General features: G+C 40.0%; 18 protein-coding genes and 1 long non-coding RNA gene across 38 annotated transcripts in view; 10 read left to right on the top strand and 9 right to left on the bottom strand.

Annotated features, from left to right (window-relative positions):
- The first annotated feature begins 1,900 nt into the window (after window positions 1-1,900).
- Window positions 1,901-4,228, top strand: nkx3-1 (NK3 homeobox 1). 2 transcript variants are annotated; one of them, XM_042489051.2, is made up of 2 exons: window positions 1,901-2,056; window positions 2,423-4,228. In XM_042489051.2, the coding sequence occupies exons 1-2, from the start codon at window positions 1,972-1,974 to the stop codon at window positions 2,806-2,808; spliced, it is 471 nt and encodes a 156-aa protein (XP_042344985.1). In that variant the 5' UTR covers window positions 1,901-1,971; the 3' UTR covers window positions 2,809-4,228. The 2 variants fall into 2 exon arrangements, with proteins under 2 accessions (XP_042344985.1, XP_042344984.1); XM_042489050.2 differs by having other exon boundaries at window positions 1,901-2,164.
- Window positions 4,229-11,766: 7,538 nt separating this feature from the next.
- Window positions 11,767-21,843, bottom strand: slc25a37 (solute carrier family 25 member 37). Its single transcript, XM_042489002.2, has 4 exons — window positions 21,498-21,843; window positions 16,293-16,521; window positions 15,889-15,945; window positions 11,767-14,808 (listed from the first exon to the last, which is right to left on the bottom strand). Exons 1-4 carry the CDS (start codon window positions 21,690-21,692, stop codon window positions 14,279-14,281), a joined length of 1,011 nt encoding a protein of 336 aa, XP_042344936.1. The 5' UTR covers window positions 21,693-21,843; the 3' UTR covers window positions 11,767-14,278.
- Window positions 21,844-25,413: 3,570 nt separating this feature from the next.
- On the bottom strand, window positions 25,414-33,188 carry entpd4 (ectonucleoside triphosphate diphosphohydrolase 4). 2 transcript variants are annotated; one of them, XM_042488647.2, is made up of 13 exons: window positions 33,004-33,188; window positions 32,482-32,611; window positions 31,842-32,039; window positions 31,550-31,755; window positions 31,190-31,340; window positions 30,917-31,020; window positions 30,550-30,609; window positions 30,273-30,427; window positions 29,464-29,630; window positions 29,037-29,361; window positions 28,787-28,872; window positions 28,497-28,658; window positions 25,414-26,613 (listed from the first exon to the last, which is right to left on the bottom strand). In XM_042488647.2, exons 2-13 carry the CDS (start codon window positions 32,487-32,489, stop codon window positions 26,379-26,381), a joined length of 1,857 nt encoding a protein of 618 aa, XP_042344581.1. In that variant the 5' UTR covers window positions 32,490-32,611; window positions 33,004-33,188; the 3' UTR covers window positions 25,414-26,378. The 2 variants fall into 2 exon arrangements, with proteins under 2 accessions (XP_042344581.1, XP_042344582.1); XM_042488648.2 differs by having other exon boundaries at window positions 30,297-30,427.
- Window positions 33,189-34,075: 887 nt separating this feature from the next.
- On the bottom strand, window positions 34,076-41,493 carry LOC121944673 (uncharacterized). The gene is made up of 5 exons (XM_042488551.2): window positions 41,358-41,493; window positions 39,809-40,120; window positions 38,398-38,564; window positions 36,378-37,594; window positions 34,076-35,523 (listed from the first exon to the last, which is right to left on the bottom strand). Exons 2-5 carry the CDS (start codon window positions 40,050-40,052, stop codon window positions 35,127-35,129), a joined length of 2,025 nt encoding a protein of 674 aa, XP_042344485.1. The 5' UTR covers window positions 40,053-40,120; window positions 41,358-41,493; the 3' UTR covers window positions 34,076-35,126.
- A 1,149-nt stretch (window positions 41,494-42,642) lies between these two features.
- On the bottom strand, window positions 42,643-53,718 carry gda (guanine deaminase). Its single transcript, XM_042488411.2, has 14 exons — window positions 53,479-53,718; window positions 52,655-52,743; window positions 52,381-52,552; window positions 51,968-52,055; window positions 48,184-48,289; window positions 47,586-47,613; window positions 47,370-47,477; window positions 47,025-47,132; window positions 46,792-46,889; window positions 46,525-46,592; window positions 45,428-45,574; window positions 45,087-45,205; window positions 44,953-44,980; window positions 42,643-44,856 (listed from the first exon to the last, which is right to left on the bottom strand). Exons 1-14 carry the CDS (start codon window positions 53,605-53,607, stop codon window positions 44,780-44,782), a joined length of 1,365 nt encoding a protein of 454 aa, XP_042344345.2. The 5' UTR covers window positions 53,608-53,718; the 3' UTR covers window positions 42,643-44,779.
- Window positions 53,719-56,486: 2,768 nt separating this feature from the next.
- On the bottom strand, window positions 56,487-59,330 carry c4h9orf85 (chromosome 4 C9orf85 homolog). Its single transcript, XM_042488494.2, has 4 exons — window positions 59,133-59,330; window positions 58,717-58,823; window positions 57,612-57,725; window positions 56,487-57,041 (listed from the first exon to the last, which is right to left on the bottom strand). The coding sequence occupies exons 1-4, from the start codon at window positions 59,232-59,234 to the stop codon at window positions 56,807-56,809; spliced, it is 558 nt and encodes a 185-aa protein (XP_042344428.2). The 5' UTR covers window positions 59,235-59,330; the 3' UTR covers window positions 56,487-56,806.
- Window positions 59,331-59,675: 345 nt separating this feature from the next.
- Window positions 59,676-78,706, top strand: abhd17b (abhydrolase domain containing 17B, depalmitoylase). Its single transcript, XM_042488371.2, has 4 exons — window positions 59,676-60,244; window positions 62,374-62,850; window positions 74,540-74,719; window positions 75,167-78,706. The coding sequence occupies exons 2-4, from the start codon at window positions 62,384-62,386 to the stop codon at window positions 75,384-75,386; spliced, it is 867 nt and encodes a 288-aa protein (XP_042344305.1). The 5' UTR covers window positions 59,676-60,244; window positions 62,374-62,383; the 3' UTR covers window positions 75,387-78,706.
- Window positions 78,707-82,094: 3,388 nt separating this feature from the next.
- cemip2 (cell migration inducing hyaluronidase 2) lies at window positions 82,095-114,059 on the top strand. The gene is made up of 24 exons (XM_042488029.2): window positions 82,095-82,329; window positions 87,493-87,844; window positions 87,999-88,139; window positions 88,300-88,867; window positions 92,168-92,337; window positions 93,317-93,508; window positions 95,404-95,573; window positions 96,996-97,208; window positions 98,180-98,385; window positions 100,692-100,761; window positions 101,392-101,520; window positions 103,022-103,110; window positions 104,575-104,706; window positions 104,831-104,866; window positions 105,203-105,358; window positions 107,051-107,228; window positions 108,980-109,195; window positions 109,287-109,498; window positions 109,827-110,009; window positions 110,243-110,462; window positions 110,534-110,635; window positions 110,755-110,900; window positions 111,536-111,642; window positions 111,751-114,059. The coding sequence occupies exons 2-24, from the start codon at window positions 87,511-87,513 to the stop codon at window positions 111,948-111,950; spliced, it is 4,170 nt and encodes a 1,389-aa protein (XP_042343963.2). The 5' UTR covers window positions 82,095-82,329; window positions 87,493-87,510; the 3' UTR covers window positions 111,951-114,059.
- Window positions 114,060-130,462: 16,403 nt separating this feature from the next.
- trpm3 (transient receptor potential cation channel, subfamily M, member 3) lies at window positions 130,463-297,195 on the top strand. Of its 11 annotated transcripts, none has more exons than XM_088076922.1 (26): window positions 130,464-131,254; window positions 217,129-217,208; window positions 218,631-218,832; window positions 220,837-221,050; window positions 223,966-224,090; window positions 225,739-225,910; window positions 240,109-240,283; window positions 240,839-240,962; window positions 251,646-251,718; window positions 257,877-257,977; window positions 259,260-259,394; window positions 259,613-259,663; window positions 264,200-264,340; window positions 266,621-266,650; window positions 269,205-269,497; window positions 271,112-271,340; window positions 274,652-274,819; window positions 278,008-278,148; window positions 280,808-280,936; window positions 282,061-282,312; window positions 284,689-284,863; window positions 285,368-285,499; window positions 287,109-287,259; window positions 289,003-289,196; window positions 289,289-289,421; window positions 290,482-297,195. In XM_088076922.1, exons 1-26 carry the CDS (start codon window positions 131,051-131,053, stop codon window positions 292,094-292,096), a joined length of 5,439 nt encoding a protein of 1,812 aa, XP_087933048.1. In that variant the 5' UTR covers window positions 130,464-131,050; the 3' UTR covers window positions 292,097-297,195. The 11 variants fall into 11 exon arrangements, with proteins under 11 accessions (XP_087933047.1, XP_087933048.1, XP_042343887.1 ...); XM_042487953.2 differs by having other exon boundaries at window positions 130,465-131,254; window positions 274,652-274,855; XM_088076925.1 differs by lacking the exon at window positions 130,464-131,254 and adding an exon at window positions 161,983-162,950.
- A 7,237-nt stretch (window positions 297,196-304,432) lies between these two features.
- Window positions 304,433-310,610, top strand: klf9 (Kruppel like factor 9). The gene is made up of 2 exons (XM_042488950.2): window positions 304,433-305,279; window positions 308,529-310,610. The coding sequence occupies exons 1-2, from the start codon at window positions 304,883-304,885 to the stop codon at window positions 308,807-308,809; spliced, it is 678 nt and encodes a 225-aa protein (XP_042344884.1). The 5' UTR covers window positions 304,433-304,882; the 3' UTR covers window positions 308,810-310,610.
- Window positions 310,611-311,763: 1,153 nt separating this feature from the next.
- fam219ab (family with sequence similarity 219 member Ab) lies at window positions 311,764-349,101 on the bottom strand. Of its 2 annotated transcripts, none has more exons than XM_088076920.1 (8): window positions 348,819-349,101; window positions 345,788-345,932; window positions 341,930-342,219; window positions 340,540-340,639; window positions 337,906-338,011; window positions 337,159-337,239; window positions 337,012-337,066; window positions 311,764-313,152 (listed from the first exon to the last, which is right to left on the bottom strand). In XM_088076920.1, the coding sequence occupies exons 3-8, from the start codon at window positions 342,005-342,007 to the stop codon at window positions 312,994-312,996; spliced, it is 579 nt and encodes a 192-aa protein (XP_087933046.1). In that variant the 5' UTR covers window positions 342,008-342,219; window positions 345,788-345,932; window positions 348,819-349,101; the 3' UTR covers window positions 311,764-312,993. The 2 variants fall into 2 exon arrangements, with proteins under 2 accessions (XP_087933046.1, XP_042344392.1); XM_042488458.2 differs by lacking the exon at window positions 348,819-349,101 and adding an exon at window positions 348,179-348,575.
- Window positions 349,102-359,973: 10,872 nt separating this feature from the next.
- On the bottom strand, window positions 359,974-363,795 carry ela3l (elastase 3 like). Its single transcript, XM_042488809.2, has 8 exons — window positions 363,648-363,795; window positions 363,329-363,417; window positions 363,056-363,153; window positions 361,804-361,932; window positions 361,223-361,359; window positions 360,729-360,874; window positions 360,169-360,321; window positions 359,974-360,027 (listed from the first exon to the last, which is right to left on the bottom strand). The coding sequence occupies exons 1-8, from the start codon at window positions 363,685-363,687 to the stop codon at window positions 360,010-360,012; spliced, it is 810 nt and encodes a 269-aa protein (XP_042344743.1). The 5' UTR covers window positions 363,688-363,795; the 3' UTR covers window positions 359,974-360,009.
- Window positions 363,796-371,128: 7,333 nt separating this feature from the next.
- Window positions 371,129-382,399, top strand: bco2l (beta-carotene 15, 15-dioxygenase 2, like). 2 transcript variants are annotated; one of them, XM_042488251.2, is made up of 12 exons: window positions 371,129-371,271; window positions 373,614-373,791; window positions 375,069-375,280; window positions 375,754-375,869; window positions 376,008-376,110; window positions 376,212-376,352; window positions 378,654-378,814; window positions 379,228-379,398; window positions 380,549-380,686; window positions 381,476-381,658; window positions 381,828-381,938; window positions 382,122-382,399. In XM_042488251.2, exons 1-12 carry the CDS (start codon window positions 371,238-371,240, stop codon window positions 382,236-382,238), a joined length of 1,665 nt encoding a protein of 554 aa, XP_042344185.2. In that variant the 5' UTR covers window positions 371,129-371,237; the 3' UTR covers window positions 382,239-382,399. The 2 variants fall into 2 exon arrangements, with proteins under 2 accessions (XP_042344185.2, XP_087933045.1); XM_088076919.1 differs by lacking the exon at window positions 371,129-371,271 and adding an exon at window positions 374,759-374,893 and having other exon boundaries at window positions 373,652-373,791.
- A 5,037-nt stretch (window positions 382,400-387,436) lies between these two features.
- LOC121944971 (GDNF family receptor alpha-2-like) lies at window positions 387,437-442,647 on the top strand. Its single transcript, XM_042488953.2, has 8 exons — window positions 387,437-388,080; window positions 389,380-389,736; window positions 402,357-402,443; window positions 415,270-415,648; window positions 431,013-431,125; window positions 432,147-432,287; window positions 435,763-435,905; window positions 441,420-442,647. The coding sequence occupies exons 1-8, from the start codon at window positions 388,029-388,031 to the stop codon at window positions 441,555-441,557; spliced, it is 1,410 nt and encodes a 469-aa protein (XP_042344887.1). The 5' UTR covers window positions 387,437-388,028; the 3' UTR covers window positions 441,558-442,647.
- LOC148189786 (uncharacterized) lies at window positions 424,855-451,084 on the bottom strand. The gene is made up of 3 exons (XR_015776466.1): window positions 450,869-451,084; window positions 432,145-432,213; window positions 424,855-425,833 (listed from the first exon to the last, which is right to left on the bottom strand). It is a non-coding gene; the product is annotated as an uncharacterized LOC148189786 (long non-coding RNA).
- A 20,685-nt stretch (window positions 451,085-471,769) lies between these two features.
- On the top strand, window positions 471,770-491,464 carry lzts1 (leucine zipper, putative tumor suppressor 1). Of its 2 annotated transcripts, none has more exons than XM_042488835.2 (9): window positions 471,770-472,052; window positions 481,938-482,278; window positions 482,374-482,511; window positions 485,156-485,318; window positions 485,418-485,809; window positions 485,905-486,078; window positions 487,571-487,702; window positions 488,352-488,546; window positions 488,847-491,464. In XM_042488835.2, the coding sequence occupies exons 2-9, from the start codon at window positions 482,054-482,056 to the stop codon at window positions 489,393-489,395; spliced, it is 1,968 nt and encodes a 655-aa protein (XP_042344769.2). In that variant the 5' UTR covers window positions 471,770-472,052; window positions 481,938-482,053; the 3' UTR covers window positions 489,396-491,464. The 2 variants fall into 2 exon arrangements, with proteins under 2 accessions (XP_042344769.2, XP_042344770.2); XM_042488836.2 differs by lacking the exon at window positions 471,770-472,052 and adding an exon at window positions 480,224-480,447.
- A 2,324-nt stretch (window positions 491,465-493,788) lies between these two features.
- Window positions 493,789-498,845, bottom strand: hspb11 (heat shock protein, alpha-crystallin-related, b11). The gene is made up of 5 exons (XM_042488481.2): window positions 498,598-498,845; window positions 498,328-498,434; window positions 496,963-497,031; window positions 496,826-496,869; window positions 493,789-496,727 (listed from the first exon to the last, which is right to left on the bottom strand). The coding sequence occupies exons 1-5, from the start codon at window positions 498,687-498,689 to the stop codon at window positions 496,635-496,637; spliced, it is 405 nt and encodes a 134-aa protein (XP_042344415.1). The 5' UTR covers window positions 498,690-498,845; the 3' UTR covers window positions 493,789-496,634.
- Window positions 498,846-498,859: 14 nt separating this feature from the next.
- smn1 (survival of motor neuron 1, telomeric) lies at window positions 498,860-503,365 on the top strand. Its single transcript, XM_042488546.2, has 8 exons — window positions 498,860-499,014; window positions 499,489-499,560; window positions 499,699-499,821; window positions 500,301-500,495; window positions 501,504-501,677; window positions 502,416-502,490; window positions 502,711-502,818; window positions 503,086-503,365. The coding sequence occupies exons 1-8, from the start codon at window positions 498,967-498,969 to the stop codon at window positions 503,140-503,142; spliced, it is 852 nt and encodes a 283-aa protein (XP_042344480.2). The 5' UTR covers window positions 498,860-498,966; the 3' UTR covers window positions 503,143-503,365.
- Window positions 503,366-507,949: 4,584 nt separating this feature from the next.
- The window catches only part of rtkna (rhotekin a), a 69,774-nt gene continuing 30,223 nt past the window's right edge, over window positions 507,950-547,500 (top strand). Inside the window, exon 1 of one of the 5 annotated variants that reach the window (XM_042487980.2) lies at window positions 507,950-508,503. In XM_042487980.2, the coding sequence (XP_042343914.2) occupies window positions 508,393-508,503 (111 nt within the window). In that variant the 5' untranslated portion in view covers window positions 507,950-508,392. Of the gene's footprint in view, window positions 508,504-528,280; window positions 528,682-529,097; window positions 529,866-543,821; window positions 544,289-547,500 lie in introns of those variants that run through there. The other 4 variants (XM_042487979.2, XM_088076918.1, XM_042487981.2 and 1 more) reach the window with 4 other exon arrangements.

Below are 547,500 nucleotides of genomic sequence, written 5' to 3'. Positions count from 1 at the left end.
TACGTACTTACTTAATGTTAGTTAACTATCTTAGGTGAGGTTTAGGAAAAGAAACACGGTGACGATGTACCTTAAATTTACTCAAAGTTCATTTGGTTTCAAATGTGACACTTTCACCAGTCTCTTGGGGGAATATTCAGTGTTTATTTGACCCAACAACTACCCCAAACTGCGTCATTACACGGATTTAAGCTACTACTTCCTTATTTACTCCCATTAGGACATTGGTCACATGAATGCAGCTCTCCTCAAGGTTATATATGAATTTTGGTGCATTATTCTACTGAGGTGTAACTGAAGATGGAAACGTTCTTTTTATATTTTATTCCATATTTAGGACTGTATGATCAAAAACTGCACATGGGGCTTTGTTGAAATTGAAAGAAAAGCTGTGCCTAGACAGGAGGATGAATGTTTTCTGTGCTTACAGTTCGACATAGTTTCACAGACAGACGGTTGCAGACAAAGAATTCAAGGTGAAACATATCTGATGATCTTAATACTGTGTTGACAAGACAGCAGCTAATGCTTAAGAGGAACCTCAGTATACTTAAAACAGATGGCTTCTATAAATGATGATTCACAGAACAGGTCAGGCTCAACTTTACATCAGGTGGTGTGCATGATGTATTTATTCATGATGCATAAGAATGAAATATAACTATAGAAGGTGTAATTGTTGCATTGTCAGTAAATTGAAGTGGCGATAAGCACTCATCAGTGTGACACTGTGGTGTTGGTGACTGCTTGGTGTGTGGCTGGTGCCAAAGAAGCTGGAGGAGTCAGCGGGGCCAGGGGCCACGTAGAGGATCATGTTTATCATACCAACATTCATGCATTTCCAAATGAAGCATGAACTCCCAGAGGAACACAGACACTGTGTGTAAACGTCTCAATCTCGTGGAGAAAGTCATTCTGGACCACGGAGAACAACAGATAAACAGCCACCGAGGAATGACTGTGTCTGTTTCAGGAGCCGGCCTAAATGTGCCAAAGTCATTAGTGCTGCAGTAGGTACGACCACCCACTCTGACCCCCCTCTACCTCCAGAGACACTACAGCTGCACACTAGGTGCATGGAGCTCAAGACATAAACCCATTTATCTATGACATAAGTAAGAAGTACAATTATTTTCTATAGGATCGCTATAGTTTATTAGATCATATTGTATGTTATAAAGATAATTCAGCCTTGGTATTGTCTAAGAAGATCATACAGTGTACAAAAATAGACCTAAACTACAATATACATATACTTGTGATTTTTCATTATACAGATAGAAATTTCTCATATTTGATCTATTTATCTCATTTATGTAAAGGATAGACTAAATATGAGAGATACCACTCTGTATGATGCAGTATAATGAGTCCATTTATATGTTTTGTCAGTATAACAAAACCACAAACTACAGCCTCTGTTATGACCCTGAATTTGAGTTAATTCCAGAGCTGTGTGATCAGACTTTATTGGTTTTGGTGCACTTATTCAACTAAAAACTAAGTGTATAGTATCGGATGTAATCTGTATGAAAATAGTCTATATCACATATAATAAATAATATAAATGCCTATAAGTTATGGGTAATAAGTACATAAACTCTGCCTTTTACAACAAATGTGAGTGTTTTTGTTTTCATGAGCATGTCATATACAAGAGATATTAAAATGATTTAAACATATCACATGAAAAAGCATGCTTGTTTTTGATTAGATATTATCAGTGTTTGACCTCAGAAATTCCTATAAAGATGATTTGAGGAGGCAAACAAATGAAAGTCACTGAAGGTAGAGGTAGAGTTGGCTCTACTTGACCCGCCTCCTTCACTTGCCGGGGCAGTCGGAGTAAACACGCCCCTGCTCTTGTATAAATTCAGACTGTGTGAGTGTGTGTGAAGGCACACTGCTTCAACCACACTCCCCTGCTGTAGCTTTCTGCCACTGAGAGGCCTCTGACTTGTGGATTACTGGATGGAAATGTCCGAGTCAGTCAAACCTCTGACCTCCTTCCTCATAGAGGACATCCTCTCCATTACGGACGGCACAAGATTTAAAGGCAAGTGCTCTTCACAGAAGATGGAAAGATGTTCACAGTGGATAGAAGGAACTGAAAAGTTGTCAGAGAAACTCTGCCCTCAGGAAACAGCATTCGGAGTGCAGACAGGTGAGCTCCTGCAAGCTCTCAATAGCAAGGATGTAAAGGATAGATGCACGTATTTAACTTTGCAAGAATAATGTTTTAGAAAATAGAACAACATTTTCTAAGTATTTTTTATTCATAGTGGTGGTTATTGACCTTATGATAATGATGAACCTCTTTCTAAACCACCATGTCACAGACTGTCATGCAGACTACACCATACTAACTGTTACAGGTCATAGTTTTTCCATTTATTGACTTGATCACATCTGTACTTTACAGAGTCTCTGGACCCATCCTGTCCAAGCACCTCAGAGTCCAGCAGGTTTTCCTCCACAGGGAAGCAGAAGCGCTCTAGAGCTGCATTTACACACCTCCAGGTGCTCGAACTGGAGAAGAAATTTAACCACCAGAAATACCTGACGGCCCCAGAGAGGGCTCACCTGGCCAGCACCTTAAGACTAACCGAGACCCAAGTGAAAATCTGGTTTCAGAACCGGAGGTACAAGACGAAACGGAAACAGCAAACATCAGAATACAAAGCAGAGGGACTGGGCCTGAGAGACGAGCTGGTCCAGTCATCACTGATCACCTCCTTCTGCAAAGCTTACCAATGCAGACCCTACCTGTGGGACTATAGTGGCCCCTGGGGGCCAACGTTATGGTGAAAATGAAATGATGTATGAAGCTATGATTTTTAATTATAAAACTATGTTTTACATCCCTGGTATTTAGGCTCTTTATTCATTATTAAAGTTTTTTCTGTTTGTTTTGTTGGCATTGATTTTGAACACGTCTTACATTTACCAGTGTGGCATCTAAGATCATTTTTAACATTCTGTAATTTTGTATGTTTTAAGGAAAAAGATGTTACACAAAATCATTCATATCTGCACAATGAAACATTTGATCAATGATGTCAGCATGGCTGTTAAATTCATTATTAAATTAACATTGATACATTTTACTTTAAATTTCTGTTTAAAACAAACACATTCCCTGATGTTTTTGGGAACATGGTGCCTTAAGCGTTGAACTTTAGTCATACTTTCAGCTTATTTTCAGCAAACTTTCAGCAAATTTTTACATGAAGCTCAGTTTGACTCAAATTGTGAAATGATAATGTCAATGATCTTTTGGATATAGAACAACCTATGTATGTACAATTATTTGCAGTTAATTGTGAAGCAGCTAGTTGGGCATAAACTACACCATATGACTAACACTACAATTTGAATGTTTTATTGTGCAGACATTTAAACTATCTGCATAGAGTTCAACTCTGATAATACAGTAAAACTACAGGAGAAGATAAGACCAGACAGAGATGACTTTGATACAGTAAATGAGGGCCAAAGAATGAGATCTGATTTCTTTAAAGAGCCCCTGACCTGATTACATGGAGATAAACTTCTCTTCTCAGCTTTCTGGAGGTGACTTCATGATGAAAGCTACTGTATGAAACCAGGAAACGGTTTATCAGACATTTTTGGAGACTGTGGCTTATAAAACTCAGTGTGGCAATCAAACAAAAATTACAAAAAATTTTTTTTAAAAAAAGGACAAAACCTGATCCTAATGGAAACGCTGGGAAAGCGGTAAAAAGTAACAGAGAAAAACAATCTGATATACATGACATACAGTATAAAGGAGTATACTGTATACAGAAAGTAAGCAGTACTCTTATTAGAGTAAACCCACTTCAGCATTTACATGGTCATACATCTTGACATTAAATGTATGTTTCATGTCTCTAAAAGTGCTTTTAAATCAAACTCAGTCTGTGTTGGCTCACGCATCGAGTTCAATCAGAGGATGTCAGTTTTGTTTGTGCCACTGTGGCATGAAGCAGTGAAGCTGATTGTTCAGTGATTATTGTTGTAACAAAACCTGTTTGTTAACATTATTATCACTGCGGGACACAGAAAGGGTAAAAGGAGATGATTGGAATACTAAACCAGAATGCCACCTGACACCGTAGTAAAAGGCTCAGAGCTCTGTGTTGGTTAGTTGTGAAAATAACATTGTAATAAAATTTGTGGATTATAAAAAATACATATGTTCACCAAATATATTTTACAACACAAATTTAACACTTTGACCATTATTTCAGTGGTTACATGTCAATGATTACATTGTTTAAAAAAAAAAAACATTTTACTGTGACTGTCTTAATACATACTCAAATGTCTGCCACTTAATGTGTGCTGCAAGATATCTGCTAAAACCACCAAAATGACGAGCTAATGTGATTAAATTCTAAACAACGAAACTGAACTACACTTATTTATCCAGATTGACAGTTTTTCACATATAATTCTGAACATAAGATGTAAAGAAGTCTCCAGTTTTAAATAATATAGAGACAATATGCAGAGGATCTAAGCTAAAATCCCCACAACAAACATGTTGTGTCCATCACCAGCATCCTGCCAATTAATTGATGTAAACTGATTTAGGTAAACATGTCAGTTTTTTGCATTAACCCTTTGAAACCTAAGCAAATTGGCCTGATTTCTTTCAAGAACAAAAGAAAAAGGCATTGAGCAGCTTGATAAGAAATTAATAAAAGTTACAAGATAATTTCCTGATAACTAGAACACAAAAAAGTATATATATGAATAAAAAAGTAAACACGGTAAGGACCTGAAAAAAGCTAAAAATGAATAACTAAATGAATATATAATTACAATATTTAGTTTTCTGTACATTCTTCCTATTTTTTCTCTTTTTTTGTTATTTTTCTAGTAATACTAGTAATACTAGTAATACAGTCTTGTTCCAGTTATTTTTCTTGTCACCCTTTTTATCTCTTTTGCAATTTGCAGGACATTTTTTGTCAGTTGCTCATTGCTTTTTTCCAGGTTTTCAAAAGAAATCCAACCAATTTGATCAGGTGCCAAAGATCTTAAATGCTTGTGAAAGGCATCTGAACGCAGCACAAGAAAGAGGTTTCAAAGGGTTAATTTAAATTCTGATTCAGCTTGTTATACAGTTTGTTGACTTGGGCTTTTTAATATTGTTTCATTGAACACATTTTAAAAAAAAAAGCAAACTCATGGTGTCAGAGTTGCAATATATATAGTTTACCAAAGTGTTGGTGTACGTAGCTTTAAAGGCATGTGCATGTATGACAGGGTATGACCTTGAGCTGCCCTGCCACACACAGGTAGATACTCATGCTCAGATAGATACACTGTTATCTGTGAGTATACTGATATTATCCATGCCCAGACTGTTGTGTCCTTTTGTTATCGCATGGCCCCCTGTAAGTATGTTGCCCTTCACAGCTGAGGTCCTGACATCCTACATCACGTAGCTGAACCTTCCATCTAAATGGAGTTTGGTTGTGTCTGGGCTGTAAGTGTGTGTATCTGTTACGTGAGTTATATTCCTCATAAACCCCGTTTGTCTGAATAATAGTAATAACTACGCTGCAGTTAGTGGTAGCTTGGATACTTGTAAGGGCTGGGCCTGTCCCGTTACATCTGTTGATTGGCGGTCTAAAATCATGAGCTCCAGCCTTTGTTTGGACCCCATAGAAGATACATTTTTCACATTTGAAGCATTGCAGGTCGTGGGACATTTTTAACGAGACACTTCACCTCTTCGCAGTATATCCAATAAATGGAGTGAATCATTGAATCATTGACTTCACAACTGTCAAGTGTGTGAAGAATTTCCTTAAAGAGATACTTCACTCCCGAAAGAAAATGATGACGATTATATGTATTAGTTACTTAGTGCATTGTGAATAAAACACAATTGTTTGTTTTTTTTTGCTGGATTGAAAAAAAATGGGGGGTGACTTGGCAACAGCAAAACTTTATCAAAACAACTGTTTACAAACTCTGACACTTGTGCAATATAATCCAAACACAACATTAAACATTTCTGCATAAACATTGTCACGCACACAAGTAGTCAGCTGAGCAACATGTGCATTTGAACTCTGCTTGTGCATTTCATGGAAATCCCGCCTCTCAGCTCGTTCATTGGCCAGGAGTTCTGCTGTCATCTGTCACTTATCCACACCTGTGACTTCCTGGCCAATGAGAAAGCAGAGAATGCACAAGCAAAGTTCAAATGCATGTGTTTCTTGTGCTGGTGCGCTACTCAGCGGTGCATGAGACTGTTTGTGCAAAAGTGTTTGAAATCGGAAAGTTTGAGTGAAAATGCACGTGTTTGCAAAGTACTGAGAATACGACTGGACAAATGAGACTTTAATTAAACTGCACAAGTTGTGTGAGTGTTTGTAAATGGATTAACTCGGCTGAAACTTACTTCAATTCATCCAGCATTTTCTCCGTTTTTTTACTGCATGGGAGAAAAACCTTTTCACAAATTTAAAGTTATGGGGTGAGGATTTGTATACAAATGGTCATTTTGGGGTTTTAGAAATTTTTTTTCTAATTTCTAAAATTTCCTCAAATGAGAAAAGGAGAGCTCTCTTCTCTCATTTATGAGTTGTCTAGAACCATCAAAATAAAAAAATGTATCCTAAGAGGTGAGCATAGCTTCATGCAGGTTGCTGACTCAGCACAGTACCTTACAGTGCTGATAAGATGGCATGCAGGATTTAGGGCTTTTTGTATTTAAGGAGGGTAAGTTTGTAGTAAAACGAGTGAAGTGTGAGCAGAGGACTGATGGAACTGATAGCGGGAGACATGAGAGCTCTCACGCCAGGAATCTGTCTGACTTTGTGAAGTAGCTGCCCTCATGGGGATTTGTTTAACAGCTATGGCAACAAGTGTCAGTAGATTATCATGATCTTATTTTTCTTCTTCCTTAAAGTGTGTCTCTACTCCACATTCTTTTATTTTTAACCTCCATAGAAGAAGAAACATCCGCTGGACATAGTTTTGTATTTTTATGAATTCTAAGCTTATTCTCTCAGTCAGAATCAAGTGTTGTACATCATATGATGCAGAGGAACCTTCCCTTTTTTCTGGTGCAGTGTAAAGTCTGCTTTATGCATTATGTGGGTAGACCATTTTGACATGAAAAAAAGAAACACCAGGTGAAAAAAAAACTTGCATAGAGAACATTTTGCTATGAGCACTCCAGCTGCAATACAGCGGTCTGCAACTGAACACAACTGTGGGCCAGGTAAGGTAGAAAGATGGCCAATGGCCCTTTACCTATGTCCTAACTATAGCATCATGAATCCGCTCGGATTCCTGTAAAGGCACCATTCAAATTGTCTGGGAAACCTGGGAATCTCACGCATCAGTCACAATTTTAACCTTCTGACACCTGCATAGACATCAGTTTCTTGTGTTACATTCAGACGCCTTTCACAAGCATTTAAACCTTTGACCTTTGAGCAAATTGATTTGATTTTTTCTGAAAACATGGCTAAAAAGGCAACAAGCACCTTGGCAAGAGACGTCTCGCAAATCGCAAGAAATTAGGAACTGAAAATTAGTACAAAAAAAGAAAAAACAAAGAGAAAGATGCAGAGGGTAAAACATTAGAAAATAATTATTTAATTATGTTTTTATATTTAAAGTTAATAACATACACAATTTTAGCACTTTTTTTCAAGCCATTTCCTCGTTTTTGTTGTATCTTTTTCTTGTGTGCTAATTTTCAGGTATTTTCTTGTAACTTTTTCTAATTACTTGCTGATTTTGGGTAGTTTCTTTTGAAGTTGCTCATTACTTTATCCTGTTTGCTCAGCTGTCAAGGGGTCAACGTTAGTCTCAAGTTATTTAATGTTTAATGTTTTTTTTTGTGCTAATAGTCTCCAGCGGCCTATATGCTCCTGTGGGGACATTTCATCAACTCAGATTGTCGTATCTAGAGATTTATATGAGCCATCCTATTCAGAAGACATACTTTAGAATGTAAAAGCTAGAAAAAAATGAATCAAATATGAATCTTAAATCTTACCGATTTCCTTAAACTAAAGTGAGCTCTTATCAACAGCACCATTTATCCTAGGCCCTTGGAGTAAACAGGTAATTAGACATGAAGAGGGCAGATAGCATCTGTTTTGACGGCATTTGAAATCTGACAGTATCTCTCAGCGTCTCAGGTCACACACGAGCACGCTCATCAGATAAAGGAGCTTGTTGAAGGGTGAAGTTGAAGGTTAGGAGAACTATTATTTTTGCACTTGCCATTGTAGTACCTGCACTTCCGCAGGCTCAAAGAGACACGGTTCGTTGATTCAAAAGACTTAAAAACATCCTCTTGTGTGTTTACCTCTCTGGCTCTTGGGGAGTGTCTCTAAATCTGTCTCCGCACCACCTGGATTAACTGGATTTGGTGAGTAAATGATGGAAAGCAGTGATGAGGAGTCTATAGAATTACTGCCTTATCTCCTCTATACTTGGATCATGGATTTTGTCTATGGCTACATAAAGATTTGTTGGGATATAAAAATGAAGCTGGCAAATGCAGAGAAACGCTGTGCTAAGTCTCTATCTTCTTTGTCTATATACTTAGGGATCTGATTTTGAGACGCAGTGTGGTCGTGGAGCCGTCGTCGTGCTCCTCAAGGTGGCCAATGATGCTTTGAAAAACAAGATCTTCATAACAGATGAGGAGAAAAACCAAACCCCAACCACAAAGACAGCCTTTGTCGGTGCTCCAATATGCCGTGACTGTCTGACAAATTTGTTGGGAGTCGATAAGGAAGTTTAAAACAGCCCTGATCTTTTCACATGGGAACACTCGTAAACTTCCTTGGACAGTGTAACTGGATCCCTCATGTTACGGTACCAGTAGAGCAGCTGCCTTTCTTCTCCCATCAGCAGATACACTGCTGCTTATCCGATGGTTAACATTGATTCTGTGGCTGCAAACTCTAGCTGCACACACACACACACACACACACACACACACACACTGTGTGTGTGTGTGTGTAAGGGAGAGGAACAGGCAGACAGAGAGAGAAGAGTAATTTTCCAGTTTTCTTATCTGTGGGATAAAGATATAAAGTAGTGGGACAGTTTACTTCAGATGAAAATGATTAGAGAACAGCATGACAAGGACATGGGCCAAGGGAGCCGCTCATTGTGCGTTTCAGATAAACAACCTGCTCAAGGACAAGGGCGAAAACTAAACACATCAGGGACAACAGCCTTACAGCACAAGTGTACGTGTCCTGAGGCATGCTGGTTTGGAATAAAGCTCTGCGCTGTCTGCATCTCAATAAAAAATCTGAGTGATCTTATTTTTCTGTCGTTACAAACTGTATTATGTGGGAGATACAGATTTGAAGAACAGTATTCAACTTCATATAACCAGTAAAATAAATACAACTCAGGAACAAACGTTTGGAATTATCATATGGATCACTGTAACCAATATAAAGTCAATGAGGTCATGCAAAAACGTTTTTACAAAAAAGTAAAAAAAAACAAAACTTTTGGTAGACGTGTTTATCTAATCTTGTTCTTTTAATTAAATCTTGAAGTGATATTCACATGAGTATTGTCTGACCACAAGTAATAATACTACGGGGCATATTGTTCCATAGTGCATATAATCAATTATCCAATTTGCAGCTAAACTATATGTACATATTCAACTAAAATATTATATATTTTTCTGTATTTTTTTGATTTTTTTCACTTTTTTCCCCCTATAATTCAATATCAAAGTTCAAGACTTAAAGGTGGCTCTTCATTGTTCATGGACTTGAACTGAGACAACAGAGCCAGCAGTGCTGGACTGATGATGATGTCATCAGCATGTGGATCCAAACAGTGACATTACATTTTAACATCTCCGCTGCCTTTTGGGATTGATCCTTATGTATGCATGGACAACCTTCAAGGACTGACACCACACCACCCTCTACTGGAGCTGTATAACTCCTACAGGAGTTACACTGTCAACGCTTGAATCACACAAATATCAAATAAACCCAAACATATTTCCTCACTCAGGCCTACTATTGGTATTTAGCTATGTAGATAGTCTTGGTTGAAGAGGCAATGATCTAATGTGATGTCTGTGTCCACTGGAAGAATATTAAGGTGAATGGATTTTGGTTTGTGGTGCTCACAGCACTGAAAATTACATTAAACTTCTCTTTCCCATAGACTATATATGTGTAAGACTAGGTAAAAAACATATCTTCGTGAAAACAGTTTCCATCTGAGCTACTTTCTGCCAAAGGAAAAGACCATATGGAATCTGTTAAAGGAACAACTTGCCCCTTTTTAAAAATGCATGTTTTTCTTCTTACCTGATAGTTATAGATCTAGATTGTTGTGTTGTGAGTTGCTAAGTGTTGGAGATATTGGCCGTAGAGATGTCTGCCTTCTCTCGAATGTAATGGAACTAGATGTCACTTGGCTCGTGGTGTTTAAAGCACCAAAAAAAAAAGAAAAACTCAACAGCAATGTCTTTTTCCAGAAATAATGACCTGGTTACTCATGATAATCCACAAACCTTGTTGTGAGCAGTTTCATGTAGGAGCTATTTTCTTTCAACTGAATTACACCTCACCAACCATATCACTGCCCAAAAGGAAACAATGAGCCAGCTAACATTACACCTCAGCTGAGGAGGATGTCATTAATGTTAATATCTTGCAGTGTCACAGTGTGAGTCTCTCGTTCATGAGTAGATGCACCCGTCCTTCTGTGCAGTGGTACATTTGGCGTGTGTAGTTTGATAGAAGAAAATAGTTCCTGCATGAGACAGCACACAGCAAGGTTTGTCAGTTGAGCAATTTGGTCATGATTTCTGGAAAGAGACAGCGTTGTTGAGTATTTTTTATTTATTTTTTTTTTTTGGCACTTTGAGCACCACAAGCTGAGTGTCATCTAGGTGCATAATATTCAAGAGAAGGCAGACATCTCTACGGCCGATATCTGCAACACTCTGCAACTCACACCAGAATAATCTAGATTAATAAAAAGCATTACAAGTAAGAAGAAATATATGTGTTTTTTAATTTGGGGCTGAACTGTGCCTTTATTGGTTCTATGGAGTAACAGAGAAAGTGATTTTGGAAAAACCGGTCATTCAAGTTTTCGGACACTTAATCCTGTAAAACAGTCAGTCGGCCATTTTGCCTGCGAGGTAAATTAGCTTGAAATATTCCTGATTTTCTTTACAAGTGCAATAAATATGAACCTCAACTAATTTGTCACAAATTGATGTGACATGGAAGAGTGACAGGCAAAATGAAAGTACCAAATTAGTGTTTTATTAGAGATAAACGAGAATTACTAGATGAAAACAGTGTGCAAAGAGTGATTGCATAAGTTGCGGGTGGAATGTATGAATGAGTGACGCACTTGTGTGTGTATTGTGTTGGTGAAGGCCTGAACAGGTGCTACGAGTTGATGGGTGTAGACAGAAAAGGAGCGGTCATTACTACATTCACATTAAAGGCCTTCACTCTTTGTAAATAAATAGCACTTATCCCAGCTGAAATAATAAAGACTTATTTTAGGTTTATCTTGTTCTGGCAGAATTGTTAAAGTTGCACTGGAAAGATGGGAATTTCAAATTAAAGCCCTATTAATTGTGAAAATCTCAGTGGTTGTATTTTAATGCTGAACGATAAAAAACAACCAACATCTTTCCCAACATCTTAAAGACAGACTGCAAGCAAATACTGCTTTCGCTCAGAGACAAAACACACAAAAACACCACTCCTCACTTGCATGTTTATTTCAGCTCCAGTGTTACATACTGTAGCAGCATTATCACAATCATTTCATATTTGCATGGTCATACTTCCAAGCTTTCCTGTTCTGGAGATGGCACTCTCTCAAAAATCCTCCCATCTCCCTATTCATTCATTTGTGCGTATTTAGCATTGAACTATTTACAGTGTGGAGGTCCCCACATAAAATAAATCAGCTCTCCTTGTAAGCATCTATTAGAAACACGACTTTGACATGTTGAAGTACTTGGACACAGATGGTGCAACACAGTTTGGGAACTATGATTCACTAATATGAATCAACAGCTCAAAGGAATGATGTGGTACCGTAGGACTGCAAGTATATTGACATTTTAAAAAAAGGTTATCTGCTTGGCTTCATTTTACTTTTGTTTATAATAAGTGGAGAGGTGTTTTGTCATTGGATCCAACTGAAAAAAAACTTACATAATGTGGCAACAGACTGACCTAACTGTGATTATACTCAGATTAGAATAAAACATCATCAATCAGATAATTGCACCATTTATTCATATTCATGTGAGATCTTTATCACATGTTCAACTATATTCAACACGTTTATATAGTCTAAAAAGCCTGACTACTTCATAAAAATTAGGTCATCGTGTAATTTTCCAAATATATTGAACATTTTCCATAATATTTTATTTTTATAACATACAATTTTCACTTTTTACTACTTTTTATCAAGTACTTAATGAAACTTATTGGAGTGGAAAATATGAATGCTGCGTCAGAAAATACTTCTCAGACGCCCATACAGACAAATAAGCCTCTAGCAAAGATTGAGCAATTTAACACTACTCTGGGTGGAAACTATGGGGCAAAAACACGGCATGGCAATTAACAGCAGGCAGGCAAATAGCATCATAACTACAGGTTAAAAGTAAGATGCAAAGAATGCGATGTGTGTCTTTGGTATATTAATCACTCCACTGTACAAGTAAAATGAATCTGTTGCTGCAGGGTTTGTAAGACAGCTGGAATCTGATGAACTCACTGAACTTTACCAAAGAGGGGAAAAAAAACCCTTCATAATTAAAAACAAATAAATCTGGCTGCTTGTTGGATTACATCAATATGAGGAGGAATGTCTCGACTACTGAATGGAAAATAGTCCAGAGGTTGGATCGAGCAGTGAGCACACAGGAAATGTGAAACTACAACAGGATGAGTGAAAATAAATGAAATTGCATTGCCTGCTCACCAGCTGATTTTGGTCAGGCTTTTAGTGGTCTCTTAGTAACAGAGTGCCCCCACTTTCAAGGTAAAATAAAGGTTATGATGTTACATTTTGGATCACAGAACGTTTGCACTTAAAGTTTCAACTCAAACTAAATAACAATCTACAACCCTCAGGGTCAAGGTCAAGGTCAATATGACACACACACATACACACACACACACACAACTCAAAAGCTAAACATCACACCAGGACAAATGCATGTGAAGGTGAGGTGTTACATGGCCACCTCCCATGTAACAGCCTTATTTGATCCACATTTGGATCTGCATAATGACATTTCTCAGAAATAGTCACCCTCAACAAATATATTCATGTATTAGAATACACATAAACAAGCTGCCTTCTTTCTGCAGGACGATTCTTTATATCAGACTATTATTGTGCGTGATTTAGTAGCACTGTTTACTTTAATATCTGAAACATTAGAGCCTATACATCTTGATACTGAGAGAGAAAGAAAGTCTCTCACAAGGAAATGCTATTTTGCAAAAAATATATATATATTGCTCCATACTGGCATTTGACCATTTGGTGCAGAAAAAAAAAAAGAAAAAAAAAAAAAATTCAGCAAAGCATTCAGTTACACTAGTTAAGCTTGACCATTTCTGACACAGAGCCACTATAAGATTGAATCTTATAACAGGGTAATATGCGAGAACTTGAACTAAAGAAGAAAAAGGGTTTAATATTTATGAGGCACTTGAAAAGCGCGGCTGTTCCGTTCGCTGTGGAAAGAAGATGAGGAATGTGTTGTAATGTTTTTTTCTTATAAATACACAATGAAATAAAACAAACAGCACTGTGTGTCTTCCACATCCGTAAAATACAAGCCTCTGAAAGCTAACAAAATAAATAAAAAAAAGTTCCAATATCAAGAACTATAAACATCATTCAAGAAAACGTAATTATTCGGTCTACACGTGTAGAAAAGAGTGTTTGGAGGGTTGCGGAGTGGAGGAGGAAGAAGATGATGATGTCATCATGTGTCTGTCCTTTTATAAATAGTTATCTCTGTTGCATATCCTGGTTGTGCAACATTTTCTTAAAGTAAAAAACACACGCAGATTTCGGTAAGTGAGCCACACGGGGAGCCGTTCTCTGGCACTCCTTCACCATGACGACTTCCCTGTGAGACAATAACCGGTGTTATTTCCTCGAACAGCAAACCAACTCGCACTCAGGTTGGAGTCGTCTTTCATCAGTTCAAGATGCGGTTTGCTCCAACACGTTTCCATTAAATTGGTCCAGGTCCAGCCTCCTGTTTCAGCTGCTGCTTCGTCAGGAAGTACTTGAAGAACTCGTACACTGACCAGGCAATGGCAGTGGAGGGCATCTGGTATATAATCCGAGCTTGGGCCCCTTTAAAGAAGGCCGCCAGACCACCGAGCCGGTACACTGTCCTGAAGGCGTTAGCCATTCCCGATAAGTGGCCGCTGATGTTCACCGAGCTAAGCGCTACATTCTCTTGTGTGTTGAGTAGAGTTTTACAAACGTCAAGTGGAGTAGTTATTGCTGCGGAAACGGCGCCTGCTGCTGCTCCTGACACTATGTGGGTGCCAGGGTGGTAATGTCTCTGAGGGTTCAACTGTTCTTGCATCAGCTCGTAGGTGATGAAGTGAACAGCCTGGAAAGGGATGTTCATGGTCAGCTGTGTGCTGTAGCTGCGGTAGAACGCTCTCACGCCCTCAGTGCGCGTTACTGTTTGAAGACAGTCCCAAAGTCCTCGATACGGCGAGTTGTACATTTGCATCCTCTGCTTTATCACTGAGTCATGGAAAGACACAAGTAATCGTGTTGGCATGTTTATCATATATATTCTATATGCATCGCTTCTATATGCTTTGCACTTGAGATAAAAATGTCTTAAATAGCATGGAAAGGACAGGCGTTTGAAAGACAATTAGGTGATTTATCTAGCTAAAAAATAATTTTTATGCTTCAAATGGGTTTTGAATATTAACATGCAAGCCAGAAAGTTATCATCACAACAAAGTTGTGTGTTAAAAAAAAAAAAAAAAAAGGCCATATGTCCACATTTTGTGAGCCCTGGCATCTTTTCACAAACGTTCTCAATAAACGTGCAATCAGCTTATTTTCAGGGTACGGCTTCTTTGTGCGGCCACTCCGAGCACTTCTACATAAAAACTTTTCAGAAAGACACGGCTGTCATCACTGTCACTCCGTGTCTGTCTGCCTCCAACTGTATAATAATATATGTCGAAACAATCACGACAAAGACAGAATAGCCCATTTGTGGTGGTGCTGGTAAATGTTTTTATCACCATGCCATTGTAAGCTTATTGTAATCTCTATAGTCAGCCTGCTGTAGACGCAGCTTCATGTTAGCTATGTAGCTGACATTAATGTCAAAATATTGTCGTCACAGAAAAAAACAAAAAAACAAATGTGCAGTGCATCATGAATAAGGCACTAGGAGTGCTTTTTTATTTTTAAAAAATTAAGCACTGGGATGAAGCACCCTGCCACCACTTTAACTGCATGCAGGTACTGCAGTTTGTTTGTTTGTTTGTTTGTTTTAAACCAAATTTACTCAAACAGGACCAAATATTGAACGTGCAATAGAAAATTTTCAGCTGCAGATGAATCCACATTTGGTACACGAGTAAGTATTTACTGCAGCAGGACGGTGTATTAAGCTACCATTCCCATGTTTATTGTAATGTGGGAACGTTTCACTGTGTGCAATGGTATGGTTAATTGATTGGTTTCTTTTTTTAAGGCACAGAGGAATAAAGTCTATTTTTATTATTGCAAAAGGGATATCATAAAATATCAATGCCATCCTTTAAAGGACAGGAATAATCTCAGGGTTTTTTTTCTTACCTTCAGCTGGGTTCATGACTGCATCATGGAGAACAGTGGCCACGCTACCTGCAATACCTGTCACAACATCAACAGATCTTGTCAAGTTGAAATAAATGTTGAAATAAATGACTGTTTACAGAATTTTAACATCAAATTAATCTGTTACAGGAATCGGCCTTATTTTTGCAGTGGTTTGGGGTGAACTACCAGTTTTTCCTGCTGAAAAAACTGGTTTGTTCCGACACATCTCAGATAGCATGTTTGGATTTTTCATGTTTGGAATATGGCTTCATCTTTTCCATTGTAAACAGGATATGGCATTAAAATGACTTATCCTAACTACACTGCTCCAGGCCTTGTTGCTCAGGCCAGTGTGAAAGCCGTGAGTCAAGTGAACTGCGTTGAGACGTGGGAACTCGTACCATTGGCTAAATGGCTGTTTCCTCCACTCTGAATGACGTCACTCAGTGAGCGTTTGACCCGCTCATAGCAGGCGAAGTAGAGCGCATGTGCAGGTCCAGCTCCCATCATGGTGATGTTGAGGCCCCTCAGCGGTCTGAAGATCCCCTCTGTCTGGATGATCCTTTTCAGAGCCTGATACACACTCCTGTACTGTGCATTTGGGTCTGGCTGCAGGCTCTGCATCCTTGTCTATAAAAATAAAGACAGATATTTAAACCACTGTCTATTATTTATTTGTGAATGATTTTATTTTATTTTTATTCTATATATTTTTTGTATTGTTTTTAAACCATTTGCTTAAGTGCTAAAGCTAAATGTATGTGACTCTGAGTGGCTTCAAAGGGGGCACCTGTTTTATGCCAAATCATGATTTCTAGCTGCATTGTTCCCTGTAACGCTGTCACATTGTTCTGACAGTAAGAGTACTTGGCAGCAGCGAGGTCCTGACTGAGTGATGTGTGTCTCTCTCAAGGCTGGTGTGGGCGGCTGTGGCAGCTCTTTGTTTTACATAACCATGCCAAGTTATCTGGACACCACAAAGCATGTTTTTATTTGCAAAGAGATCTGGGGCTGGCTCAGGAGATAGGCCGAGTCTATCTTCCTCAGCATGTTCCCATGTGTTTCCTTCCTTTGGCTTAACAATAAAATATCAATTACATTTCCGTTTGATACAGATTTGGGAACTTGGGGGCACACAGTTTACGTTTTAAGTTTGCGTGACTGAGTTTATGCATTACAAATCACATTGTTCTGTTGAAGACTGAGACAAATGTGTGATTTATTTTTATATTTCTGCTAATGGACAGATAAAAATGAGTCAGCTCTATAAAATAGGCAAGTCTTCAGTAATCAAAAGCCTAATATTCACACCAGTTTATAGCAATGAACAGATGGTTAAGATATAGGAAATGTTGCACCTCTGAAATTTGGTCAAGGTTGGGAAGAGAGTGTGGTTATGGTTTTAAAAAAGCCAACACACACACACACACACAACACACTCACTGCATAACTGGCATGTTGCTTCTCACACTGACACTGAATACTAGAGAGTAGTGACAAATTAATTTTTCAACCATACAACAACTACTGGCCCAATAGTTATCAAACTTGAACTCTTAAATACTGATAACAAAATACTGATACTGATAACAATATCAGCCTTATCAGTTGGGCTTTATTAACAATGCCCAAAGACTAGTGTGTCAAATGCAGCAGGTATCTATGTGTGTGTACAATATATAACATATTTTTGTCAATTTATGATTGTGGGAAAGAAAACAAAAGAAACGTAGAATAAAAAGGTTGAATGACACAAAATGCCTCTGGGATTATTAAGGCATAAAATGATGACTGCAGAACAAGCTTGCAGATTAGATCATCATTAGGTTCTTACAGAAACTGTTTATGTATTATTGTTTATTGTATTTATTATTAATATGCAAAGAAACATTTCAGGTAGTTTTCTACAGGATTCATGATGTTAAATTGCTTGAACTTGAATATATTTTACTTTGGACATGAATTTTTAAAAAAGAAAAAATCAAATACTATGTATATGTAAAAAGCAAAACAAAAGGGCTTCAACATTAATTAATTTTTTCACTTCCCCAGTCAGGCAAAATTAAGCAAGTTGCTCCTATGAAATTGCTTTCTATATTAGCAGTTATCAAATACCAACTTTTTAAAAACGGCCTACTTTTGTCTGCCTTGCTTTCAAACTTGCGGCAAACTTTACAATACATAGCTGGAGTTCTGCACACATCTGCTCTGGCGACCCGTAGGCTCTTATATCGGTACATTTTTATATATAAGGCAATTCTTGGTCTGCTCCCGCTCTATCTTTCTGTTTTTATCACGCAGAAAAGTACCGGACAGTACTCACTGCATTCTCAGGACTTCTTTATGCTCTCGGTCCGAAAAGCTCGGACAGAAATTGGGAAAAGGGCTATTTTTTTGATATTGCCATTTATTATGTCTTGCTTGATAATAAACAGCTACTAACAGACATAAGAGCTGTCTGTATAAAGACGTTATTAAGATCACCATCAAACTGTGGTAAAAAAAAAATCATCAAAGCATACGAAAAAAGGAAAACACCCCTATTGACTATTGCATTACACTGTCTTCAGCAGTCCAGGCTCTGTGGCGGTTTACTAATCAACACTGCAGAAGAGCGACTGCATACACACACCCTTTGCTGCGCAAGGCTGATTCCAAATGTGCATGACAGCGATAAGATCCCCCTCCTTGCATTAGGACAGGCTACTCCCGCAGTCCTAGCTGTGTCTCGCTCTTTACTAGGAGGTTGAAACATACAGGGCGACAGGCTCAGTGGATTGTAATGACTATCCACAAAACCAAGTCTTATTAAAAACACACATTCTGCTAAACTCACCAATTCATCAAACTACATCAAACACATACTGGAAATAAATGCATTGGACTGTGTTTTTGATGTCTTGCGATGCTCTGTTTTATGGTGAATTGTATCTGTCAAAATAAATAAGATAAAATAGGAACCGTGCAAATTTCTTTCATCAGAAATTTCAGAACAGCTTCTTTGTCAACTTCAAACACTCGCTGATCAAACTGAATGAGCATCTAGAGCTGGAGCGTGCTTGTGTAAGCTTTGAAACCTCAAGAGGAAATGGCAGCAGTGGTTTGTGTAATGACGGCACACTGGTTCATTTGGAAAGACTGTGACTCTGAAAAAAAAAAGAGGATATATGTTTTTTCTTGCAGTATGTTACTGAAGTTGTCTGCGCCACATCAAGATTATTGTTAAGGCAGCATGCCAAATTAACAAAACAAGACTGCATTGTTAGAAAACAATAGCTGAGCAGAAGAGGAGGATTGCAGGGGCAAAGTTCACATTCAAAGCAACACTTTGCAATTCGCTCTGCAGAAACAAGCCAATTTTTAACAAGCTTAAAACTAGCCGATAATGTCATTCAGTTACTGAGTATAAACTTCAACATTAAGCTTCAACTTCAAGATGGCACTGAATGAACTCATTTGTTTTTTGATTTGTTGAGCGCTAGTCATACAAAGAGCTGACGTTGAGAGGGATTTGTCTGTTCATGTACTCCCGCAAAGCACTTGGGCTGGTCCTGCTACGGGCAAATCATTTATCTCCATACCCGTGTGAAAGGTGTCACATATAACTCCAGGGCATCACCGCGGTAACTTGAGGCAACCTGTGTAACTGTATGAATTTATCAATTACATCAGAACAGTTTTTAGCTTGTTTCAAGAAGAAGGAGCTCCTTGATAATAAATAAAAAACTCAATTATTTTCATTACTGATTATTCTGCGGACTATTTTGTTCAGTTATTGTATAAGCTGAGAAGTTAAAATACACTCATCTCAATTTTCAAAAGGAGAAGGTGACATCTCCAAATGTCTTGTTTTGTCCTACCAATAGTCCAAATACAAAACACAATTAAAGTTTTAATGCAAACAACCATGTTTAAACTTAATTCATGCACATTTGTTTCTGATCCACGCATAAGTGCCTTAAGTTTGTTTTTTACTCCCACGTGCTGACCGTTTTCTTCAAGCACGCCTGCATTTTTTTTTTTGAGTTTCATATGATAAAGACAATCCTTGAGCACAACACTGCCTTGCTCTAGCAAATGTCTGTCTCTCACTTTTATTGTGTAATGCATCGGTTGCTTTCAGAGAAGTACTCATTGCCAATATTGTACATTTTCTGAAGTGGCCTTTGTTTATTTTGTGCATGATACAGTTACAAACCTTTTGACAATCACCACCCTATTTGGTTTAGTGGTCATTTTGTTCATTCATTGATTCATATCCACAAGAGTTTACTTATTTTTGATGTGTCTCGTCAGATACTAAACTGCATTTTCTTGTACTGACACCTACCCTGAGCAATGACAAAGAGGTCAATCAAATAAGAACAACAAAAGTTTTGATCATATTAGTGAATAGAAAGAGACAATTTAAATATAGTGCTGATTTAACCCTTTGAAACCTCCAGCAACATCACTCTTCTTGTGCTGCTTTCAGATGCTTTTCACAAGTATTTAAACCTGATCCTGACCAAATTGGTGCAGCTTTTTTCAAAAACATGGGGGAAAGCCAACAAGCAACTTGGTAAGAAATGTTCTACACATTGCAAGAAATTGGTAAATTTAGTACTTTTTTTTTAAGACAAGGAAAAATGTCTAGGAAAAAAAGAAAAACAAAATACCCAAATATAATAATTACATGGTTAAAATGATGTTACTGAATTATTTTTGCTTTTTCAGGTAATTTCATTATTCTTTTTTATAATTAAGTTCTCTGTATAAAAACACTAATTATTTATTTTCACGCAATTTTCCTGTACTTTTTATTAATGTCTTACTATTTACTGGCTCACTTCTTTTGTTGCTCATTGCCTTTTTCCAGTGCTTTTGCTAAAAATCAACCAATTTGCTTAGGTTTCAGGGGACATTTCCACAGGTAGGCATTCAACTTTCGTTTATTGTCAAATGCATCTATGAGTGGCCGCAAAAGTAAACTTTGTGACTGCAGTACAGAGTTTAGTAACGCTGTTAGAGGTTACTGTTTACCCTCTCAGATTGAAGGTAAATTTCAGGGCAGTTTGACATATTTTACAGCCAAGCCAGGCACTTGACCTTCACTTACCCTAATAGTCTGTTCAACTCATTCGTTTTGCTATGTTTAAACTCCCCGTGAGTGAGAAAAAACCCTATGATAACGTGTTTAGACACAGCAAAACGAGCTCATGTATAAAAAGACGAGAAGTTTATGCTAACCTTGACAGTAACTTGAGTGAATTAAAGTGACACTGTACGTCCAGTAAGCTTGCTATGTTAGCAAAGTTACCACTTACACCGAGAGAGAGGCGAAACGCTGTTAAACTGTTACTTCTTAGCTCAGCTTAGCTAACACATGGTAGTTTTATTTTTATTTAATTCGTGCTAGCCTGCTAAACTAGTTTGTTCGGTTGGAGCGGACAGGCTGATAAATTAGCTAACACTGAGGCTAACTCAGGATGGGCAGCTTCTACATTTCATAGCTAACGATCGTTAGCAAGCGATAGCAAGCTGTCTGTGCAGTTAGCAGCGCTTTGTAGCTAGTTAGTGAATGAGCCGTGATGGCAAAACAAGTGCTGCTAAGCTGTGTCTGTTACCTTGACAGAGTCCACGGGGTACATCACGGTGTGCTCCAGTATGCCAGCCACGGCTCCTGCTGTCATGTGGGTCGTCACTGAGACATGAGGTGGCAAGCTCTCGTAGTCTCCGTCAACACCAAAAGGCTCATCGTCTTTGCTTTTGATCTGCGACATCTCCAGTGTTGCCACCACCGAGTCCGAGCTCAACTCCATGCGTGGATAGCTCTCCACGTTGGTCTTCTGCACAGATAACAGTCAGAGAGGTGTCGGCGGCATGGATAACCACAACATCATCACTACTTACTGGAGTTCCAGCGCCCGTGTGACGTCCACAGCTGGGGGCGTGGCTCTGATGAATGTGGACCAATCATTTGCCGGATTCTCAACAGTAGGGCGGGCTCTTGGTTTGGCGCGACCAATGAAAAGTTTCCGTGGTAGATCCCTCTGACACTTCACTGCGCTGCTGTGCGTCCCCTGCCTGTCTCTGTTTTTGAATGGGTTTGACAAAAGTGTAATCTCTCAGTCCTGCTTGAATAGATAAATAGGTTTGGTCTCCTTATCAGGCCAGCATCTGTTGGTTACTGCTGTAGAGAAATCTTTCTACCCTCCTTTCTCACTATATACACACACAGTAAATATATATATATATACAGTAAATATATATGTATATATATATATATATACATACACAATATTTTGCATTTAAAAACAGTTATGAAGTCCATATTGACAAAGTAAAGCGAGTCTTACCAGATTGTCTTGATTAGGAATCAAATGACAGCAAAAAAACTGCATAGGACTAACATAAGGTGAGCATGTCTGTAAAGGGGAGACTCATGGGTACATAAAACCTATTTTCATTGAGATATCTTGAGGTCAGAGGTCAAGGGACAACACAAATTAAAAAAAAAAAAATTACAAATTATTACCTCACATTATATTACCTTAATTGCATCACGATCAACGTATTATTTAATTATTTAATCTAAAATATTGCATTGTATTTTATTCACTGATCATATGTATAGAACATAAAATGTCAAACTAAAGGATGAACGTAGTGCCATAGAAATATATTGTGGCAATAGCTGAAATACGGAAGTAAAGTACAGTTGCTAAAATGTACATTACATGAGCCCCAAACATGAACAAAAAGGACAATTTAACTTTTGAATAATTCTTTCATGGTTATTTCTCTGTAGAAACACTTTTTCATTTGCAGTTAAAGTAGTTTTTGATGGTTTGCTTATAATCTGCGATAAAAAGGCCCATATCAAGATTCAAATCAATGCAAAAATGTCTAACTGTTACTGTGATAACATGGATGGATTACTTAACAGGCCTACCAAGCACAGGCACAGGGGCCTTAAGTGTCAGGGCCACCCTTAATATGTACTGACCAGGAAGAGACTCAAAATGATCACAAAGAAATGCAAAGGATCTGCAAAAAGACACAAAGTAATTCACCAAAGGTGCAAAACAACCACAAAACAATCAGAAAAGAGACAAAATTTTGCCAGACAGATGCAAAATGACTACAAATACATGCAAAAAAAACCAAAAAAGAGGCAAAAACCATCAGAAGTCTGTCTGTCTTGCTCCAGTGTAGAAGAGGTGTTGGAGCCTTGTGTATATCTGTGCTCAGGGGTCTTTGGTCTAATAGTCCACCCATGTGTGAAAGTACTGGTAAATTGTTGTGACATGTTCTCTTTGGTCTTATGGAGTGAAGAATTATCAAATAATTTACAAGAAAATTCGTCAGAGATAACTTCTTTAACATGGCAAAGTAGGAACCACAGAGGTTCATTAAAGCATTTGGTGTTACAACGAAAGAAGTCCCTAAATGACAAAGGAAGTAGATTTAAGAAGTAAAAAGATTAAATACACAGAGTGGGCAAAAACAATAACCTCACACTGCCCTCGCACCTGTAACCTTGTTGAATTTACTGATCTGCAGACATCATCCCTACTTCAGATCATGTGAACAGTCATATGAAATAGCCCAGAGTGAATACAGAAGCCTCTTAACAATGGGGGTGCACAACATCCGCACTGAAGCTTCAGCTCCTGAATAACAAGCATGACTTTATTACACTTTTAAACTTGTACATTAACTGATGCTACCTGTTCAAAGTAATAACTTATTCAATTAAATTAGTTCAAGAAGCCTCTTAGAGACCAACCATCTTGATGAGTCTAAACTGACGGTGAAACATGTTTCTCATCACAGCTCTTATTCTTAATAATTTATATGTTTGGTTTTTGGCTGTGTCATCCTGTCTCCTGTTGCGGGCCAGAAGTTTGAATTTCACCTTGACATCCAACTTGATGCCAGTTTGTGTTGTTTGTGTTCAGCTGATTCGACTGAATGTACTAAAGACTCGGCTGTTCAATCCACTCTCCTTTTTTTACACAGCAGAGAAAGATCTGAACCTTTGTTTCTTCCAATTTTGTAAGCCATCTTTTGGTCAAAATATTCTATTTGTAAATCATATTATTCTATGAGAGAAAACACAGTATTAATTGCCTTTACAGCAAATGAGGTGGACCTGTGTCACTCGCTATTGGCTAAAACATAAGCTCTGTAAACAAAGCACACTGCAGTGTCACTGTGGGTGTGTCTATTAAGCAGTGTGACAACAATGAGTCAGCATTATAGGAGCCTGGCATCTTAAAGAGCCACTTGTTCCAGCAGCGTTGTTATCATTCACATGTTCAGTAAGGAAATCTACTGTCAACGCTGTAAGACTGAAGATCTGCGATCCCAGGACTCTACAAGGCCTTTAATTGGACTATGTATTAGTCAAAATTATGATTGCATAGCAGTTAACCCAAATTTGTATTATAATTAATGTGAACATCTTCACAATAATAATATCCAATATGCCAACCTGTACGTGCAATAATATACTGACTTATATTGGACCAAAGTTATTTTACTGTGCAAGTTGCAGTGAATTAAGGCTACTAATACCACCTGGCTGAATTATTATATTTTTGTATTTTTCATTATATTTTATTCTTATTTCATTTTTTTTTTTCGTTTTAAATTCAGTTTAGTTTGTTAGTCTCAAGATCGGGTTTACTCATTTTAGTTCAGTTTTTTTTAGTTTAAGTATTTTAACATTGATTGTATTATTCAATTTCACTGCAATTGTACCATGTACTATTTCCATGTGACCATTGATTGATTGATTGTCAGGGCGAGATTTGAGATCAGGTTTCTGAGTTCAGAATGGGTTTTATAATACAAACAAAATGCTTTCAAATGGAAATAGACTCACAGTCATGTAGACAGCCCAGGCTCAATAAACATACTGTATGCACTTGTGCCTCGTCCTGCTTGTTTTGTGGACAAATTTAACCAAACTGACAAAGGCTAAAATACATTAACACTGTTTTATTTTAGTTATTTTTGTAAGTACAGCAGTATATTGTTTATTTCCTTTTTTTTCTCTGATGTTTTTATTTTTTTATTTCAGTTAACTAGAATGTTTTTTTCGACTTTGTTTTAGTTTTTCATTTTAGTTTACAAAAATAACCATGCCAGATGGATGGTCAGGAGGGTCTGGTGTGACCCCCATGCAGAGTGCATCAAGTACTAACTCTTTGCTGACGGTCAGGTCTAACTACACTCTTCTCTTCTTAAATTCCTCTGCTGCTCGGCTCTAACACACCATCAAATTTTCTACGGCACATGTGGTGAGCTCATGTGATCATTAGTGACTGCATGCAGATTATTACGATAAACTGATGTTCTCACGCAGCACCTCTAAAAATCTGTTGTCGACCGGGATAAACTTTCCTTTTCAGTCACAGAAACTTTTATGTTTACACTTTACTTCTAGAACAACCAGCAATTTCAGATTCCCTGCAAGGAAACAGACAATTTGTTTAGTCTGATCTGCTCCTCATGAATAAACAGCAAGACAAGTGTACCACAAAACCTTTATTATTACTCAGCTGCAATGTGACAACATTAACTCCGCATTCATCTGTGCAAACATTTCACTATAGACCATTATCATATAAATAATGGGGCATGTGCTCTCATTTGCAATCCCCCTCACAGCAGTGATATGACAGCTTCTGAAAATGAAGCCCAACGTAAATATATGCAATAGTTCCCAACTTCAAAGTCAGACAACCCAACACAAGAATTTCAGCAGGGATTTAAGAGAGACTGATAATCTCGACAAAAGAGAAGAAGTGTTTTGGAGAGTTTCCCCAACAGTGACAAGACATGTATTGCACTAGTATAGCTATTCAAGGCTACTTGTCTTGTTGAGGCAGAACAATGTGGAAAAGACACACACACACACACAAAAAAAGACCATTCTAGCTGGGAGGTGCATCTCAACCGCATTACAAAGTGCTCCTTCCATCAGTTGTAAATCATATTGCATTTGAGGTTCCTGTAGAAATGATGAGTGCTTGTACCATTTAACAACTATAAAAACAAAGAAAAAAAGATGTGATCATACACAGAAGAGGCATAAAGAAAGGCAAAAGTCCAAAATGTCCAACTTTGTGAAACTCAAAGTGGTACAGGAAATTAGCTAGTGAGCAAAGTACCGCTGTGTTTGTATCTATTTATTTATTTTTTAAATAAAATAGAAGACACCTGGAGGCAAAAATGTGATTCTGAAAAAAGACATGTCATAATTAAACAAAATAACTTAAACACAAATATGTTCATGGCTCAGGTAAGCCTGAAGACTCACTTAAGATCTTCCTCATATTCCTCAATTCTCACCACCGCCTCTGTTTCAACTCGCAGAAGGGTTTTCAGGGGAGCAGACTTCAACAGCTCACTGAACAAGCAGATGGCCTCAGAGAGAAAATGAGATCGGCTTCGGAGCGCCAGACATGATGTCAAGACTTTACGCTCTAGAAAGTTTAGAGGTTGATAGGGAGTGTGGGTGAGCCGAGGCCCTCCTCCAACCACGGTACAGAGGAAGGGCTGCAGCGCTGCGCCGTCAGCCGATGGATGCGGCGGAGTCGCAGTAAGTACAGCATAATAGACAACAACACAATGAAAAAACAAGCCAGGAATAAGTAGTGGTTGTTAACAAAGGAGAAGCTGTGCCGCCAGTGAGAGTGCACTCCTTTCAGACTTTCCTGCTGGATGTCCCTGGAAGAAGCAAAAGAAACGCATGTTAGAATCTGCTGCCAGCAAAGAGATACTTATAGACACATACGTTCACTTCAGGGCCCTCGTCATTATTTGTTGTAACCAAAGTGAGTTTGACTTGCTAGATTCTTGGAAGTATGCTTCAAATGCTGAGTAGAGAGGCAGAATTTCTTGTCTGAGCAACATGTGATTAAAGCTGCTAAACTGAAGTCTTCATGTAAGGAAGATCAAAACCAACTAATCCATTTATAGAACACAGAAAATCTACTACAACATAAATGCAAGAGTCAGGATTCCTATTTTATTAAACACCACAGCAACCTCATTTTGATGTTATGGCAAGAAGGGCAGTTTAAGGTACCACTAGATGCTCTGTTGTAGTGTGGCCATATATTGTCAATGTTTAGGTTCCCGGTGCAAATTGTAATGCAATATGGCACAACTTTATTATTATCAAAATCTCAAAGAAAAATCTTGCAAATCTCTGAAAATTATCCTTTTTCTTTCACTGTCATTTTTGTGTGAGTGAGTGTTTATTGTTTTGTCTTTAAAATTAACAACTGTTAAATTCTCTTTTTTTGTTGCTTTTTGTTTCTTGTTTTTTTATTATTTGCACCATGGGGGGCTGAGTGGCTGTGGAGGGTAGGGTTTGAGTTGGCATTGAGAAGTTGGTACAGTTGTGTAATGAACTTTCATCTGTCATCTTTGTGAAACTAAATAAAATGCCTACAAAAAAAGATCTTGAGATTTTAACAGGTTTTGTTGGATAATCACTTTCATTGTTTTTGTCATTCATTTTTATTTCTTGATAATTTGTCATTATATAGAGGCTTTGACAGAGTTTCGTTTTACAGTTAGGATATGTTTGAGATCAGTATCTATTTCCTCACCTTCAGTTAACCTTCTGCTGTAAAAGGTCGTTGCTTCTGAATGCCTTATTGCTCTATCCATTGCCAGCCAATCCTCAATACTGATCATTGTTTCAATTCTCTGCTAATGTTCACAATAAGGGTGAGCCGTTATCAAAGATAGTTCTGAAGATTAACCGATCATTCCTCCACTTACACTAAAGACTAGAGTAAAGACGATCATTATCCCTGTCTAACACTGCATAAAAGCAGAATGGTTTTGTCAGGTGTGGTGCCCCTCCTCCCCAGCTCAATAGCTCCTCTTAGATGAGTGCTTATGATCTCCCACCTGAGCCGTGCTCAGCTCCAACAAACGAATCAAAAGTTTATTTAAACAAAAACAGTGATTTGTCGAACATCCTGTTGTGTTTCACAAGCGCACTTTTTCATTCCGATGTTTTAATCCAATTCAATTCAAAGGGCTTTATAAAAATGGGAAAACATGTTTACATTGGCAAAGCAAAGTGGGAGAAATAAACAAAAAATGTACAATTAATAATAAGTTGAGATGCCCTTGACATTTATTAGTAGGTGATACGTGTTGCAGCTGATTGGGTAACATCTCTCACACACAAATTGAGAGAAACCGCGCCTCACAGCCTGCTGCACACTGTTTCTAGGTGAGATGTTGTTCAATCCAAAAACCGTAGCAAAACGGTGCACACAGTTTTGAGATTGAACGTGCCCCTGATCACTATGTTTTTATAAAGTCCCGGCCTCAAATCCTGACTGTTGTTACTGGCTGGGGTCTACACACCACTGCCCAAAGTTTAATGCCCCAAAATGTGCTCATCGCAGCAAAATAAGGAAATACAGGCAGAGTGCAAAGACTCTGCAGATACAGACACCAGAGTCACACAGCTCTAATGGGTCATGAGTGATGAGTAAGAGGGATTACTTCTGTCATTCTGCCTTCAAGGCTTGATCAGTAAAGTGACTAATATCAGGGCACATGGAAGAGAAAATATTACTTACCTCAACGGCAGAAACCGTGTTCTGTAGAGAATCGCTCCAAGAGTCCACTGAACCTCCTTGTCATAGACCAGTAGGGCAGTCTTCAGGTTTTTATAATTGGTTGGGAAAGAGAAGCCTGAGTGCAAAACTTCATACATCCATGCTGATTTAAAACACTGGTACCTGCAGACATAAACATAAAGCCACTGATTAATATTCTTGTCCAAACTGGCAGGCCTCAATCAGGGTGGAATGTGACCTACTGGTTAGTCGACTTTTAGGAGTGGTTTTTATAAACCTGTGTGACTTACTTCAGTCTGTGAAGATCAGCATGTGAAGCATACAAGCCAGAGTCAAAGCGTTCTCTCAGAGTCTTCCACTGCGTCGAACAGTAACTCTGTAAATGTTAAATGACAACATCAGGACAGTTTTTATTGGTGAGACATCAATAAATTGCACGCTATCCTCCATTGCTCCCAATAGTGAATACTAAGTTACAGTTTGAGGCTGTATCTGGCATGCCTAATGAGAGAAGATGTGATCTTTCCATGCAGCTTTTACCTTGGCAGCCTGGGCATATTTGGAGGCGTTATAATCCCCACCCATGCGCAGCACGTCCTCTGTGCAGTAGTAGAATTCAGAGAAGCCGTAGAACTGACTGTTGCTGTAGTCGATGGTGGGCTGGTAGACGCCACTGAGGGAGGTTAGGGTCTCATTGGTGCGGTTGAGAAACGGCAGGAGAATCTGCCTACAAAGGTCAAAGTCTCCTGTGCCTCGCAGATAGAGCTTCTGTGTGGACGGACCGATTTCATCCTGCAGGTCTGCGGGTAGACAAGGGTCCAGGAGAGGAGAGTCTGCCGTCTCACCATTATGCTGACCAAACAGCCTGGAAAAAATCAGCAATACAGTGTAAATACATGCAATAATGTGTAACGAATAGCATAAGAACCATTTACAATAAGAAATGCGATGCGGCTGTGGATCTCACTTGTTTCGAGTGGCAGTATTTCTGATGATGCTCTCCTCATATCTTTGGCGTGCTGCATTTCCTCCAAAACCCAGGAAGGTAGAAACATAAACACGATAAACATGCTCTGTGCGATGTGCGTCACAGCCTAAGTTGAACTCTGCAAGTAGGTTCTTGGCAACTTCCTCCTAAGGAACAAATAAAAATTAGCCTTGGGGTGACGACATCCTAATAATACATCAATGCATATCCATATCTGTTTAACATTTAAAGATGACAGTGGTGCTCACATGCAACACATGAATTGATTATAATAGCAGGTCGCCTGTGTTTGAGGCCACATTTAGTAAAAAAATAGGATAAATTTAATAAAAAATAACTACTGTTATGTTTAGTTTATTGCATCTAAAAACATGTAAGAACAGAAGCTGAAACTATCTAATGAGACTGCAGTGAAAATTCAATAGAGGATCAAGTGGTGTAAAGGAAAAATGAGAACAAAAAGGAAAAGCAGTGTATGCCAAACTTGTCAATGTGCATAAATCACTACAACACAAACAAAAAATCTTGACATGGACAATTTCCATTACATTCAACAATTTCTACATAAATGACTTAATGTCTACTAATCCTGCTATGAAGTCATGCAGCAGGCTTACAGTATGCCTTCAATAGTGATGAATGGAGAGCAGATCATCTCCAAGGGACAAAAATGGTGCATACAGGGTTTAACCAGGGAATGACAGAGGTAGGAAGGAGGGAGAAGAACAAAGAGTGAGTGACAAAAAACCAAAGACAGCACAAAAACAGAATTGGTCGTGGATAATAACCTGCTGTGGAGAAGCAAAGCTTACAGTTTTGGGCACTTCGTATGCGATCTGTGTGGAGACCCCGCCCATGTCCAGGACACCGGCAGTCCTTTTCCTCACCAGCGCCTCCTGCTGATCGCTGCCGGGGACATTTACCTCCACTACAGCTTCGCCATCTTTCAAGAATGATAGGAAAAAAGTGAGTCAGACAGGGAGGGTAGTTTACTCTGTTACTACATATTTGTTTGGGTGGTAGACAAAAGAAAACTTTTGAGATACGGCTTGCTTGCGTACGTACCATTGTGCACATGGTTAAACCTTCCAAGGACAAAGTTTATCCCAATCCATGCATAGACACCTGAAGCCAATGATGAAAAAAACTGTTAATGTATAAACTTCTACTAGCATCTTCAATCTTGCACAACTTTTAAATTGGTATATACAGAACACTGTAGAATCTCAGAAAAAACGCTAATTTGTTCCCTATGTTTATTTGTCATGTATGACAAGTGTTGGGAAACTTCAAAACCAATAAAGTGGTGAGTCAGAACTATGGCATTGTATTGCATATAACATGACCAAAATGTAGTGCTGCAACTGAAATAAATTTTAACTGAGCATAGTGATTTACATTCATTTCTACTCTTATTATTCCTGTTATTTACCTTCCTGTTTTCCAGATATCACTTCCACATGGGAATCAGAGAAGAGGAAGTTGAAGTGGACTGGGATGTCTGTTCGTAGATCCTCGAGAAGTGCCTCCTGTTGACTGAAATTAAAAAAAAAAAAAAGAAAAATTTCAGACACAAACATAATTTCTATTATGTTTTCAGTGTAAATTGGTGTTTGTTTAAACCTGAACATTTCTTGCAGCTATATTTCCATCTGAAGAAGCGCAGGGTGTATTGGAAGATGATGCTCATTAAACCTGAAGGTACCTTTCAGGAAGGATTCTCATTCCAGCTGTGCACAGGATGTACAGGGGTGTTTCTTGGTGCTTATTTTTGGGAATGTGTAGGGCTGCAAAGCTCAGCAGTGGATAGATATAATCACTGGCTTTCTCTGGTGTTTTAGCCAATTCAGAGATACCTACAAGGAAAAATGAAGACGTAAAATGGATTTTATAGCGGGTTAAAAACAAGCCAACATATAGTGGTTTATCTTAAATCTTTATTATGTGAGTTTAATAATTGAGTGTAGTCAAACACATTGTGCTAATTGGTGAATATCTCATTCTTACATAATCTTGTTTAAATACTGTTTTGATTAACAAGAAGTATAATATTGATATATCTTACCCGGTTTGATCTTCATAACCACTGGCTTGCGGTGTTGATCTCTCATTTGCCGAATATCCAGCAGTTCATGGGGATTACCATTATGCCGGGGCCAGCAATACACAAACACCCTGGAGCCGCTGCTGCCACAGTCCACCACCAGGCCGTAATTCAGGTTGGGGTTGCTTGTATCTGTTGCGTCCACATCAGTCACCCTTGCCAAGTGCCTGTAGGACGACAAAGTATAACTAAGACACTATTGGCTGTGTTCATCATCATAACACTAACACAAAGCAGCTTTTAATCAGTTTACCTGTGGAAGTGATTTTCCTCTCTGATCCAGCTGGCATGCCCTTTTCCAGTGACAAGCAGCAGGTAAAGCAGTCCTATGAGGCAGAGCACCAGTCCGATGAAGAGCAGCTGTCTGAGGGAAGGTATCAGGAGCCGGGGAAGAACCTGGGAGGACAGGCTGAAATGCCACGGGGCTGGGAAAAGGCACGAAAAGCTGATCCTGTCAACAAAGAGGAAAGGTATGCCTAAAAATGTCACAGATGTAAGATTTCTTTTTTTATAGACACATTTCCAATTCTTAGCGATTTTGAATGGGTTGCTACATGACAGGTAAATACAACAGGTGAGACATTCCATTGGTGACAATAAAAATAAAATGGCTACAGAAACAAGATAAGATTATCAATTATTAGTCCCACAGTTCCCACAGTGGGGAAATTCACAATGTTATATATATATATATATATGTATGTATGTATGTATGAAAATATGCATACTAATTGCACATGGAGATAATTGGACTTTTTGTGTAAGTCAAAAAAAGGAGATCCACACAAGAGAGGGAACAACAAAAATCATAATCTCCCCCCAAAACAAATTAATAATAGAAAATAATAATAGACAAATAAAATCAAAATAGCAGGTTGACACAGATGACCGACCTTCCCATGATGCCGATTGTCTCCTACTTGTTGGTGTGCTTGATTTATTATTCAGGAATCAGTCTGCTGAAGATGGCAGCTTTGGCTTGTTCCACGACCCCATCCCGTTTTGTTCACCTGTCATCGTGACCTTTAGGAGGAAATGTTGAAAAAATTAAAATCTGAAAGGCAACTTCTGAGGTTTTGCGAGAAAGGCCTCGCGTTGTGTGAAATGGTACGACTGTAGTGAACATGACAGCATGTCCTCGCCTCGATGGGATGTACCGATGCTGTAATTGGCGATTAAACGTATTAAAATTGTAAACAGAGATCAGACAAAATGCAGAGACACCACTGTTGTTAAAAGTAAAAGACGTAACGTAAGCTAATGTAACGTTTCAGACGTCTGTAGAGAGTGAATATCGTTACATGTCTGTCTATAGGAGCGAGCTAAAAGACCTACGTTTGACATATTTTTACAAACCGTCAGTGTCAACACCGTAAAGTAATATGTCCGCGGTCTTTGGATTATTTCGTACTTACTAATAAAAGTGAGAAAGTCCCCCTTTTTCTGGAAAAACGGACATTTCTGGGCAGCCAGATGCTAACCGCTGGCTAACGCTTAGCGAGTATGTGGCAGGTCCCCGGTGAGTGACGTGTTTCACAACCACGGTGCGTTTGATTTTTCTCTCAGCGCTGCCCGCAGCAAAAACACACCGCCCAACATTTCCCTCTTTGCCTCTATCTTCTTTGCCATTTTATAACAGGGAGTAGCCGGGCGGTTAAGGTGCATTACCGCCACCTACTTGCTGGAATGTGAAAAAAACATGATATGGAGTTTCACCCAGGCTATTAGAAACTGCTCCAGGGACTGTTAGTTATGCAATGATCGGGGCGGGGTTGGTACAAAATGGGAGAGGCACTTTAAATAACCTTTAAGCACTGGAGAGGGTTATGTTTTTTGATTTAGCTTGGGGGAGGGACATTCCACTTTAAATGGTCGTTGCTGGAGCTATTTGTAGTATTTAGTTGATTGCTAAATGTAATAATATGTAATATTGTTTTGATTATTTTAGATGTTTGCATTATTTGGATTATATTTTGAAAGTTATTCCAATTTCGCTTGTTATTTGTTAAGTTAGTTAAGTTAGTTGTTATTATTATTTTGTTTAGCTTTTTTAGTTTTTGCATAATTAGTATTTTTTTTTAGGTAGGTAGGCAGGTAGGATTCAGGTAGGTTTTATTTTTACCAGAGCAAGAGAGGCAGCAGGGGCCATGATTCCTTTGTTCCTTTGTTTGCTTGCTTGTTTTTGGCTAAATAAATAAAAAAGAACCACAATTACTTTGAATGGGCCTTTTTGGTCTGCGTACATTAAATGCCCATGGTGTGTCAGTGGCCCTTTTATTGTTTGATTTAGGTTTAATTTTGATTTTGCTGCAGTCGTATTACATATTTATTTTAAATACCCTAGGAACCCTCAAACTCACTAGCATGTTTTCTCTAAAAATGTCCATCACATCATTTGTCAGAGCCAGGAAAATGTGAAATATATTTATTTAGTCACTCAGTTTTTTTTTCTCACATTTTAGTTTATAATAGTAATCAAACCTTTAGGTTGTTGTTTTTTGTTTTTTTTAGCAGCAAACACTTTTCTTGTAATCTGGTGATTGTTTAATGCGCTGACTGTTCTTCATCAGTTTTTGGTGTAAATGTCTTAAATTTTGGTAAAATAAAAGTCATCTGCTTCTTTTGTGTCTTTATTTGTGGGGGGACAAAAGCACATTATAAATATTGATGGGTGACCCCCCACCACCAAATCTCCACCCTTGGTATTGCTGCTGCATAGTGTATAGTGAATAATGTGCATATCATTTCTTGTCTTTTTTCTCTTTAACTCTTTTTTCAATTCATTATTTTCTTTAACTTTACAGATGCTTTACAGATGACTTACATCATAAATCATCAACATGCCAAGAAAGCAGATTTTGATTTGGATGCTTGCCTTTTAGATACAGTTTTATTCCAACTGGTATGCGCCAATGTTAATCATGTTATGATTTGATCCTATTTGGTGTTTCTCCTACTAGTCCCCTCCAACAAAAGGAACAATAACTGTTGAGGAAATAATACAGCATTTCAATAAGTAGCAATGTCTGGGTACCTTCTGTTGATTCTATCTCAAATTTTAAATCAAAACACTGGAAACAAAAAAAAAAGTCAGATGTATTTCTTTTAATTTCTTAAGTGATTTATACTGATAGTGCACTGAGAAGATATAATACAACAGTGTTTTCCTCATTCATAAGTTGCATGTTGCCAGTTCATTTCACCATTGCCTTAGGAAAACATTATAGTCAAAAGATTTACTCTAATGTGGTACAGAAGATGCTGTGTATTATCAATTCAAGGCACTATAGGAATAATATGATTTTATATGATACAAGCATGAGGTACATATTGCAACGTGTCAGTAAAAAGCAGTTTGTAAAATCATTCTGTGTCTTTTGGACTTTACTTACAAAAGTGAGTTGTAGTTATACAAGCTAAGATATAGATTTAACGGACACTATAAAAAGTGTGTATTGGATTTTATCTGGATGATTTTAAGCATTATTCATCCACCTTTAACGGCACTGCTCCCGCACTGGAAGCTGTTAATTTTTCCCTACGACCAGACAACTTGGACGTTTCTGAGCGTCTTGCAGTCAAACCACTGGGACTGTGTGATTTGCCAGCAGTACGTCAAATCAATAAACTTCAGTCTCCCGCATTGTTGCTGAATGATTCTCACTGTTGTCACCGTCACATCCGTCCGTGTCAGGTCAATCCGTTGCACCTGAGTGAGCGGCCGGGGTGGTGGTGAGCCTATGCGATATACACCTAAATGCAGGTCAAAATTTACTCTGCACAGTACATCCAGTAAAATGCAGTCCAGAGGGCAGGGCAGGGAGACCAGAGAGAGCTTCTTCAGTAAGGGAGAACCAATCAGGAGACACCTGAGTACCCTCTTCAGGGACATCCAGGACATGACGGGCCTCATTTGGCTGTGCTCGTAGGAGAAACTTCAGAGAAAGAGGAGACACAGAGAAGATGGGTAACAAGAAGAGGTTTACTTTAACAGAAAGTAGTAATAGGTAGTTTTGATCTAAATGCCTTTATTATGTTATGATCAGTGAGGCAGATGCTTGATTTAAGATCTCTCTTATTTTCATTTTACTCAGATCAGTATAATGGATATGTATGAGGTCTATGAGAAACACCATTAGTTCCCTTGCAAGACACATCATAGCTGAGTTAAAGACTTGATTACATGTGTAGTCTGTATCAAGGAAAATATAGAAGAAAAAAGGTTATGATGTTAGTGACAGTGTTTGTTTGCAGGAGCCAGAGTTTGGTATCAGTTCCATTGGAGTCAAAGGGGCGGGCACGGCAAATGACACTATCACCCATTATGTCTTTGTTGTTTCAACTTTGACAAAACTGGATTATAAAACACACATTTTGTAATGGTCACTGGCATTTTTTAAATTTAAATGTGCATGTTTGTTTTCCAGCTAACCACAGGTAGCATTAGCTATCTTCGATATAAAAGAAGCTATAAAAGGAGACCAATAGCAAGGAATATGAACTCACAGATTTAGATTTAAAAAAATATCAGTAAGCATAACGTAATGTAGGTTTTATTTAATCTGGTGGAAGAATTTTTCAGTCAAAGGTGAAACAACAAAGATATAATGGGCTGCAGTGTAATTTGCCATGCCCGCCCCACTGACCACAACAGAACTGATACAAAGTCTGGCTCCTTGAACACTGTCACTGACGTCATGACCTTTCCCTCTTTTACATTTTTCTTAATCTGTATCAGGAACAAACAAGGGTCAGTAGTTCTTATATTGCACCCCAATAGTAACCTTACTTGAGTGAGAGAGAGCAGAGGTTCGGCAGCTTTGGAAGATCCTGATCATCCTGCTGCTCCTCCTCATTTTGTTCTTCCAGCAGGTAGTTGGGAGGCTCAGCAGATATGAGCAGCTCTCTGAGTCTGGGACAAGCCCTGATGACCTCCAGTAGAGGAGAGTGAGGGCTAGTTTTCACTCCTTCCAGGGTGAGAGAGGCCAAGGAGGAGCCTGCAACTTGTAAGGCAGGCAGGAGATCCACCACAGGGCCTGGGTAGTGTAGTGAGAGGCTCCGCAGCTGGCCCGACCACGCCTGGAGGCCTGTGGCCAACACAGACCCATGGATTCTTCCTCTAGTGTTTTCGTAACCATCAACGTTCACAGATACAGAGTAGATGTTTGGACACGAGCGACTGAAACAGTCCAGAGAGTCACACGATAAGCCTTTGACCTCTTTAAGGCGCAGGATGAAGCATTCATCACCTGACAGAGCTCTCTCTCTGCTTTTTTCCTCTGCTTGGCTCTGGGAGCAGCTTTGCCCTTCATCTCTACTTGCATCTTCCTCACTCTCGCTACCATACCCCTCCCACAACATCTTCTCCTCCTCCTCTTCATCCTCATCGTCACCTGCTGCTGCTGCTGCTTCTTCCCTCCTTTCCCTCCAGCTGTCCCTGCCCTGCCTGTGCCTCCACTCACTCCACACCTCCTTCAGACGGGGAACTCCCTCTCTGTCAGTGAACTCATCTGTCTGACTGAACTGTCTCTGCTGGATGAGACAGCAGGCCTGCACGAGGCCCTCCATGGCCACTGTCTCCAGGCAGGGCAGGGAGAGGAGGAGGTACGCTGCCGCCGCCACTGGGTCTCCCTCTTGTTCCCCAAACCCAATATCCAGAGCCAGCAGACTGCAGAGGGGGAGAGGAGACAGAGGTGCGGAGCAAGAAGAGGAAATAGAGGATTGGGATGTAGAGGAGCAACGTGGGGACGTAGAAGGACAGCAAGAGGATGAAGAGGAGGTTCCGCTTCCAAGGAGAAGCAGTGCAGCAGGGGAGAGCAAATGACAGCGGGATATGTCCAGATGGCGCAGCAAACGACAGCGGTGGGCAATCGTCCTGATGACGCATCTGTCACAAGGTGTACCAGCCAGGGAGAGCGAGCGCAGGGCAGGCAGACTGCAGAGGGTCTCAGACAGGACCTTTGAGGGCAGCTGCTGGGCCCCAGATAGATCCAGACTGCACAGACCCTGAGACAAAAAAGGAGGAAATATTTAAACATTATATACAAATTCTTAAATTGTGTCAACTTCTGTTGACAGTGACTCTGGGTCATGAACCCAGACAGGAAACCGCTTAGTTTTTTATTTTCTGTTCCTGTTTTTGTTTTTTTGTCTACAGATCAAACAGTCTATATGAATACTAGAGTACTTCTGCTTTTCATGAACTTTGCTGATCCAGGCAAATCCAGGCAAATGCCATTATCTCTTAATATTCTCTATATGTATCAGGGCAGGGCTGCACAATATGCAAAAAAGTCATACTGTGATAATTTTTAACAGAAAATATAACAAAAAATACAAAAAAATAGGATGATATGATTTTTGCTGGGACAAGTGTTTTCCCTCATGTCTTGAATACAATTCATCCAAGGCGTCTCTGTAGCACCAAAATGCTTCATTTATAATGGTTTGATGTGACAGATTTAACCTTTATCAAAAAAAATTGCAGCTCCTGCAATTTCCACATTGCACTCTCCCATAATGCCATTTTTGACAATATTTAATTTAATTGTGCAGCCCTATACTATTCCAGAGTGAATTTTAAAGCTTAGATGCACACAGGGGTAGACTCAATCAACATCAGGGAAATGTCCGTAATATATTTGGACATTGACACATACTTTACAAAAGCTAAAGTCTCATATTTAGTATATCCTCAGCTGGAGTAATCTGCCAAACTGTGGGAAACACTTACAAAATTTAGTGAACAATGTAAGCGCTAGACATATTTCTCTCTTAAAATAACTGACCCAGCGTCAGTGCAATCTGACCTGGCAACGCGCAGCAATGTGAGCACAGAGCGCAGAGGTGACCAGACCTGGACACCTTTCCAGAGACAAGTCACGGAGTTGTGGGACCAGCAGGAGGTGGAGGGCCGCCCTGGACATCTGCTTTTTGGAGCACAGCAGCTGTATCAGCTCCTTGACCAGCTCACCTGCTACACAGAGAGAAACAGATAGAGACAGGGAGGCAGTTAGAGGCAGACGTGTGACTTACATCACAGGGATTTTGCTGATACATTGGGCCGAATGCAAGAAACGATATACGAACAAATTATCTCTTATTTTTGCTAGTATCCAGGATTTGTTCTTATTTTGTTAGCACCGATTGTTTTTTTGTAATTCACCAATGTTTTTTTAGTTTTGCTCTTCTCCTTAGTAGGAGAGAATTTTAATTGTGGTCGAGAGCACCCGTACCAGGAAAAGAGAAAAACATCGTTTTCACAGGCTGCGAATTGTTGCTCAATGCAAGGAAAAATAAGTTTTACATTTGAGGAATATTTTTTTTGAAAAATGCATGAATATTATATAATCACATTTAGATTATTTTTTAGAGAAATTAAAATGACTGGATTACATTCTAGAGCTAAGAAATACTATATTTGGTGCACTGATACCAATTATAGCAATTTCAGTTACTGTGCGTCTCTCTGCTGATGTAACTAAGAACAATTACACAAGTACTGTGCTGTTGTAAAAATCGGAGGAACTTTTACGTCACTTGAGTATTTTAATATTTTATATTATATTTTAATATTTAATCTCATGCCAAACTCAGTTTCAACTACAATTCAGAGGGAAATAAAAAATATATAAATATATAAAATGTCATGGTCCCAGCTTCTCATATATACTGTATGTATAAGGACTTGCTGCTTTTTCTTTGAATTATTTTGGTCTCTTAAATTTATTTAGAGCTTTTTGCATGCATACTTTTACTTTTATTACATTTGCCTGAAATGACAAATACTGTAAGTTTATGTAACAGTAGACCTACGACAATTTCAGTACTTAAGTTCTTCTTCTTAAAGCCTTTTTTAGCACCGCGTCTCCATTCTTGGCCATGCGCCAGAGTCTTTGCACACTGCACAAAATCTGCCTTATATGTCTTTTTAGGGGTGTTACCTATGCTAATAGGTGACTTGTAAGTGGCATTTAGCATTGATCACACCTGGCTAAGAGCAGATTTTTGTTGGTTATAAATGTTTGGTGAATCTGGAGTTGACTTCTCTTATATTTTCTCTTTCTACAGAATTAAGAGAAAATATGAGAGAAATTTAAGATAATGTTGCTGCAAGAAGACCACTGAATCTAATGCAGTATTGCTCAATTCCACATGGTTGAAGGACAAAAGACCTGTAGGAGAGGGACTTCTCTGTTAAATAAGCGCTCACACACTCACGCAGTACGTTGAAAGGCCCCATGATGTATCTGAATGAATATTGATCCAGATAGTTATCAGCATAGTCCTTCACCCACACCTCCTTCATGTTGTCTGCAAGGCTCAGCAGAGACAGCCGTGCCAACGAAAGCACAGAGCCATCTTTATCTGTCTTCTTGCTGCTCGCCCTCCACTTCCTCCCTCTCCTCCGCCCGGGGTGAGCCTTCGCCCCACCACTTTCACCCGAAGCCCGAAACAGAGGCATTGCCAGATGGGAAGTGGATGTTAAATCTGGGTGATGGGGAGGCGTCTCCTTGCTGCTGGAGGGCTGAGCTGATTAACAGGATAGAAAAGATGAAAACATATTTATGATGCCAAAAGTTGTGTTTTGATTTTCAGATTTTCTTCTACAGCTCTCTATTTTGTCTTACAAATTACAGACGTATTCTTATCTCTGATCTCCTTAGGATAAAATAAAGAATGAAAACAGTTCTGCAAACAGTTCTGGGGGATCAAAGGTAGACATTCCTCTATTTTAGAGAGACTAAAGCCCAAAAGTTTGGGAATTACTAGGTTAGCCTATAAAAAATATTCTGTAATTTATATGCTGTTAACAGTTCTGGTTATCGTCTTAAAAAATGTCATACAAAGTAAATTCTCACAAAAAAAAAAAGATGCTCAGTACAAATAGTGTTGCAAGAAGGAAAACAGAGAGGACCCCCCACATAAATCTGCCTCTCATGTGATCACTGTTGACATACAAACAAGTAAATCCTATTTGCTTTTTATTTAAATATTGTCCAATTTAAGAGGAGGCATTGTGATACAGTAGAATGCAATCCTGCGTATGCATGCTGTTTATCAGTGGCGGGAAGTAACTAAGCACATTAACTCAAGTGCTGCACTTAAACACAATGTTAAGGTACTTGTACTTCACTTGAATATTTTCAATTTTTGCTACTTTATACTTTGTCGACACAGCACCTAACTGGGAATTGTTTACTCCACTTCGTTAGTTCTATTATACTGTAGATTTAGATTAATAGTTCAACATTTAATAATGAGCAAATAAATTAAGATTTTATTGTGTCAATAAGTCTTTATAAATCACCAGGGGGAATTAACTCACTATCAACAGTTTAAAGTAGCCTAACTGAAATGAGCTCCTCATTACCAGCTGCAACATTAAAGTGATGAACAGATTAATGCATCACTAATCATAATACAATAATATTGCCTTATACATAGGCTCTTATTCTGAAAGGGGCCATAATGCACGAATGCTGTCACTCTAGGTATCCTATATGTCAATGCCAATACTTTGTTTACTTTTACTTAAGTGACTTTTTAAGGCAGGGCTTTGACTTGTAACAAAGTATTTCTTCACTGTGGTAGACTATTACTACTTCTACTAAAGTTAAATAGGGTAATAGTTAAGTAGGCTTCTTCCTCCTCCCTTACTATTGTATAACTACTCAACTCAGCTAAGAAACCGAAACAGAGAGAGATATATAATGTATAATGTGTACAGTGTCCAATAAATAAGAATTTCTACAGCACTGAAACCTACCTGCCGAATAACTTATGTGTTTTACGTCCAATAGTCTACTATAAAAGAAGCCAGGGACGTAAAACTAAAGTATGTGCAACAACCTTTGATCCGCGACACGATTCACAGCAACACTTCCTGACTGGAATTCTTGCGATATTTTATCCCGAGTTTTGTCTCTCAGGAACAGCTTCCTCTCAGGCTGTGCGGAATATGTTTGTGGGCTGTTGCCAGTTGTTCAAGAGACAGCCTTGAACCTCAACCATAATGCCAATCCTAAACCAACAGCACATGACCAATTTATACATATCGATTGCTGAAGTGGTAATGCACAATCAGATGACTATTGTCTTCCTGAATTACAAAGTCAGGGCATCTAAACCCTCATGCGTAACATGCAGTTTTAAAACCTTTCATATACAGGCTAAACAAGTTGTTTAATTATACATAAGCACTCCTTTTTCATGTAACTTTGCAAACAATGGTTGAATAAATGCCATTCAAAAATTAGAACAATTTATTCATTTATTTATTTAGATTTGAAGGGTTCCTAACGGTCTGGTTTGTTGGATTAACTGGCATCTAGTGGTGAGATTGCACACTACAATCAACTTCAAATTTCCACGTTTGCTTCTACGGAGAAGAGTTAATGTGAAAACACGATAATGCAAATGGCCCTATTTAGAGTCAGAGTTCTGGTAGTAGCTCTGGGCTACCTTAGAAAAAAACATGGCAGACTTTGTGGAAGGTGACCCGCTCTTTCAATGAAAACAAAAACAAAAAATAACAGCCTTGGTTCCCTGGAGCAATAGGACATAAAGTTTTACTGGATGTTGAGGGTTACTTTCCTCTTGTCAAAGATATGGATGTATGTGATTCACTATTGAGACACCTGTGCCCACATACAAACAAAACATCTCAACAAAAATATGTCTTGCTTTAACCTATAAATACCTGCTAATAAATCATAACACTGAAAATGGAAGAGGGCATGAGCTATCTGATGAATTTAAAGTTAATTGTTGCCTCCTAGTGACAGAGACTAGTAGTGTGAGAGTCTCCTCAGTGCACATATTGTCATGACATGAGGCCTTGATGTCAGTGGGACATGACAAAAGCTATCTTCATGTCTCACCTTCTCAGCTGTCTGGCACACATGGTGAAGAGCTTCTATTAAAGAAGCCGTAGACAGGTCTGTCAGTGGGCTGAAAGCTTCAATGGGCAATTTGTTGATCCAAACTTTTTACCTACATCCTGGGTCCTTCAGCAGCTGTTTGTTAAATAAGTGCTCACAAAAATCCCAACATGACTTGTTATTCTTTATTTCGCACTTCCATGATATGACATAGCAAAAAGTATAAAGAGTACCTCTAACACATAAACTCTGGTGTCATTCTGTAGAGCGTAGATATGTTATGATAAAATTGACTACAATAAAGTATAAAAGTTAACTCGTCTTAAATACATTCTTATTCATCAGGACAGACATGTATTCAGCAATCCGTTGGTTTGATTTCCCTTAATTTTCGAACATTTATAAGATAGTTTGAAATGATAATATAAAAACATATGCACATTAAAATTAGGCAGCACCTTGAATCAGCAATCTCAGTTGCAAAATTTTGACTGATGAATAAATCAGAGGTTAATATGGCAGACCTATATCAAAATAATTAGGATAATAAGGCACCAGGTTGAGTGTAATATCACTTTACTCTGAGTAAAATGAGGGCGTAGATTTTGAGGTAAAATGTTAGCACTGCTAAATGTTCAAATAAACAATAAAAATAGAGAACAGTCCTCCAACTGGTATGGTAACTTTGTATCATGAGTTTCACCATATTGGCTGAGTCATACAGAAATTAAGGGAAAACTATGAAACACGTCTGTACTTTTGTCATTTTCAGCACCTGAGTGGAGTGTACAGTGTAAAAATTGAATGACTAGTGACTATAACTCAAGTCAGTCCCAGTCTCCTGATCACAAGGCATCTTCCAGCCACACAAGCATGAAAATCAGATCACCAAGCAACTGAAGATAATCAGGTCAGGCACTGCGGCAATACTGAGCACTGCAGTTACACGTCACCAGAGAAAAGTCCTATGTCAGCATAATTAATAATGATAATAATAATTGTCCAGATTAAATTTCTTGAGGGAACACAAAGTGATATCAATGCAATGGAAAATATGTTATAGTAAACACACCATCACCGCTGCTTGTATATCTAGTAGTTTAAAGGAGACCTACTATGCCTTTCCTTATTTTCTGTGTTAAATATAATGTTACAGTGTTGGTTGAGCATATTGAAGGTGACCAGAGTTTCAAATGATGAGGTGAAAGTACATCAAAGTATTCCCTGTGTGCAAAACCCTCAGACTTCAGACCGTTCTGAAGACTGTTTCCAACACTTTTTCTCCCTTCGTGACAAGCTGACATCAGCATCTTCATGGTAATCTGTGATGGGCACGCTACTGCAAGTGTTCACATAACAGATAGGCTAAAGTGCCACATGCATTTATAAACTTACCCAAAGTTGGGGAAACATATAATCTTGGTTTCCAATGTTGCAACATTTAAACTTTTTGGACCTAAAACTTAAATAAGGGCTTTTTAAGTGTTAATGGGTCGTTGATGTACCTTGAAAAAAAAATAATCCACCAATATGTCTCTTTCAGGGTGTTAGTCTATGGGAAAAAGGCTTTCAGGCCCCACAGCATCACGTGACGGACCCCCAGGTTGGTACACTGTGTCAAATTGGCTTCAAAGCCCAGTTGCGTTCGTGGGGGCTTTAGAGATGCCGAAAGCGCAGAGAAATACTGACCAATCAGAGCAGACTTGTTTTTTTCGGGAAGGGGGCTTAAAGAGACAGGTGCTCAAATGACACTTTTCCGGGTGAATACAGGTATATTCAGGCAGATAGTATGAGGAAAGTGAAGCGTTTTTGGAACACTGGAGAATTCAAAGTATAAAAGTATGAACTAAGTATGAAACTGAAAGTCATCATAATAGGTCCCCTTTAAGTAAGCAGTTTAGGTTAATATAACAAAACATCTACGGCAATGAGCACATGAATATAAAAAATGACTTAATCAGCAAAAGACTGTGAGCAAAAAGTAAAATGTTCACAGCACTCAACAAATCCCTTATTTCCTATTTTAAATCCCAGTAATTGCCCATGAAGGCTTAAAAAACAGACTGAATGTGAGCTCAGTTGATCACAGGCATGCATGACCCTTACTGAACCTCAGAAATCGCATGTTGCCTATTCTGTCCTCTGGATTTAACGGTAGATGTTTACAGTGACAATTAATTTTCTACTTATTTGTCCTAGTAGCCCTGGAGAATTGTGCAGCAGTGCAGTTCCTGACACAGTGGGGCGCTTCATGCTGATTATTCCTTGGGCTGCACATAATGTGTCTCAGATGTACGTGTATTTTGGTTTACTCTGTTGTTTGCTCTGTGAATGGTACCACCCTCCTCCCAGCCACAAACACCTCTACTATGTTACGATCATCACCTGTCAAACAAGTAAAAGAGACAAACATAAAGTAAATGATGAGTGGCATACAAGATTCTGAAGAGTTTGGACTAGTCAATGGAAAATGACACTCACCCAAATTCATGAACTTTTCAAGAATAATCTGAAATTGAAGTGATGATAAATTAGTGTTGCACTGAAATCAAAGTTTTCTGCTTTTATTTATTTGTTTACAAATGTGTATGAATAGATTAAGATCCAGTACCAACCTTTGGCTCCTCACACTGTATGAGGTCGATAGGTCCACCAGGAGCGGCAACATTCACCCTCAGGGCATCAAAGTCTTTGCCCACCTCAAAGTTCCCTGTCTGGTCATCCAGGGACAAAGCTACAAATAAAACACATAATAAAAGAAAGTATTGTTTTTGGAACCCTCCTGTAAAATTGCAATCAGTCATCATCAAAAATATCTCGTTCCCACAGCCACATGCGTGTTGAATCAGGTATTTCTGGTACAGAGTGACTTGCAGAGGACAGCAAGACCGTTGATGAAAAACATGACTGGCAATTCCATCTTTGTTTTTAAATAGCAGCTGGTTTTATGTCTTACCTTGGCTGCCTCCCAGTGTGGCCAGTCTGAACACTTCCTCAAAGGTGAGTGTGTCGTACTCTGGGTTCTGAATGGTCAACACTTTGGATGTGTCCAGAGCTTTCCTCATAGCATCAAACATAGAGGCCGAGTAGCCCCCTGCCACATCTGACATCACAAACACAGAAGAGACGGGTTGGAGGAATACAAGTATGCATGCAGACACAAGGACTCAAAAACAAGTATTGAAGATATGAAAATGCATTTTCAAATTTCTGCTGTTTCAAAGCCTGAAGTTAAAGGACCAACTCCATATGCTGTTTTTTTAAACATTTAGTTTCTCAGCTTTCAACTGTTAGTTAAAAAAACCCCGAAGTAACCAGTGTAAACCAGCACAATCAAAACAAAGTGATCAGCTGGTGGACAGCTGACCTGCGAGCCAAATCTCTCTGCTATACTCATTAAAGGGATACTTTGCCGATTTTCAACCGGTTTTGTATCATTACAATGTGAACAGTATGTGTAAGTGCTCAGATTTCCCAGCCGATTTCTCATCTCATATCTAATCCACAGATTATATTTCCTTATTTTTGAATGCTTCCTGCTACCACAGATACAAAAAGTACAGAAACGGATAGAGAAAAGTCAGAACAAACTATCATCTCTAACAGAGATTGTTTCACACTATTGTCTATTTTTTTTTTTTTGCCTAAAATGTTTTCAGAAACATATTTGAGTGCACTGTTTAGCTTTAATATGAGAGTTTGTGGACAGGAAGTGAACACCATACGGTTTCTTGTATTGTGAATAAGGGAGGCTGAAAAAAAACGAGATCAAACCGTAAAACTAGGCAGCGGCCCTTACGAAGACAAGCGGTTGCAGACAGCCCAGTTTTATGAATTGACCAACTTTTCCAGCAGTGAAATCTTTCTTTAATACACTAAAATGATCGATCACTGTAAAACCTGATATAACAATGTCCTTGTGTATATCTCTCTGCTGAAAGCCAGATCATAGACAACACGATTTCACCACTTATGTGGGTGTAATAAACATGATCAAACGTTGCCTGGCTTTACTAGAGAGTTACAATGTGCACATACTAGCTCTGCACTCACCTGTTCCCAGCCCCAGCTTTACTTTGTGTTTCAGGACATTGCGGACATCCAACAATCCACTGCACAACCTGGGCAAACAATGAGAGAGACAGAGAGCAGGTAAAGTTTCATCTGTTGCATATCTGTTGCATTCAGGCATATACAATGTTATGTTTTACTGTATTGCTTAAGTGCTATTTTATTGTAAAACGTGTCATGCAAATCTTTATGGCACTTTGTTAACGGCATTAGGTCACATAGAGTCTTGAGAAACTTTCAGAGACTTACGAAATGTTGGAGTTGGGACAGTGAGACAAAGAGGCTCCTGTCTCTCTGAACAGAGCCAACTCTTCATCGCTGAGGTAGCAGCCATGGGCCATCACTGTCTGTATATTATCATTGTCATCGTCATCGTCATCATCATCATCATCATCATCATCATGTTTAGTATTTTTTTTTGATCAGCATTTATATTTTTCTACTAAATAGAAAAAAGCATGTGACGGTGACTGTGTCCTCACCTTGTCAGTGAGCAGGTTGTGTTTGTGATAGACATCTGTGTAAGACTCTGAATCAGGAAACAGCTCCTTTACAAGCTTGATTTCCTCAGTGTTTTCACTAATATGGCTCTGGAAGTAAACACATGTCATTAAACAGTTGCTTTGAGATAAACTGAGGTGACAAAAGCTTGACAAAAGCTGAAGCAATGATTTATATATAGCCTTGAATGTGGCAGTGCAATCACAGGATAACTAATGCCAAATCTTATTCTGTTGTTGTTCAAACCCCCAACAGGTCCAATACTAAACAGTCTCTAAGACAACAGTCCCCAGTGGACTTTGCCTGGTTTGGTTGCCACAGCTTACTTGAATGTGCAGGTTGTTATTCTTAGCGATTGCTCCCAGCTGTCCCAGCAAGGCTCCTGAGCAGGACAGAGCGAAGCGGGGAGTCACCACTGGCCTCACTAGAGGGTACTATCAGAAAAACAACAGTGGATTTATATATGTTTCTTATTAAACACAGGCCAACCTTGATTTTTTGTCTTACATCCTTGAGTTATACTGTTTATTGCATTTCCTTACCTTTTTGTTCAAGAGCTCTGCAATGAACCTTGAGGGAACAAAACAATGACTGTAACTCAAAGTCAACAGTTGAGAGTCAAAAGAAAGGAAATGTTATATTACCATTAAAAATGAAGTTGTGGTGACATTTGCCACACTCAGAGAGATATATTGGACTCCTTGTACATGAACGGTTACAAATAGTATACAATAGCAATGTACATCTCAACTATCTTTGACATATCAGTCTCTATCTGTTATATTCTATTAGATTATTGTAGTAGCTTCAAGTGCTAAACTGAAAGCCGCATCTTCTCTAACACTCATTGAAGAAAATCATTGTAACTAAATTTGTAGCCTCGCTCAAATGAATGAATACTTCCACACTCTGTTTATTCTCACCAAAGTAAAATCCTCAGCATTACGCTGTTGAATGAACTATTGTCTGTGTTAAATAATGTTTTAAAAGGGCACCTATTGGCTACTGTAAGACTAATATACATCACTGTTTGACACAGTTTAGAATACCTTTGACCTCTATGTCATTTCACTACGCTGTACAGCTTGAGTCAACACATGCCTGAACTCCTTCGCACTGTATAAAACAGTTGGTACCCACCGACAAGTTTCCTCTTGAGACTCCTGATTTGTCTCTTTGTAATGTTTCACAGAATTGTTCCTGTCCATACACACTTTGCCCACCAACGCACGCTGTCCAAAGTCATCTGTAAAAAACACGTTTGTTGAGTAAGTTTGTTGAGTAATGAGACCATGAGTAAACATTAATCCGTAAAGTGTTGCCTGCAGCATATCATAGCATTCCAGGTCCTTCACATGTTAGAGTCAATCCCTGCTGTCACTCGCTAAGCCCTTGTCTTCTTCTATAGTATGAATGCACAAACTTGCCGCACACATACCATACATACATGCATCACGTACGGATACATACATACACAACCCACAAGTACACATGCACACACATAGGTCATGCACATCAACAGTTACCATCTAAGCTATCGTCCTAGCCCTGTCTTTCATGTCCCATCTTTTTAAAAAGGGACCATGTACAGTTTAAACACAAATGTCACCCTTTGATGCACTGTATCAGTAGTTTGCCAATTTGTACTTTGCAATATCAACTACTTTTTAACATGTTTCTTTTAAGTTCAGATTTGGATCCAATATCAGACCAAGATATTTAAAATCACAGACCAAGTCGATTCTCTCAGCTTAGATAAGAATATATGCATCAGGAGGACTCAGACATGACTGACCCACAGTGCGATCCTTTCACACCCAGTTGTTAGTTTGGCATCTGCTAACTCAATTGTTTTTGCATGTGTGTATACAACAGTGTCATCTGCATACATGTGCAGTTCTACATCATGACACTGTGGAGGGAGATCATTTATATATAGGATGAATAGCAGGGAGCCTAACACTAAACCTTGTAGAACACCCACTGTGCACTTCATATTACTGGACAGTGCATCACAAACTTTAACACTTTGCATCCTGAGAGGTCAATTCGAAGACATCCATGCCAGTGCTCTTGATGAAAAGTTAAGTTTCTATATTAAAACATCATTGGCCTAATTGATTGTATTAAATGTGTTACAGAGATTTTAAAATAATACAGCACCAAACCACTCCTTCTTTGCTGAGCTTTGATTTATTTGCTTTATTTAGTGCAAGGTAGTAGAGTTGGTGAAAGGATTTGCTTTGAAACCAAACTGCATACGATGTAAACCAAAAATGCTTGTGTTGAGAAATGTTGTCAGTTCTTCAATGACAACTTTATCTGCAACTAGTGTAGTCAAATTTTCTTCTGGTCCTGCTCTGAGATTTCAAAATATCTGCTCAGAAAAAGAGGAACATCTCCGCCATCATGTCAAATGACAATGATGTGTTCTTTGTATCAATAAGAAAATGTATGGAGTTCTGCGTGAAAATTATGTCACATGCCTACTGTCTATGCCAACTGAACATGTGACAAAACATTTAACTATAACTATAGTTGTGTCATCTTGTTGCACTTCCTGTCATTTGACTTTTGTTCTGCACACCACAGACTGTATGGGCTGTAGCTTCTGCAGTTGTTGGCCAATCACACATAGCATTAAATCCAAGAATGCTTGCCGTGACTGGCTGCAGACAAAACCTTCTACCATAAAAATAATATATTTTTTCTAGATCTGGGTACAAAAAAGACTGGACTGGTTCCACTGGTTATTTCAGTCAGTACATTAAAAGTATACAGTATCAATACATAACCCTTGTCACAGCACAATTTTTCATCCATGAATTTGGATGTGCCAAACATACGGCCTCTATAGAGATTCTAAAGGACTTGCACACTTATGGTAAACCTCACACAGGTGATTTCATGGAAGATGATAAGAGCTCTCGGGAGTGTGAACTTTGTTTCGTTTGAAACAAATCACACGCATATCATTTTTATTGGTATATTTCCAGAACAGTTCAACCCAACCTTAGCCTGAGGAGATGCGTGATAGACCTGTTTTCAATGCAAACATTTTGGCATGTCATAGCAGGAAATTAATTAAATTAATAAAATGATTGCATAACATTTAGGGGAGCTAGCTTCGGGCACCTGAGATTTGCACGCTGGCTAACTGACACTGGGTGTGCAGTGCCTATACTATAAATTATCTTCTAGAACCAGGGAACGTATAAGTGGCCGATGATTTTTGTAACCACACAGCTGCACCACTTGGTTATGGCCAATGGTGGGATGTTAACTAATGATTACGTAGTTGATGTTTGTACTTTTTAATAACAGTTCATAGTGTTGATGAATCATACTTATATTAATGACACACAGTGCGGGTGTTATGTGGTTTGGGAGAGAGGGCATACAAGAGGTGATACCCACTCATGTTAAGTTTAAAGTTTTACTTCAACGAGTTTAGTTTTACAGATACTGTACATAATCATCAGGTCACTCAGGGACTGTGGGAGAGCTTTGTGCTACTGTGACTGAACATTTGCTGTCAAATCAGGCAGAAAATTAGCATATATATCAGATTTCTCTGGGACCATGAACATTGGACCTTACAAGAGTCTTGCCTGAGAAAATATAGCACATTGGATTTTGTATGTGTGTATCATTTTTCTTCCTTACATAACATTTATAAAAAAAATAACTAATAAAGAAGAAATTAAGAATACATTTTAAATATGTGATGGGAATTCTACAAAAAAAGCACATACATTCATATGCATGCTTAGGTTAAAAGAACAACAAAATGAAGCAGCTGCTCTGAACAGGACAAAGTTGAAGGTTCAATGACCCTGATAACACAGAATGACTGTGTAAAGCTGCCAAAGCCAGGGATCAATTCAGTATGGCTGTTTCATTACACATTCAAGTGTGTGTGTGTGTGTGTGTGTGTGTGTGTGTGTGTGTGTGTGTGTGTGTGTGTGTGTGTGTGTGTGTGTGTGTGTGTGTGCTCAGTATTACATAAGATGACACCATGATGATAAGCACAAGGCGTAAAGGTGAACAAAATAAGTGTGTTTCAGTTGAGGCTACTGAGGTAAACAGGACCATTTTGACTTTGATGAGTTTAGAAAAACAAATCAGCGCTTTGAAGCAGTGTCAGATATACTGTAATGAAAGATATGAATTACAGTTACTGAGCTCAATCTGAAAGCATAAACTGTCGATCTATTCTCGCATAGTAAGCTGCTGCTCTGCTTACACAAATGATACAGCTTGAATATGTCAGACAGTGATTGACCATCTCTTTCTTTATGCACCGCATTACTATGAATATAACCTGGCTGTGTTAACAGACTTGCAATACTTGTGTTTTCCCATTTTTTCCCTTTTTTAGCATCTGCCTCCAAATTTGCCATTAGGGACAGAGCCTATGCATGTATAACCTCCCAACCACCCACAGAGGTGATCAATTTAAACTATAGGGGTTAAATATTTTTGCAGTATTATGGCCAAGACCAGGAGTGCCCAAACTCTTCCCATGGAGGGCCAAAAGTGACACTTTATGGAGAGCTATGGGCCTGATGCAAACACCTACTGTACTGTATTGCATTGCTTTCTGGTGTATTGTTAAGGTGCATAATGGAACAAGGATCCCATTTCCCTGAGTTGTACATATGCCAATGTTTCTGCCTCACCATTTTTTTTTGTTACCTCTCTTGCGCCAAACTGGCTATTATTGCAAAGTGTCACATGTCATGCTCAGATGATAAAAATAATCAATAATAATTAGGAATCCTACATATTTAAAGACCATTTTAAATAAAAAAAAACAAAAACAACCTGAACAAAAATATGTTTCTAACTTCCCAGGCCACGATCCATATGAGAGATTGTGTCATATTAGAGTGTGTGTGTGTGTGTGTGTGAGGCATTTTACTTGCAATCTGGCCCAACAAGAGTGAGGCATCTGTATGTATGGTAGCAAAGTAACATGCAGTGGTTGTTCCATTCCTCAGGGTCCTTTTCTGTAAAGTGCAGGGATCATATTACAGGATTAAGAAAACATTCAAATATTTTCCCTCTTTTCTATAAATTGTTAGGCCACTAAACTGTTCACACCCTTCTCAGATGATAAGCTGTGACAAGAGAGGAAACCTCATCGAATGTCTGCACTTTTGTAACTGGCTAATTGCAATGATGTTAAACTTACATGTGGTAAATATATGTGGTAATGTGGTACAAAGCTCAGTTGTGGCTCCCTGCCTGTTTAATTCACATGGCACCCGTGAGTGATGCAAAGCTTATGTACACATTTTAACTGACACTTAATTCATGATGCAGGAAACTCACCACTATTTGGGAGTAGACACTGTGGGCAAACTCCAAATCCTTGAAGCGTGACTCCACAGGAAAGGTGTAGGTATTGAGCCACTGCAGTAAGGGCATGTCCAGAGCTGTGCCAGCATAGCTGTACTGGGATGCATGGATGTGAGTGTCCACCAGTCCTGGCATGAAGAACTCACTGCAGCGCATCAAGCCATGAAAATGTTTTATGACATATTTAGGAACTGAGTTGTTATTGATATACTATTGCAAAATTCAGTAATTAATTTACTCGACTTACTGTTGTTGCAATTGAGTGACTTCACATGGACTGAATCCAAAAGTCTGAGAAAGTCTGTCTAGCTCTGTGCCATTCCCAATGAAAGCAATCTGATGGCAGAATGAAATCAAGTTGATTATTACAAAAATGGGAGAAGACCCTAAGTGCGAGTAGGACTACATATTTACCATTTATCTTGTATATTCATCAGCAGCTTCTATGTCATACAGGTGCTCTGTGAGATATTCTGTAAAAAGCATCCCTTCTGTGTACATGTCTTTTCATTACACAGTTCGCCCATATCTGCGATCCACCTCCTTAATAACTGTATGACCTCCACAATGTCCACATATTGTATTTCCTTGTTGATAACAACAGGGTATGGACGATTTTATGCATACTTCAGGTGGTTTAAGGGTATCCTGTGAATTTTAATCCCACTTGTTTTTTAAGATGGTACTTAAGAATGTCATTGAGCCTTTAGTTTCATCAGCTTAGTGTGGACAACATTGTAAAAGTTGCTCAGCAACAACAGCTGACTATGAGAGACAATTAAGGTTTTGTGTAACATTTGCTTTATCCGTTTGTAAAAGGACAATATCAAATGTGCCTAATTGTGCCTCTGCGCACAGAGTAGTATGAGTTTTATATATATATATTTTATATATATATATATATATATATATGTATATATATATATATATGTATATATATATATATATAAAATTATAGATGTCAGCCAAACACTCGTGCCATGTTTAAAAAAACAGAAATAGTTTTTGAAAAACTGCTTACTTCAGAAATCAGTCCAAAAGCAGTTTTAGATATTGTAGAGTTCGACAAACCTTTCCATCTGAATCCACTCCCAGGAGCTCATCCTCCAGGATCTGCAGCACTGCTTGCTGCGTTGAGTGAATAAATGTTCCCCTGAAGACCCGAGCAATTTCGGTGGCGGATTTTTTAGAGTTTGCCATCTTTCCTATAGATCAGTCGGAGTGGAGCAGTAAGACACCTGCAGCAGCAACAGCGCACCGGCGTTTTATCCTCGGAGAGCTCCGATCACCACGACGCACCAAGAGGACGCGCGGCTCCACCTGATTATAAAGACACTCTGCAGCCAATGAGAAGATAGGGTGTGTGTCTGTATATGTGTGCGTGTGTTGGGGTTTGTCTGATCGTCACGTCTTTATGGTACAACTTATCACCGGTCACAGAGTCCCCGAGACTAAGTGATAAGCTAACGCTCCTAGTTTTGCTTTTGTTTTACAGCTGTTATTATACAGGTGCAGCAACGAAGCGCCTTTGAGCTGTGCCCGTTATTTCATCACACTGAACAGCCCAAACAATTTATGAGTTACCAGATGCTGCTCTCATACAGGACACGTAGCTCACATGCACCACCTAGGCCAGATGCAGGAAAAAATTACGCGACTGCAATACTCTGTTGTGCAAAATATATGTAATCATAGCTCATACTGTGATTTAAAACCTTTTTGTGCAAGATGACATAAAATCCTACTCCACTTTTTTTAAACCCAAAGAATGAGTGAAGAGTGTCAGTGCCATTAAAATAAATGAAACAAACAGCTCAGCTGCTCAGTCTCTGCAGAATCACTCCTGTTTAATATTTAGGCAGTCTGACCTTTAAGCCTCATAAATACCTGCATGGTCATCTCTGAGGACAATACTTCAGTCAGGTTGACAATAAAACTCTCATTCACAATGTCTTATCTATGTTCAGAGTAGGTTCAGGTGGACCTGTGAGTTCTCAAGGGTGCATCAAATTATTATTAATACAAGTTTTTAATTTCTGTAAGTCTCCTCAACTGCATTTTGCAGAGCGAGGTGGCTATATATAGACAAATACAAGAGGACATTCTGTACCGTCTGTCTAGTGTTACAGCAACAGGTCTATGACCATATACACAGTATACACACAAAATAATATAATAATATGCAACTCTTACTCCTGAACTTAGTTGAATTTTAAACTAACTTAAATATTGCAGACACTGTAATTATTTTGGGCATGCCCATTGTGTGTAATGTCTTGGGTGGTCTTGTTCTTCTGCCTTTTACCCATGTTTGACAAACAGGTTCTCGCGGTATTTGAAATAACATTTTAGAGTCTTCATAATAACAAGGAAATGATGGTGTGATTATTGCTAATAAAAGGGTAATAATAAGAAGGGTAAAGAGATAATAGCCATGTAATATTTTGCTACTTACAGTGAGAATATGTTGCTAATGATTTTTTTAATGATTTTTTTTTGTAATGACAGCAGAAACATTTTAAGGTCACAACTGGGCAGAAAGTGTAGCAATAGAGTGGTAATGATGGGCCCATTCGCAGTATAATCGGGTAATAAAAAAAGTACTTTAGTAATTCTAAAACATTTACATCCACAACTTAAATCCCTTTGCTTGCCAGTCCAAACATTTCTTTATTAAAGCTAACAAATCATCATTTTTATCTTTTAAATACAGAGTAACTTCTGGTTCAGTAAACCTGTTAGTTGGAACAGATCCAGAGTCAACATTAGGTCCAAATGTTGAACTACAGTCATGAGTGTATAAGCAGAAAAGAGCCATGTGAGAAACACATCAGGCGGCATCCATGAACAGCATCCCATGAGGTCACTGATTATCCATCCATCCCTTCACGCCACATTCATAATGAGGAAGCGAGGTTTAACATGTTGCCACATTCTTTTAAATTTATCAACCCCTCATGATGAATGACCACACACTAGCTTAAGATGTGTTTCTACAGGTTATGAAGTCACAGTTAGTGTAAAGGGCAGCTGAAAATAGTAGAAAAAAATGAGAACTTAAGCATAACCATTTCCTGCCAGGAGAGTGAATGAGTGCACTCCATTACAACGCCCGAAACAGCAGCATCTCAACTGTACTGAAATGAGCAAACACGTCAAGAAAACAATACTTGTGAAGGTTACATTCAGGGTTGCAAGTAACAATTATTTTCATTGCCAGTTGGTCTGTGGTTTATTGTTTGCTCTATAAAATGTCGGAGAATGGCTAAAAATGTTGATCACTTTTTCCAAAAGCCAAAGATGACACCCTCAAATGTCTTGTTTTGTCCACAACCAAAAGACCTTCTGGCTTTTTTTTTCAGAATTAAGAAGCTGGACTCAGAAAAAAATTGTCTTTTTCTTAAAAATATTACTCAAACCAAATTAGTTGGCAAATTGAAAACGACTGGATGATTGGTGAAGTTCTATTACAGATGGTATACATTTTTTATGATGTTTAAAAGTTTGAAAGGCACTGGGTATTGTAGTGCAAACTGCACATGTAAAACTATTTGAGTCACCCTTGGGGAGATCTATTTGATTTTTTTTTTTAATTAAATACTTAATATTCTACAGAGGATTATAGAAAGTCTAGCTGTGGGACAAGCTCAAAACAGCAATATTCATGCACTTTTAACACATTAAAACCCTTAAAACTATAGAATATCTTTTTTGCAATTATACTGAGATGTCTGGAATACTTAGTGTTATAAATGCAGTGTACAAAATATTAGAAACACTTCTCATTATAATACACTGTAATTCAACAGCAACACAAACTACAGCCTCTATTGTTGTTATAGAGTTGAATCAGCACCTCTCTAAAAAGTTTACTGAACATTATAACCTTCATAAGGGTAGGATTTATTGCAGGGCTGCTGTTTTGACTTTTTTCACCTTTTCGTGACTCTTTTTGTGACACGGTCAATATGTCAGAGTCAGTTCCCGATGTTTTCTACTTCTGCTTTTAGTGCTGTGACACTTCAAGGCTTCTATAAGTTCAGTTATTGTGTGAAGAATTGGTAGCTTGGATGCAGAAATTTTAAGTGAATATACACCATGTACAGGTTTTTATTGTATATATTCAAATGTACAGTATATATTTAGCTAACATTGTTTGTAAATGTACAGTACATTGTCTGTTCATCCTAATTTATAGCACTTAATGTTCTTTGTATAAAAAAATGATGAAACTGTCTGAAATATTCCTGAATCATCTGGTAGATTTTGTCTACCCAACTGCCCCAGATTTGACATGAACTCATCTTCCAGGTTCTGCATCAAGCATTTGTTGATTTGAGTATGAGCATGTCTCAAACCTCATGTGAAAACAAAGAGGTGTCGTTGGTAGACACTGTCTTTAGTCTTTAATATTGACTCTGGATACATCTGGGAGTGCATCAGATTTTGTCTTTGTCTTCTTTGATTCCGAGTCACTATCGAAATCATTATCATCTTCAAGGTCACTTAAGTCATCCTCATCATAATCGTCCTCACTGTCCAAGTCGTCCAAGTCCTTCCTCCTTTGTCCACATCCTTTCTTTCTCTGATCGACAACCTCTTCTTCCTCTTTCTTGTCCCCTTGTGAGTTTATTCTACATAGTGAGAGAAAAACAAATTGAGGTAATGTCCACTGCTTTTATGTTAACTTCTACTGGAGCAAATGCCTTAGTTTTAATGAATTTATGATGAATTTATCACAAAAAAAAATATAAAATAAAACATGTGAATAAGCTGATACCAAAATGTTGAATGAAAACTATTTGTGTGAATAGTATTGAATAGAGATGGAGCTAAAATGCTTTCAGTGAGTTAAATTATTCTGAAGAATCAGTTGTAATGTATCTCATTGTTCACAAGGTGGCAGACTTGCAGTAGAATTTCTTTGAGGGGATCCCACAAAGATGAAAAATAGGTTGTCTTTATAAATGTGATTTAATACTGCCTACAGATAAGTAGCAAATGTACAAAATTTAATTCAATCGACATGTGCAACATGAAGAAAGAAAAACCTAAACTTATTGGGGACATTTTTCCTCAATAGGTAACAGAAACATTGATTATTTTGGTAAATAAACACAAAATGACTTCATAGTACTTAATGCTTTGTCCGTAGGAATCTGCACACATAAATGCACACACTTTAATAATACGGGAGCACTTACGGAACAACGATCTCCTCTTTCTTCCCACACTTGCAGCAAATCTCAAACTGAAGAGAACAGGGCTTACAAATGATGTGATACGCATCCTTAACGGTCTTCTGAGAACACTTAACACTGCAAGAAGAACACATGCATGTTCAAATGTCACACATTTTAACATTGGAACCAACTGCAAGTGAATAACAAATCCAAAACACAACACTTTACTGCACATATACAATAGTGTGACACCTAAAAAAAGTTTGAGTCTGACTGTAGAATCCCTGAACTCAGCTGACAAAGCAGTGGTTTGCCATGCTAGCAGGAGACAACTGGACATCTGCTGGACATCAGCAGTGTTCCTGAGAGCCAGCTGAATTAAGCACAAGTGTGTTTAGCAACACCAAAACAAAATGTCTTGGGCATTTTTGTAGTCCTACTTTTGAGATTAGGTGAGATTTAGAGTCAAAATCTGCTTTATTGGCCAAGTATGCGCACACATACAAGGAATCTGACCCTGATTCATTATACTTACAATGCACTGCCAAATGGTTTGCCACAAGCATGTGCTTTCATCCTGTCTCCTTTAAATTTCCAGTGGCTCCTTTTAACTTCAATGTTAAGACATCACTTTTGCTCAAAATAATGCCGAAACATTTCTTAAGTTCCCTAACAAGATCCTTCTTCATGTGAGGAAGTGTTTTGGTTCATCAATAAATACACTGATTAACTAATAAGTATAATCAGTGGTGTAGTAGTAGTTGATATGGTTTATGTACTACTAGGAAGATGGGTAAGTTAACAAGGAGGAAGTGGGTAAATGCTTATATATATTCCAATGGTTTTTCGGCGGATTGGTGGATTAAACACTAGCAATAACAAATGCATTATTATTATCATTACACCTACAGTTTTACTGTAAATGTCCAGAAAAAGAGGAAGGCATATCTATGTATACTCTCCCATACACCACCTAGTCTAATCCATATTGTACATGTTTATTTTCTGTAACAGATCTTTCTTTTTTTTTGGTAACCGATCAGTTGAGACGTGTGCAGTCATGAGTGCTTGTAACAGCGCAGATAGTTTTCTATAGTGAATGTCTGCAGTATCAAAGTGTACTTACCATTTTTTGGGTTGTGTCAGTGTCTTGTATTTGTTGAACTTCACTTTCCACTCAAGAACACCCTTACAATGTTGACAGAGCCCATCGTGGATTTTTGAATTTGCCTTCTATAATTGAGATCACATACACACAGACATGGTGAGGAAAATGTTGTAGTATTGATGCTATAACATGTTAGACATGACAGCTTCAATAATGCATTATTCTTGACAGAAATTACAGGAGAAAACGTCCATTGCTAGAAGAATAAAGACAAACAACAGTACCAAAATATCGTTTAAGGATGGCTACAGACAGACAAAAGTTAACTTATAGCATATTTCTCAATCTATACTGAGGCTAATTCAAAACTTTAAGGTGTCTTTAGTTGAGCTCAGTATCTAGCTAGTTTTGGGTTAGCTAAACGCGGCACACACCTTTACTTGTACAGTCGCTCCATACTTGTCGTTTCTGAAGGCTGTGCTGTTTTGATGCTTCTGGGCTCGTGACCGAGATACGTTACCTTTCTGCGAACTCATCTTATTTTACAATTTTTTGTTACACATGTCATGTGGATAACAAATACGGAACCCACGCCGAGTAGGAAAAATAACCCGGAAGAAGTATAAGTACGTCATGAAACGTCATGGAGGTCAAAACCTCCACTTTTCTCAAAGGTGGTTTAAATATATAAAACAAAATTCAGTTTTATGTGCACAAAAATAAATGAAAGAAAGAAAATCCTATTTTTTACGTTAGTCATAAAATAGTTAAAAGTCGATGACATCAACTGATTATGCGTTAGAAACACCTCGCTCGGTGCTGATTGGACAGCGCCTGGCAATAGTAATCTCTGGTTGGTTCTTCTAAACGTCAATCAAAACATGAGGTCACTACTCTGCGGCGTTCGAAAGGGACGGCCTATAAATCCATACCGTTATACCATTGGTCGGCTTGTTTCACCAGCCTCTTTCCTATTGGCCCACTGAGCTGTCAATCACATCCTCTTTCCTTACAAGCCAAGAAAACAAGCAGAGTGATATTCACAACGAAGGCGGTGATGTTTCGGAGGCAAGTGATACTGCTGTGAACTGATTGACCAACCACTGCGGACGTGTGACAAGAATTAAGTTCATTTCAGACCTTTTTTGAATTCACCCATGTCGCTGTTGAGCTGTATGGACTTGAACGTTTTGAATGAATCGGCCTCGTTATCATTCAGGACCACATGTATGTGAGAAAACCGAGCGGAGAGAGAGAAAAAAGAAACGACAGTTTCAGAGACTGTCTGAATCCGGAGGACGAAGCTGCTAGCTAATAGTAACTCACAGCTGTGGTGCCAGGAAGGATATACACACTCAAAGTGACATCGCCAACAAATAGGACACGGAGCAGAGGATAATCTGGTCGAGGATAAGATTGTCAATCTGCTGGCGTCGAGAAGAAGATAAGTTAGTTGGTTTGGTGCGAAGGTAACACCTGACTACGGCGACGTTGGCCAATACTGTCGCCTCAAAACTGAAAGAGAAACACCACAGCCGCCGTCCAGGTAATGTTGTCATACTTTCTCCGATCCGTGTTAATAAGAAACACACTTGCATTTTAGCGTTAGTTGCAAATTGGCCCATCACACTAGGCAATAATTGTGTCCAGCCACTGGAAACTAAACGTCCACAAATAGCCTAAAATAATTGTAATGTCTTTGAACACATTGCTGCCTTCACCACCATTTTACAGTAAATCGCTGCGGGGCTCCATTCTGTCCTCGCGGATGGTAGATTATGGACTATTTTGGGGAATATGGGAAGAAAATAGCCTCCACTATGTATTTTGCTGCTGCGTGCTCCTTTTGAATATCACGGCATCTTGCAGAAGTATCATTCATAGAGCACAAGTGGCTGTGAACAGTATTCACCCTCAATCATCGACAGCCAATCGTTTGTAGAGGTGGCACACAGGTGATTAAGTGGAGCTGAAGTTACCTGTGTGTAATCAAGATGAGACGAGAGATTTTTAACACACGTGTGTCTGAAAGGTCCGAAAGCTTGGTTAGACCACTTTCTTGCTCTTGCAGATCAATAAAATGAGGACAGACGACCATTAAAAACAAATCCATTGCAGTTTTATTGATACACAAGACAATTCTCAAGGCTCTTAAAGGGGACTTACACCAATTTTCAAAATTTCTACGTCATTCTGGTCTAAGACAGTCCAAAGATATTGATAAACATGAACAATTTTCTTCCAAATTAAAAAACTAGTGTGCTAAAACTTAAATTTGTAATCAAGTATGAAATCTGGAGCTGCTCTATAGACAGTGAATGCTATATAATGTTGTGGATGAAACTGAAAGGTGGATGTTCTCAGTATATGGCTACATTTTCTGTTTTGGAATAAAGCTCATTTCAGGAATAAAAAGGAAAATAAAACCTGTGGGTTCACAAACTTACTTACACTTGATGACAACCTAAGTTTAAGACTTACTTCTCAGGTTTCTGGCTTTGAGAGAGAGTATCTCGTGGTCACTCGATTGATCTTTCCTCGGCTATGGAAATAACTTATTAGAATTATTCATATAGGTGGCATTCCCCTTTAATATCCCTCAGAGTAAAATACGTACAATTGTAAAATAACAAACACTGTTAATCTGCTGAATGCGGTTCAGAAGATTAAGTATGCAAGAAGATTGGGATGTGTTTCATAATTTATAGTTTTAACAGGAGTACACACAGTTGCATTACTTTATGCTGCCAGGATGCTTCTCTGCAGCAGATCTGCAAAACCCATAGAGGCTACAGTAAAAGAAGTTAGCAACATGCTGGTGTATTCTGGCAAAAAAAGCAGCTGCAGGCTGTTTGAGAATTGCATATTTGCATAGACTCAAGCATATAATTGCTAAGATGTAATAGCAGGGTGTTACCTCTTACTTCAAGCATCATCATTGGAAATTCAATCCACAACACACTGTCATAACCTGACAGTGATGTGTTTCAGGCCTATTCCTAAGGACATGTGTAGTTATGCAGAGTCAAATTTCTTACTTGTACAAGGCATTCCTTGAGGATACTTTGTCAGGTTGGCCAGCTTTGGTGTCACCAAAATGAGCTCTAGTGCTGGCCAGCTGCTGTGATTCAAAAGTATTGTGAATATCTAAAAAGGTAGCCTTAGGTGGGGGTCCAGGTGCAGGTTGAAAAAAAAAAAAGCAAGCCTTTTAAGTCGATACTGTCTGAGTGGTTGTGGAGCCTCGAGGTGGACTGAGACAAACCCTGAAACACAGTCACTATATCTTTTTTTATAATCCTCGATAAAGAGAGCCATGCATTCAGTACAGGGGAATTGATGGTGTATAAAAAGAGAGGGCAGCAGCCTGGCTTTAGCCCCCAGTCCCAAAAACCCCGTGCCTTTCCACTTAATAAAGACAAAGTGTTATTATGTTTTTGGAGAGAGCCCCATTCAAGACTTTTGTGGTGAATTGCTCTTGTGGTGTTTTCCTTGTGATCATTCTGCAGGGGATGCAGAGGCAAATTCAGTTGTTTGAGAGAGCCCAGATGCTCTTGTTTGATGAGATTACATCCTTTTTCTCTCTTATTCTTTGTTGTCAAAGGCAGTTCTTACATTTTAATCAATGGATGACGTGTATCTGTTTCTATTTTAACCATCCTTACTCCACTGTCACAGTGTTTTGAGGATGAACCACTTATCCATCAGCGAGCTATGTTGCCTGTTCTGCTGTCCACCGTGCCCCAGCAAGATTGCCTCAAAGCTGGCCTTCCTGCCTCCAGAGCCCACTTACAGCCTCATGTCCGATGACAGTGGCAGCAGATGGACACTGCATCTCTCTGACCGAGCCGACTGGCAGTACTCGTCCCGCGAGAAGGACGCCATAGAGTGTTTCATGACTCGCACCTCAAGAGGGAACCGCATTGCCTGCATGTTTGTCCGTTGCTCACCCAGCGCCCGATACACTCTATTATTCTCCCATGGAAACGCAGTAGACTTGGGTCAGATGAGCAGCTTCTACATCGGCTTGGGTTCACGGATCAACTGCAACGTCTTCTCCTACGACTACTCAGGTTACGGGGCAAGTTCTGGAAAACCCTCGGAGAAGAACCTGTACGCTGATGTTGATGCTGCCTGGCAGGCGCTCCGGTCACGGTAAGGAGAGATGATGATGGTTGCAATACACAGATGTTTACACAGCTTGTATAGAAAGGATTCAGTGATCGATAAGACGAGTGCATTGATATTAGAGGGATTGAATTGCAGACACAAAGTGTTGCTCCTCTGTCCCTAGCACAAATTCCTACAAGTGAATTAACATTTTAAATACATTGCATCAAATTATGTCACAACCCAGATCTCAGTGGGAGGGGTAGTAGCATAGCACACTGTAAATCATTTCTCTACACATTGCAAGTCTCAAATGAAGCTGACAGCTGTGTAAACTGTGAGGAAAGAGTCATATTAATAGCAGCTTCCTGGTCATGTCCTTCCCATTGACAGCTTTGCATTAGTAGTTAGAGATATTGTTGTGAATTACAACAATGGAAACCTTTCTTGGTGTCCTTATGCTGTGAATGTCTACAACTATGAGGAAGTTTGATAGAGCAAATGGGGACTCACTGAAATAGAAGCTGATGTTAAATAAAATCAGAGGAAACTGGGCTGATGTACATTGATAGGAAGAATTATAAAGGCAAGAAGAAATGTAAGAGTGAGAGCTGAAGTTTATAGAGTCGACAGAAGGAGCTGGGTGGAGGGATGATTAGACTGGACATGATAAAGAAATGGGTGGAGATGATAAGGAATGGTTCAGTTGGGATGACATGATGTTCCTGTAGGAGGTAATAAGGAGCGTGTTTTCTGTGATTATGTTGACCAGCCATATGTAGGTGTGAGTGGGTGCTGTGCTGCATCTTTTTGCTCTGCAGGCTATGAATAGACTGATATTTATTGGCCGATATTCGACTTCTACTGATTTTTCAGTTGATAAAACTTACTTATTGAGTGCCTCTTGTTGATGATGTCCACATTAATCTGTATTATAGCTGTATAATGACCACGAAACAAGAAACTCTTTGGTTTCACATTGCAGATGTCCTGGAGGAATTTGATACTAAGTCATGTAACAAGTAATCTCCTGGAACATTTTTCTCAATTTCATCACGTTTTCTCCACTTTTTACTCTATTTTCACGATTTGCAAAACTTAAACTCTAAATTAAATGACAGCAGAAAATACATTGTATCTGGATAGATACAGCTTAATTAAATTCTGAATAATTGTCCAGAATCCCATCTGATCTGTCACTGCTTACTGTCTGCATTGACGCTTCTCCCCAAATAAGGCTTTTCTACCCGAGCAGTGTTTGTCAGACTGTCTGATTAACCTCATGTCCCTCACTTCCTTCCATCCCTTTTTTTTCCCGTTTTACCCTTCAGTCATCTCCTTCTTTTGTCCTTTTTATGACGTAATCAGCATTGTACTACATGTTTTTGGGGCTGGTTTGCCAAGACAGCCACACAACTTTCAAAACATGAAGGGCATGAATGTAGAGCAGAAACAATTATTTTCATAAATAATTGGTTTAATAAATAATATGTATTCAAAAATAAAATGATTATAATGTAATATAAAATATAATAAATAATAGTTAAATAAATCATTTGGCAGAAATCATTAGCTATTTAGGTAATAAAATGTTTGTTTGACTCATTTTTCAAGCAAAAAATAGCCAATTGTTTCTGGTTCTATTTGCTTAAATATTTTGCATGATTGCAAACTAAATATCTTTGGAGCAACTTGAAGAGGGCACCTTTAGGTTCTGGGATATTGTGGACATTTTTCACATTTCTTTTGACATTTTAGAGACAATTGATGGGTTTAATCAAGATAATAGTTGGCAGATAAATTGATAATAAAAATCTGTTAATTGCAGCCCTGTACACTTTTACAAGGCATCTTTCTCTGCATAAACAAGAGAGCACACGGCCACTCGCCTGTTCTGACAGAGAACAGGATGTGTTGGAGGAGTGTACAGTGTTTATCCGAGTGAAAGTAATGTGTCCATCATATTTGTGCCTTTTTGTTTACGTGGATGAGGGGGAAATAAAAGTTCACCCAGTTGGCCTGGTTGTTTTTGTATACTTCCTGCTGGAAGACAAACAAATGACTAAGAGAGGAGAGATGGGGAACACTGGCTCAGAGAAACTAAAGGCAGGAAGAGAAGAATCAAAGCAGTATAAATCAAGCACAAAGAGCAAAGCTAGGCCAGTGTGGAGTGCCACTCCTGTGTCAGTGCTTATGTGGGTGTATGTTCTTTCTGTGGTAAATGAAGGTTTTGGCACTGCGGAGATTTTAAAGTGCTGATGGATAGCAGTGGTAGGGTCACTGGCAACAAAGTGCTACTGTTTCTTAGCTACTGACTTTTGCTGTGAAGCTCTCTCATCACTTTTTACGTTTTACACAATCCTGCATTTCACCGAGTGGTCTTTTGTAAATAAGGCCCTTTAAATAAGGAAGCTGGCAAGTTAAACAGGAAACTCTTGATCATAAAGGTTGTGCATACAGGAAATAGGCCACTGCTGTGAAGAAGAACCCGCTTTTCTGGTGGCCAGACACTCTGTGCTATCTTGAGTGTGTGGGAACAAATGCATTCCTTTTGTTTTAAAGTTGAAAACTTTCTGTCACTTGTGTTTTCAATTAAGCATGCTTCACTGAATGCCACACAGACAGTTTTACCAAAGCTTTAATTACGATGCCGAATGTGATGGAAAGGAAGAGAGATGCAGACACAACAAAGGCCCTGTGGACAGTCAGTCTTTCTATGTACAGCACTAGATTACTCAGAAGAAAAGGAGCACTTAATGCTGCTTTGTTGTTCTGCTTTTTCATTTCTCTTCTTTTTTCTAACTTACTTGTTTTTGTTGATACACAGAGGAATCTCCTACTCCCACACATAGTCATGACCGGTACTGAAATTTGCTTTGAAATTTCATTTAATGTGAGTGAAGCTGAACAGATGCTTCAAATGTGATCAAATCTCGCTTTTTGTTTTTGTGTGTGGGGCAAGAGGTGGTCACAACAAGTCTTCAAATCAATTCAAAACCCGCTGACTAATCTTTTTTTTCTTTCAAATTTGTATTGTTAAAAAAGAATTACAGTACCAGTACCCTTAAGTGATGCGCTTATCAATAGAGTACTTGATTTTATACATTTTTCCTACTTCATTCTAGGGCTGCAACTTACTATAATTTCTATTGTTGATTATATTCTTGATTAACTGTTGGGTCTATAAAATGTCAGAAAAAGGTGGAAAAGACAAAGATGGCATCCTCAGATGTCTTATTTTGTCCCCAGTCCAAAGATATTCTGGTTATTGTCATAGATGAGGAAATAAACCAGAAAATATTCACATTTAAGCACTTGGAATCAGAGAATTTTTACTTTTTTTGTTAAAAATTGCTTAAATAGATTAATAAATTTATCAAATTAGTTGGAGCTAAATTCAATATATATAATTATTAATCATTGCAGTTCTACTCAATTTGATACCCGTCATGTGAATTAAATCATTAAGTTGCCTAAAATGCTACCAAACGCCACAGGCATTGTAGTATAGGTATAATTTAGTAGCATTGCGGCAGGCTGAACTGCGGCTCCACCACTTCACCACACCACACCACTCCACAGACTGTTTGGGTTGTCGCTGCTGCTGTAGTGGGTCAGCTGAACACTTGTGGTGATTGTCTATAAGCAATACCAAATAAAAAACATTATTTTTTTAGATCTCAGTCTAGAAAAGATCAAATGCGGATTTTGTTTGACTGGAAACATTTTCATACCACTCGTTACTGGCCTGATTCAGCTTTTTAAAGGTATCAAGTATGCTCTATCAGTTATATACTGTAGCTTAGATATAGATTTGCATGGTGTAACTTAGCTTCCCCTGACTGTCTTGTCTACACTCTGTGGCCCAGGCTCTGTCTTCACCGTCTGAAGAAAGGCATGATGTTGAAATGTTTTACCAATAACTGATCATTTCTGTCGTCTTACATTTTATTGTTGTACTAAACATCTGGTTTCCACTGGTGGAGCTATATGCGCAGAGTGATTCATATTGTAACTGTAATGATATATCGATATCTAAGTATTGCTTTAGCTATTTTTATGTATGATGAACTCGAGTCATAATGCGATTCTCAGTGTGACGTGCATATGATCACATATGACTCAAGTGAGAAAAATACTGGCTGATTGTCTGAAGAAGTTAAAGTTGTCCTTGAGTAACAGCACTGCCTTCATATCCAAATCCATATTTGCATGACTTAATTTGCCTAGACCAACTAAACTGGTAGTCTGCTTATTAGTGTTACTGGTTGTGATAGCTGTAAAAAGTGTGTTTCTGTACGTGAGATGAAACTGTATAAAAAAAGTTGTTAAAGTGTGCTTAGAAAATGTCCAAAAAGTACTGATGCATACACTGAATTAATTTCACAATTTTTATATGGCAGACCACAATTACAATTAGCAGACTTTGAACTGTTTGCATGGTGTGTTTGCTTTGAATTACTTGCTCAGGTGTTTATGTCGCTGTAGATTAGGACCAGAGACCAGTAGCATCACTGGGTTTGCCTGCTGCACGCCCACTCTGTAAACAAGGGAACAGCAAAACAAACCCACGTTGCATGCTGCACCAGCGCACCTGTGTGTGAGATGGTTGGTGCTGGACTGTATTTACTGTGAGTTTTTTGAGGTACTGTAATCAAAAATGATTTTATGATAATTAACTTTTCAAAAGACAATAGTAGCCTTTAGGAGTTACATGGTGCTTTATCATGAAACCAGTAACAGTTTCATCCCTATTCTGTACTCAGTGGTAATCGGCTGTTTTTAAAAAAAAGGGTATAACAGGTATTGACCCCACATAAACCTCAGACATTGTTATCACATGACTTTGTAGGTTAATCAGGAAAAGACGGCTCTTCAAGATCAGATGAGACGCTTTCAGGGACAAGGAAATGACAACAGAATCAGGAAACCTCGACTTGCTTTTTCACTGGAAGGCACTCTTAAAAGTCACTTTGCAAGTCTAAATGCCAGCTTGTTGTGACATTTCTTTTCGGGATGTCCACTACTTGAAATACACCACAGTAAGAGGGCCTTAAACAAAAGATGTTCGTCTGAATAATGGCATACAGAAATCTCATCTGTTTTCATTTGTATAAAATGCAAATGCCACATTTAATCAGGAGATAAAAATAAGGCTTGATGTAAAAGCATAACTTTTAAAGAATCATTTTGGACCTAATTAAGACTAAAAAAATGGGAACTCTGAAGGAATTGGACTGACAGACTGTCAAGGGGTTAAAAAAGGAAAGCATCCTTATGTAATGTGGTATTATTAAGGCACACAGCGGCACTTGTTATGATAGGGTTGGGCATGAAGACATCCGGCTTGTGACATTCTACTCTGTTTCTATTTATAACCAAAAATCAACAGTTACCTACCCAAGTTCATTTTGCATATTTTACTTGGCTTAACCAAATGATGAGCGTCAATGTAAAATGTGTGGTTGGGATACCTGATCACTGGCAGCAATCTCCTCTTCCTTTATTGGCTTGTCAGTGTCACTCTTTCTCTCTGTGAGAGCTCTCCTGCCTCTCCAGTTACAGTATGTTAATGGTCCCACTGTTAGACTGCTGATGCTGCCACGCATCAGACTTTTTCGGACGGTGAAATTCTGCTAAAACCTCCAACCCCCGAGCGTTTCATCAGCTCAACAGGCACTTCAGTTTAACATTAATACTGTACTACATCTTTGCCATTTTCTAACGAGAATGAAGTGATGACAGTTTTTAAGGATTTTTCACAATCACTCCTGAGAGCTAATTTCTAGCTAATAACTAGAATTATTAAATATGGGACTTCATGTCTTACTCGTGGGCACAAATGACACGTTTAGAGGGATTTATTAACAAAAAATAAGATAACTATTTTTGGCCATGTATTTGTTTCTGCTTTTGATTCTGCATAACCTCTTAAGTGTAGAATCTTGAAGGCTTATTGTTAATAAGGCCCCTAGTATCATGTATTATCTGCCTTTTGACTCAGCTGTCTGTGTCTGATGGTTTGAGGGCTGTGCCAGATTCATAATTTACTGCCTGTGTGATAGAAAGACTGTACAGCCCAGCCTTTTGACCCTGCCAAGCATGAATCAACTAGATTGTGTTTATCACATCAAAAGGTCTCTCTGCACGGCCTCACATTGGTTGGCTGCCTACTTCCCTCGTGCACGTCTCTCATGTTTGATCAGACGCGCAGCCCGGAGAAGGGAGCAGCTCTTCTATCTCTCTCACGTTCTTTGCATGTTGCACTGTGGCAGCATCTTTCTTTTCCTGATTATTTTGCATTTTGAACAGAGCCTGTCTCGATCTGCTTCTGTTTTGGCTTTCTGCGTCATCCAATCCTTTTCTCCGTATTATTTAGCAGTCAGCAAATTTGCTCTCTCTTGAGTGTTGACACACTTGTGTAGGCTGCTTTCTCTAAACTCTGCAGTCATATGACAGAGGGCAGCCACCTGTCACTTCGCAACAGTCGAACCACGACTGCTCAGCCAGGCAGACACGACACTCAACTCCTCCTGCGCCCTTTTGTTCAGCTATGCAGGGTGAGGCACTCCCTTCACCTGAGCAGGGAGTGGATCAGATGATTCAGCAATCGTATGAGTCAGTATGTTTACACACTCACACGGCCTCCATTATCATACTAATGATTGCACATAGTAATAGAAGAATGAGTCAGGTGGTGGTGTTCTGCATTAGAAGAAGTTGGGCATGAGAAGAGGAGAGTTTATTGACACAAGAGTTACCAAACTGAAAGCCATCAGCCCACTTCCTTTTTTTGACCTTTACTTTGTGTGTGTGTGTTTGTTTTTATGTGTTTGTGTTTGTGTGTGTGTGTGTGTGTGTGTGTGTGTGTGTGTGTGTGTGTGTTATTGTGTGTGTTCCACTACAGAATGGCACTGTATCATTTTCTTTTCCCTCTGAGATGGAGGCGGGCCAGCAGTCAATCCTACTAGTCTAATATTGAGCGGTAGCCTAGCAACCCATTTCCAATGAGCTTTCAGACGTATGTCTTACCGCACTATGGCCAATAAAAACAAACCGGGAAAACTCACTTCCTGGTCAGTCATCATATTGATCCAAATCAAAACTCCATCCGTCTTCTCAGACGTTCAGTAGTCGGGAGAGACTCACAAACATTTACACAGAACAGCAGCCCATCATGTCTAGGCATTGTTTGCTTGAACTATCAGTTAAGCTGATGGTAGACAAAGGCGGCTGTGTCTGTTAAGTCAGCTGGGTGGAGAGCAATCGCTCACCTGACAGGAGCAACAGGACCAGAGCTTAGTGATGATACTTGCTGATTACATAATTATTATGCTCACATCTTGATATTTCATTAACTCTCAGTGACTATGTTTACATGCACATTAATATTCCACTATTATTTAGAATATATATATATATAGAGAGAGAGAGTGTTATAGAGCTTGGGAAGAGCTGCATGGCAAATAGAAAAGCCCACATTTCTGGTCTGAAGGAGAAACACAACTACTTTTAAACAAAATGAAATATTTGGGTGTCAGCAGCTTTTTGGTTATGTGCAAATATCACAGCACTGACTTCTTCAAGAAGGTGGTTGAAGGAATGAAAGCGGGATGCTGTGTTCACATGGTCGAACTAGTCCGCCACCGATGGGAAACTGAAAGCATCCTATTTTGATGCAAAGAAGCAAAATGGCACAAGCAGCTCCATCTGTTCCACTTCTCCTATTCTGACATGATGAACGACATGTTAGGGCATGTTAATCAGAGTATACACCGTTGCATGTAAATGGAAACTTAGTAAAGCATGAAAATGTCGTCAGTTACTTTTCTGTGTGGGCATTGAGCCACAATCAGAGATTTTAATATCTATTTATTTTTGAGAAAAATCTGAATAAGCGATTAAAGAATGGAAGTAAATGGGGAAAAAAGAGGTGCTAAGCATGATAACTGATCATTTGAGTGCCTCAGTGAAGGATCCCCCTGCTATAGTACAGATGGTACATTAATCTGTTAAAAATTCCTGTACATATGCTCAGGATATCCTTAAATATCTACTACTCGTGTTTTTAGTCTTCAGGGAGCAAGAGGTGGGCAGCCAAGAGGGAGCGAGAGACAGAATTGGGGAACGAAGGAGAATGTGATGCATAATAGATTGGATTTGTGTCAGGAGACTAAATTGATGAAGGTTTGGGGGAGGGGCGTCTCCATGGAGCATGGCTGGCAGTGGCTTGGTGAGGTCTATTCAAGCTGAAATGCATTGGAGTAAATTGCAGGCTTGTGTTGGCCGGTCTGGGAGGGGGGGCTGCATCTTGTGTGGAACTGGGCTGGTCAAAGCCTGTCATGGTGTCATCTTAACAAGACTGCAGCTGCAGATCTGCACTGCAATTGTCCTCCTCTTTCCTGAGCGTGTGAGCAGAAGACACAGCAGTCCATCTAATAGTGCCAAGAAAGCAGGGTGGGTTAGTGGTTAGGGTGACCTTGTTGTAAGTGGAAGGTCACAGGTTCAAACCTTGAATTATTCATTGTGTTTAGATGTGTGTCCTCGAGCGAAGCACTCCCACTTGCACAATGTTGGTTCAGTGTAAAGATGTAAACAAAGCATGCCAAGTTAGGTTTGGGGAAAGCTTTGCTGCAGTATCCTTCATCCCTTCACCTGATGACCAGGCTGATGACGGTTTCAATTTACCCTCTCTGTATTTGCATTGCACAAGCTTTACATTGTAGTGGCATCCATGTGGTGAGTGTTTGTGTGTGTTAAGATTGGCCAGGCTTTAGTGGCCTGATGTGGCAAAGAACATTGACTAGATAAGCAAAAACACAAGGAGATAAGCATGAGTAAAAGGTAACAGATAAAGTTCTCCATGAGGGCTACACTGATAAAGCTACACAAGGCCGCAAACAAATAAGAGACTGTTGTGACAAGAAAGCCAAATCTTTGGTGAACAGGTCACACCCATAGACTGTATATAAAGATGGACAACATGACAGCTCCCCCAGTGTGTGGCTTTTCAGTCTTGATTGCCTCCTGGTGTCTGTCACAGTATAGGTCATAAAGCCCGCCCCTCCATGTTAGTGAATGGACGTAGGCCAAATTAAAAACTCAAAGTACACACCAGATGATTTTGTCCCAAAAATGGTTTCTGTCACTGAAGGTAGTTCTCATCGCCCTGATATTTGTTCAAGTGTTTGTTTTTAAATAACAAGTTTGTTTTTAATGAGTTATGAAATTATACAAAAGGTGGATTTTCCACCATGATTGACAGCTGTGATAGCCAATCCGTGTGCTCACATTCAATGGAGCAGCTTACGATTGGTCAAGTGGGTGTTTTGGTGGGAACTCCCACACCATGGACATCGCTACTGCGCAGAATCTGGATCTCAATAACATCACCATCGCAAGATGGCAACGCCCGTATCTCGGATATTTTAACCTCACTTAAGCATAGGGGGGGCGTGTTGTCCATCTTTCTATACAGTCTATGATCATACTTATAGGCCGTTCTGTTTACTCTTAAGCATTACATTGGAGTTATGAGGTCAAATTAAATGCAATCATCCAGAACTTCTTATGATCAGATGCTGCTTGTAAACAGTTGTGAGTAAGGAAAATAAATAACCAAATAAGCCCCTTATACCGAGCATTTTACTTAAATTTTTTCAAAGAGGAGCTAATATTGAACATCTATTGCTAAATCACCCAAGTGGCAATAATTTAGCAGATTCTTGACATCTTCTGTTATTTGTCTGTCTTCCTTTTAAGATGGAGGTCACTGCTCCTGACAGAAGAGAGGCTTTGATTGTATTGCCCTCAAGCTCTGTTATTACCAGCCTTACATATTGCTGTCTGTTAGCTCATCTTAAAGAAACAGTTCACAGTTAAGTAAAGTGGGGCTCTAACTTGTATTCTCATCATTGGGACTGAAGGTTATTGTTGGGCCTCCTGCAAAGATTTTCTAAATTATGCTTTCAGTGATGTTTCTTTTCTTTATTTTTATTTTTTTTAAAGAGATGATCATTATTTAAAAAAAAACAAAAAACAATTTCAAACCCATGAGGCTTTCAAGGATCTGAGAAAAGGTCTCTCCACATCTGAACCGGATCAAAGCGTATTCTCGTTACCAGCGATTAAGCTTTTTTATTTTGATGACAAATCACTATGATTTGCACTGACTGTGGCAGGTTATAAAAGCATGATGGCACTCACTTGCAAATGGTAAAACGAAGCTGTTTGTGGCGTATTTTTCAGAAGCTGTTGCTCTCTAATCCGACACATCAGAGAGGGCAGTGCTGTCTTTGATACAGTTTGTAAAAAGACTTGAGATTTTGGTCTCCTCCTCATTATCCCTCACCTCCTTTAAACAGCCACATTATGTTGTACGATTGAGAAAAGCTTTAATTCAATGAATTGTGTGTATTGTCATCAGCCAACCTTGAGAGTTAATGGTGCTGTTAACACCACAGCACCCAACAGTGTACAGTAACACTTTCACATGCCGTGCCAATATTTTCACCCCTATTTATACTCTGTGAAGGCCAGCTGACACACCAAGGGTAAACTGTTCATAGATTACTGCTAATGACTGTCCGTATATGCACATTTCCATGTCCTGTCTGAAGTGGATGTGCCTGCGCTTTAAGTCTGTTGCGCCTTTGTTGCAGTAGCACTACATCACTGCAGACTGGTGCTTTGCAAAAGGCTGTGTTAGCCTTGTGTTTGTGGAGCTCCTAATTATAATAATCCATCACAACAGTGTGGAGCGGTGTCAGACTTTGGTGTACATGTATTGTTCATCACTGTGTATTATAGGACTGCAGTGGCAGAGGCTTTACTGTTAAGCTTGTAATGTTAGTGTTCCTAATTTTAATAATAGAGTATCGCGGTGATTTTGTCGGCCTGGTTGTGACAGTGTACTATGCACTATCCAGCAGTGCAGCAGTACGGACAGTGATGCAGTGTTCTCAGCCGAGGTTTCAGGTTGTCAGCTGACTGCTCGCTTGCTAGAGTGGGTCACGTTCTCCGTAATCAGCTGTGGAATGTCTTTTCTGTTTTTTCCCTCCCGCTCCCAGTTTCTCCCTCACCCTCAGTCCAGTATCAGTACCCTTTTTTTGCTCCCTTTCTGCATGTTTTGCTCTTTATTCCCCCTCCTTCCATCTGAACCACGAGACTACAGTGGTGGTCCTCTGTGTTCAGCTGCTTCGAAAAGCAGCAGACAGCCACTGAACCATGGCTGTGTCCCATCTTTGTGCGCTTGTTTTAGGAGGTCATGCAATCACTGAGTCACTGTGGCATGACGTTTCAGCCGATAATAGAGTATGAGTAAGTCTCAGTTAGTGCACAGGTGTGTGTTTGCTTATGTAGCAGTATGTGGGGGAAATGAGAGAACAATGGGAGACTAATTGGCAGTGTGAGTATATTTTCTGTGTAATGGGTAAAAAACAAAAAAAAGCAGACCTTATGCAGACAATCTTAATTGCAAAAAGTTTTTACCTTGACAAGCACTTAAAGAAAATCTACTTCATCCCATTGGTTGATTCCAAAATACAGCATTTGCTTTTCTGTTTTTGCCAGCCAAGCTGGTTTCTATAATTAACAAAAGGCCAAACTGGACGTCTGCCAGAGTCTGGTAAAGCACACAAGATTTACTCAAATATGTCTGGCCACTAGTAGTGTAAATATCCTGTTCATGATCAGCGAAAGCGTGATACTCAGATATTCTGTGTCCTTCTCACAGGTATGGCATCCGGCCAGAGAGCGTGATCGTGTACGGCCAGAGCATTGGCACCGTGCCCTCTGTGGACCTGGCCTCTCGCTATGAGAGCGCTGCAGTCATCCTCCACTCCCCACTCACCTCTGGCATGCGAGTGGCCTTCCCTGACACCAAGAAGACCTACTGCTTTGACGCCTTCCCAAAGTGAGATCACTATATAGGACAGATGGCATGCATGAGAGCCAGGCTAAATGCATCGCAAACATGCTCAGACAGGCACACACCCTCCCTGCACAAATAAGCAAATGACATAAGCACACATGCATTTAATAATATAGCAGTGCATGAATGATTTTGCTTCAGGAAAAAATACACACACAAGCGAATTTGGACTTATGAATTTAGATGTTGCAAATAAATCCAGGGAGCCTTCTTAAAAAGTCAGTGCTTAAAAAAATCTTTAGTGCCCTCTGGTGGACAGTTTGAAGACTAACTGCTGATTTGCCTTTTTTGAATTTTCAACATCTATTTGAACTTTTTCTAGGGTTAATGATGACAATAACTCAACCCAGGTCTGTGTTGTCTGATCGTTTTTATGTCTGCATTTCACATCCTCACCTCACTGTGCTTTCTTATCCTCTCACTCCAAAGCATCGACAAGATTTCGAAGGTGACGTCACCAGTGCTGGTGATCCACGGTACGGAGGATGAGGTCATCGATTTCTCCCACGGCTTGGCGCTGTATGAACGCTGTCAGCGCCCCGTGGAGCCGCTCTGGGTGGAAGGGGCAGGACACAATGACGTGGAGCTCTATGGACAATACCTGGAGAGACTCAAACAGTTTGTTGCACACGAGCTGGTCAACTTGTAGAGGAGCTGGAAAAAAAGGGTGAGAGGGAGAGGGAAGAGGAGAAGAAAGCAGTGGTTTTCAGGAGAGGTTGGATGGTGAAGGGATACAACTTTTCCTGTTTTTTGTGAAGTGATGCAGGTGGAAGTGGTGTTTGTCTGTGTAGTACTGAAGTTTTGTTGGCAGTCTTCTCTCATCATCGAGCACCTCTCCCCCCGCGGAGCTCCAGTCAGTACCATCCACTCCACGTGCTGCAGCTGTGAACCTACAAGTACTCATCATTTTGTTTTGCTTTTAGATTTTCTTTTTATTAAGTTAAAAATTGCACATCGTGAAAGTGCGTGAATGAAAAGAGGAAGTTGACATGTGCATAGACAAGATACCATGTGTGCATGCAGTATACAAGAGAGGGAAAGAGAGTGTGTGTGTGTGTGTGTGTGTGTGTGTGTGTGTGTGTGTGTGTGTGTGTGTGTGTGTGTGTGTGTGTGTGTGTGTGTGTGTGTGTGTGTGTGTGTGTGTGTGTGTGTGTGAGTGTGAGAGAGAGAGAGAGAGAGTCACATTTTAATGCCTTTTGAGATGGTCCACTGTTCTTAATGGAGAGATTCTCGAGACTTTTGAGGTTTTGAGAAGCAGCCTTGCTACAGACTGCACTAGAAGTGGACCAGACTCTCTAATCCAACTGAACTCCATCCGACTGTGAGGTCAGGTTCAATCTTACACTCTACAGTCACCATTAATTTTTTTTTTTTTGAGTACTGTTTATTATATATTTTTTTATATTAAACATGATATTTGCACGTATCAGCTGTCACTGAAGAACTGTACAAGACAAACTGACGTCATATAGCTGTGCCAGTGTTGCCAAATGTTTAGTATGATATATAGCAGGGGTTAGACACACAAAGAATTTTGTACAAAAACAATCTAGAAACCTCTCCAAAGCTTTGTTTGCTGTATTCAGTCTCTACTTCTTAGTTTAATCTAAAAATGGTACAATTTATTGTTACAATCTACAGGAATATAATGCAAGATGGGGCTCAGTCAGTAGCTCATTTAGCCAGTTAAAAGGCTGGGGCTGTTAAATCACTGACCTATAAAGCGTGGGTTATTTCCTCACGCTCTGGCTTTTGAAAACATCTTACAGTTCTGACTTAAAGGCAAACTCAGAAGCACTGTTGCTGTAAGATCAATACATTGTAGTTAATGAACTGGATGTTTTCAGAAAAATGAAATGCTGGACAGTTTTGTGGACAAAATATCTGACCCGTCCTCTGGGGAAAAAAAAAGTGTTGGCCTTGATATAGTAACTGTTATGAAACCGAGTGTTGACAGTGTTTTTTCTGTCTTTGGGTCTGCAGATATCAAGATGACGGTGCAGTCAGCGATTCTAACACTATACACTTTTTCTAAAATTTAGTGATAACTCCTCACGGTCTGCTAGCTGGAAAAAAAATAATCCGGCATTCATACACAGCCCTGGCTCTGTACGTGGAAAAGAAAGTAGCTTTGACCGAGCCAATCAACAACAGGAGGTGTTCATGCTCACGGATTTATCAAGAGAAAGGGCGTGGTCACACATGAGCGTATGCATGCGAGTTACTATTGACCGCTGAGACGATATTTGTGCTGCATTTGAGCAGTGCCAGATATGATGGACATGGCAAGCTAGCTGGCTAGCCAGCTACTGTTAGCTAGCTTGCTAATAAATACTGAAAAATATGTTATGGGTACATTTTACATTTTTTTTACGTTCCATGCCTGTCCCCTGACTCACTGCCAGCCAGGCAGCATCTCTCATGTGAGCAGTATGTATTTTTCATGGCCATATCATGCAATATTGACTGGTTAAACAGACACCGTCTCCTCCACATGTACCTCTTGCTTTTGGTTGAGTTTGCAAATTTGCCGGTCAAAGTACACCAAAATTGAACTCTACACAGAAATGCGAATTTGTGAATCTGCTTTGCCACCTGAGGCAAATGTTTTATTTGCCCCTTTGCTCGCTCTGAGTAAACATGAATGGGAGGCGAGTGTTCGCCGGTGTTAATGTCGCTCACGGGCAGGAGTAACGAGAGGGATCCTTTTCAAGGAGCACTGGCGGCTGGGGTGTATTCGTTTGGATGTTAAGTTCAAATAACAATCTCCAGAATCGCCGACTCCACCTTTTAAATGTATGTAGTTATTACAGATCTCGCTCATGTACCTGAATCAGATCTTTCTAGATGTGTCTTTTTATATGACAATTTAACTACTGTGACAGCAGCTAACTGTCTGTGCTCTGATCAAGACTTATACCACTAATGCCATTCAGGACTGAATGGTGAGCGTTAATAACACAGCTAGTGTCTTCTTCCTTTTCAGTTCTGAAATTTGTTAAAAATGAAAATGTGTTAAGTTATTCAAAAATTTACATCAGTACATTTGAGCTTAAACGTGAAAGGACAATGGGTCATATCAGCAAAAGTGGCTCAGCATTAAAGGCCTCCATCATGGACAGCATGTTTTGTTTTTGTCTTAACTTTTATCTTTTTGTCTGCATGGTATTTCCAGATCCATTGTTGTCTGCTGCTTTGCCCTTTATTGCTGAGCAAGGCAAAGCAAAGCGTCAGCCAGCTGATGACTCCATTAAGGCACTGATAAATGTCAAAGTGCTCCTGCATGCCATCAGTGGCTCATTTCTCTTATGTTATTGGCCTGTATAACAAACTGCGAATTACATAAGAAATCTCAATGAATAATGTTCTTATGGGTATATTTAATACCTGTATTATGCTTGAGCCTGCGTTCTCAAAAGGGGTCAAATACTGTTGTTATGTGACAATTAACCAATAAGCCAATAGGTGCTACTGTAAACTTTCAGGTCTGATTACTTACAGGTTGAGAAGAAGCAAAGATTAATAACATAATGCTCAGATTGACCAAGATCTAGATCAGGGTTGGTAACTGTTTTTCAGGTGACGGTCTGTTGTTATGAAAACTTTTTTTTTCCACAGCTCATTTGTCTTATGGACAAGGTTTCTTTCATTTTCACTTTGTAAATAATGTTTGTACTGGACATGTCTTTTTTTTAATTTTTCTTTCACAAGCTTTTTGTCATCATCTCTCAACTATAGTTCTTATTACTTGTCCAAATCTTGATATGACAACAATTAGACCAAGGTAGGCCATCATTTTGGCTTTTCAGAGGACCTTTGTACTGGTCACTTCGACTAATGTCATCTCTGATTTGATTTGATTAATTTTGTATAGCATATTTCAATACAGAAGGAACTTATATGTAATAACAATATTAATAAAGTAATTCTAACATGGATAGAGCAAATAAAATGGTATTTGAGAAGCAACCCAATTTGTGGCTGTTGATTTGGGGGAATGCTTTTTATGTTTCATAATGCCAGGTATTTGGGTGTATTGTAGAGGTGATTCTTGTGCTGTGATGCCAAGCAATCTCGGAATCCATCAGCTTTTTGACATTACAGATTGCATACATATGCAAAATCTAGTTTTGGATAAGACGGTAAGTTATCTCATTTATGTCTTGCATGGGGCAACACAGTGCAAGAGTGCCTGTTTTATGGCAGAGATGCAATTTGGCTACACCACAACAAAGCAGGTGGATATTTACTATCAACAACGCAATGTGCAATCAGTCTTTCAGGATCAGTGTCACCAAGACATTTTCAACAACAAATTTCACAGGGATTACAATGTGTTTGAGGTGTCATGCTTTTGGAAAACTTTGAATTTTCTGGTCATTTGGATATCTTCATATGTAAAAGCTGTTTTAATGTCTTATTTTTAAATAGAGCCTGTGAGGATAATATAGCTACATAACTTTGAATTGTGAGACTCTAGACTATCCAGATATTGCCATTTGTGGGTTGGAGGCAGGTAACATTTAACACGCTGTTGGTGCTCTACCCAGGTCAAATAGGAGAGATGACGTTTCAAAGTGGAGAAAGTATAAACTGGACACTACTTGAGGTCAAGAGGTCAGCTCTGCTACTTGTACTCAGGGACAGCAAGGGTATATGGATGAGGAGATAATTGGTCTAGGGCAGAGATAACTCAATTTGTGGCCCACAGGCCAAATCTGGCCCCTGATAGGATGCCAGCTGGCCTGCAACCATTCTCTAATTCACAATAAGAATAAATTGATTCACACTGGGAATTGTTTTTGTATTTTTAGTATGCATAAGGTGCCAGAGTGCATTAAAAAAGAGCTTATTTATCAAAAAAAGTGCCACCGGAGGATCCCCCGCTCCTTCCAACAGAGGACCTCACTAAGCCCTTTGTCTTAAAATCCTAGAAATGTCCTCAAATCCTGGAGATGTCTTTAAATCCTATAAACATGCATGGGGCTACTTTGGCTGGCCCCTGGCCTCCTGTAATTATGCTAAAGTGGCCCCAAAGAAAGGCAAGTTAAGTATCTTTGAACTAGTCAAGGGTTACTGGATAAGGATGTGGCAGAAATCCTGTAGGGTGACCGCAATGAAAATGAGAGATTTAAAGGCTATAAGCTTATGTTGATTTCTCTGACACAGCAAACACTTACTGTATTTGTGTTTTTATCAGTGTTGAATATTGTAGAATTCATCATTTGGAGCATCAGGATAAAGGTTTTGTCCCTGGTCAGTCTTGTCTGACTCCAGCATGGGTTTGAGGTTACGGAGTATTTTCTCTTTGATACCAGCAGGCGGCGGTGTGGCTCTGGCTGAAGCCCCTCCCATCACTTCATGCCGCTCAAGTGCCCCTGGTGAGCCGTTCAATGACTCCTTGGAAACCTCCATTGCCTTTCAATATGTCGTAAGAGTAGGACCTATCCCACCTCTAGATACCTTAGGTTGTGTATATACACAAAGACCACAAATACAACTTTTATATTTCTTTGTCATATGAGTCAACAATAAAACAGCTATTGGTACTTTAGCTGCAAAATTACAAGTGTGCTTGTGTCGCAATATACTTTCCGCTTTCACAACTGTTGATTTAACAATGTTTTCTAGTTAATGGGTCCTGTAAACAGGGTATTGTTAGCTCACTACAGCAGATATAAATTACTGTCATCTATAAATATAGATAACTTGATAACTTAACCATTTGCTTTGTACTAGCAATTGTCACAGCACATTGGCAACTTAAGCAGTACTATCTGGTGGTGGACTGATTTGTGAAGTACTGAGACTCCATTTCATTATCTTTTGCCAGGATAATATTAATGATTTAGTCATGCTGTTCTTCTTTTATACACATCAATATACTATTCTAGCCATCACTATTAATAAAAATGATAACCATTAGGATAATATTACTGCTGCACAACTTCTACTACAAAAGCTGTAGTTTGTAAGATGTTGAGATCATGTCCTTGGTGTTGTTTTCTGTGAATATGTGTGTTTTAGCAACCTGGAGAAAGTTGCCCCTCATAATTAAAAAGCCCTGAAAACAAGATGATTGCAGTGTTCTTCTTACACTCAATGAAGGCTTATCGGGGTGTCTCACATTCTCACATCTCACATTTCTAAATTTACTTGAAATCACAAGTTAATTTATATTTTTCATTGACTCTGTGACAAAACTATTAATTAATGAAAGGTTACTCATAATTCACCAGGCTACTGTTAGTCCAAATAAAAGACAGCAAATAAAACAGTTTATTAACCTGAATGAAATTATCATGTCAATTATCATGTATTTCATTATCAGAAATACAAATGCTAAATAAAAATAAAAATAAGCCAGAATTGCATTGTGGAGGATACTTTAAAACAGTATCAAAACCCTCATGGAGGTATATTAATATGTACAGAAGATAGAACTGCAATACAAGTGACCAACATAAAAAAAACCCCAAATAACACAAAATAAGACAACGGGGAAAACTAGGCTCTAACAAAATGAAACGGTAGGTAGTTGACTTCACTGAGTATAAATTAATTAATTAAATAAATAAATAACAAAAGACAAGAAATGGAAAGAAAAAAAAGCAAATAGTTTAATTTTCATTGCAAGATCCAAAAATGAAAAAGATGCAATTTTTAGTTTTTGGGGTCAGAAATGGAATATACAGAATATAAATGCCACTTCATTTTCTATTTTTCCTAAAAAAAAAAATAAATGAAAAAACACACTTTTAAAAAAAAAAAATGTCTGGAACCTTAAGTTGTTTTGGGTTTAAAAAAAATAAATTAAAAAAAATAATTAGATAAATAAATAAAGAAATTTCTGTAGATGAATATGGTTTCAAGTCAATACAGGTCTAATAATAACCAATACTAACAATAGGTTCAGTCCTCACTCTTTACTTCTCTTGCAAACATTTTGAGGCCTATGCGTTGAACGTTGTTTTTTTGTTTGTTTGTTTTTTAAACCCCAGGACAACTTCTGGATTCTGAAAAATGAAAATGGCTTTTTTTTTTAATTCTCCATTTTTTGTTTTCTTTGTGTTTTATTTTATTTTTTGATAGGAGAAAAACAAAATGACGTGGCATTTCATTTCTATTCCATGTGTTCCGTTTCGGACTCTATTTTTTGCCTTTAGATTTTAAAAATAAAAATCAAATAAGTATTTAATTTCTTTCTGTTTTCTGAAAGGAAAATGCAGAGACCAAAAACAACAGTGACCTACTGACCCTTTATTATTTGAGCTCTGTAGCGATACATCTCTTGTATCTCCTCGGTTGTTCTTGGTTGTCCGACAGAGATTAAACGCATCATCACTTCCTCTCTCCCAAGCCGCGCCTGCTTTCCTCTCGGTGGGACAGGGGGCTGACCGACGGACGGACGACAGCCCATCAGCAGAAAAAATACCATGTGAAGAAAAAGTATATAAAAAGGGACACGGGCAGCGAACTTGCGAGGGTGAGAGCTAATTCCTCCGTCTCACCAGCAGCAGCACCGGGTCAGCGTCTCTAACGGCTCGGCGGAGAGCGAATGGACAGAGCGGGAGAGGACAGTCTCACCAACGGTACGAGCTCTCCGTCCGTCCGTCCGACCGTTTACATTGTGTCTGTGTGTGTCCGTCAACCGCGGGGGGTGGTGGAGGATTCACCGGGTCAAACTTTGAATTGAGGCTTGTTTTCTAGTGAGAGGGTTAATAAGGTAGTAACACGTGACAGCTGTTTGTGCCTTTTCTGTGTCTGGGCTAAAAAGTTGTAGTGTGTTGCTAACGTTACGTGTCGCATCCGTAAACTACCTTAGCTTAACCTAACCTGTCATAGTGGAGAAACGCCACTGCTATCAAAACTAAAGTCTGTTTAGTCCCCCCCCTTCTAATTTAACTGACACTAAACCGCAACTTCTGCCATGTGTTACAGTATAGCCTCTGCCTTTGTGGTGATACTAACGTTACTCATAAACAGATGGGCTACCCTTTAAAAAAAGAGCCGCCTAGTTTCTTTACCGCAAAGCAAGGTGGCGTGTGGACTGAGTCATAAATCAACAAAAGTCATGAAATCATCCCTTTTAACACCTTATTTAATCTCATTATCAATGCACATACACACTGTGTTGCTGTAAGTGTTGTGGGTAGAAGCAGAAGTTGTGACAGCAACTCTTTGGTTGTTGTGTTGAAGTCTGTATTCCTGTCAATATGTGTTTCTCCCTCCCTAAACCTGACCAAACCCTCTAGGGACTGTACTTTATTTATCAGAGGAGGGGGTGGCTGCGGCGTGACTCTTTATTTTATTTTTGTCTATCTTGACACTCCCTGAAGCTATAAATGTTATTATTTCCTAATCACTCGCCCTCCCTCCACCATAAATTACTTTTTTTTTGTATTCACATAAAAATGTAGGTAGTATTGGAGCCAATGCAACTAGCACACAGCATAGTTATCACCAAAACAATCATCTAGTTCTTAAGTAAAATGTAAATCCTTCTTATATATGATGCGTTAAAAGAGCGTCCGGAATTTTGTTTTTCTGTATTTACAGTTCCTGGCTGTGATAAAAGCTGTGATTTTGCAGATTATTAAGGAAAACATAAGGGATGCAGGATATTGGATTTTTATTTATTTATTTATTTTTTTTGCTGATATCCAATATGCCAGTATATATATCAACTCATTTGGCAGATAATCAATACTGATATTGACATAGCCACTTTTTTGGAAAATAATGCAACTTTTTTCCCTGAAAAAAGACTCAAAAAATTGAATATACCTTTTCATCTATATGCCTGTACTCTGGTTTGTCTTTATATTTATATGTAGTTTCATTTATTTACTTATTTACTTAACCATCTGTTTAATTTTTTGTCATTTATTTTCTTCATACATAGTTTCAGATATATTGTTTTGTTGCCTGTGCTGTATCATTTACCTGATGTTTTGTACATATTCACTTTTCAATTAAACAAAAGGGGCGGGGGGTCGCATTAGCAGAAATCTGCATGTTGGCCAATTCAAATATTTTATTTTAAAGCCAATATTGGCCGATACCGATAATGTACTAATATTATCATTCATCCCTAACAAACATGCCTTTCAAACCTGCTTTCAGGGTTTGAAACGAGTCCCTCCCCAGTGCTTAATAAAAAAAAATAATAATAATGAACAGTCCCTAACCCTAACCACAGAGGGAGGTGCTTGCATTAACAGGTGGGAAACTCTGTTCAATGAGGGAACACATTTAGACACAACACAGGCTAACAGTTTAGGGTTAATAAAGGTAACACCAGGCTTAATGTTTGTTACACTGCCAGTGCCTATTCCCAAAGTACAAGATGACTTTACAGCCGAGGAATGTGTGATCGTCTGTCCCGCTTCAACTCCAGTGTTTCCCCCACATCTGTTTGATATTCAGTAGCTCTGAAATCAGGAAAATATGAGCATTAGGGAGACAATGAGTGAGTCCCTGGTTATAAAGGAAATACATGACAAGCAGTGCAGCCTTGTGATGAGTGTCTTCTCCAAAAGTTGAACACCCCCAAGGTGAGAAAGTACGCAACTCTTTCTGCTCTGACAGGTCAGTTAGTGGCAGGGGAGCAGGAGCAACTTGGCCCTTTTTATGGTGAGGAATGTGAATAAAAACATGGCCTGAGAAAGGGTTATAAAGGCTGATGCCTTGGGGAGTGTCCCATCACAGGGCTCCCACTGAGTCAGTCTGATGACACAGACTGTGAGAATATCTAGAAAAAAGTGTAATGGACATGCCTTTCTTGATGACATACCAGTTCAGACAGAGACGTATCAGCGTAAGTCCTCTGAGGAATGAGACAGACACTGTAATGGGATGATTCAAGCTGAAGTGGGTGAAACAGCTGCTGTTGGGCCTAGCTTATATTGCGGCCTACGTAAATGACTGAGCCCTTGTTGAGCAGCCCTTGATTGTACATTGCTTTGTTTATGAGTTGAAGAGGTTTGTTGTGCTCTGGGCTAAATGGTGACTAATTGGCTTGGCAAGACAATGGTTGGTTGTGCGTGTGGTTGGCACAGGAGTGCGTGTGCTCACGTATTAGTGTGTGTATGTGCGGCACTGATACAGAGTCGGATGACTTAAAGCCTGAAAGTCATCGCTTTCGGGGTGTCCTTGGTAGGGCTGCCCCCTGAGTTGAAGATTCAAATCACCAGTTGGAGACCCCTCGGTCGATTGAGATTGCCAGCAGTTTTGTTTGTTTGTTTTTTTGCTAGTCAGAGTGCTGTGCATTGTACTATTGGGGATATATTGATTTTCAGATTTGCTGAGCAAAAGCAAATAAAAAAGAGTGAGCACTCTTGATTTTAATGCTACTCTTTGGTACAGGGAGCTGCAGACATGCAGGTGACGGCACAGAGAGGGAGAGCTCTGCACTGTAAGGCTCTGACATGACATTATTCTCTCCTCTGCTTAGAAGTGGTAAATTTACAGCTCACAGTAACTTAATATGATACAGCCTCTGGCTTTTGTTTGTTATCCAGGCAAAAAATGGTGTTACTGCAATTAGCTTGTTAAATTAAGTCAAGTCAATTTTATTTATAGAGCCCATTATCACAAAACATGGTTTGCCTCAGAGGGCTTTACAGTGTACGACATCCCTCTGCTCTTAGACCCTCACATCACCCAAGGAAAAACTCCCGAAAAAGAACCCCTGTAACAGGGGGGAAAAAAAAGGAAGAAACCTCAGGAAGAGCGGCAGAGGATGATGAGGGATCCCTCTTCCAGGACGGACAAACGTGCAATGTCGTAAATAACAAATGAGATACAACATTAACTACATTTCATGAGTGGTGCTGTCACACTGAATGTCCTGTTGAGCCCAAACTTTAAAACTTTATATGGAAAAACAAAACAAAACAGAAGAAACCCTGATTCATCGAATATTTGTATTGAACAACAAAATCTGATTCAAATGACATTTGAGCCCAAGACTGTGGTTTAGAAGAGCCTGTTTTGGGCAGATGTTGCAGTTTTGCATTTTTAACAACCTCTTAAAAAGACTTCTTTTTAAGGCCAGAATCCGACATGTGAAAGCTTGAACTAGCTGACTTTTTCTTCATGAATACCTAAAGTAGCAAGCTGTAGTGTGATTACAGTGGCACAGGGTGTTTGTGTTAAAGAAAAGTGCCATTTAAGCTTTTTTTTCTGCAGTGTCATTTCCTCTACCCCTGCATGTTTGTGTGTGCAGGTGTGTGTCCATATGACCTTGTGTGTGTGTGTGTGTGTGTGTGTGTGTGTGTGTGTGTGTGTCAACGACTTCAGATCACTTTGTACTACCTCCTACAGTTGTGTGAAATAAAGTGAGTGCAGACTCAAGCTGGCGCACTCTCCTCCTTCCCTACTGTAATTGATGCCATCTGTTTTGGCTGTGCTAACATAGTCTGAGGAATGTTGCGATCCATTATTTGCAACCTCCTTCGCTGCTGTGGACAAGAGCAGCCAATGTCACTGTCTGAGCCAAATTAGCCAGAGGATAAGCTGGCTGTTTTTGAGTAGCCTAATAGATTAATAGTCTTTTTAAGACATACAACCAGGATCTTTACCAGAAGGTACACAAGTGAGATGCTCTGAGGGTTACGGCCTGTTTCCTCAGAGTCAGCCCTTTTTCTTCCTACTTTTACCTCCTACTGTTTTTACACCCATTTTATGTGCTCTTTTAGTATCTTCTTCCCTTTTCTTGACCTCCTTTGTCTGACCTCTTTTTTATTCACTCCTTTTTCATCTCATCTCTCAACACTTCAAATCAAGATAATATCCCAAATCACAACATTGCCTCGGGGCTTTTACAATCCGCGCAGAAGACGACACCCTTTGTACTTTTGACCCTTAGTTCTGATAAGAGAAAACTTTCAGCAACAAACGCTTTAACCAGGGAAGAAGTTAAAGACGCCATCATCTTACTGTTTCACCAGCTTCTGCCTTATGGTACCTTTGTGCTTACATTAATGCTTTAAAAATGTGTTTTTCAAATAAGTTTGCAGAAAAAATAAACCAATGACTTCACTTTGAAAAGTATTTATTTTCAGGCAGTCATTGAAGTAACATTTTGTTTTTTTAAAGGTCCGGTGTGTTGGATTTAGGGGGATTTAACAGGAGAAATGGAAAATAATATAATACGTTTTTGTTTTTTTTAAGTGTATAATTACCTGAGAATAATCGGGACTTTATTTGAAACCTTAGAATGAGCTGTTCTTATCTACATAGAGAGCGGGTCCTTTTTCACATAGTACATGTTGCACCGCTATCTTTCTACAGTAGCACAGAACAGTCAAACAAAACACTGACTCAAGATAGGGCCATTTGGGTCTTATGCATTTTTGCACTGGCCATCGCAGTAAGCAGTCTCTCTGCATTGAGCTGAATAGCATCACAAAAACACAGACTTTTAACATAAAACTGCTTCATGCAGTGGTTTTCCAGTTTAGGCTCCTAGTAAAAAACCTCCTGATCAATGAACACTGGAGGATTTCTAAGCAGAAGTTCACATTTGGCACATGGGAGAAATTTCATCTGGTTGCAATCTGCAATCTGCACCGTTAGATGTCGTTAATCCAACACACTGCTCCTTTAAGGTAACACAAAATTGAATGTGACAAATATTGCAAAAGTAGCTCTGTTTATAGTTAGTCTTGACAATGGTTCCAAACATTTCTGACTGAATGCCACCAAAAAACATCCTCAATGAATCCACATTGTTATTTTTCCCCTCTCAGGTAGCAGACACATATACCATGCCGACGAGTGATGGCCCCAGTCGCTTCCCAGTCTTTGTGGCTCCGCCCCACGGCAACCACCAGAGGTCTCCAGGTTATGTCCCCGGGCGGGTGGCTCCAGTCCGCTCACCACCACCTGCCAAAGCTCCACCACCTCCACCGATAAAACCTCACGGCCCCCCGCCAGAGCGACGAGCCACTTTCAATGTGTCAGAGGAGAACCAGCGTAGGGAGCGTGCTCAGAGTCTCCAGCAGAGAAAAAACACATTTATCTGTTGTGGAGTGTCAATCGGGGCTTTCTTCATCACCCTCATCCTTGTCCTTAGTCTCTCAAGTGGAGATGTGTTAGACGGTCAGTATTACAAATGACTGATTCGAAGGTTTATGGTTTTTGAATGAATATCTCTTGATGTCTGTTTATACCATCTTTGAATGTTTTTGGATATCCCTTTCAGGTGAGATGTGTGAGGTTTCTCTAATTTGTCACTGATTTGTTATGTTTGCAGAGAATTGTCCGGACCACAACCCATCCCTTAGCAGCTGGAACCCAGGTCACCAACCAGAGAAGGCTGTCATTGTTAGGAGGGGACATTTGTTCAGATTGGATGCTTCCGCTACCTTCCACACACTAACCATCCAGTCAGGAGGTAAGCATGTCAAGATGCAAGATTTCTAAAGTTGCATTTTGAGTTGTAACATGGATGGACTTACATTTATAAAATATGAGAACTGACATTGTTCAGCTTATGGATGTGTGGATGTAATATACACTACAAACTGAGATGTATTTTCACTGCCTCTTTACAGGTCAGGTAGTTTTTGCAGACAACACTGATGGCTCCAAAAACATAACCTTGAGAACACGTCACATCCTTATAGAAGAGGGTGGAGCCCTTCACATCGGTGCTCCCAAATGTCGCTATCGTTCTCGCGCCACCATTGCCCTTGTGGGCCGCTCTGACGACAAGGCAGTCCCTGAAGTGCCTGGCATGGGCCGCAAGTTCATCAGCGTCATGAGCGGTGGGACTCTGGAGCTACATGGTACTGAGAGAGTGTCCTGGTCTCTGCTGACCCGAAGTGTCCCGGCCTCCGGTCTGGCCACAGGGGGTTATGCCTTCCAGCGGAACTTCAGCAGAGGCATCAACTTGCGCGTAGTGGACCAAGACACAGCTGCTGTGCTTTTCTCTGAACGCTACGACACGCATGAGTCACGTAATGACAGTCGGCGGCTCACCCAGCTGTTGCGGAACCTGCCGGTGGGCCGCATTGTCACACTCGCTGTTGGAGACTCAGCTGTCAAAAGTCTTCTGGATGAAACTAAGAAAGCCATTGAAGAGAAGCTCGGCAGCAGCTTTGTCTATGATCTCAAATACAGGTAAATAATGCCAATTTATAAATATGGGAAATGTTGTAAAGACTTATAAAGTATTTCATTTTTAAAATCGAATTATGAAAAAACATACATGGTCTGTTTATAGACGTTGCCCTGGCGAGCGTGTCTGCTGTCAAACTATATAAAAATATGTGTGTGGGTTTGTGTCTCAGCTACAGAATGTGCCAGCTCTTGTGGAGTTTGTGTTGCTTCTCCATGGTGTGTTTTTTATGCAAGTCCTTGGGAGTGTTTTGTTTATTCTTGGTCTCCTGGGGCTGATAAAAACGATTAATGTGTTTTTGTTTAAGCACTAAAGTGAGACCCCTCACTTACTTGGACTGACAATATCAGCACTTTGTTCCATTTTCACCCTCCTTGGAAAATATCCTCTTTCATGTATCTTTCTTTTCATTTTCAGTGTTCCCCTGAATATGAGAGTTATTCCTTTTCCTTTTCCCCGTGTTTCCACTTTATCATGCTCTGCCAGAAAAGGAAGTGTGTACAGGATAATGGGTCAGAGAGTTTCCAGGATTTGTGCAAAATGTTGCGAATCATGAGATTTTATGTCAGTCATGCAAAAGGACAAATTTTTGAGGTTTTTAATGTCATCCTGTCCATGAGGATTTATGCTTTCTTTAAGCCCATAAAGTGAAAGAATTGGATTTTAACTAAACATGACATTAGATTTTCTGTTACTGCCACTCAAACACATGAACGCACACGTAAGCTTCTTTTAACGGAAAGTCGAAGTGTAGCATTTCACTCCAGGTTATTTGTAGCTCAGCCTGGTTTGGTCCTTGGTTGACTGAAAAGCCAAGTGCTACGCTAGATTCTCCAGTGTCACATTTCACCTATGGGGGTGGATGCCAAGTCCTCAAACAAATCCCTTTAAAATCCAAAGCACAGTGGTTTAAATGGATCAGACGATATAGCCCTGCGTGTGTTTAGAGCTGCTTGTGTGTGTGCACCGATAAGTTAGTGGTGTGCACTCTCTTCTAATCCTGTCTCCATTTATTGGGGCAAGGATTTTGTATCTTAGCTTTCTGAGGCTTTGCTTTTGGAAGGAGGAAACACATAGCACATATTTATGAGAGAGCATGCAGTTTAATGTCTCGTTAAAGTCACATAATGTTTGGCTGAGTGACTTTAGGCTCAGAGTTGCGTGGCAAAGGCTTATGACCTGTAAGAATGAGCATAATGATGAAGTGTTGATCAGTTTATGACCTGTTATGGTGTGTTGCACACAAACAGCAGGCCATGTAGCTGGAACAATTCAAATTGTGGTGTGTTTTTTGTTATTTTGCATCAGTGACACCATGTATACTTAGATGCCCAAAGGCATGTTTCATGGACTTCTTTAGTAGTTTGCAATCTCCAGCTTATGCTTGATTTAAAAACAAAACAATTAGAAACTGGCACATTACCCAAAAAGCCTTTGAAATTATATAGGTTGATCTCAGGCGTCAACCGTCCTTCCTCCCGCAGATACATGAATGCGTTGGCTCCTGCCTCGTGCCTGTTGACCCCTCTGTCTTTAATCTTTGTCTCTCATGAGAGCACTTAAACACACGCTCATGCAGGTCTGCAGTGAATTCACCTCTTGCCGCCACTCATTCACTATTTCCCCTCAAACAATGAGGTTGTTAAAACACTGATGAACATTAAATCAAGGATGTCACAAAAGGAAACAACCACTCTCTCTGAGAGCAGAAAGCCACACACTGAGGCCGTAATAACAGAACAGAGTGGATCCCCAGATGGATCCTGTTTGTGTATCAGCAGGGTGTGTGGTGACATAACACAGCGTGTCTTTCATCTACAAGAAGAGGTGTTTAGGTTGTGATTGTGCCATTATTATTATTATGAACAGAGACAGATATTAACACCGGGGCACGGTGAATTTGGGATTGTTTACTGTTACGTGGATCAGACCAAGCACTGCCTCGGTGGAAACAAGAGGCTTCTGCTGAGGCTACTTTCCTCTTGTCTATCATAATGTACAACTGCCTGCCCAATTGGGATTCCATAGGGTTAAAAATAGGCTATTGAATGGTTAAATTATTTGAAAAGGTCATTTGGTCGGGGTCAGTTTGTATTTAATGGTCATGCCATAGTGTAGAATAATGGTCTTTAAATGTTATTACGTCCATGAATAGCAAAAAGGCTGTAAGATTGGTCAGACTCATTTAACTAATGCTGGACAAAGAAGCAAGAGGCTGTTCTTTAAAATCTAAGGACATGACATTTGAGCCATCCAAGGCTTCATGTCTCAGTACACTGCCTTTGTTTAGGTCATACGCCCTCAAAAGCACGCCCAATCCCTTTCGCCATCCACACCCAAGCTCCTTCACTCAAATGATTTCAGTCTCTCTTTCTTATTTAATCACTATAATCTCATTTAAAAAATAATTTGGCATTCCTGCTTCATAACATAGTGTGCAATCAAGTGAGAAGGGAGGATTTGGATCTCAAATAAAAAGTTGGATTTGAATGAAGTTTGGGATATGGCAGGTACGCCCATTATTCCTCCGAGTCATATCAACGCCCTTCCTGATATCCTCTGTCCTCCTTTTAATAGTCCCTTGACTTCTATGATATATTTTATTTAGAGCTACCTTTCTTTGACTTTTTATTATGGATATTCAGTTGCCTCCTCCTATCCTGTTTCAGGCTCGTCACTGACATTTGCTCTGCCTGCAGGGCATTAAACTTGCGGCTAGTTTAATCTCTTTTTCAGATGACCTGCTTATGTCTCTTAAGTGTCTGTTATCATCTGTAGTCTCAGTGAAAGAGGTTAGTGTGTGTGAGCAACAAATCATTGTCCTGATGCCTGACACACACACTCAAACACAGATGAAGTCTATTATGCAATTCAGGTCACACCCTTTATCTGACAAGCTGTCACATCTGTAAGATATTATGTAAAAATTCCCTTGTTGCGTCTCGCTACTGCAGCCACCATCACCTCTCAGTGTCTTAACATGATGGTTGGGTTTGTCTGCCACTAACACTGGGCCATGTTTGTTGCATAGTTATCTTCTCATTTACGGTATTTGACATAAAACTGCAAGACTATGATTAGATAGGCTATATGAAGCACCATTAACTTCTTAGTGAGCCTCATCTCAGAGAATAAATTCCAAAAAGAGTCTGGAAAACTAAGGCCCAGAAGTCAGTCATTTGTTGTTCACTGATACAGATGTGTGAAACTACTCTGTGTACTGTAATGTCTGAAAATGACTCCCTCTCCTCTCGGTGTCTCTCCCACCGTCTCTCTCCTCTTCATCCCTCTGGTGTCTCCAGACAGGCGTGGGCTTTGGTCTCAGTTGTAGGTGGTGGTAATGTGTCATGCTCAGAGGACGTTAGGGAGCATGAAAACCACGACACAGGAGGGAGAGCTCTGGCAAGACGGAACTTTAGCACTGTGGACGGAGTGGGCTTCTCAGTCACCGCCTACAGCGAGTGGAAGAATGGTGAGAAACAGCTTGTTATGTTATCCATTTCAAAACCAGTTTGAACATACATGATTCAATTTTGACAGCAATTAGAGATTTTATAGCCATCAGTCTTTAGGCTTAGTTTGAGCCTTCTGTCATTTTGTGTTGGTTGTTTAAGTTTGATGCTATTTGTCTGTAGTTATTAACAGTAACAGGCCTCAGTATCATGGAGGCTGTTCAGGTGAAATGGGCAGGGTTCTTTAGCTTTGGGGTGGTAAAGGATTTGGAGGAAGGTGACAGGGTCAAGAATGAGGTTTACCATGCACCAAATACCTAACAGATCAATCATCTCAACATGAAAGACATTCTTGTGCCCTGAATAGGTGACAGTGGTTTTGTGACCATGCTGTTAGGACAAGTACCAGGACTAAGGGCAGTTGAAAATGTGTGTTGGGTGTGTGTGTGTGTTTGTTTTGGGTGAGGCACGAGCACACCCGTCTTTATTTATTACGGCGGTGCACGTCTGCCTCTCGTAAAATATATTTTGACAGTGAATCGATTTTACTGTTGAACATAAAGTGAAAAATGATAGTTTCCATTCTTTAGATAATCATGTTTGATGCATATTGCTCACAAGGGGACAATATTAACAGCTGCTGTTCACAAACATTTAATTTCTTTTCTTTGCTTGTCTCGGTGGTTTAAAGCTATCTAGAAGCTGGAATACTGTATACTGCAGAAAAACATACAAATTGCTATTTATTTTAAATCTTGTGGTCTCTGTTATCCTTATGTCTGTCCACACCCCATTAATTTGCTACCATGGTTATGGAAACTTTTAAGTCCGCGTAAGGAGATTTGTTTCTTTCTCGCTTGAAGAGCCTCTGTTAGATCCTTAATCCTCCGTATAATACATATATACTTAAGATCGTAAAATGCATCAGAAGTTTGATCTTTACAGTTTAAGTTTCCCGTCCTTTGTGTTTTAAATGAAGTGCTATGTTGTCCCCCTCAGGTTTCCCCATCTCAGGCTTTCAGGTGGATGCTGTGGACCAGGTGGTGCTGAACCTGCAGGATGAAGTGAAGAAGACCTGGCAACCCGGGGATCAGATTGTAGTCGCCAGTACAGACTACTCCATGCACCAGGCTGAAGAGTTTACCTTGTTGCCCTGCTCTCACTGCAGCAGCAGGCAGGTCAGGATACAAGGTGAGAGCAAGGCCACTGGTGTGTGTGTGTGTGTGTGTGTGTGTGTGTGTGTGTGTGTGTGTGTGTGTGTGTGTGTGTGTGTGTGTGTGTGTGTGTGTGTGTGTGTGTGTGTGTGTGTGTGTGTGTTCGTGTGTTTTCCAAATGCTGCTAAAATGTGCAACTGGTAGCTAGATCTGCTTCAATCACCAGTCAGAAAAACAGGGGTTATCAGTTGTAGTGTTTTCCATTAATAACCTACAAGTAGACTACGGCAGGTTGCCGTAGTCTACTTGTCCCGCCATAGTCTCAATGAATGGAGCTTGACTGTTAATTAGGAGTGGTATTATAATATATACACCCTTGGGTTATTTATAGTGCAGGAGTGGCAGAGAGTAGCAGCAGAACATCAGGTGCATTAAAAGTGAAACTTAACCATTGACTCTGCTGGGGCTAAAATTCTCTTACACTTACAAAAATCTGCAAATGTCTTTTGTCATCCATTGATTTGATAAGTTGTGAACGTATCAACAGATCAATTATCCACGACTAGTCAACTGCAAAGGAGAAATAAAGAACTCCACCTGCACCTACACTTGCACTGGCAGTCTGTGGGAAACACTGAATTGAGAGGCTGGAAGGTTTTTGAATCCACCAGCCACAGTGGCAGGTGGGCAGAAAATGAAATCTCCAACCCTGGTGTGTGTGTACATTGAGTGAATAGATCTGGTTGCCCCGGCTGCAAACTAAAACAGTCTTTGTCTGTGTCAGTGTTTGTCCTCTGAGGGCCCATTCCATTCATGTGTGCGGCTTGTAGTTGGACTCCAGTTTTGCTCTGCAGGTACCCTGTAGCCACAGCTGCTGTAAAATATGTTGAAGGACAGATAGAAAAAGGAAGATATGGACAATACAGTGCAGTCATATTTCATATCAGAAAGCCTATGAGAAGACTCACAGGCACTGATGTGAAAGATCTTATACCTCTTCATTATAGTCAATAAATATAATTTGTAGATGTGCTACTAATTCTGAAGTCCAGAGAGATCTAATTTCCTGTTCAGCTGTTACGGTGATGTAAGACTATTGGGGGAGGCTAAAAAGAGATTGCCAGCTTATGTTTTCATAGTAACCTCATCTTATAATAACCATCAGTGGTTGTATGGATTTACATACATTGCCTCTGCTTCACACACTTCCACTTTCTTCTGCTCCTCTAATGTCTTTCTCTATCAATCTGTTTTTGTTCATCTCTCTATCTCTCATGTTTCCTGATCTCATTCCTCTGTTGTAAACAAACACCAACTCCCTTCCTGAAGAGAAGAGTGTATTAGTGGGTGTGTATGCTTAGTGTTTGTGTTGCTGCCGTGAGGAAGGGCTGAGCAGCTGGAGTACTGCTGTGCGTTATCATTGGCAGCTGCACCCTGTGGGCATGGATAGTTTCTGCATCATTGAAGAGCTGATCATTTTGTGTTTCATATGTATTTGATTGCTTTTGCTTTTACATGTCTGTTAATTTGGTTGGTTGGTTTTGGGGCGTGGGAAGTTGTTTATATTCCAGTACGCGCTGCAAAGCGCACTTCCTGTGGTTGACAGTTGGAAGCCCACCATGTCCAGAAACAAAATGCCTCTGTAGTGCCACTTCCTTTTTGTGTCAGCTTTATATTATACTAAACGTTTGAGTCTGAAAACGACTTGTGAAACCGGAGATGTTCCACCATAATTAGAAGCTAAATAGTGTCGTTATTCAGCAAAATGTGTTTCCTCTAGTGTCCTTTTTTTTGGATCAGATGGATTGACATTTGTAGTCATACAGAGTAATGACTGTAACTTTTCCAGGTTATATCCAATTTTGCACCAGATTTTTCTTCAAAAATATCATAGCAAAAACAACTAGAAATCTACCTGTTTGTTCTGCACAGGGAAGCCTCAGTACAACCATGTCGGAGAGATCATAGATGGAATTGACATGCGTGCTGAAGTTGCCTTGCTCTCCAGAAACATTCTCATCTACGGAGAAATGGAAAACTCGTGCTATGGAAACAACAAGTGCCAGTTCTACAGCCATGACACCTTTGGAGGCCACATCAAGGTGGGTTTTATGTGTGTGTGCTTGAGTTTACAGGACAAGCCTTTGTTTAAACTGTGCTTTTTGCTGATGTATACGTTTGCATGTTTTAGCATGACTTTACATTCTTATCAAATGTCTCTGTGGCTGCAGTAATCTGTGTGACAGTTTCCATACTGCAGAACTAAAATGGTTATACATTCACCATTGATATACCCTCCTAAATGAGAGGGGTTATTTCAACCTTTAAAACAGATTAGGGTCAAACACGGCCATAACTGAACCATCATATCCTCACTGACCTACATGGCTCTCACATATAGGCAATGAGTTCACTGCAGTGATGGTCCGATTTCATTCACTTTTGTGGCAAATACACAATAACATTCCTAAGCCTCTATGTAACTGACCCCCCTTGTGCTAAACAAAATAAACACTCTTTTCTTTTTCTCTTTCCATTAGTTTTTTACCACATTAATCGTCTCCAACAAAAACATTCCCTTATACTGTATTACACAGTCTGCCTCTAAAATGATTGACCTCGCCACCCCCAAACTAGCAAACCTCTACAACAGAGCCATCACACACATAGCACTCACCACTGCATAATTTCTCAATCCGTTTATCACGCAACTCCCATCTGGACATTGTATGAATATGTATGTACATACATGCATGCAAGGACTCATGCGTGTCTTTGTGTGCATGTATGTAAAGCAGATATTTATGTCTTGAGGCATCATGTGCAGCATATATATTGCTGAAAAGATTAGTTTGTTATCTAAGTTTAAGTGTGTGTGTGTGTGTGTGTGTGTGTGTGTGTGTGTGTGTGTGTGTGTGTGTGTGTGTGTGTGTGTGTGTGTGTGTGTGTGTGTGTGTGGGGTGAGTTACAGTTAGCTGGAAGGATTGGCCAATACCTCCTTAACAGGAACCAGACTGTGTGGATTATGCCATAGCCACAAAAAGACCTCCTAGAGAGCATTGTACAGCATATTTGGATTATTTATTGATTCGTGTTTAACTGTATTTGCTCCCCAGTCCTTTTGTGTTTTGCATTTGTGCATCCCTGTGAGTGTGTTTCTTTTAATTCTTCTGTAACTCACATCTCTTATTCATCAAGAGGAACATCAGTGGTTTTAGTGAAGTTTGACTCACTGGAGCACGCTGCCAACTGAGCTATGGTTCATATCCCAGTGGGATCATAGGCAAACAGAGATTCTTACTGTAGACCTAAACCTTTAATTGGACCAGAGTGGGTAGACAGTTAGCCTACTTTTTTGGGGCATAATATGAACCTTGTGTTACCCTCCACAAGGCCAGTGTAATTTGCTTTAGCGGTGTATAATAGCTGATTGTTCTTGCTTGACCGACTTTAAAAATCACCCTGTCTTTTGTGACATATTCTCCACTCTGGCCTTTCTTTGTTTCCCCCTCACACATGGACAGATCTTCGGTAACTTCTCATCCGTGCATCTGTCCCATGTGGAGCTGAAGAACATGGGCCAGCAGGGCGAGAATGGCCGCTACCCCCTCCACTTCCACATGTGCGGAGATGTGGACCAGAGGGGAGGCTACAGGGAGCCCACCTATGTGGACGGACTCTCCATACACCACTCCTTCTCCCGCTGCCTCTCCATTCACGCCACCAACGGTTTGCTGGTCAGTAAAGTGTGTGTGATGAGTAAGTGTTTGAATAATGTGAGGACAAAGGAAAGACAATTGTAGACACATGAAATCATCTGTGTATCTGGGCGATGTATAAGACAGATCTCACTAATGAGTACCATGTGATGTGCTGTTGAATACTCATCAATTACAGCCTCCATCACTGGATTTCTGAAATGGCTTGTTTCCTCTTTCCTTTTTTCTTCCTCTCCTGCTTTTCCTTAAACTCTCCTGTCTTGAATTTTTTTTCTCCATTATTAGAATGATCTGTCTTGAAGTGTCCTTGGAAAGAGATACAGTAGTTTGCAAAACGTCCCTTTCTTTGGGCAAACTGTACATGTTTTTATATACTTAATAGATAAATGAAGTCATATGGCATGCCTGTCAACTGCTAAATCCCAAGGTCTGTATGCTGTTGTTGTGCTACCTCTTGACGTCAAACGGGAATGGTTTAACTTTTGTCCTTGAGACAATAGAATTGAAAGCGTTCTTCCTATCTCCATTGAGGAAATGGAATTCACAAAAGTTTGGATGACATTGTTAGACTCTGCTGTTTTTCCTGTTTTCCTCCTGGCACAGTGACCGTGTGAATATTCCTCTGTTGTGTGAAAGCTCTCTTGATACCATCATTCTATGCTCTGCTTCAGACAGGTTTAATAAAAAAATGCTCCTAGTCAGAAATTATTTCAGGTATTTTAAGTATTTAGGAAGTATTTAGGAGTCAGGGACATCCGTGTGGGAATGTACTGTATTTTCCTGTGGGTTGATGATGGTTCCAAGATGGACTAACTGAATGTTGTCTTAGCCCTCTTGTTTACCAGGATTTTTTTCTACGTATTTCCATTAGGTGTAAACCTCCTTTTCTTTTGGAAAGCTAAAGTTTTCCATGAATGTGATGCAACACTATATTTATTTTCCTCTCTTCTCAAGAACTCTAAAAATTCTCATTTTGCTCTTTGACCCAGGTGAAGAACACTGTAGGCTATGATACCTTGGGTCACTGTTTCTTCCTTGAGGATGGGATCGAGCAGCGCAACACTTTCTACCACAACCTTGGCCTGCTAACTCGACCTGGGACTCTGCTGCCTACTGACCGCAACGAGACCCTCTGCACCAGCATTAAGGACAAAGTCTACAAGGGCTACACTCCCTCACCCAGCACAGAGTGCAAGTAAGAGATTTGGATCATGACTTTGTGTTTCTCTGGTTGGAGATTTGAGTGCAGAGCAAACTGTAAAAAGACAACACGAAAGAGAATCTTTATTAATAGCTACAATGGATGGCTCAACAACTGTGGCAAAATAAGAACTTAGGAAAAGATCTTTAGCTTTTTTGCTTTACAATACAATACTGTTAGATCATTGAGGTGATCAAAGTATGGATACAACTATCAATTATCTACCAGTATATATACTGTATATACTTTCACACACCCATCAGAGAGAATTTGTCAGTCTTGACAGTTTTTAACATTTTCGCAGATCCATAACTGCTCTGTAAGTACAGACACGGGTTTAAAATGATGCATCAATACAGGGTTCCTGCAGAATGTGGAAAAATATGGAATTTGATTATATTCATTTCCAGGTCTGGATAAGTATGGGAAAAAAAGAAAAGAGAGTATGGAAAGATATTTGTGCTTCCAGTCTCTATTTCCACAGTTCTGTTCTCGAACATATAAAATTCAGAATTTCTAAAAATACATTGATGACCAGAGTGGGACCAGAGTGTTTTCCATGGGGTTTGAAGCAGGCAGCCAACACAGCTAAAATGTTTACCACTGAGAGAGAGTGTGGGCCAGAGCAAGTTGGATGTTATTGAAAGCAAGCAAGAAAAATTGCATGCAACTGAACGCTTCTGTTTCTCAGTCGGCAAGACAGCTCTCCCTCACGTGTCTGATAACTCAAGCAAATCCAGACATCCAGAACCAAATTAGTTTGAAAGAAAATGCTGCAATATATTTTGAATTGCATATGTACATAGCATCACATACTTGTCTGAACATTGAGTTGTGCAGTGATGAAGTCATCAGAAAAGTAGACAGGCATCAGGCAAATCATACCTGTATGGCTGTGCTTATCATTTTTTCTATGGACACAGTGGAAAGATAAGGCTGCACATATGCTTTGAAAATTTAATTATTAACTTTGTCAACTTAATTTTTGTTCTTATTTATTAAAATGACAAAATATGGGGGGAACAATAGCACAGTGTTATTTATTGAAAATATTAGGGAAAAATGATACAAGTATTGTTAACATCAGTTAGCATACTTGCTCTTTGGTCAGAGATGTTAAACAGTGGAAAGTAGTCCAACTTTCTGCTAATGAGTGTGTGGACTGAACAGCCACAATGGGTAAATGGAAGTTTTCCAAAGGCTGGCTGTTTGCACTGAGCTGTCAGATATGGTCTGAAAAATCGACCAAGAAGTTATGGAAATTTGAGTCTGGAATTTTGAAATGGAAAATATGTAGGAAACCTGTCAACACATTCACTTACATTTTAGAGGTTTTTTTTTCGTACTTTGTCATAAGTTAAACGATTGACATATTGAAATAGGTAGTTTCGACTTTTTGAACCACTATCATGTTCACATAGAGGTTCATTTTCATCTAAAGCACTGAAGAGAAAGATGCCATTTCTTAGTATTTTTTAATATAGAAGGTCAGAACCATTCACCAGCAGCAGCTGAAATTCAGAGTCCCTGGGATCTTGCTAAGCATAAGTCTGAGGATAATTGTAATAACAGATAATAGCAGGGACACTGCAAAAGGACCTTGCCAAGCCCTAAGATCTGTGAATGAACCAGCATCTTGACTGTGAAGCAGCTTGATATTTAGGGAAGGAAATATGATGGGCACTGCACAACTGTCTTATCTTTGAAACCACACCAGTTCCCATTCAACTCAAATGACTTTTAAATCTCCCACACTGACATTAAAGTGTTTGACTCTCAGTTGAGTGTTTGTGTGTGGAAACCTGGAGATAGCGCAGACACACTCTGAGAGGAGACAGAGGGTCCATGTCCATGTGAAAGAGATACTGTAGTTAGTATTAGTGTGTGCGAGAGATATTGGCAGGGGAGTTTTATCCAAGCAATAACAACCTCTCCTCTCCACGGGATGTTTTTCTGTCGTAGCAAGAACAAGAAAAGTGCCTCTGTGAGAGAAGCAACAAGGCCTGTTTCCACTGGTCCTAGTGTGTGTGTGTGTATGTGTCTGTGTGTGTGTGTGTTGGCAGAGCTGTCCCTGTTCAGGGTTTATGTTGGAGAGGTGGGTTATTGAGGGAATTTGAGAGATCACATGATTCTTTGATCTCTGTCTTCTGCTTATTAGTCATAGTCTTTGTCATGCCAAGGTACTGCCCTTTAATATCTCTTTCTGCATGCTCTGTGTGTGTGCGTGTGCGTGTGCGTGTGCGTGTGCTCGCCCGTGTATGTGTGTGTCTGTCTGTGTTTGTGGTGGGTGTGTTTTCCAGGGCAGTTTCAACATTCTGGATCGCCAACCCCAACAACAATCTCATCAGCAATGCAGCTGCTGGTTCTCAGGTAATAACATCAGAGTTATGTAGGAAAACAACTTTTTACAAGTGATTAATAAAAATGAATGACTAAAGGAGAAGAACATCTTACTGATATATGAGTATAAGCTGAGCAGGCTTTGGTGTTCCTGAACTTTAGACAATGAAAATGGAAGATTTTCATGCTCATAACAAATTGATCCATCAATATAATAGGATTTAACAGGGCTGATAGAGGGGTGCAATAACAATAGAGAGAGGAGGGAGAAATATAAGATGAGGATCCCTCATCACGTCTCTTTTTCATTTTGGCACAAACAGCGTGGAGGTCCTCTGGGGAGGCCTGTGTACTAAATATTGGTAGGGGGTATGCTTGTGATATTTAGGATGGCCATCTATATCTATTCAACTGTAAACTTTAATCAAGTGTTGAGCTCATATAAACTCCTAGAGCTGGTTTATTCTCTCTGTGGGGCTTGATCCACATCAAGTATGACATCCTGCCTCCAGTTCTGCACATTGGTTTTGTATGTTTCTTCAGCACTCCACCTACGGATGTTGAGTGTATGAGTCCAGATAATGAAATTCCTGCTGTTGCCTGGTTGTACCATGAACGTGATTTATCATCTCATCTCTCCTCTCGTCCTTCCTGTTCCAGGATGCTGGCATATGGTTTGTGTTCCACAGCTCTTCCACCGGAGACTCCCATGGGCTGGTACCAGAGACCAAGGCAGAGCTCACCCCCCTGGGGATTTTTTACAACAACCGTGTACACTCCAACTTTAAGGTATTATTACTGTAGCTTATCTTTTACTGTTATTATTATTAGGGATGTCCCGATTGGATCGGTATTGGCCCCCATCAATGCATTTTTTAATCGATCGGGATCAATGTCGTAAATAGAGAGCACAGTTTGAAGCAGATATGAAGGTTTTATTGTAATGCCGCTACTCCAATAATTAGAAACTGGTTATTTTTCATGTTGAACTTAAGCTGCCACACCACCTTAAGTGGAAATGAAATTTCTGTTATTCATTTTTAGTGAACTAGTTTTACTATAGTTCACGTGCAACATAAATTTGAAGTAGCATTGTGATTATATTATTCATTTATAGTGTTATACCTTTATCACAGTGCTACACTAAGTAGTTTTGAGAGCAATATTTGAAGACACATTTTAGTTTATTTACTTTTATTATTAAAAAAGACAAACATGCCACACTAAATGGATTTGTGATAACAGCCATATAAAATATTTTTAGATTGTTTACTTTGTTATCATGTAAAAATAAAATAAAAAACTCTTAGGAACTGTTTGGATGCAGGCATTTTTTTCTTGTATTGCTTTGCAGAGCTATTAAACTTCAAGCATATACACAAGTATCGCACCAGGACTCAGTATCAGCAGATACTCAATATTAAATGACTTGGATCAGGATCAGGGGCAAAAAAAAAACTTAATCGGGACATCCCTAATTATTATGGGTGTAGCTTCTTCAAGTCGGTGTGTTCTTTCTCACTCATATACGGGGCAGCATATCAGGCTGTGCCAAACCTGCCAGTGTAGTCTCTGCCTGCCTCTGTGTTTTATAGAGACAAGAGAAATACAGTATTTATAAGCTTTAAAAAAACAATGCACCTAATTCTCTGCTTATTCACTTGGTTCTTGAACATTCTCACACACACACACACACACACACACACACACACACACACACACACACACACACACACACACACACACAAGTCTACTCTACAATAGTGCTCTGTTGTGTAATGACAGAAGTCGGGCAGGTGAACTGTAAGGTCTTTGTTCAGTCTGACCACAGCAGCCTCTCTTATAGAGGAAGGAGCCCAGAGGTTTAAGACTATACCTCTCTTATACTTCGCCTCGGGCCAACCCAGAGCACAGGTTTCCATATACACACAGAAATATAACATTTTCCCTTCATTTACTTTATAATTCATTTTCTAAACATACAAAACTAATCCATATGTTATGTAAATATACATTTGGTGTTCACACACATTATAAATTATTCACAGGAATTCAGTTCGCCGTCTGTCTTACTTTCCGCTGTATCCTGTACAGCATCGACTCTATAACTCTGTTGGCCCAGGATTTAAATTTAGTACGTTTATTATTGCCTCAGGTCCTGCACTGTAAAATATACTGGTAGTCGTGTTTATGTCAATCCAGCAGAAATAGATTTGTGGTCCGGCTTGGATCTCTTGCTATGGTTCTCGAGAGTATTTTGCATTTGACTATAATCATACTTTTTTCTTAGGCAGGTCTGTTCATTGATAAAGGAGTGAAGACCGTCAATGCTAGTGCTGCTGACCCCCGGGAATACCTGTGTCTAGATAACAGTGCCAGGTACGTTTGTGTTTGTGCAGTAGCATTTTACATTTTGAGAAAGTATACAGATTGTTATTTAAACTGTAGAAAGAGATATTAATTACTCTCTCAGATATTTTGGATATCTCTAGTATTTTAATTTGAGTGTATGTAAATAGAGTGTGACATACAACTGGCTAGTACACTATACTGCAGTCTATACTGTACATGTGTTTGCACAAAGTCTACAACTATGCACTATCACAGGGTCTATAGCGGGTGATCATATGCATCACAGTGTACAGTTACACTGTGTAAATATTATGGTATTTCTGGTTTACTAATGTGTTTGTTCAGTGCCACTGTCAATAAAAGGTTTGTGAATTAAGTTATTTATAGCCCCCCGCTGTATATCTACTAGGATTAACCATTGACTGGGATAGATAGATGGCCTTACACTCTGTTACTGCATTTTAGTGGAGGGTCTGTCAGGTTTGTGTTGACAGAGAAAACAAGGCTTCACAGATAGAGTTTCCACTCTCCCTACCCAAATACAGCCCTCAACTAGACGGAAAAACTCTTGCGTGTCCACTGAGACTACTGGCCACGCTCTGTGCGTGTGTGAGTGTATGCATGTGTGCTGAGGTATGAGGGGGAGGATTTTAAATGTTAAAATGTGGACTAAGTACAAATATTCCATGAGAGAGGGAGTTTCCAAAGAATGATTCTCTACAATTTATGTAATCCTCTGACCTTTCCTCCTTTTACCACATTCAGGCTAGCATTTCTCCTTGACCAACACTTTTGTCTATTACAAAATATTTCAAAAACCAACAGCCAGATTTTCATCACATTTGTGGATATTCATTGCATTTAAAGCATAAATACTCATGTTAGAGGAGAGCTTTGGTTTGAGTTGAGTGCTACCATCAGGCTAAAAAAACGAGATTGATCCTTGTCCATTTTTAAAGATTACATATCTCCTTTTCAGTTTCTGCACAAGATATTTCCTAGTCTAATGGGCAGATGGCCATAGACTTTTCCAGGCACATTTTTGCACCCTAGGGGTATAAACCCTTTGTATTTAATGACACCATGTCCTTTTCTGCAATACCACCCGCAGTGTGCATTGTGGGAGGCAATGAGCATTGAAGTCTGCAGTCTCTAGAGCTCAGCAGTGGGGCTTTAGACTTTTAGCCGACTTATAAATTATGTCTTCATATATTTATTGTATGATAATGGCGTTATGATTAATGATGATCAGGTCCATTTGTCACTCAGAAGTCTCCAAAAGTTAAATTGGTTAAATCTATCTTGTGTGTATATGTGTGTGCGTGCGTTGTCTTGTGCATTGGTCTTCATGAGGACCACATGTGCAGAAAAAATAGGAAAAAATAGGTTTGACTTTGTGGTAAGCTTGAAAGCTTAAAATGCAATGAATGTGGTCAATGTAAAGTCAAGGATAATAATAAAAATGTGCGCGTTTACTTGTGTGTTTGTCAGATTCCGACCACACCAGAATGCTGACCCTAGCCGTCCACGGGTGGCGGCAGTCATTGACACTCTGATCTCCTACAAGAACAACGACTTAGGAGCGTGGATACGGGGAGGCGACATCATCATCCAGGACTCTGGGTGAGACGACTCATAGGCCGCAGTGTGATTCGTTTACTGTAATGTCTTTTTAAAGAATGAGGATGTTTCTGATGAAAAGATGATGCATAGATAACAGATATTTCCTTTCTCTTTCTCTAAACAGATTTGCAGACAATGGAGTGGGATTGTCCTTTGCTAGGTGTGCACTTCTAAATCACTCCGTTCCGAGCAGGGTCATGATTTCCTTCAGTCCTGTTTGCTTTTCATCTCTCCCTGCCAGATGAACTTGCCAAAATCCAAGTGTGATTGATAAATACTGAGCAAAGAGCACTTTAAATTTCCCGTCACAAGCATTTCACACTGATTAACATAGTGACATGCACCTTTTTCTCCTCATCTGTCATACCTAAATACAAAAAGGCAGAAACTTTCACAAGCACGTGTACTATATTCCTTTTTGTTGTCAAATGTAAACTTATGTATATGATACGAATTTTTAATTTCTATATGCCCTTATTCCCTTCTTGCTTCGCAGTGATGGCAGCTACCCTAAGGATGAAGGCTCCAGCCAGGAGGTGACACAGTCTCTGTTTGTGGGTGAAAGCCGCAATCGAGGAACCAACGGAGGACAGAATAAATACTGGGGCTTAGGAGGGGCTGATGCAAAGATGAGAACACTGCCTAGAAACAGGTGAGGAAGAGTGGATAGGGAGAGGGATAAGCTGTTGAAAGAAGAGGGAAGGAGAGATATATGTGAGGAATTAGGAGGGGAATCCAAATCAAACTGTGTTTTCTCAGGAATTGCAGGGGATGGCGTTGGAGGAGTTGGCAAAGAAAAATATATCGGGAAAAACAAACAAGGAAGAGAGAGCCAGCAAGGCAATCAGGTAGTTGGACAGATGGACAGCTGCTTTAAGCAGAAGGTAGATGTCTGAAAGGAAGTTCTGTTTTGACTGACTTCCTCCCTGTGATATTTTAGGCAGTTTATGAAAAAGTGTGGTGGCAACACTTGCATGATTTTTTAGAAAAAGATTACTCATTGTAGCATTTGATTACTTAAGAGCAAGGAGAGGCTGTTTTGACACAGAGCTTCCATTAATTTCAGCTGGATTTCACAGTTCCCCTCCTTTGTTTATATTGTTTCTTTTTGATCATCTTTGGAAGGGAATATAGAAGATTTTAACTAATAGTGCCTTCGTCAACAGGTAAACCAAATAATGTTTGACAAGACAAAAAATGTGTTGCACTGACAATGTTGTAGATTGGACTTCCATTATGAGGAAGTTTATGGAGTGTTTTTGTGCTGTGATGCCATGTCGGACTAAGTGGACAGCCCCAATTAGACCAGAGTTATGAGCTTTATATCCCTTCAGGGTCTCCTCACAGTTCTTTCTTTCTCTTTCATTATAGAAATTGTTATACAACGAGGAGAGCAACATAAACAAAAGACTGGCAAATAGCTGTCTTTTTTTAGGCTCAAGAACTGGGTTAATGTCAGTTTGTGACCACTGTGTACTACTTTACAGCCTTTTTACAGGCCTTCTGACCGCACTTTGACATCTGGCTCAGTCAGCTTGTCTGCCGTCATAGTGGTTACCGCTAGACACTGCTGACACTGCTGACACTTTTTTTTTTTTTGTCTTGCCAGAGAGAAGATAATTCCACTAAATGTATGAATAATTCGATCCTTTAATTAAAGTTCTGTACTGTTTCATTAATAGCAATGACAGACGACTTAGATCCTTGTCTGAGGGCAAGTAAAAACTAAAAAAACACAGTGATGTAGGGAAAATTTGTATTTTTTTCCCAACATGGGGTGCACATATAGTTATTATCTAAGATCTTATTAACTTTGCCGACCTAACTTTTTCCATACATATACAGTAATTGTTATTGGTGCGACACACTATTAGCACTGGAAAAAGGATCATTTTCAACGATGTTTTTCTTTATTAAGACTATGTGGTCTGTCCTTTATAAGCATATGTTAATATAAAAATTAACCACTGTTTTATATTGTCTATACTGTCTATATTACTAATGCTAACATAGTTGAAGTCATTTTAAGGAGAAAGCCTAAGGAGAAATTGACTCAAGGCCCATATGACGGAGAATTATGGAGCATGTCATGTGTGAGGCAGTTGATATCCTGATCCCTCGTGAGCTCATGGCCTGGCTGAAATGTGGAAGTTTTTACTGACATGTTCCTCTGAAACTCCGTAAAATTTCACGGGCTTTAGCTGGTCCATGACTAAAACCTGTGGTCATCCATTTGATAGTCCTTTACTGTGTTTAGTGCTTCATCTGTATTTACTCCCATTTATTTATTGATGTCAATTGACTTGACTGATCACGTATTATTGCCTCTCCATCACCAATGCAGGACGTTTCCAATCCGAGGTTTCCAGATCTATGACGGTCCGGTGCGGCTTACGCAGAGTACATTTCGGGGATTCATCCCCACACCAGAGCGTTACACCAGTGCAGTGGGATTCAACCTGAAGAACACTTGGCAGCTCAACCCACGGAACAACCTGTCCCAGCTCAACTTCCACTCCACTGTGAGTAAACGTCAATTAATGATGCATCTAGATACGCTGTACAGTCACTGTGTTGATATCAGAATTGCACAGACAAATTAATATGCAGTTGAAATACAACTGTTAACACTCAGACTGAGGGTCAGCATAGTGCTGTTTATAGAAAGCCGTCCAACCCTACGCTTGCATACATTTTATTTACAGTATTATAGCATATTGTGTCTTATAGTATAGCTTTGTTGAAATCTTGTTGAAATGACCGTGTTCTATGTTCTGTTATTTCTGAATAGCAGACTGCTGCTATAGATAACTGACCATTGTTTTGGACACAGTAAAGTAATTTTAAAATCAAGAAACTCTTTTTCAAAGAAATAGTTTCTATCACATAATTGACTTATTTATAAGTGACCATGTAATAAGCAAAACTCTCCCCTTCAGAGTGAGTTAAGACCCCCCGCTTTTCCTCAGGGTCCTGTGTCAGCCTGTTAAGGGTTCATTTTGCAATAATGACTCATTCACTGTAAATTTTTCCCCTACATGTTGTATTTGTGATCTGTCTTTAATAATTTTATAATAGCTCATAAAAGCCAATGACTGACACTTTAATAACAAGTTTCACCATCAGCTTGTTGTGTTTGACCTTATCTTGAGGTCATGTGAAATTTTAGGTTAAATCCTCCAATGTGACTGTTTTGGTCCAGTTTTCAAAATTTGTTTTTAGGTCAGCTCTTTTCCTTGGTCTCTCTTCCTTCCTCTTTATATATGTGTCTGATTTATTGTGTTTTTAATGGTTTGCAGATTCGCTGCTGTTAGGAATGCAATAGTTGTGAACACTCCTTGGATTGGCTTTTTTTTTTTAATTTATCTTAGTGTTTACTCTCTCTCTTTCTCTCTACCTCACTTTATGTGTCCATCTTTGTGGTACAATGGGTCTGACTGTTTCCTCTTTAGCATTTTGCTCCTATTTGTTCTCCCCCCCCATAACCATCCCCTTAAATTGTTTTGATTATAACTGAGATCAGATTCAAGCAAGTATTTGAATTAAGTGTTAATTAGGAAAGAAAGGAGAAGGAAAGGAGACCCCTCTCACAGTCAGACCCATGCAGAAACTTGTAAATCACTGGCTCCATCTTGTGGTTGTATAGTACAATGCACTGCCTTTGCTTGAATATGATGTTTAAAACTCGTTTTTTCTCTGAATTTATTTGTGTCCATAAAATCTAATCTCTTTAACCACAACGTCATTGCTATAGTCCTCGTAAAGATACAGTTATACTTTTCAGTTCCCTAAGTACAATCCCTACAGACTGTAGCTCCCAAACTCTTACAACTGGTAGTTGTAATCAGATTTCTACCTGGCAAACCATTTAGAAATGATAGTTGAGAGATGGATGAAATGACCGGTGTAAGAGGGACCATTTTAAAATAAGAACCTCTGTAAAAAGCCAGCCATCTCAGACTAATGCCTTGTTCTTCTGCAGCGCTTTTAAAATCCATTGTATGTCAGAAATTTAAAGACAAAAATCAGGCTTTTATATCCCTGTTTCCCAAAGGAAAAATATCTCATTATAGAATTCATAGAAAGCCTATCGTTACATTATGCTGATAAAAAATAATTACTGGGTAAACAGCAGCTGCTTTGAGAGCGTACTCACCAAACAAACATTCCCCAGAGGTGACGCTGAAGCAAAGCAATAATACCCTGAAATAATACATAGTGCTAAAGCATTCATGCAGGCATTCACAGCAGTCTTTGCAAATGACATCCTCAGGTGGATCTGCGGACGTTCTTTGGTCGCCCGGGGCAGTGGTTTGAAGAGAACGACCTGGACGGTGACCGAAACTCTATCTTTCATGATGTGGACGGGTCCGTCACAGGCTATACAGACACTTACGTTGGCAGAGCAGACAATTTCCTCATCCAACATCCTGGCTGCGTGAACATGTCCCAGTGGAATGGAGTTATCTGCAGCGGCCGCTACTCTCAGGTACATCATGTCAGGTTCTCCACCCTATTCTAACAGCTCTGTTCTGCTAATGTGAAACATGCACTCTACCATGTCGTCTTCTCCTCTTCAGGTGTACATCCAGACCCAGGGAGCCCCCAGCCTTAGTTTATCTATTTGCAGAGATGAGTACCCTGAAGCTCCTCTGGTGCTGAGGGGGATTAACAGCCAGGGGGCGCCATCTCAGCAGTACCAGCCTGTTCTGATGATGGAAAAGAGCTACACTCTGCACTGGAGCGGACCTGCACCCAGAGAGGTTGTCCTCTCTCTCATCAACTTTGACAGGTGAGTAACAACAGCAGTCAGCAGTGTGCGTGTGCATGCATGAGTGTGCGCTTATGGTGGCAAAAACAGGTGTGTGTGTGTGTGTGTGTGTGTGTGTGTGTGTGTGTGTGTGTGTGTGTGTGTGTGTGTGTGTGTGTGTGTGTGTGTGTTTTAACAGGAAAATGAGGGTATATTTTGAGATGACAACACCGTTGCTGCATTAAATGAGCAGTTTTTGTGGATTGTGTTGATCACATTTATTAAGTGTCCTAACATTTTTTTACTAGTTTTAAATGGTCTTGGGGTAAGCCCTGTATCATCTCTCTCACTTCCTCTTTCTCCCACTCAGAGATGACTGGGTCCTGGTGGGACTCTGCTATCCATCCGACACTACCTTTCAGATCATGGCCGATATCAACGACAGACAAAGCAACACCTTTGATGACCTCACAGACTATGGCACTGTGTCATCCCTCACAGAGCTGGAGAGGAGACCGATGGAGAGGAAGTACTTCTTTGACAGAACTGTTGGGTGAGAGAGCAAAATTCAGTCTTCTACGTTGCAGTTTGCTCAAAAACAAGTATGTTAAGCCTTAAAAGTTTGATTTGATTTTCTGTTCCTGCCTTGCAATGACCTACGATTGTCAGCCTTCTCACATTGACGGCTGAGCAGGCTGAAATGGATCATTCCTTTTTGTCTCTCTGAGGCGCTGTGGTTTCCAGAACTTTATTAAACTCTGGTTATTTCTCCTGTTCTCCACCCAGGTTGTTGTGGCTGTACCTTCGGGCTCGGCATGGTCGCGATGGTCACAGCTACTGTTCTGCAAAAGGCTGCGAAAGAGTGAAAGTCATGGCCACCACGTCGTCCAAACAAATCTGTAACTGTACCACCAAGGCCTACCCCAAGTACTCCAAGAAACCCTCAGCAGTGGTGCCTATGCCGACCCTCAATGCACAACACTGCAAAGGTTGTGGTGCTAAACAGGTATGTTTCTCTAAATTTATGATGACTTTCGTCACAAGCCACCACTGTTGACAAATGTGTCTGTGTTTCAGCTTGTGTTTTCCAGTGAGCCATGGACGTCCTACCTCCAGACACAAGTCAAATCTCTCAGCAGCAAAGAGCAGCAGAGAGGAGATAACAGCTCCTTTATCACTGTGAGCACGACAAGCCTCAAGTTCAACAACACATTCAAGCACATTACCTTATGTATATGACTGAAGCTTGATATTAAAGGTTGATTTGACCTATTTATGTCTTGTTATCTTTGATACAGGTGAATGAGGTGCCCATGGCCTTCTCTCAGCCTGGGTACTTCCTGGTCTCAGTGGATGCCTGCTCCGGGAAGGTCACGAAGAAAACCTCATTTGCCAAGATGGACACCAAAATGGAACAGTACCTAAAAACTGGAATACCAAAGAGGTGAGCCAGGGAAAATAAGATAAGACCACTACATTTGCATATCTGACATGGACCTACAGTGGTATCGAAGACTAATGCTGGGTTCACACTGGATGCAGAAGTGCTGTAACATGTTAATCATAGCCGAGAAGTGCATTTCTCTGCACTGGTCAGCAAGAGAGTCTGCTCCTCTGCTCTTTTCTAATCATATGTAGAGCTCTGTATCTGCTTGTGTCTCTGTCTGTGTGTGTATGGGGGTGCATATTTATCATTTATTGTAATCACATAATTTATGTCACATCTAGTATAGCCTTTACATCGTTTATAACAGATTATTAGTTCATTTTCCTGCCAGATTCGTTAGCAGCTCACTGAGAAAAAGACCAGAAACTGAAATTATTACTGCAGATAGTGTGCCTGCTGCAGAGCTCAGGGCTGTGGTGCCTCCAGTGTAAACAGTCCAGTTACTCAACACAAGTGCTGAAAGGAAGTGGTCAGCACTCCGTGGAAAATCAGCACACTTTGCGGTACTTTGACATCCGGTATGAACCAGGCGTAAGATAAACTGTCCTATTTAGTATAAATAGACAGGAGCCCAGGTTAGCAGAATTCAGCACATCTCTCTTAATTTACAGATGTGTTTGTTTCTCTAACAGGTCAATAGTGCTCATGGCAACACGAGGTCAACCGGACGGCCTGGTTGGTATAGCACCATATCTGGTCTCCTTAGGTATGGCCAAAGCTGCTGACCTGCACTCTAAAGGTTAGTAAAATATGAAAAAATATTCCTCCGTCTTTATCTGTTTAGTCACTTTATTTCGGGGCAAAGTCTGTCCTTCTCATGCACTTTTATTACTACCTCTCACTGCAGAGAGTCTGGCACTTTGGGGTTTCCAGGGTGGTTCTTCAACCCCTCCGTGGGTCTCGCTACAAGCCGGGCAGGGGGATGAGTTCCTGGGGCTGCAGGAGCGCTACTTGCCTCTGGGTTTGGAGGCATACGGCTGTACGCCACCTGCAGCTCAAACGCGCAAAGACCTGGAGCTACTCAAAATAGCAACAGGACTACAATGACCCATGTGAACTATACAACTTAACTACCCAGAACACTTGCACACAGATACACAAACACACACAACCAGCTGATGAATGTGAACTGCTGAACCTTTTAATTTATTAACAATGGCAAAAGATGTTTACCGATTTCAAGTGGAGAGAAGGTATTTTATTATATACGGGGTGAGTATTTTAGTGATTTTTGTGTATGTGTGTGCGTGTGTGTAAGTATGCCTTGGGGCCGTTGAGTCAATGCACTTTCCTTTTAAAGACACAACTTGCCTTATCAGCCAAAGTGATCAAATGGAGCATTGCAATAACTCAGTTGTTTATCTTGAAACAGAAACAAAAACAAAAAAACCTTTAAAATCTACCTACCAGTCTCTTATTTATTATGTAGTAAATGAAAACAGAATGGATTGGATTGAGTCTGAAAACAGAACACAATGCATTAGATACACGACGGCCAGAAGGAAATTAGGAAAATAAATTGCATTGTCCCTGAAATGAGACCGTGTTCGATTGGAACAGAAAACGAAACAAGGTGGATTAGACAAGCTCAGGTCAAAGGGAAGTGATGAAAATAAATGCCATTGTATCTTAGAATTAAGCAGCAATATTAAGCCAAAAATGAACATTTAGTGCGAAACAGCCAGTGGGTTAGGTGTGTTAGCTATTTTCATTATTTGATGCAAAACACCTCTATTTTTTTAAACAAAGTCACAACAAGCCATATTAAAATTTAAATGGTCAAATATACATATGGTAGTTTGATGTAAAATAAATCTAGCTATCTTGTAGGACTGGGCATTTTATTTATATTATATCAATATCATGATATGAGACTAGATATCTTATATTTTGGATGTTGTTATATTGTAAGTGTTGTCTTTTCCTTGTTTTAAAGGCTAATTTACAGTACGGTGATGTCATTTTCTGAACTTACCAAACTGGTCTAGCTGTTATTTCCCCTTACCCACTTAGTCATTATATCTGCATTACTGATAATTATTTACCCAAAATCCCCTTTGTGTAAATATTTTGTCAAAGCACCAATAGTCAACCCTACAATACTACAATACTGTGGCAATATTGATATTGAGGTATTTGGTCCAAAATATCATGATATTTGGTTTTCTCCATGTTGCCCAGCTTTACTGTCTTACTGTCTTTCTTTAAATAGATAAGTTACTAACATGTAGGCCATTACTCTCTTTCACCACTCCTTACACACATCCTTTAGCTTTTTAGCTGATGTCTGTAACAACTGAATCTGTAACTGGAAAACCTCCTCTGATCATCGTGCAGCTGTACAACATAAGACTTTAAGCACCTTTTTTTATGGATTCCTACATGGACTTACTGGATCTTGTATTTCAGATTTTTATTTATCTCTTCGCAGTGACGGTGTCTCAAGTGCTGGCCACATGTCCTGCACAAATACTTTTGTTGAATGTTTTACCTTTCATCTGCCTCAGTCATGATCTTTTTATGTGCATTATTGCCAAAACCGTGTTTAGATAGAATACAGGGTGCCTTTTTTTAGTGTTGGTAGCCTGACTGTACAGTAATGAGCAGCAAAATGCATACAGATCATATACCAGCTGTAAGGCGGAAGGCTTTATGTTGTGACTTACAGTATATTATCTTTTAAAGGGTGTTTGGATGTGAGCAGGGCTCCCCCACTGAGCAATGATAAATACCTATCTGTGACTGTGTGTTTGTGTGTGTGGGACTGTGTGAGTATGTGACTGACCGTGTGATACGGAGAGAGATCCTCTGGAGGACAATGACCTTGTTGCCTTTTAACCACTCTACTGTTAAAAAGAGCAAATGAACAAGTAAGAAATGTTTCCAGCCCCTTGCCTTTTGTTCAACTGATGCTTTGAAGATGCACAACCAGAGTTCTTAATGTTTTAAATAGAAGTGAGCTTTGTAAATACGGTGTTTAATGTTATAACTCAAACTGTATATGTAATGGAAATGTCAAATAGGTTGTCTATTGTGTGTGTATTTACTGCATTTTTTGTTCATTAGAAAGAAATTAAGCTGATTTGTTCAACATGGACACTCAGCATTTGTTATGAAATTTGCCAATTAAATAAACATGTATGCTTTGTGATAAAATCCGATTTTTATAATTTCCTCCCCCAAGCTATAGACATGTGACAAGCACATATATTCAACATATTTGAATTTTTTAGCTTCAGTTATATACCTCCACCGCTTGGGGGCACCCTAGTATTCTTTAGGAAATCCACTTTAGAATACATCTTGGTACAAATTCACATTTTTCGTATCTGAGATGCTGGAATGAAGTCGGTATTGTAATTGTATACAGTGTATAAGAAATGTATGTAAGACTTAGAAATGTTTGTAACTTCTGGAATGATAGTATTAATTTCAACACACCAGCTGCCAACACAGAGACTTGCCGGAGGAAGTTTTAATGAGCCAAAGTAAACATCATCTGTTACACAAATAAAACTATTAGATTAACAGTAAGGAAAAAAGGATATGGCAAGATGGTTTACAGCTTTTGCTACTAAACATTATGGAACAAATTAAAGTTAGAAATGTATGAATTTATCATCCACTAGACACAGTTGATCCCTTAAGTCAACAGTTAGGGCAAAAAACCAGCAGCAACATATGCAAAGTCGTACAGGTTTCACCAACCTGCTTCATCAAACCAGACAAACACAGCTGCCGATATCCCTGTGAGACTGAATTTGCGTGTGTGCTGGTGTGTGAAGATCTTTGAAAAGAAAAAGATATAAAACCTGTCACTGTCTAAAGAAATATGGTGCAGTCCTAACAGACCACAGCCCACCATATGGCTCAGATAGTGATTTTACTTGTCCATAAAATGTTCTCTGACCATGAAGACTGAGTGCTCCCACACACTTCACACCATTCTGGAAATGAGCGAGGACAGACTGGTGTGACACACTTTGCAGGCAAAACGATGCACGGGAGGACAGCAGCTCCCTGTGACACCAAGGCATCTGCCATTAGGAAAAAAGAAAAACAAACATCCTTCTCATTGTTTCACACCGATTGTCTCTGCAGAATCCCGTGTTGCAGGTCGGCCAGGACATATTTAAACATTCACATTATAGGTGCAGATAGTGAGAATATTTCCAACAGCTCTGCCATAGCTGCAGCATATTTCTAAAAGTTTGTGTAGGGTTATATTTGTGGCTCTCTTTTTTTTTTTAATCCTTTGATGATGATGATGTTTCTATATCACATGGATGGGCCGTGCGCTCTTCACAGCTGAGTTTAAATTATGTAATACTCAGGCTTTTGAACTGTGCAAATACAATTAGAGAAATGCCATGGCTAAAAATATGACACTGTAGAGGCTTGTGTGTGTGTATGAACTGGAGAGTGGGCGGTAGCCCTTAGCGTTATATTGTATATTGTTTTCATGAGAAGGGTATAGCTATAGCAACAATTACATGTACTCCACTTTGTGGATTTCCTCAATAGATGCTTTAATGTTTTTTATTTATATATTTTTAATTTTCTTACATGTGAATAGGATGTTATGCCTTCATTTCATGTCTTCACACTGATTTATTGTTTTGCAGCAAAACCAAACCACAGATTAACAACATGACATACTAAGATTAGTCTTAAAATCTGAATATGAGGGGGGTAAACACTTCAAACTATACAGTCCTGAGGGTAAATTGTCTTGCAGGCACGTAAAAACATTGAACACATAGAAATGTAGGAAGACAGACTTAGGAACAAAAAATATAAAAAAATCCTGAATACAATATCAGGTTTAGCTTCTCATTTCCTGTTTTATTGATGCCCTTAAAACCAATATAATAAATTAATAATTATTCAGTTACAATTGAAAACACCTCTGGAGTCAAAAGCTGAGATGGCAGTCAATGCAATTTTGTTAAGCTAGGCTAGTTTTAGCAGAACAGAGTGCTCCAGGGATGATTTTTTTCTGTAGGCCGAAGCAGAGGATAGCATTGTCTCAGTTATCTTGTGGAATTTTTCTGTTGAATTTTGGATTATTTCAGAAAATGAGCTCTGTGGCAAACAAAGGTTTATGATATTTACACATTTTGTTCAATAAGATAATCTTCACAAACATGCAACACTTTCAGAGACTAAATGTTATCATCAGAAGTATCATCTACTATTTGTGTGGATAACAAGTTAAAGTATCACAGATTTGTTAATCGTCGCTGATTTATATCAACTACAAGAAACAGCTTGGGGTGGAAAATAGGCTAAATAAATTAAAGCTAGCCAGGGGGACGACTGTATGTTCCCAGGGGCCTATGTCTCTTGATATAAACTAAGATTGTAAGCGTTTGGTAAGAGTTAGCTTTGCAGTTTAAACTGCAAAAGAATGAAAGGATATGGATGTTTTTCTGTATGTTACATTATAGGCAACTGGATTTGCTGGAGTATCTTCACCTCTGACCCCAGTAGCTTCATCTGTTCTAACAGATTGGTCAGGAGTCACCGGCTTTCAGACCTTGTGTGGGTGTCAACCCAGAGTCGTTCAGGTCACATGTGAAATCTGAGTTTTTGAGTGGTTGAGGTCACATGTGAGTCATTGACCCACCCGGCCATCATGTGGGCTGTTAAGGTCGATGACCCATACGGTGAAGAGCTCACATGTGACCTCAACGACTCTGTAAGGGTTTACACCCACACAGGGTTTAAAGCCTGCAACTCCCAACTAGTCTGAGGTGAAATGCCTGCAAGAAAGTCAAGCAAGTCCAGTTGCCTACAATTTAGCACCTAGAATTACCATGATCTGGGTGACTGAGAATCTTCGCCAAGATATGGATGTTTCAAGTGCAGTTTGAATGGTGAAATACTTTCAGGGGCTGTGGCAGTATCAATTTTTAAAGGCAAGAAAAATGTCTTGCCCACAAATTTGAGGCTGTAGGTTTCAAGTAGCATAAGATCAGTAGGCTATAAGCTGTAGGTGGGCCATTTCAACATACATTGAACATTTGACCTGTGGGGTAAAACATTGCTGAGAACATAAATCCCTTTGAAGGGGTCTCATTAATGAGTCATAAAAAGAGGATATTGAGCTGGGGAACATAGACCCTGGGAACATAGATACACCCCCCTAGCTGGCCCGTGGCTATCTCACCAGCGAGCTTTAACCTGGTTTGACCTGCTTACTTTGACTGGTTTGATTTGTTGCGTTTTTTGTACTAACTGTAACCTTAAACATGCTGTTTTCTTTGAAATTATACATTCATAGAGCACAAAAAAAACATTTAGACAAATGTCAACAAGTCAGATTTTGGTATTAAGTGAATTTTAAGCAATATACTGTGCACCTGTCTCAAAAGCTGACATGACCACTGGCTGATGTTTGAAAGAAAAGCGTCCTGTCTTCCTGCCTTAGATTAGTGGATTACTGGTGTGAGCTGTTCATGTTTGCATATAAATGAAATGTGTGTTCAGACCAGCAAATACTCATTAGCTGAGTTCACCCAGGGGCTTTGTAGTCCCACAGTTAAGTACTGTATATTCAAGGTAAGTTTATCTGGATTCCCCAACTCGCCACTTGGTATAATTTTTTAATCTCACCATTCAGTCGGTTCAGCGGTTCCAGTTGATTCCCCGCTGATGCTCGGTGATGGTGGTCCTGAATAATTAAACAATTCTGACAGCCATGTAGGGGTCCGTTTCCATGACAACCCCTCTCCCGGTGTCCTTGCTGCCCTGAGGAGTAATGTAAATCTCCTGTCTGCTTAATGTCACAGTAACAGCAGCAAAGTGGCACACAAAGACACACAGGGGTGTCAGTGGGAGCTTTTGATTACGTGTCCGGCCTCAGTTTCCTCTCTGCTAGGTGTTGACAGGCAGGGAAGGTGTGGTGGACCACCTGTGACCACACAAGGACGGGGTTCCTGTGTTGTCAGTAGTCATGAGAATGTTTTTCAGTGGCCAGGTGGGACAAAATATAGAACAATCATGCATGACTTTGTGTTTATAGTACAGCTGAAGGAAGCAAAACTTGTTTTTTTGGCTTCTCTTAACATTTCTGCATATGCAACTAAGGCAAAATGGCCACAAACTGCTTCTTTATGAACTGATGAGTCCGCGCCAAGGTGGGTGGGATCACTTTAAGGTCACAGAGGAAATATTTTAATGATCACCATAATCTTTTCTGACAGTATGCTGACACACACACACACACACACAAAGTCTCCTAATCTCCTCTCACACACAAGTCAGAGATAGTCAATTACCCTTTACATCAAATGGTTCATCAGCTCGAAGGCCCATTAGTCAGTAAATTAACCTTATACCTGTAGATGAAGAGGTATGGGTGTGATGGTTATAGGCTTGAACCAGTCAGAGCTGTTATGAGAAAATATGCCTTGTACTTTCCACGCAGCACGACACGAGCTAATCAGGCCCAGAGAAATGCAATAAAAAAGGGATTATGATGCAGTTATTTATTGTCAAAAGGCTTATTCTTGCATTTTAAGCATTCACTCTATTAATATGTGGCTACGTGTTGTGTGTTGGGGACTCGAAGGGGCTGTGAGATGTTAAAATGCTAAAACCCAGCATGGGATTTTTAAAGCCAAACTTCACGTGAGTCTCGGCTGATTTGTGCGCTGCTGTGTTTCAACGTGACCCAGAGGATAATTCAGAGAACTGCAAATGACATTGCGCCATGTGTGCAACAAACATTAAAAGATGCTTTAATTTGGTCATTTCAATTTTGTTCAGCTGTAAAGGGACGTTGTGGAGGCTGAATGCATTGCTTTGATCAGAACCACAGTTTTGTGTCATTGCTGATGACTTTCCGAAAGCTTTTGCTGATGTTCATCTGTTTGAACAAAATCTGCTCTTATGAGGCCACGGAAATGTTGATGGAATTACAAGGCAGTTAGTGATGGTAATCAGGATAGTGCTGATGACTATGAAAATGATGATGATGGTGGCAATGGCGCCCGACGCTGCCAGCCTCAATCTCCAACTAAACTAATTCTCGCTGTGAAACCAGTTGGCTGTTGATACAATTCAAGTTGAGACATGAAGTGTGGTTACCAAATCAACATTATCATCATTCCCTGGAGAAAGATTTGTGTCCGCTGTGACTGACCAAACATCAGGGCTTGCTGCTCCGCAGAGAGCTACTGCTCCAGGCTGTCACTGATACATCTGATCCTGCAACAGAGCTAAAACCAACATTTGTCAGCCCCTGAGAGAGCAGGATTTACCTTGTGAGTGATCACGGGGTAAATCCTCTGAGACGCTCACTCAGTATTTAGCCAGAAGACATATGTACAGTTAGTTACCAGAGACCTACTTACCCTGAGAACCTTATCAAATGACTGGCTCAATAATGCAATTGCTCAATATTTGCGATGCAGTTTTTCTGTTTTGTGATTTCTGTGTTGTGGAGGGCAGTCTGTGCCCTAAGGCGCCACCATACTTACTGATTAGATATAGATTTTGTGTGTCCGTATGTGAAAATAAGAAAAAGGCTTTAATATTTTCTGCTTTTGCACAGTATTGATCGATTGTATATAACGTCCTTTCCCTTCAATCACATATGAGAGCTAAAGACCTAAAGCTGCCTTGTGTGGAGATATGGAGCATGTATATACATATGAGGGTACAGTTTCTACTGCAGTTCAGTGTAGTGCCCTTTACTTTTCCATGCTCTTTTAGAGTTGGTCATTACCTGCACAGCTAGTATGACTTAAAATGGCTTTTTGTCTTTTGCATTGCTTTTAGTGACATTTTTTCCCATCAAAGTTAACATTTTTGTCCATCTTTAAACTAACATAAAACATAAAATACCTCGTTTTACAACTTAAGGTCACAAGCTTTTTATGTCCTCTTCATTTCATCTTCTTTTCTGTCCCTGTGGTATGTCCTCACCCTTCCACCTCCTCCTTATTATCCAACTCTTTTTTCCACAGTTATTGTCTCTTCTTATTTGTGCCCTTCATGGAGAATTTGTAATAACAAGTTTGCAAAAGAGAACCACCTACTCACTGCCACCCACAGTCAGGTAATTGATTACTAATTGCCACGCTGTTGTGTGGAGCTATTGTCTAAGATGCTACGCCTCTCCTAATTACTTTATCTTGTTCTTGCTCTCTTTTCTTAAACTTGTCTCTTCCCTCTGATTTGAGCATGTTTTCAAGGTTTTATTTAACAGTGAGGAGGCTTTTGGTGTGCGTGTGTGTGTGTCTGTGCAGCAGGTGTGCCCGGTTGCATGATGGAGCGGTGTGAAAATGAATGAAGCCCTGATCAGCACCGGTTTGTACCTGATGTGACAGCCCACTATTGAATGAACCACTTTGCAATCTCACAGCTGCATCAGCGCAGACAGGCCATGATGAGAGAAGAGACAAAGTGATGGTGGGAGGATGGATGGAAAGGGAAAGCAAGAGCAGGAATAAAAGGTGACAAAGAAGTTGAGACTTAAAAAAAAGAACACAAAATGGAGGAAAGGCACTGACGAGTGAAATAAAAGGAGGGAAGTTGATTTGTTACAGGTGGATTCCAGTGCGCCAAATGAGACGTTATGTCATACTCATGTTTCCAGACAACAGAGAGGCATCACAGGGCCCTAAAACTATCAGGGGCCCCTCACTATCATCCCACAAGACAGCTCCTCCCCTCTGTTGCTGTGGCATCCGAGTGATCTCTTCATTAATTCATAGCAGAGCGCCGTTCTAAATTAGCACTCATTAGCCACCCGCTGTTTACTTTTCTTTATTTGCTATCATTAACCGTCCTCCCTTGAAACAGTGCGGTGTTTGTGTGCTTGTGTGTGTTTGTGAAGGGGTGGGTTGAGGGATTCGGGGTGGGCATCATAACAGCCTCACCTAGCAACCTGCCCTGTTGAGATGCTCAAAGGGTCCGGATCACTGGGGGTGACACACACACTGAGTCTCCAACCCTGCAGCCCCTCAGAGTAACTGTGACTCAGGTGTTTTTGGCTGATGACGTTCCACCTGCCAGATGCTCATCAGGCCCAGGCGGCAACCAGATCTGCAGGAACGGGTCTCCCTGAACACCCTGATCTTCACTCTCCTCCGCGCTGCTGAAACACAAGGCCTCGCCCGCTTATTACAGGAACAAGGCACAGACGCATCAGCCAATGAGGGAGGGCAGAGGCGACCTGCCACGTCATTTAAGGAAAAGTGAAGCTTCATCTTCATCACCATGGACAATTATTTAATCTTCATGGATGACCTATGTTTCACATAGAGGTTCAACACAAGAAGAAATCCTCTCTTCATCTTTCCCTTTTTGCCTTTTAAGGTTTAAACACGGACAAAGCTCGCCGTAACAAGCACTTAAACAAATGAGCATGAGTTTTGGACTAATTCAATACCTGTGATGATAATAACTGAAGGAGTTAGCTGGTTTTGATTTTGAGGCTGTCAGAAGATGACTGTGGAAGATCTTGATCTTCGTCCTCTGCCCCGAGTTTCTCCTGGACCTACAGATGTGTTCTGATAGAGATTGACAGTGTCACACACACACACACACACACACACACACAGAGTCAGACACGAACACAGGCTGCGTCATGCCCTGTCCTCCAGCACGCCTCCACTAGCAGAGGGACGTCTTGCCCACCTGTGGCTTCTGACTCCTGGAACCAGCCATCTTCTCTCTCAGCCACCATTTCTCTCTTCTTCCAATCATCTGGCTTTGTTCTCTCTTTCCTCATCTGGTTGTGAAAGTACTCAGCTTTACACCTTTCTGTTCGAAGTTTTTAAAGAAAACAAGGACTTTTGCCCAGGGGAGGATTCAGAAGTTTCAGTGAAGTGAGGAGGAGAAGGACAGCGATTCCAAAAGGAGCCTCAAAGACCTTCAGAGTGGTAAGACATCGGCCATTTTGAATTGATTGCTCTCCTGGAGATGAAGCTTGGGCTAAGTGTATAAAAAATAGAACAATTTAGCCAATGATAATGATTTTTCCCCCACACAGAAAGTTTGATGAAATTAAAGTTGGAGGGGGAAAAAGTAGTGGAAACGAGGACACAGCGATTTGGCAGTGTTACTTTTGGGATCACTGTTCATGTGTTGAATTTTTATTGGGTGATGATAAAAAATGCATTATGTAAGCTGTAGTAACAGATCAATGCGGAGAAGTGGTCGACTGCTGGGGGTGCTGAATAAATGATAGTCGTCTCCCCATATTCCCTCTCTTTATTGCTTTGCTCCTCCATCTGTTGGCCGTTGGACACTGAAGCAACCATATGCTCTCTATGTATAAATCATCCACAATAGCCTGATCCCTGTTAGTCTGATAAAACATGGATTTAGCACATTTCTCCAGGACAAGCCTTGAAGGGATTCTCTGCCCCCTAAACAGAGAAATCATTGTTTTTCTTTCGTCTTTTTTCACATCTTTGAGTTTAACTTTTCTTTGGACTGTGTGTAAGTTTTCTCCATCACACCTTTTTCAAAACAACAGCATCTCCTGCTACACATAGCCGAGAGCCAAGCATAGTTTTATAACGTCTGAGAGTTTTTATCTCCAGGATGCGGAGGGAGGGAAGATACAGTCATGACCTGGGCTGTTCTCCTTCAGCGCAGAACAGTCATTACTGATAGAATCTGTGTATTTGTGTTTATGTATTTCATGCTTGAGACACTCAGGTCTCTTCTCCATGATTCAGTGATCAGTGACTTGTCTCCGAGCCGGTCTGTGGCTGTCGTTCAGACACTGATGAGCTGTCCCTCATTAGTGCGTGTGGCTCAGATGGAAAGCCAGCCTGACTGAGTCATTCAAACCCCCATGTACACACACACACACACACACACACACACGCTCATAAACTACCGATGCATCATTGTGTGAGCATATTGAGAATATCATGGGTTTGCTGGCTGCCATTTAGACTGTCGTCAAACAGCCTGTGAGATGTGTAGGAGTTTCAGTGGCACGATGGACAGTTTTAGTGACACCTCTCCACAGGAGGCTGCATTAGCTTTTGGCTCATCTATTACAGCTTGTCAGCTAGTTGAATTTTACCCAGACAGCTGCAGAGAGGTTGAAACAATAGACGAATGAATATGGTTCTAATCTTATCATGGACCGATGTTTGCAGTTTTTGGTCTGATCACAAATGATAACTCACCCTGTGTTGATTTTGTAGATTTCTGTCTCTTTGGGCCAGTAATATATTATAAATATGTACCTGGTGTGAGCCTACTTGAGAGAAATTCACCAATTCGGGCATACAGAAACACACATATTGTCTGTGGATGCGGGGCGTGAATTATTGATGGCATCAGCCTGCTTAAAAATGCATCCCCAACCTTTCTGTCGCACAGAGAGAGGAAGCAGTAATTAGTGTTAGGATATGAGAGGAGACAGGGGCTAATTATCAGTGGGGTAAACACTGCAGCCCTGGAAGTCGCTTTTGGAAGAAACCTTCTTAATTTCAACAGATTCTGCAGGTATATAAATTAAAAACATGCAATTTTGTTAATTATTTTCATCACATGATCCAGCTGGTTTGGTTTCAAGGGAGGAAAAAGGTATAGAGAGGATGAGAGGGGGTGAGAGATGTCGTTTCTTTTTGCATAAATGTACAGTAAATTGAAAAAAAAAAGAAAACGGTGATGTCTGATTATGGAAAGATAAATGCAGAGTTGGAGGAAAGACTTGGATGAGCCACTTACCAGACCATTCCATGTTTGAGGACAAGATGATCCAGAATTCATTACACAAATTTCCTACATTGATTTGCTCATTTAAGCGAGGTGGCTATACGCCAGACTCTGAGTACGGCACTCACCACTGAATACATTAAAAAAGTATGAAGGAATGGATGGAGCTGGGACCACTGCAGAAGGGAGAAAATGTTGAGTAGGTGGAGAAAGTGAAGTCAGAGGAGCTCAAATTGCTTAAGTCTAGGTGGCTGTAATGAAGCTGGAGAAGCTGATGGTTAGATCTTGTGAAGGGAGAGACGGGTGAGAGCTGAGACGGTGCTGGAGTCTGTCACACCTGCCTCCTGCCATTAATGCCAAAGACTACTTGGTATGGAGCTCCTTGATGGATCAGTGTGGTCAGTTTGAGGATAAGAAAAGAAACATATAGCAGCAGGAATCATCATCAGCACCATCAAAATGAACTGTGAAATTAGATTAGAAAAAAAAGCTAAATAACTTAGGGAGAGGGTAAAGCCAGACCCTCCTCTCTTCTCTTTTTTTATTCAAAACTGTGAAATGTTTTCTTAATATATATTTTCTTTACAAAATCTTTATAGCCTATTTAACATTTAAATTCAGCAGTTTGCAGTTTGCCTTCTTATGGTATCTTTTTTAGTGATTGGAAACATTAAAGGGATGCTTTGCAGTCCGGGTAGTTTGTGTAAATGAACTCTGGTGAACTTCCCTCCGTCTTATCAGCGCCCAGATCTCTCTGCTCGTCTTCTGGTTTTGGGGCTTTTGCACAAAGAGTATAGAAGTGGATCGAGAGAGAGACCCACCCGCCTCTCCCTTTTTTACAGACCAAACTCTGATCAAACAGTAGCACTAAGCAACGCTAATAAAATACAAACCAAGACTCTGTTATTGTGTTGCCCTTTTCTCACAGAAAATGTTTTCAAAAAAATATTTTAAGGCACTGTTCAGCTGTAATTTCATGATCCTTTGTTACCAGCCGGACGCCATATTGATTACTGTGGAAAAACAGCCAAGCTTGCATTATGTCCCCCACCAGCAGAGGCATTTATTTGTCTGGTGTTTTGCAGTGCATTCTGGTAGTTGTAGGTTGTGTATCTCTTGTGCAAAAGCAGATGCCACAGCCTCTTTTCTCTGTTTTTCTCTGGTCATGTACCACCAATTTCAAAAGTATTTTTCACATATTTCCAATATGCATTTTTGTACTGCATCAGAGAGGTGGGGGGAAAATTGATACAGCGGGGTATGGCAATATTTTGTGTGGCATTATTTATATATTTTTTATTTCTTATACAAATTAAACTTTTGTTAAATTAATAAAACCAATTCCTTTTTCAGTCCAGCTGATTCATTTTGCTGTAATAAACAAGATTGAGGCTTTATCTTTAAAACTTTATCTCATTAGATAATACAGATGTTGATCAAGTTTTTATTCAAGGACATAAATGACTGTTGAAAAGGGCAGTGTATTGTAATATATATTATCACAATACTCCGCGTATCACAAAACATCATAAAAACTCATAAAAATTATGTATAATGATTAAATTATCATGATAATATCATTTCATGGAGCCTCTGATGATTCCTACCTCTACTGCATATACAGCCCAGTTTTATAGAAAGACCATCTTTCGAACAGTGAAATATTTCTTTAATTCAGTAATTCTTGGTAATACTTTAAATTAACTGAGTCTGAAATACTTTTATAACCCCTGGACCTAAAACGTCCTGAGAGCTAATCCTCATATCTAATGTAGTTTGAGAAAAAAGCACTGGGGCAAAGTTCAGGATGCAAAGTTGTTAAATCATTAGAATCCTGCTGGTAACAAAACTGACCTTTAATTTAGCCTTGAAAAATTTGTTTGCAGTAATTAACTTTATATCACCCAGATGAAGTGAAGTAAAGAAAGATAAATGATGAAAGAAATGTTTGTGCTCAGTGAAAATAAACTACCTGGACTAGTCTCTTGCAGCCATATTCAGTGTGCATGTTTTCAGCGCATTGCATCATGCTGACAGTATGAAGGCTGTGGAATCAACACTTACTTTGTGCAAGAAGTACATAACAAGGACAATGACTGCAGGCATAAAAAGAAAAATGTAGAAATTCAAACATTATAATACATTTTTATGTTATGACAGTGCAAGACACTTTAAAAAGTAATTAACTTACACATTTTATGATTAGACTTTGGAGCCCATTTACATGATTGGGAAATACAGCAGATATTTTCTTACTTTCTTCTCCCTCTTATTTTGTCTTTCAGAGGAAAATGACGAGGAAATCTCACACAAGAAGAGTTCTGACTCCGCTGTGCACAGAGCTGAAGGTAGGACATGCACCTCTTGTTCCTCCAGGATCTTTAACATAATAAACAATGAATCAGCAAAAAATAACATTTGCTAATTTTAGAGTTCATAATTACTTATATTGACTATATTTAGATTCGCATTTATGTATTTCCATACACAATATATCTGATTACGATCAGAAATTATTGTAGAAGCTCATCTGCAACAGTTGCTTTTACTCCTGCTAATTGACTTCAGAACGATATTTAATTATGTAATTAATTAGCAGAATTTGTTTACTCTTTAATTTTAAGTACAAGTGCATTGACATCAATTAGATGGGAACATATGGGACATATAGGCTTTGAAGAGGGCCAATCAGGCTTTTAGTCTGAAAACATTAAATAATTTACTATATTTTACTTGTGGCTCACAGTTTTGACTGCACTTTAGAGCGTGAAGATGTTTCATTCTGATGTTCATGTTCAGTCAAAGCTGGGCACTTTCTGACTCTCAGAGAGGTTTTTTGGTGGTGACAAATACAGAAGATTTCATGAGCAATGATTTAAAAGTTCTGACTGGAAAAAGAACCTAAGCTCTGAATATATGAAAGTTGGGTAAAATTGTGAGATGAATAATTTGTTTCATAAGACCTGTTTGTGTATTTCCACATTATTGGAGAATGACAACACAGAATTCCTTCTAATTTTCTCAGCTGAGGTGATATTCAGCTCTTCATGGTTAAAAATCAAAGCGTTTCTTCATTTCTTTCGCGGCTTTCGGGAAAAGATGCCCTTTGATCTTTAACAAACTGAAAAAGTAATTTCTTTTTAAGACAGTCTGACAATGACTTTTTTGTTCTGTGGATTACAAACTAACTGAGCAATTATCTCAAGTATTTTGTTATTTCTTTGGCTAATGCCATCTGCTTTTGCAAGGGCATGCCTTGCTCTTTTCTTTCTTTTTTTTCTGTGACTTGTTAGAGTCGGAGCTTGACACTCCACAACCCCAGAAAAAGCATGCCACTAATCAGACGGCCAATTAAAAAGCCCATCCAAAAAAAAAGTTACTCAGGGACCTTAAGGAGTTTAATGGAATGAACTGAAATTAACGAGAAGATTTTGAGCAGGCAAGCAACTGTAGGTGTTGTAATTGCATTTATTTATTTGGTGTTGGGCCATTTACAGGTCAGCCTCACAGAAGCTGAAACTGAACAAGATGTCCTTTTTTTTTACTACAGACTCAGTATACAGCTTTATCATTCATATTATTTATTATTTAATTATTTTCACCCTGCATTTGAGACAATGTTCTGGAAATTCAGGAGATCAGTGTGTGATCCTGTAAGATGGTTGCATATTAGTGTTTGTGTGTGCGTGTGTAAGAGACAAAAAACATTCATATTTTCATGGCTGATTGGTTGTGTGTATGCTGCTGCTGTGTTAATGGGTGTAGTGGTGTGAAATTGTACATGAGCGCATGTGGCGATACATGGGAGGATTATAATGAAGCTGTGATGATGCAAACCCCAAAGTTTTCACTTTAGTAACCATGGCAACCACATAGCCCTGTGTGGGTAGATCTTTGATGTTAAAGAAAGGGGGTGGTACTGGGGGGGACAGGAGGAAGGCACATGTCAGCGAGCACACACCGACTAGTCCAACTTTAAACGCACAACGTCAAATTTTCTAAAAGCTCCTTAAAACTCTTATTTCCCCCTCTGACTGTCAGAGTTTCTGTTCTTTTTCACTTTCTGTCACAAGGTCTCTCAACCTTTTTGGCCCATGTTCCCACTTTCCCCATAAGTTGTAACTAATATACTGTGAATTGGACTTTAACAAAACATTTGATTGTCTGTGTTCATGAGATTGTGTGGTTTGGGATAACATCTATCTTTTTGTCTTGCTTTTTTTGATAAAATCTTTTAAAGAGTCAAAATATCAGTGTTATTTTCCACATCTTTGACTGTAAGTTAATGTACAGTATTGTGTGTGATATCTGTAATTTTCATAGTCATATTTTCAGATTTGATAAACACATTTTTACATAAACTTTTAAAAAGTTGGAAAGGTGTTTTTAATAACATTAATGACAGCTGAATCCTATACTGAGCATGCTGGTTCACTGGGATAGCTTACTTGCAAGCTTAATGGAACTGAGCCATCTTTTATGTTATCACTTTCACCTCCTCTTTTCCTACTAAATCAATATGTTGTTTACATTAATTCAGTTGACCCCGTGTGGCCAGAAATTATAAATGCATCTCAGTTTCAGCTCAGGGTAAATCATATTTGGGCTAAGGAAGATGTAGCGCCTCCTAGTGGTAGTAAAAAGACACCGCAGGCATAAAGCAGTTGACCTCCTGCAGGCCTGTTTGGTCTGCATGCTCTTCTTTACTGTTTCAGGTAAGATATTTAGTAAACAATATAGTAGCCTAACTTACTTGCATAAATTGTAGTTCTGCTAAGCCATGCAGCGTTATTCATTATGGTTAATTTTTTCTTTGGGCAGTAAAGTTATTTTGTTGGAAATCATTAGCATGTTAGCTAGCTATGTTGATGACTGTACTAACATCTGTCACCGAGATGCCCAAAAAAAAATGTCCATCAACTAACCAAGCCTTCATCCACACTGGGTGTTGCAGTCCAACAAAACACATCCAGCATGACGAGTATAGTTGCATATAGCTTAATTAAACACAATTTAGCATATTAAAGTGAATAATTTGTACTGCAGGCTATTGCCAGAGGAGCGATTGTAAACTACCATTTGTCTGTTAAATTTTATCTTAGCGCAAAGTATAATGTTGACAATTTACTTAGTATATGAAAAGGAACCAAAACATAAAACACATGAAGAACAGTATTAATTACTGAAGAAACATTTTCTTTTGCTGTTTATTATCAGATGAGCTGAGCTGTTTCAAAAGGAAATGCAGATTAGCATTTGTATTTTAATCCACAAAATTGCATTTAATGTAGGCTAAACTTGTACATAGGATACACCATCTACACTGCAGTACATGTTCCACACATTATAATTTACAGCGTCCACTGGGCTGTGGATGATTATTAACTTGATCATTTTGCTCAGTTCATTCATTTTTTTGCCTCATAAATGTTTTAAAATAGCAAAACAATGCAGCCATAACTTCCCAGAACCCAAGATAATTCAGTTGTCTTGCATTATTTAACCAACAATTCAAAACCCAAAGATATTCACTTTACAATGACTGAAGTAACTGATGGTGTCCAAAAGTCTATTTTATGTTGTGCACAGTTGTAAACCCTTACTGGCTGATCAAGACTAGTATCATTATTCAGCATTACTTATTCATTTACTTAAACATTTTCACACTTAAAACTATTTTATAACTTCCACTCAGCGTAAATGATGAAGTCCTTGTTCACTGGCCAAAGGTTAATCATTGCATCAGTGATTCGATGCAGTAGTGAGGGCTCTCTCTCTGCGGAGTCCCCATGGGGTCATTCTATGTTTGATCAAACTCGTGATTATGTGTTTTTACTCCCACTTTCTCCCTTTCCCCCACCTTCTCCGGCTCTCACATTGTCCTTCAGGGAATATCTGTCTTGCTTTTTCACTTTCCCCGTCTCTCACTCGCTCAGTAATACAATCTCTCCCTCTCTTTCTTCTCTCTCTCTCTCTCTCTCTCACACACACACACACGCTCGCATACACACTGGAGCTTCTCCCAGGTGGTAAGTGGTTGCTGGGAGCGCCGATGGCAATGTCCCTGGTGTTCAGACACTGTCACCTCTCCTTACTCTGTCTCCCTGTATCTGTCCCGCTATCTCACTTGCTCTCTCTCCCTTGGTGTCTCTCATCTTGTTTTTTTGTCCCAGAATATTTTTCTCATTTTCTTTGGCCAAAAAAGAGCGAGAAACATTTTAGGTTCTCATAGAATAACAAGCATTTTTGGTCTCACGACGCTTGAAGAGATAACTCAAATTTTCACCTTTGTTGACTCCACAACTCCACAGCATGGCATCACCTTAAACACCACTGAAGACTTTGAGTGAGGAGTTTGAGAGCGAGAGGAGAAGACAACCAGTAATGCTGCAGGAAATTGAAAAAGTAGAGGAGATCACAACTGCAGGTTTTATTTGGTATCTTTCTTTTAGTCTCCAAAGGCTCAGGTGGCTTAACTCATGGATTGTGAACCATGTACATCAAAGAGGAAGAGGAGAAAGAAGAAGAACCGTTAAGACAGGCACCCTGCCCTGAAAACAGGAGTGAGATTGTGAATGAAGGCTCGAGGAAGAGGAGAGGGAGGAGATGGAGGTTTAGTGGCTGTGGTATTCAGAGCGCAGTGAGAGAGTGACTTACTGAACAGGGTGTCTGTCTCTGTGTCTCTCAGTCAGCTTAAAGCAGCTCTGCTCTATTCTCAACTCGAGCCCTGCACTCCAGAGACTTCTTCTTTTCTCCTCGTTTTCCTTGTCGGGGAGCTTTTTTTCTTTTTTCCTTTCTCCACCTGTCTTGCTGTCATTTGCTCTTTTTTCCTGCTCTTTCTCTGCCCACTCTGGGAGCTCCTTGTTATTATTTCGTCTCTGTTTTGAAGCCCCTTTCACCCGGATCTGAATATTGTACCCTCCAACCCCCTCCCTCCCTCTCTCTTTCCCTTGCCTTGTTCGCCGGTTTCTCTCTCTCTCTCTCTCTGTCTCTGTGAGGAGGGAGAACAGCATCAACGGCCGAGCCACAGTAACAGCACATGCAACAGGGTGCAGACAGCACCTTCTGTTTCGCCACCTCTCCTCCCTGACTCTCATCCCTCCCAGAGGGAGCCTGCAGGGAAAAAAAGAAGAGCACAGGAGTGCAGCCGAGCAGGTGGAGATCTTTTGTCCTACTTTTTTTCATCAAAAGACCAGAAGAGGGAAAAACTAGAAGAGGGGAGAAAGGAGTTGGAGATTTCTCTTGCAACATTTAAAGTAAGAGGGAAGGCATAAAGAAAGAAGAAAGACACAGACTCAGTGACTCAGGCTTGTTCAGGAGGCAGCAGAGTTGAGAGTGAAGTGAAGATGCCACCTGTGGCACCAGTTTGATCAAAGAACAACCTCCTTGACTCAGTGTGGGCGCCTCGCTTCCCACATCTTTTTGACCACTTTTACTTTTTTTAAACACAAATGGCTTCCAAGAAGAAGTGGGCTGAGCGGAGGGAGGTGCGCAGGGAGCGTCCCTTCTCCACCCGGGATGATTCATCTGTTGCGTCCGGGACATCTGGGCCGGGGCGTCCCACCACCAGGGGGCGCTTCTCAGAGTCGTGGAAGAGGCTGAGCTCCAGAGGGGGGTCCACCAAGAGGGGGGTGCTCAACTCCCAGCAGCCACCGGTAAGATGTTTCGAGGATACACAGGCCCCCTCTACATGTTCCCCCAAAGATTAATCAATGACCCGGGTGCTGGCGGGAAATAGGACAGGAAAGGCTGCTGTCGAGATAGCACCCTGCCTGGGAGCGAGTTCAGCAGCAGTGAGGGGTTAGGAAGTTAATGGGGTAGAGAAATTTGGAAGTCTAACTTGTTGGTTAACTTACCAGTTCAGTAAAAGTGTTTAAAATCCTCAATGGATTATTCACGCTGTGGTGCCGCCTGCTAATAGTGACGAGGCATGTTGCATTCACCCAAAGTCAGACGGTTTTTGCTTCATTGCAGTTGTTTTTAGCTTTACACAGTCTTCCATCCCCTGTTACCTTGGAAACGAGGTACTGCGGACAGAAAAAAAACATTGTACTTATTTCTGGGTTTGTTGTATACATACTATGTATACACTACATACTATATACTAGTGTTGTCACAGTACTGACATTTTTAACTTTGTTGTTCCTCTCATACCTCGAAAAATATCTACCCCACTTTCTATACAACGGGAAAAAATGACATTAAGGGCATACAATTTAAAGTTTTTATTACAGGATAAATATACAAAGGCCAAATACTGAATCAACTTGAAGTCCCACTAACAACAATGATCACTTCCGGGGTAGACAGCTCGCAGTTGATTTGAATTGTCGAGATATGTAAAATCAGAAAAACCTGTTCATTTCTGACAGATTTACGGTTAAACATGGTGGTCTGACGTGTCTGACATTTCCACTGTGCTTTTCTATGCATTGTGTTGCTTCACTAGCATCGTTGATAAAGTTAATTAACCAGCACAGAGGCTAATGTTAAGCTGTTTACTGCTGTGGGCAGGGCTGCAGCATAACGTACTTTAGCCATCTAAATTGACCCACCTAAAAAAAACAAATATCAGTTAGATGTACACTACTGTATATTTGTAATATCTTTTTAACCTTACCAGTGAAGGCAGCCTTAGACCAGCAACTCCTTTGTTCAGCAAAGTAATATTTCTGTTTTTGTCAATAGAGTCTTGAGGCTTTGAGATAACATCTTAAGTTTTCTGTCAGAGAGGGCCATTTTTTCGACAAGGCAAAGTGGTATTAAATGTTCTAAATTTAGTATATTTAATTAATTATTGTATTTAATTTTTTTACATTGGCCTTTTTTAGGTGGCTTAAATCTAACCAAGTGAGGCTGCATTTGCTCAGCACTGCTTCATTTAATGTCAGTGATGTGGGGGTTTTCTACCCAAACGTTATTGTAAACAAACATCGTGATTTGGTTGATACCATGACAACTTTTCTTCTGTCTTGGTTAGTAGCAGAGAACAGCAGAATTACTATACCGCTGTTATACCGTTACCGACAGAATGACTGCTGGTACTGGTAAAATGAGTATTGAAACAGTTTCAGATACTCAGTATCGCTATGTATTGATATTTTTCACGACACAACTGAATACAAAAAATATAAATTAAACTTGACTACATAAGCTGCTACTTGTTCGAAACTTTTGAGATAATGCTAGGTAATCAATGCTAGTCACCTACTGGAGCATCCAAACACATTATCCAAACACATTTTATGTCAAAGACTGTGGCAATTATGGTGTCTGTGCTCTCTGTAGATAATGAGTAAATTGACCAAATGGCCAGTCTGTCAAAAACCCTCAACACCCCATATCCAGTGGGAAAAAAGACAAAAACTGTAGCATGCAATAGTGATTCAACCTTTCAGATAACTACCTGGTGTATAAACCAAAGACGAGACAATCCTGTAGAGAGATGTGTGCAAATTAGTTGTCTTTAAAAAAGGCAGCTATCTGTTTTATGACTTTATAATCCAATGCATTATGAGCAATGTATAAGTGGCTTAGATATTAACATCTTTATAGATGCAGTATTTATTAAAAGGTGGAATGATGATGATGATCAATGAAGACTCGACAAAGCTGTTGCTAATATCAAGAAATGTAAGATTCTTGGGGATTATTATAAACATTAATTAAATAACACAAATTTTACATCAGCGTAATAGAACAGCCGATAGCTTAAAGGCTGTCAGTGACTTTGGCAGATTTCTCCCGTCAAGCTATTGTGCATGATGCAGAGTCTCATGTAGTAGTACTGTAGTATTGTAGTAGTTCAAGGACACCTTGAAAGACTGGAAGAGAAACATCCGTCTGCCAAAATTGTGAATGATACACCTGAATACCCCATACAACTGTTAGTATTAAGTTAAACTAAGTTTGTAAATTAAGTTTGTTTGTTGGTAAATTAAGTTTTAAGATTGTTGCAGTGGGAAAAATTGTGAGAATGTGAAAGAGAAACCACTGACTTTTTGGAAATCAGACTTTGTCTTCATATTTGTTGCCCTCTTCTTTTGTTATTTCATATTTTTTTTTATCTCCCGCACCTGCTTCAAGGTGTTGCAGATGCTTGTAGTTTTTTAAAATCAGTGGTTACTTTATGTCTTTTGGCAACATCTTTCACGCTAGTGGGGGAAAAAAAAATTCCAGAGGGATCCGGGGTACCATCCACTCTATTTTTGAAATGTAGAACTTCACTGATGTTTATGAATCAAGGTCAGAATAACTAAAAGCTGGCTGCTAGCTGGTGCTCATGGACCATCATACTCAGCCGATCTGTGGGGTGATATTTGGCAGAGATATCTGAGCTGGGAGATGTGTGGGAGACAGAGATATGCACGGTTGAAGATACCAGATCCATTTCTGGCTTTTCAGTTGTGCCCCAGTAACCAGGGCTGGTTTGTATTGCACACATGTTCTGTTGTGAAAATATTAGAGGAAGTGTTTTTTTAAGGCATTACTACAGTGAGGTAGTGGGCTGTCAGACAGTTTGATCACAGATGTAAAGAGGGACTATGTAAACGTAAAGAAGAAGATTTTTGAAAAGTGAATCAGCATAGAAAAAGTTTGTGTGTGCTCTTGTCTGTCTTCTGCGCTGTGTATGTGTGTGTGTGTGTGTGTGTGTGTGTGTGTGTGTTTGTGTGTTTAAGCTTGATCCTCTGGGATTTATGTTGCTTAGATATGAACCACAACAGTGAGTGATACTGCCACAACACCTCTGCTTGTCTCAACTCATTGGACACTTTGAATCATTAGTCAGTTGTAATGGCCAGTTGTGTGTGTGCGTTTGTGTGTGTGCATGTTACTGAGTGAGTAAGTGATCCTGTGTGTGACTAACTGAATGAGTGTGTCAGAGAGTGAAGGATAGAAATTGGGAGAGAAAGTGAGTAAGAGAATTACTCCACAGGCCCTTTGAGAATCCAATACTCAGTTATAGTGCTGAGAGAGTGAAAGACGAGAGGGATCAGAGGCCAGGACAGATAGGGACAGATAGGGACAGATAGGGACAGATAGGGACAGATAGGGAAAATGAAAGAGAGCAGCTTTAAGAGACTTCAACACTGTGGATATATGTTTGTCTGGGTTTTACTGTAGGGAAGTAAATCTATTCATCTCTCACATCTATTTGCATTTCGTCATCTGCAGACAAACAAATAATAAAATCAGATATTGGAAGTTGTATCCAGTGATTCACATTATTTTTATGCCTCTTTACCTGCGATAGCCGAGACTGAAGGCATTATGTTTTTGGGTCATCGGTCTGCCCGTCCATCCAGCGCATTCTTTTGAAACTGATATCTCAACAATGCCTCAAGGAAATCTCTTCAAATTTTGCGTAAACATTCATTTAGACTCAACGATGAGCCCATTAGATGTTGATGGTCAAAGGTCAAGGTTACTGTGACCTTATCAGTCTTATTCTTGTGAGCGCTATATCTCAAGAACACCTTGAGGGATGTTCCTCAAATTTGGTACAAATGTTCGAGTGGACTCAAGGATGAGCTGATTAGATTTTAGTGGTCAAAAATCACATCGACCCTGAATTTGACGCGATACCTCAGGATCACCTTGAGAAAATTCTTTTAAATTTCCTTCAAATACTGTTACTGCAGTGCCAGAAGCATATGTTTGCATGATATGTTTTGCACACAGCAACTATTTAGCTGAACACTAGTCTGGCTGGTACATTGTTTGCATTGGAGTTTGAGGTGTTTTCTTGTTATGCATGGCTCAAAAGAAGTACTGTGTGAAGCTGGAGGAGGTGTGGTGATGTAGAAGAAAAAGTTGTGACTAAATATTTTCGACAGGTTTTGATAAATATCACATCAAGTGCTTATCTGTGATTTTGAATCAGTGTCACCATTTATCTGAATTTACAGGTTTAGTAGATCTTTACGCACCTGTGTGGTATTTCCACCTAGTGTACGCTGCTTCTTTTCAGTTTGTGAGCCTGTTGAGTCAGTGGAAATCAAATGTGTGGTAAAGCGTGTGTTTCAGTTTGTGTCATGCTTCTGTCTTCATTGTCTCATGAATGCCCTGCAGTTCATGAAGCCATCTGTGGATCACGGAGGCCTTCTGTTCAGTATAGCTCGAGTAGCGAGAGAAATCCCCTGTCCCTTTTACAGCAAGACAAAATGTTTTTTTTTTAGGTTAAAATTGCGTATTTAATGCGCTAGTTTTTCTGCTTCACTGTGTGTGTGTGTGTGTGTGTGTGTGTGTGTCTGTGCATGCATTTCTTTCAGTGTGTTCAGCAGTATGTCATGTGGACTCTCCCTGGGAGAATATGGCAATTTGAGATAGGATGGTGGTGTCAAAGCCTTATAGCTGCAACAATCGCTCTGATGCTTTTGGCTGTAATGAGTCTCATCTTGTGTCACAGTGGGACTACAGTGGTCTTGAAAACAGACATTTTGCCAACTGGGATCACCACTGGGTTCAGAGCATGACTTTCCTCATTGGTCTTTAGTCGCTCTGATTAGGCTCATTGTTGCTCACTATGTGTTTGTCACTGTGAGTTGTCTCTCACATTGAGAAGAAGAAATAACCAATTAAAACTTGAACCAAACTGCATAATCATTTACACAACAACTTGTACACATGTGCCATCAATCAAAAGTGAAACAGCCATAAAATGGCAAAATGCTGATCTGTCAAAGAATCTTTCAGTATCTCACGATTTGATTTGATTTCGAATCTTGGGGTCACAATTCGATTCAGAATTGATTTCTGATTCAAAATATAGGAGGTGTAATTACAGGATCTACTCCAGTCTGTTTTGCCAGTGGCATGTTATGTTATGAAAGCAAAGTGTGTATAAAATTATGGAGGTTTTATTATGTACAAGCCTTTTTGTTGTAGAAGTGTTGGGAATCAGAAAGTGAAAAAATAAACATTGTAATTATTATATTTCAAAAAATTGACACACTTAAAAAAAAAGTCCCACCATTTTTTTTTTGCAGTTGTTTTGTGTATCCCATTACCTGTGCCATTCTGCAAAGCAGCTCCTATCTGTGATGATGCAGAGGGCCACATCACACTCCTGACACTTCAGAGAGGGCCCTGACTCTCCTGCCTGCTCTGCCTGCAGTCAACACAGAGTTTACATCCATATGAGGCCCTGCTGCTTGTTAGACTGTCTCCTGATTTACCCTTGTTATTATTATTATTATTATTATTATTATTATTAAATATAATTTATTATTATTAGGGGCTACCAGAGTTTATACTAACGCATGAGGCGCTACCAATAACACAGAGCGATAGATACAGGTGGATTAGACCAATCACAGTGCAGTTTGAACCAGATGACGTATGGCATACGTAAGCGGATACGAAGCGTCGGCTCGTCTTCCGATTGGTGGACAACATTAAAACAACCTCTGACCTCTCTCCAAAGGAATCATGGGAAACCAATATGGCGTTTAGCATAGACGCTAATGTATGTTTATCATCGAAATATAGATAAAATATGGACGTACGACACCCAAGATCGGATCCATTGTTACGGATTTATTGAAAAAGGGTCCCGTAAAAACAGCGGGACTCCCAGGCTGCATACTGAGGCTTCTGAAAGAGCTACGATGCGTCGGACTCATCCCTCTGACCGGCACAGCTTTCACTGCAGAGACAAGTAAGACGATCCGACAAACGGTCTCAAAATTACTAAGACTTTTCTAAATGATACACTTTTTTAGAGGGTTAAGAATAGACTATATTTAGTAAATATAATCTTTTATCGATGTTTAGGATTTTTGAATCGATTCTGAATCGTTAAAAACGAGAATCGAGATTCTAATGTGAATCGATTTTCCCTCACTCCTAGTAAGCAAGCTAAAAGCTCCAGTAAAGGGAGGATGTGCCTGTGCCCCAGTATCACATGAGAATATGACGGTGTTGGTATCAAAAACATTGAAATAATCCATCTGAAGGACTGTTCTGTATCTAATAATGTTGCTCTGGGTGACTGAACAATATTGCTCCTGAAATGAATTCATGAATCCGTTTAGCCACTTAAATGTGCCTATTTGACATGTCGTCTTTGCATCAGTCACTAAATGTCCAACAGCGAGTTGCATGTTTGTTGAAGCAGCTATAATCAGTAGAATGTTTCAAATGATAATTTGAAAACCAAGTGACAATGTGAAAGGGCTCACTTGTAACCATTATTGCACGTTTAATGATTCTTACATAGAAGGACACTTTGTTAATGCTCTTATGCTATTATGCATGTCTCTAAAACGTTATCTAACCAAATTATTATATATTATAATTAGAGTACAGACATAACCAGCTCTCTGTCTGATCTCTGATCTCTCTTCATGCACAATACATATATGCATAATGATCTAATAAGGCCACTAGGTACCACTGATTTGTCACTGCTTCATTGCAAGAAAATGGGTCGGTTTGTTTTAGGTTTTTTTAATTGAAAATTCAATTTGTTCTTTTTGAAACTCCTGTACCCTAGAGAGATGAAACCTAAAATGTGTGAATGCTTGTATCAGATTGTCATTACAATGAACCCAAGTGTGATATTGCTTCATGAAGCAGAGGCCGGAGAGAAGCAAAGAGTTGCAACAGTTCCTATGGAAACGGTGCATGGTTCAGCAATTTGTGTTGTCTTTAAAAGGGATGCTTTTAGAAGAACTATCAGCGGCTCACACATTCAAATGTGTTTTCTGTGAGTTATAGCAGGTAATCAGGCATTTGTGCTTTTGCTGCCTTGGTAGCACAATCAGCCGAAAACAACTTTTCAACACATTTCATTCCTGAAAAACCAGAAAGGTTCAGAGGCATGTTGGATGCCTGGAAATTATCCCTCACATTGCAAAGCTCAAATTTGTAATTTCAAATTGACAATTTGATCATGACAGGGAGTTATTTTCAAAATTAGAATAAAGTTTATTACAATGCTCAAACAAATGATTTAGCTCCAGTTGCTTCTTCTCACATGCAGTGGCAAAACGAATATCAAAAAACAGCTGCCATGCAGCTGTACAACCTCAGATGCATCCAAACATTATTGTGTCATGAAATATTTTGAGATGCATTCAGTGGTAAAGAGGGAGAGTAGTGTGAAGAGCACATTTCCCTGTGGTTTCCCCAACCTCATACTGCTTTGTGTGTCAAAAACAGCAACATTCATTTACAGGTGAAGTTACACCGTGTTTCAGTTGTTGGTCAGTTAAGGTGTTGCATTGTGTAGTGTCGTTCCATATTGACTGCCTCGTCTACTGATCTGTTTGTATGCGAGGTTTTTTCGGGGACCAGTGGTATTTGGGAGTGATTGTGGACTGTGCAGACAGTAAAGTGAGACACTGTGTTTGCCAGGTGATTCCTTTTTTGTTACGGAAATACATATTAACAATAACCCACAGCCTCAGTCTGTGTTGATTTACTTCATAAGAGGGGTTGACCTGCCAACTCTCTTGTAATAACGGAGAGTTTAGAAATAGGGCTGTTGCTGTCAGGACTGAAAACTAGTTTCTTTGCTAATTGCTATTTTCATTTTTGCCTTGCGTTATTCCTGTGGGTGCAGGCAGCAAGAATTGTTAGTGATTTTCACATTTTTTTGTTTCTGTTTTAGGAAAAAGCCATTTGTTGATTCGGTCCAGTCTGCTAGAGTCAAAGTGAGCCAGCCAGCAGGATGAACATGCATATGCAACAAATGAGGCTTCAAGTCCAATGTTGTGTTCACAGTGGACGGAAAAAGACACAAAAAAACTTTGACTGACAAACAAGGACACAGTCCTAAACATTGGCAGTATCAAATTGATTATGAAAAAAATCACGCCTGTTGCTTGACTTGGTTGGCCAAGCTCAAAAGTTGTGTATCTCCACGCCATGCCTTAAAGAGTTGAGATTGTTTTACGTGCGTCTAAAAACTACTAGAGAAATGGGATTTGTGGCGCAACAGAGTAGTGCATGACAGGGGCGCCATAGCAGAGTAAAAGTATGCTTTTACCGGCGACGTGTTTTGCTGGAGGCGTGTCGTGGTGTGATTGGGGCTTTACAACATGTTCTCATACAGAGGCAGGATCTCATGATAAATCAACATGCCATGATACTTGGTCTCAAAGTGGCCTGCACCCGTGGTACAAAGTGTGGCACAGCCTGATTTGGGTAGTAATGGTTCAAATAAGCAGAAGTACTGCTACTTTCCTTCACTGATTTGTTTATTGAATTCATTATTCTTGCAAGGAATCAATTTCCATTTATTATTCAGTGTTCTCTGTATACCTTTGGGTAAATGCCCAATTGCTCAGGATTATTTTTCTTATTTTTCTACTCTGTCCTCTGAAATGCACATTTAAGTAACTGCGACCACAGACATGCACTGCTATTGCTTGACTATACTTAGTATCCACCGAAGATACTGTCTGCAGTTTGCAGTAGGTTTTTCCCCCTCATTATCTCATGAATAATGTCCAGTATTTGAGAAAAGACGCAAATAAAAATTTAAAAAAGAAAAGAAAGCTTTGAATGCTTCAAAACCAGTATCTTCTCCAAACGCTATTTTTCTCTTTCTTGCTAAACCAAATATAAACAACTGTGAAGCCTCGGCTGCATCTGTGCTTTCATACATTTCCATCCAGCTCTGTCTCGCCTGCTCCAAGGTTGAAATTGAAGAGTGGTACTGTACCAACTTTCCCAACAGCCTTTTCACACAGAGTTCTCCAGGTCGTGTCTTTGGCAGCACGTAGAATATGACAGTGTGGTTCTTCTGCAAAGACAGTATGGTTTAAGGATGAAAAATAGGCCCACATGGTTGCCTTTGCTGCCTGAATGCTACTGAATGACTGTAGGTGAGGCTAGCTGTCTCCCCTGTAGCTGGGCTTTTTCTGCATAGCTGGATTCATATTTGTGAGTTTCAGAGCTGCTTTATGTTTATGTTTTGCAGCGTAGCCATGATCCTTTGCCTTTCTATCATTTGCATTTTCAGATGCTATCTATCTACATTACTGTAAATATAATCTGATGCCAACATATTACCTAAAAATTCAAAACTATGAGGGTCATACTAAACATATTTTACAACTTTATTTCGCAAATTCTTGCTGCTATGCTGACAGTGCTTCTAGAGCCCCATGTGGTTTTTACTGTGAAAGACTTAAGGATTAAGAGTTCATTGAGCGCACACTTATGTATCTTAGCCTTATTAAACAGGAGGACAAACAACAGCCAGTTTACAGATATATGTGGGCGACTAGGCTAAGATAGTGTAAAACCAAGCGTGAGGAAGGATGGCCTCCACAGATGGTCTGGTGATGGCTTTTGCTTGAATCCTACTGACACTATTATTATTACAGAAAAAAAATGTGAAAGAAAAACGGTGTATTGTTCTGTTAACACCCTCTGGTTTCCTAACAGACCGTTTTTTTCTTTTTGTTTCATTTTTGGCTAAACTTGCTTTAATTTTCACTGGGCCTGCTAGCAGAATTCTTACTTTCATTGTGGTAAAATACACTGAAAGTCCCATTGACAATCAGCATTCACCTTTCTTTTAAATGTTGTGCTCTTTAAATCCACCATGTGGAAATCTGTGACGTTGGTGACTCTAGTGGTAATATCAGAAATGGCACTTTCACACTGCTATCTAACTCTCTCCTTTGGCCTGTCTGTTCACTCTCGCAAGATGCAATGCACATGATTGGACACTGCGCAGCAGGGTGACAGCTCTTTTTTTGTCCCTGTCAGAGCACTGCAGACTCTGAAGAATCTGTAGGCGTGTGCATCTATGAAATGAAAAAAAAACTCCACTTTCCAGGATGTTAGAAGTGCTGCATGAACGCTACGTTGAAGGGCTCGAGGCGGCTACAGGTCGTGGTACAGAATTCCACGAGGAGATGAAATATGATCTTGGAAGTCCTGTTTAAGCATCCATTAAGTTTAAAAGCTTGTCAGATCCAGTGCTCTCATTAAAATAAATGAGCAGGCTGTGTTTTTTCAAGTAGTGTTAATGTCGTTTGGATCATAATCTTACTATTAAAAAATTGATTGACTTCATTGCACAAAAATCCTGGGCGTCAGTTAGTCTGCTTATCCACAGACAAAGTGTTTGTTTAATGAGCTACAGGAGTCAGTTTGTACTCAGTAAATATTGATTTCTCCTTTCCCCTGAAGAGATGAACCAAAATCACTTATACACAAACAGTATGGATTCATGTCCTCTTATAGAAGGTAAAAGAAAAAAAACCCCAAAATGACAATCATCCTTGATCCTGCTACATCTTTGGAGTTGAAGGTCGAGTATTTAGAGAGAACGGTACTTTATTCCCTATCCTGTAGTCTGATGTTGTCACTTAGAGAAGATATCATTTTTACTAGTCTTGGGCAGTATTCTTTTTTTTTTTTTTTCAAACCTTCATGCCTTTCTTAAATTTCGGCGGGGTATACGATATATGGTGATATTTATGTCAACAAACAAAAGCCCTCCAAAAAACCCAACTGGTGCCGGAATGCTGCTTTATGATGAAAACTGTAATATTTATAAGTTATTAGTGGATTATAAAGAAAAATAAAATACAGCAGTCAGCTCAGCAGAGGTGAACAGATATTTATCATTGATTGTGGCAAATCTTCATGATGGCGGTGACAAACTGTCCTAAAAAGGATACCACTTTGCCCATCCGGCAGTCTACAGTTCATGTGGTCGATAAATTACAATTCATTCATTTTTATGTGCCCAATGAACGCCATTAGTGCCATCACAAATCTGCGCCCTGCTGTTGGAATGAACGAGGAAGGAGCTTTTAAATCACAATGTTAAACGGCTCGTTGGTTGATGACTGACAGCCACTATGGCCCAATCCTGACATAACCCCTATTCAGTTTTGTCAAAATGACAAACGTCAACGGAAACGTCATGCCAGCTTGATTGTTGTTGGGTTTGTGTATCTGTATTCAGACTCTGTGATTATGAGTGGATGAGTGTTTCTGAAATTCCGACAGACTAAAGGGGCTTTCACACCGCCGCACAGTAATCGCCCTGACAACCTCTGCAAGAGCGTTCCCCCAAAAGTGTTTTTAGAAGTGGTTGCTGCCGCCATGGTCAGTGGCTGTGATTCCAGGCAGGTGCTCCGGTCAATACTGCCAGAAGTACAAGCTGGCTTATAATTGCCCGCTGCTGCAGGACATCAGAAACCTCTGAAATGACCAAAGATGTCTATATGTTATGACAATTTACCAGTCTTCTGAAGCTTGGTGGAAATGTTATCCCAGGGCCAGTTTCTCTTTTGTTCGTCCTCACAAGTTGCTGGTGCTGTGTTGAACAACTCCATCCTGTCTTCTTTCTGCTCTATAATGCCTGCCATCCGGTTTGACCGGCAAAACCCAGGCAGCAATCGCCAAAAGTTCATTACTGTGAACTCATTGCAGCAGAGCAAAAAACTGCGTGTGCACGTGGGCGGCGAACACTTCATACCCCGACCGCGCCTTTCAAAACTGCCTCCCCTTTGCCGCCTTCCCCTCATTGAAATGACTGGAGGCGGTGAGTTACCGTGCGGCGCTGTGAAAGCCCCTTGAAATGTCATTTAGCATCAATTTCAGGAATCAGCTCTTTCCAGTTAAAATTGTATTCTCATCATATTAATGAATTAAGATCAACTTAATCGTTTTGAATCATTATGTAGCTCATAAAAAAATAATGTTTATCAAAGTCAAAAGACTTCACCCGTTATTTCAATGTGTCAGACACATATTTAATCATCGACATTGCAAATACTCTGCTCCTATAGTATATGATCAGTATCTGGATCAACAGAAACCAAATATTAAATTACTCTGATTAGGGCCAAACAAACTTGATTTGGACATCCTTATCCCCTGTATCTGCCAATTAGAGCTGTACTAATTTAGACTGTGACAGTTGTGTTTTTCATTGCGTTTAATTAAGTTATTGTTAAATACACATTCATACACGTTATTTTCTTATGGAGTCTTTGATAGTAATTCACAGGCAATGGTGTGGGTGGAATAATACCCATGGTGCATTGTAAATCTTCAGCCTATCGTAATACAGCTCATACTAATTAAAGAGAAATGAAATAGCAAAGGGAAGCAGACAGATGAGAGAGCCATCTGGAGAAAGGTTAGGTAGTGGTAGGGGAGGAGGCCAGAGGAGCACAGACAGATGTGTGAAAAAAACGTGAACATATCCATTCTCACAGTGCCCTGTAAGCAAAGCACCACATAAAGCAATGAGCAAAAGCAGCAAAACAAAAAAGTCAGGCTGCCAAAAACATTGGCTTTCTTTCATTTATGAGTGAGCAGTCATTAATTGCTCTCTCTCAGTAACTTTCATGCAGCTCCTGAGACCTTTCATTTCACTTTCTGTGGGGCTGAGTCATAAACCTGAGGCAGGGCTGCTGGCATGCCGACACAGCTAAGTCCTCAACATTTTAATCTGCTTAACACACGTTTCAGTGGCAGACTGGTAGTACAAATAAGCTGGTTATTTGATGGCGGTGATGGTGTGAGGTAGTGTGTGTTTGTGGAGGGTGTTGACTGACATCCTTAGCAACAGTAGCTCGGAAACAGCTCGAAGTATCGTGTAGTTTGCTTAAGCAGTGAACGCGGTGGGAGGTGTTAGATGGTGGGGGAGCGTGCTGAGGAGATGAAGCATCTTTTGGGAGGATGAAAGGACTTATTTGTATGCGACTGTTTGTGAGACAGAGGAGAGTGAGTGCGTGATACAGATGGAGCTTAAAGTGCGAGAGGATTGAGGAGGCAGGATAATTTTGAGAAAGGTGTTACGAATAAAAGTGGTACATTTTATCTATCACTTTCTCTCGCACACAGACACAGTGGGGTGTAGCATGACCCCCCCTTTTTTTGTTGAAGCCAAACTAAGGAGATCTTCTCCCTAGATACTATTCAGAGAGAGGATGTGTATGGTGAACTTTTCAGGGGGGATAGAAAGGGCAAAATGAACTCTGGCGATGAAAAGGGAAAGGGAGGGATAGGAACGCAAGAAGACAGGTTTGATAAGGTCGCATGGCAAACTTTTGTTGCTGTGGCAATGATTCCCCCGCTCACCTTGCTGAGGTAATGACCACAGACGACCTGACAGACTTTATCTGTGTGTGTGTGTGTGATTAAGTGATGTGGAAACATGGAGTGCCTGATGGAGGGCGTATCCTGACCTTAAAAACACTCATCGCCATCGCTGCAGTTTGACTCCAGTTGACTCTGCAGCCCGCCAAGTTCCACTGAACTATTAGTGAGTTTGCCCGACTGTCTGCCGAAATGACTAAAGATAGATAAAAGGCGCTGACAGATTTTTGTAGATGAAATACCACAACCTACATCACGAAGAGCTTCTCGTTTTTCAGTCTTGAAAATGCCAGACAAGAACACGTGCGTCTGTGTCAGAAAACATGTAACCATCACAATTCTAGATTTAATTTGGCTTTTATTTATCACCTCTTCTTTCTCTCGCTTTCATTTTTACCGATCTGTGGATCCATTCACCCTCCCTCTCTTTTCTCTCCATGAGATTTAGGAAGAGGCAGAGGTATTATGACAGCTCCATAATCCTTTCTCTCTGCAAGGCTTTTGGATCGTTCGTTGAAGTGAACTGTAAAAGTACACTGTGAGGGGCTAATGAATTGCACTGAAAAACTCTTTTCATTATATCACTCTGATTGAAGTATGCCACTGTCCTTAAGTTAGCTCTGTCCACGCTGTGCTCCTTGCCTTCGAGGCCAGTGCACTAATTCTGAGTGGCAGGGATGTAGAAGTGAAATCACTTGTTTGCGCACACTTTTGTGCCAAAGTGAAAGAAACAGCGAAATCCGCTCAACCTGGACCGCAGGATTAAAAAACAGTGAGGACGTCTTATCTTCAACACAGCTCTTTGGATGACACACACACACACACATAGTATGCACACTTATTGTACACACACAGAAACATGAACATTTAGAGGAAACCAAGGGTGTGTTCTGAATCACTATTTCTTTTTGTTTTTAGTACGTACTTCTCTGTCATAGAAAAGTTTTGCTTCAGCAGAAGTGGCCATGGAGTCGAAAAAATAGAAAAATATAGCAAAAAAGTATCAAGGATTTGAGGAGCTACTGGCTGCTGCGTCTACATGCGCTGTCGTCTAACACGGCACCCTGAACTTTGACCCTCTTGCTCATACATGCGTTACCATGGTAACCAAAGAAAACATAACTCACCGACCGTATATTACTAAGATTAGCCTGGATATGCTTTTCTGTATTATAGTTTAGTTTGCTGATAATCTCTTATTATTTTGTTCGCTTAAATGATTGATGTGTAAAACAATTAAATTCGTCTCCTCGTCATCAATCACTTAAATGCACCGTCATCCGTCACTGCGGCTTCTGTCAGCTGTCAATCAGCTGTCATCTGTTTTTGACTCAGTCAATGTGACATGTCTCCCGCTGCATAGAGAATTGTAGGTCAGAGTCTCCAGAAAAGCATGCTGGCTTGCGTTCTGCAAAATCTGAGCGGATGTAGTAGAACATCCTGGTATTTTTGGCATACAGCATCTTACTTACTATGTACTAAATCCTCTGATATGGTAGTGTGGGCATTAGAACGCACAGCAAATCACATCATAAATGATCAGAGGATGTAAAGTGTTCTCAGATTGCTAAATTACTAAAAATAATTAAAGAAATCTTTGTTCATTATCACCAACGTAGTATGGAGTAAACATGTATTTATGCACACAGAGCATGGTGACTTTCTAAAGCAATACATAGCCTCTTACAAAAGAACATGATATGAGTTGCTCCCCTTATGGATTTGTCAGATTAGTGGCACGGGTCCTGATCAAAGCTTTTTTAAACCCTCCTCTAAGCAGCATCGCTCTGAATTCCTTCTGCTAATTTATCCTCACTCAGACAGAAGAGAGGAGCAGAAATGTAGAGAGAGGCACAGACAGATACGTTTCAGATATGTTCGGTCGTGCCTCAGCCAAAACAGCTTCCATTAGGCAGTTCACATTAGATTAGAGCTGTTTTGTATGCAGAGATGATACATTTTGGTCCTTAATGTCCTTCACTCCCGTAGCTTTTTTTTTCTGCAGATTTTGGTGCTATGTGTTGATGTCATGAACAAGGCTTTGATTATGCCATGTCTCCTGGACACAGAGTTACACGTGGACCCTGTTTATACCTGGTATTATCCTGCGTTTTGGTGATCCGAACACTAGAAAACAGCCGAGACACGTTGTCGTTCACACCTGTGTGTCTCATGTGTCTCCGGCTGTCCACTTGTGTTCAGATTTTGTTACTGCTAGAAGGTCAGATGATCTAGTAGTTATTACATCCGCCCTCTCACTAGCTGTGTGCTAGTCACATTACTAGTTGTACTCAAAACAACTGGAGATATCACGGTCAACAGAATTCAGTCTGTCTCTTTTCAGAGACAAAAACGATGGACAGTCACGCAACACTTCGTCCAACTCGTAATAAAATGGGCAAGTTATAGAGCGTTAACGTGCTGTCACCAAAACAACCACCACATCCTGCATTGATGATGATGTCCCTGTTGGAGACGTCTCAGGGGGACGTTAGCCTTTACGCTGCAAAAGGAAAGTGGTCAAATGTGTCCCAGACCACCTCGGCAAGTACTAAAATTATTGGATCAGGATCAGTTTTGTGTCGCCTTGCTGCTTGTGATTGGATCACCCAAGACACATGTTAATACCAGATGTTAGCAGGCTGTTGTTTTTTTAAGTCAGAGCGGTAGACCTGTGGTTCCCAACTGGTGGGTTGCGTTCCAAAACTGGGTCCTGGGTCTATTCTAAAATTCCCTTAAAAAGTTTTAACCAAAAAAAAAAGAAATCACTGACATTTTTAAAGAAAACATGCCTTCCAAACCTGTGGGCCTGTTGGTTTGGAGTGCATGTCTTCTTTAAAAAATGTTAGTGACTTTGTCTCTTTGCACTATTTTCACAGTATGTTTTTGTTTAATTGTGTTTTAAGCCCACATGTTCTTTACATTTTGTCAAATAGAATTGAATATTTGGCCATTTCTCTTATGTTTGGACTTTGAACTAATGACTAAGGAAAAATCTGGACCCAGTGTCTTGACCATTTGGGAACCATTGCTCTAGATTATTCTTTTTTTGCCTCTACACTTTAGTACGGAATAGCATTACTCAGGGTTTATCCCCCAAAATTGTTCTGACATTGGCAGAGTCTCTCTTTACTTCAGATGAGGCGGCTTGCCTCCATTGTAGTATTCTGTGGGAAACCTTGGTATTTTTACAGAAATTATCAATATTTCATGAGTAGAAAGCAGTCAGCAGACTGTGTTTACACCTGGCCTTCCTCAAACCTGTGGCCAAACCTAGAATAAGAAAACCCTATAGTAGGGCGCTCTGTCTTTTTTTATGCAAATGTAGATATTCGTATTTATGTAAATTTAGTAAAAATAGATCTGTTGATCTAAAACCCGTGTTGCACCCTGTCTTTGAACTGTGGCTTTGAAGCTCTTGTGTGTGATGCCATGAGCTCTGGGCTTCAAGGCGAAAGTGTGTCCTCGGATGGGTTGCCTTGTGTAGCGGTGTGGCAGTAATGATTGCCATAAAAGCCATTATCAGGGGCCCTGGGGCCACCGGTCTGTGGGTCGAGCTTTATTACACCGACCCGCAAGATGGTAATTACACTTTGTCTACGTTGCTACAGCAACATGGAGGTTCTCAACGGCTAATGCAGAATTTATGTCAGGGGATTTTGGCATTTTGCTTTCATGCACACCACTGCAGGCAGGCGTTCTGTATATATGTGTGTGTGTGAGTGTGTGTGTGTGTGTGTGTGTGTGTGCGCATCGGTTTTTGTCGTAGTGCATTTGTGTGACGCCTTCTCAGTGGGGGCTCATTTCAGAGATGCAGGGACAAATGGAGGAGATTGACCCATTAGTTATACCATCCACTATTTCACCTCACTGGTTCTATCCACTCAGCGGAGCACTGAGGCCTGGGTTTTTAGGACAACCCAGAAACACTCCTAAACACAAGCTATGTCAAACACTCTGTAGCGCGGAGCTTTCGGATACAACTAGCCTGAACTAGCCCGATCCAAACTCTGCCGTCTTGGCCAGAGGGACATTATCTCATCAAAATCGCAGGAGCCTTATGGCTTGTGCTCGCCTTACATAAGCTCATATTGGCTTGCTCAGAATTAGTCTAGTGAAATGGGCCTTTTTTAATATATAAAGGTAGAAATGTGATGAATAAAATTATATTCTTCACCCAAGCCTCTGAAAATCTTTCAGGCTGTGAGAGTTTCACTGAAAGTTTCTCAACTTGATCCTGGATTGAATTAATGAATCAAAAGTCTAGCAAAGCCACACAGAGTGTTGGAGAATGAGGCTTTAGGTTTTAAGACGAAAGTCTCCTTCTGCAGTATTGGGGTGAAATGAGTGACTGTTCATTATAGTGGCTTCTGACACTGAGCCATGTCTGCATTGCTCTGTTGACTCAGAAGATTAGATCGGCAAGCACTAAAGCTAATCTGGCATTTATAGATTTCTGTGTGTGTGTGTGTGTGTGTGTGTTTGCTGAATTTCTCCATTGAGCACTGGGCTGACAAGGACTTGGGGGCTTCAGGTATTACTAGATGGGCACTGCTCTGATCTCCTGTCGAAAGAGAGGGAGAGAGATGGGGGGCACTGGCACATTATCTTTAGTATGAAACGACAGATGCAGATTGAATACCCTCCTCCCTGTGCAATTGGGGTACATATTTGCTTGTACATATTTTTTAAAAAATATATATATTTTTCTAGACTGTTGAGTTGTTGGCACCTTGTAACTTTATATTACTATTTTTGCACCTTGATTTCTTATTATACTTTCTTATTTTACTATTATATTGTTCTTTTGCTGCTTATCCTGTACCTAATGGTAGCTGTAACACTGCAGATTTCCCCACTGTGGGATTAATAAAGGATTATCTTATCTTTTTTTTAATTTAAACAGAGGTTCGACTTCCATATTGCTACGCCCTTTATTCTGTACTTTATTATAAATTGAAATTATCTGAAACTACTATGATTGTGGGTTAACCAAGTTGCAAAAGAAGACTGTGGATTAAATCTCCTCCAATCTCAGAGGACATGAAATAACACTGTTGTGTCGTAGACTGAGGTGTGGCGAAAAAGTGAAGTTTTTAAAAAAAAAAAAAAAACTATTTAAAACTTGTGATCAACAAAAGCAATGGGCAACAAATGCATTAAGCTAATGATTGCATGTGGTCTTCAGCATTCTATGCAAAAGCAAATACAGATGCACTGGCTTTTGTCTTCTGCATCACCTCTAGTGAGTGCAAGCATTGTAACCCTCAAGTCCAAACCATAAAGATGGACAACATGACAGCTCCCCAAAAGTGAAGCTAAAACCTCTCGATTGCCCCCTGGTGGCTGGCTGCAGTACAGGTTATAAACCCTGCCCCCTCCATATTAGCAGACGGGACATGAGCCAAACTACAATGATGGTTTCTGACATTTTAAGTAGATCTTAGTATTTTTCCCCCGGATAATTTGGTTTTGATTAGTTATTTCAAGCTAAAAAATAAAAAGATCTCTCACCATCGGTTGGGCGAGTGGTTTGGCAGAACTGGATACATAGATCTCTGCTGTGCAGACTCTGGCTTACATCTGGCTGTATATGGGAGATTTTGGCTTTTTTACATTAGAAGTGGACAAATGTTGTCCATCTTTATATACAGTCTCTGGGCCTAACTTGAGTGTTATTTTGTTAAGTGAAGTGCAGTTGGTCTGATTTCTTTCTTTTTAGAAAGAATTTCTTCCTCTGGCAACAATAACTCTACCATAGGCAATATAACCTCTGCAATGCAGCAATTTTGGGGCCAATATTATTTTCCCCCTGAGGCACAGCATATGTGGACATTGCATTATGTCTTCCATTGTAAAGAAGTTGACACTTCCTGCCGGGCCCCGCAACCTCCCTCACCTGCTGTCTTTTGTGAAATGTCTATTACTGTAGATGTGAAAGACTATGAAAGACTAGAATGTCCCAAAATTAAAAAAAAAAAAAAAAAAACTAAATTCATATCATTGGTTCAAAGAAATTTAAATGCTCAACAGTCATGCAACATCATTTTTGCTACTGGTATTAACACAGTTTGAAAAAAAAGGCCGTATGGATTCAAAGGTCATACTGTACTGTATCATCTAAACTACCCTGGTAGACAGTTAATGTTTTGTTAAACACAAAACATAATCTCTTTCCCAGCCTCATTTCTGCAGAGATTCAGATGAAAAACTTAATGTCAGAGCCTGAACCGCTTCAGCTGCTTTAATGCAGCAACATTATGCAAAAAAGCAATTCCGTGCTGGCGTCCAACATCGATACGCATGAAATGAGTAGGCTATACCGCAATGTTTATCGTAAATGGCTGTGTCCATTCATTTGTCTCTTTCATGCCCTCTCTGTTTCCCTCTTGTCTTTCATTTTTCCCTGTTTCCTTTCCCCGTCTTCTTCACTCTTTGCCTTTGTTCTCTTCTCTCTAATTCTGCCCTCAGTCAGTATCAGACTGGTGTGTCTTAGCGAGACTGCAGAGATGTTCTCTTGTCAGGGATCGTTGTCACACTTCTCTGCTTCATCGGACAGAAAATGGAAACACTAAAAACTCTTCCCCAACTGTACCTCGTGAGAAACTAAAACTGTAGCCATATTAAACCTGGGCCAGACTTTGTTTTATTTTTGTATATCACTGAATGATGTTTTTTTTTTTAACAGCCTTGTAGTTTAGTCTAAAGGGATAAACTCCCAGAAAACAAAAACGTTAGTAATTTATAGATACAGATTTACATATATAGAGATAAAATGCCTTACATAGGTCTGTGTTGTATTTAACTGGTGTGATTTTAGTCATAATTGAGCTTTATTACACTAAAAGCTGGTAAAGTAGGTTTAGATGAAAACTTGATGGTAATGCTTTTACAGACACACAAAAACAGCTGATAGATTGTGACTTTCTGTAGGGTTAATTGTAATTTCTTTTGCTTTAGGTAAAGCGTTCTCGGAAAAAGAGGATGAATTAATCACAAAAGTACTCAGATTTGTATACTGAGGATTTACATAAGTAATACATCAGAGGACCAGTTCTATGTTAACTGGATGAAAATTGCACGTTACAAGTACCACATACCCCAAAAATATCACTGGTATCAAGGCTGTAAAGTTGCTAACTTTGAGTGCTTATCCTCGACTGTAAAAATAATTGACGTCGCTATTCTGACGTCACCCTTTGTTTTCTTGGTACAGTTGTTATTAAAGTGGAAATTAGCTACAGAGACAGAATTGCTTGTTTTTTTTTTATATCAGGCTTTAAAGATGATTATTTCTGCATCAGACTTGGGCATTTTTCCTGTTGTCTTAATTTTTTTCAGCTGTGGAGGTTGCAGCTTAGTTTTGAGATGTAAAGAAGTGGTTACAGTTGTTAACTTTTTTTTCCTTGAATGACCCTGGAGAAGGTTTTCTTGAGAATTGTTGCTCACCATCAAAAAGCTCATATCACTGACTTATTGGGGCGCTAGATCATATGCTATATTAGTTATATAAGTTTACTCATTATTAACAACATATTCGTTGTTTTATTCATTATCCATAGCCACGCATCTTGTTAAGGGTCACGGGTGTGCAGCGGTTTATCCCAGCTGAGGCAGGCCACACCCTGGAAAGTTTGCCAGACCATAACAGCGCAGACAGAGACAAACAAACCATTCACCCCTACAGTCACTACTTAACCAAACCTGCATGTCTTTTAAATAATAGAAATTATTTTTAAATCTTAGGAGTAAAACTAAATAATACAATAGTTAAAACGAGTCGGTGAACTCTCAGTGCTTACAGCCTAACCGCTGAGCTACGGCCAGTATCAGTCACAGAGAAGTTAGTCGATGTTTAATTTGAGATCGTGCGTACAGTTCACAACGTAGGTGGCATATTACTACAAAATGATTCCTTCTCCGAGGACCGCCAGCAGTCCTTGTATCATTCATTATTATTCATTGCCAATTACATGGACAGAGTCCTCATTATTGCACCACGCTGCGTGCTGTTTATGCCTTCCTCAGTTCTGAGGAAGTTTGAAGCTTCTTTTCAGCTACGACTGAAAGAACACACACACACACACACACACACACACACACACACACACACACACACACACACATCCTGATGGTTCTATGCAATTTACTGTACATGCAACTACACAAAGACTGTACATACTGTGTGCACTTACTGTAATTACCTTATTTCTTGTGAACTTTATTCTGACCTTGACACATCTGATTTTGTTGTGTTGCTGAATGACAGCTTGAGGGCTTCTGGGTGAAGATGATTTCATCTTTCTCTTCAGAGTTTACATGCGCATACTGAGCATTTAATGAATGTATTCATCTGTTAATTTGTCTGATGTCAACCTGTATAACCAGACAACAAGATATTACATATAACTGTAGTTACAGAGTCGGTCCAATCTTGTTGGCAGGAACAAATATCTTAAAGTCATAGAGATGTAGTTTAAGGGATGTGTTTCATGGTCGTGATGAATGATGGATCCAGTATTTCAATTATAAATCTAATCGTGCTTGTCCTTGTTCTTCTGCAATTATGTAGTCGTGAGATACTTGGAGTTTTACTACTTCCTATTATTGGGAATACCAAATGCCACATAAATAATTTCTGCCGCAGAGAAAAGAGGATTGACTCTTGCTGTTCCTTTGTCAGGCTACCTCACAGCATGAAGTAATGTGCGCTAAACTAAAAGGTTGAATTCATCCGGAGGGGAGATTGTAAAAGTTCTCCTTCCCTCCTTGCTTGAGTCTTAACTTTCCTTGTGAAATACTCAGTTCCTTCTTTTCCACTTTGTTGCGAGTCTTGTCTCAGTCTCATTTAGGTCTCACAACACACCTTATTATATTCCTCTCAAATCTACTATATCATATCTCCCATGAACCCCTTCTTCTGCACCTTTCACACCTGTCCTATTAGGCTTCATTTGCTCGCAAACCTTAGTGCTCATTTGAATTTATTGCTCAAATATTTTTCTTTTGTTTGGATGTTCACATCAGTTTTTAGACTCCAGTAAGAAGTGGTCACAGTCCTGAACTGCCCCACATAAAAGATGAATGATAAAGATGTCACACTCAGTACACTGTTCACTGGAAGTCAGTGTTTTGCCACTGAAGTCAGTGTTTTGCCACTGAAGTCAGTGTTTTGGTTTTATTTTTAAGTTGATGTGCAGTGAAGCATGATAATTTGCGAACAGATGATAACAAGGATGAGGGGAAAGAGCCAAATTTTGAATAACTACTGTATGGAGGTGTGTGAGGATCTGAAGTGGGAACATGGAGTGGTGGGATCGTGATGTGAATGGTTTCGCTGAAACAGATTTCATCCAAAATTTCAGGATGTCAAGGGCTACTTTTAAAAAACATCTGTTAGTGCCTCTCAAAAAGACCCACTCGGCACGACACTGAGTAAAGTTAAAGTTTCACGACTTTCGATACGACTGTTCGGACTGAGGTCAAATTAGAAAAAAAATAGACCTGGATCTGATTTAGGATCACATATGAAAGTGCTGCAAATCAAAATGGAAATGATCAGTTTCCATGTAATTTGTGCTGTTCTGATACGGTCCTCTTTTTTTTTTCTGCAGTTTGAACACAGCTTTGGTTTTACTTTTTAGATTGACGTTAATACAAACAAACAAGAACAAGAACATGCAGGTGTAATAGCAGGGGCTTTAAGAGCTGCTGGCTGGAGAGTGGTGGTGCTGATAATGCTACAGAAGATGATATTTACTGAGATGGTAACACAATTTCCTGATGTTGCGATGACACCAAATATTACTATAATACCACACTGGATATGTATGGTCCTCCTGTACTGTAGAACACATTGGAAAATTTGACATGCTGTTGTTGTAATTGATTCAACTCATGTTTGAATAACAGTATGTGCTAATGTGAAGGTATGGGAGACCTTTTCATTATGTGTAAGATGATTTTGGGTCCTTTGATCCCCTCAGATTGGGCTGTGAGCTCAGGCAAATTTGACTCGGTGGGTAAATCTTGTGGTGTCCAGAGGCTGATTAAAATATTAACTGAATTTTTACCCATATGAAATGACATATTAAGCTGTGATATAGGGTAAATACCATTATGTTTAACCATTACCATCTTCTAAGTCTGTAACCTCGGTCTTAACTGATAACGCTGCTGTTTGCCAACAGTTGTTTGCACCTGCCGATAACATTTGGCAGTTCTGCTAGAGGCCTAAATGTCAGAGGTGTAAAATGTGGACCTGGTGTGAGAAATGTGAAGACAGGCAGATATTTAATGTGACAACGTGTTTGGCATGGTCAACATGTTTACTTCATAAGGTCAAACACCTGTCACAGACACTCTAGGTAGAATTAAACGGTAATGGGGTATTGGCATATTTGCAAAACTATGATTGGTCACACAACTCTGATGGTGCGTGATTCGAGAAATCAACTCATTTTGAGAGCTGCAGTGTGTGTGTGAGTGTGTGTCGCGTGTGGTTCCATCCTGCAGGCTAAAAACCATTGCCTTTCTCCAGATGGAAGAGTGTACCCGACTCAGCAGAGGTCTTCCTGCTTCCCTCAGGGCAAGCGAAGTAGGGGGTAGTAGTAGTGGGTGTGTGTGTGTGAGTGTGAGAGAGAGAGAATGTGTATGTGTGTGTGCCTACGTGTTTTTGAGTGCATATGGAGGGAGGTATTGAACTGTCACTTACCAAGAATCCTCCAGGGGATGAGCACCACACAGGGAAGATGGTGAGGAAGACAAATTAGATAACGGCTTTTGGCATCATAAATCTACAGCAGACAACTTTGTTTTCACGTACCTTCAGTCACATGTTGGACTGAAAAACTGACAGTGTCATTGACTGTAAATGTGTGTCTGTTTGAGTGATGCAGTCATCTACACCGCTTCCTAATCATGTGCGCTTTTTTTCACCATGACTGACCGTGCGAGAGTTGAACCCATAATCAGAGCTTTCATTTCTGCATTCAAAGAGAAAGAATAGATGGTATATCTGGAGTAAATGCCATTACGCATTGTAAAAATTGTTTCTTAGATCGAACGAAAAATTGAGGGGACATTTTCCACCCAATTTTTATAAGTATAGTCAACATTTTTGTGTTATGATTACGGGAATCTTAATAAACAGTCTTAAGTCTAAAAATTGAGTACAGTCTACATGGAAAAAGCCAAGAAAAGTATTTCAACCAGCCTTAACTTCAACATATGAATTGCATTAGACTTGATTCAACTAAGTCAAATTTAACAGCATTGCTTTGGAAACTGAGTTACATCAACTGTAAAAGTCAATTTTTAACATTTTTACCAAGTCTGTGCATTCAATGTTTAATTAGCATTTACACTATTCACTTTTTGCTCCTCTGTAGAAGTTAACCAGGAACTTGTTCTGGAATTTAACCTTCCTAAGTTTACGTAGGAAGTAGAGCTTTTCTGTGCTTTTTTTAACCTGGTGATGTGCGATGACCATGATAGGTTCTTTAGTAATCGTAATTCCACAGAAGAGAGGTTAAAGAGAAACTGCACTATAAGCCAAAAAAAAAGTCAAATATGGTTCTGTCTTTGTAGGTTTGTGTCACTTTATTACAAATCATAATGAATTTTCAGGACATAATGAGTTGTTGAAACCTTGACACTAATTTGGTGTGATGAAAGAATACTTCATTTATTTGAGCATATCTACAATTGAAATGTAGGTTTAGACAGTAACAGTGAAAGGCTTTCTACAGCACAGTTGGAGTAGATTAGGTTAGTGATTTTCTGAGAGCAATCAGATGGTTGGCATCCCGTACATACAAAAGCTTCAGATCAAACAAAACACACTGAGAAACGATACAGAGCATCTTCACACATAAATGATCCGAATGAGGTCTCCATCTGCGTATATGGCTAATTAACAGTACTGGAATTAATGCAAAACTACAGGGAGCCATCACAAAACAAAATTTAACATACAAATTCTCTATGATAGTTTCTGATTTTTTTTCTCAAAGAACACAAAACAAGTGATATACAAAGCAGATATGTATGCAGACAGAAAACTGCAATTGAATTTCAGTTGGACTTTTAAGTGCAGCCATTTGTAAAGACTGTTCCCTCTTTGACAGGACTCTTATTAAAATGTTGTGTATAATATACAACAGTAACATTGCACACATCTATCTCTTTTACCCAAACAGGCACTCACTGATCTTCATTCTTTACAAGCATTTTTCACACAAATACCAGCAGAGGGGATTCACATTTTTACAATGAACGGGCCGCTTCTCAGGAGCTCCTGGCTTGGTTTGAATGACAGGTGGAAATGGGCTCCTTTCTCACTACTGTCACGACGCAGATAGGCGATGTCACAAGGTCTATCTGTAGCAGAGATGTCTCTGAGTAGAAGTGGGCAACAGATAACACCCACTCATGGATGTGCTCAGACACACTCATACATACAGAAGATGATTAAATGTATAGTTTCTTCACGACTAATTATGATTCCTGGGAAAATTATTCAGACATTCAACGATGCACACACGTACACGTTTACTTTCTTGCATTTACATAATACCACATAAACCCACATCTACAGGCAGTAGAGTGAAGTGATGGTAGTTGGCACAGTAATCATGTGATGCGTGTAGTGCAGCACCTGTTAAAGTTGATAGTATAGTCAATTGTGAAGCTTGTTAAAGTGCCTCTCATCTCCATCTCACCACATACCGATAATTTTTCCACTTCGTTGGAAAACGTGACTGACTAAAACATTTTGAATATGTTTTTTTTTTGCCTTCACCATCAAGCTCTCAGCTCTAAAGCACTTAAGTAATCACAGTAAATTGCCTCCCTCATCTGCCAAGTTAAGCTCCCGCTGGGAGAAATGAATCACTGTGAGACAATTAAATCTCATCATGTCTGGTCTTGTTTGTTTTTTTTGCCCGTGCTTTTAATACCTTTAAATGTTGTGATAGTTAAGTTTAACCAAGAAGAGTGAGAGGACCGAACAGACAAGACACTTTCTGTCTGCAGCAGGTGTGTTGAGCTGCTGCCCCCTGGTGGTTGCAGCGTGTGTGTAGCTTGTTTGGCTGTAAAATAATGCAGACTTTATCTGCTCGGTATGCTGGTGCATTCAGTCATATGAAAGCAGCCTTATTCTATATTAAAGATAACTGGCTGCTTGATGTCGACTCAGAATTTTTATTGTCGCTTTATACAAAGGAGTCAGGTTTGAGTGACGGGGTCCAGGCTGAGATGGGTATTGTGCATTAGAAGGTTGCCATCTAGAGTCGGGATGCAGACAATGCAGAGTGATACACTAAGCTGGATGTGTGATGGAGAAGTGTGAAGCAAGAGGGTTGGGGAGGAAGGCATGCTGTCATGTTACTGACACACGCACACACACGCGCACACACACACACACACACACACACACACACACACACACACACACACACATGCACGCCATCTCCACAGAGACTGGCTGTACGGTTGACAGACAGATCTCCCAGAGGTCTCGGAGTTCCCCAGGGGAGCCGTTGGTCAGTGAGGTGGATATTCTTAAGGTCAGTCCCTGACTGTCGGGGCAAAACACCTACTAACTGAGATGGTTACTCAAAAAAGTATTTAGGACATTTGCATATACAGTAAGATGATCTATAGTATCACTGATGTATTAAAATAACATGCTAGCAATGTGGCAGAGTATCATTTGTGGGTTTTTTGTTTTTTTTTTCATTTTGTGTGGCATTACAGCAGCTTTTGTTTTAACTTTAAGAGAGAAAAACCACGCCGCCCACAAGGGTGCACAATTAACATTTAGTCCATCAGCAAAATGCAAAGTAAATGTTCACATTTTACCAGCCACTCAATAGAATACAATTTTTTCTTTGGCCGCCTGCATATTTTACTAGCTCTTTGCTCGCGGCTGGTGCTATATATATTTGTGCCCTGCCGTCCACGAAAGAATGACCTGTAACAAAAGCTGTATATATATATATATATATATATATATATATATATATATATATATATATATATATATATATATATATACATTTAAAAACATCATCCACATCGCAAAAGAATGAACTGTAACAAAAGCTATATATATATCTTTTAAATAAAGGTTCTATTTCAAGTAGATGGCAGAGTGCACACCACAACTACAGTGACAACAGCAGTGGTGAACAACATTGTTTGGATCACCTTCAGAGCGATTGGATGAACGATAGAAACTATGACAGCCAGTCAAAATCCATTCCAATTTACAGGGCGTCATGTTCAATATGCCAGATGATATTGCAGAGACACTCGTCATTTAGGTGAAGGAAAAAAAGTCCCCCTGTTTGATAGAACAAACAGTGTTTATAAAGACACTGTCAAGGAAAAAGACAGTTGGGATGCAGTCGGGGTCATCCTCAGAATCAGTTGTGTTGTGTTGTTATGATCAACAGAGACAAGAAGATGATTATGACATTTTGAGATTCTGATCATTTTCTGAAGTTGCTGACATAACTGGGGTGTGCAGCACATGCGTGATACCACTGTTTATGTAACGTTACTGTTCATCAGAGTATATGCTCACATCACAGCTTTTATATTTGTCATTCTTGGTGCGTGCGACCCTTTTCTCTTTGGACTGTATTTGGCTTCCAGGATAACTCTGAGAGTCTGTTTTGCGTCACTGAGTGGGGTGCTTCATCCACATTTGATCTTAATTTTTCCTTAAGTTTCCCTTTTATGAAAGCTCAAATATATGACGAACTTCTTCCTTTGTATTCTATGTCCATATTACAAACTTATCTTGTATTTGCTCAGGGTTAGCGCCTCAGCTGAGGTAGAGCGCATATTTCAAAGGCATACTCAGACATTTGATTCTTAATAATGAAAAAATTCTTATGGACATTCATTTGAACCATTTTTGTTTCACTGACACGATGTGTATTTTATCTAACAGGAGGCATCATGTACTGTCACTAAGACCACTACTCCCTCAGTGCTTTTGTCCGTACACCAGAGAATCAAATCACGCTGAGTCACTCTTCAACCAGTCCAAATATATCACAAAGACAGTCATTAATTTCTGTTTTTTATATCTTTTGTTTTGACAAGAATTTGGGTGTTTGAGTGTTGTGAATCAGTAACCCACTGGAGACAGATAATCTGAGTGTCTAGAAATAGAAATAAAGGCATACCAAACACCAACAAGGATGAAGCAACAATAGCGGGTGGGCTTCATAACCAATCATTCAAATCTCTGAGAGCTGGTCCACTGATAACGTTTGCCATTGTTTATATGCTCTAAGTTCCCAAGGATGGTGGAAATGTGTGCACCAATAACCTTTAGAAAAAGCAATTTCCAATGCAACTAAAACAGTGACAATAATCATCCAGCCTTTAATCAAATATGAAAATCTCACACTTGTGTAGAAATAGATAACAAATATTATACATACTCATGTATAATTAAAGTTAACAAAGAGATGGATGCAGGCATTTGTTTCTGAGGCACTGGAAGTAATAACACCATAAAACTAAAAACTATTTGTGTAAAAAGGCATTTAGTGGAAAGAGCTCATTTGTAAGTACAGAAACTGCTTGTGGTTTCAGTGATCAGCTGCTTATATGGATCAACAATTTTAGGACAGGTTATTTCCTTAACAGATGCTGTTTAAATTATTTGCTTATAGCAATTAAGTAGTCTGCTTACAGTGTTTAATTTGGGTCTTTTCATACATGACAACATACAACTACGACAATTCAGTTTTTTAAACTATTTTTCTCTCAGGATACTTTGCCTTGTAACCTGTCTGCTTCCAGCTGGCTACGTGAGGCTGGTGCTGCGTGCACACTGAAATCATGACAGGAAACAGAAAGTCATTTTCTCGAAGTGAAAAAACGCAATCTCCTCAAAGCTTACGACAAACTGTCAAAAACAAGCCGACAAGATGAAGCAGTGAAATGGCATTGTTCTGCAGGCGACCTTGTGTAGTGTTCTCACACCAAACAGTTATGGCCGCTAGTGATGGAGACAGAAAACAAACGCACACGGGGACAGCACCTGCGGCTGGAGCCGCTGTTGTCAAGTAGATTGATATCGCTCAGCAAGGTATTACTTTATAATCATGTAATAAATATACAGATGTACAATTAGCTTGTAATCTGCATGAGAAATACAGAAAAAGAAAACAAACATTGGTTATGAAGATCATCTGTTTATAGTGATCAATTTGGCCGTTTGAAGATGTTTCAGATTGTAGATTGATTGTTTCAGTTGTAACAGATAATGTAAAATATACGCAGACATTATTATATTCTGTTCAGACACATCTGACTGTGAAGAGACATCAAATCATGTATTTAAGTTAAGTCTCTACTAGGATTAATATTCCAACAGTAATTTATTAATGTTGTCCAGTGCTGTTAACCCTTTGAAACCTGAGCAAATTGGCTTAATTTCTATCAAAAACATGAGGGAAGGAAATGAGCAACTGACCAAGACATGACCCCAGAATTATTAACAAAATAGATAAAAGTTACATGAAAATGACCTGAAAACAAATAAACAAAAAATGACAAAACAAAACCAAAAAAGAGCGCATGGGCTGTCCTTCTACCAATTTCTTATAATTTGTTCATTGGCTTTTCCCGTGTCTTTGAATAGAATAAATCTGTTCGCTCAGGTTTTAGACATTTAAATACTTGTGAAGAACGTCTGAATGCAGCACAAGAAAAAACTAATGTCCATCCAGGTTTCAAAGGGTTTATTATTCCTTTGTCAACATGGGTAAAACAGGACTATATTTTCTGTTTGATCAGTCAAAAAACAAACATATGCTTGTTTTTGTCTTCTTGGATGTCAACCACTTCAGTGATATGTTAATACACCTGTAATATACTTGATTTAAAATGTAATGTTCCTTCAGGGTCAAAGCAAAACCTGTAAATAGAAGAAATGATCTGTCCTAATTTCATAATTGCAGGTTAACATTCATGCCAATACAGAAAACAAATTTGTAAATGGGAGAGCGTGGTGTGTAGAATGACACATGAATGTGTTTTTTGTGTTTTTGATGAACCACTTTAGAGGTTTTATGCATAGACAAATTGTCACACATGCAGATCAGTAAGTAGGTCGTACTCCGCTGCCACATTACCAAGTTGTTTCATGTGCTTCCGTCTTCTTCCATCTGAATTCATATGTATAATACAGAGCTTTGACTCCACTTCACCCATTTCCTTTGACCACAATACAGTGCCTCATCACATCTCTTCCCTTCTCTCCGTCTTGTCCTCTTTCTTTCTCTCTCTCTCTCTGTCTCTCCATCACTCATCCTTTTTCCCATGCGCAGAAGCAATCTGTTTCTCTTGCATCCTATCCCCATAGTTTCAATTTCAGCCTGTTCATCAGTTGTGTTGGATCTTATTTTATGTCTCCCCTTTCACTCGCTCCCTCCATCTCTCTGTGTCTCTCACTTCCATTCTCCCTCTCTCTCTCCTCCTCTCATCTTAGAGACAGTAGTGTGCCTGCAGCCTCAAATCTAAGCCGCTGCCTGTCAGGCTGCTCCGTTTATGCGCTCTGCGCTACTCTCCTTTCCTCTCTTCTCCCCTCTGCGCTATACTGCACTGCACTGCACTGCTCGTCTCTCCTCACATCTCCATCTCTCCTCCATCTCTTTCTCTCTTCTTTCTCTTTCTCTACCTGCGTCCCTCTCACACTACGCGCTCTCATCTCTTGTTGTGCATTGCTGCGCTCTGCTCCATTGTTTGGGAAAATACTGTACACTCTGGTTTTTTTCGCGCCAGAGCTGTGTACACTCCGGCTACTGGTGGAAGAAGAATCAGATGCTCCTGGTGCTCCAGGTTTGGCTTGCCTCGGACTCTTTGGATCTGTGTGGGCCAGCGAGGAAGAGAGGGCAGGGAGGGAGGGGAGGGGGGCCAGAGAGCGGACCAGGTGAGAGCTTCATCTGCCGAGGGGAGTAAAGGCTCCACGGTGGTGGCAGTAGTGGTTGATGGTTGTCCGTCGAGGGTCATGCCCTGGGACTTGTGTGCTTTTCGGCAGTTGGAGTTGGAGACCCTCTCCCATTTTTGCCCCCCTTGTGGGGCAGCATTGATCCTGGTCCCGGGAAAAGCCGCCGGGCACCAGTGGCTGCACCGTGAAGAGTGGGCACCATGAACCAGCTGGATGCACCACGGCCACTCAACTGGACCATCAGAAAACTGTGCCATGCAGCCTTCCTGCCATCTGTACGCCTGCTGAAGGTAAAAAAAAAAAACACAGGGGAAGGGAGAGTGGGAATGAACTAAAAAAAAAAAAATGGATACCTAGGGAGATGTATAGTAAAATATGTCATGCAGCCCCTCTTCTATTCTGCCACTTTTCCAAAAGAAGATAGTGTGAGGATACAAAATGAATGCTGCTGTGCCTTATACCTGGCTGCCTTCAGGTGTACTCAGTGCACAACCCAGTGGATGTAAGGCAGGCTTTTAGAGGGGATAGAGGGAAGGATGTAGTTGAAAATGAAGAGAAGTGTGGCAAAACTGCCAGCATCACACTAAGCTTTGGAAGTACAGGGATGCGCAAAGAGGGGAGGATAAAAATGGAGATGTGAAAAGCTGGAGCATGATGTTACAGAGATGCACACAGAGACTGAGATAGAGAAATGGAAGAAACAGTGACAAAGAAAGTGTTTTAAAAGAGAAGAAGCAACGATTTATAAATGATGATGATGAGAGGAAGAAAAAAGATGAAGGACGGGAGAGGACGAGACACTGACTATAAGAGATGGAAAGAGTCAGGGGGCGAGTGGACTATGGGAGTCCAGTGTTGGAAATAGCACAAGGGTTGCACAAAGGGTGAAGGTGAAGAGACCAAGCGAAAGGAATTCGAGAAGGCGAAAGGAAAGGTAGATGGTGAGCCAAACGGGCAGAATGTAAGGGAAGAGAGGCTTTGTAAGGATGGCTGAGCAGGAATGTTGAATTGGAGATGACAGACAGGGGCTGAGGAGATTTAGGACAGAGGGGGATGTGCACCATCAAATTCCAGTGGACAGGTGTTGAAATGAATTCAACAATGCACCTCAATGTAAAACCTTGTGTGGGACTTGCATATTTTGTTTTAAGTAGTCAGGTTTAGTTGGCAAACCACACCTCTTCCACCTTTTCGCCTCATCACCTGAGCAGAGGTGTGTGATATAATGTGTGCATGTTCATCTGTGTATATGTGCATGTCGTAAAGTGCTTCTGCAGGGCTTGTTTACAGACATTTGTAGTCTAAAACCTCATCTTTATTCATCCATGCTGCTTTTATAAGCCAGTTACAGGCACTGTTTAAGGAGGTCTATTGTTGGGGGTCTTGAATGCCTCTTCTTCACTCTCCTTTGATCTGGCTTTTATCAAAGTGTCTCACAGAACAGAGTCGCTGTGATGTTGGAGCACACAACTGAAGTGCCTGGGCTCACATGTCAGCCATTTGCATTTGTATAGCCTGGTTAAATGAATATCATTGTAATCTGTGATTGAATGTGCATAGGCTCTCTCTGTGCGTGTGTGTGTGTGTGTGTGTGTGTGAGGATGTAGTTGTGGTTGTTAACACATGCTTTATTGTTGAACTTCATATGCGGTTACAGTTATGTTAGGTTTGTCTCTATGTGTGTTCAGAGTGTTTTGAGCACCTGTAAAAATAAAGCAATAGCTGCACAGTATTCTTCGAAAAAAAGGTTTAGAGATTGAACCAGTAAAACACTGGTAAATTTTATTCTCAGGAAAAAACGTTTTACTATGTAAGAGAAAAAAAAAGGACTCCTCAAAAGTTAAAGTAAACTTATAGAAATTAGATTCAGTTGAGTGATTTTTTTCCCTCCCTAAGCTCCTCAAGACTTGAGTGGATGATGTCATCAAGTGAAGCCTTTTGGATTTAGTGCATTAACACTGAATAAGTGATTCTCTCTGTGGGGCACTAAAATAAGTTGTATTTGAATTTAGGGCTTCCAGCTGTGACACAGAAAATCTTCCCATCCAGTTTCCCCTCTGTGTCCAGGGACTTTTTACGAAGCAGCTCCAGAATAACGGCATCATTATAACAGTGTTGTCTTATTTAAATGAACCACACATTAGTTTAAAGAACTATAAAAAATAACTCCAATTTTCACCCAGAGTGGACTTTCAGAATTATTTTTTAAACTGTCACTGCTTTTGACTGGCGGATTTTTTTATTTTGAGGTGAAAGTGTTACAGTTTCGTTGTCAGTGGCAGCTGCTGAACCTGCAGTGTTGCATGTGTTAGCACACTGGATGAAGCCACAGAGGATCGCTGTCCCTTAGTCTGCTGTCTGTGAGTCCTCCTTGAGAGGCATCAGGCTGTCAGTGTGAAATTAACGTAATAGGCCTGTCATTATTGTCGGAAATTTCTGCACGACAAGCACTTTCCCCCCATGTGCCTCCAACTTAATACCTGCTCGCTGCTGCCAACTGCATACTTATGCTCGCGTGTGCATCTAAGTGTGACTACAATTTATAGGCTGTCAGTGATGTTTTGTGTCTTCCTTGGGCAGAGAAATATGTCAGACAGATTGCTTGTGTGTGTTTACGTGTAGGTGTGTGTGTGTGTGTGTGTTCGTGTGCGTGTCTGTGCACACGCGTTTCTGTGTCGGAGTATGTGCATTTATAAAGCAGCGCTGCAGGCACAGTTGACATCGCAGCCAGTATGTGCCCTGCAAACGCTGATTTGAACCCTGACAACTGCTCAGAGTGGCAGACACCGTTATGAAAAGCACATTTAATTAGAGCTGTAACCTTTATTTTGAATATTAGATTGATATTGCAGGTATGGATAACACACAAAGATAAGTCTACATCATGTAAGCACCACCATCGTGCTCCTCAAGGCTAACCAGTAATGCAATCTAAGCTCATCCCTTATAGAAACACACAACCAACCAAACCTGCTGACGGCCCCAGCCATCGTTTCTTTTATGATTCAATGCAGTTAATCAAAAACCTGATAAAACTAAATCTTCTTGTCCTCCACCTCCATTATCTTTAAGATGACCACATGGCCATAGAAGTGTGAGTGTGTGCGCGTGTGTGTGCATGAGACAGACCTGAAGCATGCTCAGATATTGATCGTTTGGAGATATCATCTTCACAGTGGCGAGACCCAGAAGCTCAATGCATTGATAATGGCATCGACTGTATGTGACAGCTCAGCCATTAGTGAGCCATGGCTCACAGTGTGCAAAATTGTGTGTGCCTGCAAATGTCCTGAGTGCAAACTTGGTGTAAAGATGTTGATTCAAATGTTAGATATCTGTCTGCGGTTATGTGCCCGCGCGTCTTTCAGTTTGACTCAAAGTTAAATGTAGTAGAGTTCTTTGTCCGTGAGAATAGATTCAAGTGGATTTTACAGGTTACCTTTAAAGAGGATCATTTTCTGTCTAAAGATACAGCATGCAGATTTTATTTAAATTGAAGATAACCCCGAGTACTTGCTTTTGTCTGCGAGCGCGGTATCGCTTCACTAACTCAGCCTTATAAATAATCCCGAGCTGGCAATGAATCAAGTTTGCGCTGATATGAGTGTTCAACAAGTAATTGAATTCATTAAAACAGCTTCCTATTGACCTTTAAAATGACAAGCAAGTGCTACTTCGCAGGAGAGTAATGTCCCTATTAGACAAGGAGGGGGGAGAGGTATTTCCTGAACTAGGACACCTAAAAAAAGGATGGGAAAGCATACCTGGAATTTCACTCTGGGTCATGTGCTCTCATCCTGTGTCTTGCCAGAAAGCCACCCAGCAACAGTCATGCCGTTTGTAGTTACAGTCCCTCTGTAACCTTGTGCTCTTTTATCTGGATCTTAACAAAAGAGAGCTCTTTCCTGGATAAGGTTGACAGTGTAGATTTAATCAAAAATGTCTCTTTGTTAGAGAGTGCTCCTGAAATAATTATATATTTGCAACACTGACAGCAGAGATCTTTTACAAGTTTAAGCCTGGGATTTGGTGTAGACTCAGCGGGATAAAGTGTGGGACAGGGAGACAATATTGGACAGAGAATTGGAAATGGAAAATCTGACTTCTTTCATCCTCTCTTGGCGACTTTAATACTTATTTTATATGTGAATATATTCAACACAACCTCCGTCTTTTCTTGTGCTTTTTAAGGTGACAGCCTCTCTAGTATTTCACATTTTGATTGTGTGCTTTATCTGACTTTTGATCATCATTCTTCATTAAGTTGTCTTAACTGCCTCTTTGTCATCAGTTTCAAGGGGATTTCATTACATTATCTCCTCACCCTTTTAGGAAATCAGACTGTGTTAATACATCTGCAGTGCTGTGCAGTAATTGTGTAAAGAAAACGTTGCGTACAGAGAATACAGTAATCTGTTCTTTCGTTCTCTAGATGAAGTTGTTCAGTTCCTGCCCTCCCTAACTTGTCTTAACCTTGCAATTTTGTCCATCTGTCCATCTGTCTGTCTGTCTGTCTGTCTGTCTGTCTGTCTGTCTGTTGTTTTACTCTTTTTGATACATTGTCCTCTCTCCTCTCTTTTTGTCTCTCTCTTTCCTTTTTTACATCCTAGCAGCTCATAATCATAAAGCATAGATAACACTCCATCTTATGCAAAATACATGGGGGACGGGACGCTGCTGCTAAAAAAATAAATATATCTCTCTAATGCTAAAAATACATTTGTGTTACATAAAAAGAAGCACTGTTGCAGTGCTTTGTATCATCTAGTTTAGCTGCGAGGAGTGAATCTGCATGGGAGTTCATCCTACACAGCAATCTAACATAATCATCTTTGCAAAAATTTCCTGTTTTAATGTGAATTCTGACACCTACAGTGTACAGTATAAAAGGGAGAGAAGTACAATCTCGCACCCATAGGTGGCACCACCCATTTTTGTATCTACAGTAGAGGGTAGATGGATACAATAGATCTCAGCACAAAAACTACTGTGAAACTAAAATTTTCATATAGATGGGTTCCTTGTACCCGAGCCTGTGTACCTTTATAGTAAATATCACACATTTTGTAGGTAGCATATTTATATCAAATGAGAACTTTTCATAACCCAAAACTGAGCTGCATTTTCCGTATTTATCTGATCTGTATTAGGGAATGTGTGCAGTCTTTTAAATGATACAGATGTTACACCAGTGCAGCAGCCTGCAGTGCTGCCTCTCAGCACGTCTTTTGTTTTTACTGACTAAAGGCTGTAATACATCCCTATAATGTGTGTGATAACAGGTGTCTGTTCAGGTTGATATACCGTGCATAAACATCACACTGTTTTAAACTGCTTATCAGGTGTAATGTGATTGTTGGAGCAGCTTAAGTGTTGCTTTTTCGGGCTGAGCTGAGTCTTTGCGTTCTGTGCATCTTTTACACATTCTGATAAATCGTTAAGATCGAGGCAGCAGGATTGTTTCAATTACCAAGCTCTCAGAAACCACCGATTATCTGATTAAATTTGCCATGTCGCATCATAATGACATCGATAATACGCATGTTGCAGTAGAATCTGTGTGTGAATTTTGTTGTTATTGAGTTGATGTGATCAGGCGAAGCGCACATAACATAAATCCAAAACATGACAGATGAAGCGAGGCTTTGCATAACATTTTCCAGAGACTAATGTACTATCCTATACTATTCGTAATCCATCATGTGTACAGTACTTGAACAAAGAAAACATTTCTGCATGCTGTTCACTTATGTTTTACAGTGGATTTGAGGTCCGTTTTGTATCTTCCAAAATCACCACACTCTTTTTCTCTCTTACTTCCACACTCGCTGACAGATCCCAATGTGTTGGGAACAAATTCTACTTGAGTGTTGACTGAAACTGGAAGAATGTGTTGTCACGCACACGCCTAAGGAAGGGTCCTCTCTCTCACTCTCTTCTTTTTCCTCTGTTGTGTGTGTCCAGGCCTCAAAGTCACAGGATATTCTTAAAGCTTGCTTGTTTATGTCTCAATTAAGCAGCAAATACCGCATTTATGAGATTTCAATTAACACAGTATCTCACTAATGAGCCAAAACGAGAACATAAGCTGCCAATTAACACCTCATTCCTTTATTCAGCCACACAAAGACTTTATATTTCCTATTTGGCACGCTTCCACCCAACATCATGGGAAGTGAAACAAGCTGTTTCCAAATGTATCTTTTATGTTTTACTAAAATATCTGGATCTTTAAACAAAGAAATCAGCTTGAAGGAACAATGTGTCGCCATGTAGTCTGTATTATTTGCTTCGAAATGTATTTGTTCTGAATTCATGTGGCACATAGTACACAATGACTGAATCATTTATGAGAATCAATGGTGAAAGGACCTGCAGTTTCAGAATAAATGTATAAGTTGGTGAACCACCTCTGCCTTTTACTATGGAAATTTTTCACATATAGTGTATAAACACCAGTGTGTGCACCCACCCACACACACACCCACGCACACACACACACGCACACACACACACACACACACACACACACACACACACACACACACACACACACACACACACACACACACACACACAGAATAGCACATTGCATTTCCATCAACGCACAGCTCGAACCTGGCAGTCAGAGCAGCAGCATCCATGATACCAGCAGTAGAGTTATGAACTCTGAATGCTGACCTTTGGCCTCTAAACGGTCAGGGGGGATTAAATGCTCGTGATGGAGGGCTATTTAATTATGTACAGGACAGTCATGAACCCCTGCTGTTACGCTTTATGAGCACTACATACTGGTGTAAAGAGCGTGACACTGGTATTAGGAGAATTTTCAATGTGCAGTTGTATATTTGTTGCTTGGGTTTCATGTGCGGACGATTGTTCTTGAAATTTGTTGCTGTTGGTTTTTATGAGCAGCTTTATGCTATTTTTTGTTTTTATTGCATATCACGTTACATTTGGCTCGAGTCAAAGCCAGGCGGAGGCTAGTTTAGTTTAGCATAAAAGACTGGACAACGGGGGACACAGCTAGTCTGGCTTCGTCCAAACGACAGTATGGACACTGCAGTGTATTGTTTTTACACTTTGCTTAATCCCAAAATGTTGAGTTATTCATTTAAAGGTCTAGTGGTATGGTTGCAGAACTGAAACTTTTCTTGTGTGTTGGAGAACTACAGGGGCCGATGCAAAAATGCAAATGGCCCTATTTAGAGCCCGTGTTTGGTCTCTTCTGGGCTACTGTAGAAACAACATGGTGGCCTCTGTGGAAGAGTATGCGCTCAATGTAAGATAATGAAAATATTACAAGTCTTACTTTCAGCTGATTTTAAATATTTCTGCCAATAGATGCCTCTAAATCCTACACACTGGATGTTCAGCCTCCTGTAGCACTCAGTAATGTAACGAAACGCCTAATAAAATGAGCACATAACTTTATCAAAAATGAAATCAAACCCAATGATATAATAGCTTGACCAATAATGGGATAACGTGCCCTATTTGATATTGTAGTTATGTTTTACAGATAATGTAACATATTACAGGTGACACTTTTTTTTTTAAATAAAGCTTATGATGTGATAATTTTGACATAATGTAAAATGTACGTTTTTTTTTTCCTGGAAATGTGTGCTAGTACACAAAATTGTTAATGCTGTTAGTGTCCAGTTTGCCTACCAAAAACACTAACATTCAACACTGATCTTATGTTTTAAAACTCCAGGATTAATGTAGAATTTGAAATTTACAACAGATGGCAAGTGGTACATTATCATTAGGCAAAGATGCATTAAACCAAAATATCTGTGGATGGGAAATGAACCCACTCATACCCACGCTGCAGAAGATCACTAAAGTTACACATGTAAGTGATAAAAGCAGAAGAGTCGCTTCAATCTGTGAAATGTTCTTTTTCATATATTATTGAGTAAAGTGTCTCCTTTGCCTCTCGTAATCTTATGAAATTTATGCATGGATAGAGGTGAGTTTATATATCCAAATATAAACTGAATAAAAACCAACAAATATACATAAATGAATACCTAAGTGTGACTGAATTACAGATAATAATAATAGTTGCAGAAGGGGACCATTAAGTGGGACGTGGGTAGAAGGCAGTTCAGTTGTGCTTTTCGAATTTATTTATTTATTATTAACTAGAGATCTGGTATCAGCGACACCTCATTACACAGATACAGGTTTTATATGGTTGGTTGGATTTGTGATCGGAGTTAAGTTTTCGGTACAGTTCTTCTGTAATGTTATTACCTTTTCAGTCAGGATATTTTGTGACATTATTGGTCAAGTTTTTGCCTTATGGGTTTTATTAAATTTTGATCAAGTTAAGTGCAAATTTTATTACAATTTCAGGTGTTTTCAGGAAATTATTACATTATTGGGTGTTACACATGCCATGGAATTGAAAGTGTTGCCTCAAATGCTTTACATAAATCAAAATACACTAGTGGGTGGATCGATGTAATAAATGACTTTGATTAGTGAAGTGGTACTGTTGCAGTGTGGGCTTGCCTTCAATAGGGATTTTGGCAGCTTCATAATGGATGTTGGACTGTGTGTATATGTATGGGGGTGGGCTGGTTGTGGTTGTCTTCAGTGCATTATGGCATATTCATATAAGCATGGAGGTAATTTACAGCTAATCAATAGGTCAACAGAAAATCAGTAAATCCACCAATCAATACATCTTCATTTAATCACACTCCCATGTAATTGGCAGGGCTGTTAAGATAATGAAATAGCATGCTGAGGTGTAAGGGGCGGATGGGAAGAGTATTGAAATTGCATCCTGAGCTGAGGAGACTAAAATTAGAGGCTCTCTACTAATCTGAGATCTGAAGCCATATTGTTGCTGAGGCGTGTGTAATCAATCAAGCTGTTGTTCGTGGTGAAGTGAAGCCAGCCAATCACTGCTACTTGACCATGTGCTGAAATGCAGCCAGATTAGTCACAGTTTCAAAATCAGCACCACGGACAGCGACCACACAGCCTCTCAGACGCCGAGCTCAAATGCTGAAGACGCCGTGATAGTCCAAATACCAACCCGAGATTTTGTTTTATTTTTTTTATACACAACAATCAATGTAAATCATCAGAGCTACATCTGAAAATTATAAATATCGGAAGAAGCAGAATTAGAGTAATATGAAAAATAATAATAATCTTTATTTAGAGAAGCACTTTTCAAAACAGTTACAGAGTGCTTTACAAGGCAACAAGTAAAAAAACAGAAAAAACCACTTAGGTGTGTAAAAACTGATGACATAAAAGAGTTTAAAGGAACTTAAAACGTTCCCTGGGCAGATTGTTAGAGCCCACCTACCAGTATACCAATGTTTTCATATCTTTCAATCGTTTTCTTATTTAATTGATTAGATTGCAAAGATTCGATTTTCATAAGAATCTATTTTCATGGGACAAAAAATATTCAAATCTTCTTATATTAACAAAATGTTTTGCTTGAAAAATGAAAAATGAGAGTAGTTATATAAGATTTTTGTCTATTAAGGCACTTTCCACAGTTAATGTGCTTTGAGACTTTAACTGTTTGAGAATAATCTTTGTTCTTTGCTTGGATTTTATTTTAAAATGTGGTTGATAGCTACGACAGACTTAGACTGAAAGGGAATGTATCACAACTTGCCTAGAAGTGAGATGAGATTTTGACCATCTATAGCAGAAATGATGCGTGTTTCCGTGTTTGTGACATGACAAGTTACACATTGGAGTCTGTGCTGATGGACTGTCACCTGTTTAACCTCAGACAAACTCATGGGACGGGACGCGTGGGCCTGCCCATCTGTGGATGTCTGAGCATGTGGTAGTGGGTAAATAATTGATGGCCTTGCTAATTGTGGTGTGTGCCTTTGTGTGTGTGTGTGTGTGTGTGTGTTTGAAAGGCTGAGTCATGATATAACTTCCCCAGATTCTAACCTATTATAAACACCAGGCAAGCTTCTGGTTGTGTGCAGTATATTAGCCTGCACTGCTTGTTGACCCAGTTCAGTGCCCTAAAAACTTGGTAGAGAATTCCTATTTCTCACACCCAACCTGCCTCTTTGCTTAAATTGAGGTGCCATTTATCACGCAAAGAAGACAGTTCGAGAGGATGGATATTGCTTTCACTCTTTGCATATTGCTGATTTAATATTTTTCCACGGTGGTAAAGGAGATCAACGTAGTATCTGTTGCATAAACAGTTACAGTAGATTGTCCTTCATCATTTTAGGGCATCAGATAAAAACAAAGTGTGTTTTATTAGTTTTTATTCCTTCATTTTAGGGTTGCCTGCACATTTGGTTGTTTCGCCTCACAGATTTGTGAAGTAAGCGTTTATCATTGTTAAGACTTTTATTGGATTTCAACAGTGCACTGGCAAAAACTTTTTTGCAGAAGGATGCACGGTGAGCTTTGTGGTTTGTTGCTAATGATCTAGTCTCCATGCAAAGAGAGCATATCTTGCACCATGTCTGTTGTGTTGGAGGGCTGGTGCCTCTGTGTGACAGTCAAATGAAGAGGAGTGAAGAAAAGATTATTTTTAATAAAAGTGTGTTGAAAGAGAATACGATTCTCTGTGACAGGAAGAGTCTTTTAACAAAATGCTTTGATCTGAGAGAGCATTGAAACAGAGCGCTGTCTCTCTGCCTGTCCTGCTTTATGTAATGTCTCATTTCATCATATCTCAATTCATACCTTTGTATCTGTCCCCTCTCAATGTTTCCTTCCCTGCTTCAGCATCCGTGACTATCAATATCACTTTCAAACTTGCCCTTTTCAACTATGTCTGGCATTCTCTTTATTGATCATGAAAAACGACACCGTTCATACAAAAAATTGTTTTCATCTTACTCAATCACATTGCTATTATCAAATCCAATCTTTTTCAAGATGCTCTATTGAAGCATCTTCTTGTGTGTCAGCAGTTATCATATTTAAAGGAATAGTTTCACATTTCAATAAAATGCATTTTAAAACAGTAGCTTGTTCAGGCACTTTTTATACTAGATTGGCCCAAGTGGGGCACTGACTTATGCTGGGTCGGCATGAAGAATGAGTGCTGCTGCATGCACACGCATTGTCATAGCTTTAATTTACCATTTTTGTCTATGCTAACTATACCTTCTTGAATTACTAACATTGTAATGTCTTACATTCCCTTCTTTATAGTTTAGTTTAAAAGATAAATAGACTTACCAATCACAACACAGAGTGACACCAAACAAATACAAAATAAAGCTTCCATACTTTATTAATGAAAATGTGCCTCCAAATGTAAATAGTACAATAGGAAGTATAAAGTGCCAAAAAAAAGCCTTTGTGAACAAATGTTTTAAGGTATATTGGTATATTATTTGATTGCATTTATTAATTTTTTTTGTTTAAAAAAAAAAAAAAAAAAATTAGCTAGATAATACTCTGGCACATTACTGCCTCTCAGGTTTAAGACCCAAAAACAAAAATTCAGTTAACAGTCAGTCATTATGGGATGGACAGTCAGATTTTAGGGGAGGCCACTCCCTCGACACGCTGCTGCTTTAAAAGAGGAATACCACTCTCACGTCTGCCCATTAAGTCCTGTTTAAAGATAGGGCCTGATTAGCTTAGCTAAGCATTATTTGGTTGCCTGGCAACATCATGGTGATAAGAAGACTCTAGCGAATCTGTGCCACGCCACTGGCTGCCAACAAATGGATCCAGCACCCAACTCCCTGTAAAACCTTAAGTGGCTGGGGAGCCTGGTAGCTCAGTGGACAGAGTGGGTGCCCCATGTACAAAGGCTATGTCCTCACCGCACTGACTCCAGGTTTGCTTCCAGCTTGTGGCCCTTTGCTGTCATCCCCTATCACTCCCCCTTTCACGCTGAAATTCTGTCCTATCCAATAAAGGCAGACCCCCCCCCCAACAAACCTAAGTGATTATTTTCACATTATTTTCATGGCTTCATGTTGCTCATACTGACTCTCGCTTTAGGGCAAATTTATAGTTTCTGTGTGTCCAGGAGGGTGTGCTTTGGTGACAGAATTATTATCAAGCACCCATGTCCATCATGGACATCTGCATGCAGCCCATTTTTTGTGACTATGTGGACTTCACACATAGCAAGTGTGTGTCCACAGTCCAGTACAAAACACTGCAGTCATGCCAGCTGCAGCAGCTGCACCACGGTGAAGTTAGTTTCAAGTTGGAAATTTGACAGACACCCCTGCAGCATCTTCCTAGTTTCAGTTTCACCTGATGTTGGCAGCATGCAGGAGGTATAAGCTCCCCTCCCAGCCCTCCTGTTTACTGCAGGGGCCCGACACAGACCCTCGGTTGCACTATGAATAGAACCATGTCTGCATCTGTGTGACCACAGCTGTCCACAGATGTTCAATGGGGGAAGTATTTCCAAGTTCCAATACTTGAATTGATTTTCTCCTTTTTTCTACTCTCCCGAACAGAGTAAATATGTGTATTTCTCAAAATGTTCTGGTGTAATATCTCTAAGGAAAGGAAAAAGCTCAGCTGATTGACCAGCCCAGATGTTTTTCTATTGTCCAGCTGCCCAGAAACATGCAGCACTGTGCATTGATTCAAAGTGGGAAAGGTCATCTGTCATGTTTAGTGTCTAACACATGGACGCATGCACACACACTCAAACACAAACACATTTTTGTCAATACTCTAATGGTCTCGTCCGTCTCGATTTTTACTTCTTTTTATTAAAGCCTATGACATGTTCTTTTATTGACGATCAGTATGTGGTCTTGGAGTCTTGCAGAAGTCTTTCAGACATTTAAAAGTGCACCCAGGAAAGGGAGCCCTGTTCTTTTTATGATGTATGCTTAGGAAGAATTCACGCTTGGCCGTTTAAGTTTCATCTCTGCAAACATTTTGTTCAAGTTTTTTTGTTTTTTTTGTTCAAGTTTTCCTCCATCACTTCCCACTGTACAGTGATGTCTCTGTCTTCCCCCCTGTTGTTAGCTCTTTGTCAACATCTGTCTCTCACTCCGTATCCATCCCTCTACCAACGCTATTTGCTGCAGCTCACACAGTGTATTGTTTCAGTGTCAGTGATCTCACTCAGATCATTAGCTGTGAGTGCTGGCATCTTAAATCATGCAGGGGCAGTTTTAGCTCCCCCAAATGCCTCCTCTGAAATGTTTCCCTGTGCTTGCACTCGTTGATCAGCACACAGACACACTAAAACCCCAAATAAAAAACACACATTCAGCTAAATATGCACACATATGACAAAACAACTTCACATACGCATGCAGGTACCTAAAATAGGTAAACCACAGAGACAGTGCTGGTTTATTGTGCGTGTGTGATTAGCCTGCTTTCTCCCTGGCTTAGAGTTGTAATGATACTTTTAATAGAAGTGAATTCTCTCGCCTGCAAAATGGATAAGGAGTCTGCACCCAATGGAGGCGTTATGGCTTTTTTCTCAGCTGAAATAACACACACACACACACACACACACACACACACACACACACACACACAGACACACACATGTGCTTCATGAAGAGCATGAAGGGTCTTTGAAGATCAGCTGCAACATTAAAGCTCCATTTTTAAATCTGGTGAAAAATAGGCTGGAATCCCGTGTGTCACTATTCACTGGAGTTAAGACCATTTATGCAAATTGTCTTCTCCGTTTTTGTTTCCCCTCTCCATCCCGGCATCTCACCCTTTATCTCCATGCTTCTATCTCCTTTACTGTCTGTATCTCCTTCCAGCCTCTTACTATCAATTCTGCTCCTCTTTAAATGGGCTGACAGCTCTAAATCTCATTGCACAGCTGTAGGACAGAACCCAGGGGACCAGCTGCAGTCAGTGTGTGTGCATGTACATGTGTATTCATAAGTCCGCCTATCTTTTAGGATAAATTTGTTTCCGAGGCATGTGTAGGTAAACCTTAGTTGGAAGTATACAGTATGGAGGTGGGAGAAGGACTGAGAAAATGAGCGAGTGTGGAGGTGTAAAAGAATGTGAGAATAAACCAATTTTATCACAAAGGTAAATGAAATTGTGTGTGTGTGCTTTTATATGTATGTGTGTGATGTAAGTGTAATTTGGGGTAGTGTTGAGTATGTGGGAGATGTGTGAGTATGTGTGCATATGTGCCGGCATGTGTGTGTGTGTGTGGCTGTAAATTGGATATTGGGACATGGAAAATGAAAGTGAACAGCATGGCCACACAGGGCTATTTTTGTCCCTCCATCCATCTCAGTCCTTCTCACGCTCTCTCAGCTCTGGATTCCCCTCTCCCCCCTCCTTTTCCCCAACTTTCTCCTCCTGTCCAATATATCTGATATAGCTGTGGCCATATCAGCCCAGATGAACCAGTCCACCCTCTCAACATGCCATCTCTTATGCACCAGTCACACTTCCGTTTTTTGACTGTGGTTACAGCCCCTGCCCTAAAGGGATGACTGTGGTTTTACATCTAAGAGGTTATTTCAGCAGTGCTCCACTTAGGCTTCCAGAGTGCAATTTTTACAACAGTCTAAAATTATCTCAGCAATCCCCTCATAAATCATTTCCACACACAGCCTATAAAATTTTGTCTCCAATAGTCAGATTTTCAGTCTTTCCCATATTTGTTGCATAATATTTAGTTATGTAGTCTTTTCTTCTTCTTTTTTTTTTTTATATATATCCGCACTGAAGTAGCCCTGTTGTTATGCCCCTGGGGAGAGTTCTTTCTCTGCATAGTTATGAAGGATTTACCTCCTCCTTTTCATCTTTTCCTCACCCACTTCTACAGTAGACAGCTCAGCTATGGTACATTAATCTGTATCTATAAAAATTCAATTCTGCCTCAGCTACAGTAAGTGATGATTTCTTTACGAGGGGAAATGAGGGTCACTCTGGCAGACCAGATGTGTTGAAGGTTGTGGTTTATTAGAGAGGAATGTTACAGCATGTGATCAGATAGTCTGAAGGTCTTTTGTAGAAGCAGCCTCTGTATGAAGTCTGTTTACTGAAGGACTAAAAACTGCCTCACTGAGCAGCTTGTTGACATTTCAGCCTGACTCTCTGTGAATGGTTACTCCCATGTGCGTACAGAGGGCACAGAAAACATAACACAAAGCACAGATTCTCATTGTCTACAATCCGTAATGTGCGACCTAAATGTCATTTTTCATACCTTTATATCACGTCACTCTCTAAATACACACCCGCTGCTTCTTCCTGTTCTTAAATACTTTGCGCAGCAGCACATACATACAAGTACGGATGTTCTAACAGTGTGCCGCCCTCTGGAGTGTGCAACAACTGTGGCAGAACATCAAGAGGATTATACACTCTGTGAGGACAACCCGAGACTTAGACAGCACTGCTCTCTCCGCCTGCCTTTCAGCCTGATCCCAAAAGGCAGGAGGAAAGTAGGATGCATCACTTTCCCGGAGAAAACGAGAGAGAGAGAGAGAGAGGGGGGGGGGAATGAAGGGGAGAAAGGGGAAAAAAAATGAAAATAAAGATTAATAAAGGAAAAAAGAAAAAAAGCTAAGTTGGGATAAATGAATGAACAAGCAGACGAAGAGGGATACAGAAAATAGGATGCAGGAAGTCTGCGTAATGATGAATGTGTGCCCGCTGCTCTGTGTGATTGTTGGCAGGTTCTGTGCCACTGAGCACCAGCTCCAGTCCTGCCAGCAACCTTATGTAATGAAGCTCTATCCCTGTCACTCCACGAGGGTGAGAGGTACAGCGGCACATTGCTTTCCTCTTGTCTAAGTGCCATAAAGAAATATTGAGCTGGAGATCGTTAGTGGAGAACATGAATAGGATTTGCTGGCTCAGCTTCACTTTGTTGGCTCTTAATAGATTATATCTCGTGCTGAGACTCAATCCATTTTGTTAAAATGGGTTCGCTTTAAAAAACAAAGCTTGTTGAAATGTCACATTGGTTTTGTGCATTTGACTTTCAAGGTCGCTGTGGTTTCATTTTCAAATGGGTCTGTTGGTGGATCATTATTATGCTAATCATTGCAAATTACTGACCACTGTGACTTACAACAAATTGGATATGGAATGAAACATTTCATATGTTTTATCAAGTAACCGGGTGTCCTTGAATCTTACTTACAGACCAGTGTCAGTTATTGCGACTTACCACCGTCTCTGAAACTACACACATGAAATCCTCGACCAATATTATATAATATTGTCTTTCAAAGATTTAAACTGGTAATCTAATTGCAGGAAGACCAAGGCAACAAAACAAACCAGGTTATTTAAGCTGGTTTGGAAAAAAAACTGAGTAAAGCAGTTTCATGAAAAAAAACAAACAAACAAAAAAGGACAATAAAGATTAATCAATCAACAGTCAGTGTTTCTCTGATGCAGATCGGCTCGTCACAGATGGGACGCAAGCCCAAATACCTGCTGATGTGTGTGCACCTTTTTCCTTGAATAACTTTTAATGTGCGCAACTTTTTTTTTATGATTCAGATGTTCAGCCAGTGTTTGGTTTGTCCATTTTGAGCTGCCCTATGTAGATGTGAACAGCTTATAAGGCAAAGGAAACATGACGATTCTTATCTTCGGGTGGCTATAAAGTAAGGAAAACATATTTATTAATTATTTTCCATTTCTGTCACTGCATCCCCCTAAATCCTACACACTGGGACTTCAGCTATGAAGTTAATGAGACACTGACTGTGTGGTCAGTGCAAAACACGCACCAAGCAGTGAGATGCTCCGTCTACCTCGACACGCTCACGTCACATACCCAGATTGTGTGCAGCCATACCTAATGGCATATTATTTCAGGATTTCTGCTTGCTTTTGTTTTTGTTGCTGTCTGATCACTGCCATTCTTTCCTTCCTGAAAATCCTCTTTCAGGTCAAGGTCACGGGGTCAGGAGGACAGGCAAACATTGCATGGTTGAGTGGAGCTGGGCTGAAACAGAAAAAACAACTCTTGTTTTTACTGTAGCTGTTGATCAGGAGAGGTCACATTCGGTTCAGCAGCGTGTAACTCTTACTGAGGCATGTAGAAAGCCAGTAATGCACCGTGTTGGTCCACTTCCTTCCATCCCATATGGTGTTTCATGTATGCTTTTATCGGAGGCTACTCATTGCCCCCTGAGAACATCTCCATATTATATGTTTTTACAGCATGTTCAAGTTCAAGAGCTCTACAGAACCAGCGTTTCGTCTTGAAGTGTAAATGCGTTACATATGTGTTTGTATGTTTTTGAGCATGCCAGACGCAAAAAAAGGGTCAGGTGCTTCACAGTAGCTGCTGCCAAGGGAGGCAGACAAGGAAAACCTAGACCATAGAGTGGCTGTAAATGAGAGTAGCTATTTGGGGAAACCTCACTCTCCACAGCTCTGCAGCACAGGTGCAAGAGAAACACATATGAGTCATTTCATGGGCAGACACCAGCTCATGAGTACACATGTGGATGCAAAGTACACATTCACTGGGACATGTGCAAATATGAATGTATATGTGTGTGTGTGTGTGTGTGTGTGTGTGTGATTGTGCATGTAAAGTCAGAATTGTGTGCCCTCACACGCAGCAAGACATGCATAGCCACACACATTCACACACGTGCACACTATCTCTCTATCGCTCCTATATTTGCATGTTTGTATGGAGGCACTTGCCTCTCTGGAATTGAATAGATTGATAGAACGGGGCAGGTTAGCGAGTTGGGAATAGGGGGAAGAAAAGCAATTAAAGTGGCAGTCAAATGGTAGCTGTGCAGCAGAGCATCGGATGGAGTCAGTCCCTGGCTTAATTACGCTTAGCCCTCACCACGAGATGTGTCATCCCGACACACCAGAGGAGCAGGAACATGTGGTCGGGATTCATGTTAATGTGCGATCTGACTCCACCGTTGCCTATATAATTTTCGGAGGGAAAGAGGAAAAACTGTTAGGATTAAAACATTTTGGAAGTTGTTGGATGAGAGGAGACTTTAAAACACACTAAGAGGTGCTGACCGACAGACATTATGCTTAACAGCTGACATAGTGAACAAAACATAATGAAAGATAAATTTAGCAGCTCTTTGAGGACTTTAAACGTTGCCCATATATTTTATTGCTTCTTTTTTAAAGCCATCATGCAGTCTAAGCAGTTGCTTGTATTTAGGTGCATGCCTGCTTCAAATCCATCATTTCTCATCTATTCACTCACCTCTTTTGCCCTCATCTTTTGTTCATATGGGGTGGGAATGCTTTTTGATCATTAGATACATAGTGATTCTGTGTGGAACAATTCCGCATTGATAAATTCAATGTGTTGCGCAGGAGTAAACTGTGAGATAAAAAGCCGTCAACTCACCTCTATATGAACAATTATCTTTACAGAGTACTGCATACCATGAAACAAAGAGGGAAGAGGTGCTACAGCACTCAAGTTAGTTAGTTATTTAGTTAGTTAGTCAGTTAGTTACAGTTTATTTGATATGGACATCACAGCTGCATTAGAAATCCACCTTTATGCACATAAACCAGATACCCTGTGTTTAGTGTTTGAAGCGAAACATTAATTTTCAACACCTGTCCACAGAAGAAATAGAGTATTAAAACGAGAAGAAAATGCATCCACACGCACACACATAAAAAAACACCAGTAAATCCATACACAAAATACATCCACATGTATCACAAATACATCTTAAAAGATACAGCAACAAATAAACACTTAAAATTAGGGGTCGACAGATTATCAGCCCGGGCAATTATTGGGACAAAAAATCGGTATCGGTAAATATCGGTTATGGGTCTCATTAACTTCAAATAATCAATATCGGTATTGGCCCTAAAAAAAAAAAACATATCAGTCGACCTCTACTTAAAATACATCCCCAAATTCATACACAGAAATACAGCCACGTACTGCACACAATACAAATGTCTACTGTGATTTCAAGTGTGAGAACAATGTGTCTCTTTTAACCATGATTTAATACCTCCATTAAGAGACAAAATGCATCATGCTGTTTTTTTTTTCGCAGTACCACTAACATGCAAAGGCACATTTGTTTGTTAGAGCTCCTTGAGTAATTACATCAGTGGAAATTATGACTTGCTCATGCATGTAATGTCAACCTCAACATAGATGGCAGACTCGTGTAATGATGATAAATGATAATGCAAAAAAACAACAACAGGTGGATGTTAATGATTTTTTTTTTTAAATTATAAATCATACAGTAAGATAAATAATATGGATGCAGGAATGGACAAATTGCAGCACCCCGAATCCAACTCAAATATTGTGAGTTTCCCAGAGCTTTACAGCCTTAGTTCATCTCCTCCATCCCGTTCAACTGCCACCACCCCCAGGTCCTCCACATTCCTCACATGTCCCTGCTGCTCAGTGTTTGTGTTGCAGGAACGTGTCTGTGGGCTGACAGCCTGACAGCTGGGGAGGAGAGGAAAAAGAAAGCCAAACAGAGGGAAAGGGAAGAGTTGAGAGCTGTGAGGTGATGAGGTGTTTCAGCAGTGGAAAGAGAGGGAAATAAATCCCATTTTCAGCGAGGGAGAGAAAAAGAGAGGGTGAAGACTGACAACAGTAATGAGTTGCTGAGAGAATAAGGCAGGGACAGGAAAGGAGTGAAGAGGTCCACTGTAAAGCTGAGAAAAACAGAAATAGTACAAAAAAACAATATGATTATTAAGAGAGCCGGAGAGGACAGTAAATACGAGAGGGAGGCATGTCAGAAATGGAGAGTGAAAACCTGGTAATGAACGAGGGTGTGAAAGAGCCTGGCTGCAAAAAAGAGAGAGGGAAAGAGGGAAAGACAGAGGTTTCACTGGCCCTGATCCTTAGCCAGCTCTTATCAGGCTGGTCCAGACATGGGAGAAAAACATGCACCCACAATGCACTGTGGCTCTCGCCCATCCGCCTGAAATGAACCCCTAACCCTGTCCTATCAGCTCAGAGGTCGCCTGCCAGTGCCAGCGGCTCCTCATCTCTGGATGCAGGGAAAGATTTGGGTGCAGAGCTGGGTAGACATGCACAAACACACACGTGCATGCCCCGGACTCAGCCATCGGCAATCACAAGTGGAGTCCAGGTCACATCTCAGTCTGTATCTTCTTCTAAGTTGGCAGTTTAGACATAAGTCAAACTAAACAACACAAATACAAGGACATACAGACACAAAGTCGCAAAGAACGTACAGAACAGACCAAACATAGAGATGATGTCTTTCTTTGTGATTAACAAAGTTCCTCTTTCTTTCACGGTAACAATTATTCCTTAAGTCAATTTCAAGCAAAATTTGCACACTCTTTTTGCCTGAATGGACACTTACAAAAATGAGTTCACATGTGTACCAGTCAGTCGACAGCAGATCTCAGCTGCAGTTAGCTACAACCCCTGGCAATATTAAGGGCAGCTAATGAGCGCGCTGTCTAAATGCAAACATCACTTAGTGCCACTGCATTTATCAAAGGGGTTTGTTAAGTAACATGTAATTTACAGTGACACGTGCACACTAACTTCATGTGCATTAGAGACTGCCCATGTGTAGTTTTCATTTTGTGTCACCTCTAAGGGCCATGCAGTGTGTGTGTGTGTGTGTGTGTGTGTGTGTGTCTATACTATCTGCACATCACTCTTTGTGCAGGATCAAGGTAGGTCTTAGTAAGTGTGACTCTCACTGATAGACATTGATGAGGTGGTTGATGAGCTTGCGATGCCATTTCCTTAGCCGAAGGGTAAAAGCCAGCGGACTATGTGATGTCATTTCAAGTTGACACAGGCGTGAAAAATCGACATAAAAGCCTTTCGAATCATTCTTCTGCCATTTGAAATGAGATATTGTGCACGGTGTGAGAGCGAGAAACCAAGGGGGAGAGGGGTGGGGAGCGAGAAAGTGACTTATGCGCTGTGCGTTTGCAAGGTTTCAAATGTAGTGTCTTAAAACTCCCTGTGGAAATTACATTAAGATGTGATGAGCATCTCCATCTGCAGCGCGCAAGAGAAACATTATGCAGAAGTAAAAAAATCTTAACAGATTACAAGAGGAGCAATGTGACTCTTGTAACTATCCATCCATGTACAAATACTTTGTTTTACCTCTCATGTTACTGAACATATTTACTTGTTAGGGCAGAGGACTGCAGCCTGCAGAAATTAGACCCAAGTCTCTGTTCAGGGTGACTTTGTGTGTCTTTGTGGCATGTGACTTCCTGTTGCTTCCGTCCATCTGTTGTGGATTAACCTGCCTGTGTCAACCACGTTACTGTGTTCTCCTAAGGAGCTGACTGAAACACACCTGTTTGATGCACAACGACATGACTAATAGAGTTCATGTAACTAAAACTGAAGTTTAAATCTTAGAGAAACAGAAAATTACAATAATACCCATTTAGTGGAAATTTTATGGTGACTGGCTGGTGATTTGGCAGGAAGTTCAAAGGAGGAGCAGCACTTCAGTTATCTGTGAACTCTTCCAAGATACTGTTATTTAGTATACTGCCTACTTGGAAGAGACTTGTGTACTGATTTATGGTTTTAATTAAAAATTCCACTTTTTTTTTTTTGCTTTGGAGGGACCTGATGTTATCTTCTTTGAAGTTGCAGGAGCAATAATTTTCTTTCTTTCTGACTTCTTGAACAGTTGAATGATGGTGTTGAAATGCATAAAGCCTCGACTAGTCTTGCAAGACAACGTGGCAGAGTGCCAATGGCTTTGGGAAAGGGACCAAATGACGAGGCTTTGATGATTTGATAATTTGATTATAATGTGATTATGTGTGGTTATAGCATGACTTTCTGAAATAAATGTACAAATACTTTTTGAAAATGCTTTTCCTCTACATTTAAAGTAGGGTAAGTTTTTAACTTCAGAAGCACTCAGTCAGTTATCTGCTATTATGTATGAGGGGTAGTTAAGCAGCAGAGCATATTATCAACCTAATATCACTTTTATATTTTTAGACCTCAAAACAGGACTAGTACTAGTTTACTGCATTTCTTTTTTCCAAAAATGAAAACAGACAAATGTGTGTTTTTGAGTGTGCTCGGTTACACATTGTGCAGACCTTGAAGTGCGATCACTCTAAACATAACTGCAGCTATCTGTGTGGGATGTTGCAAGTCGGTGCAGAGGTATTATTGTGCATTTTCTTAAAAATTAGATGCTTTATCTAAAAAGGGACCTGCTGCAAGTGAACGATATTTAGATAAGATAGATGAGACAGGATGTAAGTTATGCCTGTTTGTGTGTGTGCTCAGGGTGAGTGGTACAGTACACAGCTCAGCTGATAGACAAGCAGATAATTCTACTGACATTTAGCTCCCACTGCGAGTGTCGACACTTTGATAATTATGGATTTGCTGACCTAAAATGTAAAGTAAAGTTATTTAATGTGAAATCAGGCTGTGATGTGCACCTGCACCTTGACACACATGAGGGGAGGTTGACTGGAAAGCAAGAGAGAGGAAAGGGAGTGAGAATGTGAGTGCTGTGATTGCAATGCTGAGAGTGTGTGTGTGTGTGTTTATGTGTGATTGGGGGCAGTGCTGATTGTCTGATTATGTAGGTAATGCTGCTGTCCTCCGAGCCCCAGCTGGTTTGACAGTTCATTTCACTGGACACAGTGTTTACTTGACACCATTAATCTCAGCAAATCAACACTTGCATGCACCAGAAATGAATGCTTCTTCTTTAGCCTACATTACCTTTAAAAAATTATGCATATAAACAGTAACATTTTTAAAAAATCTTGCTAATGTCTTAGGTTTTTCAAATCAAAGCAAACCCCCTGGGGTTTTTTGTGTGTGTGTGTGTGTGTGTGTGTGTGTGTTTCTTTCTATCATTCTGTGTCCCCAATCTATAAAAAATAATTGATCAGTTGGTTTAATCAGAGCTTTGATCAATAGATGAGAGAAGCAGCTGCTGCAGAGGTTATTCTGGATGAATGGTTATGTTTCACTTCACCATGTTTCACTTTCACTGTGCCCAATGTCCTGCTGCTCCGTCTGTGCTCGGAGTACACCCTGCGCTCCAAGAATGTGGTTACAATGAAAATGTTGACGTTGTGGCGGCCCGCCATAATAAATATGAGGGAAACCCTGACATTGTCAGGATATGACATCAAGGTATTTGGTCCAACATATAATGACATTTGATTTTGTCCATATTGCCTAGTCCTAGAGGGTGAGGCTCAAACTACAAATCTGTCGGCCTCCATAGCACCATGGTAAGGCTAAAAGCTCTGTTTTCATTTTCTCTTTTAAGAGCACGCCATGTACTTTTCTAACTCACTTATTTATCCTTCTGTTGTCTCTTGTCCCGGCTTTCTGCTGTGTGTGTGTGAAGCTCTCTCACTGACTCGAGTCGCAGTGCTTATCAGAATGCACAGATTTGATTGGCTGAGTAGCATCATGTGAGATGATTTACAATGCATGCCATTGGTCTGCATGTTTCCTGGGCTGCTATGCCAGTGCCATAAAGGCTAGAATCCCTGCAGTGAATACATTTGAAACACTCAATCAAAATTTCTTAATAATTAATGGGTAATAGGTTTGGATAGAATGGCATCTGGGACGGGACCATACTGCCGTCCACCTCCCCGTCCCCCGGGGAAGATGGAGAGGGATGAGGGATGATAGGTATATAAGGGGGTCGCATTGGGTCATTTAACCAGGGGAATGGTGTGCCCCCTCATCCCCTCTCAAGTCCTTGTATGCCCAAAAAACAAAGAAAGCCCGCTGTTGCCTATGGTGCCCACGGTTTATCTGGCTGATTTTAAGCATCATCATCAGGTAGCAGTATCACATCTCACTTAAGAGATTAAAATAAACTTTAGTCTGTGCTGACCTGCTAATCCATTTATTACAACTTGAACTGAGTCATGACAGTGAGAATGGGTCCGTCCGGGCTTCATAAACAACTCTGTTTATTGAACCTGCTCTGCTGAAAAGATCTCAGTTACTGAAGCTATGATGGTTTTTCTTGCTTAATTTGTCACCGGATGGCATTCATTCATGTTAATGTTGCACCTTTATACCACCAGAGCCCTTCTAGGTGTTATATAACTGATTACATAATGCAACCTTTTAATGATCCATCATTACTCCGCTAACTCCCTATTCAACACCTCATCCACTTGACAGCGGCAGATACTCATTTGAGCTCCCTGAGATCATTATGTTGCAACTTCAGGTTGCATCTGTGTAAGGTGTGAATCAAAGTACAAATTATATGCCATAGCAGTTTCTCGTTTGTGGAGCTGTCCTTGTCTCAACTTATATCTCTGTGTTATCTTGCTCTCTTGCTCCCTCTCTTTCTCTTTGCCTCACTAATTAAAAGGCCTTTGTATGTTTTCACTGCGGGAGATTTTTCTTGCTGAAGTAATGATGTGTAAATACAGGCCATTTACTGTACCATCCACTTCCTCTTTGTGCAATTAGAGGGGCATGACACAAATCCCCACTGAGCAAGGACAAATAGCACGCAAACTGGTGATTATCTGCTAAAGCAGGCAAGATGCTGCTGGCTGACAAATTGTGATTGTTTGAGAAAGATTGAGATAAGCTTGAATAACAGATGTCAAAACCATGGAGTGGACCCCCCCACCCCCCACCCTTTCTTCCTCCCATATAAACATACGATATTCATATGATGCAAAAAGCATTATACTTTTTTTATGCACAAGTCCGTATTGACACTTTTACTGAGTGATGTCGTGCTGAGTCAGAGCAAGATGGTCTGAGCTTTTGTGCTTCATCTTCAAATTTACCACCGCAAATAAGAGTGTGTGTACGCTATGTGTGTGTGTGAGACATCCCTATGCGTGGTAAATTTCCTGTATTGCACTGCTGGCTGTTTGTGAATCAGAAAAGGACTCGGGAATCATTAATGATAAGACTTGAGGGGGCAAAAAATAGAAAAACACATCAGTATCGGCAGATATTGGCCTTTAAATGAAATATCGGAATCACTCAACATGCTGATTTCTACAAATACGACAAACATATTTAAAAGTTATTTTGCAAAGTGAATGAATATCGCATAGATTAAAAAGCATTGTATTTTATGTCTCCATCTGATTATGGGCCATCACAGTAAAAGTAGGGCTCGACACGTTCTTGGAGCCAATATTTGGCATTTTGCTGATTATTTGTATCGCCATTTAATTTTAATAATTGCCGATAAAATTAATTAATTAAAATATTACGAAGAAAGTGTCAGCATGGAGGACCTTTTACTTTGTAAAACCACAGGGAGCTATTTTTATTTATCCATTTTTTATTTAAATTTTCACTTGACTTTATAAAAAAATAAAGTTGCAGGGAAATTTCTCTATATGATGTGAAACATTTCAGTTTTTTAAACATTTGCTAAAGGGGGGAGCCCAGTAGCTCTGCTGGTAGAGCGGGCATCCCATGTACAGAGGCTGTGTCCTTGCTGCAGCGGCCGCGGGTTCGATTACGACCTCGGCCCTTTGCTGCGTGTCATCCCCTCTCTCTCTCCCCCTTTTCAAGCTGTCCTGTCACCAATAAAGGCTAAAAGCCAAAAAAAATCTTTAAAAAAACCAAAACATTTTCTAAAGGCATTTTAACAAAGTTTTGTGTTGGAGTTTGTTATATTCCAAATTCTGAATGTTGACAGGATTTTCATTTTTATTGTAAATGCATATTGATTGCAAATATTGGTTAGCAGTCTCATTAACTACTTATAATCAGTATAGTTATTGGCCCTGAAAAACTGATATCGGTCAGCCCCTAGAAAAGAGAATGCATAATATGATATTAATCCCACTATGGAAGAGACTTGATGATCACTAACATTAAGTGGGGAAAAAAGTATATCTTTATCGGTATCAGTTATCGGCCAAATGAGTGATTGTATCGGCATATCGGCAAAAAATATCCAATATCGTGCATCCCTAGTCTCTCTGTGTATGAATCACAGACAAGGTACAAAGTCATTTTGTGTCAGGGCTTTTGTCCTCATTATCATGCCATGTCTGTGGTTAAACAAACCATTGCTCCTGCCCATCCAATTAGTCTCAGTTTCTCACAGCACAACACCAATGACACATGAACCGACACTCCATTAACAGTGATGGAGTCAAGGGAGGGAACAAAGGCAGGAGGGAGAGCGAATAGACATGTGTCCTTCCTCTAGCTTTTTTTTCCAAAAGCTTTCTTTCAAGGCATCATTAGCAGAAACAAAGTTGATCAAGTCATGAATCCGCTGAGAGCAGAAATCTGAATATCACCACAAGGATTTGGCCGAGGCCTGCCCGCCGTTTTGCATAATGTCTCGGGTCTCACTTGATTGGTTTTCGTGTTTGCTTATAATAAGTAGCCTGCAGGAGCTGCAAAGCAATATTATCAGTGCGCAAACATGCACACGCACAGGGCCACTCACTCACTCGCTCACACTCACACACACACACACACACACACACACACACACACACACACACACACAGTAATGATTCATAATAGAGATAATGAATTCTACTTTGAGAGCAATTATAATTCCGTCGTTTGATTAGATCCGACTGATACTGAAGATGTTGTGACAAGTGTGGTTGCAAGGTTCAAAAGACTAACCATTGAAGTCGGTGACAATTTGGTGTCCTTTGACTTTTCCACCTATTAAAATTAGTCCAGTTAATATGATGTCATACTGTTATGCACACTGGCATTTGTGTATGAACACAGACGCTTTATAACAGTTTGCCAGTTAGTATGGATGAATTATTCTGGATCTGATGAGTTGAATTTGACGTACTTCTATTTTATTCTTGTAGGAAAATGAGTGCAGTCTGTGGGACAGTCGTGTAAAAGTCCTGTTTTTTTTTCTTTCTTTTTTGACAAATGTGACAAAAAATGAGGAAGGAGGCTCTCTCGCAAAGAAAACAGAAACATAAAACAGTGAAAGTAAACATGAATTAAAAGAAAGTACCAAGTAAGAGCAACGCAGAGCTACGATGGGTTTAGACTGATGAGAGTGTCTGGTGTGTTGAGCTTCTAACTGAATGTAATTTTGTGAATATATGAAGGTCGTGCTTTGCTTCAGGGACACAATTGGGGACTCAAGGCATGTGACTTGGACTGAAGTCTAATGTCACAACTGCTTTTGACATGGCTGAGGGGAATACACTGTAACTTTGTTTTCACGCAGTCTTGAGCTTTGACCTTAACTGTTGAAAGGATAACTTGCAAAACATGCAAACATTGATTTTTCCCTGCCGCCATGAAAGAGAGGAAGCAGAGAGAGAGCAACATTTGTTTCAGTCCTAGGCCTTTGTTATTCATTCTATTTAACTTCTCCCTTAATCTAATTTCCAACCATATTGCATCTAATTGTCCTTAAATGGCTTTGTGCTGAGAGTGTAGGAGGGACAAATCATTTTAATGAGCCTTGCTGTTCCTCCTCCTCCCACTTGTATGCTTGTCTTTTTAGGCCAAGGTTCATCTTGATTTAGCTGACAGGCTCTTGTTGTGAGTGTGTGTGGGAAAGGCTGCACACAGAGCAATTGGTTCACTGATTCACACGGAAAAAGGAAATTCTCCTACAGATTATGCAGTGTACGCTGGACTGGGCTTGTGAACCTGCTAATAGTCACTCTGACTGCTGATGTTCTTTAATGAAACATATGTTGCAGCAAAGCAAAGAAAGACACTGAAATAACCCTGAAAGCTCTTTGATTTTTACACACACGCAGCAGTGTTTCCCACAGGCCTTTGTGGGTGGAGGGCTAAGAAAATTCAAATTATTTTGATAAATTAAATAAAAGAAACTATTAAAAAAATGCAGTTTATTTGAACACTATCACTAATTATAGCCTCAAAAATGACCATAGAGTTAAATCAACATTTTTTTTGACATAGTGTCACCAAATACTGAAAATTTTAGGTTTTACAAGGCTTTACTTTGAATTACATTGGTGCAGATAAACTGGCAACTGCTTTGAGCTTTGATTTTCTGACTGAGCCGGTTTGGGCTGGACCAGGCTATAATTTCTCAAAATTCCAACATTTTGAATTTGGTCACATTCACTTAGTGTTGTCAACTCTTTTGAAAGCATCTTGCACTAGCTCCAAATGTTGCTAGAAGTTGCCAGATAACAGTTTACACTCATTTGCATATTGGTGACATCATCACTCATTAATGGAAGCGTTACAATTTTGCTGAATTAGATGCAATAGAAACAAAACTCAACAAAAATGTATTTGAATTGCTTGAGAGCTACGGCACTTGTACTACAGTGCAACACTTTCTGGTGCTTCCAAACCACAAAACGACAGCGTCAACAGAAACATATAAACTCACTGCAACTGAACTACTCCTGCGAGCAGAGTCTCCTTTCCTCCTGCCTGTCTCACGCCTGCTGCACAGCGCAGGAGGAGAGAGGGGGAGAGACCCTGTGCGGATGTTGTTGGAGCCATGGACTGTGATTGCTGTGATATTTCTCTCTTTTCTCTAATGGTCTGAATTTGAGTTGCTGAATTTGTTGCCAGTCGCTTTCCATGGCCACTAAGAGGGGCTGAAAAATCACTAGTCAAGTGAGAAAGTCACCAAGTTGGAATAATTGAGTTTGCTCCAATTTAGTTGATGGGCTGTGCTGCCATCAACCCATTAACTCCCGCCATATTAATGAGGAGAAATGTTGTACAATCTCTATTCAACATATCTATGGCATATGACAGTTTTGGGGCTGTGCTGAGCATTTGGAAGGACATGGCACATGTTAGAGCTTGTGTCACAAATGTCTGTTTTGGCACTGAAAAGACTTTTACTTGACACCAGCTTGTAATAAATATTTTATTGGGAACACGCTTTTTTTTTACTTACAATAATAATTTGGGTTTTAATCATGCTCGGGCCCAAGAATGCAGCTGTGGTTCAGACTTGGACAGCAACTAAGCAGGTTCATCTATGGTGGCCCTGTTTTTTTTTTGGCCCACTCACAGCTCTAATGATGAATTTTAGGTCTTTTAAACCTGAATGTTTATTTGGCAGATACAGGATGCACATGATAGTGAGGTCATGTTGTTGTCCAGGCTTGGTTCATGGCAAAGTTCCTTGATGCTGTGCTGATCCAATTTTTCGCCAACTACTGGAATTAGCTGTAGCATTGCAGATGAAATAACTTGATTGGGTTTTTTCCCAGGAAACTGGCAGGGGTGACAAGGATGGCAAAATTTGGCGCAGCTGGATTTCGCTGTATGGCTTTTCCTCATTCCAAATAGTTGTAACATAGCATGGCATCATTATGTGTTTGGCACAAGTATCATTCACAGTTCAATGTGGATCCTGCCCTAAGAAGACACATTGGTATAAAATCATTCAGTTTGCAGTCAGATTCAGGCAAATGAGAGAGTTGTGTTGGACTTGGTTTGGAACAAACTAACAGTAGATAGGCCTAAAATCATTAGACAGAAGTTTTTACTTGATTGATGAACAAGCATGTTTTAGGTGACCAGGTTAATGGAGCAACACTTGTGTCACCAGAGGTGAGCCAGTCTCTTTTGGAAATTTGAGTTTTCTTTTGGTTAAGGGTAAGGCAAGCCGTTCACCACAGAAAAATTTGTGTGTGTGTGTGTCTGAGAGAACTCATCAGCTAGTTTGGCAGCCTCTTAAAATGTGGCAGCTCTCAACTCATTTAAATACGCCACATTTTATTCTGGCAGGTACCTTTTTAAATTGCTCCTGAAGAATTACCTCTTGCACTTGCTCAGATACTGTGAGTTTGCTGGTTTGTGACACCACTTGTCAAAATGCACACAATTTTCCTGTGCCCAATTTGAATGTGTAGTTTAAAGTTTTTCCACATTTTCAGATTTTTTTTTGGTCAGTAAACACCAGGAACTAACTCATTGGCCTCCAACACAGTGGCGTTTACAGAATCATGGTCTAGTTGTTTTGAAATGGAGAAAGCAGCACCTAACTTCAGCCCACTGCACACATTACCCCAAATATTCATTAATTAGATTATACCAGTGCTAATTAAAATGTATCATATAGATGGTTTGATTGACTGATAGTTGGTGCGAATTGGCTGCTACAGACAATAGCTGTGTGCAGGCATTGACATCCAGACCCAAAGTCCACCTGCTTCTGGATTACTGCCAGAAAAGTGCCAGAGGGTTTAGTATCACAGAGAGCTTTAAGAGGCACAAAGCTACTGGGTCATTAATTATCAGCACTCTTCCTCTGTGTGACAGCAGAGGGAACAGACACTCCTACTTAGACGATCTCACCTCAGTTGCCTAAGATACACCCTCCATATCCCAGAGAGCCATCTCTCTGAACTCTGGTATAACCCCATCAATCGGAGCCTCAGCACAGCTGCACTTATCCCCCCCAACCTCTTCCTCATTAGACGCTGCAGCAGTGACACAGGTGTAAAGTTGGCCTGAAATTGGGCAGCCTTAACCGCCTGTGTCTTGCAACTATCCCTCCCCATACACATGTTGTCGCAATATGAGACAGTGTTATGCAACGTTTTGAAAATTACATAAAAGCCATAACTGCCATTACAAAAAATCAGATGCAAGAGGGTCAGAATTTAGATCCAATTTGTGGTTAAGTGTAGTTTCAACGGACTAAATCTGAGTTTGGAGCACATATAAATCAAACTAGATTTATGTGATTCCACAAAGACTACTTAACATTTATGTTCTTCTTTAAGAAGAAAGGACTGCTGTTTTTTTTTTTCTTTTGTGCTTCCTTTGCAACTTGGTTTTCATCCAAATCTGGCCTCAGAGATGATGTGCTTGACCTTCATGTCTGGGGAGAAAAACAATATCTACAAAAAATAAGAGCCTTCTTGCCAACTGCATAAAATTAAAAATTTAAAATAACTTATCTAAAGTCTTTCTCACTTCCCAACCTAACTTAATTATATTCAAGAGAAACAATTCTGGATCTTGACAGGTATTCATAATCTATTTGGCTTCCTACCGCATAACTACCTCTTGCCCACCATATTATCATATCATGTAATTTCTTCTTCCTCTAGGGCTTCTGTCTTGAAGCTTCGATTTATATTCCTGCATGAAGGGGTTAAGCCATGCCTGCAGCAGCTCGTGTGTAGGCTTTGAACGTGTTTAGCCATAGGCTACGTTGTCGGCTCCTCTTGATGTCTGCAGGGAATACACCATGAAGCTAGGAGAAGAACTATGATATCTTCTGATTTTCAATAATAGACATCTAAAGCAGTTTCCACTATAAACCCTCTGCTCAGTGCCATCACCTATCTCAGGGAATGAAAGAACTTAAATACTGGAACTGTATGTAGCTGTTACTAACTGTAACAAACCAGGGGAGACGCACCTCGAATCACACATTAAAGAATGGAAATGTGGAGAATATGATTTAAGCACCTACACTGCTAAGTCTGTCAGGTTGATTTAAAAACAAAAAAAAAAAAAAGTCTAGGAAACAGATTGCTTTAAAAAATGTCAGTAAACATAACTATTAATCTTAATTTATGTTAACTTTATATCTAATTATGTTTACCTATTTTTTATTTACTTAGTTCTATAAAGTTGTTGCCATGGCAACTTTAATGCAATCAATCAAGTTTTAGTATCCTCAATAAATCAGGTTTACAGTGCTATATATCTGTATTCTGCTGGCTGCATTAACAGAACAGAACTCACAGATCGTCCACCTTCACCATTGCCAAGACCCTCTTAAATCAGTTAACTTGGTTTACTGAAATTGTTATCACTTAAAGGAACAAGGTAATTTCACTTGCCATTTTTAAGTTGAAACAACATCACAAAATTAAACAAACTCAACTAAATTTCAAGTGAACTTAACACTTAGATGTAAAGTAATCATAAATTATGATCGACATTTATATTTACTCTCTTTTTTCAAGGTTTCCAAGATTACTTCAAGTAAGATCAGCTGTCAGATTTTAGTTTATGATGCTCCTTCCTAGTGTTTCGATGGGGAAATCAGTGAGTCACATCCGATGCTGAGCCATAAATCAAAACTAACCCTGTAGCTATCGCCAGGATTTCTGTTAACGCCTTGCACCAAGCATAGATCCAGCTTTAGATTACATTTCTAACTGCACCCATATTACCTCCAGCCTTCCTTGTGTTCCTCACATTTTTGCTTTCCTTTCCTCTCCAGTCTCACTACTCCCACTCTCTCTGAAGAATCCCTCCTCTCTTGTCACAAAAACTTCTACTGAGTCTCTGCCAGACTTTCCTCTCCCCTCTTAGTGCCTTAGACTTCCACGTCAAACTACTTAATCACTTGCTTCTCCATCCTTCTCATCGTTATCTCTCCTTGTTATCCCTCAGTTGGTCTTCTTAGTATCCTCTCACAACCTCACAGGCCTCCTCTCATGTCCTGCCCGTTGCCCCGGCCCATCTGCTTTACAGTGACAACCCCTCAGGGTGTCTCTTCCCTCTGCCTGCTGCAAATGCTGAGAAGATAACTTCTAATGTCCGGGATTTCCCTTCTCAAGACAGTGCGGGCTGTCTGTGATGGCATAAAGCACATGGGGGACTGTCGCCAGACTTGTTTTGACCAAGTTTGACCAGCTCCTGTCACACACATAAATACCACGTCTACAGGATGACAAACTTGATTTAACCTGAGTCTTTGCAGAGCATCAGTACGATGACAGACTGAAGAGCTACACTAAAGGTGGAACCTCAAACTTAATGGAGTGAGACAAATGTGACACTCTGGTCCCTTGCAGCTAACAGTGAGACCAGGACCCCTTCACTCAAGTACCACTAGCAGTGATCTTGTGGACAAGACTGGAGACATCACTGCACCTTTATTCACCCTGAAAGCACTGCCACACTGTTCACAACCTGCCTACTGGCAAAACATCAAAAACACACTGGACTGTAGCACTGCTGCCAGGCACACCAGCGAAGTGACAGCTTCTCCAGTCCCCCCGAATAAGAGGTCATCCTGACCTGCCATTTCAGACCCAGAAAAATAGACCTGCTAATGAAGATGTAGAAAGACACAGAGAGAGATATGTGTTGTGTGAGTGGTTGTTATCAGCTTTCCTTTTGGCAGATTCCCCCTCGCTGTGATTAAAAAAAGCCACAGTCCATTAAGATTTGAAGCTCCTATAAAATAAAAGCAGTTTGGCTGACAGCTCTTCTTTTTGACTCTTTTGGACATATTGTGGTATTCTGCCAACTCTCTGGAAGTAGAAAAAGACATGCACGTAGTGAAGCAGATAAACAGAAAGGTAGGGAGTGGTTGTGTTTCTATATGTGTGTGTGTGTGTGTTTGTGTATAGTATGTGCAACTCTGTAAATAATGTGTCCGGACCATAGACTGTATAAAAGAGCTCTATATAGCCTGCAGGTCTGAGAGCCAATGCTAAAGTGCTGTAAGGCTGCATTCTTTCTAATGGCCAACATGAGGAGACTCCGATGTTGCAAAATGACCTCAGATTGTATAGAAGTCTATGAGAAAAAGACCAGCAAATATTTCCCATATATGTCCCATTTCTTGAAGTCAGACTAACTCACGTAAATAATGCGGTTGAGGGTCGATTTACTCTTTTATGTATATGTCTCAGCTGGACTTGAACTGACCTAGGCAGTCTATGCATCCACTGTCCCTGCGCAGGGTTTTGACCTGGAAGTCGAATAGCATAAATTAGTATAAAAAACCTGGTAAAAACAAAAGAAGAAGAATGGAGGAAAACAAAACAAAACAAGGTAAAGAGCAAAGGGAAGAGTACATACAAAATGTACAGCACCAAAAAGTTATCCATATTTTCACCTTTCGACATGCAACCTGTGCGCCACTTGCTAACTTATTTGGTATGTGTTGTAATTTGTTAACAGGAAGAAGACCCAAAAGCAACTAGCTGAAAGGGGGTATTTGGCCACCTACCATGGCGGAGTCGGACATACTTGTGTCAATAAAGCAATTCTCCCCCGGTGCTTGTTTACTTGGACAAGGATAGTAGTCTAGTTAAATGACCTAATTGAGCTATAACCAAAACGCCTAACTCGAGGGTCCAAAGCACAAACCAGTGGGCAATGTCGCAGCGTTTACCTCCACTTCTTTTTAAGTCTATGGTCTTGGCATTTTTATTTTTTAGTGGATCCTTGAGATTCTTAGCAGAATGTAGTTAGAACATCTGCAGTATGTGGTACCATGAGCAACGGTTTTCAGAGGTTCTGGTGCAGCGAGTATTTAGTTTCTCGTTTTATGTGCATGATTTCTTGCTGTTTTATTGTACAAGGCTTTCTGTACTGAAGTGTACGCTATAATTTATTCTGTACCATGCTGTTTCACTGCGGCAGTGTAAATCTTTCAGATTTTTAATGGCTCTCTCTCTGCCTCTCGTCCTACTCTTATGGTACACTGTGGCCCCATACATGACATTTACAGATAGTGCGTATGCCATCTGAACACACAAACACTCACACATACACAAAACAAGATGCAGGGTTAGACAAAGGCTAATGTACACTCAGAGAGACATGGAGAGATTTGGACAGGGACAATAGGATTAAGGCTCAGGTCTCTGTAAATAGCTTTGTGTCAGAGTAGCTTCAACTACAGATACATTACTGAATCTCTGCAAACACAGACAAAGTAGATCTGATTCACATGGATGAGTTTCTGGCCACAGGCCCTCTGCAGGGGAACTGATATATTCCACTGTCCTTCTCTATACTCCTCAATCTCCGTAACATGTATCAGACATACATACAGAAGAGAATAAGGTGTCTGTAAATCATCCTCTGGCTGAGGTTTAAATTGTGTATTTTGGAAGCTGTTTAGACCTTAATAATACGAACATTTTAATCAGTCCACAGTATGTGGGCTGAATAAATGGACCAAGGATGTGTTTATTCCTCTGAAAGGTCTTTGTGAAGATCATCTGCGATGAGATCTACGATGTTAAGACAGTTTAACAAACAGGTTAATAACAAATAAGTGTACTTTTCCACTTCCAGAGAAGAGTAATTAGCTAAACTGTACAGCATATATAGGTTACTTTATAGTCATAAGAAATGTAATACACTGCACTTTTATGGTGGTAGTATATGAGGTGGAGACACACAGTGTCTTTATAGGTCCCTAAATTCATTTTTCATTTTAGAAATAAGCGAAAAAAGAGGAAAATAAACTGGGAACACAAGACTCAAAAGACACTTGTAAAAAAGTGTGACAGATTTATTTGACATGTAAATTACTCTTTTGTTTTTACTGGGTTGTTTTCTGCAAATGTGAAAGACGCCTCTCGGGCCAGTCAGTAACTTCAATGATCTGGCTGTCTGTCAGCATGGTTTCAGAGATATCTCCTGCGAGTTACATGTTTTAACCTTTACTTTTAGCGCTCGCTCCCCTGATAGCAATCATTGTCATTTTATAAATGCTGGGACACAGTGTGATGGGGCGCTGTCCCTCCCGGGCTTGTCACCTGACACACAGAATAATCTTTGATGGACAGAAGAGATAAACTGAAAGGTCCCAATCTATTGTCCCAGCTTCTCATTTCCTCTTATTTATATTCACGCTTTTTCTATATGATTCATGTTTCCATACCCCTGTCAGGGAAATATTGTAAGGCGAATATGTAATTATTCTTTGTAACCATTTTCTGTGTGTGTGTGTGTGTGTGTGTGTGTGTGTGTGTGTGTGTGTGTGTGTGTGTGTTGGTATGTGTATGTGTGTGCACTTGTATCAGCGTGTGCTGACGCACATGGGCATGCTCCAGAGATCACCACTTCAGTTCCCAGCTATGCCCGAGGGGCTACAGGAGGGGGGCACAGGAAGCAAGGAGGGGGGTTCCTCCTAGTTTTCAGTATCCATGGTAACACCATCCTGCCCTGCCAGGATCTGTGTCAGTGGTGCTGAAATGGGCTGCAGAGAGGCAAGGAGGAGATGGAGGGAGGGGGAGAAAAGACGGAGTTGGAGAATTATTGAAAATAATTGATGGAAGGTGAAATGGATGTGAGGGATTGAAAGGTAAAAAGGAGGGAAATAAAGAGGCATGGGGTGGATTACAGAGTTCATGTGGTCTGTGGCTAAAGCGGCAAATAAATCGAGTGAGGTGGGAGCAAGGGGAGGGATATCTAAGTAGAAAATCTGACAAGGTTCAGTGACTTGAATTGTACCTGCTAGCTTATTTCACAATAACGTAATGCCTCATATATCCCTGCATCTTCCACCCACGTGCTCTGGGCCCCACAGCCAACACTCACGCCCCTCTCTGTGGCAACAGGAACACTATGCATTTTGGCTGGAGGGGACGAGCTGTGACTTCCTTCCTCTCCCCACCTCTCTTCCTGTCTGTACCTCTGTGGAGCCAGTCACTGTCTCTTTCAATTGTGGGAGTCAGACTGAGTGTACCATCCCGCCAAACTGCGTATCGATTGAGAAAAGGTTCCAGAGAGAGGCAGGTGAAGGAGGAGATCTACAACTCAATACAGGCCTAATGATTTAATTCTCGGGCAACAGAGGAGTGAGGGTGTAATGGGAAGCTCTCAGTGCACTATAGTTTCGATAGAGGGCTTTCTTCCATGTGTGTGTAGGTTTTATGTGTATGCTTGGGTGGTGTGAAATGATACTGATGGTGTGCCAGAAGAGGAAACTTGTCAGCTGTTCCCGCTGTGATGGAAACAACAGGGAGACAGACAGAGAGAGAAATAGAGACAGATATTGCGTGTGTGGCTATTTGTACGACCACACTGTGTACGCTTGTCTGTGATTGTGATAAATAGATTTAGCTGCTCATTTCTGCTTCAGCTCAGTAACCATAAATAAAAGTTCTGTTGTGTTTGAGATCTGTATTCCACATCCAAAATGAGAGGTTGAATGGAGGAAATAATCTAGTCTTTTTGGGAGGGGGTGGGGGGGGGGTCATTTCTCCTCCATTTATTTCAGAACTGAACATCTTTTCTTTCTCTGTAGTGGCTTCATTTATTCCAATTACATTACATTTTTCCATCAGAGCTATGGATCACGAGACAATGCACCATTAGATCTCAACAGCTATGATGTCAAAGTAGTAAAAAAAAACTCTGTGCGTCACAATATGTTTCAGAGATCTCAGAAAGCCATTTGACATATCTGGCTGCTGCCTAAAGAACACTGGACTGCCTCACAGCGAGAGTGTGAGCCGCGCTAATGGAACCACATCTGAATCACTGTGTGACCGCTGTGCCGGTTGTGATATTAAAAATGAATCATTGGCAGTGTACACTTGACCTGAGAAATGCATCCATCATGATGAAAGAGCGTCAGAAAAGAGTGAGAAGTTGGGAGGACAAAAGTGAGATATGGTGGGGGAGAACAGAGTCAAAGTCAGTCGATATGAGCTTTTCTGGCACAGATCTTCTTTTTGCAGCTTTTTACAGAATCTGCAGATGTCCTTTTTTCACTTTTCTATCCACACATTCAAACTCCCTATCAGCTAGAGTGTGGTGGTCGAATGAGAAGCAATTTCACAGCCCTTGGCCCGAACTACCTCAGCACCTGCAACTTCATTACAGTACACTAACACTGGTCTGCTGCGCACACATGGACACACAACTCAGCACAGTGGGCAACGGCTCGTGTTGTGGTCTTGAATGTAGCACTTGATGATAATGGTGGTAGCATGCAGTGTCCAAGTCATGTTGCCAGTGGTCTGGTGAACAGCAAATAATTGTGTGGAACAGCCAAAGCCACAGAATAATCAGGGATGCAACAGTGCTGGACAGGTAGAGATACAGTTTGAAGCTAAAAAGCACACAAAGGAAAAACAAACTTAATATACCCAGCACATGTTGTAACAGTACAATGGGTTACATAGCCTGATTTCAGCTGTCTGAATTGTCGCCCACATCTCTTTTTTGTTCAGTGATTTTAAATAGGTCTGTTGTGCCCATTGACGTCTGTTTCTGCCCGTCGGAGACCAAATCAACAAAAGACAGCTTTGCAGGAAGGATTAAAAATAGTAACTTCCTTCATAGCTAGCAAGCTGTCACAAAAAAAAAGTTTTTTAGTTCTTTATGAAAAGAATCGTCAGTTAACTGCTCCTGGCTACCACAACCATGCTGTTCATGTAAAGTGAAAACAATGTTGGTTAATGTTGTTAATATATGGCTGGCAGTTTCTATAAAAAATAACTTTTTTTTTTAAATTTGCTGAAACTGAAAAAACCCCAAACAAACAATCATACTCCTCTGCCTCCTGTTTTGTCTTTTAGCACTTCTAATGGCCTTACTAAATGTGAATGAAAACAACCAATCGGAGCCGAGGAATGTCTAATGCAGCTGTCAGTCGTGTCAATCACTGTTTCTAAACTGTGGCCAAACTGTCAAACAAGGCAACACTGATTAACTATGAATCAGGATTCTGTTAATACATTGCCCATTTCTCAACTTAAATGTTTTCAGAAACGCGTTTTAGTGTACTGTTTGGCTGTAAAATAAGGTAAGGCAAGTTTATTTACATAGCATCGTTCGGATACAAGGCAATACAAAGTGCTTCACAGGGGCATAGAAATACATGGAATACATTTGGAAAGCATTAAAGAATTGCATTCAAACATTAAGGGACAATTCAAGAAGCAAAAGAAAACAAATAAATAGTTGTAGGCTGTAGAAAAAGTTATTGGAAAGCCACAGTGAACAATAATGTTTTACACCCTGATTTTAATGAGTTTACAGTTTTAGCAGACCTCAGGTATGCACAGAGTATGTTCCTCAATTGGGGGGCGTAGAAACTAAAAGCTGCTTCACCTTGCTTGGTTTTGATCCATTGAACGCTCACTAAACCAGTCCCACATGACCCAAGGGATCTAGATGCTTCCTAGTGTACAAATAAATCAGAACTTAGGCCTGAAACCATTTAGTGCTATATAGATGAGTAAAGACAATTTTAAAATCTATCCTTTGACACACAGGAGACCAGTGATTCAAGGACTGGTGTAATGTGCTCCACTTTTTTCATGTTAGTAAGGTTTCTGGCAGCAAAAGAACGTTTTTGACTCAGCCGCCCTGTTGGATACAGTTAAAGGGAGTAACTTTCTCATTTCACAGCTAAACAGTACACTAAAATATGTTTCTAAAAAACATTTGCGGTGAGAAATAGGCATGCAGTAACAGAATCTTGATTTATATGTGATCAGCGCTGCCTAGTCGGAAAGTTTGACCACAGCGATTGACAAGATCACAGCTGAATAAGAGACTGCTCAACTCAGATTGGTTATTGCTGACGGCTCCACGGTCTGATTGTAGCGAATGCCCTTCGAGGCAGCAGGTGGGAAGGAGAGACATGACAACGTTATGTTCATAAAAAGCTACCACTTAAGCTGCAGGGCAAAACAGAAAACAAACACAGTGTCAAACTGAATGACTGAAGTGAAACAAAATGTAAACTATAGTCTGATTGTCAGGCTGTGGGTTACACATTAGGCAGATAATGAAATTCAACAGAAAACATGTCAAAACACAATATGAACATCACACAACACAGAGGAAATCAATATGACACAACAGGAAACACAACATGATACAAGATGACAAGCCAACATAACTGCTAACCAAAACTGCACAGCTGAGTGCTAACATACCTACCACTGGAAACACTAGCTCTGTTTTTCTTCTTCCTGTTTCTTTCCTTCCTCTGCCCCCCGACTCTTTTAAAGTCCACCATCACTTCCAGCAGGCTGCTGGACAGGCGTCAATCAAAGTGCAGTTAACTAAAACACTGTGTGATCATTAGGAGGACTGCAGTTCACTGGCTGGCTGCTCCCCTTGTCATTCACTGTGGCTAGCTGCCTTTCACTCTCTCTTTCATCACTCCTCTTTCTCTGCTGGCTTCTTCTCATTTCATCTGATGTAAGGTTTCTCACTCTTCTGCCCTCAGCTTAACACAGACACAATGGATACAGCTTATCTCTCCTCACTGTCAGTCCATCTCTCTCTCTCCACACTCCTCTCTCTGTACTTTTTCTACTGCTTTTCTATTACCGTCTGCTTTTTTTAAGCTAATTGTTTGGCTGGTCCCTGATTTAGAGCAGATAGATTCTTCTCCCTTGTCTTTTTCTCCTCTCTCTTCAGTGGTATCCACATCATACTACTGTTACCTGCACCCTCTCCCGCAGTTCTGTGTTTTCGCTCATCTCCACACTTTGATTTATTTTTTTTATCTCACATCACATTTTGACCCTCATGCCTCTCACACATAGTCACTGATACAACACAATTTATGTCACACCTTCCCGCTTTCTCCCCTTCTCTCTCTCTTGGCCCCTCTTCTTCTCACCACCACCTTCACCTCCCCCTCACCTCTTATCTCTACCACCACCTACCTCTTCCTCCAGCTTCTCCATTCTCTACCTAACGCCTTCCCTCCTGCTCATCTCCTCTCATGCTGACACCAGTCCCCCACCTCCAACCCCCCAAAGTGGGAACCTATCCCCCCCCTTTCCCCCCTGTGTCACAGACAGAATGGCCATGCCAGTGTTGATTAGAGCCCGCATGGCCAGATGCTCAGCTAGGCTTAGCAGAGGCCTGTGGGAAAGAGAGCTGCTTATTCTAGCCTCAGGAGATGGATTGAAAACGACGGGAGCTAAAACAAGCAAGCATTCTCTCATTACACTCACACATTGAACACGCCTGCACATGCGCACTAGTGTGCAAGTAGACGCGTATAATACACGGCAGTCTACTCAAGAAGATGCATGCCCAAGAACATTGTAAAAAGGCACAATATAACAGTTCTCCTCATGCATTTTGCATCTCATGTTGTGTGCTGAATTCTACAGAGATTCCTCGGCTGGTGGAGTACTAATGCATTGTTGCAGAGGATTCATTTTGTTTGAAGAACAATACAGTAAACATGCATAAATATGCATGTTCAATGTAATGCGATGAACTTCAATATGGTGTTTAATCCTTTTAGGAACTGAGAAAAACATGATTTTTCCTATCAATGTGATTTTTCATCATTGTTATTCTTTCTCTACCTAACTAAATATTTTTCTACATAAAAGACGCTGTTCTGCATACAAATAATCATAAAAGCAGTACCATTTGCAATTCAAGACTTCTGCAAAACAACTGGGTATGCACCGATACAACTTTTTTTGCGCTGATTTTAATGCCTCACCTCAGAGATTTTGTTCTGAATTAATACCACTGCTCTCATTTTTTTGATATCTTTACAGGAATCTCATTGGGATGATGTGAGTCATTTGAGGCCGTAGATTACAGTAGCAGACAGTTGGTGGCATGTCATAACTGAATAAATGTAACTGACAGCTAAAACTTTTATAATAACATTGACCAAAAAAAGTGTATCAGTTGCATCCAGCCCAGTCTACTAAATCAGGTCATTATAAACACCACTACTGATCCTCTGGATGAGAGCAGCGCATTAAAGTTCACAACTAATTTACAAAAACAACATGTACATCTATATCCTGTTTTCTTTTTACTTTTTCATTTTCTTAAATTATTGACTCCCACAATCAACCATGTTGTTCCTTTTCTGCCCCTCTCTAGGCTTTTTTTCATATTTAGTGCGATTGATTTGTCCAAGTACTGCCGGCACCTTCTGCTCCCCCGCTGCTCAGCTTTCATATCAGTAAATGTTTTTTTTCGACCCGAGTGCACTTGCATCATCATCTACATGACATTTGTTTATGTTGCTGCAAGTGTAGAAGAGCGTGCTAATCACAAGACCCCAAGCCCATGCTACGGAGTTGACATTAACATTATGCCTATTATTGTTTATATTTTTAAGACAATACCAAGAACGACCCTCTCACCTGCCTTCGTACTGTATCACCCATGAACGCCGTGCAGTTCAGAGGATGAGACTGGCAGGTGCTTTGCGTATATGCAGATTTCCGGAGGAGACCGATGATGTTGAGAAATGGCTTTGCAGCTCTGCACCTTGACTGGTGCTCACATTTAATAGCGCTCCATATTTGTGTTTTGGTAAGTTTGGTTTTCACATATAATACGAAACGTATCCAAATACTTCAGATAACCTTTTTGAGTGAACCTGTGCCTGGATACGAAAAACACTGTTCATCCTAATAAAACCAATTAAACTTTGTGGTCAAGTGTACTTGAATCCAGGCCAGGTGTCCTTGTTGTGAAAGCCTTCTTTCTGTTTCTTTCTCTTCTTCATTTCTATCCACCATTCTCACATGACTACACTACAGGGTTTCTGCCAGTGTCTATTTATCCTTTTTATATAGCGCTCTGATTTACAATTACTTGCCAAGGACGTGACTCACAGCGTCATAGTGCACTTAGGTCTCTTTCACAGAAATCCATCAATAGTTGAAATATTGAAGAGGATGATTTATTTTTTTGAGGGATATACTCTTTCAATTAAATTTCATATAAATCAAGAACAGTTCATATGGAGCAGAATAAAGTAGCTACTCTGAGGATTTTACTCTACCCACACTCTTCTATTTTATAGGACAATATATAGCTGCTTTCAAAGCCGTAAATTACATATAAGTCACTCTATAAACCTGAGTGCAACTTGCTGTAAAAACTGTCATCAGGATAACAGAAATCCCATTCCAGAAGGTCTCCTCAAGGCCGTTAAGTTGAAAGGTCAAACTCTTAAACTAGTTACTGATCTAGTCATCGATGTTGTGAATGATTTTAAACTATTGAATTACATTGTGTAAACCGAAACGCTGACACTGGATATGAGTGTATTCAGCAAGCCTGAAAGCCTGTTTAAAATTGAGGAGCGTATTTATGGGCTCTTATGTTACCCAGTCTTCATCTATTAAATCTAAAATTGCTGCAAGTCTGCTTAAATATTTATATAAACAGGGCCTCCTCAAATCTGCAACATGAATTTCTTTGAAAGTAACCACTAAGCATAGGAGCCAGTCTTCTGAGTGTAAAGTGCTTTGTTTGCAGGTGGATGACACAATATGTGCTGTTAAACACTAAAAAAACACATTGACAGGCTTGTTATTCAGCAGCTTAAGTCTGCACAGGGTGAATTTGTGTATTGTGTGAGATTAAAACATAGACTCCCAGTGGCACTTAACAAATTACTGGATTTGAATAAATGTTCCATGAATAGCTTTAGTGCTTGTTAATGTTTGGAATTTAACTGAGCCATGTTTAAAATTTGGTTGTGACATGGTTCTAATTGGACGACATGGGGAGCATGATGAAATTGTGGGCAATTGCCTCATGAGGAAAAAGTCTTATGTATTTCTTGTATTTATGAGTTCATGAGTCTCTCTGCCACTTGTAATATGAAGTATTCTTAGTATTTGTTTTATTTTATTATTTGACTTGTGTTATACCTCTTGGTAAGAAAGGTTGGTTTGGGTTTTAGTGAGTTATCTTGTGTGTAGACCTATTTTTTTCTGTCATCAAGTCTGTCAGACTGAAGGAGAGCTGCTGAACAGAAGAGGAAAAGGTTGTTAGGGATTGAGGCTTTTCTCTGGTGTAACACATCAGAGGAGAACCCTTCTTCACTTGGCTATCTTGTGAATTGGACATTTTGCAATTTTGCACAATAGAGAGAGGTTAGAGAGGTGGAAAAGATTAGTCTGAGGCAGTCTGTACTTGTGTTGTGCATTTGCAACTTTTAAAACTTGCCTCCAGTCTACCAGACCAGAGAAGAGCTGCTGAATAGGTGAATAGGTGAGGTGAGAAATTTGGCTATGGTTAGACCTTAATATTTGACTATTCCACTATTCGTTTGTTGGGAAGATATTTAAAATTCAATTTTGGGATTCAAATTTTTAGACATGATGAAAATGTAAGTTTTCTGAGTACTGGACGTCAGCTGCCAGTGATGTCAATGTCTATCCTGTGTAACCAAAAAACGAAACTCCAGAGCCCAAGGGATTGGTTTTCAGGACAGCCCTGATGTCGGTGTGGACTGAGCTTTTAGTATGGTCTGCAATTTGTTCTAGTAGACCAGCAGAGAGACTCCAATCTGCTGTTGCATGTTTCCTGTTATGTGAGTAAATACCTCAACTACTGACTAAAAAGGTAAAAATGAGCGCAGTTTGACCTGTTAAAATACAGACACACACATTCACATTCAAGTTGGTCCTGTAAATCAGCACTGTTACTCTGTTGCCATATTTCGGTTTATACTTTTAAATCTCTCTTAAGCTGCAAAATGCTGAAACAAGTGGCAAACTCATTTTGTGTTTTTATGTGTGTGTCAGAGAGAAAGATTATTAAGTTGCGTGTGTCTGTGTGTGTGTGTGTGTGTGTTTGTTTGTTGCCTATACTCATGCATGCCAGCTACCCTCAAGGAAGATAAACCTAGTGTTTTTATGTGTGTTCGGGTCAGTAAATGCTATTTCCCTTGCATAAGTAGTTGCTCTCCTTGACAAGATTGCATTTAAAGGCAGTGACCTCATCTGTAATGCAAGCGGTAACTAAATGGTGCTGGCACTGGCCTTTGCAGGTCTGCAGCAAGCATTAAGTCACAGTGTAGTGCTGTTTACCCATGCATTGACTTAACCTTGATGGCTACCTTGTGATGGTCATCGTAAAGCATATTGTCCGTCTCTGGTTACATACAGTGTGCATGGTATTCTTCTGGCTGCTGTTGTCTGGGTCACAAACTGGGACTTGATGGAAAAGAAAGATGGAGAGAGAAGGGATAAACAGAGATAGATAGAGGCACTCAGAGGGACATTAAGAGAAGAGGAGTATTATAGAGATGGAAGGTGAAGTGGCTGTGTTGAATTTATTTTAAGAGTGCAATTCAGTTGGAGCCAACAGCAAAGCCAAAACAAAATTAAAACTACTAAGCTTTTTTTTTTTTTTGCATACTAGAAATGCTTTGGCGTCTTGGTTGTCAACTGGTCAGTCAGTAAGGCAATTTATAGGGCGTCAGGTTTGCTTAATGGATAGGGTGGCATATAGCAGCACTGCCTTGGCTTCTTCACTTGCCATTTTCATATTTTAAACCAGCTCACACATCCTAAATGCTACCATCTGGATTTCATCTGTGCATAGAAGCATTCAGATCACTTCCAGTCAGAGCGTTTTTTAATGGAGCTTAAGTGGTTTATTTCTAGATGAGCAGATTTTTAGAAGGTTTGAATGAATACAGTTAATTATTCTGAAAATATAGCAGGAGTAATACAATAACCAATTTAAAAAAAAAAAAACAGAAGAAAAAAACCATACACCTAGTACTTCTGAACTCCTTTTTCAAAATAAAACATCTGTGAACACCTGAAATGTAGCTACTTCAAGGCACAATTTTAACTTTAGACTGTCTGTAAATTGATACAGTATAAAGCTTGATTTTGTGTCTGTATGTATGTGCTCAGAGACCTGGTCATATAATCTTCAGCCAACTTCACCAAGCCCGTCCTTAGCTCTTCCTGTCAGCTCTATCTGGACCATTAGAATTAATTTACCATAAATGTCAGTATATGGACCCACAACAATTTTAGCGTCGGCTGATGTGGTGTGATTGACGGCTGGCTTGTCCATAGTTATTTTTAGACTGTGCCCTGCAGGCGACTCATTGGCTCCTGACAGGTGACAGGTGAAGTCTTCTTTTCACTCAGAAGTCTGGTTCAGTCCAGTTCAGTTTGTGACACAGTAGAACACTTATTTTTGTGTTTCCATTGTAAATCAATAAATCAATCAATTCAGTGCTGTTTTTTAGTTATGCCTCTGTTGAGATATGTAACACACTGATCTGATGCTAAAAGGTGGAGCTAGAAACACTGCAGTCCGTTGATTGGTCAAGAGAGAATCAGTGCTCTTCCTCGGATCACAGTGGACTCTAACCACTGTTTTGATTCCTTTTCATTTTCACTAATTAGCATTTAGCAGTCATAGACTGAGAAAAAAATAAATTAATTCGCGGTGTCTTTCACAGACTACCAGCTATCAGCAACTTTTAAGGTGGAATGTTTTCTTGCATGTTACTCAATGCCTAAGTTGACATTGTGAATCAATCAGCACACCTTAAATGTCAGTGTGTTAACTCTGACCATTCCATTTGTTTTTATTGGCTCTCTTGCATGACATACACTTTACCGATGATTGGCTCATCAAGCGCACAAAAGCCAGTATTCGATTTCCTCACTTGGAGAAAAATACTGTCAGTACATTGTTCCTGTGCTCCCCAGCAGCATAAAATACCACTCCATCCACTTCCGTCTCTTCTTTTCTGTTCTAAAAAGGTCACCCACCCCATTTCATGAACGATCAGCAAGGAGCAGACATTGTCAGTAAAGAGGAAACACAGTGTGCACAGGATGTAGCAGCGAGTGGCTATTCCCATCTGGTAACAACCCTGCCTACATTAAGAGTACTGCCTTTGGTGGAAATGCAAAACGGGTCTATGGTTTAGGTTCTTGTCAGGTTCCATACAGTTCTAAGAATACTATACTGAAAGGATTTGGGGGAAACTCAACTAAAGGCAATCAGTTGCAGAGTAGGAGCGGGTCTTCACAGAAGGCATACTGGGTATGCATACTTGACAAAGATGTTAAGTCTGTTCTTCATGGATAGATGTCACTTGTAAGCGGTTTAACGTCATTCAGAAGCAGAGAGAGAAATGGTTTTTTTTAGGAATTAATTACTGAGGTCCGGCCCTCAGTGAACTCACAGCTGAATGTGGCCATGCCTGCAGTAGACTCTGTGGATGGGAGAGGACAGACAAATGACCTCTGCTGTGAAGCTCATCTCATCAATTAAGTGGTTTATTTGTTTGTGTCAAGGAACATAATTTCACAAAATTTAATATGCGTCGGAGTTCATACTCATTCTACAAATTGCAGCAGTTCACAGTAATTAACCCGGTGGTGTCTGCATAATCCCATTGCAAAGGTGAGAACAAGGCGGACAGCCTCATTTCTTTGTGTGTAAAAGCGTGCACCAACAAAGAGACATCATTACACTGCAAATCGTACCTCAACATGTTCTTCTATTGCTATTAAGATGTGTAGCTCATACAGTATGTGCATATTTAACTTGTCTATTATAACAGTATCGAATTTTTCTATCTCAAAATACAAAGTAAAATCTGCTTTTGAGGTGAAGCTTATAAGTTTGAACTTAACTGGCATTGAAAGAACATACAACACTGCATATAAATATCACAAACCAGTATTTTGGTGCGTGCAGCTTGCTTTCACATGGCTGCAGAGACCACAGGCCATGTGTCAAACAATATGTTATTCTACTCGGCTGTGTCTGATTGCACTCTTGTCGACATAACAGATATGTGGCCGAATTATTCTGATTGAATAGTAGATTCAGTACTGTACGTGGTCGCAGGGGACTGATCTGATCTGCTTTGGCCATTAAAATGTTGTTGGAAATGCTTGTCTCTCTCCCGGAAGACAAATCACGGCCAGTAGCAGGAATGCCTACACTGATTTCTCAAAACACATTTTATCTGGTTTGTTATCTTGTTGCTGTAAAATAACAAAAAAGAAAAAGAAAAACAACAAACATACAGCCCTGGCATGCCTTTATGCATTAATGGTCTGAATTCGCTTAGACTGTAAAAACATAATAATACACGTTTGTTTTGGAAGACAAAGAAAACATATGTTAAAGGACAAATAGAGTGAAAAATCAACAAAACACAAGGGTCTACTTTACGTATGAATGCTTGTATGTTTCGTCTATAATGCATATGCGTTGTACTACAAGTGCAATGGAGCGTGTTTGTATGCAAATGTTGGTTACTGAGCTGTTTTCAGAAAGCTACGGTTTGTATACAGGTCAGGTGCATGTATGTAGGTTTGTGTGTGTGTGTGTGTGTGTTTTCATGTGTGTGTGTGTCTACCTGGGAACAGTCACATAAATAAGCAGAGAAAAATGACCTTGCCATCCCCCCTGCTTGCCCATAGGTGTGTTTTCGTGTGTGTCTGTGTGTGGTTTATCATATGTGCATGCACACACACACACCTGGCTCTGGTGCCTTGAAGCATCTGGACTGTCTGGACTCAGGTGCACTCCTCTAAGCACTCTGAGTCTGTCATGACACTGAATACATTATGCTTCCATTCACACTGGATCTAGGGCAACTTCTTTTCTGATGATTTTGCTTACATTCAAATTTTGTTGGTGTGTGTGTGTTTTACATTAAGAGGGATTATAGTTTTTGGAAAGTACATCTTTTTCCTTTCTGTGTTTTTCATGCTTGTGTGTTGTTAAACCTCATTTAGTTCAGATTACAGTCTTATGTGCCCAGATTCCCCCACTGCTCCTGCTAATTAAACCTGGTCCGTATTATGCACAAGTCTGTTAATCCCTTTGATGAAAACAGGTAGGAAACTGCCCTCGTACTGCAAAAACACACCAGCAGGAAAACTGCAAATGCAATGGCAAAAAAATCATGTACACAAATGTGTGTTGTTTCTCTCTCTCTCTCTCTCTGTGTGTGTGTGTGTGTGTGTGTGTATGCCATTTAGGGCAAAATAAAGATGGGGAGTAGGAAGGTGAATGTCATGTAGCTCCACCTAATAGGCTCTCTTGCCATTCAGACTCCCACTTCGGTCTTGATCTCTGACAGAAATGTGGCTGAGGAAGATGAAGCACTCCCTCGCTCTGCCTCTGCCTCTGTCGCTCTCTCTCTTTCTCTCTCACTCTCACAGACACACACACACACACACAGACACACATGCAAAGCCTGACAATCCACCTTTAATTTAAATCTAATTCAGGTGAGGTGCTTGTGAGAAATGGAGGACAGCAGGTAAATCTCAAAGTGCACTGTTTCTGGAAAAGGCTGCTGTCTTTTGAATATTTCTGAAGGAGTCAGACATTAATGTCGCAATATAGTAGGTATAGATAATTAACTAGCTGTGTCATAATGTGACATTTTTATATCTTTTTTATTTTATTTTTTGAGGCTCTTAGGAATGCTCCCAGCTGTTTAGATCTGGGAGGAGACTGGAAGTAAAGACTATTTCAGTGGTGTTTCATTGCTTTCTCGGTGCGCACCCTTAGCACCATGAGCACACACACACACACACACACACACACACACACACACACACACACACACACACACACCCACCCACACCCACACACACACACACACACACACACACACACACACACACACACACACACACACACACATACCAGCAGTGCTAATAGTCCCAGAGTAGACCAGTTGCCAGTGAACTGAGAGGTGGTCTGATCAGTTTTGTTCAGTGATCTTAGTTCTAAGGTAGGATAATGCCTGTAACACGACATTCAAGCATGCTTTTAAAAGGAAGGCCACAACAGTGCAGCCCATCACATAAGACAGGTGAGTCATGAAATCCACACGTGTGTGTCACAGTATAAGATTATTTATTTATTTATTTTAACTAAAGCTGATTTTAAATTTTTTGTTTATTTGGCAAACTATGTCCTCTTCTTCTCTAGAATTTACTAAATCATTTTCCATATGTGGAATCAGTCTTTTTTCTGGTCCTGTTGCTACTTGTTTCAATTTTTGTGCATTCAGAGTTTTGTATATATATGGGGATGCTTCATCGGAAATAATATCTATTTCTTAGATAACTGTCTCTTGTCTTTAGGTTTTTCTTATTTGATCTAGTTCTTTATTTTTAGGTGAATGATTGAAAGTACAACAAATTTGCAATACTGTCGTCTCGTACCACAAATATTTTTTTCACCAGAAATATCACTAATACAAATGAAAAAACAAATATGCATATGGTTTTGTCTTTAGCTTTTTAGCTCTCGACTTAATTAGTTTTTATCCTAAAGGCGCCTGAATGTATTATATTAAGGCAAGATATGATATTCTTTATTCCGGTTTTATAATGACACATTTAAAGGACCTTCAGGATGAAATAGGAAGACTGTATCTTTTGTAATACTTCAAAAAATCTCTCATCTTGGACCATCCTGATTTATCATGAATGTGTTCACAGTCCACTGACATTGATTGTTTAAAAAATGTATAACTGACTGAGTTATGATATCATACTTAATGTGTGTAAAGTGAACCAAAAGAAGAGTCTCAGAAGCAGCTAGGCTTTTTTGTGCTTTTATCACTGAGATGACATTAAAACCAAATCCAGATTTGTCACAGAATGTTACAAATGAAAAAAAGATAAAGACTTAATGCAGCACAAGAGGAAAGATGAGGGTTAAGCTTTTATCTCTTTTTGTAATTGATATACCAGAAAGACAAAGCGAAACTGTCTGGATATCGTGACAGTACTTATATTGATCTTGTTAACTGCCAGTTTTTATTGAATGCCTGTCAAGGAAACTACTGTTAAATAGTAAAACTTGCTTTATGGAAAGGTGCTACAGGACACCTACATACCTATATGCCCATATAAAAGCTGAGTCATTCATGTCTGTTGAAAGGAAAAGAGGGGAAATAAAGGGAGAGGAAAAGGCAGAGAGCAAAAGGGATTAGGCTGTTGATTGGATATGGTTCCCAATTCAGCTCCCTGCCAGTGCCAATAAAAAAGAGGAGACACAATTGTAAAGGAGGGGGAAAAGAGGACAGGGAGGAGAGGGTGGAGGTGGCGGAGTTTGATTGTAATGGAGTCAAGACCCCTAACAGGCTGTCAGATGCTGCTCACTTGCAGCACACTCACTTCTTACACACACACACACACACACAAACATGCGGCTGGTGAAGTGTTGTTTGTGTGAATGTGTGTGCCCCGGTGATAAATCTTAATTACACAATGCAGTGCAGGCCATGTGCCATCTCATCATGCCATGTCAAATCTCATAAGCAGCACTAGAGAGTGTGAGAGGGAGAGCGAGAGAGTGAGTGACAAAATGTGCGTATCTATACGAGAAAGGAGGAAAAGCGCAATTGAAAGGGGAAGCGCAAAAGACGGGGTGCGAAAGGAGTTAAATCTGTGTTTGGGGTACTCGGTGGTGAAACTACAGTTGTCTGTCTTTTAAGGGTTCCCATAGAGAGCATAAAAGGCTTTTTGTGTTGCGTAATTGTTTGTGATTTTGCCATCAGCCTTATCGATACTATTAAAATCTTTAAAAAAAACCTCTGCTACCATTGAGGGGATCTAGTTTGTCCCGGGATGAGCTGGCGGATGAATACACTGTTCTAGCATGTCAGGGAAAGAATGGGGCTGGGGGCGTTGTTGTGGCCCGCTGACTCATCGTGGCCAGGGTGAGCTCTAAAAGCAGCCCCCCAGCCCCCCAGAGTAATGGTTAATCGTGGGAAGTCTGGTGTTAGGGTAAGTGTGTCTGTGTGTAGGCCGTGCCTGTTTGGTTCCAGTTGCGGTGGGTTTTGGCGTGCCGTGGTGTGACAGGGCCAGTCAGGCGGATGGGGCGTGTGTTGTTGTAGCCGTGGCGGTGGGGAAAGCCCTGTACAAGCAGCTCTCAGCTCTGCTGGCTGGGAGAAGAGCCGGGGCAGCTCTCCCAGAATTAAAAAAACGTAGAGAAAAAAGCTGTCCTTTTGTTTTCATGGCTGTTGTATTCCCTCTGCTGTGGGTTTGGGAGTCTGGTCTGTGTGTCCTCCTGGTTGTCTGTGACTGTCCCGCTGTGACATTCGGTCCCATTCTGGACCTCTGGTGTTGTGCTCCGTCGCCACAAACCTCACACAGACATAGTCCACTTCCTGGATGGTAGTGTCAACCCAGGAAGTGAAACCTTTGAACCACAAAGCGCTGAGTAGAAAGTAGTACATAGAGATAGAAACAGAAATAGAAAGTGAACGTCATGCATCATTCAGTTGTTCTCAGCCAGGAGTCCTTTAGGAAGTTACAGGGGGTCCCAAAAAAATTGGGGAATAGTTTATTTTCACATTTTTTCTACTTATCATATGTTTCACTTCCTTCAGGGTTCCATCAAGGGCTCAACTGTAGTATTCAATAATAGAGACAGAGCTCCCTAAATCGAAATCCTGTCAAATGGGGCTCCGTGACCTAATGTATACCACTGAGAACCTCTACATTATTTAATGCATAGCTGTTTTAGGCGAACAGGACTTTATTATCAACATAAGGTAACACACACACACACATTAAAAAATACAGAGGGAAAAACATGCAGGAAGGCAGGTGACACCTTACAATTTATTTTTTGTGTGACAGCTGATGGAATAAGTTTGACCAAGTCTTTTCCAGTCTTGCTTTGTCAGCAGTAAGGGGATAAAATGACACAGCTCCATCCACCGTCTCGTCCAGATTTAGAATGTTTGCTGTATTTATTCACCTTTTAAGCTTTGATTGCATTACAAGTCATCCAAGCAAACTCTCTTTTTGATGCATCAGTTTCCATCTCACAAATGAACAAGTGAGAATTTGTGTTCTCCAGGATTTTGGTGGTTACCTATCCTCGCAATTCAAATCAAAGTCTACCAATCCGAAGTATGTTGATTTACTCAGTTGTTTAGTGCTCCTTTATTGCTGCCAAGACAAAAAAAATCTGTTTGTGCGTGGAACAGTTGTTAGCCAAAGTACTTTTACTGTCTTTCACCAGTGCAACAGGTAATAACTCCCTTTATGATTAATGAGTTTCTATTGTGTCAAGTGAACATGTGAGTATTTGAGTTCTCCAGTTCAAATCAAAGTCTACCAGTCCTTGTGTGTGCTTCTTTCTGGCTGCCAAAACAAAACAAAACAAAACAAAACAAAACAAAAGAAAAAATGTTGTTGTTGTTGGATACATTATCTTTAGTACCATAACCAGTTGTCGTTTTCAGATATTATTTGGGAATAACTGCAGTTGGTGTATTTCCTCTTGTCAAACCCAGAGGAACTTCTGGTAATGGTGACATTTTAAACTCACTTTGCAGCTCATTTTTTTACTGTTAAGCTGTTTCTCTGCTTTAGTGTACTGCCATTTTCAACTGTAAAGTAAAGGAGAAAATTGAGCAAGCAGCTGCAACTTAAATATATCAAACCATAGAGGGGACACTTATGCCGCCAGGTCTCTTGCCATTAGCAATTTAGTGTCCCTTTAAATAAAACAGGCCGACTCGATATCTGTCTTACTTTAGTCATAAAGCTCTGGATACAGTGTCCTTTCTTATTAGCTTAAAGAGGTGTTTCCTGTAGCACATAACAACATATTTCCTCTTGTCCCACAATGATAGCTGTTGACACGTAACAAGGATTTATGCATGTTTCTGTGGAGACACCTGCACAGATGTGTATTAGTCTTTAATCCTATGCTGCATTTGTATCTCAGGCTAGCACTGCGGCTCTACAGTGTCTTTCTTTCCGTATCTGTAGCAGGATAATTGGTCTCAGTCAGTCTCTGTCACTCAGACCTGCAGCAGCTGCAGAGCATCACAGTGACACAAACACACCATTACACTACCTGCATTATGCTGGGGACAAAATGTCCTAATACGTACACCACAGAATATATTCTTTGCCAATGACTATGTAAATGACTATGTATGACTGTTGCAGTTTTAAACACACGGTTAACACTTTGAAATGATAGCATATGGGCCCCAAAACTACTAGATCAGATTAGGAAAAAGATCATGGTTTAGATTAAAATATGCAAGTTTGTTACATAACACATAACATTTGTTTGTGTCCCCTAGTTTAGTTACGTGAAGTATGTTACTTACAGGACACCAACAGCCGTCTCCTGGGTGAAGGTCCTGTGTTTGTTTGACATACCTATCCACTCCAACCTTCTTTGTACTAGACTTTGTTGCTCTTTATACTACATCACCTCGCTTCCTCCTTTGCTCCCGTCATAATTACTACATCAACTAAAGGTTGCAATAAACATGAATATGGCTTATAAAAAGCTCCTTGCACAGATGACATATACAGCCATATTTTCGGAGAGAATGGTCTCTCTAAGGGAGTCTGTATACACTGTATACAATGCAAGAGCACAAAGCACACACATAGAAAGTGTAGAAATACATACACACACTTGTGCACACAAACACACACACACTCAGCCGGCTGCACATAAGAGTATCTAAGGACTGGAACTCTGACATAATTTACTGCCTCACTGCATTTAACATCCGCTTTCTCTTTTCCAGCTCTTCATCTCATCCGGTTTGGGCTAGAGTCGCTGAATAACATAAAACATTTCTGTCAGAGTGTCTTCAGCGTTTGAATTATGCGTGAGAGTCTGTGCCTCCACTGTGTGTGTGTGTGTGTGTGTGTGTTGTGTTGTGTATGTACCCAATTTCAAGAGTGCTGCGATTTCTGTTCTTAAACCAGGTTTAAATGCAAAATTGCTGATTTTTCTGTAAATTTTTGATTAGTGCTTTTTAAAACAAGACAGTAGGTCCAACATTTTATGCTTGATGTACCATCTACCCAAAACTTGACTGCTCCTTGCAGAGAAATCGACAGTGGAAGATAAGTCCCAATGTTACACAGCTCAGACCGTGTCATTTGACACCACAATCAGAACAATTCGTGTTTCTGCAAGGACATGAAACAACTTTCTTTTACAGGTGAACTCCTCTGTCAAACACAAGTCTGCTCATGATTTGAGCCTGTTTCTGCTGTCACTGCCATTTGTTCAGGTCACAGCTCAATTTTCTAACAAAGGCTGACTGAGTACCTCTGTCTTCATTCCTGCAGGCACAGAAATCGTGGATAGAAAGAGCGTTCAGCAAGAGAGAATGTGTTCATATCATAGTGAGCGCCAAAGACCCCCATAGGTGAGTAAGAATGGGAAAGACATGGGGAAAAATCTCACTGCATTACATTGTTGTTTATACATGTAAATTGTATTATCCTTAATTCCAGTTTGTCATCTCTGTTTTGAATTTTGGAAGACTGAAGAGATAAAGAAAATACATTGAATTTTGAAAGTCCATTAGTTTGAAGAAGTCTGTATATTTACTACAAAACCTTACTAAGTGAGTTAGTTAATGCGATTGCCCACCTTGCATGCAGCAGATTAAGAGCCCTGTTTCACTGCTGACCTTTTAAAACATGCCTCAGAGTAATATCACGCCGGCCTCTATTTGCATCACAGTTAGATGCTCTACACTAATGAGCCAAAATACTGACATTATTCATTTTTAAAAACACAAATGTGAATTCCAGGGCTATGCCAGATGATAAAGAGTAAACTATTCTTCGTCATTTTAAAAGGTTTTTAATTTGAGCAACGCTCAAGATCGAGCCACAAGTGCACACTGCTTTATCAGTATGACAAAGTGTAACTGTGAAAGTAGTTAGGGCCTGGTCTGTATAGAACTTACGTACAACAATATGTATTGTAGTCTTGAAAGGCACTTTTGCAACGTTCCTGTCATTCTGTTCTGCAGAGTCACTTTAGCACTGACGTGGTGGAAATCTTTACCACAGCTGATGTTGTTGCTTTGGGTGACAAACTCAGAAAGGCAACTCTAATTCCTGTAGTAACAGCCCTTATACACACATGCACACACACAGGAAATGGCACTGTTTGTTAGGTAAACAGGATTAGCATAACTGGAGGAAAGCGGGTGGAAGCCAGGAGCCAAGAGGAGGGAAAAGAGATGTTCCTCAAGATCAAATCAACTTTTCTCTTTTTAGTCAAAAACACTTGTGTTGACGCATAAGGCAGAAGGAGGCAAAGTACCTTTGGTAAGAGATGACGGAAACATGAAGTGATAATCAAAGCCTTCCAACTCTCTTTCCTCCCGGGGCTCCCACTCCATCCTGTAAGGTTAAAACTCAGAATATGAAAGCTGCATTCAGCAGATCTGAATAAGCAAGTACTACTACAATTTCAATAACTGTCATTCTGCTAACTCCTGCAGTTGCAGAGAGGGAGAAGAGAGCATAAGGGAGCGGAAAACAAAAGGAGACAGAGCCAATAAAGGATTGCAGGGACCTACAGAGCCTTCTCCTCCTCTCCTCCCAATCAGGAGATGAAAGTCAGATGACAAGCTGTCACTTCATCCTTGCCCACCTCTCACTGCTCAGGCACACGACTGTAGCAGCTCTCACGCTTTTTCTCTCCCTCCATCAGTCAAACACAGTCTCTCTCTCCCTCCTCTCGATGCTACAATTGCCTCTCTTGCAGCCCAACTACTCTCTGTAATTGGTAATAGACCAATCTTAAATTCCCTTTTACTCCTCTCATCCAGGTGCTGTTGTGGTCGTCTGATAGGTCAGCATGTGGGCTTGCCCCCGGGCATCTCATCCAGTCAGAATGATAAGGCAGAACGACTGGCCAAGAATGACAGCCTGTCGGAGAAGTGGTCAATCAGCAAGCACACGCAGCTCAGCCCCACCGATGCCTTCGGTACCATTGAGTTCCAGGGAGGAGGACACTCCAACAAAGCCATGGTGACTCCCAAAACCAATCAACTGTGTTGCATTTTGTCAGTGTTTTAATGAAACCTTGCTCCTCTGGATATTCTCAAGGCAAACATCAACAAAACAACCTGACAGTTTTAAAAGTACTTAAAACACAATCCAAACAATCAGATGCCACCCTATACTGCTGGAAGCGCTCCGTTGTATTAACAAGTGTGGTTGTGAAAATGGTAGAACGTATGTGAATCATTTTCCATGTATCGGTATGCATCAGCTGTTATCAGCGATTGCGCGATAGGGTCACTACAACGTCCCTTCATTACATTGCCTTTGCTTTTTTACACAGAACCAAAGAATAGCATCATGCTGCCCCACTGGGTTATTTTAGATATCATGCCTTTAAACATTAACAATGGCATAACATAGCATAAACAATCATATACCATTCCTGTTATATGGCAGCTGATCTCTCTCCCTGCTGGGAGCTCTGGGAACTCATTGTACCCCTAATTTGGTTGTTGTTCTACTTTGAGTTAGTTGCTAACTACTATCAACTACTATTTAAATCTCCCAGCGGTGCATCGTACACATAATATGTTGTCAAAACATCTCACCTGGGCTGCCCACTCGCTCAGTTGGTAGAGCAGGCACCTCATGTACAGAGGCTGTGTCCTTGCTGTAGCGGCCGCAAGTCCAATTCCAACCTCAGCCCTTTCCTGCATGTCATCCCCTCTATCTCCCCCTTTAATGCTTAAGTTGTTTTCTCAAATAAAGATTAAAAGCCCCCAAAAAATAATCTTAAAAAAAAAAGTCACACCTGTTCTGTCTATTGCCCCGTCCTACTAGTCCCCTTTACAGAGATGTTAATTCAGTGCTGTAGCTATCTCTGCTGCCAGCTTAAAGTAGACGCAACTTTTTTCTTGATTCTATGATTATACCTTTTTAAAGAACAGCGAGGCAGAATAATGGCGTAACATTTCTGCCTCAAACAGGCAGTGAAAAAGGGGCTAAAGACAGAGTACACCAAGTGGTCCTCGCTGAATATATTGTTAAAAGAAGGTTGTATAAAGGCGCTCACGAAAGCTGAAAGTGCATAGTAATTGAATGTGATTTATAGATATTTTCCTCAGCTGCAGTAAAGTGATGCAGTCTGACAGCACACAGATTCGCAGGAGGAAAGTCGGATGCTTTGCTGACTAAAATAAAATTCAGCTCTTGATGGCACAGTTATACCAGTGCTGGGACAATGGTTGAATATCCCAAAGATTGCAGAGTTTTCTTGTCAATTAGTACATTTTGTACATTTCAATCATCTAGAGTTTCTGTGTACCTTTCTAAATCCAGCTTCTCCTCACATTACTCTGTAGGTGGCTAGATAACCAAATCTAAATGCATTACATATATGCAACAAAATTTACCACATCAGGATGGAGCAAAATCAATCAAATGGGTGTAATTATTATGTAATTGCATATAATTATTGATATGAAAGACTTAAGTGTCTAGAGACTGCAGCAGATCAAATTTTGCCTGATTAATCAGTCTATCCCAAAAGTAGTCTGATTGTACCCGTCATTCACAGAATCAACACGGTGACAGAATCACATCACATGTCTTCTAGCTTTCAGGGAATCGAGTTATTAAAGGCTGAATTATGTCTGATTTATTCCCAGTGTTAAATAATTCAGGCCGACACATGTCAGGTTGGGTGTCTGAGGGGGATTTAGATAGATAAACAGATGCTCTATAATGCATGTGCCTCTCCAATCACAGCAAACATCTGTTCAATACTGTTGTAGCTTGAAAAATGAAGGCTATACAGTCGGGCATGCCTGCAGCGCTGATCCATGTGAAATTTTTCCATTTCATAATTATGCCTTCACATATTTGTTATTTAAATTGCAGTGCTTTTATAACATGAAGCATGTTATATATATATATACATATTTGTATTCATATCTCTGGCACATGCAGACTTGAAGTCATCATGTGTCAGAGACACATCGTCACTGACACATGCCCCGCTGTTTTCAGTACGTGCGAGTGTCTTATGACACCAAGCCTGACCTGCTGCTCCACCTGATGACCAAGGAGTGGCAGCTGGATCTGCCCAAGCTGCTCATCTCAGTCCACGGGGGCCTGCAGAACTTTGAATTACAGCCCAAACTCAAACAGGTCTTTGGCAAAGGGCTCATCAAGGCTGCCATGACAACAGGAGCTTGGATCTTCACCGGCGGGGTCAACACAGGTGAAGTACAGCACATACACGGAGCTGATTTTGATAACTCTTGTAAAAAAGTTCTACCTGTACTCAAAAAAGTAAAAAAATGATGCTTCATTTGCTTGAATGTGTAAAAATATTTCAATATGATATTATATCAGCAGTTTGCAGTCTCACCACTGTCTATACAAAACGAGTGGCTGTGCACTTGTGTTAGGAGTGATAAGTGTGTTAAAATGTTCTTCATAAGTTATCAGCTATTAAATAACCATTTATCAAGCCCCTCGGGGCAGTTAAGATGTAAAACCACTGGATCTCAGCAAAAGGGTTCTTTTAAGTATATTATCAGCTCTCAACTGCACTTACAGACAGTCACAGTTAGACCAGACAGGTGAAGGATAACTGTCAGAGAGTGTCCGTGCGTCCAGACTGCTTATTTTTATGGCTGTGGAGTCAGTGAAAGAGGCTGTGACATTTAGACCAAAGGGTGTATTTTATTACACAAACCGTGTTCAAAGCAGAGAAGACTATTTGAACATAGAGTGAAAAGAGTAATTCTTTTAATAGTCGCATGACAGAAGTGACTGAGGGCTTATCATATACTTTTCAAGGAGTGGTATTCCATTGAAAGCAATATGAGAGTTTCTCTGTTAGAGTCTTGAACATTTGAGATCGCGGAGTAGATCGGCTTAAGACTTTGATGACTAAGGAGATCTCTTTTCAGAGATACTGAGTAGCTGGATGGATTTGGCCTGCAGCAGGATTTATGAGGAGCTCAGTGGACCGGATCCCGAGCATATGAGGTGGAGGATTGCAAGTGTAAAGGCAGTGCAGAAAGAGACAGTGTCAAAGTCTGACAGCAACAAGATGATCTGGTAACATTGGAGTTGTGACAAAATACGATAGGTAGAAATGGGAAAATTCAGCTGGCAGACTGACAGCACATGAATTAGGCATCATCATGCATACATATGTAAAAAGTCTCTGTGAGTGAACTTGCGCTCCACTGTCTCTGATCATGTAAAGCTGTGAACGGTGTCAAGAAGTCTTAAAATTGGTAAATGCTTTGCTGCTTTTGTTTCATAGGGATGGTATTTGGTAAGATTTTATAAAACCAATTATTTTTATATATTCCCTTATGGATTCCAAATAATTTTACTGTGCAGAAACACAACAGTTTTAATAAGTTTGAACGCAGTCGATCAGAGTCAATCAACAGTCTTTCTGCCGTCATCTAAATTTAATGAAATGAGAGAATGTTTGTACAGCAATCAGTTTCATTTAGGTTTCCATAGTCAGAAAAAATCTGCTAAGCCTGCCTGCATGACACAAATGTTAATGTGGCAGAGAATATTTACCCTCGGTTACGGACATGCTCTAATGAGTCATCAAACTTGAAATGAGTTAGCATTTTAGCACCTTCATTTCCCTTATCTCAGTCAATGGGTTTTTTGAATGGGTTTTTGGTGAGAAGCCTGAAATAAGGTCTTGGGTTAACACAAGTTTAAGAGACTTTCACATTTTGTACCCAATTTGTGTGTCTGAAAGGCAGTTGTTAACAGGTGGCTAAATTAGACTGCACAGCCTGGTTGTGTTTGGGATGTTAAGTCATATGACCATGGTGTAGTTTGTTTATAGCCTGAAGTTAGCTTTTTACTTCTGGTTATTGCATTTAGGCTTCAAACATTCTAAAGGTGTTGTCCACAAGATAATCTTGCTGAACTTTTACCACAGAGCACATTTCCTGCAACAGTATGGACTACATATTTGTTCAACCTAGTCTCGCTCCGAAGTCGTCACATGGTGACGGTTGGGTAGTGACCTTCCACGTCAACCTATGACGTTTTAGGTATCCTTGCCTTGTCATGCTTTGTGAGTTTAGAGTGGGTAACAGGTTGGGTGACGGACACACAAACAACACACAAACAACCGACTTTTGTGCGGGAGTCTGGAGTTTGCGTCCCGTGTGTGTGTGTGTGTGTGTGTGTGTGTGTGTGTGTGTGTGTGTGTGTGTGTGTGTGTGTGTGTGTGTGTGTGTTGTTTTTTTTTTTACATCTTACATGTGCTTTTTTTGCCTAAACCTAACCATCTGTGACTTTGGTGACTAATCCCAAGCATTGTGACAGTCTGCACTGATGTGTGAACACAGGGACCGTGCAGCTTCATCCCACCACATGTGCATTTGTTGACATCACGGTAGCGGCATCCTGGCACGTACCTAAAACGTCATAGGTTGACAAGGAAGATCACTGACCGTCACCGTGTGACGAATTCAGAGTGAGAATGTGTTGATTTGTTTTGTAGTTTTACCTTTGGTCTTCTTATCAGTGCTGTGTCATTTTGTTTGTTCACTTTGTTCCCACTTTGTGTTTATAATGTTTCTAGTCTACAAAAAGAAAAGTATTTTTAGTAACTTAGATTAAATTTAGCAGACTTTAAATAAGAACAAAGCCTGGAGAACATGTTTGATAGGAAGAACAGATGGGATGAAATGATACAGCATTGAAGAGAGCTCACACTTGAGTATGGAAAGGATTAGAAAGTAAGATCTAGTGACATAATGGGTTCAGAGGCAAGAAAGAGGAAGAAAGGGGCCTGAATAATGGATGGAAGGATTGGATTGGAGGGCGGAGGTAAAGAGAGAATGAATGTTAGCAGGAAAGATGGGATAAGATGGCCTCCAGGTCTGAGTGCTGCTTCCCTGAAGACAACAGGTAGTGGTCTAGAGCTAAGACCTGTCTGTGTCTGAAGCCGTGTGTGCCTTCATATTGGTCTTCACGCTGTTGTCTCCCACGCCTCACAGATCCTGTTAATCTTTCGCAGCAGAGTGTAGCATTATCTAAGTTTACACTGTGTATTGATCGTGACGAAACTGATATTGTTATCTGTCCCTTTCTCAAACACACCCATATGCAAACACACACACCCATATGCACACACAGGAGTGATTCGCCATGTGGGTGATGCGTTGAAAGACCACGCCTCTAAATCAAGGGGGAAGATCTGCACCATTGGCATTGCTCCATGGGGCATCGTGGAGAATCAAGAGGACCTTGTTGGCAAAGATGTAAGTTGCTGAGAACAAACAAACACAACAATCATTTGCATGTTTATATGTGAAAAATCTAACATGCAGTCAACAGTTGCCAAAGCCTGTAAATTGCTGTTGATAGTTTATTAACTGGGATGCTGAGTAAGACAATCCAATCTGTGATAAACACTCCTTCGGAGTGAGTCGGACAGCTGGCAGAACCACATGAGACTGCGGAGCACATGCTGACTCATTCAATTCTCTGGAATCAATGTTATGTTATAGTTAAAATTTTATCAGAGTGTGCTGCACTCTGTCCCACTGAACAAGTCGAGCAGAACAGATTAATGTTGGTGGTTTAAATGAGGTTATTAAGTGCTGAAGCTCTTTACCATGCTTGATTAGACTCAACTGTAAGCCTAATGACCAGATGAGTTTACCTCAGACTGTCAGGCGCTGCTCCACTAGACCAAATCCAAGCTTCTGAGAAACTGTCATTTATGTTGTATGGATATTCAACCAGTTTTTAGTGTCACTTAGTGGAACTTTAATAACAGTGCAATAAAACGGCAGGAGAAAAAGTCTCAATTATGTGTTAAGGACCAAACAAACATCTTTCATTACCCTGACAAAAGCTTTACACTTAAACATGGATGTCTTAAGTTCCAGTATGAGAGTCAGGGGTATACATTGGCAGAAATGGAGTATAGTGTATTCTTTAGGGTATAATCACCTGAATATCAGTATTGCTGTGTTTTCCATACCTTAGAATAAATAGTTTATATCTACACAGGGAGCGTATCCTCATCCACATGTGCCATGTTTCACCGCCGTGTTTCTACAGTAGCTCAGAATGGACAAACCACAAACACTGGCCATTCCTGTTTTCCTGTCGGCCACTATAGTTAGCAGACCCTCAGAGAAACACTGATTTGAAACATGAATCTGCTTTATTCAGTAATTTTATTGGTTTTAATCACCTGGTCTGTTCGTTTTGGAGAGGAAGAGACCTCTGTGGATAATTCAGCTCCTGCTAAAAACCTCCTGAACAATGAACACTGAAGGAATCCTAATGGGGAGTTCATGCTTGCCACGCTTGAATAACATCAGCTGGCTGAAATCTGCTTCTCACCACTATTTGTGCTAAATCCTACATGCTGCTCCTTTATAGGGGCACTCCAGTGACTTCGTGCTATACCTACATTAAACTGGAGGACTCACAAGGGACAGACTTTCAAAAACAGTTATTAAAATCAGTGCAGTAGCGGCAGAAATATCCTGACTTTTATCCTGATCTCCCATGATGCAGCCAGTACCATGTCTTTATCTGTTTCTCCGTGCCCCAGATTCTAGCATAGGGTTGCCAATAAAGATTTGTAGACCCCAAGTCAAAATATTTGCAGATGACATCATTAGGGTTGTTTTTTCAAACTTTAGAGCCAGAGAGGGTGGTATACTCCTCATGACAAGTAAATTTAACTTGAAGTGGAAAACTGATAGAGTGCTCCTTTAATGAGCGCAGTCCACAATGTGTGTCAAGTGATTTTTCGCCCATACTTGGGTTACATTAATACACAAAGCAAGCTCTTGTTATCATCAAACCATATATTGTTCAAGTTGTAACATACTCCATGCACCGTGGGCGTCTCAGATGTTTGTCTAAGTGTTATCTTCTCTTGGATAGGTGGTGCGTCCATACCAGACCATGTCAAACCCCATGAGCAAGTTGACGGTTCTGAACAGCCTCCATTCCCACTTCATCCTGGCAGACAATGGCACAACGGGAAAGTACGGTGCTGAGGTCAAACTGCGACGGCAGCTAGAGAAACACATCTCACTGCAGAAGATCAACACACGTAAGACAATTTACTGTATCTGCCTGTCATGGCTATTGCCAGTCTGACCTACTTACCTTTCATTAGAGGAGGTGTTTTTAAATGACACAGCGAGCAATTACAGCATAATGAAACTGTAATCCTTGTTTTATCAACGACACCACTGTGGGTTAATTGGGTTCAGAATCTATTTTACAGCTGGAACCAGACTAAAATTATCATTACCTGCTTTATACTGAACACATGCTGTCAGACATCGTATTTTTAGCCGGCTGTGATATAACTCGATGCGCCTTTGAAACCGTCCCCCCCTTCAGGAGGAGTTTATTTTTTTTCTTTCAAAGCTTCCTGACAGCTCAGATGAACTCTTTCCTCAAATGAACCCGTTTGATAATCCTCGTCTTTTTGTTCTAGGGTGCTGCACAAAGCTAACAAACAAGCTGTTCATGTACATACGCACATATTGTATGTGCTATACTGACACAACAAGTACATTAAGTTATAAATGTACACACCTAAAGGATGAACGATGTTTCATCTTTTTTTGATACTTGACAGTACAGACCAATTAAAAAATGGTACATGGGAGATTTTTTAAAGCACACCACAGACGTCAGGACGGGCCAATTTATTTGTGAATTTCGTATATTTTGGCAGACAAATAAATAAGAGGATGTTGTCACACACTGCTGTTGAAAGTCAACATAATCTCTGTATTGTGCAATTCTGTGCAACTCTTTGTATTTTCATTTCAAAACTTGTTGAATCGAGGTGTTTTATGCTCATAAAAGGGCAACAAGAGTACATTTGAATTCTGCTTTGTGTGAAACGCAGGTGTTTATGTGTGCGTGCTTGTATATTAATGTGTGTGTGTGAGGAGTGTTCATCCACCATTGAGCCCCTGTCACACTGCATTTCTCCGTTTTCAATTTTCCACATTATACCTCAGCTAGAAACCAAATGGATTTGCATGAATACAAAATGCATTTCTCTGTCTTTCTCCCTCTTCTCTCTCCCTCTCTCACAGTTTCTGTCACACACAAACAAAGACACAAGCACACACAAACCTCCCTGATACCCTTTAAATACATTTCTCAATAGCCTCTAACAGCATTGTTTAGGATGTGTCAGAGCCGGGAACAAACCTGAGTCAGAGAAATTTGTGATTTATTTGCTTTTACTTTCTTTTGTTGTCAACACAAAGCCATTTTACAGTAATTTCCTCTAGGATTGGTTGACATGAATGCACACATTTTACCATCAATGCTTATTTAAAAACTGAGGCTGGCAGCAGGTAGATGTTACCAAATGGAGACGTGTGTGAGTGTTGAGGGCAATATCATGACTCGGATCGCACCTTCTTCTGCACCATTTTAATTCACTGTCAGTCCTGTCACTGATGTTCACTGATAGAGACTCTATGAGGGTATGTTAAATGTCACTTTTTCTACAAGTGTAACAACCACCACCATATTCCTTCTAATTCTTTGACTTCAGGGATTTAAGAAATGTCCCTGGAGTTACACAAATGTACTTTCTCCTTGTTCATCATCCAGTCATGTGACCTATGGACTTCCCTTTGTCATCCTATGCCTGGAATCATACAAAAGGGGCTGGGAAGGCAAAGGGACGCCCAGTCGTCATACAAGCATCTGACCTAATCCATATAATGGTATGTGATATACCATCCCTAGTTTTTTTGTTTTTTATCACCTGAAAAGCTTTAACATATCTGTATCCAGCAGTAATACTGCCTTGGATCTACTCATGAAACAAGTCGATAGGTGACCATGTGTGATGTATATCTGCTGCTGACCATCCATAACACACAGCTATCACTCAGCAGTGTTTGAGGTTACACCGATAACGAGCTTCAACATGATAACCTGCCACGCCACGCAGGTTGGCAGCAGTTGCCTCCTGAGGTTGAAGTGCTACATCAGCCAAAATGGACCCATAGCCTTAAAAATTGTTCTAAAAACTACTTTTAAAGTATGACATCATTTTTAGTGGTGACCTACGTGAAGAGCATTATTTGCATAATCAAATCAAGCTTTTCTTTTTTTGGTCTTTTTTTGTTTTAAATTACACTGAGAAAATGCAATAAATCTACATTAGATATTGTCCTGAATTTCCGCATTTCGTAGTTGGTAGATTTACAGAATCCTATTATTATTATATAATAATATTATATTATTGTAAAGCAAATTTAAGTTTACCCCTTTCATTATAGCACAAGTATGGCCAAGGCGAATTTGTTTGTTTAGTATTTAAAATATAATAACAATTTTAATGCTCTGTAGTATAGGTCTTAAAAATACAAGTGTGGCAGCTGTGCATGCATGCACTTATTAATAAGAGGTGATGTTAAAAAGAAAATTTGAAAAGTAAGGAAAAGAAAGAAGAAAAAAGAAGTAAACACACACAACAGGATAAGGAGTTAAATGCACTATTGCCAAACCAGCCGTATATCCAATCTCTTGTAGTATAGATGTTGCTACTATTTAATTGCACTAATTTTGCTGTAAATTTGCAGCCCCAGTGTGTGATTACTGTATGTGTGTGTATAATGAACTATCCCATGTTGTGCATACACAAGTGTATCCCTTACTTCCTAATTCACCTCTGAAGGTTTGGCAGACAAGGACCATTTCTTGATTTGATTACCTATCCACTGTCAATCCAGGAGTGCATCAGTAGTACTCACAGCAGTGCACCCATGGCATCCAAGACTAGCTTTAGGTCCCTGTAAAGGAAAGGAGGATACAAAATTTAAAAGGAAAAAGCAGTTTAGTTTGAATGGCCTAACACGTGGGTAGCAGACCACACGTAACCACAAGCTCTTTTTTTTCTCTTAACACACAGTCACACACATTGCGCTCAAACACAAGATGAAAGAAGTGTGGTGGATAGATATGCGTAATCTCCCCCTGTGGTATTTTTGTGATGTCTGGGCAATCCTGTAGCTAATCCTACTGTGCCTGTGTGTGATTTTTCATGCAACGGCTATCACCATGTGAGTGTCGAAAAATGCTGTAGCAATCAAATTGGCTCCACAATATTGTAAAACAGTTTATATGTATGGGAATCGATTCTATATAACAAATGTATGTCTGTTTTGGCCTGACTATGTCCCAGATATATTGCAGACAATATTTCAACAAATCTTCTATGTCCCGATAGTTTTGATTTTGATTTCCTGTAGCCAAAAGATATTTATGGTCATTTTGCACATTTCTATTGCAAGTTATGGCAGCACTATTGGCACCTGTCAAAACTTATCATTGGAGCGCAGTTGGGCACCTCTCAAACCCTCTCAACACCACCCTTGGTGACAAGACGTGCACTTCCTCTGCATACTTTCTCCACCAGTCTCTGCTGTATATTTAATGTTGTGGAAGGTGTCACCTCCTGTGGTTTTGTGCCCTCTGCAGTGGAAAGTGGACAAGAATATCTAGTTTCAGCTCTGGTTGGGGGTAAACAAAATAAATGACTTAAGACAGGAAACTGGGGTTGGGAGGCTGTAAATATGGTGGATGGAGCCAACACACTCACACGCTAGAGTAAATGTTCAGCAGCAGTGTGCCCAGGCTGTACATGCATGGCTGTCTCGTGACTTGTTCAGCCAGAGGTGGTCTAGTTTGATAGAACATGGACAGAAATTCAGATGCAAATGAGCCCAGATAACCGTGACAAGGACTCAGCTAAGGCAGCACAGGAAGCTTTAGATGTAAACAGAGGGATAGGGCTTAGTATAACTTTGTTTCAGACACATAGGTCCATAAACAAGTTGTTGATTTGAAAAAAATATTCGTAAAAACAGGATCCGCACACTAGTCTATGCTCCCATTAAGATATATTTTAAGAACTATTTATCTGTCCGTCTATTCAGTAGAAAAATCCAAATTCTTTTGAAATTGGTGCTACGTGACTAGAAAAAAAGCAAAAAAAAAGGTCTGTGCCATTTGCTTTTGCTTAAGAGGTAGAAAATGTACAACTACCAGAATGTACTGCACCAGACCAAAAAACGTGCCCACTGTTAGGTGATTTAATATCAACTTATTGACACAATGGTGGCCGGTTGGTGACAAATGAAATAGGCAACGCTCTGTTAAGTTTTACTGTTTGATCTTAGTTTTTCGTCCTCCATTTTCACAGTGCAGGAAACAGTGTGGTGCCCACTTCCTGTTCACAAACTCTCACTAATATAGCTGAACAGTGCACTAAAATATGAGTTTAAAAAAAAAAAAGCAGGCAAAAAATATTCACTGCAGTAACATTGTCTTGGGTTTCTAATTCATCAGCACTGCCAAGTTTTACCATTTAATTGGAGTTTGGTCTGAGTTTGAGACGGAGAGAGGGGCGGGTCTGTCTCTTGGTCCACTTCTGTATTCGTTGTGTCCGCGGTGGTGGCAAGGGCGGTAGGCAATACCAAAATTCAGACGTACAGTCTGTAGTTTGAGCAACAGCCGACAGAGACACATCTTCAAATACCTACTAGGTCAACTCACCTAACAGAGCACAAAACAGGTAACCTGGTCCTAGTTGGCTCCCTAAATGAATATACATTGAATAAATATATAAGTACATACATACATATTCGATAGATACCAATTTAAAACAACTATAGGCATAAGTGCAGACAAAAAGCTCAATAAGTCACCTCAGTGGTAATTAGATAGATGTTCATGGGAGCGGAGTCTAGTGTGCGGACTCTGTTTTTGTCTTTTGCATGCTTTCTTGTCCTGCACCTAGTGTTCATCATCTGGATGTGCGTGCTTTTGTGTATTGTTTTGAAAAACATATTGCTCATTGTGACACTCTCATTCATAGTGTCTGAGGTCACACACAGAGGGACACATTTCCAGTTTAACTCCTCCTTACCATCTGTTGAAGCTAGCAGACACTGTCAGACTCAAAGATGGTGAAAATCAATGAAATGATTGGCACCATTCAGCTCAGCTCACTCAACCACTGCACAGCTCTTTTGACATGTCTCCATGTGGCTGTAATGCCGTTTAATCACACACCTGCCTCAGAGGGAGGACAAGTGAAAGAGGAAGAAAGTAGAGTGTGAAAATGAAGACAGAGAAAAGGGATTGAGGGTAAGCAGAGAGGGAAGAGAATTATATGAAGCGCGAAGAAAGTGTGATGCAGCTGTGGAGGATGCAGGCAGTGAGACGAGATATTGCCTTGAGGTTTCTTCACTGAAAAAGCAGGATGAAACAGTGAAAAGGCAGCAAGCGACAGGACATAATAAGTTTCATTCACAAATGTTTTCTTAAATAAGAAAACCCTGCATCATTCACTCACACACGTGAAAATCCTAAATTGAATGCACATGCCTGCCTGAAAGAAAGTTGTTAATTTGCAAGTTAGAATTAAGTCTGCAAGAATGCATAAGGTGCCTTGAGTGCGCCCTGTTCCATTACACCTACATTACTTGGAATATTAAAATGGGCACACAAGTACTCTCTACTGTACTGTATATTAAATTTGTGCGTAGGTGTAGGCATGTGTGTGTTTTAACTCTGTGTCTACCGTGTAACCTTCACTGACCCTCCTATAGCAGTGCTTTCATTAATCACAGCATAGGTAAAAGATGAAGTAGCTCTGGTAATTGAATCTAGAAGCCATAAGGCCTTGCGTTGCAGATTAGCTGTGACACTGTGACCTCTACAGTGGTGCAGCCCATGCAGAAGAGATTACAGTAAAGCTATGGTACATGGGAAGTCAAGAGGGTACTATTACTCTTTTTTCAAGCACTGTAAGTGCAAGGACAAACTCTTGATTTTTCAAATTGAGCTCATAAAATTCCCTGCTTTTCAACTGTGTGACCAAGTGGATTAGTTGGTGGCTCTTGTTCTTTGATACATATTGCACAGCTGCAGTTTTACATTTTGAATCTGGCGTAGAAATGTCAGCCTCTGCTGGAAGTGTCTGTATCCAGTAAAGCAAAAACAGGATTTTTAAAAAGGTACAATTGCCGAATGGGGAGATCGAGTTGTCTCACCTTTAAGCCAGCTATTGAGGTAGTAAATGCACTGAAACAAGGTCTATGTAAAAGGGATAAGTGGCAGGACAGGATCATGGACAGGACGGGTTTGACGTTTTGATTGTGGGAGATTTAAATAGCAGCTAGCAGCTTACTCAAAGGAGAAGAACAATGGCTTTAAATTACTGCAAATTGGGGAGACAGTGAGGTCTAGGAGATCCTTACCATCCAGACAGATGGTGAGATCAGCTGTAATATAACTGGACTGGAAATGGCTGTTATTGCTATGTTATGCCATTGTTATTGTTTAGTAAGGGCTGCCAACATGTATGTTGAAGGTCACAAGACAGGCAGATGCTGCTGTGCTAAATGTTGAGCCTCTTTTGCTTCTGTGATGCCGGCATGCTATCTAAAATCACTGAGGTGGCATGATGCTGCCATTGTTTAGTCCTATGTCAAAATGCAAAGCCGACATAAGGAAGGAACTTCAAAGTGGCCCTGTAGCATGATCTCTGTGTGAGATCTCTAGAAAAGAGTGGGAACCCTGACAAATATCAGAAACGTTTTATGTAGTAAAGCTTGTAAATTTTGCTGTGCAACAATATATACTCAAAATCCAATTAGGTGTTTATAAGTAAATTCAGGTCTCAAGACAATCAATATGAGTCATATAAATTGATATTAGTTTTTTATTAGCCCTCTGGTCTGCGGTTTGGTCCCAGTGGTGGTGCTGCATTGATGACTGGTTAAATCAGTGGAGCTGAACTTTCTCTGTGGTGGTGAATCAGTCGATAAAATAGTCACTGGCATGTGAGAATAAGCACACAAATACAGCATGTAGAAAGTTGAAGTAATTTGATGTAAGGCGTGTTTGTGCAAAAGTGGATACAATAAATGTGTCAAAAAGATTAACATGAACAACCAGAGTGTTTCACCCTGTGGTGGAGAGATAATAGAGCCAGCAGTGGGTATGATTGGATGCAAGACTTGCTCCAGGTTGAGGATATGCATGAATGACAACATCTCATGTGGTGTGGAAAGAACTGGAGTGCATGATCAGTAGTGTGAACTGTGTAAATGTTTTTGGAAAATTGGAGTGTTAAGAAAAAAAAGGAACAGTGGTGAGAATGTCAGTGATGTCCTGGTAGACAAACATATAGGACTACCCAGAGGGGGACTGTGGCACTTGTGACATAATGACACAGTTCACAGATCAGGAAGGACCTAAATTCAGAAAATGAATCAGACATTTTGCCAGGTCAAAGTAGGAAAAGTAGAGGTGTATAATAACATTAATGATGGCTGCATTCCATTTAGCGAATGTCCCGGTATTGTGCATGCTGGCTCACTGAAATAATTTACTTGAACTGAGCAGGAAAAGGTTAAGCAAATTCAAAGTACAATGAAAAATTAAACCAGGAACAAACCAGGATGATGCGAGGAACACAAGGGACAACACTAACGCGGATGACCTGACACTGAATCAGAGAAAACACACAAATCAAGGTCTTTGAACATGGGTAATTTTGTAATCAAAGCTTTTTTTTTTTTATCCCTTTTGTCTTTTCATCCACAGGCAAACTGCATTGTAGGTCAATAAAAAAAGACCTTTTGTAAAGACTGATAAGATTTTCAGAATCTCCAAAAACAGGGAAAACAGAGTTTTGGGCTTGTAATGGGAGAGTGTGCACTGTTACGTCCTTCATGAGGTCTCGCAATTTAGTCAAATTTTATGCAATGATGGAGGTTGCCAAAATAGTGGTGACCTTTAATGTTGCTAACAGGACTTTTTACATATTTACACATAAATGCACAGTCACTCTCAAACTGAGGAATAGAGGTGTCAAATGAGCTTTCAAAGTTACTGTTCCAGGTAACCATTTGGTAAATTTTTTGATTTCAGATTTTCCAAAATCTTTTTCATGGATGTGTGGCTTTAGCCTTACAGTTATGTCGCCACCTATGGGTTTTGCAGGCTCTTGACAGTCTTTTTTTTTGTGTTGTGCATTTCATTCGGCCGTAGATTTTTTTTTTTAACTGTGTGGATGGAAATTGTTTTGAGAACAAAGGAGGGATTCCAAGCGTCTTGCATTGGCTTCAAATCAACAGACACTGAATACATTTCCATTTACACTTTTGCACATGTGTGCATCTCTGTCAGAAAGATCAGAAATATGATTACAATCTGTCTACATGCAGGTCAGGGTCAGTCCTATCTAGTCCAGCTGCCAAAAATAGCAAAGGAAGAGTAACGTTTGCATTATGGCAGTTAAGTTAAAACAGTAGCTATTTAGCTAGAAACTTTAACAACTAACATGGAATAACACAACCACTGATTAGAGATTATATACATGTTACATCTTGGTGAAACCTCTAAGTGATCATATCTGTTAAAATCCTTTGAATAACACTCACAGGGGACTGACCTTATGATTTGGTATTTCTATAGACCGCTTACTGACGGAGATGCTCTTGGGAGGAGTAAAGCCTGCACTTGTGTCTTTGCATAACACTTTTTCAGTATCTTGCTCAAAACTGCATTTAAGTTCTTTTGAGATGCTTCATGCAGGACACATGAATGAGTGGGTGGTGTAAATGGGGTCCAATATGTTGGTTTTCTGATTATCATTTTAACATCTTTTTCTTATTTTTACATTTTGGGATAATACATTGATTTAGGTGGATGCAGACTAAGACTTTTCATAAAACAAAACATGTTTCGGGTACGCTCAGCACTAACAACATGGGGATTCCATACATGATTTTTTCATGGAGAGAGATCTCACAGAAGCGCAGATTCACGCACCCACACAAATCATCAATCAGTATTATTCCTTTAACCCTGATTTCCCAGTTGTAAATGTATTGATTGATTCTCTCTGGCTCATGGCCTTGACAACACAACTCGACATACATTACTGGTGAAAAGGTGGCCAGGACCATTTGATTTAATCTGAATTCTTTTGAATGTGTAAGAAAACGTCAGGATGTGATGATGTCACAACACAACTGACAAAGTAAAGTTTGAGAGAAGCTTTGCCCTTTTAATGTAGCGGACCCCCTGACCTTTTGTTCTGTAGCCTGTCGAGTCATGTTGCCTTCACAGATCTGATGCCTCCTGTCTGCTTTAGTTGTTGCTAGGATAATGATGCTTATGTGTGTGTGTGTGAGTGTTTTTATTTTTTTTATTTTTGGTGTGTGTGGTGGTGGTGGTGGGGGGGGTGCGAAGACAATGACCCACATACTGTAGCACACCTCCTCCAGTCATGCTGATACTAATTTGACACATACAAGGACAAACTCGCAGACACTCGCACACACCCACGCACACAGAGGCACACGCACACGCAATGGATGAGTCATTGCTGGATGCTTAATTAGGGCCATTTAAGCATGTTATGTGTGTCTCGCTTACATGCTCCTCTTTCCCTTCCAAATTCCCTCTTTTTCTTGTTACTTCCTCCTCTCCTGGGTGGGATAAATATAGAAAGTTGTGGCCTCTTGAGTCTCATCGACCACCTCTCTTGTTTTTTTTTTTTCCCACCTCTGCTATTTCACATGTTTTCACGGTAGTCTCCCTCCTGAGAGATAAGGTGTGGGCACTGGGTTAAAACCATGTATGAGATACAGAGAGACAAGGGAGCGAGTAGGGGTTTGTCGATTGTGTTATCTGATGCGTTGGAGTGTGTGAATGGTGCATGGATACACTCATTAAAACAGTAAGGGGTGGCAAGTCTGACTGTGTTAAAAGAGAAAGCACAAAGTGTATAGGGTTTATTGTGTAGGGTGTACATTAGGGCGTGTTATTAACTATATACCATATGTCACTGTAGTAAACCCTCTCCCCAAAACAAAATTTAGGGCTGAACTGTTTATTTGGACATTAAAAGCAATTAAAGATTTTGTATCTTATACTAATATTGTAAGATAATTTAAAAAAAAGAACAGAGCAATTGGTCGTCTTTATAAAATTGTCTATTGGCAGCAGATTAACAAAAGCTGACATAATTCTGATATATTCTCAGCAAAAAGTGATAAGATCCATAATATTAACAACTTGCTTTGCACTGCATTATTTAAATGAACCTCCCACCTGTTTGCACCTCTCCTCCCACCTGTGCGCTCTGCACTGAGCACCAAAATAACACACAGACTGGCAAGGAGACTTTTAAGGTCATAAAACAGTTAGATTGCAGCCTGCTCTATGTTGTGCTACCACAAAAACAGGCTGCAGTAGTATTTCTTTTTTTGGCTTTTTTATTAGAAACACAGAATTATCCAAAAACAGGTAGTTTCGGTACATCTGTAACCAACTGTATAGTGAAAAACAGAAAGGGAAACATAACAAGTGACAGCATCTACCTCAAAACAGTAAATTCCCATGGATCCCAATGTTAAAATGCTCAACTTTACAGCAGAGATAAAATGTTTACACACTGGTACAAAAAGCGGTTTGGGTCTCTGTAGCTAATTTCAACATTCATGACAACTGTACGGAGGGTGATTTTTTTTTTTTTGTATTATATAAAGGCCCAAAGTTCATCATATTAAAGCATATGCTTGACTGAGAGGCTCTTTGTGAGGCATCGCTACAGTCTGTGAGTCAGATCCACCCCTCGATCCTCCACAGCTCCAACATCTTGTCCAAATATGGTCACTTCTGACTCCAAAAGCGACAGCTGAAATGCCAAGGCTTCAAAACAGCAGTCCACAAACTCATGGGTTATGTCACTGTAGCTACGTCCATTATTTATACAGTCTATGGTGCTGGCACACCTTGGAGTATACCTCTGCAGCTGTTTCTGGAAAAGGCAAAGCAACGCAGCTTTATTTGCACATTTTTTTACAACAGGGCAATTCAAAGTTCTTTACAGAGCAATACAATATAAAAACATAATAAAGGCTATGAAATAAAAGGTCAAATTAATTGCTAATAGATTTTTTTAAAAATTTAATAAAAATCACCAATAAAAATAGCAAAAGTGTGGACAAGAGGTACACAAATTATATAAAATAATTCAAAATCAAGTTTGAAATATGTTTGAAGTCATTCACAGGTGGAGTAGGCATTTTAAACCAGGAACGTTTTTAACTTTGACTTAAAAGTGGTCATAGTCGGGGCTTTTCTAACATCTGGGAGGTTATTCCAGGTCTGTGCTGCATGAAAACGCTGCTTCACCATGTTTAGCTAACTCTTGGGGCGGTCAGTCAGCCAGCCTGTGATGTCCTGAGGGCCCTAGAGGGTTCCTATGTCACAAGCATGTCACAGATATATTTTTGGCGCTGAGCCACAGAGTGATAGATAAGCAGCAAGATTTTAAAATCAGGTCTGTGAGTGACGGGAAGCCAGTGTTAGGATTATAGAACTGGAGTAATTTGGTCATAAAGGACAACATTGTTTCCACTTCAAGTGCATTTCTCATTTTAGTTCATGTCCCTCTTCATTAATAGAGTCCCACCTAAGTTTTTGGTGAGCAAACATAAAGAAAAAGTAATGCAGTGCAAGAATATTGTGAGAAATGACAACGTATGCTGAATGCACAGTTCACTGCGCAGCAGTGTTGCATTTTGGCAAAGGAAACACTAAACTTCAGTAAGAAGGACTGCATCTTCACTAAATACTCTAACAGATAAGCTCTCCAGCTGTGGGTTTACATTTACATCTAGAAGAAAAGGCATTGTTCCAAGTGCTGACTCATGTAACCACTGACTGCTTAGTGTTTTTTTTATATATAGGGAGAATTCAAACCACAAAATCTACCTTCACAGATAAAATTATTCAAAGGACTCTCAGCTTTACAACAATCACAGGAATAAGTTTAAAAAAAAGTATAAATTTGCAAGTTCAGTAGAAGCAGCAGTTGGCAGAGCGTTAACACTGCTATGTTCAGGGCTTCATTTCCCAGTCACACCCCCAGAAATAGCATAGGACTGTGGCAGTTTTTTAAGCAGTGTCCTCATTGAAATTCAGGTCACATCATGTCCATCAATCCAGAAAAACACTATAAATACATACATTATTCTTCATATATTTGTATAGCTAAAGTTGAGCATTTCCTTTGCATCACACAAGAGATTACTTATTGAATTATCACAATTTTAACCCTTAGTTCCATCAAATGTAAATGTAAAAAAAAAATAGTTTTAAAACATTATTTTCTGCAGTTTGTTCATGATTCAAGAAGTTTATTGCCTTATGCACAATAAAAACAAAGCGGTTTACATCATACAATGAAATTGTATTACTGCCAGTCTCCCTTTGCGCAAAACAATAAAAATAAAATTAATTAAATAAGAATAACATGTTAAATAAGCAAATTAAAGGGCACTCACTTGCAGGAGGAAACAAGGGGAACTTTTCTGGTGTGTGTGTGTGTGTGTGTGTGTGTGTGTGTGTGTGTGTGTGTGTGTGTGTGTGTGTGTGTGTGTGTGTGTGTGTGTGTGTGTGTGTGTGTGTGCGCGCACACTGGGTGGACAGCTTTAGTTCAAATGATTGGGTTACCATGCTTGGCCTCCTCATCCATGTTTTGATACATTGAAGTTCCCTCAAGTGTAAATACAGCAGTCAAAGCCCTCGTCTGTTAATTAGAAAAGCCAACAGTGTTTGGGAGGTCAAAAGTCACCCTAAAATGTGTGCCCACTCGTTTGGGGTAGTCAGCCAAAAGAAAATTGTATTTCATTTGTGGTTTATGTGTGCATTTATCTGTATTTGTGTGTGTGTGTGTGTGTGTGTGTGTGTGTGTGTGTGTGTGTGTGTGTGTGTATGTGCGCGCGCACGCAACCAATTAGCAATGACACAGCTGTGCTTTCCCCTCCTCATCTGCTCCTTGGTGGGTTTCAGTTGAACAATAATCTGCTTTAGATACTGGCGTGCTGCCTCCAAAGCTCACTAGTCATCAATATCAATGCTCAATGTGACACAACTGCAAACTCACACACATGCGAGTAACAGCAAAAATAGACATCCAAAAGAAACGGAAGAATCAGATACAAAATGCAAGTTATTAGTTTGCTCCTCCTCAGCTCTGTTGATGTATGGTCGTATGATGTGTTGTGGCACAGTGACGTTTTACCTCTTTGAAGTAGGCAAGGCCCCTAAAATATTCTCCTTATGTAACTGTCCCTGTTGCAAGGCCGCACAAGGCTGTGTGAGGCAAAGCGTAATGGTGGCGGGTATGCTTTCGATGTGTGTGCGTATGTGCATATAGTATGTAAGCACGCATCTGTACACACTCGTCTGCCTGCGTGTTTGGGAGACAGACCATACTTTCTTCCAATGTGAATTATGCAGACCAGAATGAGGGTGCAGGGTGGGGAAGATCCGGCAGTTACACAGCTTTTGAATTAGAAGAGTCAAAACACCCGGCAGAAAACACAACCTCATGAAACAGAATGGCAGGGAGAGCAGAAGAACGGGGTGTCTATAGAAAGAAAGACTGGAGAGACAGGAAGTGAGTGAGCAGGAAAGAGCGGGATGAGGGGAGGAGGGATTAGGAAATGGATTGGACTGAGAACACTAAAAGGGGAGAGAACATAGAGGGGGTAAGAGACAATGAGACTCTGGGGTTTACAGGGTTTATGGTGTCTTAAAGGCAATGCTCAGCAATAAAAAATAGTCAAGCAGAAAAGAGAGCAAGACAAGCAAGAATAAGGCATGAAATTCCTTTGAGAGTTTTGCAATAAATTTCATATCTACAGTACCTTCTCCTATACATAGACTGTACGTGTTCAGAAAAACCAACCTGCTAATTATGCATAATTACCCTAAATAGCCTGTGATTAACAGGCAAGGAGACATTTTTGCGTGGATCAGTGGGGGGTCTATCAGTCAAATTCACTCTCTCTCTCTCTGTCTCACACATCCATGCTACAAGAACTGAGCACAAAGCACAAAGCAGGCTGGTTATTTTTGGTATTGGTGCTTTTTTAAAAATCTCTCTCCCATTATTAAAAAGCTCACAGTGTCTTGACAGTACAGTCGTGACACATCACAGGTGTCACATTCACACCTTGATAACACATTTCTATTTATAGTTGAAGTATTGCTGATGAAATGAACCTATTTATTGACTCTTCTCCTTCTGTTTTTTTTCTGTCTATCCTTAACTTCCCTCCTCCTTCTGCATATTTCTGTCCCTTGTCCTGCACTATTCATCCCTGTTTTCCTTCCTACAATCACTCTCCACCCCCTGTTTCTCCTCCTCCCACCTGTTCCCATGTGCAGGTATCGGACAGGGTGTGCCGGTGGTGGCTCTAATTGTAGAGGGAGGCCCTAATGTGATCTCTATTGTACTGGAATACCTCAGGGACACACCCCCCGTCCCTGTGGTGGTGTGTGATGGCAGCGGCAGGGCCTCTGACATTTTGGCCTTCGGACACAAATACTCTGAGGAGGGAGGGTATGCACTTACATGTGCACATTGTGCTGTAATCCAAGGACAAACACTTCCTAACATTTTATCCAGTGTAAAATATATTGCATTATAGGAATGTTGTTTAATAAACATAGTGCTCTAGATTGATTATGACAAGCATACAGTTTTATATTGTACAATAAAGTAATTCTGCAGATGTGCATTTTTTGGAAAGAGATATTGTAAACTTGATGCAAGAACTTGCAAAACTGTACACATTTTCTGAAATATGCTGATGCATTACTTTAAAAACATACTGTAAACATTTTTCAGTATATTCCTCATAAGACACACCATGAAAACAGAATTGTTTACTGCTTCATATATCCAGCTACAGATAAAGGTAAACTTCCAGAGTGAGATTCACATCTCACCAGGGACTCCGATACAGTAATGCTTAGAGACCCAGTCAACCTTGGTTTCAGTCACTGACAAAACACATCTGATTTTCCTGCTTCCCTCTCACTGTTTAAGTCTCCATACCTTCATGTGACCCTCTTCTTGACACACACTTTTTTTTTTCCTTCCACACCTCTGCAGCATAATTAACGAGTCTCTGAGAGACCAGTTGCTGGTGACCATCCAGAAGACTTTCACCTACAGCCGCACACAGGCCCAACATCTGTTCATCATTCTCATGGAGTGCATGAAGAAGAAGGAGCTGGTGAGTGTCACTTTCATTAATGTGCACAACACATGCCAGCAGAAACACATGCACATATTGCACATGCATGAGTGTATTTGCAGATGCAGAAAAATCTAATGCATAAGCACTGTATGTACAAAACACTGAAGCACTGACAGAATCGCAGAGACAGATGCTCACACACACACACACACACACAATTAAACTAATAATAACAGTAATATTACCATTCATTTAAGCGTTGATGTCTCTGCTGTATAAAGAAGCCACAGAAATGGAAAAAAAATATGGGAAGGAGGAACAAATGGATTTGTCAAATGAAGCTTGCTCGTCATGAAAGTTTTATTGAAGCAATCATTAACCCATCTTTTATGCATGATATGTAATGTTAAGTGGATGTAAATGTATTCAGATGACATCTGGGACCAAATGGCCTCCACCTTGAGAGTCTGTATCCCTTTGGCAGTCTTTAATTCTAAGTCCCTTTAGAGCACTGTCACTCACATGAACCAACCTCCTGTTAATGCTGTGGAATGTTGTAAATGTAGAGGTGATATGCATCTTTTTTTTTTGTGTGTGTGTTTGTGTGTGTGTGTGTGTGTGTGCATGCGTGTGCATGTGTGTGTGTGCGCATACGATTATCGTGGTGCATTTGATCGCAGTCGCAGGAAGCATGATGCTTTCTTATCAAAGTCATTGTGGCCTGATGCGGTGTTCCCTCATCAAAAGCCAGTGGGATTTTTCCATTACGTTTTGGATTATTACAGAAACTAAGCTTTATGGCAAACAATAGTTCATGATACTTAACATGCAAGATAATGTACACAAATGAACACCACTTTTGTGATTTTTGAAGTGTTAATGCAGAAGTAAAAAGCTAACGTAAGGCTAAGTAAACTTCACTACAATCGCATGACTACAACATCACCAACACAACAAGGTTGTAAAGCCGTGTTCAGCGAGATGACGTTCTGTAGTCTCAATTAGCCACTTATTTGCAACTGCATTTTTAAGACAACTAAAAGGTTAAGATGCATGAGTTGGGTATTTGCTAACAAATTTTATGTCTTAGAACCAAACGTGAAAATATCTTAAGCTTGTGTTAACCGCAGACCGTGTTTCAGGCATCTATCCAAAAATCCATTCAAAGAACCTACTGATTTGAGACGAGGGAACTGGTAGTGCAGAGATGCTTAATGCTTGAAAGTGTGCACAACAGCAGTGCATGCAAACACCCACACACAACCTTATACTCATTCACAGGATAATAGTGTGACATCCTTTGTGATGCAAACGAATAGCTAGCAGCTTTTACTGTATCTGAGTTTTGCAGCATCACTAACTTATTTACTCCTTGCTTGCTCTCGCTTCAACGCACTTTGAACATAGTGTACAATGTGTTTTATAAGGGAGAGGAATATTTGCCAGATGAGTGACTGTTGGTACTGCTGGCTGCCACTGGCATTTTTCTTATTAATTTATAATGAGAAGTACACTTGCACACACGCACGCACGCGCGCGCGCACACACACACACTTATAAAAGTGTTTTTTTAGTATAACTTTTGAAGTAAAAGTGCTGAAATAGAATTCACTCATTAGCATGATAGCAGGTATTTATCATCTGATAGTCTTCCCTGTTTGTAAAACATACAGTAGGTTAATCGTATTATTCTGTGTTTCAGTTATTATAATAATTGCAACACAATGAGTCACACACAAAACAATCAAAAGCATGTGCACGTGGGAAGCACACGCACAGAAACATGCACACACATACAGTAATACACATAGTACTCTGCAGGCAGCCCAGCATTGGTCATGGTTGTGCAGCATGCAAGTGGATTGATTGTGTTGTCAGTGGGGTTCCAGTGGTTGACTGATGCTCACACTGATGGATCTTCTGAACACAATACTGCAGAGCAGAACAATGGTTTGTGAATCATTCAGCAGGAGCGGCTGTACAGACCAGATAATCTGATGCTGCTGCTCTCTGAACTTAAAAAATTCTACCACTGCTGTGCTGAAAGAAGCACTGAAAGTGCACTTTGGCAATATTATAAAAGTCCACAAACCCTGTTTCACTCTTGCAATAATGTTCTTTCACTTCACAAGCCAATTAAGTATTTTTCTGATAATCCATTTACTGCCAAAGGAAGAAAATGTTCTTTTAAATGCCGTCCACATTTCAAATACAAAAATTTGGGGCTACGCTAGATTTTATGTGGCAGAGGTGGAGAGATAGAGTTAGTGTAAACCTGTCCAGTTGTTACGTCAGTATAATCACAGATAGCAGAGTGCAGGAACAGGTAAATCCAACAGTGGGATAGGTGTTTATATCAAGAATGCTGTACTTCATGAAGTATGTATGAATGTGAAAAGAAATAGTCATCTGTGGTTTATAACCTTAACAATGCCATAAAACATTTACCAATCACATGAAACTTTGATAGCATACTCTGACAATGTGCTCAGTGGAAGCAATCCTCATCCTTGTACAGTAAGTCTTCCAAAAAGAAAGTCTATTCTCTTTGAACACATACTGCAATTATTAGTGCCTATACACCATGTGCAGTCTCAAAAAGTCAGCTTTGGAGAAAGAGAGATATATTTGCCGTCTCTCTGCTGTCTGGCACATCTCTCTCTCTCTCTCTCTCTCTCTCTCTCTCTCGCTCTCTCTCTCTCTCTCTCTGCGATAGATTCTCCATCCTTCTTTTTATCAGGCTGATAGTCATCACAGGGGTTCCCTCCTGACCGCGCTCAGAAAGCCACGGATCACTGTGTGTATGGGTATGTGACTGGAGGGGGGTCGCTGCAAGGGAGGAAGGGAAAAAAGAAACTGAGAATGAGCAAAAGAGAGTCTTCCCATTGTCCCATGCAAAACCTGAAACACTCTTGTCATGCCTCGCCTCAAGACCATCAAAGAAATACAACCTTTATGGTTAACTGATTTTATTAGAGAAAGCAGAACATGTAAGGCCTGTCTCTTATTTCACTCAGTAAAACATGTTTCATTTTGCTCTGGGGTGCTCTCTCACTGCGAGTTCATTTTCCCCATGTGTTCCCCATTCCATGCTTTGCAGAACCTTCCTAAAAAACATGGTATAGGAGCCATATAGAAGTAATCACTCTGATTATCCCTTATGACCCTCTGGAGGTGTGTAGCAGTGTACTTTTCTACAGAGACTGCACTCTGCCTGTAATCGGTTATTTCTCTTCTTATTTTCTGTGTTTGGGATGTTTATGGGCGTGTACCCCAGGGTCTGCAGGTGAGATCAGGGCTTTATAAAAAGGTAGCGATCAGGTGCCAGACTGTGAGCAGCACACATCCAAGACACATGGTGCGGGAAAGCGCAAATGTAGCGAGGCAAAACACCAAACGAGTAAATCTGGGGTTGGCTATTACTTTCACTTTCACTGTTGTGTGTGATTACAAACTGTAATGGAAGATCCTGCATAGTAAACCTTTAACCTCAGTCACTTGATCATTTGTCAGTCACTGACCATCTGACTGAATACATTTTCACGTCTCAAATATGAACAAATGCTGAGGAACAACGAGATAAAAGTAGTGATTATTTCCATCCCTGGACTGAAGTTTCCCTTGAGTGAGGCCCTTAACCTCAACCACCACTCCAGTGAACCTGCACAGTGGCCAGCATATCAGACTGGGGTTGTACTGGGCAGCTTCCAAGTGTGTATGTGTGTGTGTTGAAGTGCAGATGTGATCAGTGCGTTCCTGCAAAAGAGCTTCCTCTCAGTGAAACCTCCCTGAATAGTTAAAGGTTAAAAAAAAAAAGATGAGGCCAAAACAAGTCTCTGAAGATGTTAAGCATGTTTTCTGGCCCCTACCCACTGCAACAGTTCACCATTCTTAGTTGGCAGGACCAGATTGCTAAACTTGTTTTTATCATGTTTTATCATGTATTATTAGCACACTTAAAAACAAACTAAACTAGGAGGGCAGTCGGAGAGCGCAGACCTCCACCAAGGCCCATAGTCCAGTCTTGTATGTTATGCAAATCTGTTGTAAGAATTAGATCTGTGGGAATGACGCCAAAATACGGTTGTGCCTGGCTGAAGCCTCATCATCTGTGTGTGTGTGTGTGTGTGTGTGCGTGCATGCGTGCGTGCGTGCACAAATCATTGCTACAGTTATGGTGGTTTTACAGTTGTATCAGTTTTCCAATCAAGCCACTGTCCCTGAGTGCTCCATAACAACTGCTTTCTGCTCGAACTTTGAGCAGATACATTTGTCAGTCACCCCCAATTATTATTGAAGTTTACTTTCATCTATAGTTTTTCAAGATCTGCAGCATTTTTCTGTAAAGGCCAAATCTCCTCTCTTTCAGTGTTAGCAAAAGTGAAAAATAATTTGATTCATATCTGGTTTAAAAATATAATGGGTTCATTCTTGGCCCATGGGACACCCATTACCTAAGATCAATGAAAATTGTGTTTCTTTTTCTTTCCCATAATTCTGCTAACAACATACACACACACACACACACAAAAAAAACCCAGTCTCAACCTGTAACACCCTTGGCAGAGGTTCTCACAAACACGGACCACAAAGCATCAAAAACAAGTCACAGGTTAAATATCTAGAACCCACAAGATTACTGTGTTTTTCTTTAATGCAACACTACTGTGTATGATTTTCAGTTTATTTCAATTGGTTGCTGCGATATTTACACTGGAGAATGAAAATGACTGACACAGCAGGGGAATGTAAACATTTGTGTAACTTATGCTGTAATTACACTACGAGTGACACTACAACAGGCTACAGGTCACTTTCAATGAAAGCTCGTGACATAAAGCTTCAAAGTTACGCCTGACACTTATCACTTCTGATAGGCATGGTGTGCTACAAATAAAAGTTGAGCTGACATCAACTTTTTTTAGAGGTCCAATGACAGGATGAGGCATCAACAAATCCTGTGCTTTTGTTTCTACCTTTACACACAGAGATGCAATTGGACAGTAAAATGTGATGTAAAAATAAATAAATAAAAAAGTCTGATGATTGTTAACAGGCGCTTCAGAGGTGACTCTGCGATAGTGTAGCTGGTCATGCTGTTGCCATGTCCCTCTTGAGAGATCTTAATGTCGTAGCTAATAACTGCTGTAGGGATCCAAAGAAAACTTCTTTCTATAGTACCTGTACTACAATCCCATTGCATTTATACACCTGTGTTTACTCCTGTATACCGAAGCCAAGTAGAGTCAAACTCATGTTAACATGCAGGTCAGGAGCAGGGTCACAGAACCGTAGTTTTGGCTCATTCATACTGGCAGCAGATGTGGGTTTATCCTGGGTCAGTGCAGCGGTCTGAAAGGGGTAAGTGTGTGAGAGAGAGACAATGAGAGTGTGTGTTTGTCTGTGTGCCAGTTTGCCTGTGCTTTTATTTTTCTGGCTCTGCAGCAGGAAAGCCGAAGAGTAGGAGGAAAAGAGAAAGACTAAAGGTGACTGGCTAGGATAATGTATGAGAGAGGGAGCGAGTGTGCCTGCTTAAGAGGGTGAAGAGAAAGAGGAAAGACTAAAGAAAGACTGTGTCTTACTTTTTCCTTATTTTCTGCATGTTGGTTTATTCATGTAGACATTTTGTGCTTCAGTTATTTCCCTGTTGCCTCGACTTTGTTTATCATACTGAGGGGCTGTTTATACTTTATATCAAGAGGCAATAAACTTGCAAACCTTAATGTGTGCATTTTGAAATGAATACATGGGTTTGCACCTCTTCTTTGTTGTCCTTGTTTTTCCTGCAGTGGAACTGGTAGTTGTTTTCATTCAACAATTTGAATGATTTTTTTAATATGTTGTTGTGAAGTCAGTTGGGCAATGAATTCTAAAACTGGGTAGTGCTGTTTGCAGCCACAAACAATAGCGCCAATTATTTGCTTTATGCTTTCGCTTGTTCTAATTTAGAAGTGTGCTGGATCATCTCCCAGTAAAAAATTACGGCCTGATACATGATAGATTTTCAGGTTCAAAGTCAGAGGGGGAAGGAAAGGGAAATAAATGCAAAGCTAATCAATGTATAATATGAAAAGTCTTGAGTTTAACTTAGAGGTATCGGATGTAAAGTGTATAGATGGTGTGTTATTCAGGTGCAATGAAAGGAGACACTTAAAGAAAGCATAGGCTACATTTATATCCATTTTTGTGCATGATAAGGGTATTTATACTTCTCATATATTAACATCACTTATCTTGTTTCTTTTATCCCTTCAACATAGAGGTGGAACAATTTCATATAAAGCACGCTGAAAAGACTACAAGGTGCGTGAGAACGAGTGCCTTTAAGTATCATTAAGGCTTGTTGTAGCTTTTTTATTTTTTGCTGTGTGAATCCAATTCTACGTCTAATTAAAGAGAAGTGCCTCTTTCTACTTCCCCCTCCCGCTCTCGCATTCCCTCATTCCTGCGCTCTTCATCTGTGATGGGGAAGGGCCAAGATGACTGTCCTGGTATCTTCCAGCTTTGTATGAATAATTGAGTCTAGAATAGTCCTTATATGTTTAATTCGGATTAAATATTGAAGAGGAACCACCAGCCCGCAATGTTCCTCCGCCTCCATGACAAGAGAAACTAAGAATGAGTAGGAGGAAGATGAGGAGAGAAAAAGAGTGACTTAAATGGACCATGAGAGAGGAAGGGAGCGGGGAGGGTGTGTGTGAGGGACAGATGGAGGGAGAGAGGGGGAGGAAATGAGACAAGAAGTAAGAGAAGGGAAACAAATGTGAGGAGCAAATGTGAAAATGAGGTACAATAAAGAGTCTGAGCCGCAAGCAGAGAAATATGCTTGAAGAGAGACAATTCCTGGTTATCAGCACAGCAGTTTATCAGTTTAAAATTTCATGAATAGATAAACTTATTTCTCCCTTCCCTCTACTTTGGCTGCCATGTTTAAGCCTGTTGGTTTATTCCAGAAAGTAATACTCATCTAAATATTTTATGCTCAAATTCCCACAGATTAGACCATTAGCAAAGCCTTGTCAGATCTGAAATGCTACCATTGTTAATGTATGGAGCGCGGAAGATGATTTGGAAACCTCCGTGGACAGTTGGTGTGTGTGTGTGTGGTGTGTCTTGTGGTACAGTATGCACATGTGGCAACATCAGCAGGGTCTTTGCCTGTTAAATGAAGATGAATGTTTTCCAATCAGCTTGGCTCACTGCAGCGTGAAGAGCAGTTTTCTGATCCTCTAAGCATGTAGCTTAGCGTTTCTGAAGATGCGGGAATCCTCCAACAGATCCCAGTCACACTGAGAAAAACTGCGCTGCCTCCTCCTTCCTCATCTCTTACACCAGTCTTGAATTCGTCAACACTAAATCTCCCTCCTTCTGTCTGCCTTTGATTTACACATGCTTCCTCTTCCCTGCTGTCTCACGTCTATCCTCCCTGATCCGTGTCTCCTCTCTTTTGCCTTTCCTTGTCATTCCCACTCCTTTCCTCTCTCCTCTGTTCTTGTCAGCAGAGCGATGGACTGTGACGGACACGAGTCCGTGCCCTGCCGCTTGCATGTTGACCCCTGAGGTGATGATTGTCAGTGTAGAGGCAGAGGATCGTCCAAAATAAATTCAGCATTTAAAGATGTTTTAAACTACAGTGTTAGCCAAGTACATTGAAAATGTAGTGTAAAATGGATGGCTGGGTTTATGAGCATGAGTAAAAAAAAGCTGTGTGGACCCTTTCGATAAACTTGTTTGCTCACAGTAAGTACGCAAAAGCACCTTTACTTGCACCAGAGGATGAAAACAGATAGTGGAGAAGCGGTCTGTTTACCTTTGGACAGACTTATTGATGACTCTCTGTGTGATCGTTGAGATTAAATTAGCAACCTTGCATTGTCATAGTGGCTGTGTTGAGTAGCCTCTGTGTTACACAGCCTTAATGATAACAGGTAGCAAATATCCACAGGGGTCACCTTGGAGGGGTGATAAAAGGGAGGGAAGAGGGAGGAAGCGGGACGAGATGAGAGGGGGAGGGAGATGCCAGTAGGAGGCTGTTGTGAGATTAGTGGTTGCAGGTGGGTAGAGGGGGCGCAGAAAGATGATGGGTGGAGGAAAGAAAGAGGAGGTAGGGGTGGAGAGGCCTGGAGAGAAAAGAGAGAATAGATACAAAGGTGAGCGTCTTCTATAATCATCATCTTTCGTCTATCATACTGTCATCCATCTTTAGTCCTGAGGACAGCCAAGAACCTCTGTGTGCGTGCATGCGTGCGTGCGTGCGTGCCTGCGTGCGTGCGTGCCTGCGTGCGTGTGTGTGTAGAGGAGTTCTCCATTCAGCTATAATGATAACTACAGGATGTAATGAACAAGTGGCCAGAACAGAACTCTGTACTGATTAGGTGAAATTCAGCTCACACATGAGCACGCTCTTCAAAATGATAGAGTGGCTATTTCTTAAACTGCTCTTGTTAGAAAATCAAGTTAACCTTTCAGAGTCATTACGTAAGAGCACACAAGACAAATCGCTCTCTTAAAGGTTCTTTACACAACATTCAGAGCATTAATTTAGTGGCCAAAAATGATTTGCTTTGAAAAGATTAAGTGGAGTAAGTCAGTGCTACATTTTGGACACCCCAGTAAAAAAAAATCTGGACACAACACTACTGTAGCTATTATTTAGTATTTCATTATTGTAGTTGGTTTAGATTTTAATTATTAAGGGAATGTATTAAAAGTGTTTTGTTTTTATTCATTGTTATATATTGACATATATTTTAAACATTAAAAGGTAATGAATAGTTCAATTTCAAGTTGAAATTTGCCTTTGGAAAACAGCTGTTATTTGATCGAGTTGATCATCATTTTGTAAAAGTATTGATTAAAGCACAGTTTAGGCACACATACTGCTGCAAAAGTATCGTTTAAGATCCAGTACCAGAAAAAAAAAACTATACCCAACCCTAACTGCTGATGTTTTGTTAAACAACGTTTTGTTTAAGCACTGTTCACACTACAAGCACCATTAGCCACTAGCCACCAGCTTAGCCACCTCCATGTTGAGAGCCGTGTGCAGAATAATCTGGGGCTCAGGCCCCAGATCACAGATATGCTCTGAATGTTGTATACAGTTCTGTAAACACACCTCCTTAAACACACACACTCACTTGGTTAGATCACAGAATTGTATGTGTGTTCAGCAGATGGCTCCCTAAATGTGTTGTTAACATCTATTAGAGTGATGGCTGAGATGCATTCTAGCACATAATAATCCAGCCACTGGCCGCACCATTTAGACACACACACACACACACACACACACACACACACACACGCACACAACCAAACATAACACTGTAACTTAACTTAGAGAAGCACATGAACACATTACACACTGCACCAGCGACTCATTAATGTCCTAGCTCATGAAGTCTTCAATCGATACCTTCACATCCCATTGCACTCCTATTTCACCTGGAGAAAGACCTTCTGATTACACCGACTGATAGTGACCACCACACACACACACACACACACACAAAGGCGCACACATACTTTGATGCTCCCCGTATTATTGATTGCATTTGCAATGCATGACCCAGGTCTAAGGCGTTACATGATGTCACGTTCCTCAATTCGCTCTTATGAAAGAGCCAACACGTCATCAGCATATGGCGTGCAAATGACGAATGAGCCAACATAATAGATACTGTAGATCATCAGTGTGAATTGAATTACTTTTCTGCATTTAGATTGTGTTAAAAAAAAGAAGGAGATTAGGGAAGAAAGAGGAGGGATAGGCCACAATGTTGCAGCATCGCCCAGGGGAAAGGAGCAGCAGCAAAAGCCCGCAGATTCCCAGAGCTCTACGAAAGAAGCCATTTAATGGGGGGAGATGGGAAGGGAGATGGGCTGCAGGGAGGTGGGAGGAGATGGATGGGTGTATGGAAGGATTAGAGGAATAGCTCGTCAGGCATTCAGAACACGCTTTCTCCCTTACACTCCTCCCACAAGGTGCCCTTCATGCATGCACACATACAAGCATGTACACCCGCACACATGGTAACATCGTAATGCGTGCACGTGTTTAACAGAGAAAAGAGATCCAGAAAAACTGCCCCATTTCTCAGATTTCCTTCTCAGTGGACTTCGGCTTTCATCAATAGCACCATTCGTTCATCTCACTACGGATATAAAAAAATGCAGCTTAAAGACATATCAGACCACACAGACAGAGACCTGAACTGGCCTCAGAGTAAAATAATCTGCTGAAAACCTAATCCAAAAAAATGTTTGACATTGCAAAAGAAAAAGAACATAATGGTCTGTAATATTGGAGAGCATAATTAGTTCATATTCATTTGATCTCTCTCTTTGTGATGTTTTTACTCTCGTTCCTGTCGGTTGCCTTCCCGGTGAATGTCTTCATTTCCTCCCCGCAGTGAACAAGCTGTATGTGAGAGTTTTGTGCAAAAGACACAAGAGAGGACGGATGAGAGCCTGGAGAGGAGATACAGTACATTACATCAGAGTAATACCTCTCCTCTCCTCCTGCACCTCAGCGTTTCTACTGAAGCTGTTTAGTCCAGCAAATAAGAGCACTCTCTCTGAGGATGTGACTGAATTTTTTATGCTATAGCCCTGATGCATTCAAACAAACAACAATAGAAGTGATGGAGTTTGGCTTGTATAGAATTAAAGAACCTCTTCTCACTCTTTGTCTCTGTCTCTCTCATTGTCTCTCAGATAACAGTTTTCCGGATGGGTTCGGAGGGTCATCAGGACATTGACCTTGCCATCCTTACTGCACTACTCAAAGGTGGGTGTGTGCATATATGTGTGTGTGCTGGAGCATGAATGTACAGTATAAGTGGCTTCCACTTCACTGTCGCCCTCCAGGGATGTTGTTATTTGGGAGTTTCTGTACATAAAAGGAGGATGATATCGTTTCAGAAAGCATTCCTCTCACTGTCCCAGTTTAGGTGCATGATAGAAGCACCCAAATATGTTTTTACTTTTGTTGTTCATAGCTCAGGAATAAAACATAGACATCTGTGCCAATTTTTTTCTCTCTCTCTTAAAGCTCCATTAAGTGATTTGTGATCACTGCAGGGCAGGAAGAAGGGCAGCATTGACTCTTGTTTTATATTAGCTTATGAACAATTGCCTTATTACAGTTTTAGCAGAAATGGAGTGTCACAGGTGTGGAGTCCTCTTTTCACTGCCTGCCTAATACAAGTCAAGTATTCACTACTACTGAATCCACTCACTCCTGGCTCTTTTTGCCTTACTAAATATTTGGCTTCCTCCAGCATGTGTGACATTTGTTTTTGACAAGACATAAAGTTTTGATTTGTAAGCTACTTCATATTTATTGTACATCTAACTCTTAGCAAGAAAGAATATTAGTGTATTCCGCAAAACATCAAACCATTCCTTCAAAATGTGATAAATGAGGCTGTAGCTTGAAGCCGTTTCAGACAAGCTTGCAGTGAGTTCAGCTTCCCTCCTTAATATGTTAATATATCCCTGATATCACAACAACACCTGCAGAATAATCAATTAGCATGAACACAGCTGCTCATTAACTGTCTGGCCAGAGACAAGTAATTACAGGAAGACACTTACAGTTACCAATGAATTATGATAAGTCCTGTGTCTTTTCATTCGGCTCTTTTGAAGTATATATATTTCAGTTAAATTTGCATTTATTTATAAAAATGAATTCCCCTTGAGGTCAACTATCACTTTTGAAAGGGACACATGGCCTAACTATATGCTAATATGCCACATCAGCATCTTATTTCTCAGAACTACCGACCCTGTCACCTAGAGATTACATTTGTGTGTTACTTAACTCTTTTTTTTTTAAATTACATTGTTTTGGCAACGTAATTTTTGCCTGGGTTATGTTCACCAGAACTTTGGGTATGTGTCCAGACTTCTGTCTTAGGTTTAGGCAACAAAAGCTCTGTGGTTGAGGTGAGGAAAAGGTTGTGATTTTGGTTAATTATTAATAAAATCTACACTAATCCTTACAGTGTGGCCAGCATCCCAAATTTCAAGTTTATTACCTTTGCAAGGAGCATACACGTAATGGTATGCAGCCATCAATTGGCATTACAGTTGCTGCGGACAAGCAAGTAGCGATTTAAAGGCTGATATCTATCTAAATTTCCCGCTCCATATATCACACTATAATGTACAGAATAACCAATCTGTGTGGTAACAGCAGCACGGACATAAAGCATGACACAGTAAGAAATAGAATGAGACATACAATAAGCAGAGGCTGCAATTCTTATACTGTAAGTAATTGTTATGCATTTAGCAAAAGGGCAATGAATTGGACCAAATTGAGTTACAAAAATTGAAAATTCCTCAAGTGCAAACACAGCAATTAAACTCAGCCACCTCATCCTATTTCCCACTTCAGTGTTTCCCATGCCACCTCCTTTACACGCACGCACGCACACACACACACACAGGATTCACAGATCCATACTTCGATTGGTTGCTCAGTGGCATATATTGATCATGCTTGCTCTTGCCTCCTCATGGAATACTACGCTGCCCTCACCAGAGTTTGCTTGCATGCTCTCGCTGTATATGATTGACTATCTCAGGAATCACTCCTCAAAGGAACATTTCATTCCACAGAGACTAAACAAGTGAGTTTGGAGAGTGCGCGTGAAAAGAGGAACGTGCTTTACATGATTTATGTGTTGCAGTCGAGATGTATGATTTCTGCGGCACATGCATCACTCCCTGAGCTCCGTCTTCGTCTCAGACTCCTGCTATTACTTTCTCTGTGCACACACGTCTCACTCGTGTATTCTGTCGACTCCATCCGTCATTTCTGTTCACTTTTTTATCCCCCTTCTATTCATTTCAGTTCTCACTGTGATAGGAGTGACATGTGGAGGAATGAGTGAAGGGCGCAATTGAAATCAAAGACAGAGAAAACAAAATAGCACAAAGGAAATGAAAAGGAGGAGATCATAAAAGTGAAGGGATGAGAGGGGAATACTGAGAAAAGGGGCAAGAAATGCTTTATGGTAAACAGCACGAGGGTCATTTTACATGCAAGTCTCATTCTGCGGCTGACTGAATGAGACGCGTTAAAGCTTTTAGTGTAAAATAAAATCAGTCACATCCTGCCTGAGAGCTTTTTAAAACACTGGATTAGACTCTTTTGCTGAACAACTAAGCTACTGCCTGAAGCTCAACAAGGCACAGCACAGTCAGGGATACACAGTGAGGGGAGAACAGAAGCAATAGGAACAAAAAAAAAAAGCAGAATAAATGGAGTGAGTATGTGTGAGTGTGTGTGTGAGAGAGATTTAGAGAAGTGGGAACAGGAGGGAAACCACAGCTAAAGACACATGGTGTAACAGAGGGGAGTTTAGAGTAATTGATGGTCCGCTGTCTGAAGTAGTCAATATCTTGAAGATTGGGTCTATAAAGTCAGTTGGCTGCAGCTCAACCTCCCTGCAGGCAGGCTAAGTGAAACCACAGGCCTTTGATAAAGCAAGGCCGCCCTGTCTTTTAATATACACATATCTCCACTAAAGCTCGTATTAGTGGGCTCTGCATCTTATTAGCAGGGCTGTATCTGAACTTACACCAGAAAGCTCCAGTAATGCCTCACAGGCCTTTAAGGTGGTGTAAAGTGATGATTCTTCTGTGCTTATTAAAAATAACACAGTCTTGTCTACACACACAGGATTATTATTCTACTTTATATTGCACTGGAATTCTCTCAAGTCCGCAATGAATCGCCTTATATTTCTCATTTTGGTTAACTCCTCCCAGTGTGCAGATGAATTATTAATGTGAACAGCAGTCTGCAGTTTCCAGTAAGATCTTACTGGTCAACAGTGTTTTAGGAATGCCAATAAAACAGTGAATAGCTATAAATACTTTATTACTGCAATATTCAACAGTATTTTTTACAGTGAAGATGTTTTACATTAGATTTTACAGCCCTTATCTGTTCTGAATAGCCAGGTTTGGTTTTGAAATGGTATTGGTATTTGGTATTTTATTCTCTCTGTCCCTGTCTCATTTTGTGCTGCCTTTGAATTTCCTGTCCATTAGATGAAGAGGACCTATTATGCTTATATTTTAGGTTCATACTTGTATTTTGGGTTTCTAGTAGAACATGTTTCCATGTTTTAATGTTTAAAAAAACAAAAAAAGGCTTCATTTTTCCTCATATTGTCTGTGCTGGCACATCGGTATTCACCCACTGTCTGAGAGGGCTCTTTAAGCCCCCGCTTAAAAAAGCCTCTATTCTGCTCCAAATGGTCAGCGTGTCTAAGTCTTCCATATCTCTGCGGCTCTGCACCGTAATTGCAGCTGGAAAATCACTCTAACTGGGCATTGTGGCATTTTTTAACTGTGAAAAATCTCCATTAAGAGCTTCTAAATACAACATGATTCAGCAGGAATCTCATCCAAAATTGGGGAGAAATTAACATACATTTCCCTGATGTTAGCATGTAGCTTCATGTGTAAGCTACATAATGTAAACATTTGCAGTAGCGTGCCTGGAGCTGTTGACTATATAGAGAAATCTGGCACACCATAACATCATATTGTGGCCATAGTTGGCAAAATGTTGGAAACAAATTGTTCAGTATAATAGGAAGCCTGAGGTTTTTGCTCACACGGGTGACTTCAGCATACCTGATCACTGAAAATTTTGGCCCATTTAATATGACCATCCTTCATTGTAACACTATATATATGACATTTTATGGAAAAGCAGAGTAGGTCCTCTTTAGAATGTATTTATTCTAATAAATATTGTATCACTGTTGTCTGTGGTCCTGTAAAAAAAATACAAACAGTAAGCACTATTACTGTACATACTGGGGCCCCATTGCAAGTGGCTAAACTAAATATTTATGCAGAAATAATTATAGGGCTTTTTAAATTCTATTTATTTATGTTGCAATCAGGATAGGTCCCATTAAGACTGTCAAGGTAGTCCTAGCCAAGATAGGTAGGAGCACAAGATAAAAACAAGTACGTATAAGCAAACACAAAACAGACGGACTGACAGTTATACAGTAATACAATTTAAGACATTGCAGTGAACAAAGTGCAGTGCAAGCCATGTATCGAGTGTGTCACTTTGAGCCATGATTCTGTCATCCGGTCTTTTAAAATGGATTTAAGTGCTTTCAAAGAAATCAAATCATAGAGTTTTAAACTGCCCTCCAGTATTAGGATGCTGAGTATCAAAAGGCCCATTTCCCACTCTGTATGAACTTTTGGTACAGACATATAAAGTCCTGTGACTGCAGAGAATACTGTGAAATATAAGGATAAAGATTAGATGCAAGCAGCTCAAGAATTGCATTGTGTATGAAAAACTATAAAAGTATACAAGTGTGTTTGACTGCTGGTTTCCAGTGCAGGCCAGCCTACCCGAGTTTAAAGCTCGCAGTGGTGAGTCAAGGCTTTACAGTTCATGATGAATTAAAAGAAAGCACGCAAAGCTTTATCAATAATACACAATGCCTGAGCAGAGACATGCATATATAAAAGATTCCAGGTGAAAAAGTAAAATTTTAAAAGGAAGACACCAAACAAACAAAGCAGCCCTTCCTGCATTGCAAGTGTTTCAGCAGATTAACAACCACCAATCTGTCCTTTAGCAAACATCCCTGACATGCAGCAGCGCTATCAGAGCGATGACAGAAGTAGAGATGAGAGAAAAAGATGAAGGCCGTCTTTCAGATATGCCATACAAGACTTTTATTTTATCCTTATATGTCAGTGTGCCCTTGAATCTTTTTTTTTTTCTCTAGTTCGTCCAGTATTACATTAGGCAAATCAGATCAGACTCTCCAGAATGCCTCTTTTCTTTTATTTATCTTTCTTCATCGCCTTAATATTCTTTTCTTCTTGTATATGTACGTAAATGTAGTTTTTTTTTCTTCTTCTACACTTATTACGTCATGTTGATTTTACTGAAGGATGAGAGCAGTGTATATGATGTTCATGTACGCATCAAATCAAAAGAACACAGTTTGTATTCCACATTTTATGCAGGGGTGAGATGGAGCGTTAAATGAAGTGATACATCAAACACTCAGCTGTCGTTGTCTGATGAGAAGACATCTTGTTCTCTACAGACACACAGAGAGAAAAAGGCAGTAACAGGCAGGCTAGTAAAGAAAAGCAAAGATCCACCAAGCCTGAAGTTAGATGAAGCCCCTGCAGCTCACAACAGAAGCCCTTCAACCTCTGCATCCATGAAGGAGTTCGCTGTTATTAGTGGGCAGCAGCAGCTCCATAACTCTCAAGTGCAACACAAATTAAAAGATTAGATAAAAACAAACAAAAGCTGCAAATTAGTACATTTTTTTACTTGAAATAATGCTGAACAATTACAGAAGCTGCAACCAAACCACATATATACAATATTATCAGTTCCTGCTGTAGAAAAGCATTGTTTTTTATTCATCTAGAAAGCTTTGATGCAGATGTTTCCATTTTCCATTTTATTCCTTTTAACTCACTCATACTCACGTAATCTTGATACCCTCTCACAGAACAGGTTGTTCCTCCACGTTCAATTAATCAGGACTGATCTCAGAAAATGTCTTTCTCTTAAGGTCCACCTTATACTGTACGTTGAATAATATGCAAAAGGCCTTGAATTTGAACTCTGCCACTACTACAGTTGTTCAAATGTCTTATTTCAGAAATTTTTGAAAATTATTTATAAAGGCTTTTAAGTGTACATCTGCACTACAGCATATATTATAGCAGAGAAAATGAGACTAAAGGCACATACAGAAAATATAAAATGAGCAGTAAAGACAGATCTGTATCTACATTACAACGAAAAAGTACAACTTATGTTCTAAACTTGATTCTTTGACTATGTATCAGTGTTAAAGAAAACTTGTTTTCCATTAATAAGACCCTGTCTCTCATCTGTCTTTTGCCCTCTCTCAGGTGCAAATGCTTCAGCTCCTGACCAGCTGAGTTTGGCTCTGGCTTGGAACAGAGTGGACATCGCACGCAGTCAAATCTTCATCTACGGACAGCAGTGGCCTGTAAGAAAGAACCATAAACAGTAGACACGAAAATACACATACTGCATTAGAAATGCTGTTTGTTTTGATAGGGCTTGTTTGTTCTAAGTACATTAACGGTATACTGCACTGCCTAAAATGGTCTTTTGCATTGTACCTCAGTCTTGACATTTCTTCAAAGAAACTGTCCTCAACAGCAGATAATATTAATAACTTCTATGTATCGCATAAAAGAAGTGCAGTTCAGAGTGTTTTTACATTCACTCAAAATAACTTCAAAAGTGATAAGAAAGAGAAAGATGGTAACAAAAGGATACTTTCAGCTTTAAAAACCAATTTTGACGTGTAATGCAGCTCAGTGTCACTTGTGGGGGAAAGGTTCAGCAACTGACAAATGGTTGCGAATAATAATCAAGCACTGCTGCGGTTATCTGTGACCATAACTGAGAAGTTTGCATTCCTTGCAGTTTTCAAGTATAATTTGAAACCATTGTAAAATGCTTCAGCGATTTATTTGAACCTTATTTTGAATGTGTAGTGTGAAGAGCATTATGAAAAAGAATATTACAATATATGTATTAATTGTGGCTCCTATCATGTTATGTGAAATCCCATCATGATAATCCTGTTGTAGTTTTAGTAAATAATAGTGCTGATTTATATATATTTCCCTGCTATACTCCCATATAGTTTGTGGTATGTGCTGTGTCAACCCTGTCTTTTAGAAATTACCTTTGTATATGTCTAAATTGTTTTCGTAATCAAGTTGTGGTAACAACTCAGTCGCTGCCTGGCTTATCTTCACAGATGATTTTTTTAAATTACTGAAACACTACAATTATTTACAGCATTGTAATCGCAGGGACGTGGTCGGGGTAAATGGTGAACGCACAGTGACACTAAATTCTGGGTTTGCATCCAGACTCTTGTCTTGCAACACAAGCACTTTGGTAAATGTTAGGAAAAGACTGTTATTTCCGTTAAATGTTAATTAGGAATCATAAAATAATTCTCTAGTCACTACAAGTTGATAGTGTATGGCAAGATGGCTTATTTTAGTGGAGAACATAGAAATATGTGAACATTTTGCTGATACATTTAGTATCAACTTTTAAAGTATAAACTTAGAATTTAAATAGCAAAATTTCCTCATCAAGCTAATAGAAAACAGAATTTGGCCTGGCATTACATTTCCTTCTGAAGTCTATTTGCTGTTTCAAAATATTTGTATTTAAATATGATTTCTAGCAGACAGGGCTGGTTGTGTTTGGCATCATGTATTCTCCATCCCATGTGTCCTTAGGTGGGTTCCCTGGAGCAGGCAATGCTGGATGCCTTAGTTCTGGACAGAGTGGACTTTGTCAAGCTGCTGATTGAAAATGGAGTCAGTATGCACCGTTTCCTCACGCTGTCCAGACTTGAGGAGCTCTACAACACGGTAAAAACAAATGCAGAGAAATGCATTGTAAATACAGGTGTCGCATTTTTTTGCTACACAGCGGGGAAAAGCCCCATTGCAAATAGCTGCAATTGTGAATTTCTAAGTAAAATGTCTATTGAAAGGTTGCCAGGCAGGGTCAGTTTTGTCCTAGGGATCTGTAAATGCTGCCAGTAATAGTAATAATACCCTCATATGTTGTGTTTGTTTTCCAACAGAGACATGGACCGTCCAACACGCTGTACCACCTCGTCAGAGATGTCAAAAAGGTAAGACCATCACCGCCGTCTCTTCAGCTCGGTGGCTGTTCAGGCGCACTGTATGGGAATGTTGGCTTGAATGTGTACATTTAAGAAGACACATTTGACCACATAGATTTTTAGTTGCTTTGTTTTTGCCTTATGTGTTGTTTACTCTATTTGCATCAATTAGTGTGTCTACATATTGGTAGCCCTAGTTGCTGTCAATACTGCAAATAGAGGCCGGCTTTTCTCTTTCAGCTGGAGTTGCGGGCTGCAGTGGCTGTGTAGAGCTATGCACGACTCTCATCCCTCTCATGACTTTTCAGCAATTTACTCTGTTCTTTCTCTGAGGCACACACTACCATGGTAAACAAACACTACATGTATTAAACACTGCTTTATCCACAGAACTTGAGTTTGAGCAAACTGAGGCCGCAGTGGAACTGCTGCGAGGCTGAGAAAGAAGAACTCAGTAGACACACAGTTTATTATTTTCTGTTTTTATTTGTGTTCTTACCACACGATTTTGCATGCTCTTTATCATCTGATTCTTTGGACAGTGAAATTGCACATTACCTTACATAACACAGATTTTTTTCTGCATCAGGACTGTATTATATACATGTTTAGGATGATGAAATTGTGGATTTCTCTCTTTCAGTATAGCTTTTGGCTGCACTAAACCATTAAAAAGTTAAACACAATGCAGTGTTTTTTGCTGCATATCTCTTGCAGCACATTGCTGATAACTGCAATAGAAAGGCAGCAACCTAAAATTTACATTCAGCACATGTCTGCATGCCAATTAGTAGTGATCCCACTGTAGTGAGATGATTGAGAGGTCAGCAACACCACCATTAGCATTGAGAGGTGTTCATTAATTAAAGTGTTACTGATTACAGTAATGCCGCATGCTCCTCTGGGAATGGCTGAAAAGGCCTGATGTTGTAATCACTCCTCCTTTACCTCCTCTCGGTCTTTAAACACAACTCTGATCTTAAGTTGCTGCAGAGAGAATATGCAGTTTAATTCCTCACCTCACACACATGCAAAACACACATTGTAGTGCATGGCAAAACATCCTCATCTTCTTTTTGCAGAGCTGTGTGTGATTGCCATAGTGTAGCTGGGTGTTTTTGTGTCGCTGTTGTATCATAGTATGATGCTAATTAGATTTAACTGCCATCCCTCGGGTTGAATCACCATGTCATCGCTGTTTTCTTTCTCTCTTATTCTTCCCTGTGGATTGTGTGGTCATACTGTTGGCAGGTTTTATTGTGATCCAGATACAGATGTTGGGCTAAAAACAGCTGTAAGGTGCCGATGAAGGTCGCTCTCAGGTTTTATCTAGTTCATTCATTAGATTGTGGGAAATCTGAGTCAGAAAACAGAGAAACACAGAGATTGGCTTGTGGACTACAGCTGCCGACGCAGAAATTGGTTTTCCTACAGAGTAAATGGCCACAGGTTGGTAGCAACACACCTTATGTCTCAGATTTCAGGAAAGGTTAGGAGAAAATCCGAATGTAACAGATGGTTTTACTTCTTAGCTTTCTGTGTGGATTGAAAGCAGAAATGGGCCAGAATGATGGCTAATTTGTAGTTGTAGGTCATCAGCTCACTATTTAACTTGTAGAAGATGAGAACACAGACTTAAAGATGGAGTCAGCATTTCTGGAGAGAGGGATTGTTGATTTTTGAGCTCAACACCCAAACAAATTTACCTCTTCAAGAAAGAAGAAAGGACTTAACCACACTGATCAATTTACAGCCTTTAATAGTGCACACAGACTAAAGCCGGGCCCACAATGCCTAAGTGAGGAGCACGAAAATGAAATATAAAACTCTGCTCTGCGGCTCCGCTCTAAATCAAACAGATCTCACCCTCCTTTGTGGCTTTTTGGCAGGCTACATACTACTCTGGCACGTTGCTGCCTCTCAGGTTCAAGACTGAATTGCACTCATAGACAAAAATTCAATTTGTTTGTCAAAACAGTTCAAACTGACTTGGCAAATAGCCAGCGATGATGGAATAGCTCCTGGGGTGGCCAGTCAGATTTCGGGGGTGGTCCGTGCCACCCCAGGCCACTCTCTAGACACGCCCTGAACTGCTTGTAATTTTTTTCCCTGCCTGCATAAACAGGTTAGGGCAGCCACACTGCCCACGACAGCATCATGCTGCTCTTCTGCAGCACATGTAGAGAATGGGTGTCTCATCCATTTTTTTCTGTGTGATGGCAGGGTTTTCAGCAAAAAATAGACCGTGAAAATGTATTTTTACTACCAAAGCGGCATAATACAGCCTTTTAGTACAGTTTAAATTTTTATATCTGTCACAGACATGAAAAAATGTCACTATTTATTTTCAATTAAACACTTCTCTTTTCCCTTTAGAATATAAATAAAACCCCTCTGACAATGTTTCTGTTGACAAAATCCCCTCAGTTGTTAACACAAAGCTTTTTATCGTGAAATATTTGCAGGACCGTGTTGTTGACAATGCGGTGGTTTGCACAACTCCATAAATGAGTGGAGTACTGGCCTTAAACTGTGGAAATACAGTAGTTATAGCAGCAGGCAGTGCTGCATTTTGCAACAGTCTGTGAACACCTCCTGCATGCAAGCTGCAGCAGTTTAGCGAGGTAACTGTCACACACTGCTCAAGTAGGCAGTGCGCCCCGGGTATTACGTTCCAGTGCCACTATGTCGTCATCAGAGTCAAAAAAGGTCAGTGTCAGAGTCTCTTTAACTCTGATGAAGACACAGGGGTGTTGTAATGTTAGTCTATTTGTACTATTAGATTGATCAGTGTGACCTAGTCTTTTCTTCTATCTTGGGAAGTCTCCATCTGTAAGGTTTGAAGCACCTGATTTGACTGCATGTTGTTGGATGATGTGCGGGGAACCATGTTTTAAGTATACCGTTTTGTAAGTGCTCCTCTCTGATGTCATGAGGGTTTCATTGCTGTCACAGTTTCTCTTTGTTTGTGGTGAACTAGGAGGTGGAAGGAGAGCAGTTGGTAAAAGGTTGATTGCTTGCTTCAAGACACGTTTTTTTTTTTTTTCAGTGCACAAGCATCAGACAGGTAGCGAACCGTGAGGAGATATTTGCTGAACTGGTTGTTCAGCTGTTAAACTGGTTGCCATTAATGTCACGGTAATGGTGTAGAGACATTTTCAGGAGAGCTGCATCCCCATTAGTAAGTCAACCAGGACTCAAAGTTCACTAAATACACTGCAGAATTAAAAACTGCAGCGCTCGATAAGCTCTCACAGTGTATTCACACAAGGTGTAAACAAACAGTTATTAGCTTGAGCTTCACTTCCACAGGGAATTAAAAGTACTTGGCTGACCGCAGACTGGTGCTTTTGAACTATATATATCAGTAGGATGAGGAGGTGAAGCTTTGTGTGCTCTCTTTGAACCGCGGACGAATGAAAAGACAAGCAGTATCTATGGCTCTCTTCACTTCAAAGCATGTCAGATGACCCACGGGGGTTTGCCAGGCTTTACCACCAAGGAAACTGGATCGTTGGTTATGTGGACAGGATAGGGATGAGTGGGACGGAGAGGATTTCTAGGATCCCACATCTGATCGGAGAGGAGCGGAAATCGAGGATGGTGTAAAGATATGTAAGGTAATTGGTGCATCTCAAAGGAACAGTGGGGGTCAGGATAATGACTTCGGGATGTAAGGTTGATGTTGAGGGCATGAGGAGGAGCAGCGGGTGTTGATATAGTTATCGTCCTCACGTGAAAGGACTTCTGTTTCAATAATGATTCTAGCCTCCAGCGTTAATAGCTGTCTGTCTGTCTGTCTTTCCATGCTATTGCCCCTCTCTTCCAGGCTAATGAGACATTACCACTTTCTCTTTCTTTTCCTCTCTTCAAGACTGCATTGAACCTCACTGAGAAGATCTCATTATTTCCCTAAATGCAAATTATGACAAATCATTCAATTTCTTACATCCTTTGCAATTGTCCTCAGACTTTACATTCTCTTTATGCACCTGAGTTTCCATTCTCTTCTCATTTTCTACTCCACCGTAAGAGGCGTTACAGCTCAGGGCTTTAAAGATTCATGTTCTCGACAGCTTTCCCCAATAATATCACAACTGAAACTATAACCAGTTTTTGGTGCAGCCGATTACAAGATCAGAGGAATAACTCCAGATTTTTAGATTCAAAACACATAGTTTTAAAGAATACACAATACAAAAACATAAACTGAACCACAGTCTGGTTGAGATAACAATTCATTAAAGAGGCTGGAAGAGAGATCTTGCCTGAGAGTTTCTGTGTATCTTATTTCCCCTGCTCTTGCTCACTGACATTGTGTGTTCTTTCCAAGCGAGAATATCCAGGGTTCAGTTGGATCTACTTCAAGGTGAATCAGATAATCAAGTTTTCTTTCATAGCCAAAAACACTTTGATATGGATTTTGTGAAGTGAGTGTGTATGTCTGTGTGATTTGTTCTGTACTCTTGTTTCCCTCTTGTTTACCCTCCTTTATTAATCAGGTGGCGTGGGTTGTTGCCCTGTTAACACTGTCTGTTTTTTTAGGGAAACCTGCCTCCGGACTACCGCATCAGCCTCATCGACATTGGACTGGTCATTGAATACCTCATGGGCGGGGCCTATCGGTGTAACTACACCAGGAAGAGATTCAGAACTCTGTACCACAACCTCTTTGGACCCAAGAGGGTGAGTAAATTATTCTTATCCCACCATTTAATGCATTTCAGTGTTAATGTGTGGAATTTTTTAATGCCATTAAGTAAAGGACCAGTATAAGTGAAATGAGCCTTGTGATCAAATTAGCTCTGATAAGGGCAAGATTAATGATATAGGCAAATTATGCTATATAATAACATGTTAATCAGGGAACTGTACTCAAGGGCAGACGTCACCTTGCTTATGCTAGTAGTAAATTAGCATTTACACAATGTCATGACTGAATGGGCAGGAAATACATGAGATCTTAGCAAGTGTGATATTTGATGTTTGGAGCAATAATGAGTAAACTACAGACCGTAATGTGTATTGTTTTTTAATACTGCAGGTGGATTCTGATCCTTTTAGATGATTGGGTTTTATAAAATATCAGGAAACTGAGTGAAATTGGAAAACATTGGGGCAAGTTTCTCTAGGAATAAATGGAAATCAACTCACTGCTACTTTTGCTTAGCTTATCTATAAGCCCCAACCAGCAGGTGTGAATTGTTTCTCTTCATGGTGCAACTGGTAGATAATGCAGCACTGATGTTGAATATTAAAGCTGAGATAGGCAGAAAACTGGGAAAGGCAAAAAAAAAAAAAAAGGGTGGAATTTGAAAATACACCCTCCTCCTGCAGCTCTCCCTTCTCTTTTTTTTAAAACAGTTCCCACCAGACGTCCACGGGCATATGGGCATATGCACATGCTTCATACAGTAACCCAGTGTTTCCCATACATTAATAGATTTTATCTTATTTTATTGTGCAGCTGCATGCAGCACATTCCCTCAGCCCCTCCTTGCCCCACTCTCTCTCTCTGTTTAACAGACCACAAATGAGACAAGAATTGGCTAGGTCACCACCTCAAGTCTGTCGCTCTGACAGACCCTCAGTTGGGGCCTGTAGTGGCTTGAATTCTGCCCACGAATTACAATATGCTTAAAATTTATTATTGGATTTTTTTCCCAGCGAAGGCAAAATAAAACTGCCTACCCCAGCTTTAATCTACATATCTCAGCCTGTCAGCCCTAAAGTGCACCACATCCATTAAAAAGGCACATTTTGAAAAATATGATGTTAGGAAATGTATCCTCATTAAATCCACACAAATCATGATCTCCTTCAATCAAGGATGCTGTTCATCAGCGCAGGTCAGACTTGACAGTCCTGTTATTCTCCATTCCACATCAAGTGGGCATAGGCTATTAGTAGCTTGATGCAACAAATCATCCATCTATAGCAGTGGATCTTCATCATGTGCCATCATAACCCCAATAATATACACAACACACTTCATCCAAACCCCTACAGAAACTAATCTCACTGATTAGCACACCTTCAAACTAAGTGGAGGAACTGATCATTGAATTCATGAGCTGAAGTGTTTGGTGATTATGTGTTTCACACCACACAAACAGCATATTATATGGTCTGTGTTCATGTTGTTCTGATGTATAATTCTCTCATTCTGCCTCAATACCTCACACACTGCCACAAGTGTGATGAGAACAGAAGTATACACAGCTGTGTCTGCAACACCATATTGCTGCTCGAATGGCGCACCTTTGTGTTTGTATGTTTGAGCGTGTGTGTTTGCGAGTGTGTGTATGTGGGTCTTCATGTGCCTGTTTATCTCATTGTATGTCTGCCATGGCAGCAACAAAGCAGCTGGAAAGACGCAGATAAAGCGAAAGCAAAGAAACGGGACAGAGACTGAGCAAAGAGGCAAAATGAGACAGAGAGAGTGAGAGAGTCAGGTCTAATTCAACTGTGATTTTCTAGATGAAATGAATGTGCGATCATGTGCACGCACGCACACACAAACACATGTTAACTAAGAACAAAGCCTTGAAATAGATGCAGATATCAAAATCCCCACAGGAGACCTGAGCTATTTTTACCAACTCAGATGATGGCTCATGAATGCATAATTCATACATGCCCTGCTTTAATACAGACACACAGTACTGTACCAAATGCACAAATACACTCTGTTTTAATACATGCAAAAACACAAATGTAAGACATTGTAGTTGTATGTATAGTATACTGTCAGTCACAACAGCACAAACTACTATCCCTCATTGTTGCCATTTTAAAGAAAACCATTAAAGTGAGCGATGTACCACATTAAAGAATATTCCTGGTCTTGTGTGAGCGAGTCTGTCTGTCAGTCTGTGCTGTGTTGTGCTTATAGAGTAAATTACTCTATAAAATACATTCGACACGGTCTTGTTCTGCTTGTTTATGTTTTTGTTGCTTTTCTAGCCCAAAGCCCTGAAACTGCTGGGGATGGAGGTGAGTGTTGATCTCATCGAGATTGTTATTCAGTCATTCCTTCACTGTTCCTCTCCCTCGTTTAAAACACACTCTTCTCCCTCATAACGTGTTGAGTGTACAGTCAGTCTGCAGAACCTTTTCAGCAAAATTAGTCGTTAAGTGTGTGTCGTGTGCCTTGCAGTCTTTGAAAGGAAGACCTTGAGGCATGTTTCATTTACTTTGCTGGCATTTTGTATACACTTTTAAGCCAGCTGAGGGCTCGTTGTGAGATAACATTATTAATACATTTTACACCACCTTGTACAAAGTTATTTTCAATTTACATTTTTCAGAGATCTGTAAAATACAAAAAAAAACCTCAACAAAGATGTATGACTACAGATTTGCTCAAGGACTCCAAAAATATAAATATGTATAACTTATGATACATGTTAGAGCAGCTCAGTTACATTTAATTAAATAGGTAACAACTGACCAGAGCAGATTACATAATACATGGTTTGTGTACTCACATGTATCCATGGTGTACACACCATAAACTATTCACATCATGAAGCTTTTATCACAGCATGTGTCTACAATTTCCTCAGAGGTATTCATGTCTAATGTGCATGGCTGTCCATTCCTTTGGACACGTACTGCCTGTTTCAAATCTGTCGCCCTGTCAGTGTGTGTTCTCTCTTTGTGTTTGTCAAAGTCTTTACCCTAATGTCTTGCTGTCTTTTTGTAATCCAGTTTATTATTCAGTATCAGAATGGCAGCATGGTCGTACATTTATGGTGCTGCAATCATTTCTAAATATCTATAAAATCACAAACTTACTCTTTTTTAAATGTAGTGTCACTTTCTAGTATTACTGTGCAATTTGTTTTTACACTTTTATTATATTCAGATAATCTGTCTCAACGTAAACAGCATTTGTAGAACCACAGAGAGTCATTTCTCAGATTTCTGGAATTGATCAACTGTCAGTAGCCCTTAACTCTTAAAATATGAAATTATTGGAGATCAATGCTGCTCTGCTGACATGCCATTTATACTCTAACTGGCAGCATCAGTCTCTCCAGACAAAGGGAATCAACCTGGAGTACCTCACCTATGGCTGAGTTATTTTTTCACTCAAAAGGAAAAGGAAGCTTAAAAAAAGAGAGTAAAAGATAAAATCCTTTGAAAAGATTTTATTGAAAATTGTAAAAGACCATACCAGTTATGTGCATTTCAACATATTCTCATCCCAACTGTTCAAATACCATTGCTTTGTCAGTGGATCTTCATGTCTAAATGTGACCCGCAATCCACTCCTTTGTCTGTTTTAGATGTTTCGGGATGGCGTATCAATTAACGCTTGTTTCATGCATTGTGCCTTTCCAAAATATACTTGTATTTTCACAGGAAATATACAGTTTGCTTGTAACATACAGTCTTTTTCAAAATAGAAACACTTCATTGTTGCATGTTTTTCCTCAGGTTATTGCAATAACCTATAACAATAGCATAACAATAGCACAAAAAAAACCAAACCATCAATGGTTAGGCTTAACATTCACACAGGAGGCAAACAGCCAGCCCCCGTTTGAAAGTCCGGGGTTTGTTGGACCCACCCACTTCCCCTCCTGCCCACACTAAAGGGATTTTCTAACTCTTTGTATTACCGTAGCTGTGCGGGACGTTATAAACTGCTGCCACTCCGGGTGTATTATGCCACTGTGAAAGGAGCCTTGTGCGTCCCTGTCTGACTCCGACATCCACTGAAAATGTGATTGTTTTGGACGTCGATGAAAGGCTGGGCTGTTGTCCGCTGCCTCTAAAATGGATGTGCTCGCTGCATATCATACTGCCAATAAAGGTGCCTTTTTGTGTCAGTGTCTGATGCGACATCACTGACAAAGCGCAGGTATTTGACAGTTCTGGTTGTTGCCCTCTGCCTCTAAAACAGACTCACCTGCTGCATATCATGCTGCCACCAAAGATGCCACTTTACATTGCTGTCTGACGAAACATCGTTGACAATACAACCGTTTTTGACAAGTTTTTGCCCTCTGTGTCTTAAACTGATGTGTGTATCATATCATCGTGACAGATGCCTCTTTGCATTGGTGTCAACTTCGACATCACTGAAAAAGCAGCAGTATTTGACGAGTTGGGAGTGAGAACCTGCCTATATCTTGTGTGTAGTACTTTGTCCTTCCACCTGTGTCCTCCAAAGTCTGATTTTGCTTCTGCATTCAACTAGCTGTCATCATGTGAAGTGTGAGCAGTTTCAGAAATTACATTATGAAAATCCTCGCTGGTTGATATGACCCCTCTAGACGAGTGTCTAATGTGAACAAACACAGGGAGAGTCATTAGGAAATAGAGCCATGGCTATGATCCTGATTCCTGGGTTTCTCTTTTAATTCAGAACCCAAGCTTTGAATCAGTACATTTAAAAATGGTTCAGCATCAACTTGACCACTCCAGTGTTGTCCTGGTAATAAATATAATCCGTAATAGGTCACCCAAAAATATGTACCTCTAAGTAGCATACTCCTTTTCTGTCCATCCCCACTAACTTGGTATGAATTTCCACCAGGATGACATGCCTATCCGCAGAGGCCGCCAGAAGACGACGCGCAAACGAGAGGAGGAAGTGGACATTGATTTGGACGACCCTGAAATCAACCACTTCCCTTTTCCGTTCCACGAGCTGATGGTGTGGGCTGTGCTTATGAAACGTCAGAAGATGGCGCTGTTCTTTTGGCAACATGGGGAAGAGGCCATGGCCAAAGCCTTAGTAGCGTGTAAGCTTTGTAAAGCCATGGCACACGAGGCCTCTGAGAACGACATGGTGGATGACATCTCCCAGGAGCTGAACCACAATTCCAGGTGGGTGACATGAAATACGTTTCAGTATAGTGTGATTTTGTAGTCCTGAACACTGAAACATTTTTGCACTAATTAATGCAGAGTTGAGAGGAGAAGCTACCTCCACACTTCAGCACCTATCAGCAGATACACACACAAACACACCATCCTCCTTCTTCTCTGCAAACTGACCTGTTTCAGACTACTCCAGGCTCCCATGGGATGTAAGTGACATAGATAGAAATCTGACAACATGCATCTCCGTTAGTTAAGGATATGCATTTAAGATGAAGGTAATCACCAAGAGATGAAGATGCTGGCTATGGAAACGACTGTTAATTAGGGGGAAATGCTTTAGATACTACAAATGAAGCATAGCAGCACCAACCAAAAACTCCCTTCACACTAAGACACACATTTACACACAGTTTCAAAAAACAGCCTTAGAGCTGGCACATTTTGAATTTACTTTCCACAGAGAATTTAGCTGGCTTCCTTCGAAGTGCTCATTTAACCACATACATTTTGATATCTTCATGTAATCTTTACATTAATGGTGTTTGTGTGTGTGTATAAACACAAGGGACATTTGTGCAAACTTGTGAAATGTATAATGTGAGGAACATACATACAGTAATGTCTGCTTTCTGTAGGGATTTCTTTTTCGTTTTCAAGGCACTTGCAAGCAAAATACAGCTGGAATATTCACCTTTTACTGTAAATTTCATGACGTTATGTATGTCATATGGACGGCCCCTCGTTCATCCATTTATACAACCCTGCGGAGCTGTGTCGTGCTGTGTATCACTGCATCGTGAACCCTTGTTTTATAAATCTTCCAAACCCCAGCGATGTCAGTGCCTTGTTGTACACATTAAGCTGCACAGGACAGATTGCTCTCCAGTGTAGTGTGCAATACTGTGCAGAGTATTTATAAGTGTGTATGTGTGTGTCTCAGTAATGGAAAGTCATTTTAGAGGCTGAAATTAGGGTGAAACTTGATTTCAGAGCACTGTCTCATGTTTTTATTGTCTGGAAAGGGATTAAAATATTGACGTAAGGGATGGTGCTTTCTGCGCAAAGTTGTGTTTGTGTTTGTGTGTGTGTGTGTGTTTGTGTTTGTGTGTGTGTGTGTGTGTGTGTGTGTGTGTGTGTGTGTGTGTTGGCTATATTAAAGCCCTCTTTCTATACATTGTTTTCCTAGCATGCAGTATGCATCAATTATAAACTTGAACAAGTATTCCAAACCCTGTCACCATGAAAATACAGAGACGTAGTTGCCAGTCAGAATTTGGGCCCTTTTTGCTGTATACATGTGACTGCGTCTGCTGAAGAAATTAGATATGCTCATCAAAGCTTTAACTGCCTATGTGCTGTGTACAAAATGTTATATTGGGGTTTGTGTGTGTGTGTGTGTGTGTGTGTGTGTGTGTGTGTGTGTGTGTGTGTGTGTGTGCGTGCGCACGCTTGCGTGCTTGCGTGCATGCAAGTGTTTATATCCAAATCTAATCTCCTTTAGAATTTGGCCAGATGGTCAGTGATTCTTTAATTACATTTTTACATGTTTGGACAAAGTGTCACTGTCTCTGTTCATGTCTCAGTGTGCTCGTATATGTCCTGCATATAATTTCCCAGAGAGTTTGGCCAGCTGGCAGTGGAACTCCTCGACCAGTCCTATAAACAGGACGAGCAGATGGCCATGAAGCTGCTGACGTATGAGCTGAAGAACTGGAGCAACGCCACCTGCCTGCAGCTGGCGGTAGCGGCAAAACACAGAGACTTCATCGCTCACACCTGCAGTCAGATGCTGTTGACCGATATGTGGATGGGACGCCTGCGCATGCGCAAGAACTCGGGCCTGAAGGTAATGGAAATGGGCCAGATGTTTAGGATAAGCTGTGAGTGAAAAAAAATTTACTTACATTGGATAAACCGTTTGTGCACTTTACAGTAACTTCAGGCTTTGGTGTAAGCGAGGCAGAGTTGTGTTGGAGTGTTTTAATCTCCTCAGACTGCCTGAGAAAAGTTGGGCAGGGAAATTAACGAGAAACCCTCTCACCTCCCTGAGGAACTACAGTAGCGGTGGCCTGAATCACTTCAGTGGATCTGCTGAATGGCTCACAGAAAAGTAGAGAGTGGTTGTACATGACTGTTACCAGGTGTGGAAACACAGGGATGTGAAGCGTGTTGAGAAGATTGCTGATTTCTGTAGAAAATTACTGTCAAAGCAGATTTGGCAATTCACTATCAATATTTGACTGTTTGTGCCTTTTTTCCACATTCAGATTTTTAGTTTGAACGTAGTTCAGCAAGACGTTAAGGGTGACAGTGATGCTCACATAATATAGTAAACAAATACAATCAGCCCTCTGAGCTAGTGGGTGCTAATTACGTTAACAAAGGATTGTAAATGTGCAACAACATTTTTGCCAACAACAGATAAAAGCTTGAGACTGTATCGTATGAAGTTGCTGTGAGCTGCACTTCTAAACAGAAGGCAGATGATGATGATTCTTGGAGGCTGACCAAAGAAAAAGCCTCTCTTCCTCAAAGCAGCTGCCTCCATTTCACTCAGACTCACTCTGGGTCTTGATCAGAAGCTGCCCGTACTGAAGAGCAGAGTCAAAGTAGGAGAGCTTACTCTGCAGCAGCACACTGACTGACAAAAAAAAAGAGACTCCGCGACACAGAGAATCTCAGTTGACTGAGGGGTCCCCGATTGGTGATTCGAATGTTTGACTTTCAGGGGGCAGCCTTATCTTGTAGCTCATCTTTATTTTTAAATTCCCATGGCACGTCTGTGTCACTAATTATGTCCACCTCCTTCCTAAACATTCAAACAGTGCTCGCTGCCTAGCTACAGGCAGACAGAGGTATGAAGCCAAGAAAAAGACAATCAGGATATTTAGCGATATCATCTGATATCGATCACAGGCTCCTGAAATGAATCGAATTTGAAATGTTATTATTTTTATATCAGACTTTATTATATCAGCAAATATTGTATAATTTTTCAAAGAATTTTTATAATATGGTATTATGATGAAACATGGCCTTCGTTAATCTCATGCACCACCAGTCTGGTACTGAAAGGAAAGCCTCCAATTCATCTGTACAGTTTGCGCCTATTTATCTTTGTTTAATACATACGACCCAAAAGGTACTGGTGAAAAAATGTATATATTGAGGTGAAAAATGTATTCAAGCAAAGTTGTAGTAATGAGGAATTAACAGGTTAAACCTGGCAGCACATTAGTCTGGACAGTTATAACTGTGGTTTGACCATGATGACTCATTCTTAAAAATGTGGAGAGTGTGCACTGGACTGTGAGAGGAAGATAGGTTGCCAAAGTCAGTCTGTTTACAAACTAAGATTTTAAATCCTGCAATTTGGTCAGTTACAGAAAGTTGTTTAAGTTCTCGGTCTTTCATGGTGTTTCAAGGCTAAAAGAGATAAGAAGCGTACACACTTCAGTTCAATCAAAGAGACTAACAAAGTAGTGTTTATTGATAACAGATGAATAAAACTGGTCATTTTATGGAGGTGAAATTATGTACTTAAAGATAGACCTACCTGAAGCTCAGCCAGTCAAGGTCTGTTGTGACAACAGAGACGATAAGGATCTGCCACAGGAAGGAGAAACGTGTGTTGGGCGATGTGGCCCACAACTTCATTTAAAGGCCAATCCAGAGGGGGCAGAAGGACTGACCTTGATTGCTTAAAATTGTGTCCACACATCTTATATGGTGTGGTAACATCCCTTTGAGTCAAGGGGAGAGGTGTTAGTTAAGGCTGGTGGTTGACCGTTGAACAATTTTTGCTCATGTGGGTTTTCCAGATGTCTGGCAGTATGGTGATAGGAGGCGGCTGCTCAGATCAGAGAGGTTAGAGTTATTTATAATGAAGAGTTGCCCTGGGAGTTGCTGAAGGGACGGCTGGGTTCACACTCATTCATACACAGACTGAGACAGGATGATGGGTCTGGCTGGCTCGCCTCTTGGAGCCGAGGCAGACTACAAGTGCTTTAAGTATGGTTTGGCCTTTGCAGGAGGGAGGGAGAGCGTGCACTGCTAAAGCAAGCTCACCGGAGCAGAAAGACAGAAAGGAAACCACAAGTGGAACAAACAAGATTCGCTGCCCCCAGGAGTTCATGATACATAGCAAATAACATTGTCAAAATGTTGTCAAGATAATGTGTGTGCACATTTTTGAGTTGCTATAGTCTCAGGGGCAGTTGTCTTCAACCCACCGAAACGCTAACTCATATCAGAAGTTTCTGGAGGCTACGAATGCACTATGAATTGCAAAGATAAGTACATTGATTTCTTCACACATCAATAAGTAGTGACAAACTGCTGACATCTTTGCTTTCGACCCCTTGGCACGACCATTGACAAGAGAAGCTGAGACATCACTTTCTGTGCTGTGGTTCTAATTGTATTTCTCACTGGTCACTAACCCCAATCCTTCACTATCCTAAACTATCCTTTTCATATATGCAGTCACTTTGACATCTGACAGCTTTGTTATTAAAATGTGACATGAACTGTCTCAAATTTTAAGTAAATTTAAATTGCATACATTTCTAGCCAATAGTCAATGAAATGAAAACAGAAAATTCCACTCTTAAATTATTTAAAGACAGCTGCTTCCAGAGATAAGAAGACACTCGGCTGCTCTGCTCTCCATCTTCTTCTCTTCACGTTCCCACTGTGTTAAAACCCTCGCTCTTGCTTTTCTTATGTGACTGGTATGAATCTGAAGTGTTTACGGCACCCCTGCTTTCTCTATCCGCTGTGTGTGTCCCTCTCATCCATCGAGGCAGCGCAGCATCCTCGCTGCCTCTCTGGACTAATGCTTTTGTAATTGACTTTCACAATGAGAACCCTTGCTTGGCTGTTGTAAATACCAAAGCTTTGTCATTCTGTTGTGCACAGGCCAGGGCATAATGAGGAGGTGTTCACGAGGGTGAATTTGTATTATGTGAGTTTCACGCGTGTGTGTCACAGACCCATTACAGGGGTTGGTTTATTCCAGACTCTCTGTGTCCTAATTTCCGCAGTGCTGCTCATAAAAGCGTACACATTCATCACATCTGTGATTTGTCGCTTCTAGCTCTTCTCGCTAATGTTCCTCCTCCTCCACCTCCACCTCCTGTCTTCCTCGTCACCTAGGTAATCTTAGGGCTGCTTCTGCCACCCTCCATCCTGAGTCTGGAGTTCAAGAACAAGGATGAGATGTCCTACATGCCCCAGGATCAGGAGGCCTACCTGCAGGAGAAGGAGGAGGAGGAGCCCGAGAAACCAGTCAAGGAGAAGGAGGAGGAAGACATGGAGTTCACAGTAAGATCTTACTGTGAGGCGCAGTACAACTCCGTGGTGAGAGAACCCACCTCAGCCCCGCATCTCAGAATCTATACACATATTCAGACTTAAGTCTACACGCTGACTGATCTTTGAACACATGGCCCAGATTCTGTGTCCTTTGTAAAAAAAAATCTCTCGTGGACCAGTGTTATGTTTCTGTCCACAATGAGGTACACACATACGCACCCAGTTCTACACACACACACACACACACACACACACACACACACACATACTTGTTCTCTATCCTGGCCAACTGGACCCTTCCAGCCAAATTGGCCTTTCCTGTTTCTCGTCGTCTCAGCAAAGACATGGTTGTGGAGTTGTAGCGTCTCAGTCTGTCGCCGCTTGTGGGTTCCCTCGTGTATGTTTCTCCTTCCATCTATCTCCTTCTCTATTTCTCTCTGCCTTTCCTCTGGTCCCTCTTGTTCCCTGCCCAGCTCTCTCTCTCTCTTTGCTCCTTTTGTTTTTTTTTTATTTCTCTTGCTTTCAGCTCCCCCTTTCTCTCTAGCTCTTTCTCTCTTTCTCCCTCTCTCCAAGCTCAGTTCTGATTGAGGTACAGTACTGTATGTTAGCCGATTGCTGCCCCCTCACTCTCTCCCATCATGATGATGGCTTGCTGCAGCATACCACTCAGCATGTCGGCTGCTGAGCATGGGAGGCCCAGGCTTTTGCATTATATAACCATGCCCGCCTGCTGCTGCAGAGCTTAAATCATGCAGAGTCTGAGCACCTTCTCCCGGCTCACAGTGGAAGAGTTGGTCCATCTGCATAGACATGGATGTACAGCAGGATTAGGACTCGTTCCATTTCAGTCCAATCAATTCTGGAGATGATACCAAGATCCAGTTTGTGTGTTGAAAGCAAGGCTGGAATTTGAGTGACAATTTTAAGACATTAACTGGATCTAAGGTTGTTCCACGAAATGATTGAACTGAAGTTGAACGCCCCTCAGCACCACTGTACATACTCTCCATCTGCATTGAGCACATCCAGCAAGCCAGCGCAAATGGGCCATTTTACACATGCAGTCCTTGAGGCGCTGTGGTGTTAAACAAAGAGCCCTGCTGCCGGAGGATGCATTTGCAATGAGCCCCTTCCCATTGCCCTGGCTTCTGACTGTACAAATGCACCTTCAGATACTTATGAATCACACAGAGATTCATACAGATATACACAGACTGCTACACCACAGAGGGAGATTGTATTGTTTTATCCTCAGATGCTTTAGATAAACCACACTGTGATGAATGTTACAGCCTGCGTGATAGCCTGTTACCACTTGCTGACAGGATAATGTGCATGCTCGATACAGTAAAGGAATGGTGTGATTTACACACTGGCATCTGATTCTGTTCACCTTGAAGGCCCTGTCTGTGTGTGCCTTGGACAAAACTTGTAGCTGTATATGTTTCATATATTTGTAAAAAAAAAATACAAATCCCAAGATCACTGATTTTCTCTTTGATTTTTTATATTGTTGTATCACTATTGTCTTTATTCATTGGCCTAAGAACTTTACCCAACTCCTCATCTTGTATATTAAATATTAGGACCGACTTTCAAACGTTTTAACTTTACCCAGGTCTGCTATTCTGCTCTACAAAGGCAGATTACAGTTTCAGAAAACTGTAAAACTAATGGAAAGGTTGTAGTGCTTTCATTTTATGTCTTCATAGGCTGATTATTTTACCCCAAAAATTCATTGCCATAGAACCCACATAATACCTAAAAAAAATGCAGATACTGCATTCTGCCTTTAGATAACCACAGCATGCTCAGAGAAACTGAAGTATTTACCAACAAAATCTGTTCTCTCAGCATTATTATCTATTTTAACTGGTTTGTTTACCAAAATTAACTTTAGTTTGATAATTATTTACAGTCCATAGCTTATAGGAACGAATACTCACTCAAAACATTACATTAATTTACTATTAAATACATATAAAGGTCCAGTGTAAAGGAATTTGTAGCGTTCAGCAGTGAGTTTGCAGGACTGAATGAGCAGTTTATATCCACATAGAGAGAGGGTCCTTTTCCACGGAGTCTGCCATGGTGTTCTGCAAAAGCCCAGAGTGGACAAATCAAACATGGCTCTGGAAAGGGCCATTTGTATTTTAGGATTTTCAGGTTGGCCACCCTAGTTCTCCTATGTGCTTGGTTTATGGGAGAAGTTTCAGTTCTGCAACCTCACTGCTAAATGCCACTAAATCCTACATACCTGACCTTTAAACTTAGCTTCAGTGTTAGCTCAGGCTAGCTGCAGCTGTCTCACAAGCTAACTTTCTCTTCATATCTTACTTAAGCTAGCTGTCTTTTATGGCAGAGTACAGTGATGAGTTATACAGCGCACGGATTACTAACCCAGAGTGCAGACACTGTGTCTCCTTTGTGTTGCTGCTAGTTAAGCCTTATTTTACAGATTATATTACACATTTCTGTGGCATGATATTTTTGTATAAAGTAAATCAGCTGTTAAAAAGTCAGACAGGTTCTAACTCAGTTTTGACCAAATATGTAGATGCTGCTTTTTGCCTTTGTAGGGTAGTATATGTCTTTACATACAATACAATTCCATCAATAAACTCCCTCAGAGGTCTGGTGTTGCTTTGACATTAAGACCATGACCCATAAAAACAGTGGGCTCCAAACCCTCTCTCATGGATAATGAAATGTGTCACAGATCAAAATGAGATATCTATGTCTTATCTTTTCCTTTTTTCTGTCTTCTCTCTGTCATTATCTTGTCTTTCCTCTGTCTCTTAATTGTTGTCTGAGACACAATCCATGAGTGTCTGTGTCCGCGTCATACTGTGTTACCAGCCTTCACCCGACACCCCACCTCACACACACATTTCACATTTTGGAATGATGACATTGCCTGTGCTTGCTTCTTTGATTATGATATTAAAACTGTGCAGTAGACAGAATGTAACCCTCTCACCCTTCTCCTTTTTTTCTCCTTTTTTTCTTTTTTATTCAACTTTTCCCATCCCACCTCTTCCCTTCCACACACTTCATCTCCATCTTCTCTGTGCTTCTCCCCCACTCATCCTCCTCCGTCTCTCCAATCCATCGCACTTCCCTCTTCCCACTCTCCGGTTCCCTCGCACCTTTCACTCCTTCCTCCCGCGCTCCATGTGGGGTTTGCATTCCCCCAGGCAATGCTGGGTAAGGTAACCACAGAGACATCCAGAAAGAAAGATGTCGAGGAGGTTCAGAAACGCCACCGCCTCATCCCCATGGGACGCAAGATATACGAGTTCTACAACGCTCCAATTGTCAAGTTCTGGTTCCATACGGTCAGTGTCGGCTTTCAGCAACACCACCTACGTGCTCAGCTTCCTGTTGGCACTGTCAGTGCTCACTTTATTTCTGCAACAGCATCAATTCCTGGTTCCTTGCCGTTAGCTCCTACTGCCACAGTGCCTCATTAACCTCCTGTTCCACACTGTCATTACCCAGCTTTCCTGGGGTGGGAAAGTTTAGTACAAGAGAGACAGGGAGACTGATGGAAGCAACAGAGTGAGAAAAGGGAGCGAAAGGTATCGAAAATCAAATCAGGAGGTTTTGTTAGAACAGTTTAAACACCTCTTAGCCATGGCATATTGCTACTACAATACAGTAAGTCAATATTATCAACAGTGGTGGACAAAGTACAAAACTCTGTTACTTGAGTCAGATTTTAGGTACTCCCTGTCAAATATTGCTCCAATACACCAAGTAAAAGTTGGTGAGTCAAAAAATTACTTGAATTAAAGTAGCAAGAACTTGCTTTTCTAAAAAATGTAAGTATTCAAAGTACTTTATTAAAAATCTCAACATAGTGTTTTATGTCATCGCAATACAAGAACCTAAGGACACTAATCCACAAAAAGCACTGTTTTGCTTGTAGAACAAATAGAAAGAAAAGCTTAATGAATATTCTGTAAATCCTGTAGAAATAACCATAGAAACAAAATTTTGACATGAGGATCACTATTGTCTTCAGTGCATGTGTGAGGTAGAGCTACGAGAAAACCACTTTGTCAAGCAAATAACATGCAGAACTGCATGAACACAGTTTATGGACTTTTGCGTTTCAGAAAAGGAGAAAAAAAAATCATCCACTGACTTCAGAACAAATGTAATGAGTAACAAGAGCCATATAGTGAAGTCAAAAGTAATAAGTTTCCAACAAAAACAAAACATAACCAAGTAATGAACGTTTACATGTGTGTCTTTATGTACAGCACTGTTCATCTGGATTCTGTGCCTGTCGATGTCTTTAAAGTCCGTGTTTAGCTTGTGTTTTGTACAGCATCAGCCTGTGAGTGTGCATGTAATGTTTAATATAAGCTGATCTTTTGTCCCCCACACCCGGTCTTGGCCTCCTTCAGTTTGCTCGCCCAGTGAAAACCTCTTCTGAAAAAATCTCTTAACATCACCAGCAGGGATTTCACTGTTTATTTATGCTGGGAAAATATTTTGACTGCTTTTTGTTTCATCCCATTTGTCTCTCTTCTCTGGCTATTTACTCCCCACCTCCTCTCCCCCCTTCACTTCTCCTCCCTGCCCTTCAGGTTAAAGAATAATATTCTACTGTGAATTTCATTACTGCGCTGGCAGAGCAGATGCTGAGTTTTCTCAGGGTCAAAACACGGTCTTTACCTCATTACCAGATTTGTATTCAAACCCGTCACCCGCTTTAGAGGGCTGCCCCGTTTAAAGTAATATTAGTCAAAGTTATCACACAAACCAACTGTGCATGTGGGACTCTTTTACAGTCCCAGTCACGCTTCATTAAAATCACTTTACCTGCGTACTTCACCGGAATACTTGATTCAAGCATCCCTAGTTTGCTTGCAGTTACTTTAATATATAAATTAAAGGTGTCAAAGCTTTTTAATTTTGTTTCAAATTTAAAGGTAGGGACATTTTGTCATGATCCCTGTTGAATACATTCATGCAGTTTAACCCTTTGAAATGTGGATCAACATCACTTTTCTTGTGTTGTGCTGCGTATTCAGATGCCTTTCACAAGTATTTAAACCTTTGAACCCTGAGCAAATGGATTTCTTCAAAAACATAGGAAAAAAAGGTATTGAGCAACCTGGCAAGAAATGTCCCAAAAACTGCAAGAAATCAGTAGATGTAGATTTTTTTTAAAAGCCACCAAGGGAAAAAATTCCAGATGATCATAGTTATATATTTAAAATTATTTTTATATGATTGTTAAATTTATTTTTGTTTTTTAGGATTTTGGGATGGGTTTTAATTTTCTTGTACTTTTTACAAATATCTTGCTAATTTCTGTGTCATTTCTTCATGAGTTGCTAATTGCCTTCCTCCTGTGTTTTTAAAAAGAAACCATGCCAATTTGCCTAGGTTTTAAAGGGTTAAACAGCCTCAGAGGATACTAGATCACAAATTGCTGAATCAAAAATGTCGAATATCTGATTGAAACCCAGTAATGTCAGGAACCGAGAATGAGAAAAACATAAAAATTTTTGTGAATAAATTTCTGTCAGGTCGTCCAGGCCTGATCTTTTGATGGTGAGGCTTGCATTGTGATAAAATTATTATCTAGTGTGGATCATGATAAGCCACAGAGCGCAAATTAAAGTGGACAGCTGACATGGATTTAAATAGACACAGCCACAGGAGACACATAATGGACATTTTCAGGCCAAGTGTGGAGGTACAGCAATTAGGTGTCTTGACATCAAATCTCTATTATCAGATCTGAAAACCCAGATTAAAGGGAGGTGTAATGAGAGTTACATTCACTATAAAAAAAAAAATTAAAATAAAAAAAAAAATGTTTAATTTTAGTAGTTGCACACAAAAGAGTCAGCTTGTTTGCACAGAAAAAAAATTAACTTTATTGATTTTCCGTTTGCTGTTGTAGGAAAAGCGCACATGCACATAACCATAAATGTGTCCCTGCTGATTTTCGTCTGCCGTTTTCTCTTTTCGTAGATGGCATACGTGGGCTACCTGATGTTGTTCAACTACATCGTCCTGGTCAAGATGGACTTGTGGCCGTCTCCTCAGGAGTGGATCGTCATCGCTTACATCTTCACCAACGGCATTGAGAAGATGAGAGAGGTACAACAGATCCTGGCAGTGTCTACATGCAAATGTGCACCAGCATCACACAGTAATAAATAAGGCTAAACTAAAGGCGCAAAGCTTGTCACCATAATGTCGCTCACTGTTAAATTCAGCGAGTTCTGTGGTGGAGGGCAGAGGCATGTCATGTCCATATCATCAAATTGCTCATGATACATAGGGAAAAATGTGCGGCGACCACTGAAGGAGAAGCAAAAGAAAGAGTCAAGGGGAAAGAGAAAGGAAGTAGGGTGGAAATGAAGGCAAGAGACAGAGACGGGGAAACAAATAAAGAAAACAGAGTAAACTGAAAATACAGGTATGTGGCCATGTGAGACTGTTTGGCTCATCCTGACTCTGTGGCTGTGTTTGTACTGTAAGTGTATGAAATACATTAATCATTATGGCACATCATTCTCAGCTGCACAACAATACCTCCTCACACACCTGCTAGATTGCCTGATTGGTGAACTCATACTGTCCTCTTATGGTCATCATGGTGTATTGCATTTTTTAAAAAATCCTATTTCAATCCTTTTTTGGGATCACTTCGATTTCTCCCTTAAATTTCTGTGTATTTAAGACTTTTCAAGGCCACGCGGAATGATATTTAAGAACATTTTTATAATCGCCAAAAGTTAAGAAAAAAACTGCAGATCTTGTGTTTCTCTCTCTGCATATGAATTTAACTGCCTTAATTCCCATCTTGCTGAGTTTGATCAACTTTTTGCATAAAATACACCAAGCCTTATATGTATTGCTTCTTACTCGATTAGCCATGCCATGCATAATCTTGGTTAAATAGTCAAATTTAGTTGAATTTGCACTTCCCTGTGTTGTCCAGGAAAGTTAAGGCTAGCCAGCAGACACTGGATCCTCTGTTCTGTCCATCCCAGCAAGAAACAAAACATGAGTTGTTGGTTCTGCTATCTTGATTTGAGTTATGTGGGAAATTACTGAAGAAAAATACTTTTATGATTTTTAAATTTTACAATGCAGTATCAGAAAAAAAAGCTATTAAAAAAATCCTTTGTCCAAAGCATTTTTAAACTTGACTTAAACTAGACTTGAGCATCTTCATCTTCCTTTCTCAACTCACTTCCCCTCCAACCTTCTCCCAGATCCTGATGTCAGAGCCGGGGAAGTTGTTACAGAAGGTGAAGGTGTGGCTTCAGGAGTACTGGAACATCACGGACCTCATGGCCATCCTCATATTCTCCGTCGGCATGGTTCTGCGTCTCCAGGAGCCGCCGCTCATGAGCTACGGGAGGGTCATCTATTGCGTCAACATCATCTATTGGTACATCCGGCTGCTGGACATCTTTGGGGTCAACAAGTACCTGGGTCCCTATGTGATGATGATTGGCAAGATGGTGAGAGGAGGCAGGGGGTGGTGTGTGTGTGTGTGTGTGTGTGTATGTGTGTGTGTCTTTTCTACCAACAGCATCTCTCATATTTCCTCTCCCCATTAAGTATTCTTCCTTCATGTCTGACTTTTACTACCTTCTGACCTCTACTGATCGTGATCCGTACTGATTACAGGAGTTCACTAAGTCCTATAATTACCGAGGTTTAATTTGTATGTGGTGTGCAGGCTTGGTCCTAACACAGCTTCTGTGCCTCTTAACCACATTATTTGATCTCAAAGAGCACAAGATCAGAGCCTCTGATACATATATGAAGACAAAACTAGAGACAGGATCAAAGGCTCAAATTTGTATCTGTCTGATGTTTGACGGTCTTTGACACGAGCTGTTTACCGCTGGACACAAATGCTCTCTGATATGAAAATCAGCAATTAATAGAGAGAGAAAGTGAGGGGGGTTAGGAAGGGATTTGGATTCAATGACTTCGTCACATAATTGGAATATATGAAGTTGAAGCACCATAAGCGGATTTGAAGTCGGAGCAGTTCACAGCAGTAATGACAAAACAATACTGCAGCATAAATAACAGCAGCGAGTTTAAGTCATACCATCATACTTTGTGTTCATAATTTTATGTTCCTTTGGCATCCGTTAGGCAATACAGTTTTAACCCTTTGAAACCTGGATCAATATCACTTTTCCTGTGCTGCAGTCATTAAACATTTTAACCCTGAACAAATAAGTTTGAGTTCTTTTGTAAACTTGAGAAAAAGGCAAGCAGCAAAGTAGCAAGAAATTTCCTGCAAAATTCAAGAAATGTTTAGATTTCGAAAATTATTTTAATAAAAGAGAACAGAGAAAAATAGTTATAACTGACATAATAAGACACCAATTTATCTATTTTTTCATCTTTTTTGTGGTAATTTTCTTGCACTTTTTCCTAATTTCTTGCTATTTTTGGGTAATTCCCTCTGAAGTTGTTTTCGAAAGAAATCAGGCCAGTTTGCCCAGATTTCAAAGAGTTAAATTCTTTGTTTAAAAAAACAAAAAACAAAAAAAAACAAGCAAAAACATTATAAATTATTCTGATTTTTTTCTGCCAAATTAGTATGTGTCTCAAGATTTTAACAATGACCACTGTAGGCCTTAAATTATTAATTTGGCCTTAAAATGTGACTGTTTCTTAGATGTGTTTCAGCTCTCTAGAAAGACAATGCTCAGAGGCTACGGTAACAGAGGCCGGTGGAATGTAAATGAATAGTGTTGGCCTCACTTCAGATCTGTAAAGTCCGTAATCAATATGAGATTAACCTAGATTAAGTGCATTTTGAATATTGAGTTTAGGTTTCATTTCAGAGCAGACTAAAAACAGTTTGATTTACCGACTAAGACTGCTGTGTGAATTCACAAAGAATGGATTGTGGCAACGAATAGAACCAATTGCCCATCAATGAACTGCTGTTTTTCTCCTTCTCAAGCTCTCATTCACAAAAGATATTTTAGTAATGATATAACAGTGCAAACACGGCCATAACGTTTTTCAGATGAGTGCCATTTTTTGCGTCTGATTGCAAGTATCCATTTGACAAAGTATTGTTGTTGTCTCTGCGGCAAGAACACAGGAGAACAACAACGGCAAAGCGAAAAAGACAACAAAAATTTTTAGACAGCGAGCTGCAGGTCCTGACCGATGAAGTGCAGAGACATTCCTCAAAACTTCGGGCAAAGAATTTAAATGTAACAGAGAGCGACCTTACTTAGGATTAAATATCCCAGTCTGTCAGTGCTGTCGTTGTTTTCCATGCACACCCTCAGACTGTAAATGTAGATGCATGTGACGCCCCTTACAGGTGCATTTTATAATAATTTCACTGTAGCTGCATGTGGCTGTTGATCTTTGTGAATTTGACTTATTTTGAAGTGAGGCTCATTTGCATAGAAAGGGGCAAATGTTTTGCCAAATTTATGCATGTTAACAAATGTAAATCCATGCAAATAGCACAGGAGCGCCAAAACACCGTTTGCTTGGCAGCGCAGTTATGGGTGTGTTTCACTCTTTGCGGGTGCTTTGAGAATTACGCGTTTTTTCTTTGTCTTATTTGTGCAGGTTTAGCAGCCACAATGTTTTTGTGAATTTGCCCCTGAGAGGGAATCAAAAAATGCTAATGCAGAACATCATTCATCAAACTGCTTCTCCAGCTGTAACAAACCAAAACACTCCCTCCACGCTGTCTTGTTTTGCCTCATTATTGCTTTCTTCACTTTTTCTAGTCCTGTCTGTAAACATTCTCACCAACTGCTTCCCATTTTTTCTCTAACTAAACCACTCATCCCTTCTCTTTTTTTTCCACCGTCCTCCTCTATCCCCCCTCCCTTTGTCAGATGATCGACATGATGTATTTTGTGATCATCATGTTGGTGGTGCTGATGAGTTTTGGGGTGGCCCGTCAGGCCATCCTTAACCCTAATGAAGACCCGTCCTGGATGCTAGCCAGAAACATCTTCTTCATGCCTTACTGGATGATCTACGGAGAGGTGTTTGCTGACCAGATTGACCGTAAGTTCAGGGCCAGAGTGTCAGAGCTTTTGAATACATTTTTGTTAATTTGGGGGAGAATAGTTCCTCACTCTTAAAAGAGATGGAAGCAATGTGACTGAACCTATCTTAGTGCAGAATTATATTCAATTTTCAGTCATTCCTTCACAGGTCACTGGAAGATATGCTTTATAACACATGCATATTAAAACTCTACACTACATGACGAATTGCATCATATTGATAACAGGGAGCACATTTTTTCTCCTACAACACCATATTTACAGAATCTTTTTATGAGGACATTAATTTTTACTGTCAGTTTGTCCTGATCGTTTTTGTCTCTACATTATTTTATATCATGCAGACAAAGTGACTCAATAAAGTGTCTGTGAGAGTGAGAGTGCGTTCGTGTGCTGCCCTGTTGTCTTTTTGTGTGGTTGTGTATATGATGGTGTGTACAGGAGTGTGAGGCGTGGCCCAAAGAGAAGAGATCTGAAATAATGTTTTCATTCTTTGTTTCAGATTTGCATAGTAGGAAGTTACAGCACAGGCTGAATGAAAAACTCTGGCTGGTCGAAAATTACTTTCGCACTCAAGGAACCTGGCGTAGTAGCTGTGGTACATCCCACATTGCCCAGTGCAGTCAAAACAACAGTAAATCAATAAATATATAGACCTCAATTTTATCACATGTACCTATCCCACCTCTCCATCATCCTCACATTACCATGTCATGCCCACTCCTACCACTAGAGGCCACTTGAGACTAAAATGTGCATGCGGCTCCACACGCTCTAAGGTTAAAGTTGCCCTCATTTGTTTCGCATCTTGGGTCAGCTACTGCATCTAAAACAGCATTTTTTTTCAACGCCACAAGCTTGTTTAAGGTAATTTGAAGTGTACCACAGCCTGATTGAATGTGGCTGCCTGTCTTCTCCAAATCTTTGATTGACTATCGAGCAGCTTGACCTAAGGCTTTATTTTGTAAGCAACTTTACCCTGACTAATTTTGGCACTGGCTGGCAAATGGCACTGTTACATGGCAGAAGCACTTCTCAGATGTGCTCTAATATTCAGTTGTCACATCAAGAGGAACTATCAAAGTTTGATATCCCCTTGATGTTTCTTCCACTCCTTTTGTTCCTTGACTTTCGATGAATTTCATTTGAAGAAGTGACCCTGCCATGTTAACACCGTCTGTCACATAAACCATATCACCCTCCCTTTTTTACGCTGGCTCAGCTTCTCACTGGAGCAATTGCAACATTGCCAAAATATTTCTCTCAACAAAGCCAACATTTAATAGAAGTAAGCATTAAAGTTTACATATGAATATCACACCATGCAAGAATAAAACATCCACACCAGAATATAATTATCAGCCACCTTTCATCATCTGTAACCTGTTTTTTCACGTGGTTCAGTTGTCAGAGTTTTTAAATCCAAATTTTTTGAAGGTGAAAATTTGTAAAAAAAAAAATAGAAAAATTACTTCAGTTCTCTGTCTTTGGGCTGCATTGTGTGAAACAATTGAACATCAAGCAACGATGAGCATGACTAGAATGGATCTCAAAGGCAAACAAACCCAGAACAAATGCTGAATGTTCCCCAGATAAGCCGCAGCAACTGAACCATCACAGATGGAAAAAACACACTATGTATCCGAAATACATTCCAAATGATTCACAGCAAACGACCATTGCTGAATGAAGCGATGGCACACATATGTGACAATATATTTTAAACATCCACTGCATGTTTAAATATATTGGGAACACAAGTTGTGATGAGACGTGATGAATGTATTTTATTTTGTTTTCAGATGCACATTTCTGAACATTAGCCCCTATCATTATAGTGTCCACTCTTTCCAGTGCCCTCTTTAAGAAGCATAAAGATAAATTATGCTTCTTGTTTGTTTGCAAAATATGTAGTTAAACATTTTGTTTGGTATTTTCGGTTCTGCTTGTCTCTTTGTTTGTTATTGTTGTGTTGTAGCTCAGTGTACAGTATGTGCTTAAATGTTTTATGTTTTAATTTGCTTTGGTTTTATTATAAGGTTATTTTTTTTTTACTGTATACTTTGTCTTCTGTTTTGTCATGCGTTTGCATGTCTTTCTAATTTGTTGTGCATCTACAAATTTCTTCTAAAACATTATTCTAAATATTATTTCATCATTATGGATTTAAGTCTCTTTTGAGAGAGAAAGTTTACTTTGTTTTAACTTGTTTGTGTGTGTACTTCTTTTGTGGCGGTATGCAGCCCCCTGTGGGCAGAACATCACCACAGACGATGGGGTGGTGGTGGCCCTGCCTCCCTGTAAGACGGGTGCCTGGATTGTCCCAGCCATCATGGCCTGCTATCTGCTGGTGGCCAACATACTGCTGGTCAACCTACTCATAGCTGTGTTCAAGTACGTAAACTCTTCAATATGTTTACATTTTCCTCCTATAACAAACTGTAGACACTGCGCTGCTTCGCAGGCCGCTCAGGAACTGATACACCCTCCTGTAATCTTGCTGCCAAAGTAGGCAGCAAGATTACAGAAGTGATTTCTCTCTGTCGACACTCCATCCCTGCTCCGACATGCCTTTCTGACATTTCACCAGGGTGTATATGAAAGTATTACTTTAAAAAAATGTAAAAGCTGAGCTGCCGGTGACAGAACTCATTGTGCCATGTACGTCAGTGTCTAGCTTAAAATGCTGTTTTTTTAATATGCAATTAATCTACTCAGACAAGTCATGCTGGTTTTAATACTTATGGTCCATTAAATAATGAATTGATAGGGAATAAGTGCCCTTCCTGCTGAAAGACCCAATGGAACTTGTTAAAACCAAAACATCAGTGGGCTGAGCAGAGATGATGTGTCTAATAAAATCATGTTGCTAATAAACTGCTTTTGTAGTCCGAAAAGTTATCTCAAGGTAAATCCATACGTGGCAGCATTCCCAAACAGGGTCAGAAGCACTTTTCTTTTTTACGACTTATGTAAAGTTATCCCCACCACCATCTTTCTCTTAGCTTAGTTATCTTCCACTAGTAGAGACTGACCTTTGGTGGTGCATGCTGTGCACTACAATACATCACCTCAATACGTAATATTTCTGAATCAGTTTGACCCTTTGAAACTTGGATCGACATCGGGTTCTATGTTTTTGTAGGTGCTAATTTTCAGGTAATTTTCTTTTAATTTGGTAATACTTTTTACTAATTTATTCCTAATTTCTGGGTCATTCCTTCTTACGTTGCTCATTGCTTTCTTACCATGTTTTTGAACAAATTAGGCCAATTTTCCCATGTTTCAAAGAGTTAATAAAAAGAGGGGCATCTTTAGTGTTAATGGATTTGAAATCATACTGTCAGTATTTCTTAAAACACTGGTATACCTTAATATCGCCCAAGCCTTATTAAGAAACAGATGTTATTGAATCACAGATAGGACACACAAACATTTTTAGTTAACATCCTTTATAATGAAAAACAAATGCCAGGGTTTTTAACTATTTCAAATGGCAACATTTCTTTTGATATGAAATATGCCAGTGCTTGCAAGGTTTTCTTAATGTTGGTGTATATGCCGCAGAGTCTATTTCTGCAGAGTCTCTTTAATTGTTGAATATAAAATTGTATGTTGTCCAATCCCTTTCAGTATCTAATTACTGTTATTTTAAACAAAGTAGACATAAATGTCTTTTAGACTTTATTTGGGATTCGTCTGTGTATCTGTGAGAGAAAAACAGAAATGACAGAAATGAGGCTGGCAGCAAATTGTATTAACAGGATAGGATGGTGCTTCGTCCGCAGAGACGTGATCATGCTCACAATCTGTTATTGTGTTTTGGAATAATCCGTGTGGAGAGAATAATCATCATCCTCTCTATATTTGTCAGGCTAATTGCCAAAAAGTGCACCATAGACAAAATAGCTTGTTTAATCTCATCACACTTTAAGGCAACCATGTATTGTGCAAGCATTTGCATTCATTTCTCTCTCCATATACTTTCTGGGTCCAAACTTTGGTCTGTCTACTATTTGAAATGGTTATGATCTTTGTCGTGCCACCGATGACTTGATTCCGTTTATTTTAGCTTGCAGTGGATGTAACGTTTCTTGGTTGGTGTGGCATGCTGTCTGTTATTGTCTGTCATCATAGTAACACATTCTTCGAGGTGAAGTCCATCTCCAACCAGGTTTGGAAGTTCCAGCGATATCAGCTCATTATGACCTTCCACGAGCGCCCAGTCCTTCCTCCACCCCTCATCATCTTCAGCCACATCACTATGGTCCTCAAGCACCTGTGTTGTCGCTGGCGCAAGCATGACGATGATGAGAGAGACTATGGACTGAGTGAGTGGCGAAAAGACATTATTCTACTATGAATCAAATGGTTAAATATGGCACTGTGACTTAATCCCTTCCTCAAACTCTTTCATCCACAGAACTTTTCATCACAGAGGATGAGCTAAAGAAGGTCCATGACTTTGAGGAGCAATGCATAGAAGAGTACTTCAGAGAGAAAGATGACCGATTCCACTCCTCAAATGATGAGAGGATCAGAGTCACTTCTGAAAGGTCGGACATAGCTACACAGAAAACTTGTCTGTGTTATAGTGCACATTTCAAACACATGCTGCAATTTTCTCATAACACAACAGAGGTGAGATACAAAATACAAAAAAAAATATCCAGCTGAAATGCTTTAATTTCTGGTGTGTTTCTCCAGTGCTTTTAAAGGGATAGTTTAGATTTTTTTCAAGTGGGGTTGAATGAAGTCCTTATCCATAGACAGAGTTTTCTTCAGCTGACACACCCCAAGTTTGGAGAAGCAGCAGGAGTTTGACATGGAAGCAAAGCAATGCACTGCTGTGGATGGGGGCTGTAACAAAAAAAATTTAAGCCACTTTAAAAAGTCCCACCTAAAAAAACAATATCAGTGTGAGTGTGCGCTATATTGAAAGTATTTTTACTACTCAACCTTAATGTCAGACTGTATTTTCCATTCCATTTTCATCATCTTTTTAAAGCCAAACACCATTGACAAAAACAGTGATTTAACATTGCTGAACACACTATCTGCTAGTCGACCACTGCATCGAACAGTCATTTTGATTGTGTTATTGTGTGATTTAGATGTTTAAAAGGGATAGCTGGGGATCATCAAAGTCAAATAATAACACAAACTAACTGACCAATCAAAGCAGCGGTAGACCAGCAGCTCCTGTATTCAGCAAGCTAAAATTGCTGTTTTTCTTAATGGAGTCTGGTGGCTTTGATGACAGCATAGATGTGGAATTAAAGCAGTTAATGGCTTCCCTGTCGAAAACAGGCTGTAAAGCGGTGAAAATACTGTCAATATAAAGCACACAAACGGATATTGATTTTTTTTAGGTGGGTCTATTTAAGTTTGCTAAATAATGTCTTGTTGCTGACCCTCATCCACAGCAGTACAGCAGCTTAGCTTCCATGTCAGATTTCAGCCTGCTTCTCCAAACTGAGAGGTTATCGACTCACATCTACTGTACTATGTATTATTATGTATGACTATGGGTAAGTACGCCTTAAAACCCCACTTAAGAAAAAACAGAACTTTCCCTTTCATGTCCTTTCTTTCCTTTCTTCTTTTCTCTACCAGGGTGGAGAATATGGCAATGCGTCTGGAAGAAGTCAATGAAAGGGAACACTTTATGAAGGCCTCCCTGCAGACTGTTGACATTCGTCTGGCCCAAATGGAGGAACTGATTGGTCGAATTGCCGTAGCACTGGAGCGCGTCACAGGTGTCGAACGTGGTGAGGTCAACAAAGTACGTTCCCGGACTTCATCTGACTGCACAGACTCTGCATACATTCTCCGTCAGGGTGAGTGCCCTGATGCAGCATACATCCTGCGTCAAAGCAGCTTTAACAGCACAGAAGGAAACGCCTACCGTCTGCAGGAGGCGCTGGAGGGAACAGCTGAAGGCTCCATGTCCCCTCCTTCTCCTACTGGCATGGCCGCACGGACAAGGAGCCACTCATTTTATGTTGGTCGTGGTGGTGAACGTGCAAGTGGAGCTGAACGAGCTGAGAGCTTTTTCAAAGAACGCTCGCTCAGTCTCCATCGAGCAAACAGCTCACAATCAGTGTCCTCAGGTGCTGCCCCCAAGGAGTCTAAGCCCCTCCCCCTGGCAACGCTGTCGGTCTCCCAGCAGCACCGTCCATCATCATGCATTGATATCTATGTCTCAACTTCTGAGGAGGTGGGGCCTGCGGAGGTCTTTCTGGATCCTCTCCGAGTGGTCCCACCACTCCAGAGAGAGTGCTCCCTGCAGTCAGATATCATGGAGACGGTGCTGCCGGGAGGCCGGGACTTTGGCAGCACTGCCACCAGCGGTATGGGCGACAGGCACTCGGAGGGCGGGGCAGGCAGCAGCGGAACAGCTGGAGCCATGTTTGACGACAGTGCAGCTGCTGATTTGTCATTGTGCTCAGCCCACCTCTTACCAGACACCACTTTACCTCCTTGGGACATGGAACCATCCCCACCTCCCTCAGCAGGGCTGCTCGAGCGCTCCAAGAGCAGCCGCTACCTCTCTACAGCAGGCACATCGTTCCTGGATGAGCCCCCTCTGGTCAAGTCCCACAGCCTCATGTTCACACCAAGAGGCTGCTACAGTGGACTGGGGGCAGGAGTCCAGGTAAAAGCTGCAGAGTACACCAGCATCACAGACTGTATCGATACACGCTGTGTCTCAGCTCCGTACACTCCTGCAGAACGCTCAAACTCCCCCGGAGGATCCACCTCTTTCCCCTTTGATAAGCCGTCAGACATTGCTTCCTCTCATCCAGAGAGAGAGGCAGAGCTTAGCCACACAGAGTCTGATCCAGAGGACCCTGAGGACCTGATTCCAGCCCCTGATACCCCTCGTCTAGGGGGCCTTGGCGGGCCCAGTGGGGCCCCTCTCTGCTCCCCCTTCTCCAGGCTGGAGCGAGCAAACAGCTGCTCCTCAGACGACTCCCATCCTTCCCTCACGCTGGCCCCTCCGCACAGGAAGAGCCTGTCGGTGAGTGAGAGGATGGAGAGGGGACCGGGTCTGGGGGCAGACAGGGGGCCTGGGCCGGGGGGCCGGGGTCTGGCAGGAACCAGAAACCCCTTCCTCAGGAGTAAGTCTGGAGCACGGCCCGAAGCAGCCAAGACTGACAGCCTCTCAATGAGGAAGCTGGCCACTCCGTCGGCTTTCCGCAGCTTTGATAGACAAAACTACACGTGACAAGAGCACTGGTCAGCACACTCACACACTGATAGGACCAGGCAGGAAAACTGAAAGGGCCAAGGGTAAAAGTGAAAGCAGGGTGAAGCTGCCCAGAGATGCTGATCTGAACCAGATCTACAGTTTTTTCACTTATGTTTTAGGTTAGAAAAGGTGGTACAAGTTTATTGATAGTCAGTGCTGGTGGGATGGGCAACTTTACCCTGGATCAGGTGTTAGGAGGGAAAGGATGGGAGATGTAGGGGTCCTACTGTACACCAGTCAAAAACAAAGAGCTATGAATCTAGAGTAGTTTTTACCTCCTCTTGTAGCTAAGTAACTCTCAATGGGGTGTTATGGCAATGGAAGGTGTATTTGTACTGTATGTCTTCCATCCACCACCTTTACGTCAAGTAGACATCTGTCACTGTGTTACATCACATATCAATCACGTGAGTCAGAGAACGTGTACTGTTACTCCTAGCTGCATTATATGGTAGAAACTGTCAAGTCTGAGCAACAAAGAGAGGCGACGGAAAGAAAGAAAAAACAGCCACCTCATTTTGTAATTTTGTCTTAGCATAGAGCCATTAATGTCACTTTAAATACATTATCCTCTCTTCATATAATCCTAACTCCACTCTGTAAGAGCCCGGCACTAGCAAACAGAACGGAGCTAACATTTCTGACTGCTTCATGAAGGAATCAGTGACATGTTTGAAACCATTGGGAACTATTCCCTCTCTTGGTTGCACTGGAAATGATCGCTGTAAAATGGCAACAACTTACCTCTAGATACACAAATACACCTTTCAAATAATCAATATTTATCTCTTTTTTCAAAGTATATCAGATTTGCCTTTTATCGTCTTGTGTTTTTGTCACATAATTTATCTACTTAACTGCTCTTTCAGTCCAGCTAGAAAAAGAAAGCAGTGTTTGAACGTACTCCAGTCAAAAGGTCATTACTCTATCACAAGTCACGGCTGTCAAGTGTCAGCAGTCTGTATCTGCAGTAAAAACTGGGTTTAGCCACGTGATAAAGACTGAAAAGCTAAATCAGGAAAAAGTGAGAAATAATGGGATATGAGATTAGCAGTCGACGACACGTAGTGTTTTACAACTGATGTTGAGGCATGAATCTATAACAGGAAAATGAGAATAGATGGGATTAATCAAGTGCATGTTGACATTCACATGCATATTTACATGTCTACACACACACACACACACATACTGTCAATCTTTCATAACACTAGGATATAAACTGAAGTTCAGACCTGATCCCTGAGAGCTTTAACAAGTGCAATTGCAAAAAATGGGGACAAGAGGGCGCTAAAAGCCTATTTCCGAAGCAATGCTTGCTGGGTGAACCTGATGTGAACCTTCTTTGCCTGCACCTGACACCAAAAATCCTTAAACTCTCTAGTAGCCCAGCCCACCTTCTTCAGGTTTTGGCAGTGGCATTATGTTGCAATGGTTTTACATCCACCTACGCCTAATGGATCCGTCCTTCATCTTCTCCATAACTGTCATTCATTTGCTTTTCTCCTTTATTTTGTTAATTGCATTTAAAGCCAGGCACTGCAAAAGGAGACTTTAAGAAAAAGCAATTACCTGATGACTAAGCCCGTCATAAAACATGAACAGAGTTCCGTAAGAAAGAGGTACTTTATGAATTTATCTTTAAAAAAAAAGAAAGCTTGAAATGAGCTGTCAAGTATATGCATATGAGAAAGATTTGCATTTTAAGTGACATGGAGGAGGAAACATGGGGTTATTATTATTAAAAGATGAAAGCCAGATCAGTGTTTTAAAAAGTTATCTTTTTTTATTCTAATGGGAAAAAAGGGAGGAAGACGCCCTTCTCTGATGGCTTTGTAAAGATAAGATTAGGTAAAATTAATAGAATTCTTACTGATTTTTTATGTTTGTTTTATATTTCCTCACTATTACAATTCAGTTTAATCATGTTGCATTTATTTTGAGATTGATTATATTTATTGACATTTCCTTGCTCATTATCGACGATTACAGTAAATGCCTGTTTGAATTACGAAATCAATATTTATATCTTCTCAGTGATATTTTTGTCGAATTTTAAGTATTTTCTAATTAAGCTTTTAAATTTAATAAAAAGATGACCATCGACATGCACTAAATGCTGATGTATTATATTATTTATTAAATATAGAATTGTCTGATATACTGTACATTTCAATCATATTTAAAGTATTTAAAGTAGTTTTTATTGTATGTTTTATCAAGCAGCTTCTGAGAATTTTCTAATGTAAAATTGTCGTGGCAATACATGGTTGCCAGTATACCAAACTTAGGGTGCCTTTTGGGCATGGATGGAATATGTGGGACCTGAAGTGATTCAGAAATCTGTGAATTTTTTTTGTCCCCCCCAGTCATAGATCCTCAAATATCTGTGATTGCTTTCAACATGTGGCTTTCGCATACACTCACAGATCTTTGTTGTTCTCTTTAAACCCATCTGATGTACAGAGTGGGGGATGTTGTTATTGGTAGACTGTATCATTGCTCATCTGGACATTAAAATCCACCAAAACACATAGAAAAATTTTGTTGAGAGCAACAGTTTCATGAAGAAAATAATGTGTTTGCACATGAAACTTGACGATAGCATGAATTTGTACAGTTTGACTTCTCTCTGTATCACAACCCAGTCTGTTTGATGATCCAAACTGTTCATACGCCTACTAGCTCTGAGCCAAACCCTTAACCTTAAAGGGGCTCTCCAGTGATTTAGTACTGCTAAAGTTGGGGGACTTTCTGAAGACAGACTGTTAGTCCTCAATATGGATCCTACATTTCCCATGGTGCAACTCAATAGCATCTTTTTATAGACTGACTGTTAAATCATTTCATCTTACAAACTCATTGTCCCTGGTTAGTAACACAGGTTGTCTATGAAATATTTAAAGTTTCAAACCTAACTGAAATTAACCCTGATGACATCATCAGGGTTACTTTTGGAAGCCCATTTTACAAATTTCATAATGGGCAGTTATTACACCTTGACGTTCTTTGTAAAAAGTACGATTGCAGAATGAGGGGGACAGAGTTTCATTGCCTTAAAGCTGGCAGCGGAGGAAGTAACAGCACGAAATCAAGGTCTGTGTAAAAGGTAAAGCTGGCCAGACAGGACCATGGACAGGACAGGTGTGACATTTCGACAACATGTTATGTGTGCAGAGATTTAAAAATCAGCCACTAGCTGTTAACTGCTATTCACGCAAGACCAGCAACCGAAAATAACTGCAATTTGGGGTAAAGATGAGGCCGGGCAGCTCCCTACCTTCTAAAAAAAAGAACAAGATCAGCTAACAGGAATGGTAAATTACTTTTATTGCCATGTCATGTCACTATTATTATTTAGAAAGCGGTGACGCTGCGTAAGTCATGTCACACTTGCTCACAAAGCTAATGCCGTTGTGTCACGTCACACCTGTCATGCCTCTTTTGCTTCCGCGATGCTGGTATGCTGTCTAAAATCACACACTTGGGCAGTGTGATACCGCTGCTGTTAGTTTCTTTGTAAAAAAGCAAAGGTGATGTGATGAAGGGACTTTCTAGTCGCTCATCAGCATATCCATGTAAAAAAGGCTTTAGACTTCAGCAAGCCCTCTCCAGAGCTACAAAATACATACAACTGTGTTCATAGGCGGAATAGTTAACTAAAATTGGTGGAGTGCTCCTTTAACCCAGCAATTACAACTCTGTCATTGTGGACACATGCTCAGTATGGATCATGTGGGTTGGACAGATCAGGAAGTAACACACTTAAAATACCTATAAGATGACAAATGGAATGTTGTAGCCCGTTGGTACAAACAAAGGATCACATTTACAGTCAACAAATACGTAGTATTGTATGTTTAAGAGAGAAAGGTTGACCCCAAGTCAATGCTCAGGGACAACATTACCCCAGTGATGCAAGGTAGCAAGTTTATCATGGTGGAAAGAAAGAAAGAGATAGAGATTTGGATTTGTCTGCAGTAGAAGGCTTCCAATATAATCACTGTGCTTTAGGAGTCGAACCCAGAGTCTTCGGGGATTGTAGGGACATTCTTTTGTGTCTTATGTCTTCAGAAATGGCAATAGAATATGAATATGAATGTCTTCATACTCGATTGACTGACTTTTTTGATCCACAGGAGTTTGACTTCTTAACAACTGCATATTGTTTGAGAGGGCTTTGGTCCCTTATAGTTGAACCAAACCAAACCTTGCCAAACCAAATGAAAACGAGCTGAGTCGTGCTCTGCTGAGGTGTTGTCTACACAGCTGTGGCGGACAGGGGTTAACCAAGCAAAGGTCGTACAGCCCAACTCAGTTATGCATGGCTAACCATGAAAACAGAACTGTGTCAGACAGAACGTTTAGACCCTCCTATTTGACCTACTGTGACGAGAAATGAAAATAGTCCCTTTTAAATTTCTTTATCCTTACAGTAAGGAATATGAGATAACATATGTGTCCATGGCACTTCTTAAATCGTGTGTACATGATTCTATAAATGGTTTTGTGGTATGTTGACATGGCGGGACAGTACTGATAGGAAGCGTGCGTATGTGTGTATGTGCGTGTACATTGACTGTGTGTGAACCTGGACATATAGATGACACCAGTGACAGGGAGGCATGCCAACACAACACAACCCGACAGAATCTCAATGTACAGTATTTTTTAAATATTTTCCTATACTGTATCTCATGAGCATATGATGATTATCAGCTTCCCTCCTATGGCGACCTGTGATTCATAACCTAAAGAGAGTTCCACGCACGTTTTTTTCTGCAATAATTGCTGATGTGCTTCTACAACTGAAAGGGACTTAACCCCCTACTGGTCACACTTTATTTAATATCCTTCAAATGCATGCAGCTCTTCCACTCAGAGTGTACAGAGACGACCTGTAAAGACGACAGAGAGAGAGATATATAGAGAGATTATAATATGAAATCAAAGTAGTGAGTATTTGGATGCAAATACAAATCTGTATTCTTCAATGTGAATAGGATCATGTCTGGCATGCATTGTTAAATAAAAAATTAAATAGATTGGTACTTCATGTCTCGCCTGTTTTTACTTCACTTAATCAGACGACAAAAAGAACGATGTTCAGATGTGAGAGGTAGTGAGCATGTCTAGTCAGTTTCCAAGTTACATTAATGACAAAAAGGCAAACAGAGGGGTGTCTCAGATACACACTCATACACAGAGAAAAGGGCTCATCATTCTGCTTATTGCCTATTGGACTAAACATCAGGGAAGCATTTCTGTGACTCCTTTTAAGTGAGCAACAAATTGGGGCCACGAGCTGTCAGCCTCAACGTTGTAGAACTCATAAAACATCTAGTGTGTCGACCATCGACTAATGAGGCACATAACACAAGCTGTTCTGCAGTTCAGGCAGGACATCAGGCCCCCATTGCCTCGCTGACTGCTTGTAAGATGAGTGTGACAGGTGCAGCTTGGTAGTCTGTCATTTTTAAAACTTGTCCCACTGCCATGAGGCACAAACACAACTTTGAGTTAGTCCCATAACAAAAAAAAAATGTGTGGTAAAAATATGCAATTTGTGTAATTTATATCTAACTATTTTTCCGATACAATTAACACCTTTTATACCACATTCTCTGGTAATGATTGTTTATACAGGTCACATTTTACAGCACGTATACTTTTAAAGTCTGTGTAAAACAACCCTCTGTGCGTCAGTGCACACACTGAAAGTCATCATTTCTGCATTTATGTCTTTCTGTTTCATTCTGCCTTGTGAACACGATAACATTACCATCTGCACTACAATACAATCCATGCAAAAGCCCTGTAATGAATGTTTTCCTTTGTAAAGCTTACAATGTTCAATGTTTGTTGATACCATGCTTAAAAGATGCTGAGTCACTTTTAAGGTAATTTTGAAAGGCCATGCTTTATTATGTTGTTTTGATTGATTGACTGATATGATTGTATTGATTTTTGTTTGGACAGGTAACAGTAACTGCCATAAAGTTTTCACAGGTCTCCATGCTGCTTTCTACTGTTTACAAACCTGCTGTTCAGCCTGTCCACAGGGCCGAATGTGACACACTGAAAAATAATACCAAACACAGGAAGGCATACTCATCTGCGGCAGAGCTTTGTACACTGCTCTGCTCTACTGGCAATGGGAAAGGAGTGTATTGCTCATTTTTTAGCAGGTTTACCCATGTTTAAAAAAATGTGTACACATGCTAATTCTGGTGGAAAAAGGGTATTAGGTAACGAACATTTACAGTTTCTCTTCCATGGAGTCTGCCATGTTATTGCTGGCTCTAGATTTTGCCATTCACATTTTTGCATCCACCAGCATAATTTCCCTGCATACTTGGCTCGCAAGAGAAATTTCACTTCTGTAGCCTCCCCACTAGATGCCACTAAATCCCACACACTGGACCTCTGAGTAAAAGCAGTAATAACACACCTAAAATATAGTAAAAGTCATGAATTCATTTTTCAATTTAAGTTGAACTACATACCAAAAATTACCTTAACTTTTTAAAGATTAAAGTAGGTCTACTCATTATGAAGAACACTCTCTCTGAGTATTAGGCTATACACTGTACTAAAACCTATATGATACTTTTGAATTATTATTGATGCATGGACTTGCACATAGCATTGTCATCATCTTTCTTCTGGGGCTAATTTAAACTACTTGGAAAAATTAATTAAAAGACATGAGCTGATCATATGTAGTGTGTATATATCAAATAACCAGCGACTATGGCTGTTATGTACTAATATTAAAGATACAGTTTTTACCTCTGACATGTGGTAATGATAAAGTATAATAGCGTATCTTGGAAATACCACCATCACTGCATGTACGTTGCCTGTGATTTATCCCTGTACGTTGCCTGTGATTTATCCCTGTATGATTACTTTGTTGTTCCCTTTTTCTGTTTTAGTGACTTTGCAGCAGCCGCAGGGTTGTTAACCCTGTGTTGGCTCCTCGCCGCCCTGTTGTGTGTTCTGTCGTCACTGCGCAGCAGCACTGCACCCTGTTCCTCTCTGCATGAATCCACGGTCTGCAATGACAGAGGAGGAAACTGAACAAGGACTTCCAGTCTGTCCGCCTGTGGTCTGCTGGTGTTGGTGAGAGTTTTTCATATAAGGGTGCGGGTGGTGCGTCAGTTCCTACTCGGCACGTGGAGGGGAACGTTCTGTACTAAGATTGCGCACGTGCCCACCTTCTTTTCTCTGTTACAGCACGCGCATGCACACTCAAAAACAACTTTGACACAATCAGTATTTCGTGTCAACACATCAACCTGACCCAGATGCGCCGTGCACTCTTGAACTCTTGCACTTTTGTGAGAAGGGAAGCGGGGAGCAGCAAAAGCAACAGCAGCAGAGGCGCCTCCTCCTTCAGAGAAATGTTTACAGCTCTGCTGGAGGAGGAGTTGGAGGAAGGCTGTAGGCTATACGCGTCCGGCCAAGTCCCCCTTTTCAACCTAATTTTATTCCTGGAAAGTTGGGGGTTCTGCCAGTGAGTCGAGTTAAGTGGAGGTGGAGTTACTTTGCGGGACAACTTGGGAAAAGGGCGATGAGTTCCTGCAGTGTTTGGAGTTAAAATAGGAACTTTGCGTTATTACTGCTGCGGTCTTCTTGAACTGTTCCTTCTGCACATGCGGTTTCTCATATCGTGTGAGCACTAGACATTTTATTTATTAAGGGATCACGATAAATGTGCTGTTAGGCAGTGAGTCACTACTGCATTGCAGACAGGATCCTTGTCTGAAGAGTTTGCAGTTGTTCAAAAGAGGTGTGGTACTTTTCTCTGCCAGTTGTGAAATATTGCTACAGTGTGACCAACCAACCCTTAAAAATGTGTACAATGAATAGTATAATGGCTACGTCAGCATACAGCAAGATGTGCCTTAGAGAGAAGCACAGGGGCGTTTGAGGACAAAAGCAGGAAAACACCTCTGTGTTGATGTCTAAGCTCCTTTCTTCTCACATAACAGCCCCAGGGAAGAGCATGTCTCCTGCTGCCAAGGAAAAATTGTTCAGAGGCAGCATTGCTCAATCCCAGCAACCCCACTACTCAGAGAGTTTTTCTAGGAATTTTACCCATGAATGAATCACCCATGGCACTCCCTTGTTTTTTTTAAGCCGAGTGTCTTGTTACACTTCCAAACGGACTGGCTACATTATAGTGTATCTTGCAGAGTAACCCTTATACTCTGTATATATAGGCCACATCTCTTAGCACTTCTCATGAGTCTGGACAGGCAATGCAGGGGACACGTCCCTCTCAAAGTTTAGAACATGTGCATTTGTTGCCCCCAATGAATGCATGAAAGTAGCAGAGGATTTTTATTTAAAAAGAAAAAAAATAAAATAATAGGGACAGCTGTTGCATAAAATTCAGCAGGCTATTCATTGTTTTTATGCTCAAAGTTTGCAAGCAGAGGACTCAATCCTTTCTTTTCATATGTAACACCCCCACGCCCCATGAAACCAACACCCTTTACCATGCTTGATGACTCTGTCCTCAACTGTAAGTTTTCCTTACAACAAAAAGGTATCTATAATAGCTCAGCCTATTTATTAAAATATCTCCACACCAAACTTTATTTTTCAAATTCAAATAAATCACCAACAACAATTCCTATAAACCCCACTTTTTAATGTATTATAAACTCTGATAAGGCATTACAACGCATGGTATCCACAGTCCTATATCTATTTATATGAACCCTGTTTTCCATATAAGGCTACAGGTTATAATGAGCACACATTTGCTTCTTGTAACCATATTGAAGGGACAGTGTTGTTATGGCCTGATGCTTCAGTGGCAACACAATGTCTACTTTAGGTCAAGTAATGTTCTACGAAACACAGGGTTCAAACAGGAGCATGATATGACCACCATACTATTTGTTGGTCCTGACACCAGACTCCTCTATAAAACCCTGGGTGAGAATGCAGCCGTCCATTCAAACTGCTGATGAACAGAGCAACCTGCTGAAAGCACATCTGTCATTAAAAGAGATGGCATGCTGCCTCGGCAGGATAAAGAAACACAGTATGCTGATGGCTCATACTTCACAAGATACAAAAAGTATCTTAGATCCATAGCAGAACTCATCCCACCTGTGTCTTCCCGTTTCAATTACACTGTGTCAAAAATAGGATACATATTTCATGCAGCCCAGTTGCCAGAAGAAAATCTTAGTATTGTACACTTCTTCAAGCACAGATACATTACATTCACATGTTTCATATGTTTCATATCAATGTTTCTAAAGTAACGTAGCTGGCCTAGTCATTGTGAGGTGGAGGGGATAGAGGATGGTGTGCCATCCTGGCCAAACTGCTGCCAACCAGCAGACCAATAAATAACAAAACCAACTGTGATTTAGCGAGTCATTGCTGTGTTTCCAGCAGCTAAGGTGCCAAACGTGGGTGTTTTGTAGCGACTCTTTGCTGTTTTACCTGCAGCTTTTAAAGCATTAAACATGGGTATTTGTTGCAATCTATCACTATTTTACCAGCGGCTTTCTAGGTACCAACTGTGGGTGTATGTATCGAACTCTTGCTGTTTAGCCAGCAGCTTTTTAGGCACCAAACATTGCTGTTTTTCATAATTTGGCTCCAAAACTGGGTGTTTTAAGCCAAAACATGGTTATTTCCTAACCATAAGCAATCGGTATTTGTGCCTGAACCTAACCAAGGGTTAACCACAGCATTGTTAAAATGTAAACTTTCAATATGCCTGCTACATAATAATGTGCAAATATAATGTATCCATGGTTTGCAGAAGCGGACATTGCCAACTTTTTTTTCCAGCAACTGGGTTTCTTGATGTGTCACTTTACACTAAATTCACGAATAGAACAAACCTTTCCTGTTTCCCCAAACAAACATCCATCTTTAAATATTAAATCCCCATGAACTGTATCTTGTAAGCATGTAACTTTACTTGAAGCAGATATTGAGCAATCAAAAAGACATTATGGCAAGCGCTAACCACACTCTCCACCAATACATAAACTACTATGATACTCATAAAACCCCATAACACTCAAGCAAAATAAGTAGAGCAACTGACGGTATGTGATACATGCCATTTTATGTCCTAATGTATTGTTATATTCATGTTTGTAAGGCTTTATGACTGTTATTAAACAAAATAATGCAATGGCGATGACCTCTTACTATGAGGATTCAAGTACTATGATGTGTTTTATATTTCTAAATGTATCTATAGTATACATTTCTACACACTATGCATACAGCACTGATAAGATGTATTTCTCAATTGCTCCTATTTTAGACATTACAGTGTTAGTGTGACTCTATACCATGTAATGACTTCACACAAAAACAAACTTTGTGAGAGAAATGGAGAGAAGGCTTTAACCACAATACCAGCCGACTGTCACTAGGTTAGGCTATATATCTAATCTAACTTTTTCACGTCAGTTATGTTCAGTTTCGTTCTTTGTCCCAGAGGGCAATTTGTGTTGCATAAGAGTTAAAAACATATGAAAAACACATTAAAGCACAAACAATATGACACAGAAACATACAACAGCAGACATCATTACAGGGTGACTTGTACCTATGTACACTAAAGCTCCACATGGGGCACATTAATAATCTCTTTCTTGCTGAGTTTGCAAGAAAGACAAAAAAAACTCTATTTTAAAGTGGTAACAGCACAGTGTCAAGTGAGGTTACAATGACAGTTAATAGTTCAAGTGTAGAGCTTTGGGGACAGATGAGGACTGCACTAATTTAGGATCGCACCATGGTTGTGAAACCGAGAAACAGTGAGACCTGTTCACAGCCATAATTTTATGGGCCACGGTGGCTGGGTTGGATTACATCTAAAAAACAAAACACATATATCTCTCTTTATGACACAGATTCATGTGTCATCGCCTGAATACTTATACTGCCAGCTCTGGTTGGATGCCAGTGCAACTGCTGACAAGTGGATGATAGTCAAAGAAGATCTGTCATCGACATTTAACTCTGCAGTTCCTTTTTTTCCCAAGCAGACATAATCAACCTCAACTTAGTTATTTTGCAATACAGTATGGTAACCTACCATACTAACAATTAACATGAGCATGTTATGATGCCAAACTAAAAGGATTCACGCTTAGATGAAAAATCACAATAAGATGACTATAAACTTGTTGACCACAGATAACCTTTACAAGGTCGCTGAAAGTACAAAGCCCATACATAGAAGGACTGGTGTAACAGCTGCATTATTGTATGCCTCTGCATGCATGCTTTGACCTTCACTGATTGATAACAGCAGAGCAAATAGTTTTGCAGCTGTAGGCGGGACATCCTGCAGTACCAGCAACCACTGGCTTCTTTAAGACACCCAGCAGCCAAACACTGCAGTCCCCACATAAAAAGCAACAATAAGCCCCCATAGTCAGTGTGGCCTGTGATATGATGTTGCAATGCATCTAATTTTTCATTATCAAAAATGTTAAATGTGGCAGTTGATGCAGGATGGGATTAGACCCGCTCTTTAGCAGCCTTGTGTCTTTTTTTCTATAGTTTTCTTGCACACAGTTTATGTTCATTTTGAGCAAATCAACATAATCTTGCCTGTGTTGGCGATAAATAAATATATTTAAATTCATAAATTCTGCCCCCAGCAAGTTTCTTTACAAATATGACGTAATATGTAGGCCTACTTGTAAAAATATATAATAAATAGGCTTTTGCACCAGACTGCTTTCTCCAGCATGTGGGCCTGGGGGGCGTGCCAGTATAAGGTTTGTCCTCATCACGCCCCTATGTTGCATTCACTCGTCTTCTATAGCATGTCGTAAATATGAGATGTGTTTCTTGTGAAATGGCAAAATGAGTGGGGTGACGGGAATTTCTATGCGTTTAGAAACATATGTATGCTAGAATTTGCTATAGGCGAATAAATAGCACAAAATGCCCACAGTAAGTGTGAACTTGTGACGCTGCATGATTTCCATTAAAATCACACTACATACTCAATTATAACCCGCGATGTAATTAAATGCTATGCTTAGATATTTCCAAATATGTTGTATTTGTGTGTTAGATAGCCGTATTCATATCTATAAGTACGTTAGCAGAGACTTAAAAATCTATTTTGGACAATGGTGTCCATATTTCCCACTCATCTAAAGCACCTGAAAGCGCTGTTAGTCCGACCTGCCCTCTTTTCCACCCACCTCAGCTTGTGATTGGTCCAATGCTCCATCCATCACCCCTGTGAATGGACAGTTCCAAAAAACGAGTCATGTTTCTTCTCAGCCAATCACAGCGCCGTTTTATGATGACGCCGTGGGATTCCGCGAAATTGTTTCTTGGAGTTGAGAGAAGTGCTGCTCACAGTAAAATAGGACAAGTTGACGCATGTGTGGGAGCTTACAGAAAGGCGGAATAACCGCAGACACAATAGGCTTGGTGCAGTTGGTAAACGGTACAGTTTTATTGATCCGGAGAAGAAAACAGGATCTCGGTGAAGACGGGAGGAAGAGATTCAAACTGCTATCTGTTTCCTGTGGGGGGGTGTTTATTTATCCGCCCTGCAACCTCAACAAGAAAACGCAGCCTTTGCGGAATAGTCACATTGAAGACGACACGTGTGGATGCTTAACCACATGTTTCCTGGGAGGATTGCGGTCTAATTGTTGTCTCCACATTTTAGAGTTATTTTGAGTGTAAAGCTCTTAGGTACATATTTTCTTCTCTCCTCCTGGATCTGCTGTAGTGATGTCAGAGTTTGGTGTCTCTGCAGACTGTGACCCCAGTCGACCACCGGGGCGGACAGAGGACATGTTGAAAGACAGCCAGGAGAACAGGACTTTACTGATGGTTGCAATGATTTTATTGGACTTGAACAAATGCAATCCAAACGCTGTGAGCTCTGGAGAGAGCAGATGTCTCGGAGGCAGCGACGTCGGAGCGCAGGAGATGAAGGATGAGCGGGGGAGTTTCCGGTTGAACGCCGGGGACAACCGGGGCTCGGTGGCACCCAAACAGCCCCGGAGCAAGAGGGCGGCGGCGAGGCAGGAGTCTCCCGAGAAGAGACACTGCTGTCCTTTCACAGGCTGTGGGAAGATGTACGGAAAGTCGTCCCACCTCAAAGCCCACCTCAGGGTCCATACCGGTGAGTACAGCTGAAAACTAATGGGCTCGATTGTGTTGACTACAGCGAAACTGCTCTGTGTTACTCCTGCCATTACTCTTTATTTCACGCTGACATCACTGTGTAAACTTCTATATCTGGTACATCAAGTGTTGTGGAAAATGAGACACAGAACAGCACGGTAAAAGTGTCAATTTAAAGTAATTATATGATACGTAAACACGTGATTTCTAATGTTAGCATATAGTCCATATTGTGTGTGTGTGTGTGTGTGTGTGTGTGTGTGTGTGTGTGTGTGTGTGTGTCTGTGTATAATGCGACATGAGGCGTGTAAGTGAGAGACCACATGTTTCTGCAAATGAATAACAGATTATTAGAAAGGTGGTCCCGTGAATTAGCCCCTGCTGGGGGTGTGACTGACCGGCCCACAGGCAGGACGCTGAAGTAAGCTTCTGATTCGTAGCCCCCCCAATTCAGTTGTTAAGGGGACAGTTAAGGGGAAAGAATATCCCTTTTTTGTACATGTGGCCCACATTAGACCGGGTTCAGATAAAAAAACACTTGCATTTTCATAAATAGAATTAAGGTTTCACAAATCTGAAAGTGTGTTTACATCAACCTTTTGCCTCTCTGGGAAAATCCAGTTTTGGTTTTTGATCTGGACCTGGTGTAATGTGAATAATCAGTCAAAAACGCCGAGGATCGGTTGCTAAGCAACGTAATTTACTTTATACTTAGCTCTTCCCTTAACTGCTGAATCGGCAGCCACGAATCGGAAGCTAGCTTCAGCGTCGTCCCAGAGGCAGGCTGGGAGGGGAGGGAGGGGAGGCTTATGTGAGACAGAGATGGGGGTGTGTTTTAATGTGCTGTTGACACGCAGCCAGAATGCGATCTGGGAACACCGCGTGCCACCGCCCATATTTGTGATGCTAGATCGTTCAGATGTGATGATAATAATGATACATGTTATCCAAAAAAATACATCTAACGATCACTAATCGCGTGTTATACTACATCTGTTTTTATGTTGCCATGCATCGCGCGTGCTGCTAATAATAGCGAGTAACAGTGTAGGATAATAAATGTCTCGGCTCTTGATTCACATGCAGGTCACTGCGACACTGTTGCCCCCCTCATGTTCTTGTCCGGAGATAACCCTCCCTGCACCACCATTTCCTCATACGTCATCTTCCTCCCCTCCCCTCATGTCGGGTTGTAAACAAGGGCAGACATGTGGTTCAATAGAGCACATGTGGGAGGAGGAGGTGGCAGCAGCCATAGTTGTGTATGCACGAGGCTCTTATCATGACTCACTATTTCTAAATCAATATGTTCTGTTATTGTTCCCAGAAAATGTTGTTTATTCAGGCCTTCCCAAAATTTTGTGGAGCTTGTACTCTGTGCTTCCCCCTCCCACTATTCTGAATCACGCTCTCAATTTTGTATCTGTGTTTCAGTGTTGTCTTTTTTTTTGTTGGTTAATTATTGCCAACCGTCCCTCTTTTGATGGTTAAGCTTCTGAATTTGTTTATTGTTGTTTATTGTTTATTGTTAAGGTTGTATATTAGGTGTAAACTGTTGAAGGTCAACCCTAATGTTTTCTCTGTTAGTCCTCAATAAGTATATGCAACATTTTGTTTTATCACACTTTGAACTGATGACTTGATTCAGAGCATTTTTCATTCAGATTTTCAGGAAAAATAGATACATCATTTCTGTTTAGGGTCCCAGCCAGCCAGCATTTGTATGTGGGGACATTGTGGGTAGTAAATGGGCTGAAAACGGGCCCCATATGAGATTGTCCTTGTGTTCTATAATTGGCCCTATGTCAGTTGCCCACATTGGTGGGTTTACCCAAGTGGGCCCCAGACAAGATGCCCATTTTGGGCCAATACCCACTTGGTACCCAGGTAGTTCTAGCATAACCCAAGTGGGCAAATAGGACTGGGTCATTGTGGAACCCATAAACAGTCCCATGTGTACAGCAGTATCAATGAGGAAGGCAAAAGCACATCAGCAAAATACAGGGGTTAAAGCTGTAGTAGGTAACTTTTATCAAATATCTTTTGTCATATTTGTTGAAACTGTCACTTTGTAATCACAGTATTACATGAAACAAACAATTTGTGAAAAAACAAGGTTCCTCTGTCTCCACCTAGTGCTCCTAATGGCATTTGCAAGAATCCATCATGTCTGAATGAAAACAACCAATCAGAGCCAGGAGGAATCTTATGTATATGGATCATTGCTTGTACATGCCACAAAGTCTTCCTCCTTGGTGCATACTCTCACTCAAGTTCAGTATCCTTTGTGTGCAGCTTCAGGAGGACCTTTACAAACACAATAGCTAAGAACTAACCACCAACAATGAAAAATCTTTCCATCCCTCCTTCAGCAACAATAATGTGCAAGGCAAAACAAGTAAACAAAAGATGGCTTCTGTAAAAGTGAAAGCAAGTTTTTCATCTGATTTCTGTTTGCTTGTCCTTGCCATGTATGCTGTTGTTGGCAACGCAGCATGTACATTAGCAGTGATTGACATGCGTTAGAAACAAGTGCAGCTCTAATTGTTTGTTTTCTCTCAAGCAAGGTGGATTCTTGCAAGGGCTGCCCCTTGGAAGTAAGAGATTCAAATCCTCAGTCAGAGACCCCTCAGTCAATTTTGCTCGACAGTGTGCTGTGCAGTGTAGTTCTGGGGACATTTTGGTCCCCAGATTTTGCTGCGGAGAGAGTGCTCTTGACTTTCATGCTACTCTTAAGAGCTGCAGACTTGCAGGCAGTGCAGTGATAGTGGAAGAGAAGAGAGACCTGCTTAGAGGTGGTGAATTTGCATATCACAGCAACTTGATATGGCACAATCTGTCTTTAGTTTGATATATAGTGTCAGCAAAAAAAGTTGTTGCACATTTACAACCTGTCGTTAGCAGCGTTAGCTTGTTTACTATCTAACATGTATGCCGCTGTCGCACTAAATGTCCCTTTTTGTATTGAACAGCCAAGTCCGATTCGACTGGCATAATTCTGAGTCTGGTACTACCCTTTATTCTTGAAAATGCCATTAGGAGGAGCCAGAGAAACATGATTTTTCTTGGATTATCTGTCTCTTTTACTACTGCCAGGATATAGTGACAGTTTCATCAAACATGACAAACTTATTTTATCTAAAAGTTACCTACTGCAGCTTTAAGGATGGAGCGTATTAATTAAACAAAGGCAAAGGGAAGTCCTTAAAAGTGTTGTTAAACAAAACTTGTGTGTGTGTTTCCGCAGGTGAGCGCCCCTTCGAGTGCACCTGGCCAGACTGTGGGAAGAAGTTCTCCAGATCAGACGAGCTGACGCGTCACTACCGCACACACACAGGCGAAAAGCGCTTCAACTGCCCATTGTGTGACAAGTGCTTTATCAGGAGTGACCACCTGACTAAACATGCCCGGCGACATGCAGGCTTCCATCCCAGCATGCTCCAGGGCTCCAGTGCGGCTAAGAGACGCCGCTGCTCCGTGTCTGTGTCCTCCTCTGACTCTGGAGACCAAAGCCCTGTTGGGGTGTAAGACACACCTGCACCACTGTACATATACAGTATATACATAAAGGTACATGCAATAGATACAAAGACATACACAAACAGACACACCCATATGTTTGGTGTGGCACCTTTACGCAAATCCCTTCAAATCAAAAAACTCCATGTCAGACCACTTTTAAAGGTTTTTCTATGCATGTAACAGAAACATACGTTTAAACGTGACTGTAATCAAAATAGAACTAGATGTCTTATTCCCTGAGGTGGTATTAATTGAACGTTATCCAGGGTCTGTCAAACAGGTTCTAGTTGCCATTTGTAATTATTTTACTATATGTTGTGTGAGTTTTTTCCCCCTGCAACCCAAGAGGCATTCATGTACATATATAGTTTCCATTAACACTACATGTGATTACAGACTTCATCTGCAGGTGAAGACATGAAAAAGGAATCATTACTGAGATATTCCTAATGGGTTAAGAAGTTTTGGGAATAGCCCTTTAGTAAATATTATTGTTTCACATAAAGACTCATTTTTGTACAGTTAATCTTCAATCCAAGACAAGGCAAATGTACAGTATAGCAGTGTTATCATGTAAATAGATTAAACAGATTAACTTTCTGATGAATGATATACTGAGTAGTTAAGTGTTATTAGAGAGGAATAAGACAAAGCTATAATATGGAGAATTGCAGAGCTTGGGTATTTAATTTCATATATTTGGCGATGGACTCAGTAAATGAGTTATAATATGAGTTTGTAATTTACAGTTAGTTTCTTGTGTTGAACATAAACGTTGTCATACCTTGATAAATTGCAAATTATTGTACCTACGTACTTTTGCAGTTCTTTGGCAAGACCATAGCAAACCTCATGGGAAAATACATGTCGACATTGCTTTTCGAGGCTCAAATTATATAACTAGTGCAGGAAAACACAACAGGGTAAACCTTTTGAAAGGTTAAGTTGTAGACTTTACTTTTTCACTATTCAATGTTGACTGTAATGATACACGTTCAGTTTGTAAACTGATAACAAGGAGGTCTGTGCCTTTTGAAGGGTTTTCTAGCAGAGCGGAATTTCTACGTTTTCAATTACCTGAATGGACATTGCCAGATTCTTTATGTTGATATTCAATGATTCTTTGAATATCAATGACTGTCTCTAATGCCAACAGTGCCAGTTGCTGTACATTGAAACTAACTTTTGTTAACTCTGTATCTGGACTGCATTTTATCAGGGAATAATGTTGGTCATTTAAATCAATATTACACCCTCTGGTGGTAACATGGAAGCACAACATTTCTCACAACAAAAATCACCAAACCTCTTTTTTTATTTTTTGTGCTAGCATTATGAACCAGGCTCTGTTGATTAGTTTGTGATCAATGAATTCCATCACGTAGCATGTTTGTATTTTTTTGGTGCAATGTATTTTTTATTTGTCTGGTAATCTTTTATAATAATACTAATACAGTAAGAGGTCTTATTTGTCCACTACAGAAACATTGATGTCACTAGTTTTCTTTTTATACTTGCCACTTTTAACGCATTAAAACATCTGGATAGAGTGTAAAGTTAGGTGTAGTTAACCTCGTAGGACACAGACTTAATACATTTGAAAAAGTGAAATGCTGTTTTTCTTTTCTGGCATTAAAACAACTGTGATTAGATGTTGGTGCCTTTCAAGTCGAAGCCCTTTTACTCCTGATGCTACTGTACTGTAATCAGGGACTGTTTACACAGACCCAATGTTATTGCAATATACATAGCCGTGTAATAATAACCGCGCAAAAGTTTTAACATTAAAATTATTTTTCTTTCTAAATATCTGCTTATTTATGCCACATGTCGTGTGACCATGTCAGAAACTGTATTACACACCTTTTATGAATCAGCAGGTGCTCTTCTTCCATACCGTAACTGATGAGATGGTGCAGAGAAGTTGCAACAACAAAAACAGCAGGGGCTGCTGCATTAGCTTTGTCTTTATTTTTTTTCATATACTGCACATAACAATAACATTAAATACTGTAATGGAAGTGTTTACATTACAAGAAAATCATTTTAGAAAAAAAAGAATATCAAAGAAAAACAATTATCACTCTTGTCTATGTAAAAAAAAAAAACATAACTCAAAGACAGAAAATGCTCTTCAAATAAACTAGATGGTCTAGATGGCAATAAATACACACGTCTTTTAAATTTCTCTGTACTTAAGGCATACTCTAATTGCAAATAATCAACTGATTTTTAAGGGAGGGAGTTGTGAATAAAGGATATTAGTGCTCCAAGTCAATGATGCTTGATATTGCAATTACAAAACAATTGACAACCTATTACCTTAAATAGACAAATAGATGCCATCTCACTCTTTATGTAGACTTTGTATGTCTTTATGCATGCATATGCATATGCATTTATGTGCGTGTGTGTGTGTGTGTGTGTGTGTGTGTGTGTGTGTGTGTGTGTGTGTGTGTGTGTGAGAGAAAGATGAGAAAGTGAATCTTTCTGCTGTCTGAACCTATGTACTCGCCTGATGGTCTGTGGTTATGGAACAGAAATGAGAAGGAGGGAGTGACTAGTGATTGAGAAATTAGTGTAGTGGGGTAACTCAACAATGTATGCTGAAAAATCAAAAGGCCCCTGCAATCCCTTTGGTCTTGATTATATGTCAATCATGTGAGCATCATGTGAGCATCGTGTGCGAGCGTTGTTACAACGATATGTAATATCCCTTCCCTTTTGACACAGTTCATTTCAGATAAGACACTGTCACTGCTATGCAGGAAAGAATACACAGATATGGCCCCCAAAATATTAAAAAAAAAAAACTGTGCAAATTTAAAAACAAACACAAGTCAAGCTCGTGCCACAGCATTGGCATGTGATTGCACAATAAAAATAGGGCAGAAATCAAATGTGCAACAAGTTACTTCCTTATTATTTTCCATTCAGTTTTTCTAGTTGGGTGCTCTTTCTGCTGTCTGAACCTATGTACTCGCCTGATGGTCTGTGGTTATGGAACAGAAATGAGAAGGAGGGAGTGACTAGTGATTGAGAAATTAGTGTAGTGGGGTAACTCAACAATGTATGCTGAAAAATCAAAAGGCCCCTGCAATCCCTTTGGCCTTGATTATATGTCAATCATGTGAGCATCATGTGAGCATCGTGTGCGAGCGTTGTTACAACGATATGTAATATCCCTTCCCTTTTGACACAGTTCATTTCAGATAAGACACTGTCACTGCTATGCAGGAAAGAATACACAGATATGGCCCCCAAAATATTAAAAAAAAAAAAACTGTGCAAATTTAAAAACAAACACAAGTCAAGCTCGTGCCACAGCATTGGCATGTGATTGCACAATAAAAATAGGGCAGAAATCAAATGTGCAACAAGTTACTTCCTTATTATTTTCCATTCAGTTTTTCTAGTTGGGTGCTCTTCATGCATTTTGTTCCTTAGCCATTCATGTTCATACATTCATCCCTAAATTCAGTACTGAAACATCTCAAGCTAGTCGAGCAAAACAAGTGTTGAGGGTGGCATGAATGAGTGCAAAGACCTGGTCTGTGCTACATAACAACCCTGTACAGTACAATGATTACAGTGCCACATGTCCTTTATTTGGAGACACAAAGACTGCACCCCACACTTTTATAATATCTCCATGTCAACACATACAATCATACTTATCCATCAGACTTAAAAAAGTAAGCATTTAAATTAAAAAAAAAAAAAAAAATCCTATAAAAATGCAAAAATGCAACCCAGAATTCAGTAAGGTAAGCAGAACAGTTGAGTCAGCGGTTATGATGTTTCTTATTCTTCAGGATAATGGAGTTCATTATAGCTTTAATTTATAGCATCAATTGACCATCTGTCTTCTGTCCACTAATATGTTACATCATGTACACCAGGAGAAGGGCTTTCAAACACAAGTGCACGTCCTACCATAGGAGGAAAACACCACTTTATCTCATATTTTAAATACTTTTTCAAATGTGTTCCTTCTCCTGGATTTTAAACCAAACACTCTGTATGTTAATTTGATTATTTCTCATTGTCATTATCATCATAGCACTGTCATTACAATACTCTACCAATGTTTCACTGTCACCACTGCGGCGAAGTAAACTCACAGCAGATGAAGATCGGGGGTTATATTGTGTGGATAGGGGAAGGGGCATGAGGTCAGAAGGGTGGGGTTACTGTATTTGACAGGTGGTGGAGGAGGTTGCCTGGCAGCACATGCAGGTGGGGTTGACTGATTTTGGCGGGATCAGATCCAGGTCCTCATCGTCCGGGATCTCATCTAGGCGGTAACCGTCTTTAAGCAGCTGGATGTTCAGATCTTGATTGATTTGCTGGAGAGAGAAGGACAGACAGATGAGGGTGATGGGTTTGAGCAGCGTTTTCCAACCCCAGGGTGGCAGTAGTCCCAGGTTACAGTTTACAGATCCAAACACATCAGGTCCAGACCACGCCGCAATCACCCATTTAACATTGACCATTTGCAATTGACTTCTTTTGGGACGCAAACCTTCAGGAGGGTCTGAGGGGAATGTCTCCAAACAGAAACTTAAATAAGAAAACTGAGCATTTCCGAGAATTTTGAAACAAAAATCTTAACTCAGGGGATCTTAAAGTTTTTATAAATAAGCACCATTTTAGGGAGTGAGCATGACTGAAGACTATTTTGGACATGACAGCCGATGACTGTACTAAGATTTTTTTATGACTTTTTAGGACATGCAATATTATGACTTGTTTTATTGTACTACAATTATGACTTATACTATAGTATGACCTTTTGGTGCGTGGATGGCATACTGTACAATGACTTTTTGTCATAAGATAATATGTTGTCCAAAATCACACCAAAAAGCCATACTATAGTATGTCGTCCAAAATTGCACAAAGTCAAGAAGTATGACTTTTTTGTGTGAATTTGGACAGCATACAGTTGTATAGTATAACTTTTTGCTGTGATTTTGGATGGCTTACTATAGTATGACGTTTTGGAGCTGTTGGGAGACCAGCTAAGGATGAAGACTAGATCCCAACCCAAGCTTTTCATTCCCCCTGAGGGAAATGAACCGTTTCATGAACGTGCAAACAGCTGCATCCTGGCTAATGAGCATGTTTGACATGATCATGAATCAGCAGCAGCAGCCGTCTTGAGTAATCACTGACAGGAAAACACATGCGGAGGGGTGGAACCTCCCCTGCAGCAGGAGTAGGAAGCTTCTACCCAAACATGACACCCCAAGCTGCAGGCGGAAGCTTCGACTTGAAAACGCCACCCCAAGGCCAGCCAATGAGGAGAGACGGAGAGTGGAGAGAGTGATGACGTAACGGACCTCCAGATTTTTTTGCATGCTAAATTATGAGGCTTTTGGCCTTTATTGGCCTTTATTCTCACTTTGTATACTATGACTAGTCTCTACAAGTTATTATATGTCATTTTCAGCCATTTTTAGGAGCAGTCAAAATTTGAGTTTTTTCGACATACTATACTATTGCCTTTTTGGCCATTTTTTTTGCCATGCTTAATCATGAGGTTTTTTGGCCTTTATTTCCAATTTGTATACTAAGACGTGACTCTACAAGCTATAAATTGTCGCTTTCAGTGGTTTTTATGAAATGTCAAAATTTGACTTTTTTCGACATACTATACTATAGCCTTTTTGGCAATTTTTTTCTTGTTCGTAATTATGAGATTTTGGTCCATTTTTAACTTTTATTCCCACTTTTTACCCTATGACACATCTACAAGCTATTAGATGTTGTTTTCAGCAGTTTTTAGAAGCAGTCAAAATTTGAATTTTTTTCAAAATACTAAACTGTTGCGAATTTGGCCATTCTTTTTGGCATGTTAAATTCCGAGAGGTTTTTTTTTGCCTTTTTTGGCATTTGTTTCCACTTTGTATACTATGACATGTATTTCAAAGCTATAATAAGTCATTTTCAGCCATTTTTGGGACATGTCAAAATTTGACATTTTTGCCATACTATAGTATGCGATTTTCGCCCATTTTTTCAACATGCTAAATTATGTTGTTTTTGCCCTTTTTTGGCATTTGTTTCCACTTTGTGTACTATAACGAGTCTCAACAAACTATAATATGTTGTTTTTAGCGATTTTTGGGACATGTCAAAATTTGACATTTTTGCCCATTTGCAATTTTTGCCCATTTTTTCAACATGCTAAATTATGATGTTTTTGACCTTTTTTGGCATTTGTTTCCACTTTCTGTATCATAACGCGTCTCGACAAGCTATAATATGTTGTTTTTAGCCATTTTTTGGACATGTCAAAATTTGACATTTTTGCCATACTATAGTATGCGATTTTTGCCCATTTTTTCAACATGCTAAATTATGATGTTTTTGCCGTTTTTTGGCATTTGTTTTCACTTTGTATACTATGACGAGTTTCGACAAGCTATAATATGTTGTTTTTAGCCATTTTTTGGACATGTCAAAATTTGACATTTTTGCCATACTATAGTATGCGATTTTCGCCCATTTTTTCAACATGCTAAATTATGATGTTTTTGCTGTTTTTTGGCATTTGTTTCCACTATTTATTTTATAACGCGTCTCAAATAGCTATAATATGTTGTTTTTAGTCATTTTTGGGACATGTCAAAATTTGACATTTTTGCCCATTTTTTCAACATGCTAAATTATGATGTTTTTGGCCTTTATTGGCATTAGGTTCCACTCTGTGTACTTTGGAGCGTCTGGACAAGCTATGATATGTTGTTTGTAGCCATTTTTGGGACATGTCAAAATTTGACAATTTTGCCATACTATAGTATGCGATTTTTGCCCATTTTTTCAACATGCTAAATTATGATGTTTTTGACCTTTTTTGGCATTTGGTTTCACTTTCTATAGTATAACGAGTCTCGACAAGCTATAATATGTTGTTTTTAGCCATTTTTGGGACATGTCAAAATTTGACATTTTTGCCATACTATAGTATGCGATTTTTGCCCATTTTTTCAACATGCTAAATTATGATGTTGTTGCCGTTTTTTGGCATTTGTTTCCACTTTCTATATCATAACGTGTCTCGACAAGCTACAATATGTTGTTTTTAGCCATTTTTGGGACATGTCAAAATTTGACATTTTTGCCATACTACAGTATGCGATTTTTGCCCATTTTTTCAACATGCTAAATTATGATGTTTTTGCCCTTTTTTGGCATTTGTTTCCACTTTTTATATTATAACGCATCTCGACAAGCTATAATATGTTGTTTTCAGACATTTTTGGGACATGTCAAAATTTGACATTTTTGCCATACTATAGTATGCGATTTTTGCCCATTTTTTCAACATGCTAAATTATGATGTTTTTGACCTTTTTTGGCATTAGTTTCCACTTTGTGTAATATAACGAGTCTCAACAAGCTATAATATGTTGTTTTTGGCAATTTTTGGGACATGTCAAAATTTGACATTTTTGCCATACTATAGTATGCGATTTTTGCCCATTTTTTCAACATGCTAAATTATGATGTTTTTGACCTTTTTTGGCATTTGTTTTCACTTTCTATAGTATAACAAGTCTCGACAAGCTATAATATGTTGTTTTTAGCCATTTTTGGGACATGTCAAAATTTGACATTTTTGCCATACTATAGTATGCGATTTTTGCCCATTTTTTCAACATGCTAAATTATGATGTTTTTGGCCTTTATTGGCATTAGTTTCCACTCTGTGTACTTTGGCGCGTCTCGACAAGCTATAATATGTTGTTTTTAGCCATTTTTGGGAAATGTCAAATTTTGACATTGTTGCCATACTATAGTATGCGATTTTTGCCCGTTTTTTCAACATGCTAAATTATGATGTTTTTGCCCTTTTTTGGCATTTGTTTCCACTTTCTATAGTATAACGAGTCTCGACAAGCTATAATATGTTGTTTTTAGCCATTTTTGGGACATGTCAAAATTTGACATTTTTGCCATACTATAGTATGCGATTTTTGCCCATTTTTTCAACATGCTAAATTATGATGTTTTTGGCCTTTATTGGCATTAGTTTCCACTCTGTATACTTTGGGGCATCTCGACAAGCTATGATATGTTGTTTTTAGCCATTTTTGGGACATGTCAAAATTTGACATTTTTGCCATACTATAGTATGCGATTTTTGCCCATTTTTTCAACATGCTAAATTATGATGTTTTTGCTGTTTTTTGGCATTTGTTTCCACTTTTTATATTATAACGCGTCTCGACAAGCTATAATATGTTGTTTTTAGCCATTTTTGGGACATGTCAAAATTTGACATTTTTGCCATACTATAGTATGCGATTTTTGCCCATTTTTTCAACATGCTAAATTATGATGTTTTTGGCCTTTATTGGCATTAGTTTCCACTCTGTGTACTTTGGCGCGTCTCGACAAGCTATAATATGTTGTTTTTAGCCATTTTTGGGAAATGTCAAATTTTGACATTGTTGCCATACTATAGTATGCGATTTTTGCCCATTTTTTCAACATGCTAAATTATGATGTTTTTGCCCTTTTTTGGCATTTGTTTCCACTTTCTATAGTATAACGAGTCTCGACAAGCTATAATATGTTGTTTTTAGCCATTTTTGGGACATGTCAAAATTTGACATTTTTGCCATACTATAGTATGCGATTTTTGCCCATTTTTTCAACATGCTAAATTATGATGTTTTTGGCCTTTATTGGCATTAGTTTCCACTCTGTATACTTTGGCGCGTCTCGACAAGCTATGATATGTTGTTTTTAGCCATTTTTGGGACATGTCAAAATTTGACATTTTTGCCATACTATAGTATGCGATTTTTGCCCATTTTTTCAACATGCTAAATTATGATGTTTTTGCTGTTTTTTGGCATTTGTTTCCACTTTTTATATTATAACGCGTCTCGACAAGCTATAATATGTTGTTTTTAGCCATTTTTGGGACATGTCAAAATTTGACATTTTTGCCATACTATAGTATGCGATTTTTGCCCATTTTTTCAACATGCTAAATTATGATGTTTTTGCCCTTTTTTGGCATTTGTTTCCACTTTGTGTAATAAAACGAGCCTCAACAAGCTATAATATGTTGTTTTTAGCCATTTTTGGGACATGTCAAAATTTGACATTTTTGCCATACTATAGTATGCGATTTTTGCCCATTTTTTCAACATGCTAAATTATGATGTTTTTGACCTTTTTTGGCATTTGTTTCCACTTTCTATAGTATAACAAGTCTCGACAAGCTATAATATGTTGTTTTTAGCCATTTTGGGACATGTCAAAATTTGACATTTTGCCATACTATAGTATGCGATTTTTGCCCATTTTTTCAACATGCTAAATTATGATGTTTTTTACCTTTTTTGGCATTTGTTTCCACTTTGTGTAATATAACGTGTCTCAACAAGCTATAATATGTTGTTTTCAGACATTTTTGGGACATGTCAAAATTTGACATTTTTGCCATACTATAGTATGCGATTTTCGCCCATTTTTTCAACATGCTAAATTATGTTGTTTTTGCCCTTTTTGGCATTTGTTTCCACTTTCTATAATATAACGAGTCTCAACAAGCTATAATATGTTGTTTTCAGACATTTTTGGGACATGTCAAAATTTGACATTTTTGCCATACTATAGTATGCGATTTTTGCCCATTTTTTCAACATGCTAAATTATGATGTTTTTGACCTTTTTTGGCATTTGTTTTCACTTTCTATAGTATAACAAGTCTCGACAAGCTATAATATGTTGTTTTTAGCCATTTTTGGGACATGTCAAAATTTGACATTTTTGCCATACTATAGTATGCGATTTTTGCCCATTTTTTCAACATGCTAAATTATGATGTTTTTGGCCTTTATTGGCATTAGTTTCCACTTTCTATAGTATAACGTCTCGACAAGCTATAATATGTTGTTTTTAGCCATTTTTGGGACATGTCAAAATTTGACATTGTTGCCATACTATAGTATGCGATTTTTGCCCATTTTTCAACATGCTAAATTATGATGTTTTTGCCCTTTTTGGCATTTGTTTCCACTTTCTATAGTATAACGAGTCTCGACAAGCTATAATATGTTGTTTTTAGCCATTTTTGGGACATGTCAAAATTTGACATTTTGCCATACTATAGTATGCGATTTTTGCCCATTTTTTCAACATGCTAAATTATGATGTTTTGCCTTTATTGGCATTAGTTTCACTTTCTATAGTATAACATCTCGACAAGCTATAATATGTTGTTTTTAGCCATTTTTGGGACATGTCAAAATTTGACATTTTGCCATACTATAGTATGCGATTTTGCCCATTTTTTCAACATGCTAAATTATGATGTTTTTGGCCTTTTTTGGCATTTGTTTCCACTCTGTATATTATAACGGCGTCTCGACAAGCTATAATATGTTGTTTTTGGCCATTTTTGGGACATGTCAAAATTTGACATTTTGCCATACTATAGTATGCGATTTTTGCCCATTTTTCAACATGCTAAATTATGATGTTTTTGGCCTTTTTGGCATTTGTTTCCACTCTGTATACTTATAACGTCTCGACAAGCTATAATATGTTGTTTTTAGTCATTTTTGGTACATGTCAAAATTTTACATTTTTGCTATACTATAGTATGCGATTTTTGCCCATTTTTCAACATGCTAAATTATGATGTTTTTGGCCTTTTTGGCATTTGTTTCCACTTTCTATAGTATAACGTCTCGACAAGCTATAATATGTTGTTTTAGCCATTTTTGGGACATGTCAAAATTTGACATTTTTGCCATACTATAGTATTATTTTTGCCCATTTTTTCAACATGCTAAATTATGATGTTTTTGGCCTTTATTGGCATTAGTTTCCACTCTGTATACTTTGGCGCGTCTCGACAAGCTATGATATGTTGTTTTTAGCCATTTTTGGGACATGTCAAAATTTGACATTTTTGCCATACTATAGTATGCGATTTTTGCCCATTTTTTCAACATGCTAAATTATGATGTTTTTGCTGTTTTTGGCATTTGTTACCACTTTCTATATTATAACAAGTCTCGACAAGCTATAATATGTTGTTTTTGGCCATTTTTGGGACATGTCAAAATTTGACATTTTGCCATACTATAGTATGCGATTTTTGCCCATTTTTTCAACATGCTAAATTATGATGTTTTTGCCCTTTTTGGGCATTTGTTTCCACTTTGTGTAATAAAACGAGCCTCAACAAGCTATAATAGGTTGTATTTAGCCATTTTTGGGACATGTCAAAATTTGACATTTTTGCCATACTATAGTATGCGATTTTTGCCCATTTTTCAACATGCTAAATTATGATGTTTTTGCTGTTTTTGGCATTTGTTTCCACTTTCTATATTATAACAAGTCTCGACAAGCTATAATAAGTTGTTTTTAGCCATTTTTGGGACATGTCAAAATTTGACATTTTTGCCATACTATAGTATGCGATTTTTGCCCATTTTTTCAACATGCTAAATTATGATGTTTTTGCCCTTTTTTGGCATTTGTTTCCACTTTGTGTAATAAAACGAGCCTCAACAAGCTATAATATGTTGTTTTTAGCCATTTTTGGGACATGTCAAAATTTGACATTTTTGCCATACTATAGTATGCGATTTTTGCCCATTTTTCAACATGCTAAATTATGATGTTTTTGACCTTTTTGGCATTTGTTTTCACTTTCTATAGTATAACAAGTCTCGACAAGCTATAATATGTTGTTTTTAGCCATTTTTGGGACATGTCAAAATTTGACATTTTTGCCATACTATAGTATGCGATTTTTGCCCATTTTTTCAACATGCTAAATTATGATGTTTTTACCTTTTTGGCATTTGTTTCCACTTTGTATAATATAACGAGTCTCAACAAGCTATAATATGTTGTTTTAGCCATTTTTGGGACATGTCAAAATTTGATATTTTTGCCATACTATAGTATGCGATTTTTGCCCATTTTTTCAACATGCTAAATTATGATGTTTTTGACCTTTTTTGGCATTAGTTTCCACTTTTTATACTATAACGCGTCTCGACAAGCTATAATATGTTGCTTTTAGCCATTTTTGGGACATGTCAAAATTTGATATTTTTGCCATACTATAGTATGCGATTTTTGCCCATTTTTTCAACATGCTAAATTATGATGTTTTTGCCGTTTTTTGGCATTTGTTTCCACTTTGTGTAATATAACGAGTCTCAACAAGCTATAATATGTTGTTTTTGGCCATTTTTGGGACATGTCAAAATTTGATATTTTTGCCATACTATAGTATGCGATTTTTGCCCATTTTTTCAACATGCTAAATTATGATGTTATTGCCGTTTTTGGGCATTTGTTTCCACTTTGTATATTATAACGAGTCTCGACAAGCTATGATATGTTGTTTTAGCCATTTTGGGACATGTCAAAATTTGACATTTTGCCATACTATAGTATGCGATTTTTGCCCATTTTTTCAACATGCTAAATTATGATGTTTTTGCCTTTTTTGGCATTTGTTTCCACTTTGTGTAATATAACGTCTCAACAAGGTATAATATGTTGTTTTTAGCCATTTTTGGGACATGTCAAAATTTGACATTTTTGCCATACTATAGTATGCGATTTTTGCCCATTTTTTCAACATGCTAAATTACGATGTTGTTGCCGTTTTTTGGCATTTGTTTCCACTTTGTGTAATATAACGAATCTCAACAAGCTATAATATGTTGTTTTTAGCCATTTTTGGGACATGTCAAAATTTGACATTTTTGCCATACTATAGTATGCGATTTTTGCCCATTTTTTCAACATGCTAAATTATGATGTTTTTGCCCTTTTTGGGCATTTGTTTCCACTTTGTGTAATAAAACGAGCCTCAACAAGCTATAATATGTTGTTTTTAGCCATTTTTGGGACATGTCAAAATTTGACATTTTTGCCATACTATAGTATGCGATTTTTGCCCATTTTTTCAACATGCTAAATTATGATGTTTTTGACCTTTTTTGGCATTTGTTTTCACTTTCTATAGTATAACAAGTCTCGACAAGCTATAATATGTTGTTTTTAGCCATTTTTGGGACATGTCAAAATTTGACATTTTTGCCATACTATAGTATGCGATTTTTGCCCATTTTTTCAACATGCTAAATTATGATGTGTTTTACCTTTTTTGGCATTTGTTTCCACTTTCTATAGTATAACGAGTCCCGACAAGCTATAATATGTTGTTTTTGGCCATTTTTGGGACATGTCAAAATTTGATATTTTTGCCATACTATAGTATGCGATTTTTGCCCATTTTTTCAACATGCTAAATTCTGATGTTTTTGACCTTTTTTGGCATTAGTTTCCACTTTTTATACTATAACAAGTCTCGACAAGCTATAATATGTTGTTTTTAGCCATTTTTGGGACATGTCAAAATTTGATATTTTTGCCATACTATAGTATGCGATTTTTGCCCATTTTTTCAACATGCTAAATTATGATGTTTTTGCCGTTTTTTGGCATTTGTTTCCACTTTCTATAGTATAACGAGTCTCGACAAGCTATAATATGTTGTTTTTAGCCATTTTTGGGACATGTCAAAATTTGACATTTTTGCCATACTATAGTATGCGATTTTTGCCCATTTTTTCAACATGCTAAATTATGATGTTTTTGCTGTTTTTTGGCATTTGTTTCCACTTTTTATATTATAACGCGTCTCGACAAGCTATAATATGTTGTTTTTAGCCATTTTTGGGACATGTCAAAATTTGACATTTTTGCCATACTATAGTATGCGATTTTTGCCCATTTTTTCAACATGCTAAATTACGATGTTGTTGCCGTTTTTTGGCATTTGTTTCCACTTTGTGTAATATAACGAATCTCAACAAGCTATAATATGTTGTTTTTAGCCATTTTTGGGAAATGTCAAAATTTGACATTGTTGCCATACTATAGTATGCGATTTTTGCCCATTTTTTCAACATGCTAAATTATGATGTTGTTGCCGTTTTTTGGCATTTGTTTCCACTTTGTGTAATATAACAAGTCTCGACAAGCTATAATATGTTGTTTTTAGCCATTTTTGGGACATGTCAAAATTTGACATTTTTGCCATACTATAGTATGCGATTTTTGCCCATTTTTTCAACATGCTAAATTATGATGTTTTTGGCCTTTATTGGCATTAGTTTCCACTCTGTGTACTTTGGCGCGTCTCGACAAGCTATAATATGTTGTTTTTAGCCATTTTTGGGACATGTCAAAATTTGACATTTTTGCCATACTATAGTATGCGATTTTTGCCCATTTTTTCAACATGCTAAATTATGATGTTTTTGACCTTTTTTGGCATTTGTTTTCACTTTCTATAGTATAACAAGTCTCGACAAGCTATAATATGTTGTTTTTAGCCATTTTTGGGACATGTCAAAATTTGACATTTTTGCCATACTATAGTATGCGATTTTTGCCCATTTTTTCAACATGCTAAATTATGATGTTTTTTACCTTTTTTGGCATTTGTTTCCACTTTGTGTAATATAACGTGTCTCAACAAGCTATAATATGTTGTTTTTGGCCATTTTTGGGACATGTCAAAATTTGATATTTTTGCCATACTATAGTATGCGATTTTTGCCCATTTTTTCAACATGCTAAATTATGATGTTTTTGACCTTTTTTGGCATTAGTTTCCACTTTTTATACTATAACGCGTCTCGACAAGCTATAATATGTTGCTTTTAGCCATTTTTGGGACATGTCAAAATTTGATATTTTTGCCATACTATAGTATGCGATTTTTGCTCATTTTTTCAACATTCTAAATTATGATGTTTTTTACCTTTTTTGGCATTTGTTTCCACTTTGTGTAATATAACGAGTCTCAACAAGCTATAATATGTTGTTTTTGGCCATTTTTGGGACATGTCAAAATTTGATATTTTTGCCATACTATAGTATGCGATTTTTGCCCATTTTTTCAACATGCTAAATTATGATGTTATTGCCGTTTTTGGGCATTTGTTTCCACTTTGTGTAATATAACGAGCCTCAACAAGCTATAATATGTTGTTTTTAGCCATTTTTGGGACATGTCAAAATTTGACATTTTTGCCATACTATAGTATGCGATTTTTGCCCATTTTTTCAACATGCTAAATTATGATGTTTTTGCCCTTTTTTGGCATTTGTTTCCACTTTGTGTAATATAACGAGCCTCAACAAGCTATAATATGTTGTTTTTAGCCATTTTTGGGACATGTCAAAATTTGACATTTTTGCCATACTATAGTATGCGATTTTTGCCCATTTTTTCAACATGCTAAATTATGATGTTTTTGCCCTTTTTTGGCATTTGTTTCCACTTTGTGTAATATAACAAGTCTCAACAAGCTATAATATGTTGTTTTTGGCCATTTTTGGGACATGTCAAAATTTGATATTTTTGCCATACTATAGTATGCGATTTTTGCCCATTTTTTCAACATGCTAAATTATGATGTTTTTGACCTTTTTTGGCATTAGTTTCCACTTTTTATACTATAACGCGTCTCGACAAGCTATAATATGTTGTTTTTAGCCATTTTTGGGACATGTCAAAATTTGATATTTTTGCCATACTATAGTATGCGATTTTTGCCCATTTTTTCAACATGCTAAATTATGGTGTTTTTGCCCTTTTTTGGCATTTGTTTCCACTTTTTATATTATAACGCGTCTCGACAAGCTATAATATGTTGTTTTTAGCCATTTTTGGGACATGTCAAAATTTGACATTTTTGCCATACTATAGTATGCGATTTTTGCCCATTTTTTCAACATGCTAAATTATGATGTTTTTGCACTTTTTTGGCATTTGTTTCCACTTTGTGTACTATAAAAAGTCTCAACAAGTTATAATATGTTGTTTTTAGCCATTTTTGGGACATGTCAAAATTTGACAATTTTGCCATACTATATTATGCGATTTTTGCCCATTTTTCAACATGCTAAATTATGATGTTTTGACCTTTTTGGCATTTGTTTTCACTTTCTATAGTATAACAAGTCTCGACAAGCTATAATATGTTGTTTTTAGCCATTTTTGGGACATGTCAAAATTTGACATTTTTGCCATACTATAGTATGCGATTTTTGCCCATTTTTTCAACATGCTAAATTATGATGTTTTTGCCCTTTTTTGGCATTTGTTTCCACTTTGTGTAATATAACGAGTCTCAACAAGCTATAATATGTTGTTTTTGGCCATTTTTGGGACATGTCAAAATTTGATATTTTTGCCATACTATAGTATGCGATTTTTGCCCATTTTTTCAACATGCTAAATTCTGATGTTTTTGACCTTTTTTGGCATTTGTTTCCACTTTTTATACTATAACGCGTCTCGACAAGCTATAATATGTTGTTTTTAGCCATTTTTGGGACATGTCAAAATTTGACATTTTTGCCATACTATAGTATGCGATTTTTGCCCATTTTTTCAACATGCTAAATTATGATGTTTTTGCCCTTTTTTGGCATTTGTTTCCACTTTGTGTACTATAAAAAGTCTCAACAAGTTATAATATGTTGTTTTTAGCCATTTTTGGGACATGTCAAAATTTGACATTTTTGCCATACTATAGTATGCGATTTTTGCCCATTTTTTCAACATGCTAAATTATGATGTTTTTGCCCTTTTTTGGCATTTGTTTCCACTTTCTATAGTATAACAAGTCTCGACAAGCTATAATATGTTGTTTTTAGCCATTTTTGGGACATGTCAAAATTTGACATTGTTGCCATACTATAGTATGCGATTTTTGCCCATTTTTTCAACATGCTAAATTATGATGTTTTTGACCTTTTTTGGCATTTGTTTCCACTTTTTATATTATAACGCGTCTCGACAAGCTATAATATGTTGTTTTTAGCCATTTTTGGGACATGTCAAAATTTGACATTTTTGCCATACTATAGTATGCGATTTTTGCCCATTTTTTCAACATGCTAAATTATGATGTTTTTGACCTTTTTTGGCATTTGTTTCCACTTTGTGTAATATAACGAGCCTCAACAAGCTATAATATGTTGTTTTTAGCCATTTTTGGGACATGTCAAAATTTGACATTTTTGCCATACTATAGTATGCGATTTTTGCCCATTTTTTCAACATGCTAAATTATGATGTTTTTGCCCTTTTTTGGCATTTGTTTCCACTTTGTGTAATAAAACGAGCCTCAACAAGCTATAATATGTTGTTTTTAGCCATTTTTGGGACATGTCAAAATTTGACATTTTGCCATACTATAGTATGCGATTTTTGCCCATTTTTCAACATGCTAAATTATGATGTTTTTGCCCTTTTTGGCATTTGTTTTCACTTTCTATAGTATAACAAGTCTCAACAAGCTATAATATGTTGTTTTTAGCCATTTTTGGGACATGTCAAAATTTGACATTTTGCCATACTATAGTATGCGATTTTTGCCCATTTTTCAACATGCTAAATTTTGATGTTTTTGGCCTTTCTTGGCATTTGTTTCCATTCTGTATACTTTGGCGCGTCTCGACAAGCTATAATATGTTGTTTTTAGCCATTTTTGGGACATGTCAAAATTTGACATTTTTGCCATACTATAGTATGCGATTTTTGCCCATTTTCTCAACATTCTAAATTATGATGTTTTTGCCGTTTTTGGGCATTTGTTTCCACTTTGTGTAATATAACGAGTCTCAACAAACTATAATATGTTGTTTTTAGCCATTTTTGGGACATGTCAAAATTTGACATTGTTGCCATACTATAGTATGCGATTTTTGCCCATTTTTTCAACATGCTAAATTATGATGTTTTTGCACTTTTTTGGCATTTGTTTCCACTTTGTGTAATAAAAAGTCTCAACAAGCTATAATATGTTGTTTTTAGCCATTTTTGGGACATGTCAAAATTTGACAATTTTGCCATACTATAGTATGCGATTTTTGCCCATTTTTTCAACATGCTAAATTATGATGTTTTTGACCTTTTTTGGCATTTGTTTTCACTTTCTATAGTATAACAAGTCTCGACAAGCTATAATATGTTGTTTTAGCCATTTTTGGGACATGTCAAAATTTGACATTTTGCCATACTATAGTATGCGATTTTTGCCCATTTTTTCAACATGCTAAATTATGATGTTTTTGCCCTTTTTTGGCATTTGTTTCCACTTTGTGTAATATAACGAGTCTCAACAAGCTATAATATGTTGTTTTTGGCCATTTTTGGGACATGTCAAAATTTGATATTTTTGCCATACTATAGTATGCGATTTTTGCCCATTTTTTCAACATGCTAAATTCTGATATTTTTGATCTTTTTGGCATTTGTTTCCACTTTTTATACTATAACAAGTCTCGACAAGCTATAATATGTTGTTTTTAGCCATTTTTGGGACATGTCAAAATTTGACATTTTTGCCATACTATAGTATGCGATTTTTGCCCATTTTTTCAACATGCTAAATTATGATGTTTTTGCCGTTTTTTGGCATTTGTTTCCACTTTGTGTACTATAAAAAGTCTCAACAAGTTATAATATGTTGTTTTTAGCCATTTTTGGGACATGTCAAAATTTGACATTTTTGCCATACTATAGTATGCGATTTTTGCCCATTTTTTCAACATGCTAAATTATGATGTTTTTGCCGTTTTTGGGCATTTGTTTCCACTTTGTGTAATATAACGAGTCTCAACAAACTATAATATGTTGTTTTTAGCCATTTTTGGGACATGTCAAAATTTGACATTGTTGCCATACTATAGTATGCGATTTTTGCCCATTTTTTCAACATGCTAAATTATGATGTTTTTGACCTTTTTTGGCATTTGTTTCCACTTTTTATATTATAACGCGTCTCGACAAGCTATAATATGTTGTTTTTAGCCATTTTTGGGACATGTCAAAATTTGACATTTTTGCCATACTATAGTATGCGATTTTTGCCCATTTTTTCAACATGCTAAATTATGATGTTTTTGCCCTTTTTTGGCATTTGTTTCCACTTTGTGTAATATAACGAGCCTCAACAAGCTATAATATGTTGTTTTTAGCCATTTTTGGGACATGTCAAAATTTGACATTTTTGCCATACTATAGTATGCGATTTTTGCCCATTTTTTCAACATGCTAAATTATGATGTTTTTTACCTTTTTTGGCATTTGTTTCCACTTTGTGTAATATAACGTGTCTCAACAAGCTATAATATGTTGTTTTTAGCCATTTTTGGGACATGTCAAAATTTGACATTTTTGCCATACTATAGTATGCGATTTTTGCCCATTTTTTCAACATGCTAAATTATGATGTTTTTGACCTTTTTTGGCATTTGTTTTCACTTTCTATAGTATAACAAGTCTCGACAAGCTATAATATGTTGTTTTTAGCCATTTTTGGGACATGTCAAAATTTGACATTTTTGCCATACTATAGTATGCGATTTTTGCCCATTTTTTCAACATGCTAAATTATGATGTTTTTGCGCTTTTTAGGCATTTGTTTCCCTTTTGTATTATAAAAGTCTCGACAAGCTATAATATGTTGTTTTAGCCATTTTTGGGACATGTCAAAATTTGACATTTTTGCCATACTATAGTATGTATTTTTGCCCATTTTTCAACATGCTAAATTATGATGTTTTTGCACTTTTTTGGCATTTGTTTCCACTTTGTGTACTATAAAAAGTCTCAACAAGTTATAATATGTTGTTTTTAGCCATTTTTGGGACATGTCAAAATTTGACATTTTTGCCATACTATAGTATGCGATTTTTGCCCATTTTTTCAACATGCTAAATTATGATGTTTTTGCCCTTTTTTGGCATTTGTTTCCACTTTCTATAGTATAACAAGTCTCGACAAGCTATAATATGTTGTTTTTGGCCATTTTTGGGACATGTCAAAATTTGACATTTTTGCCATACTATAGTATGCGATTTTTGCCCATTTTTTCAACATGCTAAATTATGATGTTTTTGCCCTTTTTTGGCATTTGTTTCCACTTTGTGTAATATAACGAGTCTCAACAAGCTATAATATGTTGTTTTTGGCCATTTTTGGGACATGTCAAAATTTGATATTTTTGCCATACTATAGTATGCGATTTTTGCCCATTTTTTCAACATGCTAAATTCTGATGTTTTTGACCTTTTTTGGCATTTGTTTCCACTTTTTATACTATAACGCGTCTCGACAAGCTATAATATGTTGTTTTTAGCCATTTTTGGGACATGTCAAAATTTGACATTTTTGCCATACTATAGTATGCGATTTTTGCCCATTTTTTCAACATGCTAAATTATGATGTTTTTGCCGTTTTTTGGCATTTGTTTCCACTTTGTGTACTATAAAAAGTCTCAACAAGTTATAATATGTTGTTTTTAGCCATTTTTGGGACATGTCAAAATTTGACATTTTTGCCATACTATAGTATGCGATTTTTGCCCATTTTTTCAACATGCTAAATTATGATGTTTTTGCCGTTTTTGGGCATTTGTTTCCACTTTGTGTAATATAACGAGTCTCAACAAACTATAATATGTTGTTTTTAGCCATTTTTGGGACATGTCAAAATTTGACATTGTTGCCATACTATAGTATGCGATTTTTGCCCATTTTTTCAACATGCTAAATTATGATGTTTTTGACCTTTTTTGGCATTTGTTTCCACTTTGTGTAATATAACGAGCCTCAACAAGGTATAATATGTTGTTTTTAGCCATTTTTGGGACATGTCAAAATTTGACATTTTTGCCATACTATAGTATGCGATTTTTGCCCATTTTTTCAACATGCTAAATTATGATGTTTTTGCCCTTTTTTGGCATTTGTTTCCACTTTGTGTAATATAACGAGCCTCAACAAGGTATAATATGTTGTTTTTAGCCATTTTTGGGACATGTCAAAATTTGACATTTTTGCCATACTATAGTATGCGATTTTTGCCCATTTTTTCAACATGCTAAATTATGATGTTTTTGCCCTTTTTTGGCATTTGTTTTCACTTTCTATAGTATAACAAGTCTCGACAAGCTATAATATGTTGTTTTTAGCCATTTTTGGGACATGTCAAAATTTGACATTTTTGCCATACTATAGTATGCGATTTTTGCCCATTTTTTCAACATGCTAAATTATGATGTTTTTTTTACCTTTTTTGGCATTAGTTTCCATTCTGTATACTTTGGCGCGTCTCGACAAGCTATAATATGTTGTTTTTAGCCATTTTTGGGACATGTCAAAATTTGACATTTTTGCCATACTATAGTATGCGATTTTTGCCCATTTTTTCAACATGCTAAATTATGATGTTTTTGCCGTTTTTTGGCATTTGTTTCCACTTTCTATAGTATAACGAGTCCCGACAAGCTATAATATGTTGTTTTTAGCCATTTTTGGGACATGTCAAAATTTGACATTTTTGCCATACTATAGTATGCGATTTTTGCCCATTTTTTCAACATGCTAAATTACGATGTTGTTGCCGTTTTTTGGCATTTGTTTCCACTTTGTGTAATATAACGAGTCTCAACAAGCTATAATATGTTGTTTTTAGCCATTTTTGGGACATGTCAAAATTTGACATTGTTGCCATACTATAGTATGCGATTTTTGCCCATTTTTTCAACATGCTAAATTATGATGTTTTTGCCATTTTTGGGCATTTGTTTCCACTTTGTGTAATATAACGAGCCTCAACAAGCTATAATATGTTGTTTTTAGCCATTTTTGGGACATGTCAAAATTTGACATTTTTGCCATACTATAGTATGCGATTTTTGCCCATTTTTTCAACATGCTAAATTATGATGTTTTTGCCCTTTTTTGGCATTTGTTTCCACTTTGTGTAATAAAACGAGCCTCAACAAGCTATAATATGTTGTTTTTAGCCATTTTTGGGACATGTCAAAATTTGACATTTTTGCCATACTATAGTATGCGATTTTTGCCCATTTTTTCAACATGCTAAATTATGATTTTTTTGACCTTTGTTGGCATTTGTTTCCACTTTGTGTAATATAACGAGTCTCAACAAGCTATAATATGTTGTTTTTGGCCATTTTTCGGACATGTCAAAAATTGGATATTTTTGCCATACTATAGTATGCGATTTTTGCCCATTTTTTCAACATGCTAAATTCTGATGTTTTTGACCTTTTTTGGCATTAGTTTCCACTTTTTATACTATAACGCGTCTCGACAAGCTATAATATGTTGCTTTTAGCCATTTTTGGGACATGTCAAAATTTGATATTTTTGCCATACTATAGTATGCGATTTTTGCCCATTTTTTCAACATGCTAAATTATGATGTTTTGGGGTTTTATTGGCATTAGTTTCCATTCTGTATACTTTGGCGCGTCTCGACAAGCTATGATATGTTGTTTTTAGCCATTTTTGGGACATGTCAAAATTTGACATTTTTGCCATACTATAGTATGCGATTTTTGCCCATTTTTTCAACATGCTAAATTATGATGTTTTTGGCCTTTATTGGCATTAGTTTCCATTCTGTATACTTTGGCGCGTCTCGACAAGCTATGATATGTTGTTTTTAGCCATTTTTGGGACATGTCAAAATTTGACATTGTTGCCATACTATAGTATGCGATTTTTGCCCATTTTTTCAACATGCTAAATTATGATGTTTTTGCCGTTTTTTGGCATTTGTTTCCACTTTCTATAGTATAACGAGTCCCGACAAGCTATAATATGTTGTTTTTAGCCATTTTTGGGACATGTCAAAATTTGACATTTTTGCCATACTATAGTATGCGATTTTTGCCCATTTTTTCAACATGCTAAATTATGATGTTTTTTTTACCTTTTTTGGCATTAGTTTCCATTCTGTATACTTTGGCGCGTCTCGACAAGCTATGATATGTTGTTTTTAGCCATTTTTGGGACATGTCAAAATTTGACATTTTTGCCATATGCGTATGCGATTTTTGCCCATTTTTTCAACATGCTAAATTATGATGTTTTTTACCTTTTTTGGCATTTGTTTCCACTTTGTGTAATATAACGAGTCTCAACAAGCTATAATATGTTGTTTTTGGCCATTTTTGGGACATGTCAAAATTTGATATTTTTGCCATACTATAGTATGCGATTTTTGCCCATTTTTTCAACATGCTAAATTCTGATGTTTTTGACCTTTTTTGGCATTAGTTTCCACTTTTTATACTATAACGCGTCTTGACAAGCTATAATATGTTGCTTTTAGCCATTTTTGGGACATGTCAAAATTTGATATTTTTGCCATACTATAGTATGCGATTTTTGCCCATTTTTTCAACATGCTAAATTATGGTGTTTTTGCCCTTTTTTGGCATTTGTTTCCACTTTTTATATTATAACGCGTCTCGACAAGCTACAATATGTTGTTTTTAGCCATTTTTGGGACATGTCAAAATTTGACATTTTTGCCATACTATAGTATGCGATTTTTGCCCATTTTTTCAACATGCTAAATTATGATGTTTTTGCACTTTTTTGGCATTTGTTTCCACTTTGTGTACTATAAAAAGTCTCAACAAGTTATAATATGTTGTTTTTAGCCATTTTTGGGACATGTCAAAATTTGACATTTTTGCCATACTATAGGATGCGATTTTTGCCCATTTTTTCAACATTCTAAATTATGATGTTTTTGACCTTTTTTGGCATTTGTTTTCACTTTCTATGGTATAACAAGTCTCGACAAGCTATAATATGTTGTTTTTAGCCATTTTTGGGACATGTCAAAATTTGACATTTTTGCCATACTATAGTATGCGATTTTTGCCCATTTTTTCAACATGCTAAATTACGATGTTGTTGCCGTTTTTTGGCATTTGTTTCCACTTTGTGTAATATAACGAGTCTCAACAAGCTATAATATGTTGTTTTTAGCCATTTTTGGGACATGTCAAAATTTGATATTTTTGCCATACTATAGTATGCGATTTTTGCCCATTTTTTCAACATGCTAAATTATGATGTTTTTGGCCTTTATTGGCATTAGTTTCCACCCTGTGTACTTTGGCGCGTCTCGACAAGCTATAATATGTTGTTTTTAGCCATTTTTGGGAAATGTCAAAATTTGACATTGTTGCCATACTATAGTATGCGATTTTTGCCCATTTTTTCAACATGCTAAATTATGATGTTTTTGACCTTTTTTGGCATTTGTTTCCACTTTTTATATTATAACGCGTCTCGACAAGCTATAATATGTTGTTTTTAGCCATTTTTGGGACATGTCAAAATTTGATATTTTTGCCATACTATAGTATGCGATTTTTGCCCATTTTTTCAACATGCTAAATTATGATGTTTTTGCCCTTTTTTGGCATTAGTTTCCACCCTGTGTACTTTGGCGCGTCTCGACAAGCTATAATATGTTGTTTTTAGCCATTTTTGGGAAATGTCAAAATTTGACATTGTTGCCATACTATAGTATGCGATTTTTGCCCATTTTTTCAACATGCTAAATTATGATGTTTTTGACCTTTTTTGGCATTTGTTTCCACTTTGTGTAATATAACGAGCCTCAACAAGGTATAATATGTTGTTTTTAGCCATTTTTGGGACATGTCAAAATTTGACATTTTTGCCATACTATAGTATGCGATTTTTGCCCATTTTTTCAACATGCTAAATTATGATGTTTTTGCCCTTTTTTGGCATTTGTTTCCACTTTCTATAGTATAACAAGTCTCGACAAGCTATAATATGTTGTTTTTGGCCATTTTTGGGACATGTCAAAATTTGACATTTTTGCCATACTATAGTATGCGATTTTTGCCCATTTTTTCAACATGCTAAATTATGATGTTTTTGACCTTTTTTGGCATTTGTTTCCACTTTGTGTAATATAACGAGTCTCAACAAGCTATAATATGTTGTTTTTGGCCATTTTTTGGACATGTCAAAATTTGATATTTTTGCCATACTATAGTATGCGATTTTTGCCCATTTTTTCAACATGCTAAATTATGATGTTTTTGGCCTTTATTGGCATTAGTTTCCATTCTGTATACTTTGGCGCGTCTCGACATGCTATGATATGTTGTTTTTAGCCATTTTTGGGACATGTCAAAATTTGACATTTTTGCCATACTATAGTATGCGATTTTTGCCCATTTTTTCAACATGCTAAATTATGATGTTTTTGCCCTTTTTTGGCATTTGTTTCCACTTTCTATAGTATAACGCGTCCCGACAAGCTATAATATGTTGTTTTTAGCCATTTTTGGGACATGTCAAAATTTGACATTTTTGCCATACTATAGTTTGCGATTTTTGCCCATTTTTTCAACATGCTAAATTACGATGTTGTTGCCGTTTCTTGGCATTTGTTTCCACTTTGTATATCATAACGCGTCTCGACAAGCTATGATATGTTGTTTTTAGCCATTTTTGGGAAATGTCAAAATTTGACATTTTTGCCATACTATAGTATGCGATTTTTGCCCATTTTTTCAACATGCTAAATTATGATGTTTTTGGCCTTTATTGGCATTAGTTTCCACCCTGTGTACTTTGGCGCGTCTCGACAAGCTATAATATGTTGTTTTTAGCCATTTTTGGGAAATGTCAAAATTTGACATTGTTGCCATACTATAGTATGCGATTTTTGCCCATTTTTTCAACATGCTAAATTATGATGTTTTTGACCTTTTTTGGCATTTGTTTCCACTTTTTATATTATAACGCGTCTCGACAAGCTATAATATGTTGTTTTTAGCCATTTTTGGGACATGTCAAAATTTGACATTTTTGCCATACTATAGTATGCGATTTTTGCCCATTTTTTCAACATGCTAAATTATGATGTTTTTGACCTTTTTTGGCATTTGTTTTCACTTTCTATAGTATAACAAGTCTCGACAAGCTATAATATGTTGTTTTTAGCCATTTTTGGGACATGTCAAAATTTGACATTTTTGCCATACTATAGTATGCGATTTTTGCCCATTTTTTCAACATGCTAAATTATGATGTTTTTTTACCTTTTTTGGCATTTGTTTCCACTTTGTGTAATATAACGAGTCTCAACAAGCTATAATATGTTGTTTTTGGCCATTTTTGGGACATGTCAAAATTTGATATTTTTGCCATACTATAGTATGCGATTTTTGCCCATTTTTTCAACATGCTAAATTATGATGTTTTTGCCCTTTTTTGGCATTTGTTTCCACTTTGTGTAATATAACGAGTCTCAACAAGCAATAATGTGTTGTTTTTAGCCATTTTTGGGACATGTCAAAATTTGACATTTTTGCCATACTATAGTATGCGATTTTTGCCCATTTTTTCAACATGCTAAATTATGATGTTTTTGCCCTTTTTTGGCATTTGTTTCCACTTTGTGTAATATAACGAGTCTCAACAAGCTATAATATGTTGTTTTTGGCCATTTTTGGGACATGTCAAAATTTGACATTTTTGCCATACTATAGTATGCGATTTTTGCCCATTTTTTCAACATGCTAAATTATGATGTTTTTGCCCTTTTTTGGCATTTGTTTCCACTTTGTGTAATATAACGAGTCTCATCAAGCTATAATATGTTGTTTTTGGCCATTTTTGGGACATGTCAAAATTTGACATTTTTGCCATACTATAGTATGCGATTTTTGCCCATTTTTTCAACATGCTAAATTATGATGTTTTTGACCTTTTTTGGCATTAGTTTCCACTTTTTATACTATAACGCGTCTGGACAAGTTATAATATGTTGCTTTTAGCCATTTCTGGGACATGTCAAAATTGGATATTTTTGCCATACTATAGTATGCGATTTTTGCCCATTTTTTCAACATGCTAAATTATGATGTTTTTGACCTTTATTGGCATTAGTTTCCACTTTGTGTAATATAACGAGTCTCAATAAGCTATAATATGTTGTTTTTAGCCATTTTTGGGACATGTCAAAATTTGACATTTTTGCCATACTATAGTATGCGATTTTTGCCCATTTTTTCAACATGCTAAATTATGATGTTTTTGCCGTTTTTTGGCATTTGTTTCCATTTTTTATATTATAACGCGTCTCGACAAGCTATAATATCTTGTTTTTAGCCATTTTTGGGACATGTCAAAATTTGACATTTTTGCCATACTATAGCATGCGATTTTTGCCCAATTTTTAAACATGCTAAATTATGATGTTTTTGGCCTTTATTGGCATTAGTTTCCACTCTGTGTACTTTGGCGTGTCTCGACAAGCTATGATATGTTGTTTTTAGCCATTTTTGGGACATGTCAAAATTTGACATTTTTGCCATACTATAGTATGCGATTTTTGCCCATTTTTTCAACATGCTAAATTATGATGTTTTTGACCTTTTTTGGCATTTGGTTTCACTTTCTATAGTATAACGAGGCTGTGCGGCACTTCTTCTGCCACTAGACGGCAATACCTGTGACCAATCACACCCGAAGCACTTTTTGTACTTACTAAGGGTTTTTTCCTTAAGTCTAAATTCTTGCTTGTGTTGTACGTCGCTTTGGATAAAAGCATCTGCTAAATGAAATTGTAGAATTTGTAGAATTTGCTCTCTGTAACTTTTATAACCTGCTAGCTAACATGACTTATACACCGCATGCTTAAAAGAAGAAGGAAAAATACCCTCCACTAGGGAACTATTAATAATCATTAAAACACTGGGTCCCACTATGTTAAAAACATCTTTAGGAGATAGTGGTTAAACCGGGTCACAACATTAGCTGTATATTGGCTCTGACAACGAGGTAGCATTGGTTCTGAACACATATGGGCATGTTCATTTAACATACATCATATCTGTTAGCTAGGTCTTGTCAAAGACAGAAAACGGATGTAGAGGATGGAAACGAGGATTCCTCTGGAGAATAAATCTGATGATGTGGCTGTGATTTGCGCTTAAATTGGCAGCAGCTTTGAAAACAGGATTTACAGGAGCAGACACCCAGAGATGACATTTACATTTGTTCCTCCTCTGTGTCTTCTGCACATTTGTGTGCAGGTGCATCTGCAATGTATTGATGCACTTGTAGTGAGCGCACACGCCTACAGAATTAACACGGATGAACAGGACAGATATAAATGGGTTTGCTTTGAGACTGGCTTATGAAGGCTCCACTCGAGCTTTTGAAGTAGAGGGAGGGAGTGAATGGGAGAATAAATGTGAGGTAAAGAAGCAGACATTTGCTATAACACATATCTCACCTCAGCAGAGGAGTATCCCGATGATGAGTATCTGGACATGTCGAAATCATCATCACTGGAGCAAATTAAAAAAAAAAAATTTAGCTCATCATTTCATTGTTTATGGTGTTTATCTGGCAATAAATGTATTAATGAGTGTGTTATTACCTGTCTGTGTCTAGCGCCACCAAGGGCTTCTCATCCGGGCTCTGGTCTAGAGAGGAATAACCTTTATTGGGCACTACCAACCTGTGGGGAGGGAACAGGGAAGAAATGATCAGAGGAGCAGAAACTGGGGTGTAACAGAATATGACAGGAAAAGGCAGAGGAGGGAGAATTGATTTACAAACAGGAAGAGGTGAGTAAGACAGGCAGAGATGCTGAAAGAAAAGGAAGGCGGGCCTGGAGGCGACATCACAGCTGAATTACAGTAACAGAAGCCTGAAAGAGGTCTCATTTCTGGATTGTACATCTTACAAAGCCTAAATCAATAAAAGTATTTTCTTGTTCGCCCCACTGACACACAAAGATAATGGACCTGAGAGTCAAGCCCATCAAAACACATTTCTGATTTTACACATATAATCAAAATATAGTAAAATGACCTAAGTTGAATTGGCTTTTGTATGTTGGTCCTAAAAACACATCATTACTTAATTTATGGTATTTCTTTACTCAAATCTAGTACAGTTAGAAAACAACATTCATTAATTTCAAGCTTGTTTAAGTTAATTGGGCTTAATGTGTTTTGCTGTCAGTAGCTAATCAAAACAATGCAATATTACACCAAAATAGGGACCTAAATAGAGTTTATCCCAAAAATAAAATAGATTTTAATGATTGCAATCCCCACAAAGACACCAACCATCATCTCAATTTCTCCACTAAACCGAGACCCCAGCGCTCCCTTCTTACCGTGTTCTGGCCATGACGTTGTTCTTCTTGGGCTGCTGGTTGACTGGACTACCTACAGTGTTGCCATTCTTCAGTGAGCCCTTTCTAGCCAGCTCTCTCTGTTTCTCTGCACAACACACACACACACACACAAACACACACACACATACACACACACACAAAATAAGCTCCAAAAACAAACAATAAAAACACATAAACTGCAAAAAGAAGTGAAAGATTAAAGTCAAACTGATGTTATTCAATTGACCTCCAATTAAATGCTGCAGTTTGCTTATTATTCCTTAAAAGTACAGTTAAAAGTTCAACCCTAGATCCTAAAAACATGCCTTTTTCATTTATTAATCTAAATTACTGTGGTGTGAGTTGCCCAGTGTTGGAAAGACTGGCTGTAGAAATGTTTGCCCTCTCTTCAAAATAATTGAAACTAGAGGGCACTCAGCTTGTGGTGCTAAATGCTAAATGTCTCTTTTCAGAAATCATGACCCGGTTTCTCAAGATAATCCACAGACCTTGTTGTGCGCAGTTTCATGTAGAAAGCATTTCCTTTCTATACACTACAACTGCCAAACATATAACTTCACAGAAGGAAGAGTGTACCTACACATGGACAAAATTCTTGTGCTTGTGATGTGTGAGATTTAAACATTAATGGCGTCCTCCTGGCTGAGCTGTAATGTAGTGCAAGGTGAGCTCGCTGGGAAATTCATTATCAATTAAGTTCAAGAGATTGCAGGCATCCCTGAGGCTGATATCTCCAACACTCTGCAACTCACACAATCTGGATTGATAAATAGCACTAGGAAGAGACTAAAAATGTGTATGTTTGATCATGTGGTGAGCTGTTCCTTTGATAAACCAGGGCACTGTTGACAGAGATTATATAATTTATCAACTTTCTATTGAATTTCATTTTTTCATAATAGACTGAAAAAACACTGCAAATTCTGTGTAAGTCTCCTCAGGTTGTCAAATTTACTCGTGTCAAATGAGTCCAGATTTTGACAAGAAGAAATTAGGATGAGCACACACTCATCAGGTGTGATGATCGGGCAGGAGAAATGGACTGAATTTTACTTGATTGTGACATATTGTCTTCCTGAACATGATGACAAACTCTAGGGTTAGCAGCACAGCACAAGATGTGACATCAGTCCAGATCAGTTTATGTTTACTGGAGGGATTTTCTTCAGTGATCAGCTGACTAGAAAATAATGGTCACTGCTTTGAGGGCTGAGGGGGTTGTTTAATTTCTGTAATACAATACGACACAAAGCATGACACAATACATTCAGAAACAAAAGACTCATCATGTGACATCAAACGCTCTATCCCCCCTTTTCTCTCTTTAATGATTCTCGTCACTGATCAGATGACAAATAGCTATTGCTATTAGTCTATTCTGAGCTATCGGTGAGCTAAAGTATAACACATTAATGACACTAGAAAATGTTGTATCTAATTCAAACTGTGCCACCAGTCAATGGCATTACACTTTGAATCCACAAGAGTTTTAAAAGGCCATCACATGCAGATTAGAGCCTTTTGCATCTCAAGGTCACAGAGGAAAAGTGACTAGTTAAACAAGCATGTATGGTTAAAGGATAATGCTCCAACAGTATTGTATTAAAAAGGAAATTTTATCACAGTGTCATGAAAAATTAACAGCAAATAAGATTAAGTAGAGTACTATGAAAAACAACAGCAGACATCACTGTGGTCTCACTCTCAAAATATAGGACAAATGTAGAAGAAAATGACCTTTGACAGCAAGTAATGTACTGCACATGTGGACACGAGTTTACATATAAAAAAAACAACATTTTTAAGCACTTTTCTCACAGAATAGGTGACAGTATTAATCATTCTTTAAGGCTTAGCTAAGAAAGTTTTACAGTAGGAGTAAATAAAAGAAAGAGGTGCTGCCGCTCACCACTGGACTCTGTCCAAGGTGCTGAAATGAGACTGTAAGGACTTGTGGCTTTTTATAAACAACAGACTCAAGTTCTCAAACATTAAACAAACTAGAGAGGCTAATACTTTTTTTTGCCATCGATATCCATCCATAAGCCAAAGAATATAGTTGAGTAGAGCTTAAAAAATAAGTTAAAGCTTAAAAAAAGCGTTAAAACTAATTGATTGAAGAATTATCAACAACTGTGATAACTGATTCATTGTTAATGTTCTTCAAAAGCAGAAACACTAACCTTTTCTTGTTACAGCTTCTTAAATGCGAGATTTTGTTGCTTTTTCTTTGTTTTATATGGTTGTGAAATACTTTTTTTGGTATGGTATTGTGGTTCAGAAAAAAACACCACCTTGGTCTCTGGGAACTTATCACAGGTATTTTTTAATGTGCGGATATCCTAAAATGATTGAATTCGGCCATATCACCACATTTATGGTTTGCCTTGTTATACTAACGCTCTCTTAAAATTGGCCATCACTGTTCAGATGCCATCACCCTACAAAAACAAAATGCTGCAGTAACAGTCTCTTTCTTGTCTAGAGATGATGCCATGTCTGCAAATAACAGCAGGTGACTCTTTCCAGGACTTTAAGAATACACTTGATTACAGGATACGCAGACACCCACAGGGATACTTGGCCTACAAATACTGTACTGCTCTTCCTCACCTATTTTCATCTGCAGGGGTGAGGGCTTGTAGTTGATGGTGACAGGTTCCCCCTCTCTGGTGTCGGAGTCCACCTCTGAGGCTGTGGACGAGGCCGGGTCCTGGAGACAAATGAGAGGACGGCGTGGATAGAAAGATGAGCAGAAATGTGCATCGCTGAGGCGTTTATGAATAATGAATGTATTTTTGTAATGCATAATGCACCCTACTATGCCCAGACAATGTGAATAAAACAGTTCATAAATAGATAAAACATGGAAGGAAGAGTCCCCCCGTATTTAATGAACACCTTGTGTATGAAACATTAAGCAGATAGCTTGTTTAAAAATATGAACACGCACACTTCTTAAGAACAAAATCTTTTCAGGCTAACCACATTTTGTCATAGCATAGGAGTAGATTTTGGGGGAGATGTATCAGAACATGTTTAATATTTTTTAAAATTAGCATTTGTCCCCAACTCTAACTAATAAAGCAGAGATTGAATGAAATATAAAAAAAAAAAGCTACAACACTATCTTATGGTAAATGTGAAATACAGAAGTTTACATGATCCTTGATGTTTCCAAGTTGCTCTGGGACCATTTAGGACTGCTGGATCCCAGTTTGGGAGGCAAAAAAAAATCTAATCTTATATCCACAGGGCAAAGGTAAAGAGCAAAAAGACCTTGTGAATCAGTAGCCACATGACGCACGGGGATGAATGGAGACACGGGGCCGCCTGGAGACAGCGTCAGGTCAGACTGCTCTGGGTCTAGTCTGGCTCTCTAACGGTCCCGGCCGTGGGCTGAGGAGGCCGCCCAGGCTGCAGTAACCCAGGGCCCCGCTACAGGCCACGGAGCGCATCATGTACACATATTTTTTCTTAAATCTGAATAAAAATTTAATCATTTAACGGTACACACAAACACATATTAGCGATTAAAGCCTGCTCACTAATCACGTAAAGACGACACAAGTGGCGTTTAGCCGGAGCAACTTGCTGCATGGATGCTGAGGATGTAGCAGCAGCAGCAGCGTTGGGATGGGATGCTTGTTTTCGCCAGACATGACGGATGCTGCTCACTACGCAGCAGACCGGACGCTTTTTGCATTACACACAGAAACAAAAACGTCTGTCTATGAGCAAATCAATTATCCCCTGACACGCCGCACTGCCGTTTTAACCTTTTTACTGTAGTCGGGAAAACTTGCTGAAAATGCTAAATGGTACATCAGCCAATATTACGCATGGCAGGTGATGGATCTGTCGGGATCCCGGAGCATAACATTATGAATGGAAGGCCTCATACACTAAACATCATAAAATAACTATTATATTAAATCAGCAACAAAAAACAAAACACTGATCGATGGTCTACAACAGAAAACAGCCCACAAATGTGACTTACCAGCGGCTGCATCTCTGCCTGCATCTCCGCCTCCTGTACGGCACTCGGCACTTGAAATCTATCTATTTCTTCCATCATTTTGGCAGCGCGCCTCTTTCCCCCCTTGTCCTTAAAACTATATGTCAGTAACTGATCGAGTTATCACCAAGATTGTGAAGGATCTCAGATTTGTAACAATCTCTGTAGTTCTCCGGTGGCGAGCTTCATCCCAGCAGGCAGTATGTCGGCGGTGGTGTGACCAGTTGGGTGACGGTGACTCCACCACCCACTTCCGGGTACGGTATCACAAGCTAGGGTCCGGGGACACAGAAGGGACGCAGAATGAGTAATGCACAGGGATGAAGAGTAATTCGGTACATTTACTGAAGTGGTATACTTACATACCATTTTGCTTCACACTATTCTCTACTTCCACTACACTAATAAAGTACCTTTTACTCCTCAACATTCAGCTGTTAGCCTAACTTAATCATACAAAATGCAGCCCAATCAACAAATAACATATGATGCGCAATTATAGTTTAGAATATATATTTTTTTCAAATCACAAGCTAGATACCCAGCCATATGCAAAATAACAAAACACAGACATTTTTTTACCATCTGCATCAATAAAATTAAATGTTAGTTCATCAATAATTATAATCCAATGAAATAATATTGTATTATTCTGAAATGAGTTATTAGCATAACAAGTACTTTTGCTTTTGATGCTTAAAGTCTACTTTGAAGCTAATAATATTGTACTTTTATTTAAGTCAAATTTTACTGCCATTTGAGCACAGTACAGCACAGCAAAAATTAGCTAGCTGGTGGGACACTCACAGGGTTTCACATGCACTAATAAGCATGCACGGCCGGATCGACTACCACAACAACAGAGACATGACTTCATTTTCTGCTTAGAACACCATTACTCCATCATCTTTACACAGCAAATAGCTGTTTGCTACTATATTAATGCTCAAAATGTGGTATAAAGCTCCTTTAAGTAAATAAACAAAGTCAGAGGATCAGAGGATTAACCATCTCCATTGTTATATCCTCAGAGCAAAATAAATCTTCTTGAAAAAGAGTCTCTGTTCTGGCAATCTTAATAGAAATGCAACATTTATTGCTCCAATGGAAGCTGAAACCATGTGGACCAGTGAAGACAAAATACATCCCTTTATTACAAAAATATAAGAATGATCAGAAGCAGACTGTATAACATCCCATCATTCCAAAAGTCAGTTAATGATTATCTTTGTCCAGGAATTTCAATTAGAATTGAATAAATTACTGAATCAAATGAACAGCTTGGAACCGATTAATTATAGCGCCAGAGATAAGTTGGACAGAGACAACCCATACGTCTACCGCAAAAACAGCGGTAATATTTGTTATGGGAAACTGATTCATCTGTGACTGTGATGCATGTAGGTCAAATTATCATCCAGCGTTTTATATCCTAAACTTATTTTAAATTACGGTAAATTAGTAAGGAAAAATTTCTTTGGATCCTGCTAAACAATCAGGATCACTTTGTTTTTATAATTTCATTTAACTTCAGTCACCAATCTAAGCAACTGCAGTATACAGGTTTCTGCCTCATCACTAAGCATCATATATGCTACGAACACATTTACTCAAGACAGTATGTACAATAAATACGTTTCTAAGTACCTGTACTTTAATTGTACCTTGTACTTTATACTTCACTACATTTCAGAGAGAAATGTTATACTTGTTATATCTTCTACTATCTACTGCATTTGTCTGACAGCGTGTAGTTAAATTTACAGATTGTTTTTTCACATAAAAAACATATGATCAGATATGAAAATATAATTATTGTTTTAGATTAAACTGGATAATAAGCAACTCAGATCACTACAAGCATAATGCTGCCTCCATGTTAATCAATTATAATATTCCAATTATATAATATACAATCATAGCGATCTGAAATTTTGCTTTTTAAGTAATTCCAATAATTACTGATAATATATTTGTTGTTTTACTTACTATAGTTACCTCGGTATCACAGTATTTATTTATTTGATTGTTTGTTTGTTTGTTTGTTTGTACATTGTGGTTACTTATGAAGGGAGTCTCAGTCTCCTACCATCATTGGCTAAAAGCATGAACAAGCTACAGGACTCTTGATAAGACATGTAAGTGGGTTTAAAAAACAAAACAAATAAAAACAGGACAAAAAACCAAGAGGTACAGTGGATATGTTTAAATCTACATTTTGTAATGTGTGTAATGTAATTGATACATCTTAATGATCATTGGTAAAAAATCTTTAAGAGGGGTAATTGGCACAGTAAATGGTGAAATCTAACTAAATACATTTACACAGGTACAATTGTGAAGTAAAGCACTTTCCTCGAGTATTTCCATTTTTTGCTATTTTATATTTCTACTCCACTACATTTCAGAGGGAAATACTTTTGACTCCACATTTGTTTGACAGCTATGTCAGCTATGCTTTGCAGGTTTACATTTGATCAAAAACAAACACACAATCAGTTTATAGAAAACAAAGCATTGTTATAGAATAAACAACTTAGCAGTATATAAAGTACTGTGAATTTGCGTCACCTTGACCAACTACAACATAAATGCATCTTGTACATTTATACATCAGTAATAGACCTAATAATCAAAAAATCAAATATATCTGTACTAAAAATCCTTCTGAAAGGGAGTTTTCTGCGTAATGCATGATGACTTCTAATTTTCATACTTCAAATGTATATTACTGATCAAACTTACTTATGTAAGTTTCAGAATCCAGGACTTTGAAACTAAGTTTTTAAATAAAGTATATAAATACATAAATACACTTATTTTAATACTGTAAAACTGCAATTACAGCCCGAAAAATGACCACAGAGTTGGCACCTCTATGAAAGTGTTAATAGCAATAACAAAGATTATAAACTCCTCAAAAAAATAGGATTTATTGCAGAACTATTACACTATTTTCTCCATTTTTTGTTTCCTTGTAGGATTTCCACTTCAGAAGGCAGAAGTTAGATTTATGTTTAAAAAATGAAATTACAATCGTCCTTGATCCTGCCACATCTTTGGAGTTGAAGGACAAGTTGATCAAAATCAGCAGCTACTATGAAAAGTTCTATCCCGTTGCTGCGGATGGCATCATTCAATTCCTGCAGTGCATGTTTTGAATGTTGAGTCTTGTGTCCTTTCGGCTCCTAACAAGGTCAGCCCATCCAGTGCAACAGTTTGATCCAGGATGTTAGGGGTCATCCATGTCTCTGTGAAGATATGTGCAGAGCAGTCCCAGATTTCCCATTGCTGAGTGAGCCTCAAACACATCTCATCCATTTTATTCTCCTGTGACCGGACATTAGCAAGAACAAGGCTTTGTAGAGGAACAGCTCTCGGTCGAAGCCCTAATGCCGGCTCTCCTCCCTCTCTTTGTCCGGTGCTTTTGTTTCTTCCTTCTGGTCTGACTGGCCGTTCGGCGAATGCCGTTTGTGGGGATCCTTTCATGGTCTGCTACATTCAGTCCAAACCCAAACCCTGCTACTCTAACGTAGAAAAGTCATGCTTCAGCAGGAGGGGCCATTGGGTTGAAAAAATAGAAAAATATGGCGAAATGTAATAAAAAAAGTAAGAGTAACTATTATTGACCATACATTATATCAAGATAAAATTTCCCTCTCAAATAACTTTACACAAAAACTAAATCAAACAATCAAATGACTACCATGTAGCACATTAACATCCTGGAAAAGATACCACAATGTCCCGCTAATGATGGCCGGCCAGAAGAACATCCCTGATGTTGTGACTCGTTCTCAATGAAAGGCACTGACATGTCTGACTGCACATTGTCCTTACCTAGAAATACCAGCAGAGAGCAGCAATGGTTCACAATAATGGAGGAGGGTCTTGGCAACAATCTGCTGCTGCTGAAGCCAACATCAGGTGGTTACAACTGGAGGCAGCGCAAAAACAAAAGCAGCCAGCAGGTGGCAGTCTAATCCTACAGTAGAGGAGGGACACAGGGTGGACAGATGATGAATGACAATGAGGTGTGTGCAGGGTCAAGTAGGTGATAGTGTTTTAGTGTGCTAAATGCAAACAGTTTGAGGTCCTTACTTCTGGTCATGCATATGGATTAGACATGACTATAGCAGCATGTCTAGAGGTCAGACTTTTATACTTTGGGAAATGAGAGATGCTGGTCTTTTGTGAGGCACTGCAAATTTGCAGGTAAAAAAAAGACATCAATGGAGTTATTTTTTTTTTCTTTTTTTCTTTTTCTTTCTGTCCTATAACATACGTGTCACATGCACTCACTGTGTGTCTGTTTTTCCTGATGTATCATGCATACTGGTGTGTTTCCTATCACACTCATTATTTCAGCCTGCGATAATTAGACCTCTGTTGACAGAATACACATTCATACTGACTAAATTATACCGAATTATGAGGAATTTGATATCTGAGCTGCGGCTTTTTCAAAATCAATTTAATGACTGCGTGTCTGTGTGCATGTAATTGTCATGACTGTTCGTAACTCTGTAGGGGTGCCATTAGGAAGATCTTGTTAAGTGTGATTAGAATTTTTCTCATTAATTATTCGTACACAAGGACATTAAGATATAACACACACACACACATCCTTCCCTGCACAGCATTTATTATACTGCACAGATTCATACTTTACCATAAAAGGCCCCAAAAGCAACAGTTATGTGTTAAGATTTACCCTGCCTCTCTCTATTTCACACTCATGCATACACACACACACACAGAGTTTTATATTGAACTGCTAAATTGAATTATATTCTACAAAAGATTCAAATAGTCCAAAAATCCACCAGGCATGCAGTGTCCAAAATGGAGATTAACATTTCACCCCTTGGTAATGGCATTACAGTGCTATCACACACACACACACACACACACACACACACACACACACACACAAAACAGACACATGAGCGCGCAAGTATAAACACTGTCCGTGACTCAATCTGGGCTGATGTGGGTTATGCAACCCCTCCAGCCGTGCAGATGGAGCCGCAGATTACTGACCGCTGATATGTTTATTAGTAATCTCTATGTCTGTAATATTTGTTCTGGTCATTATGTAACACTGTGTTGAGTTCAGTGACACTCCATCCCAACTTCCATTGGACGACCCTGGAGCCTGCTTTGCTGCTGTGCAATGCATTCCCAGAAACTGAAAGATGCACTGACTGTTGTAAAGTTCAGTCACCACATCTAACTATCAAATCTGAGATGGATCAATGGAAGCGTGACGGGCAGGAGAGCAGATGGGGAACAAGATGGATGCTTATTCTATGTTTTCTTATCTGGTATCACACAGGATCAATTCATGAAAACTAGTGATGCATGATAACGATTATTTAAACCTTACCCATAAACCGATAATTTCCAGCTTCTCGTGGCTGATAAAATACAGATAAGTGATCATTTCTTTTTGTTTGGTTTTCATTACCTGGGGTTATAAAAGGCTGAGATGTAGTGAGTACTGATGAATTTAACATTATAGCTCTGACCTAACCAAATATAACTGACATCACTACAGTTAAAACAACAAAAACAAGAACAGTTCTGACTCTTAAAATGGACATTTTGTTTTCAAATGAAATGCTCTGACAATCTGTCAAATCAGAGTATCTGTAAATTGTATCACTCAATAAAAGTATAAAAGCTTTTATACTACCAAAAGCCTACAGCTGCTTAGCCTGTAGATAAAACACTGACAAATACAGATAAACTGTTGTGACCTCCAGAATATTTTGTGTTTTGAATATAAAAACAATGAATAAGTCAACATGAAGAACAGATCTTCAGATTCCATACACAAAAAAAACAATTAATTATAGCTTCTTCTGTACCTTTTTTATCAACATCTGAATTTGCGCATTTTTTCTTTAAAGAAAAAAACACGACATTTCAGACAAAAAGCTGGTAAATCATTTTCATATTTTTTGTTTTTTCCCCCTCTTTTTTTCGTATGTCAATTTGATAATAACATAATGCCGAAAACAATCAGTCTGAGTTACAGTAGAACATTCCCCAAAATGTCAGGAAGCAGCACAGCTACAGAACAGTCCCTAAGTAAGGGCTTTGCTGTGATCACTACATATTTACATGTTGTTCTGCTTGTTGGGAGTTGGAAGGAATCAAATATCAGATATATGTTTATTCTTTCAACATAACCGAGCTGTAAACACAAGACATCTGAAATCTCACCGTGTGCAGCGTCTGCTCTCCTCATGTCACCATCACACACACGGAGCAGGAGAGAGAGGGAGGAGGCGGCCGCTTACACAGCAGTTACTGTGTTTATTACCTCCTTCTCCAAACAACTCCGCTGAGAGGGTCCGAAAAGCCGCTAAATAGCGATAAAGTTTGCACATTAGTAGTCCTCTCCTCCCCTCACTCTGGGACCTTAGATCGTCTAGTTCCATTTGTTTTTGGACATGGAAATGTTGTTTTATTGCACAACATCCCTAAGTGTCCCCTATACTACAGTGAAAACACCGAGAGAAAAAAAACAACAACAACGAAAAAGAAACTTTTGGGGAGACCCTGCTGCTGACTGCCACCACATGTTTTGCACTAGTCTACCAGGCGCAGCAGTTACACGTCACGCAGCGTAAAGCAGTGCGTGTATTACTTGCGGAGCGAAATCATGGGCAAAACGTGCGAAATCAAAGCACTGTACCTACTTATTGCTATCGGTTCTATTTATCATCTAAAAATTGTATTTATCGGTCCGATAATTAACGTGCATCCCTTATGGAAACTTTTCTTGAACAAAGTATCTGATTTGAAAAAACGGGAGGTCAGCACAGTGGTTCAAAAACAGTGTGTGTGTGAATATACTGACCTTCACATCCAGCTCATTGTGGAGTAGATCACTGGATCTGCGCTGGGTTGCTTGCATAGGTCTGGCACCAGTCTGGTTCCATGGGAATAGAGAAACAAATAAGAGGAAGGCAGCCAAAGTGTGAGAGAGAGGAACTGGCAGACAGATGAATAGAAGGGAAGCAGATAAACATTAGACAGATGTAGAGCCGCCTTTCTGATCATCAGTTTGAAATCAAAAGCCCACCACAGGCCCCAACCATCTGTCTCATGCCTGCTGTAAACCACTGTTTTACACATACATGCATACATATATTCATAATCACACAAATAGCATTACACTGTTCATGTCATCTCACAAGATCTGTGATCTTGTTAGTAGTTCATCTTGAATAAACTGAATCAATGTAAACCAATATTTTGCTTTTATGCAGTGATGAAAGAGGCTTTCAGATGCTTTACTCATGTCGAATTACCCTGATTTCAAATACTTCATTGCAAGTAAAGATTCAGCACTCAAAATGTTACTTACAAATTATCAGGTAGAATGGCACCATCTTTATTGTTATTATTATTAATACTAGTATTTTTATTACAAATGATAACAGATGCATTTTTCTCTGTATACTATCATCTTGTACTGTGTTTCATGAGATAGCCTCTATCAGTGTTGTATTTACGACGACCTAAACTGAGACCAAGACATGACCAAGACCAGAGCGTATTGAAATGGAGACATGGCCAAGAATTTGGGGGTGGAAACCAAGTCAAGACCAAGACCGAACCAGTGTAAGTCCCACACTCAGGATAAAATGTAAAAAAAAAATAAAAAAACATATACAAACACTAAGGAGATGATGTTAATTTAACCATCTTCATCTAACACTTCTTTTTCACATGCACAGGGAATTTTCTGATGTTCTGCAGTCAAGGTCTTGACCAGTCTTGAAAAACAAATACAGTCCCTCTTGAGACCAAGACAAGGTCAAGTAAAACTATAGTGAAGTCGAAGATGAGACAGAGATCTTAAAAAAGAGGTCTTAAGACTAGGACTAATTTTGAATACTATAATACTGATTAGCTGTCAAATAATTTTTTTTGAAATGTAATGCAGCAAAAGCACAAAGTACAGCATAAAATTAAAGCACTTGAGTGCAAGTCCCTAAAAACTGCTTTTGCTTTAAGTGCAGTACTTGTATAAACTCTGCTTTTATTTGTGAGAGAGAAAAAAAATGATGGGCATCTGTTAAACTCAAGATGCTGTTTGTCACTCGCATAGACGTTCCCTCAGTTAAAATGATGCTGGACTATTGTTACCGTATAAGGATTACATGGTTGTGGTTGATAAGCAACAGGATGTGGATCGCTGTTGAGGTCAATTTGTTCCTTTTTGATTACTTCAGAGGAGGAAGTCCACAATAACCGTATTTTTATTTAATCTATTTTGTAGAATTTAGAGGGCCATTAAAAATGGCATGGAAACATCAACTGTGGATCACATTTGTTAGAAACAAGAGTAAATAATTTTATTGTGTCAGTCAAAAATAAACTCATCAGTATCACAAGGCAAAGAGCACAATGGTAATTACCACAGTGAAATAGCTATTTTGTAGAGTGTAGGGCTGAGGCAAGTGAATACTTTCAAGATCAGTCATTCTGATGACTGATATTTGACTGGTAAAGTGATGTCTCCGTTGCACAGAAATATGAATAAGTAAAACAGAAAGTGATACACAGAAGATCAAATCAGCACATTCTTATTTTAGCAACCTATGTATGTTTTAAACCATACCTGAGATCAGATTTTTGTTCCTCAGACACAAAATAAGAGCACATTTCTGTAAACAGCCCTTTAATTTATCAAAATTGTATCTACTTCTAATTCTATCTACTGTACAAGACCAAAACATATAGAGCTTTGTAGCACTTTCTATTCTGGAGATAAACTTATCATCGGCTTGTCACATTGCCTCTTCCATCCTTTAGACAATTTTGATATTGCACAGTCAGTGTGTTAGCTGCAGCAATTCACTCCAATAAATACAATATTCACTCGTCACTGTGAGACTGTGTGTCTTCAGTCAGTCTGTCATTTCTGGTGAAGGCTGTCTATAAATATCTTATTCAGTCTTTAGAGGAGCTCATGAAATGAAAGAGAGGCACACTGGGGACACGAGTAACATTTTTGCTGCTGCTTTTAATCCCAAGGGAGTCGGATCGGTGGAAGCAGAGACTTGTGTGTCAAACAGGGAGGCTGCCAAACAGCAGCCTGGAGCTCCCTCTCTGTAAACAACACATCAAAGCATCAAACCCTCTCTGATTCTTCCCCCTGCACTTTATCATCCCCACCAAATATCACTCCTTTATCTCCGTCTGCCTCCCTCTTTGCCCTGTTGTGACTCACACACACTTTCTCCAGCAGCACCTCTCTCCTCTCCTGATTCTTTCGGGCTTTTTTGGGTTTGGCAACTCTGTTGCTGTCATCATAAGTGCTGCAGCTAACGAAAACCAGGCTGTTTAAGAGCGTGTTTTCCTCCTAAAATGTTACTGTGACTCTCACCCAACCCCATCACCCCAAACTCTCCCTCTACAATGCATTGTGTCTTTGCAGTTTCTCCTCCACATCCTCTCAGTTGAGTCATACGGAGGGATGAAAAAGGATGGAGCAGAGGAGGAGATCATGGTCTGCCTGTGTAGAGCAAAGCAAATAGACTGACAGATGGACAGTCCCAGCGAAGCACAGCAGAGATAAGAGGATTGGGTCGGCTTGTTGTTGTTGTTGGCCTTGCCACAACTCTTAATGCAGTTAGCTCACGCTGAGCTCCCCTGAATGGTGTAGATGAGGGGCTGATGGTGGCGAAATGTGAGTGAAAATAATGATATGAGTAGTTGAAGAGGAAGAGAAATGTAGAAAATAACTCAAAGTTCAGAGTCCAGCTAGTCTTCTCACGCGCTAAACCTCGACTTTTGGACTCAAAGTTGAAAGATGTCTACATCTTAGGTCCGTGTCTGTTGTTATCAAGCTGCTGTCAGCAGGTATTTCTGTTCAGCCTTTTTCTGCTCCGCCACTGCTTTGAAAACTGGCACTTTCTCTTGGTGTGAAGGCACCTTGCAGGCCTTGTAGAGGATGACGAAGAGGATGAGGATGAGGACACCCACCACCGAGTTACAAGCAATGGCTATAATGGCCCAAACAGACAGGCCCATCCTAAGATCGTTCTCCATGGTCGACTGGACTGCAGCCTCCAGACTCATTACGGTCACATCACACCTCAGAGGTGGGGCTGAGATCTTCAAATGGTCACTGCCGCATTAGTTACAGATTCTCCCTGAAAAGAAAGAAAATACATTGCAGGAGTTAATTTTACCAGATCATATGCAAATGCACACACATGTTGACAAGGGCATAGGCTTTGTTTCAACACTGGGGCAAGTTTAGGGGTCCTCTTGACCATCAGACACTTAAAGAGGTATTTCACTGGAAAAATGGCATTTAACAAAACTAGGATGTCTATTCAGTAAAAAGACGCAAATACTTTTGAAAATGGTGCTACATGACCACAGAAACCGAGAAAAAGCACATTTTGCTCAAGAGGTAGAAAACCAACAACTACCAAAATGCACAGCAGCGCACCAGACCCTATGAACACTCCTGCTGGTGGGTGACATAATGCAAACTCATACACGTGAAACAATGCCAGCTGACTGGCAAGAAATAGTCTTATATTATAATTAAACAGTAAGCTAAAATGTTTTTCTGAAAACATTTGGGCAAAAAACAGGCCACACAGCAACCTCTCACTATTACAGCTAAACACGACACTACCCACATTGTTTTGATACAAAGTTGGTTGAAAATTGGCAAAGTATCCCTTTAATTTCCTGCATTCTGGTGACTTTTATGCACACATTTTTGCATTTCTGCATCTATTTATATTGTAAATGTCTTTGATTTTGTCAAAATAAAAGCTCTTTGCTAATTTTGTTTTTACATGTTCTAAATATTGAGAGGGATGTGTCCCCTGCATCCCCTCGAATTCTACACCTATGAGTGTTGGCATAGCATACTTGGCCACAGTTAAACTACCTGTCACATGTTCCTGCTGAGGTCAGCTCAGTAAAGATTACTTTCTCCCTAACAGGCTAGTCACTAGGTCAAGGTGGTTTTATCCCCGCTGACACTATGGAACGAGCTATACATGCGCATGAGGGTTTTATTCACAATATTTTTCAAAGGCAATAAGAGCATTACAATGCTTTCTAATAAATCTACACAATGCAGTGTTATCATATTATCTCTGTACTTGTAATGTACAAGAAAAGTGTGACAGGTGCAGTGAAAATGTAATTCTCGGGACTTTGTTATGTGTAATAATCTGCAGATGATGGGAGAGTATTACACGACAGGAGAGTGCCTTTCGGCTACAGTACTGTGTTGAAACATCCTTTCTCAGTCTTGTTTCCTTTACACAGGCAGAGAGCGATGAAGTTATTAAACTGATAAAGCAGGTGCCAGTAAGCACTTTTTTTCGCCGAATTATTTTGAATGAGTTTCAGCAGTAATGTGTTTTCAGGAGGAACGTGTGGGAATACAGTTGCCAGTTTTGTGGCTGGCATTAAATGGGTCACTGAGGTGTACTGGTATGCGTGTGTGTGAGAGAGACTAACAGAGAGGAATCAAGCATGAGCTGGAGAGTGTGAATATTTTTCCTCTTCGAGTTTAACAGATAAAAAACTCAAGCTCATCTCCTTGCTTCTATACCTCTCTCCCTTCCCTCTAATGCATTTCTAATGAGACCCCATATTCCCTCCTCTCTCCATCTGAGGGCAATACTGCAACAGTCCCAGCTTGCTATTGAGAACTCATTTCAAAGTTATCCTTCCCTTTATAGGCATTTTATGACCAAGCCAAATAAAGATGGATGACTTCAAGTTAGAGTAGGTGGCAGTGATGCATTTGATCTGCTCTCCAACACATGAAGTCGCTTTCTGTTTGCACCAGATGGGTCTCTCTCAAGATGCTGGTGGCATCACTGTGGGGAATGAACCCTCATAATCACTGACTGGGATTATTGTCAATAAAACTGCCCTCACTGCTTGGCAGAATATTTCCAAAACAGGCTGGGGAACTTTTTCCACAGAAGTCAGGTGACACTAAATGTGGTTTATCCAGTTTACAATTTCAATTAGAGCAAATGTGAGGAACTTGTAGGCTATTAAATGACAGGGAGATGTGACAGAGTCTGCATGTGTATGTGAGAGAGAGAAATGAATGTGAGCAATGTATTGGAACAGAGGGGCTGTTTGTCTGAAATCAATATGAGCATGCAATCAGTGGTGCATATAACAAGAAAACGCACAGCAGTCGCACCAGTTGTTCATTATCACCAATTATATCACATTTTCATAACCCACACTTCCCAAAGTAGACGAGCGTGGTTCACGTTTTAATAACTACAAGGATAATTTATTCTCATTTGCAAGATAAATACATTTCCTTTGAGACACACAAGATAGCTCTGGTTTGAGCTGGTGACCATGCTGGAGGAATGCAAATGTGTTGGGGTCATAATATAATGCAAAAACATGACTGCTATTCTTTCACACAATCACACAACAGCATTTTCCAAGTATTGAGTCAACAGGTCAGCTAATGGTTTCAGAGTGATTGATCAACTATTTGTTTTGGTAGATTCGAAGGTTCAAAGATCAGAACACTACACACAAACATACACATACCATATCACATGTGCACACTTCCTGAACCAAAGTCACAATCAATACACAAATCTGTAGTCCATCTGTTACGTAATGTTTCTGTGCTCTGTGGCTAGTAGCAGGAAACAGTCTAGCTTAAGGTTGATACTGGTATCATGCAACAGCAAAGTACAGCATGAGCCAGTGCTTTCACGCTTGTGCTTGTGAATGATGCCATTGACAAACATAAAAGCCTTTTGTGTGAACATGCAAACAATCTAATGTAAATGCATGCAAATATTAGCCAACAACAAAGACTGCTTGCTTACAGGGGAAGCCAAATGGGCACTGCATGCAGGGATACCACCACACTCGCAGGCTTGTGCACACAGAAACAACACGGAAAACAAATGCTAGTGCATAATGCATCAGTTTTCAGTGGGCTATCAGAATGAGTGACCTCCATCTCATGTGACTGAACTGCCTCCCTTAGTCCCCATGCTCATTTGAGAGAAACAGCTGCATGGCCAACAACTTCACTATGATGCAGGGGGGAATCAACAGTGCTGAGTGCTGACACTATTTTTAACACTTGGGCATAGTCAAGCAGTGGGTAATTTGTCTGCTTGGCAGTAATAATAGGGATGCACAATATCATCAGTATGTCATCAATATGGGCAGATATTGGCTTTAAAATGAAATATCGGTAAGTATTTTTCTTATTTTGCACAATGAATGACATTTACATGAACTGAAAAGCATTAGCCTATATTTCATGCCTCCATCTGCTGGTGGGCCATCACAATAATAGTATGCATGATATGATGTTAAAGTTGGATATATCAAAAACGGTTATAGGCCGAATGGGTTGTTTTTATGTCAGTGTATTGAGGCAAAATATCCAATATGGTGTATCCCTAACATGTAATTATTGATTGTCCTTATAGGAACTTTAGTGGGCTATTACGTTATGGATATTTGACAAAATTATTTCCTTCTGCATACAATTATATAATACCGGAAGCACCTTTGAATTCTCTCAGTACTAAAGAAATGTAATGCAATACTAATTTATACATCTATACAATTAAAAATATAATAACGCATAAAACATGAGAATTTTTCAAAATATTGTGGATAGATAGGATGAGCAAAGCTCCAAAAGTATGGCATATGGCATATATTTATGTTTCAATATTTAACTTCCTTGTTTGTATACTTGCTGTTTCACCTCAAGCACATGAATATTTCAGGCACCAGCCTACCTAATTCTGCCCTCCGGGTGTCCGGCAACCACGCGTTCTTCTCCGCGCGCGCCCTCGGCTGCAAACCGCGTTGATATGAAAATGTTCAAAATGTACACCGATCGTCAGCAACTTCACCAAATTGTTTGTGAGGCGGGAACTTTTGTCTCGAAGTAGGTCACAAAACTGTGTCCGACCGTTTGGGCAACATGGCTGGACAGCACGCGCGGGCGGTCAGCACCGGACTGTTAATGAAGTCAAGCTGGCGGAGTCCCGGCCGGCTCTCAGTGACTGCTGACAGGCACAGGGCGACAGAGCGGAGATGCTGCTGTCAGTGTGGCTGCTCATCATCCTCCCCAGTCCCTCCCTCCTACTCCCTCCCCTCCCCTCCGCCTCCTCCCTCTCCCTCTTTGAGTCTGTTACTACTGAGCTATTTATACAAAGACAGTCTTGGAACATCCCATCAAGGGCTTTTCCTCTCACACCTCTGCGGAGATCCCATCAACACTTTTGTACAAAAGGTCACTGCAACAAATCAAACAGCCAGTAAGGTAAAAGAGGTGTAACATGCAAAAAACGAAGCATCGTTTAGACGAAAAAAAAAACAAAAACACAGATGAAAATTTCTATGATCATTTCTCGAAATGATTGTGCAGAGTGACCCATTTCAACATTACACAGCATCAGGAGTATCCTGGCAAAGCTGCAGTGAATAACAAACACCTTCTCTCCTGATTAGTGCACTTAAAACAAGTTGCATGAGGCTGAATGGCAGTTGCACAAACTGAAAAACTTGTTGCCACCACTTTTCCTCATTAGTATTCTGCACAACAGCAGGGTGTTCCCGGGGGACACTGCTCAACTCTCTCAGCTGTCTCCCTCTTTGTGTGTGTGTGTGTGTGTGTGTGTGTGTGTGTGTGTGTGTGTGTATGTGCTGGGAGTGAGAGTGGGGGCACCCTGTCCCACAAAGTTCAGGCAGAGACAAAGCATTCTTTTGAGGCCTGATTTTCACCCTCGCCACCAACTTCAGAAAAGAAAAAAAAAAGCTGGCTAACAGATTCAGAGAGCAGACATTTAGTCAAAGTGTACTGTTTGCACATAAAAGCAATACTTCAACAAGTGCAGTGTTTAAATTAAATATGAATATAGTGACTGACAGCGTAATAACTGCTAGATGACGTAGTAGCTTGATATATGTAATTAAATTCTGTGTTAAATGAGTCAAAGATGTAATTAATCCTGACAACATTGGATAACAACAGGTTAATCCTGTCTGTGACATTTAATAGCAGTGATTAAAGCGAAATGACTTCAGTTATTGCATTTATCTTAGTTATTACATTATCAGCCAATATAATAATTTCAGCCCCAGGATTTGATGATGTCATGTAATAGTCAGGCACATTAAAAGTTCAATTACATTTCTAACCCAGTTGTTTTATTAAATTTTGATGAATTACTGCACTCAGTCAGTATTGAATTATTCCACATTCATTTGGTGTTATGTCATCTGTACTGCACACTGTAACAAAACAAAGTACTTGTAAAAGCTGCAGAGGTTTTCCTTTTATGGATGGACTTCAAATGTAGACAGGCAATATCCACGGACACCTTCCTTTTTCATCCAAATCACACTGAATTAGTCAGGGAGCAACACTTGTGCTGTCGCCTGCATGAGAGCTTAGAAGGGATGGTTATCACTGATCACAGACTGATACTCCAGAGAAAGCTGCTTCAGAGGAGTGATTCATCATATCAGAGAAACACTCTGAAGTACTGTGTTGCCTCAGAGAATCATGGACACGCAGTAAAACTCCTTGTGTCTCCCTCTGTCCACTATACGATTGCAAAAGCATGATCTTGAAGCAAAGCACATTTTGTCAAAACTCAACACACAGTTCACACAGCCACACACACAAGTAGCAGAACACCTCAGATCTTTTGCAGAATGAAAGACTTCATTCACAACTATACAATAATGCGTCTCACATTTGAATGCCTCTGCGAAAAAGTCAAGTTGCAGTTACAGTTTACATCCATGTCTATTCAAACTCATATGCAGCCATGGCAGTCGGCAATGCTTAAAAGGATGTTTCTGTAAAGAAGCTGTAAATTCTTAAGCTCTGATGCTTTACACACATCTTTAACCCGGCAGCACAGAGAATCTAAACAACCAGCACCAAGTGGCAAACTCTATGGCTAAAATAAAACGCCAACGTGGAAATGCCAAAAACTGCAGTTCCTTAAATGGCCACTTTAGGCTGGCTCAAGAAGCAAGTTAATCCCCATAGACCTCTGTGTTAAAATGTCCAAAATTACAGCAGAAATAAACATGTTTACGGCCTCATACAAAGTTTTGGTCTCCATTGCAAATTTCAACATTCATGACAACTGTATGGTGGTGAATTTTTATGTAACTCATCCATTGACATTTTATTAAAGCCTAATAGACAGTTAATGCTTTAGTGACACGCTGTCTGCTGATTGTATCTCCAGCCTCTCACCCAAACCAAATATGGTCAATTCTTGGTACAAAAAATCGACAACAACAGCCAAAAACAGGATGGCAAAGTCAAAAAGGCCAAACTTGAGGCTTCAAAAACAGCAGTCTACAAGCCAATGAGTAACATCATGGTAGCTAAGTCAAGATAAGTGTCTCCACTCAGTATCCAACAAAATGACTCCCCTTTCATTCTTGAGTTAGGTCCATAAAAATGGCCAGCAAAGTCTTTCTGCAGAACATAATGAAATCACAGTGAAGTTTAATCTTTGACCTTTTGGATAGAAAATGTCATCACTTCATCATCTTATTCTGTTAGACATTTGTGTGAAATTTGGTCATGATTAGCGTATGAATTATTGAATTATGTCCAAAGGCATGTTTTGTGAGGTCAAAGTGACCTTTTGACAACCAACATCTAATTAGTCCATTGTTAAGTCCAAGGCGTTCTTCAAAAATCATGTTCACAAGAATGGGATGAACGGACAAACTGAAAACATAGTCTTTTGCCCACTGCTGTCGCTTGCACAGAGGCATTAAAAGAAAAAAAGAAAGAAAATGATTGATGATTGGTTAATTTACAGTTACAGTAAGCACCTGAGTGTCTGTACACCTGACAGCTGTGTTTGATCAATAGTGCATACATGCATGGTGTTTTGAAAGGCAGTGCCTTGAAATGGCAAAGAAGTGACATCATGTTAGATTTGTGTTTCTTGTATAGAGAATTGTCTTCAGTTTCGGTTTGTAGTGTGTGAAGCTGAGAAAGCAGTGCAGATCTAAGCTGAGGTTTTACTCCTTGAGTGATAGGTTGTTATTATTTTTTAACAGGGTTGTGTTTTATTTATAAATAACACACACACACACACACACACACACACACACACACACACACACACACACACACACAGAGTCATTATCACTTGCTCTAGCAGGACGTGTCATGTCTAATCACAGCCTCTCATGTCAATGGAGACGTTTGCACACCTCCATTACACTGTCAAAACCAATCAGGGTGTGTGTCTGCTTTACTGTCTTGCAAATGTGACACAGAGAAAAGAGAGTCAGATAGAAAAAAAGAGAGAATTGAGACAGAATTTACTTTATTTCTACTGTCCCACCCTCATCTTATTACATGAAAAAAATGACTGAAGTGTTAATCTCAACTTTACTTTCTCACATTCTTCATTTTCAAAGTGCTATTATCATGAGGAATGATAGACTCCAGAGTATTATGGTTTTCATAAAGCCCTCCTGTTGAGAGGGCACAGGGATAAACCAGGTCAGTTTCAAGCTGGGATATTAGATTCATATTTCATATGAGGGGTCTGTTTCATAGTAGCACCCACCATTCCTTCTGATCATCCAATATGCAACTTGGAGTTATTTGACATCATTGTAGATGGACAATGTCATCCGAATCATCTGCTTGTATTATGTGAGCTATTTGCTGCGTATGACGTCTGTTTGTTGGTGATGTTTTTGCAGGAAGAAACATTGGTCATTCTGCACAGTCTCCTGATTTGGAAAGCTGTCAGATTCAATTTCCTATCATGAGTGTATGAGGACACCTGCTGGATATTTTTTGACATTGTTTCCTTTTTTTAGCCAGCCCCAGAGGAAGGCACAGGATCTGTTAATGTGGCTTAATAAGGTTTAGGAGTCATGCACTATTCATCAGATGTGAAAGTCTGCTAAATCTGGTGGGTATCGAAAACACACTATCACACAAGGCACAGTTTGCTGGGTATGTTTTTTATTGTATTTCATCTCCTTTAGTTGTTCATCATGACCTGAAAACACAAGTATTGAGTCATAAGCAAGAAACTGAAACAAGGAAAAAGCATTTAGTGTAAGCCAACTAGGGATGCTACTTAGAAACAGAATTCAAGTGTGTGTGTGTGTGTGTGTGTGTGTGTGTGTGTGTCCGTTACCTGGTCGATCCAGTCATTGAAAGCTGAGACTCTGGTGAAGACAGTGGGTTTCTTCTCGTAGTTGCAGCCAAGGCCAGACACGAAGCTGGCAATGCCGTGGACCTCCCAGACACCCTCTGTGTTCTTACAGTTCAGAGGGCCACCGGAGTCGCCCTGGACGCAGAAAGAGAGAGGAGGAGGAGGAGGGCATATGTTTTATTCATACGTTGGAGCTGCTGGGAGACTGGCAAGGCACAACTGCGAGAATCACAATCAGAATCATTGTTTCACCGAGTATAATGGGGACACAAGAAACATTTGTCATGTTCCTTGGCAGCTAGACAACACATGAGTGTAATGACAAAAAAGCTTCCCCTCTGATTACTTGGACATTTTTGTTTAAACCAATTGAAATATGCTTCACTGGCATAATTAAGTGCAGTATTGCCGAATCAGGTTGTGCAAGCTTTACAATGCATTCTTTTAGAAGGGGAAAAAAAGAGGAGAAGCTGAAAACATAATAAATATTTGCCTTCTCCTCCTCATGCACACAAACAAACAAACACATACTACAAACTTACGTTGCATCCAGCCACGATTCCATCCCCACCGGCACACACCATGGTGGTCCTGACAGCGATACCCCACCAGTCAGGCTGGGAGCAGGTGGCGTGGTCAGCCACAGGCATCAAAGCCTGCTGCAGCTTATCAGCTATGGGGCCTCCGGCTAAAACATACAAGCCAACTCTATTACCATCATCCACATACACTAGCCGTCTGTCAAATCTGCTTTACAGCATTTCCCCGAGCGCCAAATTCACAGTCCGACCCAAATTTTCAATTTAAGAGTAATCCTCCCCCAGTAAAAAAAAGTTTCAGCTCAAATCTCATGCATGTGATTTTCATCCCAACTTTGGAGGTTTCCCTGGGTAACCCCGATCACTCACAGAGTTAAATCTAGACATCACGCTCACACCCTAAAGGACAGTGACATGAGGACATTTCTGAGAAGCTGAAAAAAACAAAAAATACAGACACATAAACACAACCCAGCCCTCCACAAACAGGGACTTACTGTACAGCCTGCCCCATCCGGTGATGTAGCAGGGGTAAAGGTTGGGCAGCACAGTGCCAGCAGCAGGGATACATCCTAGCTGCACCTGGTCGCTCAAAGTCACAGGCTCGGACAGCTTGATCAAGGCAATATCGTTTCTACAAGAAAGACAGAGAGAGAGAAAGCAACTGAGTGAGGTGTTCGTACTGACAGGCAATCCTTAATCTTCCCCCAGAGCCAGAAAGACAGAGAGTGCTATCACGTCTTTACATACAACTAAATCAACTCAATGGCTAATATTATCTCTCAAAATTTACACTTTGGAAAATGTCCAGCTGCATACTTGAGTGCAATATTATGCTTAAAGAGGTCTACTCTTACTCATGTTGTCTTACACTTTTTATTGACTGTGGAGAAATATGAGATGTATGAAGATGGAGAACTTGTGTCAAAGGTATGTAGTGGACCAGAGTGAATAAATGGAATTTGAGGCTCAGCCCACTTTGTCACCTCGACACAGAACAGATGAGATTATGATGTACTGTACGTCACGGCAGGTGACTCAGATAGCTCTTTCTGCTGTATGGCGGTGCTTGTCTTACCCGAGGGCCACAAAGATCGGGTTCCATTTCTCATGGACGATAATCTTCTCGGGCAGGATGGCCTTGGAGCCAGCCTCCTCCTCGATCAGGTTGTATTTGCCGACGAACACCCTGTAGGAGAGCTTGGTGCTGGAGGGAGAGAAGAGACTGTTGAGGTCCAGGCAAACCCAGACAGACAATTCAGTGCACAGCTGAATGATGTGATGAGTTCAATGATGAGTGGTTGTGACGGCAAGATGATAAGATGATTTGAACAAGGACAGTGGCTCATATGATCTTGAGTGTACTTTTTTTTTTAATGATGGCAGGTTTAAGAATTCATGATTTGCCCGATCTTCATTTCTGTAAGGGTTAAAGGTCCAGTGTGCAGGATTTAGGGGGATACAGTGCCAGACATGGAATACAATATAAAGGGATGTTTTCTTCAGTATATAATCACCTGAAAATAAAAATATTCATGTTTTTGTTACTTCAGAATGAACTGTTTACATCTAAATAGGGAGTATGTCCTCGTCCACAGAAATTGCCATATTGCACCGCCACGTTTTTACAGTAGCTCAGAATGAACAAACCAAACACTGGGTCTAGATAGGGGTATTTATGTTTTGACATTGGCCACCATAGTTAGCAGCTCCTCCACAACAAGTAGCATGAGAAAAACAGATTTTTTCACGCGAAACTACTTTATTCAGTGTTTCTACCCATTCATATCACCGGGTCCATTTGTTTTGGAGAAAAAGAGACCTCTGCAGCTAACTCGGATCCTACCTAACACCTCCTGAATATCTGGATCTTATAAGTGTAATAATGTAATGTATAATAACACACATTAGCAGGTGCAGGCTAAAGGTCAGACTGCACCAAGCTGAATGTCATCGGAGAAACATTGATTTTTAGCGTGAAACTGCTGAAGGATTTTTGCCGTCTTTAATCACCTGGTCCGTTTGCTTTGGAGAGGAAGAGACCTATGCGGATAATTTGGCTCCAGTTAAAAACCTCCTGAGCGATAAAAACTGACAAAATCCTAACTGCAAGTCCATGCTTGGCGCACGGGAGTTTCAGCTGGTCACAATCTGCAATCCTCACTGCCAGATGCCACTAAATCCTTCACACTGCTCCTTTAAGGCGAGTTTATGGTGCAGAATAACACAACTAGTGTGGTGCAGAGTATGTACACTACATTTAACAAAAGACTTGTAGTGAGAATTGATGGTTGTGTTTTTGTGTTTGTGTTTTCCTCTGCTGCTCGTACTTGATGCAGTGAGCAGCAGTCATGACCCAGTTGGCAGCAATCAGAGATCCCCCACAAGTGTGCCTCCACACACCATCCCTCTCATACTGCAGAGAGATCTAGAGAGGAAAGGGGATAACATAAAGGATACAGTAAGGAGCAGGTTGCAGATGTATAATAATAGTTATTTCTTAATAACTAGCTCTGGAAAGCCTGGAAATAAGCAGATGCAGAACCCCTAAGGTTTTGCCAGTAAATATAAAAACAGTAACAGATGTGTAGATATTAACATACCTGCCAGGGCCAGCTGTGGGGCTTGGCATCTACTCCATTGACCACACGGGAAGTCAGGGGCTGAATGGGTGGGGTGCCGCACCCGAGGGCTGGATGGGGAGGAAACAGACACAAGTGTGATGCACATGAAATTGGGTGTGTTCATGAGGCAGGAGAACAATGGAATTATTTTGATTCCCAATTATGGCACAAACTGTATCATTGTTCTCTTCAGTAAACTCTTGCACAGAGTTAGCTCCCTGTGGGGTAATATACAGGCACACACACAAACTTGCAGGAACAATTACACACAGAATTAGAGAATGCCAGATGTTCTTACCGCTAGCAATGAGCACTGAGGCCAGCACAATGGGGATCATGTTGATTGATGCTTCTGCTGAGGGACAACAGGACACACACTCTCTTTTAAACTTTCCACCACAGACAACACCCACTCACACACACTCCTATTGGTTTGTCTTGGCCCGGAGATGAAGACGGACCAATGGCAATGCAGGTCAGTGGTGTCTGATGAAACACACAGGTGTGTTTCTTGGAACATTTCTCATGACCTTCATGTAAGGTAACAGTTTGTGCTCTGTTACTATGCATAGGATATGTGTATCATGCCTGCTCACATGTAAAGATGCATAGTATGTATACTGTAGGTCTGTAAATGCTGGACACTCATACCAGACAAGCTCTGCATCATATTCTGTTTTTGAACTCACCTTTACACCTTTGCATGGAAAAGTCTCTTGAAACCTGGAATTAAATGCTTGCATAACTGCATGGGAAGCCAACATCTGGATTACTGGAATTGGCCTGTTTTCTCTGAAATGTGAAACAAAACTCAAACTAAGAGGCATAACTATGATAAATAACCAGAACAATGAGAAACAGATGGTGTCGCTGGTGCAGAAAATATCGACAGATACACCACAATCCTTTGACATCCTACACAGTTCTGCAGTAAATTCTGCAGCGCCAGGAGTATGAGATATACTGTATGTCCATGAGTGTCACCAAACACGTCACTCAACAAACATTCCTGGTATTATTTCTTAGGGTCAATTTTCTGCTGAAAAGTAAAAAATGCAGTTTAAAACACTGACCCAGTGTATCATGAGGTTGTTATAATGACTTGAATAAGTTATGAGGCTTGGAGGACACAGACACAGCTTCCTGAGGTGTGAAAGTGTCACAGTGTGCCAGCCCGAAGTGACTCAGCATGCAGACATTGTAAATCTGTCAAAAGGCTTCTTGAGTGATGTTACACAAAAAAGGTTATAGAGCAGTAAACTACTAAACTTGTGGAGTTGGTAGAAAAGGTGTTGAGTGTGTTGAACACAAAATGCTCGTCTGTAATTATCTGCAAGTTGTTTCTGATGAGAGAACCTGACATCAGCTTGGACCGGAGGCCAAACATCATTACAGGAGCTCTATCTCTGGTCTGTGACCCCTCTCAGCTCACTCTGAGCTGAAATACAAAGCATTTCACAAATAAAAAAACATTTTCATCAGACTGCTTCAGACAGCAGACTATACTTTTGTTCATGAATCATTTAGTTTCCCATTCCACCACTAGATGGGACAATTTATCTGTTCAGACACTAACCTGAGTTGTACTCTTTTACAAAAGACAAAAATTAAATGCAGCATTTTGTGTCCAAGCTTTTTAAAGTGAGTCATTTAGAAAACCGGTTCTCAATTTAACTGGATTGTAGCATCTGCAAAGGAGGTCAGAGAACACTTTGCCGTTGCAAAGGATAGTAAGAGACACTCATACATGGCGGAGAATACCTTACAACTTATGATAGCTGAATCCACAAAACAGTGTTTTTCATGTTTTGCTTCAAAGTTTGGTTAGAGCTACCCATCTATAGCTTACAGACTGTAGAAAACACTTGATAGGATGAAAAAATAACCACTTGAAAGGGAACAACGGCAGCAAAACAAGCTTAGATATCCTTGACTTGTTTGTGTGTCTAAATGTGTGTGTGTGTGTGTGTGTGTGTGTGTGTGTGTGTGTGAAAGCATCCCCGTCATGTGAGTTCGAGCACCTCTACGGCTGCGATATGCAGTTAATTGAAAGCTAATTAAAATGACTCTTCAATAATTCTGTAAAACATTGTTAAACATATTACGGGCCAGTGTCCAGAATAGATGCCTCCCTCTCCCATTTTCTGATTAAACTTCTTGTATTCATTAATTTGACAGTGGCCAGATGACACAAGATAATGAACTGAGGTGCATGCTGTTTTGATAGAACTAAACAGAAAAAAATGATTTGAATAGTTAATTGCTAAAATGATCTCAGTTGCTCCATTTTCTTTTTTTTTTACAGCAAAACATATTAGCCTGACCTGAGATATCAACGACCCTTCAAATCCAGTTTGAAACCTCTGATCTCCAATATCTACTCCTAACCACTGAAATATGTTTATGTGCAGTCGGATTCAGTCTGTCATGTCGTGAGATGAGGCTTAGTAGTTTCATGGCTGAGCAAAGCAGAACACCTCATCAACCGAAAGCCCCCCGGGGGTTTGAAACAGGTACACTTGAGCCTGTTTTCCCTATCAGAATGGCAGCTGAACTCTGAATGACACCTGTAAGGTTTATGGTTGCTTATATCACTTTGGGGCAGTAAACATTGTACCTGGCCATTGCCATTCCCCACAAAGGAGCAGGAGACAGATTTTGCTATAATACATAAATATTATTGTGACAGGTCGGCACTGCTGGCTTGAGCCTGCTGTGTGGTTTTTAACTGATTTCCCATGCATACCTCTTTGTAAACCACCACTGGTATGCATAGTATGCCTACGCACAGTGTGCTGGATCTTTTGGTTTGTGGCAATAGTCTAATACTGAGCCCATTCTGAGCCCACTTACGTCCATATTGTTAAGCTTTTTGCCTTTAAAAACATACAGCTGTATTTTCCAGTGGCTGCCTTATTTGCCACAGGCAGTGTGTTTTGAGCCGCAGGGCTGAAGTAAATCCAAACATCGGCTGTCTGCTGCTGATTTGCTTTTATCATTATCCTTCCCACTGATGTTAACAGACGGCCTTCCCTGCCTTCGCTTTTCGATTGTTGGCACATATGTTTATTTCATTTTGATGTCTTTGTTTACTGTGGTTTTAATTCACTGCTTCCCAACATTTTTGGCTTATCATCCCATAGAAACTCCCATGTTTGGAAGTACTGATTTAATTAAATCCCGTAAGCATGTCATGACCCAACTGGTCTTCCTACAGGTCTTGTACGTACTTGCCAGGTTTCCTTTACTCTCATGCTGAGTGGGAGAGTAGTAGGGGAGTAGTGGGATTGGGTGCAGCCTCTCTCACCTCAAACAGTGCTACAGTGTGTAAAGAACTGCGTGCTTTGTAGCCTATTATTTATTTGATTTGGCATGTATGCCTCTTATGCTAACAGTCACTTCATGTTTCTATTTTTACTGGATAATATTCTTCCCTCTGCCTTTTTCTATGAAAAATATATAAACTATCAGTCTAACTATACAACAAGGAATCTGTGCCTTTATGCATGTGTGTCCTTCACATATCTTGAGAACCGCTCATTCGATCTACTTCACATTAAGCGGGCATATTGCTGGGGACCCAAGGACATGCAGTATCACATTTGGACTTTGAACCTGCAACAAGCCCAATATAAATAAACTTGAACAACTTGAACTAAAAGCAAGCAAAAGGCCCTCTGTGCAGCCATCAGGAATGGAGTTTCAAGACTTAACAGAGAGTCAAGCATATTGACCATGTTTGTTCCACCAGAGTTTCTAACCATCGGTGGCCACAATCTCACCATATAACTTAAAACACTGATAATGTTATCACTGGCAAAATATCTCTACTAAGTAAATCCATGCTCTACATTATAACTGCAGTGGTTATGTCAAAACATGTGACTAATATCCCTATTTAACAATTAAAACATCTGCTGAGTGTATTTTACCTGTGTTTCTGACTGGTAGTAGCTGCAGCTTGGGACCATTTTTAGGGCCAGATTTAGTGATTCAGGGGCTCCAGGTGAACAGTGTCTTGTATTACTCTCCATCCTTTTACTTACTGGAAAAAACAAATGCAAAGGCCTCAGCAGATGTGTTTAAGATTGAATTAAGATTGACCAATTATAGCCAAAAATGAAGCCAAAACATATTGCTCACCCCCTGGAGGCTGGCTGCAGTATGGGTCATAAACCTTGGCTCCTTCATGTTAGTGGATGGTACATGGTCCAAAAAATTCTGAAAAAAACAAAAAAAAAAAAAGTTCAAGGTGAATGTTAAATAAATTTTTCCCAGAGATTGTTTCTGTAATTTTAGGTAGTTCTTTTCATGCTGATGTGTGTTCAAGTGTTCATTTTACTGATACATTTGGTTTTAATTAGTTATTTGATCCTTTAATGTAATGCTTGATGTTTGACTTCATGATTGACAGCTGTGTATGCCAATCTGGTCCCTGTGATCAATGGTGCAGCTCGCTTTTGGTCAGATGTTGGCAACTCAATTTTGTGGAGATCGCTTTCATACAGATTCTGGTTCCAAATTTCGACACAAGCGCAAGATGGAAGTGACTGTATCAAGGATATTTTGGCTTAATTTTTGTACAGTGGGAGGAAGTGGACCTGCGTTGTCCACCTTCATAAATAGTCATTATGCCTTGCTATGAAGGCTGAAATCAGGTGGTAGCAGCAGGTGGAGGTGACAAAAAACCTTTGGTCAAGCTAGACGATTTACGGTTTTGCACCTTCAGTCTTTACAGGAAGTCACCGAAACACACATCCTGTGAGATCCAAGTCTCCTGAAAGTGTGCGAGGTTCAAAGTCAATTTTCGCAGTGGCCAAAAAGTCAGTCAGTCAGTCATTTTCTGTAACCGCTTGTCCTCGTAAGGGTTGTGGGGGGGCTGGAGCCAATCCCAGCTGTCATCGGGCGGAAGGCGGGGTACACCCTGGACAGGTTGCCAGACTATCGCAGGGCCGGCCAAAAAGTGAAATTACATTTGTTATGTGATTCCATGGGGCCCAAAAAGACTTTTTCCCATTGACATACATGGTGAAAGAAACGTCTATAAATTGGTGGATACTTTTATTTTCAGCATTACCACTAATGCAAAATGACTCATTTCACTCTCAGAATTTAAACCATTCAGTCCAATAACATTTAGAAAGTCTTGAAGAGCTGTCATCCACCAAATTTAACAAAAAATACTTAACAGATATTAGAGACATATATGTTGTTTTTGTCTATTTTATATAGGCCTACTGTCTTGTCCACAGTTGCTATTTTTATTTTTTGTATCCAACAAAGTGTTGTTTGTTATTTAGTAATTTGGTTTTGGAACCACCAATGCTACAGATGTGGAAGGCCTGCCTGACAGGTTGCTTGGGGTGTGGGAAGGCATGCAGTGACACAGAACCTGAAAACAGTGTTTTTCAGAATTGGGCACACTGACAGAATTCTGCATAGCCAATTAACACTGAGTTGTCTTTGGGAAAATATCCTCATTACCTTTTTATACATGTATTTATATTTTACTGGCAGTCAAGTCTTTTACAATTGTTTTTTGACCACTTAACCTGGAAGAATGCACAGGACTAAAGATATAGTTGCATCTGGCTCAAATACACAACAACAGCTGGCCTAGGATTTTTGCTGCTGCATTTGTGGTATTAACAGTAATGATGGACATTTTACATAATTTGTTTCAGCAAAAAAATGTGTATGAATCTTGACTGCAGTGCAATACACCAACCTTAAACTGCATGAATATAGACGATGTATAGTGAGATTAATTCAAATCAGCACAGACTAAGTTGACGAAGTGCTATATATAATCTAAAGGTCATTTTAACAGATATTATTGTTTACAGCTGACAGTAACTGCAATAAATAGTTACTATTGCTATAACAACAGCAACATCAACGACAATAAAAAATTAAAGCTGCAAGCAGCAATGAACGGGCCCTCGCACCTCTGCGCATGTCGGGGCTACATGCTGGACGCCAACTGATGCGACCGCATCTTTCTGAGTAAGGGCAACACTGCACGCAGCAGTAAATTAGTGCTTTCTCCGTTGTGGTGGAGCTGGTGAAGCTCCAGGTGAATCTATGGCAGGTGGGAAAAAGGGAAGCAGCCAGCCTGTGTGATTGTGCCTTGGCTGCATGTGCTCTATTCTGCTGCTCTGTAGTGTATGTGATTTACAGTGCTGAGAGTAGTGTCAACAATGGAGTAAGAGCGCACTCTGCTGGAACAACTACAGAATGCAACCATTTCAAAACCACCCAGCATCATTTTCTGCATTATATGGTCTGTGAACATAGTTTTCCTATCAGCGCATTTGAAAAAAAATATTTGATGAGGCTAATTTTGCTCTATTATGTCTGTAAAAGGCTCAAATCAGGTGATAATATAGGTATATTGAAAAATGAGTCAGGCTCTTGCAGAAATGGCAAAAATTTGGTAAAGATTTAAAGAAAATTAAAATTAGTGGACTTTCTGTTGGGTTTAGGGCATGGCTCTAAGAGGCTTTATGGTAGGTCTTGGGCTTTTACATAGCTTTCTTAAGTTTTGTAGCTCTAGGTTAAACGGGTCGGGGGGGCTGCTTTGTTGAAATTTTCTAGGGGACGCTGAAGAGTCATTTTTGCACATCAATGCAAAAAAATCTTATCAGATATCACAGTTTAGGACTTTTGATGTCTGTGCCATGTTCATTCAATGAAAACAGACAATATTCATTTTCCATCATTACCAGCATCTTAATGATTTTTTGACACAATTTTGAGATCAATCAAGTTAACCTGCTAGGAGCTGGACCTCCTAGTGTAAAGTGTAAAGCATAAAATAGTCATATAGATGTGTTCAGGGCGGGACTCATATAGTATGTGAAGTTTGATGAAGATTGGATCATGTACAACTGAGTTATAGTCTACTTTCTGTTTGTGGCAAAACATCTAACTTTTCTGCCTCATAACTTCCACACTGTTTAACGAAAACTCAAATCCCCGCTGGAAGACAGGATTTACAAATTTTGAGTTGGATCTAAAAAATAGCAAAAAATTGCAGCAAATTATTTTTTCAATTTAAAATGGGGGACTTCCTGTTGGGTTTAGCGTATGGCTGCCACTGACTTTTTTGTTTGTCTTGTGATGCTCCATACACCACCAAATTTCTGTCTGTGTCTACATGAAACGGGCCGGAGGGGCTCCTTCATTGAAGTCCGTTAGGTGGCACTGTTGAGCCATTTTTTGAGCCCATACAAGTAACCCCAAAAATATCAATTTTTTTGCCAGTGCTGATGTCTGTGCAAAATTTGGTGACATTTTAGGTATGTTAAGGCCCTCAAAAATGGGTCTAACTTGCTCAAAAAAAAAAGTAGAGGAAGAATTCCTTCCGTTTCAATAGGGCCGTCACACCGTTGGCGCTCAGGCCCTAATAGGAATAAAAAATGGACCAATTACAATAGGGTCCTCGCACTGTTCGGTGCTCTGGACCCAATAATAATAGCAATAATAATAACCTGATGTGAGTTAGACCACTGAGTATGGCATAATGATGGAATCAGTTAATCATTTCCAGAAAATAAGTGTATTTTTATATTCTTAAGAAATCTACACTGTTGTATGATACAGTCCATTACTGTCTATTGCTTTATGATGCAGGTCACTGTTTGCTCAGGCACATAATATATTACGTATTGTGTCACGTTATACAAACATTGGCTTGCATCACTGAAAAGTGGACACTGTCATTCCTTTATTGTTTTGCAGTCCTTTTATTACTGGTTTAACGACATCATTTTCACGCCTGAGATCAATTCCTTAACTTGGAAAGGAACCAAAGGTTCAAAGGTTTTCCTCAGGGCTCGTATAAAGCCTCTGCGTAGGTCTGATCAAATCTGCAGAACGACCAGCCATGTCCAAGATCACAGAGCCCCAGACACACAGCAGTGAGTAAACACCACTTTCAGAAGTGCAGCCAGATTCTAGCAGATTGATTTAATTCATAAATCATTAAAAAAAATATGAATGCAAGAGTATATTTGAAATGGATGAGTTGTAAATGACAGTGAGGATAGTAATAGTCCTGAAAGAGGGAAACCTTCTGCTTGTCTTGCTATTTTATATTATTACATAACAACAAAATACATAATTCCTTCTAATATTTATGTATCTGGCTGGCTTCACACTAGTTTTGTTTCTCCAGAAATACATATCTGATCAGCCTCTACAAGAGCTGAGCACAAGTCTTTTTAATCATTGATTTTGAGGAAAGGGAATGATTAACTGCATCAACATTGTACTTAGAACTGAAGAAAAATCAAAGTGCAGACATTTGTAGCATTTCCATATTTTGGTGTACCTCCTTTTACGGCAGGGACAATATAGCATCTAATGTAAAAACAACTTTATAGAATTAGACACAGCAACAAACATGCACATAAAGAAGTGGAAAAAGTGGTTTAGTCATGATGTTATTTTCTTGCATTTCAAAATCAGAGCTGCAGTTATAATATGACATGTTGGCATTTTCTATTGTTCCTGCTCCAAGGTCTCCTGTTCAATCAGAGCCGGTGAAAGAATATGCACAATGTCTAATTAAAAGCTTTTAGTCATTCTCAGCTGCTAACTATAAGAGGAGAAACGGCTGACAGTTCCCTGCACAGTGAAAATGAAAAGACAGAAATAAAAAAGATGTGCATGAATATGACAGCTAATTCCAACAAGGTCATTTACTTTTTCCCTGACATACTGTTGGTGCCGTGAGGAAAACAATTCGTTAGAGTAATAGCTGTTACAAATAAACTACTGTTGCAATTGTGATTATTCAAAAATGGGAGACAGAAAAAAAAGCAATACCTGAATCTATTATCCACAACAGTTCTAGGCTCGTCAGTGTCGCTGTTTTGTCTTCAGCAGACACGATTTTCAATACAGCAGTGGGGAAAGTACATGAAATACCGCCCTAAAAAATGACAGCACACATTCAGGCATCATTTGCAGTGCTGCAGTAATCACAATCAAAACTCACAAAGTCCACATTGTGAGAGATTGTGAAAGCCTACAGCAGTTATCTCTCTATTGCACATTCTCATTTTTATTGTCTGCTGTAGTAGTGTGATGGGAATGAACAAAATTCTGGCTTTGCTGATTGGTCGAAATAACCATTCACATCGTCAAAAACCCCCTGATATTGTAACCTGAGCTCAGCATGGGGCACTGTATTGAACCACAATGATTTGCTTTTTTTAATCACGTTACTCTCATATATATTTTACAATCTCCATTATGTGAGGAGATATGGTGTAATGAACAGGAATTGGTTATTGGATAACAGATAAGACAGTAGACAGCGCAGGTGTCATTCACAGTGCATGACCCAGGAGAGAACATTCAAGCAGGAGCTGTTCCAGCACATAATGTCTCCTGTCACAGAGGAGATTATGTTTTTCTCACTATCTCACTCACCATTTCCTAATTATTTGTTTGACTATTTGATTTGAGTGTTGATAGCCTAAAAAACAGCTGCAAAAGTGTTAAGGTGTGAAAGTGAGATACTGTTTGCCACATTAGAGTTAGATAAATTCAATTAAATTAAGAAAAAAACACTGACAATGTCGGCCTGCAAGGGTGTGAAACAGTTTCTCTGTAGGATATACTGTATATACTTACATAATTTCCTCATTTTCACTCGTTAAAAGTCCAAAAGCTATAGTTCACAGCACAACACCTATTTTTCAAACACATGTAAGTGATATGACCTGTGTATGTGTGTGAGAGAGAGAACGCAAGAGAGCAAGACATATATAGCTAACATAGAGAAATTAGAACAACTTTCTTCACAAAAAATATATGTAAACTCCATATAAACATACATACATCTATATATACATATATATACATATATACACATATACATATACGTGTGTGTGTGTGTGTGTGTGTGTGTGTGTGTGTGTCTATATATACATGGATAGGTAGAGAAATATAGATATAGATGCATAGAGAAAGATAGATGGTATATATGCAATAAATGAATGTATGTAATACGTGTAAACGTTTTTTTTTTGGTGAGCTGCTTTGGCGATAACATAATTTTGTTTATGCTAATAGAGCTATTTGAATTTGACAGCAAGGTGTGAGGTTGAGGGACAAAGAGTTCAGCTGCTGCTCAAGCACAGCATGCTATGATTGTATCTAAATATTTCCTCTCTGCTCTCTCTTACACTGTACCTTAATCAAAAATTCACCATTCGACAACCATCTTCTGCTCTGCTCTCCTCTTTCTCAGCCTCCAGCAGGCAGCGATGTCCACAGGCCAAGGGGCTGGAGAGCGTTGCGCCTCTGGTGTGTTCTGTAGAGGAAACCCCTGATCCGATCCCCACCTCCATCACGGGAAGAATTCCAACCTGGATCAATGGGAGCTTCCTGAGGAATGGTCCTGGGAAATTTGAATTTGGGAAAGACAGGTATTTAAGAAATACTGTGGAAAAGAAACAACTTATAGAATAGCCTACACAAATTACAGAGCTGCATTAGCTTGACAGTTTACCAAAGAAAAGGAAATACAGCAGTCACATGAGATTATAGCAATCTTCTATTACTGCCACACTGACTGACAGATTGGTCTTTTAAAATTAAAATAATTGTAGTTACATGCAGGGGAAAAATACCTTTGAAGAATTTAAAGTACACTAACACAACAGGGAAAGAGCAACAAAGGAAACAATATGAGTCAGACGTCTAAATGCTAACAGTGTGCAGTAGTTTTGAGACGGCCAGTGATTTGTGCCTGTATCTGTATATCTATAGCAGGATTGTGGAAATACACTTTGGGGATATTCAGTGATTTCTATGAAGAAGCCACGTAGATAGAACCATAGAACCATTGTTCAAAGTGGAAACAGACAACTTTTCTTCACACTAGCGTTTCTAAGTGGTATTATTGTTGGTGCTGCTGTCGCAAAGCAGGCTGCTCTCATTCAGTGTCAGTGCTTATATCCACAAAAAAATGGACCATAATTTTGTATATAACCCATGTAATTGTGAGCCAGAAGGCTGTCATCACATGACCTATGCACAATATGCTGTATTCCCTATGCTGGGGGCAAAGGAGAAGTGATGAAGTGTAAAAAAGAACAAAGTCTGCGTAGAGAGGTGGTTGAGGTGTTAAAACAAACACAAGACTTTGACCAGGGAAACCTGTGTTTGTGTTCCATGTAAAGCCAAAAGTCACGTTGTAGGGTCACATTACATCACAATCTTTTCTTAAACGTAACTGGTAAGTGTGCTAATTTGTAAGATATTATACAAACCTATGTGTTAACTTTTAATGAGACTGTTGAATGAGGAATGTTGCGCAAAGACAACTGGATCACTTTCTGATTTTCTCAGAGACTAGAAACAACATAACACACTGCATTTTGTTTTCCACAGTTACTTCTGTTTTTCCCACGTTTCCATATCCTCTCACTGTTTTGGTTGCACAATGCATGATGCACTTCCTTTGCACCAAAAATCAAGCCCTTATTTTCCAAGTTGATCGTATCTGTCAGCAGACTGGATTGCAAGGTAAAAACAAGACTTATAGGGACCCAATCTACACACAGCTCGTGTCATTAGTTTAAGCCCATTACATTTAAAACATCAACATTTACTTCATAATAATGTGTTAAAGCAAAAAATAACAATAATATTGTCTCACACAAATACCCTGGGGACAAATTATTTTTCTTTGTTCTCTCAGTTACACCCACTGGTTTGATGGCATGGCCATGATGCACCGCTTCCACATCTGTGATGGAGATGTCACCTACAGCAGCCGATTCCTGCGAAGTGACTCCTACGTCAGAAACTCGGAGAGGAACCGCATCGTGGTGTCAGAGTTCGGGACATTAGCCATGCCTGATCCCTGCAAGAACCTCTTTGCTCGCTTCTTTTCACGCTTTCAGATTCCCAGTATGTGTGTCTTCTTTACATATTGCATATTCCCATGGGTAATCCTCTTCAGCACAGCGCAATCTAGCACCAGCAGTGCCAAATGCATTATTAAACTATTCAATTCATTTCTGTATGAAGGTAACAAGGAAGCTGTGCCAGATAACTGCAGGCAAAGTAGAAGTCAAACAAATAGTCAGAGAAAAGTATATTTTCTTATTCTTTATTTTTCCTTAATGCTCAGCCTTGACTGGATGTGCTGTATTGTTTATGGGCTTTTCAGCCTAATGAAAGATAGTGTTACATTATATTGTGTTTTTATGGTGGCAAAGTGAACACAAGTCTGTGTGTGAGTGTGTGTGTGTCTGTGTGTGTGTATGTGTGTCATAAAGCTTCTGAAAAACTATGCTGGAAGAAATGTATTATCTGCCAATGTGATGAGTTTGCTGAAGTGTCATAATTCATATGTTCCTAACATCTGCATGTGTGAACAGAGGCCACAGATAATGCCAGTGTGAACTTTGTCAAGTACAAGGGGGACTATTATGTCAGCACAGAAACCAACTACATGAGACGAGTAGATCCACAGAGCCTGGAGACGAAGGAAAAGGTGAGGCAGCGCAACAAATACGAAAGCCTCTTTTGAATGCCAATGCTGATAAACAGTCAGAGGGTAAAGATGAGAAAGATCGACAAATGTCGATAACGATGATGAGGACAACAAAAATGATGGTCCTGTCCATTTAAGGTGGACTGGAGTCAATACATCGCTGTCAACTCAGCTACAGCTCACCCACACTATGACCAGGAAGGAGCCACCTACAACATGGGCAACTCCTACGGAAAAAACGGTAGCCTTCCGTCATCCCACTATATGTCTGAATTTTTGTAAATATCCTTTTGTTATCCATCCTAACAAAGACTTTACATATTTGTTTTTCGGCCCTTTCAGGTTTCTTCTACAACATCATCCGTGTGCCTCCTCCAGAGGAGAAAGTAGCAACGGGGGACTCTGCGGACCTCAGCGGAGCCAAAGTGATCTGCTCCATCCGTGCATCTGAACCCAGGAAACCCTCCTATTATCACAGCTTTGGTGAGATACAGCTACAGTATAACAAACACCTCCTTTAAGTTGTCTGCACGCTGGATGTATACTGAAGTGGAATTAATGAGTTCTATGAGAGATTTTGTTTTTCGCCTGCACTGACAGGGTGAGTCTACTTCTCTGAAAGAGAGCATTGCAGTTCTTCGTGCTCTTATTAATTACTCATTTGAATTCTAGTCTCGCCCTGCTTCTTTTTGACAATCACAGCTCCTTTGTCTTTCTGCTCAGCTTTCACTATCTCTCTCCATCTATAAGTCTGCCTTTGACTCAACTACACACTTTCTCTCACTCTCTGCGTCTCTCATAAAAATATTAAATATGTTGTAAAGACACATGATCAACTTTTTACTGTTAGTTTCTTCTGTGACGTAAAGGGAGAATTGTGGCCAATTTTTAAAATTCATAAATGTTATTCCTGTGGTCTAAGACAGTTCAAAATATTAAACCAACTCTTAAGCTACTCCACAAACAAAGGAAAAGATGTCCTAGATGACACAGAGAGCACCCAGGGAATGGGTACATTTTCTGTTTCACAACTAAGAACACTACAGTAGAACTAAGCTCATTTGGGTATAATAAAAATATATATTTTGGTCCACAAAATCAGTCTCCCATCCGTTTTTTATGGAGCAGCTCCAGATTTTATACGCCATGACATCACAAGTTTACTTTTAAGCTTACTTTTCTGGTTTTTCAGCTGTAGTGCTATTTATGAATCTTGATTGTTTTGGTGTGAATTGTGGAAAGTTGGTGATGGATTGCATGTAGAGATGTTTGCCTTCCCTTTAAAGAATTACACACACACACACACACACACACACACACACACACACACACACACACACACACACACACACACACACACACACACACACACAAAAACATTTGAAAAACTCAAAAATAATGTCTCTTTCCAGAAATCATGACCCAGTTCCTCTGCACAGTTATACAGTTGGCAGGTGTAGTTTGGTATAAAAAAAAAAGTTCCTACATGAAAATGCTCACAACAACATCTGTGGATTATCTTCAGTTATCAGGTCATAATTTCTGGAAAAATACATCACTGTTGAGTTTTTCAGATGTATTTATTTATTTTGTCTCTTTGAGCAACACAAGCTTAGTGCCATCTAGTTCCATTGTATTAGAGAGAAGGCAAACATCTCTTCCGCTAATATCTCCAACACTCAGCAATTTACGCCAAAATAATCCAGATAGATTAACAGCAGTACAGGTTAGAGCAAAGATATGCATGTAAATTTGCAGTGAACTGTCTCATTAAGGTAGCTCTTAAAGAATCCCAGAAGTAAAAAGTATTCTGCAGAGAGAACTCTTTAATGAAAAACTAATGTTTATTAGTGGAAATAAGGAGAAAATTCAGGTTACACTGACCTCATCATGCACCTGTATGAATATGACTGGATGTTACTAGTCAGTTGATAGCCAAGCAGTTGATGAAGACACAAGTGATAGCATTAAGCTGATGACAATCAGCTAATGCTCTGCACAATCTAACACAATGTTGCTGTATTTGGTTGTTGTACTGCACTAGTTCCCTGATTGTATCTCAGTCTGTATTTCCGGCAGACCACCCTTGCTCTGCCAGACTGTCTGGCTCCAAGGAACCTCACAAGTGATGGAACATTGTACGGTTATACAAGGCACCGCGTAATTACTTCTGTCAGTAGGGTTACAGTAGATTGGGTGGTTATGTTTAGCCCCTGTTCCATATGTTCATCTGCTTGCACAATACTTTTGTCTCAAAGGTTGGGGCTGAGGCAATTTACTTTGCAAACTGACAGGCCAAAAGCAGAGTAGCAGTGGATAAGGCCACTTCAGAAAAAGAGTCCATTGGCCTCTTTTGTGCAAGCCCTTTATCCCTGGTCCAGTTTAACAACATGGGGGCACTTGGAAACAAATTTTCAGGTTATTTACAGACATAAAGACCCTACCATTATTTTACAAATTTGGGTCACAACTGAAATTACATTGGCAGATCACGTGGCCTTGCAATAATGAGCTATGACCCACTGAGCTATGATGTTTGTTGATAAAAATGTTTAAAAGGCATATCAGTGGGGCAACAAAAAATGATGAACTATGTAATCAGCATTGCACTGGTGACCTACACTTTGTTTGTAACCAAATTTTAAAGTATTAGTCCACCAGGACACAGTAAGTCTATAGTATACAACCTTGAAAATGTTATTTATGATATCTGAAGAAAATATGATAAATAAGAGTTTTTTTCTAAATGTTACATTTCCTTCTGTGTGTACTGTCCCTCCCCAGTCATGTCAGAGAACTACATTGTGTTCATCGAGCAGCCGATCAAGCTGGACCTGCTGAAGTTCATGCTGTACAGAATCCAAGGAAAGAGCTTTCATAAAGTCATGACCTGGGAGCCGAAGTATAAAACCATCTTCCACTTGGTCAACAGGCACACTGGCAAGGTGGGTTAGTTTACGGCACAGCAGCAGATTGACTTCAAACACACAAAAAAGTGTAAGGTAGGAAACACAAACCCATATGCTGAATAGTCAGAACAAAAAAAGAAAAGCCGCAAGCTAATCTCTTCACGCATGGCGGAGCTTTTTCCTTATTTATTTTGATGAAGTCACACTCTGATGGTGTAGCATTTTCTCATACATTGTTACTCTCAATTTTCTCATCTCATTACACCGCATACCCATTAAGCATACAATATCCAACTTTCATAATGTGAAGGTACAACACAATAACAGCAGTGCCAGCGAGGATGCTTTTCCTCAAATGTTAAAACCAACACAGAAGCTCCTTTTTGTTTTGCCTTTATAATCCTTTTTTATTTTGTCTTCCTAATTGCTTGATATGACCGATCCAACAGGAGAGTAAGGTGAAATACACAGCAGCACCCATGTTCACTCTGCATCAAATTAATGCTTTTGAAGATAGCGGGTTTCTGATCATGGACATGTGCTGTGGGGACGATGGTGAGGTCATTGGAGACTTCACACTGGAGAATCTCCGCAGAGACTCCGGAGAAGAAATGGACAAGGTACATACAGATTCACTCTGAATCATATGCAAAGACACACACACAGGGGCGTAGCATCAAATTCTGAACGCGACGCATAAGCAGTTTCTGTGGGCCCCCCGCCCTTCATCTCTTGATCCATTTCTCTCTCACGCACCTCATGAAATAATTTTTTTCACAGTCAGTTTGCTGTTTTTCCCCTTTACTTTCTTCCTTTTTATTGTGGAGCCCTGATTTCTCTTTCTTCGGGAAAGACTTGTTCCTTGGTGCTCAAGCAGCAAAAGCAGTCCTTCACTGGGCTTTAGCTACATTTAGAGACAAATCCAGTGAAAGGGTGGTTTAAACCATTTTGTGCCTCTCAGGGAGGGGCCTCAGAGAGTTCCTACTATTTCTTTTACACAAAGTTCAGTCTTTTAACTGGTTAATTCAACCAATTTTAATTTACTGACGACACTAATTACTAATTAGAAACTAAAAACAAATAAAGTGCAAAAGAAATGCAAACAATCAATGCATACACAATAAAAAATACCTACCAACTTATGTTTTATTATTTTGTCATCCATGAACAGCTCAGTTTGACGTTGTGGCCTTTACTAACAGATTTCATCTTAGGTTTTTCTGTTTCCACAATTGTTCAGCTAATATATCAATTTGCATTCTTAATATTGACATCAATTCATCCACTCATCAAGTTTTTACTCACTTTAATCAATATCTATAAAAACATTATGTAAAAATATTAATTTATAAACAAAAAAATATAAAACATGAATCAGCAAGGATTTAGAGCCACGTTTTTTGGTTTTTTTTTTACTAATGTCATCTCTCTCTCCTTTTTCTTTTTTTTCTTGTTTACATGATAATTCAATTGTCTCTGAGGTTTCCTTATTTTTCCTTTTACTTCCTCCGCTCTCATAAATTAGAGTTTCTGATGCAATAAGCTTTTGAAATCTCTGCAATTTTCAAAAGTGGTGAAGTGTGTTACTTTAATCAAAACATACTCACCTAAAAATAATATAAAAATTCCTCCAAACAATATTACTGCCAACATGATTTTGTGTCAGTATTCTGTCTGTTTGGCTCTGATTGCCCCTGAGGTTGCATTGCACCTTTCAGTCAAAGCGGCCCCACTCACAGCTTTTCATGTCTGTCTGATTTTGTTTGGCAGTTTTACAACTCGTTGTGCAGAAACCTCCCAAGGAGATATGTCCTACCCCTGACTGTGGACGAACAAACTCCTTTGGACCAAAACCTTGTCACTCTGCATAACTATAAAGCCACAGCAAAGAAGACAAACACAGAAGAGGTAGGATAAAACAGAGTGCAGCATGGCCATTGTGCATACAGCATAATATGTTTAACTGTACATCGCACTGGATCTGCATTTCCTTGAATCAAGTAAAAACTGAGGCCTATAATCATGATGATACAGCCAATTCACTCCCACACGCTCTGCGCAATTATCCGGCATGATGAAACACTGAAGGTACTTTCTGCAAGATTGTAATTTCATGACTTATGGCAGATAAAACTGATGTCAAAATGAGAGTCCATCATGCGGCTGAACAATTGCCATTTAACAGCTTGTGTGTGCCCCCACAATGCAAACACACACACTCAAACACACACACACACAGTCCCACATTTTCTTATGACAGAATAAAGCTGAAACGTTAAAAGAAAATGTGATGTTTAGTTGTCATGACTACCTAAGTGACACTGTCTTCAGTACTTTGTGAAAACAGTGTTCATGTAACAGTAGAAAAACAGCTGTGAAAGTGCTGCCGGCTACCGTGGTCCCCGAGTGCAAAAAGAACAGTATAGGTTTGTAATTGCAATTGATGGTACTACATATATTTATATATCAAAGTAAAAATTACAAGAAATTGATTTATTCTTAACTGAAGTTAGAAATGAGTGCCCAGGATCTTGCAAGCATCCATTTACGTGTTTTTAGGGAATAATGCAGTATTGATTCTCGACAGTGTACAGTAAATCAGCTCTGCTGGTGTGCATTAGCTGGCCGAATTTTTTGGCTAAAATGTAAAAGTTACACTGAAAGTAAAATCCTCACTTTCTTCTGCGACTCCTCCAGGTTTACATGACCCACGAGGAACTTCACGACGATGAGCTGCTGCAATACGGCGGCCTCGAGTTCCCTCAGATCAACTACGACCGGTACAATGGCAGACCTTACCGCTACTTCTACTCCTGTGGCTTTGGACACGTCTTCAGCGACTCCCTGCTCAAAATGGATGTCCACACCAAGGAGCTTAAGGTCTCTATCAATCAAAGACTACTTAGGGAGACCCCGTTGTTAACTGTTCACATCAAAGTTATTTCCACCGCTGCTTCTCTATCACTGAGGGCAGGAGGTTGGGATTTTGGTTTTATAACATGAAACGGCTCCGAGTGAAAGGGATGTTTATGTAATCTTCCCCGTCTAGGTGTGGCGTTATCCTGGCTTGTTCCCGTCTGAGCCTGTCTTTGTTGCGTCGCCCAAAGCTACTGAGGAAGATGATGGAGTGGTCTTGTCAGTTATCATCACACCCAGAAAAGTAAGTTAACAAGTACTAAAAAAACAACACAAAACCAATCTAAAGCAGCAGCAGACATCGTTAACCTGAGTGATGACAACATTACTTTGACTGATACTGACATTAGACTGAAACAGTGTACTTTGACGCCGTACTGTGAGAAATATTTGACCTTTTTCTGTATTAAATGTCGTCTGTTTCCAGGAGAAAAGTACTTTCCTACTTGTTCTAGATGCCAAGACTTTCACCGAGCTTGGAAGAGCAGAAGTCCCTGTCAATATCCCATACGGGACCCATGGCGTGTTTAATGAGATGGGCTAGATGTGCCACTGTTTGCAGCTCTGTGGCAAATTGCTGAAATTGAACCAGCAACTAACCACTTTATCCACAAAACAGAATATCTCTGTTGATGTCACTGCCTGCAAAGTTCCTGAACTGTAAAAGAAAGAATAAAAGAAATAAGAGCTGTGCGGGGACAAAAACTGCAGACTCATGGTATTTGTTTGTGCCTCCTTGATAGTAATAGGTGCATGTCCTCCTGTGCTGCCATTACAGTCAGAAAGATGGCAATCTGTTGGAGACTAACAAGACAGAAAGCCCAGCATGGCATCAGTGCACTGATAAAGAACGTCCTCTAAGTGTTCTTATGTGCTCATGTAAGATTTTAAAACAGCCTTAAGACGACAGCCTAAGTCCCATGTGGATACTTTACGTTGAAAAAAACAAAAAACAAAAGATGAAAGTCAATACACACATTGAAATAAAAATCCATTTCCCCTTTTTTTTCTGTGTAAACCCAAAGTGTTTTTGCATCATCACGCCACTGGAAACGCTATACCCCCATCGAGAACACAACAGCACTTAGGATACATAAAAATGCATCAGAGGAAATTCAATTTCTGTCAAACTAATGTGATAGAAATGGACAACGTCTGAAATGGCTGGAAAACAAATGGATCTAACTGGTCGATAGCCTCCAGAGAGTCTAGCAGAGGTCACATCTAAAATGTAGTGGTGTTTATACACTCAAAACAACCCAAAACAAAGTTGACATACACATAAACACTGACATGTAGGACCTTGTGTTCGAACGAGAGCAGTTTGTTCTTTCATTGTATTAAACTGTGGGCCGAATAAGAAGAGAGTGAAACACACAGATCCTACCCAGAATGCGAAGTAGCCTACAGCTGCACTTGTCACTCCACCATCTCCACAATTGACTTTACTGATGCTTATTTCATCGGCTATTTTCCTTCTCATATTGATTTGGACAGATTGATTTGAACTGACTTCAGGCTCCGCACCTGATACAGGCACTAATGGCTGTTTGTGAAAGCTGAGAGGTTTCAAATATCTTATGACCCATATATTTTTTGTGCCTTTTTTAATATTTCAAAATAGACTTTCAGTGAAGAGTTACTATGGGTTTTAAGTTTTAAAGATATTTTGCAACCTAACCGTCAATAATTTATGACTGTACAGTAAGCACAGGCCGAGGATTCATCTGTAGATTTTCTTAATACGCTCAACTGAATAAAACAGGAGGGAATAGAGCTACAGAGTATTGTTTGTAATTTAATTTAATGTAATTAATTTAACAACACTTATGTTTTTGTCATGTTCCCTGCTTAACTCAGGCTGTGTCTTCTAATAAGCGTGCTGTACAGGTCTCCCAAGATACACATTAATTAGCCCATAATTCCTAATCTAATCAGTCATGCTTAACCCCTGTGTGTGTGTGTGTGTGTGTGTGTGTGTGTGTGTGTGCGTGTACTGTATGCTCAGATTCATTAGTACTTTCTCTGACGAGCATGACCAGCAGAGAGAGATATAGCGACCTTTGCCCCCAGATAAATCTCAAGCTAAATTTCGTTTTCCCCAATGTGGAAGAGGAAGCAAAACCTTATCAATTCCTCCAAACACCCTTTTTAATTTAAAGCATTATTAGGTGAGACATTAAGCTCAAGGATCGATGGTTCATTCAATGTGTTGTTCTAGATAGTTAAAGCCAGGGTAGACAGTTTAATTTTGGCATCATTGCGCAGTATTCCCTAATAAACTCTGAGCTTATTGTAAATCAAGAGATCTGAGAAAACACTAGACTTCTTGGCTGTTTTTCTGGCTTGAAAAAATATAGCTCATGATGGGAGACTCTGGCCAATCACAGGTCATTTTTAGAGAAAGCGGCAGTCAATCATGTCAATCACTACTCATGAACTGAGGTCAAACTGTCAAACTCAAATATGAATCAAGATTCTGTTACTGCATTGCTTATTTCTTGCCTCATATACTTTCAGAAACACATTTCAGTGCAATGTTTAGCTGTAAAATGAGAAAGTTTGTCTGCTATGTTGAAAACAGTAAAGCCAACATGAGACACAGCCCACCGGCTGAAACAATTGTTCTCATTGAACAGTTCAATAGGACACTAAAATATGTTTCTGAAAACATTTGGGTGGAAAAATGGGCAATGCAGTAACAGAATCTTGCTCTGTATTTGGTCAGTGCTTCCTATCTAGACAGTTTGACAGCATTTTAGGAGCATGATTGACATGATTAACAGCTGTGTTAGTAATGAGTTCACATCGAACATCTTGTTCGATGTGAACTCATGCAAATTTACATGCTCTGAACCAGCGTGAACCAAGATGGCAACGCTGAATAATTTGTTCAAACTGTCACAGCAGCGCATTGCTATTTCACTTCTGCCACTGTTTACTTTTCACAATAAAACATCAGCTTTAATTACAGCAACTCAACAAAATAACTTGTAAATACATATTTACAGAAACTTAGTCTTATGGCTTCGCTCACTAACCTCCGCGCCCTCTCCTTTTCTGTTCTGTCTCAGTACTCATATTAAGTTGTTGAGCTCCTGGTGCACACAGATCACGACAATGTTTGTCGACCATCTCTGCAATGTCAGGAGAATCCCAACTAGATCTCAAAGCTAATAGGCTTATGCAACACAGCGTAAAGTGAATTTCTCGCTCAAGTTGAAAAGTTCCAACTTGCACAGATATGTGAATAGTGTGATTTTGTGTTGCCTGGTGCGAATGTGCATCTATTTGCATCTGTGCATTGACTTTATATATGAACTTGCCTTGTAAGACGCTTATATTACATTTGGTGTAACCACAATATTAGACATTCCTCCGCTGTGATTGGTTGTTTTTATGATGCTTGCAAATACTACTACTGTGAGGATATAGAGACAGTTTTAAAAAACAATAACTTTTTGTCAGATTTGCTAAAGAGGTTACCTACTGCAGCTTTAAATCTTTGACGGCTAAATGGGTTGGGTTCACCTGGGTCGACTTTGAATGACGGCCCATCACACTAACTACAGTAATTCTGAGAAACGCTTGTGCAGGCACCTAAAATATAAAATAATACGCCATACACAACATTTGTATGCAAGTTTGTCCATTCTGCTTTCAAGGTGACAGTTTCAGACTGTCTAAGCTCTTATTTGACCTGTGAGAGTACGTATAAGCTCACTCTCCAACCCCCCCGCTGTCTCTGCATAAGCACAAGTTATTGCACAGAGTCTTAACTTTGACTGCTATCTGTATCATTATTTCATATCCTATGAATTCATAATACTATCATCTATATTCACCATATTAGACACACTTCTCAGAGGCAGGCCCTGATTTCTCTCAATAGCGAGAACAATGTCTTCTATATCCAGATTTGTCATTCCCTATCTTCACGGTCTCGGGCCATCATGTGGAAGCAGGGTTATCTGACATACAGATTATGTGCATCTGTGTGTGTCTGCAAGCACACATATGCTTATTTATAAAGGAGTGTACCAATACAGTGTGTGTTTCTCTGTGGGCTCCCACTAATTGTACACGTGAAATAAACTGCAGATGCTTTATGAAGTCAGAATGGAGCAATTAAATACCCACGGAGGGGGCGAGTCGTGCAGTGACAAAAAGAATAATGTCCCACCATGGACCTGACAGCCTGGCTCAAGTAAAAAAAAATGTGAGGGGAGGATTTATTCATATTGCACAATCATGGATGGAAATAATGTGATGCCCGAAAAAGAATCCACAATGCAAATGTAGCTGTTTTATTCACTGTGTTCGCAGCTAATGTTCTATCTTGGTTTCATGCCTTTCTGTGTTATAAGAAATGTCTGCCTCCTCCTGAGCCTAGTGCTCAAGCAACTGTAAACTTCATACAGTTTATGCAACAGCTTCTCAGTGAAAAATTACTTGAATAACTAAATGCCTTCTTTCAGCTGAGAATTGGTCTGGGTTTGGAAAAAAAAAATGCGTGAAAGGTTGATTTTCTGTGTTAAGATATGTGTTTGCTCTTAAGAACAATTGTGGCTGCATCAGTCACTGCAGCACTATTGCAGGACAGATGCAGGACACATTCATGGTGGAGGATGACGCTTTTCAGTGTCCTCATAATGACAGAGACTTCAAACTCTGAGGGGAGACAAGAATAAGCCCAGGCCAATATAGGCAGAATGAGGCTGATTTTGCCATTATAGCGGCGGGCTCTTTTCCCTCTTGGATGGAAGCCTGGGCTGACAGTCAAACATCATTATGAGCCAGTGGCCTTGCAGTTTGTCACTGTCAGTGCCTCTAAATAGAGACTTTGTTTTCAAGATTTGTAAAGATTTATGACATTCCAGGCACTATTTAAGCGATGATGCACAACAAAGTCATTTTGTTTAATGCGAAGCCACTTTGAAAAATGGCAGATTCTGTGGGTTGTGGGCTTATTTCCTCTGAGCGCAGGCATAATACGGGGCATTGTGCCCGTTTTTTAATCTTTCTTTCAATCAGAGAAAACACAGATGTCATGAGAAGTGTCAGGGTATTGCTGAGATGAATGATGACATTTTCATCATCATGGTTGAGTCCACCCTTGAACCCTGTCCCTAAAAATCATTTGCAAATTTCTATGACTTGTGGGTATTAAGCCCTTAACGTCAGCCAGAAATGAATCGGCCTAGTGACCCTTCTAAATACTGGAATAAAAGATTCACTATGTGCAGGAAGACCGGATATCCTTGCTATGAGTGCAAGTAGCCAACACACTTATTATTGCTTCCCAATTTCTGCCTTGATGTGTTGCAGTTGTGGCCTTATCTCTCTTTACAAGACTGTAAAGACTCCCTTATGAAAGAGATAGTAATCGTGTGAGAAGGATATTAAACATGAATCACAGAAATTGTTTCCCAAAATGTATAGGCTTTCACAGAAAATCCTGTGGCAATACCCCCAGGAGATCGAGGAAACACTACACAGGCCAAGTGAGGTCACTGTAATTTCACTGCTGAGTACCACAGGTGCATCTTCCCCCACAAGCTCCCTGCGGGAAGATTACAGCTGTGTCGTGGTAATTTTTCTATAGGGTCACATTTACTATTGGGGGCCGCGCTGTGACCGAGTCCCACGTTTTCCAATAAGAGCACCCCCCTCGGCAGCGCCCTCTGCTGGCTCGCAGAAACTCTCCTCTTTATAAAGTGCCGTGATGCCTCGACACACATGCAGTCAGTGCAAAAGGAGCGTTCACTCCCTCCAGAGGAGCGCACAGCTTTTTGAGGGAGCCAGTGGTGAGAAGGGAGGAAAACAATCCAGTCAGCGTTTTGTAGCACTTTCAGACGAGTTCCTCTACTTCGTCAGAGATATTGGCATAGCTTATAGGTCATTTGACGCCAGTTTGAGGAATGTTTTAGGGACAATTTGTCTCCAAGGGGCAATTGGAGCGGGCAGTCTGTGCCCTTATAATGCGGAGAGATCAAGTCTCAGTAGTTTGTCGGTATGAACGCAGCGCAGACGGACCATGAGAAACTGCTTTCATGGATTGACTGATTGATTGATTGGCATTTGCTTTTTTTATTTTTTCTACATAGGAGGATTTTTTTTTCCATGTGTCGTGGTTAGTGTGTTATTCAAAATAAACAAAATCGTGGATTATTATTGGGAGTCGAGGATTTTTTTCGGAGGTGCGTCTTTAATGAGGATATAGATTTTATCCCACGCCTGGGTCAAGGATCCGGAGAGGGGAATTAACCTTTCACAAGGTGGAAATATTAGTCGTATTGGACCTTAACTCATCTCTCCTGCCGCTGAGTCCAACATGAAGTCTGTCACTGTGTGGATGTGCGTCCACATCTTTCTCCTGCTCCTAGGTGAGAAGTGAAAAATGGAAAATAACGTGTACAATTGTGCGCAAAATATGTACAATTTTGAAATGTTTTAGATAAAATCTTACATTAGTAAATACGATCAGGGGGCATTGTTTGGTATATGTCCACTTTTCTCATACAGGAGTTTGACGCACAAGGTTTATTCTAATTTTTTATTTTTTATTATAAAACGTTAATGGGCGTTCATGTTATAGCAGAAGGGTTTGATTACATTATGTTTTATTGTAAGCCAGCTTCAAACCGAAGTTGGAATGTGTGAGTGAATTCATAATATTGGATCCACTGAGCAACCAGATGCAGTAGATGGAATATAAAAGCTTATTATTGTACCAGCTTCGGTGGAGGAAAAATCTCCGAGGTCTTTGCAGTTACACAGTTGTGTTTGGATGAATATAAAAAAAACATCACCATCATTCTCCTTCTCCTCCTCCTCCTCCTCCTCATCATCATCAACATCGGCATCGTTAACACAATTATCATTATGAGTGGTCCACAAACGCCAGTGCTTCGGTCAAAATCATCTGACTGACCAAATATTTTCACAGTCAACTTCATGTTACTCCTCTTGTACTCGTTGCTCTCTGATACTGATGCAGTCTCCCCTCCTCTCTGAGCTCAATGCTGCACATAACCACAAGGGGTCTCTCTTGTCATTTCACCAAAACAGTCTGTACTCCGCTGTGTGTGTGCGTGCGTGTGTGTGTGTTTATCTTAAGGCGCGTTTGAATCTTGACTCCTGTCAAACACCTGAGTCTCTGCTCTGTGGATTGCTGTTTACTCGTCGTAAGCTGTAATTTTCTGGTTACCTAGATGTGAATTAAGCGAAGTTCACATTTTTTTAAGGTGAGATAATTAGATACACTTCAGTGATCAAGTCGTCCTTTAATTACATTTAATAGGAAACTGAAAGCCGCAGTCTAACTTGTTTTGGAGGCTTTAGATGCACTAAAGTGGGCACAGATAAGCAGAGGTAAATCACAGAATATTAATTAAATGAGACATAATGAGACCCTGAGAAGAGACTCATGTGAACCGTGAAGAATGTGACTGTCTTGCTTAAATATGCCTTGGCATGAATGGGCATGTCATAGGCCATCAAACCTGTTTACAGGTCTCACATCAACAAAACAGAAATGAGAGCAGGTTTATGATATGTGCTTGCACTTGCACACACTCACATACACACATATATAAGCACAAAATCCCTTGCACATTAATCTGCAATTTCTGAGCCCCCTTGTCTCTTGTCACACCCATCTCTGTCCCCTTGTTCACACCTAGATGAGGCAGTGAGTTCCTGGGATGGTCCCTCAGCTTCGTCTGTATCCTTGGCCAATGGTTCTCCGGGATCTGCGGGCACCGGGTCTGGGCCCGGAGCTCAGCCAGAATGGGTGGACTGCATCCAGGCAAGTGACATGTGCAACCAGAACCCTTACTGCAGCTCTCGGTACCGGGTGATGCGCCAGTGCCTTGTGGGCAAAGAGAAGGAAGCCATGCTGGACAACAACAGGGAGTGCCAGGCTGCTTTGGAAGTGCTGCTGGTTAGTCCTCTGTATGACTGCCGCTGCAAGAGGGGCATGAAGAAGGAGCTGCAGTGTCTGCAGAACTACTGGACCATCCACATGGGACTCACTGAAGGTAGGAGGCAGACGGTTTTACGATTCTCTGTCTCACAAAATTCATATCACATCATGTTCAACTGCGTGGCAATTTCAGATCCCGTTATACACCTCTTTAAGTCTTGCAGTTTCTTTTTAAAACTACAAATTTACAGATGGGAAATAAGCACTTGCTTCTTTCACACTTTTACCATCCAGTCAGTTTATTATGACCGACCTGGAGCTCCAGTGTCATTTGTTTCTTTCTGTATTCCCTCTGTGGCAGTGAGTTAAGCTTACACTGTGTACTGTGGTTTTGCTACATAGGAGGGCTCTCCATAAGCCTTATGGTCATGTACAACGATGCAATGCATTGCAACATTTCTGTAGTAGACAGTCTGTGGATGTGCATCACACCTCTGTTGATAAAGATGTGTATGACACCATGTATCATTAAGCATTAGAACATTTACTTGAAATGAAGGTTCTGATCTCAGTGTGCTCTCCGGGAAAAGACAAGAGGGATGTTAACCACACCCTTGTTGATGCTCTATTCCCTGATGCCCTCTTATTGTGATACCCAGAAGCCCCTGATGAAAAATATATGCTTTCCTACTTTCCTCACCCTCTCGAAGATAATGGAGCCATAATGGGATTACATTAGGTAGACCTGTTATGGTAGACTTATTGGTTTTCACCTAAAGTGTTCCACATCACTATGTAATTAGGTTACAATCGTATAGCTCAGTGGCCCTTATGTGTCCACTTGTGCAGGACGTAAAATAGCACTCTTGTTGTAACATTGAAACCTTCTGGTTGTTACATTGCAATGCATTTAGAGGGCATAAAGCAGCCTCCTGAACCGACACTGTCCATCCAAAAGGGTCGCAGTGTTTCACATGAAAACATATCCGACTGATTGGAGCTGCTAGAGATGCCGTGCCCCTGGGATCAGGCTAAAGGGGGGCCGTAACCCGAGAGTGACATTTCTCCATGCTTGCACACATGGCCGAAGTCTCTGTGACTGATATCAAGTGTCATGCCACGTAAACATGGAGGACATAATGTGCTCAGCTGTTTTGACACGTGGGGTAATGGTGGAAACGTTGCAAAGTCTCCGAGCTCTGAGCATACTGGGCTTTTGTGTTGTGATCCGTGAAGTGATTCGCCGGGCTGACTGCTCATAGCACCAGCTACACTTCATCAGACTGATGGCAGCAGAGGGTCCCTGACATGAGTTCAAGGGAAATGTAATGACATGGATGCTCCCCAGGCCTTCTGTCTGCCTCCCTGTCTTTCTCTCCTTTTCAAACTCTTTCCCCTTTGTAATGATCTTTCTGTTCTCCCTTTTTTTGCCCTCCTCACTCTCTTTCTCCTCTCAACCAACAAACAGGCGCATCAGTCAAAGTGTTTGTGTTTGAATGCATCATGCAAGTTGTCTGCCTGTCAAGGATAGAGACCTCCTGTGCCTGCAGCATACCCTTCATGGGGCACGTGTCTCTTTTCGAGCAAACGCCTCTCAGCACCGTCCTGTTCTGGCCCCGTCGCCCTCGGAGATAAAACTGGCTTTAACACAAACGAAAAGCTCTTATAGTGCAGCTTTAATCTAATCACGATCCATTGTGCAGTCAAGCAGGCTTTTGTTAACTGGAAACAATCTATGTACAACATCCATCTCTGGAAACAAACACGAAGGGCCAAATCCCCACACACCCTCTCGAAATGGTGCTAAACCACTTTAAAAATCATTTGTGGACAAATAAGGAAGGTTTCGACGTAGTTGTGGGGTTAGATTGCATGTAATGTAGCTTTGAAAGTCTTATTTTACGTATGGTAATGTGGAGAGAGGAAGAGTGCAAGAGCATGTGAGAGAAAGATAAGAAAAGCAAGGTACTAGGGATTAAAAGAAGAGTAGAGCTAGAGAAGGTGAAAGGACAAGGATGACTAACTGACAGACCAAAGAGGGCAGGGATTGTTAAAGACCTGTGTCATTTTCTACTAATGTGATAAGCTCCACATGAAAAGTAAGGTCTGGTGCCTTTAGGACAAACAAATTGAGCCACTTTGCACAGATATCCCCTTTACTACAACCTAAGGCCATTACAAAGAGTAGAAAGCCATCTAGAAATCAGGCTCCAGCTAAAAGTTGGGCTGTTTCTTATGACCCATGTTGATCAGGGGCAGGACGTTGGCCTGTAAGCTTGAGGGCTAAACCATTGTGTCTATGAAGAGAAAGCTGATGTCGACCATGGGGATGGACTGGGGTTTGAAACAATGCCCTACTCCCAGATCAGCTCTACGCAAACAGCACACAGATCCACAGCCCCAGGCAAGGTTACCTCACTACCTTATTTAGGGCATACACTAATATCCTTTATTTTTCAATACAGAACCAAGGGGATGTAGTAAACAGTTCTATAAAAAATACACCTGTAAACATGAATAATCATGAAGTTCATCAACTGTCTTAAATTTTAATAACTTCAGAATGATAAAGGGCTTTTATGTTCTTTTTTTCAGGCTTCATGATCGTGAAATATTAAAAAAAACAAAAACAAAAAAAAAAACAGTTGAGGTAAGAGCAGCAATAATTAGATGATTAGTCTGGAGACAGAAAATTATATTGCAGGAATTTTGAGACTCACATATTTGTTTTAGTAATTTTTCAGTGAAAAAAACTACAAAACCAAACATTTGTGCTTCTTAAATGTGGAAATTTTATGCTTTTTCTAGCCATACATAAAAATAAACTCAGTTGCTTTGGATTTTTGGACTACTGGTTAGATAAGATCTACTATTTGAAGTCGTCACTTTGTGCTCTTGGAAATTACACAGGGCATTTTTCACTATTTTCTGTCATTTTATTGATAAGATGATTAACTAATAAATCAAGAAAATAATGGGCAGATTCATCAATAAAGAAAGTAATTATTAGTTGCAACCCTATCAAACTATATCTATTATTAGGTCTCCAGTAATAAAGTCCTGTTTTCCTTAATGTTGATGACTTTGTAGTTTTATTCTTAAATAAGAAAGAAACATACCTCTTTTGAATATGGACGCCATGAACTGTACAATACCTTATAAATAATATTTTTCCAACATTCACAATAGTGAAATGTTTATATTCAGTCAAAAAAATTCACAGTGCAGTTTTTTGGAACCGTGAGCTCTTCTTTAACTTGGTTGGAATTCAGACTTTGTCATAATCTGAACGCACATTCATCATTCTTTATGTGTGAATGATGGAAAGATCGCCCCTGAGCCAGAGAGGTTTATACTTGAATAAGATATGATTGCATTTGAAATGTGCACATCACCACATTCTTCATCTCCAGATCTTTTTTGGGGGGGGGATCAAAAGGACTTTGTCAACTAAAAGACCACAGTACATAGATGTGCCCACCATGTGAATTAGCTGGAAGCCTATGCTTTAAATAATGTGAAGAATATCGGTCTTTCAGAGATTCAAAACAACCTTGGAAAGATCTGCTTCTCCACATTCATTACTTTGCTGCCTCAGCTCTGTCTCTTTCCACTGAGGTTTATGTCATTCAGCTACACAATGGTTGCATCAGCACCGTAAGGTAAAGCAAAAGTAAGAACTAAATATTAACCAATAACTCATGAGTTTGTCAGATTTTTAAAAAATTGAAATTATTCTTGTTTTTGTATGGAAAATAATAATGATAGTTACAATAATATTACATATAGACTACACAAGTGAGTCCCTTGTCATAGTATTTTACATGAGGGCCTGCAAGTTGCCTCCAAGATGATGCCAAGCCAATCGAAAGAATAAATGTTGGAATTGTACATGTCTGCAAACCACAGATATGTTTTTGTATATGTATACAAAACATATAACATAATATATAACAACATATATATACACATACATATTTCAACTTTATGTTGTAACAATGCATGTGGGTAATACTGTATGTGTTAAGTTTTAAGCCCAAAAACAGCGGAAAAGGTCATGTTTTTGCAAAATTCCCAGTTTGGTTGCCTCAAACATGGCTGGAAATGTCCTGACGTGTCATTAAAAATACCTGTTTTTTTGTCGCCACAAAAACAGCTGGAAATCCCCAACGTTTCATTAAAAAATACCCAGTTTTGTTTCCCAAATGCAACTGGATATATCCCGACTGGGTCAGTAAAATACATAAATTTTTTCAGTCACAAATATGGTTGAAAATGTGCCAATGAATCATTAAAAATACCTATTTTTTGATGACCAAACAGCTTCTAGTGTGGTTAGTTTGAGGCATAAAAACACTTGACTAGGGTTAAGAAAACATCATTTCCATTGTTTTTGTCAAAATACTCCAGTTTTGTTGCCACAAACATGGCTGGAAATGTCCAAGTGTGTTTTTAAAATACCTTTTCGTCACCACAAACATGGCTGAAAACATTATAACATGTTTAAACTACCCACTTATGGTGTTTGTTTTTACTTTTAATTTATGGTCTCAAACAGCAGACCACAGTTTGAGACCATAAATTAAAAGTAAAATTCTGGCTAAAAAGAGGGTTATTACTTTAATTTTCAAATTCAACAGAGAATAAAACAAGCAGATAGTTCCAGTGTGTTTTGATTGCAATTTTGAAAGGGTTTTATCTAATTTGTATTCAAATTTTTCAATTGTAGTGAAGGTAAGGACACGAAACAATGGCTCAAAACGATGAAGGACGGGGGGATGTCACCTTGTATGTGAGATGTGTGCTAATCATTGCTAAACCACAACACCATCAGCCAATCACCAGCATTACTTGTTCCCCCACTCAGGTGATGACATCAATGGGTACAGTTCTGTGGTCTCAAAATGAATTTCAAATTAGAGTAGATATTATTCATGCACAGGCTTTAAACCATTGTGCTGAACTGAGGGGTGCATGCACCTCTCTTACCTCTTCTTCAACTGAAATTGTCATACTTATTTGAAGGCAAACTGAAGAGTCTACCCAAAGACTGCAAAGTAATCAATCTAAAGCCAAGTCAAACTAGACTCTCCATACAAAGCCCTGGCAGAAAGGCCCTCAAACTGCAGTGTGCCCTGTATCCGTGAGATGTAACTATAAATTACATTAGTTATAGCAAACAAGATCCACACACTCAGGAGCAGCATGAGTGTCTCCAGTTACGCAAGTCCTGCGAGAGGCCTCAGTGTTTGAAAGGTGTTTCAAAGTTGACAATTAGCGAGAGGAAATAGTACATCACTGCTGAGAAAACACACTTTACAGCACAGAGTGTGACAACAACGTGACTCAGTACTTTAACAGAGTGTCGTTTGATGTGACTTCTTAAAATACCAGCACTTTTCGGCAGGTGGTGGCAGCTACATCTCTGCAGCACTTTTAAATTTTGTGATATACAGGTGTTAATTTGAGCCAGCCAGGTTGTGGTGTTAGAGCTCCTTCTTGATCCCTATACTGTTATTCCCTGCCTTTAGGCTAAACTGTAATGCCCTGATTGGCTCTAAACCCCCAAGCTAAAGGGTATCATAATGCCAGCCTTTGAACCATCAGAAATGGTGCAAACGGTGACCTGTTAATTGTGTTTTGTAACGGAAAATGGCAGCTGATTTCAGTGCATCAGTGCAGCCGTCCTTAATGGATAATGGGTGGTTTCTGCTCTGAATGGGTGTTGGTGTGAAGCAATGAGGTCTAGCAGTTTGAATCTATAAGAGAAGTAATTACTAAGAAAGAAACATTGGCTGCTACACACAGGGATATTGTATAGGCGGCTACGGTTCTCTTTCAATTGTGCCCTGGGCCTTGTGTGGATATAGCCCTGCAGGATTGCAGTAGAATTAGTAATTTAAACGATAAGTTCCACACCTCTGACATACATTATTTCATAGCCCCAGCTATGAAACCACAGCCTGGGTCTCAAAGTAGGAAACTGAGATCTTTTGTGAGGACCTTTCAGAGCAGTTTAATTAGTTGAGCCAACTTTCAGTGCAGTGAGAGAAAGGGGAGCGCCACCAGTTCTCCACACCAGTCTGCACCAGTTCATAGTGAGAGAGGACTCTATCTTTACATGCACATGAGAGACAGTTTTGTAAAATGATTTATTTTCTCCACGTTTATGAATGTCATCGTCTTAAAGGTCGCGCTCAGAATATGTCACCACGTCATGCTAATGCTACAAGTTGGGCCCCGTGATGCTGTGGGAAGTTAAATGAAATGGACAATGTATGAATGCTGCACACATCATGATAGGCAGGAAGGAAGAGAAATGGAAGGAGTGAACGAGAGGACAGGGGGTGAGGACAGGAGGTGAGGAGAGGATGAGAGATAAATGATGTTAAGGTGCGGAAAGAGAATTTAAGAGAGAGACGGGGAAAAGCAAGGAATGAAAGAGCGAGAGGAAAAAAAGAGAGTCATGGGGGGAAGCCATAGAGGAGGGGGAGTTACAAAGGTACACAGTATTCCTGGGTGAAACCATCATTACTATGAGCAATGGTAGCAGTCACCGGCCATTACCTTAGCCATCCACTGTCATAAGCAGAACATTTTTCCAGCCTGCCCCGCATGTCAGGGGATAGGGGAAGCAGGCTCCTGCATGCTGAATATGTCCTCTCTGCTTCCCCCCTCCCAACGCTAGAGACCCAGCCGGCACTCGCTAGGTGGCTACTTTATCATCAGAGAAAGGAACCTGTCGATAGCTTCTGGATGTGATCAATAAGGTCTTTCAGGGCTTCCCCCCATCGTCCTTTTTATCCCTCCTTATTCTCATCTTTCATCCCAAAATGTAAAAAGGATCAGTGAAATATGATGACAAAAAAGGCGCTGTTTGTCCTCGTAAATCTATCTAATGATTTTCAAGGCTGTAAGGTGAAGTGCCCGAGATGACTCCCATTCACTACGAGGCTGTATGGAGTGTGACAGTGTGGCTGAAATGAGGGCCCAGGTAGCAGGGTTTAGATTAGCCTTTTATAGCAGAGTGAGTTCTCAGGCTCTCTATCAGAGAGGGGAGAGTGAGTGACGGCCCATTCTGCTCAGTGAATACTGTCATGATGTGGGCATTAAGACTCACTCCTGGCAGGAAGGTTCACAGCAGTGCTGAATGAAAGCGCGTCGCAGAAGTCAACTACTAGGCCCGGCGGCTGTCATCACAGCATGGGTACTTCTCTTTCGCTCTCTCTCTCTCTCGCGCTGCCTCTCTGTTTGTCACTCTCTGCATCATTAATTGAAATAGCTGCTTGTTGAAATAAGTCAGCCAAGTTTTTCAAAGCCAAATGTTTTATATATTTAAATGAATCATTTGGGTCGTTATTCCTCTGTTATCAATACTGCAGCACTAATTATGTTTACTGTAAATATTTAAGTTGTTTAATATCAGCTGTTTAAGCTAATTTACAACATCCAAAATGATGGGGTTTTTTAGTCACTCTCATATTGATATAAAATGGTGAGGAGAGGCTGATATATTGGCATACTCTGCTGCTGCCTGTTTTTAATGTTCTCCCCAATATGCTGCTATGCCATAAAGATGATAGCCATTTTTACAGAAGTTTTGCAGGATTTACACCATATTCAACATTTACTACCTGCCACCAGGTATTAAAATGCTGATTTAGGGAAGCAAGTGTGTAACTATTCACATTAACGTTACATTCGCATAGCCAAAGGGATGGCTTGGAAATTTCACAGCTCATTTTCTCAGCTGTGTTTGCCCACCATGCCACACAGGATTGGAATTGTGACTTGAAATATTATTCTGAGCTAATCCAATATTCTATTTGTATGGTTTGGAATTGAGTTTAAAGTGTCAATATCACTTCAAACGCCGAGCCGTTAACTGAATTTGTGCTTCAACTTGTGTCCTGTTAAACACAATCTGAAGAAAGATGCATCTGTGGTATCACTTTATCTTTTCTTTGTTGAAATGGGCACATTATGGGATGAAGTTGAGAGGAGAGATTAATGCATTTTCCCTAATGCAATAAAAATGTGAACTCCCATATTCCAGTGTACTTCCTCTGATACATCTCTATAGAATATGAGTGTGATTTCAGAAGTGCTTTAAAGAGCAAAGTGTTCTGGCTAGCTTGATCTCAAATGACAGCTCATTTGCAAACTTTGGGAGCTCTGACAGCAAAGGCTCGGTCACCTTTTGTCACCAGCCGAGTGTGCGCAATAACCAGCAGGTCTCTGCAGAGGAACTCTGGCTGTGCTCCAGGCAGCTCAGTCCGTATTAAGCTTTCTTTGTATGTGATTAATACAAGAACCCAAGCAGTTGTGCTATATGCTATTATTTAAATAAGAGGTAATATGTATGATTACTATTTGGTCTTTTCTTAAATTGCCTGTAGCAAAAAATAGGGAACAATATAAAATCAATATTAATAAACAAGAACACAATCAGCATGGAGCACCTTTAAAAAACAAAACAAGGTGAATGACAGTTATTAAAATTGACTTTGCTTCCAGCCATAAACGCTTTGCCAAGAAAGTTGCTAGAAAATCCATAGGACGGTTTCCATCACCTCAGGAGTTTAGCTTCATTGATAATGCATATGAAAAGGATGAGTGATAGCGCCGAACGGCTTCATCAAGCCCCTTATGGCAAAGGGGAGGGCTGTGAATCCACTTAAAAGCAGTATTCCTCTCATGCCGCAACAAGGGAAAGGCATGCATGTCTGTCTGAGCCGTGCTGGTCTTGCTCCATACTGTCAGAGCAAATGAAGTCAAACGGAGGCTTAATTACAGCAATAAGTTGTTGCCCTGTGGCTAAAAACATCTTATCACTAAACAGCTGGGAAGAATTTTCTATTATGAATGCATAATTGGGTCCAGGATGACTGTCAAGGACCACATTTTTTTCTTTTTTTTAAAAAAAAGTACGTTTCCCACTGTGGGGGTTTTCTACATCCTAAGGGTGTGTGTGATTATAGTGTGTTTTGCAATTTTATTATTCAGCACGGCTTGTAACATCCATGTAAATAAGCTTTTAATATTCATTTACTACAGCTACTGATGAGGTTTGACATTATTGTTTTATAGGATCACCACAGTGCACACTGTACAAATGTAATGTGTCTTAACGCTGTTTGATCCCAAGCTGATTGTGCAGCGAAGCTTCCCTGCACTGTAAGAGGCTGCCTGAACAAAATGCTCAGCAACCTCATAACAAGATGTTTTGCTTTTGGCAAAAGATAGGCTGTTTTTATTTCCATTTTGCTCTGAATGGCACAAAGTGTTCTGGGTGTAGTGGAAGAAGCATTGCACTTCTCTGTGGAATATTTGTCCCTTTTTCTGAAATACACAATAACTGTGTCTACAGCTGACAAAGAAATGGGAGGTGGGTTAAGGTGGTTCTTCACTGAGAAAGTGGTCGTCTTGAAAGGCTTCTCCTGAGCTTCTGAAAGGCTTTAAAGCACTAACGCTTCAGGAGGTAATTGTTGTAATTAGACATACTGAGTCGGGCAGCTACTTCAGTTCCTCTGTATTAACAGAGATGTAAAGACTAAGATGGATGGAGATGTGTGTGACAGCAACTGGAGAAAAAAAAGACATACACTTCTGCATGAACTCATGTGCCTACATATTTTTCAACACACAAAAAAGACAGACAAGAAAGCCACATAATTTGCTCTAAAGCATGGAGGATTTAGGTAATTTTCTATAAATGTCTGTCACCCTTAATGTGCTACTCTTCTCCCCTTCTGCGATTTTCTCTGTCTTTGTCCGTCATTTTTTCTCTCTTTTGTGTCTCGGGTCTTTTCTCTTTCCCAAAACCCATACAACCCTCAACTGTGCCAGATGTCAATAGCTATATCTGCTCAGAGAATGGCCAGCTGAGCTGCTCCATCTTGTTATGATTGTCAATATTGATGGAGAAGGGAGATGAACAATGACTCTGCAGATGTACACAAGTCTGAGGTTGGTTTTCTTTTCTCTGTGGACAAATTACGAAAAAAAAAATCCTTTTAGTAATTCCTTTTTCCCATAATTATCTCCTTTTACCATGTGACAGTGTACATGTCATCCTGTTATTTCAATGGACAAATTCATACATCAGAAATACATCCTTAAGTAAATTATCAGCACATATCTGATGTTATCATGGCCTTTTTCCCCTGATTTCTTACCTTTATTTGATGACGATATATGTTCACAGGACTTGAATAGATATGAATAACACTGTACTGCAAAGTGTGAGAACCAGAGGGGCGTACGTGACAGTTTGTGGGAAAATTAGTCAAATTAAAGTGCTCTTTCTACTGCCAAAAGGGTACTTGTAAATTACATTCTAAACTAATCCAGAGTTTGATGCAAAATGCCAAAAGCCTTAACACTGAACACACTGAACTATTCAATGTATACTCATACAACAGTTCATATGATAAACAACAACACGCTCCTCTCAAAACTATACATTTTTTTCCAACAACTAAAGCACCCAAATTCATACATATTGGATTATAACATACATATAACATATCCAAGTATTTTGAAAGGCTGCAGTCATGTGACCAATGCACTGACAGGAGTAAACAAGAAGCAAAGCAGTGCTGTAAGGAGGCAGGTTGGGGTGGTAGATCCAGAGTTTCCTCTGATGAAGCATGTTTGGAACCGTGTGCACGTTGGGTGGTTTAAGGTACATCCTCACCATGTTTCTTTTCCTTAACCTAACCACCCTGACTTTACATGCCTAAGCCTAAAGACACCAATGCTTATTTTCCTAAACCTAACCATAGTAACTATTATTGTCTAAACCTAACCTCCATAACTTAACATTAATTTTTAGGGAAGTAAAGTTACTGTGGTTAAGTTTAGGAAACAAAACATGGTGAGAACGGACCTTAAAATGACTCAAAGTTCCCAAGTTAAAACTTTTCCTAACACCAGTCTCCTGGGAAAAGTCCTGTTTTTTGTGACTCACCCACCATCCTAACCTGCTTCCTTCATCGACTACTTGGGATCATGTTTTTTTTTTTTTTTTTACTCCTATCAGTGCACTGGTCATATGATCATAACCTTGCAAAATACATGGGTTACTTTTTGCAGGAAGACTACGAACAGTGCAACAACCTGAACTATTTGTGCCAAAAAAAAGGACTTAAGTTCTATTACCCAGTGGATTAGAGGAGGATATACGGGTATACCCACTATTTTTTTCTGGTTGTTTATAGTATACACATTTATCAGCCAAAAAACCATCAGAATATATACATGAATGTACCCATTTCCTTCTTGGTAACATACGCATCTACCTAGTAGTAACAGCTCATCAACTACCTTTACACCACTGCACTTACCCACTTAATTTTAAAAATGTCAAAATATTGTTTATTAAGTGTACTGTCATCCACGTGTTTATGAAGTTTGAATATTAAACATATACTAATCTATGGTTAATCTAATCTATGGATAATCTATGGTATTTTTTTATTTTGGCTGTCCTGTAAAGTATCCAGTAGAGTTAATGTACTTTTTACAGGTAAAAGTATCATTAGAGTAAAATGTGTCAATATGCATTCTTTTGCTGATAAAAGGACAATCCTCTTTTGTGTAGCTATGATAATCTCTTACTCTTATGATCTAAAATTATCCAAAGTGATCTAAAGTTCAATCCTAAAATCACTCTGTAAAAAGTTTCAGAAGAAATGGTAAATGTAGCAACTTCTGATCAAGCCATATCAATATCAGGTTTAAAATAACTTCTGGTTTGGCCCCACCCATTTCCAGTTAAAGCTGCACCCACTTTCAAATTAAAACCCAAACTACTTCAAGTGCATCTACGGACACAGATAATAGTCAGCTGAATCGACAGATACTGGTGAACTCGCTGATCCCTATTCTCACCCCTTGACAATCTGCACTGGTAAACACATGCATACACACAACTGACCTTCAACAACAGCCGTACCTATTATACAAGACAATGTGTTATCAGTTTGCCTTGTCCTTTCAGAAAGGGTTTGAGGAGGATGTTGATAAACAAAATGTACTATATCTATTGATTGGCTCTACTGATTGTTCGTCTCAGCAGCTCAGTCTTGTTCCAACAGGTTTCAGACTTTCTCATTTGTAGCAGCGGGCCCCCAAACCTTCCTCACAACACCCTCACTGTGTTTCTGTTGGGATCAGAATGCAAAGCTATTACACACTGGAGGGTTTGTCTCAATCACACCGAATGGCTATGAATTTTAAATGCAGGATTAGGGCCTACAGAGGAGCCGGCACATGGGAGCGACTCAGTCAGTTGAGTGCTAATTTGATTTTAATTTTTTTTTTTTTAACAAACTGGCGACACATTGTTAGCAGGAAAGATGCATTGCTCACGCTTTGGTCCTTGAGTTGCTCCCTCAAATCAAACCACAGCAGGAACAAATCCTCCAAAAGGAAATCCAGATGAAAAAATAAATAACCGCTCATAGTGGGAGTCAGTTGTTGGTCAGCCAGTCCAATAGTGGCTATGAATACAGTAGACTGTTAAGTTGAAATCCAAAACATTCATGAAAAGCTTATTTATTACAGCGTTTCCATCAGGAACCATGAACTGAATTCTGTTTTTGTGTTCTTTCAGGTTACTGGAGCAGGAATGCATTACTGTTTTATTTGGAAATGTTCAAATGCTCTGCTCTTCTTGGACGGTAATGTCATAGTCTTGAGTAATCTTGCATTTTTGTCATGTTGTTTCAGGTGGAGACATGGATGATTCATCCCCGTATGAACCTGTAGCGCCAAACCGGCACCCCGACGCATTCCGCTTGGCCTCCATCTCTTCAGGTATCACCATTTTGATCTTAACAAAACACTTCAACAGTTCATCACACGGGTGGAGATATTTATTCTAGACAGGGAGAAACTGGGCTACCTTTGGGATGAATAACAATTTAGCGGTCTGAGCCTGTGTCGATCTTTCCTCGCTGGCAGTCCAACAGTCGTCTGTCCTTGGCCTTTCAATGAATTGAGTGCTTATTGTTTGATCTGTCTTGTGACATACAACGGTTGTTGTGAGCTTGTGAGGAAACCATATACTCTCAGGGTATTACCCCACATTTTTTTCTGCAGCTATTGATTTAGCTTTCAGTTTGATTTCCTCTTTGGTTTACTAATTAAACTGCCCACCACTCAGCAGGGGAGCTATAGCCTGCTGTTTAATTTACTGGTTATTACCGTCATGGTATCACTAATCAATGCAGATCTTATTATAAAACACAGATACACTGGTTAATGCAGTGCAGAGAACCAAGTTACACAATAGGTGTGATTGGACACAGGGACGGCGCCTGTCCATTGCCAGAGCTACAGGCTACAGTCACTTGAAAATTCAATCGTTTTCTTTCATCCAGTTCTGACAGAAATTTCCGGAGGATGTTCTCTTATATATGTTTTTTTTTCTTTTTTTTGCCAGAAGCAATCTACAAACACTGAAGACAGCACATTTTCCTTTCCTTTTGGCTGATGTATCTTGCTTTGTTTTATAACTGGGAGATACAAAAAAGACACGCTTTATGTATAATCCCCTTAGCTTGAAATCAGCAGTGTATCACTTGTTTTTGAAAATGCACTTGTTTGATATATATTGAAAGAAGGAGAGAGTACCAGAATGAATATAAAACAATTGCAGGCTTTGATTACTTTGGAGTTTTTAGAAATGATGGCAAACTGCCTTGTCTGATTTAAGTGCATATTCATGTAAAAGGCATTCAGAAAAACGCATTCTCCCGCCAAGTCTGCAGAATCCAAAAATTGTTATTTTAATGATAAAAAGTTGCATTTGGATTTGATATCTGCACCGAAATATTTGTAATTATTTAAAATCATGCTTTTTTTTTATTGTTTTGTCCAAGAAAAAAACTTTCAAGTGAGACTCATAACCACTGCCATTTTGATTTATGCTGTTGCCATAGTGCCACCTAAGTGTTATTAAATGCCATCAAATACAAACAAATTCACAGGTGTAGATTTCAGGGAGGGTGCAGAGGACATGTTTCTATCAATATTTAGAACACGTACATTTGTTTCCTGTTAAAAACATGAGAGTAGTTTTTTTTTACCAGAAATTTTTTACCAGAATGCAGCACATTAAGTGATGCTAAAATTTTCCAGCGGAGGATCCCCAAACCCCCTGTTTCACATGTCGCGCCAACAATGTTTAAACAAAACCTATGCCTTTGATCAGCATTAATACAGTATTTGCAGTCATTTAGCTGCAGCTCCATTCTTGTCAAATAGACCTTCATTAATTAAGCAACCACTTATAATAATAAAAAAAGTAAGCAACATTACAAATGAGAAGATTGTTATACTAATGTGTTATGAACCAAATTTGGTAAAGGCTGAATGACAATTGTGGTTCAAAGCTGCAAAGTTTTAGAAAAACCTGTGATAGCATGAATATGCAGAATCCAGTTCAGCAGTTATGAAACATAAAGTACCTTCTAAATGGGCTCAAACTATCCAAATTTTATTGGCATAGCCCACATAGTATGCTCAGTAGTTTTGAGAAGCCCTGCTAACTAACAATCAAACAAGATAATAATCAAAGCGTAGATGCTCATTTTTAGCCTGGCAAGAGCACAACTGCCCTGGTAAAGCAGGGATTGCAGTACAGTGTACCTAGACATATTAAGATACAACAGGGGACTCATTACTGCATCTATTTTGCTTCAGCTATTTCCTCCATTCTCTCCAAGGTGAAATATTGGATTTGCTCTCTGAAATCTGTTTAGCCGCAAGCTTTCCTCATTATTTATCATTTCTGAGGACAGAGTAATTGATTGTGGCGCTGAGAGAAAACCACAGGCAAACGGATAAGTAATTACACACTTGTTTTATGAAAATACTTCTCACTTCGATTACTAAACCAACCAAACAAAAGTATTCATAATCACGTCTATAAATGTAAAACTGCATGGAGACCCAGGGAATATATGATATCTGGTTGGTTGATGAGGACAGGGGAATGTATACTCTCCAAGAGGGAAGGTAGGAAATTGAAAAATAATCTGCTTCTTTAAAAGTTTTTGTCTGGGAGGAAGATAAGGGACAGAAGTTGTGATAGAAATGAAAAAGAATTATACACTTTTGTATGCTCTGAAGTCAAAATTAAATAGAACATATAGAGACTCAGTTTCTGCATTGCCCCAAGTGATACCTGCAAACCTGTTTCACACAGGCTTCTTCTTCTAATGGGACTGTGTATTCTTAGACACTCATATTTTGCATATCTTCAAACCGAAAATTTGCATGCCCTATACAAACACAGACAAAAAGACAATGAGCGCATTTATCCCAGTGGGGTCTGTCCCTTACATAAGGCCAGTGGCTGCTCTTCAGTGACGACAATACTGTACGGTTTTGTTAGAAAGTCCCGCCCCGGATTGGCTGGCACTGTGCACCTGCATCAGCAGTGTTTCATCACCTCAGTGCTCAGCACAGTTGGATCCAGGGCTGACTGGAGTGTCTTTGTCGACATCAGTGGGCCTTTTCACACTGTTCTCTTTTCTGTGATGGCAGCCAGTGTGGTCTCTCATGCCACGCCTCTCACCACTAAAGTGATGGTAGGTGTAGTTTGTGTTGAGACAGAGTGAACCGCCTTCAGCGTCACAAAAGAAACATATTCATACTGTCATTTTGCTACAAGCACTGACAATTTGCAAACTTTGTGGAGCTTTTAGAAGTTAGCAGGTTGCATGAAAAACACTTACTGTCATGTTTCTCTGGTTCCCAGGCAGGCACAGGAAATTATGTATCCCAAAGAGAAGCCTAGCAGCTACACCCTCCCATATAACCACTTAAAATGGACAAACAGCTCAGTTGATGCAGCACCAAACACATGCAGTTAGGCTTCACTATCAGCTGGAAGAAACTTGTTCCCCATCTCACCCTAGAAGTGCAATGCCAGATAGATACTCCCACCTTTTGGCCCACTGTCATGAGGTGTGATGCCCACCTGCCCACTTTTCTTCATTCTGCTTAAGCAGTCTGGTTTGCTCGCTCCTTTGACCTGTGACTCCCAGTCGCTATGTCATGCTGTCAGTGTCAGGGCAGAGTGCATGGTTATCTGATAGACGATGGAGATGATAGATGGAAGAGAGCAGAGGTTATATAGGGCAGAAAACATGTGAATAGGACAGTACTGAAAGATTGTTTAGTAGTGACCTCTGGTTACCAGCCAGTGGGAATGCTATGAAAAACACTGTTGTTCTCCTTTGGGAGTGCTTCTGACAGAGTGCAAACAGTATATCAGCACCCACAACTAGTAACACTAGAGACTGTATCTGATCATCGTTATGTGCTGTAAACCTATGTAAAAGGCACCCACATGAAAATTTGAAGCTGAAAAAAATCACATTGTGACTCCAGCAATATCCTGAAAACAACAATTTACTATCTCAAGATTTATTGTCACTGTGAATATACCTGTCACCAGCCCTGTCTCCTAGAAATTACATCTGTATGTTACTAAACTGCTTTCTTAATTATGCTGTGCTGCTGGAATTATGTTTCAAGGCAACATTTCTTTCGGGTAATGAAACTCTATGTACTATGGACTATTGTTCATCTTGTTGCAAAGGTGTCATATAATCCAGTGGGGGAAGGGCCACTAGGTGGCATGACACAAAAATAAAAGCATTCATTCATTCATTCATGTGTAGCATACGCTTCACAAGGAGGTGGCTGGGGAGGATGGCAGACGTGCAAACTGAATGAGGACCTTTGTTGGACTCTTCGGGTGTACGATATTTTAAATGTCTAAACACGTTAGAATTTAACATTGTGTGGACATACACATTACAATGTTTTGCAGATGTTGGGTTTTATTCTCTATACCTTATGAGTAAAAATTGGTATTTTATGTCAAGATGACGTTGGCATGCGACATTTGGAAGACACAATTTAAAACCAGCAAATTATTAATATCATCTGTTGTCAGGAATCTACATCAACTGACCTTGGCATTAGACGTTGTCCTGAAATCTAATTTTGGTCGCCTGACACCACAACCTAATTTCAACAAAATATCAAGATTGACAGATGTTGCTGGCCAGCTGGGTTAGTTTTAGGAAACAAAAGTACTTTGGTTAAGGTTAGGGAAAGGTCCATATTTCATTAGGGTTAAGGTTAGGGTTAATAAAAAGGGTTGTTTGTATTTCAAGATTGCCTGTATCGGCGTAAAACAACTGCAATACAACAAACATTTTGCTGATACATTCAGCCTCAACTTTTTGGACTTGCTAGGTACATCAATTAGCAACATTTTCTCATTATTATTATTATTATTATTATTATTATTATTATTATTATTATACAATTAGTTGTTCATGAAGTTTATTTCTAGGAGACAGTGCCTCTGTCATGCAAATTATCAACATTTTTGACATGACTACAATGGCTATGAAAACAACCAAAAGAGCCAAATCTGCTCCATAAAAGCACGATCTGCACTATATGCAATCTTAAATGCAGCAGAAATTAAAAGATTCAATAAAACCAGAAAATATTCCTTTCAGCAATCGTACAGAGTAATTGATCTCATCATCAGTGTCTCCAACCACTCCAAATCCACTCCAATGACAAAAAAGCAAAGAACAATGCAGCAAATTTAATGAAGGCATGTTAAATGCACTTCACAGGTGCTCTCTACTGAACCCAAGACGAGCAATAACAGTATTGAGCAGCTCTCCACAATTTTGTATTATTTTTGACCTTACCGCTGCCCGGAGTTGCCTTTTACCACCATTTCATTAACTTATCTCGATAGTGTTTTCTTCTTGGCATTTAAGCTCGCAACAGGTCCAATCCAGAGCATCATGATCGTATCAGCCAATCATGTATTACAGATTGGATTTTTTCCCCCCAGTTACAGCAGTAATCTTGTCAAAGGAGGGATATAAAAATCATATCTATTATTTTGCTACATGTTCATAAAAACACTAAAATATTACCAAGAATGAACTCTCTAAAGTTAGCTCAAACCTAAACTCCCCCAATATGTCTTTACTTAACATCTGGGACGCTTACAGTAACTGTACTGTCTTTAGTGGAAAGCTTAGGCACATTTAGCCTTCAAAAAGAAATACACACACGTAACTTTTTGTAACCTAAAAAATCTTCAAATAAAAGGTAGTGCTGAGTGAGTCTTTCCCACAGGAAATCTTTTGATAATCACTTCTACCCAAAACCCCTTCAGTTGATGTAAGAATTTAGCGTATTAAGCAATATTAATGCATATTTCCCTGTTCTAATCAAATTGGACTAAACACCAGTGGGAATCTAACAAAATCAAACAAAAAGATGAAGCATGGAGATGTTACAGGAAGGCACATTTGTCTTGTTTACAGTCCCACACCTGCCAATGACAGACACCTCCTCGCCCCATCAGGCTTAGTTAGTTCAGAAAATGAATCACATTTGGTGCCTGATGTGATCCTACTTGTTAGTTTGATGCATACAGAAACCTCTTGTTGATGATGAGTAGTGTTGGAACTTTTCTTCTGTATTAATCGTTTATTGCTTGGTCTATGAAATTTTACAAGAAAAAAAAAGTGGAAAATGCTCATTATAATTCCCCAGAGTACAAGGTCAAGTATTTGAATTGCTTATTTTTTGTCTACCTAACAGTCCAAAAGAGTGGCTTAATATAAAAAGGCAAATCTTCACATTTGAGAATCTAGGAAAATATATATTTTTTGCATAATCTTCTCATTCAACCGTTAGATATTAATGGTTTTTATTATCAAATTAGCTCTCACTAAATGATGTTAATTATTGAATGTAAAGCTTAAGTTAGGTCAGGGATAGATAGATAGATAGATAGATAGATAGATAGATAGATCTGAAATTGGAAAAAGTCAAATTTGAAATTGAAACTTCAGTTTGATTTTGAATAATAGTGTTGGAAATATTATATATATATATTATATATATATATATATATATATATATATTAAATATAATTTTCACTTCACAAAAAAACACACAAACAACTTAATTTTCACATATTTTTGACAACGGTGATGTGTTAGAATAACCCAAAGTTCTGTTGGTTGGTCTCCTAGGAGAAAGTCCTGTGCTGTTTGACCCTTCCCCCACCACAACCTGCCTTGTTACGCAGAATTTCGGTCTTTATATTACTACCTTCTTAACTCCCGTCAGTGTCACATAGCCCTCCCAATTACGTGGGTTATACAGAAATTACTGGCTTGTGATTACGTGGGGTTTTCATAGGTATACATAGTGTTATGACCTCTGGGGTCATAACTATGTATACCTCTTTACCACTATGTCTATGCTATGTCCAGTTTTCCCCTAGGTCGGGGACATAACAATACAAACAGTGGATGAGAACAGCCAGTTTTTTGCTGGCATGCAGAGCCCCACCACCACCAAAGAGCTCTTTTCAGAAAGAGTTCCATTTTCATAGAACTAGAGTTACGATGCACAACCACTGTTTATTTGGTTTCAAGGCAGATTTGCTGTACAGAACAAGTCAATAGCCCTCTACTCAAATCAATATGACATCATGTATGAAGGATGTGGGAGAGAAACTTTCCTCCACACTGCCCCAGGACCCTTATCAAAGCCCAAATGAATTCCATATTACATCCAGCATGCAAAGATATCATTAAATGTAATTGTTAATATGCCCTGCGTAAAATGTATTCTGTTCTCTTGACCCAATGCTGAGCTAATTAACTTATTAGGAGCAGAGGGCGGCGCAGAATCCTGCATTCAGGGGCCCCTCCAGGAATTAAGTTTAACATCCCTTAGTTAGACCTTCTAACTCTCAGCACTAAGCCTCTCACCTCTCGGCTCTCAGCTCAGTGTGCCCACCATCCAATTAAATCCAGAAAGCTGTTTCTACAGCTGGGGAGAAAAAGGAGCAGTGCAACAGGCGTGCTCAGCATGCTGTTGAAATGTTTGACGTTTTTACATTGTCCTCATAACAATTACTATTACTTAGGCAAACATGTAGATCTTTTTTAGCATGTATACAGTTTTTTTAGTTATTCAGCATCTGAGCGAATCCACTGACTGTGCAAGCTTGTTTTTGTGTATTCTTGTGTGTGCCTGTGTATTTATGTACTTTGTTTATATGCTTCATTATTCTGTGTGAATTTTCTAATCAGTTTACCCTTAGCCCAGCCTTAGCTTGTCTCTCTGTGGATCAGTAATGAGAGTTGTTCCACGCTCACTTATCAGAGAACCTTTGTTATAGTCAGCATTCTTTTTTTTCTCTAACAAGTTTGAATTAAACCACAGAGAAATATCCACAGAACATGTTTCTTGTTTCTTGTTGTTAGCATTTCCCTACTTGCAAGGTGGTAATGAACAAGGAAGCAGATTATCGATATAGTGTAGGTCCACCAGATGCAAACATCCTGTTAGATTATTTCAATACATTATGCAGTATAGCCAGTGACGGCTAAAAGAGCTAAACAGCATGCATATTAAGACTGAGGGGGCCACTGAGGACGCTCAAGCTTTGAATATCACCAGAGGAAGCTCAACTTGAAGGCAGATGCTCATAAACAGCTCAAGTATTTAGAAGTGTGTTTACAATAATTTAAAATTCCTTTGGACACCCCACTCCCACCTACACACACATGTATTTATTCTCACATACAAATATTAAGTCTTCTCTCATCATTTCCATCTCTCCTCACTCTCTCCCTCTCATCCGCATGCCGGTTCATTTCGCAGCAATAATTTTAAGCTCAGAGGTAAAATTCAGTTGATCCCCGAGAACAGAAGACTCCATGAACTCTGCCGATCTCCCTCTGATGACGTCTATATGTCTAACTTGCTCAGTAAGGCTTAGGGAGATGATTTTGTAGATCTGGTGCACCCCCTTCCACCCCTCTGGAAACCCCCCAGCGACACAGAGTACAGAGCTAATGACTGATGAGCCCTTTGACACGGAAATGCTTGACATGCTCCTCAGGGTCCGGACTAAAGACTTCCCTAACAAGCTCTCGCACGCTCACCCAGGGCCGTATTAAATCCAAACTTTGGCACCTTTCCTAATTACTGAGAACATACCCAGAGCCAAGAGCCTCTTCCTAACCTGGGCTGAACTCCCCTCTGCAGCGCAGTGTCCCTTGAGTATAGGATGATGTATGAAATGCAGAATTCAAATTAGGCTGACAGAGAGCAATTACTGGGGAAAGAAGATCCCTTACTCTTTGAGGAAAAAAAGGCCTCAAAATCCAGATACAGTGAATGTTTTATCCACTTCCTCTCATTCAAACACGCTGTGTCCACCTCCTTCACCTCCCTCTTTCTCCTTATTATCCTTCTCTCTCTTTTCTCACTGGAACACACGCCTTATGTAATTTTCTGTTTCTCTCCATCTCTCTCCCTAGTGGTGTCACACATTTTACCTCTTTTTCACTCCCTTCTCTTTATCCCTTCCCCTCTCTTTCCTCCTCTCCCCCGTGTGTGTGTGTTATATATGCGGGAAGAATAGATGGTAATTTCCACTACATTGCCATCAGTGGGGTCTAATTTATGATGCCCATAGAGTAGAGAGCCCTATTAAAAGCCTATTTACAGTCAAACGGCGGGATCACCAAAAGCAATGGCGATGCTTTAACTGTTGTTGACATCGACTAAACAGTTATGAGATCGCATTTTCCGAGGCACACGAGGCAGTTTTGAGTAAACAACAGAAGACCATTTGGAACTCCTTTTGTAAATCCTTGTTCTGTATTCCATGAATTCATAAAATAAAAAAATAAAAAAGCAACAAACATTTAAATTAGCTCACCCCGCAGCCAACAGGTGCTGAGATTTAATGGGAAAAAATATTATTTATGACTTGTCCTGCACTTAGTGACACTGATGTGCTGTGTTTATGACATCCATTAATCAATCAATGCAACCACCCGCCCATTTATCTGCTCATTCATTCAGTCAGCGCCGCGCTCGCTCATGAATGCATAGTACAACAGCCGGCGAGGTACATAGATATGTGTAAACTATTGTGATCCTGCGAGTTGTTGATTGCACTGCCGATGGGCTGGGTTAATTATTCCGAGCAAGAGTCGCACATCTCCTGAATGAGGCTGGATTAATTAAAAGCTCTCCAACATGTCTCTGTGAGTGGCTGTCCATTCTGTGAGTCTGCGTCTTCTCATTTCATGTCTCTATCTGTCATGATCAGCTGCTGCAATCAACTGCTCAAGTCTCCTCTCCCCTCTTAAGGCTTTTTCCATTTTTATACGTCTCGTATCATTAGCTTATCAAGCCCTTTCTCCTCGCATTATGGCGGAATATGTTTGCTGAAAAACTTCATTGTAATGCACTTGGAAAATCAATTATAACTCTGTAACACAATACTGCACATTTCCCCTCCCATCTCCACTTTGTTGTTTCCTTCCTCCTCTCCACTTGCTCTTGCCATCATCCTGTTTGTGTGCAAGCACGTCAGAGCCATCAAGTGGGCTTTGTGTCTTATGCTCGCCCCAGGACATCTTTTTGGGTTGAGCACCAAATTCAATCTCAGCTTCCCAATCAGAGGTAGTAAAAACCTCGTCCAAAGCTGCAGCCTCAAAAGCTGCTTCAGCCCTGCTTGGTCAGATAAATCTTAGTAGCTCATCCTTCTCCTATTTTCTTTTCATCCTGGACCCCCCCAGTGGCCCACATTAGAGCCTGCAGATGGCCAGGGGAGATTTAGGAGCTGCAATCCATCAATGTAATGTAGCCTGAACCACTGGACAGCAGCCCCGCTAACCTCTCCTCCAGCTGGACCGTTCTGCCCCTGTTCAGGCCCGCTTCAGCCAAGCTTGGCCCACTTTTGTAAAACTTTGGCCCGGCTCGGGCCTCTTCATGCCCGGTGCCAAGAGTCAGCTCTCCTTTTGATTCTCATTATAATCACAGCTCAGCCAAGCCGCTCCCTCCCAGCGAGGTCGACTAATTGTCTCACATCCTGCCTCTAAGTTTTGATGTTTGTTACTGTCGCATAAGTGAATCTGAGATGTGATCTGAGCACAATTCTGTCTGCCTTTCCAGTCACTTACACTAACAAGACTGAGTTTGCTATGCTGCCAGACATCTGTTGTAGATCGTTTATCCTCTCTCCTCTGAGAGTGCGAGGATAAACAAGTTTCAATTGATGATACAGTGATGTCTTATTCTAAAAAGAGTCATGAAAATTAAAGAAGTATTTCACAAAATAAAGACGGCTCTTACACAAAACTAGGCCGTCTCTGCAGTAGAAAGACTCAGATACTTTTGAAATTGGTGCTACATGACCAGAGTAAACAGAGAAAAAGGGTGCTTCTGCTCAAGAAGTAGAAATCCTAAAACTACCAGAATGCTATGCGCCTGATGTAATGTGGAATGGTCTGTGTGAAACATTGGCGGCCAGCTGGATCTCTTGTTACAGTTAAACTGTGGGCTAAACCATGTTAATGAAAACATTTGAGGCGAGGAATATACAACTCAGTAACAGCATCTTTGTTTATATTTGATCAGCACTGCTTAGTTTGGTCTCAGTTTTTTTGGCCTCCATTTTCACTCTGCATGAAGCAATGTGGCGCCCACTTCCTGTTCACAAACTCTCACCATTACAGAAAACCAGGGCATTGAAACACATTTCTGAAAACATTTTGGGTGAGAAACGGGCAGTGTAGTAATGTAATCTTAATTTATATTCGATCAGTTCTGCCTAGTTTTACCATTTGATCGGATTTTGGTCCGAGGGGGGCGAGCGTGTCTCTTGATCAGCTGTATACTCTTTGAGCACATGGTGGCAGCAGCAGGTTTGGCGGTGGTCTCCGAGCAATACAAAAGTATGGAAGTACAGCCTTTAATTCAAGCAACAGCCCCGAGAGCCAGCGAAACACGATGTAAATTATGTCATTTGGCAGAGTTTTGCTTGGGGAGAAAGGGGGTGTTTCCAGGCACTGGTTAGATGGAGGAGAGTTTACCACAGTTCATGTACACATACTACCCGCTTTGCTGATACAAATCTGCTTGAAAATCTGCAAAGTTTACCTTTAACGCTCTTACTACTCCAACATAAACGAAAAAGACAACACTATTTTGAACACTTTTGAACTCAGGACATGTCTCTGCCTGTTTATCAGAGCACCTGCTACATTTAACCTTGATACTTAAATGAAAGCCCTGGTTAACAGAAAGCTAGTTTAAGTGCCCTTTCGTCTCTCTGTGATTAAGCTCCGATATTCTTCTGCTATTCTTCAGTGGCAGCGACTTTCGTTTTATCTGACTTGATCTAAAACCACAAAATCATTAATTTTGGGGGTTTGCTTATTTCTTATCCCTCCACTGTGGTGATGTGCTCTATGTATTCCCATTTCTAGGATTGATAAGGCGAGATTCACCACTTGGAAACAACACAGCATCTCTAGCACACCCCTCTAAAATAAATGGTCTTCTTCCTGCTCCAGGCCGTCTGATAGACACAGAGTGAGATTGGTTCTGTTGAATAAGAGATGAATCTCTCTAGGTGTCACCATGCTGCTACGACCTCTGAAATATCATTATCTACAGGGGAGGGAGGTTAACTTCTCTAATATAGCCTGAATACAAGAGAGGGGCGCCACAAGTGAACATGATCCTGCTTTATTACCGGTATATCTCAGGAAAAAGGTGTGTTTTTTAACTACCACTGTAGTATATGCAGTATCTCAGAACACCCAGACACACCTAATGACATAATCTGTTTTCCACAAATATGATGTGCAGCCTGAGGGGTAATTGCAATGTTTTCAGCTTTTGATTACGACGGAAACATACATATGAGGGAACTTAATCTTGTACTTGAACCATACAAACAAGTGGATCATACAGCACAGCACGTACTACACCGTGGAGTCTTTGCCAAGTCCTTGAGCTTAGCACCTTTTGGGCAGATGTTACAGTATTTAGTGTTGTTCTCCACTGACCAGTATTCACACAAATAAGGCGTTTTGTCAATATTTTCCCAAGGACTCCTGTTTATATTTACATTAGCTCCATAATTAAAATGTCATGTTACTTGCATTATAAGCCAAATAACAAAAACATCATAATGAGTATTATATGTATGGAAATCCACTTGCCAAGACAACTTTATAATGCACTAATATTATAATCACATCATAGTATTACCTGGAAATGAATAATTTATTAACATCCAATTTGGAATCATTGCTTAATTCATTCATATTTCACTCAAGGTCTGAAACAGACTGAATCAATTATTCAGTTGGAGTGGATGCGGGCTAGCTGCAGGCATCCCTCCTGTGGCTTGCTGTTGGGTTCTCCTTCACTGTTCAAGTCTAACATTTGCAATGAACTCCCCAACGGGTGGAGATGCAAGGATTATTCTTATATTTGTTGATCGTACTTTGCAGCTAAGCCGACTGCAAACTTTAACTTTATCAGATTGATATTTTGAGTCAGAGGATCAATAGAAAGATTTTCATCCATCTGTTGTGATTGCATTTGATCCAGGTTGTGTTTGCTTAAATACCAACAATCGCGAAAAAGAGAGAAAATTATTTCAAGTGTATCTGCTATGTCTAACGTCTCTTTTTCACTTTAGGTTCACTAAAGTCACTGTGTCTTCTCTCGTCTTTGCATCTATTGTCAGGGATGCTCACAGCGGCCCCAAAAGGTTTCCACTGTGTCGATGCAGAAAGAAACTGCAACCCCTGTCTTGATGCAGCCAAAGCCTGCAACCTCAACGGAAGCTGCAAGAGGCAACGCTCCGCCTACATCGCTACCTGCAGCAAGGAGGACCCCAACAAGGGTGAAGCGTGCAGCAAGAAGCGCTGCCACAAAGCGCTGAGGTTGTTCCTAGACCGTGTGCCCCCTGAGTTCAGCCACCGGCTGCTCTTCTGCCCCTGCCAGAGTGAGGGCTGCGCTGAACGACGCAGGCAGACAATTGTGCCTGATTGCTCCTATAAAGACAAGGAAAAACCCAACTGTCTGGAGCTACGGAGGGTCTGCCGCCAGGACTCTCTTTGCAGGTAAGGGGGGGAGGGGGAATGGTGGGGGACGGATGGGTTTCGGGTACAAAGGTCAAATTAAGAGTTTCCTGTACTATGTGTGTGTAGTGTGCGGATAGGGGTAGGCACGGTTTGCAGTAAAGAGTTTCATTTCATATGCATGCATGTCTGTGTGTTTGTTGTTTTGATGGACAGATTTAAGTGTTGTGCGCATGAGATGAGCTACAGCCAAACACATCTGAAGATTCATTAACATCTCCTTATATTCATGCAAAATGAGAAAAAAGAAAACTGAATCCATGTGTTAGCGAGAGTTCCTGTCTGACGGCAATTTCCTCCCTCCAGTGGCATCCTAAAGTTGTATATTTCTCTGCTGTAACTTTGCCAGTGAAGTAATTAGACTTTCAGCGAAGCTGTGGCTATTAGACGTGGGATGAAGATGTGAGGCTAAGTTGAAGGGACAACGCTCAATTAAGCTGAACAAAACATTAGTGGATCACGTTGGCTGCATGGGGCCTCTATTGGATTCAAGCGGCTGGATTCAATTCACACCTACCCAGCCGTGACATGTTTCCTTGTGTTAGTGCTGCTGAGAGCAGGTAAAACACAGTGGTTGCACTATCAGCCAAATCAGCTGTCATGGTCTTTCTGCCCCCCCAGAACTGTGTGCTGCATCTGGCCATCGCATCCAGCCAGTCGAAGAAGATGCGCTCTGCGTTCATTAGTCTAATAGCATAAAAAATGTGGGACATTTGAATAATTCTAAGCATTTAAAAGCTCATTAATGAGCCTAATGGAGTTCGACCAAGTGTTAGACCCTTGAAAGCTCACTACTAAAAATAATACTCACGACGTGTGAATTTTTACATTTTTTTTTTAATTAAGAATGGGAAACTTTTGGCCACTTTTTCATGTGCCAGTGTGACAGATGATTAAGCAGCTGATAGAATCCAGTGCCAATCAGTGACGGGTCTTGACTTAGTTTGTGGGTTTAATGCTCCAAGTAGCTGTCCAACCCCAGTCGTCATGGGAGATGACTACACGCTTCCTGGTTCGTTAGTTGCAGTAACTGCCTGAAAATTAGACACTGGGCGCTTCTTCAGAAAAGAACTTTCAATTATTGTCGATTTTTGCTTAAATGTGACAGGTTCGGATTGAATCTGATGAGGTTTTTGTGGCAGACACAACAACCATCAATCAATCAACTCACTTTTTGTGTACTAAAATGAATATTTTGCAGAATATGAGTTATAAAATGCACTACTGTAAGTGCGAAAACATTTTGTGCAACTTTTCTACTATGTGTTGTTTCGATCTATTTTGGACATCTAGCCAGAGTCATTACACAAGTATTTTGCCTATTTCAACCAACTTATTTTAACAATCTTGGTAATGTATGTGTAAATGAACTGTGGCAAACCTCCCTCCCCCTGATATCTCTTCTCCACTCCTAGTGAAACTCCACCAGATGACATGTTTTGCATCATCTAGTTTCTCTCACTCTCAGGTTGTTGCCTGAACTACAGGCTGTACTTCCACAATTTTGTATTGCCCCGCACCACAGACACAAAAAGTATAGAAGTGAACCAAGTGACAGGTCTGCCCCTCTCTCTTTCCCTCTCTCAAATTCAGTCCAAACTGTGATCAAACAATAAAACAGCCCTGATCAAATATAAACCAATATTACTCAACTACATTGCGTTTCCAACACATTCTCATTCGAAGTTATCACATATGGCAGCTTTGTCAGCAGACTTCTGTATCTGCTGCAAGCAACGCTGGGATGTCAACAAAAGCACATGGCTAGGTTTGGGGAAAAAAACATCATGATATGGCTCTACATTCACACAGGAACCAAGCACCGGGCTCTCGGGTGAAAGACCCATCCACCACCCCTCCCATCCACCTTTAGGGACCTTCTAGCCCTTTTTATGTCGTTACCAGCAGCATTGCAATCTGATGCTGTAGGCGGTGTATCGTATAGCTGCGACAAGCTCCTTCCAGCAGTGTTATCAACTGATGTGGCCCGTCTGTGTATCACACTGCTGTGAAAGGTGGCTGATGTCAAAATCACAGACAAAGCAGAGGTATTGAAAACAGAGGCTAAAAAGTGGGATTAAACGATAAAACTAAACAGTGATGATCAAATAAGAAGTAGGATTGTGTTACGACGTTGCCCATATCTCACCTCAAATATTTTCAGAAACATTACCATTTACCTGTAACACAAGATTGTGTATTACCAGCTGGCTGCTATTGTGTCAAACAGGCAAGTTTGCATTACATCACCTACCATTTGTAGCATTTATTAGTTTGTTGCGGCACAGTGCATTCTGGTAGCTGTAGGTTTTCTTGAGCAAAAGCAAATGCCACAGACCTTTTTCTTTGTGTTCTCAGGTCATGTAGCACCAATTTCTAAAGTATTTGTGTCTTTCTACTGCATAGACAGACAAGAAGAAATAATTCAGGAAATACTTCTTTAAGTAAGAAGTAAGAATGATTTACAGTCACATGAAATTCAAATTAGTTCTACTATGCCATGCACAAAAATTCCTCATGAGAAGTTTATCCATGTTGCTTCACATTTATCTTGTTTCTATAGAGGTCAGCAGCCTTCAAGACTCAGCCTTAATGGCGAAAAACCCAATTCCTCTCCACCTACACTAAATCCAACCAGCACGCTGCTAAAGTAGGGAAACTCTATCGCCTCCTCTCCGATTTATGATTGTCTTGATAATTACCTGCTTGCCTGCATTGTGTAATCTGTTTTCAGGCTGAGTTGCTTTCTCTGACCTTTAGGCCCTCAGGTGTCTGCTGTGCACCTCCTTATTGAGAAAGATGAAATAGAACGTTAAAGCTCATTATCTGTGGCTGCGTAATGCCCCGCTGAGGTCAACAGCTCGATGAGCGCACGCACACACTCATACAGTACGGACACACGCTGGCCTGCAGACCAACAACCATTCAGCACACACGCGAACCCCACACACTCCCAGACAATCAGTCGGAGCTTGAACGTGACTCTAATAATCTACTGTTTGGGTGGCGCATTCTCCTGCAGTGGGCAAGTGCTGCCATGCAAGAGAGTGTCACTACGATTCAATTAAACTGAGATGTCATTGGTCAGTGCTGGGCGGACGATGTTCTCTGATTGGTGATTTTTATCCTGCCTTGAGGGTTTTCGACCGTCCTGTGAGATATTCTTAACATGTCCTCTGTCTGTCTCTACGTCCTCTGTCTGTCTCAGTGTCCTTGTCTGCCTCGATGTCCTCTGTCTGGTACATGATGTCATGCATCATCATAGGACAGTTCTATGTCCTGGAAGACCTTGGCAACACAGACTGATTTGACACAGTTTGATCTGATAATTTATCAGATCATGATAATTTATCGGGATGTTGCATTACCCAACACGTTATGTTCTTAATTTTCTCTGCACCTTCAGTATGCTGTACAAGCAAATTGAATTTAAAACGTATTTGTCTTGCTAATGGAGACAAAGTCTACAGATTAGCATTTGTTTTTGGGCAGCCTTGGAAAGAAATGAACCTGAGCATCCCTAGAAAGAGCCCTTCGAAAACTTTTTAAACACTGAAGTCACAGCACACTCAAGTACAACACCAGAGGAAACTTTCCTTGGCTCTGTTTTTCCCCATCGCAGAGATGTGTTGATAAAAGCAGAGGAAGATCATTCAACGACAGGCCTGTATCCCCCGGGGACGCCTGTCTGACTCCAAACAGGGGATACACAGCTAGCCCAAGCCTATTTCATTTTAACACAAGGGACTGATCGAGAGAGGAGGAGGGAATGGGAGGAGGAAGAGAGTGAAGGAGAGATAATGAGACAGAGAGAGAGAGAGAAGAGGGAGGGAGGGAGGGAGGGTCGCAGAATCGATCCGGGCCGTAAAGCTACTGCAGCGGGTTGGAGGTCAGTGCTTTGGTCACACAGCTATGGATCTCTGCAGCAGACTCTGCAGGCCATGTCAAAGACAAGCTTAGCTCGCTGCAACATAACTCTGATGAAGAAAGGGTCACGGCTCAAAACACACCCAAGCCAAAACGGATTTAAAAATGTATACTCACCTATTTTATTATTCATTTTTTTAGACTTTGAAAGGCCAGCAGTTCCTTGCTGTACACCAGGAAAAATGCCTTGAAATACTTTCTTTTTTTAATTTTACCTTGAGCACATTGGATGCCAGATTGGCTGTGATTTCACCCTTGGAGACTGTTCAGATTGTTCTAGGTGGAGCCCAGAGCTCAATCAAACAAAAAATAAATATTTGAAAGGGTTTCAAATATACAATTTTGGCGTGGGTTTTGGTGGCATATTGCACTGGAATACTTCACTCCCTGCCTGGTCTCTGTGGAGGCAATTGTTGACATACCCTGGAGATCTACGGTCTGTAAATGGACGGACAACAAGCATTGTATGGAACAACTCTTGTTTCTTACACCTGGTCGTACTTCTGCTGCAGTTATGTCCTCTCATAATCCTGCACAAACTGAGAAAAAAAAATACAACAAGCAACAAACCCATGTTTGTTACTGTTCTGCTGTTTTGCTCACTTCTCCTCTCAGCTTCTCCACTCTGTGTTCTCACCACCCTTTCAATGAATCCAACTTCTATTCATCGGGGACTGCTGAGTCCAGAGAGTGACAATAGGGCTATATTTGGATGAGCTGCTTTGGGTAGTGAGAGCATGTGTGTGTGTGCATGTATGCAAGCGGATGAACTATCCTATCCATTTCCATGTCAGTTCATGTAACACTAGCCCAATGAAGCCTAAGCCAAAGAACATTGAGTTGTATATATGTGTACTGTATTGACTGACTGAGGATCAATGCAACACTTCTATCTTTGATTAATATCCCCTGGTCTCTGGGCTCACTTGCTGCTCTTTGATTGAGTTCTTTGGCCACTGGTTATCAAAGTGGGGAGCTGAAAGACAATCGATCACTGTACAGGTAACCTGACCTAGTTTGGGAGATGTTCTGCAGCAGGCCGCCTTTGCTTGCAAAAAACTCGCAGGGTAGTTCTCTCTCTTTCACACACACACACACACACACACACACACACACACACACACACACGGGCGCGCACACACACACACACACACACACCCACACCCACACACACACACACACACACACACACACACACACGGGCGCGCACACACACACACACACACACACACACACACACACTGGCCTAAATCAACAGTCTGCTCTGTTGTATCTGACAACTCAAGGCCCCACTGAGGGGGAACATTGTAGGGAGACTGACTGGCCTATATGGCATTTCTCTGTAGCTTCTGAGACGCAGCTGAAAGAAATCAGGATTGTTTTTGCACTTTTATCATCAGTTTCTCTCACTTTCCCTCTCACTTTCACTCACACACACATACACTTGTGCTCTTGCGCTTGTGAGGAGTCTCAGAGTCTCAGTGTATTCCCTGCCCACTAAAACTCTGCTAACCCTCACATTCACACATATGGTCAGATTTTTCTGTGATTTACTGTAACTTTAATGAGCAACCAGGGCTCGACTTTGTGGAAATAGATTTCCCAAGAAATATAACAGGATATAAGGGCATAATCAGAGCTGAGTATGTAAATTCGAGCTCAACCCAAATACGCCCAAAGCTATAGACTCACGAGGGGCAACAGACAGCCTGCTTTTGTATGTGCGAACACAGCATTATTAATCACAACTACATACATAAACCTGTACCTGAAACACGGATTCATTACTTTTACTTTTTTATGCCTCTCTGCTGCATTATGTTTTTGGTTGTCTGTCCATCCATCCATGTCTGCAGGTTCTATTCTTGTAAACGCCATATCTCAGCAACGCTTTGAGGGAATTTCTTCAAATTTGGTGCTAACCTCCATTTGGACTCAACAATGCGCTGATTAGATGTTGGTGGTCAAAGTCAAAGGTCAAGGTCACTGTGATCTTGCATCTGTCTCTTTCTCTTGAATACAATATCTCAAGAATTCCTTGAGGGAATTTCCTCAAACTTAGCACAAACTTCCACTTGGACTCAAGGATGAAGTGATTAGATTTTAGAGGTCAAAACATGTTTTTAGCCATTACTATAATTCATAAACTAATTATGACAAAATTTTACTTATTTTATGAAACAGGGTTGGTAATCCTCTGCCAGAAAACTTTAAGCATTACATATGTATTGTCCTGCATTATGGTGAAGTTATATAGAAAATGTTCAATCAATTTATGTTGGAAATGTCTTTTATTTCATCAAAATAAGTCCTCAGTTCATGTTTTGGGGTGAGCAAAAGCACATATTCTAAATACTGAGGGGGATATGCCGCCTGCACTCCCCCTGTAATCTATAACTATGAGTGCTAGGCAGTAATCCTAGTTTTTTTTACATTTTGTGCAGCAGAAGCCATTTTACTTTACTCCGCCTGCATGGCAAAAAGCAGCAAGTTACCAGAGTAGCAGCAGCTTAATCCCCCGTCAGATTCGACACAGGATCCATTCAGGCACTGCATTGTGTAGACAGCTGTATTGATTAAAATAGAAGCAAATCTACTCTGACAGACACGTGAGATGGACGACTGAAAAATGGGGCTGAAACACCTCATATATGGACAAGCCTTCACATAGTCATTTCATCAGTTGTCTAAGTCTAAGAATATAAGAATGTTGACTGATTAGCACAGATTTATACCTAAATCTTATTGTTTTTTGATGTAAAACTCTCAAACACCCTGTTAAAGAAGCAATGGACTGACCAAAGTGTCGTCACACTCAAGGTCTTAAACTGGTCCTCGCAATGACAGAAGTATAAAAGCTTTGAACAGGATTTCTCTTATACCTTTAAAAGTTGCTACCTGGGCTGTTTCTGTCTCCCTGGTTACAATACAAGTTATCAAAGTGAAGTGTCTTTTCTGATAGTGCAAAGCTCTGGTTTTGCAAGCGAAGCATGTGTCAATTGGTGACCTTTTCCTCATACACAGTACAGTTTGCTGCAGTGTGCAGCTTTAATCAGGCCTGAGCTTCGGTGAAGACGTGCTCAGCCTGCTGGCTACATATGAGAGTGGCAAATGGGGTTAGAGGAAAGTAAGAGAGAGAGAAGAAGGAGGACAAGTAGTGAGAGGGATGGGGCAAGAGCTTGAAAGAAAGAGCTGTGCATTTAATTCAAATACATGGCTTAGTATATGCCCATTTACTTTCCTAACCGTAATCTCTAAGGGAACATGGTATAGTGGAAAACTGCACTCATTACTCATGAGGCCTCATACTTTCCTTTACAATCTCTTACGCCAATAGTACCGTATCTATTATTAATGCAAACATTATCAATAGGACTTCAGACTTATCTAGTGGTCGATGTGTGGTTTTGAATGTGTCAATTAGGGCCTGCTCTTTCACTCTTCATCATTCTTTCTCTGAACTTCTCTTTGTACTTAAGGAGTCTCGCTGATAGCTGCGGGAGGTACCTTTCTTTAAACTTTTCCCACAGAACTGTTTGATATGTGACTAACGGCTATTTAATTAACTGTTCTGCTGCATAGTGTTACCTCTGTCATTTTTTCAGGAACAGTTCATCCATTTGTTTGACATGTACACTTTGTCTGGGGGAGGGCTGTTTGCCTTGTTCAGAGAGTATTTAGGGAGTTCAGATAACCTTGAATAATCTACTCGCCCCCTTACCAAACACGCAGTGCTGGGGTTTTGTGTGTGGCATGCTTGATTTAGCATTCCTCCCAGTGACATAACATTCAGTTGGGGGTTGTGGGACATCTGCAGCGGGTGGTGCAGACAGAAAGTGAGCGAAAAGTGAGAAAGTAAAAGAAACACTGGCTTGCAAGCAAATTTTCTGGTCACCAAACAAGGAACACTGCAATCAAGCATAAGTAAGTGTTTCAAAATAAAACAAAAAGTGGGTTAATTAAATGAAAATGCAAGTTCAGATTCTTGCCTTTTTTTTCCTCTCTGTTTAAGAATTCAGGGGAGGTTGTGTCACCAGACAGTTTTTGTTGGTTTCAATTCTCTGCTGAGTAAGGGGGCGAAAGGTTGCGTCATGTGACAGCTAAGCTAAACTGCCTTGTGTTTTGACTGAATGCCATCTGTCCACGTTGCCCTTTTAGAGTATTGACTGGGAATCCCAATGAGTACAGTGCTGCCAGAAAAGGCAGGCGTCTGTCCAGGCACATTCAAGAGAAAATAGCTGCGGGTAAAATGGACAATCAACTCTGACCAGAGCAACAAAGAGGCTGTCTCTGGGTCACCAGCAGAAATTTAAGTGGGAAAGCAGGAGCAGAATGCATAAGAGTATCTTTTAGTGAAAAGCAGAATAAAATATATATATATATATATATATATATATATATATATATTAACTGACACACGTTATGCCCTTTTAATCAAAATATATTCATAGCACTCTCTTCACAAGGTCAGCACTGCATTGTTAGGCTTTTCATAGTAACTGTTATGATGTAATGAACCGTGCTGCTCAATGCGGAAAATTCGAAGTGTGAAAACAGGCTAATAGTCAAATCTCAGCTTTGCCAACACGTATTGTTTGCTTTGGAATTTAACATTAAGTGACAAAAAGGACACACAAGGCTGTTGAGTCCTATTGATTGAACCAGGGTCAGATAACCCTCGCTGTGAGTTTGCACACGAGCACTTAAGGCTAGCAATGACGATCAGCTTATACAGCGGTGACAACAAGCGTTAATGGGAGAAGAGGAGTGGAGAGGAGAGGAGAGATAAGGTCAGAGAAGCACAACATAAAGGATAAGACAGGAGAGGGGAAACAGCAAAGCACTGAGAAACATCTTTTGTCTTTCCTCATTTGTGCTTCATGTAACTGCTATTATGTTGGCAGCTATTGTGTCATGGTTATTGTTATGCTTTCTGTAGACGAGCGAGAGATACGGTTTCCAAAGCCTCTCTAGGCTGAAGACGGAGGGAAGTGATAAGAGTGAAGAGCCGTAACATTTAACAGAAATTATCATGCGTAGAAGAACTCATATTTGTAGACAGAGCGCAGAGGGGAAGTCTCTAAACCAGATAGGACTCTCAACAGACTGTTGTTTTAATGTAGAGAGGAAGCTATCAGAGGACTTTGGAGTCTGATAACTGTTTTTCCTCCTGCCCCTCCTCCTTCATGAGGAAATGGTTTCCAAGACTGACATTCATCTGATTTGAGTCACATTGTTTGTCATGGGCATCAAGTGATAGGAATAAGAATCCATATAAAAAAGCCATTAGTTTTCTATTACTGCCAAGCTGGATGGACAGGCACTCAGCGCTCAGCCGAATCACTGTGTTTAAAGTGTCAGGTTGGTTGAAAGAAGTCTACCTCTGTGGGGGCTCCCCTGCCACTTCCCTGGGGGCTGAGTGGCTGAAATGACCATAAAACTCTGTTGAGCTAGACAGCCTGTAATTTCAGCAGCGAGTGGCGCTTTGCCGAGGTATAATGGAAAGCCCGTGGAAGCCATGAAATTTGCTGAATCCCGGTGTTGGAACACCATTGTCTGAACACTCAGGACACCTCTCTAAACTTTAAATTACTGTTTTTAAGCCATCATTGTCTGAAAGAGCTCTGCATCATAAAGAGAAACACTGTGCTTGTTCAGTTTCTTTAATCTTCCACGGTCTTTGCCTTTGCTACAAAAAAAATCTGACGCTCACATTCTTTGTTAGCAGCAAAGTAAAAGGCCGTAGCCCATATAAGAAGTAGAAAAATGGAAACTGTGGCTGTAAAGGTTGCTTTGTGTAGACACAATAGAGTTGTTCTCTCTTCCCTCAGTCTGTTGTATCTTTTTTATCATCTGTGGCATGACTGTGGATACAAGTGGCTTCTCTCACTCAGAACAGGCATGGATGAGAGAGAGCTTTGAGGGAGAAGGAAAGGTGCAGGGAGGGAAGGGTTTGTATTTGTGTGAATTAACATTATGCACTGTTTATCGCCATGAGAGCATGTGTGTGTTCGCGTGTGTGTGCATCTCTATCAGTCTTCGCAGACATGCTAGAGCGACCATACGTTCAGTTGTCTGAAGCGTGGCTTTAGATGTGATGTTAGCAGCATGTCACATCGAGAGGCTCTCCGGGTGATTTGATAGGAGGGCGGATGGAGATGGAGTTGGAGTAATGAAGTGAGTCTGAGTGGGGTTTGCTGCTGGAGGCCCCAAGCCCATCACACCACACTGGCTGCATCTCTGCTGTAGTGAAAGGCACAGTGAGAGAGAGGGACAGACATACAGGGAGACAGAGAGATTGTAACCTCATCACCCCACATTCCCCCTCTGCCCAATCTGCTTGTCTTTATTCCCAGAGTTGAGATGCAGCAGAACTATAAGGACATTGGTTTTTAACTTGCAGCAGCAACAGCAAAACTCTCTCTCTCTGACGGCCTAAATTACCCTCCTCTCTAAATTTCCTGAATGACAATGACAAGGTTTACATGCACACTAATAGTCCACTAGCATTCTGAATGTGACAATATTCTGAATTTGATGTGGGTGATGTAAACAGCATATTCTGTTTGGATATTCCGAATTAAGCATTTTCCGATTAAGAACATTTCGCCGCTCACAATAGTCTTTTCTTTGTCTCTGAGAAATAATTCAGCCTCTTATTTGAGATTACTAAATTATGATCTGTTTCTCCTAAACCCCCACTTGGGAGAAATGTGGAGCAAAAGAATAAATCAGCAGGAGTTCTTTTTGCTTTGCTCATGGGCTTCTCAAAGGTTTCTCAACTCAGAGAACAGATCAAATTTTCAGAGTTGAGACTTGTTCAAGTTTTCTTTTGGATCTTACTGTTATCTCAAGAGCTGATTATTTCAGACATAATAAAGGTTACTACAGTGAGAGAGGAGGAAGAGCATTTTAAGATCTTAAATTAGGGTCGAGCTGAGACAAGAGGACGGCTAATTCTCAACAGCTGAATTTACGAAGCATGAGGAAATGGTTAAATCTCATATTGATGTAATTGATAAAAGATCTAAATGATCCACTCTCCGTGTATTCATGGATGCATTGTGCATTAACCAACTAGCCAAAAGTTTGCAAGGATCGGGTAGAAATGCCTTCCCAAAAGAAAAGCCAACATTTTCAGTCGAATGGAGAAGCACTTCTACGTTTAAACATTTTTGGATATGCACAAATATCATAACGTCAACCTGTTCAAGAAGGTGAGGAATAGAAGAGGGAAGCTGTGTTCACACGGTCCAGTAGGTCTACCACTGGTGAAAAAAATACTATTTTGATTCAAACCCACTCTAGCCTTTCCACTCCTTTATATTTTAATGTGATACACAGCATATTAGGGCATGTTATAAGAGTATGCACAGCTGCATGTAAACGGGAATCTTAGTGAAATATTCATTTTTATTAGCCATGTAAACAGCTAAATAGGAATTTTGTCTTTTTGGAACAAGGGCAAAATTTTGAATATTTTGTCACTCCTGACAAAGCAATGGATTCAGTGTTCGCAAATAAATGCAGGTAGAAGCTCAGTATCATTACAATTCATCCCATCTAATCCAATTACTTTAGTACCTTAAGAAAATTGCATAAAATGATGAATAAGTGATCAAGTAGCACCACTGTAGAGAGTATAATAAATGATATAGCCGCAATGCATATTGAAAGGCAGGCATTATGTAAATTTGTGTGACATTAACATTCCACCTGTTTAGGCTACTGTGGCATCCTGTATTGTGTGCAACATCAGCACTTTGTTGTTTTTAATAATATGAATCTGTTCCTCTGTGCATGACTCCAATGCATCTGTCAAAGTTTCTTTAACTACAGTATGATTCAGCTACTAAACAGATGTACTGAATCCTTCACAGTTTTGCTCATCAGTGGTATGTGAATGTGAAAATACATGCAAATGCTTAATTCACATATTTTGTCTCGTAATGTAATTATTTTGCGATCAAATATGTATCTGACGATGTCACATCGGTGACATTTTTAGCCTGAGGTGATTGTTATCTCATCTGTTTTGTGACACTGGGATAACTATTTAACTGAAAGAAACTTTACACATTTCCCTTTGTGAACTGCATTTTGTGATAAATATCCTACAATGCTGAATGAGTTTTAATCAGCAAAGAAGATGATATTCCTGTGACACAAATGAAGGCACTTTTTTTCAGACCTTGTCTACACCTTGCACGGCAAAAGAATGAGCAAAAAAATGAGCTCAGGGCGCAAGAGAAGCACAAGCTGTTATATGTCTGGTATGGACAGCTGCATTGCTTAAAAGCACAAAAGTGTACCTGCTCTGTCAGATGAATGAAAAGCCCGTTTAAAACACTGACTCCAGTGTATATTGGTTGTTAGACTTTGTGAGAATAACAAAAACTATAACCTTCCTTGGAAAAGCAAAAGAAATAGCCTTTGACTGAAACTTTGGCACCAGGAGGAGAAAAAAAGGCAAACAAAAATGCTGCCTCAAAGGAAGAGTTAGTCATTTTTTGGAAATACTTATGTTGGCGTTATCAAGATTTAGATGAGAACATCAAGGCTTATAAGCAACCGATTCGCTACGAGCAACTAGGTGTCTGTAGCCAACAATGCTATTTGCACCCAGGGTGTAAATAGCCACATTGGCTGGGTGTATTTTAGGTCTATTCAGTTATTCTGCTAAGTTTATACATTCTAAGTATCCTAAGCTTTATACATCCTAAAAACTGAAAATAATACTTTCCTTACAAACCTTTCCTGTATGAAAGTCCTGCATTAAACCCATTCATCGATGACATCTTACTCCCTCTACGGACTGTGTTGCTCCTTCATCTTCATCAACTGACTGGCAGTACATCTGTAAATTTTCTCATAAATTTACCACTTAAATCTCAAAAAATATCCAAGCTTAGCTACCATCCCTCTCTCCCCTAAAACCTGACTGCCTCTGATTTGACATGTGGATGTGACAAGTGCAAGTCAAGCGAGCTTGAGTGCAAAGTGCAGAATGAAATTCTAACAAAGACAGGGTACTGACAAGCAATGCAGTGCATACATGGGGGTAGATAAAGACGGGAATATAGACAAGACCGGACAAGACGAGACAAAAAAAAGAGAAAAAAAAAAGACAACATGCAAAAGATAATCAGGCATGTATTCTTTCTGTTGTTGATATGCAAACCGGTTGTTGTACTATGCTATGAGTGGTTATTGAGGTCACTCACGTATATGTGTTTAGGTGCATGTGTGTTAACTGCAGTTCATCAAAAGTCCACTTAAGGCTGTCTCCAAAACAGAGTAAATCCCAATAGACCCTCATATTAAAATTTCCAGCTTCACAACAGATATAAACATGTTTACAGCCTTGTACAAAAAATATATTTATTTCCTCTCTATTGCCAATATCAACAGTCATAACCCACTAGTTTACATTTTATTTAGGCCTAAAGTTAGATATATTTAAAGGCGGGCCTCCTGAATGACAGTCTGCAAAGCATCGCTATAGTCTGTGATTCAAATCTACATTTCACATTTCCACAGCTCCACTTTCTGGTCAAGTTATAGTCACATCTGGCTACAAAAAAACAAGATGGTGACTGTTGAAATGCCAAACTCAAGGCTTCAAAACGCTAGTCCACAAACCAATGGATGTCATCACAGAAGCTATGTCCATTATTTTATACAGTCCAGTCACAGCACACAGTCGGAACCATACAGTAATGAAGAATTGTAGGGATGGTTGACAATAGCTGAATACCTGTAATGTGACTATTTCCCCCCCTTAATGTGAAGAGAACCTGTATTCAAGTCAGTCTTCAGTTTGAAAAATCAGTAAAATGAAGACCAGTGAGTGCAGCTTTAAGTCCCTCTGCAGAAGATTCCATATAGAGCTGCTTTCATAAAGGCTCTTTTTCCAAACTCTGTACATAACCTAGGTATAGACTGTAAGAGCATAGCCATTCACATTTTTTTTGCTTAATGTAGACACATAAATATGCTAGAAGTAGGCAAAGAACAGCCTTATAAATAACAAAATGCCAATGAAAATGTATATGAAGTTTAAAAGAGAGCCAACGTACCCAAGCATACATTTGGACTTTGTCCAAACGTTTAAAAAAATCCACGACATATTGTATCAGAACAAGGTTAGCTGTTTCCCAATGCTTCCAGTCTTTATGCTAAGCTAAGCTAACCATCTCCTGACTCCAGCTGGAGTGAGAGGGGTATTAGTTCTGTTCATAATCTTATACAAGAAAAGGAATCAGGGTATTTCCCAAAACATTATACAACTCGTTTTATTGTGAGGAACAAGCAGGACCACACCACTGGCACGAGATAAAGACTGGCACTTTGGCTGGCAATTCATTTCTTTATGGTAATTAAAATGTCACAATTAATCTGACAATGATGTATTAAAAATCCTCCCACATGGCACCCTTTTAAAAAACACCGTAACAAATGACTATTCAAGTGACTGAGAAAAGAAGAGAGGGCTATCAGTGCAGCTATCATAAATGAGTCAAATCAACTGCAGTTTGTTGGGCACTAAGTTGCCCGAAAGTTAGCAACCAACTGGATACAAGCCAGAAAACCCATTCAGTCAACTTCCCTTACTGAACATGTTTTTGTGTTTATGCGCGTGTGTGTGTTTGTGAGTATTTGTGTGTGTGCGCTTGTTTGTGTTCACTAAGGACAAGACAGCCTGAGGCTTGTTGCAGTACCTTTGAACTTAAGGCTGCAAAAAGTGGTCAGACCAGGTCAGAAAGAATGAGTCATGGCACAGAGAGAGACAGCGAGAAGGAGAGAGAAAGAGAGAGAAAAATGTGCAATGGATTGTGATTCACTTAGTGGGCAGCTGTGATGTGAACAGTACAGACAGAGCAACTTTGCACACGCTACTCCCAATAAACCTACTTAAGTGGATTAGCAATGCCACCCTGGGGGCCTCCACAGACTTTAAGCTCTTATCACAAACACACCGAAACAAAACATACTATTTTTATCAGTCCCCTGGTTTGTGGGGAAAGTGAGTTTGGGAGATGGTCTAGATGTCCAGGATAAGAGCGTGGAAGTAGCAGCCAAAAAAGGCACATGATATCTTTCTCATTCTTACACAAATGCACCACCACTGGGCTTAAGTTGCAAGCCATGAAGATCATAAATAGCTTGTTGGTGCTGAGGTGTGAGTGAGAGCCGGGTGATACTGGGGACACCTGTTGCCGCAGCCCAGAAACAGATGGTCCATATACTCTCCCAGGTGGATGCCGGTCTCAATTGACAGATGCTCCAGAGTAAAAACGGTGCCAAAAAAATTAGGCCCCTGTGCTTTGAATTTGTGTGTTCATCTGTCATGTGCTTGTGACTGAGCCCCTGCCTCTCTTTTTTTCCCTCTGTGCTGTGCTTCATGTTTGTCATCCAGGTCTAGGTTGGCTGATTACCTGGTGAACTGCGGGGTGACTCCGCGCACAGTGAGCACCTGTCCCAACCAAGACAATCACCAAGCCTGCCTGGCCTCCTACGCAAGGCTCATCGGTCAGTACAGCCAGGGCTGTGGGTGACCAGCGATGGAGTGAAAGCGTGTTTGAGAGAGAAAAAGGGGTGTATAAAATGGTGGGAGACATACAGAGATGCACAATTACCTCTAAAACCCATAAGAATTCTCTCAAATTTTTGACACACTGTGAGATAAGGAGTGATGTTTATTGACAGTGTAGCAGCAGTCTGCTCTACTTTCTTTTTTTAAAGGAGGAGTGAGCAGAGCAGCAAGACTCGCAGTTTTTTCTCCCTCCTGGCCCGAAACAGCCTGCAGCACACTGGACATCAGTTCGCTACTAGAAGTAATTAGGCAGTAGAGGCACGGAGAGAGCGTTTACTTAATTAAAACACTTGATGACCATCTGTTTGCTTATAGTAAATGTTGCTCAAACAATGTGCCTGGACTAGTACACGCACTTTTTTAAATCCTAGCCAGCGTTTGATAACAGCAATTTTGGTGATGTTGCGGCGGCATCACAGAGCTTGCAAAGACTTCCCACTGCAAATTTACATGAAATAACTTTTTTTCCCTGCATAGTGGTTGCTGAAGTGTCCATATTTCAGTATCAGTCGCAGCCTTCCCACCATGTGTCATAACTGGTGCTGTATGAAGTGATAACACGCCATGGCGCTTCCAGGATTTTTCTGGAAAATGCTACACAAAGTGCATCTAACACCCCTGACTCCAGCTGAAAGTGTCGACACAGAGACACATTTGAAAAAGTAAAATGTTTTGGTACAGCTGCGCTATATTCAACAGCACACACACTTCCCAAAGCACCTACTTTGCAAAATATTCATAACATAATGGCCTCTTTACATCTAAAATAAAGCATTACAGAATGCCTTACCGCCCTATAAACTCAAACAGTGCAAACCCATTCCTATGACTAACATCTTGTTATCCATTTTATATACTATTTGCAATAAATGCAGTCCATTATTGTCCATTAGTGACCCATAACTGTTCGTCCTAATTTGTGCATGTGTTTGTGTTTGTGTGTGGATGTGCTCACAGGGACAGAGATGACTCCCAACTATGTCGACAGCAGCTTCTCCAATTGGACCATTTCCCCATGGTGCACCTGTAAGGGCAGTGGAAACCAAGAAGAGGAATGTATGAACTTCCTGCGGTACTTCACCGATAACACATGCCTAAGTGAGCCATCCCGACACACAGATACTCAGCATGCATCTGCAATGGGTTTTATAACTGATAGGGGTCCAGCGGTCATGTAATATTGATAAGAGCACAAGCGCACGACGCCGTAGTTACTCTTGATGCCATGTAAGAGTAGAGTGAGGCATGAACTTCGATCGAATGCAACTTTAATGATCTCATGGCAGACTCTGTTTTTCAGTGTTGTAGAGCTCTTCAGTGATAAAACTGTGGACAGGATGTTGAGGAGTGGATGGTAGTTGAGAGATGGAACATGCAAATAATGAGAGGCGGGCCCAGACCTCCAGGTATTAAAATGTCAAAAGAAAATTAAGTCAGTTAAAACTTCAATTTTTTTAATCTTATTAGGCTTAAACAGAAAATATGAAATTATTTCTGTTATTTCGTTAAAAAGAGAGGAAAAAATGGAAGGTAAAAATATTAATGGATGGATGAATGATGAATGGAGAGATAGAGGTAACTAGATGTTTGGATGTTTGGATGGATGGATGAACGGACAGAGAGACGCACAGAGGAATGGATGGATGGATGGATGGATGGATGGATGCACAGAGGGATAGATAGATAGATAGATAGATAGATAGATGATGGATGGACAGACAGATGTATAGCGGGATGCATGGATGGATGAAAAGATGGACACACAGATGGACAGATGGATGTAAATGGATGACAGCCGGACGGACATGCGGACGCACAGAGGGATGGATGGGTGGATAGAAGAACGTGGATGGATGCATGGAGGGACAGACGGATCGATGGTCAGCATGTTGGATGGAACTTCTTCAGTCCAACTAAATAATTTGTCTGCTACATAGTTCGATACAACTTATCCACAGACACCCCTTTGCCCACTGATTAAGTTCAAATTAAATGTTCTTAGTTTCTCAGAAACTAGTCATTTCTTATCACTTCTCATCCCTCCTTTGGGCAAGATCTGCCCTGGACTTTAATACAAAAGGAACTATTTGCATGTCATTTTCATATTCAATCTGAGAGAGTTAAAGGGCTTATCCCTCGCGGGAGGAAAATGTCATGAAAAGGAACAGATCTTGCACAAATGAAATAATAGCAGAAGCTAAAATACATCTCATCTGTACATCTAATGCATAACACACACAGTGTGCAGCATGACAGAGTGGTTACCTCAAACATCCTTATACTTTTTTGCTGCGAGGTAAAATACAGCAAGCTCCTTCCTTGCTATAGCGGAGCGAGCAGTGTCATCAGCGCTACAAGACACCATTGCCTTTAACATGTTCCATTGTGTGGATAATGCTTTCAGACCATTTCAATAGATTGCTGGGGTACCGTTTTAGCTGAGTGTGCAGGATGAGGGATGAGGCTGGGAGCTGAGGAGGCGTCTTGAAAAATAACACAAAATGCAGCATCTCCTCTCTGCAGTCAAGGGGAACGGGCGATAAACTTCGACACACCAGGGAGGAGAATATACACAAAAACACACTCACTGTACAGAAGTATACATACATATATACATATCTGATAAATGATCTTTCAGCTCCCCGTGGCCTCCATCAACCCCACAATCTCACCCCTATCTTTCCACTCACTGTTTCTGCAGACTAAATCCTTTTTTACATTGATCGACTAAGCAAAGCACACGGTAATTGAAACCATGTGTTGGACATATCATTTATTATCTACTCTCTCTTCCCCCACTGTCTCCTTCATCATCAAGCAAATGAATAGTCCAAGAATAGAATAGTTTTAACATTTAGTCAAATATGGGGAGGCCAACATAAAACATTCCAGCTGAGAGGATATCAGTTGAAACCTAGTCTGAACTGTGATTCCCCTCCTCCCTCTGTGTCTCTTCCTCTTGTTCTCTTCTCCCTTTTCTCTTGCTCCATCTGTCCCTGCAGGTAGGGCAATGCATGCTATGCCCAGGGGTTAAAGGAAAACTTATCCAGAGTCATTAAAAAATTGAATTGCTATTGGCAATGAGCTTAATCACTCAGTGAAACATTTGGGTGCAGTAAAACATCCTGTGTGGAGGCCCTCCAGCCAACTAGTTTGATTTATGACTTTATTCTTCCATCGTACGGCATCTGTAGGGGGATAGCTAGCTATAGACGGCCCTGACAAACAGATGCGTAACATCGCACGTCTCAGCAGTACTTCACTACAGTAGCTCTTCACTGCTAGCATTTAAGTTGTTAGGCTTCACTGGTGAGCTCTGTAGCTCTCTGTGCTTTTATTTTCCAGCAGCAGCCCAAATCACCAGTGCCGAACAGAATGAGAAACATGAAGGGTGCTTTTGTATGTGTTAAGTGTGCAGGTGTACGTGCCTTTTTGTGTTTTTTTTTCTTTCTTTCTTTTTGCTGTACAGTATGTGTACTTGTTATAACACTGTGTAGGTGGACAGAGGACATGACAGACAAATGTGGCCATGCTTCGGGAGCACTAAGGGCCGCGTGTGTGTCCATTCTGCTCATGTGCTCCGCAACTATCCTATCTCTGTCCTTTGTGTGGTGGTGGGGAAATGCCATTTCTGCTTTGTTTGGGAATGTTTTGAATTTGATCAGTCACATGAATCTATTCAAAGCCATCTCTGCATGCTGACCTTATAATGGAGGTGGTTGCCAAGCAATTACATGCCTTGCCTTCTCTCTGGCTGAACAAAGAGAAACAAGCCTCGTGTTTTAAACGGATGAGCAGTGAAAAGGTACTCAGCCCCTATTTTACCATATCTAGCTGAAAAGCTGACTGAACAGGGATTTATCACATTTTTGCAGAGGCTCGCACATGCACTTAGACACAAAATTACACACATGCGTACAGTACATCTGCAGGCGGATACATGAGCGCCGGCTGCTGTTCTCTGTTTGAGCTGATTGATTTGCTACTTTTAAAAGATTCCATTTCTGAGTGTACAACTGCCGGCAAACAAATTGGGGTTCATCATCTCAAGTGCAGACATTATGCCACTATTTGGTCAGCATGTTGCAATTTGAGAATGACTGTTGCAACATAAAAGGGTTTTTTGTAATAAGCTGAGGACATGACCCGAGGTTGTTTGCATGTGATGAATGCGTCTATTGTGTCTCTGCAGGATTCGCTTATAGAAGGATAATTACTAGTTAAAACGATAGCACACTGTAAACATGTTAGGCACAAAAAGACAGCGCAGCTTAGAATATTAAACATAAGGCATTATTGGTATTTTGTAAAATCCTGAGTGGCCTTTCACAAACAAATCTCCAATTGCTGTTTTTGATTAACTCTCAAGCTTACTGACGAGGCAAAAAGACTGGCTCTCCTCACTCCTTTTTACTCATTCCTTCCTCAGTCCCACTCCGCCCTCCCTCATTCCCTCGGTTGCCAAAGATTGGGCAGGGGACCAAGAAGTTGACTTAGAGCTGTCTGTCTGCTCGCTGGCTTCTTGCTGGGACGGCAGTGAAAAACAAATGACTTTATATCTCTGTCCCTGCAGGAAATGCCATCCAGGCCTTCGGTTATGGGATAGACAACATGCAGAACAAAAATGTGTCTGTCCCTGGCCCCTCAGCGACGACGAAGACGGGGTCGGATTGGTCCACGGGCACCTCGGAACCTCCCTTTGTCAGCATCCCAAAGGTAATATCTTTTTGCATTGATTGTTTCATGCTTTGAGATGTTACATTTAAATGCATTTTGTTGATGTTGCAGCAAAAATATACTCATACATTCTGTGCAGTTTCCAGCAACTTCCTTGCACAAATCTGTTCAAATGGACCTAATACCAAAAGAACCATAAAAACACTCCTCCACTCAGCTTCTGTGAAAGGAGGATTTTGTACAGAGGCAAAATCATAAAGCTCAACACGCTGCGCCATTCACATTCACATCACACTCAATCTCTACGCTTGTTAAAGCAATTGGCACATCAGAACAGACGCTTTATGATAAGACAGTTTATGCTACACCCAAGATGATGACATTTGGTTGAAATATTATATTTCTCTCTCATACAATGAAATAGTGGAATAAATGGGAGGTGGGGGTTTTAATCTGGATTAGAGGTTCTAAAATACTGGCCCAGGGCCTGTTCTCCGCTCAGTGCCGTCTACTCTGAAGACTGCAGTCAACTCGGCTATAACTGGGTTCACCGTCTGGAGCAGAAAAACATCACTCTCTGCCGTGCTGCAAGAATGCACGTGTGTTTGTCTTTTAATGGAACTGTACTTCATTTTCTCTTCAAATAAAATGTGAAAATGACAGGACCATATTGTCCGCCAAAGACTCCCCCTCTCTCTCCGTCTCTCCTGAGCAGGACAGAAGTATTTCACTGCACTTCGGGCAAAGGAGAGGTTTTCTTTTCTCTTTTTTATCTAGCTGTTGAGTTTGATTAGTTTCCACATCGAAATATTGTTCTGTTTTACAGATGTATTTTCGATGTGCCGTGCAGCCTTCTGGTGTAAGACTAATGATGTTTTTCACCTTTGCAGGAGACCCAGTTACCAAGCTTGGCTGAATTAGACAAGTATTGTACTTTGTAAAACCTTCTGTTGCCACCACTGCTGTTGATGTTATTGTTAATGTCATTTTTCACTGACTATTAGGGATACACACAAAATCCAAGCAGCGAGCAGTGTTTATGAATGCAAATTTGAATGCTGAATGAATGACTCCCATTAAGACATCTATTTTGAGTAATTCCAGGGGCTTTCACAGCCATTAAATGGTCACACTGCACCCGAGTCATGCAGTATTGTCCTTTACGCGGAAACCCTCATTGTTGTGAAGACAGCAAATTAAAACCTTAAAAATGCTGCGAAGAGGAGAATTAATGAACAAGCACCACTGATAACAATAACATTGTGTACGTTTGGTAAAGGTGTTGCAGGGAGAGAGAAAGAGAGCGAGAGGATGGCGGGAGAATGCATTCTCCAAAGGTTTTGTGTGTGTGTGTGTCAGTATTGATGCACCGCTCTGTGCCTGTCTCACTGCAGCGTGGTGTTTAATTTATTGTAAAAATGGTAATTAGGAAACAATAAGACGTGTGATTACTCAAGCAGGAAGTTTATAATTAGAGAGGGAGCTGGTAGGGACATTTTGGGCGGCCCTGCGTTCTCAGACAACTATGCCTGGCAATTAAAACTTGTCAAACTTCCATGGCAGATAAATTGGGGGAGTGTTGTTATGGTATGAGTCCTTTTGGCAGAAGACTGACTGTCCAAGGCTGTAAATCTCACGGCAGCCAGCACGGGCCTCGTAGTAGCACGCACCCATGTGCAATCACACATGTGCATTCACACATGTTTACAAATAGCAACAGAATACATCAGGTTTGTGATGGACGGGTGAACAAACGTGACACCAAAGGATAACCTATAATATAAAGCACAGCTATAGAAGAGTGAGCATGGAAGAATCTGCGGTCTGTGACTAATCCTGTTGATGTCCGTCATACTGCTCTCTTTTAGTGTATGGAGTATTTTAAGCTAATTTAGATGCATAATTATTCAAAATGTCACTGCCAGTGGTTGTGGGCTTTATCCCATGCTCAGTGAGTAAACATGTGGGCTAGAGCTTGCTCCTTTGAGCACTGCAAATCAGAACTGTATCACGAGTCCTCCTTTGTTTATTTGGAGAAAAACAATATTTTTTCCCATATACTAACATATTTCTGTACAGTTTGATGAGGGAAATTGTAAACTGCCAATGATGTCTTTGCCATATTCCCACTGTCGGTTTTGCACAGATAAAATGGATTTTTTTTGCCATCTTTTTTAATCCTGGTTTGAATTTCAATGCCCTTGCTTAACTGATTCTTGAAAAATGAGCTGTTTCAAGGTCAGCTGTGAACGATTTAGGTGGATATTGACAGAAATGGAATTTAATATAATATGTTTTATTCAGAGTATAATTACCTGCACATAAGAATTTTTGTGTTTTCATGATCTTAAAGAGAGCCATTTATATCTGAATAGGTCTTTATCCAAGACGTCCACCATGTTTCTACAGCAGCCCGAAACTGACAAGCCAAACTTTCTCTCAAGATAAGACCATTTGGTTTTTGCGTAGGCAACCATTGTAAGGAGCTCCTTCACAACAAGCTAAACAGTGCTGGAAAGACACTTATTTTGAACTTGAAAGTGTTTATTCAGTGTTTTTATTGGCTTAAATCACTGGGTCCATTATTTTGAGGAGGAAGATACCTCTGTGAATAATAATGATAATAATAATAATAATAATAATAATAATAATAATAATAATGACTGTTAAATACACAGAAAAGGGTTCGTATTGCATAAAAACAGACAATAATCTATTTATAAAAATACAATAGACACAATAAATACAATAATAAGCAGGAAATATAAAACACTACATTATGAAAGTGGTTCCACAGTCCAGATGAAAACCTGAGTGAGCTCAGCTCAGGGTTTATCAAGGTTCTGAATGATGCAATTATCTGAAACAGAAAGTCTGCACATGTATTTATAAAGCAGGTAGGCACACCAACATCAACAAACATTTGGCTGGCACTACACCATCGTGGAAGATGGAAAAGCAGTCTCATGCCAGCATTATGGGCCACATTAAGTCTCTGCATGTGGCTTTTTTCTATTGGAACCCTGTAGGTGGGCAGAGTATAGTGGGGTGCAAAAAGCCCTCAATAAAGCTACATTCACATTAACTGAGCACATACCGTATGCATGAGCAAGCGTATGAGCAATACCACATCAGAAGAATTCAGGAAATACTCATTTTCTGTCTTCTTTACTTTAAACAATTAATAACTTGGCTCTTCTGAATGTCTGGATCTTAAGTTATCAGAGAAAAAAGGTGAACACACATTAACAGGGGCTCGGCTGGCAGCCCGACTGCAACGAGTCAAACGACGTCGAAAAAACACTGATTTGTAAGGTGAAACAGCTTTAGTCAGTGTTTTTATGGGTGAAATCAACAGGTCCTTTTGTTTTTGAGAGAAGACCTCTGCAGATCATTCAGCTCCTGGTAAAAACCTCCTGAACAATGAATACTGAAGGAATTCCAACCAGGAGTCACACTTAGCACATGTGATAAGGTTCAGCTGGTTGCAATCTGCAATCCTCAACGTTTGATGTCACTACTACTGGAATTATTTAAGTTTAACCGCTCATTTTTACTGCATTTCAAGTTGAATTTTAAATATAATGTATATCAACTTGTGTGTGTGTAAACCCCGCCTCTAACCTGACAGCCGCTGGGAAGCTGATGCTGCCTGTGTTCCCACACTGTCACTGTCATGTGTTGATTTTCAGCTCAATTGAATAGAATTGATTGTGGACAGAAGCTTTGGACCTCAGGGCTACTCGATTACTCGCCTTGGGGAACGCAGCCTGGTTGCACTGTAAATTTGACAATGTGCTGATCGATAATGAAAACACTGTCTGTAGTAACCTGCTCAATGACAAGAGGAATATTTTCTTATCAACAGTTTAAACAAGATTCTCTCTCTCTCTGTGCATGTGTTAAAGCATCAGTAAATGACTTGATGTTTTGACATTGTCTGTATTCCATCATGGTGCATGCATTCATACGCATGTGTTTGTGCTTTTAGTAATGTGTTTATGTGTGTGTGTACCTTCTCTCAAGCTCCAGTGTGTATGTGTGGATATTGGCTGCAGCCGGAGATCTGGACTCATGTCAACAGGCTGCTGCCACACATCACTGCCCTTGCTAATTAATTGGCTTTTAGTCGCGGATGTGTTTGGTGCATTGTCAAGCTACCCATAGCTTTTTTCCCCCCCTTTTTTTGGCAACTGTCATTTAACCATTTCTTTGCAGAGCGTGAATGCACAAGCCCAGGTACACTGAGATAACTGCAGCTATTTTGGATACCCCTCCTCTCCCTCCCTCACTCTCCTGTTTCCTTTTGCAGGAAAAAAATATATGCCTGTCCTGTTAATGTAATCCAACACAATTTTCTTGTTTCATTTTTTATTTTCTTGTTCATAGGTTGCCTTGTTCTGTTGGAAGATGAGGTGCTGGTAGATAACATCTGAGTAGATGTTTTTCCTGTGTTCAGGGAAATGGACCAAAGTGCAATCTCTGCAAAGGTTACATTGGTAAAGATGAGTCGAGGGGATGGTGGAGGAGGAGGAGGAGGAGTAGGAGGAGGAGGAGGAGGAGGAGGAGAAGAAGAAAATGTTTCATGTTCCTTATGATGTAGTGCTGTATTGCTGTGCTGGACTGAAAATGGTGCCTCCGCAAATTGAGCGAGACTACTTTAACTTCGAGGCAAATGGTTATGCTTTGTGTTACAAGAATCAGAGAAAATTGAAAAAGTATTCAAAATGCTAACAATTTTATGGAAAAGCACATAATAAGGCAATTGCAGTTTGGATATAACGGTGGAATTCTGGAGGCCATGGAGTTTAATATCTGGACTGATGTGTTCCCACTGCTCTCTGCCATAATGTGAACACTGTGGTAATGGGACATTTCTATCTCTCCATTTGCACTCTGTACATACATTTATTTTCTCTTGTGCATAAGAATAAACACTGTAGTATTCCGATTGTGCACAGTCAAACTGCATACAAGGGGTCTTGCAAGTGTTTTGTTGGGGCCTCTGCTTGCTGTAATTTATGCCTTATGAAATATTGAAAGAAATCCACAGCTGCTGCTGGCTTCTGTAGCGTGTGTTTGGCTTCCTAGCATGTTTTTCTTGTAAATAAAGCCTGTAATGATAGCTCTAAAAACTGTTTAGAGACTTGCTGGCACAACCTAAAAGAGTTTAAGAAAAAAGAAAAAGTCCTCACAAGAAGCTTTCCTTTGTTGCCAACTTGTTTAAGAAGCAGGGAGCATACTAAGCAGCAGGGGCTTGAAATACTGAGATACTTCACATATCAAAACATTTGGTGGATCAAACACTTAATGTTCCTGCCAAAGTGGGTCTGCCACGGATCCATGTAATGTCTCACTCTTACTCCGACTTTCTGAATCTTTGTTTTCACTTCCTCTCCTCAGCTCTGACCCTGGCCTGTCTCACCTCCCTCCAGGCTCCTCCCGTCTCCTCTCCCTCATCAAATGCCAGAGCAAAAAGCAGCACGAGTGTGTGAGTCACATCTAACCTTTACACGTCTCTGTCTCCCTCTGTGTGTCCCTCTATCTGCCCAGTATCCTGAACCAATGGGCGGTGGCCTGGGCAACACCCCGGTCCTGCCAGAGGATCACTCTGCCTGTCTGTGTGCCAACGTCTGGGCTCTGCTCCCCGGCCTGGCTTTGGCTTTGGTCCTGGCCCAGCATGCCTTATAGGAGCGCCAGGAGGAGAAAAAAGAGGTCATCCACCCACAAGCTGATCCCAAAAGCAGAAGGTGTTATTTCTGAGGCTGATATTAAGAAGGCTGAATCTCCGGGTAGTTGACATAAAATGGCATTCATGAAAGAAGAAAAAAACAAAAAGAGGTGGAAAATATTGAAGTTTTACAATTGTGAATTTGTTGTTCATTTGATGTATCGTTACGGCGGAGCACGACTGTGATGAAGCACACGGCTTTAAAAAGGACCCTTGGTAAGGAGAGGCCCACGAAGGCCATTCTCCGGGACCTACTCTCCCTCAGACTGAGACACAAAATCCTGGAGGACTGAAGCTGAACATTTCAATGACTTCTGCACTTTTCTCACCAAAGGAGGGGGAGAGGGAATGAACAACGTAATTAAAAGAAGACAGGATTGACAGAAAAGAAATTGTTGCAGAGAGAAAAGGAATGAGCGAGAGGTAAATGGGGTAGGAGTGAGTGCGAAGGGAGAAGGAGAGAGAGAGACATATTTCTGCTATCAGTCACACTTTTTTTTTGTCTTGAATTGGTTCTCGACTTAATCTTCTCTTGGATGAACAGACCACAAATTTAGGGGCGGGGATGGGGGATGATTACATTCTGTCTCTTCAACACTAGTGTAAACTCTAAACTGTAAAGCCTACTCAGTGTTCTAAGTGTTGGTATAGTATCCGTGACCATAATCAATCTACCGTACGGCTCTTTCATTTGGGTGCTCTACAGTACACCTTTGCAGCAGGCGGCGAAAAGATCAAACGACAGCGACGTAACCAGTTTATGGTCATTTGACATGTTGTTGTTAATGACTGTGGGTGTGCGCCATACGTCCACCTGCACATGTGTATATTTCTGTCTTTATGTATATAAAAAAAAACACTTTTCTTTCATTCAACCAAATGATATCTACGGTACCTTGAATGGACATTACTGTACGCTACAATGGCTCTGTATTGGTACTCATGGAAGGCTTTCATTATCTGCGTTTATATTTGTCCATAATGGTTTGATGACAAAGAATGTATACAGGGATGAGATTAAACTAGCTCAAACTGCTTGGAAAGCCATAACCTGTGTGTGAGTATCATACTGTTTTCACTGAGTGTGTGCATGTGTGTGTGTGTGTGTGTGTGTGTGTGTGTGTGAGAACAATTATTTCATTGTGTGTGCATCTATGTTTTCATGCAGGAGAAAAGTAGCTTATAAGGAGTAGTTTAAATTGCCAGTGTGGGGGTTCGTTCGGCCCCCTCAGAGAGCAAGAGGTTATGATGCATGGTGTAATTAACTGCGGGCTTTTTTGAGAGTCAGGACAGCCACCAGTTTTTTCAGAGTGCCTATGACCCAGCTTTTTAACTCTATTGTTCTTCTTCTTCATTGAATATTTTAAAGGGGAATGCCACAGAAATGATGAATTATTATATGTTTTTTTTCAAAGCATAGAAAAAGTTCAATTAATATCGTGAACATGAGTTTATCTCTCTTTAAGCCAGAGACCATAAAAGTAAGTCTCAAACTTATTATTCCATCAAGTATAAGTCCGGAGCTGCTGCACACACAATTAATGCGAGCATGATTTTGTGGAAGCACAGAGTGAGTCATCCTAGTTATGATCATATTCAGGATATGGTGTTCTAATGTCTCCTCATGCAACGGTTCGTATGATATCCTACGAATTAGCACCCTACAAATTACATTACGTCCTTAACTTAAGGTTACATAAGCAATGTAAAGAAATGTATAGCTTTGTATCAAAACAATGTGGGCAGCATGTGCAGTGGCTAAATACTCCTCCTCCCCTGCCAGTGACAGACCGCCAAATGATTTAATTTAAGTAATTTTGCAGTCTGCTTTGCTGGCTCTTGGGACAGTTGCTCAGACTATAGGCTGTACTTCCCCTTTTTTGTGTTGCCCACCAACCCTGACCAAGTCAGAGTTATACAGCTGATCGAGAGACGCACCTGCCCCTCTCTCCGTCTCTCAAACACCAAAATCCAATCAAACAGTAAAACTAGGCACTGCCTGTTTCTCTTCTAAATGTTTTTAAACGCCCCATTTCTTCATATTGGCGAGAGTTTTTGCACAGGAGGTGGGCGCCACACTTTCACCTGCACACTGAATACGGAGGCTAATACAGAGGAGATCAAACAGTAAAATCAAGCAGCGCTGATCAACTATAAACCAAGATTCTGTTACTGAGTTGCATATTTTTCACAAATGTTTTCAGAAACACCTTTTAGTTCACCGTTTAATACGAGATCTGGCCGACTGCCATTGTTTCACACAGACCACTCCGCATTACGTCAGGCTGAGCAAAAGCACCCCTTTCTGTGTTTTCTCTGGTCATGTAGCACCATTTTCAAAAGTATTTGTCTACTGCATACACAGCCTCGTTTTATGTGAGAGCCTTCATTATATTGGTCGAAAACGTCTTTAAGGCAGTCAGTGTTAGGCAAGCAAAGTTACTGAGGTTAAGTGCATATAAATGAATAAAAAACGATAAAAATGACTAAGAGTTCACTCAAACTTCTCATGGATCCTCTTGTGTTCACTAGTCTTGTGTTTTATTACCCTTCCACCACTCCAATCTGCCTCCTAACCCGTACCACTAGAGACCACTTCCTTCTACTCACGTCCGCTCAGTGGACACATGACCAAAACCTTCCAAAAAATGTTGTTTGTGCACAAATTACCGGCTCATCACTATGTGGGATGTGTACAAATTTTGTTGCATTACTTTTTATAGGAAAACGTATCAAGAGTGCATGAGAACAACCATGTAAAATAGGTGTTAATATGAGCACAGGGAAATAAAGTAATTAATATTCCTTGTTTACATTTAAAAAAAATAATAGTACTAACACGGTTACTGATTGCTGCAGTCTATTAGCACAGGCACCTTTGATGTTTACAAAAACAAACTAACAATGGGAGATGAGAGCAACAGGAAATATTAAACACTACAATTCATATTTACAATCACTTCACAACTTAACTGCTAATTTCTTCTGCTGCGATCGCCAACAGCTGTCTGCTCTTATAGAGCATCTGCATCTCTCTCCCTCAGCGCGCGCGCGCGCGCACACACACACACACACACACACACACACACACACACACACACACCTTGTGCACACACACACACACACACACACACACACACACGCGCGCGCACACACACACTACAGAGTCACTCACCTAACATTATTCCTGAAGGCAGCTGATAGCTGATGTGGCCTGTTGGACAGGGGGCCAGTGAACAGGGATATGCAGACTCTAAAAGAGAGAACTTTGTTTCTTCATCACTCCAGATTGAGATGTAATGGCTGCTGATGTAATGTTTTGTATTTGTGTTTCTGGTAGTTGGCAGTTCTCAATAATCAGAATAGGGTGTATACATGCAACAGCATCCCAGCTTCTTTCAAAGCACTTCAGGTTCAGGCATATTCAGGTTTCTGAGATGGGGTAAGGGCTGATCCAGGTCTCTGATAATGGGGTGATTCGTCTGCATTGTCAAACACATTAACGGGATTAACGGTAGACTTATATTGGTGTTTCAGGGCAGATACTGATATCGATTATTAGTACTTAATGAGACTGATAACAAATATTTGGAACCGATATGCATTTACAATAAAAATGATTTTTTTTTAGCAAAAGTTGAATCAAAAATGAAACTTTCAACATTATATACAGCAAGGTCCCTGCAACTTTTTTGTATACAATTCAGTAAAACAATTTTAATAAAAAATGAATGAATAAAAGTAGGTCCCTGAGGTTTTACAAAATAAAAATCCCATATAAATAAAATCCTCCCATGCTGACACTTTCCTTGCATGTACTGCAGACTGCCTTCCCTGGTGTTGGCTGAGTGTAATACGCACAGTTTTTCATTAATTAATTTTATCGCTGGTCATTAAAATAAAACGCTGATATAGATGATCAGCAAAATGCCAAATATCTGCCCAGATAAACGGCCAGGCCGATAATTTGTCGACCCCTAAACGCTGTACTTCAAAACCCCGATCATAGACGGGTTATTTATGTCCATGTAAGCATACTCACTGTCTGTGGAGCAATTCCACACTTCATACTTATACTTGACTTGACTTTAGCACTGTGGTTTTTGGATTTGGGAGAGAGTTGATCATATTTACTGATGTTTTGGGGCTGTCTTTGACCACAAGAATAATATGTATGTATTTTGAAAATTGGCATAGCTTCCCTGTAGATGTCCCATATTATGGGCATTGAAAATGTCCCTAATTAAAATGCATGACCATACCTATTCACTAAAAAAAAAAAAAAAAAACCCCAATACCGTTAAAAAAAAAATCCGTAAGTCCTGTTTTCAAAACAATGCAGATGTGAAAACGGAGTATTGACTTTAAAACTTAGAAAAACATTCTTATTCACTTTATTCCTGAGTGTTAGATGAGAAGACTGACCCCTCACGCATCTGTACGCTGAATATGATGCTACCGCCATCAGCTGGTTAGCATATCTTAAAGAGCATAAAGACTGGACAGCTAGCGAGGAAGTGTCGAAAAATCTACCCACAAGCACTTTAATTAACACTCAATATCTTGTTTGCTTTGTGAAAGTGTTTTAAACGGCAGATATGTGCAGGACAGAGCATTTTTGTGCAAAGCTGACTGGCTGCTGGCTTCCTTGCCTATTTAGTGTACAAACATCTATATTTTTTACTAAATTTAAACAAAAACAAACTTCTTAATGGATCGTTTCAGAGTTTTTCCAAGTACTTTCTATACTCAAGGGCCTTGTACGTACATTGAAAAATGTATTTGCTGTCATCATTCATCCTGTCCAGATGTGATATGATCCTTACAGCACAGCGATTGTGAATTTGGTCCTCTATGTTGAGATCTCTTCATGGCCAGTTTTGACAGCGAACAATATTTTTCATAAGGTCATATGAGTGTCATTTTATAAATCTTAAACCTATCCTTGAACAAATCTTTTGACTGAATCATTTCACACGGGCACCTTGTAGCAAGATGTATTTCTGAATGTTTGTACATACATAGTTCTTTCCTTGCAGTAAATCAAACTGTTACTGACACACAATCAGTGTTTCCACCAAAATGTTTATTTTTTCAGGCTGCAAGTACAGCGTTGAGTCGCATAAATGCATGCTACTGAACCTTACAGCTTTAAGTTACCGGCCGAGTTAGAAAAAACGTTTACAATCCGTCACGGGAACAGATGCCGAATTAAACTCTGCTCAATATGTTACCATTAACTGTAGTTGCACTGTATACAGTCTGGTCAGGTCTGGCAGAAATTATAGTGATTTCTGAAACTGCTGTGTTTACTGCTCTGGGCTCCTGAGATTATAAAATGTCAAACACTTGGATTTAATATGTATCATTTTTCCCTGTGAGCGCCACATTCACATAGAAATTTCAACAGTGACATCGTGTTTGATGTTTCAGCTCAGTCTTGTTATCATCATCAAGTTAAAAGATAGGGAGACTCTATGAGGTAAAAAGTACAAACAGTTCCATCTTAGGGATTCTTTTCACTGGTCTCATAACAAATAATCACGCATTTGTAACATCAGTCAACATTTACCAAAGTATCTGAAAAGATAAAAAGACACAATACATGAGTAATTTGTCCTTTCTGTCAAATAAGAAGCATCTCCTGTTTTTTATTCATCAGGTGGATATCTTTCCTGGCAATGGTGCAGTCCTTTTGAATTATAATGTATCTGCTCCAAATTACTCTCAATGTATGGATGCATGATTTACAGATATGGTTGTCTAAGTTAAAAAAAGAAAAAGAAAAAAAGGAAAGAAAACAGCCCAGGCGTGCAAAACAATTCAATTTGAACAAATCTATCTAATCGTCCATCTAAAACATATCCACATCATCAACAGTAAAAGTATGGCACAGCGTCTGAGAATCAAAAAGCAAGGCTTTCTTATCCTATATCAACATTTAACAATTTCAGAGGAGGGAATCCATCAAAGATGAAGCAGAGCTGCCAATTCCCCTGCAAGAACAGCCCCAGGAGTCCTTAATGCAATACAGCCATAATATAGTGCAGACCCCATTACAGTATCTCTCCTCCGACACAGACATGGGTCCTCTTTATGGCAGGAAACCCATATTATTTTTACATGCTTATGTTTTTTTTATATTAAATTACAAATTTGAGCTTACTATGGCAAGATGTATTTGCCCAGTTTGACACTCCTTTACCTGCAGTCACTTACACCTCTATGTATTTTACATTTTCGCCTGAATAATTTAGCGCTCGGTAGAGTCTACAGCAGGATTATTACTGGGAGAAGGTGAAATGCAGACAGACTGCCGCATTTGTACCTGGATGATAACAAGGACTGGTGATGTTTTTGGGTTGTGTACTGTGGGAAGTTACTGACTGACACTTCATGTTCAATCCTTTCGACAACATAAAATGTTTTCTTTTTGGCTTTCACTGGATGTGTGGAGCCAAACAGAGTTCTCCGTGCCTCCGCAGTGTGCCGTAAATGTAAATCACAGCGTTTGCCTGTTAGCAGTATATTCAGTTCCATAAATGCAACATGAAAGTGAACTTCTGCCCTGCTGTGTATATTTTACAATCTGCTGGATCTGAAAATTTACAGCTAAAAAGCTCTCTGGGCTTACTGTTTACGCAGCTGTCACCAGAACAATGCTGCCTATACCTCCCTATTAATCAAACTTTGATTTGGTCAGTTTGTTGCTTACTTTTCAGAAAAAAAATGATGACACACTGTGAGTTAATATATAGTCAGCTTCCCATAAAGTCGATCAAAACTGGCAGATAAATTAAGAGGCTTGACATGTGAAAAATGCAAATAAACTGATCAAAATTCAAACCACCCCTCTCTTCATTTTACCCTCCCCGGAGCGGGTCTGAGTTTGGGGCCAAAAAGACGGCAGATCAGCAGTTCTTACTCAGCTTAAGAGAATGTGTATGCAGGAGACCTACGCAACACACATCACAATTTACAAATGTATCAGGGATTTTATGGCAGATATTACCAGCGCAGGAACGCAGCGAAGGGACAGCTTGAAAAGAGGCCGAATAAAATGCTTTTATATGGGAGAAAAGTGAATGGTGGGAAGCTGGGTTTGTATTCTAGATATAAAGCCAAAAAGATATGGTTTTCTGTTTGCATGATCATAATTTAAGCTACTGAGGCAGAAATGCGTAGGACATGTTTCTGTAGAACAAACGGCTCAGCCGTGCAACTTCAATGTGCACACCAGTTGCACAGTTGTGGGCGCTCATTTTGCCCCAGCGTCCTTGCATTCCTGTGCTTAAAGGGGACCTATTGTGCTCAGATCCAGGTTCATACTTGTAGTTAAGAGTTTTCATTTGAACATGTTTGCATGCTTTCATGTTCAAAAAACACTTTATTTTCCTCTCTGCTGGAACACCTGTATTTACTGTCTGTCTGATGTGCTCCGTTTGAGCGGATGTCTTTAAGCCCCCCTCCCGAAAAAAGCCCAGGCTGCTCTGATTGGTCAGCATTTCCGGATCTTCTGTATCTTGGTCTCTATACAGCCAGGAGAATAACTGTAATCAAGTACCATGGCATTATCTACCATAAAAAAATCACCAATATAAGCTTGTTAATTTGAATCTTCACAAAAAGATATGTTTCATCAGGAATATGATCCAAAATCAAGGAGAATTTAACAACATCGGCACAAGATTAAATGTCTCCCGGACATTATCATGTTGCTACCTGCAGCAGCAGCTGAGAGCGACTGTAACTGAGTGTAGCAGCACACTCTAATAAGAAAAACCAAAGCTTCTAAACTGAAAACTTACACAACAAACAACAAACACAACCTGACATGTTCCAGCAGAACTACGATCCGATATTGGGAAAAAAATTAATAACACTGGCAACCAAGACTGCAGCTTTCCCTGACATACGTGTAGCAGCATACTTACAGCCGGGGAGTGGCTGTAATGTAGTAACTATAACAAGCATGTCTAAAGTGTGGCCTGGGGGACAAATGTGGCCCTCCAACCAATTTTACATGGCCCTTAGCTTGACTTGAAAAATAAACTATACATGGCTCGCCACACAATATTGGTTAATCAAGCAATATCACTTTGCAATATTTCCCTTCACCTCACGATGGCAGGACTCAAATACATTTTGTAGACGTGCTTCAAATAGGAACTATGCGTGAACTGACGTGTTTTCATAAACAGCCAGTTAATAAGCAAAAGAATGGTTACCTCCCAGCAGACATTTCCTTTTAAATAGCAGACATGGCCACAGCAAAGAAGCAAAAAGTTGACAGTGAGGATTGCCGCTTTCAGGAGCGGTGGAAAGTTGAATACTTTTTCATTGTAAGATGAAAAAGGTGCGTTTGTCTCCTTTGTATAGGATTTTTTTAAGTAAACCATTAGATGTGAGAAGCAGCATGCCCACAGGTTTTTTCCTATCTGGCCCCCATTCAGAGAAGTCTGAACACCCCTGGAGTATAGTGACACTGTCTACTTTGAAAAATTGACAATAAAAGATTCTAAAACAAAATCTTCACAACCAGACATGTTCCCACAGAAATACGGTCCAAAATCAGAGAGAAACTGACCATATAAGCAAGCAAGATTACAGTATTCCTTTACTTCCAGCAGCCACGGGTGGAAAGAGTAGCCTACGAGACTATTAGAGGCTACTCAAGTATACATTAAGTTCCTTTAAAGAAATTACACTCAAATAGCCTAAAAGTAAAATTATTTATGTAAGAAATTACTGAAGTAAATAAGAGAGTCAGTTAAAATGTCCTCAGAGTACTGTATAATATATATAAAGGGCGGTGGAGGGCTGGAGATGACAAAATAAGTCACAAGAAATGTCACCAGTTGAACAACAAAAGCATAACAACCTCTTGTGTCCAAAGCAACAGCGGGCCAAATTACATTTCTATATGTGGCACTTTGCAGCAGCCTGTATATGCAATGGATAATCAACCAGTTTACCCCCAGTTAACCAGAAAACAGGCAAAACATTGACAAAAATGATCTACAATAGCCTAAATAAAATGTGACTACTGGCTGCATGTGCAAAAGCAATACCAAGCTTCACAAATTAGGATAAATAACAGGGGTGGGAGAATTCACGTAAGAAACTTGATTCTCGTTTCTAACGATTCAGAAGCGAATCAAAAAATCCTAAACACTGAGTATGATTATATTTACTAAATATAATCTATAGTAAATTTTTATCATTTAGAAAAGTCTTAGTATTTATGAGACCGTTTGTCGGATCGTCTTACTTGTCTCTGCAGTGAAAGCTGTGCCGGTCAGAGGGATGAGTCCGACGCATCGTAGCTCTTTCAGAAGCCTCAGTATGCAGCCTGGGAGTCCCGCTGTTTTTACGGGACCCTTTTTCAATAAATCCGTAATAATGGATCCGATATTGGGTGTCGTACGTCCATATTTTATCCATCCGATGATAAAAATACATTAGCGTCTATGCTAAACGCCATATTGGTTTCCCATGATTCTTTTGGAGAGAGGTCAGAGGTTGTTTTAGTGTTGTCCACCAATCGGAGGACGAGCCGACGCTTCGTATCCGCTTACGCATGCTATACGTCATCTGGTTCAAACTGCACTGTGATTGGTCTAATCCACCTGTATCTATCGCTCTGTGTTATTGGTAGCGCCTCATGCGTTAGTATAAACTCTGGTAGCCCCTAATAATAATAAATTATATTTAATAATAATAATAATAATAATAATAATAATAATAATAATAATAATAATAACAAGGGTAAATCAGGAGACAGTCTAACAAGCAGCAGGGCCTCATATGGATGTAAACTCTGTGTTGACTGCAGGCAGAGCAGGCAGGAGAGTCAGGGCCCTCTCTGAAGTGTCAGGAGTGTGATGTGGCCCTCTGCATCATCACAGATAGGAGCTGCTTTGCAGAATGGCACAGGTAATGGGATACACAAAACAACTGAAAAAAAAAAACAATGGGACTTTTTTTTTTGGAAAAGTGTGTTTATTTTTTGAACTATAATAATTACAATGTTTATTTTTTTCACTTTCTGATTCCCAACACTTGAGAGAAAGGTTTTCTACAACAAAAGGCTTGTACATAATAAAACCTCCATAATTTCATACACACTTTGTTTTCATAACATAACATGCCACTGGGAAAACAGACTGGAGTAGATCCTGAAATTACACCTCCTATATTTTGAATCGAGAATCAATTCTGAATCGAATCGTGACCCTGAGAATCGAAATCGAATCGAATTGTGAGATACTGAAAGATTCACATCCCTACTAAATAACCTGACACTTCTTATAGAATCAACAACATAAAGCTGTCTAAACACTGCACAGCAGCTACAACAACACATAGGAGACACTGCACAGACAGCACAGTCAATGATGCAGTTGTTGTTGACGTTATTATTCAGAGTTGTTGTACTCACCTGTATGAGCATCTCGCTGTGTGCACTACCAAGTCCTCCTGTTAATCTGCACGATGTCCAATTTCTCTGCTCGTTCATTCTCAGAGCATAACGTTAATACAACCAGTCATTCAGTCTCTTTATCCCATTATAACCAGTCCACTCGTTTCCTCTTTCCCACTGCGGCACTCAAAGGTTTTTCAACGTGCTGAGCTAAATGCAGGGATTATTGTCAAAAACAGCAGAAAGTGCTCACACACCTCATGGAACAAAAACACTTCCTCACTGAAAGCAAAAGTGACCAATAGTGGATCCACATGAGCACTTTGGCTGATCCATGTCTGCGCCTGTGTCAGGCAACTCAGGTGTGTTTGATTTTCTCACCGGTATACTTGGCAGTTAGAACAACCTATATGAGCCATTAACCCTTTAAAATCTGAGCAAATTGGTTTGATCATCTCCAAAACAAGGGGAGAAGGCAATGAGCAACTTAACAATAAATGGCCCCAAAATTTGCAAGAAATTAGTAAAAAGTTATAAGAAAATTACTTGAATTTAAGAACAAAAAAAAAAAAGAAATAGAAAGTGACCTCAAATAAACTGCTGGGAATTCAACAAAAAGAAACATATGTATTTTTTTCTGGAACATAATTTGAAATATATAGTTATAATAATTTTGTATATAGTTTTCTGGACTTTTTTTGTTATAATTTTCCTCTTTTTACCAATAATAATACGAATTTTCTTTTACTAATTTCTTGCAATTTGTGGGAGGTTTCTTGCCAAACTGTTCATTACCTTTTCCCCTTGTTTTTTTTTTTTTTTTTTACAAAAGAAATTAAACAAATTTCAGTTAACCAATTAAGGTTGATGCAAAAAATTTTTAAACTATGCCAATTTATAGTAATGCTAACCATAACACATTAGGATGTAAACTTACTAGTACTCAAAAAGTACAAGTACACTAAAAACTACTTAGTTACAGTAACATGAGTAAATGTAATTAGTAACTTCCACCCTGGAGGCTGGAGCAGATAATATAAAGAAATCTGTCACGTGCTGACATCAGCTTGACTTGAAAGAAGAAAAAAAACATTTAGAAAGACAGTCTGTAGCCGAATGTTTTTGCTCTCAGAGATTACTTTTACTTACATTCAGTGATGTAATTGACCAAGTAATAGTCAATACCTAAGTATTGTTTGGGAGTACTGTACTTAACTTGAGTTTTTATGATTCTGTCAACTTTCACTTTTACTGTACTATATTTCCAAAATAAAATTAATATGTTTAGTCCAATGCATTTCCCTGAAGCATATTAGTCAGTACAAAATGGGGATGTCAGAGAGGAAGGGAAGGATAGATGAATTAATAGGAGGGAGAGAAAAAAAGGGACTTCATTCTTTAAATCCTTTAACTTTTAATAAAAGAAAAAAAATGACCTGGGTGGTGTACATGAAAGAAAGAAATAAACTTCATAATCAGAATTCCAAAAGCTTGCTTTTTTAACAGCATTTTTTTAACATTAACTTTCAAAACTTACTTACATTTAATATAATAAAAATACTCTCTAGACTTCAGGACTTCTACTCAAGTAACTTGAAATTCTATCATTTTCCGGTGAGATATCTGTACTTTTACTCAAGTGTGGATTTTAGGTACTACCTCCAGCACTGCATACGTTCACTCATAATTTGAAACTGTAGCCACATTTGATATGAACTTACAACGTGGTAACATTTCATATATATTTAACTGTAAATTAGGAAAAGCGCAGAAGGTCCCCTTTAAACCCAGAATGTGTGTTGTTTCTGTGTGTGAATGAATGCGTGCACAAGGCTGTGCGCTTGTGCATATGATTGGGAAAAAAGTGAAAAATCTTGAAACAGGAAATGTGCTAGGAAAGCAAATTTCTTCTTTTTTCAAAAGGAATCTTGTGGAGTCCAGTTTGTTTCTTCTCTTTACAGACGGTTAGAAGTGGAGAAGAGGAGGAAGCAGGTAGCGGAGGGGTTTTGGGGGCACGGGAATAAGAAAGCGGCAGGTAGCTGTACATTTCACAGTTGATTAATGAGTCAGTGGGATGATGTCTCTTATCAACACTCTGCACATGGCGGAGAGAGAAGAAAGGTTTACCGGGGCTAGGAATGCTCCAATCACAGACGGCTCCCATTGCCGTCCCATCATTCCTTTCTGTGTTCACCCACCTGTTTTTGTTGGGCTCTCTTCTTCTCTTCTCCACAGCAGTTTGTAGCTGATGCAATTGGACCCTTTAGCCCGTGTTAGGGAAGATGCCAATGAGTTTTGTCTGAGAGATGAGTGATACATCTGCTGCTGTGCAGTTCACAGTGTGTATCACGGTCTTTGTTTGGAGATTACCACAGGAACTGATGTAAACGCCTGTAATGAGTTGTTAAATGTGGCTTATGTCATCATGCAAGAGAAAAGTATTGTAGGCTGCCTGCTGACAGCTGGGAAAGAGCCTCTGGTATAATATTAGTAATAGTTATAGATGTGTTTGAAAATGTATCACTTTCACGCTTGACAGGGCTGGATGTTTGATATAAACTCCTGTTTATCAAGTTTGATACGCAGCCTGGAAGTGATGATCCTTGATAAATACTGAATGTATGGCATGCACTAATGGCTCTCCAAACCACTGCGAGATGAGCTGAGAATGATAGTTATTTCGATGCCTGGGCAGAAAAATCCCAGCCACAGCGGGTATCCGAAGCACTGTAATACACTGTGAACATAAATCGTAGGGTGAAAAAGAAAAAAAAAGAGAATAGAGAGAGCTGCAGACAAATAAATTCAAAGAAATGGAGTGCTCATATTGTTGAGTGTAGTATATATATCCTTGTGAGATAAAATATTACTTTAAAAAATGTTCAGATGTTTTTGTCACGGGCTGTAAGCCAAATTATGTTCTTTCTGCCTGCATTTGTTCCACTGAAGGTGTTAATATTTTACTATAATGTGAGAAATCCTTTCTGCTTGATCGACTTGCAATACGTTTTTAATGTCAGTTGTAGGGAATTAAAGTGATTAGAAACAGACAGATGCAACACCAGTGGGTATAGCTTTCTCTGGATGTACTGCAGACTCACCGAGAGTTGTCAAGAACACTTTTTGCCTTTCTTAGATAAATCAGAGAAGACAGAGATGGAAAAAAAGACGGATGTGAAAACGACTCTCTTGGGTTTAAACCAAGCACATCACAAAAACATGGATCTTTTCTCTGAACTTTGTATTATTTAGCACATTAATAACTGTAGGAGGAGGAATTACAATATCTGACACTAAAAATTAAAAACAGCAAACGAGTCTTTATCTGGCCGCATGGGATGCTCTTGTTTGATTCACTTTGCTACTCAAGCTGAAACTGCAGGTGTTTTAAAATTACAAAATCTTGCTTATTACAACAATAATGATGCTTTTTGGAATATTAACATGTGCCTCCATTAAATGTATTTTTCAAACACTCATTAAATAACCAAAAGGTTGGCCAAAGCAGTGCCCAAGTGGTGGTGGTTCCAGATGGCAGCAAGAGGTAATTGAAAAATGTGAACTTCAATACACTGCATTCATGCAATCCAAGTGGAGGCTGTGCACAAATATTTCTGCCTCTCCAGTGAGTTTCCCTGCATGACAAGACAAATTTGATCATTATAAATAACACAGCTATGGTGTGACCTTTGTAGTTTTGTTTTTAACATTATCTAATAACAGGCAGGAAAAGCCTTTAATATGTGAAATATTTCTACATCCTGTCCATGGTGCATCTGAAAATACAGTCTAATAAATGTATCTACTTGAAGGTCATTCATGATATGATGATAATAGCATGATATAATGAGTGTACCTCTTCATACTGTGAAACCTGTATTTCAAGGTCAAATCACTGGTATGCCTGATGTTCAAAAGGCCTTTAAATTCTTCGAATAACGAAAGACCGTTTTGAAAGAAACGCTGGAATCCTGCAGATATTCCAGTCTGAAAAAACGAATGTCTGATGTATTTGAAAAAGTTAAATGGTCTGAAAAATTGTGAGAGTTCTCCAGACTTTTCTATTAGTTCATCTGACTGTTGACACAAAAACTTTTGAGAAGGATGACAGCTCTGCCAGACACTGCTGTCCTCTCTGTCTATTCAGTGTCCAGTAAAGTTGGTTTAACCTTCCTAAGACCTTTGCACACATAAACTCAAGTATCTCTGATGGGCTGAAGTGTTATTTCAACTGTGTTTGTTGGTGAGTTTCAGTGAAATGAGATTACAAAACAACTCAGTTGTTTGTCAGCAAAGCTCATTATGAATGCAGAAGTTTTTAGAAATGACGGATGGCAATATCTTGTATATATGTGATTGGAAAAGGGCCAATAAGAGCTGTATCTTCTTTTACTTTGACACCCAGCAAATGAGATGAACACATGCACATTGATTTTTTTTTAAAGAATAAAAAAAGGCTTTCTTATTTCATTAAATGATGTTGTTCTTGTAATGAATTGTTAAACTGTCTCTGCAGTCGCCACATGAGAAACAGTGTTACTTATGACGCTCTGTTTGACAAGTGAAAATTGTTCCAGCGTGGAGGAGAGAAACACAGAGACAGAGAGAGAGACTGTAATTGGAAATCAAAACAAGGGCCATATTTTTTTTTAAGCAAACATCTTCGTTGTCTGCCGAGGAGAGTGGACAGCAGTATTGAACCAGACCACTTGAGATGTAATTCCTTGCTCCAATGAAGAAAGACTGGACATTTCTATTGTCAAGACCAAAAACAAAAAAGTGAAGGTGAAAGAAAGAAAGAGGGGGACAGAGAGATAGGATGAAAGAGAGGCATCAGGGAGAACAAAGCAGCATCGCAGGGAGTGCTGAAAGGAAGGAGGAGAGGACTCAAGCTAGTGGAGCTGTGAAACAATCCGATATAGATTCTGCCATGGCTGTGCGACTTTGACTGCGTCATGCTCACCCCGCTGCCTCTCACATGTGGGGCAGTTATTGATGGAGCCGTCATATCCAGGCTGAACATCTGTAATGAAATTCTACTCTTCTTATTGGATTTGGCGATGGGATCTCTGTCTCTCTCACAGCTGTAGTCTGGCCTTTTATTGCACAGACGAAGCAATCCTGTGGAGGACATATATATATACACCCAGACACACACAGTATACAGTACTGTATGGAGTCCTGTGTGTGGGGATTATGCTGCTGCTCACCACTGTAGCTATTGTTTACCCTCTATGGATTGGTGTGTCAACACTGCATTTTTACTGTATTTTAATACTGTTTTTCATTCTCCGAAGAATGTTGCCAATTGAATCAGGAGTTAAATTTTGTTTGCGCCTTCTGAAAAACACATTATTCTTGCAAAAGCACAGGGCAGAAGGCAAACATAATGGACATGGGCTCCTAAAGAAAAAAGCAGGAGTGAAAACTAACCAGAGTTGGTATCAGCAGTGGCTGCAGGCAGCATGCAACAATAGGCGGGCAGCGCGAAGAGCTCTGCAAGTGGTATTATGGAGGGAGAGCAGGAATGTGGTCGAATAGAATGAAATAGTAGAGCACAATAGATTTGAACAGAATAGAATAAAAGAACCAGTATAATGCACAGCAAATTTAGGAATAATTTATCAGTAACGTACTAGAATGAATATTACAGTGGACCATGAAGAGCCGTCGTGGCCACGGGAGGAGCTTTCATCCGAATTTCCAAAGGGAGGAAAAAGGGAAGGCAAGAGAGCAAGAAAGAGGGACAGCACAAACAGAGCGAGGAGACAGAGTATAAAATTCACATGACAGGTCTCGTTATCTTGAATGCAAATGCCGACTGTGTGTTTGCTGGAGTGACACATTGGTTCTTTTATTGATAAATTGAGGACTGCTATGCTATAATGCTACCAATATACTTTGCAGGGGCCTGGGTAAAGGACCCACTCTAAAGGCATAGATGATGACAGACTGTTTAGACTGCCTCTCATTACTCTCGCACCTCCCGGCCTAGCGAGTTTACATGTTTATGACGTACGCACAGCAAAAGATTCATTATTCCTGCTGCCTGTGGTGATTTAAAATGGTATGGGTGGATTTTTGGATTACAGGAGCTCTCAAAAAAACGAGCCTTGGTTTTTCTCACTCCTGGAATATTTGAATGTAGAGCAGATGACCCATCAAGGCACCTCCTACAGATGAAACAAAACACCTGCAAATACACCAACGGCTCTAGCTTTTGCAATCAGATTTTGGGGAATTTTGATGCAATCAATGATCACAGTAATTCCTAAATGAGGTATGAGGAAAGGATTGTTAGACAGCAATCCTTTTGAAACTCTACTCATTATTTTTTCAGCGCTTCTTTGGTGATAGAAATGTATCTTGTGCCAACATTTTCCATTATATTTTTCTACATTCACATAATCCTACAACTTCAACCATCTAAAGCATCACTACATCCATACAAGACACTGTGAGGTATGAAAATCCATTATGCAAATATATTCAATCCATACCTCTGTGTTGAAGGGGCCAATATAGGAGCTTGCATTCTCTCTGTGGACATGCACAAACTGCATATAACCTGATGCAAGTGTCTTCCAGACTTGTAATCATACTTTACGTGAATCGCACATATTCCAGTAGGAGTTCTGTATGAGACCCAGTCACTGGGGGAGGATTTTAAAGGCCAGCCACAGTAAAACATCACTATCATGAGGCAGAAAAAAGGCACAACGAGCAGTCCAGCAGAGTGTTGATAAGTATTCAGGAGGGGAAAAAAAAGAGATTTTCATTGAAAATTCACATATTCCATTCAGGCTGCATATCTTAAGGAGATCCACAATTCATTACATTTCCTTCTCTCTGATGAGCAAGTATTTCCCCTCGCTGAGGGTGCTGCAGGGCTGCACAACAACTTGCTACCCCTTGACCAATTAGAAAATTACTCAGCATATGAAATACTGTACACTAGTGCTTCATCAATTACCGTAAAACAGAGTATTTCGCTGCTCCAGCAAATCTGCCGCAACTGTGGCGGTGGTCTTATTTATTTCCCGGTGTTAGCAGCCATATCATAACCAGCTGCAAATAATATTAATGAATTATAAATATTTAAGTGTGCTGCAGTACCAAAAGCGGGGGGGTGGTGGTGCTTATAGGTGTGGACTTGTTGCTGGAATGAAGTGCCCATTATTGGGGATCACTCATTGTGACTAAGATGACGTGTCAACATATCAAACAGTATTGATAAAAAATGCATTATCATAATGAATATTGCATTTGTCAGTATCAGCAGCCAATAAATTCTAAACTCTGATGCAGTGTTCCAACAATGAATTAATTAACTTAAAGAAAAAGGGGGGATAGGGAGTAAAGATTTTCACATCTAACACCTTAATGATTTGTAGTCCAGCAAAGAACACAAAAGAGTTAAGTTCAGATCAAAAACTACAGTGAAAGTGTGGACAGAGATTTATCTAGTGCAGAGAAAGCCTGAGTAAAGGTGAATATCATACAAAGCTCAGTGCAATGGTGGAGGGAGAGCAGCTCTGGGGATCTCACTGTGATATCGCAAGTGCGTGTGTGTGTGTGTGTGTGGGTGTGTGTGTGTGTGTGTGTGTGTGTGTGTGTGTGTGTGTGTGTGTGTCCTCACATAAGCTTGTATTTTTAGGTCTTTGCCCAGGGCCGTTGTACTACCCCGAGTCTGTTTACAATGTATGCATTGAGGCATAGAGAAAGAGAGTAAAAGAGAGGGAGGAGAGGGGCTGAGAGCAAGAGAACACCTGAAGGTGGGAGGGATGAATGGAGGGAAGAAGAGGTGGTGTTGAATACCCCCCCCATTCGTGTCTTCACAACCCCCCTCCCCATCCCCCTCAGAGGTGAGCTCTACGTTTGTATTCTGAATGAGGGTATTGGCTCGAGCACCGCACTCTACAACCAACAAACCCCGACCCCAGAGGACCCCACAGGGCCTCCAGCAGCTGTGGACTGACGTGCTGAACAAACCCAATGTCAGGTCAAAAAACCTTCTCTTACAACCACACATCAGGAACGGCTGAGATGGAGAGAGTGTGAGAGAGAGAGAGACAGAGAGAAAAGGAGGGGGGAGTTCTGGGAGGAAAGGTGGAGGATGAGATGTAGACAGTGAGAAATAACAAGAGAGTTGGGGAAACAGGAAAAAATGAAGGGCACTGGGGGGGGTGGGGGTGATGTGTTACAGATAGTGATGAGAAGGGGGGTCTATATACACTGTGTGGTGTATGTATGTGTGTTAGAAGTGGAGTATTGAAGAGAGGGAGCAAAAGACAGATGGATATAGAGAGGGGAGCAGAGACCAAGAGAAAAAAAGACGCAAAAAAGTGAGTTTTTTTTCTCCACCCAGTCAGTTTTCTGTGCTCTCTTTCTCCCACTACAGCAGCTTCTTGGTGAATACTGATACAGCACAGACATATACCAAGTGCTGCACTTTGTAGCTACACAACTGACAAAGTTCTGAAGATGGAGCTAAACAATAACTCGTGATTGCTCCTTTTGCAGAAAATGCTGCATTCTGTAAAGAGGGACGGATGGAGGTGCAGAGCACCTTTGATGAATGCCGTCTTCTATACATCTGTGTTCAACTGCAAACTGCAAGAAATCTCTTATAAAATATTTTGACTCATTGTACACAGCCTGACATTTGGGATGTATGCTCATTCACTTTCTTGCGGTAAGTTAGATCAGAGGATACCACTTTGATGTCTCCACTGTAAATGTTTGACTGGAGCCAGCAGCTGGTTAGCCTAGCTTAGACAGCAAGCCATGGCTTTGTGTAATGTTTACAAAATACCAGCACCTCTAAAACACACTAATTAACATCTAGTTTATTTAATCCATACCAAAAAAAAACTTCACATTAAAAATAACAATATGACTTACAATGGGTTACTTATTCCACTGTTCTAACAATCAGCAACTCTGGTTTAGTCAAAATAATCTCTTAATTAGATGGTTAGATGAAATGTTTAACTAGGCTATCCCTTTAACAGTGCCCAATTCAATGAGTCAAAATATTTCAAAACAAAGATTTCTTTGCAATTAATTTTTAGCTTAACTCACAAAGACAAGAACCCTGTGGAGTCATCCTGGCTCTGTCCGTAGGTGTCAAAATCTGTCCACCCGGGAAATAACTTCCCAACTAAGGAATAATCTGTCACATCATCCCCTGTAAAAAAATAAAATTGTTGTTTTTATATGGGTTTTTTATGAATTAAACAAACTGTTAATATGCCATCTTTAGAAAAGCTTGTAGACGGATTATGCAACTGTTGGACAAAGCCAGGCAAGCTGTTTCCCTGTTTCTAGTCTTTGTGCTAAGCTAAGATAACCGGCTGTTAGCGGAGCCTTATGATTAAAGGACAGATATAAGAAGGGTATCGATCTTCTAATGTAACTCTTAGCAAAAAAAAAAGTTATTGAGTGCATTTCCCAAAATATTGAACTGCTTCTTTACGTTAAAACAGTAGCTGGAAGGCTTTTTATAATGAGTTGGATCAATGTAATCTACATGCCTTAATCATAAACAACTGCTGTCTCTCTTTCCCCGACATAATGACTGCTGCATCCTTTACAAAGATATCACTGGAGACTTTATGAGATGGAAAGAAATGATAGAGTGAGTACAGCCAGACAGAGGAATACGGTAAACATTACATGGAAAAAGTAGAGGGGAAGGGTGATTAATTGAGGAGGTCAAGTACACCGAGAAAGAAGATGGCTGCTTGTTGATGTTCGCAGCTAATGGCGGAAGACAATAAGACAGTAATGGACAAACACAAAGCTGATGATTTGTTCTCACAGAAATGGTTCGACTAAATGCTTCCTGTCAACAGAGGTGCTGCTTCTGTTTTGCTTTGATTTTAAATGGAGATTTTTGGCCAGACGGCAGCATTAAGACTGCTTCTGTTTAACATCCAAGTATTTTCACAGCTAATACCCTGAAGACCACATCATCCAAGGCCGTGGCATTCAAAACCCTTTCATACTACTTGTTGGCATTTTGATCTAAATGATTCATTTAAGTGACTAAATAGCCTTTAGAAGTGTGGGAACATTTGAAAATATTCTACAGTGGCCGACACGGGTAAACGCTTCTGGCCTCTAGGGGGAGCGCTAAGTGGAACAGCTTGATTTTCGACCCAAGAGAGAGACCAGACGAGAGAGTGTTTGCACTTTAAAGTGGGAGTAAAGAGGCAACAGATTTATGTGTTAATCTGTTACTCTTTTATAATACTGTAAAAGATGAAGGCCAAATGTTAAAATGAATACAGACCTTTTTATAGACTCTTTTTACTCCACTTCTCTTCCCGCCACAAAAAAAACTCTCTTCTGGTCTTTCCCTCTCGAGTCAAACAAATCATGCTGTCTCACTTGGCACTCCCCTATGGATGTATAAAGACAACTGGATACAGTGTTGGAGGCAGGACCCCGTTCATTTGTATTGACAGTTGCTTAGTGGCACATGAAGCCAAAGACATTCAGCTCCCATAACCTGCGCTGCTTCCTTTACGCCCACAAAGCAAGCCTACAAGAGACTTAGGTTGGCTGAGCCATCTGGACCATCAGAACTGTGAATGCAAATATGCAATTCTCAGGTGCCATATTCAACATGTACAATAACTTTAATTTAAACTTTAATTATATTTATCTTTATTTATTGGTTTGTTTTTTAGATTTTATGTTGTCTGTTTTCTTAAGATCTGCACTGTTCACATTTAGCACTTTTAAATTCATTGTACTTCTCATGCAATTACCATATAGGCATTTTATTTCTATTTCTATTATATCTACCTTCTTTTCTAGCACTCCAGTTACTTGAGTGTAAAATGATGTTATCATGCAGCTCTTTTAGACTGAATGTTATTGGAATAAACTGGTCAAATTTTGATGGTAAAATAAGTCGTTTTGGGGCTGTGATGCTCATAAAAATATATTCATTGATTTGCAGACATATCATTTACAATGTAAGTCAAAGAGAAAAGGTCTTTTTGGGCTGCAAGGCATCACATGACAGATTCAAAAGTTGTAATTCCACTTTTTGGCCAGTATGCAAATTGGCTTGAAGCCCGACGCTTCTTCTGCAGGCCTGAAAGAGACCAAGCGAGGGAATGTGTTTCTTTTCAAAGATGAAGTAAATATATATAATATTGTAAAAGACTAAGGCCAAATATCAAAAAGAATATCTACCTTTTAACAGCGTCTTTTCAGTGTCTTCACTTTTCTTACTGCTTCAAAAACAAACACTCTCATCTGGTCCCCCTCTCTTGGGGCAGAAATCAAGCTGTTAGACTTAGCGCTCCCCCTAGAGACCTGGAGAACTTCTGTTATGTTATGTTGAATGGATGTACAATGTTTTTTATTTGCATTTATTTCCGCAGTTTGTTAGTCTGTTTTGACTTTGCATCGTTTCCTCCTTTGCAGCATTTATGCTGTTAATGTAACTGCTCTTGAAGCATGTTTTTTCATTTGCAGCACTTTGGTTTGTTGATTTTCGTATATTTTTTTGTTTGTTTTGACTTGGCATCGTTTATGAAGCTGCAGCATGTTTCGGGGTGTAGTGCTTTTGCCCTTGTCGGCCACTGTAGGCTATCACTCTGGTATTTTGAGGACAAAAACTCCAGCAACGAGACCATAAATGTTATGACACAAACTATTTGATGCATAATCAGATTGCAAAACTTCTGACTGAAAATGTCTTCCTTGTGGGCATCTTTAATTTAATCTTCAACCGCCTGGGACACTCAATCCATAGATATGAGAATAATGATGTGTCTTTGGGAAAGGGATTGAAACTGTGAGGAGGTAAAGGATGGGGGAAAAATCCCAACAACCCAGACTACAGTACTCAAGTGACAGTGACAGGTTTAGTGTGACAGAGCTTTAAATTCATTAGGATATTTATTCTCACTCTCTGCCTCTCTTTATTTCTTTACTCTCCCAGCACCTGCAAACTACAATAACAAGTGAGTAAAGCTGAAGTCCACCATGAAGTCTAACTGTTTTCATTTTTGAAACTATAGATCTGGACTTGCAAGGCTGTTCTAAGAGTTGCAGCTCTCCGGCTCTCACCTCCACCCCCTACCCCAGCACTCAGGTCTAATGAGTTGAAACGAAAAGGAGACCAACTGCTGACGTTAGTGGCTGAGCATTAGCTTGAACCAGGCCTCATGCAGACCCACTTATCTGTAAATCACCTGTGTTCTGCAGACCGTATGGCCAATTATATTGAGCTAAACCAGTACACCAGAAACAAATCATAGCACAGTGTTGTCATCTGCTTATTCCCGATCCAGAGAGAATTCCTGTTATTTTATTTAACCTTTATCTGCTTATTGTGGATAACATTATTAGGATATAATGTATTTTTCAACATCTGACTTCTTTCTCACTTGCCCGCTAGGGTCAATCATCACTGCACGAGGGAAGAGGGAATAGTGTGTAGTGCCTATGCCTGTGTGTATGTGTGTGAAGCTTCTCCAAGTCATTAATAATGTTCTTTTGGTCTGATATGATTGAGTTTATTTGAGTTTACAGCACAGAACAGCTGGGCATCAATTCAATCTCTGTAGGATTTTCAAACAAGATATGAGGTCCACAGTGGAATAAAATAGTGCTTTTTACTTTTTTAAGTTCATAGGGCGTATGAGGGAGCTGAACTTCTCCCAGTGCATCAGGCCAAGCGGCTTCTGATCCAGGATCTGTTTAAACTTTTGACAGCAATCCTCGGCTTTAACCATTACAATGGAGTCCCCTCAAACACAAAGAAATTGACCGCAGTATTGATCTGCATGTAAGAGGTAGAGATAACATTGACATGACATTATGTAGAGTAATTTATCTTTCGACTTTTCGATAAAATGACTGACAGTAGAAGGGGTATTCTTATCGGGGTCGAGTAGCCTTCCTATTCATCAAAATTATAAGTCAGTGCATGAAAGTGAGAGTGTCTGCGCTGATAAATGGACTCTCTCGGAGTGTGTTTGATGTTGGACTTAACTATGCTTTCTTGCCAAGGAGGAGACAATTTTAAACAACCCACTCATCCACAAAAAAGTTCCCTTTGAAACAAAAGGAAGTAATGACTGATATCAGCTCAACAGTGAGTGAAAGATGTCACACTTCTGCACTGCCACAACTTTTATGACTGTCGGTGTGTTTGTGTGAACATGTGTTTTCATGTGTATGCACCTGTGTTCACTGGTGTGCATATTTGTGCTTGTGTCCACTCTCCTGTTCTGCCTAGTGGTCCACTCAAATTACACACTTTATTATCTGGTCTCTCCAGCCAGCAAGCTCATTTGGAAATGAGATTTAAAACAGCAATAAATATAGAATCATGTGGGGAGAAAAAAGGGAAAAGGGAGTGATTTTAAAATTGTTTTGTCGGGGGTTGGTCCAAATCACGACTGGGCGTCTGGAAAAAAGCAGATAGAAAGACGGAATGGCAGTGACTAACTGCTAGCCAGTGTTTTTGTGCATTCAGGCCCCCTTGCTGAAAGCAGTATTTTCTCCACAGTTTGAAATCCTTTTCCCAGGATAATTATCCATTGTAGATGCCCATCCTCAGATAATGACTGCCTCACCACTGAGCTAGGAAATTAACAGGGACCCTGTGTGCTGCAAGCACAATGGAGGGACTGCCCCCTGTATCAGCACTCAGCTAATTTTAACCAAAGAGAGAAATGGGGAAGCTGTTGTTAATACTCCCCTCCTGCTTATAAGGAATAACATAATTTCATTTCATGTATGATATCATCTAGAAGGAAGAGAAAATGAAAAATAATGTGTGAGGAGAGTTTGGTTTATGAAGTAAATGGCAACAGTGCCCCCTTGTGAAGGGGATGAGCAACTTCTCCGCATTCAGTGACAGTGCAACTAAAGATTTGCAATGGCTCCACATCTCTCCTTTTCTTTCATACATTAAGAAGCTGATTTGTGCGGTTCAGCCTCATACTGTCAACACACCTTAGTTACTTTAGCCATGCTAAAAAGGATTAAGTGATCAGGAAAGATCAGGACTGACAAAATGGATGAGGAAATGGGTTATGTGAAGTTGGGTTATTTTAAGGTAGCAGCTCATGAGCACTTTGTGGCGTGGTATAAAAGACGGATAAAATAACAGTATGAATAAAGTGCAATCACAAGCTGGTATTATACAGCAGGATTTTTAGAAGTGCATTAGTGCAGTGGGGCCTCAGTTTTAATTATGTAGCAAGTATTAACACATTTGTTTAGTGCTGTGCTAGTGTTCACAGAGGCTTAATTATATGATAGTGAAGGCCATTTTTCACCAGCTTGGCCTCTTTGTAAAGTAATAACTACTGACTTACAGGCCGCCATTTTCATCATTCAATTGAGACACTTGTTGAGGGCTGGCGTGAGGCCCAAAAGTCAACTATAGGTGGCCATTATTGCAATTTACATATATTACTACACTAAACTACAAAACCCAATAACATCCAACCTGGCTGTGATCTGTGAAGTAAACAGATTTTGGAGAGAGGGGGTGTTAAGTGTATTCTGCTATTCCGTTCACGCTACCTGACCGTGCACCTTGCTACAATTTATAGCTTAGTTACACTCCATATAATCCCTATTAGCAGATGCTTAAGACTTCTGAAAGCAGTTAACTGGTGTTAGCTTGTGAAGTGTTAACCACAGGGAGAGATGGATGACTTCATTTGTGAATTTTATATTATGCACAAAACACCTGGGGGGCGAAGCGGCTGGATCAGGGTGACTTTGGCAGTGATCCATCTGTAGTGCACGTGGGCACACAGTCACCCTGTACGCCCTCTGCATCAAAAATGCTAATCATCAGCAACAGTTCTTCTATTAACCCCACAACTTAATAGGATTATGTACAAATCCAGAGGTAAAATGCGGGTGAAACAGCAGCTGAATGCCCCAAACAGGGATTCAGAGAGCTCCAGGAGCATCCCACCATTAACCTCTCACTTGATGTTTATTGATAAGCAAATCTGTATGTGTCTGACTCCATACTTTTATCTAAAGTCAGTTAATCCTTCTTCTTGTATGGCTTGCCCTGGCTCCGTGCCCAACGCCTTCAACATGAAGAGTATGTTGATGAATTAAAGCCTCATCAAACGGTGGCTTAACGGAGTCAAGCAACGTACATTAAATCAATACTAATAACCCTTGTATATGTGTTTGTGTGCGCGTCTCAGTGACAACACCACCATCTGGGTTCGTAATGCGTACTATACACTCATCAGGTGTGTGGGACAAACAGACAACTTTATTGTCCTCATCTAACCTGACAGGCTGTTACTGTGCGCTCTGACCGCTTGGTGCCAGGCTTATTTATATGCTGCCGGTGAGGGAGATCTTGGGGAGAGCAAATTGCCTTGCACGGAGAGACAGCCATCACTGCTTTGAAGTGTGAGCATCTCTGGGTGTGTATGTGTGCGCATAGCCTCACTTCATCTGTTGCAGCCGGGTAGGACAAGTTGTGCTTATTTATGCTGGGGGGGAAATACAAATATGTGTATGGATTTTATTTACTGATGACGGGTTTATGTTGTCTGTTGTCTGGCAGCGAGTGCTGGAGATTTATCAAGTTCAGCAGTAAGCCATGTTCTCACAGGTCAACAAGCAGGTGACCGTCTCTTTTTTGCTCTCTCTGGTTCAGCTCTCAGTGGAGTTGTGATGTATGGGGCTCAGAGGGATGCCCTGCCCCTGCTGTACCTGCAGCGTAACACGCGGTCCCTGTAGTGCCTGACTCCCTGACTTGTGTCCCTCGCTGGGGCAGCGGAGGATGAAGCAGCCATACATCATAGGCCAACCGAGGCAGTGACAGACAAAACCAACAGAATCAATAAAGCTTAGCTCAAGCCCTACTTCTGTGCACTCAGACCTCGCCTCGGCCTCTTTACCTTCTTTTCTTACTCAAATTCTCGTCTTCCTCCCTCCTTACATTTCTTGCCCATTTTTCTCTCCACCAGGGTGACATCATTTATCTGTGTCTGGCTTCAACTTCTGTCAATATTATCTCTATCTGCCCTTCTGTTCAGCCCCAGGTGAACATGCTGATACACAGTGGAGCTGTCAGCCTTGACGGGAGATGAAAAAAAATAGAGAAGCACTTCAGAAAGAAAGAAAAGACCAAGGCCTGAGGATTACCGAAGGCCATTGAGCTTGTTAGTGCAGAGGCACCTACATCAGACAAATGTATACTTAATTTTTTTTCACAGGGGCAGAGTGATTCAAGCTCTAGAGGGGTAAATGTTCCCCAAATAGACAGTTTAAATGATGGAGGGCCTTGTGTAGTACCCACAAACCATTTCAGACAGCAGTGGAAATGTTATTAGAGAGATAGAAGGAGCACTGGGGAGTAGTTCACGGTAATTAAACTGGAGCGTCAATGTCACTGCTACCTGTTTACGACCCAAAAGAGTAGCAGTTTCCTGTGGTGGAGAGGTTTGGCTTTCATTTATTACCGTCAATTACCATTATGAAGCCCACCCACAAAGGACTTGGATTACATTATGGGAAATGGTAGTTTAATCTCTCTTGGAAATATTTCCCCATAAAAATGATTCTTTAGAGATAATAGTTGTGTTAAAGTTGTAAAGTGTGGATGAGGGGTTCAATAAATCTATTATGGAATAATCTTACTAATTAATATTTTAAAACCAGTGCTTAGACTGCCCTTGAATTTAAACCTTAAAAAAAAAGCGTGTACACATGTAAGACAATTTTAATAGCGGGGTGCTTTGCTTTAGTTCCAGTTGTTTTGTAACAGTAGGCATGTTTTTACTCTTCTTTCATCTCATTTATTGCAAGATGAAAAAGCCCAAACTAATTTATTAAAAAACACTCTGCATCTTGCAAAACAACAATTTTCATTCAAATTCCTGCCCAACAGAGGCTTTTAGACATTTAGAAATAAAACACTCCCAACATTTATAGCTGCTTAAAATGCCGGTTGTAAATCATAGAGCTACTGTGCATGTTTGCTTCATGGGTGATACTATTGTGACTTGACAGAGTCTCTTTAATCTCCAGTGTAATATGGATTCATATTGGATTCACGTTCAGCTGCCTACATCTAGCAGTCTGCCAAAAAAGGCATATGTGCAAACACAGAGCAGGCTTACATAAGAAATTGGATTTTGAGATTGACTGTGTGTGTGTGTGTGTGTGTGTGTGTGTGTGTGTGTGTGTGTGTGTGTGTGTGTGTGTGTGTGTGTGTGTGTGCGCGCGTGCGGTGTGTGGGTGTGTGACTTTCTACATGCTTGTTAAAGCACTAGTTCACCAAAATCCTGAGGGTCTAAATGCATATGAATTTGTATTCAAGGTTATATGTGCATGCATAAAGATGTTTTTATGTTTTTAGGAGCGTGACATAATTGGTGTGTGTGTGTGTGTGTGTGTGTGTGTACATGTGTTTGTGTTTGTGTTTGTGTCATCTGTATCCGGCATGCGTGCCTGTGTGTGTGTGTGTGTGTGTGTGTGTCTGTATCTGTGCGTGTGTGCGTGAAAGCGTACCTCAGCTGTGTCCAGCATCTGGCCACCCGACACTCACTTGGGTCAGTTTCTTGGGCCAGCTGGGTCAACAACATTATGCTTGGCCTTTTTATTCAACAAGATATTGATCTTCCTGTGTGTGTGTGTGTGTGTGTGTGTCTGTGGGGGTGAGTGAAGATAAGCAGGGAGATGGGGCCAGGCCAAGAAAAGGAGGCACGTTCTGGAAGAGCAAATTTGACATAAAACCCAATCAATTGCTGCAGCCCATTCCCCAGTCTGACAGCCTAAGCTGCTCCTTCAAGTACAGAAAACACAAAACTCAGATGAGTAATCACACCGGTTCATTCACTTTGGCACCAAACACAAACATCTCTTAATTGTTTTCCTGTAATGCAATCTTTAGAGACCTGCTAGAAGATTTATATGACAGTGAGTGTAAATAAACAAACAACTGCACACGCACTACATGCACACACACAGAAACTACATGCTCACACACAGGTTGCTGAGGGCACATAAATAATCAATAACTATTTTTAACAACCCTGTGCACCATCATTGAAACCTTTGCAGTGAAGCACAAAAACACACTCTTTCAAATGCTTTTGAGATAACCATGAAAATGCATGTGCGCACGCACGCACACACACACACACACACACACACACACACACACACACACACACACACACACACACACACACACACACACACACACACACACACACACACACACACACACACACACAATAGCACATGGATAGTCCTGCCCACACATCCACTCATGCACACACAGACAGATGTTTTAGTCAAAGCAAGCAGGATTTAAGTCAAACTCAGGACCTTCGGAGGGTGAGCAGACAATGGCATGCTGACTCTTGTACCTTGTCGTGAAAGCATGACAAAACAGCCGACACACACATACACAAATAACCTTGATGTGTTCAGCTATACCAAAAGGGAGAAATGATAGTGTCGAGTATCAAAATGAGATCATTCAAACACACCTTGGTGACAGCCAAGATTACAGGCTTGAGTCAAAACACATAGTTGCACACAGATATAGACATCTTTGGCACCCACTGAGCGGAGAGGCGATGTCTCTGACTGTGTTCCTGGCTGCTGATTACTAAAGGGAGAGCTATCATTTAAGGACAAACTGGCACACCAGGAACACCGAAGGAAGTCTGAAACAGTCATTATATCTACACAAGACAGCAAAAGAGAATAGTTTGTACATTTTGTTCAGAGCCAGCAAAGTAACTTCAAAACTCCATTTTGTTATATTAACTGTGAGACACACTGGAAGTTTTGATTCTATTAATTGTGATGCAGCAGGGAGTTTTGGAGGCAAAAGATTAAGGAGGAGAAAGAAGCACTGACTGTAAAAGAGGGAAGAAAGAGAATGATAACAGGAAGAAGAAAGACGTGCAGACAGGCGCACAGGAAGATGATGGACGCAGAAAGACAAAGCAGAAAGTTGGAAGGAGGTGCTTGAATGTCAAATGGGTTTACTGCCAAGGCTGCACTGTGGGGTTATAACCTGCACACAACCATCCTGATCATTTATTCCACTCATTTGTTACATAAATAAAGCAAAACACAACAGATCTGCCCCTGGCTTCCTGTGTTTGCAAGAGCCAATGGAGTCAGCTGGAGCAGTGAAGCAGGTTAAATTCTTCAGCAGCAGAGCATGGTGGGTAACAGCGTGGATGAGTCATCAGCCCGGCAGCCACTTACTGGCTTACTTGCAGGTGCACATGCATGCACAGTGGTTCACATGAATATTGTCACACAAACGGACAAAGGATAAAAAGGAGGAGTATGGAGGAGGCTGCACACACAAATATCTAGACAGCTTACATACATTGTGTGTGGCTTAAAAGGAGTGTGGGCAGGGATGATGTGCTGTATGTAGGCATGCAGAGGCAGTGGAGTGACTTAAAATGAATAAGAGAGCCTGGCATGGTGCCAAGAAAAAAATAAACAGAAAGTGAGAAGCAGGGTGAGAAGTGGGATGGAACAGGTAAAGAGAGAGAGAGGTGGATGCAGAGAACAAGGGATGAAAAGGTGAAAATGCTAAAGAAACTGTGCACAAGTAAAGAGAAATGAATGTAAGAGGTGGATGAGGCGAGCAGCAGAGGGAGGGAGGGAGGGAGGGAGGGTGGTAGGCAGTGTTGGATGTTCAGAGTGAAGGAGCGAGTGGGAGGGAGTTCAGGAGGGAGGCAACAAGGATACACTGTGAAGAGAGGGAGAGAGAGAGAGAGAGTGTTTATGGAGGAATGTGTTCAGAGTATGGGAGATGGGATGGACTGATTGCACCGTACCAGGTGTTGAGGAGGGGTGAGAGGGGAACCTGGAAAGATCAGCAAACAAAAGCAGACATCTCTTTCTCTCCACACCAGCAGTGCTAACTACTATCCGGCTGGAAGTGGTTTGCCCACATCCACACAGCTTTGGGGATCAGAGCAGCAGCGGCAGTGACTGTGACCGTGAGGGCAGACAGACTATAATGGAGGTAAGTCACCTCCAGCTGGACTTGAAGGAAGGTTGAGACTGGATGTGACAGGGGACAATTGTGTGTACAGACTCAGTGAGTGCAACTTCAAACAGGAGCAGCACTAACAGGTCCCACACATTTGAGTGTGTGTGATTTGTTAAGTGGTCTTCCATAAAGTTGTTTTTCTTTTAGCTATGTTTGTACTAAGTAAGGAACAAAATGAAGGTTCACTTTAGTACCACGCTGAAATATGCCAGTTGTTTACTTAGTTAAACATTCAGACTGAAGCAAAGTTTCTCAGCGTGGAGGCAGTCCAAGCCTTTTGCTACTTTCAATACGCAAGCTCAAAGTAAAAAAAAAATCTCTGTGTTTGAGGACACGCCAGCTCCGAATGAAATGTCTGCTTTCAACATTTTTATTTTGTTTTTGTTTTTTTGCAGAAAACTGCAAATCATGCTCTTTACTTTCAGCACAGCAAACCATTGTTTTTAGACTGGTGAAATAAATAATAGGGAGCAATGAGGGGCTTTATTTAAATATTACACTATACACAGTAATTTGGGGAAATAAATGGCATTGGATACTGAGCTGGTTGTTATAGGTGTTTGAGCATGAATTAAGTGTCTCTCTCTCTCTCTCTCTCTCTCTCTCTATATATATATATATATATATATATATATATATATATATATATATATATGAGCCACCCTATGATTCTCCAAAGTAGTTGGCCCAACTGTTCTTGAAACTCTTCTTATGATTTGCAGTATAATTACGCAACACAAAGATATTTGGTGTAAGGTGTATAATTTGCCCTTTGCACCACCTTTCAGAAGTGTTGCACAGTAATATATTTGTTGAGACCTGTGGGGATCATGAATTACTGTACATTGTGCTGGTGTCAAGCTGAATGGGTAAGTGTAGGGCACCTGCTCAGGCATGTTCAGCTTTGCTCTGTAGTGTGACTTACTATACAAGAAAATCACAGGAGAGACAGAATCACAAGGAGGGGTGTAAAAGTGGCAACGATTGTCACAGCAGAGAATATCCAAGCCATTTGTTTTTCTTGTGAAGCACAGAACTCCTTTTCATGACATAAATATCTTGACTTCACAGGTCATTTTCACATCTTTCATATTTGTGATTTTTCCATGGGATTTATTGCAGCTTTGTTCCATATCTGTAGCGTTTTATTAACCAATGTAGCTGTCATGACTTTCTAAAGAGGACTCTTCTTAAAATAACTGTCCCAGATACCCAAATGCAGCATCCTTCACATGAGTGAAGTCTCTGTGTCAGAGAAGTGCAGCATCCCAACATCTTTGTGAGTTTCTGCCCACGATGATGTTGCAGAACTTTTCAGTGATGATTCATGCAAATATCTTTAAAATAGAATCATATTCAGCTCAGCAGCTGTGCACAGCAGGCGAGTACCAGACGTGACTTTTGTGAATTATGACACCTGAAACTGTTGAAAGAACCACGCAGAGTTTCACAATGAACAATTTAGCCTTAAGGTCGGGGGGGCTTTTATTTTGGAACTGAGCACAGGTATCGCATGCTGCACATATTTCCAGCTGCTTTCAGAATGATACAGACCCCTGAAAGTGAGCTCATTATGTCTTCTCTTACTCCCACATTACACCAGACACACACACAGACACACACGCACACACACACACACACACACACACACACACACACACACACACACACACACACACACACACACACACACACACAGAACAGCAGATTAGGAGTATGGGAGGATGGTTATGCTCCAGAATTACAACCTTATCACTGAGTCTTCAGCTTGCGGGGTCAATGGGCCCCAGTGCCAGGAAAGGCCTCATTCTTTTCCCACCTACCTCTGCATGTCATTGCACTGTGATACCATATCAAACAAAAATACATAAGACTAGACATTTAAGAAATGGTGTGTGATTTTGTGAGAAATGCAAAGGTTGGGTGAGGGTTGTTTTTTTTTTACAAGTTAAAAATGTTTATCTCTTATATGCATTTGGAAAACAATTTTATGCACTTACACTGTAATATCCCTACAAAACCAGAACAAAACATTTATTCTAATCTGACACCAGTAATAGTCAGTATAAAGTGTTACAAATATAACTTTTAAATTTTGACAGCAAGTGTTGCTTCCTTGCTGAAAGCTCATTTACTATACAAATAATAATCTGACACCACAACAAAGCTTTTATGACAATCCATCTAGTTTAAGCTTCATATTTACGAGGCTGTCATATCATGCATAAATGACACAGCCTGTTCAAAACAAGTGGCAGGTAATGGAAAAGGTAAATATTCGTGGTTAATGGATGGGCAATAATTCAAAAATGTCTAAAAATACTTCCATTTGTTACACTGCATTTTCACTTGCTGTTTTTAGAGGAGGATAAAAGCCTCTGATGTAAATATTTTATGACTACAGAGCTGGCCAGTGATCTGCAGCATCTAACTGAAGAAAGCTCTTTAAAAAGCATTTTTGGACTGATTCCAGGCTACTGCATAAGTTTGAGGCATTACATAAAAGTGCAGAGACATATTTGTCACATGTGGCAGGATGAGGACCCAGAATGCAGAGCAAACAAAAAGAGAGCCAGAAGTACAAACTAAAAGCGAGCTGTAATGATGAAGATTATCCACAAAAAAACAACAAGTGAACAAAAATACAAAGTACATATAAAACATGAACAAAAACTGAACTAAAATAAACCGGGAACTCAGGTGACAACACAAGGAAACACGGAGGATCAAGGCAACAGGAACAGGCAGGGACAACAGACAGAGGGACACAGAATCAAGGAAACACAGAGACAGGGAGATAGAGAGACAGGAAGACACAGAGAGACACAGAGACAAAGCGCAGGTGACACACAAGGAGTAAATATGCAAAATAAAACAGAAAACAGAACATCAGTAACTAGAAACAAGGAAAAACTAGAAAACAGAAAACCCCAAAACAAAGACCACAGTGTAACAAAACCCCAAAACTATGAGAGTATTATAATGCAATAATCAATCTTGTATGGATGGACGCAGCTCAATAAAGAATATAAAAGGAAATTTCAGATATTTAATTTTAGGACTCCTTAAATTCGTGAGCATCAATTCCCATCCTCGTTGCAGCACTAAAGGCTCCCATTTAGACTCCATTAAAAATACATTTTCCTCCATACTCCAGCTGCCAAGGTTATGCAAATGCCTGTACTACAGGAGCAGTCGTTGGCCAGCCATACAGATCCAGCGAGCAGTGCATACAACCTCCTTATCTATTAAAGCCTAAGGAGGTTGATTGTTCAGTTGACCTAATGTCTCATTTGGATTCACATAATAGCATCTGAATGCAATTTAATTTGAACAGGGGGGGTCCTTCACTAAAAGCTGGACTCCGGTCAAAGATGCAGCCACACGGCTGCCAATATAAGACACTGAGATCAAATTAATGAGCAATAAATGTTTCACTCGCATGATTCAAGTGAACATGCAGCTCTTCAGCCTCTCTCTGCATCCAAACCCTTCAAACTTTGAACAGAGGAGACATTGACTGTTTGCAGGACAATACAACAGTCATCAATGTATAATGCAATGTTAGCTCTACAGAATATAAATCTTTCTCTTGCACACTCACACACATTGTCTTTCCATGTCTGTCTCTTTCTCTCTCTCCGTGCCTGGTATTCCATCTCCTTACTCTGGGGCGGTAATGAGTGTCTGGTATTCTGCTCTTCACCATTGAAGCCCTATTCATGCTCAATCTCCTTTACAATGCACTAAAGGGATTACCCAATTAGCTGCTATTGGATGCCATTCTGTGTGTGTGTGAGTGAGTGTGTGTGCATGCCTGGTCAGTAGATAGATGTGTTAGCAGTGAAAGTGAAAGATAGATGGCTGTCTGTATCCAGCACTTCATTCCCAGTTGATGTTCTGCTGGAGGCCACATTACTCATCCCCTCAACTCAGCCACAGTGAGTGAGACACAAGATGGGCTAGTGTGTGTGTTTGTGTGTGTGTGAGAGAGAGAGAAAGAGAGAGTGAGAGAGAGAGAGAGAGAGAGAGAGAGAGACTGGGGCCTCAACTGCCCACAGAGGATGACAGAGAAAAATGCAGAGTATTACTTCTCAATAATTCAAGCTATCCGCCTATCATTCTCTGGAAGTATACTCTTTGCTGTCACGCGTATGCTGTTTCTTTCTCCTCTTCGCTTAAATTTGTGAGTTTAATTTTCATTGTGTCATGCCTGAGATAATGGGAAATGCCTGCTTCATTACATGGGAATCATCAGTTACCTTGTGTGAAACATGGATCGATTCCAGTTATCTAATGTGTTACTTCACACTGGGAGCAATATATTATCAGTGTACATTTAGTGGATCAAATAGAATAATAAGGATTGATTTAGACTGATGTTTCCTCCAGGATTAAAGGATTGACCATCTAAATTGTAGTTACTGTTCTGTTTGGTTTTATTCATGTTATCTAAAACAGTTTTCATATCACACATGGAAAAATACACACCATTGCCTTTTAAAGTTGTATTTGATCTTTTTTTATTCCTCTGGAGACCCTAAAACCAGCAATTGATTTACTATCAAGTGCTGCTTGTGTTATAGCTTATGTTGGCCCACATGTTGATTTTAAACATGGATGTTGTGGAAATGTCTATTCGGTTGCTTTTTGCTTTTGAAAATTTGCTCTTTAGCAGAACTGTAAGTCTTTGATGTCAGACATCCCTGCTAGCACTTACAAACACCAAAGCTGGAAGCCTCTGCAAAACAAGTTGTTTTTATCGCCATTATTTCGCAATGGTAACTTAATTCAGGCAGTAATATTAACTATGATGGAATAACTGCCTCTAGTAAGTTTCAAGTCTACAAGATGCTGTAATGACATTAGTCAAAAGTATTGACTGCCTATAAAATTTGACAAACTTGTTAAAAAAGACATTCTTTGAAGATGAAAATGGTAATGTTAGAAGGGAACAAATTTACACATAAATATTAGTTTACTCATCGTGGGAGATGTGGTGCATTCTGCTGCTCTGGAGGAGGATACTAAAGTGAAAAAAACCCTGCTGACATCATCAAGGTTAACTTCCGCTTTGAGACTTTTTTTTTTTTTTAGCATGGAGGCTTTAAAGCAGTGATACTCAACTTACAGCTCGTGGGCCCAATAGGGTGCTGTGTGGCCCACTGACCCTTTTGTAATTTACAATGAAATCAAACTGATTCATACTGGAATGGTTTTTTTTGTGTGAATGTAAATAAGATGTCTGGGTGCATAAAAAAGCATTGAAAATATAGCTTGTTTGGGGCAGCAGTGGCTCAGTCCATGGGGCTTAGGAACCGGAGGGTTACTGGTTCAAGTCCCTATACGTAACAAACACAGGGTGTGGACAGGTTGCTGGTGAGGTGTCAGTTCATGCTCCTGGGCACTGCCGAATTGCCCTCGAGCAAGGCACTGAACCCCCAACTATTCAGGACACCTGTCTATGGACAGCCCCCTCATTTGGACATATCTCCATTAATGCATGTGTTTAGGTCCTGTTTGTGCATGTGTCTGTATTTCAGGCCTGTGTGTGTGTATAATCTGTAAAATAACAATGGAGTGAAAAAAAAGCATTTCCTTTTGTGATGCTAATAAAGGAATGCTTTTTACCAAAAGTAAGGACCTTGGAGGATTCCCCGGACCCCTCGACAGAGGTCTGGGCTAATTATTTACAGTATATATTAATTATTCATGTTGGTTTATTAAGTGGCTTGTGGCTTCCTGTCATTTTGCAGAAGTGGCCATCAGGGAAAGCAAGATAAGCATCCCTGGTTTAAAGAAAAGATCCCACTGAGTAGCATGATGAAAAATGTTTTTTTGAGCTTGACCGATATGAAGAACTAAAAGTCAGGATACGTTGACCTCTGCTGCTTCAGTTTTTGCCACTGACAGGCGTCCCTCACAAGTCCTCCAAATGTATGTTAAAATGGCAGTAATTCAACTGTAACTGTAACGCAAAACTTTAACGTAGATCGGGTAACTATGCAAAAACACTGGAATTGTCATTTGTCAAGAAAAGTCAAAAAAAGTTTGTTACGGATGGAAAGTGTTTCATCAGGTTGGACTTTCAAATGAAGAAATACTGTGTAAGAAATTCTGCACTTAAGGCGACACACACACACACATAAACAAAGAACCCTAAGCTGTCTGAGACTGACCTAAAAAAACAGACACACTGAACTAGATAGATTACACATGCATCTGTTAGAAATTACCATATAGACAGTGAGAATTAAAGTGAGGCCATCTGGCACCGTGGCAGTGTCGAGGTACAGTGAGAACAGAGGAGAGTTTCATGGTCATTATGAGACAGGTATAAATCCTGGAGCTTTATAGCACACTGCTGCCTTCCACTGGCTGTGGTAATGGATTGGCTATGCCCTCAGAGTGTGTGAGTGCGTTTCTGCTTGTGTGTTGGGGGGGGGGGGGGTATTGTCAGCTGGTCTTGTGCGGGACAGGGCTTTGTGTCAGGCAGGTCAGCTGGGGCTCGGGACGACACCCCCGCCCATACACACTCACAACAAGGGAGTGCGCACACTCTTTTGTGCAGAAAAAACAGCCAATCAGATATAAGATTAGATGTATGCATGCAACCACACAGTCAAATCCTCCAGATCCCATCTCACCAAAGGTCTTAAATCACGCTGTCCACTCAAAAGCCGTGAGGTCAGACCATTTGTGCTGCTTATTAAAATTTTCAATGATGGGGGAATAAAAACATTTTTAAATCCTTCAATATCTGCATCAAATGGAAGTAAAATTGACCAGTTATTTCTACCAAAGTGAGTGGGAACATAAAAGTGAAACGGCAGGATCATTGTCCAGACAAACAGGCTTGGGGGGCTGAATGGGACTAATCGAGGAACAATGGCAGTCAGTTGAAAGGATGAGTGAGCGGTGCTGCTGAAACAGATTATGGTAGATGTGCAGAGAGATATTGTATATTGTTTCATTAGTGGGTCAAAAGACTTTGTGAAAAATACTTTATGAGGAAAACTTTCAGACAGTATGATGTAACATGATATAAACTTTAGAGCAATTCTGCCTGAAAAATCACATGGTAGCATCTTCCAATCAGTCCATTATGAACAAATTGATTTCTTTATTGATTTCCGTTTGATATCAGTTCATCAGTAGCATTCTATCAGTTGATGCGTGTTAAGGCTATCTGTTTTCTTCACTTTAGGAGAAAGTATGCCTTTACTTGTGACAAAAATGGGGTATAAGATTTACACTTGTTGTGACAGCAGCGAAGCACCGGGGCCATATCTCTTCGGTTGTTGTTGTTTGTTCATTTGGAACACAGTAGCTTGTACATTTTCCTGTCGCAATGTGCGATTGTATTTCATCCACAAGGTGTTTTGTCAACAGTGTGTACTCTGTGGGATGCTGAACGCTCTGCTGCCTTTAGAGACTCTTACTCCAGCAATGAGACTGTGTGAAAGTGTGTGCTACTTGTGTGGATGTGTAAAAGGTGTGTGTGAGAGAGAGTGTGTGTGTGTGTATGTCTGAACAAACAGCATAAAGGCAGGATGGTGGTAAATCACTATAAAACTGAAGCTCTCCAGCCCTCTCATTGTGAGGACTAGTCATTTATTTAACACTCAAATATGGTCCTGGGCTGTTTGGGGAGAATACATCAACCGGCACACAAGAGTCCACACAAAGAGTGGCACACTTCAACAGACAAAGAGCGAAAAAGAGAGAGGGCGAGCGCCTTTTTTTCTCCTTCACATGAAGTGTTGTTTGTTCAGGGTGGGTGCAGGGCACCGAGTGGGACGGATGGATGGAGGGAGGGACTGATGGAAGAAGGGAGGGAGGGGAAGAAGAATGGTTATTACACAGTAAGTCGATGCACAAACGGAGGGTGTCAGTGGGTGATAGTGGGGAGAAGGGGGGTACACGGGGGGGTGTAAAAGATCTTTTGTGAAGGCTGGGAGTTAATCACTTGAGCGGCACACGCCAGTTCTATGGGAGCACATGTCCTACACTGGCTCCCCTGGGGGAAGCAGGAGGTCCCAAAACACACACACACACACACACACACACACACACACAGAGAGAGAGAGAGAGAGAGAGAGAGAGAGAGAGAGAGAGAGAGAGAGAGAGCTGAATTTACATGTCAGTTATAATGCAAAACTGGGTACAGGCCGACTAGAAAGACCCACCCCCTTCACAGGACTGTTAGTAGACCCTCCTGGCCGTGCAGATAGTGTGAGATTTGCATTTGCTGTTGGTTCACTCAAGGGCACACACACACACATGTCTGCCGTTTCACTCTCTCCTGGACTGGATAGATGACTCTGCAGGGGCCTCGCTAGAGATGGATGCTTAGATTGACCTGGCAGTAAGTACAATCTATTGTTTCATTACTTCAGTCCCATGTCAGTGGTGGATGCTAATATCTGAGAGTGATAGTGAAGGCTGCAGTTTAGATTTAGCGGCAGACATCCCTGCACAGCAGAATAGAGGCATGTCAGAGGCTGTTTGCATCAGTGGCACAAACTGGGGGATTGCTTTTCTTTGTACTGTTGCAGGTATAAATGTAACATGATATATCATTACTCACTAGTGTAAGTAATCTACGTTCCGGAAAATATTTTGAATTTCATGAAATCAAAATTGAAGCTGCGCTGAAAGACGTCCAACTAGCTCCGTGATTCTTTTGTGATTAGAAGTCTTCATGCAATTTAGGATTGTTTTTTTTCTTTCCTCTATTCACCCTAAATAGTCTTTAACTGTCAGCTTTTTATTCTGCCATGGAAAACCACTCAAAGTTTCCCACTCTGTCTCACTTGCTGTCTGTCTCTGATGCTTCTATTATTCCCCTTATGATGAAACATCTATTTTGTGCATGTCTCATCTCGCTTATCATTGTTTTCCGGGCGATGAAAAGTGACAGCCTTGATCAGCTCTCCCGCCTTTATTTGGCATTTTCCCCTTCAAGCAAGCCAATCAAACACCTCAGGAAAATGACACTGACAGCTATGTGTGTGCTTACAAACACAAGTGTGCAACTAATAATTATGGATTTGCCTCAAGCCAAATGCAGTGTACACTAGTATGCGACTTACGGGGGGCCATTAGTCCAATGCTTTGTTGGTGTGGCCGTTATTAAATGCTTAAAGGATGAGGACCAGGTGGTTAGGGGAGCCCACAGGACTGATCAACCACTATGGAGCCCTTTGCTACAAAGTCACTACTTTTCCCCTGTGGGTTGAAGATCAAGACCAGCAACATCTGGGGTCTGGTTGTCTTTAACAGGGAGGTGGGGACAGTGAAAAGAGAGCATCACTTGTACCTCTGTGGATAAATGTCCTTGTCTTATAAGTGAGAATGTTAACAGCACAAATCTGTTTATGATCTGCGTAATCTAATCTTTATTTCATAATTCCAGCCACATAATTAAAGCTCCACATTTCTGTGCGGTCTGTCTAAACTGCGTTCAAGTACTATAGCAAATACAAAATGTTTGTATAGTGTTATTCAGGTGACAGCAGCAGCCAAGCGTTGAGTAGGCTGTAAGTAGCCTAATTGCCAGTTTGTTTTGAGGAAGGGCACCCAAAGGGTTATTTGTCAAATTCAACGGCAGAGCCATAAATCTAGACACACAAAGCCAGGCGGAGTGCCAAGAAAGACTGTTTTTCTACTTTGTTTGTTTTGCAAATGTGAACACACCTGCTTCAACACAGCATGTCTGGACTGAACAGGAAACAATAAATTTAACAACAAAAAGTAACCTAATAAACATCAGAACAACGACGACATTTTGTCCTTTCATGAATAACAGCTATATTCTCTGTGTTTAATGTGTATTATCCCTCTCTGATCTTGCAGATGGAGCCACTGACTGTGCTTCTCAGGGGTCATGAGCTGTGTCCTCCCTTCACTTCTGTGTAATTTGACCAACTGGACTTCAGCACCACCCTCCCCTCACCTATGCCTGCCGGACCATGGGTAGTGTCAGCAGCCTCGTCAATGGCAACAGCCTCAACAGCAAACACTGCAAGGCGTCTGAACATCGGTTAAAGAAGGGAACTCACAGGAAGAGTGGAGGTTGCAGCCTTGACGAGTTACTGAGGTGCGGCTTCACTCAGGGCTCCTCGTCCACCGCTCATCCCTCTAAAGGCCTGTCCCACTCCCGCTCAGGACGAAGTGAAGATTTTTTTTACATCAAGGTATGCGCCATCAGATGTCATCAAAACCATGGTTTGAATTCATAAGAAATATATTGCACATATAATACACTGCACACATTCTTTCTCCATAAAAGGTGAGCCATAAACCGAGGTCAGTGTACCACAGAGGAGGATCAATGGAAGATCATGCAGGTGGAAAGAACAAAGATGGGGAATCAGATGGGCGACTGCAACCAAAACTGCTACTCATGTCAGGAAAAATGACTGAGAGGGTGAGCTACATGCCCATTGTTTCTTCTCTTGTGCTTTACCCAAAAAATAACATTTTAAAGGAACAATTCAACATTTTGGGCATATATTCATATTTGCCTTCTTGCAACAAGTTAAGGCCCGAACATAAAAGACCAACATCAAACTAGTGCAATAAAGGCCAACTGTTGGGTAGCCTCATGTCAACCGTGTCTTGGACAAAAAGCTGCACTTCAACACACCGCAAAGACTACAGCTGACGGCCAACTAGTACATAAATTCTGCACCTACATTAGAGAAAATTTGTCATTAAAACAGGAAAACCAGGAGACCAGCTGGGCAGATTCAAGATGCTAGTCAGCAAGTTAGCACATTAACAATACAACCTGATGTTGAAACAACAAAGGATATTTATTTTGCATTAGAAAATATTAATACAAACCATTATATACTGTTTCTGCTAAAGAGCTCATTGCTAGGAAAAATAATCCTACCTCCTACAACAATTTTGTTTCAATCTCATGCCCTCTTGACTTAAGCCTTTTGTTTTCTTTCCTCATTTTTGTTTCTCTTCTTGTGCACTGAGCTAGACTGCCGATCAGAGTGATCAGAGTGACCCATTGATGTGGGACACATCATTAAAACTAATGCAACAGACGCTCGCTGAGAGCCCGACATTGATAATCAGCTGACCGTCGGTTTGGTGTGTTAGGGCCTTTAGGTGAGAAGATGCATAGCAAACTCAGATATGCACAGTAAATGTGTAGCTGGAGTAGGCCTGCACAATATGGAGAAAATCAAATATCACAATATTTTTGACCTAATACCATGATTTTTGACAATAGGGTTGGTGCTTTTGCAAAAATATTTACACAATGATATTTTTCTATAAATGATCATGTGGATATAATGGCTGGGTGTGTAAAGGCAAATAATAGAACAACTAGAACAACCTAATAAGTTCAAAAAATGACATCACTTTACTGTATTACAGCTTTTAAAACAACGAAGACAACACTTATGCTGTGTTTACAAGGAATCAGGGAGACGGTACACAGCAAATTTCAGTGTACGAGAGTAAGACTGTAAAATTAGGAGAGGCAGGCAGAAAATACAGGCAACAGTAACGGTAAATGGCATTGCCAACATGGGTGATGTGGACAATTACTGTACACTACTATAAAAACTACATAAAATCATACACATGGAATAAATAAATTTGCTGCATTTTATTCCATTCTTTGTAAATATATATATATATTTATATATAACATTCTGGCATTCTGTCAGACTGCTTGTTTTTCCCCATACAGTCCAGAAGGTGTTTCCCATTTGCCATCAACCATCTGATTTCATTTGAAAGCAGCATAAGCATATTAGAGTATACAAAATCTAACAAAGAAGAAGATATAGTCTCATAATACAAAATCAATATAATATCAATATATTGCCCAGCCATATGCTGGAGCCAGCAGATGGTTAGCTTAGCTTAGCATAGCTTAGCATAAAGACTGGAAGCAGGGGGAAAAGCTAGACTGGGTCTGTGCAAAGCTAACGAAATACATTTCATTTTCTGAGATTCTTTTTTTATGTCCATTTTCTGTAGCCTCATCAAATGTCACTTCACTGTGCATCACTTGACCAGAACCGTTGCTATGGTGATTCTTACAACCATTAAGAAGTCATACTGCATAACTGCAACAGACTTTGAAACCCTCACAGCAAAGTTGAGGATAAAACATGCACAGCAGGTAGTTTAATTGGTTGCAGCCCATCATTATAACCTGTGTTGAACCTTCCCAGCTTATTAATCACCCCCTCCCCAGATTAATGACCTAAGAACGCCTTGATCCTCTCAGTAAAGTCATTTCTGTGCCAAGAATACATAGGCAAAATGAGTCTCTTTCAATAGGTCTTTATTCCTCAGGGGCAAGAGGAGGAGAAAGGAGAGGAATAGGAAGCTGCCTTAAAATAGGCAGAGCAGAGAATAAGAGAGAAAGGAGAGAGAGAGGTCGAGGGCCAAGAGGAGTATGAGGGATAGAAAGAGAGAAAAAAAAGGGAGAAAGGCATCCCAGTCATGAAGTCAGTGAGAAGGAATGCTGAGCTCACAAGCTTTACCTCTTACACTTCAGCAGTAGCTCATATTATTAATATCACAGAGCAAGGCTATTCATCTTTGCTCAGACAGCACATGGGGGAGCGATGTGGGACGCAGAGGGGAGGAGAGGAGGACAGAAAGAAAGGGAGGTGTGGTACCGCTTGTGACGTTCTTGGACAGCACAGATGGGGCATGTGGAGTATAAGTTCATCTTTGAAATGAGTTTTCTCTTTTATGACAGTCTGGTGAATTTTACTTGCAACTACTGCTGTGTGGCGTTTAATACTGCCAGCTTGTAGTGAAGCAATTCTGCATGCTTCAGTGCTTCTATTTCTAATATGAAAAGACATGATTGGTGAAAAAAAAAATCTATCCGTTTCATTTGTACAGACTTCCAGCACGTGACAGAATTTACCTCTGTGAAACCCAGTCGTTATGATTTTTCAAGTTTCAGAATGTGACCCATCCTCTGCTTTTTGTACTCTCTGTAACAGCTAAGAAGAGCCATTGAATATGAAAACAAAAATTGCTAAGAGCACCCCTGACTGTGTGTCATTTCACTCTTCTAGACCTCTGCTGAGAAGTCATTGGTCCGTTCCACTGCCTTCAAGTCTGTGATTCCCAGGAGTACATCCTCCACAGACACAGGCCACAACAGCCTGGATCACATCCTTTGTCCTCGGGAGAAAGCAAGGAGTCCAGACATTAGACACAAGCAAGACACCTTCTCAGGTCTTAATCTATGTTATATTGATCAGCCTTAAAATAAGATAACTCAGGTTCAATGACAAATTCTGCTAAAATAAAAGGTGGTCTCTTGTTTTTTTTCAGGGACTCTCTCCGACTCTGGGCGCAACTCTATGTCTAGTCTGCCCACCCACAGCACCAGCGGCAGCCTAAGTGCTTCCACGGGCCCTGTCAGTCACAGCGATGGCAGCTCAGCTCCCGCAAACAGCCTCAGCAAGGGAGCGCAACCCAATTTCCCTCCATGGGTCAATGGGAATAGCACTAACCTTGACTGTAGCTACAGGGCTGGTTTAAACAGCGGAGGGCTGGCATCAAAGGCTAATGGGGACGCTGGCTCCCCACTTCCTGCAGATGAGCCAAGTGCTCTCTCTGAAACGGCGGGTGGGATTCGGTCCCCCATTACTACAGATGAGTCACTGATTGAACGTTTGGAACAAAGGCTGCTGGAGAGAGAGACCGAACTGCAGGAGCTACAGGTATCAAGCCGTCCTGTTACAAAAAACTGTACATCAGTAGTTTATTAATAGTAGTTAGATTGTACAAGTGATTTTTTGTATTCACCTTACAACAGGTGAGTTTTGAAGACAAAGAGGCAGACACATGCCAGCTGTTCGAGGAAAGACAAAGGTACTGTGCTGAGGAGATGGAGGGGCTGAAGCAGCGATGCTCCACAAAGCTACGGCAAGTGTCCCAAATGGCTGCGAAGACCCAGCAAGCACTCCAGCTGCAGGTCAGCCAGCTCCAGGTCAGCCCATCCCCTCTTTTCTTTCCACTCCTGTTAATTTCTAATACGTTTTCATCCAGCCAACCCCTCTCCCTCTCAGATTAAGAAATTAAAGGAACAGTTTGCCCTAAATAACCATTTTGGGTTAGGTATTTGCCCTATATTGAATTCAAGAGGACAACATTGTTTTTCCTTGTATGCCTCCAGCACACAAAGAATCTGAAAATGGAGGACATTCTAGATTCACTGAAGTAAAAGGGGTCCGTGTTAAACAACAGAAAAATTATATCAGCAAAACTACATCAAAATCTCTGTTCTCAAACTCACACAACCTGTGCAGTGTAATCCAAGTCTCATTTATCCAATGAGAAGCTCAGCACCTTCCAGACAGCCCTCTGCGACAGGGAACTGAAATGAAAGGGAAATTTACCTATGTTCTCTTCAAAGCCAGACTCTGATCAGGCTGTTCGTATGAATTATTGTGTGATTTGGTGTTTAAAAGGGTTAGTTCCAATCAAGGCAGTGGTCGACTGGCAGCTCTTATGTTCAATGAGGTAAAATTGCAGTTTTTGTCAATAGAGTCTGGCTTTGAAGAGAGTATAGTTAAGTTTCACTTTTGGTTCAGTTACCTTTCTGAATGGGCTGTCTGTTTGCAAAGTACGGAGCATACAACTGGATAAATGAGACTTGAGTTGCTTTTATTCAGGGATTGCACTTGCACAACAAAGTGCCCTCTTTATATAGGCATGATGGGCGTGACATTTAACACAACAGCGCCAGCCTCTGGTGTGACATATAATGTTAATGCGTCATTAGGCAGGGCCTTTAAACAATAACAAAAGCGTAACATGTCAATGACAATCATTTACCATCTCTGTTATATGGCGGCTAATCTAGTCCTCTGCTTGGAAGGTAACGAGCTTCCGAATCTCATTGTTTTCCCAGTTTGCAGAAATTTGTGGCCACTTTTCTCCTTCTTTGTATTAGCTGCTAATTATTAGCAGCTGCTTGCAGTGTGTCACACACATAAACCCGTTGTAAAAACGTCACACCCATGCCACCTATGGTCATGTCTTTACGGCTATATGTTTTGTACAGACCCTTGTTACCGCATTGTTACTACCTCCGGCCCCATCTCATGGGCAAGGCAACGGCGAGACAGCATAATGGCACTATATTCCTGCCTTGAACAGCTTGAATGTGGCTTTGGATTATACTGCAAAGGTTGTGTAAGAGTTTGAAAGCGGAGATTTTGTTACATTCGTGAAGTATTTTCTCCATTTTTGAATTCTTCATTCACTGTGGAAGCATGCAATAAAAGCAAAGTTTCCTTCATGAATTCAACATAACATGGGGTGATTAATTTATACACAAATGATCATCTGGGGTGTGAATTATTCCTTTAAGATACAGAATTTTACCTTTTTGCGTTTAAGAAAAAAACCATTAGCAGAAGCATAAAAATCCCTCAGAGCGCATAAATGACTGAAATGAGAAATTAACTTTTGTACAGGCAGAGAAAGAGAGGCTTCAGGAGGATGTCTCAAAGCTAACCCAAGAAAAAGATATTGTTGAGCTCCGACTGAGGTCTTATGTGACAGAGAGCACACAGCTTGCTCCGACACTGGAGGAAACACAATGGGAGGTGAGTCATGAGTCATATGTGTGATATCAGTCGGGTTAGAAACCTTGTAGCATACAGTTCAATGTGGTACAACCTTGATGGCTGCTGCTGAGATGTGAGACCATAATGTTCTTCCATCACTCAAGAAAAAAGCAACTATTATGCATCCCGTTGAATAAGAAATATACTAGAAAAGAGTGAGAAAAGCCAACTTCTCCATTTAAATTTTCCTCAGTACAGAGTTGACTTTTACCATCAGGAGCATTACTTTTGAAAAACGTTTATACCTACATTTGTTATTGTAATGTGAAAAGGCCACTCTTTTTAGCATCTTTCAGCTTACTGTACTTTTTACTTTCAGCAAAAATAAAAATGTGAAAGTAGTGTCCCCCATGCATACTACTGCAATATGATATTTTAAAAATTAGAATTCACTCATACTTAATGTCCATTATTTGGCATCTTAGCATTTGTGTTTACCATTTCTTGGGTGCAATCATTAACACAAAATCCATGATTATACTAATGTACATGGAGCAGCGAACATTAACAGTATAAAGATATCCCAATGGCTGATTTTTTTTTTCTTTAACTGCCAGTATGAGGTACATATTACACACATTATTACTCTGACTGGGTCATCTTCATAATTGCCTCTTTTCAAATGCAGGTGTGCCAGAAGACAGGGGAGATCTCATTACTGAAGCAGCAGCTGAGAGACTGCCAGGCAGAAGTCAACCACAAGCTGAATGAGATAGTCAGCCTCAGGACGTCACTGAAGGAGAACACAGCAAAGATGGAGCTGCTCGAGAGACAGAATAAAGACTATGAGGACAAACTGCACTCTCGCACCATAGAGGTTGAGGTGAGTCGGTTCATGATTCAGTGGCAATGCATTCCAACATAACGTTCAAATAAGGACGCGCAAATAAAATGCCCACCGGTGCTTATGAAATGAAAGCACTTTGAGCTAGAAAGGATACCTACTATTATGTGCCACACTCAACTGTGACCTTCAGACTGCTTTATATCCGTGTTTTAGCAGACTTATATAATACTACACAGTCTTAATAAGTGACACTTTATATGATTGCACCTGTTATATCAGTCAAAATAGTCATCTTAAATGCTGCCTTTGCCTGAATATTTTCCATTTTCAATGCAGGTTTGCCAAAATGAACTCCAGCGTAAGAAGAATGAGGCTGATTTGCTGAGAGAGAAAGTGGGCACACTGGAGAAAGACATTCAGGGAATGAAACAGGACCTGGCCATGGCCAAAGAGCGGAGGCTGCAGCACAGTTTGCAACTTGAGGCCCATGCCCAGACTGAGGCCTTGGAAAGACTAATCCAAGACGCAGACTCCCCTGCCCAGGGCCAGGGGGAGGAGAACAGCGGACACAGCGCCTCAGAGTCACTCCAAAGAGAAGTGGAGAGACTGAAGCAGCAGCTCGGGGAGGAGAAAGAAGCACAAGAGAGGCTGGCCAACAGCTTTGAGCAGGAGAGGCAGACGTGGAACAAGGAGAAAGACAGGGTCATCAAGTACCAGAAGCAGCTCCAGATCAACTACCTGCAGGTGCACAAGAGGAACCAGGACCTAGAGAGGATCCTGAGGGAGCTAACTGCTGAACTGGAGAGCCGGACAGAGCTCGGCATGGACATCAAGTACACGTCAGGGTTACAAACATATGACGACGTTATTGCCACAGAGATTTGATTGGAGCACTCACAAACGTTTAGTAAAGGTGAACTGGGCACCTGACTATTTTTTCACTACAGATATTTATGATATTACAGCAGCTGGAGGAGAGGAGCATTTTACAAGAGTTATTTAATAGCATAATTTAGCGTATTTTGTGTCCAGGTCACAATGAAATTAAAAATAGTTTTTCGTAATAACACTGTTAGTGCTTGTTTATAAGTAAATACTAATTTATTTAATGTTTGAGTGAGATTTTTTTTATATTACCATGCTGTCTAACATGATCACTCATCATTCAGTTCTTTTACAACATTGTAGATAAACACCATTTTGTTGACAGCTGATTTATCTCTTTCATGATTAATGTCTGACGGTAACACATGATAAGCATGATATTCACTTAACATCTGTCCCTTCCAGCATGGCAACTGGCAGTGATGTATCATCTGTTATGAGTCTGAGTTCCTGCCTTGTGTCTCAATAATGCTATATGCTCCCACACTGTCCACTGTTATGGGGTTTGTGCATGGAAAATGGTTTTAAGCCAAGTCATTTCAAAACAATACACAGGTCTTCTTATTAGAATGGTAGTTATATCCACAACAATGTAAAAAAAAGTGTTTTGCACTTCAAAATACATGTCAAAAAATAATTTTAAGCATAATGCATTTTCATCCCTACAAAGGAAACTTCTGTATTTTTAATCATGGACCTTATTTCCCCATGTTTTTTATCCAAGTGATTAATGAGAACAACAGTTTTTTAAACTGGTCCAATATTGAGCAAGAGTACTGCAGCCAGCAGCCATAAACAGGGTGCAATGTAACCTTCTGAGCAACAGCATATCATCAATATATGTCCAATAACAGCCCTGACACACCAAGTCGACAGTCAGGCATTGGTTAATGTCAAGTTTTGGGTGAGCGTCTATGGCCCTAGTTTTGTCTGCTTTTTATTTTTTGCCGATTCAACATATTGAATAGACAGCGGGCTGGTTGGAAAAGGAAATCACTCTGATTGGTGGTTCAGCTCAGCACTCAAGAAGAGAAATGGGGGTGAGAAAAGAAAACAAACGGCTAAAGTCAAAAGGATGTGAGATCAAAACAAACTTGTCATATTTGGTAAGACCCTGTTTTAACCATTGATCTTTTTCACAGAAACGGCTCAGGATTGTCTCTTTTATTGCTCATTAGCATACACTAAATGTGCTTTGTCCTTTCAACATGGGGTTGTGTTGTTAATGTGCTAACTGGCATCTTGAATCTGTTCTGCTGGTCCTCTTTCTCTCTTTTTCTCTTTTTTGATGACGAATACAGACTGCCGTCTTCTGCTGGAATGGAGAGTATTTCCTCTAATGCAGGCAGAGAATGTACATGTTAGTTGGTCACTGACTTGAGTCTTTGCGGTGAGCTGAAATGCAATTTTTTGGCCAAGACACAGAGGACATGAGGCGATGCAACAGTCAGCTATTGTCACCACTAGCTGTGATGACAGTTCAATGTGTCTGGATGTTATTGATGCTAAAATTGCAAACAAATCGCGCTGAGCGAAAAGTAAAGAAAAACATATTATGTCTTTGTCAGAAACATATAATAATCTTAGTCCATCAGGGGCAAAAACAAGAACTTTTAGTGGATGCAGAATGACAGTGCACTATTACCCAAAAGACAACATTGTATCCTTGCTCAATACTGGCCTGCTTTTAAAAATTGTTGTTCCAATTAGTCACTTAGACACAAACACATGGGGAAATTGGGTCCAGGATTGAAAATACACAAGTTCCTCTTTCAATACATTCAAACAGTGAAGATTTAAGTCAACATGCACTGTTGTGAAGTTCATATGTTATATTATAGCTATGTTTTCTTCATTCTCTGGATCTTGTCAAACTCAAACTTTCTGCAACTGAAAACATTTTATTTGATAGTGTAAATTTTTCTTCATCTTGCAATGCAGTGCCATTACATGTGTCAATTAAGGTGTCATATAAGGTCCAAATGTCACGCAAAATAACCATCACTCTCTTGAACTGTTATACAATTGATTAATTAAACTATGCCATTGTAGTTCAGGCTGACAGTGTTGATAGGGTTCTAATGTTATTGTCTAATAGCCGATAGTTTTCTATGGCTCCATCTACAAACTTGAGCAATGATAGTTGGATCAGTGGGCAGTGTCACTACATATGTCTAAAGGCTGTAAAACATATGCCTGAACTATTTAATTCCAGAAACAGAAATGCACATAATACAGTATATACTAGAGAAGACATTTGGCAGATACCAAGGGCAAATGCTAATTCTGGGATTCATTTTGTGTTCTCTGTGTGTTTAGAGAGCGAGAGAGATTAAACGGGGCTGAACAGAATGCAATAAAAGCAAATATTTTAAGAGAAAAACAAAGGGAAAAAAGGGTGATCTCCTGGTAATGTCTATCTCTCGCCCTACGTTGTTCATCTAACTTCGTGAGAGTTAGCTGGCACCGTTCCACTCGAAGACAAACAATCCTTCCTAGCAGCAGCCCTGGACATTTGGCTCTGCTATTTTGGAGCTATTCCACTTCCCACAAGGGCAAAGTAGTTTGTGAAGCAAAAAGTTTAAATACTACACCCACTCAGTACTCAGGGGCTCACATAGACTATCAGGCAGAAATATATGCACACACTATGCTGGTCAAGAACGTGTGGCAATCTCTGTAATGAAGCTGCTGCTTGAGATTGCTCAGCTACTCACCATTACATTACATTACTGCAGCAGGTCAGGAGAGATTTGGAGGCAGAGAGACTAAGTGGAACTAAGGTGAGGCGCTGTAACCAGTGGCACTCAAACTCAAAAGTCTGATAAGTATTTCACAGCCTTTAGTCTGGTCCACAGCACAGAAAAGTGGTCAGATAGGGAAGTAGCGAAAGGACAGTTGATAGCACAGCCGTGGCACTGGTAAATTCAATGTAAAAAATCAAACTCTTGAACACATTGGGCGAACAAAACCCCAGTGAAGAAGACGGTGTGCTGGGATAGAATTGGAAAAAAAGCAACAAAAAACAAGCAAAGGTGCAAAAAGGGGTGATTAAAAAAGCAGGAAATGTTTGTCATTCGTGCATTAATGCTTGTTTGAACACCTTTGCTAATTTACTTTGCTGCGTTCTGAAATACTGTTTATTTAAAAAAAAAAAAAATGACATCCATCTTAGCAAACAGATTTGCCTTTTCTGCCAAAAGAGGATGATTCACCTATTCACCTACATTCAACAAAAACATTATTGGACTAAGCTGCATTATGTCTGCTTTTAATAATTACTAAAACTGTCCTATAATGTACTTGAAAGGTGAACGGGTAAATTACTTTTAGTTTTACTCTGGCTCCCAACCTGGGGGTCCCGACCCCACTATGTGTTGCCAAAGCTTCCCAGGGGGTCAAGAGGCTTTCTTGATTTTAAAGGGTGTTAAAAAACTTTAAAAATACATAAAATAAAATGAACAGTAGGCCTAACAATAGGCATTTCATTTATTTCTGTGAAGACAAACTAAATGCAATTGTATTTTTCATTTTAAGTTTAGATTGATTTTCAAGATACACTTTTTTGAAAGATGTCACGGGCAGAGTGAGGACCTGAACACAAGCCTTACTCTCTACTAAACAGCCTCATCCTGTCATAGAAAAGATGGCCAAGCCACAGGAATTTCTCAAAAAAGAAGCCTTTGAAGAATGTATGATTGTAGGTATATAGAATCCTAAAAAATGTTTCAGCGAGTGTCAGGAAAACTCATTTCTGATGCAAAATTCACAGACAATAATCTGCTCACAATTCACCTTAATAGTCAGTTAATTGTAACAGACTGTTGTATATTGTGTGTCTCTCTTGCCGTGATAGGCATGAAGAATCCTTGAATGTAACTGAGCGTCCTGGTTTCACCAAACTGGATAAGTAATAAAACAATAAACGGAATGGAAGAAGGTGTGACAGCTCCAACAGCAACTGCTGCCCTTTTAGTTTCCCTAACCAAAACTCCTGCACATGCATAATCCACAAAAAGAGTGGAAGTTCCCCCCACAACTTTTTTTCCTGTCATACCGCAACTCCAGATGGACACACAAAAGGCCTCCAAAGCAGTCTGTTACACTACAATCTACAGTAACGTTAAATAACTCCTGACCGTTAATGTAGGCGTAATTAACGGTTAAGAACAGCTGTGAAGCGGAGCGATACATGAAGAGTTAAAAGTCCCAGTGCTGTTGTACTGTTAATCAGTACTCATGAAATACCTCTCACCCAATCAAATTGCTTGGTCAGAACTAACTGTTGTATAATACGAAATATCCCTAAAATATGTCATCAGTTTAATCAGTGACAGTAAAGAAGTCTCAGTAGGAAAAAAGGTTGGGAACCACTGTACACAGTCCAGCTATACTGGGTTGTAACCTAGTCTTGTTTTAATATTGGGGAGACACATGAAATGGGGGGTCCTCCACAAGAAAATTTTGAGCATGGAACACTATTATCTGGCTGGCTCCAAAACGGAGTAAATCCCCATACACTCTACAAAATGCCCAGCTTTACAGCAGAAATAAACATGTTATCAGCCTGGTACAAAAAAGTTTGACTCTATCACTAATTTTATCATTCAGGACAATTGCACGGGGGTGAAATCTTTTTATAACTCACCCATTTACATTTTATTAAGGCCCAAAGTTCGCACATTAGGGCCTGGGCCCCTTGAGTGACAAGTTGTCGACAAGGGGTCACTATGTCTGTGAGTCAGATCCACCTCTCACTCCTCCACAGCTCCAACCTCTCGTTCAGGCTCCAAAAATCAAAGATGGGTAACATCAAGGCAGCTACGTCCATTATTTGTTAAGTCTATAGTATCCCCTGGAATCTATGCGCATGACTTCACCATGCCACAAAGTAAAAGCAATACTGTGACTGTAAATGCACATAAGTATTAGATTCAGAAAAAAAAAACTGTTAGTCAAACTACTCATTACTAATAACCACACAACCTCACAAGCAAATGCTGAATTTATAAATAAATATGAATACTGCTGATATGTATTCAAAACTGTCTTCAACTGCGCTCTTTGACAATCCCTCATTATCATTCTCCATTCCTTTTGGACCTAAATAATGAAAAGATTGTTTTCCTCTCCCACCTAATCATCTAATTTCGGCCTTTATAGTGTTTCCTTCCTCACACAGCAGCTCTTTCCAGCTCGTCTTCTGTCATTACTAAACTGATTGGACCAAATCAAAACTGAAATCAAATTAAAGCCCATTGTCAGTGTGCATGGTTCTGTCACTGACATGAAAGGAGGACCACAAAGACAAGATAACAAGAAATTCAAAGTCGCCGGTTTGCCATGAAAGAAAACAGCAACACTGACTGGATGAAGGCATTAGTAACTCAAAATATCCATATGAGAAACATCACCTAGCCTATATACATGACTGTATACAACAAACATAAATCCTCGCTGTAGTGTTCTCTCTTCATGCAAAAGTATGCAGACATTTCTAATGCGCTTCACCAGCAAAATTTGAAAATGGATTTTAATGGCACATTATGACAATTACAAGTATTAAATTCCAGCTTTCAATATTTATCATTCTCATAAAATCTACCATTTTCAATTACGGCGTGCAGTAGTGGAGAGGTTTTTCGGGGAAGGCTGTGATATAAATCTCTTTGTAAGGACTCAGCTGAACATACAGAGCTCTGGTCGAGCAGATGTCTCAGTGCGATTGGACAGCAGTTAGGCAGCCTTCAGAAGACACTGGGTGATAATTTAGCCCTGCCCTGCAGTGACATGATAATAATGCACTCATATCCTGCTGTGATTCTCCTGATCGGCTGACAGTCAAGCACAAAAGAGCCCAAATTCATTAGTAATGGGGAGGCACATTTGCAAACCTGTTCAACATACAAAAAAGGCATCTCTGACTAAATATTCACAGCAAAACAATGTAATAAATTCACAGTCTGAACTAGTGTGGAGAATAATATATAAATGTACTATGAAATGGGAGCTTGCACTTCATTTGATGGTCGACCCTCACCTCTAACATTATAATAAATATTCCATACCGGTAAATAATAGATGAGTCAATAACACTGTATCAGTTTCTACCTTGCCCTCATTACTCATTACACACTCATACTCAAATGTGCTATATCCCAGCCATACCCCTAAGCAATTAGTTGCTCTAAAATATCAGGGGGCTAGTTACTCAGGCATGTATTTCATATTTTTATTGGTTTATTCAGAGCACTGCATGCAGACCAAGCTACAGCAAACACAGCCTCAGCAAATCCCCAAGCTCCTCTGCAGTCAGCAAAGTAATTGGGGAGGGAGTCCCAAAGGGTCCTCACACACTGCTGAACCCTCTGCTACCGACAAGTTGAAATGGCAATGGAGGTAGACAGGAGTCAGTGTTTGTGCGGGGGTGTGTGTATGTGGAGGATATAAGTGCAGGAGGTGGCTTGAGTACTTTGTGTGAATAGGCCTGCAGTCTTTGGAGACTCGCTGGTTGGCTGGGAAACCATCTGCCCCCCCCAGCTGCATTGCCCATGGTTTCCCTTTTCTATGGGGATGTCAAATTCTGCTCATGGGGAGGCTGTCCGGATGCCAACTTAAGCCCCCACAGCTCAAAATTAGTTAATTAACTCTATCTCTCACACAGAGAGAAACTTCCTTTGTAAGTAATTCTACCATTCATCACAATCCAACTCTTTTATTCTAAAGCTCTGCCAACTATCAGCTTGTGAAATTAGCAAGGAACAGTTGAATGTGGAATAAAAAGCCCTATGTGTGAATCCATATGATTAAATAAGCGCAATCATAGAAAATGAATTCGAGCTATATCAAAATTTGAGCCCAGATTTTAAAATGCAACTTAGCTTTAAACCGTATGCTTTTTCTGCAATTGCAGTTTTGCTGATTAGATTAAGATGATAAAACAAATTTTGTTTAGACATGCACTCATTGATTTTCCGAATCAATGTTCCTCGGGTATTCATGGAATATGCTTATCAGATTCCCAGTATGTTAAAGCTGTCTGCCACTAAGGACAAGATGTTAGTGTGTGTGTGTGTGTGTGTGTGTGTGTCTGTGTCTGTGTCTGTGTGTGTGTAAGTAAAAAGGCTGAGCCTATAATGAGATCTACTCATTTTTAAATTGGTTAAATAATGTTATAAACTCATATGTATATATAGAAATAACACATCGCAAGAATTTAAATCACAACAATCAAACGTGTCAATTTTGTACACTAACTCTGTGCACGGAGACGAAGTGATCATATCCTGAGGTGATGATAAAACGAAGGTGAGTTGCACTGCTTCCATTTAGCTGAAACATAGAGAAAAAAATAAAGACAAGTAGCTGTTTTACCTGCTAATCCTATGCATTTTTATGTTTTAGATAATAATATTTTCACTTCGACTCACCGAAATTGCATGCGACTGAAGACGTCCCTCTGTATGTTCAAAGTCTATAAGACAATAAGCTTGTCAATCACAGTTTTGATTCTTTACCATTTTAACCAAATGTGCAAACAGATGCTGTATATGGTTGTTTTTCTTACCTTTCTCTGTAACAGACTCAAATTGAGAAGCATTTTGTGAGGTGTTCTTTTCTATCTTTAGATGCTTGACTGCAAAAGAAAAAAAACACAACTATGTAAAAGAAATATATTTTAAGGATCCAAACACTGAAACTGCACAAACAGGGTATATTTTTCTTTTAAGAAAAATGTTTAATCTCTGTTTTTGCTAGAAAGTGTGACAAAATGTAAACATTATAGTCTCTCATTAGTGCCTGGAAGCAAATTTGTTTTGGTAATAAGTATGCTAAATGTAACGTGGTAAATTACGCTTTATGCAATGCTAGCAACTTGGCTCGATGGATAGTCCACCACTTAAGCCATAACTGAAACATCTCAACACTTATTGGATGGATTGGCATTAAATATTATACAGACATTCATGGTTCCCAAACAATTTGAATTGCTTTGCTTAGCCTTTCATAATATTCTTTGAGCATCACCATGTGTTTGAAGTTTGTGGTTTTGAATAAAGTGTCCCAACCTCCTACCCTAAGATGGTGATCATGATATTAACATCATACATGCAGCATGTTAGCATTGTCATTTTATGTATGTTATGATGTTGACATGAGATCTTCCCTCAATGCAAAGCCTCACAGTGCTGGTAACATGGCTATAGAAGCTCTTGGAGTATCTTTTTTAATGTACATTTATTCCAATCATGTTTTTCCTCCTTCAAATGACAATAGAATTAATACAAAATCATCCAATATCCAAATCAATCTGTTTTTTTTTTTTACAATAGCAGTTTAATTCACCTATATAATCAAAGAGTTTGATACATAGTTAAAAATAACAATTCCAGTGTTTATCAGCAGGTCATAATATAAAACATGGGCCTCTTCACATGTGAATATAAACAGTGATCTAAAAAGATAAATAAAAAAAATGGAGATCTTTGTCTTAACTTGATCTTCATAAAAGATTTGGCAGAGTAAAATTGTGTACTTATAGTTAATCATAAATGTATATGAATGTGTTGAAATCTGTATATTTTCAGAGACCATTTTACTACATTGTGTTTTGTCTTTGTTCATTTAAGTGATGTGAAAACACTGGGCAAATACCTGAAGGCGTGTTAATATATATTTGCATATTAATTATGATGCAGCTGTTTTTTGTGTAAAATTGTTTGTTAATTAGGGCATTAACACATACATTGACTGTTAACAATATCAGCTTAGCATTTTAACACTATCAAAATGAGTGAGTACAACTTAACGTACCAGCTTTATCACTTCATTTAAAGAGGAAAAGATAATTCACACTATATTTTTTACGATACTTCTAAAAAAATATCATTTCACAGGAGCAGTGTGCATGACTTTCCCATCGCCTCCATACCATTATAGCTGTCCACGGTCACGGCAGAAATATTCGTGGGTCCAGCAAAGCGAATGATGATTTCTTGAGGAAACATCCCGGTGGACATCCAAAACGTGTTAGTGTTTCTGGGTAGGAGGAACAAACAAACAAACATACATTTTAACGCTGTTCAGATGGGATTGAGATTCAGTAGCACTGAATAAAGTAAATATCCGACATTAACTTTCACGTAGCGACTTGATGTGGACAAAAGCTTTGGCGTTATTTCACAAACATCTAAACACTCACCCGTCAATGATGTTTTCTGGTGGGTGATTTTCATCGCTGGACGCAGCGACGACAACTTTTGCCCCCAAAGAACTCAGCGAGGAATCAAACATCTTCAGAAACTCACACAAAAAGATTAGGATCTCCGCTGCTGTCCGGTTGATGAAAATAACAGTAGTTTCGACAATACCACACAAAAATCTGTAATGCTGACGGATTGGAGAAGTTGACAGCTAAGCTAAACTAGTTAGCTACTGTCGTTGCCAAGCCAACCGCTTCGTCGCATGATATATACGTTCCTAGTACTATCTGACGTCACCATTTCAGACGCACGTTGGTCGTTAGTTGTTTAGCTATTAGCAGCGAGCAGTGAAATCTACACATCTTCACATGGCGAATGGATGCAAAGAAGTGTTGTTTACACGCGGAGCTGGACAGGTTAGTCATTAAGCACTTATGAGCTTAAGATGACAACACATGTGAACCTTTGTAGTCCGCTATAGATTTGGTTGAATTGGCTAGCTAAGAAGCTAAGCTACAAACCAGCGCTCAGTTAAGCTAAGTTGGGTAACAAAGAAGAAAGCAACACAGAAAACTGAAACCAAATATCCACAGTGTATGTTACCTGCCGTGTTTCACTAATCGGGATATTGCCTTGTTGTAATACAGTGTCTTGGACCGACACAACGTGAGTTAGCTTTAGTTGCTTAAAGATGTTGCACCTACTGTAGCATCAGTGCAGAGAGGTAAACATGACTGCTCAGATTTCAGATGAACTGCAAAAGCAGCACTTAAAATAGTTTGCAGGTGAAAAAAAAAACAAAATTCAAAAGCAGTCCACAAACATTTTGCATCGTGCCTGTGTTGTTTTTCATGAAATTGGAAACTATTTAAATCTGTTTTTTTCCCCAGAGTGATGATTCGGACATATGGGACGACACAGCATTGATAAAGGCTTATGACAAGGCAGTTGCATCATTCAAGGTAAAAAAAAAAAAAAGTAAATGTTTATGTGCATCCAATCTTGGAACCCATTGTCTATTATAAATGAAGTGTCTGTTCAAAGAGATTAATGCGCATTCAAAACATTTGTTTGTTTTTGACACTCTTGCTGTGTGCCAGACTGCCCTAAAGGGTGAAGATGAGCCACAGGCTGCATCCTCTGAGAAAAACCAACCCAAAAAACGCAAGAACAACAAAAAGAACCAGAGCAGGAAAAGAACCAACGCATCTCCAGATAAAGAGGCAAGTCTAAACTTAAAAAAATAACTTAAAGTGGTGGATAATGCTCACCTTCAAAAACTCGTAGACAGGTGTGTAGGAGGAAATCGTCCATAGATTAAGAAAAGAGAATTTCTGCACACTGTCCTATTGCTTGCAATTAACTCTGTTAAGCAAACAATGTTTTGGTCATCAAACCTTTGTCAGGTTAAGCTGATGTAAGTATGAAATTAAAGAATACAGATACATATACAAGAAGAAGGCTCACTGTTCAGCAATCTTATTGACAGTTTGTAGGGGTCTCAATCACAGCATTTGAATCAACATCACAGGTGTTTCAGCACATAAGACAGATTGATTGTGACAGATTTATGTGTTTCATAGCACATTTTAGTCATATAAATTAGTGTTTCAACCCTTCTTTTGTTATTCTGGATTTGGTTTACTTCAGATGAGGGTATAACCAAAATTTTTAGTTCACAAGCTGTTCTGTTGTTTCACAGTGGCAGGTTGGGGACTCGTGCAGTGCATACTGGTCAGAGGATGGCCAGCTCTATCCAGCCACCATCTCCTCTATAGATGAGAAGAGGGGTACCTGTATAGTTGTCTTTATAGGATATGGTAACGAGGAGGAGGAGCAGAATCTTGAAGACTTGCTTTCAGAGATTTCCGAGGGTGATGAAGAAACAAATACCAAGGTAACACAGTGCAAATAAATTATTTTATTTATATTTATGAAATGCTCTTTATTTTGTGTATTTTATTAGGTGTTATCTATTTTTACATTCTTATCTGTTAATTTAACAGGTTATTGAGTATTTTGTTTCATGGTGTATTTTTTCAATCCCTAATAGAAATGGCAAAATATATTGTGTTGTGTCCAAACAGCAACATTTGATAGCTTGACAGAATTTTTTTACTGTAGAGCATTTGCTCTCAGTCAGTCAGAATCCAAGGAAAAGGGCTCCTTTCCAGAACATTTACATTTTTAGTATGCATAAACCCATTTTGCGCATGCACCTTAATTTGCAGACGGCTTTCCAACTTTACATTTTGCTGTTCACTATGAACAAGAGTCATTTTTCATTGAAAAAAATCACTATGGCAATGAGTCAACATTAAACCTGGTATTATTTCTACAACCTTAGTCGGTTAAGAAAGGCTGAATCATTCCTTGATACAGTTCACACAAGGTTACGTCTTTCACACTGCAAATATGCACATCACAAACAAGAAAGGAAATATATTAACTGCATGTGTTAAATGAGAGTAAATAATACCTAAGTTACCTTTGGCAGACTGTCATTTTTATATATGTATATATGTGTGTGTGTGTGTGTGTGTGTGTGTGTGTTTGTGTGTTGTTTAATCTTATTTTCTAATAGTAGGTAATTATGCTGACAGAGGAAGAAGGGGTCAGTTGAGGCAAAGTGAGATAAATGTTAATGACAGTACTTGATCTTTATCCAATAATAAATTCTGGAATGCAATGAACATAACAAATTGCTACCTCACAGTGGAAGCAAACCAAGGATTAAGATTTAATTAGTAACGCACTTGCATCTTTTATGGATTCTAGATTAATTTGGCTATAGATAACTTCATATTTTTCTCTTCTGTTTTTGCCTTTTCTTTCCATTACTTAAAAGCAAATTTAAATATATTTCAACCCAGGTATGCAATATGTCTCTGTATTTGTGTTAAAGGAAGTGGAATCGTCAACAGAGGAGAGTGACAGGTCAACAACAACAAACCAACACAAACAACAGCCACACAGTAAACCCCAGAAGTCCAAGGCTCACAGAGAACCTCCTCCTATGTGGGGTCCTGGTTTTTCTGGGTTTCCTCCAGGCCCACCTCCCATGCACGCTTTCAGACAGGTAAGAAGAAAGAAACCGTATCTCCTTTCCTTTTTAGTCAGTGCACAAAATGAAGTTCTTATAGAGAACCAAAGCTTAAGAGACTTTCACATTTCGTTCTACAACATAAAGTACATCAGTAAATACCCCACCCACGAGCTTTGAAGCTTTTTTGTGTCTTAAAAAAAGTGGTTGCTAACAAGTGGCTAAATGAGGATACAAAATGTCATCACGCCAAACCATGCCAAACACAGCTTTACAGTAGTGTAGTTTGTTTTACCCTAACAACGGCTTTTTAATTCTGGCACCTGCATTTAGACTTCAAAAAATCCTGAAAGTCGTGTTCATTTTTTCAAAATCCAATGGAAAAACCCCATTGACTTTTTGACGAGGGAACTAGGGCGATGTTAGCTTTATAAATACTCTGAGAAGGTTAGGTGTTTGCTGAAGCGAAATAGACCGTAAAATGACACTTAGACAATACAGTGTTTAAAATGTGAACAATACAACTAGAATATAAACAACAGCCTCTCAGAGTTGGCATTTATTGCTGAGGGACAGTATGGCATTGCAGTGAATTTAACTGTCATTTATGTTAATATATCTAGCCTCTGTATTGATGTAACTCTGTATAAAGTTCTAAAACAAGGGAAAGAAAATGTGTTTTAAAAAGACTTCAGCCTTACTTACTAATTGGTAATACTGAGATCTCAGTGTGTTGTTTTCAACCCTTTTTGCGTCTTTTGTGTCCTCTGCTAGGGGGGAAGCAGACGATCTGGTGGTCACGGGCCTGTGCCTCCATCCTGGCCTCCCATGATGCCTTTTGGCCCACCAGTGAGTTGGAATATATCTGTAAAGTAATTAGAATTGCAAAAGCTACAGCAGATACTCTTTTATTTGAGCTATATACTCTGTAATCTACATGTAAAAAGCACACATTTACTGATTCAGCATGGAAATTGAGAAAGAGCAGTCAGCTTAGCATGTTTTTGATAAACAACAAATATTGTCAAATTGCACCATCTGTATTGTGATCACATTCTCTACGCCTCAGATGATCCCTCCACCTCCGCCGATGAGCCCTGACATGGTGGATGACGAGGCTCTGGGCAGCGTCCTCATCTCCTGGTACATGAGCGGATATCACACGGGATACTACTTGGTATGCACACCGAAGTTAACTGACTTATTATGGTCTATAAAAGGGATTTATAGCTTTTATTTACAGGTTCAGTCTCTTGCATTATGTAGTGAAAAGCAGTGGGCGTATATGGTAATTTGGGTGCCTTTTTGGTAAAGTTACTCAATTTTTTTGCTGTCATGCTTCTTAGCAAGAAGAGCCTTTTCATCAAATGCCTCCAGCTCCATAATAGGTGGGAGTCCTTGATTTGAAAAGAGGAGTCATATTAACATCGTATTCTTTTTACAGGGGTTGAAACAAGGACGCAAAGAGGCGGCAAATTGGACGAAACTGCACCACAAATGAATTGATCAACTCCACTTTTCATGGTTTCAGTTTCTCATGGCGTCACCTGAGGCAGCAGCAGAGCAACCTGCCTGTTGTGCCAAATGTGTGTCATTCTTGTTTCAGTGAAATGTTATGACCTAAAGTGCTTCGTGCTGTGAACGGAGTGTTCATCACAGTTCAAGGAGAGTTTTGTATTCTTTGTAAATAGATTAAATAAAAGCTATGAGAGCACAGTTGATAACTCGCTCAATACTCCTGTTTTTATTGCACTGTAGAATAGACACTCTTTTGTATAATCAACCTTTATGGGGCACTAAATGTGAGTGATTATAGCCACTTTTTTCACCCATTATGCATTTATTTTTTCTCATTTATTTTGCTAATTAGCAACAGAAGGAACTGTCATCTAAATGTGTGACAGACTCACCGATGTATGGTTGTAATGGCAAATATTGTCCAGTAGAAGTCAGACTAGTATAATGCATTTACACTATAGGAAAATGTGGCATGGCTACATAATGGCTTGATGTTTAAACCCATGCAGAGCTATTGTCAAACACTCTTTGCATCTAATTGTGTGTCCGCTGTACACTTGTGTCTCTGGGCAAGCTAAACATTTGATTGCAAGCCAGACTTGAGTCCTGCTTCGGTCCCTGTGGTGCATCACACAGTTAATTCAGAGAATCGTTCCAGCATATGTGTTGCATTCGAGCTCTCTGTTTTCCCTGAGGTGTTCCCTCGTCCACCACCCAATATAGGATTGCATCCATCATAATGTTTTTAACTCTCATCAGATGTGCGCATATTTCAGGGTAATAGTAAGAAAGGTTTCAACAGACAGTATGAAACATTGGTGCAGATAAATATTGATTTTTTTCACAGTCATCAAGACATTAAGATCATTGAAAGATGTTTTGTCTTAAGGTCCTTTACACTTTACAAGCTCAAACATGCAAGCCTGAAATGTAGACAAAAGGGCATTTGCAGGTCAGAGAGAGGACATCGAAGTGCTTTAATAGTGTTGGAGTAACAATGTTTTATCATTTTATATGGTGTGCTTGTGTGGAGAAAGAACATGAGGTCCAATAATGTTTGGGTCTTCACAGCCGTTGTTAAATTCCAGAGTTGTCCCGTAAACCGATCCTTGAATGTTTGAAGTTTAATAATGTAAGAACAGTAGAGGAAGTAGGGCAATAGTTGCTGTATGCGAGTGTATATTTAGGCTATAGAAAGCCACATGTAATTACAGTGGGAACAGCCACAGTGATTCTCCTGAGCCGGTGGCACTTTCATTCCATGAAAAGGAAGCCATACAGATTTCCCGTATATCCTATACTAGTGATTTGCTGCCTGTTTACACCCACTCCTCCTGCTCTAAACTGGTGGGCAATTGATCATAACACTATTTTTTGTGTGTGTGTGTATGCGTGTGTGCGTGTCAGAGAGACAAACAGAAAAGGATTTTGTGGTACCATGTAACAGCATGATTGTCTGCTGTTTTTGATATCATGTGATCTTCCTCCAGCTGCTCTATAGCCATCGCTCTCTGAGTAAAGAGTGGCCCCTTTGTTTGTGTACAGACTGTGGTCTGCATTTTATAGCCTGCTGTGACTGTGCCAGTGTTGACTGCTGTATTTGATTCTCACTGTTGCAGTCACTTTTGTTTTTCGCCTGTTTGTGTGGGCAAGAGAGAGACAAGAGGAATGGTAACAGGAGAAAATGCAGTTTGTGGAGATTTACAAACAGAATATGCACTATAAACGCAGGGTGATAAACCAGACCTATCTTTTCCCCACAGATGGATTTAAAATCTGCCACGGCAAAGCCTGCACATAAGCCCCTTGCTTGCCTGACTCTGCAGCACACTGAGCTGCCCAAAGGGTTCGACAGAGCCCAGCGAGGAGTTAAAAGGGGGTCAGACCTAGCTTGGGAAAGCACTGCTCCCCTCTGTGACTGTCTACCCCCTACTGACCAAAGCGGCATGATGTGTGTAAACATAATCTGCATTTTACATAGTCCCTTCTAGGAAACAGACAGACATCCAAGTGTGATCACATTGCTGCATGAGTTACAGCGCCTTCAGCTATTTACTCAAGCTCCCAACATCAACAAACATCCTGTTTTTAAATAAGAGACTTGGAGGGGGGGATTAGAGAAACAGGGGCTCCACAAGCCCCTTTCCCCTTTTCCACAGAGGCCAAGCACCAAACACTTATTGCAGAACAGTCATCATTGTATGTTCGAGAATGGGGTGCAAACACCTTTAACCCGTTAACAGAGGAGAGCACTTGTGGCCTGTGCTAAATCACTGGATTTAAGTGTGTGCAAGACTTTATTTTACAGTGATGACAGTGCACCAAACTGTGGAGTAATGTGGTTGAAACAGTGTGGGAACTGCAACATTTTTTTGTCTGTTCCAAAGAACACAAACAAGTGTCTGTAAACAGACACTAAATATAGATTTTGTGATTGGCAGACAGACTAGAGACTGCTGTATCAAGGCTCTTTATAATTTAGACAAAAATGAACAAAACATGCTCACCATCGCAGCATGATAACACGATGCCAGGCAGTGGATTTTCAGAGTTAATTGCTTTCTCAGTGTTAAATAAACGAGTTGTTTTGTAAATAAAATCAAAGTGAACAGTGGTTGCCAATCATACAAACGCTGATGTAGACTTTTTGAATGACTTTTTAACTGTTCTGTGCCTCATCTGTCAACTCGGATTAATCTATATTTTAACACAATTTATCTTGATTGTTTCAGGTTATGCATGCAGGAGGTCGGGGTTGGGGTTACAGTGTCTGAATGTGCAAAAAAAAGATAAAGACGATAAAGAAAATAAGATAAGCAGAGCTATGCTGAAGACTTGATTTTTACCACAGAATAGTTCTTAGCAATATCATCACTACAGTGCTCACTGAAAAGGGTAAGAAATGAAAGTGTTTTGACATTGATGCACAAAATATTCATCACAACATTGTACCCTGCTTATTTGAAGGTATGAGCCTACTAATAAAGAATGAGCAGCCAAACTCACATCTGCCTTGAACTAAGGTTGAATGGATCATGACTCCAGTGCTCCTGAACTGGATGTGAGTCCCAGTATCTGGATAAAATGCACCCTCTTATGGGACTAAGTAGACTTGCGGTGTGAGTGAATAGATCTGAATGAACTGTGTATGTTTCTGTTCTGTCTTGATGTATTTAACTTATCTCATATTGGTAAAAGTCTAAAACATTCTCTTGTCACATTGGCTTGGGGGAAAGTATCAAGTATTTTTAGGTCAAATGCTCAAGTCAAAGGGAAGTCATGACTTGCTGTGAAAGTCAAATCAGGTTGCAAGTCTTAACATTTTGTCAAGCTGTGTTTAAAGTCATCAAATTTGTGACCCTAGTCTGAATCAAGTCCATGTCATGTGACTTGAGTCCACACCTCTGTCAGTCACTTTCTGTGTGGATGTGACCTTTGCCTCAGTGACACTGATCCTCGATGACCTCCTGACCTTTCAGAATTCCACTCACAGCTGGTCCAGTAAAGTCCTGGTGCCGCCACAGATTGTGATTCACATTCCTGCTGGATTTCATGCCCTGTCGAAGGAGCTCGTAAATTAAATGCTATACCATGGAGGCCTTACCCCCTGCTTTACAGACCCTAGGAAGGCTGCATTATTGGTATTAAGGAAATGGGGATTATGAGAGGTCAAAGAATGCATATAAGCATAACCTGAAACATATGTATATATATATTTAAAAAGCTCCTGGTTTTTAAAAGATCAAGGGAACTGGTTTATCTGGTATCCTCTTTATTCTTTATGATAGAAGCCATGTGCCATTAACATCATCAACACAGCTGGAGGCACTAGTGATCATAATTCAAAGGCAAATGACTCGGCCAAATGTCGCTTACACCCAAATGTATTTCTGTGAAGACCCCAAGCTTTCCATTGATATCAAACATGTACGGTTGAACTCCATAGAAAGTTTTTCATGTGATTGACTGGTACAGCTCACATGTGGCATCTGTATGACTACGTATGAAATAATTGATATGAAATTATATGAAATAATTCAGTATAACTATTACAGGGGAAAACCACCTAAATTAGAATTCCAGTATGTTATTTTCATGGCCTAGGAAGATTCAATCAATAATTGTGCACATGAGCTACTCTTGCTCAAAGCCAGAAACCAGAGAGGCCTCCTACTTATGATGTCATAGGGTATAAAGCCTGGAGCAAGACATCCATTGTCTGGTGCTGCTCCATAAACAGTGAATGGGAGCCTGATTTTGTGGACCCACAGAACGTTTTTCTTTTTTTAAATCTCAAAAGCTTTTTATATATATATATATTATATAGTAGGTCTAAAACAAAAATATCCCCATATACTCAGATCACTCCTCGGGTGCTGTCTGTGTGTGTTTCACCATTTATTTTTTCTGTTTATTTGATCATATTTCAGCTCCCGATTTTATCCTTGATGGCATCATAAATTTGAGTTTTGGCACTCTAGTTTTTTTATTCGGGCGAGATTTATTTATTTAATTTTTTTACCCTCTTATCCCATAGCAGTAACATACATGGAATTTAAAAACGGACGTAGTTTCCTTTTAAGATAAACTACATTAATGTAAAGGTTGCCTAATTTAAAATAATGCCTCCTAAATGTAGCGTAGGCTTTTTCCACTTTTAAAAGTCATATGCCAAGATTGAATAGGCCTAATTTATGCGACAAATGTTGGTCAGATAATCAGTGCCGTGTGCACGTGTGGTGTCACGCTTCACCCCTGCTGCTGAATGACTTGCATAAACAGGCCCACAGCAGGCAGGGCGACAGCGCGAGGAGATGTTCACACGGCTCTCACCGCCGGTAGGGGTCTCCGGACACAGGACAGGGCAAAGTTAGGTCCCAGCTCCGCCACACGGGGTGTCACCGTGTCACTGTTGCTCACACAAGGGGCAGTATTTGGAAAAGTGAAAAGTCAGCTGTGAAGGAGGACTCCGTGAATCAGTTTTTTTGCTTCCTGCGAGTAGAGTAGCTTCAGTCTCGGCTCCCACATCAGAAGAAACGTCGGTGTTTGATTCGGGGTTTGCCTTAATCTCTCGGGAGTTTTACCTCCCGGTGGGGCCGTTTTGTTGCCACCTGGATCTGCGCTCGGCTGTTTGGCAGTTTTCTCGAAGCGATTCCTCTGTTTGCTCTCACTTTAAGTTCAGCTAATAAGCTCCGCACAGGACTATCTGTGAAGTTGGCAGAAAGCAGGGACGATGTTTTGCCGAAATGAAAAAGCGAGAGCAACCGTTGCCCGCGGCTCTGCCCTTGAAATGGAGATACGGCGAGGGAAGTTCAGAAAGAGCGTTTTCCTGGACACATCACAGGTAGGCGCAGATTGTCCGCCAGTTATCACCTCCGTCTCAACACACACACACACACACACACACACTATGGGGGATTCTCTGTTTACAACTTTGACTGATTTCTCTCTCGCACTAACTTAGTTGGCACGCTTTTAATCTTGTTCTGAAGGCTTGTGAGTTTGTACCCAACTTTTGCTTTGTGCAATATTTTAATTAAACTGCACTGGAGAGCTGTGCTGCTGCTGCGTTCACCTCCTCAAATTAAAACTCTTAATTGCACCATTTCCAAACTACTTTGCATTTTGCTCTAAACAAAATAAATAAATAAATAAATAAACCTACAGAGACTTAAAACGTGTGTGGAAGTTAGTTGTGGGTTAGTGTAGTGACTTAAATGTGCTACATGTTGTGTGCCATCTCCCATGGTATTGTTTTAATATTCCTAAATTGCTTTCATATTATATAGTTTAGTTGTGATGCTGGCACGTTCAGGGGGTTATTGCATGTCATTTGTTTTTCATAATGGCTTTTTTGTTTTTCAAAAAGTGCATTTTGTTCATAAGAGATTTCTGCTTCCCTTGATACTCACTTTGATCAACTCTTCTTGCCTTCATTGAACATTTCATAACTCCTCTGTAAAGCACATTAGTGTATTTGTGTGTCTTTTAACTGCTGTAGTTTTGACTGCAGCATGTGGACAGTCACCCGCAAGGGAACAGTTAAAAAAAAAGCTGTAACCAAAAGTTGAGAACTGGGTCAGAGCTGTGTATCCCTCTCAGCTGTTTACCACTGGATTAGAACTGGTACTCTTCTTCACGCATGTTTTTTCCTCTTCCTCCCTGCAAAGCTCCCATGTCAACATCTGCTTCATATTAGCCAGCGTTTGTCGGCAGAGCAGACAGGCTCAGAAGCGACTTCCAATCCAACCTCTAATTATTTTCACTCACAGGCCACTTTAATACTGTTTTGATGGAAAGTCCTCCCTCTGTATATCTCCATTCTCTTCCCCTCTCTCTCTTACACACACGCACACACACAAACACACACTTGTCTGTGGAGCAATTTGCATATTTCTTTGGTTTCACTTGAGAGTGCCGGTATTTGGTTATTCAGTCAGAAACATCCAGTTTAAGGGGTGTTAAATTAAACTCACATTTCAGCTGCACACACTTTTGGAAGGTCCGAAGATTGTTTTGGGAATACTGGACAGAAAAAACCAGGATGTGTGTGTGTGAAAGAGAGTATCAGGGAGAGAGAAAGGGTGGTGGATTCAATTGTAAGAGGATATTTAAGGAATGTTAATGGTGCTCTATAGCAAATGGAAAAGATAGGGTATTGATTCTGTCTCTCTCCTTCCCTCTCTTGCTTTTTCACCCTGCCCATGTGTGTGTGTGTGTGTGTGTAAGCATACACATAGTCAGTTTATGTGTAGTAGTTGTTTATAATTCTTGTCACAGGAGAACACCACTAACCCCCCCTGAGAGTCAGGCGTGCTCACATTGATGTGCAGTCAGAATTAGCCTGATCTGGTGTCAGGGCAGCGTGAGTTCATATCTGACGCATAAGCTTGTAAAGGTCAATAATACACAACGCCTCCTGGAGGTGCAGTAGTGTTAATTTAGTAAAGTCTGTACAGCAGAGATACTCTGCTTAGAGCCCATGGGCCAAATCTGGCCCGCGATAGGGTGCCAGGAGGCCCACCGACAATTTTCTAATTCACAATGAAAACAAATTGATTCACACTGTGTGTTTTTGTACTTTAAATTAGGACTTGGTGATGTGGAGAAAATCAAATATCACAATATTTTTGACAAAAAATCTGTTGATATTGCAGCGATATTGTAGGATTGAATTTTGGTGCTTTCAAAAAATCTTCACACAATGAGATTTTTGATAAATAATCATCAGTAATGTTGGTATAATGACTAATTGGGTAAAAGCAAATGTTAGAAATAATCAGAATATTACATCACTTTTCTGTAATGCAGCCTTTAAAACCAGGAATAGACAACACTACCGGTATTATCATGACCTAAAACTAAGAGGTTTCACAACATTTTGCCAAAGGACTAAGGCTGAAAATGTATTATTTATTTCTACATATTTACTGAAACTTTGATTAATGTGTGTTGTCCTTATGAGTAAAGGAAATGAAAGAAGACGATATCTACTCTCATGATATTGATATATTGCCCAGCACTATTTATAATGTAGAAAAGGTCCGAGAGTGCATTAAAAGCATCAAAATACAGCTTGTTTATCAATTAAAAAGTATCCCAGACATCCTTGGGACATCCCTGGACCCCCTGACAGAGAACCTGTCTGAGCCCCGAATGTCATTAAATGGCAGAAACACCCCTGCGTACACCTGACCTGTGCGTGGCTGCTGACAGGATTTGCCTCTTGGCAAAGATGAGTGAGGACAGCAAATGTGGAAAGGCCGAAAACAGGCAATTCATTCATACAGCTAAATACTCTTAGTATTAGTTTATAAACTGGCCCCTGGCTTCTTATCATTTTGCAAAAGTGGCCCCGGGCCCAAAGCAAGTTGAATGTCCCTGCTGTACAGTATCTCAGGCATGAGTGAATGATCTCATGTGCTTTCCTGAGTTTGTTTTCAGATGGTGTGACTTGATGATTGTCCCCACAGGAGGCAAACAGTGTAAGCAATTTTCCTCAGAGGCATTGTGATAAGAGAGATGAGCAGCGGCACATGGTCTTTGTAGGCAGTGGAGGCAATCGTGACTTATCTTATATAATATTTGTATTTGTTTGGCCAGAGGGTTCGGGTAAGATGAGGACAGAGAACAAGTGGAAAGGGGATGACTGCTCTCTTTACATGTGTTTTAAGAAAAAAAATGAAATCAAAAGGGATTGAAAGACTGACCAGGTATAAGCCAAACAATCACATTAATTTTCACAGATATTCCACCCGTACCTCATATTACCTTCCCCTATTTAGTCTCTGTATTAGTTATTTATCTGGGTAAAGACTTCCCTTCTTTTCACAACAACAATCACTGCTTCCTTAACTGTGTAATCTGCTCTCCGCTGGTTCTCATACAAGATTAATTTGTGTCTCTGCCTTTGTTGCCAATGCTAATGATCCTCTTTCAGAGACTGAGCCTTTCCTCTGGCCCTGTGTGTTAGGGCTCTCTCAATGCCACTGTGGAACCAGTCTGTGGCATTTCAATGAAGCAGGCTACCTCAGTGTGAAAGCACCCCATTTTCACCATGCCAAGGGATATCACATTTGTGTGTGTGTCTGTGTGTTCATTGGTGCCAACATTTGAGCCTCTTATGTAAATGTGTGTATGTGTGAAGGTGGTTTGTCTGGAATTTCTGTCGGTCAATGGCATGTTATCAGAGAATGAAATGTGCAGTGCTCTAACAGCTGATAGAAAGTCTCCTATGGACTGAGTCTGGAGTGAGCAGTGCCAACTTTGTTTAGCAAACTCATTTGTATGTATGGGGTTGATGGAAATGTGCATTTAGTGGAGAAAAGATACTGGTTAGAACTCTTCCTGCATACCACAATTATCAAATCTAAACTTTTGCATTTGGCAATGTCACAGCAGAGAACTATGTGTATATGATTATGTGAAGAATGTAGCATTTAATATGTTTGTTGTTAAAGGAACAGTGTGTGGGTTTTAATGGTGTACAGCAGTGAGAACTGCAAACTGCAGTCAGCTTAAACTTCTCCCATGTGCCAGTTGTGAACTCCAGGTTATTATAGTTTCAGTTTTAATTGGTCAGGATGTTTTTAACCCCCCAAAAAAAAAAAGATCTGAAGATTTCAAACAGAAAAAACCCTCAGAATAAAACAGTTTCATGTCATAAATCTGTTTTTCTGAGTACACTCATTGTGGAGGGGCTGCTAGCTAGTCGATGCGAAAATGTGAATGGCTTTCTCTAGAGACAGTATTTCATTTGTGTAGAACTGCTGTTGTCTAGAAACATGGTGGTGCAACCTGGCTAACTCTGTGGACAAGGAGCCAATCCCTATGTCAACATAAATGGGTCATTCTAAGGTGACGAAAACACAGCAATTCTTATTATCAGCAACCTATACACTAAAGAAAACCTACTTATTATATTGCATGTAATATATGCCAATATATCCTCTTAAATCGCACACACTGAACCTTAAAGGGACTAAACTGGCAGTAAAATCATTTAAAAAGAAAAAGGAAAGGAAACACTCTCATAGTCACTGTGTGTGTGTGTGTGTGTGTGTGTGTGTGTGTGTGTGTGTGTGTGTGTGTATGTGTGTTTGTTAATATGCCTGGATGCTGGAGGCAAACAAAGCCAAGAGCGTTATTTTGTAACTAAATGACTGCTATTATTAATCTAGAGAGCCAGACTTCTTTGGGACTATGTGCCTAATTATGGCCATCAGTTATGTAAATAAAAGATTTAAATGTTTAAATTATTGCCAGGCATCCACTTTGACGTTTAGTCATATTTCATCCTCGGCTAGTTATTGTTTCCGTGTGAATATAATTCAAGTGTCTCTCTCCGCATTATCAAAAGAAGTCCTGACAGTCTGCCTCGCTGTGTTCCGACTCCATATCCACTGGAGTCTGGTGCTGAATCATTCTGCTCTGTGCGCATCACAAATTGACGGGGCAATATGGTCAGAGAGTGGAAGTAGAATGAGAAACCGAGCAAAAGATTGCATGCTCGTACAGCATATGTCCAGAAATCCATTCTGCAGCCGTCCTTTCGATCCTCTCCCTGCTGCTCTCAGTGGGAGCAGAGAAGACATCTGCTTTCTGCATCCCTCCTCTCTGATCCAAGAGGCCTCCAGTGTGTCTCCCAAATCTGCTCTGTCTTGGCCCTCATCGGCTCTGCTGTTTCAGCTGAAGCCACCCAGGCATGCATGCAGTGGGAGCCTGGGCTAGCGCGGTTATTATTATGGAGGTGGGGATGGAATGTCCTTTATTTCAATGCTCCGACTTATGTTTAACTCAAGGATGGTCCTCACTTGTGCACACCACTGTGGCTACCACCAGCTATGCAGGGCCAGGAAGTGGTTACATGCGTGTGCGAGGACACACCCATCCACCCACACTCTCTTCCAGTTTGCAGGAGTGTATGGCAAGGTCTGGGATTCTGCCCATTTGTGTTGAGTAAAAGCTTTAACAGCTTTGGGCTGTGGTTTGGTTGGTTTTGGTGCTCTGCCCTTCTCCACCCTGTAGATCCACATATTCTCACCAGTGAGTATCCAGACTCAACATACTAGTGGCTTTAGTGAAATTTTGAATACTATGGGTGTTCCCCTTTGCTCAGCATTCACCCACCCTGAGAAGAATGTGTTGGTCACACTAGTAGTGCGGTAACGCCTATCTTTAAATTTGAGTGCAATGATGCAGTGTTTTTTTTATGCAAAGTCATTCAAAGAAGAAGCTGTTATCAGAACTTATTCAGCTAGAGAAACGTTTCTCCATATTCTGATCTCTCTGGTATGGGGAATATTTTTGCCTTTATCAGTGAAAACCGATGCGTCCTGGTGTTATTTCTCCCAAGTCAGAGATATTTTCAAACTGATATGTTTTCTCCAGATGCTTGGATGTATGGTTTATAGTTCACAGAGGCAGGCTTTGCACTGTAGGCAGCTTCATGTTCAGCAGCCTCTCAGTGTGGCTTCTGCAAGTGTTTAATGTGGCCTGGCAGAAAACTGTGATGAACTAAGCCTGTTTATGCAAGCATATGTTTGCCTCCCCACATACACCGAGGGAGAGAGGTCATATAGATGTTGCCAGGACGACACTTTTGCCAGCAAGAGGAAGCACCTCAGACCCTGAACCCATTGAGAAAAAGAGCTGCTTTCAAGGAATGCCAAAACTTCCCCCGAGACTCCCTCTCAAGGCAGCTCTGTGTACCCAGAGAACAATGAGCCATCGCTGCACTGTAGCCCAAAACCAAGCCTTGTTCTAGGGCATGAAATGCAAGGCAAAGAAGGCTCAGAGGCCTGGAGGTTCTTAAGAGTGGATCCATTTCACCAGATTTCTTGAACAACTACAGTGTCAAAGATGCCAAGACTGGCCTGCAAAGAGTTTTGTGAGAGTTATGATATAAGATTTGTAGCCCAATCTTCCAAATTAGTGTGGGACTCCCCAGTAGTGTTTAAATCTGTATGAACACTAAAGTGTGCGTTTGCAGCTTCAGGGCTTTCTGACGGGTTGAACGCTGCAGGGGTGCAGGGGAGATGCCAGGGAAAAGTTCATCCCGTCCAAGACCCTTCCTCTCAAACAAAGCTCAACTGCTGGAGCTTTCTGCTCGGAGGCTTTCCTGGTATGCTGAGGGCTATTTTAACTAGCAAATGTTTAACTTTTTTTATTACACAGGCTTTGTGTGTTTATATCATTGTGGAGCACTGTTCCCACTCCTGCCTCTGAGTGCTAGCACAAATGAAAAATTGTTTAATCTAAGTTTCTTCAAGCCGTGGTTAAAATTCAGCCAATGTCCTGCTATTGTTCCCATGGTAATGACTGGACTGTTTGCCTAATAAGTTTGGTGAAAGAGAGAACAAAGCCTTATTGTTCAAACATTTAATAAAAGATTCAAACTTCTTTCACTATTGAATGAATTCGCATGTGCACGTTCTCTATCTTTTTATGCAACTCGGCAAGGTTGTGTTGTAGTTTATTATTTAACACAATAGGCCCATTGTTTTTAGGGAAATTTCATACATCAAATGTAATGCACATAATGTCCTTGCTGCAAGGCACTGATAATCTCTTTCAGTCTCTAATTTGTTCATTTTCACCATGAGCTGTCTGAACAACAGCTGACAATCCTCATATACTGCAGGTTTATTCACTTGTTGGGCTTTAAAAGCCTCAGCGGTCTCTGTTCTTTCCTTTGTCATATGACGCACACACACACACACACACACACACACACACAAACACAATATTAGTCTCACAGTGAGCGGATGTTCTCTTGTACTGGCCTTTCAAGGACAGCACTTTCCCTCACAGCCTTATCTTATCAAAGTCCCACTAACCGGACATGCTGGACAGACCATTTAATGCTTGACTTGGAGAGTGAAATTGGCATCAAGGAGGTAAAATCTGATGATAATTCGAATTGCATTTCAGGAAGTTTCGTCAGTTTTCCTTTTTTAGCAAATATGTTTTTGCTGTCTTTCTTATTTGCTGCTTTGTTACAGATATCATTCAGTTATTCTATTTCCAGGGGACTCATCTCAGAAAGACATCCTATCTTTACTTAAGTTTAGAGATTCTAAGATATGAAAAATCCTATATCCCAATTACAAAAACAATAGCAAAAATTATGGCTGTATCCTATTTCAGACCTACTATCTCATCTCAAAGTGTCCAGTGATTTAGGGGGATATATAGGCAGAGATAGAATATAATATATTGAGTATGTTTTCTTTGATTTATAATCACCTGAAAATAAGAATCGTCATGTTTTTGTCACCTTAGAATGAGCTGTTCATCTGCACATGGAGCAGGTCCTCATCCACAGAGTCCATGTTGCTCTACAGTAGCCCAGAATGGACAAACCAAACACTGGCTCTAGATGTGGCCATTCACATTTTTTGAGTCCTCCACCATAGTTAGCAGCCCCTCTGTGACGAGAATGTTGGAAAAACCCAATTTTTTAATGTTAACCTGCTTTAATTAATCACTTGATTTGTTTGTTCTCAAGAGCAACAGACCTTTGCAAATAAAACTGCTCCCAGTAAAACCCTACGAGCTACGACTGCTCTGAGGCAGTGATCGTGTTGGTGAACACATCCCTCCTTTTCGGGAAATTTTCTTCTCGGTTATTTGAATTATTGATTATTTAATTATTTTTGAATTATTTATTGGAATTTAAAGTGTCATACAGTTTCAGTAGGCTTTCAATCTTATTTCAGTGTTCATATTGTTCCCCTTCTTGATTGTCATGGCCATGTAGGACAGGGTGAACTCCATCCTAACTTAGGATTCCTAACTTGGGCAATTCCCAAATTAGGACTGTTCTGTAATAGTTAAATCCTATCCTAAGATGAGATAGGATTTTTTCCTATAAACACAGTAAGAAGGCAGGTCTCTGTATAATGTAGGATAAACTGAGATAAGAGAGGATTTTATACATAGGAAATTTCTGTAATGAGGCCTCAGGTCCTCGAGGCTGTGAATACAAAGTGGAGTGCCTCTGTGTGAGGGCCGTTCATGTTTTCAGGCGTAAGTGTTTCAGCCGTGGAATGTGGTCAGTGGCCGGCGTCTCGATGTGGCAGCTGGTGTCAGGGCGCAGTTTAACAGCTGAAGGTCTGCTGCTGATGCTGCAAGTGAACCCCACCCAACCACAGACACAGTACATCTAACTTGACTGAACTTGAACAAAGAGCTAATAGAGAGAGCAAAGATAGATAACGGACGTGTATGTACACACACACACACACACTCGTACAGGAAGTGAGTCACACATACTGTCAGTATCCAGTTCACAGACCACACATTTAAAATCCTCCTTAGCGTTCTGTGAATAAAAAAGCTGCTGTTTTGATCATTCATTAGTCATTCATGGTAACTGCATTTCGTCAGCCTCAGTTTCACACACACACATACACACACACACACACACACACACACACACACACACACACACACACACACACCCCTTCAGACAGTGACTAAGCAGCAGTGTCTCCTTGAGCAAGGTCTATTGCATATTATCAGACACAGACAAGCTTTGTTCACACACTGAGCGCTGTCCTGAGCGAGGCTGTCACTGGCAGTGACTCGGTTAACGGACAGATGGAGAGATAGATGGAGGTGGCGCAATCATTGGATACTCTCCCACTCTCCCAGATGGGAAACTTCCTCCATGCATCATCAAACCTGTCTCATTCAGTTACCACCTTGGTTAGTGAAGTGGATAATGCTTTCGAATGCGAGTAACCCAGAACTGTTACCATGCAAGTCCTTTCTTGTCTCCTCTTGCCGCCTCTTGTCTTTTAACTGCGCAACACTAGAGAAAAGAAATTGTGTTCAGCCCTTGTTGTAAACTGTGTTATCTAAAAAATATTCTCTTGGCCAAAGTTAAATAGGTATGTAATACAATAGATGAGGTTGTAATGATTTAATACCGTAAAAAGATGTGTTTCTTCCAGATTGAAGTTGACATTAAATAAACATACTACGGCTCTATACTGCCTCTGTGAGCTTTTACATCCTTCCATAGTTTCATTCTCCCCAATCTGTCAACCTTAATGCCGCACTTCCCCATGAGAGCCATATTATGTGGGCCACACCACTTTGTTGAGGCTCAGGTCCCCTGATACAGCAGGCAGGAAAATTGGTCTGGTAGGGCTAACCCACTTTCTTGATCCAGATTATGCCGAGGAAGTCCTCCTTTGTCTTTAACCTCTAGACAGCCATAGAAGATTACTGTTTGTTTTATGTCCCTTTATCTCTCAATCTTTTTTCACTGTTTGTCTTTGGATGCACACCCCGCCAGAGAGACCTTAGCCTAAACCCATCGGCGCTAACAGACTGTAAAACAGAACTTGACTGCCTCATGCCAAAGGTATCTTCTTCCTGCGAACATAAGACCCCCACTGTGTACTGCTCTGTTAAACATTGACAAAAAAGACACCCACACACACGGATTCTGATGTGTGGTTTCATTTACAGTCCAGGACACTAGTTGTCAGCCCCCTTTGACTTATCGCAGAGGGCTTAGAAACATGAGAGGCTTTGTCTCTACGTGTAAAAAGGCCATTCTGCGCTGGACACTTTAAAGGAATACTTCTAGTTGGCTTCTAGTAGGCTCGTTTTTTTATTTTTATTTTTCTGTAACTCTTACTGGAGTTACCAAAACAATTAAGTTTTTTTTACCCCCATTATAACATTGGTTAAAAAAAGAAATGCACAACATGGTAGGGTTGCAGCAATTTACCATAAAACCGCACATCATCTTAAAAAACGGTCACAGTGTTTCCCACAGAATCTCGGTCTATGTGTGCCGGTAGCTGATGAAGGTGGCAGGAGGACATGAGACTGGGGTCCCCTTTTTTTTTTATATCATTCTGTGCTGCCACTCTAAATTTGGATGTTTTTGCCAGTCTGTAAACACAGCGCAGGTTACTGCACATCTCCAAGTTCAACTATAATATACGTTTTCATTCCTTTAGAGTTCATTTAAATGGAAAATTATGACATTAATAGTGTAATGCTACCTATTGTGATACTCTAAAACTGTGATATTTTCCAAGAGGATTATCGCACTGTGAAAAATCTCATTCCTTTTCAGCCCTCATAATGCAGATATGTCTGAAATCACTTCCATCTTGTATGGACCTGTAATCCAAACAGGGCAAAGGTGAATTACAGCTGAAAACATTAGTAACACACAATCAGGTATCATTAACCCACAAAAAGGCAGTCAGAGAAAGCCAGTTTGCACTCTGTGTGAATCTTTTACAACACTGTATGCTCTAAGTTTAGCCTGTAACTTCACCAGGGACAAGTCATTAACCTTCAAATCCACATGGTCATTAAGGCTGAATAATATGGGGCATGTCTATGTCAGCCTACTTTGCTACATCTTTTCTGCTCTTCTCTCTGTTCTAGTCTCTCTCTTCTGGACAAAGAGGCTTTTTATCCCTTGATCACATACCTACCTGACTTTATTGTGAAATAGATGGAGTCAGGGCCTCTCTTTCATACAGAGGAATGCACTGTGAAAGGAATCAATACAGAGGAATGTTCAGAGGTCTGTGTGTGTGTGCGGTGGAAAGGTGTGTTGCGCATGTCTGCTCCTGTACTGACTTGGACTATTGTTTTCATTGTGAGCAATCTCACAGTGATGAGTTCAAGCTAAGTCACCTACACGCTCACTGTGAACTGTGTTCAATAACCAGCTGTAGGTGTTTACTTGATGGATGTGAGTATTGACTCTTAGTACGAAATGATGTAGTGCAGCACTGGGTCTAAATTCAGAGCCGCATCTTGGAGTAAAGAGGGAAAGGGCGAAAGGGCATAACCACCAATGATGTTGCTCTTTGTTTTGATGGTGCCGAGCAGGTGTTTGGCTTTATGAGAGCAGATGGGTCTATTATGCATGTCTGCCTTCCCTGCATGCTGCGTAGTGTACTAGTCCCTGCCAGCATGCCTGTGTTTTAATGTGTTTGTTTACTGGGCCCAGTGGCAGACGGTGTGGTGTCAGATCTTGTTGTATCGTTGTGTTGTTCCTGCTGTCTCAGCAATTACTTTTATCGTGTCTGTCACTGGTATTTCATTATTACCTGAAGAAAAAGAGAGAGAGATCAGCATGTTTAGATGTTCACACAGGTCGATTTGGATGCTTAAAGGAATACTTAACCCACAAAGTTGCCATTTGTGTATCAATTATTCACCTCGTATTACCTTGACTTTGTGAAGAAAACAGACCACATTTAACAACAGCAAAATTATATCAAAACATCCATTTAGATACTCTCAAACAACTCGAGCAGTATAATTTAAGTCTTATATATGCCGTCTTATTCTCAGTACTGCACAAACACATTTTCGCTTAAACCTTACTATTCAAGGGCATTTCTCACCTAAAAATCTGAAACCACGGTCCAAACCACGATTTGCACTATTGTTGCATTGTATACATTTGATCTGATTATATCTGATTGTAATTTTTGAGTGCACTAAAGAACTTAACATAACATTCCCATGTCACCTTCATGAGCTGCTCTCCCATCCTCTTATAAAATAATTCATAAGTGCCCATCGAGGTTTTTTTGAGTTTTCACAACTGACTTTTTGTTAAATCATCTGCTCCTCTCCCCATGTTCTGCCGCAGCTCATTTGCTTATGTTGCATTGTTCATGGACAAACGGAAACCGAAACTGTATCTATACTATCACTGGACAACTACTGCTAATTTCTCCTTTGCTCAGATCTGTGCTCTGAGTGCAGCAGCTATCACCGTCTCTGCTGCTTTGCCAGATACACACACACTATGCATTGAGGTGCTGCACTGCATTATCACATTACAATAGCCTGCCAGAACCAGCAATTAGTCAGCACGTCCGAACCATCTAAAAAATGTTTTCACACCAGAAACGAGTTAAACCATGGTTCAGTTTGATCCAGACCGAGACCACCTTCTTTTGTCAGCTCAGTGTTAAGCTTTTTGGTCTGGACCTTGGTCTAGAGGAGGTTTTACAACTGTAATTTTAGTTTGGATGAAACTGAAAACTCTAGAAGTCCATGACTAAGCAGTGTACATGTAAAAGGGTCCTGATACACTTCTGTATACAAGTAGTGCATCAGGACAAGTGTGTGTGTTTGAACTCTGCTCATTCATTCCATTTAACAGAGTTCAAACACACTTGTGCCTGTGCGTGCCACTCATCTGTGCCCGAGACTGTTTATGGTGAAGTATTTTAAGTAGTAAGGTTTGAAAATGCATGTGTTTGGGAAGTATCTAGCATATAACTGGAGTAACAAGATTTGGATTACACTGCACGACGTGAGACTTTTTAAAACGATATTTGATATAGTTTCGATGCTGTTGAATGTTTTCCCCTTTTAACTTAGTTCATTAGGAATTATTGCCATTTTTGGATTCTTCATTCACTATGGAGGCATGTGAGAAAAATAAAGTTTTCATAATGAACTCTATGTAACGTGGAGGAAGCAAATGATATACAAATGGCCATTTTGTGGGTGAAGTTTGCTTTAATCGCTCATCATGCTTCTGCATGATACTGTGGATGCCTTTATGCACATGCCACAAATATAAAGGGTCGACAAAATGAACTTCTATGAAAAAGGGCTTAAAGTAACAATCATGTCACCAAAAACGTTCACAATAGGTGGATCATGTTGAATGCCAGTCAGCACCATTTGTCAGCACTAAAAGAGGCCATAGTGGCAGTCAGCACTTTAAAATGTGATTGCAACATAAGACGAATCATCAGTTTTTAAATGAGGCGCATCAGTTGAAAAAGGCCGTAAAATATGTTTATTGTGTTTAAGTAGAGACAGTCTTAAAAAATTCCAACACGACAAACTGCATTGACAAGAGGGAATAGATAAAATGAAAAAGTCATTTTACAGTTATCAGATGCGATGCACCCTTTTGTAACAGTGTTTGCAGTTCCTGTATATCACAGCGACATACAACCTGACTTTTATTAGACATGATAAATCAAATAAATAATTGACAGATTAATTGACCGTGTAATCATAAGCCATGTAAATATGCAGTATGTAGAGCACATTATACACATTGCTGTGTACTGTATGTGTAAATGTAATCCTGGCTCCGCTCTCAAAAGGGGATTTCCCAAATTGTGACTAGCCAGCCAGATGAGCAAACCAACAGACTAAGTGATGTTTGCGGCAGATGATTTGGGTGATGTCATTTTAAACGTGCTCTTGAAAGGGAGACAGCTAAAATACCACCAATAATCATTTACATTTGCATTATTAGATGCAAATTAACTGATATATTTGATTTAAACCTGAACCATGAGCATTACTCCAAATCATGTGAGAGGGTACCTTAAAAAATGAGTGGGGTTAAAATAACTCAATTAATTTGAGCAAAATCAATGACCGGAATGACTCACTCATGTTGACCTTGTTCAGTCAATTGCCTCATTAGACTTTCTTCTGCCTCACACCAAGCTGACCAGAAATCAGTAACCTTTAAAGACGTTATGCTTGTCAGTTTGAGATATGGTCTCCCTGATGTCCTTTCTGCAGATGTTTACATTCTCATATTATTTCTGCAGATGTTTATATTTGTGGCGTCTGTTTTACATTTTACCCAGACAGACTCTTACTTCAAAGAGCAGCCTCTCACTGTGGAAAAAAACAAAAAAATATTTTTTATGGTCTGGCAGAAGTGACCTCACGGCAAATAAAAGTGCAGAATTTAGCCCTTTTTTCAAACCTGACTATTTATATATGGAATAATGATTTTGCTCCGTCTCTCATTGTGTCTGTCCTTGTCCTGACTGCACACTCATGTCTGTGAAGCTTTGTCATGTCTGGTTTAAACTTGGACAAGAATAGCCCGTTATACCTTCTTTCTCACTTTCTTTCACATCAGAATTGTTCAGTTACCATGGACACTTATCTACACTAACTATGCACTATTGTTGTGGTTATTATTGAAGATGTACTATGTTTCCAAAAAAAACAATGTATAATTAACTCCTATGACCCAGCAGAGGTGTGTGGTGGTGTGTTTTTTCTGCAAAGACTCTGCCCTCTGCCGGCATTTTCTTATTTTCTGTGTTTGGGATGTTTATGGGTGTGTACCCGCACAGCACTCAGGTTAGGTCCGGGCTTTAGAAATAGCGACCAGATACCAGACCCCAAGCAGCAGGCATCCACGAGATACAGTGCTGAAAAAACGCAGCAAGACAAAACACCAACCTCAAGTGAATCTGAGGTTGGCTTTTACTCTGGAGTGTATGTACAAACTGTATTTGACAATCCAGCATGTATACCTTTAATTAGAACTAGTTAATTATTGTGTAACCTGCCTGGCTGTTATATTGTGCTTCACATAGTGGAATAACCATGCTGTGTTGCTATTTCTGCTCTGCAGAGGGAGCCATTGCTCCACTTCAGATCCTGCAGCCACCCAGGAGACAAGACACACCTTTCTCTCTTCATAATCACCTTTCCTTTACAGATATGACATTTATTTCATATTTACCTCACTGTCATTAATTGCGTTTTAAGGAAAAGCATCCACATGATTAAATACTAAATGAATAGCCTTATTGTACATCCTCTTAAAACCACACATATCTGTCTCTGATATTGCACAGCCTGCACCCCTGAGGGGAGAAATCAATGGAGATGAATAGCCTAACGAGCAAGTTTCTCTTTCACTGAGCTGCTCGCTCCTTCAGAGTGATGAGATGCTGCAGTCTCCTGTGACTGGCTGAGGTAGCGTTCCTGAAAGTCAGCAATGATTCTGGGCTGCAGCCACTGTGTGCTCGGCTTATCTGCTTACTCCTGACACATTGCATAACTGTCTCTTTGTGTGACTGAGTCCGTGTTTCCTTCAGTATGTTGAGAAATAAGATGGCCCCTCGAACCAGGTGCTAAAAAGACTCCCTGTTCTGTTATTACTGTGTGTGATGAGGCAGGCTACTCCTCCAGCTTTTCTAAGCTAATCCACAGACTGTGACGCATACATCCTTTTCTCAATATGGGATTTCATGGAGAAGAAGAACACCATCTACATGATTTGTGGGTCCATTTCCGACATTTCATTTGCAGTATTACTCAAATCTTGATCATGAATACAGAGCAGAACATTCTTTATGACATGCATGGTCATAACATCCCCCTGTATCTAATCTTAAAGATGAAGTTAGATCACTCCGACATTACAGACTGAAACTGATACACCTAATAACAAGGTAGACCGTCAATGAGATTTACAATGTCATTACTCCGTCCCTGTGTCTGAGTTATGACTGCGTGGCTGTCAGCGCAGGTTTTTCATGCTCTATAACTGAGAACTGACCTCCAGGGGGAATTTCTCCATGATACGTCTGGTTTCACAGCTCGTCACACTCTGCTGTCATCAAGTCAAACAGATGTGACCCGGTGCCTGCCGTAACAGAGCCGACTAACTCAAGTCCTGTGATATTCAAAAGTGTTGAGGCTGTTGTGACGCACATTTTACGGGAACAGATTTGTAACCTGGTGCTTTGGCAGTGTGCGGCTATAAATCTGTTGAAAAAAACGCCTCTTTTTCTCTCACTGTCCTTGTGCAATCAACTGTCTGAGAATGCTGTGTGAGACAAAAAGCACTGTAATAAGTCTTATTTCACTTCTTTGCTCCCTGTGTGAAACAAAAGGGAGGACGTTTGCTTGGCAGGCCATAATCAGACAGACAAACCTTAATCTTCTCGTATTTTGAAACACCTCTGCTGCAGTTTCATTTGTGTGCGTGTGTACTGTGTTCACATGTCCCACAAAGTGTTTGTTTATGTCTCTTTATACCAGGGTGTGTATTTGTGTATGTAAGTGCAGGCCTGTGTCTGTATGTCTCATATGGCGAGTGGGAGTAGCGGTGTGGGTGGGGTTCAGTTTTCAGATTGGATGACTGTCAGGGCTCTTTGTTGTGGTTTGGGGCCCGGTTGGCCCCGGGGCCCGCTCCTGTTTCCCTGCCCTGTTCTGCTGCCACATTGTGAGTTAGACTAAAGACAGCTTTTAAGCTTCAGCACACACTCTGTGGTTGTGGAGATAAAAGGTGGCGTTGCTATCTGTGGATATAAGATAGTGCTGATTAGAGGATGAAAATGACATCTGTATGATGATCATCAGCGTGTTTGTTTCTTTATACTCTCCAGAGTATCATACGGATCTCCTCAGAGCTCCTTTTTGTGTTTGGTACACTGCCTGTCTGAACACTGGGTATACTTTGCATTCTGAAACATATGGAGTCTAGTGATATTAAAGGACAATTAGGATTTAGTACAACTAGGGTCAACACAGTTACCAGAATATAAGTTGACATCTGCAAACCACAATTATGTTAGATCTGTACATTTCAAATGTAGCAAATATGTATATAACTTTTTTTTTACATTTCATTTTTCATTTTTATATTGTGTGGTTTATGTGTGGCACAAAAACCACTTAGTTAGGGTTGGGAAAATATCATGTTTAAGCTTAAAATACCAAGTTTGGTCACTCAAACACAGCTGGAAATGCCCCGAACAGCCGACTCACCAAGGTGTCACGCCATCCACCATCCCGTCAGCTTCCGCATGATAAACTCAGCTTGTATACATATAATCTAAGTCTGTCTCTTTAGAAAAGTTGCTACAATAAATATAAAATGCATACATGTAACATATCATTTGCAGAATGTACAATGCCAACATTTTATTCTGATGACTGGGCTGTATTTTCATAGCTTTTGCCTTTATTCCTATTGGTAACAAAGATGTTCCATTCACCAAGTGAATTGCAGTGATCTGGAAAAAAAGCATCATCCCTACAAAGAATATTGATGCAGCAGGAAACCTGAAGGCAATCACACAAACCCCCAAATTAGACAAACTTAGAGAAAATATATAAAGATGTTAAAATTATCACCCAAATAGTTAGAGTTACATATCTGCACGAGTTTACAGACATAGTTTGGGGTTCAACTTTGGCTTTTGGTGGAGCTGTGTATTACTAAAGTTACTTTTGGTTTCATCTCCAAAAACATGTTAAGATTATCTGTCTAAAATGTTTCGTTTACTGTTCGATCATCTGAAAGCTTGTTTTTCTTGCACTATAAGCACGTGTATTCAATAACATTGGTGACAGCTGCATTCCCCTAAATAAAGGCCTTGATATTGTCCATGCTGGCTCACTGGGAAAGCTTACTGGGAGTTAGTTTTGCCATCGGTAATGTTATCAGTTCACCTGTGCTTTTCCTACGATGACAAGTCAAAATGACTGCTGCGGAAAAGGTCTCTTGTGTTCGTAATCCGTGGCAAGTGCTTTGGTTACTAAGGATTATAGCCAATAGAAATGATGATCAACACTTCAAATTTTCATCTCATCTCATCACTTTCATCTTTTATTTTAGTCCTTAAATTGTATGGAAACCATTTGTCTCAACAGTCTTTCCTTTCAACTTCAGCTTTAACTGTATTGTTCCCAAGGTGAAATTCGTCTTGCTGTTATGTAAAAAAAAACAAAGACAGACATGTTGGCAAAACGACTGGGGAGCAAAAACCATAATAAAATACATCAACTGAGAATAGGACACGTAGAGTATGCCATTGCTAGAACCGTTATCATCAGCCCTCTGTAGTTAAATGGGGAACTAATCATGAGTTGGGTCATTATGGGCATTTAACAGACTAGTGGTCTGAGAAATAATGGCATTATTCAGTGTTTTAGGCTTTGCATTTGGAAGTCTAAATTCCTGTCTGAAGGGGAGAAGCTCAAGTTCTCCATGCAGATGAAGCAGGATCCAGGCTCACTGCCCAAAACATCACCATTATCCACCTGACCAACAAACAACTCATATTTTAGAAGATTACAATACAAGTCTGTCTTATAATTAATATGTTTTCTTTCCTCCACTGTGTTGATTTCAACATCTCTTTTGCTGAGTGACCCTCAGCTCCAACTCCAGCGTGTTTCCTCCAGCTGATTAGGTGTATGGACAGGAAGTTTTCCGTATTCCTCCACACATCCGTTCAGAAACAAGAAAGGCACCGGCTATTGTCTTGAAGGCAGTCCAACCCTCTCAATCCAACCCTGTTAAGCGAGGGTCAGTGTCAGTGAATGTGTGTGTGTTAAAGAGAGGGGATTTTATACAAATTTTCCAATCTCTTAATGGAACAAGTGATCGCTGTCAATGTTCTGTTTACCTAATCCTCTCTGTGTTTTGATCAAATCTCACAGTTAGTGCTGGATTACCTGATTGTGTAATATATTGGTTTCTCTCCTCCCTCATGGCAACCAATTAGTACATCTGGCCGAGTCTGGCCGAGCTGCTAATCCGCCATCCCATCAGCAGGTAATCACCATTAAACACAGCAAAAATCCCTGTCAGGCCTGAAGCTGTTAGACCTCTGCACTAACCGCTAATCTACTGTTTCTGAATACCTGCCTCGTCCTCAGTGGCTCCTAGCCAAGAAGCAGCGATGCTCAATGTTTGAGCTAGTCGCCCGCCTGCCTGCCAGCGTGCCCTGTCATTGAGATAATAGCTGTTTTTCTGTCTGTTTTTGTTCAGCCTCTGGGCTTTTGTCAAAAGGTGTCAGTCTTTGTGTTTTACTGCAGGGAGATTTACCTGCGACATGTTCTGCTTCAAGGAACTGCCGCTGAGGTAAAAGAGAGACTAAGGAGAGACTAAATGGATTAAGTGGCACTGGAATAACACATTGTTGTTCCTGTTGCTTCATTCTTTAAAAAAAAAACATCATGTATCAATGAAAAAATGAGAGCGGCTGTGAGAAAAATCACTTCATTGAAGGCCTGTTTTCACACAATTCAGGGTAGCGTTCAAGGTGTATGAGTTCTTGTTAAGTGAATATTTTTCCAGTTCAGCAGCACGCCAGATCGACTTTCAGAGGGGATTGACTGGATATGAATACACACACAGTGAATCGAATACATGCACACACACACACACACACACACACACACACACACACACACACACACACACACACACACACACACTTGCACAAGAGTCCCAGAATGTTTTGCGAGCACCTATAACCCTCCCTCTGTGCCTTCACCTCGACTATTTCTCTTTCCACCTCACCAACAATAAATCTCTTACTGTGTGTGTGTCGTGTCTGCCACAGATTAGCCGGGTGATTTAAACTCTTAGAGGTGAAGGCTCTTCTTGGGGGAAATGACTCGGCTTGCTACTGGCACCCCTGGCTCCTCTCTTGTCTCAGCTAGTCTCTGCTGAGGTGAAAGGGCTTTTACAGCTCCTTTGTTTTCACTGTTTGCATGCGTGAAAGAGTTTGGAGGACGTGCTCCAGAGTGATGGAGAACCATATGAGCTTGTGTGTGGAGAGGGGATGGTTCCAAAAGTCATGTCAAAGTGACCTGCATCAGCAAAATCATCTTTAACTCGATTTTCAGTAACCTTCTTGTAAGGAGCTCATGATGAGCTCTTGAAATCCCCTCCCCTGCGTTGAAGAATGTGTGCGTTTTAATGTATGTGCCTCCGTGAGCGGTGCGCAACGTGACGCCGGTTTCCTGTTGAGTGCTCGGCTTGTGGTTTGCGCAGCGTGGTCTCACTCACGCCACGAGGAAGGATACACACACATCACACAACAGCTGTGTCAGGTCCAGGATTAACGCGAGAGGAGAGAAGAACAGGATGAATGTTTGGGTCCCTCTGCTCCTGGACTTTCCGTGAAAAGCGAAGACATATTGGCTGTTTTCCCAGAAGACATGAGCGGAGTCATCACTGGAGTTTATGGCTGAAAGTCACATGGAGTAAACTTTAAGATTCTCTTGTTTTGGGAACTGAGGAAGCTGGGCACCAAACAGGGAAAAGGAGTCTGTCCTCGCCCAGACATCACTTTAAATGTTTGTTTTTTAGAAGTAGTAGTAATACTTCTATCTGTTAAACAACTTAATCGTATTTTTTGGAACATCTACATTTGTCCAACACCGAATGTGAAGTTTACGCGTCTTTTGGGAGCCGATATTTTCGTTGGGGATGGTAAGAATTGCCAAGAAAGGCTTAAATGAATATTTAAAAGGTTAAGCAATAAAAGATTGAAACTATCTGTTACACTGGGGACCTGCGCTATGAAATATGTATTTGAATTGGCCAAATGTTTATGACCCCGTGACCCACTAAGGTACATATTTTCGTACTAAAATATGTGCTCTTCCAATGTATAAATCCTTTACAAGGGCTGCACATTTTTTGCTTAAAACGAATCTTCTATTTCAAAAAGAGGTTTAAAATTGGAGTGATATCATTTCACCATCTCCCTTGTTTTAATTTCTCACACTTTGTCAGCTAGATAACATGTCTGGGTGTTCATTTTCACTAATTCATCCCCTTATGACCAACACCAGCTGACGCGGTTATAATTTCTCCATTTATTATCAAGCCAGTAAAAAAGAACAAAGCTCCCCACCCCGCTATGCGACTGTGGTGGTGTGGTATTTGCTATTTGTTTGTATAAAAGGGCGTAGGGGCTGCTACAGTAATCTCGCCCTCTTTTTCCCCTTCTTTCTTCTTTTAAAGTTCATTACCATCACCAGAGGCGCGTCGTAGGGGTTAATCTAGCACCGAGTTGGGGAGCGTCAGGGCGCGCACAGTGGACTGGTTGTGTCGATCACTCCCGCAGAGGCGATGCCCTTTTGTGGAGAGGTCTCTTGTCACACAGAGGACAGACGGTATTCACAATCGGGACACAGGGACACAAAGAGAAGAACTGCATTTTAAAAGGCTCCATTCTTTCCCCGCAACCGCTGGGTGTTGACTGTGGGTGTTTGAGAGGATCTTTGTTGCCTGGAGAAAAGTAGAGAAGAAGAATACGCGCCGTGAACGGGTTGGGGGATTTTTTTTTTTATGGACAAGGTTACTACAGTGCAGCCGATGGTGTCATCCACTCCACCTACGTTCCCACTGTGTTGTTTTGGATGAGGAGCTGAACTTTTACGCATTGTTTTAGACACTGATTGTCCGAGACACTTGTCAGGATGAACTTTCTCTCCGCGGTACCTGCGGGGTAGCGCTTTGAGTCGGATCAGTAACTTCAGCGAGAGGTATTTTTGTGGATATTTGCAGAAAAGATGCCAATTGATAAATTCGCAAATATGGAGGAAAAACTGTGGATACTGGAGGACCTCAATATGATGTACATCCGTCAGATTGCGCTCAGTTTACAGGTAAATGTTCAAATTCTAGTTGACCATCACTTGTTTCTGACCCTCTGTGTTGCTCTTATTTTTGCGCTGTTGTTCCCAAGTTTGTGTGTGTCAAAAGTATGTGATCATGTCTCAGACTGTTTTACTTTTCTTTTCTTGATTGATTAATGCTCCACCCTAAGTAACTGAAATCTTAAGTATAGTGCATCATTGTGTCTGCAGCTGCGCCTCTGTCCGTTGTAAAGTTTACAGAGGATCTTTCTATGAGACAAACAAGTCGAGCTGACACTGGTGTGGTGTCGCCCCCCCTCAGATACAGATGGCAAATCTTAACACTGACAGCAAACAGAAAACAACACTGCATGCCATCTATCTCTCCCTCTGTGTCTCCCCTTCCAACTTGGGTTCACACACAGTCCACAGCTGCACATATGGGCCTCATAAGCCCCTTTGGGAGAGTGTGTGTATGTGCTCATATTGTGCTCTGAGAAAGACAGAGAAAGAAGTAATTCCATACATGATGAAGGTTTATTATTAATGCAATATTTAACCACCCTTTTCTACTAATATCCACACAATCTGTTTCTTTAACGGTTGAAGCTGTAAATAGCTGAAGAATGTGAGTTGAAAGAAAGAGGAGACACATGGTCACCGGAAATCTTACAGGAATTTCAAAGGGAAATTCTACTTCATTTTAGGTTAAAAAAAAAAAAAAAAGTTTCTGGCCCCATAATCTGAAAAAGATATGCCCTGTCTGTGCTGCAGCTGTTTAGATGTGTAAAAAAACAGCCTTTTTTTTCTCTCTATGTCAACTGATTTCTAGTCCAAAAAGCCCTTAGCTGTGTGATACAAGGGCTGTATGCGAGGTGATATCACTCACTGGTGTGTTGTACCTGCGAGCAGCTTGGCATCATTTTCATGTGCGAGGTGTTTCTTTGTTTATCTACCTGTGCCAAGTGCCACAGAGCTTGCCAGGCGTCTGGCTTTTTATCACATAAGAGGAGATATACACGACTACCCAACAACACTGCCAGCTTTAGCTTGTGTGCAGCCGGCTGTATTCTCTCTCTGGTTGACATTATGGTTTTTGTAACTGTTGATGTGTCTTTGAAACTCTCATTAAACATTATAGACCCTTGTTCCGAAGGGTTTTCTTGAGGCTGTTGTCGGGCCTGTAGCCTGAAATGCACTGTCACTTACCAGCTATCACGAGGTGCTTTTACTAACAAGTTGATCGGGGACTAATCAGATTATTAGCTGCTGTCACAGAGGCTCCTTTGATGGAGACATTTGTTTGCAGCTTGGACACACACTGGAAAGTGGTACTTGTCTGTCCTGTCTTGCCTCTGTGAATGCGAGGTTAGGACTGTATAATAACAAGACGATGAGCCCTTATTTAGCCCTGTGGGAGAACTTGCTTGTCACTTCTCCTCCTTCTCAAGGAGTTCGGAGGTCAGGGTCAGCTGCAGACAGGCATTACTCTGCAACAACCAGTGAGAATTTCAGATAGTTGGATAGACAGGCGAGTCCTCATATGAGTATTTTTGCTTGTTTGCTCACTCACTCAGTCACTCTCTCCTCACCCTCCCTCCCCCCCATGTCTCCTCAGCCTGGGTGGGTTTATGAGACAGGGATTCTTTGTATGTGGCTGAGCTGCACGGCCCACAGTCTAACTGTAATTTCAGCTAGCTATGGATGTTTTTTTGCCCCAGGGTCTTTCATAAACATCCTGCTGGGTCATCACGACTTGCAATTATTGAACTGTATACCCTTTCTCCTCCTTTTGTCTTTCCCTGCGGAAACATATCTGAAAGCCACTCCCACATCATGCACGCACATACTGAACACATACATTTATAAACTATACACAAGTATTGGTTTGGCAGTGTTTTTCCTGCACTGGTCATTTTCAGAGATTAAATTGTCCATCATTTAAAAAGAGAGTGAGAAGATTATGCATGTCCTGAGGTCCCAGCATTCCTCAGGCTTGTATAATTGCTGTGTCAGTAGGGGAGAGAGAGAGAGCACCATTGTGTTATTTGCAAGCTCAGTAGGAAGAAACTTTGCTGCTCTTCAGGTTTTAACAAGTTTGTTATAATAGGAATGTCTGCATTCTTGGCTCCAATGCAGTCTTTCGTCTTTCCCTGCTCTCTTACGAGGCCCGTTAAGACAGTCGCCGCAGTGGTTTTTCTTTAATCGCATGCAAATTATAAAAGATATTTTGTCCCACAAAATACAAGATTCCCCCTCAGATGAGAGGTAGCTCATGGGAAACAGGAAATGGTCTTGTGTAATTACTGTTTCCCACCGGGAATCACAACATGATGTCATTGAACCCGGTGCCATTAATAGCCACATTTCCTGTCACTACAAACCCGGATACACACAGCTTTTCTTTTTTTTTTTTTAAATTACTTTTAGTGTTCTGTTTTTATGCTGCTATCCGGATTCAAAATATTCTCCGGCTGTGTCCCCCTCACCCTTCTCCTCATTGGTAGCCCGAGGGCCGTAGATGGACACTCTCTCCCTGATCTAATTTTAGCCTGCAGACTGGACATGAATACATGGATAATGGCTTTGCCAGAGTTAAATGTAGACATTTCATAAAGGGTTTCTGAGCTCATCCATTTTTGACTGGAAGTTATAAAAGCAGGATTTGTGTTGCGCTCATTCTGTAAGTCAGTCATTGTTTGTGAAAGTACAATAGTGTCTCTATGTGCAAGTGTGTTGACCTCACTGGGTCAGAGTAGCCCTGCTCTGCTCAGAAGGGGTGCAGCCTGGGGCATTAAGCTGCTGCAGCTCTGGCTGCTGCTGATCATACCAATGATATCATCCGATGAAAGATCTAAGAGATCCCTTTTGGGGGGTTCAGCAGCAGTTGTTGTAGTTGTTAAGGTATTAGGACCCAGAACTGACCCATTACTGTTTGTAGGAACACCAACTGGGAAGTGTAGCCAGATGAAAACATGTTATAGAGCAATTGTGGATCCCCAAATTATCTGCAGAAGAGCAAAACTGAAATAGTCCCAAGGTCACTACTTGAGTCTGTGAGCTTTTTTTTAAAAAAAAAAAACTTGTATATCAAACAATCCAAAGTGCTGTCAAGTGTTCAGTCCCTTAAGATTTTAGTTCAAACAGCATTAATGCTTTTTGATCCCTCGGCATGTTAATCAGCCAGATAGATTTCCTTTTTAAATTCATAAACAAGTTCTTTAGAAGTCCTTACGCAAATAGACATATTGACCCTTGCTTGATGTAGTCATGGAAGCTCAACCTCTGACTCTTGTTGATGATGAGCTCACGTGGGGGTCAGGTGGGACTTTCTTGCTGCCTCACTTGGGACTCATGTTTGACCTCTCACACGCTCCCAAACCCTAAACTTAGCAGTGGCCGTGCTTCGGATACTTCTGCAGATTCTAGGCACCACAGGCAGGCGTTAAATATCCACTGGCTGTTAGCCTCTCCTCATCTGATCTCACATCGCTGCCTTTGCCGTTTGATTGAGTGGGACTTATCGGTCTGTTCACTCAGATCAATAAAGCCTCCGTGTCTGTTTGAAACTTGCACAGAAATATCTTTTTTGTTTGATTCAATTTGCTCATATTTGGCGTCATGTGTCTGGAAACATCCACTTAGGCCAGTTTAGGTAACAGATGTTTGGACCTCAAAAGGCCTCGTCATGCTTTCTAAAAGTAGGAGGTCCAGGAGAGCAAAGGCCAAATTGACAGCAGTTAATCCCTGCCTGCTCTCGGACAGTCAACCAGTATCCTCTTGTGCACTCTAGCTAGATTGATGAATCTCAACCTGGGTGGTGAATCTGTTGAAAGAACAAAGTTTAATCTTATTGATTCAGGGACAACAAAGTGCATTTGAGGTTTAAATTCAATCTGGTGGTTTACCTGGGCCTGGACTTGTAGTTGCATTTTATTCAGTTTGCAATGTTAACCAGCCACAAAAACATCAGAGTCCCTTCTTCATTCCGCCTTTGCATTTTTACACTGACCCGAATATCACCGGCATTGCGCTGCTCCAGTGTGTGATTATAGATAGCATGCCAGCATCCCGTAATCAGAAGAGGTGTGACAGGCAGACATTTTCGGCTGCTTTTCTTCCTTGAGTTAGCTGCAAACTGCTAACAGCTGCTTTTTAAATCTCCTGCAGTGGGTCACACACATAACACAACGTCAAAATGACATACCTGTCCCATCCATGATCCCGTCCTGCCAGCTGTCCCATTTATACAGACATTGCAGTGCTGTTACTACCTCTGATGCCAGCCTAAATCCGAGACAACTCTGTCCCCCCATTCTATGATTGTACCTTTTATACAGACCGTCAAGGCGACATAACAGCGTAAAATTCCTGCAACCTGAAAATCAGGTTGACATCAAAATAAGCACTGAGTTTGAATATGGGTGTGGTGGTCTGAGCAAGGCCCCCCCCCCAAACTTAAGGGCCCCTAACTCATGAAATTTTACAGATGTGTTGTTGAAATCACAATGAAGATGGGTGTGGTCAGAGCAAAGGGGCCAGACATAGAGAAGGTTTCATTACCTCCCCACTTTATGCCCCTGGCCCATATTCATTTAAAGTCTCGCAGATTGCTGTATCATGACTATATCCCATTGTAAGAGGGTCTCTGGATTGTGTGTGTAGATGAGCGTATGTGTGTGTTAGTTCAGCTGTGAGCTTGTTTAGGTAGCCTAAGTTACAGCAGACCTGCTTGTTTCAGTGGAAGGTGTGCTGAAGCTAACAGCACTCACCCTCCTATGATACAGGATACACAGTCCAATCTGAACCAAAACACATTCCTCCACAACGGACAACTTCAGCGTACACCGCCAACCTGCTGAGCTCGTCTGTGTGCTTCTGAGTGTGTGTGTGTGTGTGTTTCTGAGTGTGTGTGTGTGTGTGTGTGTGTGTGTAAGAGAGAGTAAATATTTGCAGAAGGTAAAAAGCCAGTACTGTAAGCTACATAATCAAGCTGAGTGCTTTTATTTGATTAGGGACATTAGGTTTATCACCGTGGATTTCACTGTGAATGTGAGGCTTTTTAACAGGATTTTTGCATTTGTTTTGAATTAAATGGAGGAGTTTTCTACAGTATTGCAAAAGCCTCAAAATGAATGGAAATAGCTGGTTTATTCACTTGTAAGTGTTATGTACATGAGGTTTAGTGTGTTTGCAGTGTGTGTGCGTTTTGTATTTGTAAGTGTGTCTTTGGCATCTGTATCATGGGTAGTTACAGTGGGTTCCAGTTCTTCCAGCATTGCATGCCAAAAGCAAGCACCGAGTGTGTGAGGTAGAGGAGAAAAGGGGCTTTGTATCACATCACACACACCCATCGCTCCCTACCAAGCCCTCCTCTCCTTCTTGGAACCGCACACCTAGCTCCTGACCCTCAGCCATCTCCTCCACCCCTGCCAGCCTCACTGACTTCAAACCATCTGGCTCCCCGCCTCACCTCTGCACCCCCCCGGACTTCACCGTAGTGCCGTGTCCCCCCTGTACCTCAGTCCTCTCCCCAGCCATCGCCCATGCAGCGGTTAGGAGGAGCAGTACAGGTCTGAATAGGGACTCTGTGCAAGCAGGAACCAGTTAGATGCCGCGGCCTGAGCCAGCTTCCTTTGAAAAACAGCAGGCATGAGCCAGGAGAGTGAGAAGGAGAAAACACAGCGCCAAACCGGGAGGTGCTGTTGTTGGAACATCGACCTGACTCTGTGCACCTCCCCAGCTTTTTTCTTTTTGTCACTCACTTCCCTCTCTGCGATATCTCCACCTGGATCCATTTGATAATTTCCTTCATCTGTTCTTTCCCCTTTTTCTCAGCTTTCTGCCCTCATTTCTGCACTCTTTTATCTCACCCTTCAGCCCCACCTTTCTTTAATCCTCCTTCCCTCTTTCAGCTTTCACCTAGGTACGCACAAAGACACTTGGCTTTAGCAGTTGAAGGATTTTTTTTTTTTTTTTTTTTGCAGCTGCAGAGAAAATTGGAGTCACTTAAGCTGTTTGTATTGAGACTGCAGGCATTATTCAAATCAGCACAGATTGGATTTAAAGCCACGTTTGACTTATCGTGTTAACGGCTCAGAAGTCACTGTTTTGAAGTGGAGATATAAAAAAAATGCTGTATTCCTTTGTAAAACATGTAATTAAGAACGTCTGAACATGTTCTGGAGACGCAGCTGGCGGCGCAGGCTGTTTACTCAGATGGTTGTCTTTGAAAATGTGTGAGAGCCGAGCACACATTGTGTTAAAAAAGAGCATTTGGTAATGTGTTTAACTGAGCCTGTAGATGTTGCTTTTGTGTTTTGTCCATATGGATGCAATTTGCGCTCGCGTCTGTGTGTTGTGTTTATGTGAGATAAACTCTGCATAGTGTACATGATTGTGTGCAAGTTTACAGTTCATGCATTGACTGTATTGATTCACGTGTCTTTGTTGAGGTTTATATATAGTATGTGGGGGAGGTTTAAGTATGTGTGCATACATTTAGTCTTTTCTGTACATTTCTGATCTCTGATCTCTCTCTCCCGCTTGATGCTGTTACCATGCAAAGTTAGTGCCCCGGAACAGAGAGTAGGTGGAAGTCAAAGAGGCGGACGATAAGTGTGAAGCCAGAGCTGTCTAAACAAACAATTACCACCATTAAAACAATCCATTCCCCAGTGAAGTGGATAGCATCCGTGGCATCCTAGTGACTAAAGATTGTGTCTTTTGGGGCAGTGTGTGTGTGTGATGTGTGTTTAAGCAGCAAGCCAAAGTGTCTAATTGAATCACTGCACACTGCGGGATCCTTGGCCACTGAAAGTTGCAGCATGCATGTGTGTATGTGTCAATGAGTGTGTTTTTGGCAGGTGGAACGACTCTGTCAGCATTTGGAGGGCTGCCGTCTGACCATCTGAGAGTCCGTTCTGCTTTCACCGAGGACAAAAGAGGTTCTCTTCTCTCTTTCCTTTATGATGTAATGCAGTTAACGTCTCTGTCTCCAGCTTTAATTTTCACAGCGTCTGTAAGAGAACAAGTTACATCACATAAATAGCGGTTTTGTTGTTTATTAGTTTGAGTCATATCATCTTAAGTGACATAGAGAAAGCTGAGCAGATGGCCTCACAGCATCCACACAAGGCGTTGTAATCTCAGCAACAAGAGCTTGAGTCTTATGTGACTTCTGCGGTTGGATGTCTTGCTTTAAGATTGATGGTTGTGCCGTTAAGAAAACTAAATGCCAAAGGCAAACCGTCACGAGGGGATTCCAGGGTATAGAGGCGGGTCAGCAGGAGCTGAAGCGTAAGGCTGTGGTAGATCTGAGGACCGTGGCTGCTGAAAAGGGGGCCTCTTGTTGTGGTACGAGGTGTTGAGAGGCATGGCTGAGCTGCTCCACCCCCAAACAACACCTCCTCCCCCCAAAAAACAGCCTCTCTGTCTCACCAAGATGAGATCAGTGGAACAAACTCTCTAGCTGGATGATGTCATGTTTGGGACTTGAGGTCAAAATCTCAGGGTCACGTTAGGAGAAGGTGTGTGTGTGTGGGAGGAGTGCACATTACAACCCTTGAGAACTTTACACAGGCTGCTGTTGTCTTAGCCTCAAAATCTTATCTGCTTTGTGTTGTCTCCTTGCAACACACCGAAGTGCACACACACACACACACACACACACACACACACACCTTTGACCCCCAAGTGAGTCCTCCTTTGCCCCCACCATTAGTGAGCAGAGCCTCCTCAGGTTGTCAGAGTTCAAGTGTGTCCATATGTCGGTATATGTGTGTTTAATCTGGTCATCATTAGGAGATGAAAAGGTTAATCCATATTATCAGTGGGACAGGGATTGCTATTGGTTCCAGGAAGAAGCGTAGCTCGATATGATTGGCTGAGACGGACAGCTAACTAGTCTGGACCCCTTTTAACCCCTGCTACACCAAACCCCTCTGTGTCGTTGGTCAGTATGTCACTGGACACAGACTGGCTGTCGGTTGTTATGTAATATCATGTGTATGATTACTGAGGTGCTATTTTAGAATGATGTAAAAACACACAAACAGCTCATGTCTGCACAGTTGGCCACCGCAGCTGTCACTGTAAAATCCATGACGATTGATGGTCAGTATATATAGCTTTGAATGTGATGGCTGTTTATTTAACTTTAAAGGTATAGGTTGCAGTCGCTATGTATCACTGATGACATAACTGTGTCAGGGTGTTTGTTAGGATTCTCGTGTATCAGGCGTTAATACTGTCGTGCTGATGATGAGATGATACAGTTTTTGTAATCTAGATGTACATGCTAGTTAAATACAGAGGCCTAGTTAGCATGTAAACTATACTGCTGTGTGAAGTGAATAAACATCCCATTTTTTCGATTGTGGACGATGCACTCATATCTTTTACTTAAGTAAAAGTAGCAAAACCACAGTGTAAAATAAAAGTACTGTCTTACAAGTAAAACTTCTACATTCCTTCACTCAGGTACTAAAGCATCAACAGCAAAATTTACTTGAAATATTCAAATAGAAGTACTTGTTTTGCAGAACGGATCTTTTCAATGCGTTGTAATATTGTATAGCTCATGTTTTGGGGGCCACAGTAGCTCAGTCTATGGGGACTTGGCTTAGGAACTGGAAGGTCACCAGTTTAAGTCCCTGTTCAGATGAAAAATGGAGTATGGACTGGCAGCTGGAGAAATGCAAATTCACCTCCTGAGCACTGCAGGGCATTGGTACCCTTGAGCAAGGCACTGAACCCTCAAAAACTACAGAAGGGGCGCTGTACCATGGCTGGAACTGTGCTACCTGCTACGGTTAATGCATATGTGTGGTGTGTGTGTGTGTGTGTACAAAAACAGGATACATGAAGAGGTACATTTCAGCTGCCAGTGTCTTGATTGAGTGGATTGACAATTAAATTAAATTAAATTAGATTAAATTACAGGAAAGCAGCATTGTAATGTTACAGCTGGTTGAGGTGGAGCACATTTTAACTACTTTATGTACTGCTCTGTAGTTTAATCTAATCTCTTAATCTAACAGTATCATATGTGTGTCTATGAAGTAACAAGCAATTCCAGATTTCAGATAAATGCAGTGGAGTGCAATATTTCCCTCTGAAACCTAACAAAGTAGAAGGCAGCATAAAATTTAAATACTCAAGTAAAGTATAAGTACCTCAAATTTGTACCTACTTAAGTATAGCACTTGAGTAAATGTACTTAGTTACACATACCACTGTTACATTATAACAAGCCTGAATCAGTCAGTGTGTGATGATGATGTTATGTCTGTTTGGTGAAGTCTACTTCCTGCATACTTGAGATCCATGACCAGTTCCAAAGCACCTCAGGCTGTCTGACACTGGGAGGACAGCATGTCTCTACATGTTTCTTGGTCCTTGCATAAGACACTAACCATGACACAGGCACATAAAATATAGACACAGTTTCTTAAGACTTGACGCATAGTTCAACAGTGAGAGCAAAAGAGAGGAGTGAATGATTGTATTTCATAATGTTGCAATGCCTTCTTATGACCAGTAGGGGGCTTAGAGGCTGTCCAACTAGAATAAATAATATTTTTTCCTTCCATGTCACATCTAAAAACAAGGGATTCTGTTGTAATATGACTGGTGAAAGGTACAAAATAAGAAAAAAAATGCTCAGATGCATACAGTAATATGGCTGCACAGTTACTAAAAATTTATGTTTATTTATTAGAATAGTGGGTGTCCCATTCCCATATAATTCAGACGATTCACCCAATTCTTACAGCAATTTTCATTTTAGTAGAATAAAGTTATGTCCATTAACCTACATGCACTCCACTATTTAGCTAAATTATTTGAATGATTGTCAGTAGTGTGACTCCATAAAAGAATCAGCGGCCCAAAAATCCGGTGTTAGCCCTTAAAGAAAGCCACCAAACTTGTATTTTCACGCCTATTCCCGGCACCTTGCTATAAAGCAATTTAAGCTTATCCATGTGCTTCAGTGCTTGCATCGGGTCAGTTTATGTGAAATTGCCCAGAGACCTTTTATTCAAACAAAGGGCTGTGAAAAAAGGTGGGTAAAATATGTGAAAGAGAAACACAGGCGGGCCTGTCCCTCAACAACCGCTGCCAACAAAGGCACCAGATTCAAGTCTGCACATACCCGAGGTGTGAATATTGCTAAGCTCATTTACCGTGAAGTTAACTCCTCCAGGCCGTGATAGGAATTAAGATTTCATTCTTATTCAAGCTCATCGAAAGATTACAAATTAAAAAGGAATGGTACAGAAAGATGTCCTATAATTAGACACATGGCATCAACAGGCTCTTAGAGGAGGGAGGAAGGGATCCTGAGGATGTACAGTAGCGGCAGAGAGGAAGGGAAACGCTTGTTTAGGAAAAACACTCTTGTCAGTGAGTCAATAGGAAGTGCTTGAGTCTCAGAGGGAGGGGGCTGAGTGGGTTAGTATGGCTGCAGGAATGTCCTCAGTGCAATGTAAGGACACTGGGTATCAGTCATTCGTTCAGAATCCTGAAATATATGTTCAGAAATGCATCATTTGTGTATTTTTTAATATGTGGATAGTTTAAGCCACCACCGGTTTGTTAGTGTGCAGGGCATGCCCGCATTGTCACTCACTCGTGTTGTCCCGTGAACCCTCCGATGAACTGTGAGTGTAAATTTGTCTCCGGCAGCACTTCGCTGGCACAGCTACCTGCTGATGAAACCTTAATCTGATTAACTGTAGGATATTTACAGCTCTAAGTCCTGAGTTATCAAGGCTCATCTTGTTTTTGTTGCACATCTACTTTCACGGAAAGATGAGCAGAGAGAGAGATAGATAGATTGGAAGGTTGAAATTTTACTTTGCTAATGTTCCTGTCAGTAAAATGAGTGCCATGACAAAGCACACCCCCCATTCTCCGTTGTCCTCAGCTCAGAGGTAAAGAGCAGTATTCACCCAGCCAGATGTATTATTGCACCGTTGAGATGGACTTTGTTTGCTCTGTTGCCATTAGCCAAGGCTGCCCACAGACTGACTCTCTCCTCCTCCATCCCGATCCTCCCACATGTCATCTGCTGCATCTCTGGACTGTGTGTCTCATTCCACTTCTCAACCCACAAACAACAAAACACAACAAAAAGCCTTGTGTGTTTTTTTCCCCTTTGCTGAATCCATTTTGCTCTCTGATATTCAGTAAAATGTTAAAACAATAAAAATGGGAACAGCGCTCGATGCTTTCCTGCAGAGGTGTATTTTCATAACAGTTTTGTGTTTGCAAAGGATGTCCAAACAGTCCAATTATTATGAGTTTTCCAGTGCGGATTTCCTGGAGCTAAACTCTCAGTCAGCTGATTCTCTCTAACCCCGGCTCATTCCCTGCTCTTAATTCTAGCGGGACTCATCTGTGTTTTCCGTTTCCACCTGCCCACAAATCACTCTCATACATCACTGGTCGACAAGGCGATCCACTCGGCTGCACAGCAACTTCCCAGTGCGCACATATGGGCCAGGCAATAAGCAGAGGCAGGCACAGAAAGAGAAAGGGCAGAGGCAGATGGATGAAGATTTTTATTTTTCCTGTAATGACAAGTTATTCTGTTGGTAGAATTGCATATAAATGTACCAACTGGGAGCTGCTGGCTAATTTTATTTGAGCACACTGTAATGTTTTAGTGTTGTAACTTTATTTATTTTCCATATCTAAATTAGCTTTTAGTCTATTACATGGAACAGATCATTATAATGAATGCATATCAGTAGAGGGAATTAAAATGCGATAGTACTACAGTGACCATATTTCACTTTTTGCATAAATTATCCCTGATACAGTAGATGTTCTTTGACACGCCCCCAGTTTGGAGAGGCAGGCTGGAGTCCGACATGGAAGCTAAGTAATGCACTGCTGTGGATGGGGGCAGCAGCAAAATGTATTTTTGGGTATTTTAAGTGTGCGCTATTTTGGGAGTATTTTTACTGCTTTACCTTCCTGTCAGGCAGCCCATTTCGACAGGGACGCTATAACAGTTTCAGTTCCCCTTCTATGCTCCTATCAGTGCCACCAGACTCCGATGAGAACAATTTTAATTTTAGCACACTGAATATGGGCGCTGCTGGTCTACCACTGCTTCAGTCAGTTAGTCAGTTTGTGATATTGTGTGACTTGGTGATTGCGAAAAAAATCTTTTAAATGCCAAAGTCACACTATAACACAAACTAACTGATTAAGGCAGTGGTCGACCAGCAGCTCCTGTCTTCAGAAATGTCAAACCACTGTTTTTCTCAATGGGGTCTGGCTTTGAAGAGAGAGTTATCAAACGGCTTAGTTTTTCAGTTGAAAGTCACTGTCTGACATCAAGGTAAAGTGGTGTAAATACTCTCAATATAGTGTGCACTAAAAGCGATAAAGATTTTTTTAGGTGGTTAAAATAGGTTTTGTTGCTAGATTGCTTTGTCGTAGTTAGCTTTCCTTTACTGTCAGACTGACAACTACTGTTTGTAATATACTGCGTGTGGATAAGTACCCCATACAACCCCTCCTCATAAAAACTGATCTATTGCTCTGACAAGGCAGCTATATCACCTGGAGCTGCATTATTTTGTTCCCTGTCTGAATGGCATGGACGTTTTTCTTTGACTGTCTTTTTATAAATTCTATCACGCAATTAACATTAAATGAATAGAAAAAGACAGTTTCCTTAAGACTAATGCAGAGATTATTTCTTATATAAACTTGCAGTATTTCAGCTGCTTCTGAATCATGGAACCAAGCAAGGACGTGTGGGAAAAGAGGGATGTTTTGCCGGAGCTGTTCAGCAACGCAAACAGTATATTGACCAGTGCCGTGTGAAGAAAAAAAGTTGAGTCATAACTGTAAAAAAAAGCAAAGCGTCTTTTTTCCACTGTGGGCGGTGTAGGCACAGAGCGACCAGTGGATTTTACTGACACTCTTGCAACCCACTTCAAACTATGGCCAAACGCTGAGCTGCCAAATCCTTCTTATGTCAGTTTCCCCCAAATAGCTTTAGACTATGCTCTGCTATTTTTGTAAGATTTTGGAGGGAAACTTGGAACCTCATAGGACAGTAAACACTGGAATGTATCGAATATTGACAGCACTGTAAAATCTGACAAGTTGATCTTAATCAAAATAATCCTGGAAACTGATTACCTTGAAAAAAGAAAGTACATATAACTATCAATCTTAATTTTTGTTTACTTTATATCTAATTGTAACGTTAACTCAAAATTTTGTGGTATTTACTCATTTTTGTGAAGGCTTTGCAACCTAAAAATGACAAGTGAAATAATCTCGTGTGTTAAGAACTTCAGATAACCAAGTTAGTCTGATCAGGATAAAGAGGATTTTGCCAATAATATAATTAGTAGATCTGTGAGTTCTGTTTTGTTAAAATGTTTAAGAAGATACAAAATGCAACCAGCAGAATGCAAATATACAACTCAGTAAATTTGATTTTCTGAAGTTGCTAAAACTTAGAAAGATTGATTCAATTCAAATTAATTTTTTGAAGTTGCAGTAACTTCACAAAATCAAGTAAATGTAACTAAATATTAAGTTAACAATTAAAGCCTATAAAAAGTAAGCATAGATTAAGACTAATAATACTAATACTACAAATTAATACTTAGTTTTTTTTACAGCAATTGATTTTCTTGATTTTTATTTTTTTTTTAAATAAAACCAACTTCTCAGATTTTACAGTGTGAGAACAAACCTCTGAGAAAAAATACTGTAAGTTTAGCACTAAATCTCATTTACAGTTTGGTAAATAACAGTGGGATGAAATTGCTGTCAACTATCCACAGGGACCTCTGGAGGTCCGCGGTCACAGCTTTGAGAGCCATTGACACAAATGACAGCTCGCTTTCCTCTGCTCGCGCACAGCTACACACAGATTAGGAACACACACACACACACACACACACACACACACACACACCCGCCTCCTCAGGAAGGCTCTCGGTTGGTCCATCAGTCGGTCAGTCTTTATCCTCCCTTGTGCTGCCGCTGGTGTTGGTGTGTGTGGATCCGGACTGGAGCTCTAGGACTGTAGGACACCGACGACGACAGTGACGATGATGATGATGATGATGATGAAAATGAAGGCAACACAGAGGAGTGTTCAAACACATGACCGCTGTCGTGCCCAAATTGCATGGAGTGGGGTTTGTGATTTCTGCGCGGATCCGTAACAACTTCTTTCGGTTAATTACCGACAGCTGTTTCTGGATTTTTGTAGAGGATATTTCATTTTGCTCAGAAATGGAGGTGCCTTTTAAGGAAAATCTGAGTTAAGGTATTTCACGGTGTGTGTGTGTGTGTGTGTGTGTGGGACGTTTAACGGACCTTGGTGTTGCGTAAAGCGAAGCAGTTTGGAGAGTTGGGAAGCGGAGTGCTCCTCTTCGGATAGGATGAACAACTCAAAGAATCAAAGGGTAAGGATCGTTTTTTATTGTTGTTTCCGAAAAGATTGGTAAGACTTTAAGCTTTAGCTGAAATGGAAAATGACAGTCGGTTGTAACCGTACACGTCACACTTCGGGTTAAGTCGTCAGCGTCAGATCACGCAGGCTGCTGCCCCTGATCCCAAGAGGTTTGGAGACGTCTCATTGATTGTGGCATGTCTGCTCTGATAGTGTGTCGTTCACTGTGAATGGAGGGAAAAAAAACAACAACCCTGACATTTAAAATTTGTCTTGTTTATCTCCCAATCCTGCCTCCCCCATTGAACCCAATCAATACTTGTTTTGAATCAATAAAGTCTGTTGATGTTAAGTCTCATGGCTAACTCAAGCAGTCGATTTTATAAATTAAATTTAAACTTTTAGAACTGCTTCACACTACTCTCTATTGCCCACCATGTTTCTTCTTAAGTGGAGGGAGATTAAGGGAATAATAGATTAACTACTTCAAAAGCATGAATTTTACAGAAGTAAATTGTTTAATTGGCGTATAAGATATATGCCGAATTAAAGAGTGGTGCCCCTTGATTTGTGAAATAACTTAAGTCAGTTTTTACAAGTCAATAACTAATACTAATAATCACATTTGTTTTAAAATGCAATTTTTTTAAAGGAGGTCTGGTGACAGTTTTTCCAAAATTGTTCCACTGATGTCTTCTTACACCAGGGGACAGGTGTTGTCACATTAATTATATTTCCCGGGGGCATAACTGCCCAGTTCAATAATAATAGCAGCTATTGATTTTGTTCCTTTGTTTGTCACCTTAAATAACTCCCCCTCTATGTCTCCCTCTGTGCTAGTCACTGGAGTACATGGTTATGTTAGTATTAGGGGATAGTATCCATCTATTTCATGTTGTCTGACTGCACTGTGTCGTACCACCCAGCCTCTCAGACTTGGAACAAGGTGACAACTGTGGGATATTATTGCAATAATGACTTGCATCTCCCGGTCGTCACCCTTTCCCCTCTTTTGTGAACAAATCTTTCCTAAACGCCTTGAATTGGCAGCACAAAAATAGCCACACCTAAGCGAACACTGGAGCAGAAAAAAATATTACACTTTTCATTGCCCCTACCCTCACAGTGATAAAATAATAAAATCCAGTGGTTTTCACATAAAACTGTTTGGCTCAGAGGATGCCAGTCCACATAGCAGAGACATGTATCATGCAATCATATTTCTATTTCAAGAGTCCATGCTTTCCACTTGAATGCACATCATATGCTGAACCGCAAAAAGAAAGGACAGCACCAAAAACACATTTCCCTTAACATGCTAAACCCTTGAGAGCAGATGTCCTGAGTGTGTGTGACAGGCAGACAGCTTGGTTTCTCGGTTTGAGCACATTGGACTGGTAGCTCAGACCACTTCCTATAATCAACTTTTCTATCACCACTGAAACTCTATCCATGCACAGATTAACCAAACAACTGGCTGCATTTCTGTCTGGTGATTGCCTTCACTTTGCTTAATGACACGCTGCTTCCTGATGCGAGAGAGAGAGTTTGGATTTTAGTCTCATGTTGATTTTAAAGGTCACCTGCATCAACATCAGTCGGAGATTGAATGAGCAAGACAGATGTGATCTTTCCATTGCTGGAACACATCCGTTGTGTGTGTCTGTATCTGTGTGTGTGTGGTGCACAGAGAGCTCAAAGCATGTGATGTGTTCATTTTTTGTCCCTACTACCCTTACAACCACAACCATCTCTGATCATTAGTAGAGAAAAGGTCACCAATGTGCCAAAACCCCTCCTCAGTGTGACAACATCCCAAACATGCAGTCTTCCCGGTGCTTCTGTATGCAGTGATTTTGCAGTGTTTACCACGCGCTGCAGTTAAATGCTTTTTGCTTGTGCTTTTCATTGCATTTGCACAAGGGGAGGGAGAAAAGTCCTGTGTCAGTTCCCTCGCCATTGAATCCTCCGGCCTGTGTCTTACAATCAATAACCACTTACTGCAGAGAAGCTCTCTGCAGTCAGGTCTCTGTCTGTCCACCCGGCTTTCTGCCTCTCTCCTCTCTCTCTATCTGGAGAGCTATCTTGAAGTGTCTCCTCTGCTTGTATCTGTCTGTCTCTCCTCCTTCTCTTCACCTCTGCAGTCACGTGTGTTTTCTCTCACTGCCTTTCTGCCCCTGCTGTGTGTCTGCAGTAGAGGTCATTCTGTTTGCTGATATTGTCCACTGCTTTCTCCCAGGAGGCAGCTGCCGGGACTGAGATAGGTAGGACTTTCTGAGAAACACAGGGCGAACTGGAACCCATTACTCTATGTACAGTATGGCGTGACAGCAGCTGTGGAGGAGGAGGTGGAGGAGCAACGGGGTGAATTGGACTTGTGTGTCTCCTTGAGCCAGTTGTCTTAGGACTAGTGTGAAAAATGAGCCACTTACACCCTGCTCCGCCACAATATTGCCTCACCGCCCACCCAATTATAGGTCTTTTAACTCACACTTATTCATACCCACTCTCTTCCTCTCTCTGGGGGGTGTCTTACTTTTGCACAGAGTCTCTTGCCAGCTTTGGTCCTCCTCTCCTGCTTTCCAGCTTCATGACTCAAATACACACAAGCCAAACTCTGAAACCCGCCCCGACACGCCACGGCAGAGCTCTCTCAGTAAATGTTCTGTCCTATTTTTTCTTTCTCCTTTTAGAAGCAAGTGTTGTGGCAGGCCGAGTAGCCGAGTTCTCGATGGGTTTGTCCTGGCATGAGTGCCTCAAAAACAGACAGAAAAGAGAGAGTGGGGGAGAAAGGACAGATAGGGTTGATGCAGGATATATCCTTGTAGCCATACATGGGACAGCATGTGTATTCATGCAGCAGCGGTTTGATGGTCTGGCCTCATGATGCTTATTCTGCTGAAAGGAGCGATGGACAAACAGGGGACAGGCAGATAAACAGACAGACAGACAATTAGCAAGGAGTGATGACCTGACGATGCAGAGGGAGATTGTGCAGGGATTGATGGTAATGGTGGAGAGCGCTCAGTCCCGCAGGCAGATAATCAGACAAGCAGCTAATGCAGAGCTGCTGGCATCGGATCGCAATCAGACTGCTCCACGTCTATCTGTCATGTCTACCCAAGGAAGCAGATGCTGAGCTGTCAATCATTTATACTGCGCTGTTCGACAGGCTGTCTGATACCTGCTACCTGTTGTGTGTCTGTGTGTGTGTGTGTGTGTGCA

Source organism: Plectropomus leopardus, chromosome 4 (genome assembly GCF_026936395.1).
Source record: "Plectropomus leopardus strain MGB_pleo_1.0 chromosome 4, ASM2693639v1, whole genome shotgun sequence".
NCBI lineage: Eukaryota > Metazoa > Chordata > Actinopteri > Perciformes > Serranidae > Plectropomus > Plectropomus leopardus.
The sequence above is the reverse complement of the archived record's forward strand: the minus strand, read 5'-3'. Positions and strand labels throughout refer to the sequence as shown.

Coding starts and splice junctions, on each gene's coding strand:
- c4h9orf85 (XM_042488494.2), bottom strand. CDS start 59,234: ATGAGTTCGCAGAAAGGTAACGTATCTCGGTCACGAGCCCAGAAGCAT. Junction 57,726..58,716: donor CTGACACAACCCAAAAAATG/GTAAGTACACTT, acceptor TTCTTCTTGCAG/TGTTAAGTGTTCTCAGAAGA. Junction 57,042..57,611: donor AAAGAGGAGATCGTTGTTCC/GTAAGTGCTCCC, acceptor CTCACTATGTAG/AATAAACTCACAAGGGGACA.
- abhd17b (XM_042488371.2), top strand. CDS start 62,384: ATGAACCACTTATCCATCAGCGAGCTATGTTGCCTGTTCTGCTGTCCA. Junction 62,851..74,539: donor TGGCAGGCGCTCCGGTCACG/GTAAGGAGAGAT, acceptor TCCTTCTCACAG/GTATGGCATCCGGCCAGAGA. Junction 74,720..75,166: donor TGCTTTGACGCCTTCCCAAA/GTGAGATCACTA, acceptor CTCACTCCAAAG/CATCGACAAGATTTCGAAGG.
- nkx3-1 (XM_042489050.2), top strand. CDS start 1,972: ATGGAAATGTCCGAGTCAGTCAAACCTCTGACCTCCTTCCTCATAGAG. Junction 2,165..2,422: donor AGCATTCGGAGTGCAGACAG/GTGAGCTCCTGC, acceptor TGTACTTTACAG/AGTCTCTGGACCCATCCTGT.
- ela3l (XM_042488809.2), bottom strand. CDS start 363,687: ATGATCCCCATTGTGCTGGCCTCAGTGCTCATTGCTAGCG. Junction 363,418..363,647: donor CTCAGTGCTCATTGCTAGCG/GTAAGAACATCT, acceptor CTCCCCATCCAG/CCCTCGGGTGCGGCACCCCA. Junction 360,875..361,222: donor CGGATGGGGCAGGCTGTACA/GTAAGTCCCTGT, acceptor TGTATGTTTTAG/CCGGAGGCCCCATAGCTGAT.
- fam219ab (XM_088076920.1), bottom strand. CDS start 342,007: ATGATGGAAGAAATAGATAGATTTCAAGTGCCGAGTGCCGTACAGGAG. Junction 338,012..340,539: donor ACCCCTGCAGATGAAAATAG/GTGAGGAAGAGC, acceptor TGTGTTGTGCAG/AGAAACAGAGAGAGCTGGCT. Junction 337,240..337,905: donor AACGTCATGGCCAGAACACG/GTAAGAAGGGAG, acceptor CCCTCCCCACAG/GTTGGTAGTGCCCAATAAAG.
- slc25a37 (XM_042489002.2), bottom strand. CDS start 21,692: ATGGAGTTGAGCTCGGACTCGGTGGTGGCAACACTGGAGATGTCGCAG. Junction 15,946..16,292: donor AAACAGCCATTTAGCCAATG/GTACGAGTTCCC, acceptor ATGTTGTGACAG/GTATTGCAGGTAGCGTGGCC. Junction 14,809..15,888: donor AGTCATGAACCCAGCTGAAG/GTAAGAAAAAAA, acceptor TCCATGACTCAG/TGATAAAGCAGAGGATGCAA.
- lzts1 (XM_042488835.2), top strand. CDS start 482,054: ATGGGTAGTGTCAGCAGCCTCGTCAATGGCAACAGCCTCAACAGCAAA. Junction 485,810..485,904: donor CCGAACTGCAGGAGCTACAG/GTATCAAGCCGT, acceptor ACCTTACAACAG/GTGAGTTTTGAAGACAAAGA. Junction 486,079..487,570: donor TGCAGGTCAGCCAGCTCCAG/GTCAGCCCATCC, acceptor ACTTTTGTACAG/GCAGAGAAAGAGAGGCTTCA.
- LOC121944673 (XM_042488551.2), bottom strand. CDS start 40,052: ATGCCTCTGTTTCGGGCTTCGGGTGAAAGTGGTGGGGCGAAGGCTCAC. Junction 38,565..39,808: donor GGGGCCTTTCAACGTACTGC/GTGAGTGTGTGA, acceptor CTCTCTGTGTAG/CAGGTGAGCTGGTCAAGGAG. Junction 35,524..36,377: donor CTCTGCTCTCTCTCACTCAA/GTAAGGTTACTA, acceptor CTTTCTCTGAAG/TTTCTCCTACGAGCACAGCC.
- entpd4 (XM_042488647.2), bottom strand. Junction 29,631..30,272: donor GCTTTGCTTCTCCACAGCAG/GTTATTATCCAC, acceptor TTTGTTCCTTAG/GAGGAAGTTGCCAAGAACCT. Junction 29,362..29,463: donor AATACTGCCACTCGAAACAA/GTGAGATCCACA, acceptor GATTTTTTCCAG/GCTGTTTGGTCAGCATAATG.
- gda (XM_042488411.2), bottom strand. CDS start 53,607: ATGGCAAACTCTAAAAAATCCGCCACCGAAATTGCTCGGGTCTTCAGG. Junction 52,553..52,654: donor GTCACTCAATTGCAACAACA/GTAAGTCGAGTA, acceptor GATGCGCTGCAG/TGAGTTCTTCATGCCAGGAC. Junction 47,478..47,585: donor CAGAGCTCTTGAACAAAAAG/GTAAGGAAATGC, acceptor TTTTTCTGATAG/TACCCTCTAGTGAGGCCAGT.
- cemip2 (XM_042488029.2), top strand. CDS start 87,511: ATGCCGACGAGTGATGGCCCCAGTCGCTTCCCAGTCTTTGTGGCTCCG. Junction 93,509..95,403: donor CAGGCAGGTCAGGATACAAG/GTGAGAGCAAGG, acceptor TGTTCTGCACAG/GGAAGCCTCAGTACAACCAT. Junction 110,636..110,754: donor ATAACAGCTCCTTTATCACT/GTGAGCACGACA, acceptor TCTTTGATACAG/GTGAATGAGGTGCCCATGGC.
- hspb11 (XM_042488481.2), bottom strand. CDS start 498,689: ATGTTTGATTCCTCGCTGAGTTCTTTGGGGGCAAAAGTTGTCGTCGCT. Junction 496,870..496,962: donor TGAGTCTGTTACAGAGAAAG/GTAAGAAAAACA, acceptor ATTGTCTTATAG/ACTTTGAACATACAGAGGGA. Junction 496,728..496,825: donor TTCAGTCGCATGCAATTTCG/GTGAGTCGAAGT, acceptor TCTATGTTTCAG/CTAAATGGAAGCAGTGCAAC.
- klf9 (XM_042488950.2), top strand. CDS start 304,883: ATGTCAGAGTTTGGTGTCTCTGCAGACTGTGACCCCAGTCGACCACCG. Junction 305,280..308,528: donor CCACCTCAGGGTCCATACCG/GTGAGTACAGCT, acceptor GTGTTTCCGCAG/GTGAGCGCCCCTTCGAGTGC.
- trpm3 (XM_042487953.2), top strand. CDS start 131,051: ATGGCTTCCAAGAAGAAGTGGGCTGAGCGGAGGGAGGTGCGCAGGGAG. Junction 240,284..240,838: donor AAATACTCTGAGGAGGGAGG/GTATGCACTTAC, acceptor ACACCTCTGCAG/CATAATTAACGAGTCTCTGA. Junction 259,664..264,199: donor TCGTCAGAGATGTCAAAAAG/GTAAGACCATCA, acceptor CTGTTTTTTTAG/GGAAACCTGCCTCCGGACTA.
- bco2l (XM_042488251.2), top strand. CDS start 371,238: ATGTCCAAGATCACAGAGCCCCAGACACACAGCA. Junction 371,272..373,613: donor AGAGCCCCAGACACACAGCA/GTGAGTAAACAC, acceptor CCTCTTTCTCAG/CCTCCAGCAGGCAGCGATGT. Junction 376,353..378,653: donor CTCCTATTATCACAGCTTTG/GTGAGATACAGC, acceptor GTCCCTCCCCAG/TCATGTCAGAGAACTACATT.
- LOC121944971 (XM_042488953.2), top strand. CDS start 388,029: ATGAAGTCTGTCACTGTGTGGATGTGCGTCCACATCTTTCTCCTGCTC. Junction 402,444..415,269: donor CTTGGCCTCCATCTCTTCAG/GTATCACCATTT, acceptor ATCTATTGTCAG/GGATGCTCACAGCGGCCCCA. Junction 432,288..435,762: donor CACCGATAACACATGCCTAA/GTGAGCCATCCC, acceptor CTGTCCCTGCAG/GAAATGCCATCCAGGCCTTC.
- smn1 (XM_042488546.2), top strand. CDS start 498,967: ATGGCGAATGGATGCAAAGAAGTGTTGTTTACACGCGGAGCTGGACAG. Junction 499,015..499,488: donor TTACACGCGGAGCTGGACAG/GTTAGTCATTAA, acceptor TTTTTTCCCCAG/AGTGATGATTCGGACATATG. Junction 502,819..503,085: donor ATCACACGGGATACTACTTG/GTATGCACACCG, acceptor TTCTTTTTACAG/GGGTTGAAACAAGGACGCAA.